Source organism: Aquarana catesbeiana, linkage group LG03 (genome assembly GCF_042186555.1).
Source record: "Aquarana catesbeiana isolate 2022-GZ linkage group LG03, ASM4218655v1, whole genome shotgun sequence".
Classification (NCBI taxonomy): domain Eukaryota; kingdom Metazoa; phylum Chordata; class Amphibia; order Anura; family Ranidae; genus Aquarana; species Aquarana catesbeiana.
This window is the reverse complement of record NC_133326.1, coordinates 151,915,787-152,492,502: the sequence shown is the minus strand read 5'-3', so window position 1 is coordinate 152,492,502 and position 576,716 is coordinate 151,915,787. Positions and strand designations below refer to the sequence as shown.

Below are 576,716 nucleotides of genomic sequence, written 5' to 3'. Positions count from 1 at the left end.
AAAATCTCAGATATCATATTCCTCGACTAGTTTCGCGGACACAAGCCGCTTCGTCAGGAGGGAATCTGGAGATGAATAATTCTGACTAAACAGTCTGAACCTGACAGATAAAAAACATACAATGAAGTATACACAAAATACATAATTAAACAATTTGTGTTCCAGCATCAAATTAACAATTGCGTAATAACATTTTTGTGGGGGGAACAGGGACGAGTCTGCTTACCCAGGCCCCAGTGGACCCCAAGCGCAGGGCCCCATCACCAGACGATGATCTCCCACGGCGACCTGGGGGAGCTAACGAGATAACGGTGGTAGTAAGAATAAAATTTGTACAATATATTATATTATAGGGGATTACGGTAACCTAGATTGCCATATACAGGAAGTGAGGCAAGGAGTGATGAGGGTAATAATGGAAATAGTGATGAGCAAGGGAGGGTGACTAGTGAATGATATGCAAGTGACAAGACTTAAGTTGCATTGTGCAAAAAAAAAAAAAAAAAAAAAAAAAAAAAGATTGCATACAGTGACCAAAAGAGTTAGAAGTGATAATCGGGATATAAAGGGTGTTAAGTGGTGTGGCAGTAAAGAGGGTAGATCGGTGAGGGGAATTGGGACAAGGGAAAAGGGGGAAAGAGAGGGTGGAGTGAGGAATGGTAGGGAAGGGAGGAGGAAGGTAGGAAATAAGAGGGGAAGCCGGGGGGAGGGAGGGAGGGAAAAGGGAAAAGGAAGGGGAAGGATAGGAAGGGAGAAAGCGGGGAAGGAAGGGGGGGGAAAAACGGGATTGGAGGGGAGGGGGGAGAGAGACAGGAGGGGGAGAAAAGAAGGGGGGAGAGGGTGGGGAGGATAAAAATGGAAAGAAAGGGAGGGAGAGGAAAGGACGGGAGTGTGACAGTATAAAACTAAGGAGTGAGGAGGGGCCTAGCGGTACCTGATAATAGTATGAGCCTAGAAGGGTTGCCAAGGAGGGCACCCTGCCACGGGCTGATGCCATAGTAGGGTAGATGGAGAGATAATAAGGGCTACAAACGATGAGCGAACATAAAGCAAGGCATGTTCACCTGAGCCCAGGGCAACTGAGGAGAGAAACCAGTATATTAGAAGTAAAAATTAATACTACTGCCCAAGGGTATGGGACTTGAGTAAAAAAGTAGGTAGGTACTCACCATAAACTTGCACTGGGCTGGCCGGGGCATGAAGACCCGGAAACAACAGACCGAACCATCAGACTAGCAGGCAAAGCCTGCTATTAATAGCTCCCAACCCTGCGACGCTGCGCCGAGTGTCAACAAGGCGCCAGCGCGTGACGTCACAGGGTCAGAGGTTCCACACAGCGCGCGCACGAAGGGGTCGCGCGCGCACGCATGCGCACCGGCCGTAGGGCCACGGGAACATAGTCCCAGCCAAGACCAGTGCAAGAGGAGGGGGCGGTCCCGTGTCCGAGACCGATCCCACCACCAGGAACCTCACCAGGCCGCCACGGGAGAACACCGGAGGAGGGGCCCGCGCAGGCGCCCTGGCCGGGACCAGGACTGGGGAAGCAGAGGTCCCAATACAACAATTGTAAAAAACAACAATATGAAAGTTGGTCAAGGATAATATGAGGATAAAACCATAATTGGAAAAGCTTGAAAAAACTTAAATTGGTGAACTAGGGAAGGTAAATACCCTAGAAACCGGTGCAGTGGCCCCCCCGAAACATAAACCCATAAACACCTAATTGCATATATGCATATAAGTAATGGAGGGCCAAAGACAGCACCACATGGTTGGGTAGAAGCATGTGGAAAAAGGGGCGGGTAGCCAGGGTAAAAGTGTCTGGCCAACCTAATGGGCATCTGTCTCGGAGGTTTGCATCGGGGCTGATAATTAGCCATAGTGGTAATAAGGAAGGGTAAAAGTACAAATAAATAGAGGCCCCCCCAAAGCAACACAAATGTGTCAGTGGGGGTTGATTAAAAATGAAGGGTGGGGCACATGGGGTCTGCAGGGTGGGGGGCATAAATTGGCCCCTCCACTAAAACAGCCCACCCAAGTGTCCCGCTCGACATAGAGACGGGTGTGTTATCCACCCAATGTATACGATTAAATAAGTGGCCTCTCTAGTTTGAAAATTAAGGTAACATTAATACAAGTGTACCATCATCCAGAAATCAATAATCAGAGAAGGTTGGAAGCCTGATCCCCAGTCAGGCGACCAAAATTGGGGGCAGGTTGGACTATTCCGGTACAGTAATAGTAGGTAATCATATAAAGCATATAATGACAGTAGTAAAATTATAATCAATTTTATTGATGCGGAGAACAAAACATGGTGATGCAATAACACTTAATAAAAGTACAAGTATAAAATAGTGGCTTCAGTAGTATACAGTACAACACAAAATCTCAGATATCATATTCCTCGACTAGTTTCGCGGACACAAGCCGCTTCGTCAGGAGGGAATCTGGAGATGAATAATTCTGACTAAACAGTCTGAACCTGACAGATAAAAAACATACAATGAAGTATACACAAAATACATAATTAAACAATTTGTGTTCCAGCATCAAATTAACAATTGCGTAATAACATTTTTGTGGGGGGAACAGGGACAAGTCTGCTTACCCAGGCCCCAGTGGACCCCAAGCGCAGGGCCCCATCACCAGACGATGATCTCCCACGGCGACCTGGGGGAGCTAACGAGATAACGGTGGTAGTAAGAATAAAATTTGTACAATATATTATATTATAGGGGATTACGGTAACCTAGATTGCCATATACAGGAAGTGAGGCAAGGAGTGATGAGAGTAATAATGGAAATAGTGATGAGCAAGGGAGGGTGACTAGTGAATGATATGCAAGTGACAAGACTTAAGTTGCATTGTGCAAAAAAAAAAAAAAAAAAGATTGCATACAGTGACCAAAAGAGTTAGAAGTGATGATCGGGATATAAAGGGTGTTAAGTGGTGTGGCAGTAAAGAGGGTAGATCGGTGAGGGGAATTGGGACAAGGGAAAAGGGGGAAAGAGAGGGTGGAGTGAGGAATGGTAGGGAAGGGAGGAGGAAGGTAGGAAATAAGAGGGGAAGCCGGGGGGGAGGGAGGGAGGGAAAAGGGAAAAGGAAGGGGAAGGATAGGAAGGGTGGCCAGACACTTTTACCCTGGCTACCCGCCCCTTTTTCCACATGCTTCTACCCAACCATGTGGTGCTGTCTATGGCCCTCCATTACTTATATGCATATATGCAATTAGGTGTTTATGGGTTTATGTTTCGGGGGGGCCGCTGCACCGGTTTCTAGGGTATTTACCTTCCCTAGTTCACCAATTTAAGTTTTTTCAAGCTTTTCCAATTATGGTTTTATCCTCATATTATCCTTGACCAACTTTCATATTGTTGTTTTTTACAATTGTTGTATTGGGACCTCTGCTTCCCCAGTCCTGGTCCCGGCCAGGGCGCCTGCGCGGGCCCCTCCTCCGGTGTTCTCCCGCGGCGGCCTGGTGAGGTTCCTGGTGGTGGGATCGGTCTCGGACACGGGACCGCCCCCTCCTCTTGCACTGGTCTTGGCTGGGACTATGTTCCCGTGGCCCTACGGCCGGTGCGCATGCGTGCGCGCGACCCCTTCGTGCGCGCGCTGTGTGGAACCTCTGACCCTGTGACGTCACGCGCCGGCGCCTTGTTGACACTCGGCGCAGCGTCGCAGGGTTGGGAGCTATTAATAGCAGGCTTTGCCTGCTAGTCTGATGGTTCGGTCTGTTGTTTCCGGGTCTTCATGCCCCGGCCAGCCCAGTGCAAGTTTATGGTGAGTACCTACCTACTTGTTTACTCAAGTCCCATTCCCCTTGGGCAGTAGTATTAATTTTTACTTCTAATATACTGGTTTCTCTCCTCAGTTGCCCTGGGCTCAGGTGAACATGCCTTGCTTTATGTTCGCTCATCGTTTGTAGCCCTTATTATCTCTCCATCTACCCTACTATGGCATCAGCCCGTGGCAGTGTGCCCTCCTTGGCAACCCTTCTAGGCTCATACTATTATCAGGTACCGCTAGGCCCCTCCTCACTCCTTAGTTTTATACTGTCACACTCCCGTCCTTTCCTCTCCCTCCCTTTCTTTCCATTTTTATCCTCCCCACCCTCTCCCCCCTTCTTTTCTCCCCCTCCTGTCTCTCTCCCCCCTCCCCTCCAATCCCGTTTTTTCCCCCCCCTTCCTTCCCCGCTTTCTCCCTTCCTATCCTTCCCCTTCCTTTTCCCTCCCTCCCTCCCCCCGGCTTCCCCTCTTATTTCCTACCTTCCTCCTCCCTTCCCTACCATTCCTCACTCCACCCTCTCTTTCCCCCTTTTCCCTTGTCCCAATTCCCCTCACCGATCTACCCTCTTTACTGCCACACCACTTAACACCCTTTATATCCTGATCATCACTTCTAACTCTTTTGGTCACTGTATGCAATCTTTTTTTTTTTTTTGCACAATGCAACTTAAGTCTTGTCACTTGCATATCATTCACTAGTCACCCTCCCTTGCTCATCACTATTTCCATTATTACCCTCATCACTCCTTGCCTCACTTCCTGTATATGGCAATCTAGGTTACCGTAATCCCCTATAATATAATATATTGTACAAATTTTATTCTTACTACCACCGTTATCTCGTTAGCTCCCCCAGGTCGCCGTGGGAGATCATCGTCTGGTGAAGGGGCCCTGCGCTTGGGGTCCACTTGGGCCTGGGTAAGCAGACTCGTCCCTGTTCCCCCCACAAAAATGTTATTACGTAATTGTTAATTTGATGCTGGAACACAAATTGTTTAATTATGTATTTTGTGTATACTTCATTGTATGTTTTTTATCTGTCAGGTTCAGACTGTTTAGTCAGAATTATTCATCTCCAGATTCCCTCCTGACGAAGCGGCTTGTGTCCGCGAAACTAGTCGAGGAATATGATATCTGAGATTTTGTGTTGTACTGTATACTACTGAAGCCACTATTTTATACTTGTACTTTTATTAAGTGTTATTGCATCACCATGTTTTGTTCTCCGCATCAATAAAATTGATTATAATTTTACTACTTTCATTATATGCTTTATATGATTACCTACTATTACTGTACCGGAATAGTCCAACCTGCCCCCAATTTTGGTCGCCTGACTGGGGATCAGGCTTCCAACCTTCTCTGATTAGTTTAGGGGTATTTTGTGTAATCCCGTAATGTCCAGGTTTTTATCAGTCTATCAGTTTATGACAACAATTATCCCCACTGTCTGTTTATAGTTCATTGTAGCGTCACTGTTCTTGTATGATTTACTCAATCAAAAATACTATAGTGACAGGAGTTTTCTTGCATGTAACACATTTTTATTTTTGCAGTACAATATTTTTGCAGTACTCACCACACCGCACCCGCATCCATTGTTAATTCATTTAAATTCCAGTGTCCAGTTCAGTCTCTTTGAGATTGGGGTTCCTCCTGTTCCTCTTCCTGCCCACTCAAGGTTACCCCAAAAGAGAAACTTCCTGTTGCCACCATCCCAGTATCTTCTGCTCTTCCCGCTGTATATAGCAATTTCTTGAATGTCTCCTGCAATAGTTGGGCTGAGGCACTCTCTGGGTCATGTGGCACTCTGGATGAGGAGCCCACCTGTGAACATGAGCCGATCATTCACTCCAGTTTGCATGGTCATTTACCTTTGCCTGCTCCTGGACCCCCTTGGACGCACACCCAGGCTGACTCGTCTATCAGTTCCACAATCGCTACGCCCTGTGATGCGATTCTGGTGGTCGCTGCACTTGGCAATGCTGTTCAGTCGGCCTCTGCACCAGTTCAGCCTATGCCCAGTGAAGCTATCCAGCTTGATTTCTGTGACATCACTTTCTAACCAACCTGGTCTCAGGGATCCACTGACTTCTGCCCAGTCTGATGATCCTGTGTTGGATGTCCAGCTCATCTTTAAGGGTCTGGGGGACCCTGCTCAGACTCCTGACGGTCTTCTTATGCCTTTACCCAGTTCTAAGAAGCCTTTAGCCCACAATAAGTCCTCTCGTCCTCTCCCTACCTCGGTTTCAGTCTCTGAGGATACCTCGTACATTGGGAAGGGTTTGGTCCTGAGGAGAGGTCTTGGATCACTGCATCTGAGATCTTTGCGCCTCGTCTGTTGAGGAGGTTTCATCTGGAGTTTCCCTTTAAGCCAGGGCCCAGGCGGGGGAGGGGGAGGCCTCATAAGAGGGGGGTACTGTCATGGTTATGCAATAGAGTTTTCTGTCAGCTTACCTGTCTCCATGTGTTCATCTCTAAAGACCAGCTGCCTCTTACCTGACTGGTTTTATAACCTCTCCTCTAAGCATGGCCCCACCCTAGGCCCTATCAGGGAACCCTATATTAACCTGTGCACTGCAAGCCAGCAGTGCTGATCAACCATTGTGTGTTAGCCTCCATGTGTACTTGCTGTGTTTCCTACGTCTGATTTCAGTTACTGACTTTGGCCTGTTCTTAACTATTCCTGTCTGCTCGTGACCCTGACCTTTGGCGTGTCCCCGACCATCCCTGTTTGTCTGTGACCCTGAACCTTGGCGTGAACTCTGTTGTCCTGGTCTGCTTGTGGTCCCGACCTTGGCTTGTCCCTTACTTTCCTTGTTGTTCCAGCCTGATGCCTCCTTCCTCTTCTCCTGTAGTCTACGGTGAGCGTGAGCTGTGAGACTCTGGGGGCCGTGACCTGGAGCCAGACTGCAGCGCAGTCCATCCTCACCACTAGAGGCTCTGGTGAACACCCGCTGGCTCTTAGACTCCGCGCCCTGGGGAATCTATGCTCTAGCTCCCACTGGGATCCATGTTGGTTATCCTGTAGACCTGCTTCCTGAAGCTTCCAGGGTTCAATCCGCAGCAGTCAGTCCTAGGGTCCACTACCTTAGCGGTGCACTTCCGACTCCTACGGAGTGCATCTGTCACCTGGTCCCAGGTGACCTGACAATTATAATAAGATAGATTAAGATGAGGATACATATATCCCCGATATTAATACTAATAATTAAAAGATAAAAATACAATAAAAATAGAAGTACAGCGTTGCATGGAAGTTGTGGTCCATTAATATGTTTTATAGGGAGTACTAAGAATTAGAGGTCGACCGATATATCGGACGATATTTGGTGTTTTTTACTTAATCGGCATTGGCTGATTGTGCTGATAAAAAAGGCCGATATCAGCGGACTTGCAAATGACTTCTGTAATAGAAGTCAATACAAGTTGCCTGTAATCTTCTGTGAAGCACTTCTCTCCTCCTCTGGGCAGCCTGCCAAATCTGATAAAAAGAACCTGAAGGATACAATGTTTACACTTATGAATGAACTGAGCTCCATGTGGAGAAGTTCTCAGTTTAACCATTTAAAGACTAAATCTTTTCTGACACTTGTTGCTTACAAGTAAAAATCCTGTATTTTCTGCTAGAAAATCACTTAGAACCCCCAAACATTATATATATATATTTTTTTAACAGAGACCCTAGGGAATAAAATAGCGGCTGTTGCAATATTTTATGTCACGCGGTATTTGCGCAGCGGTCTTTCAAACGCAATTTTTTTTTTTAAAAATACACTAATAAATTTTTTTAAAAAAACTAAGCAGTAAAGTTAGCCCATTTTTTTCATCCAAAAGTTTTGATTACCTGTTTTTGTGTATTTAATATTTAAGATATAGTTTTTTTTTATTTTTTTTAAATCTAAATTCTACATACAAGTGAACTGATTGGAGGTTTGTTTTGTTTAATAAATGTTTAAATGTAAAAAAATTTCTGTATCACTTAAGGTTGCTTTCACACTGGAGCAGGCATGCGTTGACAGTAAAACCCTGCTAGTTTTAGCGGCACTTTACCGTCATTTTAGCGGCGCTATTCAGCTGCTAGCAGGGCGCTTATAACCCAGCTAGCAGCCGAGGAAGGGGTTAAATGCGCCCCTGAATCGCCGCTGCTGAAACGCTTTGCAGGTGCTTCGGCAGCGGTGCGCATTCATTTCAATGGGCAGGAGTGGTGGAGGAGCATTATACACCGATCCAAAGATGCCGCTTGCAGGACATCCTGCCAGCGCATCGCCTCAGTGTGAAAGCACTCGGGATATCACACTGAGACTGCAGGGGAGCCGTTTTACAGGCACTTTACAGCCGCTATTTTTAGCCTAAAAGCGCCTGAAAAACGCCCCAGTGTGAAAGGGGTCTAACTATTAAATTTTATGAGAAAAAAAATCGGCCTAATATATCGGCCCAAAAAAATCGGCATCACATATCGGACATCGGCCACCGCGATTTCTAAATATCGGCATCAGCATCGGCCAGAGAAAAACCCATATCGGTCGACCTCTACTAAGAATACATTCATTTTAAATAATATAGATATGTTTATATTGTCAGAATTAAGTATTATAATAATATAATAAGTATGCATAATAAGTATTATTGTTGAAATGATCTTATTTGTACACTGGGCAATCTCCACAGCAGTTAGGGAGAGTGATACAGAAAGAATTTTAGTCTAATTACCTTTAGATACCACGATTGTGGTATCGTATCGGTTTTGTGTGATCTGGCTTAAGGGAAAGTGAGCCCTGGGGCCCGCAGGAAATGGGCGTTCCTTGAGACACTTGAAACTGCCGGGGAGAAGCCTGAGAGGTTGACAAAACAATGATAGAGAATATGAAGGCTCAGGCGAAGTGTTCCACCCATGTGCTGATGAAGACCAATCAGAGGTCGATACGTGTGGAGAGGGGGGAACCGAGCCTGTTACGTCACGCAGCCACAGTGGTGAGCGAGCGGACGCTCTTATTATACACACATGCGAGTGTTTGTTTTTTTTATCTTGTAAGTGTCCTCTTTTTAAGCAGGTTTTTTAATAAATTTGAAAAAACAGAGAGCATTATGTCTGCTGTGTTTGTAATTACATGACACTGGAAACGACTACTTAGGAGAGGAGGAGAGTCTAAGGAGAGAGGCTGTTTTTATGAGAGATCAACCCTTTATCCATGTGAAGCACATTGAGAGTAGCTGAAACTACAAGAGGGCGGAAAGTGAACAGCTGATTCATAACAGAAGGGAGAGATCATTGATGAGTCAAAGACAAGCAGCTATGTTTGAGTCTGCCTAACTCATTCTTGAGGTGAGCAAGTAAAATAGCCGGTGGAGGTGTGCACAAGTATACAGTATTTAAAGGAAAGCACGGTGGTAATAGAATATCACAGAAAATCACAGCAATCAAGAATTGTGTTTATAATAAGGACTTTTTTAATGTAATGAATCATACCAGTAATAATCATGAAAGGATAATCATTCTTTTTATGGTGGAGGCTGAGTTTGTGTAGATGCACAGCTATGTAATCATCCCCTGCTGAAACCTTCCCAAAAGCTGATCCCCAATTACATGGGGCAGAGAACAGGGGAGAAGCTGTCACTCCACATGCTGAAGCTTCCCCTCTAGCTGATAAAAATAGTCCTGGAGGGCAGCTTCCAACTACACAATGAGGAAGTGAAAGGCTTTTTCTCAGGGTACTGAGGGAGCATTGGCGATGGGAGTGTCAAAACAGCAGCCAGAGGATCAGCTCTAATAGTTTTGCCAAAGGCAGGAGAGAATGACAGTGGCAGGATCAACCAGGCACTTAATAACTTGACCAGATGTAATGATAAAAAGCTTCTGCTGTATGGTACAGATAACACTTTTAAAGGCAAATACACCTACAATGTTTTGGAGTTTACTGTCACTTTAAGCTCAGTATTCAGTTTATTTTTTATTGGGTGGCCAAAGCCACATATGTGTATAATTTAATGCTGTAAAAATGATGTATCACCAGTATAGCCATTTGCTTTATTGGTGTTCATTTCTTAAACCAAATTTATATTTGTATTTTTATTAAACGTTTTCAAAAGTACAAATTATGCAACATAAAGGCACAACAGCAAAAGAATCTCAATGATCAAGACAAGTCACAATTCCAAAAAGACTTATTTGTGATCCCCAAACAAGATAATAACATATACAACATATGAACATAGCCATAAGAAAAATAGATATCAAACCATATACAGAAAAGTAGTATTTGAAAAATCTAAGGGCATACACCAGGGGTAAGGATACAAGAAGTGGTTACATGAAAGGAGAGGAGGGCAGCCGTAGATAATAATATTCAACCCGAACTAAAACCACATTTAAAAAGCACCTACTTAAAATTGTTTCATTAAAACTATGGACCTAGTCTTATGGTCACATGATCTGTGCTAAAGGCGAGGATCAACCAGCAGGATCCTTCATTCTTCCCTACACAAATCACAAGACTAAAAGCTTAAGCTTATTGTCATGTAACCAGCACTAGAGAGAACCTGAAGTAGTATTTTCTGTAGGACAGATAGGTATTTTGTCCCTTCGTGTTTCTATCCCAAGACTGTTACCATAGCTTTATGTTACAGTATCTCACAAAAGTGAGTACACCCCTAACAGTTTTGTAAATATTTTATTATATCTTTTCATGTGACAACACTGGAGAAAAGTAGTGAGTGTACAGCTTGTATAACAGTGTAAATTTGCTGACCCCTCAAAATAACTCAACACACAGCCATTAATGTCTATACCGCTGGCAACAAAAGTGAGTACACCCCTAAGTGAAAATGTCCAAATTGGGCCGATTAGCCATTTTCCCTCCCCGGTGTCGTGTGACTCGTTAGTGGTCTCAGGTGTGAATAGGGAGCAGGTGTATTAAATTTGGTGTTATCTCTTACTTTCTCATACTGGTCACTGGAAGTTCAACATGGCACCTCATGACAAAGAACTCTCATGGCAAAGAACTCTGAGGATCTGAAAAAATGAATTGTTGCTCTACATAAAGATGGCCTAGGCTATAAGAATGATTGCCAAACCCTGAAACTGAAATGCAGCATGGTGGCCAAGGCCATACAGCGGTTAACCAGAACAGGTTCCACTTAGAACAGGCCTCGCCATGGTTTGTCTAATGTTTGTCTGGTGTATGAATGATCTGTTTATGTCCATCTATTGTAACACAGAAACTGTGATATAGTAGCAATAAGTAGTGAAGACTACCAAATAATGATCGCCATTGTATTACTGTGTGCAAATATGACTATAAATGAAACAATGTGTTCTCAGGGAGGAGATGGCAGATAGCCTGGTAGTCTGAGAGTATTGATTTGTATGCCTGTCTGAAGTGAACATTACCTTGGTATATGTTATTATCATTATTCGTTCTTTGTATGGGAATTACTGAATGGGAAAAAGTGGAAACGATGTAAGTGTGCGGGGCAGCACACCACACACATTTTTAATGGTTTGAGCACTTGTGGAATTACTATATTGACTATTAGAAGTAATGGGTGGGTGGCACCTGTGTTGTTTTTAGTATAATTAAAGGTGGGGTGTGGCCCTATATTTAAGCAAGTGACAGCTGACTTATCCCTAGGTTCCAAAGAAGTTCCGGTATCAGAGGAACGAAACATGTAAACTTTTATGCTGGGACAGCACCCCTGCCTTATACCAACCCCAGTCTATACCCTGTTCCCTTGGGGACATCGTTTTGAAAGCAAATGATGCACTACCTGAAACAAGTAATCTGAATGCTTCATTAGAGACCTATCCTGTGTACCAGACTCCTTGGATATTGATCTAATTGTCCGTTGGATTATCATCAGCCTGCCTTGATTGCATTGAAACACTGCATAAACTGGAAACCTACAGAAAAATCACAGATGAGGAACCATATGCTGAGGAATTGTATGCATTGCACATACACTGACAGATCGATCTCCACACAAGACTATGGGAGATCTCTGTGTTGCCAGCTGGATCAGTGAAGTAACCACTACAGATTGAAAAACCGTATCATTCAATTGCCTATGGGAGTTTACCTGCACGCTGCGGGAAACCTAGCATGTGGTTACATTGAATACACCTGTGAATAAATCTGTGGCTTTGAGACAACATCATTTGGATTTGCAGTGTCTAGGGACTTATATCATCTTTCTGGTACGTGGCTATATATCTCTGTCTCCATTTTTGCACTCCAAAACACCAGGACAAGAGCAATAGGGACTAATTGATATTGGAGAATCAATACACCTGTCTGTGAGGGAGTTTTTCTACCATTTTTTGGATAAACACTTATGCCCCGTACACACGGTCGGATTTTCCGATGGAAAATGTCCGATCAGAGCGTGTTGTCGGAAATTCCGACCGTGTGTGGGCTCCATCGGACATTTTCCATCGGATTTTCCGACACACAAAGTTGGAGAGCAGGAGATAAAATTTTCCGACAACAAAATCCGTTGTCGGAAATTCCGATCGTGTGTACACAAATCCGACGGACAAAGTGCCACGCATGCTCAGAATAAATAAAGAGATGAAAGCTATTGGCCACTGCCCCATTTATAGTCCAGACGTACATGTTTTACGTCACCGCGTTTAAAACGATCGGATTTTCCGACAACTTTGTGTGACCGTGTGTATGCAAGACAAGTTTGAGCCAACATCCGTCGGAAAAAATCCTAGGATTTTGTTGTCGGAATGTCCGAACAAAGTCCGACCGTGTGTACGCCCCATTACTTTCACTGTGACCAATAACTTGTGTTTTTACTTAGCCCCGTTGACTGACTGACCGGTGATACTAACAAGAAATATGGGTGCATCAGAATAGTGTGGATTGTGCATCTTTCCATTATGGAACAGTGTGATTACTATCTGTGTTTCACGGAAACACACTGGTCCCTTTAGGAATCATATGCTGACTATTCGTTTACAGGTGGCTTCGGGGTTCTTAAAGGTATTATAGGGGGTGCTTTTTATCTAGGGGAGGGGTCTGTGGACTGTTGTATTTACCCATTTTCTCCCTAGTTTTGGGAGACAGCTATACATTCACATAGGTTATCTGTTCTTATTGAGGTAGGGAAGTATAGAACATTAGGAAATTTTTACAATTCCTTTTTGGCCTATATACAGGGGATAAGCGGAATCTTTGGCTTGTTGTGATTTTTTTGTATTTTGCTCTTTTAAGCAATAAATTAAATTGTAGTTAACTCTTTAGGGTGTGTATATATCTCTTTATTTATTTATTTTTTTATTTAGTCTCGCCATGGTTGACCAAAGAAGTTGAGTGCACGTGCTCAGCATCATATCCAGAGGTTGTCTTTGGGAAATAGACTGAGTGCTGCCAGCATTGCTGCAGAGGTTGAAGGGGTGGGGGGGTCAGCCTGCCAGTGCTCAGACCATACGCCGCACACTGCATCAAATTGGTCTGCATGGCTGTCGTCCCAGAAGGATGCCTCTTCTAAAGATGATGTACAAGAAAGCCTGCAAACAGTTTGCTGAAGACAAGCAGACTAAGGACATAGATTACTGGAACCATGTCCTGTGGTCTGAGATCAAGATAAACTTATTTGGTTCAGATGGTGTCAAGCGTGTGTGGCAGCAACCAGCTGGAGCACAAAGACAAGTGTGTCTTGACTACAGTCAAGCATGGTGGTGAGCGTGACATGGTCTAGGGCTGCATGAGTGCTGCCGGCACTGGGGAGCTGCAGTTCATTGAGGGAACCATGCATGCAATCATGTACTGTGACATACTGAAGCCGAACATGATCCCCTCCCTTTGGAGACCAGGCCGCAGGACAGCATTCAAACATGATAACGACCCCAAACACACCTCCAAGACGACCACTGCCTTGCTAAAGAAGCTGAGGGTCACAGGAGTGTGCACAGAGTGTGCCAGGTGTGCCTGGGCAGAGCCTAATCACCCTGTGTGGTACAGATTCCCCCTGTTTAAACCCCTGATATTTCACCAATGCCCCTAATGGGGCTCCAAAAAAATGAATAAAATTGTAAAAAATAATAAAAAATAGAATAATACAATTAAAAACTACTGACACATCCCAGTGCCCTATTGACACCAATCTCTGCCCTACTGACTTCGTCCACTGCTCTACTAACTGTACACATATGCACATATATATACATGCACATATATACACATGCACACACATACATGTATTTGAGCTTTGAGGTGCACACCCTAATACAATAGGCTGTGCACACCTATGCTGAGGGTAAAGGTGATGAACTGGCCAAGCATGTCCCCAGACCTAAACCCTATTGAGCATCTGTGGGGCATCCTCAAACGGAAGGTGGAGGGGCATAAGGTCATCCACCAGCTCCATGATGTTGTCATGAAGGAGTGGAAGAGGACTCCAGCGGCAACTTGTGAAGCTCTGGTGAACTCCATGCCCAAGAGGGTTAAGGCAGTGCTGGAAAATAATGGTGGCCACACAAAATATTGACACTTTGGGCCCAATTTGTACATTTTCACTTAGAGGTGTACTCACTTTTATTGCCAGCGGTTTAGACATTAATGGCTGTGTGTTGAGTTATTTTTGAGGGACAGCAAATTTACACTATTATACAAGCTGTACACTCACTACTTTACATTGTAGCAAAGTGTAATTTCTTCAGTGTTGTCACATGAAAAGATATAATAAAATATTTTCAAAAATGTGAGGGGTGTACTCACTTTTGTGAGATACTGTAACATCTAAGTATTGTTTAAAGGGTTGGTTCACACAATACTAAAATTGCACAGACTAGATTCAGTAGTAAGAAGTCACAGCTGAATTTCCCAGATCTGCCCCTCATCCTACAAAGCCCCATTGTGCCTGCTTTATTCTCTATTGTATAAAATATCCACAACATGCAAAGTGAGACTTGATTATAATGATAATGACAAGTTGGTAGACCTGGAAATTCAAGTGTACTGATATAGCCACTTAAGTATATAAAGACTCTGTAAGTGATAAAAAATTCCAAACAGGGCATTGCTAGTGCCAGGCACCAAGTGATGTCACGTGGGGTGGGAAGAATAGTATAGGGAGAAGAAGGGACATTTTTGTTTGCAGAACATTTTGTGCTACTTACTCCTGACCTCTGCACTCCATATGTTATATATGCACTCCTGATCCTTGCACTTTACGTGTTACACATTCCTGACCCCTGCACGCTCTACTTTATGCACTCATGACCCAAAGCTGAGTAGGCTCCAGTTTTACTTAACCATACCACTTTAACCCCACTGCCACCACGCAATGGGGCCACACACACCATTCACAGCAGAATACTACGCATACATCACTTTTCTGCACAGAATGCCAAAGGAACTCGTAGGTATTTCATGATCGTAGCAACACCCCTGACTTTAAACTTCCTATCTTTAAATATAAAGCTTGGTTCACACTGCTGCGACCTGAAAGTTGCACGAATTGCTGGTGATGTGGGGGTGACTTGATGCGACTTGAGTACTACTTTGATGCAACTTGATGCAACTTTGAAGTGACTTTCAGGGAATGCCTGGGTAATCTTCCTGTAATGATGGATCCAAATCACATACAGTAGATGAGGCTCTGACTTGGAGGCAGCTTCTATTAAAGTCTATGTGCACAAGTCAGATAGAAGTCACCTTGAAGTAGCACAGGAACCTTTTCTAAAGTCTGAGCAACTTCAGTAGTGCTAATTAAGACAGCTCTTATTGACTAACATGGGATTTCACAGGTCTGCATAGTTAAATGCCATTCGAAATTGTCACTTAACCCTCTGCACACTAATATATATTTAACACATGTCAAAACTTACTCTGTGAAAAAGGAATGATTCATAGATACAAATATTGTATTATAAGCATAGCTGAACCAAATAACCCAAAGTGACCTCTTATCCTCTTTAGATGTAAATGAGATGTATCTGTTGAAATAAATTTTGGATAATCTTTCTCTTAGGATTGTCATTTTTGGCGAAATTATCATTTAGGATGAAATAAAATCTAAAAGTACAAATAAAAGCTAAAGGATATTTTTTAAAACCTCAGAACATACTGTACATGATCAGCATTGATGGATAACTAAAATTTTACAAATTGTAAAAATATAAAATATAAATTTACACTTATAACAATTTCAATTAACCATTTAATATGGAAAAAATAGTAAAAATATTTTGCATCGCTGAAACTTTAATTGAATATTTAACTCTTCTGAAAATCGTGATATCTTTATCCATATATTGACCACTTGGATTTGAGCACAAACAAACACTTTCATTCACATGCCAGAAATCATTACTGTAATGAAACTCCAAGGGAAGTTCACATTTGTTGACTTGCCAATAAAATGCTACATATTGTAACTTCAAGGCTTTGATGTTTCTGGCAAAAAAACAGGTTATAATTGTGAGACCTTAACTGATTGGGCAAAGTTCAATTATTCTGGGTTTAAAATGTTATACACACTGCAATAACACAGTGATGTTAGACAGAACTATATGCCCTATGTTATGTAAAACGGCTGTTTTACTATTTGAAAGCTTAAAGTGGTTTGGGAAAAATAACCCTAATCTAGTATCTGTCCTGACTTGCAAGCTCTATAAATGAGCTTTCAAAATATTTGTCATACTTCAGGAGCGAATGGCTGAAGTGTCTTTTACTGTGGAAAAATGTTACAGCTTATAAATGTTTCAAATACACAATTTGGTGACTAGTCTAATTAACATCTTCTCCACCAGAGACTTTAAAAGGATCCTTCTAAACGCAATAAGGTCAAATCTGTCCATAAAAGGCCAAAGCAGGCATGCTAATGGCTACATATACTTCATTAAAGACATGCCATCTATCATAAAAGCTGTAACAAATGTTAAACTATCACAATATTTCTTCTCATGGCATTAAATAACGACAGGAGAATATTCATAGTGAAGCTGAAAAAACATTTGCACTTCTTACACTGTAGACTTATTTAATAAGCATGTTATTAAATGCACTGCTCTTAAAAGTAAAACCAAACGTAGTATGTAAATGACTCCAAGCTGAACTATTAGAAAAATGCTACATTTTAAGAGAATGCTTCAATATAACATCAGGGATGGACTGGCCATCGGGACTACCGGGAGTTTCCAGGTGGGCCGATGGCTCAGTGGGCCGGTTTCAGCGGCCGCCTATTGCATCGGAGGTCTGCTGCGATCTACCCGTCAATCGCCGACAGCTGGCGCCTGACGGGTAGATCGAGATTTAGCCAGCATGCAGAGTAGCACAGGAAGCGTCTGTGATAGGTTCTCTCTGATGTCACGCTGCTCCCCGGCGTCCCCCCCTCTCTTCTCTTCCATCCCCATTTGCTTGTGACATCGTCTGGGATGGACTAGATGAGAGGAGGGGCCGCCGGGGAGCAGCGTGACATGAGAGAGAACCTATCACAGACGTTTCCTGTGCTACTCTGCATGCTGGCTAGTAAACAATGTGCCCCATAATGTGCCATGTGCCCTGATGTGCCCCATGATGTGCCCCATAATGTGCCATGTGCCCTGATGTGCTCCATAATGTGCCATGTGCCCCATCATGTGCCCTGATGTGCCATGTGCCCTGATGTGCCATGTGCCCTGATGTCCCCCGAGCCCTGTTGTGCCCCATGCCCTGATGTGCTATGTGCCCCCGTGCCCTGATGTGTTATGTGCCCTGATGTGCCCCGTGCCCTGATGTGCTATGTGCCCTGATGTGCCCCATGCCCTAATGTACTATGTGCCCTGATGTGCCCTATGCCCTAATGTGCTATGTACCCTGATGTGCTGTGCCCTGATGTACTGTGACCTGTGCTCTGATGTGCCGTGTGCTGATGTGCCATGTGCCCTGATGTGCCCCATGCCCTGATGTGCTATGTGCCCTGATGTGCCCAGTGCCCTGATGTGCCATGTGCCCTGATGTCCCCCGAGCCCTGATGTGCCCCATGCCCTGATGTGCTATGTGTCCCCGTGCCCTGATGTGTTATGTGCCCTGATGTGCCCCCTGCCCTGATATGCTATGTGCCCTGATGTGCCCCATGCCCTAATGTACTATGTGCCCTGATGTGCCCTATGCCCTAATGTGCTATGTACCCTGATGTACTGTGCCCTGATGTACTGTGACCTGTGCTCTGATGTGCCGTGTGCTGATGTGCCATGTTCCCTGATGTGCCCCATGCCCTGATGTGCTATGTGCCCTGATGTGCCCAGTGCCCTGATGTGCCATGTGCCCTGATGTGCCATGTGCCCTGATGTCCCCCGAGCCCTGATGTGCCCCATGCCCTGATGTGCTATGTGCCCCTGTGCCCTGATGTGTTATGTGCCCTGATGTGCCCCCTGCCCTGATGTGCCCCATGCCCTAATGTACTATGTGCCCTGATGTGCCCTATGCCCTAATGTGCTATGTACCCTGATGTGCTGTTCCCTGATGTACTGTGACCTGTGCTCTGATGTGCCGTGTGCTGATTTGCCATGTGCCCTGATGTCCCCCATGCCCTGATGTGCTATGTTCCCTGATGTGCCCAGTGCCCTGATGTGCCATGTACCCTGATGTGCCCCATGCCCTAATGTGCTATGTGCCCTGATGTGCTATGTGCCCCGTGCCCTGATGTGCTATGTGCCCTGATGTGCTATGTGCCCTGATGTGCCCCGTGCCCTGTGCCCTGGTATGCCCCCTGCCCTGATGTGCCCCATGCCCTAATGTGCTATATGCCCTGATGTGCTATGTGCCCCATGTCCTAATGTGCTATGTGCCCTAATGTGCTATGTGCCCTGATGTGCCCCATGCCCTAATGTGCTATGTACCCTGATGTGCTCTGCCCTGATGTACTGTGACATGTGCCCTGATGTCCTGTACCCTGATGTGCTGTGTCCTGATGTGCTATGTGCAGTGGCGTCTCCAGCTTTCATATTTAGGGGGGGCACATGGGGGGCAGGGACAAAAGTAGGGGAGCAACTATAAAATGCAATTTTATATATATATATATATATATATATATATATATCCTGGGGCCCTTTACTACGATCCCACAACTGACCTTTTCACATGCCATGTGCTGATGTGCCATGTGCCCTGATGTGCCCCATGCCCTGATGTGCTACTGTGCTATGTGCCCTGATGTGCTGTGTCCTGATGTGCTATGTGCAGTGGCATCTCCAGCTTTCATATTTAGGGGGGGCACATGGGGGGACAGGGACAAAAGTAGGGGGGCAACTATAAATATATATATATATCCTGGGGCCCTTTACTACGATCCCACAACTGGCCCTTTCACATGTTCTGCAGTAAGCTCCCTTCCTACTGTATTGGGGCCCCCCAGGGTGGCAGAAAACAAAAGATATATGTCACCAGCATACCAAGAAAATATAAGGGTCCACAGCAGTGGGAGAACTATCAGGGTTGCAAAGGTTGTCTTGCCACCGGGCCCTGGTGTTCTGCCACTGTTGGGTTCCCTAGCCTCCTCTTGCTGTCCTGCCCCTGCTATTGACAGCGCTGGTCTGGCATCTCTTGGAATTTACAGGCTGGTTCTCCTGTCCTAAGGACGGGAGAAATCAGTCAGTTTTTTCAGTAACTGAGAGTCCTGGTGGAGTCCCTCCGGCAGCTCGCTCTTCTCCCTGCCAATGAGGATGCAGAGGAAGGAGCAGATCGAGCGGCCGTGGTTGTGTGAGCGCTCGCATTATGCAGTGTCAGCAAGCAGAGGGAGGGGGGAGGAATCACCCACAGCAGCTGACTGGGGACACTCTCTCTCTCAATAGAGACTGTGTTACTCCAGCAGCGGCCCAAGTAAGATGCAGCGCATCCGCTATTAATGCAAACAAAAAGACATTGCCTTTTTGTAAAAAAAAAAATAATAGTTTGGGGGGGGCACATGGTGGGGCACAGCATAATGTTGGGGGGTGATGCCATTGGCTATGTGCCCTGATGTGTCCCATGCCCTGATGTGCCCCATGCCCTAATGTGCTATGTGCCCTGATGTGCTGTGCCCTGATGTCCTGTACCCTGAGGTGCTGTGTCCTGATGTGCTATGTGCCCTTACATGCCCCAAGCCCTAATGTGCTATGTGCCCTGATGTGCTATGTGCCCTGTGCCCTGATGTGCTATGTGGCCTGATGTGCCCTGTGCCCTGATGTGCTATGTGCGCTGATGTGCCCCATGCCCTGATGTGCTATGTGCCCTAATGTGCCCCATGCCCTAATGTGCTATGTGCCCTGATGTGCCCTATGCCCTAATGTGCTATGCTCTGATGTACTGTGACCTGTGCTCTGATGTGCCGTGTGCTGATGTGCCATGTGCCCTGATGTGCCCCATGCCCTGATGTGCTATGTGCCCTGATGTGCCCAGTGCCCTGATGTACTGTGACCTGTCCCCTGATGTGCCCTGATGTCCTGTACTCTCATGTGCTGTGTCCTGATGTGCTATACCCTGATGTGCTGTGTCCTGTACACTGATGTACTTTACCCTGATGTGCCTGTACGCTGATGTGCCCTGATGTGCTGTGCTCTGTACCCTGATGTACTGTACCCTGATGTGCTGTGCTCTGTACCCTGATGTGCTGTACACTGATGTGCTGTGCCCTGATGTGCTGTACCCTGATGTGTTGTGCCCTGATGTGCTGGGCTCTATACAATGATGTGCCTTGTGCCCTGATGTGCTGGGCGCTGTGCCCTGATGTGCTGTGCCCTGTATCCTGATGTGGTCTGATGTGCTGTGCCCTGATGTGCTGGGCTCTGTACCCTGATGTGCCTTGTGTCCTGATGTGCTGGGCGCTGTGTCCTGATGTGCTGTGCCCTGTACCCTGATGTGGTCTGATGTGCTGAACCCTGATGTGTTGTGCCCTGGGCCGGTCTGGATAAAGTCCAAGGCCACATTTTTGTTCCAGTCCAGCCCTGCATAACATCCATATATCTACCTCAGGGGTAGGCAACCTTCTGAGCACAGGGTGCCGAAAAATGTTTTTGAAAAAATTGAGCGTGACAATTTTTTAACTAAAAAATGTCAACTTTAAGGGGAACCAAGTAATCACTTTAAGTGGAATCAAGTAATAAATAAATGTAAAAAAAATGGCGTGGGGGTCCCCCCAAAATCCATACCAGGCCCTTTAGGTCTGGTATGGATTTAAAGGGGAACCCCGCGCCATTTTTTTTTAAAGCATACATCCTGTAAATGAGGAAGCACTGGAAAGGATTTGGGAATTTTTAGCTGCCAGCAGGACCCAAACCCTATGACCTTTGGTGAAGCAGATTCTGGAAGTGGGAGTTCTAATTTAATTTTGACCATATCTGCTGTGTTTGTGACCAGGCCAGGAACCTTATGCCCCGTACACACAATCGGAAATTCCGCCAGCAAAAGTCCGATGTGAGCTATTGGTATGAAATTCCGACCATCTGTATGCTCCATCGTACTTTTGCTGGGGGAATTCCCGCCAGCAAAAGATTGAGAGCAGGTTCTCTATTTTCCCGTCGGAAAAAGTTCCTATTGAAAATTCCGTTCATCTGTATGCAATTTCGCGCATGCTCAGAATCAAGTACGAGACGGAAGCTCTCGGTCTGGTAAAACTAGCGTTCGTAATGGAGATAGCACATTCGTCACGCTGTAAGTTTTTGGATCTTTTAATGCAGCGCATTCTTTTGTTCTTTATAATGCTAGAAGAATGAAGTTGTTTTGCTGCTGATATTCACACAGAGTTCTGACAAACTTATTTCTTTATTATTTCTTGTGATCTCCTTAATAATATTTTTAGTTTTTAAAGCCAGATCTCCATAATAATGTTTAGAATTATTTTTTTAGTGATTTTGTTTCCTTTTTTTATTTAAATCAAGATCTCCTTTTTTTTGATTATTTTAAAATTATTTTCTAGTGATCTCCATAATTTTTTAAATTTTATTTGTGTGTCAAGTTACCACAACAACATTATTATCTTGTATTTTTTAACCTCAAGGAGGTTGGTGTCACTTGTTAACTTGACATTATATTTTTGAAATGTACCTGCCTAGTCACAAACAAACTGTCCTTTTTTAATAAAAACACATAGCCAAGTATTTGTTGAAAACAAAATTACCATTTATTCTGGGTCATAACAAAAGAAAGAGGGAAGGCAACGCTGGAGAAACTGCAGAAATTTGCGAAGCCTTTGTACCCCAGGGCAGACATCAACTATTTGAAAATTAAAATAGGTAGCCTGAGGAGTCCATACAATAGGGAGCACAATCTGGTCCTGGACTCCGAGAGATCAGGAACAGCAGCAGATCAAATATATGTCCCCAGGCTGTGGTACTACCACAGCCTGCGCCTTCTGTCAGACCAGACTGAACCCAGGCCATCAGTCTCTTGTCTTCCTTCCACACTTCCCTGCATGCTGTGGCTTTGTTTGTTGAGTTGTGGCAGGTGGTGGAGGAGGAGGAGGAGGATGGATGAACTCAGAAAGGTGTGTATTTTCCATCATTTGTCCACTCAACCCCTTATTTAGGGTCTGTAAAATTATGTTCTCACATAAGAGACGTTGTCTCTTCTCCATTTCCTGCATTTTCGCTGCTACTATGCAGCCATAGCCCTCTTGAATGCTGAGGGGGGTCTCTCAAGGTCATATGAGCATCCTGAATGAGGGCAAATTCTGCCTCCTCCACGTTCCTCCCCTTCCTGGGTCTTTTGGGTGCAAGACGGAGAGGCGGGACCTGGGATTGGGTCAGTCCACTGGGCCCAAACACCTCCTGGCTGCCACTTCCCCCTGTCATCCCCTGCATGCCACCTCCTGGCTGCCACATTCCATACCCTCTTCCTGGCTGAGGCTTTCCTGTGTATAAAAAAGGGACATAGGTTTTAGTTTTTGCTTCATCAATCACACACAATTTTCAGCTTATGACTGTTGCAAATTGAATGTTAGTAAATAGAAAAGACTATCATTCTGACCCCAGCATTTTTCATTCTTGTCCCAATCAGTTTTGGCCACTACTGTCTATAGATATGTAAAACACTTTTTGTTCAATCATTAATTTCCTAGCAATAATAACATCTAGTTAACATCATTAATTTTAGGACAAGAAATATGTAGAAAAATACTATACCTGCCTCAAGCTGGGCTCCTCCAGTTTTTCCTGGCTGGAAGGCCAAGGTTGGTCCTCGGAAGCCTCAGCTGGGGTGGAAGGAAGTGTGGAAAGTGATGCCCTCACTTCAGTCTGGTCTTCCAGAAAACACATTTTGTTGTAGTACCACAGACTGGGTACATACACATCCTCTGCTGCTGCTCCTGACCTCTGGGATGCCAGGACCTTATTACACTCCTTCTTGTATGTGCTCCTCAAGCTACCAATTTTCCTGTCCAAAAAAATCACTGTCTGCGCTGTCTTTCTAGAATATTCCCCGACCCTTCTCTTTGGGTGCAGTGAGAGAGGACATGGCAGAGACACAGCAGGTGCGTAATTCCAGTAACGATGAGGAAAGCCCGGAGCCCGAAACATCCCGATCCCGGAGGAGATTTAAGGCCTCAAATATGGCCTTTGTAGAGATGGTGGACATCTTGAAGAAGGCCGACTATGAAGGGAAGTATGGACCTAACCTAAACCCAAATGTGAGAAAGGCCAAGATCATGTCTAAAGTTGTGAGAAGTCTGCACAGGAATTTTGGGGTACAACGATCCAAGGAGCAACTGAGGAAACGATGGTCAGACCTGAAATTGAGGGAGCAGGATCAGTACCGAAGGATCAAGAAACTGCTTCGAAAAAGTAAGTAGTTGTCCTGTGTTCCTATTATTATTATTATTACTTGCATGCTGCTCCATGTGCTTTTCTTTACTGTTGTACAGTTTAAAATGGCAAATTTCAGGCTCGTGGGCACAGTAATCGTTTGTTTGCCCACTAATAATACAATGTTTTTTGCAGATGCAGGTTAGCTACATTTGGTCATGCCTATTTGTTTTAAAATAAGTTTAGTACATTGTTGTCTAGATGTGTTTGTAACTAGAATGAAATGCAAACTTGATTCAGTGTAATGTAAGGAGAGGACACTCAGCTGTTCACACATCTGGACGCAGGAGCACTAGTGTGGGACACCAGAACAATCTTTTTAGGGTGTCCCACACAGGTGCTCCAGTGGCTGCTAGGGGTGTCTCCATGTGTGAATATTGTCCAAAAAAGGTAAGTATTCCAGCTTTAGAAAGGGAAAAAAAAATTTCTTCAGCTTGGAACTCTGCCAAAACAGACAATTGTACCACACTTCCAAGCAATGTTTCATATTCCTATTTCTGGCTTCAAATGTCTGTGTGCTAAGTATACCTTTTTTTTAATTCTCATAGGGGAGAAAAGACTCGGGAAGTCTGAGGACACCAGGGACCCCCCACCTACTAAAGAAGGGGGACTCAGCACACAACCAGAAGATATGGAGGAAGGAGAGGTGGTTGAACTAGTGACCACAACAGGTGAGTGTCTGAGACCACAGCTTTAGGTAATAGATGTATGCCTGCATATTTATAATACATGGTGTGTTTTTTGATTTTAGGTGATGTGCATGTTGTGGAAGAAGATCCGCATTTCACAAGTGAAAGTGCACAAATGCTAATCCAGGACATAATGGTGTGTAGTCGGGATTTAGACATCATCAAGAAACCAACCAATGATGTTGAACAAAAACTGAAGAACACGATTGATGTATTAGGGAGAATCTAAATAACAACAAAATTACACCATTTTATAATTTTTGAGAGAAATTTCCTAAAGTTTTAATACATTTTAAAAGCCAAATTTTGAAGATGCACACAGTGTGACAACATGTGCTATCTGCCATCATGAGATATCAATGTACACATTTTGTGGGTGCAACCTCCTCCTTGCAACTCAAGTAGGTGAGAGGAAGGGGTTGCACCCCCAAACACGTCCTTTGATCCACCATGATGGGAGCTAGCACATCTTGACATTAGGCATGGGATCAGGAGGGAAATCCCCATTTTGAATCCCAATTTCTTCAAAATTTGGCTTTTACAGGGGTGACATCACCCCATCTGATGAAGGCAATATCAACACAGTTTTGACATACTAATGTCTGATATTGCCTTCACTTTTTGTACGTTGAACTTTGTAAGTTCCAGAGTTGTGTATGTTATGGTTTGAAACATGACTGTTATTGCAAAATATAAAACTAAAAATGTCAAACTTAATTAAATGTATTTTTGGTGGAAGAATGTTTTACAACATACATGTGAATGTGCGAGTAAAAGTTTTTATACCAATTTGTGGCTTCTTCTTTCAATGCTCAATACAAGTTTTTGTATTAAGTTGGTGTTTACAGTGACAATGGGGGTTATTTAATAAAGCAAAATCCACTTGGCACTATAAGCGCACTAGGAGAACCTAGGAGACAGCTAAAGGAAACACAAGCAGTAAACCAAATTCAAGATGATTTCAGATCAAAATAATTTTTTATCTTATAAAAGAATCAAAAATTTGCTGGCATAGCAATGGCCCCCTTACCCGTATAATAGGCCAGATATTTTTGCTGCACATCACGGGCACTTTGGGGGGGCAAGCCAGGATGGCCAGCTTCCAGGGCCGTCATTGTATTTATGCCCTGGATTGCGGCCTCAGGCCCAACTGAGGCCACATAATTTGGAGCATTTCTCCTTAGATAATTATGGAGAATACAGCACGCTAGCACTATGTGATTGAGTTTAAACTCCGCCATGTTTGTTGCCATAAGGTATAGGAGGAACCGGCTGGCCATTATACCAAACGCATTCTCCACCACTCTTCTGGCTGTGGCCAGCCGGTAATTAAAAACCCTCTTCTCCGGGGTGAGGGTCCTCTGGGGGAATGGCCTCATCAGATGTTCACCCAGACCAAATGCTTCATCTGCGACAAACACAAATGGGAGTCCTTCCACGTTCTCTTCCGGAGGTGGCAATCCCAAGCCACCACTCTGGAGACATCGGTAGAACTCGGTCTGGGCAAAGACTCCACCATCCGACATCCAGCCATTCTTCCCCACGTCCACATATAAAAATTCATATGTCGCTGACACCACCACCATCAACACGATACTATGAAACCCTTTATAGTTAAAAAAGTATGACCCCTGAGTGGGGTGGTGGGACGATGTGGACATGTTTCCCATCGATTGCTCCTCCGCAGTTGGAAAAGTCCCAACAGTCGGCAAACTGGGAGGCCACAGTCTGCCATTCCTGTGGCGTTGAAGGAAACTGTGGAGTCAAACTAGAAAAAATAAAATTACTACTTTTTTACATAACATTGCAAGCAAATTAGACACAAACATTCTTGGCCAACATCAGTATAACATTTATTTGAAGGAATATTTAAAGACAAAAAGATAAGGTACACTTAGATTCCTCACCCCCTCTGATGGCCTATTGTAAAAATTTTAGGGGGGGTTCTAGATGAGTTTGGGACCCCAAAAAAAGCCTCTGACACTCTGCCTGAATTTAAGGACAACAATAACATTCGTACACATTTTAAGGGATATTTAGGGTAAAGCACTACTATGGAGCTGACAAAATACATTGTTAAGTGACTAGGCTAGGTGTGTATGGGCCCAGAATAGCATGCTGGGGAGGTTAGTGAAGGCAAATATGCATGAAGGACAAAAACGGAGCATTAAAAGCTTACAGCATGCATGAGGACAAAGGGGACATTCACAACATATTACATTCATGGTAATTAGGGAATAATGAAAGAAATACAATACATTAGCAAACATTAAATACATATAATGTTATGGTAAAGGAGAACATTTACCTTAATATAGTCCTTCTGCAGGACCTGAATGATGGCAGAACAGGTCTCTGGAATAATGATCCCCAGAGCCTGGGGGGGAGATGCCTGTGGAGAACTTGAGGTCCTGCAGACTTCTCCCTGTCTCCAAGTACCGCAACGTGGCGACTAGCCTCTGTTCAGGAGTGATGGCTTGCCACATGCAGGTGTCCTGCTTCATAAAATAAGGGGACTGCCAAGCCAACAGATGGTGAAAAACGGGGTCCGTCATCCTAAGAAAATTCCTGAAATTATCAGGATTATTCTCCTGAATCTCCCGCAACAAAGGCATATGACAGAATTAGTCACACTGGAGCAACCAATTCTTCATCCATAAACTCCTCCCTACTCTCTTCATGGACTGGGCTTGGGTCAAAGCAAGAACCTCAACACCAAGCCCCGCATAGCACGAACTCTACGACGAGTACGTAACCGCAACATGGCTTCAAAACGGTCGGCTGGTCAGAACGAACTAACAGAAAGCAATGAAAAACAGAAAGGCCTGAGAAGAGCGAGCTGAAAATCAGAAACGAACGGACAAGAACACACCGAAGAACAAATACGTACTATAATAATACGTACTGAAACCCAGATGCGAACTGACTACACGCACTGAAGAACAGATATGAACCCACAAGCACAAACTGAAGAGTAGTAACGATCGGAAAAGCACGAGGCTGAAAAGCGTGAATCGTCTCTCACCAAACTTCTACTAACACAAGATAAACACAGATTAGCAGAAGGAGCCCAAAGGATGGCGTGCTTTGTATGGAACTTCCCTTTTCTAGTGCCGTCGTACGTGTTGTACGTCACCACGTTCTTGACAATCGAAAGTTCAGAGAACTTTTGTGTGACCGTGTGTATGCAAGCCAAGCTTGAGCAGAATTCCGTCGGAAAAACCATCCAAGGTCTTTCTGACGAAAATTCCAATCGTGTGTACATGGCATTAGTCTCTTCAAAAGAAGACTTCCTATCCTCACTGGCTTCTTCTTCAAAGCATGATCCCCTGACACCTCATCTTCCCACATCAGGGAAGGATGGGTAGGAGAATGCACGTGGTTGCATCCCAGGCATTCCAACCCAGTGAAAACCAATGAGAGCTGTTTGCATAAGCCTGAGATGGATGTTGAAAATTCCTCCCTAGACACGTGGGAATTGGAGGAACATGCCCCTGAAACAGTGAAAAAACAGATAAGGGCAGGGATTCAGAACTCATCTGACCATGTGGGGAGTTATTACAAGGCAAACCAAGTAGAAGGCCTTCCCTACCTGAAAAAAGGGTTTGGGAGCCCACCCCTTTGTGTGCTGCAGTATAGAGTATATAGTGCACTCAGTGTAGTATATATAATACAGTGCAGGATATATAGTGCAGTGTACAATATACAGTGGGGACGGAAAGTATTCAGACCCCCTTAGATTTTTCACTCTTTTTTAAATTGCAGCCATTTGCTAAAATCATTTAAGTTAATTTTTTTACTCATTAATGTATACAAAGCACCTCATATTGACAGAAAAACACAGAATTGTTGACATTTTTGCAGGTGTATTAAAAAAAAAAAAAAAAAACTGAAATATCACATGGTCCTAATTATTCACACCCTTTGCTGTGACACTCATATATTTAACTCAGGTGCTGTCCATTTCTTCTGATCATCTTTGAGATGGTTCTACACCTTCATTTGAGTCCAGCTGCATTTGATTATACTGATTGGACTTGATTAGGAAAGCAACACACCTGTCTATATAAGACCTTACAGCTCACAGTGCATGTCAGAGCAAATGAGAATCATGAGGTCAAAAGGAACTGCCTGAAGAGCTTAGAGACAGAATTGTGGCAAGGCACAGATCTGGCCAAGGTTACAAAAAACTTTCTGCTGCACTTAAGGTTCCTAAGAGCACAGTGGCCTCCATAATCCTTAAATGGAAGACTTTTTGGACGACCAGAACCCTTCCTAGAGCTGGCCGTCCGGCCAAACTGAGCTATTGGGGGAGAAGAGCCTTGGTAAGAGAGGTAAAAAAGAACCCAAAGATCACTGTGGCTGAGCTCCAGAGATGCAGTCGGGAGATGGGAGAAAGTTGTAGAAAGTCAACCATTACCGCAGCCCTCCACCAGTCGGGGCTTTATGGCAGAGTGGCCTGATGGAAACCTCTCCTCAGTGCAAGACACATGAAAGCCCACATAGAGTTTGCTAAAAAAACACCTGAAGGACTCCAAGATGGTGAGAAATAGGATTCTTTGGTCTGATGAGACCAGGATAGAACTTTTTAGCTTTAATTCTAAGTGGTATGTGTGGAGAAAACCAGGCACTGCTCATCACCTGTCCAATACAGTCCCAACAGTGAGGCATGGTGGTGGCAGCATCATGCTGTGGGGGTGTTTTTTCAGCTGCAGGGACAGGACGACTGGTTGCAATCGAGGGAAAGAAGAATGCGGCCAAGTACAGGAATATCCTGGACGAAAACCTTCTCCAGAGTGCTCAGGACCTCAGACTGGGCTGAAGGTTTACCTTCCAACAAGACAATGACTGTAAGCACACAGCTAAAATAACGAAGGAGTGGCTTCACAACAAATCCGTGACTGTTCTTGAATGGCCCAGCCAGAGCCCTGACTTAAACCCAATTGAGCATCTCTGGAGAGACCTAAAAATGGCTGTCCACCAACGTTTACCATCCAACCTGACAGAACTGGAGAGGATCTGCAAGGAGGAATGGCAGAGGATTCCCAAATCCAGGTGTGAAAAACTTGTTGCATCTTTCCCAAAAAAACTCATGGCTGTATTAGATCAAAAGGGTGCTTCTACTAAATACTGAGCAAAGGGTCTAAATACTTAGGACCATGTGATATTTCAGTTTTTCTTTTTTAATAAATCTGCAAAAATGTCAACAATTCTGTTTTTCTGTCAATATGGGGTGCTGTGTGTACATTAATGAGGAAAAAAAAAACTTAAATGATTTTAGCAAATGGCTGCAATATAACAAATAGTGAAAAATTTAAGGGGGTCTTAATACTTTCCGTCCCCACTGCATGTGTTCCTTGATCATCTGATTGAGGGTGAATACTGCTCTGCAAAATGTAAGCACATTGTTTCCCTGGAAGCCCAGGTTCTGAATCTGGGGAAGCAACTGTCAGCACTGAGAAGTCCCTCCATACTAAAGGAGAGCCAGAAACGTACACGGCAGGTGCCGGCAGGGGCCAGCACAGAGGCGGGTAGAGACAAAGAGGTCCAGGCACTAAAAAAGAGTAGATGGGTAACAGTCAGGAAGGGTAGAGGGGGAAGTGCTAGGGAGGCCGATCCAGGGCTGGAGCATCCCAATAAGTACGCTCCATTGAGTGACATTGGTGAAACCAGTCAGGGATCAGCACTGGTGGAGCTGAGGGACTCTCCTAGCTGCTGGGGGAAGAACTCCTCCAGTGAGAGTTGGTGGGAAGCGAAGGGAAAGGAAAGAAAGATTATGGTGGTAGGGGACTCAATTCTTAGAAGGTCAGAGAGGCCAATCTGTAACAAAGACCTGAAGCGTCGAACAGTATGTTGTCTAATGGGCACTCGGGTTCGGCACATCACGGATCTGGTGGACAGATTACTGGGAGGGGCTGTGGAAGACCCAGCTGTCATGGTGCACGTTGGCACCAATGACAAAGTCAGAGGCAGATGGAGTGTCCTAAAGAATGATTTTAGGGACTTAGGAGCTAAATTGAGGAAAAGGACCTCCCAGGTAGTATTCTCAGGAATACTACCGGTACATTGAGCCACACCAGAAAGGCAGAGGGAGATTAGGGAAGTAAACAAGTGTCTGAAGAGCTGGTGTAGTAAGGAGGGGTTTGGGAATGAAGAAGGCCAAAAAGTTAGAGGGGTTTTTAAACTAGGCAATGGGAGGAGGGTCTAGAGGTAGAGATAGTCAGCGCGGAACATATTCCAGAGGGTAGTATTGGGGGCATTAGTGGTAGGTTGACCAAAGCACATAAACCCAAGGTAAGTATAGTAGCAAGTCCTAGTTGCAATCTCGGAACACCCAATAAGAGGATAATATGCGACCGGTCTAAACTACGTGGCATGTTTACCAATGCCAGGAGCCTGGTGGACAAGATGGGTGAACTAGAGATACTGTTGTACGAGGAGGATTTGGATTTTGTAGGAATTTCAGAGACCTCAACAGCTCTCATGATTGGCTGGCAAACATTCAAGGGTATACCCTTTATCGCAAGGATAGAGAGGGTAAAAAAGGGGGAGGGGTATGCCTATATATCAAGAATAATGTATAAGTGAATGTGAGAGATGACATCACTAAGGGAGCGAGGGATGAGGTGCAATCCTTATGGGTATAGCTCCTAAGGGATGACGCTAAGGGGAAAATAATACTGGGAGTAGGCTATAGGCCTCCTAACTTGAGGGAGGAAGGGGAGACAGAACTCCTATCACAATTTGGATTAGCAGCAAGGATGGGAAGTGTTATCATAATGGGGGATTAGACAGAGAGGAACCGCGCATTCATCTAAGGCTCGCCAGTTCCTAAATGTCTTGCAGGACAATTTTATGGGTCAGATGGTAGACGCACCAACTAGAAATAAAGCGTTACTGGATCTACTGATTACCAAAAATACAGTCCCGATCACGGATGTGGAAATATGGGGCAATTTAGGTAATAGCGATCACAGGTCAATTGGCTTCAGTATAAATCACACAAATAGGAAACATAAGGGGAATACAAAGACACTGAATTTCAAAAGAGCCAACTTCCCTAAACTATAAACCTTGCTAGAAGGCATACATTGGGATAAAATATTAGGAACAAAGAACACGGAGAAGAGATGGGTTTGCTTTAAGAGCACATTAAATAAGGGCATTAGCCAATGCATCCCATTGGGTAATAAATTTAAAAGAGTGAACAAAAGTCCTGGATGGCTTAACTCCAAAGTAAAAATACATATAAAAGCCAATGAAAAGGCCTTCAAAAAATAAATGGTTGAGGGATCATGATCAGCATTCAGAATTTATAAAGAATGCAACAAGAAATGTAAGGGTGCAATAAGGATGGCTAAGATAGAACATGAAAGACACATAGCGGAGGAGAGCAAAAAAAATCCCAAGAAATTCTTTAAGTATGTAAACAGTAAAAAAGGGAGGACAGACCATAGTGGCCCCATAAAGAATGAGGAAGGACATCTGGTTACAAAGGATGAGGAGATGGTGAAGGTATTGAATTTATTCTTCTCCTCAGTCTTCACGAGGGAAACAAGGACAAAATTAAAATTAGACTTGGGAAACTTAACACTAATAAATCACCGGGACCAGATGGCTTGCACTCAAGGGTACTTAGGGAACTTAGTCAAGTAATTGCCAGACCATTGTTCCTAATTTTTACTGACAGTCTACTGACTGGAATGGTACCAGCTGATTGGAGAAAAGCCAATGTAGCACCAATATTTAAAAAGGGACCAAAATACATCCCTGGGAATTACAGACCAGTTAGCCTAACATCAATAGTATGTAAATTCTTGGAGGGGATGATAAGGGACCATATACAAGATTTTAGTAATGAGAACGGTATTGTTAGCAGTAATCAGCATGGATTCATGAAGAATCGTTCTTGCCAAACCAATCTATTAACCTTCTATGAGGAGGAGAGTTGCCATCTAGATAAAGGAAGGCCCGTAGATGTGTTGTATCTGGATTTTGCAAAAGCATTTGACACAGTTCCCCATAAACATTTACTGTTCAAAATAAGGTCCGTTGGCATGGACCATAGGGTGAGTACATGGATTGAAAACTGAATACAAGGGCAAATTCAGAGGGTGGTGATAAATGGGGAGTACTCGGAATGGTCAGGGGTGGGTAGTGGGGTCCCCCATGGTTCTGTGCTGGGACCAATCCTATTTAATTTGTTCATAAACGACCTGGAGGATGGGGTAAAGAGTTCAATCTCTGTATTTGCGGACAATACTAAGCTAAGCAGGGCAATGACTTCTCCGCAGGATGTGGAAACCTTGCAAAAGGATCTGAACAAATTAATGGGGGGGGGGCAACTACATGGCAAATGAGGTTCAATGTAGAAAAATGTAAAATAATGCATTTGGGTGGCAAAAATATGAATGCAATCTATACACTGGGGGGGAGAACATCTGGGGGAATCTAGGATGGAAAAGGACCTGGGGGTCCTAGTAGATGATAGGCTCAGCAAGCTGCTGCTAACAAAGCAAACAGAATATTGGTATGCATTAAAAAGGGGATCAACTCCAGAGATAAAACGATAATTCTCCTGCTCTACAAGACTCTGGTCCGGCCGCACCTAGAGTATGCTGTCCAGTTCTGGGCACCAGTCCTCAGGAAGGATGTACTGGAAATGGAGTGAGTACAAAGAAGGGCAACAAAGCTAATAAAGGGTCTGGAGGATCTTAGTTATGAGGAAAGGTTGCGAGCACTGAACTTATTCTCTCTGGAGAAGAGACACTTGAGAGGGGATATGATTTCAACCTCAACTATGTAACTATGTAACTATGTAACTATGTCCCGGGAAATCAGGACTGTTTTGGGGAAAAATGGCAGCGGGCTACAAAAAGATGGCCACCGCGAGCACTGTTTCCCCGTGTGTCCAGTGGAGAGGGGAGGGGCAGCCAATCGGCTTCTCTCTTCAGTGTACAAGTAGACAATTCTCTTGTACACTGAAACCGATTGGTTGCACGAATCTGAGGCCCCTCCCCTCTCCACTGAACACACAGGGAAAGCCGGGAACTCATGTAGCTCCCGCCACCCTCCATCCGCCCCGTGTCCGATGAGAGGAGACCAGATGTATTAAGGGGCTCCGCTGCTGGGGACACTGATGTATGGAGGGGCTCCACTGCTGGGAACACTGATGTATGGAGGGGCTCCGCTGTTGGGGACACTGATGTAAGGAGGGGCTCTGCTGCCAGGGACACTGATGTAAGGAGGGGCTCTTCTCCTGGGGACACTGATGTATGGAGGGGCTCCACTGCTGGGGACACTGATGTATGGAGGGGCTGCAGTGCTGGGAACACTGATGTTTGCAGGGGCCCCGCTGCTGGGAACACTGATGTATAGAGGGGCTCCGCTGCTGGGGACACTGATGTAAGGAGGGGCTCCGCTGCCAGGGACACTGATGTAAGGAGGGGCTCCGCTGCCAGGGACACTGATGTAAGGAGGGGCTCCACTGCCAGGGACATTGATGTAAGGAGGGGCTCCTCTGGGGACACTGATGTAAGGACTCAGGCTCAGCTGCTGGGGACACTGATGTAAGGAGGGGCTCCGCTGCTGGGAACACTGATCTATAGAGGGGCTCCGCTGCTGGGGACACTGATGTAAGGAGGGGCTCCGCTGCCAGGGACACTGATGTAAGGAGGGGCTCCACTGCCAGGGACACTGATGTAAGGAGGGGCACCTCTGGGGACACTGATGTAAGGACTCAGGCTCAGCTGCTGGGGACACTGATGTAAGGAGGGGCTCCGCTGCTGGGGACACTGATGTATGGAGGGGCTCTGCTGGGGGCACCTGATGTAAGAAGGGGCTCCGCTGGGGGGCACCTGATGTAAGGACAGAATCTGCTGGGGGCACCTGGTGTAGGGGTGGACTCTGCTGTGGGCACCTGATGTAAGGACAGACTCTGCTGGGGGCACCTGAAGTAAGGGCGGACTCTGCTGGGGGCACCTGATGTAAGTGCGGACTCTGATGGGGGCACCTGATGTAAGGGTGGACTCTGCTGGGGCACCTGATGTAAGGGCGGACTCTGCTGGAGGCACCTGATGTAAGGGCGGACTCCGCTGGAGGCACCTGATGTAAGGGCGGACTCTGCTGGGGGCACCTGATGTAAGGGCGGACTCTGCTAAGAATGCCTGGGGTAAGGAGGGACTACGCTGCTGGGGAAACTGATGTAAGGAGGGCTCCACTGGGGGGCACCTGATGTAAGAAGCGGCTCCGCTAGGGGCACCTGATGTAAGCACGGAATCTGCTGGGGGCACCTGATGTAGGGGTGGACTCTGCTGTGGGCACCTGATGTAAGGACGGACTCTGCTGGGGCACCTGTTGTAATGGCGGACTCTGCTGGGAATGCCTGATGTAAGGGCGGACTCTGCTGGGAATGCCTGATGTAAGGGCGGACTCTGCTGGGAATGCCTGATGTAAGGGCGGACTCTGCTGGGAATGCCTGATATAAGGGTGGATTCTGCTGGGGGCACCTGATGTAAGGGTGGACTCTGCTGGGGGCAACTGATGTAAGGGCGGACTCTGCTGGGGGCAACTGATGTAAGGGCGGACTTTGCTGGGGGCACCTGATGTAAGGAGGGACTCTGCTGAGAATGCCTGATGTAAGGAGGGACTCTGCTGGAGGCACCTGATAGCATCTGGTGGCAGGCGACGTGGCAAGTGACACACTCAGGGCTCCCCTTGATTCTGCAGTATGGTGAGTTGAATGATTTCATTTTATATTACAATGTAATAATAGAAATATGGCGCTTCAATCATCCAGACACTATAACAACCATGGTGCTGGGATGATTGAAGAGCTAACACCAGGTGTTTGGAGTATCTTTATCTGCTGATTGTTAAACTTTCTTGTTAAGCACATATTTCTATTGTAGTGTAGGACCTGGGCCTGCTGTCCCTCCACCCCTCCTTCTTTCCTTCCTTCTCTCTCCTTCCCTCTGTCCCGCCCTATCTCTTTCTTTCTCTCTCCATCCCACATTCATCTCAGACTCTGACAACATTTTTCTTTCCCCGTAATACCAGGCCTACTAACTAATGCCCCGCCCTGTAATTATAAGACTCCGCCTACAGGCAAAAAAGTGTCCTTATAAACTTTTTTACAATGTTGGCAACTATATGCTCAGGAAATGTACAGATCTGTTCAAGCAGCGATGTACAGTAGTGAGAAAATTAAGTGAATATTTTTTCTGGAGCTGCCTGTTTTTTAGTTTGCCAATGTCCAATCCTCCTGTAGTTGGCAGTAAAACCCAACAGTTTCAAAATGTCTGTGTCTCTCAATGAACAAGAAAGAGAAGTACTTTCAGCCAACTGGAAAAGGAGGGATGATTTTGATGCATCTGAAGTCACGTATTGCGCAAGCACACTTTGAAAGTACAGTCACTTTTTCCAGAGATTCACAGCTATTTTATACGGATTGCTAGAGAGATGTCAATGCAAAGTCACAAAGTGACATTCAAGTGCAGGGGTGCAGAGAGTGGTGAAGCAGTGCGGAAAAATGAAGACATATTGCATTTTTCCACACCACTGCCTAGCAGCTGACAGCTGTGTGTTAGTGCAAATGGGACACACAGAACACCATTGTTTTCTGTGTGCACTTGCAGAGGATTTCTTATGCAGAAAAATCTAGCTCTCCACCAGGTGTAAACAGGCCCTTTAAGGCTCAATTCACCATTCTATAAAAAATAATAAATGCACATATTTTTGCAGGAAAAAAAATGTGCATTTATTATTTATTGCACAGGAGCCTGCAGAGCATTGCACCTGTGAACACCGGATCATGGATACAATGTCAGGCTCCTGAAGATATGTCCTGGGGCTTTCTGCCCATACCTCTATATGGGCTTTCTGTTAGAAAGCTGAAGGACATGTCAGTGGACTATGAGGGCACTCATCAGTGTCCTCGCAGCCCATTGAGAATTTCATACCACCTGCTATGGTGGTTTCTCATTCACATATTCCTGTGAAAGAATGATGCAGCTGTGTGCCCTGCACAGATGTGCCACTTTCAAATGCAGCAGGGGGTATGGGGAGAAGAACTCCCACTCACTGTCACATGGAGGGGAGGAGATCAGATGTGCAGGAAGAGGTGCTGGAGCATGTTACATCTTAGCATGCTCTTAACATTTAACATGCCCCAAAAAGGTAAACTTATTCTTTAAAAAGAGTGCCTATAACTAACCATAAAAAGTGAATAGGATTATCTAACAACTAAAAAATACATAACATATCTAAAACAGATCAAACTAAAAATTAAAATATATATGATAGTATTTAACTGTATAGAAGATCAGTTATACATTTTATATGCACATGTAACAAAAAACAAAAATTATGTGTAGCGCTAAAAGTTCAACAAAATGTCCAACAAATGACAGGGATGTCAAGAAACATATAGAAAAAGTCCTCCGTATAAATAAGATTAAAAAATATCAGTGACTTTGTGTGAAGAACATAGCAAATGTGTGACATCTGAGGTGGACACAGAGGAGACACACCACCACCAACTGTAAGGAGGCTTACCAGATGACGTGGACCCAAGGGGGCATACGTCCGACTGGATCAAGTCAGGCTTCGGTGGTGGATAGTGATGGATGTTCCAGGATAATGATGAAAGTGGAAGTCCGAGAACCAACCGGACGCTGATGGGTCCCTCTCACCATGTGTTCATCTCTAGAGATGCCCCCTTGGGTCCACGTCATCTGGTAAGCCTCCTTACAGTTGGTGGTAGTGTGTCTCCTCTGTGTCCACCTCAGATGTCACACATTTGCTATGTTCTTCACACGAAGTCACTGATAATTTTGAATCTTATTTATATGGAGGATTTTTTCTATATGTTTCTTGACATCCCTGTCATTTGTTGGACATTTTGTTGAACTTTTAGCGCTACACATCATTTTTATTTTTTGTTACATGTGTATATCTTTTTGGTTATGTTAGCTGCTTATTGTTACCCTCTTTTCTTGGCTGCACAGAATTTCTTGTTACCCCATACATTTTATATGGAAGATAGTAGAAAAACTCAAATTAACCTCCTTCTCAGAAAAGGCATTACATCAACATTATGGTTATGACTAAGGGCTTATAGGCTGAAACGCGTCAACTGACTTAATCTGCGTTTGTTCACTGTGGCTATTCAATAAAATTAAGAAATTTTAAGAGCAACAACTGGGGTGTGGATCATTCTTTCCACATTACATCAACATTGCCGTGGTCAAAATTCAGAATTATCAGCCCTAACAAAATGACAGGAATGACTTGACTGAAAAAATATACTTTTTATTAACAGGATCAAAGGCTATAGACCACTGAATGCTAGACAGCCTGAATTATACTGTGCACTCTACATAATCTGCCTTCTGCAGTTATATGGGCAATGCAATTGCATTTATGTATACAGTGGGGACAGAAAGTATATGCTGTGACACTCATATATTTAACTCAGGTGCTGTCCATTTCTTCTGATCATCATTGAGATGGTTCTACACCTTTATTTGAGTCCAGCTGTGTGTTGATTATACTGGTTGGACTTGATTAGGAAAGCAACACACCTGTCTATATAAGACCTTACAGCTCACAGTGCATGTCAGAGCAAATGAGAATCATGAGGTCAAAGTAACTGCCTGAAGAGCTCAGAGACAAAATTGTGGCAAGGCACAGATCTGGTCAAGGTTACAAAAATATTTCTGCTGCACTTAAGGTTCCTAAGAGCACAGTGGCCTCCATAATCCTTAAATGGAAGACATTTGGGATGACCAGAACCCTTCCTAGAGCTGGCCGTCCGACCAAACTGAGCTATCGGGGGAGAAGAGCCTTGGTGAGAGAGGTAAAGAAGAACCCAAAGATCACTGTGGCTGAGCTCCAGAGATGCAGTCGGGAGATGGGAGAAAGTTGTAGAAAGTCAACCATCACTGCAGCCCTCCACTAGTCAGGGCTTTATGGCAGAGTGGCCCGACGGAAGCCTCTCCTCAGTGCAAGACACATAAAAGCCCGCATGGAGTTTGCTAAAAAAACACCTGAAGGACTCCAAGATTGTGAGAAATAAGATTCTCTGGTCTGATGAGACCAAGCAAGAACTTTTTGGCCTTAATTCTTAGTGGTATGTGTGGAGAAAACCAGGCACTGCTCATCACCTGTCCAATACAGTCCCAACAGTGAAGTATGGTGGTGGCAGCATCATGCTGTGGGGGTGTTTTTCAGCTGCAGGGACAGGACGACTGGTTGCAATCGAGGGAAAGATGAATGCAGCCAAGTACAGGGATATCCTGGATGAAAACCTTCTCCAGAGTGCTCAGAACCTCAGACTGGGCCGAAGGTTTACCTTCCAACAAGACAATGACCCTAAGCACACAGCTAAAATAACGAAGGAGTGGCTTCACAACAACTCCATGACTGTTCTTGAATGGCCCAGCCAGAGCCCTGACTTAAACCCAATTGAGCATCTCTGGAGAGACCTAAAAATGGCTGTCCACCAACGTTTACCATCCAACCTGATAGAACTGGAGAGGATCTGCAAGGAGGAATGGCAGAGGATCCCCAAATCCAGGTGTGAAAAACTTGTTGCATCTTTCCCAAAAAGACTCATGGCTGTATTAGATCAAAAGGGTGCTTCTACTAAATACTGAGCAAAGGGTCTGAATACTTAGGACCATGTGATATTTTAGTTTTTCTTTTTTAATAAATCTGCAAAAATGTCAACAATTCTGTGTTCTTCTGTCAATATTGGGTATTGTGTGTACATTAATGAGCAAAAAAAATGAACTTAAATGATTTTAGCAAATGGCTGCAATATAACAAAGAGTGAAAAATGTAAGGGGGTCTGAATACTTTTCGTCCCCACTGTATATCCTATGCTGTTTCGCTAGTTATTTGTTTATGGTTATGTTTCCACTCTGTTGTCATTGTTTGTGCACTGGTGCGCAGTAATGTTGGAACAGGAAGGGGCCATCCCCAAACTGCTCCCACAAAGTGAGCATGAAATTGTCCAAAATGTCTTGGTATGCTGACGCCTTAAGAGTTCCCTTTACTGGAAATAAGGGGCAAGCCCAACCCCTGAAAAACAACCCCACACCATAATCCCCCATCCACCAAATGATTTGGACCAGTGCACAAAGCAAGGTCTATAAAGACATGGATGAGCGAGTTTGGCATCCCAATACTTTTGGTAATATAGTGTATCATCTACCGAAGGGGTGTCAAACTCAATTTTATTGTGGGAAGCATCAGCAATATACTCAAAGGGCTGGTTGTATCTGTAAGACTATGTATCCAATCAGATACATAGGAGTACTCAGAAGTATACAGCTTACAGAGTGCAGATTTCAGTAGTGTGCTGCATACAGAGTGCAGGGTCGAGGAGTGCACTACATAAAGGAGTGCAGGGTTTAGGGATGCGCTACGTACAGAGTGCAGAGCTCTGATGAGTGCTACATAAAGAGTGTAGAGTTCAGGGCTGTGCTGTGTACAGAGTGCAGGGTTGAGGAGTAAACTACATACAGAATGTAGGGTTTAGGGTGTGCTATGCCAGCCCCCAGGAAGCTTCCTCACATCTCACCTACCCGGCCCGACTCCAGTACTTCCAGGCAGTGTAGGCTGCTCCACCTCTCTCTCTCAATTGCCAAGAGATACTTGGTCAGCATCTGTCCCCACTGTGCCCCGCTGTGAGTGCGTGCAGGGTAAGGACCTGTAAGAGCCACGAGCCACAGAGGAAAGCTGTCCTTGTAAACACAGATGGCTTCTGTGTTTACAGTGAAGCCCTTAACAGATTAGTTTTCCTATATGTATTACCTTATTTGAGTTCAAATGCAACTTCGTAAGGTGTGCAAGGGTTGGCAGAGTCTTCATGCTTCTAATTTTGTTGTAGGACAATATCAAAGTGGTTAGTTGGCTGCATGTCTTAAACACATCCATATCAAAAACTGCATTGAAGCTGAGGTCTAGAACTAGGAGATTAGGCAACGCTCTGAGGCCAGGAACACTAGATAAAATAGAAATTAAAAAAACGTACATAGGTTAGGATCATTCTAGCAGTTTAGTATAAATTACCATATAACTAAAGCAAGATTAACCTAGCAAAAAGGAGAATAAGTGATGAATAGTATCAACAGTAATGAAAAATCCCACAGTAGTTCCTCTGCAGTCAAAAGTCAATAAACATCTCAGAGTGCACTGTGTGTGTGTGTGTGTGTATATATATATATATATATATATATATATATATATACACACACACACACACACACAGGCTCGGTTACTGTAAGAATATTTGAAAATGTGACACAGAATTTGCATTTAGGGTTAATGCTAGGTTCAGAACTATAATTTTTGAGTGGAGAAAGCTGTGTTTTTGGCTTTCTCCAGCATTTGTAGTTCTGGGTCAGAACAGTCAATCCTGTGTCAGGGTTTTGCTAGATGCCTGCAACCTGGCTGACTACACAGGTGTGCAGGGTCATTATATACTTAGGTCTGAGGATAGCTCAGAGCTCCCAGTTTGGAGACCACTCCCAGTATGGGAGATGAAAGGTCTCACCCAGGGTCAGGGGGCCTCAGCCAGAAGCCATGAGACAGAGGTCTCATCGAGGGGTCAGAGCGCCCAGACAGGAGAGAGCAGGTCTCAGTTCCAGGTGTCAGATCAGCTCCTATCGGGGGTGTCAGGAAAACCCAAATCCATAGGCCAGAGGTTGGCTGTGCAGCAGGGCACTGTAACTAAAGGCTAGAGAGCCAAGTGTTCCAGGAGAGCTGGACAACACAGTCAAAGACACTGGTAAGAGGAGCAGCAGTGCTGCCAACAAGCGAGCCAGGTGACTCAGTATTTTTGTTTGTGTGGGAGAAACCCCTGTGTGGGCAACTTATATACATGTGAATTTTCCATTTATTGAATAAAAGTGGGCTGCCATGCCCTAAAATACAGTTTTGGACTGGCACAACCCATTGCAAATACACATACTGCTTGAGTTTAATCGCCCCCAATCTCACAATTTATACAGTATACTCATGGGTAGGGATGAGCTCCGGCGTGTTCGCATGGCGCACGTGCCGAGCCCGCCAGGAAGTCGGCACGGCGCAGCGCTAATCACAAGCAGTGAGACATTTCCCGATGTGCGGCTGCAGAGATCGGGAAATGTCTCCCTGCCTGTGATTAGCGCTGCGCCGTGCCGACTTCCTGGCGGGCTCGGCACGTGCGCCATGCGAACACGCCGGAGCTCATCCTTACTCATGGGCGTCCGCAGAACTTTTTTCAGGGGGGCATCATTTTAAAGTCACTCATGCCCCGCCCCTTTTTGATAATGTTGTGAAGGGGAGGGGCTTAGTCATTATCACATAAAGCGTGATAACCCTCCCCCCTTCCACTGCCACATTTTTTTTTGGGGGGGGGTGTACCTGGTTTTGCAGTGGCCAAGATGTGGGAACTGTTGTTGAAGCCTCTGCTAGTTTACCAGTGGATGTGGTTGACCTGGTGTCAGTTTCTGCAATATTAAGCCCCAGCGTTGGTGTCAGTTTCTGCAATAATGACCGCCAGCATTGGTGTCAGTTTCTGTAATAATAATCCCCAGTATTGGTGTCAGTTTCTGCAATAATAACCACCAGTATTGGGGCAGTAGCTGCAATATTAGCCCCAGCATAGATGGTCAGTGGTGATATGCTAATTTAAAACCATGCAGCATGAAGGAGCTAATTAACACTGACATTGGCCACTAATTCAGCTCAAGGGGTTAATGAACACTGCCATTGATCTCTAAAGCCCCATACACAATATTAGATTTTCTGCAGGTTCTTGTCTTCAGATTTACGAAAACCATATAATATGAGATCAAACCTTAAGTGTTTCAATTTGTAGGCAATCAGGTAGGCCCTTTCACTACATGGTTTTGGTAAATCTGAAGACAAAAATCTGCAGAAAATCATATAGTGTGTATGGGGCTTAATGCCGTATTGGCCAGTGGCAGTGTTGATTACCCCTCTGTATTGCAGCAGGAATAGGTTAACACTGACACTGACCACTAATGCAGCACAATGGGGTTAATTAAATGCTATTGGCCACTAATGCATTAGAGATCAATGGCAGTGTTCATTAACGCCTTTTGCTGAATTAGTGGCTAGTGTCAGTACATTAACCTCTTCATGCTGCATATTACTGGCTAATGGCTTAATTAACCCCCAATCACAAAACCCACCACAGTTCCCAAGACATTAACCAGTCCTGTGCACTGGAAAAGATTCACTGCAACATATATTGTAATTCTCCTCTTTCTGCCATTGCTTACTTACCTAATTCCAACAACATGCACGCCCCTTGCGGTGCCTCTCTCTCTTCCTGTCCCGGCCTCTGAATGACATCATGTCAGAGGCGGGGACTAGAAATGATCTGTGGGCGGAGTTCACTTCTTCTGACAGAGAAGTGTAACTGATGTCTACTCAGCTGAGTGTAGAAGCGCAGGGAGCGTTCCAGCACTCGGCAAACTGCTGCAGCTCTGCACTTTAGGTCTGACTTGGGCAGTGATCTGTGATTGTGTACTGATGTGCATGTTTATCTGCCATCGGGCACAGTTTAGCCGGCACTGCCCACACTGTCACCTTGCCGATTCCAGGGGGGGGCACTTGACCCCCCCTTGTGGACACCCATGAGCATACTGTATGTATGTATATGTGAGATTATATATATATATATATATATATATATATATATATATATATATATACACACACAGTGGGGACAGAAAGTATTCAGACCCCCTTAAATTTTTCACTCTTTGTTATATTGCAGCCATTTGCTAAAATCGTTTAAGTTCATTTTTTTTCCTCATTAATGTACACACAGCACCCCATATTGACAGAAAAACACAGAATTGTTGACATTTTTGCAGGTTTATTAAAAAAGAAAAACTGAAATATCACATGGTCCTAAGTATTCGGACGCTTTGCTGTGACACTCATATATTTAACTCAGGTGCTGTCCATTTCTTCTGATCATCCTTAAGATGGTTCTACACCTTAATTTGAGTCCAGCTGTGTTTGATTATACTGATTGGACTTGATTAGGACAGCAACACACCTCTCTATATAAGACCTTACAGCTCACAGTGCATGTCAGAGCAAATGAGAATCATGAGGTCAAATGAACTGCCTGAAGAGCTCAGAGACAGAATTGTGGCAAGGCACAAATCTGGCCAAGGTTACTAAAAAAATGTCTGCTGCACTTAAGGTTCCTAAGAGCACAGTGGCCTCCATAATCCTTTAAATCCTTAAACCAGAACCCTTCCTAGAGCTGGCCGTCCGGCCAAACTGAGCTATTGGGGGAGAAGAGCCTAGGTGAGAGAGGTAAAGAAGAACCCAAAGATTACTGTGGCTGAGCTCCAGAGATGCAGTCGGGAGATGGGAGAAAGTTGTAGAAAGTCAACCATCACTGCAGCCCTTCACCAGTCGGGGCTTTATGGCAGAGTGGCCCGACGGAAGCCTCTCCTCAGTGCAAGACACATGAAAGCCCGCATAAAGTTTGCTAAAAAAACACCTGAAGGACTCCAAGATTGTGAGAAATAAGATTCTTTGGTCTGATGAGACCAGGATAGAACTTTTTGGCCTTAATTCTAAGCGGTATGTGTGGAGAAAACCAGGCACTGCTCATCACCTGTCCAATACAGTCCCAACAGTGAAGCATGGTGGTGGCAGCATCATGCTGTGGGGGTGTTTTTCAGCTGCAGGGATAGGATGACTGGTTGCAATCAAGGGAAAGAAGAATGCCGCCAAGTACAGGGATATCCTGAATGAAAACTTTCTCCAGAGTGCTCAGAACCTCAGACTGGGCCGAAGGTTTACCTTCCAACATGACAATGACCCTAAGCACACAGCTAAAATAACAAAGGAGTGGCTTCACAACAACTCCGTGACTGTTCTTGAATGGCCCAGCCAGAGCCCTGACTTAAACCCAATTGAGCATCTCTGGAGAGACCTAAAAATGACTGTCCACCAACGTTTACCATCCAACCTGACAGAACTGGAGAGGATCTGCAAGGAGGAATGGCAGAGGATCCCCAAATCCAGGTGTGAAAAACTTGTTGCATCTTTCCCAAAATGACTCATGGCTGTATTAGATCAAAAGGGTGCTTCTACTAAATACCGAGCAAAGGGTCTGAATACTTAGGACCATGTGATATTTCAGTTTTTTTTTTTTTAATAAATCTTCAAAAATGTCAACAATTCTGTGTTTTTTGTCAATATGGGGTGCTGTGTGTACATTAATGAGGAAAAAATTAACTTAAATGATTTTAGCATATGGCTGCAATATAACAAAGAGTGAAAAATGTAAGGGGGTCTGAATACTTTTCGTCCCCACTGTATGTTATATATACACATATACATACATACATACACATATACACACACACACACACACACACACACACACACACACACACACACACACACACACACACTTGTGTAAATATTTTATTATGTCTTTTCATGTGACAACACTGAAGAAATGACACTTTGCTACAATGTAAAGTAGTGAGTGTACAGCTTGTGTAAATTTTCTGTTCCCTCAAAATAATTCAAGACACAGCCATTAACCACTTGACAACTGGGCACTTAAACCCCCTTCCTAACCAGACCAATTTTCAGCTTTCGGTGCTCTCACATTTTGAATGACAATTACTCAGTCATGCAACACTGTACCCATATGAAATTTTTGTCCTTTTTTTCACACAAATAGAGCTTTCTTTTGGTGGTATTTAATCACCATTGTGTTTTTTATTTTTTGCGCTATAAAAGAAAAAAAGACTGAAAATTCAGTAAAAGAATGAAATTTTCTTTGTTTCTGTTATAAAATTTAGCAAATTAGTCATTTTTCTTCATAAATTTTGGCCACAATTTATACTGCTACATATCTTTGGTAAAAATAAGTACAAATTGGTGTATATTATTTGGTCTTTGTGAGAGTTAGTTATAGAGTCCAAAAGCTATGGTGCCAATATTTGAAAATTGATCACACCTGAATTACTGACGGCCTATCTATATTCTTGGGACCCTAACATGCCAGAAAAGTACAAATACCCCCCAAATGACCCCTTTTTGGAAAGGAGACATTCCAAGGTATTTAGAAAGATGCATGGTGAGCTTTTTGAAGTTATCATTTTTCATTTTTTTTCCCACAATTCTTTGCAAAATCAAGATTTTTTTTTTTCTTTTTTTTTTTTTCCACAAAATTGTCATATTAGCAGGTTATTTCTCACACCGCATATGTAAACCACAAATTACACCCCAAAACACATTCTGCTATTACTCCTGAGTATGGCGATACCACATGTGTGAGACTTTTACACAGCGTGGTCACATTTTAGGCCCAACATGCAGGGAGCACCTGCAGGCATTCTGGAGCACCCAGGCCAATTCTGACATTTCTCTCCTACATGTAAAAATCATCATTTATTTGCTAGAAAATTACATAGAACCCCAAAACATTATATATGTTTTTTTTAGCAAAGACCCTAGAGAATACAATGGCAGTTGTTGCAACTTTTTATCTCGCACGGTATTTGCTCAGCAATTTTTTGAACGCTTTTTTTTTTGGGGAAAATGGCGAATGGGAATGGCGCCAAACTTCGCCACTTAAAAATCCCCATAGGCAACGCTTTAAAATTTTTTACTGGTTACATGTTTTGAGTTACAGAGGAGGTCTAGGACTAAAATGATTGCTCTCGCTCTAACGTTCGCACCGATACCTCACATGTGTGGTTTGAACACCGTTTTCATATGTGGGCGGGACTTACGTGTGCATTCACTTCTGCATGCGAGCACATGGACAGGGGCGCTTTAAAAAAAAATTTTTTTCTTTTTATTGTTCATTTTACTTTATTTATTTTAGTTTGACACTTTTTTCCAAAAAAAAAAAAAATTTTTTTGATCACTTTTATTCCTATTACAAGGAATATAAACATCCCTTGTAATAGGAATTTGGCATGACAGGTCCTCTTTACAGTTAGATATGGGGTCAATAAGACCCCACATCTCACCTCTAGGTTGGGAAGCCTGAAATAAATAAAAAAAAACGATCCTGGCTTCAATCGTAGCGGTGAGTCGGTAGAAGCACCGGAGGGCGGCGGGAAGGGGCGGTGTCCCCTCTCGCCTCCCATAAGAACGATCAAGCAGTGGAACAGCCGCTATGATCATTCTTATGGTGTAGGGAATCACCGGCTGAAAAAGCTGATATCTGAATGATGCCTGTAGCTGTACCCATCATTCAGATATCCCCGCACAAAGTCAAGGACATCATATGACGGCGGCGGGAAGTGGTTAAAACACATTTTTTTTTTAACACAAAGTTGTCTATTTATACAATATTTCTAACACATAGCATGTACATACCAAAAATGACACCCCAAAATAGATTCTCCTACTCCTGAGTACGGCAATACCACATGTGTGAGACTTCCACAGCCTGGCCACATACAGAGGCCGAGTATGGCAGAGTATGGCAGAGTATGGCAGAGTATGGCAGAGTATGGCAGAGTATGGCAGGGTATGGCTGGGTATGGCTGCGCATGGCTGGGTATGGCTGCGCATGGCTGGGTATGGCTGCGCATGGCTGGGTATTGCAGGGTATCGCTGAGTATGACTAGGTATGGCTGGGTATTGCAGAGTATGGCTGGGTATTGCTGGTTATGACGGAGTAGTGCAGAGTAGTGCAGAGTAGTGCAGGGTATTGCAGGGTATTGCAGGGTATTGCGGGGTATTGCGGGGTATTGCGGGGTATTGCAGAGTATTTAGGGATATTGCAGAGTATTGCAGGGCATTAGAGTATGGAGGGATGGCTGAGCATGAATGGATGGATGTGACTGTATTTGTCACTAAGCAGCGCTGTGGGCACTACACATCCAGCCCACAGCGCTGCTACCATCCGATCCCTCGCCCTCTCTTTCCACACTGTACTGATCGGTACAGAGAGGGGAGGGAGCGATCACATGGTAAACAGCCGCGATCAGCGGCCGTTTACCGTGATGCGCCAGGTCCTCTGGACCCGGCGGTCACAGATGTTCTCAGGTGCGCGCCCCAGGGGGCGCGCGAGAGCAGGATTCTGGGAGGACATCCATGGACGCCCATCCAGAATAAGCCGACCGCGCTGTAGCCTTCTTTCGGCTATGGCCCGGTCGGCATGTGGTTAATGTCTAAACCGCTGGCAACAAAAGTGAGTACACCCCTAATTGGGGCCAAAGTGTTAATATTTTGTGAAGCCACCATTATTTTCCAGCACTGCCTTAACCCTCTTGGGCATGGAGTTCACCAAAACTTCACAGGTTGCCACTGGAGTCCTCTTCCACTCCTCCATGATGACATCACGGAGTTGGTGGATGTTAGAGACCTTGCGCTCCTCCACCTTCCTCCTCCGTTTGAGGATTCCCCACAGATGCTCAATAGGGTTTAGGTCTGGAGACATGCTTGGCCAGTAGGGATGAGCCGAACATCCCCCGGTTCCGTTCGCAGCAGAACATGCGAACAGGCAAAAAATTTGTTCAAACCCGTGAACACCGTTAAAGTCTATGGGGCACGAACATGAAAAATCAAAAGTGCTAATTTTAAAGGCTTATATGCAAGTTATTGTCAAAAAAGTGTTTGGGGACCTGGGTCCTGTCCCAGGGGGCATGTATCAATGCAAAAAAAAGTTTTAAAAACAGACATTTTTTTGGGAGCAGCGATTTTAATAATGCTTAAAGTGAAACAATAAAAGTGAAATATTCCTTTAAACGTACCTGGGGGGTGTCTATAGTATGCCTGTAAAGTAGTGCATGTTTCCCGTGTTTACAACAGTCCCTGCACAAAATGACATTTCTAAAGGAAAAAAAGTCATTTAAAAGTACTTGCGGCTATAATGAATCATCGGTCCCGGAAATACACATAAAAGTCATTGAAAAAAACGGCATGGGATCCCCCCAGTCCATTACCTGGCCCTTTGGGACTGGTATGAATATTAAGGGGAACCCTGAACCAAAATTTAAAAAAAAAATGTTGTGGGGGTACCCCTAAAAATCCATACCAGACCCTTATCTGAGGACGCAACCTGGCAGGTCGCAGGAAAAGGAGGGGGGACGATAGAGCGCCCCCCCTCCTGGACTGTACCAGGCCACATGCCCTCAACATGGGGAAGGTGTTTTGGGGTAGCCCCCCAAAGGACCTTGTCCCCATGTTGATGAGGACAAGGGTCTCATCCCCACAACCCTTGCCCGGTGGTTGTGGGGGTCTGCGGGCAGGGGGCTTATCGGAATCTGGAAGACCCCTTTAACAAGGGGCCCCAGAGATCCCGGCCTCCCCGCTGTGTGAAATGGTAATGGGGTACAAATGTACCTCTACCATTTCACAAAAAAAGTGTGAAAATGGTAAAAATGACATGACACAGCTTGGGACAAGTCCTTTATTAAAAAATAAAAAAATTAAAAATGTCCCACAAAGTCTTCTTCTTCTTCTCTTGCTTTGACGACAGACTGAAAAAAAAAAAAAACCTGCAGGCCGACACTGATCTGCCTCCATGGGAGGCACCCGCCGTAATGACCTCTTAATCTTAATGTCCTCTTAAGTGACATTTCTTTTATAACTGAGGGTGGGGCCATGCGGTGACGTCCCCGGGTGACCCCGCCCCCTCTGATGCACGGGGACATCCCTATGGCTTCTCCGTAGCGTCAGAGGGGGGCGGGGTCACTCGTTTTATTTTTGCATTGATACATGTCCCCTGGGACAGGACCCAGGTCCCAAACACTTTTTATGACAATACCATGCATATAAGCCTTTAATGTGTGTGTGTGTATTTTATATATATATATATATATATATATATATATATTTTATTTATATATCCATCCAGGTCTACTAGCACTCAGCCCCTTTAAGGGAGAAAGAAAACTTCTAAGACTGCTAATGTAGAGCAACAGGTCCTGACTATCTATCTTACATCTTTATGGGTATCATACGCCCTCCATTGATTGGATGAAGATAGTGGGAAATGTAGTTTCTCTGAATGGTAGTGGTATTGCTCCAATGCCGGAAAAAACACTACAGTTCCCAGGAAACCATGGTATGAGAGGAAGGAGTGGAGAGATTCATTGTGCACTGCCCCGGAAGGTTTGAGGTAGTTGGTGCCAAGACGGGAAAGAGTACAGACATCGAGGTTAATGTGTTCAGCTGACTGTGGTCTCTGCTAGGAGTGCCACCTGTGCAGTAGTACTGCCAGCGATGAGAGAACGTTGCCACACCTGCTACCCATCTGTTCCAGTATACTCCAGAGGAAGCCAGCAGGTTCGCTGCTCGTCATCAGCAATGCCAGCATTCTTCATGTGGGATCGCCGGAGTTCAAGTCATCAATCCGTGAGGGGCCCTTCTGCCACTGGCATCCAAAGCTGAAGTGCAGGGCAGCTGAGAGTATTCTTGACCCATTATATACACTGTGCAGCAGGAATTGTACATCCAAAGATTGCCCCTATCTTCCTCAATTTGTCAAAAGTTCACCATCTGTAACCTATTTGGCGCTTTTAGGCATAAAGAAGTCCTGCAGGCAGACTTGGACCTAGCATGGTCACCCATGTGTGTTAGTGGACAGTTTAACTTCAGGTGTTTAGACTCATCCACTGTTAAGCTGCCCTTTGCTGCACATTCGGTGTGCCTGTTACTGTTTAAGCCGATTTGAGTAGATAGTCCGTATCATTGCCTCTCAAGTCGTTCATGCCCACTGGCTCCCTCTGCTGGATAGATGCTGAACTGCATTGAAAACCAGTCTTGTATAGGCAGACAAAGCAGCTGCAGTGTCATTTTAGTTACACTCTCTCTCTCTAATCTGGCTACCCACACATAACACCCTTGCCCCATTCTTAACATTGCATAGAGGGGGAAAGCTAAGTAGGATTTTTAATCGAGTAAAGGTAAGCTAAGCAGTCATTTTTAAATATTTTTTTTTTAAGTTAAGTAAATGGGAACAACTAATATAAATACACATAGGAGTGCAATTTTACCTGCCAAATTATTTGTACATAAGTTGGAAACAATTATGTGGACACCAATATTATAGGCCTTACATTTACCAAAAAAATATATATATAGTTTGTGTATCTTTTCTTTGTCTATGCACTCTCTAGGTTGTATGCCATTGTATTACATGTCGTGTTCAGCAGCGGTTAGTAAGAGCAGTGAGTAAAATGGATAGCTTGTTGGACTTCCAAAGAGGGCAAATCGTTGGTACCCTTTTATCTGCAGAGTCTGTGACCATAATAAACAGATTGTTCAAAAAACAACAGTTTGTATGGTTAGCACTGCATATAAAAAGCATGACAAGAATTCACTGGTGAAGAAGAATACCAACCTAAACAACTGCTTGCACAAAAAAACTTCATAAAGAACTTTACAAAGCCAGCATCCATGGCTTCACAGAAACCAAAGCTAAAAAGCAACAAAAAAAAAAAACTGAAGATCATAAAACCTGGACCATTTAGTCTTGGTTTAGCACCAAGGTGAATTTCAACATCTGACCTGGCCAGTTCATACACCAGACTTAAATACCTCTGAAATACCGTGGGTAGTTTCCAACAACATAGTGAGAATATAGTGGGATTATACGGTATGTTCTTTTTGTTTGCCCCTACCCCTCCCACAGATTACATCCCTGTTGGGCAGCTGTAGGACATGTGTGAGAGAGTTTTTTTTATTTTCCTCCTTCCCTTTTCTTTATTATTTTAATTGTTTTTGATACCTAATAGTGTATTTTGTTTTTGTTTATATTATGTAATGTTATATACTTATGTTTGTATAAATATTTCTTATGTATCTTGTTTATGTATTGTTCATCCTTATAGACCAGGGGTGTCAAACCCAATTTCATAGGGGGCCACATCAGCATTATGGTTACCATCAAAGGGCCATTTGTATCTGTAAGACTAGATGTCCAGAGCACCCCACCTCCCTTACATCAGATATCAAGAGCCCCCCACCATCCCTTACATCACCGTGCACCCTCTTATCTTGTGCTGCTGCCTGGAAGGATTTGGGGGGCCAAGCTGGGAAATAGAAAGTGCAGCAGGATCTGGAGGAGGACCAGAGGAGGGTTGGCTGCATGGAAAAGAGCAGAATCTGGTGGAGGTGTTCTGTCCTCCTCTCTGCTGCTAACTGCTGAGACAAGGTGGAGGCAGAGAGAAGGGGGGTTCCGCAGCTGCAGAAGAGGGGCAAGAGCCACATGAAATGACCTGGTGGGCTGGATTCAACCCACGGGCCTTGTGTTTGACACATGTGTTCTAGACTATATAGAGTCTTTCGCGAATTGCGTTGGTTCTAGACTCCAAATACCACCATATTGATTATTTACATGCACTCTGTATTTTTAACTTTGTTATATGTTTTTGTATCACTTTTATACGAAGTAATAAACAATATTGACATTTTAAATCTATGTGATTTCTCGTGACACATACAAATTTCCAATTTCCTATCCCCCTCTCATGGTGTTGGGTAGTGAAAGGGTTTCTATATTGTTTGCACATGATCAGGAATGTTCACTGGGAATCAGATATTAAATGTGTTGAACACAGAGCAGCTCCACATACTTCTATAGTATTTTCCAGGTATTCAGTATTTTTTATTCAGCCCCTATGTCACGGATGGGGACTTGGTTCCCACTGGGGGCAGACTGACTGACCAGGACTTGGTGGAAAACAGCTGAGGCTAGGTGGTGGCATTGGCTATAGTAGAGACACAGAGTGCTTTGTTGGGTCATGAAGAGGCTAAAAAACACTGCAATGTCACTGAAGGGGATGGAGCCAGCATGTCTGTTCTTTCAGCAAAGGTGAGAACCCTTAAGAGACAAACAAAATATTTGGGGGGCACACCCTAAAAGATGCATTAAACATGGTGCAGCCATAAGCCATACAGCAGAACAAAATATTACAGCGCACACATGCAAAAAAGACATTTACCTCCAGCAAGGCTAGTTTAAAACACCTAAACATTTTCAAAAAACATTATCAAAAAATATGGGGATTTGGTCACACCATATTGCTATATGGTGCTAAGCCCACTTACTGCGACAAAGTACCCCATGATTAGTGGGTCCTACACTATCCATAGATTGGGAGATTCTGACCAAATCCTTTTGGGTGAGGAGCACCCCACTCCCTCATTAGTACCTCTCATTAGTGTCCACTTGTGTCATGGGTGGAGACCTCAAAGTTCTCCCATATAGAAGAGTGTGTTGCTCTCATGGCTCAGAGAAGCAAGATCTCCCAATCTATGGATAGTGTAGGACCCACCAATCATGGGGTACTTTGTCGCAGTAAGTGGGCTTGGCACCATATAGCAATATGGTGTGACCAAACCCCCATATTTTTTGATAATGTTTTTTGAAAATGTTTAGGTGTTTTAAAATAGCCTTGCTGGAGGTAAATATCTTTTTTGCATGTGTGCGCTGTAATATTTTGTTCCCTTAAGAGACAAGGCACAGGGTCTAAGGAGCTGCCTGATCTTCAGCAGAGCACCCAAGAAGGTAAAATAGCTGCAGCCTACTCTCAGGCTGCAGCCCTGTGACTCAGCCAAGCTGGCAGCTGCTAGGGACAGAGTACAAGTTTTCCGAAAATAGTCCCTTACTGGATAGGGATGAGTATGAGGTCACAATGGGATACTGGATACAGATAAGACAGCATGGGACCACTGGGGCATGAAGCAGGCTGGAAAGCACTGGGGAGATGGAGCTGGATGCAGGAGGGAGTGCACAGGGTCACGGGGGCATGGTGCAGAGGGGTCACAGCACTGAGGAGAGCAGTAGAGGTACATGGAGATACTAGGGGGTCTGGGTGCTAGCATGTGGAAGGGTTGCTCAAAAGCCGTGCCACATGCCATCTGGCCCTTGAAGACAATTGCCCCCTCTGTGATTGGCTGAAGATTCAGCACTGAAGAGTGGGGCAGGCAAGTGTGAAACCTTGTACTTCTGTCCATCTGAGGTTTACACCATCCTGCTACACAGAACAGTCCTGTCAGATTTGTTTACTCTGCTGCAGTTAAGTAACAATTACATGTCTTGCCTTTCCCCCAACCTGTGACTGTACAAGTCAAAATAAGAAAGAAGCAAGGACTGATGAGCTCATATTTCCGTTACGCTGCGCTCTCCTCCTATTAGCATGTTCCGTGTTAGCACATGAGCATTGCAGCACAACTGACTGGCTTCTTGTTCTCAGAGTCTAATACCAAGTCAAAATTCAGGTGCCTAGACTGCTTTCAATAAAAAAGATAGTGATGTATTAATAAATACAGAGCTGTTAGTTTGTGTCTCTAATATATGCTTAGAGTTCAGCTTTAAATAGAACAATATAATCAATAAAGGTTCTTCCCATAACTACTGAAGCGTATATCTTACTCTTTGACTTTATTTTATGTCTTATTTATATCCGAGAAACATCAGGGAACATATGTGGGTTCTGACAAAAATAAGTCTTGGACCCCTTCCTTGGCATGGATGTTGCTGTTAGATCCTGTCCGTTTCACAGTCTGGAGTTTACAAAAATGGAAGTACCTCATAAACGTACATAAAACTATACAAATTTTGTTTTTTGCTTTTATATTTCTGTACATATGACTAATATCTTCTAAAACATTTTCAAAAACCGACAAAGCTGTTATAACAATTATAATTACAGCATATTGCCATCTTGTTTTGTGCAAAAACAAAACACAAAGTACCATATGGAAAAAAAAAATCACCCATTTGTATTGTTAAGTTACATAATAGAAAAGCAATGGTATTCAAGGAATAGGCAACATTGCATAATTTCAGTTTCCTAGGGCTTTAGGCAATTAAGTGAAATATAAGTCCTTTCATACTATAGTTTATATGTGTGTGGTCTGGTGTGTGGTCTGTTTCATTTTAAAATTGCAGTGGTGATGTTCCTAAACGGCCTCATATTACAGAATCTGGTTTATAAAGAGTATCTTAAAAATCAATAATCAAGTCCTGGAGTGAAAATATAATATGCATATTCATATAATTATATATAAGATATAGTACTATTATATGCTTAACTTATATTTTAAAGTTTGTTCACATCATCAGCCCTTACCCTTTAACCTCAATCAATGCCAGATTACACGGAAATTGTTCAAACGTTTGTATGTTTAGTTAACCAGGTATAACTGTAACTCAACCTTTTAGGAACATAATGGGGCTGATTTACTATAACTGAGTGCAAAAACTGGTGCAGCTGTGCATGGTAGACAGTTTCTAACTTTAGCTTGTTCAATTAAGCTTTGACAAAAAATCTGGAAGCCAATTGGTTTCTATGCAGAGCTGACCCAGATTTTGCACTCTCCAATTTTAGTAAATCAACCCCAAAGTGTTTATTAATTTGTGGACGCACTGTATGTATGTATGCATGTATGTATGTATGTATATCTCATTCTTAATAAGACCAATAAAATAAAAGAGCAATGTGAAAAGGGCCATTCATAAATACCATATATTTTGCTCCATAAGACACGCCTGACCAAAGGATGCACCTAGGTTTTAGAGCAGGGAAAAAAAGAAAAAAAAATATTCTGAACCAAGTGGTGTACTAAAATATTACCAGTCCCATGAAATGGAGCCTGACCAGTGCCAATTAAATGCAGCCTTACCAGTCCCATTAAATGCAGCCTGAGCTGTGCCCATTGAATGCACCATTAAATGCAGCCTGACCCGTGCCCATTGAATGCACCATAAAATGCAGCCTGACCTGTGCCAGCAACTGGCGAGGATGTCATCACATCTGCCCGTCACTCAGATAGAAGACAGAGCAGCAGGCATGGCCATACTCCATTCCGCCGCTGGGGATGCTCTGTCTTCTGTGAGTGACAGGCTTAGCCAGGAGATCGCCAGGCTCACGGGAGATTGCCGCCCACTATTGTGACATGGCAGCAGTGACAGGGGGTGGCCTGGTCGGTATTTGCTCCATAAGATGCATGGACATTTTCCCGATTTTTTGGGGGAGAAAAAAGTGGGTCTTATGGAGCGAAAAATATGGTATTTATGTTTTTATTCATATCAAGACAGCTCTGTGATCTCTTGTAACCAAGTGTATTTATATAGCCATAAACATACTCAGTTACAAGTGCTAAGGCTGGCACACACGGGCCGAATATAGGCTGGTTCAATGGAAACCAGCTGGCGTTCGGCCCATGTGTACAGCAGCCTGTATGAAAGAAGCCGATCTAACAACTGTCTTTTATCGAACGGCATGCTGGATAACCAATGGCTGTGAGCACTGATCAGTTTATTCTGGCAGAGGGGCAGTGCCCCTGTCAGAACGCAATAGCTCAGCGGGGGAGATAACTGTACTAACATTGCTTAATTAGTATGATGAACTCTCTGGGGTTTTTTTCGTTCAGCCCGCTGGGTTGAATGAAAAAACTCCCAGTGTGTACCTAGCATTACAGGAATGTACTGATATAAATAAAAACACAATTATTTATGAATGGCTCCTCTTTTATTAACAGGAACATACCAGGGCCTAGTGTGGGATACCAGTGTCCCCTAGACATTATGGGATTTTTTTTAAGGGTTTTTGAGGCCATGGGGCATGGCCCTGTATATACATATGTGTATGTATACAGGTGCATTTCATAAAATTAGAATATCATCAAAAAATAATTTATTCCAGTAATTCAATTCAAAAAGTGAATTTTATATAGATGTATTACACACAGAGTGATATATTTCAAGCATTTCTTTTAAATTTTGATGATTTTGGCTTACAGCTAGTGAAAACCCAAAATTCACTATCTTAGAAAATAAGAATATTACATAAGACCAATAAAACAAGATTCTTAATACAGGAATGTTGGCTTACTGAAAAGTATGTCCATGTACAGTATAGTGTGCACTCAATACTTGGTCAGGGCTCTTTTTGCTTGAATTACTGCATCAATGTGACGTGGCATGGAGGCTATCAGCCTGTGGCCCTACTGAGGTGTTATGGAAGCTCAGGTTGCTTTGATAGTGGCTTTTGATAGTTGGCTTCAGCTCGTCTGCATTGTTGGGTCTGGTGTCTCTCATCTTCCTCTTGACAGATTCTCTATGGGATTTGACTTTGGACTTGATAAAACACAGTGGACCAACACCAGCATGACATGGCTCCCAGAATCATCACTGACTGTAGAAACCTCACACTGGACCTCATGCAACTTGGATTCTGTGCCTCTCCACTCTTCCTCCAGACTCTGGGACCTTGATTTCCAAATGCTTCAGTCTGTGATGATTTGGGGAGCCATGTCATCTGCTGGTGTTGGTAAACAGACACCATGTTTTTCTTTTTTTTTATATCGTCATGATGTTTTTGCCTTCATATCATCAAGTCAGCACTGTTGGTTTAGACAACCATATTACAAGGCATATTACTATGAAATCACGCCACTAAAGACTGCAATATTTTGGCCCCAGTTTACTATGATATTATCCCCTCCAATTCATTATTATCCCCTCTCCTTGCAATTTTAGATGCATTGTTTTAAAAAAACAACGGTATAACTTAACTGAATGAACATTGAATGGATAGCTAAACCCAAAAACAAACAATTGGACTATGAGTGAGCCAGTTTTTTGGAATAAACTTTGATGTGGTGTGCCATGATCAATATATGGCCTTCCATGGATGTTTGGTGTGGAGTGTTCTGTGAATGTTTGGAAAAGATCCTGTCGTTCAACCGCTAGTCCTATACAGGCAGTCCCTGAGTTACGAACAGGTTAGGGACTGCCTGTTTGTTCTTAAGTCAGATTTGTTCGTAAGTCAGAAGCGCATGTGAAGAATGGCAGAGATGTAGTTTTCCTATGTTTTACGATGTTCTGTCAAGTAACCGCGCATGCGCAGACAGCATTTTCCGATGTTTTCTAATGTGCCCTCGCATGCGCAGAACGTCACGCCGCCTCCCGTTCGTAAGTAGAAGTCGTTCGCAAGTCGGAGGTTCGTAACTTGGGGATCTCCTCTATTTAGAGAACACAATGCATTGTGGAACAAAAATTATAAGAGTGAATGTCAGGGAGGGCAGAAGGGGGCAGAAAGACAGGGCAACTTTTCTTAGTAGCAGTAGCTGCTGTTAACCTTTAGAACCAATTCACACTATTTAAGGTGACAGATGTTTACTGCAGTGTAAAGCATCTGTCACCACAGGGACACACAGGAAAAAATTGTTTTCTATGTGTCCCATTCACACTGCAATGCAGACACGCTGCACTTTATTGCAGCGCACCATACCAAATTGCACCATAATGTAAGACAGTGAAGCACATCGCCCTATATTGCAGTGAATGAAGTGTAAGTTTTGAAAGACACACTGCAGGGATAATTTTTAGTAGAAGCAGCCATCTGCAGATAGGACACACCATTACACATACAGTATCTCACAAAAGTGAGTACACCCCTCACATTTTTGTAAATATTTTATTATATTTTTTCATGTGACAACACTGAAGAAATTACACATTTCTACAATGTAAAGTAGTGAGTGTACAGATTGTATAACAGTGTAAATTTGCTGTCCCCTCAAAATAACTCAACACAGCCATTAATGTCTAAACTGCTGGCAATAAAAGTGAGAACACCCCTAAGTGAAAATGTCCAAATCAGGCCCAAAGTGGCAATATTTTGTGTGGCCACCATTATTTTCCAGAACTGCCTTAACCCTCTTGGGCATTGAGCTCACTAGAGCTTCACAGGTTGCCACTGGAGTCCTCCTCCACGCCTCCATGACAATATCACAGAGCCGGTGGATGTTGGAGACCTTTAGCTCCTCCACATTCCATTTGAGGATGCCCCACAGATGCTTTAGCAAGGCAGTGGTCATCTTGAAGATGTATTTGGGGTTGTTATCATGTTGGAATACTGCCCTGCAGCCCTGTCTCCAAAGGGTGGGGATCTGCTTCAGTATATCATGGTACATGTTGGCATTCATCTCTCAATGAACTGTAGCTCCCCAGTGCTAGCAGCACTCATGCAGCCCCAGACCATGACACTCCCACCACCATGCTTGACTGTAGGCAAGACACAATCGTCTTTGTACTTATCTGGTTGCCGCTTGACACCATCTGAACCAAATAAGTTTATCTTGGTCTCATCAGACCACAGGACATGGTTCCAGTAATCCATGTCCTTAGTCTTCTTGTCTTCAGCAAACTGTTTGCGGTCTTTCATCTAGATCATCTTTAGAAGAGGTTTCCTTCTGGGACGACAGCCATACAGACCAATTTGATGCAGTGTGCGCCGTACAATTTCATCAGACAGAAGACTAGGGAAAAATGACTACAGGAACACAGAGGAAATTTTCACAGAGATTTTCCTGTCTGGTGAAGTTGAATTAAAACACCCCCCCCCCCCCATAGTAAAATGTGACCCATCTGGTATGGTAACAATAAAATTTGGATGTCTAGAATCAGAAAATGTATGTTATGCAGAGGCATAGCATGCAATAATCAGAAGTTTATTTACAGTGGGGACGGAAAGTATTCAGACCCCCTTAAATTTTTCACTCTTTGTTATATTGCAGCCATTTGCTAAAAATCATTTTTCCTCATTAATGTACACACAGCACCCCATATTGACAGAAAAACACAGAATTGTTGACATTTTTGCAGTTTTATTATGAAAAACTGAAATAAAAAAAAATCTTCTGATCATCCTTGAGATGGTTCTACACCTTCATTTCAGCTGTATTTGATTATACTGATTGGACTTGATTAGGAAAGCAACACACCTGTCTATATAAGACCTTACAGCTCACAGTGCATGTCAGAGCAAATGAGAATCATGAGGTCAAAGGAACTGCCTGAAGAGCTCAGAGACAGAATTGTGGCAAGGCACAGATCTGGCCAAGGTTACAAAAAATTTCTGCTGCACTTAAGGTTCCTAAGAGCACAGTGGCCTCCATAATCCTTAAATGGAAGACGTTTGGGACCACCAGAACCCTTCCTAGAGCCGGCCGTCCGGCCAAACTGAGCTATCGGGGGAGCAGAGCCTTGGTGAGAGAGGTAAAGAAGAACCCAAAGATCACTGTGGTTGAGCTCCAGAGATGCAGTCGGGAGATGGGAGAAAGTTGTAGAAAGTCAACCATCACTGCATCCCTCCACCAGTCGGGGCTTTATGGCAGAGTGGCCCGACGGAAGCCTCTCCTCAGTGCAAGACACATGAAAGCCCGCATGGAGTTTGCTAAAAAAAAAACACCTGAAGGACTCCAAGATTGTGAGAAATAAGATTCTCCTTTCTGATGAGACCAAGATAGAATTAAGGCCAAAAAGTTCTAAGCGGTGTGTGTGGAGAAAACCAGGCACTGCTCATCACCTGTCCAATACAGTCCCAACAGTGAAGCATGGTGAATGAATAAATGATTTGTAAAGCGCTGCAAATGCGAGCTGAATCGCCTCAAGGCGCTAAATGCGTTTTGTGTTGTCAGTTTCTTAGAAGAGGAAGGTCTTGAGTTTTTTCCTGAAGGCCAGACGGTTTTCTTCCATGCGGATGTGAGTCGGAAGAGCGTTCCATAGCCGAGGTCCTTGGACTGCGAATCTTCGTTCTCCCTTTGCTTTGTAGCGGTATTTGGGAATGAGTAGGAGGTTTGGTTAGATGGTCGAAGATTGTGATTGGGTGTGTAGTGTTTTATTTTCTCTTAAAGGTTTTGAGAAGCAGAGGGTCTTGAATGTGATCCGATTCTTTACGGTTAGCCAATGTAGGCTCCTCAGGAATGGGAAAACTCCCTGGGTTTTTTTCCTGTTAGCAGTCTTGCCGCCGTGTTTTGGATGACCTGTAGGCGCGTAAGGTGGTGGCAAGGTGTGGGGGTGTTTTTCAGCTGCAGGGACAGGACGACTGGTTGCAATCAAGGGAAAGATGAATGAGGCCAAGTACAGGGATATCCTGGACAAAAACCTTTTCCAGAGTGCTCAGGACCTCAGACTGGGCCGAAGGTTTACCTTCCAACATGACAATGACCCTAAGCACACAGCTAAAATAATAAAGGAGTGGCTTCACAACAACTCCGTGACTGTTCTTGTATGGCCCAGATAGAGACCTGACTTAAACCCAATTGAGCATCTCTGGAGAGACCTAAAAATGGCTGTCCACCAACATTTACCATCCAACCTGACAGAACTGGAGAGGATTTGCAAGGAGGAATGGCAGAGGATCCCCAGGTGTGAAAAACTTGTTGCATCTTTCCCCAAAAGACTCATGGCTGTATTAGATCAAAATGGTGCTTCTACAAAATACTGAGCAAAGGGTCTGAATACTTAGAACCATGTGATATTTCAGTTTTTCTTTTTTAATAAATCTGCAAAAATGTCAACAATTCTGTGTTTTTCTGTCAATATGGGGTGCTGTGTGTACATTAATGAGGAAAAAAATGAACTTAAATGATTTTAGCAAATGGCTGCAATATAACAGAGTGAAAAATTTAACGGGGTCTGAATAATTTCCGTCCCCACTGTATGACTAATATGTTGCAATAGACTTGACCCGAAGGAGAGCTTGGGACCAATAGTGGATAATCTAGTGACCTGATTCTGGTAATGCCTACCTTATTAAGTTATACTAAGGCAGAACCTTTCTAGGAATGGTCAATGGCATCTTCAGGTGTTCACTGCAGCTGGCTAACTTGCAGGTCATGGGTTCCTTCATACAAAGGGATCATAGAGACTAATAACCCTAGTGGTGTTCGAACCAGAGAGTTCATCATTGAACCTGGTAGTCCTAATGATCCCTGTAGAGCACCACACTGAGTATCAGCAGTAAATGTTCCAACCTGACTGAGCTTGAGAAGATTTGCAAAGAAGAATGGCAGAAAATCCCCCGATCTGGGTGTGCAAAGCTTGTTGTATCATACCCGAAAAAACTTGAGGCTGTAATTGTTGAAGCACCTTTTGCAGCAAAGTATGGAGTAAAGGGTCTGAATACTTACTGTAAGTAAATGTGATTTCAGTTTTATCTTTTTAACCACTTTCTGCCCACAATATAGCCGAGCGACGGCTACAGCGCAGGCTTACTTTGCCAGGAAGCCATCATATGACACCCTCCCATGATCGCGCTGCCTGCACGCTCTTTTATCTCTACGTCCTTCAGGCTCAGCTGATCACAGATCGGGGTAAAGGGCCAATCTCAGCGGCCCTTTACCACGCAATCAGGTGTCCAATGACAGCTGATCACGGATGTAAACACTAGCCAGTTATCGAGAAAAGAAGAGAGCCGATAACCAGCTTGTGTTAAAGGAATTCATAAAAAGTAACAAGCGCGCAACCAAAACATTATTTTGTGATACAATGTATGCAACAAATATACCAACGTGATTCAACACTGTTGCTATGAACAAAATTATTTTATATGTGAAAAAAAAAATTTGTGAAAAAATATTGAAATAACCACTCTTAAATATGTAACAACATAATTCAAACACCGTTGTTGAAAGAAAAAAAATGATATGATAAAATATATGGAAAAAAATATATATATATACGAAAATGATGTAGCCACTTGTAAATTGTGTTATGTGACACCAATGAAGACCAACAACGTTACTCTATGTGATTACCACCTAAAAACAGCAATGTTATGGCACCCACTTTACACAACAAATCGTGTTGATAATTAATCAACTGATGAGAACCTACACCCATATAAAAATAAACATCCTAGTGATTTCCACACGTGAAAATTGTAATAAACAAAAACAGTCCAAGTGATGATCCTCCCGCTAGAGATATGGTAAAATTACCGGCTTACCGGATCAGTTGGATCTCAGATTATAGAGATCTTATGGGCTTGTTGCATTAGCCTGCTGGCATCAGTGATTTCCACCTGGATAACGATCAAGAGAGATGTCCTCATCCACTTCTGATTTCTACAGCTACGGGGGGAGGGTTAATTATCTCCCTTGAGATACATTGTATCACAAAATAATTTTTTGGTTGCGCGCTTGTTACTTTTTATGAATTGTTTTGGGTCTTTTTTGTATTTTTGGCTTACACGAGCAGCTGCACCGTTTATCTTTTATCTTTTATATGGTTAGCGCAAAATACTCCTTTTTGATTTAGCTTGTGTTAAAGGAATATCTACACTGATAATCAGGGCACTGATGATCAGTGCAGTCCCAACAGTGCCCACCAGTGCTGCCAGTGCCCACCAGTGCAGCCTATCAGCCTATTTTTTTTTCCAACATTTTCGGTCTGTTTATGTTTGTTTAGCAAAAATTTAAAACAGTGGTGATTAAATGCCACCAAAAGAAAGCTTTATTTGTGTGAAAAAAATGATAAAAATGTTTTATATGGGTACAGTGTAGCATGATCGCACAATTGTCATTCAAAGTGTGACAGCGCTGAAAGCTGAAAATCGTTCTGGGCAGGAAGGGGGTAAAAGTGCCCAGTAGGCAAGTGGTTAAAATTCAGCTTTAATACACAAGTTATTAAAAGATTGGGATAAAATACAAATATTCTCTAATCACAATATTTTTCTAAAGTAGATGAAAAGTTGTGCAAGCACATGCTACATAGTTCTAGTTTCTGCCTCACCTGAAGAACTGTTATGGAAAGATAAATGATTACTGCAAGCAACTGCTGTGTTAACATTTGTTTAATACAATGTCAATATTACTGGAAATGTTGAATAAAGAGAGTTTACATTTCATACTACTAAAGTCTTTGTAATATTTGAACAACTGATGAGTACATTTATATTCATCGCTCTAGTTTTACAATATAAATTTCTTTTTAAGAACTACTACATTAAGAAAAATGGGTATTGTAACTAAAATATACTTTGACTTATGCCGCGTACACACGATCGTAAATTCGAAAAAAAAAAAAAAGACTGATGAGAGCTTTTGGTCGGAAAATGCGACCGTGTGTATGCTCCATCAGACTTTTGCTGGCCGAATTCCAGCCAGCAAAAGATTGTGAGCATGTTCTTAATTTTTTGGTCGGTAAAAGTTCAGATCGGAAATTCCGATTGGCTGTAGCAATTCCAACGCTGCTCGGAAGCATTGAACTTCATTTTCTCGGCTCATCGTAGTGTTGTACGTCACCGCGTTCTTGGCGGTCAAAAGTTCAGCAAACTTTTGTGTGACTGTGTGTATGCAAGTCAAGCTTGAGCGGAATTCCGTCAGAAAAACCATCCAAGATTTTTCTGACGGAAAATCCGCTTGTGTGTACGCGGCATTACAGTCAAAGTAAATTTAAAATTATTACTAAGGATGAGCCGAACATCCCCTGGTTCGGTTCGCACCAGAACATCCAATCAGGCAAAATATTTGGACGAAAAACAACAAACACCGCTAAATGGGACACGAACATGAAAAATCAAAAGTGCTCATTTTAAAGGCTTATATGCAAGTTATTGTCATAAAAAGTGTTTGGGGACCCGGGTCCTGCCCCAGGGGACATGTATCAATGCAAAAAAAAAAAAAAGTTTTAAAAACGGATGTTTTTTCAGGAGCAGTGATTTTAATAATGCTTAAAGTGAAACAATAAAAATGAAATATTCCTTTAAATATCATGCCTGGGGGGTGTCTATAGTATGCCTGTAAAGTGGTGTAGTTTAAAACAGTACCACAGCAAAATGACATTTCTAAAGGAAAAAAGTCATTTAAAACTGATCGTGGCTGTAATGCATTGTCTGGTCTTGGCAATATAGATAAAAAATGAATTGAAAAAAATGGCATGGGTTACCCTGAACCAAAAATTAAAAAATCAAATTGCGTGGGGGTCCCCCCAAAATCCATAAAAGGCCCTTCAGGTCTGGTATGGAAATTAAGGGGAACTCTGCACCAAATTTAAAAAAAAAATGGCGTAAGGGTCCCCCGCAAAATCCATAGCAGACCCTTATTCAAGCATGCAACCTGGCATGCCGCAGGAAAAGAGGGGGGATGAGACAGCGTCCCCTCTCCTGAACCGTACCAGGCCACATGCCCTCAACATGGGGAGGGTGCTTTGGTGTAGCCCCCCCAAAGCACCTTGTCCCCATGTTGATGGGGACAAGGGCCTCATCCCCACAACCTTTGCCCAGTGGTTGTGGGGGTACGCGGGCGGGGGGCTTATCAGAATCTGGAAACTATAACAAGGGGAACCCCAGATCCCGCCCCCCATGTGAATTGGTATGGGGTACATTGTACCCCTACCATTTCACAAAAATAGTAAAAAAGACAGGAGACACTTTGGGACAAGTTCTTTATTAAGAAATAAAAAAATAAAAATGTCCCACAATGTCCATTCATCTTCTATCATGCTGCCCGACGAAAAAATAAAAAAAATAAAAACTGGAACAGCTCCATGGGAGGCTTCTGCCGAGTGACGCTTCTTCTTGGTGACAGCACTTATATGGCTGAGGGCGGGGCCACCTGGTGACGTAAACGGGTGACCCCACCTCCCTCTGACACCTCATGACGTCAGAGGAAGGCGAGGTCACCTGTTTCTGTCACCAGGTGACCCCGCCCGCCCAGCCCTCAGCCGTTTTTTTCAATGAGTTTTATCTATATTGCCGAGACCCGACAATTCATTATAGCCGCGATCAGTTTTATATGACTTTTTTCCTTTAGAAATTTAATTTTGCTGTGGTAATGTTCTAAATACGGGAAAACTGCACCACTTTACAGGCATACTATAGACACCCCCCCAGGCACGATATTTAAAGGAATATTTCATTTTTATTGTTTCACTTTAAGCATTATTAAAATCACTGCTCCCGAAAAAAACGGCTGTTTTTAAAACTTTTGATACATGTCCCCTGGGGCAGGACCCGAGTCCCCAAACTATTTTTATGACAATAACTTGTATATAAGCCTTAGAAATGAGCACTTTTGATTTTTCATGTTAGTGTTACATAGACTTTAAAGGTGTTCTGTGGCTTTCGAGTTTGCAACGAACACCGCATATTGTTCTGTGTTCACCGAACAACCAAAGTTCGGCCCGAACTTATGCTCGGGCCGAACCGTTCGCCCATCCCTAATTATTACATGTAACAACAAACATCACTATAGCACACAGTAATACATCAGCTGACAGTTCCCTATGACAGTACTGGTAGCACTAGTTGATCCCAGGGACAGAGGAGAGAACTTTGTTGACAGTGGGGAGATCTTACAGCTACCTTCAATAGGATGCGGTTTGGTCATTGTTGGCACAGAGATAAAAAGCAAGACAGCAGGATCTCATTAAGGACTGGCAGTGTTTATTAATTTCCTGTGGCTGTTGAACAGCTTCCTTGCTGTTCAGTTCTTTTCCACATTTTATATCTCTTTTGTCAGTTTTATGTTTAATTCCAGTCTTGTGGTCTTGTTGGGCATTTATATTTGCATGTCTTATTTGTGCAATGTTAATTTATTTTGTGCTGAGCTTGTTTATCTAAATATTACACGTCATCTTACTGAATGTTGTGTTCCATCTAAAATGACTTTCACCTTGTCAGAACAATTGTGTTTGGTAAATTGGCTGCACACATAGGTAAAATTCCACCCACATATCCGTCTTAATAACCCTGGCCGAAGGGTGAGAGAACAACGCAGTTGTCATAAATTCAGAGCTAAAGAATGCCCAAATCCTTTCCCGTCCTCTTGTAATAATGAAGAGTATCATATGCTAGGCACAGGAAAACAGTGCCATCTCATAGAGATTTAAATAAAGTAGCATTCATGTTTAGTGTCTTCAAGGAGAGTGAAAATAGTGCAGACTAATGGATTTTGGCAGAGGATAGTCTCCTTGAAGGCAGAGAAAGAGCCTGGAAAATCATGCTAGAAGATTATGCCTAACATTCTGGCTGAATGAAGTGGATATATCATATTTGCAGTGTGATATGAGGCGTGTTGACTTTTTCTAATGGGGTGCAGTGCACTCAAAGCATTGGGTTTTAATGTATGTCCAGTATAAAGTGTCACCGCATGAGGTGTCCTGCGTGCAGTGTGAGACATGCAATGTGCAGCGTGAAATGTGCTCAATGCAATGTTTTGTAGAGTGAGGTGTACTCAGTGCAATGTTCTGGAGTGTGTATGCTTAGTGTAACGTTTGGTGGTGTAGGTATATTGCGTGCCGTATGCTGGAGTTTGAGGTTTCCAGGATGTATGGTCCTGAAGCGAGAGGTATCCAGCAATGCACTATAATGTATAATGTGAGGCAGTGCAACTTGCAGACTCAGGCAGTTATCATGTGTCCATACTGCATTAATGGAAAAAGAGAAGAACCCCAACCAGCCTGCACAGACTGGGGAATATGCTACATTCCTACTGGCAGCAAGCATCCTGTGAGTGTCCCCAATTCTAACCTGACAGACCCATCCACACAAGATAGGTATTTGCACATTAGTGAGGGAGTTATCGATTGCTACCACGGTGTACCACCTGTTCTTGGACACCCACTCTATGTGTCCCTGCAGGAGAGAATTAAACCTGTATATGTACTGGAGACCACTGTTCCAAAAACAGAAAGTAAATGGCAATCCTAAAGTTTAGAGTTGTCATGAGAACAGTAGGAACAAAAAAATCTTCTAACAAGGACAAATATGCTGGTCAAAACCTGATATGAGAATTCCATTGACTTTTGGGAGATTTCCTCTCACTTCTTGCAACTTTAAGACAGGACACAGAAAGCAAAATTAGCCTTAAGAGGTTTTAACCCTTCCCTAGTCTATCCAAAACTTAACTCATTCTGTTAACAACCCATACTATTTAAACACATGTAATGTCACTTAAGATGAGAATTATACTTGTGAAATGAGTGCTGCCATTTTTGCAAAGCAGGTTAGAAAGTGAAAATAAAAGACTGACTGCTTGCATTATTAAGCTTCTTAAACTTCTTTTTCCTAACATTTTTGCTGAAAAAACATTTCATGCAATTTAGGAGTCTCAACTTCATTGGCTGCCTACCCCTTATGGCACAGTGACTTACTAAGCAGTTAGGCAAGGACATAGATGACAATACATTTTTTTTTTTTAATACTTACATTGCAGCCTAGACAAGGTCAGCAAGATGTTTAAGCTGCAGTATGGTTTTTAAAGTTGTCCAGCCTAACAATCTGATTTTACATTGTGCTAAATTCAAATATATATATATATATATATATATATATATATATATATATATATATATAAATAATTTATTTATTTTTTTAAAAGCCTTTGTTGTATCACTCTATTTTGGGCATACTGAAATTGTTACCTGTGCAGGAGATTGAAGGAAGCATTGAGCTCCATAAGATTTTCAAAGTGATGTAAACTGTCAGGCTGTAATTCAACCAACTCATTTAGAGATAAATCAAGCTTAAGGATTCTAAAGAGAGAGAAATCAGTATGTCATTTTTTGACTTGTTTGTCCTTTTTGATATACTAGCAAAAAATATACAAAATATTAAAAAAAGCCTTAATTTTAGTTATAAAGACTTTTCCCACACTTTATACTGAAAGCGTAAATGTTAATATTTCTAAAATTAGCAGATCTTCATTTTTCTTGTATTTATAGTAACACTAGCTGTTCTAAAACTGCAGTAAAGCCGGAAAAAAATGTTTCTATTTTATAAATTCTTTCTGCCTGTAAAATATTTAGAACACAACATAATTCTGGAAGACAATACTACAAAAAAAAGTCTTGGGTTCCTCTCCCCCCCAAAAATGTATGTATTGCTTTGCATACGGAGTAACCAGCTTCAAGAACTGAACTGAAAAAAGAACAGTTGTCAGTTTCCCTGCTTGGAAACTATTGTTGTTTTTATTCTAATTTGATACTTGCTCAGCTTGATTTGGTTCTACTTTATGCCTTCTGTCAATCATGTGTCCTAACCCTCTGCCTTATTCTTTGCCCTACTACATTTTTCCAATGCCTGTCCAGAACTAGTTTATTACTGTGCCACAATTTAATACGCTACCTAAGTCTATCAATTGTTGCCAACAAAGAAAACCCAAGGGCTTCATCCTGAAAGGTGACCTGCAGCTGAACTTATTATACCTTTAGGTGAAGACCAGGAACCTCTAGGGCAGCAGTTCTCAACCTGTGGGTCACGACCCCTTCGGGGGTCGAATGCAGATATGCCAGGGCTCGCAGACTCCCGGGCTGTTCCAGCAGCCTGCGCCACTGTCCTAGCCTTTTCATGGCCACCCAGCAGGGCTGTCCCTGGAGTCTTTGGCTGCACAGCTGGGCTGTTCCTGGAGCCTGCGGCCGCCTATTCAGTTCACGGCATCGCTGGGGGGCAGAGACTAGAGACAGTTGAATGGTGAGGAATGTGAAGTGGGAGGGGATGAAAGAGACCCTATCTCCTGATTTCGGCAAAGGTGTCACTACTGTGAGACAACACGGAGCTGGAGACACAGTGAGTAACACTGCCTCCGATTATAGTTGCCATTAAAAGTCCCCACTACAGTTCTCAGATCAGCAGATGACCTTGATCAAGAGCACTTAGGTTGGCTGATCACTACTCCCCCCAGCACTGCCACTGATTCTCTCCTCCCCATACATGGAAGAGAGAGGAAAAGAGGGGAAGGAACAAAGAAAAAGGGAGAGAAAGAATTAGAGAAAGAACAAGAAAGACGGATATGGAGAAAAAAAAAAAGAAATTAGGGAAAGAAAGGAGAACAAAGAGAAAAAGAGTGGTACATCCAAAAATGTACCAGAAGGGGTTTTAATACTGTACGAGTGGAAGGGACTCAGGGAGCACTAAATGTTCGCGGGTTAGGGGCGCAAATTACTTGTCTTGCCTTAGGTGCTGACAACCCACGCTACGAAAATTAATTTTATTGTTGGGGTTCCCCACAACTTGAGAAATTTTATCGAGGGGTCATGGCACTAGAGGGTTGAGAACCACTGCTCTAGGGCTTAGGTTAGCAACACACAAGATTTCTCTCATTCAGACCTGTGGGTTGAATGAAAGAAATGAATAGATTTCCCCTTTGATGCCAAACAGTGTGGATGGAGGAATCTCCCCTGCTGGCTATTGTAATTTAACATCTGCTGCCACAGTTTAGAATACCAGAACAGTGACTGCATCTGAATGGCAACAGTCACTACTTGGCCAAGGATTTTCTGTCCGGTTCCTTTGAAGTTTAGATTTAAGAGCCAACAGAGCCATCCACAGCTCAAATTTCAGGCGATTCAGCAGGAATCAGACAAAGTTTAATATAGGCATCATAAGAGGATTGCCCTTCGCCACTTGTTGGTGACAAAAAGGAAAATCTTGATGGACAAAAATATATCATGCAAAATTAAAAGCTCCGCTTAAAGCGGAACTAAACCCACTGATTTAATTGTTTGCCTAAATCATTTACATTCAAAGCATGGTGTGAAAGATAAATGTCACAGTTGCTTTTTGCTTCCAACCGAACTGTCAAGCCATTAAATGGCTGTTGGCATAACTGATCACATGTGCAGCACCATGGCAACAGCAGAGAGTGATTGACCAATACAATGCATTCTAACAAAATGTAGTGGTCTGAAACAGAACTCTGTGCAAATATATCAACATCAACATTTAATCCAGTTATAAGTTCATTAAAAATAAATCTTAAATAAACTTTACAATACTGCTAGCATTTTTTTACGTCTTAAAAATATTTTATTTTGCTGTTTCATAATCCCTACATCTACGCCAGCAACATAGGGGTTGATTTACTAAAACTGGAACATGCAAAATCTGGTGCAGCTCTGCATAGAAACCAATCAGCTTCCATTTTTTTCAAGTTTAAAGTGTAACTTTACCCATAACAACTTGATAAAAATAATTTATTTTTTTTGGAAAATTATTTTTAATTAGAGTTTTTTAGACATAAGAAACTATACAAACAATAAGAACAAATACATCCCGTTGTTTAGCAAGAAACATATACAGTGGAACCTTGAATTACGAGCATAATCCGTTCCAGGAGAATGCTTGTAATCCAAAGCACTCGCATATCAAAGCGAGTTTCCCCATAGAAGTCAATGAAAACGCAGATAATCCGTTCCGCATTGATTTCTATTGCATGCAATACCGCATGTGGCCAGAGGTGGGGGGCGCCGGAGAGCCTCGGAAACACTCGGGACAGCTCGGCTGAACTCGGAAACCCTCGGAAAGGTTTGGAAACACTCTGGAACTGAGTATTTCCGAAACGGCTCCGAACCCTTCAGAGTGTCACCGGCGCCCCCGCACCTCTGGCCAAATGCAGTACTCCACACCCCATTGGCTTGAATCCTGCTCGTTTTGTAAGACAACACTCGCAAACTGAGTCGGGATTTTTAAAATAAGTTTCTCGTCTTTCTAAATGCTCGTTAACCACGTTACTCGTATACCAAGGTTCCACTGTACATTCCACATTAATAACTATGCTACCAAAATTAGTGTGTGCATATATTCTGCTATATTGTATCTAGCTGTATAAACCTAGCAATTATACATTTTGAGTGCAAACAATTGTTTTGCTTTGTTTTTTTTTTACTTGGCGGTAATGGCATAAAAATGGCAAGGTTATTTAAGGAAAAACTTACTTTTCAGGGAACAATGTAACTGGGAACGTATCCCTGAAAGAAATACAATTGTATAGTTATTTTCAATAGGAATATTACATTTAAGTTTAATTTTTATCATATATTGGCCAAATTTGAGAAATACAACTTTCTAGCACCATAATCGTATGGTTAAATAATAGTGGCCCGGAAGAACAGTTCCCTTTAGATATGCATTGACTACTGTACCCTAAACAGAAGGATGTTCTGCAATGCCTGTCAGGGGCAAAGTGACTCAGTGTGTTGGTCCCAAGGAAACGATATAATCTGATATCCAATATCAGATATGGCAGTTGTCTCTCCTGGAAACTCTTAGCCACCTTTCACAATGATCATGGCCCCTTAGGACAGGAAAAGACTTCTTAGCTAGTGAATCAGTTGCACTGACCCTGCATTCCGGCCTGAAATTGAGAGTTTTTGCCACTCTTGCCTACGCTGCATCCAGAGGAAAACGTTGCCCTCTAGAGCAGCCAATGGGTTACTTCCAAATTGAAGGACCTATGAAGTTGGTGTGCATTGTCTTTTTGGATCTGGAACCTGATATGAGTGGACAGAGAAATATCCTGGTGGTGATAGACCAAGCTTTTCCACCAAAAGATCATCGAGCATCCACACAGTGTGTGTGTGTGTGTGTGTGTGTGTGTGTGTGTGTGTGTGTATATATATATATGTGTGTGTGTGTGTGTATATATATATATATATATATATATATATATATACACACATACACACACACACACACACACACACACACACACACACACACACAGCATTTAGCTCTTCCCCATAAGCCATGGCCTAAAAGGTGGGAAATTTGCCCCTTAGAGACAATTTTCAGGTAATCCTGTGAGAGTAGGTTTCATATTATCTCTTTTGTGAATTGTTATTATTGCAACTTCTATGTGCTATTGTTTAGGGCTATCATCACTGTTATTTACTTTGCCAGGTGTATCGCCCAAATAAATATATTTTCCTCCAACTTTCATGTGTTAGAGGATATAGTAGGGTCGTTGTTACTAGGAACCAGGAAACCTAATCATTCAGAAGCTCCTTTGGGGGTAGCACTTATAGCGGCTCGCTTGGAAGTCCTGGAGATGACCTTAGCCCCAGAACAATGGTTGTTTGTGTTGGCCTTGATGTGTCAGAGGGTACAGCATTGCCAGCATTGACATAAGCCTACATGTGGCTTTCTTTCCTCATTTCCCAAAGCTAAATACAGAATCAAAGGGGTGAAAGAAGGATAAGTGTGTGCTGCTAGGGAGGGGCATTAAAGTTAACCTGTTTTTCCCTGCATGGACAAAGCACTTGTTCACTCCAAGTACAAGCACAACAAAATGATGGAAAATGCCTGTATCACGTTCCACTTTTCTTTACTGGACTCGGTGAGCCCCTCTAACTTTAACTTCCCACTAACAGTGGCTCAGCATCTAATAATGGCTCTCTCATTGGTTTTTGGATTAGGAGAGATAGGTGTAGTGCTCATTTCAAGGAACTTGAGGCATCCAGTTTGCACCAAAATTTACAGGGGCTCCACAGGTGCACAATAAAGTATTACAGAATCAACACTGGTAATTTCAAGCACTTTTCAGTGTCTGCATTTAACCAGCAGGAATATTTTGCAAAAGTTCCAGACCCAACAGACAAGAGGTATGCGTGTTGTAATAGTATAATGTTCTTTATTACCTAAACTGTTAATGATCAACTGCCATCATAATGTGCAAAAAAAATTAACTCTTAACATGAATGTTTTGAGTCTTTACCATCACTCCTTGTTAGACTGTAGAAAACCAACCTGGAGTCTAAAGATCCAAATTCAAAATCAAAAGCAAGGTCCTTTATTCTGGACATCTTTAATGTAACACAGTAATAAGGTCCAGGCTCTGCCACATTCCATGCTACAGGTAGACTATCCAATATGGTAGCTCGGTCTTCAACAAACTGGCGTTTAATCATATGCTCCATAAGAATAACTGTAAGAAAAATAATTTCAAAATTTGAAAGTTATAATCAATACATAAGAGTCAAAACAGCTTAAAGCTGAACCAAGAGATTAAAAATAAATACCCTTTTAGTGGGGACCTCCTGAACTGCAAGGGTTAAATGTACATTAATTCTAGGGGTAGAGGAATAAGATATAATACTTATCTTATTCCTCACTCCCCCAGCAAGCCAGTGCTTACCTCTTCTCTTTGACATTGCTGCTTTTAGGTTCACCACACATATTACAATCTGTATAATCATCTTTAGATCTACTAAAGACTATGCAAGGAAAGGGCCTGATTGGATATAGATTGATTAGATCATCCTTTTTCAACCAGGGTGCCTTCACGTTTCTTCAGGGGTGCCTTGGTAAAATGCCTAAAAATTGCCCAAAAAATGTATACATGCCAGTGGGTGGATTAAGACTGCCTTTAGTTACACAAAGCCACAGGTTTTCATAGTGGACCATTACGACCTTCTAGCTGCCAGCATCCCAACAAGCAATTATGTCATTAGTTGATAAGGAGGATATGGGTCGCTTTCCCAGTGACCCTTCCCCACTCCCTCAGCACTGGGGTTCACATTAGCTGAGCGATGGGGAGAAAATGAGGAACAAGAAAACCCTAGACTAGTCAGCACCAGTATGCAAAGTTGAATTATAAAAACACCTGTAATGTTGGGTGTCATATGTGTGTGGATGTTGCTGCATTATGTAAAACTATTAGAATATTTTTTTTTAATTTAGAATGGGGTGATTCAAGACTGTCCATAATTTTAAAGGGTGCCTTGACTGAAAAAAAGGTTGAGAAACACTGGATTGGATTTAGTAGGTCCACATATTTTAGAGTTTTGGTAAATCTAAAGTTGATTGTAAAAAGATATTACGGTCAGACTGTAATGTGTACGGTAACTCTTAGCGGGCCTTTGCCAACCTTACAGTATGTACAATGTTATTGTATGTGATGAAGTCAGAATGCAACTGCCAGCTGGAGAGCTGAAGAGAGGAGGCTTTGGGGGACTTGGCTGCACAGCATGGCCAAAGGCAGCTATTAAGTTTAATATTTTGCTTCACAATCATTTTCCGACCAAACTGTTAAATCCACATACAAACATATAGGTAATATAACAGTCTAAAATTAACTAAAATTAAGGTGAAACTCTAGTTGCAGTGATTTTCCAGATGATTAATTTTCGAGATGATTCATGTAATAAATATTGGCTACGTATGACAGACTGATATTAAGTCGGTTACCTTACTGCAGTATTAGACATTGCAACAATCTAATCCTAACAGTAAGCTGCAATATGGGTGTTGCAGGATTTACTTTGACACAGGTATTCATATTTCCACAAATGACAATTCCAAAAGCAACATGAAAATCTTTATCAGTGAATTTTAAAATTCATTATTTTTGTGATAATAAATCAAACTTATAGGAGCCTCTAGACATGAAAAACAACCAAATATTTAGTCAATAATTTTATATGGTGTCAATTCTTTATAAAAGCCTTGGCTTACCTAAAACTGAAATGGAAATACAACTCAATGCGGAGTATCTTTTCTGTCGCCCTGTATGCAGTTATAAGGTTTACTGTTGCTAGGAGTCATGGCACAACTGGGAGGGGCTCTGCAAGATATAGCTAAGCTGTTAAATATTGACACAGATTTCACAACAAACCATAGGCTTAACTACTTAATTTGCAAGGAATATGTTTAACTAGCAAGTTCTGGTTTGGCAACCTTGTGTTGTCCAGTCTGGATAATATACACACCAGCAACAAAAATGAATACAATATATTAACACAGGGCAAGACAAATATATTAACACAGGGCAAGCCACTTCAACATACAGTACATCTTTATTTAGAAGCTTAAAATCTAAAGTGGAACTCAAGGTCGAATTAATCATTGTGTTTCCCTTCCCCCAAGGCAAAATGCTGCACAAAATAATACAAAGTAACCTTTAGAAAAAAAAATTAAGTAAATATACAGTGCCTTGAAAAAAATATTCATACCCCTTAAAATGTGCCACATTTTGTCATGTTGCAACCAAAAACATAAATGTATTTTATTGGGATTTTATGTGATAGACCAACACAAAGTGGCACATAATTGTGAAGTGGAAGGAAAATGATTTTCAATTTTTTTTTACAAATAAATATGTGAAAAGTGGGGCGTGCATTTGTATTCAGCCATTCAGCCCCCCTGAGTCAATATTTTGTAGAACCACCTTTCACTGCAATTACAGTTGCAAGTCTTTTGGGTATGTCTCTACCAGCTTTACAAATCTAGAGAGTGAAATTTTTGCACATTCTTCTTCGCAAAATAGCTCAAGCTCTGTCAGATTGGATGGAGAGCGTCTGTGAACAGCAATTTTCAAGTCTTGCCACAGATTCTCAATTGGATTTAGGTCTGGACTTTGACTGGGTCATTTTAACACATGACTATGCTTTTTTTTTTTTTAAATACTTTATTTATTTAATATTTTTCCATACAAAATCACACCCCTCCCAAAAAAAAAAAAAGAATACACATTTCATTGGGAAAATACAACATATTACTGACAATCTTACCCCCCCCCACGTTCCTGCAGAAGGATCTAAAGGAGACATCTATTACCACTATTAACACCTAATCTTATCTGACTCACCCACCCTTTATGCGGCGTTTATAAACTCCTCTGCATAGCTCCAGGTCTTTTTATACTTTTGCCATCCTGCCCATTTGCCCACCTGTACCACATCCTCCTCTGGTGCCATTCCCCTGCTGTCAAAACTCTCGACATTGTATACCTCATTAATACAGAGGAGCCAGTCCCGAATGTTTGGGCTAGCTGGGTCTAACCATTTTGTTGCTATCTGCTTCTTGGCTGCATCCAGTAATATAGGAGCAATAGAAGATTGGTAACTCTTCTACGTCTTTGCCGTATCGTGGAATAAACACACCCACGGATCTTCAGCAATGCCTTCCCCTGTTATTTCCTTAATCAGTATTATGATTTTTCCCCAGAAGGTTTTTATACTGGGACACTCCCACCACATGTGGGCCATTGTTCCCAAACAAATACATCCCCTCCAACATAAATCAAATTTAGTATTATCTATTTTGCTTAACTTGTCTGGGGTGGCATACCATCTTGCCAAGCATTTGTAATGACTTTCAATTCTCCTAGTATCAACTGCTGCCAAATGTACCAACTTCAATATCTTCTCCATCGTGGATTCACTACATTGTGACCCCAACTCCCGCTCCCACTTTTTGACGTAAGGAGGCACCTCCAGCTCCGACCTCTCGCCCAGAATCCTGTAAATTTGTGAAATAACTCCGATCAATTGTTCCCTCACACGGAGCCGCTCGAATGGTCTATACTCCTCCTCGCCTCTGAGAGGTTTCGGTAATTTTTCAATGAAATGCGAAAGCTGGAGATACCTCCACACATCCATAGCCCGCAACCCCGCTTCTATCCTTAAATCTGCATACGTGCGTAATCTCCCCTTGTTTAAAAAGTTTTTTAACCAATTCCCTCCCACCTCCCTCATCCCTGGCTTGAAAAAAAAATTATCTTTGATGTAAATCAAAGGTGAGTTATGTGTCCACTTATTCTGAGTGTGTATCAAATCCCAGTATTTAAGAGTGTTTCGTGTCAATTCCACTGTGTTTGTGCCCAGTGCTCTGTACTTTGGGGGGTTCCAGATAATCCTTTCTAGATCAGTGTTACTCAAATAGTGTTCTATGTTAACCCATCTCTTCTCCAAATCCTTTTTTGACCATTCAATAACGCATGATAATGTGAGTGCTAAATAATATCTATTAAAGTCGGGTAGGGCCAATCCCCCTTTCTTTTTCCCCCTGCTCATAACTGCATAGGAGATAATCTTATCTGACTCACCCACCCTTTATGCGGCGTTTATAAACTCCTCTGCATAGCTCCAGGTCTTTTTATACTTTTGCCATCCTGCCCATTTGCCCACCTGTACCACATCCTCCTCTGGTGCCATTCCCCTGCTGTCAAAACTCTCGACATTGTATACCTCATTAATACAGAGGAGCCAGTCCCGAATGTTTGGGCTAGCTGGGTCTAACCATTTTGTTGCTATCTGCTTCTTGGCTGCATCCAGTAATATAGGAGCAATAGAAGATTGGTAACTCTTCTACGTCTTTGCCGTATCGTGGAATAAACACACCCACGGATCTTCAGCAATGCCTTCCCCTGTTATTTCCTTAATCAGTATTATGATTTTTCCCCAGAAGGTTTTTATACTGGGACACTCCCACCACATGTGGGCCATTGTTCCCAAACAAATACATCCCCTCCAACATAAATCAAATTTAGTATTATCTATTTTGCTTAACTTGTCTGGGGTGGCATACCATCTTGCCAAGCATTTGTAATGACTTTCAATTCTCCTAGTATCAACTGCTGCCAAATGTACCAACTTCAATATCTTCTCCATCGTGGATTCACTACATTGTGACCCCAACTCCCGCTCCCACTTTTTGACGTAAGGAGGCACCTCCAGCTCCGACCTCTCGCCCAGAATCCTGTAAATTTGTGAAATAACTCCGATCAATTGTTCCCTCACACGGAGCCGCTCGAATGGTCTATACTCCTCCTCGCCTCTGAGAGGTTTCGGTAATTTTTCAATGAAATGCGAAAGCTGGAGATACCTCCACACATCCATAGCCCGCAACCCCGGTTCTATCCTTAAATCTGCATACGTGCGTAATCTCCCCTTGTTTAAAAAGTTTTTTAACCAATTCCCTCCCACCTCCCTCATCCCTGGCTTGAAAAAAAAATTATCTTTGATGTAAATCAAAGGTGAGTTATGTGTCCACTTATTCTGAGTGTGTATCAAATCCCAGTATTTAAGAGTGTTTCGTGTCAATTCCACTGTGTTTGTGCCCAGTGCTCTGTACTTTGGGGGGTTCCAGATAATCCTTTCTAGATCAGTGTTACTCAAATAGTGTTCTATGTTAACCCATCTCTTCTCCAAATCCTTTTTTGACCATTCAATAACGCATGATAATGTGAGTGCTAAATAATATCTATTAAAGTCGGGTAGGGCCAATCCCCCTTTCTTTTTCCCCCTGCTCATAACTGCATAGGAGATACGTGGTTTTTTGCCACCCCAGACAAATCTTGCTATCGAGCTCCTTAGAGCTCTGAGGTAATACTGAGGGAGTGGAATAGGCAACATCTGAAATTTAAATAATATTTTTGGAGTCAGTATCATCTTAACCGCATTCACACGCCCAAGCCATGAAAGAGGTCTCGATGATAATCTTCTAGTCTCCTGTCTAATCTCATCCAACAACGGTATATAATTTTTTAGGTACAATTTTTTAAATGTATTGGATAGGTTTTATCCCTAGATACTTGATTTCCTTTTTCCAAGGGAAAGGAAATTCCTGAGCAAGATGGGCTTCCTCTTGTCTTCCCACACTAATATTCAGGATCTCCGACTTCTTCGGATTTATTTTAAAATTTGAAATTTCCCCGTAACTTCTAAGTATCCGTAATACATTCGGGAGGGTAATTCTAGGGTTTGTAATAAAAAACATTACATCATTGGCAAAAGCCGCGAGTTTGTGTTCCTCTGCTCCAATCTTCACCCCATTGCAATCTGGATTATTGTGAATAGTGGCCAATAGGGGCTCAAGGGACAGGACAAACAGGAGAGGGGACAGAGGACACCCCTGCCTTGTACCGTTTTCCATATTAAAGGGTTTTGAAATAACCCCATTAACCCTGACTGTGGCCGTGGGGTTGTTGTAAAGGGCCTTAACCCACGAAATATACCTCGGGCCCACCCCCATTACTTCCAACGTTTTCATCATGAACCCCCAGTCTACCCTGTCAAACACTTTTTCCGCATCTACTGACAGGAATAGAACTGGGGGTCCCTCACGTTTACTTGATTCCAACAGGAGCGCTGCTCGTACCCCATTATCCCTGCTCTGTCTCCCGGGCACAAAGCCGGCCTGATCTGCATGCACAAGAGAGGTCATTTTATCCTTCAGTCTGCTCGCCAGAACTTTTGCATAGAGTTTAACGTCTGCATTCAGCAGCAAAATGGGTCTATAGCTAGAACAAAGCTTATCATTTTTTCCTTCTTTTAATATTAGGGTGATTGAAGCTGTTACCGCCTCTCTCCCCATTTCACAATTAGCGCCCACTTCGTTCCAGAATTGGCAGAGTCTAGGAACTAGGATGTGTTTCAGTTTGTCCAGGTATAGCGTAGTAAAACCATCAGGGCCTGGGCTCTTGCCCTTTGGGGAAGTCTTCAGGGTTGCCAAGATTTCTTCCTCTCCTATCGGTCTATCGAGGGCCGTTCTCTCTTCCTCTGTGAGCTCCGCAACTCCCGCCCCCCTCAAAAATTCCTCGGCCTTCTCCATATGTGTTAGGTTGCCTACTCTATCATGCCCAATAGAGTAAAGCGCCTCATAAAACTTTTTGAACTCATTTGCAGAGGCGGCTCTAGGCTTTGTGAGGCCTTAGGCAAAACGTACACATGAGGCCCCACGGACTGGGATGCTCCATGATGAGGCCGCTATTCCTCAGGCTGCGGGCAGTGTCTGATTTGTCCGTCAGCTCCTAAGCCACAGAGTCCCAGTGGGGGTAGGCGGAGCCGCCGGCATCAACTTCAGTGATTGAGAACAGGCAAATTAGGAGGCCGTGAGGCCCCTGTGAGTGCGAGGCCTTAGGCGACCGCCTAATTTGCCTAATTAGAGAGCCGCTTCTGCTCATTTGCTATACCTTTACCAGTCCCTATTAACTCCCCTTTTTTATTTTGTATTTTTCCAATAAAGTTCCTGTCCCTTTTCTTTCTTACTAATCTGGCCAGGTGTTTACTTGACTTATTTGCCCAAAGGTAGTTATCCTTTGTAATCCTATTGAGCGTTCGCTTGGAGTCCTGTTCCATACCGTCCCTTAGCTCCTCCCTTTTAACAACTAGTTGATGGAAGACTTCCTGACTCTGTCCCCTCAACTTTTTATGGGTCTGTTCCAATGAGAAAATTTCCTCAATCATCCTTTCTCTTTCTTCCTTTCTCTTTTTTTTAATTCCCGCTCCTATGGAAATGAGAACCCCTCTAGTATACGCCTTGTGCGCTTCCCATAGAATGGAAGAAGAGACCTCTCCTGTGTCATATTTGAAGTAAAAATCAACCTCTTCCTGTATCTTTTCCAATATTTTTGGATCCTTCAACAGAAATTCATCCAACTTCCACAGGAAAGGCCTCTCATCCCTCTCGGGGAGCCTCATCCTCATCGTAACTGGTGAATGATCTGAGAGAGATAAAATCTCTATTCTAGTTTCCTCTACTCAATCCAGGAGACTATGGTCCACAAAAATATAATCTAATCTCGAATACGTCCCATGCACAGGGGAGAAGAAGGTGTAATCTCTATCCTTGGCATGTTGCAACTGCCATGCGTCAACCAGGCGGCAGCCAAAAAGCCGCCGCCCGATTGCGCTAATTAAGGCCTTCCTTGTCCCCTGTGCACGGGACGTACTATCCAGGCCAGGATCGAGGCAGAAGTTGAGGTCCCCCGCCAACACCACCTCCCCCTCCCGAAACGTCGTCAGCTTCGTCAGCACCAGCCCCAAGAATACTATTGGGTTTTTGTTAGGACAGTATATATTTGCTAAAGTAAATGTTTTATTCCCAATATTGCCCTTCAGAAAAATGTACCGGCCATCCGGATCCGTCATCCTATCTATCAGGGAGAAGTTAGAGGACCTCAATAACCCTATTGCCACACCTTTCGATCTCCTAATAGGGGAGTCACTGTAATACCATTGCGGCAGACCTGGGGAGAAAAGCCTGATCCTAGATTCCAATACTAGGTGAGTCTCCTGAAGGAACACTATGTCGGCTCCGTAGTGTTGGAGTTCCTTCAGTATTTTTTGTCTTTTTATAGGTGAGTTGAGACCTTTTACATTATATGATATAAACTTCCCCTTCCCCCACCCCCACCCCCTCCTTCCCCCACCTCCCCCACCGCTTTTTATGCCGACAAATCTTCACTCTTGCGATTTCCCAGGTCTTCTCCTCCCGCCTCCGACCCTGCTACCTCGCAGTATTACTCGCACCCTCCCACTGATGCAACCACACCGCGTGTATTTATTATAACAGAAAATAACAGAAAAAGTCCACGTGCAGTACCCTCCTTGCCCTCCTCACCTCTTCCTGTCCTTTTGCTCTCCTTTATTCCGTTCCTCCTATGAAATTCTGGAGCTTTCCTAGGTTGTGCGTATACAACCCAACTACTGGGGTCTCGCTTATTTCCTTTCTAGGCTCCCACCGTATGCCACCTCATAGGGAGGGGACAGGACAAAGAGGCATACTAGGCATACTAGGTCACAAGGCCCAGAAAAGAAAATGACCAGCGATCAGGAAAATTCCTCCAACAGTCCCAGAATCATATGGCCAAAGTTCACTGCTCTCTCAAGCTAGTTATAGATTCTATGCTCCGGACCACACTATTATTCCTTATGTTCTTCATATTTAAAAAGGAAGATTTTCATACCTTTACTTCTGATTCCTGTCCCCCACCGACAATGCTGCAACACTCCTGTTACCTTGTTATTTCTGCGACAGGTCAAATCAGAATTCTTAATGCTGGTGAAGGGGGGAGAAGGGCGGAAGGTGGGACACGGAAGGACCGCAGGACCTCCAGGCTGATACAGTGAAGCCTTCTGACTGCTCTGTGTTCCTACATCCACTCTCCTCACCGCCTCGTCCACTCTGGCTCCTTGATGCTTGTCAGCCTCGGTCTGCTGATGACTCTGCTCTAGCCTGGCCAATGCTGCTGCCTGTGGCTGTGAGGCACGGAGGATGATGTTGCCTCACGAGGTCATGTATCCCAGTGCAGGCTCTTTCCCTGGGAACGCTGCGGTCTCACACCCCGCTCGCGCCTCTCTCCCGCTCGGAGCAGCCCGACCCAGGCCCTCACATCGGCGCCGCCATCAGGCCCCTCCCCCTACACTGATGTCACACGTCACGTCCTCATGCTGCGCCTGATGTAAAGGTCACATTTCCAGGAGTGTGAATAATTAACCACTACTCCCTCACATGACTATGCTTTAATCTAAACCAGGGATATGCAATTAGCGGACCTCCAGCTGTTGCAAAACTACAAGTCCCATCATGCCTCTGCCTCTGGGTGTCATGCTTGTGGCTGTCAGAGTCTTGCTATGTCTCATGGAACTTGTAGTTCTGCAACAGCTGGGAGGTCCGCTAATTGCATATCCATTCCACTGTAGCTCTGGCTGTATGTTTAGGGTAGTTGTCCTGCTGAAAGGTGAACCTCTGCCCCAGTCTCATGTCTTTTGCAGACCCTAACAGATTTTCTTCCAAGATTGCCCTGTATTTGACTCCATCCATCTTCCCATCAACTCTGACTGGCTTCCCTGTCCCTGCTGAAGAAAAGCATGGTGTATTCAGGGGGGTGTGCAGCGTTTGTTTTTAGGCCAAAAAGTTCAGCTTTGGTCTCATCCGACCAGAGCACGTTCTTCCATATGTTTGCTGGTTTCCCCACGTGGCTTCTCACAAACTGCACATGGGACTTCTGATGGATTTTTTTCAACAATGGCTTTCTTCTCGCCACTCTTCCATAAAAGGGCAGATTTGTGGAGTACACAACTAAGTCTGCTTTCACACTGGTGCGTCGGCGGTAAAGCGCCGCTATCTTTAAAATCTGACTTTGATTGACAGCAGCAGGAGTCAATGGAGCCGCTGCTGTGTCTCAGCCAATCAGGAATGAGAATTTCGGACAGCTGAAAGACTCGTGGACATCGCTGGACAGAGAGGGACCTCAGGTAAGTATTAGGGGGGCACAGAAAGCTTTTCATCTTAATGCATAGAGTGCATTAAGATAAAAAAATCTTCTGCCTTTATAAGTCATTTAAGTATAGCTAACTTTGCTATTTTATTACTTTTATATTTTGCAGCATTTGGCAATGAAGTGTGTGTGTGTGTGTGGGGGGGGGGGGGTTGTGCACACAAAGCAGAAGCCAGAGAAAAGTTAAGCATATTTAACTTTGCTATTTTATTACTTCTATGTTTTTCAGCATTTGGCAATGAAATTTTTTTTTTTGGGGGGGGGGGGGGGGCACACAGTGAATAAGCATAGATTTTAATTCTTACATTAACAGCCTTTTGAGCTGAATGTTTGATTCCCGTATTTCACAAGTGGAAAGTGCAAAAGAGAGGGAGAATTGCCAAATTGGAAATGTAAATTAAGGTTCAAATTTTGTTAACAGGAGAGAACCAATTTTGTGGCTGACTAGACAATGCTGTTGGCAAAGTCCTGAACAAAGTTTAATTTACTTCATGCCAAAACAAACTGAATAATGATATTACCCTATATACATAAATATGTTTCAACACTGCAAAGATCATGTAAATTACTTACAAATCATCAACTTCAAATTTGTAGAAGAAAAAAAAGATGTGTGGGTACTAAACCACTGCATCTATATTGGTTTGGACAGTTTATTTGGGAATCCATTAGGTTGCACACTATACACACATACATTATAGCACTCTCTAATGCCCTGTACACACGGTCGGATTTTCCAACGGAAAATGTGGGATCGGAGTGCCTTGATTTTTTTATTTTAAAAATGTATCAGACATTGTCTGGCATATTGATGGCCCCCCTACCCACAAAGTAATCAAGGTATCTGAGACGGACCTCACGGGCACTCAGGGGGGGCAAGCCAGGACGGCCACTTTCAAGCGCTGACAGGGTTGGTTCATTTACTTGAATTCCGGCCTCAGGCCCAACTGAGGCAGCATAGTTGGCAGAATTTTGCCTTAAAAAGTTGTGGAGAACACAGTGCGCCAGGATATGATTCAGTTTATACTCCGTCATGTGTATGGGTGTAAGAAATAGGCGGAACCGGCTGGCCATGATTCCAAATGTGTTCTCCACCACTCTTCTGGCTCTGGCCAGCCGGTAATTAAAAACCCTCTGGTCCGGGGTGAGGGTCCTCATAGGGAATGGCCGCATAAGATGGTCCCCCAGCGCAAACGCTTCATCAGCAACGAAGACGAATGGGAGTCCTTCCGCACTGTCTTATGGAGGTGGCAAGTCCAAGCTGCCATTCTAGACGCCTGTAGAACTCCATCTGGGCAATGACTCCACCATCGGACATTCTTCCCCACTTCCACATACAGAAACTCATAAGTAGCCGACACCACTGCCAACATCACAATACTATTGAACCCCTTATAATCATAATAGTATGACCCTGAGTTGGGTGGTGGGACGATGTGGACATGTTTCCCGTCAATTGCCCCTCCACAGTTAGGAAAGTCCCACCGCTGGGCAAAGTGGGAGGCCACAGTCTGCCATTCCTGTGGGTTGGAAGGACACTGTGGAGTCATACAAGAAAAATAAATGAATCATTTTGCACATAAACAGGAAAGCAGATTAGACACAAACATTCTTGGCCAACATCAGTATAACATTTATTTTAGGGGGTATTTAAAGACAAAGGTATAAGGTCCACCTATCAGATTCCTCCCCCCCCCCCCCACATGGGCCATTTGTAAAATTTTATGGGGGGGGATGTTTTGGACAGGTAACCTTCTCCACTTTGTTGAGAGATGAATGCCTAAATAATGTGTATTACTTTGGCCAGCCCCTCCTTACTTTACACTATTGGCAGCCCACTGGACAGGTAAGAAGTTTCATAATACAAAGAGATAAATACACACTGTACACATTTTAGCACATTTTTACATTCTGCTATTCCTATCAAGATAATAATAGGATACAAAAACTTTAAACAGTACCATTTGAAAGAATCCAGGCAGGCCCTTGCACTACATGCTTTGGGGAATTCATCCATAAATCTGACCACTAAAGAGGTGGGTATAGTGTGTATGGGTTTGGCAAAGTCAGCAGATAGAGGATTGGTATCAGCTGAGTTAGCAGTTGGGGGGAGGAAGGGTTCCAAATGATTTGGGGATGTTTGGGGTAAAGCACTACTATGGAGCTGACAAAATACATTGTTAAGTGACTACACGAGGTGAATATTTTTTTTTAACAAAACCAGCATGCATGAGGACAAAGGGGACATTCACAGCATATTACAATCATGGTAATTAGGGAATGAGGAAAGAAATACAATATATTAACAAACATTATATACAATAAAATGTGATGTTAAAGGATAAATCTTACCTTAATATACTCCTTCTGCAGGACCTGGATGATGGCAGAACAGGTGTCTGGGATAATGATCCCCAGAGCCTGGGGAGAGATGCCTGTCGAGAACTTAAGGTCCTGCAGGCTTCTCCCCGTCGCCAAGTACCGCAGGGTGGCGACGGGCCTCTGCTCCGGAGTGATGGCTTGCCTCATGCAGGTATCCTACCTGCTGATATAGGGGGTCAGCAAAGACAACAAATGGTGAAATACAGGGTCCGTCATCCTGAGAAAGTTCCTGAAATCGTCAGGATTATTCTCACGGATCTCACGGAGCAAAGACATATGACAGAACTGGTTACGCTGGAGCAACCAATTCTTGGTCCATGAACTCCTCCCCACCCTGTTCATGGACTGGACTTGTGTCAAGGTAAGGACCCCAACACCAAGCCCCCGCACAGCACGAACGCTACGAGGAGTACGTATACGCAACATGGCTAGAAAACGGTCGGCTGCTCAGAACGAAGTAACAGAACGCACTGAAGAACAGCAAGGCCTGTGAAGAGCGACCTGAAAATCAGGAACGAACACAAACACAACGACAAGTCAATTGTACTCGCTGCACGCACTGAAGACCAGATACAAACCCACAAGCACAAACTGAACAGCAGAAAACGATCTGAAAACCACGAGTCTGAAAAAGCGTGAATCGTCTCTCACCAAACTTTTACTAACACAAGATTAGCAAAAGGAGCCCAAAGGGTGCTACGCTTGGTTCAGAACTGCCCTTTTCTAGTCTCGTCGTACGTGGTGTACGTGACCGCCTTCTTGGCGATCAGAAATTCCGACAACTTTGTGCGACCATGTGTATGCAAAACAAATTTGAGCCAACACCCGTCTGAAAAAATCCATGGATTTTGTTGTCGCAATGTCCGATCAATGTCCGATCGTGTGTACAGGGCATAAGAGTTAGAACATCTGTCAAGTTTTAACTGTTGTCTGTAATTCCATTGAAGAGATTTCACCTTATCCCTTGCCCCGTCATAAGAAGACAGGAAATTAGTAATACGGGTAACAATGGGACAGATTGGTACAGCCAGCAATATAAACTTGACAGATGATCTAAGCCTTTTAAACTAAGCTAAAAAAGTTTTTTTGATTTATTTCTGTCTCTGGTCCCATTGAAGAGACTTCCCATCGCTTGCAATCCCTGTGACACCTTGTCTTCCAGATAGAAAGTGAGGTACAATCTCCTCCGTTGGATCACAGACAGTGAAAACCTGTTCCACCTCTCTCAACAACTGAAAAAAAAAAATTACCTGCAGCTAATCAAATAGCCCAGTTCAAGTCTCATATTGTACCTCTGCATATTATGATTTGCAACTGATTATTTTCTTGGAAATGCCTTAAAGCTGTCTGTTGTCCAGGACTCACCTTCCACACACAAACACGATTCATCTAGCCAATTGCTGCAGCAATTTAACAAGAAATTATAATTTTCTAAATACTAGCTCAAATGACATGCCAGTCTTTTTCCCAGATCTTTTTTTCCTCTGGGCTGCAGAGTGGAAGAATCCTTCTTTGGGTTTCAATGTCACTACCTGATAAAGACGCTTTTCCATTGGCAAAGTCATAACAGGCCCTGAAGACGCCAGCAGCAGTGCTTCATCACAGGCTTCCATTGGTGGAAGAGGTGTTGGTGTGGAACATGTGATGGAGTAAAAAACGTAAAAAGAAAATGGAAGTGATAGATAGTGTTAGTTATATGTGCCTGTGGGTGGATTTTATCTTTACAAGTATACTTTTTGTGAAAATGTTGCTTTGTGTCTTCCCAAGATATTGCTCTGCATTGACAGAACTGAATAACAGTCACACCCCTCATAACAAGCGTACTCACACAGACATGTATGAAAATGGATGATGTTAATACAACGTCTGAACTAAAAGCTTCTCACAGTCACCAATCACATCCAAACCTGCCTTGGAGGGTTAAATCTGATTCATGATAGATTAAGCAGAAATTGGAAGTGGAGAGCAGAGTGGCCCTCTAATGCCCCGTACACACGATCAGAAATTCTGCTAGCAAAAGTCAGATGTGAGCTTTTGGATAGAAATTGCGACGGTGTGTATGCTCCATCGGACTTTTTCTGGCAGAATTACAGCCAGCAAAAGATTGAAAGCAGGTTCTCTATTTTTCGGTCCAAAAAAGTTCCTATCCGAAAATGCGTTCGTCTGTATGCAAAAAATCACGCATGCTCGGAAACAATTCGACACATGCTCTGAAGCATTGAACTTAATTTTCTCAGCTCGTCATAGTGTTGTACGTCACCGCGTTCTTGACGGTCAAAAGTTCAGAGAACTTTTCTGTGGCCGTGTGTATGCAAGCCAAGCTTGAGCGGAATTACGTCGGAAAAACCATAAAGATTTTTCCGATGGAAATTCTGTTCATGTGTACGGGGCATAAGTAGTACACTTTGCTTGTACATTGTGGTCTGTTTTATTACTCTAATGCCCTGTACACACGGTCGGATTTTCCGACGGAAAATGTGTGATAGGACCTTATTGTCGGAAATTCCGACCGTGTGTAGGCTCCATAACACATTTTCCATTGGAATTTCTGACACACAAAGTTTGAGAGCATGCTATAAAATTTTCCGACAACAAAATCCGTTGTTGGAAATTCCGATCGTGTGTATACAAATCCGACGCACAAAGTGCCACGCATGCTCAGAATAAATTAAGAGACGAAAGCTACTGGCTACTGCCCCGTTTATAGTCCCGGCGTACGTGTTTTACGTCAACGCGTTCAGAAAGATCGGATTTTCTGACAACTTTGTGTGACCGTGTGTATGCAAGACAAGTTTGAGCCAACATCCATCGGAAAAAATCCATGGATTTTGTTGTCGGAATGTCCGATCAATGTCCACCCATGTGTACGAGGCATTAGATTTTTACTAAATGGATAGGGCCAAGTACAATCACTCTGCTGCCTGAGGACACCAGTGTTCTAAATCTTTTCAGCCAGGACAAATATGAATACAGCTAAATACCTAATTCAGAACATTCTAATAGATATAACAATTACGTATCTGACCAAGTAACTACATAAATTTTCTAACCCTGTGAACTGTCGTCAGGTTGGCCTTAGTGCTACTGAAGTAACTCTTTCTAAGCAAGAAGACAGCCTACACAGGTCTTCTTATATAGGTGTTTAGCTAAATAACAGATTACCTTTAAAGTAGAACTCTAGGCAAAACTTTTTTCTTTTTAGATCTTTTTAGGGCTAAAACCTCTGTGGATTTTTTTTTTTCACAATCTGTGCCCCATTGCAGAGATTTTCCTTCACTTCCTGTCCCATAGCCAAACAGGAAATCCCTGCAAATTAAGGGAATCTTTCAGGGACCCCTAGGTTACCAAAACTAGTGTCCCCATTGGAATATTTCCCCTCTATTACTTTTCTGGGGACAACCCAAAAAAAGCGATTTTCTTTTCATTTCAAGGACAAATTGAGAGGGTGAATCTCAACGGGGGCACAGACTGCAATAAAAACTGACAAACATTCTAATCCTTCTCCGCTCTGCCCAAAGCTAAAAAAAAAGTTTTGCCTTTAGTTATACTTTATAGGGGTGTACACCTTTGAGGTTTTTCACCTCAATGCATTCCATGCAATGAGATGAAAAACCTCCTTTAATGCTGTAGCCCCCCCAAGCCCCGTTTTACTTACCTGTACCCCCTCTATCTCGTCCCGGGGATGAGCACACCAGCAAAAGCCAGTGTCTCGGGTCCTGATTGGATGGATTGATAGCAGCTCAGCCATTGGCTCCCGCTGCTGTTAATCAAATCCAATGACCCGGATGGCAAATGAATGACTCAGGAGAGCACCTGCAAGGTAACCCCCCGGGAGAGCGCTTCTCCCAGGGGGTTACCTAATGCAGAGAGGAGCCACGAGAGCCGCCGAGGGACCTCAGAAGAGGATGTTCTAGGCCACTCTGTTTCTGAAGCTAGGAGAGCTGATCCTCATACACATGTTGCTTTAGAGCCCATTCATACAATAGCATTGCCGCAAAGCATCATGCACATGCTAATGCAGCAACATTCATTTTCAATTGCACACTATGCACTTAGGGCTGCAGAATACCACAGAGTGATATGGTGCTGCCATGGAAGACCTCCTTCTGAAATTGCTAGAAGTCTATTATGGTTTTGACATATCCCCTGCATCAATACAAGCGATGTGGATGCAGGGATCTATCCCTCTGCATTATTGTATTCTGACAGTGGGGATTCTCCCCCCCTTCCCATTAAAATACACAGATCAGTGTTGCAGCACTCATCAATAGTGTTGGGCAGAACAGAAGATCTAACATCTGGCTTCTGTCGAACAGACAAGGGTACACACGTACTAAATTTTGTCCGGGTCTTGCTAAACAGACTGAATTTCGATGTGTATATCCAGCTTAACCACTTGACCTCTGGAGGGTTTTACCCCCCTTCATAACCAGGCCATTTTTTGCTTTTCAGCACTGTGCTCCTTTAACTGGCAATTACTCGTCATGCAGCACTGTACGCAAGATAAATTAATATGGATTTTTTTCAAATAGAGCTTTCTTTTGGTGGTATTTAATCACCACTGGGCTTTTTATTTTTTGCTACATAAACAAAAAAATACCAAACATTTTGAAAAAAAAAAAATTCTTAGTTTCAGTTATAAAATTTTGCAAACAAATAATTTTTCTTCATAAAATGTAGACCAAAATGTAGTCTGCTGCATTACTTTAGTAAAAAATAACCAAAATCAGTGTTTATCCACTTCAATACACAGCATTTTCACCCCCTTCCTGCCCAGGCCAATTTTCAGCGCTGTAACATTTTGAATGACAATTGCGCGGTCATGCATTCTTTTGGTGCCATTTAATCACCTCTGCAGTTTTTATTTTTTGAGCAATAACCAAAAGAAGAGCGACAATCTTGGAAAAAAAAACAAACAAAAAAAAAAAACCACAATATTTTTTACTTTTTGCTATAATAAATATCCCAATTTAAAAAAAAAAAAAACATTTTTTTCTCAGTTTAGGCCAATATGTATTCTTCTACAAATCTTTGGTAAATAACATTAATAATAACAAAATAAGAGCAGTAAGCGTATGTTAATTGGGCATAGATTTATGGCACTTTTATTATTATTTTTTTTACTAGTAATGGTGGCGATCTGTGATTTTTATCGTGGATCGGACACTTTTGACACTATTTTGGGGCCATTCACATTTACACAGCAATCAGTGCTATAAAATGCACTGATTACTGTATAAATGTCACTGGCAGTGAAGGAGTTAACACTAGTGGGCGATCAAGGGGTTAAAGGGGTTACCTAGGGAGTGATTCTAACTGTGGGGGGGAGGGGACTGACTTGGGGAGCAGACAGATCGGTGTTCCTATATACTAGGAACACACGATCTGTCTCCTCTCCCCTGACAGGACGTGGATGTGTGTTTACACACATCCACAGTCCTGCTCTGTAACGAACGATTGCGAGTGCCCGGCGTACATCACGGCCGCCGGGCACGCGCATCAGCTCCTCGGTAACGTGCCCCCAATACCCCCGGGAAGCCGAGGACATCATATGACGCCCGCCCAGGATGGGAGATCCCATCTGCAGACGTCATATGTCTATGGGCAGGTAGGGAAGTGGATATTATTTAGTCTGTGTGAAAGTTATATGGTCCACTAACTATGGTATATACGAGTGGATCAATTTTGATGTTCTGACAGGCTTATGTCTCTAAAATGCCAGGACAGTACAAATACCCCCAAATGATGCCTTTTTGGAAAATAGACAGTCCAAGGTTTTTATTAAGTGTAATTGTTTTTTGAAATTTTTGAAAATGAAGAAAAAAATTTTTACATTTCACTAGTCACTAGTGCAGTACACTGTCATTATATTACTGGTGTGGCAGTGATCAAGGACACCGACTGGTGACAGTATGTTAAAATAAATGAACCGCTTAAAGAGGAAGTAAACCCTGATGGGTTTTACTTCTTCTTTCGTTTACTGGAAACCCTGCAAAGTAAAAGCATAATTGGCTAGTATGCATCGCATACTAGCCCACTATGTGGCACTTACCTGCAAAGTAAGCCCGCACTGTACCCGCTGTTGGAAGCATCCATCTTCGCCCCTCTTCCTTCCAGGGCTGTGGACTCCGGCTCTGTTACTGGCCGGAATCGGGGAAGCCAATGGTCACGGCACTATAGAAACGGCACGATTGTGCCCTTTCTTCAGTGCGCATACGCCAATGATGTTGGCGCAAGCATATATAAAGGTAAGCCTTATTATAGGCTTACGTTTAGGAAAAAGTGGTCTGTTAAAGTTTACAACCACTTTAACCACTTGACGACCGCCTCACGCCGATGTACGTCGGCAAGGTGGCACGGACAGGCAAAATCACGTACATATACGTGATTTGCCTTCCGCGGGTGGGGGGTCCGATCGGACCCCCTCCCGGTGCCCGAGGCGGTCGTCTTTTGTCCCACGGCGATCGGAGGTGAGGGGGAGGCCATCCGTTCGTGGCCCCCCCCTCGCGATCGCCGCCGGCCAATCGAATCATTCCTTTGCTGCTGTATGCTAAACAGCAGCAAAGGAAATGATGTCATCTCTCCTCGGCTCGGTAATTTCCGTTCCGGCCCGAGGAGAGAAGACAGGTATGTGAGTGCACAACACTACACACACACAGTAGAACATGCCAGGCACACAAAACACCCCGATCCCCCCCCCCGATCGCCCCCCGATTACTGCATTGGTGTCAGTTTGTGACAGTTACAGTGTTGGGACAGTGAGTATTAGCCCCCTGTAGGTCTAGGATACCCCCCTAACCCCCCCTAATAAAGTTTTAACCCCTTGATCACCCCCTGTCACCCCCTGTCACCAGTGTCACTAAGCGATCATTTTTCTGACCGCTGTATTAGTGTCGCTGGTGACGCTAGTTAGGGACCTAAATATTTAGGTTCGCCGTCAGCGTTTTATAGCGACAGGGACCCCCATATACTACCTAATAAATGTTTTAACCCCTTGATGGCCCCCTAGTTAACCCTTTCACCACTGATCACCGTATAACTGTTACGGGTGACGCTGGTTAGTTTGTTTATTTTTTATAGTGTCAGGGCACCCGCCGTTTATTACCGAATAAAGGTTTAGCCCCCTGATCGCCCGGCGGTGATATGCGTCGCCCCAGGCAGCGTCAGATTACGCCCACGCACGCAGCATACGCCTCCTTTAGTGGTATAGTATCTGATCGGATCAATATCTGATCCGATCAGATCTATACTAGCTTCCCCAGCAGTTTAGGGTTCCCAAAAACGCAGTGTTAGCGGGATCAGCCCAGATACCTGCTAGCACCTGCGTTTTGCCCCTCCGCCCAGCCCACCCAAGTGCAGTATCAATCGATCACTGTCACTTACAAGGCACTAAATGCATAACTGCAGCGTTCGCAGAGTCAGGCCTGATCCCTGCGATCGCTAACAGTTTTTTTGGTAGCATTTTGGTGAACTGGCAAGCACCAGCCCCAGGCAGCGTCAGGTTAGCGCCAGTAGCGCTAACACCCACGCACGCACCGTACAGCTCCCTTAGTGGTATAGTATCTGAACGGATCAATATCTGGTCCGATCAGATCTATACTAGCGTCCCCAGCAGTTTAGGGTTCCCAAAAATGCAGTGTTAGCGGGATCAGCCCAGATACCTGCTAGCACCTGCATTTTGCCCCTCCGCCCGGCCCAGCCCACCCAAGTGCAGTATCGATCGATCACTGTCACTTATAAAACACTTAACGCATAACTGCAGCGTTCGCAGAGTCAGGCCTGATCCCTGCGATCGCTAACAGTTTTTTTGGTAGCTTTTTATTGAACTGGCAAGCGCCAGCGGCCTAGTACACCCCGGTCGTAGTCAAACCAGCACTGCAGTAACACTTGGTGACGTGGCGAGTCCCATAAGTGCAGTTCAAGCTGGTGAGGTGGTAAGCACAAGTAGTGTCGCGCTGCCACCAAGAAGACAAACACAGGCCCGTCGTGCCCATAGTGCCCTTCCTGCTGCATTCGCCAATCCTAATTGGGAACCCACCGCTTCTGCAGCGCCCGTACTTCCCCCATTCACATCCCCAACCAAATGCAGTCGGCTGCATGAGAGGCATTTTCTTTATGTCCTCCCGAGTACTCCTACCCAACGAACCCCCCCAAAAAAGATGATGTGTCTGCAGCTAGCGCGGATATAGGCGTGACACCCGCTATTATTGTACCTCCTGTCCTGACAATCCTGGTCTTTGCATTGGTGAATGTTTTGAACGCTACCATTCATTAGTTGAGTATTAGCGTAGGGTACAGCATTGCACAGACTAGGCACACTTTCACAGGGTCTCCCAAGATGCCATCGCATTTTGAGAGACCCGAACCTGGAACCGGTTACCGTTATAAAAGTTAGTTACAAAAAAAGTGTAAAAAAAAAAAAAAAAAATATATAAAATAAAAAAAAATAGTTGTCGTTTCATTGTTCTCTCTCTCTCTATTCTCTCTCTCTATTGTTCTGCTCTTTTTAACTGTATTCTATTCTGCAATGTTTTATTTTTATTATGTTTTATCATGTTTGCTTTTCAGGTATGCAATTTTTTTATACTTTACCGTTTACTGTGCTTTATTGTTAACCATTTTTTTGTCTTCAGGTATGCCATTCACGACTTTGAGTGGTTATACCAGAATGATGCCTGCAGGTTTAGGTATCATCTTGGTATCATTCTTTTCAGCCAGCGGTCGGCTTTCATGTAAAAGCAATCCTAGTGGCTAATTAGCCTCTAGACTGCTTTTACAAATAGTGGGAGGGAATGCCCCCCCCCCCCACCCTCTTCCGTGTTTTTCTCTGGGTCTCCTGTCTCGACAGGGAACCTGAGAATGCAGCCGGTGATTCAGCCAGCTGACCATAGAGCTGATCAGAGACCAGAGTGGCTCCAAACATCTCTATGGCCTAAGAAACCGGAAGCTACAAGCATTTTATGACTTAGATTTCGCCGGATGTAAATAGCGCCATTGGGAAATTTTATCACACCGATCTTGGTGTTGTCAGATGCTTTGAGGGCAGAGGAGAGATCTAGGGTCTAATAGACCCCAATTTTTTCAAAAAAGAGTACCTGTCACTACCTATTTGTTATCATAGGGGATATTTACATTCCCCGAGATAACAATAAAAATGATTAAAAAAAAAAAAAATGAAAGGAACAGTTTAAAAATAAGATAAAAAAGCAAAAAAAAAAAAAAAAAAAAACACCCCTGTCGCCCCCTGCTCTCGCGCTAAGGCGAACGCAAGCGGCGGTCTGTCGTCAAACGTAAACAGCAATTGCACCATGCATGTGAGGTATCGCCGCGAAGGTCAGATCGAGGGCAGTAATTTTTGCAGTAGACCTCCTCTGTAAATCTAAAGTGGTAACCTGTAAAGGCTTTTAAAGGCTTTTAAAAATGTATTTATTTTGTTGCCACTGCACGTTTGTGCGCAATTTTAAAGCATGTCATGTTTGGTATCCATGTACTCGGCCTAAGATCATCTTTTTTATTTCATCAAACATTTGGGCAATATAGTGTGTTTTAGTGCATTACAATTTTAAAAAGTGTGTTTTTTCCCCAAAAAATGCGTTTGAAAAATCGCTGCGCAAATACTGTGTGAAAAAAAAAAATGAAACACCCACCATTTTAATCTGTAGGGCATTTGCTTTAAAAAATATATAATGTTTGGGGGTTCAAAGTAATTTTTTTGCAAAAAAAAATAACTTTTTCATGTAAACAATGAGTGTCAGAAAGGGCTTTGTCTTCAAGTGGTTAGAAGAGTGAGTGATGTGTGACATAAGCTTCTAAATGTTGTGCATAAAATGCCAGGACAGTTCAAAACCCCCCAAATGACCCCATTTTGGAAAGTAGACACCCCAAGCTATTTGCTGAGAGTCATGTCGAGTCCATGGAATATTTTATATTGCGACACAAGTTGCGGGAAAGAGACACATTTTTTTTTTTTTTTTGCACAAAGTTGTCACTAAATGATATATTGCTCAAACATGCCATGGGAATATGTGAAATTACACCCCAAAATACATTCTGCTGCTTCTCCTGAGTACGGGGATACCACATGTGTGAGACTTTTTGGGAGCCTAGCTGCGTACGGGACCCCGAAAACCAAGCACCGCCTTCAGCCTTTCTAAGGGCGTGAATTTTTGATTTCACTCTTCACTGCCTATCACAGTTTCGGAGGCCATGGAAAGCCCAGGTGGCACAAACCCCCCCCAAATGACCCCATTTTGGAAAGTAGACACCCAAAGCTATTTGCTGAGAGGTATAGTGAGTATTTTGCAGACCTCACTTTTTGTCACAAAGTTTTGAAAATTGAAAAAAGAAAAAAAAAATGTTTTTTCTTGTCTTTCTTCATTTTCAAAAACAAATGAGAGCTACAAAATACTCACCATGCCTCTCAGCAAATAGCTTGGGGTGTCTACTTTCCAAAATGGGGTCATTTGGGGGGGTTTTGTGCCACCTGGGCATTCCATGGCCTCCGAAACTGTGATAGGCAGTGAAGAGTGAAATCAAAAATTTTCACCCTTAGAAATCCTGAAGGCGGTGATTGGATTTCGGGGCCCCATACGCGGCTAGGCTCCCAAAAAGTCCCACACATGTGGTATCCCCATACTCAGGAGAAGCAGCTAAATGTATTTTGGGGTGCAATTCCACATATGCCCATGGCCTGTGTGAGCAATATATCATTTAGTGACAACTTTGTGCAAAAAAAAAAGTGTCACTTTCCCGCAACTTGTGTCAAAATATAAAATATTCCATGGACTCAATATGCCTCTCAGCAAATAGCTTGGGGTGTCTATTTTCCAAAATGGGGTCATTTGGGGGGGGGTTTGTGCCACCTGGGCATTCCATGGCCTCTGAAACTGTGATAGGCTGTGAAGAGTGAAATCAAAAATTTACACCCTTAGAAATCCTGAAGGCGGTGCTTGGTTTTCGGGGCCCCGTACGCGGCTAAGCTCCCAAAAAGTCCCACACATGTGGTATCCCCATACTCAGGAGAAGCAGCTGAATGTATTTTGGGGTGTAATTCCACATAGGCCCATGGCCTGTGTGAGCAATATATCATTTAGTGACAACTTTTTGTAAATATTTTTTTTTTTTTTTGTCATTATTTAATCACTTGGGACAAAAAAAATAAATATTCAATGGGTTCAACATGCCTCTCAGCAATTTCCTTGGGGTGTCTACTTTCCAAAATGGGGTCATTTGGGGGGGTTTTGTACTGCCCTGCCATTTTAGCACCTCAAGAAATGGCAGTCATAAACTAAAAGCTGTGTAAATTACAGAAAATGTACCCTAGTTTGTAGACGCTATAACTTTTGCGCAAACCAATAAATATACGCTTATTGACATTTTTTTTACCAAAGACATGTGGCCGAATACATTTTGGCCTAAATGTATGACTAAAATTTAGTTTATTGGATTTTTTTTATAACAAAAAGTAGAAAATATCATTTTTTTTCAAAATTTTCGGTCTTTTTCCGTTTATAGCGCAAAAAATAAAAACTGCAGAGGTGATCAAATACCATCAAAAGAAAGCTCTATTTGTGGGAAGAAAAGGACGCAAATTTCGTTTGGGTACAGCATTGCATGACCGCGCAATTAGCAGTTAAAGCGACGCAGTGCCAAATTGGAAAAAGACCTCTGGTCCTTAGGCAGCATAATGGTCCGGGGCTCAAGTGGTTAAAGACAGGGCCTCATTTTGAGAGTTGGTATTTACAAGTTAAAATAATTATTTTTTGCTAGAAAATTACTTAGAAACCCCAAAAATGATATATATTTTTTCAGGCACACTAGAGAATAAAATGGTGGTAGTTGCAATACTTTATGTCACACCATATTTGCGCAGCGGTCTCACAAATGCAATTGTTTTGGAAAAAAAAAACTTTTTTTATTAAAAAATAAGACAACAGTAAAGCTAGCCCGATTGTTTTTTATATTGTGAAAGATAATGTTACTCCGAGTAAATTGATAATCAACATGTCACTCTTCAAAATTGCGCCCGCTCGTCAAACTTTGACCCTTAAAAATCTCCATAGGCGAAGTTTAAAAATTTCTACAGGTTACCAGTTTTAAATTACAGAGGAGGTCTAGTGCTAGAATGATTGCTCCCGCTGTAACGATTGCTGCGATACATCACACATGTGGTTTGAACACAGCTTTCATATGCTGGCGCGACTAACGTACGTTTTCACTTCTGCGCGCATGCTTTAAATTATTTAATTTTTTTTTCTTATTTTACTTTTTTTTTTTTTTTTTTTTATTTACACTGTCTTTTTAAGGAAAAAATTTGCGTCACTTTTATTCTTATTGCAAGGAATGTAAACATCCCTTGTAATAGAAAATAAGCATGACAGAACCTCTTAATAGTGAGATCGGGGGTCAAAAAGACCTCAGAGCTCATATTTACAATAAAATGCAATAAAAAATACATAAATAAATAAAAGGTAGGCAGTGGAGACAACCGGAGTGCGGCAGGAGGGGGGCCCCTCTTCAGCGCCCCGATAAAAGTGATCTTGCCGTGAATCTGCCGCTGAGACCACTTTTATCTGAAAGCCGACCGCCCACTGAAGAAGAGGACACCGGGGTTATGGCAGCTATCTGCCATAATAGTTGCCATAATAACGGTATTCCGCCCTATAATGACGGTGGGCGGTCGGCAAGTGGTTACATTTTTTAATCACTTCAAGACTGCCCATAGTACATTTACGTACTTCATTACTTTGATGTTAAATACAGTTTTTATGGCAGCAGCTACCTACCATAACCCCAGTATTTTCTTGTACTGTGGGCGAATCTCTGCAAGATAAAAGAGGTCCTGGTGGCAGATTCGCTGCGGGATCACTTTTATAGGCGGTGGGAGATACACCCCCCTGCGGCTTCCCGGTAGTCTCCGGGCTCACCGGACCTAACGGTTACCTTTCATAACACGTTACATCCATATTCAGGGTATATTATGCAACATTTTACGAATGGACAAGCCCCTGCACCTCCCTGATCTCTCCCTGCTGTCACTATTTTTTTTAAAACATGGTCAAGAGGGGCTCCGCCTGCCCAGCCGCGTCACTGATTGACAGGGCTCTGTGCATGAAAAACAACAAGGTCTGGCAGCCTTTGAGGCTGTCAGCTTGTAGGTCATTTATGCTTCCTGTCAGATTGTATCTGCTTACCCATACGGGCAAGCAGATACATTGGCAAATCTGCTGGAGACCTGCATGGCACCAGCGATCTGCTGATCTCTGATGCAAAGCTTTACAGGCTCCAAAATTTTAAAAAATGTGCACTTTTTTTACCTGCAAAAAAAATGTTCATTTAATATGCAATTTAAAAAAACAAAAACCTTTCCCCAGCCAAGCGGACTCTTTCTTCATTTTTGGTTGCTGCCGTGCAGCAATCTCCAGTGACAAGTCCATGACAGTCCCAGGCTTCTTCTATATAAATCCGCTGGGCAGGCCAGGACTACCATGTATTTGTTGCCAGGGCTTTTTTTCTGCTGGAACACTGTTCCGCCACCTCTGGTGCCAGACCTGTGCTTGCTGCTCACTGTTGTCACTTGTAAACATAGGAGCTCGATTCCTGTGTCTCCAAGCCAAATGACAGCACTGCTCTCCCAGTGCACACAGAAGCCTTCCTATCCCATAACAATAGAGGAGGGGCGAGCAGTTGCACAAGTGGGGGAGGTACCTCAATCCAGTATGTGTGGAAATGGCCAACGTTTCTTTCAACTGCCTCATGTTGCAAAGTGCAGTTTGCATATGACCGACTTCAGCAGGCAGGAACAGGAGAGGAGAGATGGAGTGATCTGACATCACCCTCCTCCTGCTCAAGTTCCACCCACCAACGGGTGGCAGGAACAGGCTGAGCACTCTGCAGCCACCCTGCTCTCTTCTCCCCCTCTAGTCAGGACAGCTGCATTCTGAGATTAAGTGCAGTGTTTCCTCTGTTATGGCATCAGAAAGAAAAGGCTTTCCACATAGCAGAAGAATGGGGGAGCAAGACACAGCCCTAAATACTGTAAGACTTCACAGTGTGAACTAGTGTATGTGGCTCAGCTGTTTCTTCTAGAAGAAAGAAAGAACTAGCTGGGTTAAAAACTTGCAAGTTGGAAGGGAATGGTTTCTACAGAGGGATGGACTGGGAGATTCACATGGGGCAATTACATCTGTGCTCCATGCAGGGCCATATTTTACCAGCATGTGGATGTACAGGTGTTCCCTGCATCCCTGTGCTGGTAGTCCCATTGTTATCTATTGGGACAGAGGGGCTGTACAGACACAGCCGCTGCTCCCAATGTGACATCAGTGTGGGTGTACAGCCCTGAAGCACCCAGGGTGAGTTCAGGGATATGCACCCACACCCACATAGATATATTGGGACACAGCAGCTGTGTCCATGCAAACATCAAGGGGGCTGCCAATAGTCCCCCCAGCAGCCAGATCCCAGGCCCCAGCAACCAGACCCCAGGACCAGCAGCCAGGGCCCAGCAGCCAGGGCCCAGCAGTCAGACCCCAGGACCAGCAGCCAGACCCCAGGCCCCAGCAGCCCAGCCCCAGAAGCCAGGACCCAGCCCCAAAAGCCAGACCCCAGGCCACAGCAGCCGGATCCCAGCAGCCAGGCTCCAGCAGCCAGACCCCAGGACAAGAAGCCCAGCCCCAGAAGCCAGGACCCAGTCCCAAAAGCCAGACCCCAGGACCAGTAGCCAGGAATTAGGAGCAAAAGCCAGCCAGCCCCAGTACCCATTATTTAAGGTAACTGAAGTCTTCTAGGGCTGGGCTTGGGCATCAAAGTGCCATTAATATAATATTGTTTATTTTTACTATTGTTCAGTGCTGTAGACTCTCATGGGGCCTGGAGGGGGCTCTTTCTATCAGAGACTCTCCAATGGTCAAAGAGAGGGCCTCTGTTAGATAGACCAACCTCCAGGACCCATTAGACTGTGTTGTAGTCTCCAATGAGGCCTGGTGGGGGCTCTTTCTAACATAGACTCTCAAATGGACACAGGGAGAACCTCTGTTAGATAGACCAACCTCCAGGATCCATTAGACCCCATTGTAGTCTCTAATGGGGCCTGGTGGGGGCTCTTTCTAACAGACTCTCTGACAGTGGCCCTCTGTGTCCTTCAGAGACCCCTCTCCAGGTCCCAATAGAGTACTCTGCTTCTCTTCCTGTATTTTGTTTATTGTTAAGAGATCGTGCGAGGATCCCAGGGTAACAAAGACTCCCTAAGGGAGGGGAGGCGTTAGTAAGATAACCACGCCCATGTGGGGGGCAACACAAATATTTCTGCACCCAGGCATCTGTGACCCTAGGACCGGCCATAGTAGTAGGGTTGATATCCCTGGAGGTGTCTGTAACATGGAACATGATTTGGCATTGCTAGAAGATTGAACTAAAGTTTCCTGCTTTGACCAATGTGTCTAAATGTAAAATAATGCACCTAGGGAAAAAGAATCTCTTGACAGAGTACAACATTGGGGATACAGTATAGAAGAAACTGACAAAGCTGCGCTCACCACCCTATGAGCTGTATAGTAGTGGAACTTGCAGCTAACCTATTGTCACGGTAAACAAAAAGACTTCAATGGAATTTAGCAAATCCGAGGTAGTTCAACATAGCTTGCAAGAAAACAACAATGCAAAATGTGCATAGAAAACACCAAACATGAAAGTATACACGTGTGAATTGTGCAAATTATGCAAAATGTGTTATATGGACATAGGCAGCGGTATGTCAGTAATTAAATTCTGTAAAAATAAGAAAAACTACAAGTGAATATACAACAACAAATACTGTGAACAGTGCTATTTCAAAAATGTGCATAAAAATGTATATTTCATAGAATATGCACATGTGGTGGATAAACTCGGAAACCTTTCAGGTTTCCAACTTGGTATACACGTTTTTTTTCTCTTTATTTGGACTATTAGCACTTCTCTGGTGTGTGTGTGTGTGTGTGTATATGTGTGTATATATATATATATATATATATATATATATATATATATATATATATATATATATATATATATATATATATATATATATATATATATTACACACACACACATATATACATACTTTATTATTTGTATATGAATTATCATCACTTATTGGAGTTTATTGATAGTCTATAAACTATACATTTTTTGGCACATTTTTGACATAGCGATGTCTATGTCCATCAAGTTTACATTATGGGTAACAAAAATGGTGAGAGGTCTGGGGGATAAAACATAACAAAAGTGACTTCAGAAACTTAATAAACGCAAGCTCTGTCAGATTGGATGGAGAGCGTCTGAACAACAATTTTCAAGTCTTGCCACAGATTCTTAATTGGATTTACAGTGGGTCTGGACTTTGACTGGGCCATTCTAACACATGAATATGCTTTGATCTACATAATTTCATTGTAGCTCTGGCTGTATGCTTATGGACGTTGTCCTCCTGGAAGGTGAACCTCCGCTCCAGTCTCAAGTCTTTTGCAGACACTAATGCCGCGTACACACGACCGGACGTTACGGCATACTTGGTCCAGCGAACCGGAGTCCTTCGGACAATTCGATCATGTGTGGGCTCCAGCGGACTTTGTTTGCTCAAAAGTTTGATGGACCTAGAAATGAAACATGTTTCAAATTTGTCCGACGGACTCTGCTTTCTAGTGTACGAACCGGTCGTCTGTGTGCTAGTCTGACGGACCAAAACTGTTGCATGCTCTGAAGCAAGTACAAGACGGAAGCGCTCGGTCTGGTAAAACTAGCCTTCGTATTGAAGCTAGCACATTCCTCTTCTGTGATCTTTCAATACAGTGCATTCTTTTTTTCTTTCTAATGCGAGAGGAATTAAGTTGTTTTGCTGCTTATATTCACAGAGTTCTCACAAACTACTTTCTTCATGATTTATCCTCATGCCATGACTAATATTGTAGTTTTTAAAAGCCAGATCTGCAGAAAGAATGTCTAAAAAATTTTTTTGGACTCATCTTTAGTATTTTTATATTTAATCAATATCTAATTTACAATGTGTGCTAAATTCTCAAAACTGTTAGTTAATTTTTTTTTTTTTTTTTGGAGTTTCAAGTTACCACAATAACCTTAATATTTTGTATTGTTTTAATGAACCTGAATGAGGTTGGTGTCCCTTGTTAATTAGATATAGGGGGGTTATTTTCAAAAGGCTAATTCATTTTGCACTACAAGTGCAAAGTGTAGTTGAAATTGCACTGAAAGAGCATTTGGAAGTGCATTCGCTGTGGATCCGAGGGGCACATGCAAGGAAACACAAAAAAAAACATTTCTCTTGCACATGATTGGATGATAGAATCAGCAGAGCTTCCCCTAATTTCAGATCTTCCCCTCAGATTTACAGCGACTGCACTTCCAACAAGTGCACTTGCAGTGCAATTTATAAAATGCAATTTGCACTTGAATTGCAAAATGATTTATTCTTTTGTAAATAACCCATATAATCTTTTTGACATGTACCTGCCTACTCACAAACAAAATGTCCTTTTTGAATCCAAACACATAGTCAATAATGTAAGGTAAAGAAAATATCCATTTATTTTTTGAAAAACATAAATGAGGAAGGCAACACTGGAGACACTTTTGGAATGTGTGAAGCCTTTTGTCCCCTAGGACACACCTCAAGTTCTTGGAAAATAAAATTGGTATCTTGTGACTAGGGAGCCCAATCTGCATCTTCTGTCAGACCAGACAGAAGCCAGGCAATCACCTTCGACTCTCCCGTGGAGCCTTCCCTGCACGCTGCCCTGCAGCCTTCCCTCCATGCTTCTCTGCAGCCTTCTTTGGAGGCTGTGCCTCTGGTGGTGTACTTGGGGCAGGAGGAGGAGGAGGAGTAGCAGGAGGAGTGGATTCATCTGTAATATAGCTTGTTGGAGTAAGCTCCCCTCTCAACCCCTTCTGAAAGGCCTGAAAAATAAGCCCCTCACAGAGGAGGCGTTGCCCCTTTTCAAGTTCAAGCAAGGAACATATATGGTGGCCATATACGTTCCATAGGCCTCTTCAGCATTGGGTAGTGTGCTCAGGATTTGGCTGGCTTCCCGAATGAGGGCTAGTGATTCCTCCTCTGTTCGGGTGATCTTCCTGGGCCTTTTGGTGGTAATGCGGAGGGGAGGCACCTGACATTCCGTGAGGCTTCGACTGGGCCCAGCCACCTCCTGCCTGCCACTGGGCACGGCCTCCTCCTCTCTCCCACTGGGCAAGGCCTCCTCCTCTATACCACTGGGCATGGCCTCCTCCTGGCTGAGCTCATCCTGTGTAAAAAAAAAAAAGGGACATAGTTGTAATTTTTGCTTCCTCAATCACACACAATTTTCAGCCCATGACTTTCAAATATAATTCTAAACAAATAGAATAGGCGATCTTTTTGACCACACCATTATTCTAGCTGATCACCAATATTTGAAGTACATTTTTGGCCACTACTGTCTAGTGATATGTATACATATTAATAATTGTGATTAAATCATTTTTTGTGAAGCACTTAAAACATTTTTCAATATACATCATAAATATTTACACAATCCCAAATTCCCAAAAAAAGTATACCTGGCTGAAGCTGGGCGCATCCACTTCATCAAGGATGAAAGGGCCCAGTTCTTCCTGGGACGCCTCAGCTGGGGTGGAGGGAAGGGTGGAGGTGGAGGGAAGGGTGGAGGGAAGGCTGGAGGGAAGGGTCAAAAGTGATTGCCTTGCTTCTGTCTGGTCATCCAGAAATCGCAGTTTTTGGTAGTACCACAGCTTGGGAACATAAACCTGGTCTGCTGCTGCTCCTGATCTGAGGGAATCCTGGATCTTCTTGGCAAGAAGGTAGCAAGATACCAATTTTATTGTCCACAAACTTAAGGTCTGCCTGGGGGACTCGAGTCTTGACAAATTCCAAAAGTGTCCCCAGTGTTGCCTTCCTTACACGTCTAGTAAAATACAAGGGGTGCTTGACCTCCCACAGGTTTCTGTTCTGTTGATAAAGCTCAATAAAACGAGACAAAAATTCTTCCTCCTTAAAGGGATTCATTTTTGCTGAAAGACAAGACACAAGATAAAAACTGTAATGTCAGTCCAAACTCCCAGTATTATTTTTTGCAGAATCTAGGGTACACATACACACACACACACACACACACATTCACCAAACACACACCCACGTTTAAATCTTACCTTAGTTTCTGACGCTCGCTACTTCCGCTCGGACATACGTAGGCCAGCGTAATAGCTTTATATACACTGCGCATGTGTCATGCTAAGCCTGCGTCGCCCGCCCCTGACGTTCTTTAGTACGATTTGTCCCCGCCCCTTCACTCTTCGTTGCGCAGTGGCAGTATCTCGAGAAAGATGGTGGAGAGATTATCTGGAACTAGCGCGGAGGAAAGCCCGGAGCCACAACCATCCAGATCCAGGAGGTGATATAAGGCCACCAACGTGGCCTTTGAAGAGATGGTGGAGATGGTGTCCATATTGAGAAGGGAGGACTATGATGCCAAAAAAGGACCGTACACCTGACCCAATATGCGGAGGGACAAAATAATGTCCTCAGTTGTCACTGCTATTGAACAAAAATTTGGCATAAAACGGGCTAAAGAACAATTGAGGAAGCGGTGGTCTGACCTCAAAACTAGGGAGCCTGAACAATATTGGCGAATCAAGAAGCTGATTAAAAAAAGTAAGTACTTGTTGTGTGTTCCTATTGAGATACTTAACTTGCATGCTGATCCATATTTTCGTTTATACAGCATCGTTCGTAAAGACCGTTCTTTTGAAACTACATATGATAATAAGAAAATGACGTTTGTTTTGCTAGAAATAGGATGGTACAGGGTTCTACATACATTTAGGTCTTGATAATTTGTCGTATTCCAAAAATGTGGGGATGTTGTGTAGATGTGTTTGAAACTAGAATGCTTCTTAAAAAATGATTCAGTGTAATGTAAGGACAGGACACAGCAGCTGTTTCCACATCTGGACTCACGAGCACTAGTGTACTATGTGACACCAGAGAAAATGTTTGAGGGTAATACACACAGGGGCTCCAGGGGATACTTGAGGTGTCTGCATCTGTGAAACTTGCATGAAAATGTGTATTGTTTTGCATTTTTGGTCAGAGTGAATTTTAATCCTGTCTTAAAAAATTTGGGGGGAACAAAATGACAATTGTCCCCAACTTCTAAGCAACGTTTCATATTCCTTTTTCAGGACTGAAATATCACTGTGTTTTAAGTATACCTTTTATTTAATTCCTCATAGGTGAGAAAAGACTCAGACAACAGTCCGAGGATCCCAGGACCCCCCAAAGTCACCAGCCTGAAGCAGGAATTGCCCCAAGCCTCAGCCCAAGACCATGCCCACCCGACGACCTTGAGGAAGCAGAGGAGGAGGAAGTGTGCGATATTTGCACCCCACCAAGTGAGTGACTGACACCCCAGCTTAAGTTAATCTATTTTGGCGTGCATATTTTTATACAATTTGTTATCCACACATTTTAGGTGATGTTCTGGTTGTTGAAGGGCAAGCAGCAAAGCCATTTAGCACAGACAGTGCACAAAGACTGATTGGGCAGATAATGGTGTGGAATGGGCAAATAGATCGAATGCGGGAAAAAATTGACAGCATGAGAAATCGCAGGACAGCATGCAACAGGAAATGAAGAACATGATTGATGTTTTGGGCAGAATCTAATAACTTTTTGGCTAAAAACATCAATCATGTTCTTCATTGTCAACTTTTTCATTTTTGTAATTTTGGAAGTTGTGAAATATTAATCTCCAAATTTAGAAGATGCACATGGTGTGTCATCATGTGCTATCTTCCATCAGGGGATATCAATGTACTTGTTTTGTGTTTGTAACCCCTTCCTCATAATAATGTTAGTTTGTGAGAGGAACAAAGGGATTGCACACACAAAACACGTCCATTGCTCCCCATGATGGGAGATAGCACATGTTGACTTGAACCTTTTTTACTCCCAATTTGTGTGCATCTGCTAAATTTTGTTTTTACATGGGTGACATCACCAGCACCGTTTTTGACATGTTGAACTTTGTACGTTCCTGTTATTTTTTTGTATTATGTTTTTATAAACCGTGTTGTCAAGCATAATTTTGTAACAAAAATGTAATTTTGACAAATATTCGTCAACCAAAAACAAAAACAAAAAAAAAATTAAATAAAATATTGTTCCTAAAAAAAAAAAAAAAAAAAAAAAAAAAAAAAACCCTAAACACGTTAAAACAAAGTGCACCTTTCAATGTGTGCACAGTAAAATGTTTTTACTACTACAATGTGTGTGGCTTATTATTTAGCAATAACAGTTTATTAATTGTTTGTGTGTTTACAGTGACAAAGGGCCTTCTTAACTAAAGGGAAATGCACTTGCCACTACAAGTGCACTAGGAGACAGACAAAACTAAATGCAAACAAGAATAAAAACAAGAGATTTTTGCCTCAATACTTTGTGTTTATTTTTTGACAAATTAAAGTTGTTGTTGCATTGCTATGGCCCCCCGACTATTAAAATAATTGACATATCTGTCACGCACTTGACGGGCGGTTTGGGGGGCCAAGCCAGTACGGCCAGTATCCAGGCTTGTGAGTGGATCTTCACCACTAAGTCTGGCCTCAGGCCCAACTAGGGTAAGATATGTAGCTGAGTGTTGTCTCAAAAAATTATGAAGAATGCAGCAAGCCATTATGACATGATTTATCTTGTATTCCGCCAGATTTATGGCCAAGAGGAACAAACAGAACCGGCTGGCCAGAATACCGAAGGCATTCTCCACAACTCTTCTTGCTCTGGCCAGCCGGTAATTAAATACCCTCCTCTCAGGGGTGAGGAACCTTTGGGGGAATGGCCTCATCAAGTGCTCGCCAAGAGCAAACGCTTCATCAGCGATGAGAACTGAGGGGAGTCCATCAACATTCTGGTCATCAGGTGGCAATCCCAGGCCACCAGTCTGGAGACGCTGGCACAACTCGGTCTGTGCAAAGACTCCTCCGTCCGACATCCGGCCATTCTCCCCCACGTCCACAAACATAAAATCCAATTGTGCCGAGATCACCGCCATCAATACTACACTATGAAACCCCTTATAGTTATAGTAGTAAGACCCCAAATGGGGTGGTGGCACAATGCAGACATGCTTCCCATAAATCACCCCGACACAGTTGGGAAAGTCCCAACGGTCAGCGAACTGGGAGGCCACAGTCTGCCATTCCTGTGTGTTTGAAGGCAACTGTGGAGTCAAACAAGAAAAGAAAAAATATAAGTACTTTTGAACATAACTTTGCTAGCAGATTACCCAAAACATTCTTGAACAACAGCAGTCTAACATTTTTAATATGTGTTATTTCCCAAAAAACACAAACATAAGGCCCACTTATAAGATTACTCACCCCCTCTGATGGACCATTGATCAATTTGTATGTGAGGGGAGGGGTTGTAATTTGGGAAAAGAACACACCTGACATTTTGAAACATTTGAAATTGTGGGGGAGGGGTTGTAATTTGGGAGAAGAACACACCTGACATTTTGAAACATTTGAGGGGGTGGGGGAGGGGAAAGCAGTACAATGGAGCTAACAATATACATTGTTAAAGAGACTATAGGCTAGAGGTATAAATGGACCCAGGATTGCATGGTGGGGAGGTTAGTGAAGGGAAATATGCATGTAGGGCAAAAAATGATTACTTTCAAAAAACAGGCATGCATGAAGATAAAGGGGACATTCACAGCATATTCCAAGCATGGTAATTATGTAACGAGGACATTTAGACAATACATTAGCAAACATTAAATACACATCATGTAATGTTAAAGGATAAAACTTACCTTCATATAGTCCTTCTGCAGGACCTGAATTATAGCAGAACAGGTCTCTGGGATTATGATCCCCAGAGCCTGGGGGAGATGCCTGTCGAGAATTTCAAGTCCTGAAGACTTCTCCCAGTCGCCAAGTAACGTAAAGTTGTAACTAGCCTCTGCTCCGCAGTGATGGCTTGCCTCATGCAGGTATCCTGCCTGCAGATATAAGGGGTCAGCATAGCCAGCAGACGTTCAAAAACGGGGTCCGTCATCCTGAGATAATAATCCGTGATTATTCTTACGGATCTCACGGAGAAAAGACATGTGCGAGAATTGGTCACGCTGGCGCAACCAATTCTTCGTCCATGAACTCCTCCTCATCCTGTTCATGGACTGGACTCGGGTCAAAGTATTAACCCCAACACCAAGTCCTTACGCAGCACGAACTCGAGAATGAGTACGTCCACGCACCATGGCTTCAAAACAGTCGGCTGGTCAAACAAACAAATGCACTGAAGAACAGCAAGGCCTATGAAGAACGACCTGAAGATCAGGAACGAGTGGACCAGAACGGCCTGCTAGGCAGGTTACGAACTGACCAACACGCACTGAAAACCAGATACAAACCTCACAAGCACAAACTGAACCGCAGAAAACGATCGAAATAAGTGTGAAAAGCGCGAATCGTCTCTAACCAAACTTCTACTAACACGAGATAAACATGAGATTAGCAGAAGGAGCCCAAAGGGTGGCGTAGTGGGGCTTGAACTTCCTTTTTATAGTCCCGTCGTACGTGCTGTACGTCACCGTGTTCAAAACCATCAGACTTTTGGAGTGATCATGTGTGTCCAAGTCCATGAGTTTGTAAGTCCGGTGCACCTACGCTACAAAAGTCGTTGGAAAGATCGCTGGACCAAGTATGCCGTAAAGTCCGCTCGTGTGTACGTGGCATAACAGGTTTTCTTCTAAGATTGCCCTGTTTTTGGCTCCATCAAACTTCCCATCAACTCTGACCAGCTTCCCTGTCCCTGCTGAAGAAAAGCATCTCCACACTACGATGCTGCCATCACGTTTCACGGTGGGGATGGTGTGTTCAGGGTGATGTGCAGTGTTAGTTTTTTGCTACACATAGCGTTTTGCTTTTAGGCCAAAAAGTTAAATATTAGTCTCCTATGACTAGAGCACCTTCTTGCACAGTTTGCTGTATCCCCCACATGGCTTCTTGTAAACTGCAAACAGGAATTCTCATGGCTTTCTTCAACAGTGGCTTTCTTCTTGCCACTCTTCCATAAAGGCCAGATTTGTGGAGTGCACGACTAATAGTTGTCCTGTGGACAGATTCTCCCACCTGAGCTGTGGATCTCTGCAGCTCCTCCAGAGTTTCCATGGGGCTCTTGGCTGCTTCTCTGATTAATGCTCTCCTTGCCGGCCCTGTCAGTTTAGGTGGACAACCATGTCTTGGTAGGTTTGCAGTAGAGCTGCACGATTTTGGCTAAAATGACAATCATGATTTTTTTTGCTTAGAATAAAGATCACGATTCGCTTCTTTCACATTATACAAAAAATTGGGCTAATTTTACTGTTTAGTTTTTTTTTAATTCATCAAAGTGTATTTTTTTTTTTTAATTTGCGTTTGAAAGACCAATGCGCAAATACGGTGTGACATAAAGATAGATAGATAGATAGATAGATAGATAGATAGATAGATATCATGTTTGGGTGTTCCAAGTAATTTTCTAGCAGAAAATAATGATTTTTACTTGTAATCAACAAATGTCAGTAAAGGTTTGGTCTTTAAATGGTTAAACTTCCTTCATTTACATGCTGGAAGGAGTTCTTTTCTTTTCCTTATTCAAGTGTTGTGATTAAACTTGGCAGGCTGCCCGGATCTGTTTTTTCTTTCCCAGCTGTGAGAACTCTCCGCACTTGTTAGACAGAATCGTGACATGCTGTTTTGAAGATCGGGAAGAAAAAAGATCGCAATTTGGATTCTTAATGATTAATCATGCAGCTCTAGTTTGCAGTTGTGCCATACTCTTTCCATTTTTCAGATGATGGATTGAACATTACTCCGTGACATATTCAAAGCTTGGGATATTTTTTTTTTTTTTATAACCTAACCCTGCTTTAAACATCTCCACAACTTTATCTTTGACCTTTCTGGTGTGTTACTTGGCCTGATGCAGTTTGTCTATTAAGGTTCTCTAAAAAACCTCTGTGGGCTTCATAGAACAGCTGTATTTATACTGAGATAAAACTACACACCGGTGGACTCTAATTACTAATTAGGTTACTTTTGAAGGCAATTGGTTCCAAAAGATTTGTTTAGATTAGTTAGGGGTGTCAGAGTAAAGGGGGCAGAATATAAATGCACGCCACACTTTTCAGATATTTATTTGTAAAAAAAATGTGAAAACCATTTATCATGTTGCTTCCACTTCACAATTGTGTGCATTTGTGTTGGTCTATCACATAAAATCCCAATAAAATACATTTACATTTTTGGTTGTAACATGACAAAATGTGGAAAATTTCAAGGGGTATGAATACTTTTTCAAGGTACTGAAAATACCCACATTGAGGGTTCCTACACAGGAAACCGTTGATTGTGATATACATGTTACATATTGAAACACACGCCAGAGTGAGAGAAATAATTCTAGACGCATCATTCACAGTTAATTCTAAACTGATGACCTGTAGGAGATTTTAAAGAGTCACCTATGCTTTTGCGTGCCCTAAAATTAACTTTAGTGTATTTTTTAACTGAAATTTTGAGTTTCATAAACCGTTGCACTAATATTATGTGACATAAAAAAATTAAACTACTACTTTTTTATTCTTTAGGGCAGCCACTCTCAACCAGGGTTCCTTCAGAGGTTGCTAGGGGTTCTATGATCTATTTCTGCCTTTCAGAGAAGTAACCACTGACACAATTATCTTTTTAGCTATTTATAAAGGTGGGGGTTCTCCCGAATGACCTCAAAATGTAAGAAGCATTTTTTTCACGTTGACCATCACACTGTATGGTGAGCTTTAGATATAGTAATTATTAGTAGGGGTTCCCTGAGACTGGAAAGTTATTTCAAGGCTTCCTCCATGGTAAAAAGGTTGAGAAAGGCTGCTCCAGGGTGTCTGCATTCAGGGAATATTTAACCACTTCCCGCCTGCCATATAGCAAACTGACGGGCTCAAAGTGGTTGGATTATCCTGACTGGATGTCACATTGGTGGTGTGTCAGTCTGACACACTGCATCGCCGATCTCGGTAAAGAGCATATGATGTAGGCTCTTTACTATGTGATCAGCTGTGTCCAATTACATCTCATCACATGGTAACCAGGAAGTGCCGTTTATTGGCTTTTCCTCTATTTGGTTGCTCTCCTGACAGGGGGGGGGGCTGCGCTGATAATCAGTGCATTGATTATCAGTGCAGATCCATCGAGGATGCCCACTGGAGACCACCAGGTATGCCCGCTAAAGCCCCAGAGGGATGCCAATCATCACTCTGTGCCCATTCAGTGATGCCTGCCAGTGCCTCCTGATCAATGCTGCCTATCAGTGCCACCTATGAGTGCCCACTCATCAGTGCCAATCAGTACTGCCTTATCAGTGAAGGAGAAAACGTACTTATTAAGTTTTTTTTTTACGGTCTTTTTTTATTTGTAGCACAAAAAACAAAAACCCCAGTGGCAATCAAATACCACCAAAAGAAAGCTCTATTTGTGGGAAAAAAATTCTCCAGCGGTACAACTCCCGTGAGATTCCTTGCGCTGGCATCATCTTCTCCTCTGCTTTTTCTGGGTCCCAGTCTTTGGCCATTTTATTGGCCGGTGCCATGTGACATCACTCCCACGCAGGCCTAAGAATCATTCATTCTGCCACAGTAGCATTGTGCCGCAAATGATTTTTGCAGAGGATTGTGCATAGGCAGGTAGGTGTATTTTATTGCATGTCTCTTTTGTAATAAAGATCTGGTCTACAGTGCCTTGCAAAAGTATTCACCCCCTTGGCTTCTTACCTATTTTGTTACATTACTGCCTTTAGTTCAATGTTTTTTGAATCTGAATTATATGTGATGGATCAGAACACAATAGTCTAAGTTGGTGAAGTCAAATTAGAAAAATATATACATAAAACTATTTTTCAGAAATAAAAAACTGATAATAATTGGCATGTGCATATGTATTCACCCATTCGTTATGAAGCCCATAAAAAGCTCTGGTGCAACCAATTACCTTCAGAAGTCACATAATTAGTGAAATGATGTCCACCTGTGTGCAATCTAAGTGTCACATGATCTGTCATTACATATACACACCTTTTTGGAAGGCCCCAGAGGCTGCAACACCTAAGTAAGAGGCACCACTAACAAAACACTGCCATGAAGACCAAGGAACTCTCCAAACAAGTAAGGGACAATGTTGTTGAGATCTACAAGTCAGGGTTAGGTTATAAAAAAAAACTCTAAACCTTTAATGATCCCTAGGAGCACCATCAAAATCTATCATAACCAAATGGAAAGAACATGGCACAACAGCAAACCTGCCAAGAAACGGCCGCACACCAAAACCGGGCAAGGAGGGCATTAATCAGAGAGGCAGCACAGAAACCTAAGGTAACCCTGGAGGAGCTGCAGAGTTCCACAGCAGAGACTGGAGAATCTGTACATAGGACGACAATAAGCCGTACGCTCCATAGACTTGGGCTTTATGGCAGAGTGGCCAGAAGAAAGCAATTACTTTCAGCAAAAACAAAATGGCACGGTTTTCAGTTTGCGAAAAGGCATGTGGGAGACTTCCAACATGTATGGAGGAAGGTGCTCTGGTCTGATGAGACTAAAATTGAACTTTTTGGCCAAACAAAAAACACTGTCTGGCACAAACCCAACACATCACATCACCCAAAGAACATCATCCCCACAGTGAAACATGGTGGTGGCAGCATCATGCTGTGGGGATGTTTTCAGCAGCCAGGACTGGGAAACTGGTCAGAGTTGAGGGAAAGATGGATGGTGCAAAATAAAGGGATATTCTTGAGCAAAACCTGTACCACTCTGTGTGATTTGAGGGTAGGATGAAGGTTCACCTTCCAGCAGGACAATGACCCCAAACACACTGCTAAAGCAACACTTGAGTGGTTTAAGGGGAAACATGTAAATATGTTGGAATGGCCTAGTCAAAGCCCAGACCTCAATCCAATAGAAAATCTGTGGTCAGACTTAAAGATTGCTGTTCATAAGCGCAAACCATCCAACTTGAAGGAGCTGGAGGAATTTTTCAAGGAGGAATGGGCAAAAATCCCAGTGGTAAGATGTGGCAAGCTCATAGAGACTTATCCAAGGCTACTTGGAGCTGTGATAGCTGCAAAAAGGAGGCTCTACAAAGTATTGACTTTAGGGGGGTGAATAATTATGCACATTGACTTTTTCTGTTATTTTGTCCTATTTGTTGTTTGCTTCACAATAAAATATAAATAAATACATAATTAAAAAAATCTTCAAAGTTGTGGGCATGTTCTGTAAATTAAATGATGCAAATCCTCAAACAATCCTTGTTAATTCCAGGTTGTGAGGCAGCAAAACACAAAAAATGCCAGGGGGGGTGAATACTTTTGCAAGGCACTATATATGCATTAGAGCAGAACTAAACCCATCAATGTAACTGTTTCTTAAAACAGTTACATGTCATAACTGATCCCAGTTGCAGCATCATGGCAACTGCAGATCAAACAGACTAAAGCCTAGTATACACTATGAGAAAATCAGACGAATGTTAGTCCGATTTTCCACAAAGGTGCGTATTATGATGTAACCAAAATGATATTAATGTAATATAAGGGTGGTGCTGCACTAATCCTAGCAAAAACAAATATTATATTAAAATAATAATACTAATCAACTAGCGGGCTAAATAAGCACACTTAGGTGTGGATACAAATAAATAAAAAAGTTATGGATAGTATGTGATCAATCCTGCGTAAAAACCAAACGCTAAAAAAAAAAAAAAAAAAAAAGTGCAAAGTGCAACCACAATATATATGATAACTATCAGTGAATATCCATATCCAGAAGTTACACTGTGAAAATAGCAAAAAGGTGCAACAGTAGTTGTAGGAGTAAGTCCTCCTATATAAAGTGCAAAATATTCAGTGTAACAGTAAATTCCTGTGTGTAGCATACACACAACAGGCATAGAAAACAAAGTGACTTGTGCAGTAACAAAATCCACGTGACTGATGATGCATGAACTTTAAATCAATCAAAGTGAGTGAACATATGAAAGTCCTCCTTCACAGAGTGAAACCGGCTTCCTAGCATGCACATATTGCAGTGAAGTGCTCAGATATATCAAAATAGTGCTCCTCTTCGTGTTCAGACACACACTAGTAAGTAGTGGCCCCTTACTTTAAGGTAATGTGGTAATAGCATATGACCAGTGTTGGTCTTAATCCCGGAACATTATTCCCTCAGGTGGTAAAGGGGCACGGAAATAGAAAGAAGGAATGTCCCAAATAGCGTAATATTGTCAGGCTAAAACTTGATTTTATTAGTATAAAACATGGGTACTCACAAAACGGCAGTAAACTAGTGGCTTATCTCCAACGAGCAGCAAGCTCGTAAGCCTCAATCAGCATAGGTGCCTGTCCCGCCCCTACACGTGACGTCACACAACACGTGACTTCATCAGGGGATAAGTGAAGGCACAATAAGCGTCTTTAAATAGCTGTCTAATACACAATACTGGGCAGCCATTTTCTTGTAGTCCCATAGAGGATACCATAGCAGCCATCTTCCCGAAGATAAACGGGCGCGGCCATTGCATTGGTTATCCACTGTATAACTATGCGGCCGTAAGAGGGACTATGGGCGGTACATCACAACGTCAGCTGACTATTGACAGCCAATAGGCAGCCAATAAAACCAAAAAAATTATCGGAAGGGAAGAGCCACAATGCTGACATAGGCAAACATAACATGCGCAGAGGTGAGAAAACCCACCTCTGAACATAACTGGCTGCCATAATGATAAAAGTAGACATGAGACTATATCATCGGCTAAACAATAAGCATAGACAGAATAATAGGATAAATAAACACAATAAACACAAAAATTAAAATTAAGTTAATAAAAGACAAAAGGCAAATGTATAATCAATACACACAGATATGTAATCTGGCACAAGAAACAGACGGTGTCTAGTTGCTAGAATATTAAAACTTAAAAAAAATGTGTGTATCATATGGGAGATGGATTGCGGGTGGGCTAAAAATTGCTAGACAAGTATGGGGTGAGGCATAAGCCAAGATGTATGGTGGCTACTTGGGAACCAAGTTAAAAATATATAAAAAATGTTAAAAATCACTGAGGAAACAATTGAGGTTGAATTCGATATTCAAGCCCCGGGGCGAGAATGTATCCAAAGTAAAAATCCATCTGGATTCCAACTGGCTCAGGGTTCTCACCTTATGTCCCCCCCGCCAGTGTCTTATGTATGGTTCAATGCCCCAGAACTTCAAGTGGGTAGGATCCCTATTATGGCATAACAAAAAATGTTTGGTACGCTGTGCTTGTCATAAACGTTTAGAATATTTTGAACGTGCTCTTTAATTTGCACTTTGAGAGGTCTTTTTGTGCGGCCAATATATTGAAGGCCACAACTGCACTCCAGGGCATATACTGCCCCTTCAGTGTTGCAGCAAATTAAGTTTTTTACCTCATAGGTATCTCCCCTACTTGTAGATGAAAATCTAAATACCTTTTCATTTGGACGTTTGGTTCTCAACATGCAAAGCATCTTTTACATGGAAAAACCCAATTCCAGTGAAAAAAGGAAAAAATCTTCTTGGGTGGGTCTATAACATTTTTCACCACTATATCCCGGATCGTGGGTGCCCTTTTGTATATAAACCTAGGGTTCTCAGATAGGGTATCTTGTAGCTGTTTATCTGCCAACAGGATATACCAGTGGCGTCTAATGATCCTTTCAATTTTCTTATGTTGTGCACTAAAGTCTAGGATTAACGGTACCCCTTCCATTGGACGTTTCTGTGTCACCTTCTCTTCAATTAGTTATTTCCGGTTCATTTCTGATACTTCTACTATCTTAGTATCAATGAATCGACGGTCATAGCCTTTTGAGGTAAATCTCTCTCCGATCTTCTCTGCCTGTTCTAGAAACATCTCTATATTGGTACAGTTTCTTTTAAGTCGCATAAGTTGACCTTTTGGGACGCTGAAAAGCCAGTTTTTATGGTGACAGCTTTCTATTGGAAGATAGCTATTCCTGTCGACATTTTTAAAGTGCGTCTGTGTGCTAAATGTGGAGTTTTACTGTATAATCTCAAAATCCAGGAAAATGACTTTATTCTCACTAATGTCCCAGGACAATTCAATGTTCCTATCGTTCCTATTCTATTTCTCAAAGAATTGCATCAGCTGGCTAGCATCACCCTCCTATAGTATAAAGATATCGTCAATGTATCTTTTATATATCACTAATCCATCCGGTCGATTATTGAAGACATTTTCTTCCTCCCACTGTGCCATGAAGAGACCAGCTATGCTCGGGGCAAATTTTGCTCCCATGGCTACTCCAGTCCATTGATGATAATACGTCTTATTGTACCAGAAATAGTTGTTCTTTAGGCTAAAATCCAGGCATTTGATCAAAAACTTCCTCTGCATGCATGGTAATTTGGTATATTTCCTCAGGCCCCATTTAGCGGCTTCACATGCTCGATGATGAGGAATCACTGTATATAGAGATGACACATCTGCAGTGGCCATAATCCACGATCTACCTTCTTTTGGGATATTCTCTATAATTTGCAAAATTTGTTTAGTATCTCTGAGATACGCCTTTGTACTTTGGATGGCTGGTTGTAGGAAGACATCTATATATTGGCCCATCCTAGAGGTAAGTGAATCAATTTACTATCGGCCTAGGTGGTGGATTTATTCTATTTTTGTGGATTTTCGGTAGTGAATATATGATTGGTGTACGACAAGAGTCTGGAATAAGAAATCTAGCTTCTTTTTTATTAAGTATGTTTTTCTTTACCCCTAAAAAAACAACCTGTTCAAGTGCCTTTCTACACCTGAACATTACTTAAGTAGCTTAGTGTAAGGTATCATCCAGCATATTCATCATAGTGTTATGATATTGCTCCTTTGAGAGGATAACGATTCCTCCTCCCTTATCCTCTGGTCAGATAACGATGTCCCTCCTTTTCACCGACCAGCGGATAAGGGAGGAGGAATCGTTATCCTCTCAAAGGAGCAATATCATAACACTATGATGAATATGCTGGATGATGCCAACACTTACACTAAGCTGGAAAATCTGAATCACCCCTAAGAAAAGGACACAAGTGGATGAAGAGTGGCGCTACCCCACTAATGTGGGCTTGAGGCGAGTGCTAACACCCCCTCTAATGAAGTGGAGTAAACCCTAGATCACAGTGTAAGAAGTGATACACAATAAACAAACAAAACATTCAGTCAAAAATGATAAGGAGATGCTAGAAGGACATGTGAGGTGAGTGGTGAGGACCACACAAATGAGCACCAGCTATCGGTGCAATACACATGGATACAAACTAATGCATATCAAACATAATCTATCATGACACTAGAAGCAGATGAAAGGAGTAGTGTGTGAATGACTACAATGACTCCTAATGACACCCGTGTTAAGTGAATAAAACCCGGTATCGTAATAAAATCAATAAGATATTAAATGAATAAACTGTGAAAAAATAAAAAATATAAAACTATATGTGAAATAAAAAAAATGGAAAAATTGAGAAAACTTAAAAAAAGTCCACATAAAATGTGAGGTAATGTAGAGAAAAGTTCCAAAAGTGCAGGTGTCTCCAATCCACAAAATGCTGTTGACCCGTGTCCATCACACCTCAGTGACGTGATTCCACTCCCTTGTAAATTGCAAACTCACCAGCTGATAAGGCCTCCCACTCTCGTGTTTGGCTGGCAAAAAACCTCAACCCACTCACATGGGGGTTATCATGCGATCATTGGTATCCACTGCTAGGTGCACCGAACACTTTCCTTGAGATAGTGATTCCACATATAAAATAGGAAAAAATGCTCCAATGGCGTGATATCGTTTAAAACATTTAATCCAAACTAAAATCAACACATATGCACTCGCATGGTAGATAAAATCAACTAGGCAATTCACTTCACAGCAATGAAACTGTATCACAGCAGATCGTCTCACCCATTCGCAGCCCACATTCCTCAGCTGATCCCTGCTCCGTCACCCGTCACTCCTTCCTCTAACAGATGTCTAGGATTCCCGTGTAGACACGCCCCGACATGTTTCGTCACAAGGACTTAATCATGGGGTTGGCTAACCGGCCAGGCAATCATGGCTTTATGCAAATTTCTATGTACAATGGGCGGGCGTCAATCGTTTGGCGTCTACACACTTCCTGTGTCCCCGTGTCCATAATACATCAGCAAGACTCCTCAAAGATCATATATATGGGCAAAAGACATTATTTAAAATCCTAAAACCGAACCAGATCTAAGGTGGCTCATCAATATTAATTTATAGCATATACCAGATATAAACCTATATCCCCAATAAATAAATACATACAGGAATGAATAGTGATATTCAAATGGAAATGGTGAAATAAATAGAACAAATATGCGTGAATTATGACATATAGGTGATATGATTACCCATATGAACAAATGAGCACTATACACACTGGGGCCATTATAACATGTCTCCAAGTGTAATTATGATCCTAAATCTAAATACATAGGTCAAGAACGACCAAAGAATCATGTGAATTGTGAGGCCCCACACAATAACACATTTGAAAAAATAGAAATAATGATAACACATCTAAATAAAATAAACATAAAAATGCAAATAAAAATAAATGTAATTAATCCACTGCCTCAAAACAGGGCATAAGCTCAGTGATTAGACAGTGTGAAATCCCCCAAAAGTAAATTGTGTGATATAATATAACTAAGAATTGCTGATGACACACTTCAAATCCAGCTCAATGTTCATTCCTCTAGGGAATAAACTCTTGACTTGGTAGATCCATCGGGTTTCTCTCTGAGAGAGATCCCTGACCCTATTGGAACCCCTCCAAGATTGATGAACCACATCTATGCCGCAAAATTGTAGCAAACTTGGGTATTGATTATGTTTCTCCTTGAAATGGAGAGAAACACTATGATATCGGAAACCTTTTTTAATATTTGCTAAATGCTCAGCAATTCACACCCTCAGTAGTCTCTTGGTGCGTTCCACATAGAACAAACTACACGGGCACCACAAGAGGTACACTACAAAGGAGGAATTGCACGTAATGAATTCACTTTCTTCATTCACATTTGTAATTTGAGTCATACCTCTATTAGTCACCCGCACCGTTCTACAACAGATGCACTTTCTACATGCAAAAAACCCTTGTAGGTCAATTCTAATCGTTTGCTTGTTAGGTTGACCCTATGACCAAAGTTTGGTGCCCGTCTATAGATGAATTTGGGGTGATTAGGCAGAATCTCCCCCAAATGTCTATCTCTGCACAGGATGTGCCAGTGTTTTTTGAAAATTACTTCAACATCTCTATACTGGTGATAAAAATTTGAAATGAATCCCAACTGATGCTGGTTTGTTGGTGCCCCAGTATCCTTATCCTTCAAACACTGTTCCCTAGGGATGTTTGCTACTTCCTGGATGATGTTATCTATAATGTTATTCTCATACCCTTTTTGGAGGAATCTCTCCTTCAATATGTTTGCTTGAGAGGTGTAGGTATTCAGATCCGAACAGTTACGTTAGACCCTTAACATTTGTCCTTTTGGTATGTTCTTTATCCAGGCGGTATTGTGTCCACTGCTGATGGACAGATAACTATTTTGGTCTGTGGTCTTGAAAAAAACTTTTGTGCTCAAGATATTATTAGTTTTGATGACAGTTACATCAAGAAAATTGACTGATCTAGTCGAATATTGTTGGAGTTGTTTTGTCGTGACACAAAATCTATCGCAGATTCCCTTGACCCCTCCCAAATGAACAGGAGGTCATCTATGAATCCACGGTAAAACAGCAGCTGGGGTGGTCTGCTGTTAAATACTTGTCTATCCTCCCATTCTGCTAAGAATAGGTTAGCAAGGCTGGGAGCATATTTAGCTCCTATCGCCACGCCAACCTTCTGTGAGAAAAAATGACCGTTAAACCAAAAATAATTGTGTGTCATGCAGAAGTCTAAAGCATGACCAACAAAAACCTTCTGCATGTGGGGGATATCATCCCTCTTGCTCAACGCCCAGTTAAGTGCCAATGCCGCATCCTCATGCTGGATAATAGTATACAATGAGGCCACATCGGCCGTGACCAGGTATGAATCAGAGGTTGAGTTGAGTTTCACCTCCTGTAAAGAGCGTAGTAAATCAGTTGTATCCTTAAGATACGTTTTAGTGACCCTCATGCTAGGTTGGAGGAATTTATCTAAAAACTCCCCCAATCTGGCTGTGACTGACCCTATACCATTCACAATAGGATGTGCTGGTGGTGTCCTTATGTCTTTGTGAATTTTTGGTAGGGTATAGATGACTGGAATGCGACATGAACTGGGGACAAGATAACATTGTTCCTTAGGGCTAAGGGCATTGATGCTAAACCCCCATTCCACCAAAGCACTAAGTTGCGTTTTATAGCTATTAGTAGGATCTGATGGTAATTTACAATAAGTGGTTCAAAAACTTCCTCTGCATGCATGGTAATTTGGTATATGTCCTCAGGCCCCATTTAGCGGCTTCACATGCTCGATGATGAGGAATCACTGTATATAGAGATGACACATCTGCAGTGGCCATAACCACGATCTATCTTCTTTTGGGATATTCTCTATGATTTGCAAAATTTTTTTAGTATCTCTGAGATACGCCTTTGTACTTTGGATGGCTGGTTGTAGGAAGACATCTATATATTGGTCCATCCTAGAGGTAAGTGAATCGATATCGTTTACTATCAGCCTAGGTGGTGGATTTATTCTATTTTTGTGGATTTTCGGTAGTGAATATATGATTGGTGTACGACAAGAGTCTGGAATAAGTAATCTAGCTTCTTTTTTATTAAGTATGTTTTTATTTACCCTAAAAAAACAACCTGTTCAAGTGCCTTTCTACACCTGAACATAAAGGATAACGATGTCCTCCTTTTCACCGACCAGCGGATAAGGGAGGAGGAATCGTTATCCTCTCAAAGGAGCAATATCATAACACTATGATGAATATGCTGGATGATGCCAACACTTACACTAAGCTACTTAGTAACCCCATGTTCAGGTGTAGAAAGGCACTTGAACAGGTTGTTTTTTTAGGGGTAAAGAAAAACACTTAATAAAAAAGAAGCTAGATTTCTTATTCCAGACTCTTGCCGTACACCAATCATATATTCACTACCGAAAATCCACAACTGGACTAGTGATATATAGAAGATACATCAACGATATCTTTATACTATAGGAGGTTGATGCTAGCCAGCTGACGCAATTCTTTGAGAAATAGAATAGGAACGATAGGAACATTAAATTGTCCTGGGACATTAGTAAGAATAAAGTCATTTTCCTGGATTTAGAGATTATACAGGAAAACTCCACATTTAGCACACAGACGCACTTTAAAAATGTCGACAGGAATAGCTATCTTACAATAGAAAGCTGTCACCATAAAAACTGGCTTTTCAACGTCCCAAAAGGTCAACTTATGCGACGTAAAATAAACTGTACCAATATAGAGATGTTTCTAGAACAGGCTGAGAAGATCGGAGAGAGATTTACCTCAAAAGGCTATGACCATCGATTCATTGATAATAAGATAGTAGAAGTATCAGAGATGAACTGGAAAGAACTAATTGAAGAGAAAGTGACACAGAAACGTCCAATGGAAGGGGTACCGTTAATCCTAGACTTTAGTGCACAACATAAGAAAATTGAAAGGATCATTAGACGCCACTGGTATATCCTGTTGGCAGATAAACAGCTACAAGATACCCTATCTGAGAACCCTAGGTTGATATACAAAAGGGCACCCACGATCCGGGATATAGTGGTGAAAAATGTTATAGACCTACCCAAGAAGACTTTTTCCTTTTTCACTGGAAACGGGTTTTTTCCATGTAAAAGATGCTTCGCATGTCTGAGAACCAAACGTCCAAATGAAAAGGTATTTAAATTTTCACCTACAAATACGGGAGATACCTATGAGGTAAAAAACTTAATTTGCTGCAACACTGAAGGGGCAGTATATGCCCTGGAGTGCAGTTGCGGCCTTCAATATATTGGCCGCACAAAAAGACCTCAAAGTGCAAATTAAAGAGCACGTTCAAAATATTCTAAACGGTTATGACAAGCACAGTGTATCTAAATATTTTTTGTTATGCCATAATAGGGATCCTACCCACTTGAAGTTCTGGGGCATTGAATCATACATAAGACACTGGCGGGGGGGGACATAAGGTGAGAACCCTAAGCCAGTTGGAATCCAGATGGATTTTTACTTTGGATATATTCTCGCCCCGGGGCTTGAATATCGAATTCAACCTCAATTGTTTCCTCAGTGATTTTTAACATTTTTTATATATTTTTAACTTGGTTCCCAAGTAGCCACCATACATCTTGGCTTATGCCTCACCCCATACTTGTCTAGCAATTTTTAGCCCACCCGCAATCCATCTCCCATATGATACACACATTTTTTAAGTTTTAATATTATAGTAAGTAGACATGGTCTGATTCTTGTGCCAGATTACATATCTGTGTGTATTGATTATACATTTGCCTTTTGTCTTTTATTAACTTAATTTTAATTTTTGTGTTTATTGTGTTTATTTATCCTATTATTCTGTCTATGCTTATTGTTTAGCCGATGATATAGCCTCATGTCTACTTTTATCATTATGGCAGCCAGTTATGTTCAGAGGTGGGTTTTCTCACCTCTGCGCGTGTTATGTTTGCCTATGTCAGCATTGTGGCTCTTCCCTTCCGATCGTTTTTTTGGTTTTATTCCCCTTACTTTTTTACCCATATAGAATTCCACATACACTTTGGGTTTATATTTTTTTAAATTTTAATGTTTTATCTAGTTTTAAATACCACTATTAGGTGTTTGTTTATCCTGGTAAACTTGTAATTCAGCAAAGGATGACATTCGGTATGGACGCTTTGTCTTTTCCTCCTCTGCTGACAGTTGAGGGTACCGTATACACCTTGTTCTGCCTATTGGCTGTCAATAGTCAGCTGACGTTGGGATGTACCGCCCATAGTCCCTCTTACGGCCGCATAGTTATACAGTGGATAAACAATACAATGGCCGCGCCCGTATATCTTCGGGAAGATGGCCGCTATGGTATCCTCTATGGGACTACAAGAAAATGGCCGCCCAGTATTGTGTATTAGACAGCTATTTAAAGACACTTATTGTGCCTTCACTTATCCCCTGATGAAGTCACGTGTTGTGTGACGTCACGCGTAGGGACAGGACAGGCACCTATGCTGATTGAGGCTTACGAGCTCGCCGCTCGTTGGAGATAAGCCACTGCCGTTTTGTGAGTACCCATGTTTTATACTAATAAAATCAAGTTTTAGCCTGACAATATTACGCTATTTGGGACCTTCCTTCTTTCTATTTCTGTGCCCCTTTACCACCTGAGGGAATAATGTTCCGGGAAGCATACAGATTTAGCCCTCTGCAGGGACAGGAGATGACAGCTCACCACACGACCGGAGATGATTCAGACACTTCCGCGTTGATGTAAATACTCCCTCGTTTTAAACTTGTGAATAAAGAAGGGGAGAAAAAGAAACTCCAATAGTGTAGTAGATAAAAAAGGGAATTGTATTGCCTCAGACAACTAGGCATGATACAAAAACATCCAAAATATAAAAGCCGGCAAAATATAAAAACAGCAGAGACGCCCGTGCTAAATTACATGGGGCTCTATGGCGATCTGGCATACACTGCGTAGCCACGTGCCCCTTTACCACCTGAGGGAATAATGTTCCGGGATTAGGACTGCGAGGATAGAGGAAAAAATAAAGGATGGTAATTCCCAACACTGGTCATATGCTGTTACCACATTACCTTAGGGTAAGGGGCCACTACTTACTAGTGTGTGTCTGAACACGAAGAGGAGCACTATTTTGATATATCTGAGCACTTCACTGCAATATGTGCATGCTAGGAAGCCGGTTTCACTCTGTGAAGGAGGACTTTCATATGTTCACTCACTTTGATTGATTTAAAGTTCATACATCATCAGTCACGTGGATTTTGTTACTGCACAAGTCACTTTGTTTTCTATGCCTGTTGTGTGTATGCTACACACAGGAATTTACTGTTACACTGAATATTTTGCACTTTATATAGGAGGACTTACTCCTACAACTATTGCACCTTTTTGCTATTTTCACAGTGTAACTCCTGGATATGGATATTCATTGATAGTTATCATATATATTGTGGTTGCCCTTTTTTTTTTTTTTTTTTTTTTTTTTAGTGTTTGGTTTTTACGCAGGATTGATCACATACTATCCATACATTTTTTATTTATTTGTATCCACACCTAAGTGTGCTTATTTAGCCCTCTAGTTGATTAGTATTATTATTTTAATATAATTTTTGTTTTTGCTAGGATTAGCGCAGCACCACCCTTATATTACATTCATCTGTTAGCAGGGTCCGGTTGTACCCTATTCGGTGCAGGCAGCTTTTCCCAATAGCTCTGCTGTAACACACATGATAGGGCAGGAATAATCATATACACAAAATGGTATTAACTTGTACTAAAATTCTCAAACGACAAAGGTAAATGTACTAGCTAGCTCTTGCAGGTGGTTCTTTGCTTCTGATCATGCATGGTATTTTCTCTTCGATTACTACTGTAAAATTACCGTACACATTGAACGAAAATTGGACATTGTGCTCACGTATGATAAAAATTCTCTAGCTTGCACTTTCAGGTTTTTTCTTCCAAACAGTCAGAATCAGTTGTTAAAAGCACTATACTAACAAACATATATTCAACTGATCATTCCTCATGTGCAAATTTTCCTACAATTTTCTTATCTTGTGTACGGGCCTTTAGATGGCCACTACCAAAAGTATAGAAAAGTGTAGTTCTGCTTTAACTGACCAAACTTGGCACCGCTGCTCTAGTTTTAATAAATTTACCCCTCCACACGATACATGCTTAAGTAGATAAAAAAAGCCAGGTGCACTACTGTTTTTGAGCCCTGTTGCCGGTAAAAACAATGTACGTCAGGAGAATTAATTAATTTATTTATTTTGGTGTTGGGTCATGGTAATGGCAAGAAATATACAGTTAGGCCACATTCACACCTGTGAAACGCCATTGTCTTTTTTGGTGCAAGATAGCCTACACGTGCCAAAGTACCTTATGCAACTTCTTTGGCACTGCCACACACAGCCATTAATGTCTAAACTGCTGGCAACAAAAGTGAGTACAGGCATACCCCACTTTTGTACATCCCTAAGTGAAAATGTCCAAAATTATTTTCCAGCACTGCCTTAACAATCTTGAGCATGGAGTTCACCAGAGCTTCACAGGTTGCCACTAGAGTCCTCTTTCACTCCTCCATGACGATATCACGGAGCTGGTGGATGTTAGAGACCTTGCGCTCCTTCACCTTCTGTTTGAGAAAGCCCCACTGATGCTCAATAAAGTTTAGGTCTGCAGGTGCGTGATGTGACGTGAAAGTGTTGGGGGAGGGGCCTGACGGCGGCATTGTGGAAGCAGGCGGCGGAACCGCTCGTGATGCCGAATGGTATCTGCACACGTAGCGGGGAGCTGATGATCCTGTGGCCGGAGCCGTAAGTAATACAGCTGACTCGGCACACAGCCGAAGACCTTGGGCCGGCATGGGACCTTCCGTGCGGGTCGAGTTCACTCTCCTCCCCTCTTCCCGTTGTCCTCCTGGCTCTGCTCCTAGATTGAGCCTTCCCTGAGCCATCCCTCCAGCCTCTCTGACATCTCCGGGTATAGCCTGGGGCAGCGGCTTGCTGGAAGTCTACTGTGATCTATCCCGAGAAGCAGGCCAGAGTCGTGGTCGCCAGCAGACCCCTGGAAAGACCCCCTGGGAGAAGAGATCAGCAATTTGAGGTAATACTTAGATAGTTGTAGTAACCTCAAGGTAGGACTATGTTATGTTATGCACTGGCTGCGGAAGAATGTATAAGGTCATGATAAGCACCTGGTAAATAAAATTTAAAAAAGGAGGTTAGCCCTCCCTGTGTATCCTACGGGTTATTGCAAGGCTGGTTTAAGGAGTGTCTGCGTCAAGATTTGCAATAAGATCTTTTCTGTAAAAAAAAAAAAAACATATCACTGTAGATGCTTGGGTGACTGGATTTCAGCTTGAGAGACTATTGGTAAAGGAATGTGTAAAGGACTGTGAACAGTCCTGAACTATTAGTCTTCAACCTTGCACCAAAGGTACCAAGAGTGAAACTTGCGATCGATTCGATTAGCACTGCTCTTTGACAAGCACGCTCTACAGAGAGGTAAGGAGGTGCAGAGCGAAAGGAAGAAGAGAAGTGAATAAGGAGAGTAGTGCGGGAGAAAGAGGAAGGGCTGGTGAGCAGAGGCGAACATGCGAGGGTGCTCTCAAAGAGCGGTGGAATCTAAGAAGCCGAGAGACAGCTTAAACTCAAGCTCTATCCAGAAGTACCTGAAGGAAGCAAACTCGGGAAGCCCAAAGAGCCCTGCTCAGGAAAGCAAACAGCAGGGAGGTAAGGATAAGAAGAAAGACCCAGTGAAAAATAAAGGCGCTCAAGGCGGAATATCCAGAGAAGAAGGGAAAGACCTTAGCCTTGAGGAAGAGAGTATCATGGAATCACTACCAACAAAAACTGAATTATTAGACATGTTTGCTAAGCTGGAGAATGTAATCAAATCTGAGATCCTCAATGTCAGAACAGATATGGGCCATCTGCTGAAGCGAGTGGAAACAGTGGAGGAAGCTTCAGAGAAACAGGATCGAGAAATAGTTGAATTAAAACAACAAATAAGGAATCTACAAATGGCCCAACGGGACACACTTTATAAAATAGAAGAGCAAGAAAATCAAAGTCGCAGACAAAACTTAAGGTTGCGAGCCCTACCAGAACAACATGGTGAAGACCTGCCCACTAAAATAAAAGCTATCTTTAATCCGATATTAGACAGAGGTCCTAATGATGAACTGAAGATAGATCGGGTCCATAGGATAAGAAAACCCCCAAGCGTCAGTGAAGATACACCTAGAGACGTTATCATCAGATTTCACCATTACGAAGATAAAGCAAGGATCTGGAGCAATCTTAGAAGAGTTCAGCCTGTAAAATTTGATGGAGCAGTGATCCAGATCTATGCCGATATTTCGGTGGGGACCTTGTCCAGGAGACGCCAGTTAAGACCTTTGCTGTAAGTATTGAAAAAGGCAAATTTAAAATATAGCTGGGGCTTCCCTACATCTTTGAATGTTGTGAAAGCAGGTAGAACTGTCAGACTGAAACATATAGAGGACTTGCAAGATTTCTGTAGAGAGCTGGATATTCCTGTTCCAGTTATGTCCAGTTAGGTAGAAGAGGATCGTGATCGTTGCTAGGTTTCCAATGGGGTAGATTGATGTACGTGATTAAGAATTATGAAATATAGGGTGGGGGATGGAGGGATGAGGCGGGGGAGGCGCTGGGGGGGACGGGGGGGTGGTGCGATATGAATGAAGAGTCAGTAGGTTTCCGGCCGCCCGCTGGCCCTGCTCCCCCCCCGTGAGTGGGGGGGGAAGCGGGGTGACCGTGACGACCCGCTGTCGGAATCACACCCCAATATTTTGGTTGGACGCAGGTAGATTAATGGTATTCTTCTGCTGCCGACTTAGAGTCAGGTATTGGCTGGCAGGGGGGAGGAGGGTGGGAGGGGATATGGGGTGGGAGGTTGGGGCGGGTGGGGGGGAGATGATTGGGGTATGGGGGGGTGGGAAAGGGTCCTGCAGGGGTTCCACAAAGGGGCATTAAAAGGAGAATGCATTTTTGCGATGAGGCCCTTTCTTGAGAACAAGGCGAGATGTCAGAGATCATTTGTTTGATATACAACGTAAAAGGGTTGAATTCTCCCTCCAAGAGACACAAGGTGTTAAGAGAGTTAGAGCACTACAGTGTAGATGTTGTGTTTCTTCAGGAGACCCATCTTACACTGGATACACGTATCAAGCTGTTTTCAAATTACTTCCCAAACTGGTTCTATAGTGTCTCCCCTATAAAGAGGGCCAAAGGGGTGACAATTGGGTTTTCAAAACGGACCACGTTTGTCCTCTTGGAAAGGAGAGCAGATCTGGATGGCCGTTATCTTTTCTTGAAGGCGAGGATTGGAGAAAGGATTTTTACTCTGGCAAATGTGTATTGCCCAATAAAAATTTGATTGAATATTTGTCTCAAGTCCTGAATAAGTTGATGGATTTCAGGGCGGGAGAGGTGATACTGGCAGGAGACTTCAATTTTTGCTTAGATCCAGTGCTGGATAGTACATCTAGACTACAGGGAGTAAGTAGAAAACTCTTAAAAAACATAGGGCACAAATTTCACAACTGCCGAATGATTGATGCATGGAGAGTGCAGCATGCGAAAGTTAGGGATTATACTTTTTCTCCTCGGTACATGGGACCTATTCAAGGCTGGATTATTTTTTGGTAGACCACAGTTTGTTAGAATATGTAAAGGATATGAAGATTGAAATAACCACGTTGTCAGACCACTCTCCAGTCTTGATGAAGGTGGGGATTCCGGGATTCCGGAGGTCCCCATTTTCATGGCACTTGAATGAAAAACTTATTTATAACCCCAATATTAATAGAAAAATACAGGAAGGAATTGAAGGGTTTCTTTCGATAAATGATACGGGGGAGATATCAGGATCTGTCCTGTGGGAGGCATTAAAAGCATACATAAGGGGCATTTTAATCTCAATCGGGGCAAGCGTGAAAAAAGAAAGCTTAAACAGAAAAGCAGACCTTATAAAAGAAATCCACCACCTTGAACAATCTCACAAAGCCTTTAAAGGGAGTCACAACACTCTTCTACAACAATTAATAATAAAAAGAGAAGAACTAAAGATTTAATGGAGATAGATTCAAATCGAATCTTAAATAAACATCTAAAAGAGAGATTTAGAAGGGGTGATAAAGTAGGGAAGCATCTGGCAACAGTATTGAAGAGGAAAAGAGGGGTTAACTTCATAGATAGGATCCAAAATAAAAAGGGGGTACTAAGACATACATCTAGAGAGATAGCTGAAGAATTTCGGAGATATTATACAACTCTTTACTCTGTCAGACAATGTGAGAGTGAAACCCTGGAAAGAGAGGAAAAGATGAATGAGTTTTTAAAAATGGCAGGACTACCAAGTCTCTCGGAAAGTGACGCAAGGGAATTGGATAGACCGATCACTGAAGAAGAGATCTTAACGGCCTTAAAATCATCTCCCCCTGGAAAGAGCCCAGGGCCAAATGGCTTTACAACCTATTTTTATAAAAAATGTAAAGAGTCCCTGGTCCCAAAGCTCTGTCAGATCTGGAACGGGTTGGGGGGCTAGGGGGTGTTATGCGAGGGGGCTTTGACAGCGTCAGTGACATTAATCCTAAAGGAAGGAAAAGATAGCTCGTTGTGCTCGAGCTACAGGCCGATAGCCCTGCTGAACGCAGATATCAAATTATTTTCCAAAGTACTAGCCAGGAGATTAAAGGATAAAACCCACACCAAACAGGTTTTATACCAGGGAGAGAGGGGAGGGACAATGGCGTCAGGTCGCTCCTTATTATGGATGCAATTAAAGCGAGTGGGTCCCCAGGTCTACTTCTGTCGATCGATGCAGAGAAAGCATTCGACAGAGTACACTGGGGATTCATGATTAAGACGTTGAAGGCAGTGGGACTGGGTGGTACCATGCTGAACTGGATTAAAGTATTGTACAAATCCCCTTCGGCATTTGTCAAAGTAAATGGCAGAACGGGACCAGGCAGGGCTGCCCGTTGTCCCCTCTTTTGTTTGTCCTGACTCTGGAGCCTTTACTGGCCTCGATCCGAAAAAACCCGGACATCAGAGGATGTGTGGTGGGGAGAGATGAACACAAGTTATCGACATTTGCCGATGATGTGTTGTTCTACATTATTAAACCGAGAATCTCGATCCCTAATCTACTCGACACCCTGAGGAGATACGGAGAGCTATCAAATTACAAGGTCAACCTCAGTAAGTCAGAAGCTTTAAATATTAACATAGATAGACAAGAAGTAATTAAACTTAAGGAAGTATTCCATTTCCCGTGGAGCAAAAATATCAGATATTTGGGGGCTATATTAGCAAACTCCTTAAAGAAAATTTATCTCTTAAATTATATCCCACTTTTAGATGAGATTAAGCAGGAAATTAAGAAAAGCATTCATCTACCAATCTCTTGGATCGGACGAATAAATACTGTTAAAATGACTTTGGCCCCGAAGATCTTGTACAAAATGCAGCTGCTCCCAATTCCGCTAGCTCAGTCCTATTTTAGGGTATTGAATAGCATTATAACCAGATTTATATGGAACAATAAGAAACCACGAATCGCTTACAAGGTTCTGAACAGGGAAAAAGCACAGGGTGGTCTGGCACTTCCAGACTTTAAAAAATACCACAATGGGATAGTATTGTCACAGGTGATAGATTGGGAAAAGGATTTGTTTGATAAAAGATGGGTAAACTTAGAAAAAGATTTGAGTAATGCAAAACTAAATCACTTAATATGGAATCCCCCACACTTTAGGAAGTTAGGCCCCAACACGCACATTATAACACGTCATACCTTTACAATATGGGATCAGCTTCACAAACAAAATGCATGGGAGTTTAATTCGCCACTTATTTATTTAAAAGACAATGAGTTTTTTTTGCCAGGGATGGGGGAGATGGGAGGTAATTGGATAAAAAAAAAAAAACGATACACAATTGAAAGATATCATGAAAAACTGTAAAATTATCACTTTCCAGGAGTTAGCCCTGCTCAAGGACCTAATGAAAATTGATGCGTGGCGGTACAACCAGCTTGCGCATTTTACCAAAAGTCTCCCAGGACCTATTAGAGATAAAAAAAACTATAGGCCACTGGATAAACTGCTCTTGAGGGAAAAAGTAACAAAGAAAACAACGGCACTTTATAAAATATTGATGGATGGGGGAGAGGGAGTGGTACCGATATACATCAAAAAAATGGGAATCCGAATTGGGACCTGTATGTAGTGGAGCGACATTGGAGGCCATTTTCAATGAAACACACAAATCAGCAGTGGACATGAGAATGATAGAAACAAATTACAAATGCCTGTCCAGGTGGTATGCGACACCTGATAAAATAAATAAGTTCCAATCGGATAAACCCTCAAATTGCTGGAGAGGGTGTACCGACAGAGGAACGATGGCGCACCTCTGGTGGGATTGCCCAATTATTAATAAAATGTTGGCAGGAAGTGTTAAAGATTATAGAGGAGATAACGGGGAAAGTGATTACGGAGGACCCTTGGGTGCGTATGTTCCATGGGACCGAGGGTCACAATAGAAGGTATACTGCATCTTTAACCCCGATATTATTGAATTCGGTGAAAAGCCTAATCCCAAAAAAATGGCAGGAGGCAGAGGGCCCAAATATTCGCGACTGGCTAATAAGGGTTAATGAAACCTACATCTTAGAGGGGGTCGAGGTTGAGGACACCGGGCCAGGGGAAGTAGTAGAATCTGACAGGGATAAGTGGGCAAAGTGGATATCTTTAAAAAAAAACAGGGAGATTTGCGGAGCTGTTATTGTGAGAACGCATGTTTCTTATTGGGAGCATCATTGCAGGATGGGGGGGGGGGGGGGGGGGCTAGGGAGGGAAAGTTCGGAATTCAACGTAGTACATACTGGGCTTCGTTATAGGCTTTGTGCAGTTTTTTGTATTCTTGTAAAGGATAAATAAAGAATTATAAAAATGAAAAGGCTACGCTACGATGTGATAATGAGATGGCATAAAAATGAACTATAATGGTGATTTAAACCTCTCAAATGAATTTGCTGAAGTAGCACGAAAAAAAAATAAGGTTTAGGTCTGGAGAGATGCTTGGCCAGTCCATCACCTTTACCCTCAGCTTCTTTAGCAAGGCAGTGGTCATTTTGGAGGTGTGTTTGGAGTCGTTATCATTTTGGAATACTGCCCTGCGGCCCAGTCTCTGAAGGGAGGGGATCATGCTCTGCTTCAGTATTTCACAGTACATGCTGGCATTCATGGTTCCCTCAATGAACTGTAGCTCCCCAGTGCCAGCAGCACTCATTCAGCACCAGACCATGACACTCCCACCAAGGTGCTTGACTGTAGGCAAGACACACTTGTCTTTGTACTCCTCACCTGGTTGCCACAACACGTGCTTGACACCATCTGAACCAAATAAGTTTTTCTTGGTCTCATCAGTAATCCATGTCCTTAGTCTGCTTGTCTACAGAAAACTGCGGGCTTTCTTGTGCATCATCTTTAGAAGAGGCTTCCTTCTGGGACAACAGCCATGCAGACCACTTTGATGCAGTGTGCCGCGTATGGTCTGAGCACTGACAGGCTGACCTCCCACCCCTTCAACCTCTGCAGCAATGCTGGCAGCACTCATACAACCATTTCCCAAAGACAACCGCTGGATTTGATACTGAGCATGTACACTCAACTTCTTTTGTCAACCATGGCGAGACCCGTTCTGAGTGGAACCTGTCCTGTTAAACCACTGTATGGTCTTGGCCACCATGCTGCAGCTCAGTTTCAGGGTCTTGGCAATCTTCTTATAGCCTAGGCCAGTGGTGTCCAAACTATGGCCCTCCAGTTGTTATGGAACTACAACTCCCATCATGCCTAGTCATGTCTGTGAATGTCAGAGTTTTACAATGCCTCATGGGAAGTGTAGTTCCGCAACAGCTGGAGGGCCGTAGTTTGGACATCCCTGGCCTAGGCCATCTTTATGTAGAGCAACAATTCTTTTTTTCAGATCCTTAGAGTTCTTTGCCATGTTGAACTTCCAGTGACCAGTATGAGAGAGTTAGAGCGATAACACCAAATTTAACACACCTGCTCCCCATTCACACCCGAGACCTTGTAACACTAACGAGTCACATGACGCCGGGGAGGGGAAAAGGCTAATTGGGCCCAATTTGGACATTTTTACTTAGGGGTGTACTCACTTTTGTTGCCAGTGGTTTAGACATTAACGGCTATGTGTTGAGTTATTTTGAGGGGACAGCAAATTTACACAGTTACATAGATGTCAATGAGAGTGTATCCTCTGGTCAGAAATGGTCCCCAGCACGATAAACACCAATGATCAGCAACGTGAATCAAAACAAGAAGGAGCTCCTCATGGTGTAGTATGTAAAATATTTTAATCCATAAAGTAGCAACAATTAAAAACTCGATTTGCCCAGTAAATGACACGCAGGTACGCCAATTGCGTTCCACCTGCGCTCCAACAAGCAGAAGTGACGTGTCACGCACTATACGGTCTGACGTGTTTCGTCAGTAATGTCTGACCTCATCAGGGGTCATGATGTCACAATGGTCTGGTGAGTAGGATGTTTGCTTGATACTGGTGGAAGATGGCACTTACCTCACCCAGCAACTAAGGATTCTTCACTAATTTCACTTGAATTGAAGATTTCTGGTGGTGGTTTATGGACAATATATGTACACTCACCCGATTCAATATTTACATATGGACATTAGCATTTAATTATATAGCACTACTATATTTATATGTTTAATAATTGTTTGTAGAGCGCATTATGAAATTTAATTAGTTTCTTTCACATAACTAAAAGGCAGGCTTCATCTACATGCTGGCTTTTATACAATTTTTGATGGTTTTTTTAAGGCATTTTGCCAAGGCACCCCTGAAGAAGCCTCAAGAGACCCTGGTTAAAAAAGGCTGCTCCAAGGTCATAGAGTCAATCAAAGAGTGTTAACTCTGATCGCCTATGGGAGCAGCCGGCCGCACTGCTGGATTGTTTCTCTGGCGAACCGGTGGAAATAGTAAGCCCGAGAAGCACCGGTGAGTGGCGGGGTAATGTCCCCTCCCACCGCTTTGGAAACTGGCCCAGCGGCTCGTGAGCCGCTCGGACCGGTTATGTGAAAAAGCTGGCCGCCTGCTGAAAAAAAAAAAAAAAAGGTACCTGGGTTATGGCTGCATGTATCCTATTGGGGAGATTTCCCTTCAGTTCTTGTTCTGATGATTCCACATCAGGAAGTGAAAGAAAATCTTTACAAAGTGAGGTTAATTCCTATTTTAGAGCCGGTTGGTGCATAACACGTGTTTGAGCATGCATGTGTGCCCGCGCAGTACATTTTTGACAGCCCATTTCAATGGGCTGCCAAATACGGGGGAACGCACAAAAAAGTACTTAAGGTGAGACTTCTAAAATAATGCTGCACCATGCGTTTTGGTGGCTGAAAATGTGCGTGCTTGGCAGATGTGTTTGGAGTGCCATTAACAATTAAAGGCACCCGCACGTGTCTAAAAAGAGGACAGCACATTTCCATGTGGCGATACCTCACATGTGTGGTTCAAATCCTGTTTATATATATGCATTTGTGACTTACGCATTTTTTATTATGTATTTTACTTTTTACACTGTCCCTTTATTTTTTATTTATCACTTTTATTCCTATTACAAGTGTAGTGCTACTCCTGCAGGAGCCGCTTAAGTACAGTGGGGACAGAAAGTATTCAGACCCCCTTAAATTTTTCATTCTTTGTTATATTGCAGCCATTTGCTAAAATCATTTAAGTTAATTTTTTTTCCTCATTAATGTACACACATCACCCCATATTGACAGAAAAACACAGAATTGTTGACATTTTTGCAGATTTATTAAAAAAGAAAAACTAAAATATCACATGGTCCTAAGTATTCAGACCCTTTGCTCAGTATTTAGTAGAAGCACCCTTTTGATCTAATATAGCCATGAGTCTTTTTGGGAAAGATGCAACACGTTTTTCACACCTGGATTTGGGGATCCTCTGCCATTCCTCCTTGCAGATCTGTCAGGTTGGATGGTAAACGTTGGTGGACAGCCATTTTTAGGTCTCTCCAGAGATGCTCAATTGGGTTTAAGCCAGGGCTCTGGCTGGGCCATTCAAGAACAGTCATTTAATTGTTGTGAAGCCACTCCTTCGTTATTTTAGCTGTGTGCTTAGGGTCATTGTCTTGTTGGAAGGTAAACCTTTGGCCCAGTCTGAGTTTCTGAGCACTCTGGAGAAGGTTTTCGTCCAGGATATCCCTGTACTTGGCCACATTCATCTTTCCCTCGATTGCAACCAGTCGTCCTGTCCCTGCAGCTGAAAAACATCCCCACAGCATGATGCTGCCACCACCATGCTTCACTGTTGGGACTGTGTTGGACAGGTCATGAGCAATGCCCGGTTTTCTCCACACATACCACTTAGAATTAAGGCCAAAAAAGTTCTATCTTGGTCTCATCAGACCAGAGAATCTTATTTCTCACCATCTTGGAGTCCTTCAGGTGTTTTTTATCAAACTCCATGCAGGCTTTCATGTGTCTTGCACTGAGGAGAGGCTTCTGTTGGGCCACTCTGCCATAAAGCCCCGACTGGGGGAGGGCTGCAGTGACGGTTGACTTTCTACAACTTTCTCCCATCTCCCGGCTGCATCTCTGGAGCTCAGCCACAGTGATCTTTAGGTTCTTCTTTACCTCTCTTACAAAGGCTCTTCTCCCCTGATTGCTCAGTTTGGCCGGACGGCCAGCTCTAGGAAGGGTTCTGGTCATCCCAAATGTCTTCCATTTAAGGATTATGGAGGCCACTGTGCTCTTAGGAACCTTAAGTGCAGCAGAAATTTTTTGTAACCTTGGCCAGCTCTGTGCCTTGCCACAATTCTGTCTCTGAACTCTTCAGGCAGTTCCTTTGACCTCATGATTCTCATTTGCTCTGACATGCACTGTGAGCTGTAAGGTCTTATATAGACAGGTGTGTGGCTTTCCTAATCAAGTCCAATCAGTATAATTAAACACAGCTGGACTCAAATGAAGGTGTAGAACCATCTCAAGGACAATCAGAAGAAATGGACAGCACCTGAGTTAAATATATGAGTGAGACAGCAAAGGGTCTGAATACTTAGGACCATGTGATATTTCAGTTTTTCGTTAATAAATCTGCAAAAATGTAAATTCTTCGTTTTTCTGTCAATATGGGGTGCTGTGTGTACATTAATGAGGAAAAAAAACGAACTTAAATGATTTTAGCAAATGGCTGCAATATAACAAAGAGTGAAAAATTTAAGGGGGTCTGAATATTTTCTGTCCCCACTGTAAAAATGGCTGTCCACCGTTTACCATCCAACCTGATAGAACTGGAGAGGATCTGCAAGGAGGAATGGCAGAGGATCCCCAAATCCAGGTGTGAAAAACTTGTTGCATCTTTCCCAAAAAGACTCATGGCTGTATTAGATCAAAAGGGTGCTTCTACTAAATACTGAGCAAAGGGTCTGAATGCTTAGGACCATGTGATATTTCAGTTTTTCTTTTTTAATAAATCTGCAAAAATGTCAACAATTCTGTGTTTTTCTGTCAATATGGGGTGCTGTGTGTACATTAATGAGGAAAAACAAATGAACTTAAATGATCTTAGCAAATGGCTGCAATATAACAAAGAGTGAAAAATTTAAGGGGGTCTGAATACTTTCCGTCCCCACTGTATGTTTAGTCATGTACTCTGCCTCTCAACCCCAAGAATAGCCTCAGCCCATCTGGCACACTTGGCAATAGTGTAAGTGCAAGGACCAATGAAACCACACACATTATGATAAAACACATAAATTATCTTTACTGCAATATTTCTGTGGTAAAGGGTAACAATAGCAGTATATATTCAAATAATGCAACTGGGGAGTAATAACTGAGATCAAGAGCAATATAGCAAAATGAGCTATATAGAGCAATATAGCTCACCATGCTGGTTTTAGAGGATTCCAAACCTGAGAATGTCCCCAAGCGCAGAGGCACACTTAAATGGAAAATAAATTACAATATAACACTTAATATTGGATTGGTTACTTCTACTCAAATTGGCTCTATGAGTCCAGGCAGGAGGAGAGCAGAAGAATGACCTTCTCTCATGTCAGTCCTCTCTCTTCTATCCCCTGACACCACAGGCCCAATTACACACACTGTACTCAGTTCAACATTTAGTGGCTTAACTTCCCAGAGATAAACTATCCCGCACACCCACTACATATACAGAGCCCTGAACATGTGTGTGCGTGCCCGTATGGCACCAATAATGTCAGTCTCTTGGAAGGAAGATGAGACCTTGGATCTTCAGCTAGCCACTATCTTTGGTGCACTTAAACTCCTGAATAGCAGGGCCAAACAACACAACTGGCCCGGATTATCAAGTAAAGAATGCAGGATCTTCCTCAGCAAGGGTAAAGGACAATGGTGTCTGTATACAGTGTCTCTGTATCTGAATGGCCTTGTGTCCTGTGGCACTACAGGTGTCAGCATGGTGACTAAGAGCAATGATGTCTGTATACAGTGTCCATACAACTCTGTGTGCAGTGTCCTTGTTTCCTGCAAATGGGCAAATGCCCTCTCACCCAATCCTGGGGCCAAGTCCCAAACGAATGTCCTGGAACAAGCAGGCTCCTCTAGTGATCTGACTGGTCACCTCACACCAGAACGCTTCACACAGTCGATGCAGGTGCATCTGGATATGCACCTGGGATCCCCCTCTCTCAGGCTGGATGTCCCCAACCGGCTGTGGATGCCTGAAACAACACAGTGGACTGACCTGGGAGGCAGCAACCTCTCCCCTGAGTCCAGTCTGTTCTCCTGCCTCGTGGTGACCGAATTCCCTCAGGTAAACAAGATGGAGACTTTCGGACTTTATAGGCATGGAAACAATGGGGAAACTCTAAAAAACGTCCTGTTGGTTTTAAATAGCAATGCATATAGCTATATGCATTGCTATTTAAAACCAACAGGACGCTTTTTTCTCACAGTTTGTTATAAGTATTCCACACTTTTGGAAACTATCCGGCTGCTATGAATTTGTACATGAGGCTCACTCTTTTGAAGGTATTTTGCTTTGTTTTTTGTTGATGTCTTTCTGTCCCAGTGCTTTCTTGGCCAGTTCAGCATAGGTTTTTAATGATATAACATATCTGTGTAATTTGTTTGAACCCTTTTGATTTTAATTGGAATATATGTAATTTGCAGATAGTGAGATTCGCTATAGTCCCTTCTCTGTTACAATTTTGAACCTCGTTTGTGTCCTGAAGAAGCCTCACGGCGAAACACGTAGACACTTAATGTATAAGGGCCCAATGTACAAATTGTATCATTTGATCCATGTTTTTATCTTTTCTTTTGAACACTATCTATGAATTGATGTACTTTTTTTCAATAAATATTTTGATTCAATATTAGTTGTGTTACTTTCCCCATTCTTTCCATGCCTATAAAGTCAGATTTTTTGGTTACTATTTAGTATCCCCCTTTTTTCTCATGTTTAAGGATGTGGCAGTCTGAGTGCTTCTCCCTTTTTTTAATTTTCAAGATGGAGACTTTGGATTATTTAACCCCACAGCATGCTGGCTCTTGTAGTTCTGTACAGTTTAATCTGAATGTGAAGCTTGAGTCCTGGGACTACAATTCCTTGTATGCTTTGCTCCCTGGTGGTAAACACTCTGCTATCAGGATGTGAGGACACAGAGCCTTAGCTGGCACTAGAGGGAAGCAGTTTCACTGCAACAATGTTGCAGAGTGTCTTCTGATGCTGCAGGTAAGATAACTAGCTCCCTGCTACACAAGGAATGTAAACATCCCTTGTAATATAATTAAGAATGACAGGTCCTCTTTATGGAGAGATCTGGGGTCAAAAAGACCTTAAAAAGCAAAAAGATAAAAATAAAAAAAAGTGATCTTTTTGTTAATTTGTTTTTTCTTCCAGCCTGGACCAGAAGTGACATCATGACGTTGCTCTGGTGCTCCAAGACCACAGAGTTGATCAAAGACTGTTAACTCTTTGATCACCTATGGGAGCAGCCAGCCGCACCGGCGGGTCATTTCTTGGGCGAACTGGTGGAAACAGTAAGCTCAAGAAACACCTGTGAGCTGTGGGAGGGGAGGGGGATGTCCCCTCCTGCCGCTTCGGAAACCGACCCAGCGGCTCATAAGCTGCTCGGACTGGTTTCATGAGAAAGCTGGTTGCCTGCTGAAAAAAAAAGTGGTATTGGGATATATATATATATATATATATATATATATATATATATATATATATATATATATCACACACATACATACACGCATATATATAATATACACACACACATATATATATATTTTGTGGTTAACCTCTTGCCGCCTGCACAATAGCCAAAAGACGGCTACAGCATGGGCCTAAATTTCCAGGAGGGCGTCTATGTACGTCCTCCCATGCATGTGATGCCTGCGTGCCCTTGCGGGTTGCACGTGGCACGCTCTGTGATCAGCGAGTTCATGAGACTCGGCTACTCACAGATCGGAGTAAGGAGCTAATCCTGGGCCCTTACCACGTGATCAGCTGTCAGCCAATGATGTAAACAGCTGACAGAGTGAGGAGAAAAAGAAAAGCGGATTACCATCTTGTATGTGCTGCCTCATCACTGCCGCCTTATCAGTGCCCATCAATGAAGGAGAAAAACTTACCTGTTTATACTTTTTTGGTTTGTTTAGCAAAAAATAAAAACCCAGCAGTGATTAAATAGCACCAAAAGAAAGCTCCATTTCTGTGAAAAAAAAATGTTAAAAGTGTCATATGGGTACAGTGTAGCATACCCGCACAATAGTCATATAACGAGTGACAGCACTAAAAGCTGAAAATTGGCCTGGGCAGGAAGGGGGTTTAAAGTAGTAGTAAACTCTGTTACACCACTTTTACCTACAGGTAAGCCTATAACTGAAGAAACGAGGGCCGCTGGTTCTGTTTCTTCAGGACTCATGCCTTGGCAGGTGTGTGTGGGAGTGACATCATCGCAGCCAATCACAGCGCCGTTGCCATGGACCCGGAAGTGACTCCGGTGGAAGACATCTGCTTTGTACTCGGAGTGCCGACGCCGATTCAGGGCATCGTTCTGAGGTAAGTATTTCAAATTGAGCTAGTAAGCGACGCATACTAGCTCATTATGCCTTTGTCTTGCAGGGGGGTTTTTTTGGAGGTTTATAACCTTTTAGTGCCCAGTAAGCAAGTGGTTAAAGTTTAAACTCTGATATATTTTTACTATTTTAAACCAGTTTTCCTTGATAGCAAAAAAAAAAAAAAAAAAAAATAAGAATCTGTAGATAACATTACCATTTACCACCAAATGTAGGAACAAAACAAAGTTTATTCTACCTGGAGACACTAACTAGTTGCAATATGTCCACTCTGCCTAACAATTACCAGTCTGTAAAGCTGTTTTCAGGTGATAAGGTTTACTTTTCTCTCACCATTAATGTACAGCCATGGCCCCCATATGACCAGACTAGGCCACGTACACATTACATGGTTCCAGCCAGCTGCTTTTGCCCCCTCACACGGAGAACACACACTGTACGTACACACAACATCCTCAGTTTTCTTAGCTCTCCGTCCCGCCTCATCAGCTGCAGCCAATGACAGGCTCTGTCACCTTCCTTGCCTTTTCCCAATGCCGGCACCGCGGTGAATGTCGGGAGTTGTATTTCTCCATACCGTACACACTGGGAAAGGTTCGCCGTGCTTATGCTCCCGCAGAGACTACAGCTCCCAGAATGCAGTGGGCTTAGAGCGGACGTGTCGGCTTCTCAGGCTCAGTGTAGAGGACGGAGGAGTGGATAGGACTGGTTGCCGTGGAGAGGGGTCGTCTGTCACCATGCATCCGGCTGTAGCTGTGGGTCTTGTGTTCGGCGGTTGTTGCAGTAATGTGGTGTTTTTAGAGCTGTTAGCCAGGTGAGAGCTTGTCATTAGGATGATAAGAGCGGAGTGGTGTGTGTTCATTCATTCCTCCTCTGTGTCGGAGCTTCTGTTCACATTGGGAAGCTGAGACTATTTCTACAAGGACAGGCAGTGGGGACATGATAGGGGGTAATAAGGGGAGGTGATGATAGTAGGGGGGGCTGTGTTTGGTGTATTTCTCTAACAGGACAGTGTAACCATACAGTACATGGGGGAGGGGATTAACACTGATCGCCACCTTTTAAAGTCATTGTAAACCCATCCAAAAAAGAAAACCCTTGCAGGACAAAGGCATATGCATCGCATACTAGCTCATTATCGCCGGCTCTAAAAAACAGTACTGGGATGATGCCTGCAGCTGCGGACATCATCCCGGTATAAACCCTGAAAACCGAGTACGCACATCTTGTTCTTTTATTCTCTTTTAGGGCACATTCACAATACTGTAGAGCTTTATGGCATGTGCATTATGCTGTGCATTGCATTAAAGTGGATGTAAACCCTCACATAATCCCAGTGAAGTGAACAACCTCAGATGATACACAGAGATGAAACAAATCTCCCTACATACGCTGTACATGTATATCTTCTGTCTTCAGCTTTCTATGTTCTTTAGAAAGTAATTTTCTATCACTTGGCTCAGATTTTCTTTTCCTGTTCAGCACTGAGAGTGGATTCTTGGCATACAGCCAAGACATCTAATTGGAGGAAAGGTACCCCCCCCCCTCCACATAGGCAGAGACTTGCAGAGCTGTGCTGTGACAAGGCAAGTTCTCTGATAATCTATTTATAGCAACCTCTCTTGATACAAATTTCAGTCCGGTTTTATCTTGGTTGAAGGAGAACTTGTCAGAAGTTATCAGGCTGATAACAGAGCAACAAAACAGCAGAAACAGGGCTTTGGAGGGAGATAAGAAAATACTACAGATATATGTGCTTAGGTCGAATTTCATGAATCATGTTTACATCCACTTTAAGGCAGCCCATTCAATTAAAAGGGCTGCCTAATGCACCAAAACCGTAGATGTAACACCTACATGCCCACAATGCACATCAGAATGTTGCTGAGCTGCTGTTGGCAAGATGCATTGTAATTCCAAATAAAAATGCACTGCATCGCACAAGCAGGTGTAGTGTGTTACTGCAGCGCGATAATGTGAATGATCCCCCTTTTTACATTTTTTTTTTTTTTTTTCTCTTTTCAGGAGGCATCCTGGATGTGGAAATATAGTAACGTTTGCACAGTTTTTATTTATAGCAATAGAAGGCTTTATCTTTCAGGCAGACTTTGGAAGAAAGCGTCCTGCCATACCATTAAGGTATAGTGGATTTGTGGGTCCTGAACAGCACATTTATGCAATATTGAATCATACCTAACTTATTTTTCCTTTCTTGTTAAAGGTATTATGTTATCATGGTGGCTATGTTTTTTACAGTCAGCGTGGTGAATAATTATGCACTCAACCTCAATATTTCTATGCCGCTACACATGATCTTTAGATCGGTGAGTAGAACACCTGCACCTTACATTTCGCTTAAGGTAAAAATGAAAGCATGGGCACAAAAAAGAATACCTGTTCAGTACACCTCTCTGATACATGCATACCTCTCCATGTTTTTACCACCTCAAGACCCCCTTCACACCTGAGCATATTGGAATTGCAGCAAAACACAGGACGCGTTTGCATTATTTTTTAATGACACTCCAAATGTGGTGTGACACGATTGCTGTGCGACGAATCGCACAAAAATCACATTTTTGTTTTTTTTCTGCCAAATTCTGGCAGAAAAAATGCTTCTTATTTTCATAAGCTCGTGTGCATGAGGCCTAAAGGATAAGAAGGTTTAGTAAAGCTTTTAGGCATAAAAAGCTGCACTTTTTGGCATAAAAAGCTGCACTTTTTGGCCTCATTAACACGGCTGTAAAAAAATGCATTAAAAAATGTTTTTAATTTACGGATCTGAATGCAGCTACATTGTTTTAAATGCAGACATTCACACAGTTGCATAAACATGTACTGTGGTCAGATCAATAGCAAAAAAATTGTTGCATATGCCAGACGCAGATATTAGGGGGGGAAAAGCCAGTTTTGCAGAGGTATTTACTGATCATTACGCAGACTTTTGTACTAGAAAAAAATGTGTAATAAAATCGGTAACAAGTTTAGTAAAGATAAAAAACACAAGATAAGGACATTACTTACAGTAGGTAGGATGTGTCCCATGCACTGCTGTCTCTGAAATTCTCCTTCATCCATTCCCACCGCTGCTGTAATTTTTCGGTGCAGAAGAGGTTAATAGAACCAAGGGGCTGTGACAGTCATTTTAGCAAAAGTGGCCGACTGTGCCCTCTCTCCGCCCAGCTCCTCCATTCATAGAGACCTACCTACAACTTCTATGAATGGGGGACGGACGGATGTTTTAAAGCGCTTGTTAACACCAAAATAATAAAGATCCTGTTCCCTTAAAGCCTATTATACAGCACAGTGCCTGTGCTGTGTCATTTGGACCCTTGTCCTGCCTGGCTATGCCCTCCCCTCTGCAAACTGACCACAATAATCATGGCTGTTGACATCGTGGTCTGTTTGCATACCTCTGTCATCCGCAGCCTGCTATCTGTCTTCTGTGTCCTAGTCCCCCCTCCCCTCTCAGCCTGTCTCTGCTGGTACCAGTGCTCATACAGGTACAATTGGGCAGATTTTTTACAGAACTCTGGGGCAATTTATATAGTGGTGCAGAGAGTATGGGAGCATTTAATAGAAGTGGGTTAACAACCACTTTAATAATTTACCCATCCTCCATTTATAGATCATGTTTCATTTGTAGAAGCTGTAGTACAGCTTCTGTGAATGGATGGATCTTGCCAGAAAGGGTGGGCTAGTTAGGCAGCTGTGATGAGTGCCTATCACAGCTGCTTCAGTTATATTTACCCCAGCCACGCCATTAGATTCTTGGGGGGGGGGGGGGATCTAATGCCTTTTTTTCATCTTGGGTGTAAAGACAGGCATTGTCGGCCAACAAACACAAACGTAGTGACGTACTACGTGGTTTTTCAGCTCTTTAGCCGCCACCCTTTGGGCTCCTTCTGCTAATTTCGTGTTAGTAGAAGTTTAGTGAGTGTTGATTCGCACTTTTCATTTTGCGCTTTTCAGTTAGTTTCTGAATGGCTGTTCATCAACCAGACGTGTTGCGGAATCGGAGGAGATAACGTGTTATTTATTATTGGCCTTGGAGTTATTGCTTTGATCCAAGTCTAGTCCAGGAACAGGAGGAGGATGATTTCTTGGACCAAAAATTGGTTGCTTTATTAATCGTGACCAATTATGTCATATGTCTTTGCTGTGGGAGCTTCAGGAGAATAATCCAGATGATGGACCCCTGCTTTCGCCAACTCTTGGCATTGCTGACCCCCCTATATTAGGAAGCAGGACACATGCATGAGGCTTTTATTTTATTTTTTGGGTTGAATAATAATGATTTGATTTGTTATATTTTTGGATGCATAGAATGCACTTTTTGGTTTAGTTCTAATGGCAGATAGCATGTAGCATGTCTAATTTTATTTTATTTTTTTTAATGCACAATAAAACATTTTTGTACAATAATACTTGGCTATGTGTTTTACTTCAAATGACAGTTTGGGAGTAGGCTGTTACATTTAAAAAAATACAATGTAAATTTGACAAGGGACACCAACATAGTTTTTTGATCTTGAAAACTACGGGGTAATGGTGTTGTATTAACTTGCACCAAAAAACAAGCATAATAATATTATTCTTGATATCACTAGAAAAAAAAAAAGCCTTTGAAAATTTGTATGCAATAACTCCATCAGTATCACCAGCAAAGCAGCTTCATTATTATCCCATTAAAGAAGAAGAGAATGTGCGCTGCATTTCTAGATTTCATAATTTGCCCTGTCACGAATGTTAATTCTCCATTACAACCGCTAGTTTACAAGACCGACCGCTTCTGGCTCATCCTTGCTTCTGAGCCTGCGTGCTTGTACTTTGGACTTTTGTCCAATGGACTTGTGTACGCACGTTCGGAAAATGCAACAACAGACATTTGTCCGTGGAAAATCCGACAACAGTTGTCCGATGGAGCGTACAAATGGTCAGATTTTCCGCCAACAGCCTGTCATCACACAATTCCCGTCAGAAAATCCGATCGTGTGTCTACGAGGCTTAAGGCTTGATTGTGTTTTTTGATGCATTTTACAGAGATGCAGGGAATTTTTTAATATGAGTTCCTTTGAAACAAGTTCACATCAATGCATTTTTGTGCCTCTGTGTTTTTGGAAAGGGTCGGGGACTTTTTTCCAGCAAAATGCAGCGTTTTGCATGTAATGGCACAATCACACATTTCCTGTTGGAAAATCTGATCGCGTGTATGAGGCTTAAGTGTTTTTCTGCCTATTATCTGACACTTTTTTTAAAATTTTTTTAACGAATTGGATTACTGTTTTATTTTTGTCATTTAAATCTTCTGTTGTGTAGCTCTGTATAAATTGCTCATAATATTTGAACAACTTCCCTTTTTTTTTTAATTTTTTTTTATTTTTTAGGGATCATTGATAGCGAGCATGGTCCTGGGTATTGTGATTTTGCATAAAAGGTAAGCAGTTGCGTCTTCATAAATTTCAGTGTCCCTTACTGTACATCAGAAATGACCACTAGAACTAGGCATTCACAATTTCATGTCTCAAAAATTCTCCTAAGAAGCTAACCAAAAGTGGGCCAATCTATCCCTGCTTGTTTCAGTAATCTCAGTACACAGTAATTTTTCTCAATTGTCAAGCCTTATCCTGTATTCAAATTTGTGATTTATTGGTGCAGTTTACCCTTTTTTCGGCCACCAACGAAAAGCATACAGTGGCACAGAACAGCTTCTTACTGGTCAGGTTGGTTGCGTTTTCTCTTGTGCGCAGTGTTAATTTTGACGTCACATTTCGATTTAGTTTGAGTCATAATATTTTGACTGAAAATACCATTTTAGTTTTAGTCAGATTTTAGTCTTTTCAATTGAAACTGAATGTTATTTTCATTTAGCCTTTGTCACTGAAAAACATGCAGCTGAGGAAAACTATGACAAATGTTTTCATCGTTGTAATTAACACTGCTTGTGCTATTCAACCAAGCCCTCACCTCCCAAACAAAGCTGGAAAAAAGTAAAAAATAAAAAACTTAAAAGTTTTTTAAAAAGAATTACAAATATTACCACAAATTATTAAAAAAAATAAATTAAGTGCTCACTCCATCGGACTGTTTACATGTTGAATTATAAAAGCAGAGATGTTCTGTCAGATTGGCAAACCTGTGAGATCAGCATCTAGACAGTCCGAAGGATTTGGAAATCCAGTATTTGCCCATATAAGATCCGTTTACTGTTAAAAATAACTGTAAAATGCAAAATTCCGATGGGTGTAACAAGATGTCCACTTGCCCCCTTTTCAGGGTGAAGTAGTGCGGGGTGTAGCAAGATGGCGGCAACGGAACCTCACTTCCGTTACAAATTCTGACGGGTCGCCTAATGGCAATATAGAAATACCTATGTCTCCTGCCAACCAGAAGTTCCAGCACAGAAGCTGTCCAGGTCCCACAGGGACAAACAGCCATTATCTCAGCACTATTTTGGAATGGCATCAGGGACTCAAGTGGTTATTAGGGGCAGATGCCAACTGATTTGTCAACTTTCTAATTTCAAGCAACCTGTTGTATTGTGAGCAGCTAGCTGGGAAGTGCAATTTGGTCATTAATCTGCATAAATGTGTCGAATACCTGCACCCCTGCTGCCACACTATGCCTCCTGCCAACCTCTTCATCTTCAAAGGAAGGAACCACAGTGCGCAATTAAAATGCAAGCATTCCACACTTCTGGATGCTGAAAATTTTCTAGAGGCTGCAATGCTGGAAAACGGGAGTTTGTACTTGCTGCCCCTGCAGTGGTTGGTATTCACAGGCTGCTATTGCAGGAGGAAATTGTTTAGGACTTTTGGGTTGGACTTTAAAAGAAGGGGGTGCACCCCAAAAGCTTGTCCTGAACAAATTTTAATGTTTGTGCAATAAAAAAAGTAGGGTTGCACTGATACCCTTTTTTTTTTTTTTTTTTTTTTAAAGCGAGTACGAGTACCGATACCTTTGCGTTACGATTTGAGGCCATGAAAAATGAATAGGCTCAAATGGCACTGCAAAAATTCACATGCAATTTGAACAGGAATACAATACCACTGCTGTGTGAACCCAGGCTGAAGTCACTATGACAAGCCTGGGTTCACTCAGGATCGGTGCATTCCTGTTCAAATCACGTGATTCTTTGCAGTGCGATTTGAGCCCATTCATTTTGTATGGCACTGCAAAGGTATCGGTTTCAGGGTGGAGCATTTGCACGAGTACAAGTACTCGTGCAAATGCTTAGTATAGGCAACGATACTGGTATCGGTGCAGGCCTAACAAAAAAAAAAGTATCATAGACACTACTCGTTTGCTTTTAGATATTTGGACAAAAGCCACAGTTGCTTAAAGGCTACAGTTTTTCTGAATAGTTGTTAACAGGGTTGTCTTCAAAAGATTTTTGGAGATAAGCACATATACAGTTAGGTCCATATATATATATTTGGACACAATTTTTCATAGTTTTTGGCTCTGTATGCCACCAGAAAAAAAATTACAATGAAACCATCCAAATTAATTTGAAGTGCAGACTTTCAGCTTTAATTCAAGTTTTAGGAACAGCAACCATTTTTATACACAGTCCCCCCCCCCCCCCCCCCCCATTTTCCGGGGCTCAAATTTAATTGGGCAAATGAATATATTCATAAATAAAATGTTAATTTTTAATATTTTGTTGAGAATCCTTCAGGCCCCTTTCACACGGGGCAGATCCGTGTTGATCCGCCCCATGAACATCCGCTGCTCAGCGGGGATCGCTCCGTTTTCCCCAGCTGAGCCGGCGGATGACAGGGCGGGACCCGCACACTGTGCAGGGACCACCCTGTCAGATCTCCGCTCTCCCCTATGGGGGATCGGAGGAACACGGACCGTATGTCCGTGTTCATCCGATCCGCTCTGCAGACGGATAGAAAAATAGGATTTTCTTCCATCTGCAGAATCGGACGAGAGCGGAGCCGGATGACATCGGGTGTTAGCGGATGTACATCCGCTGACACCCGCTATCCCATAGGGATGTATGTATGTCCGTATTTCATCCGAAAACGGATGGATGAAATACAGACATACGGTCCGCATGTGTGAAAGGGGCCTTACTGGCAATGACTGCCTGAAGTCTGGAACCCATGGACATTACCAAAGACTGGGTTTCCTCCTTTTTGATGCTTTGCCAGGCTGTAACTGCAGCTGTCTTCAGTTGTTCTTTGTGCCTTTAGTTTTGCTTTCAGTAAGTGAAATGCATGCTCAATTGGGTTGAGATCAGGTGATTGACTCGCCCATTGCAGAATATTCCACTTCTTTTCCTTCAAAAGCTCCTGGGTTACTTTTGCAGTGTGCTTTGGATGATTGTACATCTGTACTGTGAAGCACTGTCCAATCAACTTTGCTGCATTTGGCTGAATCTGGGCTGACAGTATATCTCTAAACACTGCAGAATTCATCCGGCTGCTTCTGTCACATCATCAGTAAACACCAATGACCCAGTGCCACTGGCAGCCATGCACGCCCATGCCATCACACTGCCTCCACCATGTTTTACAGACGTTGTGTGCTTTGGATCATGAACTGTTCCAAGCCTTCTCCACACTTCTTTTTTTTTTTTTTTTTCTTCGTCATTCTGGTACAGATTAATCTTAATTCCATCCGTCTAAAGAATGCTTTTCCAGAACTGATCTGGCTTTTTTAGATGTTTTTTGGCAAAGTCTTATCTGGCTTTTCTATTCTTTAGGCTTATGAATGGTTTGCACCTTTGTGGTGAACCCTCTGTATTTGCTCTCGTGAAGTCTTCTCTTGATTGTAGACTTTGACAATGATATGCCCACCTCCTGCAGAGTGTCTTTCACTTGTCTGGATGTTGTAAGTGGGTTTTTCTTTACCATAGAGAGGATCCTGCGATCATCCACCACTATTTTCTTCCGTGGACATTCAGGCCTTTTTATGTTGCTGAGCTCACCAGTGCATTCTTCTTTCCTCGGAATGTACCAAACTGTTGATTTGGCCATTCATAATGTTGCTGCTATCTCTCTGATGGATTTGTTTCATTTTTGAAGCCTTACAATGACCTGTTTCACTTGCACTCAATTGGTTTTAAGTCATGGCTCTGGCTGGGCCATTCAAGAACAGTCACGGAGTTGTTGTGAAGCCACTCCTTCGTTATTTTCGTTATTTTAGTTGCCCATATACCTTTCTACTGCAAATCAGCAGGAATGCTGATATCTCCAATTAAAAACGAGTAAAACAGAGACCTGGAAACCAATGTTGCTTTCTGTTTCGTCTTGAGTTTTTTTTCTTGGGCTTGTATATTTGAAGTTGCTTCTCAAATTGAGGCACATTCCGGTTTTGAACAGCCCGTCTGGTTATTTGGACATGTATATCTTTTTGTGGCCCCCAATGATCTCCCAGCATCTGGGCCACAAAAGATATATATGCTGGCTGCCTTGGAGGTGACAGGGAGGATGCGGGACGAGTGCCGTACACACGGGAGTATTTCCTGTTTACACGGCAGCCTCTGTAATAGGAAGGCCCATCTCCTGCGCTGCCATTGGATGACTGTTCTGTCCGCTGAGAAAACAGGAGTTTTTCCTGTATGTAATCTTTTAGCTCTCGTCCCGCCCCCCTCCCTGTGCCCTCCAAGGCTGCAGATGGATGGGCATCAATCGGACTGCACTAATGGTGGGTGCTGCGTTCATGGCACTTGTGAGGCTGCAGATTGGCACTGACCCTTATTTTGATTCACAGTGAAGGTGCGTGTTATACGCCAATAAATACGGTATATCCAAATAACACGCCCAAGCTCATCTCTTTACTCACACATAGACATGAAGGCAGGAGAATTCTTGTTGGGCAGTGTATTAGTGCTCGAACGAACACGCTTTTTTTTTTTTTTTGGATTAAAAATAAAGTTTATTGCGCATGAAAATCCAATCAGGTACTTACATTCAAAATACAAGGTACAACAAGCACCAATCATATAAAGTTCTACTTTCACATAAATTCTTCTGACATATCGCTGTAACTGCAGGACCATTGGTAAACATTGCTATTTACACTGGGAGTATGCATATACAAAACCATATTAGAAGTACGTGTCCATGATACGGCAATTTAGCTATGATAACAGGAGTATTTCAGCATTGATCAGTGCATGTGGAGAAGTCATCCACCCACCTAGCCCATATTTTATGGAACTTATCTGGGCAACCTCGGTGTAATTACAGAACTTTTTTTGTAAGGGAGAGTGAGATTCACAGCCCTCTTCCACTGCTGAATGTTAGGGGGAGTAGATCTAAGCCATGATTGGGCTATTTGCATTCTGGCCGTGAATAAGGTCTCCTGCAAAAATATCGTCAAGTACTTCTCCTCCTCTGGAAGGGGGAGAAGGCCAAACAAACACTGGCGAGGGCATAATGTTAGGGGGGAACCCATGCAATCATGAAGCAATTTGACTATTTGCGACCAATATCGCTGGATGGGTAGACAGGACCATATCAAGTGGTAAAAGGTACTATCCTTATCACCACATCTGGGGCAGTTTGGGTCAATGTTCGGTTTATACTTAGATATACGTGCCGGAGTAAGGTAAGTTCTATGAAGAATATATAGGTGAGTAAGCCGGTCCGACAATTTGGGAGAAACTTTTTTGCATGCCTCCAGGACTTCCCCCCCAGTGTTCATCATGCATCTCCCCTATATCAGCTTCCTAGTGTGCTTTCAATTGGTAAGCATGGGTGGTGGCAGAAGGCGAAAGAAGATGGTTATACAGGGAGGAGATTAGTTGCTTAGGATCCTCTCTTGAAACCATATCCGTAATGGACAACGATTCCAAGCCAGAAGCCAGCCCATGTTAATGAGCAGCTGAATATATGAGCAAGCCAGCTATCACTGGGGATTACTCATTGAAACCTGTCTATATTCATCAAATCACCGTTATATTTTTTCACAGCAGTATGCTGTCCTATTGAGATACCTGTGCACTGTGATTCATCACATTAATATATATTATCTTTATTTTTCTCTTTTTAATTGTGTTCAATAATTTATTATCACATTGATATTTAGTTATAGGATTTTGTTATGATGAAGGATGTTATGTTATTTATAATAGGCTCTATTTTAGGGCTGCAACTAACGATTATTTTCATAATCGATTAATCTGCCGATTATTTTTTCGATTAATCGGATAAAATCATAAAAAAAAATCGTAATGTGCCATTTTTTCTATTCCTCCCGGAACACCAATGATGGAGTGCTATTCCTCCCGGGGACACCAATGACGGGGCGCTATTCCTCCCGGGGACACCAATGACGGGGCGCTATTCCTCCCGGGGACACCAATGACGGGGCGCTATTCCTCCCGGGGACACCAATGACGGGGCGCTATTCCTCCCGGGGACACCAATGACGGGGCGCTATTCCTCCCGGGGACACCAATGACGGGGCGCTATTCCTCCCGGGGACACCAATGACGGGGCGCTATTCCTCCCGGGGACACCAATGACGGGGCGCTATTCCTCCCAGGAACAGCAATGATGGGGCACTATCCCCCCACCCCTCACAGGAACACCAATGGGGCACTATCCCCCCCCCTCACAGGAACACCAATGGGGCACTATGTCTATTCTCCTCCCACCCAGGAAAACCAATGATGGAGCACTACTATTCCAGGCAGCCACCCCCGGAACACCAATGATGGGGCATTATCCCCCCGCCCCTCCCAGGAACACCAATGATGGGGCATTATTCCCCCGCCCCTCCCAGGAACACCAATGAGGCACTATTTCCCCCCCCCCTTCCCAGGAACACCAATGGGGCACTATTCCCCCCCCCCTTCCCAGGAACACCAATGGGGCACTATCCCCCCCTCCCAGGAAAACCAATGATGGGGCACTACTATTCCAGGCAGCCACCCCCGGAACACCAATGATGGGGCACTCCCCCCCCCCCCCCCCCCCTCCCCAGTAATACTGTTAGGATGGTGCCCGGTCATAAAAATGTGCTGTTTTTACTGTGTTATTATTAGCTGCTACCTTTCACTATGAATGTGCAGCTCGGCTCTCCTCGCTTCTTGCCCTCGCCTCTCAGTTCCCTCGAGGCAGCGGGCAGGGCTGAGAAGATCAGTGGGGATGACGTCTACAAAGAGGAGGAGGAGAGGCGCGCCGCGGACGTGCGGCGCCGCCGACGTGCCTGGTCACAAACGGCGGCGCCGAGGACACAGGAGGGAGGATTTATTCTCTGTTCCCTCGAGGCAGCGGGCGGGGCGGAGAAGATCAGGGGGGGTGACGTCAGCGAGGAGGAGGAGAGGCGCGCCGTGGACGTGCGGCGGCGCAGACGTGCCTGGTCCCAAATGGCGGCGCCGAGGACACAGGAGGGAGGATTTAAACGGACGGACAGACAGAAGGAAGGTGCGGACCAACTAATCGATAATGAAAATCGTTGACAACGATTTTCATTATCGATTATTATCGATTAATCGTTTCAGCCCTACTCTATTTGATTATTTTGCACATGATTCACTGATTAATCATTAAGAGATCACACCGTGTTATATTGGGAGGTTAATATTGGCGCATTATACATTTTAAATATATGTTTAAATTCATTATTTTCCTCTAAATTCTACAAACGATACCCCATAATGACAGCGTGAAAGAAGTTTGTTTGAAATCTTTGCAAATTTATTAAAAATAAAATTGAAAAAAAAATCACATGTACGTAAGTATTTATTTACAGCCTTTGCTCAATACAAAGCACCTTTGGCACCAATTACAGCTTCAAGTCTTTTTGAGTATGAAGCTACAAACTTTGCACACCTATTTTTGGGCAGTTTCTCCCTTCAAGGACATTCACGTTATCTTGGCTGTGTGCCTTGGGTCGTTGTCCTGTTGGAAGACGAGCCTTCGCCCCAGTCTGAGGTCCAGAGAGCTCAGGTTTTTATCAAGGATGTCTCTGTGCATTGCTGCAATTATCTTTCCCTTGATCCTGACTAGTCTCCCAGTTCCTGCCGCTGAAAAACATCCCCACAGCAAGATGCTGCCACCACCATGCTACACTGTAGAGATGGTATTGGCCAGGTGATGAGCGGTGCCTTGTTTCCTCCAGACATGACGATTGCCATTCAGGCCAAAGAGTTAAATTTTTGTTTCATCAGACCAGAAAATTTAGTTTCCTTCAGGTGACTTTTGGCAAACTCCATGCGGGCTGTCATGTGCCTTTTACTGAGCAGTGGCTTCCGCCTGGCCACTCTACCATACAGGCCTGATTGGTGGAGTGCTGCAGAGATGGAAGGTTCTCCTCTCTCCAGAGAGAAATGCTGGAGCTCTGTTAGATTGATCATCAGGTTCTTGGTTACCTCTCTAACTAAGGCCCTTCTCCCCTGATCGCTTAGTTTGGCCAGGTGGCCCGCTCTAGGAAGAGTCCTGGTGGTTCCAGACCTCCTTCCATTTATGGTTGATGGAGGCCAATGTGCTCATTGGGACCTTCAATGCTGCAAAAATATTTCTGTACCCTTCCCCAGATCTGTGCCTCGATACAATCCTGTCTTGAAGTTCTACAAACAATTCCTTGGCCTTGTTGGCCTAGGTTGTGCTCACAGGTGGTCTCCAGTCAAGTTGTAGAAACATCTCAAGGATGATCCGTGGAAACGGGATGCACCTGAGCTCAATTTTGAGTGTCATGGCAAAGGCTGTGAATACTTATATGTACATGTTTTTTTTTTTTTTTAAATAAATTTGGAAAGATTTCAAACAAACTTCCTTCACATTGTCATTTATGAGGTATTGTTTGTAGAATTTTGAGGAAAGTAATGAATTTAATCCATTTTGAAATAAGACTGTAACAAAATGTGCAAAAAGTGAAGCACTGTGAATACTTTCCGGATGCACTGTAGGAAAGTATGTTGTTACCTTTGTTAGGTCACTGTACTCTAATGGTTTTGAAAGATTGCTATTCCACCTCCTTTCTAGGTGTACTGATATTTTGTTGGTATTTTTTTTTTTTTTTAGGACTTCAATGCTTTATACATGGTATATTATGATTGCAATTACACACTTGCTTCTTATTTTTCAGGTACACCTTTTCCAAATACATGTCAATTGCCCTAGTGTCTTTTGGAATTTTTATTTGTACACTGATGTCTGCAAAGCAAGTGGTAAGCTTTGCCTTTTCTCTTTTATTAATAGTGTTTTCAGCTTCTATTGAAAAAACAGTATACAGTATCTCACAAAAGTGAGTACACCCCTCACATTTTTGTCAATATTTTATTATATCTTTTCATGTGACAACACTGAAGAAATGACACTTTGCTACAATGTAAAGTAGTAAGTGTACAGCTTATATACCAGTGTAAATTTGCTGTCCCCCTCAAAATAACTCAACACACAGCCATTAATGTCTAAACCACTGGTAACCAAAGTGAGCACACCCCTAAGTGAAAATGTCCAAATTGGGCCCAAAGTGTCAATATTTTGTTTGGCCACCATTATTTTCTAGCACTGCCTTAACCCTCTTGGGCATGGAGTTCACCAGAACTTTACAGGTTGCCACTGGAGTTCTCTTCCACTCCTCCATGACGACATCATGGAGCTGGTGGATGTTCGAGACCTTGCGCTCCTCCACCTTCCGTTTGAGGATGCTCCACAGATGCTCAGTAAGGTTTAGGTCTGGAGACATGCTTGGCCAGTCCATCACCTTTACCCTCAGCTTCTTTAGCAAGGCAGTGGTCGTCTTGGAGGTGTGTTTGGGGTTGTTATCATGTTGGAATACTGCCCTGCCGCCCAGTCTCTAACTCCTATAACTAATATGTAAATTTTGTATGGACTGACTGATGGCAGTGCTGAAGGCTGTAATTGTGCAGATAAGGGAAATTCATTTTTTTTTTGTAAATATCATAAAAAAGGAACGTGTGAAATGTTGTGTCCTGCTTGATACTGTCCCAGTACCTAACCAAAGTCCCATATGCCTTTCTATTTGTTCTGCAGACATCTAAGCCAGCATCCAGCGATGAAGAGGGATTTGTAACGCTTCTTTGGTGGCTTTTAGGTAAATGACTTTTCTAGCTTAGACAATGAATTTACACTTAGCCAAAACCTTTAAAATGCTCACAATTGAATGTGAAGATTCATACTACATGTGATATGGCCAAATAATAGTCAGAAAAGTGCTAAAACGACGAAGATGTGTTACATCAATGTAGCAACCTTATACAAAAGGACCTGTTCAAACCACTGTGTGGTAATAACTTCACACCACAACTGCTTTGGAATGCATGGTAATGCAGTACTGTGCACTGCAACAACAAAAAAACGCAGCGGGTGTTATTTTAGGTCTGTTGGGGTACGTTAGGCAGTCCATTTAAACTAATTTACAATGCAATCAATGCACAGCATGTGTGTTAGTGTGTTTGCAGTGCCAATCATTTTCAATGGCACCCCAGAATAGTAAGGGAACACACACACATTGCAGTGTACATCAGTGCATAACACGCTGTCTTGCTTGGTGTGCACTGCCTCTCTAAAACGCAGTGCACACTTAAGCCTCATACACACGATCGGATTGTTGGCCAACAGGATTCAACTTCTAAAAAAAACTGATCGGTTCCAACAAAGCGTCAGACTTTTGTCCGAAGGGCGTGTGCCGTGAACTTATCTTGCATACAAACGGTACACAATTGTCGGCCAACAAACACGAACGTAGTGACGTATTACGTGGAATTTCAGCTCTTGAGTGTCAATGTTTGGGCACATTCTGCTAATGTTGTGTTTGGTGAGCATTGATTCTGAGCATGCGTGTTTGTACTTTGGACTTTTGTGTGACGGACTTGTGTTCACACGATACGAAAATCCATTCCAAAGTTAGACAACAATTGTCTGATGGAGCGTACGAACGGTCGGATTTTAGGCAAACTGTCATCACACAATCCCCTGCTGAAAATCCGATCGCGTGTATGAGGCTTAACTCTCATCACAGTGTGCGTTTAAGTTAACACACATGAATGTAAAAGATTAACTTGGCCCTTAGGGTGCTGCTATGATGACAGTGCAGGTTCACTTGTCATAATATTTCTAACAGTTCTTTAACCATATCCAAGGAATAGTACAAGTAGTCTGACTTTCCACCTGTCAAGACTGTAGGTTGTGTGAGTTCCCTGAAAGTGGATGAGAAATGTTGGAACCGATCAGTTTTTTTTTATCAGTTGAATCCTGTAGCTTCAGTTATATTCATCATAGACTGAAAAATATGTAACCCCTTTTTTTTCACCTAATGAAAACAATATTTAAAGTGGAACCTTACCCATAATAACTTGATAAAAAAAATAATGTTCTTTAGCCACTTCAGCCCCGGAAGGATTTAACCCCTTAAGGACCAGGCCATTTTTTGCGATACGGCACTGCGTCGCTTTAACTGACAATTGCGCAGGCATGCAACGTTGCGCCCAAACAAAATTTATGTCCTTTTTCTCTAGTCATCTTCCAGGACGGCATAACCTGAGAGATGACTGGTCCACCTGACAGGAAACACAATCAACATACAAGGTTAAAAGGCCCCTCCCTTCCCCCTGCACCTCAGTTCTTGATTGTGTTTCCCGGCAGCGAAACGTTTGTTGTTTTTTCTCAGACCTGAAGCTAGGAGCGGATGGTCCCCCCCCTGAGGGCTGGACGCCAAAGCCGGGGAGGGTGGCGGGTCCAGCCATGGCCCTGTCCTTCTCAGGGGGTCCCCCCAATGGCCGGGGGAGAGAGTCTTCCCCGGCAAGGAGTCTCCCGGGTACAGAGGGGTAGCCCGGAACTCCTGTGAGCACATACCTCATGCTTTTTCCTTCCACCCAGTCAGGTACGGAGGTGATGAAGGAACTGGAGCTCAGGCTGGTGTCTAGGCCACAGAGGGGGTAGAGGACGCCAGCCAGGCGGTACCTTGGTGCCTTGTAGGGCTGGTGGAGGTCCTGGACTTCATAGGGAATGCTGAAGCTCCTGTGTTTGGAGCAGGCTTCCCAGGGTGGAGTAAGATGGCGGCATTTCCGGTTCCGGGCGCTGTAACTTCCGACTTCCGGTCTATGCCAAAATGGTGGATTCAGACACTAGAGGCCAAAATCCTCCCTCAGACAGTGGCTCTCCAACAAAATGGCGCCGATCATCGGTGTATAGGAGTAGACACTCAGCGCTCCAAGGAAAAGCAGGAGGCCTCACGATACTCCTCTCTTGAGGTCGGAAAACCTCACAAAGCAGCAGATATGGATGGAGAGGAGGTAACAGCTGCAACCTTAGCCCAGGAAGAGGCCAGTGGTGGTGAGTCCTCTTCCGTTTTTTTGTGGTGAAGTAAGAGGGGTCTTACCTACACCATAGGGGGGGGAGTGAGAGAGAGAGAGACACAGAAAGTCTTAGTAAACTGGTTAAAGTTTGGACTTTGTCTTTTTTGTCTCCCTAGATCCTGGCAGCTCTGCTCAAGGGGCTCACAAGATGAAGGGCAAAAATCCCCCCCCTCCCAGGTCAAAAAGATGTGGGAATTGTAATGATAAGCTCCCACAGGACCATGGGAAACCTTTTTGCTATAGGTGCATACAAAAACTGTCTAGTAAAGAAACCTCACAGGTTATGAGGGACTTCCTTGCGGTACAGTCGGAGATGCTTTCTACCCTCCAGTCTATTAAGACTGCTATAGCACCTAAAGCGGAGGATAGAGAAATCCTGTCCTCTAGAGAAGGCACTTCCTCTCAGGGAGGTTTTTCAGACGGGTCAGAAAACCTTGCAAGGACCCCCTTCCTCTGTCACTTCAGGAGTTGAGGAGTTTGAGGACCCAGAGGAGTCAGAGGAGGACTCATTAGAGGAAGGTGTAGACACAGACGCTGACAGCCAGGATAGTGACAGTCCTAGGGCTAGTAGCCACCTCTTTCCCGTGGAAGACATGGGGCAGTTACTTAGGGCGATCTATGCCTCTGAGGATATCCCAGAACCTCTGGTTCAGGCGTCGGCCCGGGACAAGATGTACAGGGGTTTGGGAAAGCCTCAGTCCAGGGTGTTCCCAGTTCATCAGGCTCTAAAGGAGGTGATTTTGAGAGAGTGGAAAGACCCGGAAAGAAAGGTTCTTAGACTCAAAACTTGGAAGAGAAGGTTTCCTTTTGGGGAGGAAGAAGAGCAGAAATTCTTTAAAACCCCTAAGTTGGACGCAGCCCTGTCGCAGGTTTCTAAAAAACCTAAAAGACCAAATGGACAGAAGGGCGGAGGCGCTTTTGCGCAGAGCATGGGATTCCAATGCGGCTGCCATGGCTCCTGCTTTGGCATCAGCATGCGTGGCAAGAAACGTGGACGCATGGTTAGGCAGACTTTCTAACCATGTTTCTAAAGGCAGTGATTCCAAAGAAATCACAGACTCCTTAGAAATAATAGGTAAAGCTGTGGCATATTTGGCAGATGCGGCTGTGGAGTCTGTCAGGAACACAGCCAAATCTGCGGCCCTTCTTAACTCCGCAAGAAGGGCAGTCTGGGTCAAATCATGGGAAGGGGACCATATGTCTAGATCAAGGCTATATGGTTTGCCCTTTGAAGGTTCACAACTCTTTGGACCTGGCCTGGATCAGGTGCTGTCAAGGTCAGCAGAAAAGGGAAAAAAGTTCCCGGTCAAAGCTAAAGGAGCAAGGGGCAGGAAGTTTTTTCGTCCCTCCGTTAACCAGGGTCAATTCAAAGGAAAAAAGGATGCGAATAGGAGGTGGGGAAAGGGAAAGAGCGCACAAAAAGGTAGTCTGCTCTTTTCTGGACCTAAAGACGCCACCAAGCAGTCTAAGTGACGCCAGCATCAGGGTAGGGGGGAGATTGTCCCACTTTGTCCCTCAGTGGAAGAGAATCTCCGAAAGCCCCTATATCTTGCAGATTGTAACAGAGGGATATCGTTTGGAGTTTCTGTCCCCTCCCCCTCAAAACTTTTTTCTGACCCGTCTCCCCATGGAAACTTCAAAAGCTGCAGGGCTGTTGGACAGCTTGCAGGGATTGGTGTTCCAGGAGGTGATCATCCCCGTTCCACCGGAAGAGCTTTACCAAGGGTTTTATTCCCATGTATTTGTCGTTCAAAAACCGTCAGGGAAATTTCGCCTGATATTAAATCTCAGGAAATTGAACAGGTTTTTGCGACAAAAAAGCTTCCGGATGGAGAGTATATACACGGTGCGCAGGCACCTATTAAGATGTGCGTTCTTAGCCACGATAGATCTAAGGGATGCTTACCTTCATATCCCGATCACCAGGGAACACCAGTCCCTGCTGAGATTCGCAGTCCTTACGAGCGAAGGGATTCAGCATTGGCAATTCCGAGCTCTTCCCTTTGGATTAGCTGCAAGCCCAAGGATCTTCACAAAGGTCCTGGCAGAGGTTGTAGCTTACCTACACCTACAGGGGGTGTCCCTTATACCCTACCTAGACGACCTTTTGGTATACGGGCAATCCCTAGAGCAGGGGGAGATAGACGTAGGCAGAGTGATTTTCACTCTGGAGTCCTTGGGCTGGATAGTAAACAGAGAGAAATCTTCTCTGGCACCGTCCCAAATAAAAGTATTCCTGGGATATCTGGTGGATACAGAGGTTCAGAAACTGTTTCTTCCAGAGGAAAAACGATTAAAGGTGGTTACAGCAGTATCCTCTTTAAAAGAAACCAGGGAGTGCTCTCGCAGGCATATCATGAGGGTCCTAGGTCTAATGACCTCGTGTATTCCAGCGGTTCCCTGGGCTCAGCTCCACTCCAGGGAGCTGCAGTTCTTCCTTTTGTCCTCCTGGGACAAAAGGAGAGAGTCATTGGATGCAAGGGTGTCTATTCCAACAAGAGTAAGGACCTCCCTAGATTGGTGGCTGGATCAGGACAAGCTCAGGGTGGGCTTACCCTGGGACCAGTGGAATCCCACAAGAATCACTACCGATGCAAGCGCTTGGGGTTGGGGCGCTCACCTGGGGGACATCCAGGCACAGGGGGCCTGGACGCCTTCTCAGGCAGGGGCATCCTCCAACCACAGAGAACTCTTGGCGGTGGGCCAGGCGTTGGTATCCTTTGGAGACAGGATTCAGGGCTTGGAGATCCAAGTCCTGTCAGACAATGTGACAACGGTCTCTTACCTGAATCGTCAGGGGGGCACCAGATCCAGGAAACTACTGAGTCTAGTCCTGAACATCCTAAACTGGGCCGAAGAGAATCTTCAGTCCATATCGGCGGTTCACATAAGAGGAACCGCCAATGTGGTAGCAGACTTCTTAAGCCGGCAACCCATCCTTCAGGGGGAATGGGAGTTAAATCAGGAGGTCTTTCTCCAGATAAGTCAGATGTTCGGGACTCCGGATATAGATCTTTTTGCCCACAGAGGGAACAAAAAAGTGGATCGTTTTTTCTCTCTCAACAGAGAAGGGGGATCCCAGGGAGTGGACGCTCTGTCTCAGGACTGGGACTTCCATCTAGCATACGCTTTTCCCCCACTAGTCTTAATACCACGGGTCTTACAAAAATTGGCCCGCTCAGATTGCGGACTCATCCTTATAGCCCCATGGTGGCCAAAAAGGACCTGGTTTGCCACTCTGAAAAAGTGGTCAATTTCTCCTCCGCTCCGTCTTCCAATCAGACGAGATCTTCTCCTACAGGGGCCAGTCTTCCACCCCGACCCGGGATTCCTCAAACTGACGGCATGGTTCTTGAGGAGGAGATCCTTAGGGGTAAGGGGTGCTCTGATAGGGTAATTGAGACCCTCTTGGGCAGCAGGAAGCTGGTCACCAGGAGGATCTACTCCAAGGTGTGGAATTGCTTCTCACAGTGGTGCCGTGATAAGGAGGTGTCTTACCCTTCAGTACCAGTGGTACTGGAATTTATGCAAGCAGGGGTGGATCAGGGGATTTCCCCGAACACCTTGAGAATACAGATAGCAGCGTTATCTGTATTTTTGGATCAGAGGCTCGCACTAGAACCTCTGATTAAGAGATTTCTTCTGGCAAGGGAGAGGGTAACCCCTGTCAGAATGAATGTATTTCCTCCATGGAATTTATCTCTGGTTTTGGAGGCGCTGACGAAAGCGCCCTTCGAACCAGCGCAAGAGATTTCAGTTAAGTTTTTGACTCTTAAGTTAGCGTTTCTGTTGGCCATAACCACGGCCAGAAGGGTGAGCGACCTACAGGCCCTGTCAGTTAAGGAGCCTTTTCTGTTGATTCTGGAGGATAGAGTGGTTCTTAGACAGGACCCACTATATCTTCCCAAGGTCGCATCTAAGTTTAATAGATCTCAGGAGATCACTTTACCCTCCTTCTGTGATAATCCTAAAAATGAGAAGGAGAGGAAATTTAATTTATTAGATGTCAGGAAATGTTTATTGACATATCTAGATAGAGTAAAGGACTACAGAAAGTCGAATCATCTTTTAGTTTTATTTAGCGGCCCTAGAAAGGGAGGGCAGGCGTCTAAATCTACTGTGGCTAGGTGGATTAGGCAGACAATAACATTGGCCTATGAGCAGACCGGTTCCCCAGTACCAGGAAACCTTAAGGCCCATTCAACAAGATCCTTGGCGGCCTCTTGGGCAGAGAGAGCTGGGGCCTCGATAGAACAGGTCTGTCGCACAGCCACTTGGGCGAAGCAGGATACCTTTTTGAAACACTATAGAGTGGAACTGCTGTCGCCCCAGGATCTGACATTTGGAAGGAAGGTGCTACAAGCGGTGGTCCCGCCCTGAGGTAGGCCTTGAACTCCTTGTCCATCCTCTCAGGTTATGCCGTCCTGGAAGATGACTAGAGAAAATTGACAGTTACTTACCGATAACTGTTTTTCTAGGATATCTTCCAGGACGGCAGGCCTACTTCCCACCCATGTTTTAATATAAGTACTACGGGAAGAGTTTCTCTCTGTCACCCGGATAACCTATTACTTTGGGACAACTGAGGTGCAGGGGGAAGGGAGGGGCCTTTTAACCTTGTATGTTGATTGTGTTTCCTGTCAGGTGGACCAGTCATCTCTCAGGTTATGCCGTCCTGGAAGATATCCTAGAAAAACAGTTATCGGTAAGTAACTGTCAATTTTCTTCCCCCACAAAGAGAGCTTTCTTTTGGTGGTATTTGATCACCTCCTGTGGTTTTTATTTTTTGCGCTATAAACAAAAAAAAGTGACAATTTTGGGGGGAGAATGTTTTATTTTCTGATATAACACACATTCCAAAAAAAAATCACATTTCTTCATCAGTTTAGGCCAATATGTATTCTGCTACATATTTTTGGTAAAAAAAAATCTAAATAAGCGTATACTGATGGGTTGGCGCAAAAGTTATAACGTCTACAAAATAGGGGATGGATTTAGGCTAGGTTCACATATAAGCCTCATGCGGCTCACAGCAGGGATCTGGTGCTCCCTGTTCACTGTTTCAGGTCCGATTTCAGTCTGAATTTTTGTCTGAATTCGGACCTGAAACGGACCAAAAGACGCACAGGACCCAGTGCAAATTTGCACCAGAGCCGCAGCAGAGATATGGGAACTGGCTCCATAGACAGCTGGTCACAGTCTCCTGGGTTCGCACTATTGCGAATTGGATCCAACTCGCAATAGTGTGAACCCAGCCTTAGGGACTTTAAACTTTTTTTTTTTTTTCTTTTTTTTCTCTGCTAAATGTGATCCCAAGTGACACTTTTTGGGGACCAGTGACACCAATACAGTAATCAGTGCTAAAAGAATGCACAAATCAGTGTCTAATTTGATCACTAGGAACAGCAGATTTCAATGTTGTCCCCTGTCACAACGGGGATCTTGCATGTTTACATAGGTAGATCCCCGTTCTGCCTCTTTGCACTGCGATTTTGAGTGCCCGGTGGACATTGAGTCCGCCAGACCCACGCGTGCAGTGGGCACGCGCCCGCAGCACTACTACATGCACAGACCGATGTACAGGTTCGTCGGTTTGCGCAGCCATGCCGCCTTTCCGCAGTATATATGCGAAAGGTGGTCGGCAAGTGGTTAGCAAGGAACATACATCCCACAATAATTATGTTACAAAATTTAGTGTGTGCTGTAAATTGTGTCCAGCATTGTTCCTGTTTTTTTCTTGCTGGAGACTGCCATTTTGCTGAAGCCCAGAGCCCCTGAACAGTAGTAAATCATAAAGTGGAACCAAACCCATTGATTTTCAAAAAACAGTTACATTCCTGGAATGCCAGTATTGCTAACTTGTCACATTTGCTTGTGTTTTCAACCAAACTGTCAAACCATGAAATTGCTGGAGTTATAACTGACCACATGTGCAGCACCATGGCAGTTGCAGATTAACCACTTCAAAACCAGCCTCGTTTTGGATTTTAGGTGTTTAAGAGTTTAAAACAGGTTTTTTTGCTAGAAAATTACTTAGAACCCCCAAACATTATATATTGTTTTTTTCTAACACCCTAGAGAATAAAATAGCGGTCATTGCAATACTTTTTTTTGCACTGTATTTGCGCAGCGGTCTTCTAAGCGCACTTTTTTTGGAAAAAATTCACTTTTTTGAAAAAAAAAAATAAGACAACAGTAAAGTTAGCCCAATTTTTTTTTATATTGTGAAATATAATGTTACGCCAAGTAAATTGATACCCATCATGTCACGCTTTAAAATTGCGCCTGCTCGTGGAATGGCGTCAAACTTTTACCCTTAAAAATCTCCATAGGCGACGTTTAAAAAATTCTACAGATTGCATGTTTTGCGTTACAGAGGAGGTCTAGGGCTAGAATTATTGCTCTCACTCTACCGGTCGCGGTGATACCTCACATGTGTGGTTTGACCACCGTTTTCATATGCGGGCTCTACTCGCGTATGCATTCGCTTCTGCGCGCGAGCTCGTTGGGACAGGGCGCTTTAAACATTTTTTTTTTTATTATTTATTTTACTTTATTTTATTTATTTTTTCACTGTTTTTTAAAAAAAAAAAATTTGGATCACTTTTATTCCTATTACAAGGAATGTAAACATCCCTTGTAATAGAAAAAAGCATGACAGGTCCTCTTAAATATGAGATCTGGGGTCAAAAAGTCCTCAGATCTCATATTTAGACTAAAATGCAAAAAAAAAAAAAGTCTTTTAAAAAAATGACACAAAAAAAATTGTGCCTTTTTAAGAGAAGTGGGCGGAGCCGTCGTAATGACGTCGCTCAGGCCGTCACATGGTATAGAGACGGGTGGGGGCCATCTTGGCCTCACTCGTCTCAGTACCTCAGCAGTGACAGGTCCCGATCTCCTCCGCCGCTACCGACGGCTCCGGTAAGCGGCGGAGGGCGCAGGAGAGCGGCGGGAGGGGGGGTGGCACCTCTCCCGCCGCCGATAACGGTGATCTCGCGGCGAACCTGCCGCAGAGACCACCGTTATCGTGTACAGAATCGCCGGCCCTAAAGATGGATACCTCGGTTGTGGCAGCAGCTGCTGCCGTTACCGAGATATCCATCTTTAAAAAACAGGACGTCAATATACAGTGGGCGGTCGGGAAGCGGTTAAACAGAAGCAGCTTCAATGGCTGTAAAGGATAGGAGGGTTTAATTCCATTTTATGGCTGTCAGCATATCGTCTAGATTCAGGAGTGCCTAAAAATGGAGAGCAACTGAGCATGTGCAGAGCAGGTTGAGACCGTGTATTACTGGATTATAAACAGTATAGATACTTTTAATGTTTTACATAGCTATACCTGCAGAAGGGGCCATCCTGAAGTGATCTAGCAGGACTTAATTTTCTGACTAAAGTTCCACTTTAACTAAAATGTCATAAACTATATTTTCATGCCATTACATTTGTATATTAATGATGTTTATACAGGTGGCTTGTAACTTTTGTTTTGTTTGTTCCAGTAAATGACCATACATCAAGTCAAAACTGCTATATGCATTGGATACAGTTAAATTTTGACCTGTCGAAAATTATAAAAAATGTACATAGTAATAGGAATCAAAGGCAAAGACCTTTTTGTATCTAAATTCGCATTTTTCTATCTGGAAACTTCAAAAATGTCAACGTATTTTTAATCAGTCTTATCAATGATTTAAAAACTCGGGAGCCTTGTCATGTGATCCCTTAAAAAAATAAAAATAAAAACAACGAATGATTCCTCTGCACTGTACCTTTTCTGCATAGGGAAATCTGAATTAAGATTTACAGCCATTCTTTGCACTAAGAATACTTGACGTGTGCCTGGAAAACATCTCTTTTCTGCTTATGGCATTTGAAATTAAAATGAGGTGGAAGGAAAGTAGACCATAGCAATAAAACTGTCATTTAGGTTTAAAACATCACATTAAACACCCTATTAGGAATAGTTTTTGATGGTTTAAGTATTATTTGGTAAATGATGTCACTTAGTAAAGCATGCATACTTGTAAGAATTGTGAGCTAATGGAGGCATTTTGGACTTTCCTTGATTAAAACGTTTCTGCTGTATCTCACAGGTATTGCTGCTTTGACCTTTGCCCTTCTGATGTCAGCCCGAATGGGAATCTTTCAGGAAACGCTCTATAAGGAATATGGAAAACATTCTAAGGAAGCATTATTTTATAATGTAAGGTATTCTACTTGTAATTTGGATTGCTAAAACTAGCGCGACATTTTACGTAAAAATAAAATATACTTTTTGTAAATGTATCCAATCTGTTTGGCTAGAGAAACTAGAAGAGAGCCATATCTTGGACCATTCAAACCTTTAAGTTAAAACTGCAGATACTGGCACATCTGTTTTGATAAGAGACAGAAGATTAAATTGCTTCTGCTGTTTTGAGAACAGGGTGGGGATGCATTAATCGTTGGTAGATAAAAAAAAATCATTAAGGATAAGGCATTTCCCCATTATAAGGTGATCTGACAATAAGCTACGGGTGGACATTGGTAGACTAAAACTGGCCATACAATCGATTCCTCTTTTCATGCTACACCACACGGATGCTTGCATTACTTTTTGTGCGTTCCCGTGCATTTGGATAGCCCTTTTTAAATGAATGGGCTTGAAAACCAGAACACAGTTAATCAGGTTGAAGAAAAACCTCAATCCTATACCTACGAAAAAAAAAATCCATTAAAGTGACACTAAAGGTTCGTTAAAAAAAATAAATAACAAACATGTCAAACTCTGTGCAAGGGTTTTGCACAGAGTGGCCCCGGTCTTCCTCTTCTGGGGTCCCTCGGCGCTCCAGGCTCCTCCCCGCATCGCGTGACCTCCACCCCCCCAGGGAAAGTGCTTTCCTTGGGACACCCATGCGGGCACGCTCCTGAGTCTTGCTGCTGCGTCCATTGACACAGACAGCAGTACTCGGCCCCGCGTCATTGGATTTGATAGCAGCGGGAGCCAATGGCTACGATGCTATCAATCTATCCAATCAGGACCCAAGACACCGGCGAGAGCGGGTGTGCTCGTTGCCGGTGCTGGAAAGACAGGGTTCAGGTAAGTAAAACGGGGGCATTGGGGGGCTGCTACAGTAAGGAGGTTTTTCACCTTAATGCGTAGAATGCATTAAGGTGAAAATCACAGAGGGTTTACAACCCCTTTAACCACTTCAATACCAGGCACTTAGACACCTTCCCGCCCAGGCCAATTTTCAGCGCTGTCGCAATTTGAATGACAATTGCGCGGTCATGCTACACTGTACCCAGACAAATTTTTTATCATTTTGTTCCCACAAATAGAGCTTTCTTTTGGTGGTATTTGATCACCTCTGCGGTTTTTATTTTTTGCGCAACAAATAAAAAAAAGACTGAAAATTTCGAAAAAAAAAACAAGTTTTTCTTTGTTTCTTTTAAAATTTTTTGTAAATAAGTACGTTTTCTTCTTCCATGACGGGCACTGATATGGTGGCACTGATGGGCACCGATGAGGTGGCACTGACGGGCACTGATGACGGGCACTGTTAGGTGGCACTGATAGGTGACACTGGTATGCGGCACTGATGGGCACTCGTAGGCGGCACTGATGGGCACTCGGCGGCATTGATGGGTACATATGGTTGGCACTGATGGGTACTTATGGGTGGCACTTATAGGTGGGCACTGGGCACTGGGCACTGATGGGCACTGACAGGTGGCACCGATAGGCAATGACAGGTGGCACTAAACACACTGGTGGCACTGATAAAACATATTGGGGCATTGCTGGGCAGATCTGGAACATAATGGTGCCAATCAGTGCCCATTTGTGGGCACAGATTGAGCACATTGGGCACATGTGGATGGCCATGGGGTACATACCTGGCCATCCACATGTTGCCCCTTCCCTGGTGGTCCTAGTGGCGATCCCTGGTGGTCCAGTGTGGTGATCTGAGGGGGGGGCTGCGCTGATAAACAATCAGCGCAGACCCGCCCCTGTCAGGAGACCCGCCGATCGGCTCTCCTCTACTCGCGTCTGTCAGACGCTAGTGAGGAAAAGCTGATCAACGGTTCTTCCTATTGACAGCGTGATCAGCCATGATTGGACACGACTGATCACGTGGTAAAGAGCCTCCGCCGGAGGCTCTTTACCAAGATCGGTGGAGCGGTGTGTCAGGCTGACACACCGCTCCACCGATCGCCACGATACTCGCCCCCGGGGGCGCGCGGCGGCGGCATGTTATCCTGCTGGACGTCATATGACTCCCAATCAGGATAACTGAACCACCGCCCGGCCGTCATCTGCTATGGGCCGGGCGGGAAGTGGTTAAGCAAGATCTAGTTTGCTATAGTGGGGGGGGTTGGGATTTCGGCTTGATCCCTCATGAGGCAATTGGACATTTCCTGGATTATTACTTCTAAATACAGCCCCAGTTCTAAAAAAGTTGTGGCGTTGTGTAAAGTCTACATAACCAGATTGCAATGATTTGCAAATCTCATATACCCATATTTTATTCATAATAGAAAATAGAAATGTATCAAATGTGTAAACTAAGAATATGTAGTATTTTAGGAAAAAATATAAGGTAATTTTGAAATTGCAGCAGCACGTCTCAAATAAGTTGGGGCAGGGCACTAAGGCTGGGTTAACACTGGTGCGATCATAGACACTGCATGTGATTCGCACCGAAATGCTGTGCACATCATATGCGATGTCTGTGCAATGCGAATTCAGTCATACAAGCTGGCTTAAATCACATCGCATTCGCACCAAAATGGTGCAGGACCCTTTTTTTTTGGTTCGCACTGGAATCGAATGGGTGTTCACAACCATATGAGCACCCATTCCTGTACCATTTCACAGTTTGCACTGCGATTTGCAAACCGATTTTGGGTGTGTCATTAACTTTACATGTCATTGTGAACAGGAATCACAGGGTTTCCCCCACACCAGTGTGAACCGAGCCTAAAAAGCTGTCAAACTAAGTGGTACTAACAAGGAAGAGCTGAAAGAACATTTTGCAACTAATTAGGTTAACTGACAACATTTCAGTAACATGATTGGGTGTAGAAAGGGCATCTTAGGGAGTCGAAGAAAAAAAGATGGGCAGAGATTCCAATCTCTGAAAAGATACATGTTCCTCAACATCGAGCTGTGTCATTATGTGCTGAAATTTTTTCAGACAGAAATAAGTTGATCAGAGCAGAATAGTAAGTTAGTATGTAGTATTGTAGTTGAAGGAAAATGTTTTTGAGTGTGGAATAGTTGGTACCCGTGTCAGGGTTTTATTATTGTCTGTGTTCCTGTTAGGCAGATTCACACTCTATAATGCCGTGTACACACGGGCGGACTTTTCGACCAGACTAGTCTGACGGAACGAATCCGTCGGACAAACCGACTGTGTGTGGGCTTCATCGGACCTGCAGCAGATTTTTTCGGTCGAAAATTAGACGGACTTTAGATTAACCACTTGCCGACCGGGCCATTGTCGAAAGACGGCAACAGCGCGGTCGGCTAGTTCTGGGTGGACGTCCATGGATGTCATTCCAGAATGTTGCTCCCGCACGCCCCCTGGGGCGCGCACTCGGGTACATTCGTGACCGCCGGGTCCGCATCACGGATCATGGTAAATAGCAGCTGATCGCGGCCGTTTACCACGTGATCGTTCCGTCAAATGACGGAGCGATCACATGTAAACAAACTGATCGGTACAGTGCGGGGGGAGAGATGGCAGCGCTGTGGGCTGGATATTTAGTGCCCACAGCGCTGCTCAATATACATAATGGCAATACTCTGCAAAACTCTGCCAATACTCTGCAAAACTCTGCCAATACTCTGCAACGCTGTGCTATACTCTGCAACGCTGTGCTATACTCTGCAACGCTGTGCTATACTCTGCAACGCTGTGCTATACTCTGCCAATACTAGCCAATACTCTGCCAATACTCTGTAATAAATTTTAACAGAAAGGAAGAATTTTTTTTTTTTTTATCGAATTTTCAGTCTTTTTTGATTTATAGCGCAAAAAATAAAAAACCCAGCGGTGATTAAATACCACTAAAAGAAAGCTCTATTTGTGTGAAAAAAGGACATAAATTTCATATAGGTACAGTGTTTCATGACTGAGTAATTGTCATTCAAAGTGTGAGAGCACCGAAAGCTGAAAATTAGTCTGGTTAGGAAGGGGGTTTAAGTGCCCAGTTGTCAAGTGGTTAAAAACATGTTTCAAATCTTTCCCATGGATTCGAGTCCGGTCAAAAAAATCAGTTCGTCTGTATGCTAGTCCGACGGACGAAAACCGACGCTAGGGCAGCTATTGGCTACTGGCTATGAACTTCCTTATTTTAGTCCTGTCATCACGTACAAATCCGTCGGTGTGATCGTGTGTAGGCAAGTCCGTCGGACCTTTGATGCCGAAAAGTCCGCCCGTGTGTACACGGCATAATTGTTCTGATCATTATTGTCACCAGCAATGTACAGTGCCTTTAAAAAGTATTTATTCCTATCCTTGAAATTTTCCAGATTTTGTCATGTTACAATCAAAAACGTAAATGTATTTTATTGGGATTTTATGTGATCGACCAACACAAAGTGGCACATAATTGTGAAGTGGAAGGAAAATGATAAATGGTTTTCAAACTTTTTTTACAAATATCTGAAAAGTGTGGTGTGCATTTGTATTCAGCCTCCCTGAGTCAATACTTTGTAGAACCACCTTCCACTGCAATTATAGGTTCAAGTCTTTTTGGTTATGTCTCTACCAGCTTTGCACATCCTAGAGAGTGAAATATGTGCCCATTTTTCTTTGCAAAATAGCTCAAGCTCTGTCAGATTGGATGGAGAACGCCTGTAAACAGAAATTTTCAAGCCTTGCCATAGATTCTCGATTGGTTTTAGGTTTGGACTGGGCCGTTTTAACAGAAACCTGACATTTTAACAGGGATGTGTAGACTTTTTATATCCACCGTAGGTCTGGACTTTGACTGTGCCATTCTAACACATGAATATGCTTTGCTCTAAACCTTTCCACTGTAGCTCTGGCTGTATGTTTTTAGGGTCATTGTCCTGCTGGAAGGTGAACCTCCAACCCAGTCTCAAGTCTTTTGCAGACTCTAACAGGTTTTCTTCTAATATTGCCCTGTATTTGGCTCCATCCATCTTCCCATCATCTCTGACCAGCTTCTCTGTCCCTGCTGAAGAAAAGCATCTCCACAACATGATGCTGCCACCACTATGTTTCACTGTGGGGATGGTATGTTCAGGGTGATGTGCAGTGTTAGTTTTCCACCATACATAGCATTTTGCTCTTAGGGCAAAAAGTTAAATGTTGGTCTCATCTGACCAGAGCACCTTATTCCACATGTTTGCTGTATCCCCCATATGGCTTCTTGTAAACTGCAAATGGGACTTCTTATGGCATTCTTTCAACAATGGCTTTCTTCTTGCCACTCTTCCATAAAGGCCAGATTTGTGGAGTGCACAACTAATAGTTATCCTGTGGATAGATTCTCCAAACTGAGCTGTGGATCTCTGCAGCTCCTCCAGAGTTACCATGGGTCTCTTGGCTGCTTCTTTGATTAATGCTCTCCTTGCCTGGCCTGTCAGTTTAGGTGGACGGCCATTTCTTTGTAGGTTTTCAGTTGTGACATACTCTTTCCATTTTCAGATGATAGATTAAATAATGCTCAGTGAGATGTTCACAGCTTGGGATATTTTTTTATAATCTAATTATGCTTTAAACTTCTCCACAACTTTATCCCTGGTCTGGTGTGTTCCTTGGCCTTCATGGTGCTGTTTGTTCACCAAGGTTCTAAAACAAATGATCTACTAATAGCCAAAACCTATGATCACTATTCTGTACTTCTACTCCTGGACCTTTCTGCTGCCTTTAATACGGTTGACCACCCCCACCTCCTCAAAAAAACTCCACACCTTTTGGTCTCCGTGACTGTTGACTCTTCACTGGTTCTCTTCCTACTTATCCAACCGCACTTTTAGCGTTTCTTACAATTCTACTTCCTCCTCTCCTCTTATTTTCTCTGGGGTTCCCCAAGGTTCTGTTCTTAGACCTCTATTTTCAATCTACACCTCCCTCCTCCCTGGGTCAGCTGGTAGCCTCCCATGGCTTCCAATACCATCTCTACGCTGAGGACACACAAATCTATTTACCCCTCAGCTCACTCCCTCCGTCTCCTCACGTATTACTAATTTACTAACCAATATATCCGTCTAAATGTCACACCACCTCCACAAACTCAGTCTATCCAAAACCAGACTTATAATTTTTCCTTCCCCATGTGCCCCTTCCCCTGATCTCTCTGTCAGACTTGATGGCACAATTATAAGCCCATCTCCGCATGCCAGAGTCCTAGGTATAGTCCTGGACTCTCCTTTAAGCCCCACGTCCAATCACTGTCCAAATGTTTCCACCACAAAATCTCCAGAATATGCCCCTTTCTAACTGACACAACAAAGCTCTTAATTCACTCCCTGGTCATCTCTTGCCTTGACTGTTGCAACTCCTTTCTCATTAGCTTACCCCTGCATGGTCTATCCCCCCTTCAATCCATCATGAATGCTGCTACCAGACTCGCCCACCTTGCCAACTGCTCCAGTATCTGCTACTCCCCTCTGTCAGAACCCCCACTGGCTTACGCTCACCCAACAAATGAAATTAAAAACCCTAACAACTACTTACAAAGCAATTCACAACTTAGCCCTCAGCTACATCACATCACTTTATTGATGATCTTTTGCTGGTTGTATGTGGGGGAATAGATCTCATGCCATCCATGCTTACATACCTTAATGATAATGATTTCAATCTGTCATTTACTGGCGCTGATGACAGCAGCTCTGTGTTTTTTGGATGTTTTCTTGACAGGCATTGATGGCAGGGTATGTTCTACCCTCTATCGGAAACCGCTTTCAGGCAATTCTCTTTTACTTGCCCAGTCGGGCCATCCAAGACACATGATCAGGGGTATCCTGTTGGCCAATTTTTACGTGTGAGGCGCATATGCAGTGATAACGATCAGTTTGAAAGGGAGGCATGGTCCTTTATATGGGAAGTTTCTACAGCAGGGATATCCCAGGTGGGTGCTCGTTAGTACACTCACTATAGCCAGACCTAAAAATAGATCTGAATTAATCAATAAAGTGACCCCCCCCAGAGGAAAAACAACAAAAATCAAAAAAGTAATCAATTAACACACTCTACCCCCTTTAGCAGTGAATTTAACTTGATTAAACAGATTTTCAATAGACATCTGCCAAGCTTGTTTTCAGACGATACATGTTCTGAGATTCTAAAGGGGGGAGTTTTACATTGTCTCACGTAGAGCCCCCTCTTTGGGGTGCTTGTTGTCCCCTAGCTTTTTTCATACCAAAACTCCTCAATAGTTCACTTGGTTGCACTGTAAGGGCAATTACAGGTGTGGTTCAGTGGGATGTACCTGCTGTAGTCACATCCAGGGCGGTACTATTTTCAGCTCTACTGTTAACCACAAAGTATATAACATCGGGTCCTTCTTTAACTGCAACACTAGCAACATAGTCTATTTAATCACATGTGCGATTTGTGATATGTGGGAAGGACCACAAGACGTCTCAGAGATCGGTTTCAGGAACATGTCTACAGTGTGGACAATAATTTATAAACCAATGTGGCCAAACACTTCAACAGGTGCCATAATGGAGACAAAACAGTTATGCGGGTTCAGGTCATTGAAAAGGACAGGGTGCCAAGGCGAGGGGGCGCTGCGTTCCGGTCCCTCTGTCGGAGGGAAGTTTTCTGGATTTTCCACCTCCAGACTCGCATCCCACTCAGGCTTAACTTTGAGTGGGAAGTCAGTCATTATTATGAATGATTGTCTTGTACTTCCCTCCTTATACTGGGACTGGGGTGCTGGCTTGTTTATTTCATTTTACAGTGGAACCTTGGATTACGAGCATACTCCTTTCCAGGAGTATGCTCGTAATCCAAAGTACTCGCATATCAAAGCGAGTTTTCCCATTGAAGTCAAAGGAAACTAAAATAATTTGTTCCGCTTTGACTTCAATGGGATGCAATACCGCATGCGGCCAGAGGCGGGGGGACACCGGAGAGCCTCGGAAACGGCCAAAAAGGCCCGAATACACTTCGGCTGACCTCAGCAAACCTCGGAAAGACTTCCTACTCGAGATTTGCCGAGGTCAGCCGTGCTGTACTCGGGTCTTTCCGTGCATTTTCGAACATTACGCTCTGCTCGACGTATATATGTGTATATACATATATATATATATATATATATATATATATATATATATATATATATATACACACATCTGAGAGTAGTTGCTGGATCGGGAACCACGTTGTCATATGCATGGTCCATATGTGTGGATCCTGTATTCGGGTGTCACATGATGTCCGCATATATACTGGATTATGGGTGTTTCCATATACTCTATAATGGAGGTAGTTTGCTATGAGATATATATATATATATATATATATATATATATATATATATATATATATATATATATATATATATATATATACACACACATGCATTTATCGTGTTGGATTCTTAAGTGGTCCAGCATGGATGAGTAAATGATTTTATATGTACGTCCCTTACGTGCATGTGTGGGTACACATGGATATGTGCGCCTGCACATGTATGCATGTTTACGTATGTGTATTAATTTTTTGTTTTTTCCTTTTTTCAATGTTTTTATTGGTGTTATGTATATCAATCACAAATGTTTATATGCAATTGTCGGTCCATGCCCCTATGTATATGCATGATTCCTTGGTATGCATGGGAACATGGACCTTCAGTTTGATCTTTTATTCAAGTCTCCAACCAGGTGCTTCCAGGGGCTGAAGTTTGGTGACTGATTGAGCTGTGTTTTACTACTGATTACTACCGTCCCCCAGAACACCTGTAGCTACTGAGGCGGTCTATTTAAGACCTATCAGTTTTCTCAGTGATTGCAATGATTAACCGCTTCCGGACCACCTCCAGACGATATACGTCGGTAGAATCACGTACCTGTATGTTGCCCTTTAGGAGGCGGCCTAGGGGCGCGCGTGCTGGGAGCTGCGTGAGCGTGATCGCGGGTCCCGCGGACTCGATGTCCGGGGGGATACCCGCGATCGTCTGACAGAGAGGCTTGTTTACATTAGCATTTCCCCGTTCTGCCTAGTGACACTGTCACTGATCACAGCTCCCTGTAATCGGGAGCGGTGATCAGTGTTGTTGTCACACACAGCCCCTCCCCCCCCACAGTTAGAATCACTCCCTAGGACACACATAACCCCCTACAGCGCCACCTAGTGGTTAACCCCTTCACTGCCAGTCACATTTACACAGTAAGCAATGCATTTTTAATTGCACCGATCGCTGTATAAATGTGAATGGTCCCAAATTCGCGCCAAAAGTGTTCGATCTGTCTGCCATAATGTCGCAGTCACCAAAAAAATCACTGATCGCCGCCATTACTAATAAAAAAAAATAATATTAATAAAAATGCCACAAAACTATCCCCTATTTTGTAAATGCTATAACTTTTGCGCAAACCAATCAGTAAACGCTTATTGCGATTTATTTATTTATTTTACCAAAAATATGTACAAGACTACGTATCGACCTAAACTGAGGAAAAAAAATGTTTTTTTATGTATTTTTTTGGGATATTTTTTATAGCAAAAATTTAAAAATAATGCTTTTTTTTTTTTTTTTCAAAATTGTGGCTATTTTTTTGTTTATAGCGCAAAAAATAAAAACTGCAGAGGTGATCAAATACCACCAAAAGAAAGTTCTATTTGTGGGAAAAAAAGGATGTCAATTTTGTTTGGGAGCCACGTCCGTGCAATTGTCAGTTAAAGCGACGCAGTGCTGAATCGCAAAAAGTGCTCTGGTCTTTGGCCAGCTAAATGGTCCGGGGTTTAAGTGGTTAAGCACAAGATGTATGTGTGAAATGCGTCTACGTGACCACAGTTTGGTGTCTTTGGTGTTATCCTTGTGAACAATAAAAGACAATCGGAAGTTCTGGATGTGCAGCCATTTCCTTCTTCTTTCCAAGTATACCCACGGAGGCGGGCCGGGGCTGGCACTCCATGAAGACATTCCAACCAGTCCTATCTTATACACCTGGAGCAGCGGTTCTTTTTCTTGTATACTAGCTACATCACTAGCTTAATCTCAAAATACCAACCTAATCGTTTTCTTCATGTTTTTTTCATTACTCTCAAGACCTCCTGCTCTCTAGCTCCCTTGTCACCTCCTCCCATGCTCGCCTCCAGGACTTTTCCAGAGCCTCTCCAATCCTATGGAATGCCTTACCCCAATTTGTCCGAATATCTCCTACTCTATTAGCTTTTAGGCAATCCCTGAAAACCCTCCTCTTCAGAGAAGCCTACCCTAACCACACCTAACAACTGTATTTTAATTTTCTCCATCAGCTCATCCCCCACAGTTATTACCTTTTTTGTTTTACTTGACCCTCCCTTCTAGATTGTAAGCTCTAACGAGCAGGGCCCTCTGATTCCTCTTGTATTGAATTGTATTGTAAGTGAACTGTCTACCCTTATGTTGTAAAGCGCTGCACAAACTGTTGGCACTATATAAATCCTGTATAATAATAAACCTGAGGTTTCACAGAAAAGCTGTATTTATACTGAGATTAAAGTACACACAGGTGGACTCTATTTACCAATTAGGTGACTTCTGAAAGCAATTGGTTCCACTAGATTTTAGTTAGGGGTATCAGAGTAAAAGGGGCTGAATACTAATGCACGCCACACTTTTAACCACTAGCTGCCCGCCCACTGTCATATGACTGCGGGACGAGGCAGCTCTCGTTCTGGGCGGACGTCATATGACGTGACCGCCTTCTCGAGCCACTAGAGGGCACGCGCGTGCCGCTGCGTCACTGGAGACCTGATGCGCGTGCCCGGCGGCCGTGATGTCCGCCGGGCACCCGCGATTGCTCAGCAACCGAGCAGGACCGTGGATCTGTGTGTATGTAAACACACAGATCCACGTCCTGTCAGAGAGGAGAGGAAACCGATGTGTATCCCTTGTACATAGGGACACCGATCGGTCACCTCCCCCAGTCAGACCCCTCCCCCACAGTTAGAATCGCCTCCCTAGGACACACATTTAACCCCTTGATCACCTAGTGTTAACCCCTTCCCTGCCAGTCACATTTGCACAGTAATCAATGCATTTTTATAGCACGGATCGCTGTATAAATGTGAATGGTCTCAAAAATGTGTCAAAAGTGTCCGATATGTCCGCCGCAATATCGCAGTCACAATAATAATCGCAGATCGCCGCCATTACTAGTATAAATAAATAAAAATGCTATAAATCTATCCCCTATTTGGAGATGCTATAACTTTTGCGCACACCAATCAATATACGCTTATTGCCAAAAATATGTAGAAGAATACGTATCGGCCTAAACTGAGGAAAAAAATTGTTTTAAAAAAAAAAAAAATGGATATTTATTATAGCAAAAAGTAAAAAATATTGTGTTTTTTCAAACTTGTCCCTCTTATTTTGTTTATAGCGCAATAAATAAAAACCGCAGAGGTGATCAAATACCACCAAAAGAAAGCTCTATTTGTGGGGAAAAAATTATAAAAATGTCATTAGGGTACAGTGTAATATGACCGCTCTATTTGTCATTCAAAGTGCGACAGCGCTGAAAGCTTAAAAATGGCTTGGGCAGGAAGGGGGTGAAAGTGCCCTGTATTGAGGTGGTTAAGGTATTTATTTGTAAAAAAATTTTAAAAACCATTGATCTTTTCCACTTCACATTTATATGCCACTTTGTGTTGGTCTATCACCAAAAAATCCAAATAAAATACATTTGCATTTTGGGTTGTAACATGACAAAATGTGGAAAATTTCAAGGGGTGTGAATTATGAATTATTAATCAGTCAATAAACTCCCCATCATGTTATCCTATGTGTCCATGCACACATAGGCTGTTAGCAGTTTTTGGCTGGGGCATTTTTTGGCTGTAAAAAAACCCCCAAAACTAGTGGGTTCTGAGAGTTTTTCAGCTGTAAAAACGTTCTAACGTCAAACGCTGATAAACGATCAAAAACACGGCTCACCAGGTCACAGGAGTGCAAAACGAATTGCACTCCTGGGATCCATAGGAGAAGTACAGCCAAGCGAGCTTTGGCTATACTTCTCCTTTAATGACTGACTAGCATCCAAGGCAAAAAGTGGTGTGTTTTTTATTTTTTTTATTTCTATTTTTACTAATCATTGTATAGTTTTAGACCGCATCAGAGACTCAATCAGACCCTTTGTGGGCTCAAAATGAAGGGATCAATTTTTTTCAATAAATCAAGTATCATGTATTTGTGTAGTGAGTATTCATTTCTTTATGTACCTCCAGATAGGTGCGTACAGACTGCGTGTCATCATGATAGGCAACCTTGGGAAAATCTTGAAGCATAACATGTGTCAGGGTTAAGAACTTTTAAGTATAAGCGCTCCATTAACATTTAATTTAACAACTTTGTTCTTTGCTGTCTTAACGTTGATCTCCACGTTTTGGTGAAGTTTAAATAGTTTGCACCAAGGTGGTTCAGATAAACGATTTACTACGCTAACCGATGAAGTGACTGTGTGTGTTGTATAAACTATGTAACTTCAGCTCAATACAGTATACAGCGTTATGTTCCAGCAGTATACAGCGCAATGTTCCAGCAGTGGGACAGGAACTTCCTGTCCCATTCCTGGAACAAAATCAAATTTGACTGAGTGGTGCTCAGCTATTCACAGGAAGCTTTGTATTTTTTGAATGAATTCAAAGGCTCCTCTCATGAGGCAGAAATTGTGACATCCACTTGCCTCAGCCAATCAGCAGAAGATTTTACATTCTATCTAATCGGGACGTGATGGAAAGTTCCTGTCCTGCTACTGATCCACAGCATTGTTTCTACAACGAATACAGCCACTGTATCTTTTAGTGAAGGAGATACCGGTAGTTTGTTTGCTAAAACATAGAGATCAGCTTTAAAGGGGTTGTAAACCCTCGTGTTTTTGCACCTTAATGCATCGTATGCATTAAGGTGAAAACATTTCTGACACTGACCAGCCTCTCCGTTTTAGTCACCTGAGCCCGTTCATTGCCACAGCGAGGACCCCCTCTACCTCTTTGCCCGTTGACTAGGCTCTTGATTGGATAGATTGATAGCAGCGCAGCCATTGGCTCCTGCTGCTGTCAATCAAATCCAGTGACACGGGGGGCAAGGCTGAGTCCGGAATTCTGTGTCTATGGACGCAAAAGCCGGACTCGAGAGCTCGCCCGCAGGAAAACACCCAGGGAGAGCGCTTCTCCTAGGGGGTTTACCGATCCGGGGAGGAGCTGTTAGCGCTCCTGGGAAACCCCAGAATAGGTGGATCGGGGCCACTCTGTGCAAAATTAACTGCACAGTGGAGGGAAGTATAACCTGTTATTTTTATTTCATTTTTTAAACGAGGGCTTACAACCCCTTTTTGATTAACTTTATTTTATGCCGAGGGCAGAGCTGTATAAATTATCTACTCCATGTAATATATGTTTTTTTTAATCTTTGCATTCCATACTTTGTCATCCCCTTCACTCAGTTATGTATTTTGTAAGCTAAATTGCTATATTTGTATAAATTAAATTTTTAGGTTCAGAAACGAGTTAACAATTTTGCTTTTCCTTCACTTTGCCAGCATGCATTGCCACTTCCAGGGTTCCTTCTCCTAGCACCTGACATATATAACCATGCAGTTCTCTTTACTCAGAGCGGTAAGTATTACGACTTATTATGCTGTGCTGATAGTAATTGTGGAACAGATTTTAAGAGCTAAAATGCTTTCCAGGTTTCTAAAATAAGAAAAAATTACCGTATTTATCGGCGTATAACACGCACCCCAAGTTTAGGAGGGAATTTTAGGGAAAAAAAAAAAACTTTTAGGAGGGAAGTTTAAGGAAAAAAACTTACATTTAAATGCCCATCAATGCAGCCTTATCAGTGTCCATCTGCAGCCTTGTCAGTGTCATTTGCAGCCTTGTCAGTGCAGCCTTCCAGTTTAAAAATGGCGCAGCCGAGATACAGAGACGTATGTCCTGTGTATCTCGGCGGCTCTCGGGTCCTCTTGGTGGCACCCGGGTCCTCTCGCAGTCCCGAGCGGAGCCGAGTGTGCTCGGCTCCGCTCACAGTCACGCCCAGTCCCTGTGTTATGTCCATCATAGGGTGGGACTGGGCGTGACTGTGAGCCGAGCCGAGTACACTCGGCTATGTATCTCGGCGGCTTGATCCTCTGCTCACAATCGGCGGGGATCGGCGTATAACACGCACCCACGATTTTCCCCTGATTTTAAGGGGAAACAAAAGTGCGTGTTATACGCCGATAAATATGGTATTTTAAATGCTACATTGTATGCTTTTTACAAGTCTTGTTTGAAAACAAATATGCTTTAAAATAAGAAATTCAACAAAAACAATTCATGCTAGCACGCTCTTCCTCTTCACATTACTCTATCTCCAGTGTGTAGTCTTATTGAAACTCACTTGTGTGACAATCCTGTGGATTCTGCAAAATATACATCTACCATACTTAAAGTGATCCGAGACACATACTGTTTATATTTACATAACCCGTTCTGTTTATGCATATGGATGATGGCACTGTAATGTTTTTAATAAAAAAACATCTAAGTACCCTTTTCCTAATCGATATACAGCTGTCACATGACCCAGCTCTTTCCCAGTCTGTCTGTAAGGAAACATAAGCAGGAGGAGCTTCTAGTCCTCTGCTGCTGGTCACGTTAACCACTTCAATACTGGGCACTTATACACCTTCCTGTCCAGACCAGCTTTCAGCGCTGTCGCACTTTGAATGACAATTGCGCGGTCATGCTACACTGTACCCAAACTAAATTTTTATCATTTTGTTTCCACAAATAGAGCTTTCTTTTGGTGGTATTTGATCACCTCTGGGATTTTTATTTTCTGCAAAACAAAAATAAAAATGACTGAACATTTTGAAAAAAAAAATGTTTTGTTTTTTTTTGTTTCTGTTACTTTTTAAATAAGTAAGTTTTCTCCTTCACTGATGGGGTGCGCTGATAAGGCGGCACTGAGGTGGCACTGATGATGGGCACTGAAAGGCGGCGCGGATGGGCACTGAAAGGTGATGCAGATGGGCACTGATAGGTAGCACGGGTGGGCATGGATGGGCACTGATAGGTGGCACTGATGTACACTAATGGATGGTACTGATGGGCATCACTAATTGGTAGGCATTATTGTTTGGCACTGATTGGCATCCTTTGTGGGCACTAATTGGTATCCATTGTGGGCACTGATTGGCATCCCTGGTGGCCATGGGTGACATACCTAGCGGTGGGCTTTCCTGGTGGTGTCCCTGCTGGTCCAGTGTGGGCATCCTCGGGAGGGGGGGGGCTGCGCTGGTAATCAATCAGCACAGACCCCCCCCCCCCGTCAGAGGAGCAACCCACCGGCTTTCCTCTACTCGCGTCTGACAGATGCAAGTGAGGAAAAGCTGATCAACTGCTCTTCCTGTTTACACTGTAATCAGCCGTGATTGGACACGGCTGATTACATGGTAAAGAGTCTCTTTACCTAGATCAGAGTTGCGGTGTGTCAGACTGACACACCGCAACAACGATCGCCGCGATGCGCACCTTGATATCCTGGCGACATCATATGACGTATGGTCAGGCTATCTCAACCACTTTGCCGACGTCATATTGCTGTATGGCGGGCGGCAAGTGGTTAAAAAAAAATAGCCTTTGGGAAAACAGAGTCAAAATAATAAATATCAATAAACTGTTTTAAATTGTCATACAAATATATATTTGGAAAATGTATGTGTGTGTGTGTATATGTGTATGCTCAGTATTAAGTTTTTCACACCTGGATTTGGGGATCCTCTGCCATTCCTCCTTGCAGATCCTCTCCAGTTCTGTCAGGTTGGATGGTAAACGTTGGTGGACAGCCGTTTTTAGGTCTCTCCAGAGATGCTCAATTGGGTTTAAGCCAGGGCTCTGGCTGGGCCATTCAAGAACAGTCACGGAGATGTTGTGAAGCCACTCCTTCGTTATTTTAGCTGTGTGCTTAATGTCATTGTCTTGTTGGAAGGTAAACCTTCCAGTCTGAGGTCCTGAGCACTCTGGAGAAGGTTTTCATCCAGGGTATCCCTGTACTTGGCCGCATTCATCTTTCCCTCAATTGCAACCAGTCGTCCTGTCCCTGCAGCTAAAAAACACCCCCACAGCATGATGCTGCCACCACCATGCTTCACTGTTGGGACTGTATTGGACAGGTGATGAGCAGTGCCTGGTTTTCTCCACACATACCGCTTAGAATTAAGGCCAGAAAGTTCTGTCTTGGTCTCATCAGACCAGAGAATCTTATTTCTCACCATCTTGGAGTCCTTCAGGTGTTTTTTTTTTTAGCAAACTCCATGCGGGCTTTCATGTGTCTTGCACTGAGGAGAGGCATCCGTTGGGCCACTCTGCCATAAAGCCCCGACTGGTGGAGGGCTGCAGTGATGGTTGACTTTCTACAACTTTCTCCCATCTCCCAGTTTGGCCAGACGGCCAGCTCTAGGAAGGGTTCTGGTTGTCCCAAACATCTTCCATTTAAGGATTATGGAGGCCATTGTGCTCTTAGGAACCTTAAGTGCAGCAGAAATTTTTTGTAACCTTGGCCAGATCTGTGCCTTGCCACAATTCTGTCTCTGAGCTCTTCAAGCAGTTCCTTTTGACCTCATGATTCTCATTTGCTCTGCACTGTGAGCTGAAAGGTCTTATATAGACAGGTGTGTGGCTTTCCTAATCAAGTCTAATCAGTATAATCAAACACAGCTGGACTCAAATGAAGGTGTAGAACCATCTCAAGGATGATCAGAAGAAATGGACAGCACCCGAGTTAAATATGAGTGTCACAGCAAAGGGTCTGAATACTTAGGACCATGTGATATTTCAGTTTTTTTCTTTTTTAATCTGAAAAAATGTCAACAATTCTGTGTGTTTTTTTTTTTTTTTTTTTTTTGTCAATATGGGGTGCTGTGTACATTAATGAGGGAAAAAAAATGAACTTCAATGATTTTCACAAATGGCTGCAATATAACAGAGTGAAAAATTTAAAGGGGTCTGAATATATTTCTCAAACCTTTATTATTTTTGGCAATACCCTGGTGTGGGCAGATGTCTGCCATTCACTGGCTGTTTTACACCCCTTAGGCGTGTCTTAGAATAAGAGGGAGGTGAAGCCTCCATCAATCTACATGTAATATCCCACCCCTATTGTGTTTAGCTGGTTAGTGGGCATGGAGGAGGAGGGAGGGAATGGGCTGAAGTTTACAACACTGTATACACCCAAAATGTGTGACTCTGTAGTCACATGGGCTGCTCAGATGTGATATAGAGGAAATGCTCAGCATAGAAAGTCACTGAAAACTGAGCATGTGCAGAGTTGCCACAACAGCTGCAAAATCCCTAGTTGTATTGGGACATGAACAGAAGGTGGAGATAGAGAACAGCAGGATCAACCAGTTTTTTTGCAGAATACAGAAAACAAATCTCATAGTGACTAAGTGAGTGGGTGTGATCAGCGTGTAATACACCATTTATTCATAGTTTTGTTTTTTTTTGTTTTTGTTTTTTTTTTTTTTTTTTTTTTTTTATGATTTGGGTTTAGCGTCAAGGTTTACCTTCACTTTAAATATGTTTTGTATGCTTCTAAATGCAGTACTATAGGAATTGATGGAGCCATACACAAAGCTGCATCTACAAATGAACATGTACACTGTATTTTAGTAGTCTACAAAAAAAAAGTAGGATACAGGTATTTCCAGGGCTCTTCATATCTGCAGATTTTACAGGTGTACACATATAAACACGTATAGTTCTGCTCACTGTACACATGGCCATAACCTAAGTCTTTAAATAGTGTAAGCACACAAATGCATCTAAAAGTGAGTCCTTTAGGTACGTATTTTACATAGGGACTTTTGCTACCACTGCTAGCAAAAACCTGTGTTTCGTGAAGCAAATACACATATGCCGATTTGAATGACCCTTTAAGGGCAGAAAACCATATCCAAAACATAAGCAATGTCATCTTTTTATATTTTTACATTTAATGCACAATAAATTCTCCACATTCATTAAACGTATGTAGCCAGCCATTGTACAGCCTCATTCCCACTAGCAGTATGATCTAATAATCATCTCTAATGATAATTGAACATACTCTAGTAATCACACAAGTTACACCAACCAAATGCAAACAATGAAAATATTCAGCAATGCTCACAAAGATTTTAAATTGTTTTGTGTGTGTTTGGCGGTCAAAGCAAGTCCAGAGTATTCCTGTGGTATTAAAAATGAATGAGAAACCTGCCTGGATAGCTCTAGTCTAAGAGCCCTTTCACATTGGGGCGGGCAGGCGTCATCGGTAAAGTGCTATTTTTAGCACCGCTTTACTGTCGTTTTAGCGTCGCTATTCGGCCGCTAGCGTGGTGGTTATAACCCCCACTAGCGGTCGAAAAAGGGTTAAAACCTCCCGCAAAGCGCCGCTGCAGCGGTGGTTTGGCAGTGCTGCCCCATTGTTTTTAATGGGCAGGGGCGCTTTAGGAGCGGTGTATACACCACTCTTACAGCACTGCAAAGATGCGGCATGCAGGGCTTTTTTTTTACTGTCCTGCAAGCGCACCGCACCAGTGTGAAGGCCCTTGGGCTTTCACACTGGAGAGACAGGAGAGGCTCTTTACAGGCGCTATTTTTAGCGATGTAGCGCCTGTAAAGCGCCTCAGTGTGAAAGGGGTCTTACTAAAATTAATTTTTCAGTGTGTTGCACAATGTATGTATTAAGCTACTTTCACACTGGGGCGGGCATCGGCAGTAAAACGCCGTCATTTTAGCGGCGCTATTCGGTCGCTAGCAGGGCAGTTTTAACCCCCGCTAGTGGCCGAAAAAGGGTTCAAAGCACCGCTGCCCCATTGTTTTCAAAGGGTAGGGGCACTTTAGGAGCGGTGTATACACCACTCCTACAGCGCTGCAAAGATGCGGCTTGCGGGACTCTTTTTACCGTTCTGCAAGCGCACCGCTCCAGTGTGAAAGCACTTGGGCTTTCACACTGGAGAGACAGGAGAGGCTCTTTACAGGCACTATGCAGGCGCCTGTAAAGCGCCTCAGTGTGAAAGGGGTCTAAGTGTGCTGCTATGTCATTCTTATTAAATAGCCTGTTTTGCAGTGCTCTGAGGTTTTAGGCCTGAGCTACATTTAAAATGAATAAGCTGCCTTAAGACCCCTCTCCATTGAAATTAATGGAAAGCTCTTCAAAAGCGCTCAAATATTTTACTGGCAATTTAGAAGTGCCTCAGTGTGAAAGGGGCCTAACTGCGACCACGTTAATGTGCATGCGATAATGCACTACTGCACACCACAGAGTTGCGCAAGACCCCTTTCACACTGGGGCGGTTTGCAGGCGGTATTGCGCTAAAAATACCGCCTGCAAACCGCCCCTAAAGAGGGCTTTCACACTGAAGCGGTGCGCTGGCAGGACGGTAAAAAAAGTCCTTCTTTGGAGCGATGAAGGAGCGGTGTATTCACCGCTCCTGCCCATTGAAATCAATGGGACAGCGCGGCTATACCGCGGCAATACCGCGGCTATAGCCGCGCTGTACGAGTGATTTTAACCCTTTTTCGGCCGCCAGCGGGGGTTAAAACCGCACCGCTAGCGGCCGAATACAGCTGCAAGAACGACGGTACAGCAGCGCAAAAAATAGCGCTGTTGTACCGCCGACGCCCCCACCACCCCAGTGTGAAAGGGGCCTTAGGGGCCTGCAATAATGTGTGTGTTTTCTGTTTGGCTGGAGTTTGCCATTAATAAGATCTAGCAAAGCTTAAAGAACACATGTACAATAAACCATTTTCTGTGTATCATTGGGAGGTATTTATTATATTTAGAGAAGTGTAGAAAGCATTTTGAGGGAAAATTATTTTTAACTAAATATATGTTCCGAAGACTATTTGACAACTTCCAGACCACATAAGCACTCTCTTCTGCAGCAAATGGGCCAAGTTCAATAGTTCCTTAGTTCAAACACTGCTTTTTATCACATTCCCTTTACTGGATGGCGTGTCCTGTATGGAAAAAGTCTAGAAGTACTGTAATCTGCATTCATCCACTTCTAGCTTAATAGAAAGCCAGTGTGCACGCCCAACAAAACATATCAGCAGAGACCAGCTTTGTACCGGAGCCAGTGCACATTCTGCTGTGTGTGTGTGTTTTTTATTTTTACTCTGCTTCCTTTAAAGGGAGGGAGAAGTCACTTCCTATGCAAAGCACAGTATAGATTACTACACTTTGACATATTATTCACACCAAGGTAAGCGGGGAGAGACTAGACATCACTTTAATAAGCTTTAGGTGGAAATCTGCCCCAAGAAATATGGATCCTGCCATTTTGCTCCTTACCTTCTGAAAATTCTAGTGCCCTCAATGTCGTGCTGCCAGTCTGATTTAGGTACTTTGCATCATTGACCGGGGACAAACATGCAGTTAATGATTTCTGACTTTGTTCCAACAATGCAGATCAGTTAATTTTATTTATTTATTTTTTTTTTTACAGAGATGATTTTCTTGATACCAATATCTGTAATACTTATTTGTTATTGTTTGTTATGTTACAGAACCCTACCAACTGCCTCTATTGGGGATCCAGATGCCAATCCTGTGGTTTTATTTGCTCATGAACATCATTACACAGTATCCTTGCTGCAAACACATTCTTCGCTTCTGTGAATTGTCATTCTAATTACCTTTTTATATAATTGTTTGAAATGTAAGAGAAACACCATTCCCACAGCACATTCTCATTATTAATGTTGATGTCTGTGGTATCGGTGACCAGTGACACAATACACAATTTAGTGCATTACCTTATATTAGCATAGCAAACTTCTTACTGTGACATACAGTGAAGATATGAGAAGTTGCTTCAGAAGTTCACTTTAATACCCTTGTTGACTACAATAGGGACTTATTTTTCCCCGATTTCAACTAATGGTGCATTAATGGTATAATAAAACAACACTTTAAAATGGTTTTAGGCTCTATTGACACTTGTACGACTCCAAAGTCCACGCAACTTTGGTGGGTGCAACTTGGATGTGACTTGTTGTCCCTCTGCAAAGTCAGACCCACTGTTGCCTGTAACACATTCAGGTATGACTTTCACACAACTGTTGAGGGTTAACATTGAAGTCTATGGCCCTCAAGTTGCATGAAAGTCAGACCAAAGTAGTGCATGAATTACTTTGAAGTCGTTATGACTTTAAGTCGCACAAATTCAAAATGAACGACAGCTTGCAAGATAGTAGGGCAAACCCCCAAAAATTCTTCAAATATATTAATATTAAAAAAAGTTAGGTCTGAGCATGTAGGTCCTTTACAAAATAATCTAGAGTGGGTGACTGGGGACAAAGAGAAGGCAGATTTATTAAATACCTTCTTCAGCTCTGTGTATACAAAGGAGCATGGGGGAGCTCATGTCCATAATGGGAATGGTATTGACACAGCCCCAAATGATCTATGATGGCTCAGAATTGATATTGTCCAGAAATATTTAGACAGAATAAAGGTGAATAAAGCACCTGGACCAGACGGCACACACCCACAGGTCCTAAAAGCATTGAGCTGTCATTTCAAAGTCATTGTTTCTATTTTTTAGGGACTCTTTTAATGACTGGAATGGTACCACTGGATTGGCATAGGGCCAAATGTGGCGCCTATGTTTAAAAAGGAATTAAAGTCTTTACCACATAACTATAGACCTGTTAGTTTAAATCCTATAGTTGGGAAGTTACGGGAGAGTTTAATAAAAGACCACATAGATGAGTTCTTGCTGGAACAAAATATTTTAAGCAACAGACAGCATGGATTCATGAAAGACAGAAGTTGTCAAACAAACCTGATTTCTTTTTATGAGGAGATACGGTAAGTAAAACCTTGGAAGGAGGGGTGGTTGTGGATGTGGTATACTTGGATTTTGCAAAAGTGCTTGGCACAGTTCCCCACACGATTAATGTGTAAGGTAGAGTCTACAGGCTTGGAAAAATCAGTTTGTAAATGAATAGAAAACTGACTAAAAGACCGAATTTAGAGAGTAGCGGTTAATGGTCTAACGTGTTCAGTGTTGGGACCCTTACTTTTTAATATATTTATAAATGATATAGGGTTTGTGAATTTCATTTTTCAATTTCATGCTGGCCATACGCTATACGAAAAATGGGCCGAACCCATTTTTGAAAAACTAACATTCGATTGTGAGAGCAATTGATGGTGCCATCATGTAATGACCGATAAATCATTCAGTGGAAATAAATGAATCCATATTCTGTTCATTTTTTTTTTTTACATATACCTAGTGCAAACAGTTCGGACGGGAAACAGATTAACCTTTTAATTTTTTGTTTGTTCGACAGAAAATTTCCAAACTTGTCATTTTTTTTTTTTTTTTTTTTTTACAGCTCAAAAACATCCCAACGATTACCGATTTTGTGCCCATTAACTGGCCGAAAAAACAAAACGAACTGGCCTGATGACTGAATTAATTTCGGACGATTTTTCATATAGTGTATGGCCAGCATTAGTCTTTGCAGATGACACCAAGCTATGCAGTGAAATAACGTCCTCACAGGATGTCTCCAACTTACAAGCTGACATCAATGCACTGTTTAAAGTGGAGGTCCGCTGAAAAAAAAATATTAAAAGACAGCAGCTACAAATACTGCAGCTGCTGACTTTTAATATATGGACACTTACCTGTCCAGGGAGCCCGCGATGTCGGCAGCCGAAGCCGATCCGTCCTTCGGGTCTCGGCTGCTGCCGCTGCCATCCTCGGTGAGGGAATAAGGAAGTGAAGCCGTGCGGCTTCACTTCCTGGTTCCATACTGCGCATGCGCGAGTCTCGCTGCGCGTCCTCTCAAGTCCCTGCTGTGTTCTGTGTCTCACAGAATACAGTGGGGGAGGACGGGGTAGGCGCCGGAAGTGGCATAGGTCACCGCAAGCGCCATGGTGATCTATGCCAGGAAGTGGGAGCAAATACCTGTATTAGACAGGTATCTGCTCCCTCCTCCCCCCTCCCCCCTGAAAGGTGCCAAATGTGACACCGGAGGGGGGGAGGGAGGAATCCAAAAAGTGGAAGTTCCATTTTTGGGTGGAACTCCACTTTAATTGAGAAACTATGTGGCAAATTAGGTTTAATGTTGATAAATGTAAAGTTTATGCACTTGGGGGACTAACAATATGCATGCATCATACTTACAGTAGAAGTCTACACACCCCTGTTAAAATGTCAGGTTTCTGTGATGTAAAAAAAAATGAGACAAAGAGAAATAATTTCAGAACTTTTTCTACCTTTTAATGTGACCTATAAACTGTACAACTCTGTTGAGCAACAAACTGAAATCTTTAAGAGCCCTTGCACACTGGGGCGGGGGGCGGCGTCGGCGGTAAAACGCCGCTATTATTAGCGGCGTTTTACCGTCGGTATGCGGCCGCTAGCGGGGCGGTTTTACCCCCCGCTAGCGGCCGAGAAAGGGTTAAATACCACCGCAAAGCTCCTCTGCAGAGGCGCATTGCCGGCGGTATAGCCGCGCTGTCCCATTGATTTCAATGGGCAGGAGCGGTAAAGGAGCGGTATACACACCGCTCCTTCACCGCTCCGAAGATGCTGCTGGCAGGACTTTTTTTTACCGTCCTGCCAGCGCATCGCTCCAGTGTGCAAGCCCTCGGGGCTTTCACACTGGGATGACAGCAGCGGCACTTTCGGGGCGGTTTGCAGGCGCTATTATTAGCGCAATAGCGCCTGCAAACCGCCCCAGTGTGCAAGGGCTCTTAGGTGGATGGAAGTAAAAATAAATATAAAAAATATAAGTGTGCACACCCTTAAACTAATACTTTGTTATGCACCTTTTGATTTTATTACAGCACTCAGTCTTCATGGGTATGAGTCTATCAGCATGGAAAATCTTGACTTGGCAATATTTACCCACTCTTTGCAAAAACACTCCAAATGTGCCACATTGCGAGGGTATCTCATGTGCACAGCCCTCTTCAGATCACCCCACAGATTGTTTAACCGGATTCATGTCTGGGCTCTGGCTGGGCCATTCCAAAACTTTAATCTTCTGGTGAAGCCATTCCTTTATTGGTTGGGATGTGTGCTTTGGGTCGTAGTCATGTTGAAAGATGAAGTTCCTCTTCATGTTCAGCTTTCTAGCAGAAGCCTGAAGGTTTTGTGCCAGTATTGACTAGTATTTGGAACTGTTCATAATTCCCTCTACCTTGATTAAGGCCCCTGTACCAGCTGAAGAAAAACAGCCCCAAAGCATTATGCTGCCACCACCATGCTTCACTTTGGGTATGGTGTTCTTTTGGTGATGTGCAGTGTTGTTTTTGCGCCAAACATATCTTTTGAAATTATGGCCAAAAGGTTTAACCTTGGTTTCATCAGACCAGAACACATTTTCCCACATGATTTGGGAGACTTCAGATGTGTTTTTGCAAAATTTAGCCGCGCTTTGATGTTTTTCTTTGTAAGAAAAGGCTTCTGACTTGCCACTCTACCCCATAGTTAAGACATATGTAGAATATGGAAATTTGTTGTCACATGTACCACACTACCAGTACTTGCTAGATATTCCTGCAGCTCCTTTAACCACTTCAGCCCTGGAAGAATTTACCCCCTTCCTGACCAGAGCACTTTTTGTGATTCGGCACTGTGTCGCTTTAACTGACAATTGCAGAGTTGTGCGTCGTCGTACCCAAACAAAATTGACATCCTTTTTTCCCCACAAATAGAGCTTTCTTTTGGTGGTATTTGATCGCCTCTGCGGTTTTTATTTTTTGCGCTATAAACAATAAAAGAGCGACAATTTTGAAAAAAAACACTTTTTTTTTTTAACTTTTTGCTTTAATAAATATCCCCCAAAAATGTATAAAGAAACAATTTTTTTCCCTCCGTTTAAGCCGATATGTGTTCTTCTACATATTTTTGGTAAAAAAAAATCGCAATAAGCGTATATTGATTAGTTTGCGCAAAAGTTAGAGTCTTCAAAATAGGGGATAGATTTATAGCCTTTTTATTTATTTTTTTTTTTACTAGTAATGACGGCGGTCTGTGATTTTTATCATGACTGCGACATTATGGAGGACACATCAGACAATTTTGACACATTTTTGGAACCATTGGTATTAATACAGCGATCAGTGCGATTAAAAATGTCACTGGCAGTGAAGGGGTTAACACTAGGGGGCGGTGAAGGGGTTAACTGTTTCCTGGGAGGTGATTCTAACTGGGGGGAGGGACTAACTACAGGAAGTGACAGATCGTGGTTCCTAGCTAATCGGAACAGAACACGCACTCGTCCCTGTTCTGTTTCTCCTGGTCACGATCGCTCATGGCCAGCGGTCATCATGACCGTCGGCCACGAGCATAGGCACCCCTGCTGTGCAGCGCACGGACAGCACGTGCCTGCTATCCGGACCCCGCAAGATCACGTACAGTAACGTGATTTCACGCAGGGGAGCCAGCCTGCTGCAGTAAAATTGCGGCGGCTGATCTAAAGCGGTTAATGTTGCTGTAGGCCTCTTGGCAGCCTCACTGACCAGTTTTCTTCTCGTCTTTTTATCAATTTTGTCGGGACGTCCAGTTCTTGGTACTGTCACTGTTGTGCCATATTTTCTCCACTTGATGACTGTCTTCACTGTGTTTCATCGTATATCTAATGAATGCCTTTTTTGAAATTCTTTTGTACCCTTCTCCTGACTGATACCTTTTAACCACTTCCCGCCTGCCGGCCGTCATATGACGTCCTTGACTTTGTGCAGCTATATCTGAATGATGCCTGCAGCTACAGGCATCATTCGATATCTGCTTTTTCAGCCAGCGATTCCCTAAGAATGATCGTAGCAGCTGTTCCACCGCTTGATCGTTCTTATGGGCGGTGAGAGGGGATGCCCTCCAGTTCTTCTACCGACTCACCTCTCCCATTGGATCCCCAGGCCTGGATGTTTACCATAGATTTCCGGCAGACCAGATGGTCTCCGGAGTCTCTCTGATCGCTCGGAGGCCAGGCGCGATGTTATGACGTCACGCCCTGCCTCTGCATTCAAACGGCGCTGTCTTGGCTGGCAAGCCAAGATCGTTTTTCTTTTTTTTTTTTTTTTTTTTTTATTTCAGGCTTCCCAGCCTAGAGGTGAGATGTGGGGTCTTATTGACCCCATATCTCACTGTAAAGAGGACCAATCGTGCCATATTCCTATTACAAGGGATGTTTACATTCCTTGTTATAGGAATAAAAGTGATCAAAAAAATTTTTGTTTTTTAAAAATTAAAATTAACAATAAAAATAAAAAAAATGGAAAATGTAAAGCGCCCCTGTCCCCGTGTGCTCGCATGCAGAAGCAGATGCATACGTAAGTCCCACCCACATATGAGAACGGTGTTCAAACCACACATGTGAGAGATCAGATTAGAGCGAGAGGAATAATTCTAGCCCTGGACCTCCTCTGTAACTCAAAACGTGACCAGTAAAAAAAATTTTAAGCGTTGCCTATGGGGATTTTTAAGTACCCAAGTTTGGCGCCATTCCTCGAGCGTGTGCAATTTTGAAGCGTGACATGTTAGGTATCTATTTACTTGGCATAACTTCATCTTTCACATTATGCAAAACAATTGGGCTAACTTTACTGTTTTTATTTTGTTTTTTTTAAAGCACAAAAAAATTGCTGCGCAAATACCGTGTGAGATAAAAAAAGCAATGATGTTTCTTTCTCGAACATCATGGGACACAGAGCCACAGTAATTACTGATGGGTTATATAGGTATCACTGGTGATTGGACACTGGCACACCCTAATCAGGAAGTTCAATCCCCCTATATAATCCCTCCCCTTGCAGGGATACCTCCGTTTTTTACGCCAGTGTCTTAGGTGATGGACGTGTAAAGATGTCCTGTGCTGAGCTCCAAAGGGAATATCCTATATCCTATACTGGGGCAGGCCAGGCGAACCGGATCCATTCCAAAGTGTCTTTTCTAGGCCGAATTGGATGGTACCCGGGCCTCGTGTCCGAAGAAACAAGGTTTTACCTGTAACGCTTCTCTTTTTAGAGAGCTGGACCCCGCATATTAGAAAATGGTTTTTCTAGCCGGGTGCTTTACAGGGCCAGAACTGTGGATCCCCCTATTCGTAGGGAGCCCCAGTCTCTGACGGTTTTTTCAAATTGAGCCCACCGTGAGAGGCGAAGATTGGGTCTGTACAACAAACCCTGCAGCTGGATAAGGTAGGGGAGATTCCACAGAATTTTTTAATTCTAGTAGGTTTCTCCTTTAAGGTAAATGCATGCTATGCCTATTGTGACCACCGGGGGCTGCCAAGGGCACAAACCTTCTCATGCTGATGTCTGTCTCAAGTGTTCGACGCTGCACAAGCTCCTCCGGCCGGCTCCAGGTAGGATGGATGGGGGGCTCTCCTCAGGGATATCTCCCCCCAGACTAGGGGGGGGGCCGCAGGTGATCTGTAAGGCGGTTAGACACTGCATTTTCACCGCCATCGCGGCCGCCGCCATTTGCACAGGGCAGGCCCATCACTACCGGCCTCTCTCCTTCCTCCCCCTCCCCCAGCCTCCTCCATGTTGGTTCAGAAGGGTCGGCTAGCCCTGGAAGTGCTCTTTTTTCAAAAAACAGGGGGGAGGGCGCGGTAGAGGGGGGGGGGGCGTCAGCACAGTGTGCTCAGACACCCACAGGACCGGCTGCAGGCTATTAAAGGCACTGATTGCAGGTGCACTAAGCCTTCTGGAGGGACACAGAGCTGACGGTCGCATGTAAGGTGGGACACAGGCATTCTCCTAGGCAGCATTTGCTAAAGTAACACCAGACTGGGCATTGGGTAGCACGGCTTTTAGCCAGACTACATCACTCAGCAGTCAGTGTTCATCTTGTGATATCTCCACCTTGTTGCTTTGCACTATGGGTAGAAGAGGTTCAAGCACCCCAAGAACCAGAGACTCTAGGGGATCTCATTCAGGTTCTGAGGGCACCCTGTCTGCAGCATCCTCCCCCCCCCCTGAGGGGCCAGGGACGGCTAGCCAGGGAGAGCCGTCGGGGTCAGGGGCTATACCTGCTTCTGGCACTTCAGCCCCTGTATACATTACACAGGAGGTTTTTTCCTCAACCATTAATGGTCTAGAGGAAAGATTAATGGCCCTGATTACGTCTTCACTCGGTGGAAGAAAACGCACTAGGCCTTCCTCTGTTCCCCAAGACCCTCAGCAAGAGGAGCTCTGGGATAAAGGAGAGGAATCCCTTTCAGAGGATCGGGATGGGACAGATGATTCCTCTTCGGAGGAATCAGGTGGAGAGGGACCCTCTGCGACTTCCCAAGAGGAGAAAGTCTTCGTGCAGATCCTTACTGGATTGGTCCGCTCCACATTTAAGTTGTCCATATCTGAATCAGTTAAAGAACCCTCTTCTTCTTTAGGGTCACTGAAACCTCCTCAAACAGCACAGGCTTTTCCTGTTCATAATTTACTTGAAAAGCTTCTTTATGCTGAGTGGGATCACCCAGATAAACGTTTTTTTCCGCCGAAGACGTTTTCAACACTTTATCCTATGGAAGAAAAGTTTATGAAAATGTGGGGAGTACCGGCCATTGATGCCGCAATTTCCTCCGTAAATAATAGTCTGACTTGTCCTGTAGACAATGCTCAGGGATCCTGTAGATAAAAAGATGGAATCCCTATTGAAGGATGTTTTCTCAGCAGGTTTAGTGGCTCAACCTGCAGTAGCAGCAATTGGAGTCTGTCAATACCTAAGAGACCATGTTAAGCAGGTCATCAAGGTTTTACCTGAACAACAGGCCCAGGGGTTGGCTAACCTTCCAGCGGCCTTATGTTATGTTGTTAACGCCATCAGAGATTCTATCATGCAAACCTCTCGTCTGTCGCTGGGGTTAGTGCATATACGTAGAATCCTATGGTTGAAAGGTTGGGCAGCTGAAGCACCATGTAAGAAGCTCCTGGCTGGGTTTCCATTTCGTGGTGAAAGGTTGTTTGGAGAAGACTTGGATAACTATATCAAGAGAATCTCTTGTGGGAAAAGCACTCTCTTACCTGTTAAGAAGAAGAGTAAGCGTCCCTCTTTCAAACGGACTCTTTCTCCAGCGCCGGGGGCTTCAGCCTTCAGGCAGTCTCGACGGCCTCCTCCGTCTGGGTCCAGAGACAAGAGTCAACCCCAGGGACAAAAGAAGTCCTGGGGGAAGAAGCCTACTAGGCAAAACACTAAGACCTCTGCATGAGGGGGGCGCCCCCGCTCGCTCGAGTGGGGAGAAGACTGCGACAGTTCTCATGGCTCTGGCAGGAGGATTTCCAGGACAGATGGGTAATCTCCACGGTAACCTTAGGGTACAAGCTGGAGTTTCAGGAATTTCCTTCTCCTCGTTTCCTCAGGTCAAGTGTCCCCAGAGATCCAGAGAAAAAGCAGTCGCTCCTTCTAGCATTAGAGCGACTTTTGTCGCAAGAGGTCATTATGGTAGTTCCCGCGAAGGATCAAGGATTGGGTTTCTATTCCAACCTTTTTACGGTCCAAAAACCAAATGGGGATGTCAGACCCATTTTGGATTTAAGGGATCTGAACCGATTCCTAAGGATTCAATCCTTCCGCATGGAATCAATTTGGACAGTAGTCTCCACCCTGCAGGGAGGAGAATTTCTGGCATTGATAGACGTCAGAGATGCATATCTGCATGTGCCCATTTTTCCTGCTCATCAGAAGTTTCTGTGCTTCGAGATGGGAGGACGCCATTTCCAGTTTGTGGCTCTGCCTTTTGGGATAGCCACTGCACCTCGAGTGTTCACAAAGGTCTTGGCTCCTCCTCTGGCCAGATTAAGGGCTCAGGGTATAGCTGTCATAGCATAACTAGACGACCTGCTCCTGATAGACCGGTCGGTAGCCTCCTTGAACGGGAACTTGAGGACCACAGTCAAGTATCTGGAACACCTAGGTTGGATCCTCAACCTAGAAAAATCTTCCCTAAAACCAGTAAGAAGACTGGAATATTTGGGTCTGATCATAGATACAAGCCAGGAGAAGGTATTTCTACCTCGGGCAAAGATCGCTGCCTTAAGGGAGCTGATCCTGGCGGTCAGGACCAAGAAGGGTCCCTCTGTCCGCCTTTGTATGAGGCTGTTGGGAAAGATGGTGTCTTCGTATGCTCAGTTCCATTCAAGACTACTGCAGCACAGTATTCTGTCGGCCTGGAACAAGAAGGTTCAGGCATTAGACCTTCCGATGCACCTGTCTCAGGCGGTGCGTCAGAGCCTCAATTGGTGGCTCATACCCAAAAATCTGCAGAAGGGAAAATCCTTTCTGCCGATTACCTGGATGGTGGTAACAACAGATGCCAGTCTGTCGGGTTGGGGAGCAGTTCTGGAACAGTCTGTGGTTCAGGGGGTATGGTCCAAGACCGAGAGGACCTTACCCATCAACATTCTGGAAATCCGTGCAATATATCTTGCCCTAAAGACCTGGACTATCAGGCTACAGGGTTGCCCGGTCAGGATCCAGTCCGACAATGCCACAGCAGTGGCTTATGTCAATCATCAGCGAGGCACCAGGAGCCGAGCTGCTCAAAAGGAAGTGAACCAGATCTTAGTCTGGGCAGAGAAGCATGTGCCATGCATATCGGCAGTTTTTATTCCGGGGATAGAGAACTGGCAGGCGGACTATTTAAGTCGCCACCAGTTACTTCCAGGGGAATGGTCTCTGCATCCCGATGTCTTTTGGGCCATATGCCAAAGATGGGGGTTCCAGATGTAGATCTCTTTGCATCCCGATTCAACAAAAAGATAGACAGATTTGTGGCAAGGACAAAAGATCCTCTTGCACACGGGACGGATGCGTTGGTGATTCCGTGGCATCGGTTCTCACTGATTTATGCATTCCCGCCTATTCTGCTACTGCCACGACTCCTTCGCAGGATCAGGCAGGAAAGGAAGTCAGTACTTCTGGTGGCCCCCGCTTGGCCCAGAAGGACGTGGTATGCGCAAATAGTAAGGATGACAGTGGGTTCCCCGTGGACACTACCGGTACACCCAGACCTGTTATCTCAGGGTCCAGTGTTCCATCCTGCTTTACAAACGCTAAATTTGACGGTTTGGCTATTGAGACCCACGTTCTGAAGAATCGTGGGCTTTCAGGTCCTGTGATATCTACCTTGATCAATGCAAGGAAACCAGCTTTCAGAATGATTTATCATAGAGTCTGGAAAGCTTATATATCCTGGTGTGAATCCAGGGGTTGGCATCCCAGAAAATATGTGATTGGTAGAATTCTTGATTTTCCACAATTGGGCTTAGAGATGAAGCTGGCCTTGAGTACCATCAAGGGCCAGGTCTCGGCCTTATCGGTATTATTTCAACGGCCACTTGCTTTACATTCTTTGGTCCGAAACTTTATGCAGGGGGTGACGCCTCTTAATCCTCCGGTTAAGGCGCCCCTATACCCCTGGGATTTGAACTTGGTTCTGTCTGTGTTACAGAAACAGCCTTTTGAACCAATATGTCAGATTCCTTTGGTCTTGCTGACAAGGAAGTAAATTTTTCTGGTAGCCATCTCTTCTGCTAGAAGAGTATCAGAATTAGCAGCTCTTTCCTGTAAAGAGCCTTATTTGATTGTACACAAGGATAGAGTGGTACTACACCTTTATCCTAGTTTTTTACCGAAGGTGGTTTCAGATTTTCATCTAAACCAAGACATTGTTCTACCTTCCTTTTTTCCAGATCCCTGTTCTCTGGAAGAAAGATCACTACATTGTTTGGATGTAGTAAGAGCAGTTAAGGCCTATCTGGAAGCGACTGCTCAGATTCGCAAAGCGGATGTTTTGTTTGTGCTGCCAGACGGTCCCAGTAGAGGACAAGCAGCATCAAAAGCTACCATCTCTAGATGGATTCGACAATTGATCATTCAAGCTTACAGTTTGAAACAGAAGATTCCACAGGGGCTATTGGTGCTTCTTGGGCAGTGCATCACTGGGCCTCTATGGCTCAGATCTGCAAGGCCGCAACCTGGTCTTCAGTCCATACATTCACCAGATTCTATCAGGTGGATGTGAGAAGGCATGAGGATATCGCCTTTGGGCGTAGTGTGCTGCAGGCAGCGGTACAGGGTCTTCAGGTCTGATTGCACCCTACTTGGTTGTGGTCCCCCCCCCCCCCCCCAGATAGCATTGCTCTGGGACATCCCATCAGTAATTACTGTGGCCCTGTGTCCCGTGATGTTGGAGAAAGAAAATAGGATTTTTAAAAACGGCTTACCTGTAAAATCCTTTTCTTTTGATGGACATCACGGGACACAGAGGTCCTGCCCCTCTTCTAATACACTATATTGCTTGGCTACAAAACTGAGGTATCCCTGCAAGGGGAGAGATTATATAGGGGGTTGAACTTCCTGATTAGGGTGTGCCAGTGTCCAATCACCAGTGATACCTATATAACCCATCAGTAATTACTGTGGCTCTGTGTACCGTGATGTCCATCGAAAGAAAAGGATTTTACAGGTAAGCTGTTTTAAAAAATCCTATTATTCTCTAGGGTCTTTGCTAAAACATATATAATGTTTAGGGGTTCTATGTAGTTTTCTAGCAAAAAATATGATTTTTACGAGGAGAGAAATGTCAGACTCGGCCTGGGTGGCAAGTGGTTAAACAGTCAGATTCCTCTGATGCTTGTGAAGCTCTCTGCGGACCATGGCCTTCGCTGTAGGATGTGACTAAGAAAATGGCAGGAAAGACCTACTAGAACAGCTGAACTTTTTTTGGGGTTAATCAGAGGCACTTTAAATGATGGAAGGTGTGTAATGACTCTCACTTAACATGAGTTTGAATGTGATTGCCTAATTCTGAACACCCACAATACATCCCCATTTATAAGAGGGTGTGTACACTTATGCAGCCACATTATTTTAGATTTTTATTTTTAAGGGGGGTATGAATACTTTTTCAAGGCACTGTAGGTGCTTTGCAAATTTGTACTTTGGCCTATTGATTATTCCTTTTTCTTACTGTGTTTTCTTTTTGCCTTAACATTTTTCACAAGATATGTGTGCATCAGAGGGGTGTTTATTCTTACTACAGAGTGTCCTTCGCTCACAGTTACCCTAGTTGTTACACTACGAAAATTTTTCAGCCTCATCTTTTCCATTCTATATTTCAAGAATCCATTCACTACATGGCACTGGATCGGTACCATATTTGTGTTTTTGGGTACGCTCCTGTACACCGAGGTGTGGAAAAGCATTCAGGCTGCACCCAGCAAGGACAAGACGGACAGAAAGAAGGAATAAAAGTCTTTGTGTATCATGCAGAATGCTCTAGCTGACTGTAGGTGGTATTGTAGAAAGCAGTGTTCTATTCCTTCCATTAGGTTTAATGAGTCTGTGTGATGGCTTGTTATTCCTGTACAATTTTGAAACTGTAGCAACTATAGGGCACTAGAGCAAATATAATGAACTGGTTAACCTCAAAGTCTGAGGTTCAGGATTTTAATGACTAGGGTATTTTAAATTTATGTACTCACTTGTAGAGTAAACAAATAAGGTTTTGATTGGAAAAAGTGACAAAGTATGCAATGTTGAATGTGCAGTCTGAAAGATGTGAACTTCAAGATTCTATCATGTTAATTAAATTGTTACCTTATTTTTACTGTTAAAACCAGAGGGGAAGATAGAGAAACCTGGGCAATTGAGGCTCGGTTCACACTAGGGGCGGCACGACTTGCAGGTCGCCTCACCGAGGCGACCTGCACACGACAGGGGCGGCGACTTGCAAAACGACTTCTACATAGAAGTCTATGCAAGTCGCCCCAAAAGAAGTACAGGAACCTTTTTCTAAGTCGGAGCGATTAAAAACGGTTCCATTGTACAGAACGGGAGGCGACTTGTCAGGCGACTAGGTCGCCTGACAAGTCGCCCCCGTGTAAACCGGCACTAAGTCTACTGTATTTTATTTTTTAGGGCAAATGTATCAAATACTTTGTGGATAGTTTGGAAATCAGTATTCTTTCCTCAGTGACATAAGCTGATAGGGATACCTATAGTAAAAATCATTACCTGTTCTGGTCATTATCTTTATTTCTGAATTGAACTACAGGATCATCCAATCCAGGATGTAGTATGTACTGGGCACGGACCTTTTTTGGATAATGATTTCATCAGCAGTATAGACTGTACATAATGTAGTATGTAGAAGCGTTGTGCTCTAAGTAAATATACATTGGCCATAGACAGATCTCTCACAGCAAGCAAGGAGTAGGGAGATGTATGTTTTATTAGTTTACTGAGCTCAGGGACCAGCAATGATCCTTGCACAACATTACCAGTGGTACGCTCACTTTAGTTTGGATTCTTGCATAAAAAAAATGAAGGATCAGCCCCACTGATGGAGTTTATCTAACTTGATAAAATATTCTGTGCAATTACAGTTGCCTATGACTACTGGAAATGCACACTATCACCTTCTCTTTTAGTTGTTGCAAGAAGTATTTTTAAAATAAGAAGAATTGGTTGCTTTTTGGGGGGCCTTATGTAGTTAACGTTATTTAATCCGTTGTGAAATCATTGCTGAAAAATGCCAGTACATAGGGATTTGATTGAAGAATATCGATGAAAGATTAGCATGCTTTTAATGGCTCTCTACCGAGTTATACAATGAAATTGCTATGGTCTATACAATATTCAACAAGTGCCTTATCCCACATCCTGCTTAACACTTTGCAGACTTGGCCTTTCCTGTTATTACTTTTAGTACCAGAAAGTATTTGAAAATGTTCCATATTCCCACTCTTCATAGTGCACTATAAGGGAAACTACAGACTGTAATGTAAAATGTACAGCTCCATGATATATGTTGCATTAAGAGTTGTAGAAAACATATATAATGCAAGTTTTATAAGGTCATATGGGTAATAGCCCCTTCCATTGGTGTCTGCATCTCAATACTAGTATATGCATTTTTAAATATGTTTTCTTGTGTGTTATAGCTAACTTTGTATTTACTATTTGTTTTCCAATCCCTTGGATATATTTTCGGATCTTTTTGTTTGCAACTAAATTTGGTATTAGATGTGGGAGACACTGCAGCTATTCATAAAGAAAACTAAGGGTTGTTCTTCATACTAGGGCTGCAACTAACGATTATTTTCATAATCGATTAGTTAGCCGATTTATTGTTTCAATTAATTGGTTATTAACCTTAAAGTGTGGTGTATAATTTAGTTAATATGTAAAGTTTTTAAAAAAAGCTATTTATTCTTAAATATCTCTATGCAGTGGTAAATATAAATAACCAACTATATGATTAGGGAGCAAAATATTGAATCCACTCTGAGAATAACAGACAGAAGAGATATACTACTAGAGGAGATATACTGTATATACTATTAGAAGAGATGCTGTATATACTATTACAAGAGATATACTATTACAAGTGATATACTGTATATACTATTACAAGAGATATACTGTATATACTATTAGAGGATAAATACTATTAAAGGGTGAATCTGGTAAATATCATCAGACTCAGATATCACATTATTAAAAAATAACAATGTTTTCCTTAAAAAAAAAAATGTAATTTTAATTACGTTTGTTTGATTTTCTAATCGTTAGTGGGGTCAAATCGACATTAATTTTCAACCACAGTGACAGGAAAATTTGGAAATAGTAGAAAACTTCTTAGTCAAGGGAATTTTCTGACAGTGTATGTGGTTTTCGTTCAGCAATTACATTCATTTTAAAAACAGAATGTTAAAAACAAGTGAAAATTTCGAACAACATTCTTTCATTCAGCGAAGGTACAAAAATTTTTCGTCCGAATATTCTCGTCTGAAAATTAATCCATGTGGCCAGCATAAGGCTCGGTGCACACCTATACAGTTAGCTTTTGATCTGTTTCTGCAGTGCTTTTTGCTGTGCGTTTTGATTCTTCCGCACGTGATTTTGCTGAGATTTGCATTTTTACAATTTTTTTTGGCCAATTTGTTGGGCAGATTAGAAAACAGAAATTGCTGTAAAAAAGGCATTACATGCTTTTCTGAAGCTTCTCCATTTAAGTATATTGAACCAAAAAAGCACAGTTTGGCGTTAAAAAAAAAAAAAAAGTCCCTGACCCTTTCCAAATACGCAGCGGATGAAAAAAGCATAGATGTGAACATGTCCCATAGGAAACCATGTTAAATGAACTGTAGTGCGTTTCTGCAAAAAGCAGCAAAAAAAGCAGATAATCACTACTGTAAGGGGTTCATTTTTTTTTTTTTTTTACTGCAGAACTATGAAAGTAATATTTACAGTAGCGATTATTTGCTCTTTTTGTACTATAAAGGGCTCATTTTAGTTTTTTTTAACCCCATTATGTTACTGGCTGATTAATCGATTTACTATTTTCATAACTGATTCATTTCATAATCGATTAGTTGACGATTAATCGATTAGTTGTTTCAGCCCTACTTCATACACAGAGTCCAATAGTTGTACAGGGTTGACTATTCCAATATGCCTCTGTTAGCATTGACATTTACTGGGGCAGAACCTTGTTGAGATGGATTGGGAAAATGTCCATATCGCTGCTATTCTCTGCTGATGATACACAGATAAACTGAAGTTGCCTTTATCTATGTAGTAGTTTTGAACTTGCACTGAGCAGTGGATATACATGCCAGATTAAAAGGGATCCTCATGGTTAGTTTATCATTCTTGCAAAAAGTATAGAAAGAACATACCTTAAGAAACCTTTTGAGGAAGAGGGTACTGTGCGGCTGAACTTTCTACCTGATTACCATATTTTCAGCAATATCCAGAGTTTTGATTTTTTTTTTTCTGCCTAAGATTCCTGTGTACAGATCTGCACACCAAGCCTTGCAACCCTGATCAGCGGAGTGCAGTGCACAGGCTTCTAAAGATTTCCTCTATCTCCATGTCTGTACTGAGGTACAGACTTTTGGTTATGGAGCTGGAGGGAGTATCAATGGACTACAGGAGATGTGATCACTGTGCCTGCAGTCCATTGATAACTACAAGTCCCTTTTTTCTGTAGTGGAAGATGAAACTTTTCTCATTCACAGATTTTGGGCAAAATTCAAGAAGATTCAAGTGACTTTATCCCCCTAAGGGGGGAGGGAGGTGCTCTTGACCATATGTTACACCCTAACTATGGGTGTAACATGGTATAAAAGGTAGACATAGCCTTTAACAAGCACAACATAATTATTCAACACAATATGCTGGTGAGATGAACAGCGCTTGACTTTTCTTAATGAAATCCATTGGGGGGGGGGTTGTGGCAGGTGTTGTTCTGCACATACAACTTTTACAAAGCCAGTTCGGAATAGTCAGGTAGTGTTTCCTACACTGCAGACACCAAGTTATCTGACTCCTGGATTTCTTTGAATTACAGAGGGGGAGGTGGGGTGGTGGGGCAGGGGGACTGTCAGAATACAAGAGGCTTAGCAGAGGAGATCGCCACACCAACTTTGTTTAGTTACGAGGATTGATTTTTGGGGAAAAAAAAAAAAAACTGAATGTGTATACCCAGCTTAAATGTGTTAAAACGCATTCAAAACCATCCATAATGGTTTTAAGCAACTGAAATACAGAAACTGAAATGTGCTAAAACTCAAAACTTTTATGATTGGGGAATTCATATAAAAGCTAAACTATTCCTTAAAGTGTTACTAAACCCAGGACCCCGCATTCACTATATCTGGTCTCCCACAGTGCACAGAACGTGGAAATGCAATTATTTTAGTAAATATAAACAGCTAATTACCTTTTCCCATCAGCGGTATATAGCAGTCTTGTGAATTCTGTCGGATCCTGGTGAAGCTAGTAGGAAGAGTTTTTATACTGCACTGAGCTGTCCTATGAGGCTGCAGGGCTTCTGACTCTCTATCTGGACATGTCTGCACAGTGCTGATTGGCCCTGTGCAGATCACATGCACTTTCCCAAGAAAAAAAACCTCTCTAGCAATACACACCAAACTGAGCATGTGCAGCCTTACTCCAAAGGCTCTGTCTTATCCAAACTTGTCCAGGGGGACAGCGTAGGGAGGGGAGGATCTGTGCATACAAGATCAAGCAGCCTTTTTACACAATGCAGAGGAATAACCCCATAGGTTTCACAGTGAGTATAACAATCATGCTTTACTGCATATACAAACTGATTTTACTGTTGTGGGTTTATTGACACTTCAAATATTAGAAATACTCTGTGAATACGCACACCAGGTACAAAGTACTGTAGGCAGGGGAATCCTTTTTCTTGGCAATGTACTGTATTTGAAATATGTATGTGTTTGCGAACATTTGTATGAATGAAGTTTATTTATCGACTGAATTGGGTCTTACATTCATGAGGAGTGTTTGTGAGAAGGTAATTGACCTTTATTGAATGAAACCTTGCAAACACCTTGCTTTCCTTTTTTAGAAATCCTTTTTTTTTCTGTCTGGTTTTTAAGATGCAACATACTGTATCTATTTTTTATGCCGTGTAAGCTTTATTTTAGGAAATTACATTACTAAAAATTTCTTGTGTTATGTTAGAGTGATAGCATCATGTTCCATATATTTTTTATTCTGCATTGAAATCATGTGTATTGGCACCAGTGGTTGCCATTGTAGCAGTGCACAAGACATGCCTTTTTGGTTTACCTCTACAGTACTTGTTTACAGTAGTTCTTATAGTGCTTAACACTTACCCTAAGGCCTCTTGCACATGGACAGCTGAGCCAATTCGTCATAAATTACTGCATTTTTTTTCCCTGACAGGGAAGCCCAGGTGTACAGCCTCTTGTAGACATGAAAGGCTGTGCTCGGGTGTACACCGGTGCCCTCGTAAATATGAGTATAGCACATAGGCTTATGCAAAAAATAGATAATTTTCTATTTTTTTTTTTTTTTTGTATATGCCCATACCATAAACATGTGTTTACAGTAGCACTGGTGTATAGACAAGGCTTTATATGGTGCACTTGAACTTCCCAGGTGGCAGGAAAGACAGTGGCATTCACATAGAAAGGTCTTGGCCTCCCATGTGCAAGAGCCTTAAATGTCAAAAAGCTGATATGTTTGTCCAATAGACAGACTTGTTATGTTAAAAAAAAAAAAAAAAAAAAAAAAGCAAACTACCTAAAATATGATGTCCTTGCTCAGCTGAAATGCTAGAATGTTAGCCTACTAGCTTTGTTGCCTTTAGTGAAAATATGTAAGTATAAGTTGTATATATGTAAAGTTTATGATTGACTAGATAGAAACATCTTTATTTTAATACTGTGCATATCTTCTCAGTCACAGAAAAAGCCTGTCTGAATTGTTTCCATATGAATAAAGTTGCCGCTCTACTCTTAAATTTGTGCTCTTGTTTTTTTATAATAACCTTGAAAACCCATACTGTTGCAATAAGAGGTGGTCTTATGATTACTGTGTTTGAAAGAGAACCTTTCTGTTATGAAAGAAGGCTTGAACATGGAGCAAATCACTTGATTAGACAAGCAACATATTTTTACTATGGTAATCAGTGCCCAGATTTTCAATATAATTCGATTATAGGCTTTTTTTTTTTCCCTGACCTATGGGTAGCATACAGTGGGGACAGAAAGTATTCAGACCCCCTTAAATTTTTCACTCTTTGTTATATTGCAGCCATTTTCTAAAATCATTTAAGTTCATTTTATTTCTCATTAATGTATACACAGCACCCCATATTGACTGAAAAACACAGAATTGTTGAGATTTTTGCAGATTTATTAAAAAAGAAAAGCTGAAATATCACATGGTCCTAAGTATTCAGACCCTTTGCTCGGTATTTAGTAGAAGCACCCTTTTGATCTAATACAGCCTTTTTGGGAAAGATGCAACAAGTTTTTCACACCTGGATTTGGGGATCCTCTGGCATTCCTCCTTGCAGATCCTTTCCAGTTCTGTCAGGTTGGATGGTAAACGTTAGTGGACAGTCATTTTTAGGTCTCTCCAGAGATGCTCAATTGGGTTTAAGTCAGGGCTCTGGCTGGGCCATTCAAGAACAGTCACGGAGTTGTTGTGAAGCCACTCCTTCGTTATTTTAGCTGTGTGCTTAGGGTCATTGTCTTGTTGTAAGGTAAACCTTTGGCCCAGTCTGAGGTCCTGAGCACTCTGGAGAAAGTTTTTGTCCAGGATATCCCTGTACTTGGCCACATTCATCTTTCCCTGGATTGCAACCAGTCGTCCTGTCCCTGCAGCTGAAAAACGCACCCACAGCATGATGCTGCCAACACCATGCTTCACTGTTGGGACTGTATTGGACAGGTGATGAGCAGTGCCTGTTTTTCTCCACACATACCGCTTAGAATTAAGGCCAAAAAGTTCTATCTTGGTCTCATCAGACCAGAGAATCTTATTTCTCACCATCTTGGAGTCCTTCAGATGTTTTTTTTTTTTTAGCAAACTTCATGCGAGCTCTTATGTGTCTTGCACTGAGGAGAGGCTTCTGTCGGGCCACTCTGCCATAAAGCCCCGACTGGTGGAGGGCTGCAGTGATGGTTGACTTTCTAGAACTTTCTCCCATCTCCCGACTGCATCTCGAGCTCAGCTAGTGATCTTTGGGTTCTTTACCTCTCTCACCAAGGCTGTTCTTCCCCGATAGCTCAGTTTGGCCGGACGCCAGCTCTAGGAAGGGTTCTGGTCGTTCCAAACGTCTCCCATTTAAGGATTATGGAGGCCACTGTGCTCTTAGGAACCTTAAGTGCAGCAGAAATTTTTTTTTGTAACCTTGGCCAGATCTGTGCCTTGCCACAATTCTGTCTCTGAGCTCTTCAGGCAGTTCCTTTTGACCTCATGATTCTCATTTGCTCTGACATGCACTGTGATCTGTAAGGTCTTATATAGACAGGTGTGTGGCTTTCCTAATCAAGTCTAATCAGTATAATCAAACACAGCTGGACTCAAATGAAGGTGTAGAACCATCTCAAGGATGATCAGAAGAAATAGACAGCAGCTGAGTTAAATATCTGAGTGTCACAGCAAAGGGTCTAAATACTTAGGATCATGTGATATTTCAGTTTTTCTTTTTTAACAAATCTGCAAAAATGTCAACAATTCTGTGTTTTTCTGTCAATATGGGGTGCTGTGTGTACATTGAGGAAAAAAATGAACTTAAATGATTTTAGCAAATGCCTGCAATATAACAGAGTGAAAAATTTAAAGGGGTCTGAATACTTTCCGTCCCCACTGTATAACCACTATAATTGTTTACATACATCGTTTACAGTTTGTTTAAGTTTCCATTATGACATACCCAGATGCATTACCCAGTGAAACTGCCCATCCTCCACCAGCCAATAAAAACCTCAGCTTCACAGGAACATGGGCTCGGTAGTTGAACTTTCTGAAGTGCATGGAGAGTTTTTGCATGGTGCTATTTTTCCAGAGGAGTGTGACTCCATGGCAACCTCCTTTTCCCTATTTATTCTGCAAGCTTTTGTTTGTCCATTAAAAACAAAGCTGTTGACCAGTCAAGTATAAACTTTCCCGTTCCCATAATGCTTCAGTTTTTGTTTGTTTTTTGCTAGTGCCTTAGGAAGATTAAGTCTCCTCCCCAAGAATATTGTTTATCTGCAATCATTTAGCTGCTTAGCTTGGAGGTCGTACCAGGTCCGGCTGGACTAAGAATTGCGGGGTTAGCCTGTAACATGACCACTGAGTTCTGCATATAGTACTCCCAAGACATTTAGTGTGCTGGGTTCACAAATTAACAGCGGAACTAATCTGTCACCTGTGATTCTGCTGATACTTGTATTTCTACTAGCTTGTGGTTTGTCCTCCCCTCTTTTCTGCTGTGGTTCCTATTGTACCTGTGGTTCCATAAACATGTGCACAGTTCTTTTATCCTTGCACAGGGCTGAGTGCTATAGACATCAGCTGGTCTCAACTGCTGATTAATATAATCAACTACAGGGCTAGTCCCTTGCCCAGCACGGATTTCTGTCTCTCGGTCATGTCACAGCTAATCAAAGCAGGATCCTTTGCCTCCTTTTCCTGATTTATTTAAATTCAGTTCAGTGCAGCTCTCGACTTGTTGCCTTGGGAGTATGCTGGTGATTGGGGCAATAAGTAACTAATGTGACCTGTTCACTGGTTCTGCACGTGGCACTCTCCGTTGCTTAGGGCTCATTTACACAGGTGTACTGGTTCCTATGCCTGTGCGAAGGGTATGTGTTCACCTGTGCAGATGTTCCATACAGACTGGCTGTTCAAATTGACAGGTGGACAGCTGCACAGATCTCCACACACATCATGGAGTGTATATGTAACTGCTCCAGGGTGGCAGTGTTCCTCCCAGAGGACCTGATTCTAATATACAGTACCTTGAAATTTTGCCCCCTCCTTGAGTCTACACTCTCCATAGTCTTATCTAGATCCCTCATCTAGAGAGAAATTTTAATTGTTTTTTTGGATCAAAATCTCTAGCATGACAGATGACTCGGAAATAAACATACTCCTATGCCCTTTGCTTCAGTCTGTTTCTAACATTCCTGCAGTAGCTGTGGTGCAATAATCTCATTGTTCCTTTTTTTGGTAAGTTTATACCTGAGGAAACTGCTTGCATAACTCCTAGGCTTAAATTTTGTTTCTTGTTATTGCATGTTTAAAATTGGAGAAACTGGCATCTAGGTCGAGGTCCTAAGACTGTCAACCTTTTTTAGTACATTCATTACTGAAACGTATGGGTTTGGGTTACTTCTGCCAAATTATTTTTTCTTCCAGAATGCTTTTCTGAACAATATCTCATGAAGAATGAGTTTACTTAAGAGGTGGACCTTCCATATCTCTTGCACAAACAAAATGCTGAAAATTCTTGTAAATCTAAAGCATATTGAAGCCCTGTCCAAGGATTGGTTTTACTACCCTGCAACCTGCTGTTACAGTTAATTTCCAGACCCTGGGTATGTGTTCTAAACAAATTTCTAAAAGAACCTTAACCATGCTTAATGGTTATTCAATTAAGCAGCAGTCAAGTTTATGTCTGCTGCATTGCCCTATTGTGTTCATGGGTTATTATCGGATATGGTCTTCCAAAATGAGTCTTTGGCCTAAAATACTGTTCTGTAGAACTACAATGTAAAAAGCGATTGCTCCACATTCCCATTGAAAATATTTTTGGGGCTTCGATTGACAACTGTCATTTGGTGGTAAAAGTACTCCCTTATCGCAACAAAAAAAAAACTAGACCTTAATCCAGCAAACCATATTTTACACCTAAAGGCAAAAAGAGTTCCTTTTTGTTTCTCCCAGGCCCCTAAACCTGGCTACACATGATTGTAATTTGATGCCATGAGCTTGTTTTAACCACTAAAAGTCCAGGAAATTTTAAAACTGCCTAAGGACATGAAGTGGAATATCTAAATACAGTTCAACTTGGGGGATAAGCAACACCACAAATAAAAACAGCTTTCTGCCTGTACCCTTATTCAGTCTATTCGAAAGCTGCAGCACTTGTGAATGAATTGCGAGAGTGCTCCTCAGTGCCCTTGCAGTTTCTTTAAGAACTACAAGCCAAGGTGCTTGTAGTTCATTCACATGCCCACCCTCACAGCTGCTTTTCAAAAAGTGACAGCTGGAGCGAGGTCACACTGAGGAGATGATTGGGGGAACTGGCAGGAACTGGAACATGTTCCAAAAGATTAACTTGGCCTTTAAGCCTATAGGTTTGTATGACGAGCTGTAGGAGTCACTAAGACATGGTGTAATGAGAAGCAGGTTGTCTCTTAGGGGGACCCTCAGGAATGACAAAAAGAGATCAGTCTTCCTGAAGGTGAAATGTGGAGAGTTGGGTGGCTGCTGGACTGTAGATTCCAAATCTGGTAGCGAAGAGTTTGGAGTTTCTCTTGCAGAAGAAAAATTCTGGACTAAGCAGTATGAGACCCCTGCTACTCTAAATCAGGGGTTTCCAAATTATGGCCCACCAGTTGTTCCGGAACTACAATTCCCAACATGCCTAGTCATGTCTGCGAATGTCTGAGTTTTACAATACCTCATGGGATGTGTAGTTCTGCAACAGCTCGAGGGCCATAGTTTGGAGATCCCTACTCTAAATGATAAAATCTGTGTCAGTACTACTGAATGAGCATGATCTAACCAAAACCTTGCAAAGTCTGGAAAGTTCTTTGGACAGAGTCTGTACCAACGGATCTCCCATGAGGAGGTTGTCTAGATTATTCCACTATAGGTATGCCCTGGAAGCACAGACGGCTAGCACAGTGGTTAAGTACCTTGATAAACAAGGAAGGGCTACAAACTTAGTGTTGTATGCCCACAGAAAATCACAGGTAGTGTTGATGTTCTAGAAAGATAGGGACATGCAAGTATGCATCATTAATGTCCTCAGAGGCAAAAAAAAAGTTTCCTCGCAGGAGGAAGGCTATGAGAGACCTGGTGGATTCCATACATTTCTTATGCCTTCAGACCCAGAATGGGGTGAATGCTTCCTTGGGCTTTGACATTTGTGAACAGGTTTGAGTAGAACCCTGTACCAATCTGCTTGCTATGGGAGCACTTGAAGAAGAGGAGCAGCAGGGAGCACAGGCGGGGGACCCCAGAAGAGGAGTCACTCTATGCAAAACCATTGCACAGACCAGGTAACTATAACATGTCTTTTTTTTTTCCTAAAATTTAAAAAAACAAAACAAAAACATCCATCCTCCTAGAACATTTGGAATAAAATGAAGTATGCTGGGAGTGGGAAGGGTTATACCGGGCTGGCCAATGGCTTTGCTTGCCAGTGTTCAGTTCCTCTTGCGCATTATACATTTATTCAGCACCCCCTTTGTGCTGTGATCATGTGATTAAAGTGCACATGCATTGGAGCGATGGTGACGTCGTGGCTGAAGAGTCTGAACCCGGAAGGAAGTCTGGGAGAAGATGGAAATGCTCATGATAGAGGATTGTTTCACACACAAGTCTGCCATTGTGTTCTAATGTGAAGTGCATACTTATAGTTACCTTTTTAGATATTCTAAATGGGCTTAAGCTATATTTTTTAAGTTACAAAATCTTTTTGTCACTCTCTGTATGAGTGTCAGTGTTTTGAGAGTGACAGAAAGAGTATGTAGATGTTAGTAAAACAGGTATACAGAATAAGTATTTACTGAATATAATTTCCAGCGCAATCAAAGTACTGTAGTTTACAGTTTATTGAACTACAATCAGTCAATATTGTAAAATGGTACATATAAATAAAGTAATCTTGGTTATTGAATGCTCAGCCAAAATTGAAATATAAATGTACATGGCCATGCTGTAATTTTGAGCAAATACATTACAGTATTGTCCTAGCAAACCCAACATCCCCATTAAATGGTTTTCTTTGTAGACTTCCACTGCAGTGGAATCTGGCTTCAATACTTTGAGTCACTGACCCCAAAGAAACAGACAGCAAGTAGAATTATAACTCATGAACTGCATATTTGTTAATGACACAAAGTACAGAAGCCATTGAATGATGACAGCCAGGAAGCCAAGATTGAAGATTCAGTCATGTGAATAACAAATTCCTGTTTATTTTATCTGAACATGATTGGGTATTCAAAGTGGACACAACTATAATTTATTGAGTGAAGATTCTCAACTACTTCAGTAAATTAGCCTCTGTAAGTCAAAGGTAAAAAAAAAATTCAATTATATGATATTAAATAGCTCTTAAAACAGCAATTCTGTAAGAAATGTTTAATGCAAAGCATTTAGGAGAAAAATTTAAAGCCTGGCATCATCCCTTTATTAAGGAGTGAATTTAGAAAAATAGTGCCAAAGGCATAGCTGAATTAACTTTGAAACTTCTTGCGTCCTGATGGAATAGGTGGTAGAATGGGTTTGGTATTCGACCCTGGACGGCTTGCGTGAGCAGAAAGCAGTGATGAGCAAGATTTGGACTTTGATGTTCTGACATAAGAGCGAGTGGATGATGGTAGACGTGGAGTTTCTGGAGTGTTTCCCACACTCTTTTTATCACCTGTAATATAAAGACAGCATAAAAAAATATGATAGAAAATAAACCGCACTCATATTGGCTTGTTCAGATAAGCACTGCACAGAGAAATTACAGTATGGGGAAAGTGCAGTAATCCAGATGACAATTCTTATTTCAGTTTAGCACAGTTAGATTAAAGTGTATGTAAAGGCATGCTTTTTTTTTTTTTAATCCTCTAATTTGTATTCCCACCTAAAGCCTCGTTCACACGATCAGATTTTCTGCAGACAAAGCCTTGGACTTTTGTTCAAATTGCGTTGTCCAGGAACTTGTCTTGCATACAAACGGCAAGGAATTGACGGCCAACAAACACGAAAGTAGTGATATACTACGTGGTTTTTCAGCTCTTTAGCGCCACCCTTTGGGCTCCTTCTGGTAATTTCATGTTAGTAGAAGTTTGGTGAGTGTTGATTCGTGCTTTTCATTTTGTGCTTTTCAGTTCGTTTCTGAACGGCCGTTTGTCAACCAGCCATGTTGCTGAATCGGAGGAGTTAACGTGTTATTTATTATTGGCCTTGGAGTTATTGCTTTGACCCAAGTCCAGTCCAGGAACAGGAGGGGGAGGATTTCTTGGACCAAAAATTAGTTGCTTTATTAATCGTGACCAATTATGTCATATGCCTTTGCTGCGGGATCTCCAGGAGAATAAGCCGAATGATTTTCGGAATTATCTCCGGACGACGGACCCCTGCTTTCACCACCTCTTGGCATTGTTGACCCCCTATTTTAAGAAGCAGGACACATGCATGAGGCGTTTATTTTATTTTTGGTTGAATAATGATTTGATTTGGTATATTTTTGGATGCATAGAATGCACTTTTTGGTTATTAGCAGATAGCATGTCTAATTCAGTTCTATTAGCAGATAGCATGTCTAATTTTCTTTGTTTTCTTTTTTTAATGCACAATAAAAAAAATTGTGTAGAATAATGCTATGTGTTTTACTTCAAATGACAGTTTGGGAGTAGGCAGTTACATTTTAAAAAGGTACAATGTAAAATTAACAAGGGACACCAACATAGTTGTAACTTTGATCTTAAAAACTATGGGATAATGGTGTTGCGGTAACTTGCACCAAAAAAAAAAAAAAAAAAAAATTAGCATAATAATATTATTCTTGATATCACTAGAAAAAAAAAAAAAAAGCCTTTGAAAATTTGTTTGCCACAACTCCATCAGTATCACCAGCAAAGCAGCTTCATTATTATCCCATTAAAGAAGAGAATGTGCACTATATTATGAGATTTCATAATTTGCCACGTCACGAATGGTAATTCTCCATTACGAACGCTAGTTTACAAGACTGACCGCTTCCAGTTCGTCCTTGCTTCTGAGCATTCGTGTTTGTACTTTGGAATTTTGTCCGATAGACTTGTGTGCACACGCTCGGAAAATCGGATAACAAATCGTTGTCCGCGGAAAATTTGAAAGCCTGCTATCCATTTGTCCGCGGAAAATCCAACAACAATTGTTTGGTGGAGCGTACAAACGGCCAGATTTTCCGCCAACAGCCTGTCATCACACAATCCCTGTCGGAAAATCCGATCATGTGTACGTGGCTTAAGGCTCGATTCAAACGAATGCGTTTTTTGATGCATTTTACATTTTTCAGAAATGCAGGGAATTTTTTTAACATGAGTTCCTATGGAACACGTTCACATCAATGCATTTTTTGTGCCTCTGCATTTTTGGAAAGGTCCGGGGACTTTTTTCCCGCAAAATTCAGCGTTTTGCATGTAATGGACTTCAATGGACCTTCATCCAAAATGCAAGCACTGCAATTTTGACGCAATTTGCGTTTTGTTTTTTAGCTGTGCATAACTACAGGTAGTTGCTGATGCGGCGGCCGGCTTCCGGCCCCCTCCTTCTTAACAACCGATGAGTCGTCAGCGGGCTTCCCCGCTGAATGTAAATAAAGAATTGCCGGCAAAAAATAAATTGTGAAAAAAAAAAAAAAAAACGGCGTGGGGTTCCCACCCCCTCAGGTCCATACCAGGCCCTTGGGTCTAGTATGAATTCAGAGGGGACCCCCATGCCAAAATGTTAAAAAAAAAAAAAGGCGTGGGCCCCCCTAAAATCCATACCAGAGCCGCCCTGCCCCAAAGCACCCACCCCCCCCATGTTGAGGGCATGTGGCCAGGTATGGTTCGGGGGGGGGGGGGGGGCTCGCTCGTCCCCTCCTTTTCCTGACCTGCCAGGCTGCATGCTCGGATAAGGGTCTGGTATGGATTTTGGGGGGGACCCCACGCTTTTTTATTTTCTTTTACATTTTGGCTTTTTTTTTTTTTTTTTTCACTATTTTTTACATTCAGCGGGAAAGCCCGCTGACAGCTGATAACTCATCAGTTGTTAAGGACGTGGCAGCCAGCTTCCCGACCCCCTCCTTAGCAACCAGCTATATACAGTGTAAAAAAAAATTAATGAAAAATGCAAATCGCTGTAAAAATAGATGTCCAAAAACGCGGCAAGCAGTGCAGAAACGCTCAAAAGCAGCATGCATAGATGTGAATCGAGCCTTAGTGTCCCAGCTGGCGAGATTCAACCCTCTTTGTCCTGGTGTCTATTGTCATCCAGACAAAAGTGAAAGGAAATATAACATTTTAAAATGAAACCTGAAATCCCCAGAATCCAGAATTTTAGTTGTCACCAAAGCAAGAGGAAAGAATAAGTCATTCAACTGGGACAAAATTTGGGCAACAGCTTTCTAAGACAGAAATAACCTTTATGGGGAAATTTCATCTCATTTCCGATCACATCTCCAGAACAGGAAGTGAAGGGAAATCTCACCATTGAGATAGTCTGCAAAAAAACAAACAAAAAAAAAAAAATTGGATAGCTTTGGGACTGGCTATGTACGAACCATGTAGTCAGCCTGACTGGACAAACTTGGTAGTATGCACTAGAGATACCCCACAAGGGTAGGCAGGGATAAAGCGTATAAGGAAACACCAGAATAATAAGATGAGCAAAAACTATCCATTTTAACATCTGGATGTGTTTCTAGGGCTTGACAGAGGAACTCTGCAAGATCTCCCTAACCTTGAGCACAATAACATTGTTCCAAGAATCTCCAGACCCACCCAGGTCCAGCAAAGCATCTGTAGTAATGGAACAAAGGACACAGTGAAGAACGTCCACCTGATTAAGAGCAAAACTGAGAAAGATCTGAAGGAACTTCCCAAAGCGGCAGCGAAACAGCCTGGACATGCTCTATCCCCCAACAGGAGGTACCTTCAGCAGAATCCCAGTATGTTCTGCCTGCTGACAATTTAGGGAAGCACACAGCCTTCCAGCTATGATTTCTGCCTGCCATACAGCAGATGAGGAGCAATCAGGGGTGCAATTCTCTCCCTTTGATGTAGAGGACACTGGTTGAGGAGAATAAAATGTCCAGTCATTGTCTCTAAAGAAGAAAAGTAATACAAATAGTAGTAGTGATTGAGAGTAGTACTCTCAGCTTAAGGACCAGGACAGTTGTCCTGTCACAGGGATCTCTGCTAAACCTACCCTGAGGTGAAGGTCCTAAAACACATTAGTGATATCCAACGGAGTCCAGCTCAGGATGGTGACTCACACTGGGATCCAAAAGGGAACCATCTGTTCTGGAGAATAAGACACAAGCCCTGAGCATAGGGACATCCCAGCATGGGTCATGACAGGGACTGCCTGAGCTATAGAGACCATCTGGATATTTCACCCAGAGCCCAGGCCCCTAGAAATAGAGAGGGGGGATTCAAGAGGCCGAGAGTCAACAAGAGAAGAGGAGACCCTGCTCAGGGTTCCCTCAATGCCCTACAGACCGTTGCTGGGGTCAAAAAGGAAGAAACTCCCTGACCGATAACAGAGGGTCCAATATTTCATGCAGTAATTTAGCAAGAATTTAAGCTGAACCGCTTTGCCAACCAGTGACTAGACTATCAACAACAGACACCTGTAAAGGTCCTATCCAGCTGAAGCTTGGGGGTATTAGACCCTACAGCGGGGTTCTGGCTGTAAGGTACACAAAGCTGCCGGGGTGGTAGTCTGAGCACCCCAAAACGGGGATGCCAGTAAAGGACACTAGGGTAAACACAAGGTGCGGTGCTTCAAGAAGTAGTGACAGGGCCATAGGCCTGGCTTAATTTAAGGATATGGAAGGGTCAGAGACAGATTCTGCAGGGGAGAGCAATGGAGTGTGTTTGGAGCCTCTTCAGGCAGAGTGCCCCAGTAGCTCAGCACAAACAGCTAAGAATGTAGGAGGACTTGCCTCACCCAACAGAACTGGGAAAGGCTTTGATAATGACAACCCTATAGCAATAGAGGTCTCAGTCTCCATAACATGGGGCCCAGTTCTTTATGAGTAAATGTCCTCAGCATCATTGGGGGAATACTGGTTGAGGTCACTTGTGACAGTGGAACTGTCCCCTCTGTGTCTTTAGCGAAGACTTTCTGCATCCACCAAGGGGTAACACAACTAGGTCCTGTATGAAGCAAGGCCTCAGATACTAAAAAAATGTGGGCAGCTGATGCTAATGGGGGTTTCAGGTAGCCTGAGGTGACCTTTTTATTGTAAGCAAGTGGTAGAAAAGGCTGGTGACTGTGCTAATTCAGGAGCAGGAACAGAGCAGGATGGTGCTTCCTTCAGACTGAATAACACAAAATAAAGCCATGCTTGGTCTTACTCACAAAATAGGTCTTCAGAAACAGGGTCACATCTGGGGCTCCAATTTTAAATATATAAAGTAAGCACACACATACAGTGGGTATAGAAAAGAATCCCCCTCATGTGAGCATTTTGTTGAACCACCTTTTTCTTTAATTACTTTAATTATTTGCCCACTCTTTACAGAACTGCTCAAGTTCCGGTTAGTTTGATGGTGACCGTTTATGGACTGCAGTCTTCAAGTCATTCCACAGATTTTCGATGTGGTTTAAGTCTGGGCTCTGACTAAGCCATGCAAGGACATTCACCTTTCTCCCCTTCAGCCACTGCGTGGTCATTTTTGCTATGTGCTTTGGGTCATTGTCATGTTGGAAGGTAAAACCTTCCCATTGATGACTTTCTGGCAGAGAGCAGCAGATTATCCTCAAGAATGTGATGGAATTTTGCCCTGTCCATTTTTCTTCTTTTTTTTTTATTGTTACTTCAGCGAGTCCATCTGAGAGGTTTAAATCACCATAATTAGCTCATTTTTATCCTATCTCATAATCACATCATAGTAGCATATCCTTTACTTTTTGTAAATTTTACAATTCTTTATTTATCATATACAAAAATACTAGCAAAACATCCTAACGTACCCATTATATGCTACTAAGAGCCCACCCCAACCCCCCGTCCTGCAGTGATGCTGCCACTGAGGGCAAACATTCTCACATTAGCAACTCAGCCCATCTGCCTGTTTTTTTAAATAGTATCCACTTCACCCACTTTTCTCTGTTAAAGTCGGCTTCTTCCCCTGGCCTGATGTTTACTACCTCGCCCGCCTCTAAGATATGTTTCATTGACCCGTAGTAGCCAGTCACGGATGTTTGGTCCCCCAACCTCTTGCCATTTTTTTGGGATTAAACTTTTTGCCGAGTTTAGTAATACCGGAGATAAAGATACATTATACTTTCTATTGAGACCTTCTGACCCATGAAACATACACACTCAGGGGTCTTCCCTAATCACATTTCCCGTTATCTTTTCTATGATCTTTAGCACTGCCTGCCAAAATTTTTTAATAGTTGGACATTCCCACCAGAGGTGAGCCATCGTTCCTCTGTCGGTACAACCCCTCCAGCAATTTGTAGATTTCCCCGGTTGAAACTTATTTAGTTTATCTGACGTTGCATACCATCTAGATAGGCATTTATAATTTATTTCTATCGTTCTCATGTCCACAGCTGATTTGTGTGTTGCATTATAAATGGCCTCCCAAGACACTCCGCTCGGTACAGGTCCCAGTTTGGCCCCCCATTTATTGATAAATGTCGGCTTCACTCCTTCTCCCTCATCCATTAATATTTTATATAATTCTGTTGTTTTCCTAATTACTGTATCTCTCACGAACAATTTCTCCAAGGGCCTAAGATTTTTTTATTTCTGATAGGGCTTGGGAGACTATTAGAGAAGTGCGCGAGCTAGTTATATCGCCATACGTCGATTTTCATTAGATCTTTGAGCAGGGCTAACTCCTGGAAAGTGACAATTTTACCATTCTTCGTGATATCCTTCAATTGTGCATCATTTTTTATAATCCAGTTCCCTCCCACCTCCCCCATCCCTGGTTGAAAAAACTCATTATCTTTTAGATAGATGAATGGCGAGTTGAACTCCCACGCATTTTGTTTGTGTAGCTGATCCCATATCTTAAAAGTATAACGTGTTATAATGTGTGCATTTAAACCTAGCTTCAAAAAGTGAGGAGGATTCCATATTGATTTAATTTTGCATTGCTCAAATCTTTTTCTAAATTTACCCATCTTTTATCTATCACATCCTTTCCCCAATCTATCACCCGTGATAATACATATTGCCCTGTGATATCTTATAAAGTCTGGGAGTGCTAGCCCACCCTGTGCTTTATCCCTGCTCAGGACCTTATAAGCAATCCGTGGTTTCTTGTTTTTCCATATAAATCTAGTGATGATGTTGATTAATACCCTAAAATAGGTCTGCGGAAGAGAAACTGGGAGCAACTGCATTTTGTACAGGATCTTCGGGGCCAGAGTCATTTTAACAGTGTTTATTCGACCGATCCACGAGATCGGAAGGTACATGCTTTTTTTTTAATTTCCTGCTTAATCTCATCTAGAAGTGGAATATAGTTTAGGAGATAAATGTAACTCCCAGATAGCTGATTTTTTTACACCACGGGAAATGGAATGTTTCCTTGAGTTTGATTGCTTCTTGTCTATTGATGTTAACGTTAAGAACTTCTGACTTGCTAAGATCGACCTTATAATTGGATAACTCCCCATATCCCCTCAGCATAGCAAGTAGGTTAGGGATCGAGATTCTCGTTTAACAATGTAAAACAGTACATCATCGGCGAAGGCTGATAACTTGCGTTCATCTCTCCCCACCAAACATCCGCTTATATCCAGATTTTAAACAAATAAAAGGGGAGACAGGGGACACCCCTGCCTGGTCCCGTTTTCCATTTTGAATTCTGCCAATGGTGTACTGTTCACTCTAACAAAAGCCGAAGGGGATTTGTATAATGCTCGAATCCAGTTCAGCATAGTACTGCCCAGGCCGATTGTCTTCATCGTCCTCATCATGAATTCCCAGTCTACTCTGTGGAAGGCTTTCTCAGCGTCAATCGACAGAAGTAGTCCTGGGGTCTTGTTCGCTTTCAAAGCCTCCATGACAAGGAGCGACCTAACGCCATTGTCCCTCCCCTCTCTCCCAGGTATAAAGCCTGTCTGGTCTGGATGGATCCAATATGTCATTTTATCTTTTAATCTACTGGCTAGGACCTTGGCGAATAATTTGATGTCTGTGTTTAGCAGTGCTATCGGCCTGTAGCTTGAACACAGCGAACTGTCTTTCCCTTCCTTTAAAATAAGTGTCACTGCTGCTGTCAGTGCCCCCTCACATAACACCTCCTGGCCCCCCAACCCATTCCAAATCTGACAGAGCTTTGGGACCAGAGACTCTTTAAATTTTGTAGAAATAGGTTGTAAAGCCATCTGGCCCTGGGCTCTTTCCTGAGGGAGATGACTTCAGGGCCCTCTCGATCTCTTCTTCAGTGATCGGTCCGTCTTGTTCCTTTGCCTCACTTTCCGAAAGACTTAGTAATCCTGCCCGCCTTAGGAACTCTTCCATCCTTTCCTCTCTTTCTAGGGTACCAACCCCACATTGCCTGACTGAACAGAGGGTTATATAATAGCTCCGAAATTCTACAGCAATGTCTCTAGATGTATATTTTAGTTCCCCCTTTTTATTTTGGATCTTATCTATAAAGTTGACCCCTCTTTTCTTCTTCAATACTGATGCCAGGTGCCTCCCCACTTTATTACTCCTTCTAAATCTCTCTTTTTGATATTTATTTAGAGTATGATTAGATTCTGCTTCCATTAAATCTTTTAGGTCTTCTCTTTTTATTATTAATTGTTGTGGGAGAGTGTTAGGGCTCCTCCTATCGACCTTATGGGATTGTTCGAGGTGATGAATATCTTTAATGAGATCTGTTTTTCTTTTTAAGCTTTCTTTTTTTCTCATTAGCCCCCATTGAGATCAGGATGCCCCTTATGTAAGCTTTTAATGTCTCCCACAAAACTGAACCAGAAATCTCTCCAGTGTCATTTATTGAAAGGAACCCCTCAATTTCCTCCTGTATTTTACTACTGACATTAGGGTTTTCAATGAATTTTCGTCCAAAAACCATGAGAATGGGGACCTCCGGAATCCCGGGATCCCCATCCTCATCAGAACCGGAGCGTGGTCTGACAAAGTGGTTATTTCAAGCTTTGTATCCTTTACATATTCTAATAACCTATGGTCTAACATAAAGTAGTCCAGCCTTGAATAGGACCCGTGGACTGGGGAAAAATAGGTATAGTCCCTGGCCTTCGCATGCTGTACTCTCCATACATCAATCATTTGGCAGTTGTGGAATTTATGCCCTATATTTTTTAAGAGTTTCCTACTTGCTCCCTGAACTTTAGATGTACTGTCCAACGCTGGGTCTAAGCAAAAATTAAAATCTCCTGCCAGTATTACCTCTCCTGCCCTAAAATCCATTAACTTGTTCAGGACTTGCGGCAGATACTCGATCAAGTTTTTATTTAGGCAATATACATTTGCTAAAGTGAAAATCCTTTCACCGATCCTCGCCTTTAAGAAGAGATAACGGCCGTCCAAATCTGCGCTCCGCTCTAAGAGAACAAACTTGGTCTGTTTTGAGAGCCCGATTGACTATAGAACCAATTTGGGAAGCCATTGGAGGACAACTTAATATGTGTGTCTTGTGAAAGGTGAGTTTCCTGAAGAAACACGACATCTGCCTTGTAATGCTCTAGTTCTCTTAAAACTTTATGTCTCTTAGAAGGGGAATTCAAAGTGAAACAAGTGATCTCTGTCATCTCGCCTTGATTTTATAGTAGGGCCGCAACAGGATGCCGCATATTCCCTTTAGACCCCCTTTGCGGAGCCCCTGCAGGACCGAATCCCAACCCCCCTCCCCTCACCTCCCGAACCCCCCCTCCCCCAACATCCACCCCTCACCCATCCCTCCCTCATTCTCCCCCCCGTGCCAGCCAATACCTGGCTCCAAGACCGCAGCAGAGAAACACCACTGATCTCTGCCTGCGTCTAGCCACAGCATTGGGGTGTGACTCCGACAGCGGGTCGCCGCGGTCACCCCGCCCCCCCAAGTGAGAAAAAGGGGGGGACAGGGCAAGCGGGCGGCCAAATGACCATCCACTCCTCCTTCAAGGGAGCCACCCCTCCCCCCAATCCCCCCAACCCACCCCTGCCCTGACCCACCCCTCCACCTCTATTTCAAGATTATTAATCTAGTGCATCAAAACTACACCATTAGAGACTCAGCAGCACTCGCGGTCAGCTGCAGCCTAGGGCATAACTGGTACAGGAATGTCCAGCTCTCTACAAAAGTCCTGCAAGTTCTCTATGTATTTCAGTCTGATTGTTCTACCTGCTTTCACTACATTCAGCGATGTAGGGAAACCCTAGCTATATTTTAAATTTGCCTTCCTCAGTACATATAGCAGGGGTCTTAACTGGCGCCTCCTGGCGAAGGTCCCTGCCGAGATATCAGCATAGATCTGGATCACTGCGCCATCAAATTGTACAGGTTGAACTCTTCTAAGATTACTCCAGATCCTTGCTTTATCTTCATAATGGTGTAATCTGATAATAACGTCTCTTGGTGTATCTTGACTGACGCTTGGGGGTTTCCTTATCCTATGAACCCTGTCTATCTTCAGTTCTTCATCTGGACCTCTGTCTAGGATTGGGTTAAAGATAACTTTTACTTTGGTGAGCAGGTCTTCACCATGCTGTTCCGGTAAGGCACGCACTCTTAAGTTTTGTCTGCGGCTCTGATTTTCTTGCTCTTCTATTTTATACAGTGTGTCCCTTTGTGCCAGTTGTAAGTTTCTTATTTGCTGTTTCAATTCAATTATTTCTTGATTCTGTTTCTCTGTAACTTCCTCCACTACTTCCACTCGTTTCAGCAGGTGACCCATATCAGTTCTGACATTGAGAATCTCTGATTTTATTACATTTTCCAATTTAGCGAACATTTCTAGCATTTCAGTTTTTGTTGGTAATGGTTCCATGGTGCTTCCTTCCTCCAGGCTACTAACATTCCCTGCCTCACCGTTTGTTCCCCCGTGAGCGCCTTTATTCTTCTCTGGGTCTTTCTTCTTGTCCTTCTCTCCCTGCCGTTTGCTTTCTTGAGCTGGGCTCTTTGGGCTTCCCGGATTTGCCTCCTTCAGATATTTTTGGATAGTACTTGTGTTAAGGCTTTCTCTCGACTTCTTTGCTTCCGCCCCTCTTTGAGAGCCCCCTCGCATGATCACCACCACTTGCCCACCTGGCCTCTCTCTCCGGTACTGCTAAACTAATTCACTTTTTTTTTTATCCCCCCCTCGCTCCTGCACTCCGTGCCTTCCTCCCTCTCCTTGATGCGCACGTATCGCAGCACCGTGCGATTCCCAGTGATCGATATTTCACTCTTGGTACCTTTGGTGTAGAACTGAGTACCAAGTAATACTAGATAATTCAGGGCAAGCCGCTTTTACATATTACTTGATTAGCAATAACTCTAGCAGAAGTCCAAATGTTCGCGCGTCTATAATATTTTGTAGCCTTTTTTTTTTTTTTCTTTTTTTTTTTTTCTACAAAAGGAATCTTATATGTCTTAGCACAGCACCCGCCATAAACCAATTTAACATCAAGCCACAATGTAAACACCAAACAATTCACCTGTATTTGTACAGCCCACTGCAACCGATGTCTGTCATATGGTCCTGCTTAAGTCCTGTTTATAGTTACTACTGAACTCCACATGTTACCTTGAGCAATGCAGGTCTTCTCCTGGACCGGCTCCGGGAGTTGCCCTCAACAGGAGCCGGTCCAGGAAGGCAGGGGGGGATGGGACAGAGGGCATTCTCGGCCTGCACGGAAGTCCTGGGGCAGCCCGAGATCCACACCTGAGCCGGCCACCTACTCACAACTCCGACAAGGCGGTCGGCTCCCCGCTACAAGTGCAGTTGTTGATTCCCATCACGAGCGGATCCGCCGCTCGTTTCCGCAATGCCGCTGTCAGGCCCCTCCCCCACCTCTTGTGCGTCACATCCCGCACGGCCGTCTGCTCACATCCCGCCCTGTCCATTTTTTCTCTATCCTGACAAGTGCTTATTTTCCTTCTGCAGAGAAATACCCCCATAACAGGATATTACCATCTCCATGCTTTACTGTAGAAATGGTGTTATTTGAATGGTGAGCTGTATTGGATTTCCGCCACACATATCGTTTGGTGTTGAGGCCAAATAATTCAGTTTTAGTCTTTCCCCCGCCAGCTCTAAGACTGAGAACTGAGCGTTCAAACGCCGTTGATCGCTTGGTTCTCAGAGCTCCTTGAGCAGAGAGCTGGTGCAAACAGGTCACAGGAGTGCAGAACGAACTGCACTCTTGTAATCCACAGGAGAAGTACAACCAAACAAGCTTTGGCTGTACTTCTATAAGAACTTGGAAAAACCCAGATAACTTTTTGAAGCACCTTGTGGTCGAAATTCGCATTGAGTTGGCCTGAATATCCATCTGGTAGAACTTAAAGGATGTGTGAACAGAGGACCAGGTGGTGGCTGTGCAAATCTGGGATACAGATGCTTGATGCTGAAAAGTCCAAGAGACCCCAACAATGGAAGAAGCTCTGTTGAGGAAGGGAGGAACCCTTTGCTTAAGGACACAGACCCTGAAAATAAGGTGTGTCACTTACTTGGCAATGGTGGATTGGAAAGCAGGATGTTCTCTATAAGGACCTCCAGGCAGAACAAAGAGTCTTGTTAACAGATGCCATGGCTGCCAAGTAGACCCTGACAGCCCTGACCACATCCAAGCAGTTTAAGTTGTTTTTTTTGTCATGTTTTGGAGCAGGACAAAGGTAAGGTAGAACAATATCCTCATTGATGCGGATCAAAAAAGACCACCTGAGGTAAAAGAAGGCTTTGGTATCAAAACTACCTGGTCCCTCTGCAAAACAAGAAGATTACCTTTACAAGAAAGAGCTGTCAACTCAGAAATATGCAGATGTAAAGGAGATCAGGAAGGCAATCTGTGTGAGATCTTCCAAATTAATGTCTCTAATTGATTCAAAAGGGTGTCTCTGAAGAACACAGAATACCAGATTGAGTACCTGAGGTGACACAGGAGGTAGAATTGGTGGATTTAGTTGAGCAACTTCACAAAGAAAAGTCTTAGTATGGGATTGAAATGAGACGCTTCTGGAGGAGAATGGATAAGGTAGAAACCTCTCTCTGAAGCGTACTCAGAGACAGACGCTGGTCAAGACCAGACTGGAGAAAAGGCCAAAATACGAGTGATAGAGTATTCACTAGGGTTCCTGCTCTGAGTAAGGTGGGAGTCAGAAATACCCCTATAGTTTAATACTTGGGTTTTAACAGTTCATGGCAATATGGCCAGTGACTGGGAAGCAGGATGGAACAGAAGGCTGTGGGCCAGAAATTCTGGTCTGTTTGGAAGAGACCATGGCTTGTCAGCCAAACGTCTGAGTCAGAATCACCAGAGCATCTACTGCAAAGGCCTGGCTACCGATTTGATTAGCTTGTTGCTGAACCTGGAGGCCAGGATGTCCACATCTAGTTTTGCCCACCTTTGACAGAGATTTTGAAAGATCTAGGGGTTCATCCCCTGGGTCTAGCTGTTGGCGGCTTAAGAAGTCCGCTTGCAAATTGTCAGAGACATGTACATAGCCAAGAGAGCTGCAATGTAAGTTTCCCACCCAAGAAAGTAGCAGTTTCTCTTCCAGAAGCTTGACTTCTGGTGCCCCCCCCAATGGTTTATGTAATCTAACACTGTGGCATGTCCGGCTATACCCGGACTGGGTGAAATTGCAGAAGGGAGGTCCAATGTTGTAGAGATAATCTAATGGCTCTCAGTTCCAGAATGTTGATGAAGTTTTGACTCCTCTGGGGACCATATCCCCAGTCAGGGAGTTGTAAAATCCTGTAAGGCTGAAATTTATTATCATCACCTTCCAAAGCATGTGAAGAAACGACTTTTCCAACTCAAGAGCAGGATTGGAGATCCATCATGTCAGGGAGCAATTTGGCTGAATAGAAGCACTGGGTGATCCAAGGATTGGATTTGCTTGTTCCATGTTGGATTGAAACAGTCTAGAGTGAAACTGGGCAAAGAAGGCTACTATTAGGTGGAGAACACTAATGCAAACTAAGGGGTGCCATTTTGATCCGAGGGTCTGCATGTGGACCAAAGGGAAGCAATTTTTTGATGTGTAAAATTCTGGCTTGGGCTGTTTTCAAAATTAGCCTCAAGTACTACAGATGGCGTGAGAGAGCTGGAGAACAGATTTTGTAAAGTTTCTTATCCAGCCAAAGTTTTGAAGGAACTAATTGCCCTCTGGATGTTGGCAGACAAGAATGTGGCTGAGGAATCCTTCAATAGGTGGTCATCCAGGTAACCTGTGACATGAATACCCTACCCTGGGTTCACATGAGAGCCAGACCCCAGGCAATAATATAGATAATAACTTAATTACACTCATAGAAAATGTTAAAACTAACGGAAGAGTGTGGGGCCAATTACCCTTGTCGGTAGCAGGCAGGTGTAACCTGATAAAGATGGTTTGGATGCCGCAATTAACATATATATTACATAACTCGCCACTCTGGATACCAAAACATTGGTTTCGGAAGATAGCAATAATCTTCTGAGAGTTAATATGGAAGAGAAAACAAGCTAGAATAGGATTGAGGGTGCTGCAGCGACCGAAAGAGGAAGGAGGGCTGGCAGTGCCACATCCTTGGAGTTATTTCTTAGCATCGCAAATGCAACATCTGAGGGGCTGTAATATCCCACAGGGGGAGATGTGAATAGGGAAATTATGCTTTTAGGAACAAAACATAACTCATTAATAGAAGCCTTGGAGATCGAATCTTTTTTGTTTAAGATCCTCACTTTTATGTTGATTAAAAAAACATGGGAAATAGGTAACAAGATGTTAGGATGCTGGGGCTATACAGAATGTTCCCCCATTTGGGATAACAAACATTTAAAAGAAGTGGAAAATGTAGAGAGGAGCAAGGAATGGGAAAGATGTGGTTTGAGGTGACTAGCTCAGTTGTACAGTATAAAGATACAAATCTTAAGTCATTTCAGGAGTTAAGAGAGGAATATGGTGTATCAAGACAGTCCTTCTATAAATACCGTACCTAAAAATAAGACATGCATTAAATACACAATTTAAAGAAAAGCTGTTGGAATGGAGTAAGAGTGTAATTCTTTGTAAAGTAGTAGATGCACGCTTGTCTAGAGGGTCAATATTGGAAATTTATCGTAATATATGTAAAGTGGTAATAGATGGGGGAAAAGAACTCCCTTGTAAATGAAGGTGGGTAGAAGATCTAGGGGTTGTAATCGAGGAACAATGGTATCTTTGTCCCATCGCAGAGAATCTCGCAATTTGATGTTGTTTCATAGATCATATTATACCCCCCGAAAGTTATTTCAATATGGGCAAAGATCAGATGCTAATTGTCAACGTTGTGGAGATCAAAGCGAAGATCTCATCCATGTCTGGTTTTGGCAAGGAAATTAATAGGGAAAAGATGGACAGCAAGGAGCCCACCGACACAAACCGAATGAAATAAAAGAATTAGATATCACAATTGAGAGAGTGCTTTATATATATATATATATATCTATATACAGTATATAGATATATATATTTATATTATATAAGAGAGAAGGAATAACGATGGATTTATGGATTTAAGAAGATATGGGGACCCTGGCTAAATAAGGCAAATAACAAAGAAAGGAATAGATAAATGTTAATGAATCCCCTCCCCCCTTTTTTTTGGAGAGGTATAATTAAAAAATAGAATAACAAGGTTTAAGTGTTTCTTTTTAATGTAGTAAACAAAAATTAAGAAATATAAAGATGTAAATGTAGTGCATTATGTTTACGATTATACATGTAAAGTGTTTAGGAGTAAGAAGATGAATGAATGTGTTTTTTGTAAAAGGTTAAACATTTTCAAATAAAAATTACATGATTAAAAAAAATAAAAATGAAAAATTCCTTTAAATATAGTGCCTGGAGGGTCCCCCTAGTCTATTTGCAAAGTGGAACATCTGAAGCATGTATAGAACATGCTGTAGCAAATATTACATTTCTAAAGAAAAAAAAACAAAACGAGTCAAATCATATTTAAATTGACTCGCGGTTGCAATTTCCAACACACGGCTCTTTAAAAAAAAAAAATGGCGTAGGGTCCCCCCCCCAAGTCAGTATGGATTTTAAGGGGAACCCCATGCCAAAATAAAAAGAATGGCAAGGGATCCCCCCTAAAATCCAAACCAGACCCTTATCTGAGCATGCAGCCTGGCAGGTCATACCAGGAATCATACCAGGCCACATGCCCTCAACATAGGGCTCTGCCCCCCTGCCTGCCCCAAAGCATCTTGTCACCATGTTGATGGGGACAAGGGTCTCTTCCCCACAACCCTGGGCTGTGGTTGTGGGGGTCTGTGGGATGGGGGCTTTTTGGAATCTAGAAGCCCCCTTTAACAAGGGGGCCCCCAGATCCCATCCCCCCTATGTGAATGAGTATGGGATACATAGTATCCCTACCCATTCACCAGGTGGCACCGCCCCCTTGTGATGTCACTGACCAAGCATGCACGGGGGGCGGTGCCACCATGTCATGTTGCCATGTGGCCCTGCCCTTACTTATATAAGAACTGTCAAATGGCAAGCAAGCCATTTGGTGATTTGCCTTCACAGGGGGCGGAGCAATTTTTCGGGTCAGCGGGGCTGTCGGCGTTGTGAGGATTTACATGGGGGGACACTGTTTTTTTATTTTTTAATAAAAGAATTGTCAAAATTGTGTTTTTATTATTTTTTGACACTTTTTTGGTTAATGGGTAGGGCTAAATTATATAAAATTATACTCATTCACATGGGGGGGGGGTCGGGATATGGGGGCTTCCAGATTCCCTTGTTAAAGGGGGCTTCCAAATTCTGATAAGCCCCTGCCCACAGACACCCCACAACCGTAGCCCAGGGTTGTGGGGGAGAGACCCTTGTCCCCAAAGCATCCTCCCCATGGGGATGGCATGTGTCCTGGTATGGTTCGGGGGGGGGTGCTCATTCACCCCCCCCCTTTCCTGACCTGCCAGGCTGCATGCTTGGATAAGGGTCTGGTATGAATCTTGGGGGGGGCCCACACCAGTTTTTTTTTTTTTTGGCATGGGGTTCCCCTTAAAATACATACCAATGGGAATTTTGCCCATTGACAGCTGATGACTCCTTAACAACCAGCTATTACTGCACCCTGATTGGGCAAAGCTTTTCCCAATCAGGACACAAAATGTACTGTGCACCGCAAAGTGCATTGCAGGGCGTTCGGTAGGGCGAACAGCCAGTGTTTGGCCTGAACTCATGCTCATGCTGTACGCCCAGCACTACTAGGGAAGAGGGAAAGATACAATGTATCTATTCCTCCTTGCTGGAGGAAATGTTTGCACAAAACAAAAAGTCTGTTGAGAAATAAGGGAAAAAAAAATGTTGTTCAGTACTTGACTTTAGTGAGTGTAGGTGTCTGTGTTAGTTACTGTCAGTTAGTGACATTGTGTCAGTATAATTGGCAGTTAATGGCAGTGTCGGTGGAAGTGTGGTTTAGGTAAGAAGAAAAAAAGTTTTATATTTAGTGTTAGTACGAGTGTTAGTGTCAGCGTCAGTGTGTTTATGTAGGACAAAAAAGTAATATTGTTTCTGGGCCCTAATACGGGTACAAAGAACGCACACATATGTGGTATCGCCACAATCGTCAGGAATAGGATATTTCATTATGCAGATTTGTTTTTTGGGTGGTGGGTTATGGTAAAGGCATAAAAATATCATGTAAGGTTAAATTTAAAAATTATTTTTTTTTTTACTATTTTGGGACAGTTTTTCATGATAAAAAAAAAAAATCAGGAGATGTCCATTACTATTTAAAACAAATGGAAGCCCAATTTGTCCTGAAAAAAACAAGGTATAATCCACCTGGATACACAAGTAGTTGCGATGATATGTACAGTCTTACTAACACATGTTAAAGTTCCAAAATTGGGCTTGGGCGTTAAGCTTTGTTTTGACCTTGGTCATAAAGGGTTTCAAAGTGCAGGGTTTTTTTTAAGCTAGTACTTGGCAGAGTTTTGCCACCTCCGGCACTGGACCTGTGCTCATGGCTCATTACTGTCACTTGTAAACACAGAAGCCTGGCACCCAGTGGCACCAGAGAATCCTCTCTGCCCTCCTTTCCCCCTTCATCTCTCCCAGCACTCTTGCTCAGTACCTCTAGTACTGGCTACAGAAAGGGCTCAGAGGTGGAACATCTCTTTTTTTTTTTTTAATCAACAAAATAGAATTTTATTGAGTGGAACATAAGGCATTACAAAATATGACTGGATAGGCATACAGTCCATAAAAAACAGGAGATGTAATCAGCAAGACAGAGGATGATCTGCAACAACTGCGTAGCCAACAGGCCTATCAAAAGAGTAATATACATTGCATAATAACTTATCTTAAATGTACTGTCAAAGGTAAAACACTTAAAGAAAAGAAAACCAACTAAAAGCTAGCATTAGTTAACTTGTTCTAAAGAAGTTCTGATTCCAACATGTCGCCCTCAGATAGCTCTTAAAGTAAAGGTGGAGCATCTCTACTGCTGGCTAATGTTGAAATATGTACAGCGGGAAAGGAGCTAATTGCCCAGCCTCAGAGATACCGCCAAGAGGGGAATAACTTCCATTAGTTCATTCCAGGATGTGTATGGGAAGGTAAGCTGGCGGGATGTTGTGGGATGTCAAGAGGGTGGAAAGGTGTTGAGGTGGCAGGGAGGGAAAGTGTGAAGGTGGCAGTGTGGCAAGGTACTAAGGTGGCACCCTGCATTCCTCTCCTGAACATACTACCCACCGTCATACACTTTGCAGCCCTCCGCTGCACATACTACCCACTGTCATACCTTCTGCACTCATTTCCTACACATTAGGTCATATGCACCGCACTCCTTTCCTGCACACACTGTCATATACACTGCACCCTATTTGAGATGTTGGTAACTATGCACTCTGTACGTAGAGCACTTCTAAACACTGCACGTAATGCACTACTGGTATTTAACAAAGTCCCTTTAAGGAACTCCCACTGTTGGGGCAATTTGGCCACACCCACCATTTGTTGTGGTGTACTCTCCCACCGCAAAGGGGGCTGGGTTGAGTTTCTGCACCTATTCCCTGAGAAAGAAAAGCCCTGTGAAAATGTGTATTTGTAAAGGTAGGAGAAAGAAAATCACATAGCCTATGCTGCAGAGTGTATATAAATGATTTTTTTTTATGATCAAGCTGCTATTTTCAAGAAGACAATGGAATCCTGTAATGAAAAGAAAAGCGTGACACAAAACAAATGTGAACGAATCCATCCTACAATAAACTCCTGAAATATCTCTGCAGCATTTCCACCCAGTCCTACTTTACATTAGATTTAATTTTATGCATATAATACCAGCAGAAAAAGAGTTAAAGTGATACAATTTATTGGTAAAGTGGAACTCTATTCACCTGAGCTCCAGCAATGTGGCATCCCGGAGCTCCCTGCCCAGTTGCGGACATCTTCGGTCGGCTGGCTTCTCGGTCCCAATCGCCGGCCGCTTTTATCGGCCAGGCAGGGATGATGTCACTCCCATGCATGCGTGGGAGTTCAGTCAAATTCGGCATTGCGCAGCTCACTGTACAGGGGTGGACAGACAGGTGAATGACTTTAATGCAGAAGAGACAAAGCATGTCTCTTCTACATTAAACTTAATGCCATTTCTCCTTTTTATATTTGTGGCCTAAAGTTCCATTTTAACCAAGCTTCTGAAAAGCATTTCTTTATTGTCTTTTATATAAATAATATTTTTCAATTAATTTGTCCATCAGATTTAAGAACCTAAGTTGAATATCGTTTTTCATTTAAATGTACTAAGAAAGCCAGAAAACTTTATATATTTTTGATGCTTTCATTGGTTCCTAACATGTAGCAAGAAATCTAGGCAATAAACTGAGAAACGTGTGCCCACAGGGCATTCATAAGGGTGGGTGGGAAAAGGTAACCTTTAAAAAAGAAATTGAGAAATGGATGTAATGTATGTGGCTATATTGGCAGCCCACCAATAAATAAGGATTGAAACATTACAAACCTGAAAAACTGTCTTGCTCTTGCCTAATGCCAGAGAGATCCAATGGTTCTACATTTTCTTCTGGAGGGGACTGAATGTTGATGACAGGTGTTGGCTGAGAAGATGATCTTCTAGCAGAAAAGGCACCAGCTGAAGACAATAAGGACAAGCCAGAACTAGGCCTGGAGTCTCTGGAACTATGGTGACAGAAAAATAAAAGATACTTTATACAGTCATTTTATTTCCCTTTACATAGTTGTATTTGACAGTGGTTCTCAACCTCGGTCCTCAAGTACACCCAACAGGCCATGTTTTGGGAATTTCTCTTAGATGAAATAGCTGTCCAAAAAAGCAAGCCATTGACTCTGCTTTAAAGCACCTGTTCAAGATAAAGGAAAACCTGCAAACATGGCCTGTTGGGGGTACTTGAGGACTAAGGTTGAGAACCACTGGCATATGACATGATATACACAATGTCCAGATATTCAGAAATAATTACATTTGGATACTTGGGCTGATTTCAAGATGTACAGTATATCCAGGTCAAATGGCAAAGACTGCATAATAGTGGACTCTTCCATACCCCCAGTAACAAGGTCTTGAGGTGGTGGCTTCAAACACCATCAGTATTTTTTATCATGACATTCTACAGCTACAGTTAATGTTCATGGCTATTAAAAGTGAAAAAAAAACTATGAGAACATGGTCTGTTATCATTTTCTTTTTTTTACACCGTGGCTTTACTTTTTCTTTTAGAGTTAGTTGTGAGGTCATTGTCAAATTTGCCCCAGGTATTTGTAAAATACGAAACTGTATACTGTATATCTCATAAAAGTACTTACAAAATTAGTGTTGAATATGTGCTTGACACTATCCTTGGTAAAGCATTTGCATTTTTATTGACAGGGATCAATAATAAGCCCAAACCAAGAGGTGGCAATCCTAGATGTCACTGCTACCCCTAAAAATTTGGGGAGCAACCAATCTAGTAGGGGTAGTGAGGGTAATGCAGGAAGGCCTAGACAGTTGGCAGTAATAGGGGATTCTATGCCATGTGGTGGACCAGGTAGAAACTTTACTGGGAAGAGCTAGGCATGATCCAGCTGTCAGCCCCCCATCTAAATGTGTCCCACCTCTTCATTCTCAAGTGGCTATTCTGGGTCTCTGGTAGCTACGTGGGGCAGAGGACAGGGGTGAGCGGAGCTCAGGACAGGGTGTTCAGCAGGGCAGAGGATGGGGTAGAAGAGCATGGGACAGAGGTCAGTAGAGCAGAGGATGGGATCAGCAGGGCAGAGGATAGGGTCATTGCTGGCAGGGCTCTCAACAGTGCTGCTCCTCCCCAACTGCACACAGCCGAGGTTGTATTCTTTTACAGACACAGCCTCAATCTGCACAGTGGAGTTGATTTACTAAAGGCAAATCCACTTTGCACTACAAGTACACTGAAAGTGCACTTGGAAGTGCAGTCGCTGTAGATCTGAGGGGAAGCTCTGAAATGAGGTGAATCTCTGCTGATTTTATCATCCAATCATGTGCAAGCTAAAATGCTGTTTTTTATTTTCCTTGCATGTCCCCCTCGGATCTACAGTGACTTTACTTCCAAGTGCACTTTCAGTGCACTTGTAGTGCAAAGTGGATTTGCCTTTAGTAAATAACCCCCAGTGTGTAGCTGGCTATTGAACATTTGCTGCCTTTCTGATCTGAGGATTTCATAGGTCAGAACTGCAAACAGCCAGCTAGACACTCTGCAGAATGTCTGTACAAGAATCTCAGCTGTGTGCAGCATGGGTAGGAGCTGCTCTGCTGCATGTCCTGTGTGAGACTGAGTGCAGTCCGAGGACGGGTGAGGAGCTTCTCGACCTGGGCACAGCATCCATGGGAGGGGGAGAGGTGCGCCACCCCCTAGATCCAGCCATCCTCAACACGGCTTGCCAAGGGAGGAGGGCGGGAATGGAGGAAGACAGGACACTCCTGTGTAGCCAGCCACACCATGGCCGGCTTTGTTGATGTCCAGCACGTTTGCCGAGGGTTGGCGACTCTTGCTGAGTAGATGGAAACCAAAGTGACAGGAAGGCTGCACAGGCCCCCTTAAGCATGGGCGGGGTCGCTATTGCGACCCCAGATGCTATGCCCATGCTCGTAGTGTCCCTTCTGCCTGGGGGTAGCGCCGTCCCCCTGAAAAATGCCGCCCAAGGCAAGCGCCTTGTTTGCCTCACGTTAAATACGGCCCTGGCTGTAATTTGAAGGGAAGGACCTCCAAGGTTGCATACTCTGAAATATGGCCTGTGCCATGCACAACACAGGAAAGATAGAGGGAGCTTAGAGAGTTAAATGCATGGCTAAAGAGCTAAAGACCTGGTGTAAGTGGGTATGACTTGGTTTTCTATAGCAGTGGGCTGGTTTTTCTGGGGTAAAACCTACAGTGCATTCATAAAGTATTCAGAATCCCTTTACTTTTTTAAATTTTGTTATGTTGCAGATTAATACTACAGTTGTTTACATTCATTTTTTCCCCTCAATAATCTACACTCAGTACCCCATAATGACAAAGTGAAAACATAATTTTAGAAATGTCTTTAAATTTATTAAAACGAAAAAACTGGAATATAACATGTACTAAAGTATTCAGACCCTTTACCTTGTACTTTGTTGAAGCACCTTTGGCAGCAATTACAGCCTGGAGTATTTTTGGGTATGACGCAAGAAGCTTTGCACACCTGGATTGTTGGATTTTCTGCCATTTTTCTTTGCAAATCCTCTCAAGCTCAGTCAGGTTGGATTGGCACCATTGGACTGCCATTTTCAGGTCTCTCCAGAGATGTTTAATATGGTTCAAGTCAGGGCTCTGGCTGGGCCACTAAGACATTAACAGAGTTGTTCCTAAGCCACTCCTGTGTTGCCTTGGCTGTGTGCTTAGAATTGTTGTCATGTTGGAAAGTAAACATTCCCGTCTGAGGTCCTGAGCACCGTTTTTATTGAGGATATCTCTGTACTTTGCTCCATTCAGTTTTTCTTCAACCCTGACTAGTTTCCCAGTACCTGCTGCTGAAAAACACCCCCACAGCATGATGCTGCCACCAACAGGCTTCACTGTTGGGATGGTATTGGGCAGGTGATGAGCAGTACTTGGTTTCCTCCAGACATAACGTTTAGAATTGAGGCCAAACAGTGCAATCTTGGTATCATCAGACCAGAGAATCTTGTTCCTCCCAGTCAGAGTCCTTCAGGTGCTTTTTTGCAAACTCCAAGCAGGCGTTTATGTGTTTTGCACATTCTGCGATAGAGCCCAGATCGGTGGAGGACTGCAGTGATGGTTGTCCTTCTCAAACTTTGTCCCATCTCTACACAGAATCTCTGGGGCTCAGTCAGAGTGACCATCAGGTTCTTGGTCAACTCTCTTACTAAGGCCCTTCTCCCAAATTGCTCAGTTTGGCCGAGCGACCAGCTCTTATAAGAGTTCTGATTGTGCCGAACTTCTTCCATTTGAGAATTATGGAGGTCAATGTGCTATAGGGAGCCTTCAGTGCAGCAATTTTTTTGTTGCCTTCCCCAGATCTGTGCCTTGAAATAATCCTGTCTCTGAGCTCTGCAGGCAGTTCCTTTGACCTCATGGCTTTTGCTCCAATACAGTATGCATTGTCAGCTGTGAGGTCTTCTATAGAGAGGTGTGTGCCTTTCCAAACCATGTCCAATTAATTTAATTTACCACAGGTGGACTCCAAATAAAGGTGTAGAAAAATATCAGCAATAATCAAGAGAAATGGAATGCACCTGAGCTAAATTTCAAGTGTTGTTGCAAAGGGTCTGAATACTTATGCCAATGTGATATTTCGGTTTTTCCTTTTTCATACATTTGCAAACATTTCTAAAATTCTGTTTTCACTTTGTCATTATGGGGTACTGAGTATCAGGCTGCAACATTACAAAATTGAAAAAAGCAAAGGGGGTCTGAATACTTTAGGAATGCCTGTATATGCTAAAGATGGTTTGATTCTAAATTAATAGATGTTTGTTCTTTCAGCCTGTGCTAAACAGCGTGAATGGATGAATCTCCTGCTGCAGCTACTGTTTTGTGACAGCTGGTGCCGCCAGCTGTCAAAATTACCAAACAGTAACCTGCATTATTATTATTATTATTATTATAATAATACAGGATTTACATTTTTATAGTGTTACAGTTTATAGAGTGCTTTACTACATGAAGGTAGACAGCACAGTTGCAATACAATACAATATAAGAGGGTAAGAAGGGACTGGATGTAGGTGCTTGGCTGACAGTTTTCTGCACGGTTCTTTGATTTTTCAATTGAAGGATGTCGGGTATGATGATGCTGACAGGGCCACACGCACAGCAAATTTTGCTCGGTTCAACAGGAACCAGGCAAAATAAGCTCCTTGTATGATAGAAAAAGGGGGGATGGTGCTGCGCTAGTCCTAGTGTAAACGTATCAAGATAATACAGAATACTAATGGAGTGGCATATTGCCTAATGTTGAAAGTAAATAGTAAATAATGGATCATACGTGGTTGAAATATATGCTGCATACATATGTTAATTAAGAATGGAAGCTACATGTGAATAAAATAAATTCACAACTGATGCAAACACTTAACCTATAGTGTAAAAGGCAATAAAAGTATATGTGGAAGGTGCAAACACATAAAAGAAAATAAATACGGTAAATGGGAATAAAGTGAATAAAGTGAATCGTACTCAAGTACAGGGTACCTCTGAATGTCTTGAGAGATCACAATAAGGTGGTATGTATGCAGAGTGACAACACATTAAAAATAGCGGCCATTTTCCCGGGGCTATATGGGCGCGGCCATTTTGTTGGTTATCCACAACAAACTTATCCACAACAAACCATATAGCCCTGGGAAAATGGCCGCTATGGCTATTTTCCATTGAACTTCGAGAAAATGGCCGCCGTACATTGCATTTACCTGATCTATTTAAGGACAAGGATGGGTGCCCTCTATCATCCCCTGAAGAAGCCACGTGACCCGTGACGCCATGCGTAGGGACCGGCACCCTCCACTGTACCAATATACGAGCTCGCCGCTCGTCAGGATACAACTCATCCCCTGTTGCACCACTGTGTGAGTACCCTATGCGACTTTTAAATAAAGCCTTTACTTTACAAAATTACTACACTATGTGGCACCTTTGTTTTCCTTTTGGCTGCTATGCCCCTTGCAACATCTGAGGCACACTGAAGGACAGCTTGAGACCCAGGACTGACCCCCATAGGAGACATCATATACACTGATTGATTCATGCTGTAACCTCAGCACAGTGAGGTAAGGGGCCATTGCCCTCCATTATAGGATTGCTGCATGAAGAGGATTGGTGTTGTCACTCCACATTTCTCACCTATCCGAGGAAAGCAATGCTAGAATATAGCTGCTGCCTTCAAAATTCCTATTAAGCACATTTAAGAAGCTTTGTAATTTACTGTTGCTGCACAAAGTCACCTTCTCCCTTGTTTTTGGACGCTGTACTATTTTTGTGAGCACGGATTGCTGACACTGGACACTTTTATATCACCCCTAATAGGATTTCTTAGGACATTTATTTTTACACTGCACTGGAGTGCGGATTATGTTATTTTTATTTTGATTTATATGCGTTTATGTTTCAAATGTATTTATTTAGAGGTTCGCACTGTAGGTGAAGGATTTGTTCCACCTATATCCACATGTTTAGATTATCTATGTATAGTTTGCATTGTGCACCTTCTTGATTCTATTTATCACTTTTAGTGTGATCTCTCAGGACACCCATAGTAACCTTGCACTTAAGTGTGGTTCATTGCTCCATCCCAATTTCTATTTGTATTTTTATGTGTTGTCACTCTGCATACATACCACCTTATTGTGATCTCTCAAGACATTCAGAGGTACCCTATACTTGAGTACGATTCACTTTATTCCCATTTACCGTATTTATTTTCTTTTATGTGTTTGCACCTTCCACATATACTTTTATTGCCTTTTATACTATAGGTTAAGTGTTTGCATCAGTTGTGAATTTATTTTATTCACATGTAGCTTCCACTCTTAATTAACATATGTATGCAGCATATATTTCAACCACGTATGATCCATTATTTACTATTTACTTTCAACATTAGGCAATATGCCACTCCATTAGTATTCTGTATTATCTTGATACGTTTACACTAGGACTAGCGCAGCACCATCCCCCCTTTTTCTATTTTAGTTATCATTTAGGGCCAGGTTGGACCCTTTTCGGTGCAAGCTGCTTGTCCCCCCCCCCCCATATTGTTTCCCAATTTTGCATGGTAGCGCAGGAATACCATACTTGCCAAGCTCCTTGTATGGCTAGCTTAAAGCGCTTGTTAACGCAAAAAAAAAAAAAAATCATATCATGGTCCCTTAAAGCAGATTAAACAGCACAGTGCTTGTGCTATTGTGCTATGTAATCTGCCCCTCTCTAAAACCTCCCTGAACCTGCCACTTCCTTTATGCCCTCTCTATACTGACCACGAAAATCATGGCTGCTGAGCCATGACCACCATGGTCAGAGTGCGTCCCTCTGTCATACGCTGCCCTGCTCTCAGCTCTCCTCTCTCCCCCTCCTTCCTGCCTCTCAGGAGCCAAGCGGCCACGATGTCAGCCCGGGAAATTACGTCCCCTCTGACCTGGAAAACCGTCCGCGATTCATGTGACCAGTCTGAAGACAGCTGAAAATCGGTATTTGCACTGCTCGTTTTTTAAAAAGACATACATAGGGGTTGATTTACTAAAGGCAAATCCACTCTTCACTACAAGTGCACTGCAAGTGCACTTGAAAGTGCGCTTGTAAGTGCAGTCGCTGTAGATCGCTGTAGATCTAAGGGGAAGATCTGAAATGAGGGGGATCTCTGCTGATTTTATGATCCAATCATGTGTAAGCAAAAATGCTGTTTTTTATTTTCCTTGCATGTCCCCCTCAGATCTATAGCGACTGTACTTCCAAGTGCAAAGTGGATTTGCCTTTAGTAAATAAACCCCATAGTGTTCTATGCCAGGCTCTAATAGAGGGTCTGGCATAGACTTATACAAAATGGGTTCACAAACCCTTTAAGACTATAATAGGGTGGAATGACTGATGATGGGGGCACAGGACTATGTAAGGTGACAAGGAGATTTCTGTGTTACAAACAAACATTGACGATTACAGTACTTTTGTATTACAAAAAGATATGTTATATACAAGTGCAAAATGCAACAATGGATTAAAGTGGTTCTTCATCAATACCAGTGGTCTGCCAAGCAAAAGGGAGAGTTGGAAGCTCTGGTGCATAAAGAGAACTATAATATAATTGGTTTTGCGGAATCTTGGCTTCATTCTTCACGTGACTAAGCTGTGTCTGTCTCTATGTGAGAAGTGATCTAAAAGTGTGAAAGAGGTCCTTGTTGAGGCACTATAGATGGAACTGCATATGGGTGTGCATACTAAGAAGGTAATTATTGGAGCTTGTTCCAGGCCATCTAGGTTTAACAAGGAGGCAGAGACTTAGCTCCTTAAACAAATTGGAAGGGCTGGGAAGATAGTGATGATGGGTGATTTTAACTACCCTGAAATTGACTGCTGTAATTGCACTGCTGAAATAGTAAAAGGGTGAAAATGTATATACATATTACACCATAATCAAAACAAAAAATACAGCTTTTGAGACTTCCCCAGCTTTTACCTAACCACCCACTACAGTGGGGCGTTTTCCCCCTACAGAAATTACCTCATCCCAAACAAAAAGCGAATGCAAGGGGTAAAAACACACTCTAATTACTGTACAAAATATATTTATAAATATATAGTATGCTTTACTTCATCTATAACCTCCCCTTTCCCCAAGATATACAATTAAAGCAGACAATTGTCAAGGATATTTACCGTATATACTCGAGTATAGGTCAACCCGAATATAAGCCTAGGCACCTAATTTTACCACAAAAAACTGGAAAAACTTGAGTATAAGCCTAGGGTGGGATATGCAGCAGCTACCGGTATATTTCAAAAATAAAAATAGATACCAGTAATGTTTTTGAATATTTATTTCAAAGAAAAACAGTAAACTAGCTCTGTAAGTGGAAAAGAGGGTCCATGAAAACTATATGGTATCAACAATAACTTTAAAAGTACAAAAACATTAGCTCAATCAGCAACCAAGCTAAAACACAAGACTTAAAATCCTTCAAAACCGGATTCCTCCTCATCATCTGTATGTCCATACAGAGCTTCAGCATTAGCTGGTGTGAAGTTATCAGCATAGACATTGTCATCATCACTGAGTTCGCAGTCATCACTGTCACTGCTGTCATTCTCAAAGAAAGCGCTGTCTTCACTGCCATCCATAGCATTACTGCCACATACTGCCACATTTCTTAAAGGCACGTTACATATAGTTACATAGTAGATGAGGTTGAAAAAAGACACAAGTCCATCAAGTCCAACCTATGTGTGATTATGTGTCAGTATTACATTGTATATCCCTGTATGTTGTGGTCATTCAGGTGCTTATCTAATAGTTTCTTGAAGCTATCGATGCTCCCTGCTGAGACCACCGCTTGTGGAAGGGAATTCCACATCCTTACAGTAAAGAACTCTCTACGTAGTTTAAGGTTAAACCTCTTTTCTTCTAATTTTAATGAGTGGCCACATATCTTGTTAAACTCTCTTCTGCGAAAAAGTTTTATTTCTATTGTAGGGTCACCAGTACCGTATTTGTATATTGAAATCATATCCCCTCTCAAGCGTCTCTTCTCCAAAGAGAATAAGTTCAGTGCTCGCAACCTTTCCTCATAACTAAGATCCTCCAGACCCTTTATTAGCTTTGTTGCCCTTCTTTGTACTCGCTCCATTTCCAGTACATCCTTCCTGAGGACTGGTGCCCAGAACTGGACAGCATACTCTGGGTGTGGCCGGACCAGAGTCTTGTAGAGTGGGAGAATTATAATTTTATCTCTGGAGTTGATCCCCTTTTTAATGCATGCTAATATTCTGTTTGCTTTGTTAGCAGCAGCTTGGCATTGCATGCCATTGCTGAGCCTATCATCTACAAGGACCCCCAGGTCCTTTTCCTTCCTAGATTCCCCCAGAGGTTCTCTCCCCAGTGTATAGATTGCATTCATATTTTTGCCACCCAAATGCATTATTTTACATTTTTCTACATTGAACCTCATTTGCCATGTAGTTGCCCACCCCATTAATTTGTTCAGATCTTTTTGCAAGGTTTCCACATCCTGCGGAGAAGTTATTGCTCTGCTTAGCTTAGTATCCTCTTCAAATACAGAGATCGAACTGTTTATCCCATCCTCCAGGTCGTTTATGAACAAATTAAATAGGATTGGTCCCAGCACAGAACCCTGGGGAACCCCACTACCCACCCGTGACCATTCTGAGTACTGCCCATTTATCACCACCCTCTGAACTTGCCCTTGTAGCCAGTTTTCAATCCATGTACTCACCCTATGGTCCATGCCAACGGACCTTATTTTGTACAGTAAACGTTTATGGGGAACTGTGTCAAATGCTTTTGCAAAATCCAGATACACCACATCTACGGGCCTTCCTTTATCTAGATGGCAACTCACCTCCTCATAGAAGGTTAGTAGATTGGTTTGGCAAGAACGATTCTTCATGAATCCATGCCGATTACTGCTAATGATACCGTTCTCATTACTAAAATCTTGTATATAGTCCCTTATCATCCCCTCCAAGAGTTTACATACTATTGATGTTAGGCTAACTGGTCTGTAATTCCCAGGGATGTATTTTGGGCCCTTTTTAAATATTGGTGCTACATTGGCTTTTTTCCAATCAGCTGGTACCATTCCAGTCAGTAGACTGTAAAAATTAGGAACAACGGTCTGGCAATCACTTGACTGAGTTCCCTAAGTACCCTCGGATGCAAGCCATCTGGTCTGGTGATTTATTAATGTTAAGTTTCTCAAGTCTAATTTTAATTCTGTCCTATGTTAACCATGGAGGTGCTTCTTGTGTTGTGTCATGAGGATAAACACTGCAGTTTTGGTTACTGAAGCCCCTCGATTCACTCGTGAAGACTGAGGAGAAGAATAAAGTCAATACCTTCGCCATCTCCCCATCCTTTGTAACCAGATGTCCTTCCTCATTCTTTATGGGGTCAATATGGTCTGTCCTCCCTTTTTTACTGTTTACATACTTAAAGAATTTCTTGGGATTTTTTTTGCTCTCCTCCGCTATGTGTCTTTCATGTTCTATCTTAGCCGTCCTAATTGCACCCTTACATTTCTTGTTGCATTCTTTATAAAGTCTGAATGCTGAGAAAGATCCCTCAACCCTGTATTTTTTGAAGGCCTTCTCCTTTGCTTTTATATGTATTTTTACATTCGAGTTAAGCCATCCAGGATTTTTGTTCGCTCTTTTAAATTTATTACCCAATGGGATACATTGGCTAATGCCCTTATTTAATATGCTCTTAAAGCAAACCCATTTCTCCTCCGTATTCTTTGTTCCTAATATTTTATCCCAATTTATGCCTTTTAGCATGGTTTGTAGTTTGGGGAAGTTGGTTCTTTTGAAATTCAGTGTCTTTGTATTCCCTTTATGTTTCCTATTTGTGTGATTTATACTGAAACTAACTGACCTGTGATCGCTGTTACCTAAATTGCCCCGTATTTCCACATCCGTGTTCAGGTCTGTATTGTTGGTAATCAGTAGATCCAGTAATGTTTTATTTCTAGTTGGTGCGTCTACCATCTGACCCATAAAATTGTCCTGCAAGACATTAAGGAACTGGCAGCCTTAAATGAATGCGCGGTTCCCTCTGCCCAGTCTATGTCTGGAAAATTTAAATCCCCCATTATGATATCACTTCCCATCCTTGCTGCTAATCCAAATTGTGATAGGAGATCTGTCTCCACTTCCTCCCTCAGGTTAGGGGGCCTATAGCATACACCCAGTATTATTTTTCCCTTAGCTTCATCCCTTTGGAGCTCTACCCATAAGGATTCCACCTCCTCCCTAGCTCCCTCAGTGATGTCATCTCTCACATTCACTTGTACATTATTCTTGATATATAGGCATACCCCTCCCCCTTTTTTACCCTCTCTGTCCTTGCGGTAAAGGGTATACCCTTGAATGTTTGCCAGCCAATCATGAGAGCTGTTGAACCAGGTCTCTGAAATTCCCACAAAATCCAAATCCTCCTCGTACAACAGTATCTCTAGTTCACCCATCTTGTCTGCCATGCTCCTGGCATTGGTGAACATGCCACATAATTTAGACCGGTCACATATTGTCCTCGTATTGGGTGTTTTAAGATTGCAACTAGGACTTGCTACTATACTTACCTTGTGTTTTTGTGCTTTGGTCAACCTACCACTAATGCCCCCAATACTACCCTCTGGAATATCTTCCGCGCTGACTATCTCTACCTCTGGACCCTCCCCCCATTGCCTAGTTCAAAAACCCCTCTAACTTTTTGGCCATCTTCATTCCCAGCAGATCTGCACCCTCCTCATTTAGGTGCAGTTCGTCCCTTCTATAGTACCGGTTATCGACTGAGAAGTCGGCCCAGTCCTCCAGGAACCCATGCGGTTAAAGGCATGGAAACAATGGAGAAGTGAGAAAATGTATATAATTTATTAGAAAAAAATACATAGACAAATACAAAGTTCAAAAAGAGATAAAAAACATGAAAACTGATACAGTCAGTACAGTGAGCCCTTGTGCATCTACGCGTTTCGCCGTGAGGCTTCTTCGGGACACGATCAAGGTTCAAAGACGTAACAAAAGAGAAACAGAGAGCAAGTCTCACTGTCTTTGATTTGGTAGGCCTCGTATAGAAATTCCCCATGATGGGAAATATAAAGTATTTATTGTGAAATTATTTTATATCTTCCAAAATGTATCAAAACAGGGGCCCATGTGTATCTTGTATTGCAGAAAGAGACCATCCAGCTAATGAAGATGAGGTATATGGCGACATAGAAAAGTAGTGAACCTCAATTAGGTCAAGCATTTCCGGTGGTTTTACAGTTTTTCAGCCCATTTTTGTGGCTGTAAAAAGCCGCCTCGACTTATACTTAAGTCAGTGAACAAAAATGCGGGGGGGCGGGGCCGTGGCCGCTAGGTGACGCTCGTGAGTGGCCCAGTGCCCCTATGAGTTTGCCCTCCCTCTAATGCTGTGTCAGATCGCCGTGCAAATGTGTGTGTCATTACCACCGCATAACGATGTCCCACCTCCTCTTGTGTCGTCAGGCCTGTGTTACCGTACGTTTCCCCTCCCTCCCATGCTGTATCAGTTCGCCGCGCAGCCAGCCACATAGCGATGTCCCGCCTCCTCTTGTGACAGACGGCACAGTGATCCAATGCTAGGAATCACTGTGCCGTGTGTCATAGGAGGCAGGACATCGCTACCGTGGCTGCACGGTGATCGGACATCGCTTCCGTGGCTGCACGGTGATCTGACACAGCGGGACATCGATCTCACATGCGGTGAGTGAACTACCAGTACTTGTACTGTTCTGCTCCACTCCAATAACTGCCACATATATGTATGACATTTGCAGAAACAAAATATTGACATGTTATACCAGATAATGTGTGTATTGGGACCAGAGCTATGGTTGGTACAGGTTCCTACCTGTAGCTCTGGTCCCAATACACACATTATCAACAGGAGTATTATAGCCACTCAACAGCATTTTTTTCCCCAAGTGATCCTGTTATTTTAACTTTCTTTCAAAGTGGTATTTAGTTGGTTGAGACAAACTGTTTGACATTTACAATGTATTGCATTTACAATGGCTACCGTATATATAATGGGCACTGGCAGGCTATATACCGGTATAATGGACACTGGAAGGTTGTATATAATGGACACTGGAAGGCCGAATATAATGGCAGGCTGCATTTCATGGGCACTGGTAGAATGTATATTATGAGCCCTAACACAGGCTGCTCTATTCAAACAATCATGTCATCACATTTTGTAATATCATCAGCCGCCTGCATTAGGCCTCAAACTATACAAGTCTTTTTTTTATCCTGTTAGAAATGGATCCCAATACTTCTACCGGTAATCCTGGACCAAAAGAAAAACGCAGGTCATACGAAGCTGGTTTCAAACTTAAGGTTGTGTCAAGAGCAGAAGAAAGCAATAACAGTATTGCAAGTAGGGAATTTTGTGTTGATGAAAAACAAGTGAGGGGCTGGCGGAAAATTAAAGCTGACTTGGAAAAGATTCCAAAGGAAAAAAAAGCTAGACGAGGTTTAACAACTTCATATGGGGTTCTAGAGACTGAATTGCATAAATGGTTTATGGAGTGTCGTCAAAATGGTTACTGTGTAACACGCATGGGAATTCACTTATGTGCCCTTCAAATGGCTAAAGATAACAAATTAAAAGCACCATGCATTGAAAATTTTGTTGCGTCAGCAGGATGGTGTACCCGCTTCATGAATAGGTTTGGCCTATGTTTGCGGCAAAGAACAAAGATTTCACAGAAGTTGCCAAAAGACCTCGATGAAAAAGTGATGTCATTCCATTCATTCATAATAAAACAAAGAAGGTTCCATAACTATGACCTTGGAGATATTGGAAATATGGATGAAACACCTATGACCTTTGATCTTTCAAGCAACAGACTGTGGCAAGTTTGGGAGCCAAAACTATTTTTCTTAGAACCACATGAAATGTAAAAAAACATTTCACAGTCGTTCTGTCATGTTTGGCTAATGGAACTAAGCTGCGGCCTGTCATTATTTTTAAAAGAAAGCCCTTGCCTAAAAAGGTCAAATTCCCACCACAAATTACAGTGCGCGCACATATTAAAGGCTGGATGGATGAAGACGGAACAAAAAAATGGCTGGAAGAAATTTGGAACGGATGACCAGGAACAGCCTTAAAGAAAAAACCATCATTGCTAGTTTGGGATATGTTCAGAGCTCACACATCTGATGACATAAAAAAATTTGCGAAATCTTCTCAAGTTACTTTGGCCGTTATTCCAGGTGGGCTTACATCTGTATTGCAGCTGCTAGATGTGTGTTTAAATAAAGCTTTCAAAGACCGTGTGCGAAAGATGTGGCATGAATGGATGTCATCTGGTCAAGCCCGACTGACAAAAGGTGAAAATCTGATGAAGCCTGACATAGAATTGATAGCAACGTGGGTTCATGATGCATGGGAAGAGATTCCAGAGGGCATGGTGCAACGCCATACGTCATATGACGGCCTCAGCTTTCCACCGCTACTGCGGGCCCCCGGAGCGGCGATCAGGGTTCTGTCGTGTCCCTCGGGACACAGCCGTTCCCCGATGGGGGTATTGAAGCAGCGGAGCTTCCGGGAGCAGCGGACCTGTCACTATGCCGAGCAGCATTGGGAAGTGGCGTGTACGGTGGCGTGCAGAGCAGTGATCAGGGCTGAGGCTTTTCCCTTGGATACAGCTCAGCCCCGATCAGTGTAGCCAATGAAATGGCTCTTTACCACGTGACCAGCTGTGTCCAATCACAGCCGGTCACTAATGTAAACAAAACAGTGTGTGTAACTGCTGTTGCTGGGTTCTCTTCTTCACACACCGATCCAGTGTGAGGAGGAGATCCGCTAACAGTGAGTTACACATTGTACTACACATATGTACTACTGTGCCCAGATTGCCCCCCTAAATAAAGAGTACCTGTCATCTAGAGTACCTGTCATCAGGAGTACCTGTCCATCAGGAGTACCTGTCCATCAGGAGTACCCGTCCATCAGGAGTACCCGCCACCTCACCACCTGCCACCAGAGTACCTGCCACCAAAGTACCTGCCACCAGAGTACCTGCCACCAGAATACCCGCCACCTCATCACCTGCCACCAGAGTACCTGCCACCAGAGTACCTGCCACCTCACCACCAGCCACCAGAGTACCTGCCACCAGAGTACCTGCCACCAGAGTACCCGCCACCTCACCACCTGCCACCAGAGTACCTGCCACCAGAGTACCCGCCATCTCACCACCTACCACCAGAGTACCTGCCACTAGAGTACCCACCACCTCACCACTGGCCACCAGAGTACCTGCCACCTCACCAGAGTACCTGCCACCTCACCAGAGTACCCGCCATCTCACCACCTACCACCAGAGTACCTGCCACCAGAGTACCCACCACCTCACCACTGGCCACCAGAGTACCTGTCACCTCATCACCAGCCACCAGAGTACCTGCCACTAGAGTACCTGCCCCTTCACCACCTGCCACCAGAGTACCTGCCACCTCACCAGAGTACCTGCCACCTCACCAGAGTACCCACCATCTCACCACTTACCACCAGAGTACCTGCCACCAGAGTACCCGCCACCTCACCACTGGCCACCAGAGTACCTGCCACCTCACCACCGGCCACCAGAGTACCTGCCACTAGAGTACCTGCCACTTCACCACCTGCCACCAGAGTACCTGCCACCTCACCAGAGTACCTGCCACCTCACCAGAGTACCCACCACCTCACCACCTGCCACCAGAGTACCCACCACCTCACCACCTGCCACCAGTGTACCTGCCACCAGAGTACCTGTCACCTAACCAAAGTACCGCCACCTCACCACCTGCCACCAGAGTACAAACAGCCACTATGTCCAGAAAGGTGTACACTCCAGAAGAGGCATACCAAATACTCAGTCTGACAGATGAGAGCAACGGCGAGCTCTCACCGCTCAGTTCTGATTCCAATTATGGTTCACAATATGAGCCCCCCGAAGGCAGCACATCAGGATCCGAATCAGAGGAGGAAGCAGTCCATCCAAAAAGATGACGGTCTGAACACCAGGCATCTACCAGCAGTGCCAACGACGGTAGACCCCAGGAGGAGGGGCCCAGTACAAGCGCTGCTAGACCCCAGGAGGAAAGGCCCAGTACAAGTGCACGCCAAAGAATTAGGGCCCAAAACCAGCTTTCAGATGCCTTGGCAAACCCATTGTGGCTGCCTTCTACCCCAGTGTCAGCCATGATCCCCCCTTTTACAGCACAGCCAGGTGTGCAGGTCAACACTGCAGGTTTTTCCCACATGGATTTTTTTATTTATTTTTCCCTGATGAATTGATTCAAGGCATCGTGGACCAAACCAATCTCTTTGCCCAACAATTCATTGCAACCAACCCCAGCTCCAGCTATGCCCACCCTTTTGAAAGGAGACCCCTAACAGTGGTGGAGCTTAAATTGTTTTTAGGCCTAACGATCAACATGGGGCTTACAAAAAAAATGAAAAGCATAAGTATTGGTCGACCAAACCCATCCACCATATGCCAATTTTTTCTTCGGCCATGTCCAGGTCCTGATACGAAATTATAATGCGCTTCCTGCATTTCAGTGACAACTCACAGCGCCCCCCCCCCCCCCGAAATCACCCAAACTTTGACAAACTATATAAAGTTCGCCCCCCTAATTAATTTTTTTTCCAAGAAGTTTGCTGAACTTTATGTCCCTGACAAAAACATATCTGTGGACGAATCCCTGGTGCATTTCACAGGCCGGCTGGGAATCAAGCAATATATCCCCAGTATGAGGGCGAGGTACGGCTTGAAGCTTTGTGAAAGCACCACCGGTTATGTGCACTCATTCCGCGTGTACGAAGGCAAAGATTCCCAGCTCCAGCCCCCTGAGGGTCCCTCGTACATGGGAATAAGTGGAAAAATTGTTTGGGAGTTGGCATTCCCAAAAATCAACGGAAACACTCACCACCTTCATAAAGTTTATTGAAGACATTGTCACTGCCCTGATCTATCAGCAAGTATCCCCCCCAGAAAGCATTTGCTCTGATTGTGTCAGCAGACTACATGAGCGCCATTTCCCGGACCATATTCCACCAACAGGATCCGGAAGACGACGCCAAAAAAAATGTCGGGTGTGTACCAAAAGAGGAATTAGGAGAGATACCAGCTTCCATTGTCCCGACTGTCCCTCCCAACCTGGCCTTTGCATCGGAGAATGCTTCAAGCGATATCACACTCTGGAAAACTATTAGCCCATATTTCTAATACTGCAATTTCCCTGGTTTCAATTTCTGTCCTGAATATTTCCCTCAACCAACCATATCATTGTCTTCCATGTGAAATGACCCTGGTCTGTTTCTCGACTATGCCTCTGCCTACCGTCTATTTCTGCCTTTTACCTGCACTGACCTCGGCCTGTTGACCATGTTTTTGCCTGCCCCTTGGATTGATCTTTCACCCTGCTACACAGGAGTCTCACATATGTGAGGGGCTCCAGAATAGTGTTCTGAGTTCAGAAAACCAGTTTTTGGTTTTCTGTGTTCCCAGAACAGGGTCTGGTTGCCCGGAGGCTTCAAAGCGATTTGGGTGGGAGAAGCCTCTACCCCTGTCCCCATTCTTTCCTGACCAATGCCCTAAGCTTGATGGTACTGCCTGCTCCCTGGACAAATACTCTGGCTGTGCTGACCATACCTCTGCCTGCTGCATGTACTAACTATGGACAGTATTCCTGCCTGCTGCATGGATGATCCTTTGATCCTTTTGCTGCTGCTGACCACATCCCTGCCTGCTATCTGGACCAATGCTTTGGCTGTGCTGACATCTCTACCTGTACTGACTATTCCTGCCTGCTGCCTGTTTTACTGTCTCTGTCCACTTTCCTGCCTGCTGCCTGGACTGATGCTCTCCTCTGTGGACCACTGCACTACTAAAACCGCAGGTAATCTTTTCTTTACCCTTTACTCAGCAGAATGTATTTTGGTTTGTTAATGGTATGTACAGTACATGCTATGTGTTAGAAATATGAAGGGCCTTCAACAATGTGATAGCTTGGCAGGAATTTCTGTGTGTAATGTATGCTCTTAGAACAACTGACAGTGCTACTTGGATGTTGGGCCTCTGTATGTGGCCAGGCTATGTAAAAGTCTCACACATGTGGTATCGCCATATTCAGGAGGAGTATCAGAATGTATTTTGGGGTGTCCTTTTTGCTATGTACATGCTGTGTGTTGGACATATCTTATAAATGGACAACTTTGTGTAAAAAAAATGCGTTTTCATTTTTTTCCCACATTTTCCAAAAACTTCTGTAAAAGAATGAACCATTCAAAAGACTAATTATGCCTCATAGATTATACGTTGGGGTGTTAGCTTTCCAAAATGGGGTAATTTTGTGGGCGTTTCCATTGTCCTGGTGCTCCAGGGTCTTCAAAACTGTAATAGGTGGTTGAGAAATGAGATGTGTAATTTATGCATGTAGAACGCCTGATAGTGCTACTTCAATGTTGGGCCTCTGTATGTGGCTTGGCTGTGTAAAAGTCTCACACATGTGGTATCGCCATACTCAGGAGGAGTAGCAGAATGTATTTTGGGGTGTCAGTTTTGCTATGTACATGCTATGTGTTGGAAATATCTTATAAATGGACAACTTTGTATTAAAAAAAATGCGTTTTCATTTTTTTCCCACATATTCCAAAAACTATTGGAAAAAAATGAACCGTTGAAAAGACTCATTATGCCTCACAGATTATACGTTGGGGTGTTAACTTTCCAAAATGGGGTCATTTTGTGGGCGTTTCCATTGACCTGGTGCTCCAGGGCCTTCAAAAGTGTGATAGGTTGTCATCAAATGAGATGTTCAATTTATGCTCGTAAAACGCCTGACGGTGCTAATTGGATGTTAGACCTCTGTATGTGGCCAGGCTGTGTAAAAGTCTCACACATGGGGTATCACTATACTCAGGAGGAGTAGCAGAATGTATTTTGGGGTGTCATTGCAAGTATGCATGTGCTGTGTGAGAGAAATAACTTGTTATTATGACAATTTTGTGCAAAAAAAAAAAAAATTTCCAAGAATTGTGAGAAAAAATTACAACTTCAATAAACTCGCCATGCCTCTTACTAAATACCTTGGAATGTCTGCTTTCCAAAAAGGGGTAATTTGGGGGGTATTTGTACTTTCCTGTTGGGGCCTCAAGAAATGAGATAGGCCTTCAGTACATCAGGTGTGATCAGATGTGATCATTTTTCAATGATTTGCACCATAGCTTGTAGACTCTATAACTTTCACAGAGACCAAATAATATACACTAATTTGGGTTATTTTTACTTAAGATATGTAGCAGTATACATTTTGCCCCAAATTTATGAAGAAAAATTACTTATTTGCAAAATTTTACAATAGAACCTAAAAAAAAAGTGTTTTTTTTTTAAATTTCTCTCTTTTTTCACTTATATTGCAAAAAATAAAAAAACAGCGGTGATTAAATACCACCAAAAGAAAGCCATGTTTGTGAGAAAAAAAAATGATAAAAATTTGGTTTAGGTACAGTGTAGCATGTCTGAGTAATTGTCATTCAAAGTGTGAGAGCGCTGAAAGCTAAAAATTGGTCTGGGAAGGAAGGGTGTATAAAAGCCCTGTATTGAATTGGTTAAAGTCCGAATGTTGGCTACTTAGGTAGTATTTTCCTTTTGTCCCTATATGCTTTGGATGTGGCATTGGTAGTGCTTCTCTCCCCTATTTTATCTTTGCCAAGGATCTAAAATCTCCCCATTTTTCCCATATTTTTAAATTTTGGGTGTTCATTTTCTCCTCAATCATTATCATTGTATCTATTTGCTGTATTTCACTCATCTCACAAATCCATTCTGCTTTGTGGGGCTGTTAGTTTGTCTCCACTTTTGGGCTATTATTGTTTTGGCTGCTGTTATCATATGGTGTAGGATATTTGTCTTAATTGTCGTTCTAGCTTCCGGAATAATTTTCAATATAGAGATTTTTACACTTGATTGTGTCTCGTGGCCTGATATCTTCCGATAAATTTTGAAAATACCATCCCAGAACTCCTTCACCATAGAACAGTTGTGCCATATATATGTCATAGTCCCCCTTTCTTTAAGGCATCTCCAGCATATTTCTGAATTCCCTCCATTTATTTTGTGTAGCTCCACTGGGGTCCTATACCATCTCATAATAATTTTGTAATTCCTTTCTTGATTTCTTATCGCTATTGATGTTTTATGTGCCAAGGAAAATGCTCTATCCCATTCTACCAATGTAATCAAGCTTCCCATTTCCCTTTCCCATTTTTTCATATACATTAGTTCATTTAGCATTTCCATAGGAAGTAGGAGCTTATATATAATTGATAGATTATGAGTTGGTCTTTGTTCCTTTATTAATAATTGTTCAAAAATTGTTAGTTATCTCTCAACTAAGGGAAGCTGTATTTTAGTCCTAATATATGTATCCAGCTGTTGATATTGCATCCATTTATGTTTATACTCAGCTCCTAGTTCTGACAATTGTGAAAGCTTACCGTCCACTAAAATCTGAACTATCCTTACATTTTCATTTCTTTTCCATCCAAGGAAGTTCTTAGTCTCTAAGGCAGGAGGGAATTCTGGATTCGAAAACAATGGAGTCATTGGTCCCATCAATGTGGATAAATCTGCCCTACTTGAAATTTTATCCCATATCTTTAGAGTAGATACTGTAAATAGAGTTAAATCTTTTTTCTCCGGTGTATATTGGGGTTTAACCCACGGAAGAGATTTAAGTTGCAACCCAACAATATCTTCTTCCAACCTAACCGATTGTTTATGTTTATGCTCCATATTATGATACCAATCTATAATCCCGTTTATTGATGTAGCTTGTATTTTGTAAAATCAGGTAGAGCGAGGCCTCCATTCTTCTTTGTTGTCCTGATTAATACATCCCTTCTTATTTGTGGAGTCTTATACGCCCAAATAAAACTTCCAATAGCCTTACATAGCTGCGTCATTAAATTATTTGAGGGTATCAGAGGTATAGCTTGGAACAAGTACAGTAATTTTGGTAATATATCCATTTTCACTGTATTATTCTCCCCATCCATGAACCAGTTTATCATAGTTTGGGAGTAATTTTAGAACCTTATGTATCATTGGGGAGTAATTCAATTCCTGTAATTTAGTCATATCAGTTGGGATACATATCCCAAGATATTTCATTGCCACTTTTTGCCATTTAAACGGGAAATTTTTCTGAATAAGTCCCTGATCTTTATTTGGCAGTGATATGTTTAGCATTTCTGACTTATCATAATTGACTTTAAAATTACTTAAAACTCCCAAATCTTTTAAATTCCTTCACAAGGTTTGGTATAGTTATTATTGGGTTGGTAACATAAATTAATAAATCATCCACATATACTGACATTTTGTAATCCTTTCCTTTAAGTCTAATGCCGCGTACACACGGTCGGACTTTTCGTCTACAAAAGTCCAACGGACGCCGACGGACTAAAGCTGGCTGGTAATCCGATCGTGTGTGGGCTTCTCCGGACTTTCAGCAGACTTTTTCAGCCTCAAATCCGACGGACTTTAGATTTGAAACATGCTTCAAATCTTTACGTCGTAACTACGACGGACCCCGAAATCCGCTCGTCTGTGTGCTAGTCCGACGGACAAAAACCCATGCTAGGGCAGCTATTGGCTACTGGCTATGAACTTCCTTATTTTAGTCCGGTGTACGTCATCACGTACGAATCCGTCGGACTTTTGTGTGGTCGTGTGTAGGCAAGTCCGTTCGTTAGAAAGTCTGCTGCAAGTCCGCCGAAAGTCCGCAGGAAGTCTGTCGGACAGGCTGTCGGACTTTTGTAGACGAAAAGTCCGATCGTGTGTACGCGGCATTATCCCTTGAATATCCCCAATATTTTGGATAGCTGTTGTCAAATGCTCCATAACTATAGTATACAGCAGTAGCGATAAAGGGCATCCCTGTCGGGTACCATTTGATATTTTAAGGTAGTCTGAAAGTATCCCATTTGTTCTTATTTTAGCTCTAGGATTAGAATACAATGCCATTATCCTATGTAGCATCTTAGGTCCTATCCCCAGTTGGATTAAGGCTTCTCTCAAAAATCTCTATTCCACCCGGTCAAATGCCTTCTCAGCATTGACCGATAGAAGACATGCTGGATTGGCTATCTTTTGTATTATCCTTTACCTCCCTGTCCATAGTGAAGCCAGTTTGATCTAAATTAATATGTGCAGGTAGAATAGTTGTTAATCTATTTGCAAGAATCTTAGAATATAAATGTAAGTCTACATTCGTAAGGGAAATTGGTCGGAAATTACCACATATCGTATGATCCTTTTCTGGTTTAGGAATCAATACAATATGGGCTTCCATGCTCTGGGGTGTAAACAATTGAATATCAGATATGGAGTTAAATGTCTTTCTTAAAAATAATAAAATCTTGTAGTATATCCGTCTGGGCCCGGGCTTTTGCCGAGTGCCAAGGCGGATATAGCTTGCTGTACTTCTTCTACTGAGATATACTTTTCTAGATCTTCCATTGTTTCTTTAGACAGATTAGGTAATACTGTTTCTCTCATATATTGGCGTATTTCCTCTAAATTATCTTTCTCACCTTCACTTTCTTGTTGCTTCGGTAGATTGTAAAGCTTAGTATGCATGAAATGTTTTGGCAACTTCGCCAGGATCATATGTTATTTCCCCGACATCTTTTGAATTTTGATTATAGGGATCAAAGGTTTCTGTTGTTTTAAATTTCTTGCTAATAATTTCCCTGGTTTGTTCCCATGCTGATAGACTAAGGTTCTATTTCTATCCCTTATCCGCAGGGATTGTTCATCCAACAGTGTTTGTAGTTCATTTATTTTATCATTTAATCTTATTCCATCCAATGGGTTAAGGTTCTGTTTATGGACACTTTCCAATACAGAAATCTCTCCCATCAATGACATCATTTTAGATTGTATCTCTTTTTTCAATCTAGCTCCATGTTTAATGAACAATTACCTCAATACATATTTCAATGTTTCCCATTGTATAGGGATTGATGTATTATCTATTTCATGGGTTTGCAGGAGCTCTTTTATTGTCTGCCGAACATCCTTTTCACATCATCATCTTTAAGGAGGTTATCATTTAATCTCCAAGACCCTTTAAGTTTCTTGTGTTGGGTCACCACCAGTTTCAAAAATATTGGATCTGACCACAGAAAATTGCCTATATCGGACAAAGGTGTCATCATTAATCCTATTTGACTAACTAGGAAATAATCTATTCTGTGATATGTATTATGTAAATTCGAATAATATGAATAATTTTTGTCTGTCTGGTGTTGGACCCTCCATATGCCTATAATTTGATGTTCCTCTAATAATTGTTTAAATTCCTTTAGTTGACCACTATTCCTATGTATTTTATTCAATGTTGTATCCAGTTTTGAATCCATTACAAAATTAAAGTCTCCTCCAATTATAACCACTCCCTCTGTTTTTTCCATTTCCTCCGATAGAAATTGTATTCCCATGTTAATCTGATCATAATTTGGGAGGTAGAGATTAATAATTGTATATATTTTCCAATATATCAAAATTTTCAAGATTATAGATCTACCATCTCCTCCTTTCCAAATTTGTAAGATTTGATGGGGTAAAGTCCTATGGATTGCAATGGAAACACCTTGTGATTTAGAATATGGAAATGCATCATGAATCCATGTTGGATAATCTTTATGTTGTATATTGGGACTGTGATCCTTCCGAAAATGTGTTTCTTGAAGCAGTATGAATTCAATTTTTTGTTTGTGAAATGAGTTTAGAACTTGTGCTCATTTATTGGGAGAGTTAAGACCTCTAGCATTAAAGGAACTAGCATTAAAGGAACCTAATTTTACCATACCCACCCCTCAGTCAACAAACACACAAAAAAAAAAAAAAAAAAAAAAAAAAAAAAGAAAACCCCCGTATAAATCTCACATTAACCTCTATCTGACTTCTTTAGTCTATCTTACTATAGTAAGGTCCCTACTAGAAGGGGGGGTTAGGGGTCACTACCATCAGATCTACCACACAACATTGTCGAGCTAGCCACAATAATACATTATATACTTTGACACACTGAGAGAGGCTTTTAAGCCCCTTTTTCCTTTCACTTATTTTTCCTTTATTTTATAGATCCCTCATTTAAAAAACACTGATGCTGAATCTCCGTCCATTTCAGCCCCTAGGCCCATTATAGATCCAGGCTCCCAAAATTAAAAATGGGAAAAACGGAAAAAAGAGTGGGCGGGGAGGGGGTGGGGGAAAGGAGAGGGAGAAAAAAAAAGAAGAACCCCCCCTCACACCTCCCACTCCCCATTGTTAAAAATACATATATCATGTGTTCAATTACTTAGGGAGAAAGGGGGGAACTTCCCAATACTATTAGCTTATCCCATCTGTTCTGTATCCTCCCTTCCCTAAATCTAAATAGTGTGTTTGTAGGTGTAAACATATCACATGGCCGAGGGGTTGAGCGGAGACACCAGTCTTCTCCTCTGCTTCCGAAGCTTCCAGGTACGCTGAGAGCTCCGAGAGCTTCCGAAGTTGTCCACCACACAGCCGAACAGAGATACCAGTCTCCTCCCCCTCCGCTCCGGGGCCGTGAGACACGCCAAGGTCCTCCGATCACAGAGCCATGCACGGGGCACAGACCACCCTCCGAGCCTCGGCTCCCCTCTACTTCACAGCGGCAACGCTCCAGGAGTCCACAATCCACACAGGAGAACGCAGGAGAACAACACACCATGGGAGCAAACACAGAAGCTTGCACCGATTAGGTAAACAGGGACCACATCAGGGAAAGATATGGTATTTCTTAATTGCCATTCAGGAGCCGTTCAGGGGTTTTTCTTCGATAATCTGCTCACGACCATACTCAGTGATCTAGCTCTGCATGTGCATGCTGTGGCTTCACCAACTCAGTGTGCGGCCATCTTGGCTGGCAGCTCCACCCCCGCTCCTCCTCATTGTGAATGGCAGCTGCTTGTGATGCATGGTGCTTTAGCCAGATAATGATCTTTTGAACGTACTTCTTTTAGAAAAAGGATACAGTTTTCCAAGCAAGTTTCGCATTATGGCTTTAAAACTGATTAGCCCCCTGGTAGAGTTTTGACAATTGTCTGTTTGAATTGTATGTCTTAGGAGGGTATATATGGAGTAAGGAGCACTATACATTTATAAATAAATTTTGTATGATAATTAGAATGCATGTGGATACTCCTTGCATTCCTTTCTTGTTTTTGGATTAGGTTGTTAAACTTTTTATGATGCCGTTTCTAGAAGCCCCAACTAGAAATAATGTTCTGCTGAACCTGTTAATCACTGTGAAGCTAATTACTAACGTTCATATAAAAAGAAAATCTGGGTATTCATGACCATAACATGATTTAATTTCATTTAATTTGCAAAGAACAAGCACATACTAGAAACTATTTAAAGAGAGCAAATTTTCCATGGACAATAAGTTTAAAAGGCTTAAAGAGTAATTCCAATTTTGTTGAAAAAAAAAAAAAAAAAATTGATCCCCTCTGGATGATCGAAGTGCATTGCAGATATTTTAACAAACTATGTTGCACAGTCCTACCCTTTTCTGCTCTGAAGAAAAAGCTGTTTATTCTACTATGTTCTAATTCTGAATGGGAGTGACTGCTTCATTGTAATCAGCTGGTGCACTCTGTGTTCTGATGAGAAAAGCTGCAGGGCCTGCATTCCTTTGTAAGTATTACAACCCTTGTGGAATATTTCACCAAAACTAAAATTTATATTGCAGAGGATGCCTAAAATTTGATTTGTATCTTAGTGCAAACTTCTGTTAAAATCAGTGTGCCAATCACATAAAGAAATTACATTTCTGGGGGTGTTCTGTATACCAACAATGTACAGAATGCCTCCATGTTGCCATATTTCACTGAACTTTACAGATAATTACAGCAGAGTGAAAAATCAAAGTAATTTTAATAACATTAATTTACATTATGACTTGTGCAGCAATTGTATATACAGTACCATATTATTATTATTTATTTATTTATTTTTGCTATATTTTTTCACATAACAGGAGTTACCCTTTAAGGTAAAATGTATGTGGCTCACATCTAATGTTAAAAAAGCCATAAAAAAATAAGAAATGGACAAAAATATAAAAAAAGAAGGAACATTTTAATCATTTGAAAGTTACAAGGAATAAAACAAAAGTTGATGTTAAAGAATATAACAAAAAAATTGATGTTAAAAGAAAACCTTGTCTAGCCTTGCAAAAATTCCAAATGAACAACAGGTTGCGAAAGAGTAAACAAATTCCAAAAATTAATAGTAGAAAGATCAGGTTTTCTAGTTGAAACATAAACCGGCATATGTGTACTCTGGATTGTTTTGTCTTACAGTGGGAGTAAAAACAAAAAAATGTAAATAAAAATCAGGTCTGCGCATGTAGGCTTCTTAGAAGATAACTCAAAGTTGGTGATTTGGGGATATAGTGAAGGTAAATCTATTGTTGGGGAATTTGGAACTTGACTTCAGTCAGGCTACAACCTGGTGGTCATGGCTTTTTTCCCTTCAGCTACTCCAACCTTGTAGAGAGTTGATTACCAAGAATATGTGGACACGTGAAAGGTATAATTTGTTATGTGGGAACAAGCAAGAGTGACTCTGGGTTAACTTGCCCCAAGTGAGCTGATAATAGCTACATATTAAGACTGTCTTCTGGAAATTCTCTAGAGTTTAGGTGATTATAGAATGTTAAATAAGTGGGTTGGCTGGTTTTAATGAGGGCTATGTCATATGTTTAATAGATCTTTTTCGTGTAAATGTTCAAAATGGCATGACTATATCTAGAAATGTAAACAATTTAGCACTTTCTTCTTTGTTGTTAAGGTGCCATGTGACAGTGGTCTGAATTATTCTATAACACTTTTTAACTGCTTGCCGACCAGCCGCTGCCATTTTGCTGCGACAGGTCGGCACAATCCCACGCACAGTCGTAGCTATACGTCGGCTTGCGGGATCAGGATAGCAGGCACGTGCCCGTTGCACAGCGGGGGTGCCAATGGTGGCGATGACCGCCGGGCCACGAGCGATCGCCAGCACCAGAGGCAGAACAGGGAAGTGTGTGTAAACACACAAATCCCTGTTCTGTTCTTAGAGGCGTACAAAATATATTTATTATTAAAAACAATAACCACTCACATAAAGGACTGAAGTGTAGATTTCAGGTACATCTCATGCACGAGAAGGAGCGGAGGACTACTGGTGGCAACAAGTCCAGATGCACTAACATCACCTCTCATGAGCTGAAGATGAGCTGCAGTAAGCCAATATTGTAGTCCAATAGCACACCAAGTACAGGGAAGCAGAGGAGCCGTCAAGGGTGGTGTGGGTTCCAGAGGAAGGAAGGTGAGGGCGTCCAAGCTGGTCCTCACATGTGTAGCGGTATATCCCAGGCTCTCGTCTGGCATCCGTGGTGGAAGTAAAGCAGGGCCATGTGATTGGAGCCAGAACGAGGCTTGGATCGCAAAACACAGTGGCGCCGAGCTGTGACGTCACTCCTGTGCGACGCGTTTCCGAGATAGCTCGCTCTCAGCTCATGAGAGGTGATGTTAGTGCATCTGGACTTGTTGCCACCAGTAGTCCTCCGCTCCTTCTCGTGCATGAGATGTACCTGAAATCTACACTTCAGTCCTACATGTGAGTGTTTATTGTTTTTAATAATAAATATATTTTGATACATACTCAGTGGTGCCCCTTTTCCTTGTTTTTCTCTAGTACATTGGACCTGGCTTTTGGTTCTTTCTGACGGCTGCCTTGAATGACTCTTTGCTCCACCCATATATATGCCATATATATGTTTGTATGGATCCTGCCCCTGTGTACATAGGCAATGTTATATGAGGTATTTTGTATTGCGCCTTCTTTTACTTGTATTACTGTTCTTAGAGACGTGACAGATCATGTGTTCCTATTAGCTAGGAGACACAATCCGTCACTTCCTCTAGTCAGTCCCCTCTCCCTTCAGTTAGAAACAGGTAGCAGGGAACACAGTTAAGCCCTTGATCGCCCCCTATTGTCAACCCCTTCCCTGCCAGTGACATATTTACAGTAATCAGTGCATTTTTATAGCACTGATCGCTGTATAAATGCCAATGGTCCCAAAAATGTGTCAAAAGTGTCCAATGTGTCCGCCTTAATGTCGCAGTTCCGATAAAAATCACATATTTTTGTAGAAGAATATATATTGGCCTAAACTGAAAAAAAAATGAGCTTTTTTTTTAAAAAATGGGGATATTTATTATAGCAAAAAGTACAAAATATAGTGTATTTTCAAAATTGTCGCTCTTTTTTTGTTTGTTGCGCAAAAAATTAAAACCGCAGAGGCGATCAAATACCACCAAAAGAAAGCTCTATTTGTGGGAAAAATAGGATTTTATAACAGCTTACCTGTAAAATCCTTTTCTTGGAGTACATCACGGGACACAGAGCCACAGTAATAACTGTATGGGTTATATGGCACCTTTAGGTGGTGGACACTGGCACACCCTAACCAGGAAGTTTGGTTCCCCATATAACCCCTCCCCTTACTGGGAGTACCTCAGTTTTGTAGCAAAGCAATACATGTGTAACCAGAAAGTTGTCTCTGTGTCCCGTGATGTACTCCAAAAAAAGGATTTTACAGGTAAGCTGTTATAAAAATCCTATTTTCTTTATCGTACATCACGGGACACAGAGCCACAGTAATAACTGTATGGGATGTCCCAGAGCAATGCCACCTGAGGAGAGGGGACACAAACAAAAGTAGAGTGCAATCATACCAGAGGACCTATACTGCTGCCTGCAGCACACTGCACCCAAAGGCGGTATCCTCATGCCTTCTTACATCCACCTGATTCACAGAATCTGGAGAATGTGTGGACTGAAGACCAAGTTAAGGCTTTGCAGATTTGAGCCATGGAGGCTTGGTGATGCACTGCCCATGAAGCACTAACAGCCCTGGTGGAGTGCGCTTTGACCTGAAAAGGTGGAAGCACAAAGCTGCTGGCAGCTCAGTTAATTCCTGGGCCTGCTGTTCAGGGAGCACCTGTTTCAAGTGGATCTCAAGGATTGACATACCCCAATTGCCGCCACTGCAGCTTGAGCCACTGAACCTGCCAGGGAGAAAATGTTTTTTTAACAGGAATTCCAATTTTTTATCAGTTGGATTCTGAAGCATTTGCGCATTGTCAACCGGACAAGTCAAACTTTTATTCACAGAGGATATAGCAGAGTCAATTGATGGTATACTCCACATCTTAGTGAATTTTTCCTCCATAGGATAAAGTGTTGAAAACTTCTTAGGAGGAAAAACGTGCTTATCTGGGTGATTCCACTCAAAATACATAAGCTTTTATGGCATTAGTGAACCCAAACAGGAGGTGGGCTCTTCAGCAGACTCCGTTAAGGGTAGATTAAATGTGGCATGGATCATTTCAGTAAGAGAATGCACCAGCAACTTCTCAGCATGTGAAGCTGAAGAAGATCCTTCCGCACTTGATTCCTCAGAAGAGGAATCCTCAGCCTGTTCACGGTCCCCTGAGGGGGATTCATCTTCCCCCTCCCACAGTTCCTCTGTTTGGGGATCCTGGGTGGTAGAAGGGGACCTAATGCGTTTTCTTCCACTCTGTGAAGACGTGATTAAGGCCACTAATCTTTCCTCTAAGCCACTCATAGCTGAGGAGAAAACCTGTTCAGTTATATAGACAGGGGCTGAAGTGTTGGAAGCAATTGAAGCCCCTGATGACTCACTCTGACCAGCCTCCTTAGTACGGGACGGTGTTGCAGAGGGAGGGTCCTTAGGACCTGAGGGTGACCCCTTTGTGTTCTTGGTCTTTGCGGCATTTGAACCACCGCCTCTGGTCATAGTGCCGAGCACAACGCAGAGGTACCACCAAAAAAATGCACCCACTGCTGAGCAATAGTCCAGCAACTGCCACTGCTATTAAGCTCAGCCTGATGCTTAAAGTAAATGTGCCTGAGAATGCCTGTGTCACCCACTCACATGCCACCTGTCCGCTCTGTGTCCCTCCTAGCTGTATGCACCTGAAAAAAGGTGCATTTTATAGCTATACAGCCCGCGTTGTGGACACTAATTTGCGCCAACGCCGCTAAGCCCCGCCCCCTTCCTCCGACCATCCATCACGCTCCCCCTCATCTATTTTAAAATAGAATGTTTTCCCGCAAGAGCGGGCTCCGATCCTGCCGATCCGATCTGGAGGAGAGGAGGAGAGCTGCCGATGGGAACCGCGGTAATGGTGGCGGGAGCGGCACGGCACACTGCCATCTGATGCCATGCTCCTACTGCCTGGAGGAAGCTATCCGGGTGGGGGGACATTCCTAGGAGGAGAAAAACCTCCTTTTCCCACAACTTTACCTAGAGCCTGGGCCGGAGGAAGCGTGCACAGAGACGAGACTGACAAGCATGGAAAAATATGTTCTCTTGACAGCCCCCGGTGGTGACTATAGGCATAGCAACATTTGCTTTAAAGGAGAAAACCCACAAGAATTAGAAAAATTCCTTAGGGTTCTGTGGTAACAGACCCAATCTTCACCTCTCATGGTGGACTCCGCTTAGAAAACCTTCAGGGACTGGGACCCCCCCTTTTTTAATCGGGGGATCCACAGCCCTGGGCCCGTAAAAAGCACCCCACCAGGAATATGGCTGTAAAAAACAAATACTGGATCCTGGGGTCCAGCTCTCTAAAAAGAGAAGCGTTATAGGCAAAACCTTGTTTCTTCGGACACGAGGCCCAGGTACCATTCAATTCAGACTGGAAGAGACACTTTGAATGGATCCGGTTGCATGGCTTGCCCCAGTAAGGAATATTCCAGTGGAGCTCAGCACAGCACATCTTTACTTGTGACCAACACCTAAGACACTGGCGAAAAAACTGAGGCACTCCCGGTAAGGGGTGGGGTTATATGGGGAATTGAACTTCCTGTTTAGGGTGTGCCAGTGTCCATCACCTAAAGGTGCCAAGTTACCCATACAGTTATTACTGTGGCTTTGTGTCCTGTGATGTACGATAAAGAAAAAAGGACGTCAATTTGTTTGGGTATAGCGTTGCATGACCGCGCAATTGTCAGTTAAAGCGACGCAGTGCCGAATCGCAAAAAATGGCCCGGTCATTCAGCAGCCAAATCTTCCGGGGGTAAAGTGGTTAAATACCTTCATCAGCTTGGTGTATGCAAAGGAAAATGGAGGGGCTCGGGTCCATAATGGGGATAGTACTGCCACAGTCTCAATTGAACCACAATGGCTCAAAAAATTCATAGAAATAGCAGATAAACTAAGGGTTAATAAAGCACCTGATGGCTTACAACCATTTATCCTCAAAGATATGAGCTCTGCTATTTTGAAGCCATTAATTCCAATTTTTAGAGACTCTTTAAAAACTGGCTTGGTACTGATGGATTGGTCCAAGGCCAAAGTTGTGCCTATATTTGAAAAGGAATCAAGTCTTTACTAAGGAGAGAGAGAGGGAGAAAGCGAGAGAGAGAGAGAGAGAGGGAGAAAGCGAGAGCGAGAAAGCGAAAGAGAGAGGGAGAGATCGAGAGAGAAAACATATTCTTGCCCCTGTAAAAAGCATTAGTACAATTGTGAGCATCAGCTTACAAAAAGAATGTTGGGGAACTGGGGACAGTTACAACTGACTAAACTTTAAATATATCTAAACTAATAAGAGGTAATAAAGATTTTCTTAAACTAGTGTTTTATCATCATGTATAACTACATAAATGGTTCATATAGTGAACTTGGTACAAAGTTATTCACTTAGAGGGGGCGCTCATTCTGGAGGAAAAATAGTTTTTAACCTCCGCATATGGAAAGGCTTCTTCACAGTAAGCACTGTGAAAATAGGGAATAGACTCCCTCAGCAACTAATTCTAACTATCTCAGTTTATTGTTTTAAAAAATATGGATAAATTTCTAAATGCACATAATATAACTGTCTATTAACATTTAATAACTCTAGAGATTGTTGATCCAGGAAATATCCAACTGCCTTAGAGGATCAAGAACAATTCGATACCGTTGGAGCAAAACGGACCTTGCTTTAGAAGGGTTTTTTTGTCTTCCTCTGGATTCAATTTATTTATTTATGTTTATGGAGGTTTTCAATTTATTTATTTACATTTTTTCCCCATGGTTGAACTTGATGGACTTGTGTCTTTTTTTAACCTAATTATGCAACTATGCTTTTCTATGGTCCTATGTGTTAGGCCATGCTCATACATTTGCCAACTGGTGCAAGTTTAACGGCTCATGCAGATTTTGAATTGCTGATCATCCTAATTCAGTTTGATTTGCTCTATTCAAAATATTATTCATTATGTTGATCTGTCTCATTGTGAGACACTAATGCCCCGTACACACGGTCGGATTTTCCGATGGAAAATGTGTGATAGGACCTTGTGGACGGAAATTCTGACCGTGTGTAGGCTCCATCACACATTTTCCATCGGATTTTCCGACACACAAAGTTTGAGAGCAGGATATAAAATTTTCCGACAACAAAATCCGTTGTCGGAAATTCCGATCGTGTGTACACAAATCCGACGGACAAAGTGCCACGCATGCTCAGAATAAATAATGAGATGAAAGCTATTGGCCACTGCCCCGTTTATAGTTCCGACGTACGTGTTTTACGTCACCACGTTTAGAAAGATCGGATTTTCCGACAACTTTGTGTGACCGTGTGTATGCAAGACAAGTTTGAACCAACATCCGTCGGAAAAAATCCTAGGATTTTGCTGTCGGAATGTCCGAACAAAGTCCGACCGTGTGTACGGGGCATCAGTGCTACTGCATCAGTTGTACTTTCCTCTGAAAAACACACTACTATGTTTTGACAGGTGCTGGTTTGCCTAGTAAGTATAAAAGATGGTTTAATACCCTGTTGTGGTTGGCAAAGGGTGCTGCTCTATATATTAGCACTGGCAACCATGTAACTCAGCATTTTGATTCAGCATAGTATTTTGTAATAGCATTAGTATTTTAGATACCATGTTAATAGTTTATCTTTTACCTTCAGCCTAAGGACCGAGTGCTGATGATTGGGGGGTGCATTTTTTATGTGGTGCAGGCTTGGAAAGTTGATAATTTTCAATTAAAAGTACAGTTTGCTGATATGTTGCCAAGGACATAATAGACAATATTGTGTCTTAGACAACATGGAGGTGGACATCACTTTTGCTTGAAAACTGTCACCTGTTAAGGCCTGCACTCAAACAGACCTACGGTTGTCAGTTCACCTGCCACACTGCAAAAACCCAGGATGTGAGAGTGCAGGTGGAGAAAACACTTGCTCGCCTTTCCTGGGATCCTTTTTAAAAAGTGCCAATATCTATGCCAAAATATAAGCTATTATAAATATTAGGTCAAAGTTTACAACATATATATGCTTCAGAATGCCAACTCCACCCAAACTGATATTTCAAGCACAATTCTTCATGATTTACCTGGTCTCAGGGCTGGCTGGTGGGAAACTACGATCTGCAGTTACGTTACTACCACTTGGTTTCATTGACGAGCATGATGTAGGGTCTAGAAGGCGGCGGTGGGTGCCTAATGTTGCTGGAGCAGTTACAGGACCTCTACAAATATATAACATCAGAAATAAACAGATATTCACTCATATTCATTCAATCTGCCAGGTCAGGCTCAGTATTACCATTATGTTGCTTGCATTCATACTCAATTTTATCACAAAACTATTAAATTCACCTCTGAAACAGCTGGGTGTATGTTCCAGGGGTCTTTCCTACTAAAGCCTGTCTGGCTGCTTGCTGACGTCTACGAACAGAGGCCTCCTCCTGAAAGCAATAATCACAGTTAAACATATGGCATATATTTACATATAAATGATATACAGTCTGGTAATGACGAAAAGAGTGACTTTACTGCAGGTGTTTTTTGAGAGGAAACTTTGGCTGAGACTCTAGCAGAATAATTTCTTGCAGCAGAATCCTGAAATTCATTGTAGGTGTTGTTCTGGGAGCCTTTAGTAGCATCATTTGCTGAGGATCCAGTCAGAGGTTTCCCAGAATCTAAATGTATAAGAGATAACATTAGGTCAATGCTTTTACATTTTTACAACATATGGCATACAGTATTTCAAAAAGAGAGAAGTAGATACTCTTTCTGTTAAATGGAAAAAAATATATTGTATATTATTAGAGTAGTGTTGACTTAAACTGTATGTACAGGAAAAACCTTTTTTGCGGATAGCGTAGGGAATGCTAAGAACTCTTGTCAATTTTTTTTTTTTTTTTGCGGTGTCTGTCCTGCTAGGGAGAGCTCCCTTTACTTTGTATCCTGAAGATACAACAGAAAGTGAGAGGAAATCTCTCCAAAAGTATGTGTACTTTTCCACTTAGACAAATGTCATCTTTGAATAGTAAGAAGGAAATTGGTATGGCGCTAAAAAATGTTATGATGTTCAAATTAGCAATGGAAAAATAAACAATATGTGAACAACCCTTTAGTAAATCTGTGGTATTGATTCCTTATGTGTAAATCATAAAACACTGAAAACATTAAACTAGCACCATATGCAAAAACATAATGTGCAATAAAGTGACTGTGCTGTGCTTGCAATATTTCATTAACATCTGTGAAGAAAGTGACATGTACTATGACACGATACAAATGTCAATAAAGTGACATGTGCTAAAAAAACAAAAAAATGAGTCCATATTTCAATAATAATTGGATTCACTAATCCCGTGATGTATTGATGGTTATCACACGTGCTCCCCCTTATCCACCTCACTCACCAAAACTTTTCCCCTTACTTTGGTTGACAACTTTCCTAATAAGATCAATGAAAAGGTACGTTCACTAATGCAAATAACTTTATTTGTCTTGGCTTGAGCCAAATCATATATAAAATCATATCATTCTGACCCGGGTATATTGACCCGGGTCAGTCCAACACTAGTCTATTGTTGAGTCCCCATCGGCTGGCTTTATATGGTAGATTATTACTAATGGCTGGGCTCAAGTTTTATTTGTTTTTAACTTATATATTTTTAACAGTTTTAGCTATTTATTGTTATAGGCTCCATGCACACTAGACGCTCAAAAAATGCTGAAAAAACCCTAGATAAAGAAAGCAAATATTTAGCTTTTTTGCCAGCGTTTTCTGCAGCATTTAGGAGCATTTTCAAAAGTGTTAAGGAGCTGTACCATTTTTGTCTAAGATTGGGTGGCCACCGGCGTCTTTAACAACCAGCTATTCACTTGTTATTAACGGACATTGGTGGGCCACTGGCGAGAAAAAAGAACATTGGAAAATGGAGCTTAGCAGCGGTTAACACACTAATTTCCACTCCAGCTCAGAAACGATGCAATCATCGATTAGTTTACAAATATAAGCCTAGAGGAAAGAGAAGGGGTGGAGCCTCCTGCTGTAGTAGGCTTGAACTGAGGGTTACCACTAACACAAAAAGTTATAATTTTTTTTTCAGAAAAACGATATAGACAAGGAAGAAGAATCAGGAAGCAAGGTCAAAAAATGGAACATGTCCCAGAACACAAGGCAGCAAACAGAACAAAAGATACAAGAACAATTTACTATATTCGAGCTAACGGGATGTACATTGTCAGGAATTGATTTACAGGGCCTATAGAAAAAATTCTATATATAATATTACATATTATATATAGGATTTAAAATTGTAACATTAAATATACATATTTGATCAATCACAGAAAAAAGTTAGTTAACAAATGTGCACATATTGATAATACAACCCCTGGCAAAAATTATGGAATCACCAGTCCCTGAGGATGTTCCTTCAGGTGTTTATTGTTGTAGAAAAAAAGCAGATCACAGACATGGCCAAAAACTAAAGGCATTTCAAATGGCAACTTTCTGGCTTTAAGAAACACTAAAAGAAATCAAGAAAAATAATTGTGGTGGCCAGTAACAGTTAGATTTATAGAACAAGCACAGGTAATAAATTATGGAATCACTCAATTCTGAGGAAAAAATTATGGAATCACCCTGTAAATTTTCATTACAAACACTAACACCTGCTTCAGATTAAATCTGCTTGTTAGTATGTAGGTAAAAAGGAGTAATCACACCTTAGAGAGCTGTTGCAACAAGTGGACTGACATGAAGCATGGCTCCAACACCAGAGATGTCTATTGAAAAAAAAGGAGAGGATTATCAAACTCCTTAAAGAGGGTAAATCATCACGCAGTGTTGCACAAAGATGTTGGTTGTTCACAGTCGGCTGTGTCTAAAACATGGACCAAATACAAACAACATGGGAAGGTGGTTAAAGGCAAGCATACTGGTAGACCAAGGAAGACATCAAAGCTTCAAGACAGAAAACTTAAAGCAATATGCCTTGAAAACAGAAAATGTACAACAAAACAAATGAGGAACAAATGGGAGGAAACTGGAGTCAACATCTGTGACCGAACTGTAAGAAACCGCCTAAAGGAAATGGGATTTACATACAGAAAAGCTAAAAGAAAGCCATCTCTAACACCTAAACACAAAAAACAAGGTTACAATGGGCTAAGGAAAGGCAATCGTGGACTGTGGATGATTGGATGAAAGTCATATTCAGTGATGAATCTCGAATCTGCATTGGGCAAGGTGATGATGCTGGAACTTTTGTTTGGTGCCCTTCCAATGAGATTTATGCAGAAGACTGTCTGAAGAAAACATGCAAATTTCCACAGTCAATTATGATATGGGGCTGCATGTCAGGTAAAGGCACTGGGGAGATGGCTGTCATTAAATCTTCAATAAATGCACAGGTTTACATTGAAATTTTGGACACTTTTCTTATCCCATCTATTGAAAGGATGTTTGGGGATGATGAAATCATTTATCAAGATGATAATGCATCTTGCCATAGAGCAAAAACTGTGAAAAAATTCCTTAAAGAAAGACACATAAGGTCAATGTCATGGCCTGCAAACAGTCCGGATCTCAATCCAATTGAAAATCTGTGGTTGAAGTTAAAGAAAATGGTCCATGACAAGGCTCCAACCTGCAAAGATGATTTGGCAACAGCAGTCAGAGAAGGCTGGAGCCAGATTGATGAAGAGTACTGTTTATCACTCATTAAGTCAATGCCTCAGAGACTGCCAGCAGTTCTAAAAGCCAGAAGTGGTGCAACAAAATACAAGTGATGTGTTGGAGTGTTATTTTGTTTGTTTGTTTTTCATGATTCCATAATTTTTTCCTCAGAGATGAGTGATTCCATAATTTATTCCCTGTGCTTGTTCTATAAATCTAACTGTTACTGGCCACCACGATTATTTTTCTTGATTTCTTTTAGTGTTTCTTAAAGCCAGAAAGTTGCCATTTGAAATGCCTTTAGTTTTTGGCCATGTCTGCGATCTGCTTTTTTTCTACAACAATAAACAACTGAAGGAACATCCTCAGGGACTGGTGATTCCATAATTTTTGCCAGGGGTTGTATTTATATCAAGCTGATTGATTTAGCATGTTTATTCAAGGAATGATGGAAATGAATATGCATACATCTTAGAAGTATAGAGAACACTTACAACAGCAAAACAATATTTTTTTTTAAAACTGCCCTTATTTGGCAGTTATAACAGCCAGATAATTTACCTTTACTGTATATTGCTGTATTACTATGAATTGCATAAATATAATTACCAGTTCCAGATTTAGCTCTGGTTAAGCTCTGACTGGATTGTCCTGGTTCAGTCAGGCCTAGGTACTCTTTAACAAGCAATCTTAATTCACTGTAGGCTTCATCTAAATCATCTGTGCAAAGAACAAAAGGCAATAAATATCTTTCATACTACATTTTGTTTTTTATTAGTATATAATACAAATACAATATATGAACAAAAGTATATAGATGCCCTTGCTATTTATTGAGTAAAGGTATCTCCAGTGAAGGGTATTGTGAATACTACAACAAAGAGTACAATAACATTTTTGGACTATTGTGCATTCCAATCTTGTGCTCACAGTTTGAGGAAGGCCACTTTCTGTTCCAGCATGACTATATTACACTGCACACAATGCAGGGTTCTTAAAGACGTGGTTTGATGAGTTTTGTGTAGAGGACCTTGAGTGACCTGCATAGAGCCTTGACCTCAACCCTACTGAACACCTTAGGGATGAATTGTAGTGCCAATTTCAAGCAAGCTATTCTTGATCAACATTAGTACTTGACCTCACAAAGGCTGTTATAGTTGCAGGGAGGAGGGTAAAACTGCGTATTTAATGCCTATGGTTTTGAAATGGGATATCCAACAAGGTCATATAGGTACAATGGGCAGGTGTCCACAAACTTTTGGCCACATAAGAAATTTACATACTAGATCATATTACACGCTGCAAGATGTCTGTACTAAAGTGTAAAAAAAGAACGAAATAAACGGCTATTACCTGTATTGATGACTGCATCAAAGTAGCCTGGGCAGTCCTGGTGTATCTTTATATACATATCCACTCTAGACACAGCAACATCTATCTCAGGTCTAGTAAACAAACCCTTTCTCCTCAACCAGCCTTCATACTTCTCCTTGTTCATTGGCAGGAGCAAGATGTAGCGGGGTTTAAAGTAGGAATTCTTCAAACTTCTAACACCCTAGAATATGGATATCAACCCAAGTCAGTTTCATACATTATTTTATGTTTTTAGTGCAGAACTCAAAGCAACAGGGAAAGTTTAGTAAAGTATGTGAAGTAAAGGCAAACCCCCTGTAGTGGTGGGTCTCTAAGTGCCAGAATTTTAGGCTAACATCTATGGAGGGGAACACAGGTCACATCACATACAACATCACCACACACCAATATCTGCTGGCCTCGCCTGCAGAATATTGGCAAGATTAACCATTAAAGCATTAAATAATGACTGCACTATGGGGGTCACCCGCTCTTAGTCCTATTTTACTCCTGCAACTCACATCCTCTTGGTTCCTTTGAGGCTATATATGCTCGTTTTTCTTAATCATTGGCATCCATGCCAATAACTGTAGGTTCTTCATGTACACAAAATTTGAGTGATAGTAATTTGAACTGCTTCTTGAGTTCCTCCTACTGCTCTGCTTGGTTTGAAGTATAATAGAGCTGCAAAGAGCCATATGGAGCAGAAATAAAGGCACTTACATTAGCATTTCACATCTCATAAGCCTAGTACTTGTTTTATTCTATTGATGTGTACTGAAAGATGTGTTAAACCTTTGCCTGGAGTTCTGCCTTACTTTTTTTTTTTTGCACAGGGTGCAGCCAAAATGCATTTCAGGCTTAAATGCACTTTTTTTCTGAGTTTTGATGAGCCTTTGAAAAAAGTGTAAGAGCTGTATACAGTGCCATTTACTAAACTAAGAAAGGTTTCCACAGTCCAGTTCTGTGTTGAACTTCCACATTCTTAGTACTTATCTGTCAGCAAGACAAACCGGATCAGCTCCCAGCCACAGTGAATGACCTATGGGAGCAGAATCCAGCTGGAGTTGGATGCTTCTCTATATATTTGATGTTCCTCTACCTAAATGTATTTCTGTAAACATAATTTCAATTGTCACAACACAAAAGTCATATGGGGGCACAGTGGTGTAGTGGGTAGCACTCTCGCCTAGCAGTAAAAAGGGTCGCTGGTTCAAATCCCAACCACGACACTACCTGCCTGGAGTTTGCATGTTTTCCCTGTGACTGTGTGAGTTTCCTCCAGGTACTCCGGTTTCCTCCCACACTCCAAAGACATGCTGGTATGTTAATTGGCTTCTGTCTAAATTGGCCCTAGTATATGAATGTGAGTTAGGGACCTTAAATTGTAAGCTCCTTGAGGGTAGGGACCGATGTGAATGTACATGTAAAGCGCTGTGTAAATTGACGGCGCTATACAAGTACCTTAAATAATAATAATGTCATAAATCTATTTATTTTATCTTATAAAAAATAAAAGAGCTATTGTTATGTAATAGTTTAGTATCATAGTGTTTTACCTCATATGTATTACTTCTATTTAAACAGTATGGAGTTCTTCTTTAAGACATAACAGGTTCATAAGAGCCGGTTCACACAGGGGTGACCTGGGATCCAACTTCAAGTCGCCCCAGGTCGCCCCAAGTCGCGCGACATGAGAAAATCAATGTTAGTAAATGAGAGCCGTCTTAATGTACACTACTGAAGTCGCTCCGACTTCAGAAAAGTTTCCTGTACTACTTCAATCCGACTTCTAGGCGACTCGTATCCATTGATTTCAATGGAAGTCGCCTCCAAGTCGAATCCCCATACATAGTGAGGCAACTTTACAGGAAAAAGAAAATAATTTTTCAGTAAAGGAAAAATGTGTTTTTTCCTTTCTCAATGAGCGTGAAGCAATACTGGCATGTGTTTGGTATGAATCATGAGGGGAACTCCACGCCAAATTTTAAATAAAAAACCGGCATGGGTTCCCCTCCAAGAGCATACCAGGCCCTTAGGTCTGGTATGGATTTTAAGGGGATCCCCCTATGCCGAAAAAACGGCGTGAGGATCCCCCCAAAATCCATACCAGGACCTTATCCGAGCACGCAGCCCAGCCGGTCAGGAAAGGGGGTGGGGACGAGCGAGTGCCCCCCCTCCTGAACTGTACCAGGCCACATGCCCTCAACATGGGGGAGTGGGTGCTTTGGGGAAGGGGGGCGCCCTGCCCCGACTTATATAGGCATTGGGCTGGGTCACCGGGTGATGTCACCCGGTGACCCCGTCCCTTAATGACATCACAGTCCTGGGGGATGATGGGACTGTGGCATCATAAGGGGTGGGGTCACCGGGTGACATCACCCGGTGACCACGCCCCATGCCTATATAAGTCATTGCGCACAGCGTACATGGCATTACAGCGGGAGAGAGCTTCGTGTCAACATCGGAAGAAGAGAAGAGGGAAGAAGACAACGGAGAAGACCAGGCCACCACTAGCAAAAGAGTGGCAAAAGAGCAGAAGAAAGCGGAGGAGCCCGGTAGAAGAACCGGAGAGCGGGAGAAGAATCGGAGAGCGGGACAAGAGGCCGGAGAGAGCGGAGAAGAGGCCGGAGAGAGCGGAGAAGAGGCCGGAGACAGCGGAGAAGTCGGAAGAGACCCACAAAGTCTGAAGAAGATCCCCGGAGCTGCCTAATAAATTACTTTAAAAACCTGTCTAGTGTGTTTTTTTATTGACACGTTTTTCCCCAGGTGAATGGGTAGGGGTAAGATGTACCCCAAACTCATTCACATAGGTTGGGGGGCCAGGATCTGGGGGTCCCCTTATTAAAGGGGGCTCCCGGATTCCCATAAGCCCCCCCCACCCGCAGACCCTGACAACCAACGGCCAGGGTTGTCGGGAAGAGGCCCTTGTCCTCATCAACATGGGGACAAGGTGCTTTGGGGTGGGGGGCCACAGGGCGCCCCCCTTCCCCAAAGCACCCACCCCCCCATGCTGAGGGCATGCGGCCTGGTACGGTTCAGGAGGGGGGCACTCGCTTGTCCCCACCCCGTTTCCTGACCGGCCGGGCTGCGTGCTCCGATAAGGGTCTGGTATGGATTTTGGGGGGACCTCCACGCCATTTTTTCGGCGTAGGGGGTTCCCCTTAACATCCATACCAGACCTAAGAGCCTAGTATGTTCTTGGAGGGGGATTCTTTCTCGCGCTCGCTGCAATAGGAAAATATGTTTTTCTTATTACAGCGAGCGCGAGATGTACAGTACCCTCGTGGGCAGGTACTGTATGTCACAAGAGTTGATAAGCTCTGATTGGCCACTTGTAAAGTTCCCTTTCCTGGAGGCGACTTCAAGTCGTGTTGTAAGTCGCCCCAAGTCGCGCTGTGATTCATACTCAAGTTGTGTCCAAGTTGTTTCCCAAAGTCGCCCTCGTGTTGCCCCTGTGTGAATGGGCTCTAAGGGTTTACAACCTATAATCCTTAACAACTAAATAGAAAATATTTTTATTGATCTATCCAGAGTAAATTGAAATATGAATAGTGGGAGGGCAGGAGGCGGAGCCTAGCAGAGCAGACATGCATTGTTAGAGCTCCACACCGCTGAGGAGAGAAGAGAAGGACAAAGCGGAGCCTGCAGGCTTAAAGGTATCCATTTGAACCTTTTTGCCCCAGGGAACAAACTGTGAAAGTTTGGGCAGGAAATATGGTACTGGGAGGAAACCGTGGCAGAAATAAAAATCACCTCACAAAGAGCTCACAGGCACTCACTGCAGCTGAAGCAGCTCCAGTCACCTCACAAGATACAGCATCAGGGTGCTCTCACAGACAGAAAATGTCACAGCAAGACTCTCCATTTGAGTCAGATACAGAACAAATCCTCTCACAAACTTCTCCACAAGCCTCCTCAGTATCCCCAGTAATATTATTACAATTTGAAAAGATGCTTCATAAGGCTTTAAAACAAACCTCAGACCAAATAACAAAAAGCCTAACCAAAGAAATAAGAGAGCTGGGAAACCGCACCGCAGCCTTAGAAATAAAAATGGATGAAATTGAAATTACAACCCAAGAAAATATAACAGAATTGGAACAATTAAAAGAAGAGAAATTAATACTTCAAACTAAGCTCAAAGATTACGAAAATAGAGCCAGACGTTCAAACTTGCGCATAAGGGGAATACCTGAAACTGTGACAGACCTGCAATCTACTATTACTGCTCTATTACAAGAACTAAAGCCAGATATCCCTATTGAACGTTTAGAACTGGACAGAGTACACAGAGCCCTCACAGCCAAAAAGAAAGATGGACCCCCACGTGATATAATCACAAAATTTCATTATTACAGAACGAAAGAACAATTACTAATTGCTGCAAGAGACAAAAAAGGAACTTAATTTTCAAGGACACAATTATCAAATTTTTGCTGACCTATCCCAACTTACTATTACTAAAAGACGATCCATGAAACCCCAACTAATGGAACTGCAACGCCACAACATTATGTATCAATGGGGCTTCCCCTTTTCAGTCAGATTTAACTACCAAGGTACAATTTACAGAAGCAGATCAGCAGATGAACTACAACAAACCCTTTTAAAATTAAATCTGACAGAACCCACAAGCAGCAACACTCCCACACGCAGAAGAATGGCGTCATCTTCACCTTCAGGCAGCACCCAGAAAATTTCAGAACAAAATGGGAATCATCATTCTCACAAAAGAGGCCGTTATGCCACATCATCCATGGACCAAGAAGATTCAATGGACTGACATCCTAATTCCTAATATCTCTTCATTTATTATACTAAGAGATGGTTCTCTATAAAAAAACCTATATTTATAACTGAATGTAACTGCATTCTGATAGTCACACACTGTGTGGGATCATGTTACATTCCAGTTATATTTCTTATTACTTCTGATTCATATAGCCTTAGAATATATAAGTGAAATAAGGAAATTCTTGTTCAGTTATATATTATCAGGTAATAACAATAGATTTATTACTTTTTAGGACAAATATGTTCAATAATCCAGAAGTAATGGAAGCTTTTTCTTTCTTTTCTTAAAACAAATATATTATTACCTAACTAGTTCCTAGAATTATGTTTTTGTTTATTCTAATCTGAAGCAATACAACCTCAATTTTATGAGTTAACATATCTAAACAGTTACATATGAATAAAATATGTAATTGTTTACTCTAAAAGGGTTAAAATCCCAAAATAATTTAAACTATCTTCATCAATACCAAAGTTATTAACAGTACCTTTCTAACTGAATTATTTAGCCTAGGGCAAGACTAACCATATACAACCACCCTGGAATAAATAATTTCAACAAAAACTATATTCTGCACTCCAATTAATGAAACATCATTTTGATGTCTTTTGACATAGCACTTCTATCCTGTAAGCGGAAGATCCGTGTACCCCCATTAGCCCTCCTCATTCTCCCAACCATATTATGTGGGAGTGTGACGAAGGCACTTATTCCCCTGAGAGAGATTCAATAGATTAAAATCGTATCATCGCATAGTGGTCATGCGGATACGGAATAAGTTACAAGTGCCACGTCTTATATACAATAGTTTAGAAGAACAAGAGAAGGACAAGAGAATATTGGTGGGCTCAAGACTTTATAGGCACAATAATGAGGATAATATATAATTAAAATATTGTTTTATTTCGAAATTATTATAAAAAAAAGGGAGAAGGAGGATAAAAAATAGGGTAGGACAATCACAGTTTACAAATTATGCACTCCATACACATTTGGTTGGTTGGTGAAAAAGATAAGCGAAACTTATGGAACCAACAAGAGACATGCAGCTTATTGATCTATATAGTTACAGTACATTTCGTTGAACCAAACGCTATGTGATGGTGGCAATCAGTTTCTGTATGAGCTCGACATGTTACGCGCCGCATGCGCTTCTTCAGGAGCACAGAATTAGGATACTGTAATGAATAATACATTTTTTGAAGGAAACAGCATTATTTTATGTCTATATATGAACTTACATCTAAACAATAAAGTAGAGTGGTAAAAAAAAGGGCTGTTCTTATAACATCAAGGGGGTATCCGTCTTGCAATGATCAGGCGGAGCTACCCTGTTTTTTATCCTCCTTCTCCCTTTTTTTATAATAATTTCGAAATAAAACAATATTTTAATTATATATTATCCTCATTATTGTGCCTATAAAGTCTTGAGCCCACCAATATTCTCTTGTTCTTCTAAACCCCTGAGAGAGATATTTATTCTCTTTCACGGGTAAATTGTGATTACTTGCAAAAAATAATTTATACAATGTATCATCTAATCTCATATGTTTTTTGTTTACTCTTTACTCCAGAATTCACTGGTTTCTTTTCTATCTATTCATCTCTTCAGTCCACACAGGTTGATCTGCGCAGTCAGCTCTGCATAACAAAAAGTAAGTCAAAACTATTTGATCTATTGCCATGGCACCACTGAATATACTTTCCCTGAATGTTCAGGGAATAAATGTCCCTCAAAAAAGGACCAAAGCCTTCCGTACTTTCCATAACAAGAAGGCTCACATAATATGCCTCCAAGAAACACACTTCACCAAAGATTCTACTCCAAAATATATTTCTCCTTTTTATCAACAAATTTACACGGATTCTGCCTGTACCAAGCAAAGGGGAACTCTAATTGCATTTCACCGATCCACACCATTCACCTTATCATCAGAAATTAAAGACCCAGAAGGTAGATACCTGATACTCATGGGTTATATAATGGATACAGCAATCACGGTGATTTCTTACTACGCTCCTAACAAACAACCTACACCATTCCTCTCACATATATTACAAGTGATTAATACACACAAAATAGGAACAGTGATAATGTGTGGGGATTCGAACCAGGTCCTCCTCCCATTTCTAGATAAATCACCTTTTACACCATCCAAAATAACCTCTAGATTACCTTTTTCTCAACTTCTTTCCAAATACAATCTGGTAGATTCATGGAGAGAAAGTAACCCAATGAAAAAGAAATTCACTTATTTCTCGCACCCTCATCAAACCTTCACCAGAATAGATCATATTTTTCTAACAATAGGAATGATACCAGAAATTATTGCATCAGATATAATTCCGATTCCGTGGTCTGACCATAATGCAGTATACACTACTATAGCCTCAGCCATACCAAAAGCGCATGACCCAACGTGGTACTTACCGGACATAATGCTCAAACACCCACTACATCAGATGGCCATTGAACAAGCTTTAAAGGAATACATATCAATTAATAATACAACAGACATCTCCCCAATAACACTGTGGGAAGCTCATAAGCCTGTCTTGCGTGGTACAATACAAAGACAAATGGCACTATTTAAACGGGAACGCAAAAATCTAGCAAAAAAACTAGAACTCAATTTTAATGCAGCCTACATATCATTTCAAGATAATCCATCTCAGAGTACAAAATCTCATCTGGAAAAATCTAGATTGGAATACGATCTATTTCTCACTGAGTCAGTTGATAAATCCCTCAAACGCTCCAAACACAATTTCTACATGAATACAAACAAACCAGGTACATATTTGGCTCGGGCATTAAATTCAACTAACAAATCTTTCAAACCAATACGTTTGAAATTATCAAAAAATGTTTACACTTGTAATCCAGTTAAAATAGTCCATAAATTTCACTCACATCTCGCAACTTTATACAAGACAAACAATGAATTTAATCCTACAGAAGCTGAATCCTTCTTCTCAAAAATAACCTTACCTGAGTTATCTCAGAATCAAAAAAGCAGTTTGGATGAGCCTATAACTATAGATGAAGTTGCTAACGCCATAAAAGACCTAAAACTTAACAAAAGACCAGGCCCAGGCGGCTACTCGGCTTTATACTATAAAACATTCTCAGAAATACTCTCTCCCATTCTCACTGAAACTTTTAACAAACTTCTAGATGGACATTCTTTTCGGCAAGAAACACTAATGGCAATTGTTTGTATGATCCCAAAACCCCTTACTGATGATACTTCCTGTGTGAATTATTGGCCTATCTCTCTGTTAAACCTCGATATTAAATTATTAGCAAAAATAATAGCAAAACGCCTCAATAGCATTATAGGAAAATTAATACATAGAGATCAAGTAGGCTTCATGCCAAATAGACAGGCAGGCGATAATATACGCAGGGCAGTGTTATTGGCACATATTGCTAAAAAACGGAAAATCCCTTTATGTTTTCTATCTCTCGATATTAAGAGGGCATTTGACACAGTATCCTGGCAATATATGCAATATTCATTACAAAAATGGGGTTTTGGACCCCACTTTTTAACATGGATCAAAGCATTATATAATAAACCCAAAGCCTATATAAAATATGCTGGATACAAATCTGAAGCCTTTAATATCGAAAGAGGTACCCGACAGGGTTGTCCATTATCTCCCTTATTATTTGCCCTTATACTCGAACCCATGGCCCAATACATCAGAACAAACCAAACTATAACTGGCATTGAAGTAGGAGGTATTACACACAAATTATGTATATTTGCAGACGATATATTACTTTTTCTATCATCACCACAGGTCTCTGGTCCTAACTTAATACCAGCTCTTGATGGATTTGCAGCCCTATCCGGCCTTATGATTAATCCTAAGAAATGCCTAGTGCTTAATATTTCACTCACAAACATGGAATTGATCCCGGCTAGGGCTGCACTCCCATTCACATGGGCAGAAAAATCAATCCCATATCTTGGAATTCATTTAACAGCATCTCATTCTGACTTATTCTCAACCAATTATCCTCCTGTATTAAGACAGATCACAAATCTAATAAAACAATGGTCGCAACTTCCTTTATCCTGGATAGGGAAGATTAATGCAATCAAAATGACTATTCTACCCAAATTGCTTTATCTATTCAGAGTCCTCCCTATTCCAATTCCTTCCTATTTTTTGAGAATAGTACAAAAAAGAGCAACTTCGTTTATATGGGGCTCTTCTAAACCACGTATACCTATACACACACTACATCTTCCCAAAAATAAAGGAGGCCTGGGATACCCTAATTTTACTAACTATTACAGAGCAGCACATTTGGCCAGTCTGTCCAAATACCATGCAAAACAGGAAATCCCATTATGGGTATTTATAGAGGCTTCAGAAAATGACCCTCTATTAATATCAAATTTATTATGGCTTGATCCTAAAGACCGCTTTAAAATTCATAATCCCATAACTAAACACTTCTTATCTCTCTGGGATAAACTAAAAACCAAATATCAGTTACAATCTCCACACAATCCTCTCCTTTCTTTTATCAGAAATCCGGCCTTTTATCCGGCATGGATCTACCCAAATTCTTTTAAAGCTTGGACAACATCAGGCATTCAGACACTAAATGACTTCATAGCATCTAAATCATTCCTTTCATTCCCATCGCTTAGAGAAAAATATGATCTACCAAACTCTGAGATATTTAGATATCTTCAAATTAAAAATTTCTATACACCATTCCTAAAGGGGGATACACCATTATCCCAATTATCCATTTTTGAATCAATCTGTACAAAAGATCCATTTGCTAAAGGTACAATTTCATCACTTTATAATCAATTATATGGAGTAGCAAATCTTAATAGACCCTCTTACGTTCAGAGGTGGGAGGAGGACCTGGGACGAACTTTAGAAGACACGGACTGGTCTAATATATGGCTCACATCTAAGTCATCTTCACCCAACATCTTGGCACTGGAGACAAATTATAAAGTCCTAACTCGCTGGTACCTTGTACCCGCTAGAGTGGCAAAATATTCACCTAATACCTCAACTCTTTGTTTTCGAGGATGCCCAGAAATAGGCACATATTTACACATATGGTGGACGTGCCCAGTAATCCAAACCTTCTGGAAGGAAGTCTTCGTGATTGCATTTAAAATATTTAAAAAAATAATACAACCAGATCCATATTTAACTTTACTTAATCTAAAACCGGAATGGTTAACACTCTCTCAATTCAAACTTATGATCCAACTAATAACGGCTGCAAAACAAACAGTGGCCAAGGCATGGAAATCTCCTACATTGGTACTAGCAGAAACAATTCACAGAATGAATAATACAATGTCCCATGCTAAGATGGTAGCCATCGATCAAAATCAAATTCCAAAATTTGAAAAACTTTGGCATCCTTGGATAAAACAACAGTTCCTGTCAAATTTCAATGACTCTGTCCTGTTGCCATGGTAACAGATTAAATGACTTACAGAGACACCCATTCTAAGGCTTCAAAGAGAACTAAAAAGAATAATAAACTGACGAGCGGGACAACCTTGTGGACCATACCTCTACCTTTCAACCCTTTTTCTTCTTTCTCTTTCCTTTTCTCCACCTTACGATTAAAGCTCATTATCAGAATTTATTTGACCTATATACACTCTACTTGTAAACAATATGTATAGTAGGTATAAATCATTTAAATATCTACAAAAGTAACTAAGGAAATGATATATATCTTTAATTTAGGTTTACATGAACCCAATGTTTAATATTTGAAATTTCATGATATTTACCTATATAAACCCTACTGTAAAACAATGAGCTTACTTTATAGATCCTTGTAAACTTACTTTATGTATCTTTATGTATCTTTATAACATTGTATACTCAATAAACTTCTTTTGACAAGGAAATATGATTAGTGGACATAGGCTACTGCACTTTGCACATTCTCATCACTCCTAGCACTACTTTATTTAATAAAGCTAGATATACAGGCAGGACCCAACTGCTGAAAGATCTTTTAATAAATGTGCATGTTTGGGCCACTTCAGCATGCATGTTATGCCTATGGAGGATAGTGGAAGAGAAGGAGAAAATCTCTGGCACTAGATTTTTTTAAAAAATAGCAGTCCATATGATCCAGTACCAGTACTAAATAAACACAAATCACACTTTGTAGACTAACTGGATTTATGAAAATACAATGCAAGAAACACCTCTATTTCCATGTGAGTGCAGCAAGCAAGGCCTTCTCTGGCAACAGACTCCACAGCCTCTTCGCTCAGACCATAGTAGTGACCACTGTATTTCATAGTCAGGAGAAACAGACCCTAGAAGACGACAAAACCATATATTACCCATAAAATGATAACACAGAAAATTTGTGAAATTAAACTCAAATATAAGTGGTGTGAGATGGTAAGTAACATGAAGTATTTATGTCAGATATTCTCATTTTTACATTATTAAACTTTCAGTCCATCCAAACTAGATACTTCCTTTTTAAACAAATGCTGGAGTATTCAATCACCAGCTGTGTCTTATATATTCTGTGTACTTCAGCAGTGAAATCTCTGACAGGGAGAGCCATCTGTGATGCATATTTCAAGGTGGTCAAAGCTTCAGAGACATGGCTTTGTCAGATGATTGCTCTCAAATGACAGTGATCACCATCTGGGACCACAGATATATTTCAAAAATGTTTTCAATCAATTTAAATCTGTAGATCTTGTGAAAATAATACCAGTTGATTTTGCCAGGTAGGTAATTTATAACTTCATGTTATGGAGTGACAACTTTCTCCCAGTTGCACTACTGATTTGTCAGTATGCTCCTGGTGGGGAGTTGGACTCAAGTGGCCATGCTGACATAAATTGTGCAGGCATGGTCCACTGTTAAAACTCAGTGAATCAGTCAAGAGCAATGATGAACAACAGATACTGGAGGAAATGCTTTAAAGAGGCTGGTCAAGATCAGCAGTTCTGAGAGACAAAAGAATAAATAAAATTGTGTTAAAAAATCAGTCAAGAGCAATGATGAACAACGGATACTGGAGGAAATGCTTTAAAAAGGCTGGTCAAGATCAGCAGTTCTGAGAGACAAAAGAATAAATAAAATTGTACAGCAACGCGTTAAAAAAAGACATAGAACTTGATTGTGATACATGGTGCTTTAGCAAATACAATTTTCCCAGTTAGGATTAACATCTACTCTAAGAAAACAGGTCAAAAAGTTGGTCTTAAAAGGTGTGTTCAGTTTTAGGAATACACTTTACGGTTGAGTCTATTTTCTGATAGTGTGCATTTTATCATTAAAAAATACATTACTACATTATAATTATTGCCACCTATACAGAATCTAGATTAGCATATTCGCTATGTACTCAGCACGATGCAGTTTCATTGATTCTCTGTATTAATAATGCTTAAACTGTAACACCAATTTACTGTACTTTAATTAAAGTATAACTAAAGAAAAGACTATTTTTAGTTTTGCAAAGAGTGTGTCCCCGTTAGGGAGATTCACCTTCTCTATGAGCTCTGTTTACCTACATCACCAAGAGTGGAAGAAAATTCTAAATTTTGGTTTATTACCTGAAAGCAAGGAAATCTTCCAATGGGACACAGATCTCCCCTAATGGGATGCAGATGGTAAAGAACAATAAAGCTTGACAGGGGTTATAACCCTCCCTTACTTTATCCATCCCTACTTTAAAGAAGAACTTCAATGGCTTGGTGATGATTTTAATTCATTTTTAAGTACATTCATTTTAAACGGATGCATTATTATTGTTTTTAACATTAATACACAATCTTTATGTCAGCATCATGATATGGTACGCTATGGAAGCACAGCAGAAGTACTTTTTTGATAAAAGTTTTTTTTTTCGAACTGAAAGTTCATACTTCCAATATCTGGAGTATGGAAAGTAGGCAACCCCGCTGCGCCCCCCCCCCCCCCCCCCATGTGACAGCAACAAAGGACTGAATAACCTATTGCAAGGCATGAGCACTGTCATTTGGAGGGAGCCCCGACTACAGCTGGAACATGGGAACCTATGAGTGACATCAACGCTCCCAGAATTCCCAGCTGTTGTCCAGCACTCTCCTCTCTACTGCAGTCACCACTGGCTGACACAGGGGATTACATGACTGGACTGAAGCAGGCTGAATATTTTAAGGTTAACTAGGTATAGGCTTTAATTCTACTTTATTGTTTTTCAACTTAAAGGTGTACTTACATTAGGTGAAATACAATGTATAATGCTAATTAAGAACACTATTAGAAAACATTAAAAGTCCTGTTTACACAAAACGGCAATTGCTTACGGAGCATGTCATATCCTCGAATATCTCAGGGGTGACAAAATGGAAATCAAACCGTTTCTCTTCTCCAAAGTAAGGATTTCTGGTGGTGTGACAGGGGCTGAAACAGTAAAAAGGCATTTTTAATGAAAATTCTAAGCATATAATATAACAGAAATAAAGACAATACTTTCCTATTTAAAACTGGTTCAACAAAAACACGTTGGCCTCAAAGACACAAGAGGCATTTTTATTTTTTATATGCCTCTGAATGCAGCTCTATTTCAGCTAATGTGTCCACAAAGTAACACAAATTAAAATGCCCCAAATCTGCATTCGGGGAGAGCTTGCTCGTATAATTTATGCACATATGCGTGTAAACACGTGTGTAAATTCTAACCAATAGAATTAGTTTACATGCATATACTTCTAAATGCTGTACAATTGCAAACATAAATAAATGAGTACAATTATGCATCAATTATGCATCAAAAGGAGCATTTTTACACTCAATTTTTCTGCCAGCTTCTGGCAGAAAGATCCAGCTTAGATGGGAGTAGTAGTAGCAGTATTAAACCCAAAACCAAAAATGTAATGGGGAAGATTTACTCAGGCCAGGTTCACACTGGTATGACATGACAGTCGTATCACTTTGGATCCGACTTTGCCCTGCGACTTGAAGTCCGACTTCAATGAACAGGGATCCGACTTTGATCCCCGACAATACCACTGTGCCTGGTATGAATCGTTAGGGGGAACTCCACGCACAGTGTAAAAAAAAAAAAAACGGCATGGGTTCCCCCTCCAAGAGCATACCAGGCCCTTCGGTCTGGTATGGATTTTAAGGGAAACCCCTTCGCAGAAAAAACAGCGTGGGGTCCCCCCAAAATCCATACCAGACCCTTATCCAAGCACAAAGCCTGGCAGGTCAGGAAAGCAGGTGGGGATGAGCGAGCGACCCCCCCCCCCACCATCCTGAACCGTACCAGGCCATGTACCATGTACCAGTACCATGTTGAGGACATGGGGGGGTGGCTGCTTTGGGGCAGAGGGGACCCTGCGCCCCCCACCCCAAAGCACCTTGTCCCCATGTTAATGAGGACAAGGGCTTCTTCCCGACAACCCTGGTTGTTGGTTGTCGGGGTCTGCGGGTGGGGGGCTTATCGGAATCTGGAAGCCCCCGTTAACATGAGGGCCCCCAGATCCCGACCCCCCCACCCTATGTGAATGAGTATGGGGTACATTGTACCCCTACCCATTTGCCTAAAAAAAATGTCAAAAACAAAACACATTACACAGGTTTTTAAAGTAATTTATTAAGGAAGCTCTGTCATCTCTTCAGATTTCTTCTCCCCTCTCCGACTCTTCTGTCTCCTCCGCTGACGTCTTCTGACGGTTCTTCTCCCCTCTCTGGGTTTTCTCCGCTGATGTCTTCTAGCCCTCTCAGGTTCTTCTCCCTCTGTCCGCTGTCTTCTCCACTGTCCGCTGTCTTCTCCACTGTCTGCTCGCTCTTTTGCTGGGTCTTCTCCGCTGTGTGCTCCCTCTGTTCTTCATCTGATGGGGCGGGGTCACCAGAGGCCCGCCCCTTATGATGTCACCACCCCATCATGCCCCGGGCGGTGACATCATAAGGGGTGGGGCCTCCGGGTGACACCCGACATTAGGGCGGGAGAGAGTGTCGAGTCAACATCGGAAGTCCCAGAGAGGGGAGAAGAGATCAGAAGAGACCCCCCTGCCCCAAAGCACCCACCCCCGCATGTTGAGGGCATGCGGCCTGGTACGGTTCAGGAGGGGGGCGCTCGCTCATCCCCACCCCTTTCCTGACCCGCCAGGCTGTGTGCTCAGATAAGGGTCTGGTATGCATTTTGGGGGGAACCTCCGTTTTTTCAGCGTGGGGGTTCCCCTTAAAATCCATACCAGACCGAAGGGCCTGGTATGCTTGTGGAGGGGGAACCCATGGCTTTTTTTTTTTAATTTGGCGTGGAGCTCCCCTTCAAGATCATCAGAGCACAAGTCGCATGCCAAAGTCAGATCAGTCAAGATGGCGATCAGACTTTGATCCGACTTCAGTGATATTCAATGGGCTGAAGTAGGATCAAAGTCAGACCAAAGTAGTGCAGGGAGCATTTTCAAAGTCGGACCGACTTGTGTCGGACCAGTTAAGAGGGCTCCCATAGGGAAACATTGATTTTCACATGTCATGCGACATGAGCTCCCACTGTCGGGTTTGTCGTACCAGTGTGAACCCGGCCTAAAACTGGAGAGTGCAAAATCTGGTTCAGCTGTGCATGGTAGCCAATCAGCTTCTAACGTCAGCTGGTTCAATTAACCACTTCAGCCCCAGAAGGATTTGCCCCCTCAATGACCAGGTCATTTTTTGCGATACGGCACTGCGTCGCTTTAACTGGCAATTGCGTGGTCGTGCAATGTTGTACACAAAATTGTTTTGGTGGTATTTTCTCATCTTTGCGTTTTTTATTTTTTGCGTTATAAACCAAAAAGAGTGACAAGTAAGGAAAAAAAACAATATTTTTAACTTTTTGCTACAATATATATCTAAAAATAACATTTTAAAAAACAAATTTCTTCATCAATTTAGGCCAATATGTATTCTTCTACATATTTTTGTAAAAAAAATCTCAATAAGCGTATATTGATTGGTTTGCACAAAAGTTATAGTGTCTACAAAATAGGGGATAGATTTATGGCATTTTTATTATTTTATTTTTTTTACTAGTAATGGCAGCGATCTGCAATTTTTATCGTGACTGTGACATTGCGGTGGACATATCGGACACTTCTGACACATTTTTGGGACCATAGACATTTATACAGCGATCAGTGCTATAAAAATGCACTGATTACTGTGTAAATGTCACTGGCAGTGAAGGGGTTAACATTGGGGGGCCATCAAGGGGTTAAATGTGTTCCTTAGTTAGTGTTTCTGTTAGGGGGATGGGACTGACTGGGGGAGGAGACATATCGCTGTTTGCAATTACTGCAAACAGCAGATCTGTCTCTATTCCCCTGTCAGAGCGAGGATTTGTGTGTTTACACACACAAATCCCCATTCTGGCTCTCGTGATCGCACCCACCGGCCACGCGCATCGGGTCCCTCTGGCAGCGTGCACGCGCCTGCTATGGCTCTTGAGGAAGCCTTCGTACATATACGGCAATTTGCGCAGGGGAGCCGTCCTTCTGTAGTATATGTACAGCAGCTGGTCGGCAAGTGATTAGGCTTTGACAAAAAAAGAAAAATGGAAATTGATAGGTTTCTATGTAGAGCTACACCAGATTTTGCACTCTGCAGTTTTAAGCCTCGTACACACGATCAGATTTTCAGACGACCGTTCGTCCGTTTTTTTGTTGCATGCTAGTCTCATGTCGAAAGTGAAGAGGTTACTCAGCATACAAAAATTTTCAAACGACAGAATACAACTTCAGAAGTCACATTATGTGTTGAATAATTTTGTATGTATTCTTTCGTTTCTGAGCATGAGTAGTCTTGCTCTTACGATTATTTTCGTACCAAAACCCTACTGATTAAACAAAAATCGGATGTTGAGTTCACGTACAACAAAAAATTTTATAGTCTGCACATACAGCTTTTGTCTGACGAAAAACAGGAATTGGCTGTCGAAAGCACCATACTAACTATTAGAAAAATCGGCAGATTGTTCGTCGGACGAAATTATACTTCCCGATTTTGGTATCGTGTGTACGGGCCTTTAGTTCATCAACCCCAATGTATTGCAGCTTACCAAATATTAGATGTGATGGCTGCATTCATTTTCTTTTTAGGCTTTTTCCCTCTGTTTTTGTCTGGTGATCTGGCCAGTAACTTACATCCTATATTAGAGTGCCCCATTCTGGATAGGGGGCACATTTGAACACTAGCATTGTTAATCTGGGGGGAGGGAAGTGTTACATGTGCTAGCAGAGTTAATTACAGTGCATTTGTACTGCAAAGTGGATTTGCCTTTAGTAAATAAACCCCTATGTCAAGCGGATCGGATGACCATAGGGTGTACATGGACAGGCGGTCCATTTACATCTGACCACCCATAGAGGATAGCCATCCACCTGCTTAGCAGGGATCAGCGGACAGGACTCCTCCTCCTGGCCCATGTGAAAGAGTCCCAAAGAGAAAAAAAATTAATTCATCATATCTAAGAATTGGTAAGCTGCAATATAATTAATGTTTGCTTTTGGGTTTAACCACTTCAGCCCCGGAAGATTTGGCTGCTCAATGACCAGGCCATTTTTTGCGATTTGGCACTGCGCCGCTTTAACTGACAATTGTGTGGTGATGCGACGCTGCACCCAAACAAAATTGATGTTCTTTTTTTCCCACAAATAGAGCTTTTTTTTATTATGGTATTTGATCGACTCTGCGTTTGTTATTTTTTGCGCTATAAACAAAAAAAGAGTCACAATTTTGAAAAAAAACCACAATATTTTGTACTTTTTGCTATAATAAATATCCCCTTTTTTTTTTTCAAAAAGCAAATTTTTTCTCAGTTTAGGCCGATATGTATTCTTCTAAAAAAAATGTCACTGGCAGTGAAGGGGTTAACACTAGGGGGCGATCAAGGGGTTAACTATGTTCCCTGGGAGGTGATTCTAACTGAAGGGGGGGGGAACTAACTAGAGGAAGTGACGGATCATGGTTCCTAGCTAATAGGAACACACAATCTGTCACTCCTCTCAGAACAGAACACGGATTTGTGTGTTCTGTCCCTCGAGCTCACGATCGCTCATGGCCAGCGTTCATCGCGACCGTCAGCAACGAGCATCGGCAACCCCGCTGTGCAGCGCGCGCCTGCTATCCCGATCCCGCGAGCCGACGTATAGCTACGACGGTTTGCGAGATCGTGCTGACCTGCCGCAGTAAAATGAAGGTGGCTGGTCGACAAGCGGTTAATACTGCTTTAACATTCCCATGTCCATAATGGGGGTGGCAGTGACACGGCCCCGAATGATCCACAATGGCTCAAAAGTGATATGGTCCAGAATTATTTAGACAGAATAAAGGTGGATAAAGCACCTGGACCTGATGGCATCCACCCACGGATCCTAAAAGAAATGAGCTCTGTAATTTCAAAGCCATTGTATCTAATTTTTAGGGACTCATTAATGACAGGAATAGTACCACTGGATTGGCGCAGGGCGAACGTGGTGCCTATATTTAAAAAGGGATCAAAGTCTTTACCAAGTAACTATAGACCTGTTAGTTTAACTTCTATAGTCGAGAAGATACTGGAGCATTTAATAAAAGACCACATAGACGAGTTCTTGCTGGAAAAAAAACATTTTAAGCAACAGACAGCATGGATTCATGAAAGACAGAAGTTGTCAGACAAACCTTATTTCTTTTTATGAAGAGGTAAGTAAAACCTTGGACAGAGGGGTGGCTGTGGACGTGGTATACTTGGATTTTACAAAAGCGTTCGACTCACAGTTACACAGTTATTAAGGTTGAATAAAGACACCAGTCCATCCAGTTCAACCTGAGTGAGTGTGGGAGTCTACAATTATCCCTATCCCTGTACATTGCATCTCATTAAGATGCTCATTTATTATATTATTATTTATTTAAGGTACCCATATAGCGCCGTCAATTTACACATACATCGCACACTCACATCGGTCCCTACCCTCAAGGAGCCCACAATCCAAGGTCCCCAACTCACATTCATATACTAGGGCCAATTTTGGACAGAAGCCAATTAATCTATCAGCATGTCTTTGGAGTGTGGGAAGAAACCGGAGTACCCGGAGGAAACCCACGCAGGGACAGGGAGAACATGCAAACTCCAGGCAGGTAGTGTCATGGTTTACACACGGGGCTCATGTGTAAGGTAAAGTCTACAGGCTTGGAAATATCAGTTTGTAAATGGATAGAAAACTGGCTAAAAGACATAATTCAGAGAGTAGTGGTTATTGATTCTTACTCTGAATGATCTAAGGTTATCAGTGGTGTACCCCAAGGTTCAGTGCTGGGACCCTTACTTTTTAATATCTTTATAAATAATATTGGGTCTGGGATCGAAAGTAACATTTCTGTCTTTGCAGATGACACCAAGCTATGCAGAGGAATAACATCCTTACAGGATGTCTCCAATTTACAAGTCGACCTCAATGCACTGTCTAATTGGGCGACTATGTGGCAGATGAGGTTTAATGTTGAGAAATGTAAAGTTATGCACTTGTTAAGAATATGCATGCATCATACATGCTAGGGGGAGTACAACTGGGGGAATCCGTGGTGGAAAAGGATCTGGGGGTTTTGGTAGATCATAAGCTCAATAATAGCATGCAATGCCAAGCTGCGGTTTCCAAAGCAAAGTCCTTTCTTGTATTAAGAGAGGTATGGACTCTAGAGAGAGAGATATAATTTTGCCCCTGTTCAAATCATTAGTAAGACCTCATCTGGAATATGCAGTTCAGTTTTGGGCACCAGTTCTCAAAAAGGATATCGGGGAACTGGAGAAAGTGCAGAGAAGGGCAACCAAACTGATAAGAGGCATGGAAGAACTCAGCTATAAGGAAAGATTAGAGGAACTGAATGTATTCACTCTTGAGAAGAGGAGAATAAGGGGGATATGATCAACATGTTCAAATATATAAGGGGTTCATATAGTGAACTTGGTGTTGAGTTATTCTCTTTATGGTCAACCCAGAGGACACGGGGGCACTCTTTATGTCTAGAGGAAAAGAGATTTCATCTCCAAATATGCAAAGGTTTCAGTAAGAGCTGCAAAATGTGGAATAGACTCCCGCCAGAGGTGGTTCTGGCCAGCTCAGTAGATTGCTTTAAGAAAGGCCTGGATACTTTCCTAAATGTACATAATATAACTGGGTACTAACATTTATAGGTAAAGTTGATCCAGGGAAAATCCGATTGCCTCTTGGGGGATCAGGAAGGAATTTTTTCCCCTGCTGTAGCATGGAGCATGCTCTGCTGGGGTTATTTGCCTTCCTCTGGATCAACTGAGGGTATAAAATTGGGTATATTGGATTGTACAATATTTTTTTTATTTATTTATTGTTTTTAAGGTTGAACTGGATGGACTTGTGTCTTTTTTTAACCTGACTAACTATGTAACTATGTGCATGCAGCCTAATGAAACATAATGGGCTTTAAGCAATTGGTGCAATCGACACTTAATAACCAACAATAAGCTTCATATTATTTTCAGCATACTTCTGGCTACTGCCTAATACTGCAAATGACCCAATGCTTGCACTGGCAGTGCATGCATAAACATTTAATGTAAAGAAATAGACACCACTATCAGTGCAAGTTTTGTCTCTATTTCAAATACCATATTTATCGGCGTATAACACGCACTTTTCCCCCCTTTTTCCGGGGGGGAATCGTGTGTGTGCGTTATACGCCGATACCTGCTGTCTCTGAGTGAAGAGGAGTGAGCGCTGCTGAATTACATAGAGCCGCGATCTCCTGTGTACCCAGCGCTCCATCACGCACAGCCACGCCACCTGGCCCCGCATTGGGCCACTGTTCTGTCTATCATATAAGCAGGGCCAGGAGGCGTGGCTGTGAGTGACGGAGCACCGGGTACACTGGAGATCGTGGCTCTGTGTAATTCAGCGGCGCTCGCTCCTCCTCTTCCCTCGGAGACAGCAGGGATAATCCAACGCTGGCAAGGCTGCAATGATGGGAAAGGTGAAGCTGCAGATGGGCACTGAACAGGCTGCATTGTTGGGCAATTTAATGGCTGCAGATGGGCACTGAGCAGGGTGCATTTTGGGCAATTTAGTGGCTGCAGATGGGCACTGGTGAAGCTGCATTGATGAGCTGTGACCCTAATTTTGCTTCACAGTTCTTTATTTAAAATGTAAGTTTTTTTCCTGAAACTTCCCTCTTAAAATGAAGGTGTGTGTTATACGCCGAAAAATACCGTAAATATTTTTAAACCCATTTGTGTGTTTAACTTATTCTGTGTTGTGTTGAATGCTTAAAGTTAATTTCCACTTTTGCAGCCAATTAGGGATAACTGCTATTATATTTGTTATAATGCTGAAGGGCATGTAGGCTAGTATCAGCATAGTGAGACCTGAAAAATATACTGACCACATGTCCACCTTCGCTTCTTGTAACTAGTACTAGTAACATGACTGATGACATGTTGGCCTCATATATATGTGGCTCATATATAAGGGTTGTGTCCCACAAGCGATCCTATTAGTAACAGGATCGCTAAAAACTGCAGAGACAATTGTCATTTACTTAGATATGTCACTCCCTTGCAAGTCGCATGAGCGACAGAAACTATGCAGAAGGTCACTGTTACGGGCGTGAAACTGCTCTCATTTAGCTGGTGAGGAAGCGACTCATTGGAACAGAAAAGCATTTCTTCTACCTGCTCACCACTGTATTGCAAACCTTTCACTGGCAAGTTCTTGCCATTAGGAGAATCATTAGATGAGGGCCCTAAAACTGGATGAGTCACTATTTCAGTTTTCATGAACAACTGGCCCTACAGAAGAAATCTGAAGCTGCAGCTCCCAGAATCAGAAAAACAGAAGGGGTTATAGTTGCAGACTCATCTGTGCAACTAGGTTACCCACTTGCCGACCAGCCGCCGCAGTTGTATTGCGGCAGAATGGCAAGGCTGGGCGAAACAACGTTATGTAACGCCACTTTGCCCTGTGGCCACTAGGGGCACGCGTGCGCGCCCCTTGCCCATCCACGGAGCCGATGCGCGTGCCCGGCGGTCGTGTTCACCGCCGGGCTCATGGAGAACCGGGATCTGTGTGTGTAAACACACAGTTTCCGGTTCTCTGAGGGGAGAAGTGACAGATCGTCTGTTCATACATGAACAGCGATCTATCTCTTCCCCTACACAGTCCTCTCCTCCCTTCAGTTAGAACACACACTAGGGAACACATTAACCCCTTGATCGCCCCCTAGTGTTAACCCCTTCCCTGCCAGTGGCATTTTTACAGTAATCAATGCATTTTTATAGCACTGATCGCTGTAAAAATGGCAATGGTCCCAAAAATGTGTCAAAATCCGATGTGTCCGCCATAATGTCGTAGTCCCGATAGAAATCGCAGATCGACCCCATTACTAGTAAAAAAAAAATTAATAATAAAAATGCCATAAAACTATCCCCTATTTTGTAGACGCTATAAGTTTTGCGCAAACCAATCATTGCATTGCGATTTTTTTTACCAAAAATATGTAGAAGAATACATATTGGCCAAAACTGAGGAAAAAAAATAGTTTTTTTATATATTTTTGGGGGATATTTATTATAACAAAAAGTAAAAAATAGTGTTTTTTCAAAATTGTCACTCTTTTTTTGTTTATAGCGCAAAAAGATAAAAACCACAGAGGTGATCAAATACCACCAAAAGAAAGCTCTATTTGTGGGAAAAAAAGGACGTCAATTTTGTTTGGGTGCAACGTTGCATGACCGCGCAATTGTCAGTTAAAGCGACGCAGTTCCGAATCGCAAAAAGTGCTCTGGTCAGGAAGGTGGTAAAATCTTCCAGGGCTGAAGCGGTTAAAGTTATTCTAAAGTCAAAACTTTTTTTTACCTTAAAGCATTCCCTGTGTTAAGGTGAAAAAAAATGCTCTAAGGTCTGTTCTCCCCACTCCCATCCCTAAACACTTACCTGACTTCTGTCACCACCCCGGCACTGTCTTGGCTGCGGCACCGCTCCCCTCAGTTTCTGGTCTCACGGGAAACACCAAGAGCAGTGGGAGCCATAGGCTGCTGCTGCTGTTTTTTTAAACGCCTGTGAGGAGGGATCGGGAGCTTGGCTTACCAGTGCTGTGTATGTCTATGGAGGCACACAGCCTGGGTCAGGAGCACATGCGCACACACGGGTGCCTCCAAAGTCAGTCGGAGAGCACCGGCAGGGGACAGAGAGGGCTGCTCTGTGGAATATCCTTGCACAGAGCAGGTAATTATAGCTTTTTTTTTTTTTTTTTTTTTTTTTAAGGGTAACCCCCAAAAATCCTTTAGAATCACTTTAAGGGTAAAACCATCTAAAGTTTCTTCTGAAAAAATACTATAAGCACAATAAACCACATTTTCATGGATAAACACATATAACACAGCATTTAGCTGAAATATATGTAAACATTCTTTTGCTTCACTTAAGACAACACTTGGTGGTGAAGCTGCTCCCTGCTAGGTTTTTCTCACCCTGTTATTTTCACAGCTAGGTTTACATCTCACTTTTACTCACTGTCTATAATAACAGCAGTCCACTCAGAGGCCAAGCAGTGATATGAGAAGAATATGCGCTGTCACCTGAGGAAGCCACCTGTGACTACGCTCTTACTTTACCTTCATGGAAGAAACAGCCAAGAGTATACTGTATGTGTCTTATAAGGAATATAGCTGAGCTTACGTAAGTTGGCTGATTAATGATTCTGTACAGAATGTAAACCAGAAAAATTCCAAAGATTCACTGTATAACAATTTTTTTTTTTAAAAAAAGGTTACGTGTTCAACTAAGTTATGGTTATGGTTTTAATTCAGCAAGGTTTATAGTCTTACTTCCACGCGGTGTCATATGCTGGGGCTCATCTAAATTAAATCAAGATGGTGCATATGGCCTTCATCATATTTCAAAGTAATGTTTTCCTTACTAATCTTCTAAACTAAGCATGATTAAGCACAGTGCCCAACTGTGAGGTTAATAAGTCTATGATCACATTTTTTTTTTCTATCTTTAGTCATGTTAAAATGCTCTACATGCTGCAATTTCCACTTTAAAGAAAGTTCACCTTGGTGTGACAAACTGAATAAGCTGCTGACAAGCACATCTAAATGTGAGTGCTTTTTTTTTCTATTTCATAGTGTGCAGGAATTCCCACCATTTGGCAATCATATCCTATGAATATAAAATATTAAACTCACCCTAGGTAATGTGCCAAAAAAGAGTAAATTAAATAAATATATAATAATATAAAATATAACTGCAGAAGCTATCACAAAGGTGCTAAAACCTGAAGAATAGATAGAATGGGTGGACAGCGCGTACAGGATATTGATGAAACACAATCATATGACGTGCCCAAAAACCATTATCTGTGACAATAAATCAAACATTCATATGAATAAATTACAGTCTGTAATCAAGTGCTGAGTGCTCCAAAAAAGAGCATTGGTGCTTCAAAAGATATAAAGGGGGTTATTTACTAAAGTTGGAGAGTGCAAAATTTGGTGCAACTCTGAACAGAAACCAATCAGCTTCCAGGTTTATTGCCAAAGCTTAATTGAACAAGCTGAAGTTAGAGGCTGATTGGCTACCATTGCCAGCTGCTCCAGATTCCTAGTGCACCAGTTTTAGTAAATCTCCCCCACTGTGTCAGTGTGCCACACTTCCCTCTTGTGACCCCACTCACCAAAAAGTATGGACCCTCAGCTTTGAAGTCTGTGGTTAAAAAAAAGCTGTGATCTATGGGATCTGGTGTATGAGGGATGAATTCTCAGAAGCCTCTCCATATGGGTAATCTCGTAGATATATCAAAGTGGATCGACCATACTCAGACAAAAAAAAACAAAGAGAAACCAATAGTGAAGTACCGCTAACACTATGTGAACTTGCGCAATCTAAAATGCCACTCACAAGATAACTGAAAGGAAACAGCCTGTTCGGGTTGAGTTCACCTGCACTGTCCTGCTCTGGGCTGTTTGCTGCAGCTCCAGTGTCCACCAGCAGGTGTCTCTCCGGAGTCAGCAGGTAGTGGTAATCAGGCACATTAGTGATCAGCTGGAGGGGGGCTACTTAACCACTTCCATACAAGGCACTCCCCCCCTTCCTGCCCAGGACAATTTCTAGCTTTCAGCACTGTCGCACTTTAAATGACAATTGTGCGGTCATGCAACACTGTACCCAAACTAATTTTTTATAATTTTCTTCCCACAAATAGAGGTTTCTTTTGGTGGTATTTGATCACCTCTACAATTTTCAATTTTTGCGCTATAAACGAAAAAGGACCAACAATTTAAAAAGAAAAAACTGATGGGCACTGATAGGCGGCACTGACGGTACTGATAGGCGACATTGATAGGTGGCACTGGATAGGCAGCACTGATGAGGAGCTGATGGGCATTACTGAGTGGCACTTCGATGGGGCACTGACAGGCATTACTGATGGGGCACAGATTGGCACTTTTTTGAGCACTGATTGGCACTGTTGTGGGCACTGTATGGGTGGCACTGACAGGCGTTTATTATGGGTACAGGCTGTCAGGTGTTGATTGGCAGCTGATGGGCACCTTTTTTATGGGGGCTGTGCTAATAATCAATGTGCTGATTATCAGCATAGACCCCCCCTCTGACAGGGAGAGCTGCCGATTGTCTCTCTCTGTCAGCTTAAACCGAGGAAAGCCGTTTACTGGCACTTCCTGGTTCACGCGATGATCAGCTGTGATTAGTCACAGCTGATCACGTGGTAAGAAGCCTCAGTCAGAGGCTTCATACCACGATCGGAGTTGCGGTGTGTCAGACTGACACACAGCACCTCCGATCGGCAAGCTGCGCACCCCGCGGGCCTGTGCCGGCTGTGTTATCCTGGGCACGTCATATGACGTCCGGTCAGGATATCACAACCACTTTGCCGACATCATTCTGCTATATGGCGGGTGGCAAGTGGTTAAGGCTGCTCCTCCCTTCCCCTGGCGCGTCACGATTCTGGTCCTTCCTTGCTGCCTGTTATTCCTGCTTAGCCTGATTCAGTCTGCACCCCCCTGCCTTGCTCCTGCCTCCCTCTGCTAAGAAAACCAGTCATGATTCCCCCCTACCTTGTATCCCTGCATTTCCTGTACTCCTATCTGTACCTTGCCGACCAGCGCACAACGATATACGTCGGCACAATGGCACGGCTGGGCAAATGGGCATACTCGTATGTCCCTTTAAATTTGCCGCCATGCCATTGCGTGTGCGCCGGCCGGGAGCTCCGTGAGTCGGGTCGCGGGTCCCGCGGACTCAATCGCTGAGGGGATACCCACAATCACCTCACGGAGAGGAAGAACGGGGAGATGCTAATGTAAACAAGCATCTCCCCGTTCTGCCTAGTGACAGTGTCACTGATCTCTGCTCCCTGATCGGGAGCAGAGATCAGTGACGTGTCACAGGTAGCTACATCCCCCCACAGTTAGAATCACTCCCCAGGACATACTTAACCCCTACACTGCCCCCTAGTGGTTAACCCCTTCACTGTCAGTGTCATTTACACAGGAATCAGTGCATTTGTATTAGAGGTCGACCAATATGGGTTTTTCTCTGGCCGATGCCGATATTTAGAAATCGCGGCAGCCAATGGCCGATTATATGATGCTGATTTTTTTGGGCTGATATGTTAAGCTGAATTTTTTATTTCTTTTTTTTTTCCCTTCATCTCATAAAATCTAACAGTTAGACCCCTTTCACAATGGGGCGTATTACTGGCGTTTTGAGCTACAGATAGCGCCTGTAAAGTGCCTGCAAAACGGCTCCCCTGCAGTCTCAGTGTGAAAGCCCGAGTGCTTTCATACTGAGGCGATGCGCTGGCAGGATGTTAAAAAAGTCCTGCAAGCAGCATCTTTGGAGCGGTGTATACCGCTGCCTCACCACTCCTGCCCATTGAAATGAATGTGCACCGCTGCCGAAGCGCCTGCAAAGCGATTCGGCAGCGGCGCTTCACGGGCGCATTTAACACCTTCCTCGGGCACTAGCTGGGTTATAAGCGCCCCGCTAGCAGCCGAATAGCGATACTAAAGTGACGGTAAAGCGCAGCTAAAACTAGCAGCGTTTTACCATCAACGCCTGCCCGCTCCAGTGTGAAAGCAACCTAATAAGTAATACAGAAAATTTCTTACATTTATTAAACAAAACAAACCTCCAATCAGTTCACTAGTATGTATAATTTAGATTAAAAAAAAAAAACTATATCTTAAATATTAAATACGCAAAAACAGGTAATCAAAACTTTAGGACGAAAAAAATGGGCTAACTTTACTGCTTAGTTTTTTTTTTAATTCATTAGTGTATTTTTTGTAAAAAAATTTGCGTTTGAAAGACTGCTGCGCAAATACCGTGTGACATAAAAAATTGCATCAACCGCTATTTTATTCCCTAGGGTCTCTGCTAAAAAAAATATATATATATAATTTTTGGGGGTTCTAAGTGATTTTCTAGCAGAAAATACAGGATTTTTACTTGTAAGCAACAAATGTCAGAAAAGATTTAGTCTTTAAATGGTTAAACTGAGAACTCCTACACATGAGTTCAATCCATTGATAAGTAGAAACATTGCATCTTTTTAGCTTCTTTTATCAGACTTGGCAGGCTGCCCAGAGAGGAGAGAAGTCGCTCTACCAAAGACTTCAGGCAATTTGCATTGACTTCTATTACAGAAGTTATTTGCAAGTCGCGCTGAAGTTATAATCGGCCTTTTTTATCAGCACAATCGGCCGATGCCGATTAATTAAAAAACTTCAAATATCGGCCGATATATCGGTCGACCTCTAATTTGTATAGCACTAATTGCTGTATAAATGACAATGGTCCCAAAAATGCGTCAAAAACATCCAATGTGTCCGCCATAATGTCGCAGTCACAATAAAATTCGATGATTGCCGCCATTACTAGTAAAAAAAACGATTATTAATAAAAATGCCATAAAACTATCCCCTATTTTTTAAACGCTATAACTTTTGTGCAAACCAATCAATAAATGCTTATTGCGATTTTTTTTACCAAAAATATGTAGAAGAATACGTATCGACCAGAACTGGGGAAAAAATATATATTTTTTGGGGATATTTATTATAGCAAAAAGTAAAAAATAATGCGTTTTTTTTTAAATTGTCGCTCTTTTTTTGTTTATAGCGCAAAAAATAAAAACCGCAGAGGTGATCAAATACCACCAAAAGGAATCTCTATTTGTGGGTAAAAAAGGACGTAAATTTTGTTTGGGAGCCACGTCGCACGACCGCACAATTGTCAGTTAAAACGATGCAGTGCCAAATCGCAAAAAGTGCTCTGGTCTATGGCCAGCAAAATGGTCTGGGGCTTAAGTGGTTAAGAAGCGGCATTGTGGGCGCGAATCCCGTGGACTCGATGTCCACCGGGTGTCCGCGATCGTGTCACGGAGCGGAAGAACAGGGAGATGCCTTTGTAAACAAGGCATTTCCCGTTCTGCCTTGTGACATGACAGAGATCACTGCTCCCTGTCATCAGGAGCAGTGATCGCTGTCATGTGAGTAGTAGCCCCCCCCACAGTTAGAATGTTTTTTATATATTTTTGGGGGATATTTATTATAGCAAAAAGTAAAAAATATTGCTTTTTTTCTAAAATGTTGCTCTTTTTTGTTTATAGTGCAAATACCACCAAAAGAAAGCTCTATTTGTGGGGAAAAAAAGGACGTCAATTCTGTTTGGGTGCGACATCGCATGACCGCACAATTGTCAGTTAAAGCGACGCAGCGCCGAATCCCAAAAAGTGCTCTAGTCAGGAAGGGGGTATATCCTTCCAGTGCTGAAGTGGTTAAAGATATATACTTTGATTGTTTGGTCTCAGTTCCCTTGTGTAGCTACTTGTCTGGTCTCCTTAGCTGCTAATTCCTGACACAGGTATCAGTGTAAGATCCGAGTCCGCTGCTGGCCAGCGTGTGTTCCACACAAGGCAGAAGTTGTATCACTGGTTAGTGAAACCGGAAGTACGTTAACAGGTTTCGCCCCTCCTCCAGGGGGTCAAAGGATGTTGGCCTTTTGATGATGCCCTGGAGGAGCGAAATGCGTTGTCCTTTGATGATGCCCTGGAGGAGGGGCAAAACGCGTTGACGTACTTCCGGTTTCGCTAACCAGTGACACAACTTCTGCCTTCTGTGGAACGCATGCCGACCAGTGGCGGACCCCGATCTTACACTGATGCCTGTTTCCTTTCAGCTATCTTGTGAGTGGTGTTTTTGATTGCACAAGTTCACACAGTGTTAGCGGTACTTCACTATTGCTTTCGCTTTGTTTTTTTTCTCTGAGTATGGTCGATCCACTTTGATATATCTATGAGATTACCCCTATGGAGAGGCTCCTGAGAATTCATCCCTCACAGTGTTGCCAACCTACCAGATTAAAATTTACTGACAAGACACCCAAAATTTCCTGCCACAGCCAAGTTTTTACTGGAATTTCAAAAAGTTACAAAATTACAGTTTTAAATATGTGATTATCAATGTGATTTGAGGTAGATATTATGGCAAAAAACATATATCTTATTTTATTTTCGATATAGTAGGGCAGCTTGCCTTGCTCCCGTCCCGCAGACCAGCACACGAGGCTCTGGTCGCTTCACTCGGCTTCCTTGCACCATGACATCACACGACACACTCAGGCACTGCCTCCGCCAGACCAACCCCCGGCTAGCACTGCCCGGGCACACTGTGGCAGGCATTCGGATGGTCCTCTCCGAACGTCCCAGCCAAATTTTTTTACTGGCAACTTTTTCCTTTTACTTGCATTTACTGGCAGAAGAAAAGCCGAGGGCCCATACTTTTTTGGTGAGTGGGGTCACAAGAGGGGAGTGTGACACACTGACAATTTATATATTTTTGAAGCACCAATGCACTTTTTTGGAGCACTCAGCACTTGACTACAGACTGTAATTTATTCAAATGAATGTTTAATTTATTGTCACAGTTAATGTTTTTTGGGCACCTCATATAATTGTGTTTCATCAATATCGTTTAAGCGCTGTCCATCCATTCTATCCAATCATATCCCACGGTACCTACATAGCAGCAAAATGAAGGAATTGTGCAATAAAGCATGTTTTACGCCACAACTAACTCGACATCTATTCAGATATATATATATATATATATATATATATATATATAGTGCTTTGGGAGGGAAGGAGTCTCCAACCCAGTGTCTAGGTTTTTCCAGTAACCAGCAGGCTGAGTGTGCAGGTGTTCACAGCCTTTATATTCTAGGATGTGACAAGTGGTGTCTACCAGTGGCGGCCCGTAATGCGCTTGACCCTCTAATCTAAATGCAGAGTGCCGTACACAAGGATTTCAATGAGATTTTTTTTTTTAATATAATAGGTAGTCTTACGAGCAACTAGAATACAATCTGAGTAATATATGCAAGCAGCAAGTAACACACTCCCAATATAAATGTGCAAATAAACTTAAAACAAATAATGCTGCGCTAGTGATAATACATGTATCCAACCACTTAGTGTGTCAATTCTCCTCTGCAAATATGAGTGCCAACATAATAACATGTGAATATACAATAATATAATACATTCATGTGTATTTCTTCTCTGTAATAATATAAATCCTGTGCTTGAGTACATCAAATATTTAACTAATGAAAATGTCAGAAAAAAAGTTGTAACTTGTTGAGTCTTCACAAATCCTCAAAAATCCATGCTTTGTATCTATTCATCTCAGTGCTCCACCATAAGAAATGCGCTCACCTCACAAAGTGTGATCTCACACTTAAGTTTGGTCAAATAAAGCATTTTAGTCACCCCGAACTAACAGATCATGCTTTCCTCTTCGTTGCTCCATTGATGTGCCTCCATTATCGATATATATGAGAGAAAAAAAGCTCCAAATAGTGCTTAGATCGTTTTTAAACAATATTCAATTTATTAAAAAATGTGCATAGAACTCACATTTAAAATTTTCTCCAGTACACCAACTGTATACAGCGTATATCATATAAAACCATGATGCTACAGCTAATTCATGCCTCTCTGTGAAAGAAGCGTCTTGCCAAACAAATCTGCCCCTCCCCAGATTTGTTTGGCAATACGCTTTTGCATCTTTCACAGAGGCACGTGGGTGACTAAAATGCTTTATTTTTATTAATTAAATATTTGATTGTACTCAAGCACAGGATTTATATTATTACAAGAAGAAATACACATGAATGTATTATATTATTGTATATTCATGTTATTATGTTGCCACTCATATTTGCGCAGGAGAATTGACACACTAAGAGGTTGGATACATTTACATAGTTACATAGTTAGTGCCCAAGTCCATCTAGTTCAACCATAAAAATAAATAAATAAAATAAAAAATATCATGCAATCCCATATACCCAATCCTATACCCATAGTTGATCCAGAGGAAGGTGAAAAGACCCCCAGAAAAGCATGATCCAATTTGCTACAGCAGGGGAAAAAAAATCCTTCCTGTTCCCAGAGAGGCAATCAGATTTTCCCATTTATTATCACTAGTGCAGCATTATTTGTTTTGATTTTTATTTTATTTTTTGCTCCTCCCTTCACGATTCTGGTCCCTGCCTTTTGTTTGACAGCGGGGAATCCAGTTGACAGCAGATGAGTCATGGTTGTAAAGGATGTGGTGGCTGGCTGAAAGAGATTCTAGTTATTGTTGAAGACATGTATTTGTGTTTTAATGCTCTAGGACACATGTGTAAAACACAAGGCCCGTGGACTCTTTCATGTGTCCCTCGTACCCTACCTGCAGCTGCGGCAGCCCCCTCATCTACACCCCTACCTTGTCTCAGCATTCGGCAGCAGAGAGGACGACAGCACTCCTCCCCCAGATCCTGCGCCTTTCTGTGCAGCCACAGCACCCCCTTGTCTCCACCTTCCCTGGTCTTAGCATTCAGCAAACTCCAGCAGCTGACTCCAGCCCTCCTCTGGTCCTCCTCCAGACCCTGTACTTTCTTCTTCCCAGCTCCACCCCAGCTTCTTCCCGGTAGCAGCACATGTTAAATGAGGGAGGGTGGGGGACTCTTGTCTTCTGATGGTGGTGGGAGGGGGGCTCTTGACATCTGATGTAAGCGGTGGGGAATGCTCTGGACATCTAGTCTTACAAATACATCTGGCCCTTTGAGGGCAACCATAATGCTGATGAGGCCCACAATGAAATTCAGTTTGACACCCCTGCTCTGGGAGTTCTTCCAGGTACATATCTAAAATGGTTTCTTGATAAGCTAAGACCTGAAGGTTTACATTGGATGTTAGCAGGATTTGACAAGTCAGCCTATGCCCTCTGCACATTTGCTTACAGCACTGCAAATCCAGATGACCCTGTACTTCTGTTTAGAGGGAAAACCCTAGGGCAAATAGTATCTCCACAAGGAGATGAGACCCATGTTTTCAGCCAGGTTTTAAACAGGCGTATGCAGAACTTTAAAAAGAAGTGAAGAACAGCATTTCTCAATGATACAGAGTACTAAAGGAAACGTCAGACTATTTAATCTAGAATAGTACCCCCAGAGTTTGAGTTCTCAAAGATCTAAAAGGTAACCCGGAGACATCCTCCATCGAATAGAAGAGGGAGACACCCCACAGGAAGAAATGACAAACTAGGATAGCTACAAACAAATGTGCTTATTTCTTACATGTACACCCTGGATGTTTAAAAAGGCTATCAGTCCCCAGTTATGGAGAAGGATTGTGGTGGTTGTTATAGTGGAAGACCTGGGCACCATTTGCTGTGGGGTTCTTGCTTTAAAGGAATTACGATCGGAAAAAAATCTTCATACAAAGCTGTCACGACCACTCTATAATTTGAGGGTCAAAATTCTCTGGTAAGCCTCCTTTCATATAAGGGTGGTGTGGCTATAGTTGTCACCTTCTGGATTCAGGTCACATTTAGTGAGAAGACCAGGATTTTTATACGATCTGATTTATTTGGACCTGGAACTCTTTTCACATAAACTCTTTCATCACATTATTTTTTTCTTAGTTTTACTTATATATATTAATTTAAATTTTACTGGATCACTTTTGCAATTTGATAATATGAACTTTTTATGATTATCAATAAAATTGGTATTGTTTATAATTTTTTATAATTTGAAGTAATTTTACTGGGTGATATCTAAAATTGCACATACTGTATATGGATATTGAAATATTTCACAACTGAATATCACTATTTATGCTCTGCACTTTGTTATACATTATCTGGTGTGCCTAGTGTCGAGGTATTGTGTCAGCTGCAGGTTTGTATCTTGTAAACAAGCGCATATCTTTCCTTTCTTTTTTTAAATTTTACACATTCCTGTTCTGTGCAACAAAACATTTAGTAAAAATGTTGAAATTCAACAAATAATAACAGAACAGAAATGCAGATTGTAAATGTAAGGTGTGGTATTGGTAAGTGTAGATATGCCCCCCTGCAATAGTGGTCAATGTAGGTAAGATCAATTTACTTTTGTTCTCTGCTCAAAGAACCCCTAGCAATCTCAGAAGGAACCCTAGAGTTCCACGGAACCCTGGTTGAGAAGGGCTGCACTACACCAACTGACAAAACAGTAGCACCCTATGTAAATATGTACAATTTATTAAAAAAAAAAAAAGTAAAGATGATACAGACCAAAAACCATGGTAGCTTCCTTTTTTAGGGCTTATTGTTCATGATGCTCTTAAGATTAATCTCTTGGCCACCAAGTCAGGCACAGATCAAAGTAATTGTAAAATAAATCATGAACTTTTACAGAATCATATATTCTAAAATCTATTTTTACTACTGAACTTCATTCCTGAAATTAAATAATAATGTATTTTATTATCAAACATCTTGTATCTTTTCATTTTAAAGATGTTTCTTCTTTCTAAATTTTAAAGTGAACAAATTCACTCTGCAAATAATACCCAAACATGTCCAGGAAAAATAAAAAAACAGGATTTAGCTTGCACATGATTGCGTAATAAAAGCCGTATTAAACTCCTCAAAAAATCTATTACTGTATATTGCAGCTTACCAGTTCTTCGATATGGTGGCTTTAAATTTTTAGTCTTTCCTCTAGTTTCACCTGTTAATCCTGCCAGTAAGTCTGTTATTTTTCAGCTTCCTTTGGGCTGTTTCACAGGCATTGAAAATAGGCGGTTGGGGTCACGTTTTATCACTTCCTGACCTTCTATCAATGCCAAATATGGAGCAGATGGAGGTGTACACAGTGCAGATTTAGCGTCACAGTGAGGCAAAAATAATGCTGCCTGTAGAGGTTGGCAGGCATTGACGATTTGCAAATGGCTCAATTCACTTTTATTGAAATGCACCAAAAGCATGCTCCAAACTCACTGTAAACACGCCTATGGAGTTTATAGCATGTTTAAGGCACAGTTGCAAAGTATCAAAAGTGATGATTTCCCGCTTTAACATTGTGGAAAAAAAAAAAAAAAAATCACAGGGTGTTTGGGGAGTGTTGCCTGGCGTGACTCGAATGCCTACACCTGTGTGAAAGAGCCTATTAAGGTCTCATTCACACTAGTGCTCCGCTCCTCCTTTAGCTGCAGAGACAGTGGCCGGAGGTGTACACATGCCATGGTTGTGATGCTTTGCTTCGTGGCTGCGGCAGGAATTACACCCCATGTCGCTTTGCTGCCGTCCAATGAAGTCCCCATTGCTCCTCCAGTGGAATGGAAATAACCTAAGACAGGGAGTGCATTATTGGCCAGATCACCAGGTGAAAATAAAGGAAAAAGCTGCAATGTATTACATTTTTGTTTTGGGTTTAATACCACTTGAAGTTAGCACAGCTTCCCCACATTCACCAAGCTAAGTAAACATGCTCAATTGCTTTAGTAAATCAAGATGTTTCTCTTTGAAAGTGCTGGCTCCTGGGTTGTCATTCCAATCCTGGATTTACTACCCAGCGAGTCACAGTCCTGAAACAAGTATACAGCAAGAAGCAATATTGTAGTTAAAGCAGTATTAAACCCAAAAGCAAACGTTTATGATATTGCAGCTTACCAATTCTTAGAAGTGACTGCTGTATTAGTTTCCTTTTAGGCTTTCTTTCTTCTATTTTCATTTGGAAATCCAGACAGCGAGTCTGTTTTTCACAGCACAAACTATCCACCAGAATATATTAGTTTACACGGATGAGATAAACCACTTAACGCTGGCAGGGGTGATTAAAATGACCAGTTTTTATTTATTCATGCAAAATCTTTATCCCAAAAGAAAAAAAAAATCTGAACTGCTTGTAAAGTGTGAGCTGGAGTTTGGCTTCAGTTTGTTAGTACATCTAAATCTACATTTTATGCCGTGTACACACGGTCGGACTTGCCAACGGGATAACCACCGTCGGCATTTCCGACGGAAAAACTTAGAACATGTTCTCTATCTAAGTCCGTCGGAAATGCTGACAGAAAAAGTCAGATGGGGCATACACACGGTCGGGAATATCCGACCAAAAGCTCCCATCGGACTTTTTCTGTCGGAAATTCCGACCGTGTGTACGGGGCATTACACTCCCCACTCCTCCAGATTGACAATTATGCTGTCTGATGTTCCCCCTCTGCTCATTCCTCCAGAGTTGAGTCACACTCACACAGGATGTGTGTTACTGGCCGGATCACCAGGTGAAAACAGAGGAGGAAAAGCCAAAGACAATAAAACTGATGCAGCTCCCACATCTAATGACTGGTAAGCTGCAATATGCCCTTCTCTGATTTGGTTTTACTTTGACACTGTGGCCAGTCTCTCTCTGACTACATGGCTAGGCTCTGGTAAAAGAAATTCTGTTTCAAATGAGATTGCTTTAGTGGTTTGTAAAGGCAATCTTATTAGACAAGGTAATGGCCGTTGCTGAAGCTTAGCTTATCAAGTTGAGAAAAGTCAGGTACCAGTAACAAATGGAGTTAAATCAGAGAGCGTGCAGAAGAGGCTTTCCTGATTAATAAAGGTGATACCAGCATCTTGCGAGGACTGATTTAAGGCAGGATGTTTCTTTACTTTTCAAAATTATACATTGAGTAAGATTCACTTCAAAGTGGAACTTCACCGGACATGAAATCCATCTTCCAGGTGGCCTCACCCCCCCTGGGCGCCACCATTATGACACATGTGCAGATATACCCACACTTTGCCCAGCTTTTGGGTCCTCACAGAGCCCATTGGCCCATCTGAGCATGTGCAGGTGATTTACAGTGTATGCGCAAACACAGGAAAGTCTTTGTACTTTCCTGCTAGCAGCCTTTGTGCGTGAGCGGGAAACCTCCTGGCCATGTATAACATAATCAAAAGTGGAGTGCACATGGATTCCTAAATAATACGTTCATTAAATAAAATTAGAAACCAAGGGTAAGGCTGCACAATGTGCCATATAACCGTGGTTGTAACTCAAGGATCAACAGCTGCTAAAAGGCATGCAATGTCAGATGGTAAAGCTGCCCATTCCTCTTGGCAAAAAGCCTCCAGTTCCTGAAAATTCTTATGCTGTCTTGCATGAACTACAAGTTTGAGCTCCCCCAGAGTGGCTCAATGATATTGAGGTCAGGAGACTGAGATGGCCACACCAGAACCTTCACTTAATTGTGCTGTAGCCAATGTCAGGTCAAATTGGAATTGCGTTTTGGATCATTGTCATGTTGGAATGTCCAAGTATGTCCAATGTGCAGCTTCCTGGCTGATGAATGCAAATACTCCTCCAGTATTTTTTGATAACATACTGCATTCATCTTGCCATCAATTTTGACCAAATTTCCTGTGCCTTTGAAGCTCACACATCCCCAAAACATCAGCGATCCACCCAATGGAGTCCCGGGGGGGGGGGGGGGCAGAGGGGGCACTGACCTCCCCAACATTATGCTGTGCCCCACCATGTGCCCCCCCCCAATTTTTTTTTACAAAAAATCAATGTCTAAGAGGGAGAGAGTCCCCAGTCAGCTCCTGCGGGTGATTCCTCCCCCCTCCCTCTGCTTGCTGACACTGCATAATGCGAGCGCTTACACAACCATGGCCACCCGATCTGCTCCTTCCCCTGCATCCTCATTGGCAGGAAGAAGAGCGAGTTGCAGGAAGGGCTCCACCAGGACTCTCAGTTACTGAAATAACAGACTGATTTCCCCCATCCTTAGGACAGGAGAACCAGCCTGTAAATTCCAAGAGATGCCAGACCAGAGCAGTCAATAGCAGGGGCAGGACAGCAAGAGGAGGCTGGGAAACCCCACAGTGGCAGAACACCAGGGCACGGAGGCAAGACAACCTTTGAAACCCTGATAGTTCTCCCACTGCTTTGGATCCTTATATTTTCTTGGTATGTTGGTGACATATATATCTTGTTTTCTGCCACCCTGGGGGACCCCAATACAGTAGGAAGGGAGCTCACTGCAGAACATGTGAAAGGGCCATTGTGGGGTCATAGTAAAGGGCCCCAGTATATATATATATATATATATATATATATATATATATATATATATATATATATATATACACACACACACACACACACACATTTTATAGTTGCCCCCCTACTTTTGTCCCTGCCCCCCCCTAAATATGAAAGCTGGAGACGCCACTGGATCCACCTCCATGTTTCACAGTAGAAATGCAGTACCTTTAATCATAGGCCTTGTTGACTCCTCTCCAAATGAAGCGTTTATGGTTGTGGCCAAAAAGCTCAATTTTGGTCTCATCACGCCAAATGACTTTGTGCCAGAAGATTTGAGGCTTGTCTCTGTGCTGTTTGGCATATTGTAAACAGATACTTTGTGGCATTTGCATAGTAATGGCTTTCTTCTGGCGACTCGACCATGCAGCTCATCTTTCTTCAAGTGCCTTCTTATTGTGCATCTTGAAACAGCCACACCACATGTTTTCAGAGAGTCCTGTATTTCACCTGAAGTTATTTGTGGGTTTTTCTTTGCATCCTAAACAATTTTCCTGGCAGTTGTGGCTGAAATTTTAGTTTGCCTACCTGAGCGTGGTTTGGTTTCAACAGAACCCCTTATTTTCCACTTCTTGATTAGAGTTTGAACACTGCTGATTGGCATTCTCAATTCTTTGGATATCTTTTTATATCCCTTTCCTGTTTTATACAGTTCAACTACCGTTTCCCGCAGATCCTTTGACTATTCTTTTGCCTTCCCCATGACTCAGAATCCAGAAACGTCAGTGTAGCACTGGATGAAAGATGCAAGGGTCTGTCAGGGGTCCAGACCTTCTATACACACACTAATTACAAGCAAACAGATCACGGGTGAGGATGGTTACCTTTAACAACCAATCAAACCCCTTTGTGTCAACTTGTGTGCATGTTATCAGGCCAAAATCACCAGGGTATGTAAACTTTTGATCAGGGTCATTTGGGTAGTTTCTGTATTGATTATGACTTAAAAAGAGTAAACACAGTGGACTGATAATAAATGGCTTCAGCCAAACACTAACCATGTGTTATCATTCATATTCTCTGAAAAATGGTCAAGAAATCATAATTTCTGCCAGGGTATGTAAACTTATGAGCACAACTGTATGTATTGCATAAACTCTCAAGATTATACAACATGTACATATTATAGACTGCTAACTTTTCCAGACCTAGGCATCAAGATGTTCTGACTTCACTCTTTAACATGTTAAACTTTTTTTTTTTTTTTTGCGCGAATAACTAAATGACGGCTATAGCTTTTATTACAAAAGAGCATCTTACATTAAGTTTACTGGCTAAATATAATGCATAACATATGCCATCATTTTGGGCATTCCAGACATTTAAGCTTCAAGCTGCTTCCTAGCAGGAAAGAAAGCCTTTTAGTTCTAAGCTTGACATAATTCTACTCTAAGTATTTGTGTGAACTTGTGAAAGATTTAGTATTACATGTGTTTAGCCTCCTGCGTGGACCCATCTGTGGATAAAGCATCTTGAAAAAATGTGAATTCCACCATGCAGAAAAATGGGCACGCCAAATTCAACAGGTGTGCACTCCCTTTTTATAATCTAAAAGATGGTCACTGCTTTCCTTTTAAATTCACCTTGTAAAACAATCTATTCAGTTTGAAATAGAAATGAAAGGCAAAACATTTGTACTGTATATACAGTAGCTCACAAAAGTGAGTACACCCCTCACATTTTTGTAAATATTTTATTATATCTTTTCATGTGACAACACTGAAGAAATGACACTTTGTTACAATGTAAAGTAGTGAGTGTACAGCTTGTATAACAGTGTAAATTTGCTTACACCACAACTATCTATAGACCATGGGACTTTTATCAAGTCACATCAGGCTTGATGTTACAAACTTACATAGTTATGGAATCTATCCAAAAACCTTAATGTTGATAAAGTAGTTTAAATAACTTATAATTAAAATCCAATAAATTAAACTTCCAAATGTGTAACAGGAGGGGGCCAGGAGGGGGCCATTCCAGATGCACATTAGACTCTACCCGGGAGTTATAGAGAGGTGGGGAAGATGGAAAGGACAGGTGCCCAATATGTGGATCTCCAGGCATCCCAACAGATCACAATGAAAGACAAGAACCAAAAATTTCAAACCGTCACATCAAAAATGACCTACTGAATGTACAAATTAACCAATTGATTACTGGTGCAATTATTATCCCTAAAGTAAGGCAAAAATATTGTGCTTAGACTCTAAAATAACAAAAATGTGTCTATTAAGACAATAAAACAAAGTGACTAGTGCTGTTCATAATGGAGACATAGGGGATTCTTTCCAAAAGGAAATCTACTTTGCACTACAAGTGCAAACTACAAGTGCAAAGTGCACTTGAAATTGCACAGAAAGTGCACTTGGAAGTGCAGTCACTGTAGATCCGAGGGGGACATGCAAGGAAAATGAAAAACAGCATTTTAGCTTGCACATGATTGGATGATAAAATCATCAGAGCTTCCCCTCATTTCAGATCTACCCCTCAGATTTACAGAGACTGTACTTCCAAGTGCACTTTCAGTGCAATTTCAAGTGCACTTCGCACTTGTAGTTTGCACTTGTAGTGCAAAGTGGATTTGCTTTTCGTAAATAACCCCCTTAGCATCGCAAAAAAAGAAACATGCTTATTAAGGGCTGGTGTGTACTGCACACACCAGCCCCGAATAAGTATGTTTCATTTTGTTCACTGGTCACTTTGTTTTATTGTCTTAATAGACACATTTTTGTTGTTTTAGAATCTAAGCACAGTATATTTGCCTTACTTTAGAGATAATAAATTGCACCACTAATCAATCAGTTTATTTGTACATTCAGTAGGTCATTTTTGATGTGATGGTTTGGAATTTTTGGTTCTTGTCTTTCATTGTGATCTGTTGGGACACCTGGAGATCCACATATTGGGCACCTGTCCTTTCCATCTTCCCCCGTCTCTCTTCAACTCCCGGGTAGAGTCTAATGTGTATTTGGGATGGCCCCTTCCTGGCCTGTTACACATTTGGAAGTTTCATTTACTGGACTTTAATTATAAGTTAATTTTAGTACTTTATCTACGTGAAGGTTTTTGGATAGATTCATTTTTTAATTATTTTTTTTTCCTTTTAACCTCTCATATGCCTTTTATCTTCAGATATCCCTGTGTGCCTCTCCTGAGGAAGAAAGTTTTTATCTCGCATAACGCGTAGAGAATCCAAGCACAGACCATCTAGATTGATGGACAGCATCAGCCTAGTTGTCAAATGTTGATGTCAGGTCTTTTCAAACTTGAAGGTTTCCGAATGACATTTGATGTTGTTTCTTCACTGTTGATATACATGTATAATTAAATGTGTTTTATAATAAATATATGTATTTTTTCATATAATACATTTTCTTATATTTTACCTCGGTGTTGTGACTCGATAAAAGTCCCATGGGCTATGGATAGTTGTGGTGTATGTACTAATAGGGACCGAGACACAACCGGTAGCCATTTCATACCAGAATCCTTTTGTGTAACAGTGTCAATTTGCTGTCCCCTCAAAATAACTCAACACACAGCCATTAATGTCTAAAATTCTGGCAACAAAGGTGAGTACACCCCTAAGGCTGGGTTCACACTGGAACACGCAGTGGCTCACAGCAGGAGTCTGGTGCGTCTCCATTTACCGTTTCAGGTCTGATGGACCTAAAACAGACCAAAAGACACACAGGGCTCCTGTGCAATTCGCACTGGAGACGCTGCAGAGATGTGTGAACCGGCACCATAGAGAGCCGGTCACAATCTCCTGCTATGCAAATTTAATGCGGGGAAACCCCGCATCCAATTTGCATAAGTGTAAACCCAGCCTTAGTGAAAATTACTAAATTGGGCCTAATGAGCCATTTGCCCTCCACGGTGTCATGTGACTCGTTAGTGTTACAAGGTGCGAATGGGGAGCAGGTGTGTTAAATTTGGTGTTATCGCTCTCACTGCCCGGGCCTCCGAGGGTCATAGAGATTGCCGGGGACCAATGATATCTGGATGATGCCTGGAGCTGCAGGCATCATTCAGATATCTCCACTGAAATCGAAGGACGTCATATGACGGCCTGCGGTATGGAAGTGGTTAACAATTACATTAAAATATATTTCTGTGTAGGCAGTGAACTTGTGTTGAAATCAAAACCAGAAATGAGGAACTTACGTGTTTGTCAAGACATGGTCTGTCTGGAGTTATATCTGTCTAGGCGGCATAATATAATGTGACATAATGAGTTTGCTTAGATACAGAGATGTATCATTATGATTGGTTGAATGCATGTTAAAGGAAATATGTCATTTGAACACGTACCCCTTATTGGTGGAAAATGGTTGGCAACGCCCATCTTTCATTCATATTTAGCACCCTGTCTGAGCCAGAATAAACAGAACAGTGTATGGTGAATTAACCTGTGTGGTGTCAATTATTTATATATGCTGTTCCCTATGCATAGAAGATTTTGAGTGAGAGCAACAGAATCGGCTGACGATGAGGTATTTATAAATTAGATAATAAAGGTAAATAGTCAGGACTAGTGGTAAAAGGTGGAGATGCACCTTACACCTCCAAGATGACCACTGTCCTGCTAAAAAAAAAAGCTGAGGGTAAAGGTGATGGACTGGTCAAGCATGTCTCCAGACCTTAACCCTATTGAGCATCTGTGGGGCATCCTCAAACGGATGGTGGAGGAGAGCAAGATCTCTAACATCCACCAGCTCCGTGATGTTGTCGTGGAGGAGTGAAAAAGAACTCCAGTGGCAACCTGTGAAGCTCTGGTGAACTTCATGCCCAAGAGGGTTAAGGAAATGCTGGAAAATAATGGTGGCCACACAAAGTATTGACACTTTGGCCCCAATTTGGACATTTTCACTTAGGGGTGTACTCACTTTTGTTGCCAGCGGTTTAGACATTAAATGGCTGTGTTGAGTTATTTTGAGGGAACAGAAAATTTACACTGTTATACAAGTTGTACACTCACTACTTTACATTGTAGCAATGTGTAATTTCTTCAGTGTTGTCACATGAAAAGATATAATAAAATATTTACAAAAATGTGAGGGGTGTACTCACTTTTGTGAGATACTGTAGATATAAAAAACATTATACACACTATTTTCTCTTTTTTATAAGTGATCATATATTTTCTGGTCTCAGCTGCATAAGAGCTGTGGGGAGGAGAAACAGCAGTACGCTGATCTTCTCAGTGAATGGCTGTGCAAAAGTGGGGGCATCAGGATAAGTCTGACTAGTGGAGAAGAGCACACAGAGTTCCCAGTATAGAGAACTGACCATAGTGTGTTTTCCTGCTTAGTGTCATCAGTTTTTAATAGGAAAGCAGAGGGACTGGCAGGTACACCAGGGATTTCATACAAAGGAAGCAATACAAAGAGGGCAGGATACTTTTTCATACAAGTACATGGTACAGCCGGCACATATCAGGAATATAAAATGCTGGGTTTATAAATTCTTTAAATACTTGAGGCTGGGTTCAGACTAGCTGCGGCCACGGCTCGCAGCAGGGAGTCTGGGTGCGTCCCTGTTCTTTGTTTCAGGTGCGAATCAGGTCCGAATTTTTGCCTGAAGTCAGACCTGAAACAAAGCCAAAAGACGCACAGAACCCTTTTCCGGTGCAGACCGCGGCTACCCCCGGAGATGTGTGAACTGGCTCCATTGAGAGCTGGTCACAGTCTCCTGTCATGCGAATTGGATGCAGGGAAACCCGCATCCAATTCTCAATAGTGTGAACTCAGCCTTACTAATACTTCTATACCCATCTAGAAATAAACAGCCTAGTATTGCAAAGACTGAAAGAAAAACATACACATATACAAAAAAGGATGCTACTGACGGGTAACAGATGCATTTTCTTTTCTGAAATTCTGAATAGCAGCTCAACATTTTAGCAAATAATGATTTATAAAGCATATCTGAATATTTTATAGGGACATAATAAATGTAAAGTTTATAGGTTTTAAACTCATTTATAATTTATTATATATACAGAAAAAAGATGTATTATATGACAAAGGATTCCCAAACAACTATAACTTAAAGAGAAATTACAGCAAAAGGAAAGCTGATTTCTCTTAGCTATCAGATCATATATATATATTTTGAAGGAGGAGCAGGCTCAGCAGTGGTAACAGTCCCACACAGATTTGTCCTGCGCTTTTATTCAGCAAGGCAGCAAACACAGTTTGTAGTCAGAAAAAAAAAAAGGAAAATTCATCACCCAATAACAAAAATATTGCACAGAGTCGGCTTACTTCAAATGTCGGGATGGGGTTCCCGGAGCCAATTATTGAGCTAGACACAGGACTCGTTCCCCAGCACTGGTATGGTAACACAGTCGTGAAACAGAAAGGAGGCTCCAAAAGGAGCACTCCACAGCATATGTATAAATAAATCAATGTTTATTTGGAAAATATTGCAAATTGTAGAAAAAGGAGGTCAAACCTAACCACACCACAATAAAAACCCTCATGACAATGTTGTCAAAAGCAATAATAAAGCGGAGGTCCACTGACCATTCATTTTTTTTTTTTTTTTTTTAGTAATTCAGATACTTTACTAATCACAAAATAATACTCACTGTTTTGGTGTAATATATCAGCCGCTGTCCATTTCCATATCTAAGAAGAAGTTATAAAAACTGATGACGGCCCATTCCATCTTGCTTGTGGGCATGTGAAGCCCACAAGCATTGATATCCTGGATGCGGTGAATGCTGATCTCCCAGCATTCACCACTCGTTCCCACGCATGCTCAGTGTTTACGGCGCAGAGCGCCGTAAACTTCCAGGTTGCCATCAGAACGGGCGTCATCGTCGGAAGTTCCCGCCCAGTTGTGATGGCAAGAAAACCACAATCTCTCGAGATTTTGCGGCGACGTTCCGCACTGACTTGGGAAGCCTGACACTTAGCTCCCAGGAGACAGTGCGGCGCCGGGGAAAAGCAATAAACACGGCTAATCCCGTGGGAGTGATAGACAGGAAGTGCCAAAGTAAGCTCCGATACTAAGGTAATTACAGCGCTAAAAAATTTTCTTGGGTCATTTGAACATCTATGCAATGAACTGAAGGGGATAAGATTAAGTTATCAATTTGTGTGAACCTCCGCTTTAAAACAACGACCCAGGTTCACAGGCATTTAACCACACATACTATGCGGTGAGTAGCAATGGGCAGTGATGTAAAGCTCCAACACAGTCCGAAGAATGCACTAATGTCAAAGGATTGGAAGGGAAGGGCAACCGAGGTGAAGGAACTCCAAGTCTCGTGTGATCCGTGGATGGTGGGGTAACAATATGACAATCAGTTCATACAGCTGCATGGAGTGCTGGATGAGCGATACTGATGACAACCATGTATCAAATCTTAAGTGGCAGTGAGTGAGTCAATAGAGGACAGGCATATAGCAGTGGAGTCCAGGGGAGAAAAGATACGCAGCAAGCAGGTAACTGCATACAGCAGGATGTGAACACACCAGCATAAGTTCAAATACCAAGTGTATTGAGCCGGGAACAGCGTCCGATGAACAGTCTCACCCAAGGTGCGAGTTTCCGCTAGGAGCGCTGCTTTCCCCAATGGCTGTGAGGCTTGCTTCATTCCCTGTCACTGGAGATCCAAGTTGCTGCAGTTGTCAGTACTCAGGGCAGTTGATGCCATCTGGGTGGTCCTCACTCACACCCCCAATTTCCAGAAGCACGATGCAGAGCGGCAGCTGTGCTAGCCACGTGAATGGACTGGAGATGCCGGGTCACATGACATGATGATGCAAACCGTTCTCAATGCAGGAGGGCTTTAACCCTTTCATGACTAAGCCTATTTTTGAAATTTGGTGTTTACAAGTTAAAATCCGTATTTTTTGCTAGAAAATTACTTAGAGTTCCCAAACATTATATATATTTTTTTTAGCAGAGAATCTAGAGAATAAAATGGCGATTGTTGCAATATTTTTTATCACACGGTATTTGTGCAGCGGTGTTTTAAATGCAAATTTTTGGAAAAGTGACACTTTCATGAATTTTAAAAAATCCAAACAGTAAAGTTACCCCAATTTTTTTGTATAATGTGAAAGATGATGTTACGCCGAGTAAATAGATACCAAACATGTCACCCTTTATAATTGCACGCACTCGTGGAATGGTGACAAACTACGGTACCTATGAATTTCCATAGGCGACGCTTTAAAATTTTTTTATGGTTACCAGGTTTGAGCTACAGAGGAGGTCTAGGGCTAGAATTATTGCTCTCGCTCTGACGATCGCGGTGATACCTCACATGTGTGGTTTTGAACACCGTTTACATATGCGGGCGCGTTTTCTTCGCTGCACGAGCTCGCGGGGACAGGGGCACTTTAAAAAAAAGTTTTTTTTTTTTTATTTATTTATTTTATTTATTTTTTCACTTTATAAATTGTGAAAATTTTTTTTTTTTTTTTTTTTTACTTTTATTGCTGTCACAAGGAATGTAAACATCCCTTGTGACAGTAATAGGTGGTGACAGGTACTCTTTATGGAGGGTCTAAAAGACCCCCCATCCCTCCTTTACACTTCAAAGTATTCAGATCGCCGAAAACGGCGATTCTGAATACTGTGTACTTTTTTAAATTCGGCGCCATTGGCAGCCGAGTAAACGGGAAGTGACGTCATGACGTCGCTTCCGCGTTTACAACGAGAAGGCTGGAAGGAAGCCGCTCACAGCTCACAACTTAGTTCCAGCCCGCCCCCAGCCGCCGAAGGCAGCCGAATGGACACCGGGCCTCCCGATCGCACGGGAGGCCCGGTAACAGCGGCGGGAGGGGGGGATGTCCCCTCCCGCTCCTCCGGTATAACAACCGAGCGGCTTTTAGCCACATCGGTTGTTATACACGGGTAGCCGATCGCCCGCTGTAAACAACGGTACCGGGATGATGCCTGCAGCTGCAGGCATCATCCCGGTATAACCCCGGAAAGCCGAGTACGCATATCTGCGTACGGTCAGCGGGAAGGGGTTAAACAAAAAGTTATTTGCATAAAACAAAGTGTCTGCTCAACTGAGCTACTAAGTAAACTTAGATAAGTTCCTGACTAACAGGGTGCTTTTCTAATGGTTCCCCAAAACAAACGAGCAGCACTTCTACCTTCTTTAGTCTTCTGTCAGCACTCAGCCATTTCACCCAGAGAGAGTGGGAGAGAGAGCCCTTAGCATCTGTCAGCTTACATATGCTGTATAAAAGGTTGTGCACAGTTGATAATAATATTAATGAGGTCTAGCTACCAGTTAAGATAGGAACCTAGGAATGGAGGTTTTATCCCACCAAAAGGTCCAAGCACCAAAATCCTTCAGGCTCCAGGAACCAGAACAAAATGTAGTAAGATTCTGAAAAAACAAAGAAACCTAAGTGACATATACACTCTGAGTCCACATACCTGCCAGCCAATATATATTTAACAGGCTGGGGCTCTGTCACTGTGGAGCGATGCAGTTTATGCCTGGCTCAGCAGTGAAAGGGTGCCAAATCAGGTGTAAAGCCGGCAGGTATGGCTCTTCGTGGCCCTAGCAGTGAGAACACAATAGCTCCATGGGAGGGATTCCCCCATCAACACTGTGTTGATGAGGGAATCAAGTGATTTTTTTATCTACAAATTGTGGTTGCAGGAAAGAAAATCACATCATCTATGGCCTGCTTAAGGCTCGGTGGAGGCAAGTGCATGTGGACCCACAAAAGTCAAGAGGAAGATTGAGGGGCTAAGTAGTCCAAATAGCCAGGAGGCAGAGTTATTGTAATCTGTGTGGAGAGAGTCTGTGGGTCTGAGTGTATGTATGCAAGTATGACTTCTATCCTTCGTGATGTTGAACTGCCACATGGGAAACCTGATATAAAAGAACATGCTTTTAAACAAAAGATGGACAGAAAAACCCTTAAATGCAAGTTGGCAAGTTTATTTTATTTTTATGGGCCAGACCATAATGAAAAAAGAACATATTTACGAAACAACTATACATAATTGTTAGGGTGGCACCCATTGCTGGTTTTCTAGTATAATGCAGTGTTTCTCAACCTTTTTTCCCCTTCAAAATTTTAGACAATCTCAAAGCACCCCATTCTAAAATGTAAAACACTATTCTAATAGTTTTACATAATGCAGCAACATCCACACGTAGGCCACCCAACTTTAGAGGTGATTTATTCTTCCAAGACAATGATGCTGTGGAGGTGACATGCATCCATCCTCCTTATCAACTGATGACATCATTGGTTGTTAGGATGCCAGTGTCTAGAAAGTGGTAATGGTGCGTAATGGGCACCCTGGCTGAAAAAAGCCGATCTAATGCCATCCAGGGTCACTACATGCATGCACTCTCTTGGATTTAGTTAGACCTAGAATGGCCCGCTCTTATCAGGGCACCCACCTAAGTCACCTTGTGGGTGACCAGGCTCTGCTTATGATGTGTGTCTGTATGAGTCTAGGGGGCAGAGACTGCTGTGAATGTTTTCCAGGAGTGATTCACTGCCATTATATAAAATTAACATTGATAATGGATTATTTGTTAAAAATGTATGCAAATTTAATGAGTAATCAATTTACATTTAGGGTCGCTCGAAATAAAGTGAAACATCTGGAAAACTCAGGATTCATATGTATTTTTTGAAAACCTTTTAAAAAACACACACACGCATAACCAACATCAGCCAACAAGCAGAATGTCTTTTAACGTCTTTTTTTATTGAGACACCTGTTGGACAGCAATGTTGTAAATGATAGTTTTAGGTTATTGTGCAGGGTTCCCTAAAAAGAAGACAGAATGTAACAAAGCTTGGTTGGTGTATTGGAAGAGCCACCCTGTGGTAAAAAGTAAGATTGCAGTAGGATTACAGGTGAACTGACCACCACACAATAATAAATGTTTATCTTTTTATTCTGTCTGCTTTTCAAACCAAATAAAACAGAAATAAATGTCCACTGCTAATATTTTAAACGTAAATTCATATAAAGGTGACCATAATCTTCTCTCATTAATTTAATTAAAATTCCTGTACAGAAAGTCATTTTTATAGAGTTGTACCTTTGTTACATTTAGGTGTCTATTTTAAGTTATATACAGTAACATGAATTTTTCAGTGAGGTTTCTAGTCTTTTCCAATCATACAAATTTTTTTAGCACATGGGAACCAATTATACTCAGACTTAGCAGCTCCTGCAAGATCTATGGGGATTTTTTTTTAATAAAAATTGTGAACCCAAAGTGGAACTCCAGTCAAAAGGCTAAAGGCTTTTTTCAGAAACTCTTGTGATTTACACACCTTTGCCAAACTGCATAACCTGGAAAATGGCTCTGCTATTTCCTGGATCATCTCGCTAATTGCATTGAGGTAATGAGGCTCAAGTATTGCCCAGTGAGCAGGCTTGAGGCAGGAGGGGGTCACTGCACAGCAAAAGCAGGAACTAGGCATGTTCCTTCTCTGGCTATGCATTATGTATGTGTATATATACAGTGCCTTGAAAAAGTATTCATACCTCTTGAAATTTTCCACATTACAACCAAAAACGTAAATATATTTTATAGGGATTTTATGTGATAGACCAACACAAAGTGGCACATAATTGTGAAATGGAATGAAAATGATGAATGGTTTTCAGTTTTTTTTTTACAAATAAATATGTAAAAAGTGTGGTGTCAATTTGTATTCAGCCCCCCCTGAGTCAATACTTTGTAGAACCACCTTTCACTGCAATTACAACTGCAAGTCTTTTGGGGTATGTCTCTACCAACTTTGCACATCTAGAGAGTGAAATTTATGCACATTCTTCTTTGCAAAATAGCTCAAGCTCTGTCAGATTGGATGGAGAGCATTTGTGAACAGCGAGTCTTGTCACAGATTCTCAATTGGATTTAGGTCTGAACCTTGACTGGGCCATTCTAACACATGAATATGCTTTGATCTAAACCATTCCATTGTAGCTCTGTCTGTATGTTTAGTGTCATTGTCCTGCTGGAAGGTGAACCTCTGCCCCGTCTCAAGTCTTTTGCAGACTAACAGGTTTTCTTTTAAGATTGCCCTGTATTTGGCTCCATCCATCTTCCTGTCAACTCTGACCACCTTCACTGTCCCTGCTGAAGAAAAGCATCCTCGCAACATGATGCTGCCACCACCATATTTCATGGTGGTGATGGTTTCTTCAGGTTCAGATGTACAGTGTTAGTTTTCTACCACACTTAGTGTTTTGCTTTTAGGCCAAAAAGTTCAATTTTGGTCTCATGTGACCAGAGCACCTTCTTCCAAATGTTTGCTGTGTCCCCCACATGGCTTCTCGCAAACTGGACTTCTTATGGCTTTCTTTCACTAATGGCTTTCTTCTTGCCATTCTTCCATAAAGGCCAGATTTGTGGAGTGCACGACTAATAGTTGTCCTGTGGACAGATTCTCCTACCTGAGCTGTAGATCCCTGCAGCTACTCCAGAGTTACCATCAGCTTCTTAGCTGCTTCTGATTAATGCTCTCCTTGTCCGGCCTGTTAGTTTAGGTGGATGACCATTGTCTTGGTAGGTTTGCAGTTGTGCCATACTCTTTCCATTTTTGGATGATGGATTGAACAGTGAGAGTTGTTCAAAGCTTGGGATTTTTTTTATAACCTAACCCTGCTTGAAACTTAGCTCCACAACTTTATCCCTGAGCTGTCAGGTGTGTTCAATGGCCTTCATGATGCTGTTTGTTCACGAAGGTTCTCTAACAAACCTCTGAGGGCTTCACAGAACAACTGTATTTATACTGAGATCAGATTACACACAGGTGGACTCTATTTACTAATTAGGTGACTTCTGAAGGCAATTGGTTCCACTAGATTTTAGTTAGGGGTATCAGAGTAAAGGGGGCTGAATAAACACGTACGCCACACTTTTCAGATATTTATTTGTAAAAAATTTGGAAAACCATTTATCATTTTCCTTCCACTTCACAATTATGTGCCACTTTGTGTTGGTCTATCACATAAAATCCCAATAAAATACATTTTCGTTTTTGGTGTTAACATGACAAAATGTAGAAAATGGCATACTTTTTCAAGGCACTGTGTGTATATATATATATATATATATACATTTTAGCATCACATTTAAATTTGTTCCTTAAAGTATATGTACAGCCCAAACTTTTTTTTGGTTGTTTTTGATTAGAATAGAACGAGTAGAATAGGGTTAATAGGGTTGTTGTCAAGTTTGATTGTTTTTTTTTTTTTTTGCTGTCTGTGTCTCCTTATACTTCCTGTACTGGAAATACAGCAGAAGGTGAGCATTCCCCTTATTTACAAAGTAAGGGGAATTCCCCTCTTAGACAAATGTCAATGGAACAGGTGACCCCGTTGGAAGATTTACCCCGACTTGCTGTTCTTGTGACAACTGTAAAAATGTGGATTTCCTACCAGTGGTAATGGTTAACAGGACAAATAGAGGGGTGAATACACACTAGAGGGACACAGACCACAATAAACATTTACCAGGGGTTCTAATCCATCACATCACCACCTAAAACCAACATGAAAAACTTTTTGATGTGAATACATTCAAATTTAGGAGCATACTGCAAAATATACAAACAAAAATTAGTGAAATTATATATGTGATTACCAAGCTGCACATTACAAGACCTTTTTATAGATTCATAGGTTCAAAAAATCAAATATTTCAAAACAATTAACTATCCAGTTATAGTCACTGTTATAATGGTTTTCATTTCTCTTGTGGATCTGACCTTATGCATATTAAATTTTCAAAAGCCTCTATGTGCTTTCCCCCACAGAGGTTTAAGGTGTAATATACTACTGCAGGGTTGTTACATTAGATAAAGCACTATGAATCCTATGAGCTTATGACTAGGATTATGACTTCAAAAGTCTTTTTTATCTAGCCCACTATGTTAACAAGGGTCGCTTGATTTTACTCTGGATGGTGAAGCACTTAACATCTCCTTGTAATTGAAAGCACACTGTGTACTATGGCAGATGGATATATCTTACCCGTAGCGGAAGAACTCCTTGAACTCTCTGCACATTCTATGTGCTAACTCGCGCTTCCCACAGGACTGGGGTCCTGTCAGCACCAGCATGGGATAGGGGGTATCCAGATTGGGTAATGTGCTGCAACATAAGAGGTTGGCTTGTCAGTGTGATTTGTAGACATATGTCAAACCTTTACTGAAACTACACATGGGGAGCTTGGGAAGGAGAGTAAATAGGCAATATATATCTTTTTATATATAGAGAGAGAGAACATTTGACCTGAGTTTATACAAATATATTTAAAAATAAAATCTGATATATATGTAATGCAATGTTCACAGATTGATGAAATTAAAAACTGACCTGCAGTTGGTCATTGCAGACTATTGTTATAAATAAATAGCTGTAAAAGTTTTGTCATTGCAAAACACTATGTTAAGGTTTAAAGTGGTTGTAAACCTCAGACATGAAATATGAACAAAGCATTTCCCTCCATAGCGTGTATTTGTCTCAATCCAGAGCATGACGTGTCATTTCTGTCTGCTGCCTTATTCCTCTGCTATAAGCATGAGACACTTCTGAGAAGTTTTCCTGACACCAAGAGAAAAATGGTGACTAGGAGGGACCTCCAGCAGATTGACAGCCTCAGCATATTACCATATGTACGCCTCATTTAGTCCCAATTCATTCAGTCCCAATTCCTAAACCCCCCCCCCCCCTTTGCACAAACTGTGACATTGTTGAAAGCCGAAATTAGCCTGGGCAGGAAGGGGGTGAAAATGCCCAGTAGACAAGTGGTTAACCACTTGCCGCCTGCGATATAGCAGAATGACGGCGGCAAAGTGGTTTCAATATCCTGACCGGACGTCATATGACGTGATCAGGATATTAAGCCGCATCGCTGCGATCGTTGTTGCGGTGTGTCAGTCTGACACGCCGCTACTCCGATCTAGGTGAAGAGTCTCTGACGGAGACTCTTTGCCACGTGATAGGCCATGTCCAATCATGGCTAATCACGATGTAAATAGGAAGAGCCGGTGATCGGCTTTTCCTCACTCGCGCCTGACAGACGCGAGTAGAGGAGAGCCGATCGGCTGCTCTCCTGACAGGGGGGTCTGTGCTGATTGTTTATCAGCACAGCCCCCCTCGGATCCCGCCCAGGACCACCATCATGCTGGCCATCCACACTGGACCACCAGGTATGCTCCCCCCTAGACCCCCAGGGAAATACTCATTTGTGCCCAGGCAGCTTCCAATCAATGCCCAGGCAGCTGCCAATCAGTGCCCACTCACAATGCCTACCACTGCCAGTGCCAACAGGGATGCCTATCAGTGCTGCGTATCAGTGCCCATCAGTGCCACGTATCAATGCCCATCGGTGCCGCCTATCAGTGCCCAGTAGTGCCGCCTATCAGTGCCACCCATAAGAACCCATCTTTGCAGCCTTTCAGTGCCCAGTGTTGCCTATCAGTGCCCATCAATGCCCACCAGTGCCACCCAGTAGTGCCCATCAGCGCCGCCTATCAATGCCCATCATTGCTGCATATCAGTGCCACCCATCAGTGCCGCATATCAGTGCCCCCTCATTGGTGCCACCTCATCGGTGCCGCCTTATCAGTGCCCATCAGTGAAAGAGAAAACATACTTATTTACAAAATTTTATAACAGAAACAAAAGCAAAACTTTTATTTTTTTCAAAATTTTCAGTCTTTTTTTATTTGTTTAGCAAAAAATAAAAAACGCAGAGGTGATCAAATACCACCAAAAGAAAGCTCTATTTGTGGGAACAAAATGATAAAAATTTAGTTGGGTACAGTGTAGCATGACCGCACAATTGTCATTCAAAGTGCGACAGCACTGAAAACTGAAAACTAGCCTGGGCAGGAAGGTGTATAAGTGCCCCGTATTGAAGGAAGCCCATCATGAGAGAAATATGTAGGCTGCCATTGCTGACCTGTCCTCCTGAGAATGCTTGAAGCCTGACTGTCATGCTGATGCTTTGGCTCCAGAGCAACCATAGAGGCATGGATTCCTGACTTAAATTTCTAGATTTAATTTGTTGCATGCTTGTTCTGGGTCAGTGATTAAAAAGTATTGAAACCAGATAGAACCAATCATCTAACACTTTAGGGGAAAAAACAACAATGTCACCACCAATATTTCTCTAATGAATTAGGTACATTAACAGTAGACACCAATATTAAATCAAAAATATCACATTATAGCATTTGAGATATTACCACTACTGAAATTACCTGTCCAAGATCTTTTGTGGCTGGATCATGCTGTACATAACATTGGCCATATGATCCCGTGCAGCAATTACCTCTGGTGGAGGATCATACTTATTCACTGCTGCCACCTGAGCAATGTCCAGAGAGTAAGACAACATTATTATGGGACAAAACAGGCTACCCAAACATAACTCCTATATGCACGTCTACTTATATGCCAACCAATTTGTTTCTTCAAACATAATACATGTTTCAAGTCTATAATCTCACAAGAAATCTGCACTGTGTTTGCCCAGTACTAGGTCTCCTTCCCAGCCTGTGCAGGGACCTTCTTTTTTCTACACTGCAGGTCTCTGGAAGGGCACATAGAAAACAATTGTTTTCCATGTACCCAGCTCACATCACAATGCAGTGCTATGTTTTGTACACTTCCAATTAAGATAAAATGAAGTTAAAAAAAAAATGTAAACGTGATGCACTGAAACAGTGCATTGCTCAGCCCCATCACTGCATGGCAAACCTAACAGCAGATCGTACATGTGAATAGGCCCTTAATGCAGCTCATGTCTCCATACCTCCCTTACCAGTTAAAAGCATCTTCATTACCTGTTCTATTAGGTATCAGTAGGACTTCAAAAGATACCTTGGTTTACTTTACATATGATAGCTAGGTACAGAACAGTTGGCAGAAAAACACATGGATTTTACCATATTTATTTATTTATATAAAACTACTGAGATTTTTGCAGTTGCTTTCCTGCATTCATGGCATTGTCCCTTACGCCACTTTCATTTTTGTTCAATATTGAAGAGAATCCGGTTTTATTTAATTTTTTTCATTTATTAAAAAACCCAGTTTCATAACACTTTCATTTGGGTCACACACCCCAAGAGGTAAGGATACTCCTGCTTAAGACCCCTGTATTAGGAAATCCTTACTTTTTGACATGGTTTCTAGTTTTGTGGTGGTGTGGGTACCGCACAAGGCATTTGATTGTACCAAGATGTCCTCAAGATACAACAGAATAACCACATCACCCCATTTTTTGATCTAAATAAATGTAAATGCTCACTATTGTTTCTGGGACCTACTACGGGTACAAACAACAAATAATATACACATATGTGGTATCGCTGCAATTGTTAGGAGCAGGAGAATTTATTTTGGGTTGTTCTTTGGTGGTAAGTTATAATTATTATTATTATACAGGATTTATATTGCGCCAACAGTTTACGCAGCGCTTTACAATATGAGGGAGGACAGTACAAGTACAATACAATTCAATACAGGAGGAATCAGCAAGAAATATATACCAAGTTTAAAGAAAAAAAAAAATACACACACACACACACACCAGTGGTTCTCAACTCCTGTCCTCGGGACCCACTAACAGGCCAGATTTTAAGTATTACCTTGGGGAGATGCAGACTAGAATACTGCAATCACTGAGCAGTGGGTTCTATGGATAGGAGTTGAGAACCAATGACACACACGCACACGCACACGCACGCACACACACAGTTAGGTCCATTTTTCAGGTATTTACCAAAATATATTCAAACTATAGTTATATGATGGATGTGGGCTGAAAGTGCACACTCTCAGGTTTAATTTGAGGGTATGTACATCCAAATCAGAGGAAGGGTTTAGGAATTACAGCTCTTAAGAACAGCCACCCTCCTTTTTCAAGGGATCAAAAGTACCTGGACAATTGAATCAAAAGCTGTTTCATGACCAGGTGTGGGCTACTCCTTCATTATTTCTTCGTCAATTAAGCAGGTAAAAGGCCTGGAATTGATTCTAACGCCCCGTACACACGATCCGAATATTGTACGACCGATCGTACGACCGTTCTCGCTAATAGTCGCAAGTAGAAATTGAATAGCTAAAATAAAGTCACAAAAATTCTCGTGCGACAGACAAAAAAAAAAATCGGAAGTGATGTCACGTGTTGTAATGTATTTGTATTGTATTTTCGGACGACAACTATACTGACAAAAATCGTACGATCTGGAATCGTACAAGGAAAATTTCCGGGTATGTCTGATCGAATAATATCGGATGAACGGTCGTGATCGGCTGTCGAAAGTAGTGTACACATGATCCGAATATCGTACGATCCTTCCTCGGACGACCGTTTTCGTACGATATTCGGATCGTGTGTACGGGCCATTAGTGTGGTATTTGCAATTGGAATCTATTGCTGTGAACCTACATCATGCATTCAAAGGAGAAGAAGAATGCACTGGTAAGCTCAGCAACATAAAAAGGCCTGGACGTCCACAGAAGACAACAGTGGTGGATGATCGCAGGATCCTCTCTATGGTAAAGAAAAACCCATTCACAACATCCAGACAAGTGAAGGACACTCTGCAGGAGGTGGGCGTATCATTGTCAAAGTCTACAATCAAGACAAGACTTCACAAGGTGCAAACCATTCATAAGCCTGAAGAATAGAAAAGCCAGATTAGACTTTGCCAAAAAAAATCTAAAAAAGCCAGACCAGTCCTGGAAAAGCATTCTTTGGACGGATGAATCTAAGATTAATCTGTACTAGAATAACGGGAAGAAAGAAGTGTGGCGGAGGCTTGGAACAGCTCATGATCCAAAGCACACAACGACATCTGTAAAACATGGTGGAGGCAGTGTGATGGCGTGGGCATGCATGGCTTCCAGTGGCACTGGGTCATTGGTGTTTATTGATGATGTGACAGAAAACAAAAAGCAGTCAGATGAATTCTGCAGTGTTTAGAGGTATACGGTCAGCCCGGATTCAGCCAGATGCAGCAAAGTTGATTGGACAGCGACTGAAGAAGTCATGCCCATTGACCTAAGGCGTATAGGGGGAGCAGCCATTTTGATGACGTCATCCCGCGGCCAGAATTTTTTTGTCCGGATAGCCCGCACTGGTTAAATGCTATGATTGTGAGTAGTTTGCATTTTGTTTTAGTGGAGGCAATACAATTTTAAACAAAGAGCACCAGATCTCGTATTATGTTCCTCTATGCACCCGATATCCCTTTGGGAGACTTGCGGTGGAGTGAACCATCAAGGAGGAGTGGGAGATATAGAGGAGTAGAACACAAGCAGGATGCCAGAGCGATCTCTTGATTAAAGCAAAGGGACCTGCTGATTCTGGTAAAACAGGGGTCAGAATGTGAGGTGAGCGGCCAGAGCACACTAGTGGAGGTGAGCTCATGCACTTTTGAATTTGGCACTGCATACTAGCTCATTATGAAGTACCTAAAAAAAAAAAAAAAATACTTACGTTAGAATGAAGCCCCCTCGGTCTCGGTCAACGCCGAGGGAGCTGACATTTTACCCTCAGCGTTTCTTCCGGTTTCATAGCTCCGGCACTGTGAGTGTCCGAAAACCGCAATAGCGTCACTCCCATGCGCATGCGTGGGAGTCCTCCATTCTGGAAAGTTTGGGCATGATACGCCGGACCTTCGCCAGACCTTCACTGCGCATGCGCCGCTGACGTCAGCAGCTGCATGCAGGGTGAATATCTCCTAAACCGTATAGGTTTAGGAGATATTTCTTTTACCTACAGGTAAGCCTTATTATAGGCTTACCTGTAGGTAAAAAAAGGGGTATACAACCACTTTAAGATTTGTTTTACTTTCGTTATGAAGGGCTTGATCATATTGTTCAGTAAAAGTGATTGTAAACGATCACCTTGTAAAACAACCCATTCCGTTTAAAATAGAAATGAAAGGCAAAACATTTTCCCAGTAACAGGGTGTGTGTGTCAGGACAAGTCTGATCATTGGTGGAGAGCAGGCTGAGTTCCCAGCACAGCTATAGAACTGACCAAGGTGTGCCCTCCTGCTTAGTGTGGTCAGTTTCTAATACAAAAGTGGAGGGACTGGCAGGAGCACCAGGGATTTCACATAAAGGAAGCAATACAAAGAGAACAAGTATGTGGTACAGCAGACACGTATCAGGAATGTTGGGGTAACAAACACATTTAAAGTTCTAGAGGCTAAACATTTGTGTACCACAATCACAAACATGTTGTGTAAAAAAAACCCAAAAAAACAAAGCAGGGAATTCATAAACATATTGGCTATTGCAATACATTTTTTTTAAATTTGTAGAGCTACGAATGACATTCACTAGATAAACTCTGTACCAAGATGTCTCACAGTGCCAAACATGTAATTCCCCAAGGATCGCCTATATTCCCTTGACGAGTCACCAGTGTAATTACTTGGCAACACTGATTGCTTTTGGGAAGTCAGGTGGAAAGCAGGTGCTAAGATAAATACCTTCTCCTCAACTTTGATCTTTTTCATATCCAATTCGGTTAATCTTTGCAGCATAAACAGCACTGACAGCCAGTATTCATCTTGTTCCTGGAACAGACACGCAAAGATACTTCATGATAAATCAAATACTTTAATACAGATAAGGGATATAAATTATAAACTCATACAAGAAATCAAACATGTTCAGTAGTGCACAAAGTAAAAAATAATGTATAGCAACACATAAAGATATTAATCATGAGAGACTTTTTTTTTTTATCAAGCTCAGAGACGATTTGCTTGCAACAACTATGTACTTATAATTTTATCATTTTGTTACAAATAGGAGTACACTGTGGGACTGTTATGAAGAATTATCTCTGCCAGATTTCCCCAATACATCTACATGTTTTCCTTATGTCTGGCCCTGGAAGCCTGGAGCTCTTAGTTCCTGGCACTAGGGTTCTGGCACAAAAAAACAAGCACATAATGAAGCTCCCCAAGAGATCCAAAAACATTGGCACATTTATAAATCATGGCACTATGCATTACACATATGCATTATGCTTTGCTTGCTGAGGAAGTGAAGCTATATTCATTTTTAACAAATAGTTAAAACAAATTGATGAAAGAAGTGGAACCCAGTCACAAGACATGTCAAAGTCAAGTGACAAAGTGCTCATTTACAGTAGCAGTTGGGGGGGGGGGGGGGGGTAAAACCCAGCGATTGAGCCACACTTTTACCCCAGATAACCACTAGCCCCCCTTTAGCTGCAGAGGCAGTGGCTGGGGGTGTACATATGCCATGGCTGCAGCAGGAAATGTACCTGTCAGAATAATGGTAAAATTGATAAGAACTATATATAAAAAGTTCAAACACGGCGAATGATGGCTCAACGCATTTCGTGGCTTCCATGCCACTCGTCAGGAGCAAGCACGTGTAGTATCTGAAAGGGTATTAAAATGAATAAGGCAGAAAAAGGGCAGGAACAATAGTAATGGGGGAGCGAGGTATGTGAGCCCCCGTAGCTGATATATAGATATACTTACTGGGATTCTGTGCACTGATGAGGCAAGTCAGACAAGGTGTCCGGCAAGACGGCACATAAGGTACTCCCCAATAGCCCAAGAGCATGGAAACAACAGCTGCGCGTAACGGCGCCACATGGGGGACACCGCACACACAGCGTGGTGCGTGACGTCGACGCGCAGTAGCCCAGTGTCCACCCCCCAAGAGGGAACTGCCTGGGGGAGGGAGGAGACCCGCAAGACGCGTCACAGCTCCCGGAATGGGAGAAAAGCCACTTGGGGGGGTGGACACCGGGCTACTGCGCGTCGACGTCACGCACCACGCTGTGCGTGTGGTGTCCCCCATGTGGCGCCGTTACGCGCAGCTGCTGTTTCCATGCTCGTGGGCTATTGGGGAGTACCTTATGTGCTGTCTTGCCGGACACCTTGTCCGACTTGCGGCGCCCCTCCCCCCTGCCGCACGGCGTGACGTTGGTGGGGGGCCCCGCGGCGGCGTTATATGGACGTTCTCCGGGGTGGCCTGGGCACTCGAGGCTCTGCACACACTCGATTTCACATTAATTGGGAACCTTCCCTTCTTAGGGGCCCCAATCTTCTCCAGGTACACTTATCATTTCCCCTTATTTGTTGGTTACTACACGGTTTTTGATTTCGTTTTTTCCTCATCTTTCATCACCCTTGGTTAACCCTCCGGTTGCTTGCCCATTTCTTTCCTATGTCCCTCGCTGTTTTTCCCCCCCACCTCACTTTATGTCCGTGGGCTCTTTCTTTTCTTCTCTTTTCCTTCATTTCTTGCTCTCACTTCCCAGCATACCTTCACAATCATTCCCTCACTCTTCCCATAGACATGCCTCGGTTCCCATGCCTGCCCTGGTTGGCGCCTGTTTTCGTCTCCGCGGGGCTCCCCGCCACGGCTCCCGGTTGGGGGTACCCCGGATGGCTTGCGGGGTCCTGCCACTACACCATCAGTCCACAGAATCCCAGTAAGTATATCTATATATCAGCTGCGGGGGCTCACATACCTCGCTCCCCCATTACTATTGTTCCTGCCCTTTTTCTGCCTTATTCATTTTAATATCCTTTCAGATACTACACGTGCTTGCTCCTGACGAGTGGCATGGAAGCCACGAAACGCATTGAGCCATCATTCGCCGTGTTTGAACTTTTTATATATAGTTCTCATCAATTTTACCATTATTCTAAACCCCGTCACAGGTCCAGTGAGGCCTTAGGTCCAGCAGGCATTACTGTTTCTAATATCATTTTACCCAATTTCGATTGTGGTGAACTAGGGAATTTTGTCAAGGTGGTATCTTGAGCCATCATTACTTAATCTTTTATCCTCGTTACCAATCCATCATTTGTATAAACATTACAATGTATGTTATATTATATTTATTTATGCATTATTTGTTTGATTGTATGCATTTTACGATTGTAACGTGTATGCTCTAGTATTATGTTAATAAATTCCTCTTTGTTCATCCTTCTACCTTTTTGCTGTCACATGCTTCATATAATGTCCCACTCTCCCCCTCAACTAATCCCCTTTGTTCATGATATAAATTGGGATGGAAATACATGACCTTACCAGGTCATGATTTCATTCAAAGTCCCTAGGGATGGAAATGGGTGACCTTACCAGGTCATGATTTCCTTAAAGTCCCTAAAAACCCCTCCTCTCTTAACTCCTAAAGCTGAACTCCGGACAATTTTTTTTTTTTTCCCATGCAGCGAGGCTGTACCCACAATGCATGGGTCACCTGCTTGTTTTTGTCTAGGCCGGGATTGGACAGCCAAGATATACTCCCTTAATCCTTCAATCCTCCCAGTGCAAGACCAGTCCTTTGTGCGGTGGACAGTTCCTGACTTCATGACGCCCATAGTCCAGCTCTGGATAGGATAGCGTCAAGTACAGTCCACCGCTGGACATGGGAGAGTGTCGTTTTCTGTTTTCTATCAAAGGATAGGTTCTGTGTGCACCCCTAGACAAAAACAAGCAGCAGAAAAAAAAATTGCATGGAGTTGGGCATTACCATTTAACCTGACCCTAAACACTTTTCACTTATCCTAACTCTTAGACTGAGCCCCTAACTCTTAACCACCCCACTTCCTAAATCCTCACTAACAGTTAAATCCCAACACCAGGAATTAAAAAAAAAAAAAATCCACCCTTGCAATAGGGCTTCCCCTGCACTGAAGGGGTTAAATGCTTATTGTGTCTAGGGGGTTAAAAGTACAGGTTGTAGTACTTGGCTTATACCCCCCACTCTGGTTTTAAGCTCAGGTCTGTGGGCCTCTGCATTATCACGTACAATACAGGGACAACAACCCTATATTTTATACTGAAAAGGCTGGCGTGTGACCAAAAGCCATTACAGTTTCCAGAGCCGGTTACTGGAGACTAGCCAAACACCCCCTGGTTCGGTTCGCACTAGAACTTGCGAACAGGCAAAAAATTAGCACGAACACTTGAATACCATTAACCACTTCAGCCCTGGAAGGATTTACCTCCTTCCTGACCAGAGCACTTTTTGCGTTTCGGCACTGCGTCACTTTAACTGACAATTGCATGGCCGTGCGACGTTACACCAAAACAGCATTGACGTCCTTTTTTCCCTACAAATAGAGCTTTCTTTTGGTGGTATTTGATCACCTCTGTGTTTTTTATTTTTTTGCGCTATAAACAAAAAAAGAGCGACAATTTTGAAAAAAAAGCAATATTTTTTACTTTTTGCTATAATAAATATCCCCAATATATATATATATATATAACATTTTTTCCATTTTTTCCTCAGTTTAGGCAGATATGTATTCTTCTACATATTTTTGGTAAAAAAAAAAAAAATCGCAATAAGCCTATATTAATTGGTTTGCGCAAAAGTTATAGCATCTACAAAATAGGGGATAGATTTATAGAATTTTTATTATTATTACTTTTTTATTAGTAATGGCGGCGATCTGCGATTTTCATTGTGACTGCGACATTGCGGCAGACACATCGGACACTTTTGACACCATTTTGGGATCATTGTCATTTATACAGCGATCAGTGCTATAAAAATGCACTGATTACTGTGTAAATGAAACTGGCAGGGAAGGGGTTAAACACTAGGGGGCGATCAAGGGGTTAAATATGTCCTAGGGAGTGATTCTAACTGTGGGGGGAATGGGCTCACTACAACATGACTGAGATCACTGCTCCCGATGACAGGGAGCGCTGGTGGCGCGTGCACACCCACTAGCCCCGCAAATTAAAGTGGACGTACAGGTATGCCCATTTGCCCACAGCTGCCATTGTGCCGACGTATATCGGCGTGCGGCGGTCGGCAAGTGGTTAAAGTCTATGGGACATGACCATGAAAAATCAAAAGTGCTCATTTTAAAGGCTTATATGCAAGTTATTGCCATAAAAAGTGTTTGGGGACCTGGGTACTGCCCCAGGGGACATGTATCAATGCAAAAAAAAGTTTTAAAAACGTCAGTTTTTTCGGGAGCAGTGATTTTAATAATGCTTAAAGTGAAACTATAAAAATTTAATATTCCTTTAAATATCGTGCCTGGGGGGTGTCCTTAGTATGCCTGTAAAGTAGCGCATTTTTCCCGCGTTTATAAAAGTACCACAGCAAAATTGCATTTCTAAAGGAAAAAAGTCATTTAAAACTGCTCCCGGCTGTTATGTATTGTCGGGTCCCGGCAATATAGATAAAAATCATTGACAAAGATGGCATGGGTCCCCCCCCCTCCAGTCCATTACCAGGCCCTTTGGGTCTGGTATGGATATTAAGGGGAACCCCACACCCAAATAAAAAAAATGTGTGGGGGTCCCCCCAAAATCCATACCAGGCCCTTCAGGTCTGATTTGGATATTATGGGGAACCCTGTGCCAAAATGTAAAATAAAAAAAAAAGGCGTAGCCCCCCCCCCCCAAATTAATACCAGACCCTTATCCGAGCACGCAACCTGGCAGGCTGCAGGAAAAGGGGGGCCTCATGCCCACAACCCTTGCCGGTGGTTGTGGGGGTCTGCGGGCAAGGGGGTTTATCAGAATCTGGAAGCCCCCTTTAACAAGGGGACCCCCAGATCCCACCCCTATGTGAATGGGGATCAGGTACATTTCCATTCACCAAAAAAAGTGTCAAAATGTTAAAAATTACAGTAGACAATTTGGGACAAGTCCTTTATTTAAAAAAAAAAAAAAACCTGTCCCGCGATGTCCATTCATCTTCGATCACAGCTGTAATCGCAAAGAGGCTTCAGTCAGCGGGAGCCTCCCATGGAAGCAGAGCTTTTTATGTTTTGGTGAACAATGTATCCGATACCCATTCACATGGGGGGGTGGGATCTGGGGGTCCTCTTGTTAAAGGTAGCTTCCAGGTTCTGATAAGCCCCCCACCTGCAGACCCCCACAACCACCGGGCAAGGATTGTGGGGATGAGGCCCTTGTCCCCATCAACATGGGGACAAGGTGTTTTGGGAGGACCCCAAAGCATCCTCTCCATGTTGAGGGCTTGTGACCTGGTATGGTTCAGGAGGGGGGGCGTTCTCTCGTCCCCCCACCTCTTCCTGCGGCATGCCAGGTTGCGTGCTCGGATAAGGGTCTGGTATGGATTTTGGGGGGACCCCTACGCCATTTTTTTAAAATTTTGGCTAGGGGTTCCCCTTAAAATCCATACCAGACCCGAAGGGCCTGGAATGGATTTTGAGGGGGACCCCATGCCATTTTTTTAAAACTTTGGCGCAGGGTTCCCCTTAATATCCATACCAGACCTGAAAGGCCTGGTATGGATTTTAGGGGGACCCCCATGCAATCTTTTTTTAAATTTGGGTGCGGGGTTCCCTTAATATCCATACCAGACCCAAAGGACCTACTTTACAGGCATACTAAGGAGACCCCCCAGGCACGATATTCAAAGGAATATTTCATTTTTATTGTTTCACTTTAAGCATTATTAAAATCAGTGCTCCCAAAAAAAAAGTTTTTAAAACTTATTTTGCATTGATACATGTCCCCTGGGGCAGGAACCAGGTCCAAAAAAACACTTTTTATGGCAAAAAAACGTGCATATAAAAAAAAATGGTGTATATCGTGCTGACATATATCTAATAGCAGCCAGCACAACTCTAATGCCCTGTACACACGGTCGGACATTGATCGGACATTCCGACAACAAAATCCATGGATTTTTTCCGACGGATGTTGGCTCAAACTTGTCTTGCATACACACGGTCACACAAAGTTGTCCGAAAATCCGATCGTTCTGAACGCTGTGACGTAAAACACGTACGTCGGGACTATAAACGGGGCAGTAGCCAATAGCTTTCGTCTCTTAATTTATTCTGAGCATGTGTGGCACTTTGTGCGTTGGATTTGTATATACACGATCGTAATTTCCAACAAAGAATTTTGTTGTCGGAAAATTTTATAGCAAGCTCTCAAACTTTGTGTGTCGGAAATTCCGATGGAAAATGTGTGATGGAGCCTACACACGGTCCTATCACACATTTTCCATCGGAAAACCCGACCGTGTGTACAGGGCATAAGACAAGAGTAAATCAAAAAATAGGTGAACAGTAAAATTTTGTGCAGCGCTCAAGAAAATGAAAAATGCATGTATATACAAACTAATGTACACTGTGCAATGACCTCAAAAACTAATAATAATGAAAAAGAGATGTGGAATTCACACCCAAACTAAAGTCCATGTGCCATCATATAAAGGTTGTTTTGAAACATAAACACAACAGTCTTTAAATAGACGGTGAAAACAAATTGTGTGACTAGAAGTGGGATTCCACGTAACATCAATACTGAGGGAAAGAGACAGACAATAGAACCACCACCGGTTAGTGAGGAGGCTTACCGGAGTGAGAAGACTCAAATGGGCATATGCTCAGCGAGTCAACAAGGCTTTTGGTGCAACCACCAAAACATGGGACCTCCACATCTGGGTTCCAATGATTGCGGTCTTTGCACAGTGTACATTCGTTTGTATATACATGAATAACTTGCATATAAGCCTTAAAAAATTAGCACTTTTGGTTTTTCATGTTAGTGTCCCATAGACTTTAATGGCGTTTTGTGGCTTCCAAATTTGCCGCAAACGCTGCATATTGTTCGCTGTTCGGTGAACGCCTGACGTTCGACTCGAACATCGGGCTCATCCCTACTGAAGACCTGTCACAATGCTGGGGGGGGGGGGGGGGGGGCTGCTGGACTAAGGAATAACTCAAATATTTACACCTTATTTACAGTATCTCACAAAAGTGAATATACCCCTCACATTTTTGTAAATATTTTATTATATCTTTTCGTGTGACAACACTGAAGAAATTACACTTTGTTACAAATGTAAAGTAGTGAGTGTACAGCTTGTATAACAGTGTAAATTTGCTGTCCCCTCAAAATAACTCAACACACAGCCATTAATTTCTAAACCATTGGCAACAAAACTGAGTACACCCCTAAGTGAAAATGTCCAAATTGGGCCCAATTAGCCATTTTTCCTCCCTGGAGTCATGTGACCCGTTAGTGTTATGTTTCAGGTGTGAATGAAGAGCAGGTGTGTTAAATTTGGTGTTATCGCTCTCACTCTCTCATACTGGTTACTGGAAGTTCAACATGGCACCTTATGGCAAAGAACTCTGAGTATCTGAAAAAAAGAATTGTTGCTCTACATAAAGATGGCCTAGGCTATAAGATGATTGCCAAGACCTGAAACTGAGCTGCAGCATGGTGGCCAAGACCATACAGTGGTTTCACAGGACAGGTTCCACTCAGAACAGGCCTCGCTATGGTCGACCAAGCGTGTCAAGCGTGTGTGGCGGCTACCAGGTGAGGAGTACAAAGACAAGTGTGTCTTGTCCACAGTCAAGCATGGTGGTGGGAGTGTCATGGTCTGGGGCTGCACGAGTGCTGCTGTCACTGGGGAGCTACAGTTCATTGAGGGAACCATGAATGCCAACATGTACTGTGACATACTGCTGCAGAGCATGATCCCCTCCCTTCGGAGACTGGCCCGCAGGGCAGAATTTCCAACATGATAACGACCCCAAACACAGCTTCAAGTTGACCAATGCCTTGATAAAGAAGCTGAGGTTAAAGGTGATGGACTGGCCAAGCATGTCTCCAGACCTAAACCCTATTGAGCATCTGTGGGGCATCCTCAAACGGAAGGTGGAGGAGCGCAAGGTCTCTAACATCTACCAGCTCCATGATGTCGTCATGGAGGAGTGGAAGAGGACTCCAGTGGCAACCTATGAAGCTCTGGTGAACTCCATGCCCAAGAGGGTTAAGGCAGTGCTAGAAAATAATGGTGAGCTACCCAAAATATTGACAATTTGGCCCCAATTTGGACATTTTCACTTAGGGGTGTACTCACTTTTGTTGCCAGGGGTTTAGACATTATTGGCTGTGTGTTGAGTTATTTTGAGGGGACAGCACATTTACACTGTTAAACAAGATGTACATGCACTACTTTACATTGTAGCAAAGTGTCATTTCTTCAGTGTTGTCACATGAAAAGATATAATAAAATATTTACAAAAAATGTGAGGGGCGTACTCACTTTGGTGAGATACTGCATGTCCCATTGCACGGGTGGATTTTTTTTTTTAGTTGCCAAAATTGGTCTTTAAATGAGAAGTATGGCCAAAGCTTTTTTGGCCATACTTCTCTTGTGGGTGACAGGACTGCCCTTACTTTTGCTCTCCTGTGACCCACAGTCAGCCTACAGTGGGCTATTGCCCACTATCAGCTGATGTGTCAGAGCTGCTCCAGGATCTGGAAGGATCCCAACAATATTGTTGGTATCTACCAGGATGCCTAAACGGCAGCTAACTCAGCCTTTCAGTGTGCAGATGAGATTCTGAGTCAGCTGCCCCTGCCCCCTATCCAGCCCCGCACTCCAGTGAGCCCTGTGAGGGGCAGAGCACAAAGAGGTGACTGATAGTCACTGTTCTCCTCTCTGAGCAGACCGAGAACAGATCAATCGTTCATGTGGCTGCTTAGTTCTCGGTTTTAGAGTCGACGTAGGACAGCTGCAGCATCACACGAATGCTGCCAGGTGGAGGAGAGTATGTGTGTATGTTTTTTAAAATCCCACACTTCTCCTTGGTTCACACTGTCACAGGTGGCTGTGGAAATCACACCTATTCTCGCACCCACAACCACCCCAGTCAAAACGTGCAGGGCTGCCATTCATTCTTAATGGCGTCCCCATGCATCGAAAAAATGCACCACATTTGTGGATGTGGGAACTGGGGAGAAATCACATGGTGCAAAAGCACCTTGCAATTTTCCACCCGCTGCTTTTTCAAAATTTTGCAGGAACCTTTTTCCTGCATGAAACACAGGCACAGCAGCCCATTCAAATGAATAAGCTGCTGTGCCCACACAAATGAGGCCCCCAGACCCACAATAATGTTAACCAGTCCTTAAAGGCTAGGTTCACCTTTAACCACGTCATGACAAGGTTAAAAAAAAAAAAAAAAAAACGCCTGAACATGGTTTTGCAACTTTGAAATGTGTTAGTAAAAACTGTAAATATCACATCACTACTACTTAGTGTATCCAGGTGGATTGTACCTTGTGGTTGTATTTTAGGACAAACTGGGCTTTCATTTGGTGGTAAATGTTACTGGATAGCTCCTTTTTTTTAATTAACAAAGGAAAATGGGCACAAAATAGTAAAAATATATAATTTTTAAAAATTTAGCTGTATAGTTCTTGCTATTACCATATCCTACCACCAAAGGACAACCTGAAATAAATTCTCCTGCTCCTAACGATCTTTGCAACATCAGATATGTGGATGTTATTTGTTGTTTGTTGTTTGTACCTGTATTGGGGCCCAGAAACAATAGTGCACATTTTGTTTTTTTTTTTTTTTTTTATTCCACCTAAAAGACTAATACTAATTTAAAAAAATGCTTTTAGGCAGAGGAACGAAAAAACTTGCAGAGCTGTGCTATGAATAGACCAGCTCTCTGCTTATCTATTTATAGCACTCTCCCCGACACAAATGTTCAGCTGCTTTTATCTCCTGTGTCAGAGAATTTGTCAGAAGTTATCATGCTGATAACAGAGGAACGGATCAGCAGAAAGACACAGGACTTAGGGCTTTGGAGAGAGATAAGTAAACACTACAGATATACTGTGTATGCCCAGGTCAGATTTCATTAATCAGGTTTAAATCCACTTTAACTAACCTGGTAAAATACTCACCTTGTTTGCACTGAGAGCTACAGTGCCATACCCTCATAGTGCCTACACCAAAAAGTAAGAGAACCAAGATAACAATATTATTCCATGAACCTCAACATTTCCATCACTGAAGTAGTTAAAAGCAGTACTATGTCAGAGGGCTGCATGGTCCATATTCATCATTCTCTGTCTATTTATAATAACAAAAAGATGTGTTTTTTTTTGTTTGTTTTTTAATAAAAGAAAGAGACTGTGGTGTGTGACTTAAAGGGCGGTTCACAGTAGGAGTCGCACAGAGTTCCTGTGCGATTCACATGCAGTTTATTGCGGTGTGGTTTGAGCTCATTCATTCTTAATGGGCAGAAATCTCACTGCAACGCACCAAAAAACACATTGCAACGGATCGCATGGTACAGCATGGGGTCTATACCATTGGAACAGGAAGTCCAACTGAGGCAGTCCCTGCAGTAGGGGCAATAAGTCAGGAAGACAAATGAGACCTGCCTAGCATGGCACTGCATGGCACTGCTTTTTTAGACCTCCATGCAGTCATATTCCCAGTGAATTTTAAGTTAGAGAGAATGGCTACTGCTGCTTACAAGCAGAACTGCATTCTATGTAGCTCTCTTAAAAACAAAAATCTTAGAAACTGTCAGATTGGATAACTGATGTTAATCTATTGCTTAAGTCTATTGCTTCAGCCAGGTTAGGACTCTCTGTTCACACTAGTGCAGATTTCAGATGCAACTTCAAATTGCATAGAATCATATCACAATGGAAATCACGTTATTTTTGATGGTGCCCATTCATGTCAATGCAACAAGACTGCAATGCAGTTTTCAAAAGGTCCCTGCACTACTTTGGTGCGGCTACAACGCCATTTTGGCCCCATAGACTTCAATAGGGTGGCACAAAAAACACATTTACATGAGTTTTTGACACTACTGTTTTGACTCATCCCTGTCATTCCTGCTGTCAGCCAGCAGGGATGAGTCATCACCGATGACATCATCATCAGCAATAGCATCATCCTCATAACCAATGACATCATCATTGAAGACATAATTAAAGACATCATCACTAGTGACATCATCAACACCGATGACATCATTATCACCACCAATGACACCATCATCATCGATTACATCATTGATGACATCATAATTAACATAATTACACAATCATCAATTACCTCATCAATGCCATTATCACCAATGCCATCATTGTCATAGATGGCAACACTATCTACGATGGCATCACCATGATTGATGGCATCACCATTATATATGACATCATTATTGATGACAATGTCGATGATGACATCAAAGACATCGTCGATGACATCATCATCATGTCATGATGATAACCAAGTGCACACCTATTTTCAAGAAAACCTGTGATAGGTGTAGTAGTAGTCTTCAAATTTGTAATGTGCTCCCCTTTATTAAGTTTATACATATTTTATAAATAATCCTTACTATTATATTAATTTGCAGAATTTCCTATACATCTCTGCCCTTAAGCAGGAACCTTAAAATCATAAATGTGCACTCACTCTTGTTGTGAAAGTAAACTTACTGTATATTGGAAAAATATGGTGGCTACCATTTCTGACTTTTCCATCTGAAAACGCTAGTTGCCTGGCTGCCATGCTGATCCAAAGAATTCAATACTTTGAGCGGTTAACCCACAACGGGTATGCAGATCGGAAGTTTACATTTTACTCGAATCTGTACGCTTGTTTTAGGACGACGACTATGTTAAAGCTAGTGGTTCAGTCTAACAGCCAGAAAAATGACCACTTACACTTACCGGTAACGGTGTTTCTGGGAAGTCTTCCAGAACGGCACCCTGAGAGATGACTGGTCCTCCTGACAGGAAACACAATCAAGATAGAGGTTAAAAACCCCGCCCCTCCCTGCACTCCTCACTTGTGCCAAAGTATTGACCCACACCAGTGCATGCAAGTGAAACAAAAACACCTCAAATGTATCAATATATAATAATACAAACCAGGTGGGAAGTAGGCCTGCCGTCCTGGAAGACTTCCCAGAAACACCGTTACCGGTAAGTGTAACTGGTCATTTTCTCAAGTCGTCTTCCAGGACAGCACCGTTAGAGAAGAGCAAGTAGCTCAGGCCTACCTTAGGGCGGGACAACAGCCTGCATGACCTTTCTGCCGAAGGCAAGGTCCTGGGTTGACAGAAGTTCCACTCTGTAATGTTTCAGGAACGTGTTCTGACTTGACCAAGTTGCTGCTTTACAAATTTGATCTACCGATGCTCCGGTTCTTTCTGCCCAAGAGGTTGCCAGAGACCTTGTAGAGTGAGCCTTAAGATTAGTTGGGACCGTCTGACCTGAATGCTCGTAAGCTATGGCAATAGCTTGTCTAATCCATCTAGCAATAGTCGTTCTAGAGGCCTGTTCGCCTCTTCGAGCACCACAAAAACTGACCAACAGATGCTGAGATTTCCTGAACTCTTTTACCTTTTCCAGGTAAAGCAACAGACATCTCCTGACATCTAACGTATGGAAGGCCCTTTCCTTCTCGTTCTGTGGATTGAGACAGAAGGAGGGTAAAATAATCTCCTGTGACCTATGGAAGCGTGAAGCCACCTTAGGCAGGTACAAAGGGTCCTGTCTGAGAATAACTCTGTCTTCTAACTGACGAAAAAAGGGCTCCTTCATAGAAAGAGCATGCAAATCGCCCACCCTTCTGGCTGAAGGAAGGCGGTTTTAAAGGAAATCAATCTAACTGAAGATTGAGCCAACGGCTCAAAAGGTGCCCTAGTCAGGGCTTCCAAGACTAAAGATAAATCCCACGGTGGGAATTCCTTCATTTGCACTGGGGAAAGTCTCTCTCTAGCCGACAAAAATCTCTTAACCAAAGGATCTAGAGCTAATTTAATATCCAGAAAACTAGACAAAGCTGCCACCTGAACCCTCAGAGTCTTGGTAGCTAAGCCTCGGTCTACTCCCTCCTTTAGGAAGTCTAAGATTACTGGAATCTCTTTCTGGGGCACCCCTCTCGCTTCACACCAATGGGAGAAGACACCCCAGACCCTAGCATAGTTACAGGCTTTCTACTCAGCAACAGGGTATCAATCACTGACTCTGAACACCCCTTGTTGTGCAGGCTCTCCCTCTCAACAGCCAGGCTGTTAATCTGAAAAAAACGGGATTCGGATGGTAAAGAGGGCCTTGAAGCAGAAGATCCTGATGTTCCGGAAGCTGAAACGGAGGGGATACTGCCAAGTTCCACAACGTGGGAAACCAGGTCCTCTTGGGCCACCAGGGGGCAATCAAGATCAAATTGCCCCTGGCCCGACTCAGTCTTTGAAGGATTCTCGGAATCAGGGCTAAGGGAGGAAATGCATACGCCAGACCGAAGTCCCATTCCTGAGCTAACGCGTCCACCCCCTCGGACCCATGTTCTCTGCAAAGGGAAAAGTATCTTTTGACTCTCCTGTTTTCCCTGCGGGCAAAGAGATCTATCTCCGGTGTGCCTAGCTGTTGACAGACCAGGTAGAATACCTCGGGATTCAATTCCCATTCCTCCTGTTGTACTGTCTGACGACTGAGGAAATCTGCTTTTATGTTGAAAACTCCCCTTATGTGCACCGCAGAGATTGATGGTATTCTTTGTTCCACCCATTCCAGAATCTCCTGCGCCAATCTCATTAGTGAGAGCGACCGTGTACCCCCCTGACGGTTCAGGAAAGCCACTGTGGTAGAATTGTCGGAGAGGATCTGAACCTCTCTCCCCCTGATCCTGCTCTCGAAAGCTATTAGAGCCTCCCTGACTGCTAGCAATTCCCTGAAATTGGAAGAAGCAGTTCTCTGTAGTATGTCCCACATACCCTGAGCTTGGAGCTGTTCTAGATGGTCCCCCCATCCCCACGAGCTCGCATCGGTTGTTAACCTGACAAGCTGGAACTGGGACCAAAGATGACCTGCCCCCAACCTTTGAGGGTTGAGCCACCAAAGTAAGGACTTTCTTACCTCTTCAGGGATGGCAACCGGAATATCCAAGGATTCCTTCCTTCCATCCCATGAGGATAGCAGGAAGTTCTGCAGGGGTCTGGAGTGGAGCTGGGCCCAAGGAACCGCCAGAATACATGAAGTCATGAGACCTAGAATCCTCATGATCATTCTTCTGGGCACTACCCCCTGACACAGGATTGAAGACATTGAAGAAATCAGTGCTTCTATTTTCTCCTGTGGAAGGATCAGCTTTTGCCCCACTGAGTTCACCCACAGGCCCAGGTAGAGCTTGGTCTGAGAAGGAGTCAGGGAGGACTTCTCGGAACTTATCAACCATCCCAGGGACTCCAAGGTGGCTAAAACCTTGTCCAGATCCAGGAGAAGGGACTCCCTGGAAAGGTTGTAGACCAACAGGTCGTCTAGATAAGGTATCAGAGAGATCCCCTGAAGGTGCAGGTAGGCGACGACCTTTGCAAGGATCTTTGTAAATGCTCTTGGGCTAGCCCCAGCCCAAAGGGTAGGGCCTGAAACTGCCAGTGCTGGGTACCCTGATCTGCATGAATAGCAAACCGAAGGAATGTCTGGTGTTCAGGCAGAATGGGAATGTGCACATATGCGTCCTTCAAGTCTATGGTGGCCATGAAAACTTCCCTCAACAAATGCTTTCTGACCATGTACACCGATTCCTTGCGAAATTTCTTGTATCGCAGAAAAGTGTTTAATCTCTTTAGATTCAAGATTAACCGGAATTTTCTGGACGGTTTGGGAACTACAAAGACGTGGGAATAAAAACCCCGTCCTTGCTGATCCGCCGGTACTGGGAGAATGACTCTCTGATTCGCCAACTGCCCGACACTTTCTATGAGGCCTATGGCCTTTGTACTCTCTCTGGGTAGGAAGGTCAGTAGAAACGACTGTGGAGGCCTGGAAGCAAATTCTAGCCTGTAGCCCTCTCTTATCCACTGAAGGACTAGAGGGCTCCGGGCCACCTGCTCCCACTGTGGGATAAATTGTGCCAGCCTCCCTCCCACCTTGGTGCTGGCGTCACTTGGGTTCCTTGTCTGCGACCTTTGGGCCGGAGAAAAGGAGAGCTCCTTTCTGTTTGGCTTTTCCAACACCCCATTTCTTTCCTTCCTTACGATCCTTAAACCAGTTGTTGACCTGGGGGCCTCGAAAAAATCTTTTAACCTTTTTAGGCTTTACGGGAAACTTCTTTCCTTTCTCCGTAGATCTGGAGAGGGTTTGGTCCAACCCTGTACCAAACAGGAGTGACCTCTCAAAAGGTAGGCCGCATAACCTTTTTTTAGAGGTGTGGTCCCCATCCCAGGTCTTAACCCATATGGCCCTTCTGGCTGAATTAAGAAGAGCTGCCGTCTTTGCCGAAGTCGGCACGGACTCCACTGCAGCATCCGCAAGAAAGGCTACCGCCTTACCAATTACCTCCAGACTCCAGATCTTTGGACTTGGCAGTACTTGTCACATGATCTGTCAGTTTATTAAGCTACATATTCGTATTTCTAGCTATACGTGCTGAAGCTAAAGCTGGACTTAAAGTTGCCACATTGGCCTCCCAGGCTCTGCGTAAAAGGGTTTCAGACCTGCGGTCCATTTGGTCCCGAATGTTACCTGCGTCTTCAAAAGACAGGTCAGATTGTTTAGACACCTGAGCCAAAGATGCGTCCAGTTTGGGAAGTTAAAAAAACTTCTCCTGCTCCTCTTCCTTAAACGGACACCTGCGTTTCCAGGTCTTAAACTTCTGAAGTTTATTTTCTGGCTCTTTCCATTCTCTTAACACAATGTCTTTAGGAGACTGGTGGATAGGTAACACCCTGGACTGAGCTTTAGACAACCCCTGATACAACCTATCCTGTACAGAAATTTGTGCCTCTGGCTCCTGGATCTCCTCAGAAGCATAAATAGCCCCTAGGAGGCCCTCCATATCATCTGTAGAGAAGATATGTCTGACTGGTCTGGAGTGTCCCTCTTCCTCCTGGCTATCCTCTGCGTCTTCCCCTTCTTCAAGGAGACTACAACAGGGGTCCTCCACTTCCTCCACCTCCTCCTCCGAACCCTGAGGAGATGGCGGTCTCTGCTGAACGGTGCTTACCCCTCTAAAATTAGTAGAAGCACTTTCCTGGGAGGAAGAGCCCTCTCTGCTATCCTGCCTAGTATTGAGGCTAGCCTGAAAAGCTTTAAGGGTGGACAGCATTTCAGATTGCACTGAGAGAAAATCTCTCATAACTTCTGAAGTCTCCTTCCCTGACAACTTGTGAATGCACTTATAACAAAATGGCTTTGTGTGTTCTGCTGCTAATTTGTCATTGCAGTACCCACACCTTTTGGATCGGGAAGGATTTTTGGGTCTCGGTCTACTGGCAACACTCTGGGTTTCTGTGTCTGCAAAACAAGAAGCCTGTTTAGCTAGTAATAAAATAACTGACCAAGAGATCCCTTGTGAGGGTAAGGCTAGGGGGCCACCCCCTCCCTTATATCCTCCAGCCTGGTAGACTCACCCCCAGTGGCCTCCAAAACGGCTGTAGACTCCTCTTGCTCCATAGCAAGCGAGTAGTGCACACCTGCTCCTTGCCCAGCGATGGTGCCTCTGCTGCCCGGAACTATCCCTTCTTAAAAGCTGATACCTGTAGTCCATGTGCAGTCAGCTGTCCCCTCATGGCATTCCGAACGCCGCCGCCATCTTGCCGAGGTCTGCAGGGCCAGAGCACTCTAGCGTCTGGAGCGCCATGACGTAATTTCCTCCCGGAAAGATCCACCGCAAAATGGCGCCGACAAACACACCGCTGCCAGCGCTGAGGCGGCAAGGAAAGCTCAGCACACCCCTGCATACACAGGGGGAAGACAGATCGGACGGCAAATTCCCCTCCTGACTCAGTCAGGTAAGGAGAGGGGGAGCAGGAACATGGTCTCTGGAGTTCTGGAGACTCACAGTGCCCAGGGTCCTCCAGTTCTCACAGGGAGCTCTTCACTGCCCCCCTGAGAAATAGGGAAAGGAACCCCCCGGGGAGGGCAAGCCCTACCAGACCCAGAGGCTTTCTCAAATCTCCAGGGGGAGACTTCCAGCCCACGGCCTTAGGTCTATTAGAAAAAAACAAACTGTTTCGCTGTGGGGAAACACAATCAAAAACTGAAGAGTGCAGGGAGGGGCGGGGTTTTTAACCTCTATCTTGATTGTGTTTCCTGTCAGGAGGACCAGTCATCTCTCAGGGTGCCGTCCTGGAAGACGACTTGAGAAAGAAGCATTTTCTGGCCAGGAAAGATATATTCTCTTAACACAGGTTTCCTATAAAATAAGTATCAATTCAAATTGGTGACATTTGTAGCCATGACACTCACCTGTACTGGATTTTGTAGGAGATTCAGAACATGGAGGAAAGGCAGTTCTTCAATGGAAGCAATTTCACTGATATGACAAATCTGAAAGAACAGATGGCATATTTCATGCATTTAGGCATCAATAATATATCTCGCCATGCTTTTCTAAACATCAATTTAGGCAATATTCATTTGTAAGAATACAATACACATTAGAAAGGTCCTGCACACTGTTTTCCTCATTAAAAGGAAAAATATCATAAACGACACAGAGCCTGCTATTCCTGCCCATACCTCATAAAAGAACCTAGGCATCTGCCTTAGCTCTATACAGGCATATTCTTATTTCCCTGATCAGCATATGTGTGACAGATCTGTTCAGGTATTTTGGAAGACATATAAAACATTTACAGAACAGATAAGTACTATGGTGTTGTCTATAACAGAGTTGCTTCTATCACTCATTCTTCATGCTCTGTTTGGGACAGACCAGCAAATGTTGCTATGGACCGATCAATATTCATATTCACAATATTCAACGTCATTCCATTATGTTCCTGTGTGTATTAAAATGCTGCTGCTTCAAAATAGAAAAAAAGTTATGGGGCTGAAGACAAAAACTTTTGGCTGTTTGGGGAATTTTATTAAAGCAATACAAATTTAAAGGGTGACTCCACTTTCGTGGTCGTATAAAAATATTGCAAATAAAAAAAAATAAAAATAACATAGCCTATACAATTGAGACACTAGCCAATACAAATATAACCTTATTAAAAATGTTCTTTTCAATCTGCAGTGCTGTAATTTTCTGTAAAAGCAATGCAATATGGCAACCTGGAGGTGTTCTGTACACAGATGGTGTACGGAACACCCTCTCCAGAAATGTAATTTTCCGCTTGTGTGATTGGCTCACTGATTCTCCCAGAAGCCTGCGCTAAGATACAAATTTGATTTTTGCCAGGACTCTGCAACAAACATTTCAGTGTTGGCGAGACACTCCCCAAGGGTTAATCATGTCTAAAAGGATTCGGACCCTGCTGCTTTCCACTAGACTGCAAGTGCAGCTGCTGATCGCTAATGAAAAAGTTACTCCCATTCAAATTCAGTGCGCACATTGACACCGACAAATAAACAGCTATTTCTTCAGAATAACAAAAGGTAGAAATCTGCAACAAAGTTTGTTAAAATCCTTTACATACATACATATGTTTTTTTTTTCTCTTTAGATTATAATGGCACCATAAGAACGAGAGGTGAAACTTACTCCATTGTCTTGCAGGTTCAGTGTATGTAGAAGTTCCAGTCCCTCTAGACCTTCGAGACTGGATAGCTGGTTAGATGAAAGGTCCAAAGATTGTAATCTTTTCAGATTTTCCAACCCGCTGATCTTCCTAATCTCATTGGAGGCCTGCAACATAAGAGGTGCACAGCATTAAAAAACATAGGTTTGCCTGGCGTGAAATCATCAAGAATATTTAATAAGGTGCCGCTCTAGGTGCGATAACCCCAATTAATCAGATTTAAATTGACTCTAGAGATATTAGCAAAAGATAATTTTTCCACAAAAACCTGGCTTTATGCAAGAGTGACCAAAAGGAAGTTACTGCTTAAAAAAAAACACACACGCATACAACATATCCAATGCCATGTGAAGGCTGCTAATAGTCATGTACAGTATGAGACTCAGCAAACGTATGAAAGATGGTTCTCTGGTCTGATGAAAACAAGACTGAACATTCTGACATTAATGCAAAACATTATGTGAGGCAGAAAGCCCATAAGATCACCTTTAGCCAATGCACAGGAAGTGAGATTTCAATGTAAATGGTTAGACAGAAGGGGAGCAAAGTGACAGTAAAGCTCCATGCACACTGGAGCTGATAAACTGCAGTTTATTGGAGTTTGGGCATTTTTTTAAAAGCCAATAAACTCCACTCTATGTTAGCCTATGTGTCTATGCACACATGGACATTTTTTAGCTTTAATGAGCAGTGGAGTTTATGGGCTTTATTCTGAATGCCAGAAATTCGCGTTCAGGAGCAGTACTGGAAACGCTAGAGACACATAATCATACCCCTACCCATTCACCTGGGAAAAGTGTCAAAAATAAAACACACTACACAGGTTTTTAAAGTAGTTTATTATTCAGCTCTGGGAGTCTTCTTCCGACTTCGGGGGTCTCTTCCTTCTTCTCCGCACTCTCCGGCCTCTTCTCCCGGTCTCCGATGTCTTCTCCCGCTCTCCAGTTCTTCTGCCAGGCTCCTCCGCTATCTTCTGCTCTTTTGCTGCTCTTTTGCTAGCGGTGGCCCGGTCTTCTCCGTCGTCTTCTCCCCTCTGCTCTTCTTCCCATGTTGACACGACGCCCTCTCCTGCTGTAATGCCGGGTGCGCGTTGCGCAATGACTTATATAGGCATGGGCGTGGTCACCGGGTGATGCCATCCGGTGACCCCGCCCCCTTATGACGTCACTGTCCCATCATGCCCAGGTGGTGACATCATACGGGGGCGGGGTCACTGGATGACATCACCTGATGACCACGCCCCATGCCTATATAAGTCGTTGCGCAACACGCACCCGGCATTACAGCGAGGGAGAGCGTCGTGTCAACATCGGAAGAAGAGCAGAGGGGAGAAGACCAGGCCACCGCTAGCAAAAGAGCAGAAGATAGCGGAGGAGCCCGGCAGAAGAACCGGAGAGCGGGAAAAGACACCAGAGACCGGGAGAAGAGGCCGGAGAGCGCGGAGAAGAAGGAGGAAGAGACCCCGAAGTCGGAAGAAGACCCCTGGAGCTGACTAATAAACTACTTTAAAAACCTGTGTAGTGTGTTTTATTTTTGACACTTTTCCCAGGTGAATGGGTAGGGGTACGATGTACCCCATACTCATTCACATAGGGTGGGGGGCCAGGATCTGGGGGCCCCCTTATTAAAGGGGGCTCCCGGATTCCGATAAGCCCCCCTGCCCGCAGACCCCGACAACCAATGGCCAGGGTTGTCGGGAAGAGGCCCTTGTCCTCATCAACATGGGGACAAGGTGCTTTGGGGTGGGGGGGCGCAGCGCCCCCCCTGCCCCGAAGCACCTACCCCCATGTTGAGGGCATGCGGCCTGGTACAGTTATGGAGGGGGGGGGGCGCTCGCTCATCCCCACCCCCGACCGGCCGGGCTGTGCGCTCTGATACCGGTTTGGTATGGATTTTGGGGGGACCCCCACGCCATTTTTTCAGCGAAGGGGGTTCCCCTTAAAATCCTTCCTGACCGAAAGGCTTGGTATTGTCTGAGGGGGGAACCCCACGTCAATTTTTTTTCATTGTGGCGGGGTTCCCCTTCATCCTCAGCACACAAGTCGCACCGCAAGTCGGATCATGATGATCCGACATCTGGTGTGATTTCTATTCAAATCAATGGGCTCCCATAGGGAACCATTGATTTTGAATAGAGGCAGAGAAACGCGGTTAAAAGCTAGTGCTAAACTTGCATTGACGGCAATGCAAAACGCTGATAAAATCACGTTTTTAAAGCAGCGTTTTCCTGCCAGCAATCCGACGTTCAGAACAGCCGTTTATGAGCTCCAGTGTGCATGGAGCCTAATAAGGGCTTGCTCACATAATGTGCAGTGACCTGCATTATTCCGTACTTGATGGCACTGTATGTCACCACATAGCAGCACAATGCACCACACTGCTGTGTAGTGTCATGATTGAAGTGTCATGATGTAACACTTCAAATAAAGTTATAAAAAAACAAAAAAAAAAACACAAGCAGCATGCACTGAAATGTGTATCGCAATGCTCCCTACTGTAGCGGGCACTGTGTACTAGCCTGCACGGTAAAGTGCTGCGTGTAAGTGAACAAAAAGAACAAGAATAAGTGTCTTCTTTCTGTATGTGGTTTAACCACATGACCTCCTGAAGATTTACCCCCCTTCCTGACCAGGCCATTTTTTGCGATACAGGACTGCATTACTTTAACTGACAATTGCGTGGTCCTGCGACACGGTACCCCCAAAAAATGTATGTTCTTTTTTCCCACAAATAGAGCTTTCTTTTGGTGGTATTTTATCACCTCTGAGTTTTTTATATTTTTCACTATAAAAAAAAAAACTATTTTGAAAAATAAAACAATATTATTTTTTATTTTCTGCTATAAAACACATTCAATAAAAAAAAATTAAAAAAATTCTTCATCAATATAGGCCAATATGTATTCCGCTACATATTTTTGGTAAAAAAAATCCCAATAAGCGTATATTGATTGGTTTGCACAAAAGTTATAGTGTCTACAAATTATTTTTACTTATTTTTTTTTACCAGTAATAGGGGCGATCAGGAATTTTTTTATGTTTGAAAATGTGTTTATTGAAGTTTTCTACACATACACAATAGAAACAAACCAAATAAACTAAACAAAACAAATTAGAATATAAAAGGCACGCGCTACTCAACAGCTTTCCTGGCATAGAAAACCAGTGTTTTTTCTGCAACAGTAGGAATCAGGTTTTCTATGACACCCAATATAAAGATCTCCATAGAGAGGGGTATCTTAGTCAACCATACCGTATTGATAACAGACAACACCTCTGACCAAAACCTAGTGATAACCGGGCAGGACCAGAAAATGTGGGGAAAATCACCCTGGGAGTGGTCACATCTCCAACACTGAAGGATGAGAATGCCTCATAACAATCTGGAGGGTGTAAAATAAGCCCTATGGACAATTTGAAATTGTATCAATTTGTCACGTGAAGAGACTAAAGTACATAATGGGAAATCCTAGATGTCATCCCAGTCATCATCATCTAGGTGTGGGATGTCCTGCTACCGCTTAGCTATAAGACTAGATAGGGTGGGAAGAGATGTGGTAATCAGATGGGCAATGGGCATAAAGGTGTGAGGTAGGCTTTTCCGTACAGTCTATGCAAAGCACTCATCCAAGGGCGGATTGAGCCACTGTTAGACCTCTTTCACACTGGGGTGCTTTTCAGGGGTTTTAGAGCTAAAAATAGAACCTGTAAAGCGACTGAAAAGCGTCTCTCAAGCCTCCCCAGTGTGAAAGCCTGAGTGCTTTCACACTGGGGCGGCGCACTTGCAGGTCGGGAAAAAACTTCTGCACGCAGCATCTTTGGGGCAGTGCGGGACTGGTGTATACAATGCTCATAAACTGCCCCTGCCATTGAAATTAATGGGCACCGCTGCCGAAGTGCCTGCAAAGCGCTTTGGTGCTTTTAACCCTTTCCTAGGCCACTTGAAAGGGTTAAAAGCGCGCCACTAGCGCCCAAAAAGCACCGCTATAACAGCGGTAAAGCGCCGCTAAAACGCTTTACCACTAATGTCCCCCCCCCCGCTCCAGTGTAAAAGTAGCCTTAGGTCGGCATGGTGGAATTGACTGAGAAAGGCATGGGAGAGCTGCAGGTATCAAAATAAATAAGGTGGGGGGGGGGGGGGGCATTGAAAGTCAGAGGACAATTGTGACAGGGATTTTAGAGAGCCACCTGAGGAAATGTGTGAGATTAACTTCACTTTATGTTTGGCCCATACACCTGGTTCAGGTAGCATATAAAAATGGGGCATGGATGTATTTAGCCAAAGCAGAGCATTAGGCAAGGGGGTACCCTCCGGCAGGTGTTCTTACCCGAGTCCCACTGTCCAGGCTCTAATGGTAGTAAGCATTGATGGAGTAAGTGGATAAGGGGCCTTCGGGCCTCTGAACAAGAGGAGCTGCGGTGCTTCAAGGGAAGAAACCACTGCCGCCTCCAACATGGCAGAAGTATTGTAATGGTCGGGGGAAAACCACCAAGCTGCTGTCGCCAGCTGTGTAGCCAGAAAATTCTAATGGCAATCAGGGGAAGCCAGGTCCCTTTGACTAGTAGAGCGCATCAAGATAGTCAATTTGTATCTCGGGAACTAGCCCCCCCCCCCCTCCCCCCCCCCCCCAGAGAAAAGAGGAAAAAACTTGATTGAGCCGATTAAAAAATGACTTTGGGATCCAAGAGGGGGAATTGTGGAATAAGTAAGTGAATTTAGGTAGGATTTTCATTCTAATTAGATTGATTCTGCTCAAAAGTGGCAACGGCAGCATCTCCCATCCCTTTAGCCTCCGCTTTGTCTCCTGCATTACTGGGGTAAGTTTGAGAGACAAGTAGTCTGATGTCCTACGGGAAACTTGGACGCCCAAGTATTTAAATTGTTCTACCCATTGGAGTGGCAGGTCTGGTGGGGCCAGACAGTCTCGAGCTCCAGGGTCTATAGGGAATAGTAGGGACTAGTAGCCCAGTTGATTTTGAGACCTGTGACCATGGAGTAGGAATTCAAGAGTTGCATTGCACCCTGGAGGGAGGGACCCACATCATGAAGGAACAATAGCAGGTCATCCGCAAATAGGGCAACCCTCTCCTCCAGCTAGCCAATATGAAGCCCTTTAATTGCTGAAGAGGTGTGAAGCGCCTCTGCCACCGATTCAATCGCAATGGCGAAAAGGGCTGGAGAAAAAGGGCAGCCCTGACAGGTTCCCCATATAGCCGAAAGAGGACCGACAAACCCCAACCCAACCTAACTGAGGCCGTGGGGGAGCTATAAAAGGACTTGAAGCCATTTAATAAAGAGTAAAGGGAATCCCATGCGTCTAAGTACCTCCCACATAAATGGCCACTCAATAGTATCAAAGGCCTTTTCAATGTATAGGGAGGCCATTACCCTAGATTCTGCATTTAAATGTTGGGTGTGGATATTGGTAAACAACCAACGAAGGTTTTTTTGTTTTTTTAATTTTTTAAATCTTTATTAAGGTTTTTTAACTTTACAGCCCATAAAAAAGAAATGACAGCTTTATAAAATTGCTATTAACATCTTTGTCTTTACAACAGACTAACATTGCAATACATATTAATTAAAATATACCTTTGCCATACCCCACCTACCCCCTATAACCCTCCCTCCCCAACTAGACAGGTTTTTTTATTTCCATTATATCCTATTTTTACCAGCCAGGGGTTCCACATTTTTTCGAACTCCTTAAGGTTCCCTCTCTTAGTGTACAAAACCCTTTCTCTCCAGATTATCTAATTTATTATTTTTAACCACTCCTCTACTGTAGGGGGCTTAACTGACTGCCATCTCTGCGCGATCAGTTTCCGGGCTTGGAACAAACACCTTATAACCACTGTTATTAAACTTGTCCCATCTCCTTTCCATTCTCTATAACCCAAGACACATAGTCTGGCATCTATCTCTAAAGTGGTCCCAAACGTTCTATTTATAACATCTACTACCCCCGTCCAATACCGGAGCAGCTTGGGACATCTCCATACCATGTGGATCAGGTCTCCTATTTCATGACATCTGGGGCATTTGGCATCTGATCTTAACCTATACAGCTTCTTGGGGGTGTAGTATGTTCTATGTATCAGCATTAAGTGTGAAATTTTCTGTGAGGGGGAGACCGACACCGCATAACCCAACTCCAGTATTTTATTCCACTGCACTCCCATTATTTCACCTATATCCTCCTCCCACTTTTCCCTACACTTAAGATGTTCAGACCTTGCAATGCTTTTACTACTCAGCTGTGTGTGGGTTTCTGAAATAAGTCCCTTCGCATTGTCTGACTTAATCACTTTTTGGAGCAATGGTACGTTATTCCATACTAAGGGTTGTGTCTTGAATTGGGCATGTCTCATTTGCAAGTATCTATAAAATGTTTGTTTTGGTATCCCGTTTTCCCTTTGCAGATCTCCAAAGGTTTTTAGTGCATACCCCTTATATAAGTGCGATAGTCTATTTATGCCCAGTGTTTCCCATTCTTTAAACTCCCCCATATCTGCGATTTCCTGTAAGTTTCTGTTGTGCCAAAGAGGGGCATACTCTGTAAAACCATCATATCCCATTAGTGTTTTTACTGCTTTCCATACTTTTGTTGTCATCTTAGTTGTAGGTTTCCTAAAGAAGAAAGAGTCTGCCTCTAACACCTCTGCCACTGTTTTATGTGGTGCTTCTAATATCATTAAATCCCTGCTAACATTACCCCCTCCTAGATGCTGCAGTTGCGCCGCCAGGAAGTAACTCCTGGGTGGGGAACCGCCATTCCCCCCTCCCTAGTTGGTAGCTGCAGAGCTTGGAGACTAATCCTGGCTTTGCCCTTTTTCCATATCAGTTTTCTAAACAACATGTCTATTTTCCTAAACCACTTCTTATTTAACCAAACCGGGGAATTGTGTAACAAATATAATAATTGAGGCATCCATACCATCTTAATTAAATTACATCTCCCAGCTACTGTCGGGGGTAACCAGTTCCAAATATCAATTTTATGTTTAAATTTAGTTAGAAGCGGGATTATGTTGTCATCTATATACTGATTTGGGTCTTTTGTCAGATTTATACCTAGGTACTTCATTGTTGTAACAACTTTCAATTGGAGTATTTCAGACATTATGGGGTTCCTAAAAGTGTCCACTGGTAGGAGTGCTGACTTACTCCAATTTACCACTAATCCCGTAAGGTTACCAAACCTCTCTACCATATTTATTGCCTGCTTAAGGGAGTGCTCTGTGTCCCCCAAGAAGAGAAGGACATCGTCGGCATATAGGGCAATCCTCTCCTCACCTGATTTTCTTGAAAAACCTTTCATGTTTACACAGGACCTGATACTAATTGCCAATGGTTCCATCGCAAGGGCGAAGAGCAGGGGAGACAATGGGCACCCCTGTCTCGTCCCTCTTTTTAGATGGATCTTTTCTGAAAATTCATTAATAACCCTAATTTTTGTGCTTGGACCATTATACAATATTTTTATCCATCTTATGAAGACGGGCCCTAGTCCGAATTCTTCCAAAACCCGCCAAAGATAGCCCCACTCCAGGCTATCAAAAGCCTTAATTATATCCAGGGTCATAACAGCTCTTGACCCCATGTTCTCTGTCGGGGTTTGCAAGTTCAGATATACCCTTCTTATATTCATGCTGGTAGACCTATTGGGAATAAACCCTGTTTGATCTGGGTGTATGAGTTTATGAATGATTTTATTCAGCCTAGCTGCCTGCACCTTTGCTAGTATTTTAGCGTCGGCACACAGCAAAGATATTGGCCTATATGCTGAAGTTTCTAACGGGTCTCTCCCTTCTTTGTGTAACATGATTATGGTGGCTTCCGTCATCGCCCAGTTTAACAACTTAAGTAACTCTGGTAACAGTATTTTCCCATAGCGCTTATAGATCTCAATCGGGAAGCCATCTGGCCCCGGGACCTTTGGTTTGCCATCCCGGTCGTGGCTTTTTGTAATTCCGCTAAGGTTATTGGGGCCTCTAATCCCTCTCTATCCTCTTCTGTAAGGGTCGGTATTACCATGTTCTTAAAAAACATATCCATATCCTCTTCCCCGACCACTACCCGCGACTTGTACAGTGTTTCATAATAATTCCTAAATGTATCCATAATCTCTGATGTGTGAGAGGAGATCTCACCTTTTACGGTCCTAATCGCAGGTATGGTCGAGGGAGAGGAGTTGGTTCTCACCAAGTAAGCCAACATTCGCCCCACGCTTTCTCCTTCTCCAAAAGCCAATTGCTTCTGAAAAAGTCGCTGATTTTCCACTTTCCTTAATACTGCTATTCTATAGTTCTCTTGTTTATTTAACCATAAGTTTTGTTTCTCTGGTGTTGGATCTTCTATGTATTGTTTCTCTGCCTTCTCCAGTTCTTTTCTGATACTTTCCTCCCACTCCCTGGATCTCTTCTTAATTACTGCCACCCTCTGAATCAATATGCCCCTAAGAAATGCCTTTAAAGTGTAAATACCACAAATTCTTCTAATTTTTTTATCACCTCCTCCGGTTCTCCCATTAGCTCCAGCCAAAATGGGCTCAGCTTCCAAGACCTTTGAGGCTCCTTCCCCCCTATATTCACTGATACCACCAACAAAGAGTGGTCCGAGACCCCTCTCGGCAGGTAGACCATATCTTTTACCAGTGGTAATGATTCTGCATTCCCCAGGATCATATCGATCCTGGAAAGTGTAGAATAGGAGGCTGAAAAACAAGAATATTGCTGTTCATCAGGATTCCGTACCCTCCATATATCAAACAACCCTGCCTCCACCAGGAATTGACTTAACCGACCCTCCGCTATGCTATGTGATTGAACTCCCGGTGGAAACCTGTCCAAGAACCTCATTAAAATCTCCCATTACTATAACCGGGGTATCTACTTTGTCCAACATAAATTCCATTAAACTGTACATAACTTCAAGTTTACATGGCGGCAAAATATAAACATTTGCTAAAACATACATTCTATTCTCTATTGAGCAATACAGGAAAATATATCGACCCATTTCGTCTATACTGATCTGCCGGCAGGAGAAGGCCACTCCTCTTTTCACCATTACACTCATCCCTCCGGAGTATGAAGAGTACACCGAGTGATATTGGCATTGAAACCCCCTATTTTGAAGACATGTCGTGGTGTCCTTTGTCAAGTGGGTCTCCTGCAGGCAGATCAGACCCACCCCCCTCATTTCCAACATCGAGAAGACTGCAGTCCTCTCAGCTGGATTACCCAAGCCCCGGACATTCCAGGAGCCTATAGTAAGTACCTTAGGCTGCATAAAGAGAAAGGTAAGAAAAAAAAAAAAAGAGAAGAACAAAATAACAAGAAACATAACCTCAAAATCAATAAAGTGTAATATATTGTGAACCTAAATTATCCTCTGTGCTTTAATACCCCAAAACTTTTACTCCTATCCTTTACCATAGGTGTAATTTCCTTACTTGTGACAACTCCAAACACTTTTTTTACTCTCATTCTCAAACCTGCTTTTCTTTTTTCTTCTTCCCCATACCTCACCTCGTCTAGTACATAAACTATAATGTTACTCTGCCCTAAACCCATTAAACCCCTTATCCCCCTCCCCCCGTCTACCAATCCTCCCCAACCTCCCCACTTTTCCCACCCTCCACCTTTCCAGGTTCGCCCTAGGGGCTTTATCTGTGACCGCCTCATACAAATCATACCAACTCCTACCATATTGTACCACACCCATACTAAAAAACATACAAATATGCAAAAATTTAAATGTGATGATTTCCCCTACATTCATTTCTACTCTTATATATGAATCCCTGCTTCCCTATTCTATTGTTTACCAAGACCATAGCTCTTCCCAGTGCCCCTTATATTCAGTCCAAGTGTCCTCAGTGTGCTCTGTTCCTCTCTTTGGGTCTCAACCTCTCTTTATTTTCTTCTAGCCACCGAGCTACTCCTGCTGGTGAGTAAAAGAATTTAATTTCCCCCAGAGCCTCTATCCGCAGCCGTGCTGGGTAAAGTAGCGCATACTTAACATCAAATTTTTGCAAGCTACGTTTGATTTTCAATCCCCCCCCCCCCCCCCTGCGCCTCTGCAGCTCTGGCGAGAAATCCGGGTAGAATTAAATTTTGGTTCCCTTATAGAGGGTAGGTCCCATCTCTCTAGCTTTACGCAGTAAGATTATTTTATCATTATAGTTCAAAAACTTCAGCAATAGTGATCTAGGGTATCCTCCTGGGGGAGGGGCCTTAAAAGGGACTCTGTGTGCCCTTTCTATTGAGAACTGTGGGGAAAAAAAGTCTCTCTTCCAAATAATTCTATAAACCACTTTTCCAAAAAAAACAATAGGGTTAAGCCCCTCACTCCTTTCTGGAAGCCCTACTACCCTCACATTGTCTCTTCTGAGTCGATTTTCCATTTCATCCATTTTTTCAATGACTCTACTCATTTGATCTTTTACGGTTTTGACTTCTTGCTATAGCGGGTATATGCCGTCTTCCACTTGGCTTACCCTCCCCTCCAGGGCCGTTGTTCTTTCAACTGTTTTTTGTAATTCTTGCCTCATCAGCGACAGCTCTTCTTTGACCTCTTTAACTTGATTACATAGGTCCCCAAGTAATGACTTACATGAATTGACTGCTTGCAGTACGTCCCTCAAGGTAGGTTCTATTTCCATAGGGGGAGCATTAACTGACGTTAATATGTGTTCCTTTTCAGCCGGCCCTGCGCTCCTATTGTTATTCGCGGTCTTAGGCCCTGATATCACTGCAGCTGTTGTTACTTGCCCATGGCTCTTCCTGTCCGCTGGTGCTTTTACTTGTACCTGTTGTCCATTTTTTGTAGGGGTCTGTTCAGGGTGAGCATATTTCTCAAGTTTTGCCGCTGCAGCTGCCGACTAGCTTCCCTTATCCTTAGCGGACCGCAATATTTGTGACCCCACATTCTCCTGATTAATCTGCTCATCCCCTCTTTTCCTTGACATGGCTGTGTTTTAATGGGGCTAAGTTATGACCAGGAGGGATAAGGATCAAAGAGAAAAGCACTGGAATTAATAGTGGGGGTAGCGTTGTACTGTGCTATGTTTTGAGAGTTTTATAACATATGTCCACATATACCTGTCTCCCTTGTACTGGACTGCAGGGTTACTCTCAACTTTTCCTAGCAATATAATCTTGAGGGCGATGCACTCTCCCAATGTCCCACAGAGATTCCACAGTGTCTCCCACAGCGTATTACGGCTCACCTGCTGTTCCTGATATTTCCAGCTTGTTGTTTCGGGATCACTCAGCTGGGCTCCCACACCGTCACACTCCGAGCTGGATACCTCAGCTCCTCCTGTCACCACGGCAAGCCTCACTGGTGTACCCCACCGTTCCGACCGCTCTCCAGACCACTAAGGGAGCTCCGCCACTGTCCCCCAGCGGTGTCCGTCCGAGCTCTCATGGGATCTCCAAAGAAGATCGCGGACTTCACCTCCACACAGACCGGCTGTTTCCGGCAGGACTCGGCAGCTCTCGGGCCCCTGTTGCGCAGCCGTCACACTCCGAGCTGGATACCTCAGCTCCTCCTGTCACCACGGCAAGCCTCATTGGTGTACCCCACCGTTCCGACCGCTCTCCAGACCACTAAGGGAGCTCCGCCACTGTCCCCCAGCGGTGTCCGTCCGAGCTCTCACGGGTTCTCCAAAGAAGATCGCGGACTTCATCTCCACACAGACCGGCTGTTTCAAGCAGGACTCGGCAGCTCTCAGGCCCCTGTTGCGCAGCTGCAGTTTCGGCCACAGCTCCAGCTGAGGAACGGAGAAGTGGAATTAAGAGGTCAGAACAGCGACACACAGGCTGGCGGCTGCCGCTGCTTCCATCCTCTCAGACACTGGATGCAGGGTACAACAGTCAGCAAAAGGTAGGGAGAGGAGCTCACATCTCTCCGCTCACTCTCCGCATTCCCTCACCACCATCACCGACATCCGGTCATGCCCCAAACGAAGGTTAATGTAAGTAGCTTTGTGGGCCTAAAAACCAGTTTGGTCTGGGTCTATGATTGTTGGGAGCATCGCCTGCAACCTTAAAGTTAAGAGTTTAGTCAGATTTTTGAAGTCATTGTTGAGCAAGGCAATTGGTCTGTAGGAGGCACATGCAATGGGGTCTTTAAGTGGTTTGAATTATGAATTAGGATGATATGGGCATGGCACATACAGGGAGGGAGGGCACCCTCAGCTAAGCAATGAGTAGATTAGATCAGCTAGGATAGGAACTGGACAGCAACGGCTATCTCGCCTGGGATGATAGGACACACCAGCGCATGATGTTCATCATCTGAGAACCACCCAAGAGTCACCTGATCAAAAGAGGAGCTAGCGAGTGAGGGGTGAAGTCCTGCGGGAGAGTGGAGGTATACAAAGTGCTATAGTATCGGCCGAAGGCCTCGAGAATATTCTCCCGCGTAGAAACTTTGGTCCCCCCAGGAAGCTGTATCTCTGATCTCATTCATTCATATATTCATTCATCATGCTGGGCTAATAGTGCTAGTAAACGACCATTCTTATCACCTTGTTCAAAGAAGGATTGCCTAGTTCTGTACTGTTCTAGACGGGTGATCTCCGTTAAAGTGCATGTTCAACTCTCTCTGAGCGGACTGCAAATGTATAAAATTGTCATCATCTGGGTTAGCATTATAGACCTCTCTCTTATCAACCACCAATTGTTGAAGAGACTGAGTGGTCACCTTTAGATCTTTATGGATAGCAGAAATAAAGGATATGTACTGTCCTCTAGTGAAAGCCTTGAAGGCATCCCATGTGGTTTCTGGAGAGGAGGACCCCCCGTTGATATCCCAGTATTCAGATAGTTTGGGGGCATAGAGTTCAATCGGACCCAGTGCGGGGCCAGGCGCCACAGGGTCGCATTCCGAGAGGCTGAGGTGCACAGCAGCAGCTCCAGGAGCGCATGGTCTGATAGACCAGGGGGTACGTATGTGGCCTCCTGAACATCCGTTAACAGGGAAGGATTAGCAAATGTAAAGTCTACACGCGATGATGTTTTGTGGGTGGAGAAGCAAGAATAGGAGCGGGTTGTTGGGCGTTTCCACCTCCAGACCTCATTAAGGCCTGAGGTCTGGGTCCATGTTCTAAGCTCCTCAGAGGTATGTTTTGGTACTGCTGATCTATCCAGATCAGGTGATAGCATGGCATTAAAGTCGCCCATGATAAGCAATTTAACAGGGCAGTAGGGGGAAATCCTCTCCAGAACAAGACCAAGAACCTCCGAGGAAAAGGCGGAAGGATATATACTGTAACTATGAAATATCAAAGAAAAGAACTGAAGAAAAACAACTGTGACATCATACTGCACTAAAGCATTAAAGAAATGTATAATGATATATTTATAATGACTATCAAGTGAATATAATATAAACAGAAATGACCCACCACCAATTAGTTAGACCCACATAAAGTGCTGATAATTCTTTTATACATCAAACGTGACGGTGTAGAAAACATATATGGCTAATGTTTGTGCATCTCCTTCCACCAAATTCTAGGCAAATGTCCTACTCACCAGACGAAATTGACACCCATGACAGGTAGTCAAAAACAGCAAGACAAACGGATGTCCAAAGAAAAAACTGCTGCTCAGAGTTAGGCACAATCACCGAATGGAAATGGCATCAAAAAGACAAGAACAGAAGCTCCTCATAGTGCAGTAGCATTTAGAAAATGTATTAAAAATATACAGGTTGCACTTGAAGATAAAATCAAGCTTTGTAAAGTGGCAGGGATGCCAACGGCGTTCCACCTGCGTTCCAATAGGTGGCGAAAGTGACGTGGCACGTATCACTATATAGGGGTTTTGAAGTTTTAAGTACTGGAAAAGTAAGGCACGTTTAAATTTAGAGTTGAGGCCATGGACATTCCAAGAAATTACTTTACAGACATCTGGGGGATGTGGTGCCATAAGGGTAATAGATAAAGATTGTGTCTGTACAGTGGCAATCAGGCTGTGTGGAACCATCTCAGGAGCAGCAAAGCAAATGATAACCAACACCATAAATAGAAGTACATGAACAGTAGTAAAACACAATAAACACAATGAAAAAACAGAAACAAAACCCCTGCACCATGGTGCAATCCCTGCTCAAGCCGAGACCCTCCAGAAAAAAAAAAGACCAAAACAAAATGTAACCCGGAGGGAGACAGGCAGGTGCCAATACCCAAAAACCTGAACCATAAACTGGCAATAGCCAAAAACCTTTCGTCCAGTGAAGGGGGAGGCAAGACAATGGTACAAAAAAAAAAGCGCCCACTTGTGGTAGCCGTAATCCTATCCTGGAATCTGGAGGAAATACCACAACAGTGGTGGGAGAGTCAGGCTAGGAGCCCAACTGGGAAGGGCATTAGATAGGTAGCGGTAGATTGGGAAAATAACAGGGGTGTCTTGTAACTAGAGAATGCTGGATTCACTGGGCCAAATACCAAAGAAAAAACCCAGAATATATGGAAAAAAGTATTCATAGTTACATAGTAGGTGAGGTTGAAAAAAGACACAAGTCCATCAAGTCCATTTGTCAAGAAAAAAACAAGGTAATCTCTGCAACAAGTTGTTATAGCTAGCATGCTGGTATACTTGCTGTAATCTAATGTTGGATTATCCAAGGGCTTGATGATGGAGGCTATTAGCGAGAGTCCAACCAGTCAGACGCAGCTTCAGAGGTGTCGAAGAAGCGGACACGGTCACCATCAACTACACAGAGCCTACTAGGGAAAAGTAGGCTGAACCTGATATTCTTTTCACAAAGGCGTTTACGGACTTCGGTGTAGGACCTTCAACGTTGCTGCACCTCTGCAGAGTAGTTGAAGAACAGGAGTTTGGAGTTTTCAAACTTGATGTCATCTTTAGTGCGTCCCTGTCGCGACAGTTAAGCGGTCATAGAAGGAAAGGGCGCGGAGGTGCTCCCGGCTTTAGCGGAGCAGGGGGGACCCTAGGGGGCCAACTCAACCACAAATGTAGGTGGCAGATCTTGCAAGTCGAATACTTTAAGGAGCAGTTGTTCCACAAATTCGGAGGGTTTATTCCTTTAGCTTTTCTGGGAGCTTGAAAATATAAATATTGTTTCTTCGTAGCCTATTTTCAGTGTCAATGGCTTTTTCTTGCAGAGCCTTGACCTGCAATTGCAGTGCACACAATTCCCTGGAATCGGAGTGTACAGTGTCCTCCAGCCCTGAGACCCGACCTTCCACCTCTGATACTCTAGAATGGAATTTGTCCATGTCGTTCCTAATGAGGCTGATATCTGTGGCCATAAAGTCCATCTTGGCTGTAAGGGTCTCTGTAGAAGCCGTGATAGCTGGCATAAGGTCGGCTGTGGACGGGGAAGCCTTAGCTCCATCCTCCGCATCGGTCTGTGTGCCAGCCGATATTGTGCTGGCAGGTGACCTAGTGGGCAAGATGGCCGCAGATGAGGGAGGAGGGTGGGGAATGCTGGGCTTAGGACAAGTAGAGCGGGGTTTCGGCGGGGCCATAGAAGCTGCTGGAGGAAGCCCCTGACTCACCGGAGAGAGAGAGAGCTCTGTACACAGTCAGAGGTAGCAGATTATAATAGCGAGGAAAGGCTGTAGAATCGTAGACAGGTACGGTGCTCCAGCACCACGCGACCAAACAGGCTTACATCCCAGCCACGCCCCCCCACGATCAGCGACTTTTAGCGGGACTGCGATATTGGGAGGGACATATTGGACACAGACACTTTTGACACTTTTTGGGGACCAGTGACACCAATACAGTGATCAGTGTTATAAAATATGCACTGTCCCTGTACTAATGACACTGGCTGGGAAGGGGTTAACATTAGGGGCGATCGAAGGGTTAACTGTATGCCTAGCCTGTACTTTCACACTGCGGGGAGGTTCTTTTACTATGGGAAGGCAGTGATCCATGTTCCTGCTTTGCACACAGGATCAATACCTTCCTTACTGACAGAACGGCAATCTGCCTTGTAAAAAATCGGCAGATTGCAGTTTTGCCTGTGCACTGTATAATCGTCAAGTGGTGGTGGACATCGAGTCCGCTTGGCTCCCGCTGTGTGTGATTTCAGCAGGAAGCAGGTCGCCCACGGCACACACGCCCCAGAACCGGAAGTGTCAGATCACATACTAAGTACGTGATCTGGCACAGAGTGGCCACATTATATCTGTGGTGGGCCGTCGGGAAGTGGTTAAAGTGTACATAAAAGGCAAAACTTTTTTTCATTTCAAATAGAGTATGGGAGGGTTATAACCCCTGTCAGATGTTTTGCCATCCCTCCCCCATTGGTGAGCTTTCCCTTAACTTTCTATCCCATAGCCAGAACAAGAAGTGAGAATAAATCCCTCCAAAGTGAAGGAATCCTCTCATGTCACCAGAACTAGAGTCCCTGTTGGAAGATTTTCCCTCTATTACAGTTCTGGTGTCAACCAACAATTGGGGTTTTCTTTCATTTTCACTTTCGATGATAACAGTAAAGAGGACAAACTGAGAGGGTAAATCTCCATAATGGGGGCACAGACAGCAATAAAAACTGATAGGTGTTCTAATCCCTCTACAATCTATCCATGCTAAATAGAAAAGTTTTCCCTTTAGTTACACTTTAAGTAGCACAATCAAGAAGAAATGGTGAAAGCGATAGTTAAATTAGGAGTAGCTATAGAATTGGTATTTCATATTGGTATTTCATATACAAAGAAAGACTGTTTTAAAATAGAAACACACAGGTAACAGCCCTACGCAATTTTCTCATTTGTGCCCCAGGAATTTATAATTTTCTAAATATGGATTAGATTTCACAAATCTTGTACTGCAAGAAAACATATTCAAGTACATCAAACAGAAGTTGTGCACATGATGAGGCGGAAAAAGGACTTTAAAATGAAAACATACAAGTCATCATGTATGAGATATCATCTCCTGCTGTTATTTAATACCATCTAACGGGAACATAACCACACAGAACAGCACAGGAAATGATAGCAGAGCACACAGATCTATAGCATATGGCAGCAAACAGAAGTGATACAATAACGTTAAAATACTCTATAACCTAAATACCTATAACCAGCCTGTTCCAGGGTAATGATATTGAATATCATTAGCAAACACATACTTACAAAAGAGGTCTTTCAAACTATTAAAAAAAAACACAACAACTTGGTTACCTAAAGAGAATTTGTCACCAAGCTACTGTACATACCATTCTTATGGGGTTGGCACTATCTGACTCATAAGCTGCTTGCTAGTTCATTTGAAGTGAGGTAGCTGCCTTCCAGGTTCAGATCGAACCTGGTTCGGACCACACTCAAGCTCATCCCTAGTCCCTAGTCTTCAGTCTGAACCTGGAAGTTAGCTGTCATTGTGCTACAGATGGGAGATACCCCACCCTGCAGCTGCAGAACATTGACCTAATATGGCCTTGCGCCCATATTAGGTCAATGATATTACAAGCATCCCCACCCATTTCTCATGTCAGCTGGGGTGGGGAGCTTTCTACATGCAGCTCATTGGCCCAGCAATGACTACTAACTTTCAGTATTAGAAAAACTTGAGTTCAGACCAAACCCAGGTCAAACCCAAGCGTATTACTAGTCTTGAATTAGTATGCAACTGGTAAATAAGTAAAGCTGGGTACACACTAGAAGTTTTTTTTTTTTTCGTTCAATCCAACGGGTTGAACAAAAAATAAAACAAAAAACTGAGAGATCACTGTACTAACACAAGTGATGTTAGTGCAACAATCTCCCCTGCTATGCTATAGTATTCTGACAGGGGGACTGCCCCCTTGCCAGAATACACTGATCAGCGCTGGCAGTCAGCACTGATCGGATGCTGGTTTTCCAGCATGCCCATTCGACAGAAGACAGACTGGCCTCTGTAGAACAGACAGCTGTACACATGGGCCGAAAGTCTGTAGAATCAACCGATAAGACGGTTTTCAGCCCGTGTGTACAAGGCTTAAAGCAGAGTTCCATCCAACTTTTCAAGACCGTCTTAAAATAAAGACCACCCCTTGTTTATATATTGTTTTTTGTGCAGTGAGTCCACATCAGACAGGCATTATAGTTAAAGTGACACTAAAGGTTGTTTTTTTTTTTTTAAATAACAAACATGTCATACTTACCTCCACTGTGCAGCTCGTTTTGCACAGAGTGGCCCGATCCTCGACTTCTGGGGTCCCTCGGCGGCTCTCGCGGCTCCTCCCCACAGCAGATAACCCCCTGGGAGAATGCAGGACTCAGCCTCACCCCCCGGCGCGTGCGTCATTGGATTTGATTGACAGCAGAGGGAGCCAATGGCTGCGCTGCTATCAATCTATCCAATCAACAGCCGAGAAACCCGGGCAGAGAGGCAGCGTGTCTCCTTGGGTCAAGTTTGAGGGGTCAGGTAAGTAAAACGGGGGGGCTGCGGGGCCAGTCACTGACAGTTGTTTTTTCACCTTAATGCATATGATGCATTAAGGTGAAAAAACACGAACCTTTACAACCCCTTTAAGGGCCTGGTTTATTAAATGGATAAAACAAAAGCAAAAGGTCCATTCTGGGTTGCCACGCCGGGGTTCAAACTTCATTTAGCACTCAAATGAAAAACATACCGAGCCACCTGGCTCTCTCTTGTCAGCAGTTCCTCTGCTTGCTCTCAGCAGATCTGATTCTTTCCAGCCCCCTGGACTCACTGGCTTCCATAGTCTTCCTGACTCTCAAGGCTGGCCAGCCTTTTCCATTCCCTGGGCAAAGAATCCCCCTTACACGGGCTGCAGTCTCCCACAGGGCAGACCACCAGGGCAAACCGCTTTCCAGACAAAAGTCTGTCTTCACACAGCACCAGCAGTCATAAGCTGCTCACACTCTACCTTCCTTCCCCCCGCTGCTCTCACCAGTCCCTCGTTATATGGGCTGTGTGCACCTGGGCACACAACCTGCTGGCTATCCACAAGACCCAGACACATGGTTGGAGATCCTGTCCCACCCAAGTCTCTTAGGGATCTCCAAACTACAGAGCCCCATCCGGAAATAGCAAGATCCGGAGAATGCTGCCAGAGCAGTCCTCTCCTTTTCAAATCTACACTCTGTAGCTCTGCAGTCCTCCGACATGCAAACTCTGCGTCCATTTTTGCTCCATTTCCATAGGGACAGGGACTCTCACTATTGCAATATATATATATCTATCTTTTTTTTTCTACCTTTTAAAGTACATAGGTGTACTTCGGTCCCAGCTGGGCCGTGGCAAAGTATGTAAATTTCCTCTTCTGAAGCGAGCCCTCCTCCTTCTCCCCCGCTGCCTTCTGGGACCTGTGTATGTCCCAGAAGAAGAGGTGGTCGTTCAGAAAGCGCTGCGTGACTCGTGCATGCACAGTAGGAAACCAGCTGTGAAGCCTGAGGGCTCCACTGCCGGTTTCCCTTAGTTGCAATGGCGATGCCTGCACCCGATCCGGTGGATGATTCGGCCTCGACAGGCCAACATCATGGGCTCCCTGGACAGGCAAGTGTCCTTATTAAAAGTCAGCAGCTACAGTACTTTTTTGAGGCTGGAACTCCGCTTTAAGACAATGGCAGCTTCCAGCACATTAGCTTTTAGCTTACCGACAGATTCCTTTCCTAAAGAAACCTTGAAATATTATCCATTCAGGAAAGACTCCAGACCTAGTTATACTGCCACAAAATACTTGCTCTGGAATTCATTAGATGTACTCTTTAGTATCCCACTAAATTCCCTCAGCACTCTCCAAGTTCTCCAAAAATATAAAACACCCCTAGACTGGTTATTGAGGAAAAGCGTGCCTGGATGCAGGGCAATCCACTGGGGAAGAACCTGGGCTAAATTTCAGCAGCTCCTAAGGGAGTAAGCGATACACGCTATAGCACCATACAGTAAAAGTATGCGCAAGTTTGCTAGTCTGATAGAACACCTGCAGTCATAAGACGCCAGCTGACATCTTACTACACCCAACTATGTCTTGAATTTCACAGTCATTTTACCAATAAAATGTGTGTGTGTATAAATAAACATAGTATATTCAGATCTGTCATGCTATTTTCATGTTACATTTTCAAAGCGTGAATGTTTAGCGCTGACCAGTGCAGGGTGTACCAAGATGGCCTCTACCACTTTCCTACTGCTGGCACCTTCCTACTACCCAGCTTCTGTAACATTAAAACAGTATCACAGGTGTCAACACGCTATTTATTTATATCCGTTTACTTTATTGCTAAAATGACTGTGAAATTCAAGACGTAGCTGGGTGTAGTAAGATGTCCGCTGCCACCTTCTGACTGCAGCTGCTCTGTCAGATTACCAAACCTGCTACGCATGTGCAGTAAGTATTCAGCTGACGGAACAACACTTCTATTACCTAATCTGAAAGGCCGCTGATTTTAACGGAAAACCGGTACTAAAAATGAAAAGGTTTCAGGGTTCTCATGAATTTAGCACAGGGCTTCTACCTACATACGCACCACCATAAATGTGTTGCAAATGTCTCCACTGAGTGTGGGTATGGGGGAACCATGTGACCTCCTGGAATAATGTAGTGCTCAGGCCTAGTGGCCAATTGCTAGGCCCAAACACTGTCACGTTTAGAAGGTAGCGTCCCTTTTTTTGTTGTGGCAGTCTTTATGTGGATATGCTGAGCATTCTATGCCAGTTTACACACTCACATCATCGCATTGAGCACGTGCACATGCGTGTGGCATCACATATGGGATGCCGCGCATGTACACAGTGAGTGGAGCCGTGGAAGTAACTGCCATGAGGCACGCCAGAGAAGCTCAAATCCAGATGCCATAGTGGATGGCCTGGCTGGCATTGCTGGTCCACCCTCCTTTCCATTTTTGACTGGCTAATTAATCAGTTTGCTATATATACACACTGTGGATAACTCTCTTGGCAGTTTCTGTCCAGGCACAGGACCCATTAAGTTTAGTGATACAGCTATATAGTATAATTAATATGGTATGCTATATAAATGCTATCTTTTGTTGTGTGGTCTTCACATCCTTATTTGTTTGCTTGCTTAGACACCTTCACTGTTAGCCCCTGATGAAGATTATGTTGATAATCGAAACGTGTTATGAAGCCTTATGAAATATAATTTATCTTGCTTGAGACCTATCATTATGAAGGTGTCACCATATCTAACAGTATTTGTATAGACACTAGAGCAGGGGTCTCAAACTGGTGGCCCTCCAGCTGTTGCAAAACTACAAGTCCCATCATGCCTCTGCCTGTAAGAGTCATGCTTGTAACTGTCAGCCTTGCAATGCCTCATGGGACTTGTAGTTTCACAAGAGCTGGAGGGCTGCCAGTTTGAGACCTCTGGACTAGAGTTTCATTGCATTTTTAAGCTTTGTAGAAATAACATTTGACCTTTTATGTACACTATATTATTCTTTGCTGTTACTTTTTTGGCTGCAACAAAGTCCCAGGGGAGAGCATTTTCCTTATTCTGCATTTAGGTAGGGGAGGGTGGGAATTACATCATCACTCCCAGTAAGCGCCGACACCATATTGTAGCTGTCTCCAAACACTGCAAAAAGCCACTCAGTGTCTGTGCTGAAAATCACAGACTTTTCAATAGTTCCAATTCAGTAGCTCATTTGCAACTGAGCCAGACGCGTGGTCATATTATGTGTATGCTCTGACTTATAAAGCTGTTTGCAAAAACATTACATTGAGCGTTTGCAGTGAGTCATAGCAGCCAAGAGAATTTTCCTTGGTTCAGACCTATATAGCTATGACATGCTGGGATAGGTAGGAAGCCACCAACAGGAAGAAGAATTCAAGTTTCTACAAATCTATCTTCACAAATGAGCTACATAGACCACAGAATATACATTTCACAAAGATGGTAGTTTTTTTTAATATTAGTATTAGTGGTAGTAGTAGTATTTGTTAGGATATAACTATTTTGGAAATAACTTTGCAAAGCACTGTTCTTTCACAGAAGGGTAAAGCTAGCCATACACCAGTAGAAATGTATTAGAACATTTCTATTATAGGAATGTTTATTCAATTTTCCTATAGTTAATAGTATCAAGTCGATCATTTTTGGCTGTACGATCAAAAACATCAAGGGGGCGGAATGGAAAACTTCTTAAACAAAGTTCTTTCAGTGAAATTCTATTCATTCCTATTTCAAATGTTAAAAGAAAATACAATTTTGAAGTACTTTCAAACAGCATTCGTCAAGTCTCTATCATCAAATGCATTGAAGAGATTTTTTGTACAAATGTTTGTATGAAAATCTACCAGCATATGGCCAGCCTAAATAATATAGTGGTAGTAGGTGAAAAGTTCAAAGAGATTATTTAAACAAAAGCGGCATCGTACCAGATTTAGTGTTTTGATTGGTAGGTTACCAAATTCACAGATGTTACATATTCTATTGTGTGCCAAGTTCAGATGTGTCAGACTGATGCATTTCTCCAAGCCAGTTATTTCCTGGATTTTATTATCTGTACAGAACGGTAAGTAATCAAGGAAACAACATTCACTGTATTCAGAACAAATAAAGTCTGAGAAAAAACAGGAAGCGTGAGAGTTGGATTGCAATTTGATATAATTTGATATACTGTACACAAATCTATGAAAATACACCCAAAGTAATTATTTATTTATTTTCAGTTTAAAGTGATCCCTACTTTTGCCTATACAGGACAAAGTAAAAAGGTCACTTAAAGCTGAATTCTAGGCAGCTATAAAAACAGAAATACTGGCAGTTCTGTAATCAATAATACATCTTTATTTTTTTCTTAATTCAAGCATTGCAAGTAGTTGAATTTGACCTGGAATCAGCCTCCTACAGTTTGGTTGGCTCTGATGAAGGGTTTCTGTCGAAACGCGTCAGCCGGCAGGGACCTTGGTGAGGTCCTCCCTGAGCTAGAGGCTTTGGTAAAGTTGGGAGATTGTAGCCACTTGCAGTGGCTTGATGAGCGAGTATACTACCCACACTTGTGAGTAGTTTTATGTTATTTCAAAAAATCTATGTTGGATAATGCACTAGGCTAGTGTGCCCTTTATTTTTATCGATTTTCTGCAGTCCCTGCATAGCAGAGATAGAGGGTGAGAAACGGAAACAGTACAAAGAGCCAATTAGTTAATGTGCTGACAAGAAGCATGCTGATAGGAGTAGAAAGCAGAGTGACAAAGAGACAAGCTTATCACTGTGCTACTTCCCCAGAGGGCTGAGTGATGCTGGTCATCCGACCCAGGACATTTAACAGAAGAGTATTGTTCTGAGTGGGAAATATCGGGATTGACACTAAATATACCAGCAAAAGTTGGTTATCACTATGTTTTAACCGGTTCCCGACCGGCTCCTGTAGATATACGTCGGCAGAATGGCACGGCTGCGCAAAGTAACGTACCCGTGCGTTACTTTTAATTTGCCGCCGTGTGCGCGCACCGCCGGCGGCGCACACGCGCCTGCTGTGATCTCCGTTAGTCGGGTCGCGGGTCCCGCGGACTTGATCGCCGCTGGCATACCCGCGATCGCCTCACGGAGAGGACGAACGGGGAGATGCCGTTGAAAACAGCATCTCCCCGTTCTGCCTAGTGACAAGTGTCACTCAATCTCTGCTCCCTGTCATCGGAGCAGAGATCAGTGATGTCACACACCAGCCCATCCCCATGACAGTTAGAAATCACTCCCCTAGGACACACTTAACCCCTCCCCCCCCCACTAGTGGTTAACCCCTTCACTGCCAGTGTCATTTATACAGGAATCAATGCATTTTTATAGCACTGATAGCTGTATAAATGACAATGGTCCCAAAAATGTGTCAAAAATGTCCGACATGTCCGCCATAACGTCGCAGTCACAATAAAAATCGCTGATCACCGCCATTACTAGTAAAAAAAAATTATTAATAAAAATGCAATAAAACTATCCCCTATTTTGTAAACGCTATAACTTTTGCGCAAACAAATCAATAAACGCTTATTGCGATGTAGAAGAATACAGATCGGCCTAAACTGAGGAAAAAAAAAATTTTTTTATATATTTTTTGGGGGATAATTATTATAGCAAAATGTAAAAAATTATAAGTTTTTTTCAAAATTGTCGCTCTTATTTTGTTTATGGCGCAAAAGATAAAAATCGCAGAGATGATCAAATACCACCAAAAGAAAGCTCTATTTGTGGGAAAAAAAGGACGTCAATTTCGTTTCGGAGCCACATCGCACGATCGCGCAATTGTCAGTTAAAGCGACACAGTGCCAGATCGCAAAAAGTGCTCTTTCAGGAAGGGTGTAAATCCTTCCGGGGCTGAAGTGGTTAAAGGGTCAATTTTTTTGGGTGCTGGAGTTCTACTTTTTTAATTGTTTCCTTCCCAACAGCATTTAGTCGCCTTTGATTGCTGAAAAAGAAAATATAGGAACCAATAGGTTTCAAACCCGTCCAAATCAATGACCAAAAAACAAATAAACTACAATAAAGAGCTGCGTATTGTAAAGTGTAAAAAATACCTGTGATGTGAAAAGAAACAAAGGAACTGCGCTCTTATATTATAAATTGCATATCACCATAGTGAATAAATAAATACACCTTCATTTGAATTATAAAAAATACATAAAAATTGTGAAGTCCATATACTGTATAGATCCCACACATGAATAACATACAGATACATTCACCAGACTTAATTGACCCCTATTACAATATATATTATATATACATATATATATATATATATATATATATATATATATATATATATATATATATATATATATATATATAGTCCTATATATGGACTTCACAATTTTTATGTAATTTTTAGAACTTAAATGAAGATGTATTTATTTATTCACTATGTTGATATGCAATTTATGATATAAAAGCGCGGTTCCTTTGTTTCTTTTCACCTTTGATTGCTGCCACACTGCTCCCATTGGCCATCCAGACTAGAGAATGCAAACCCTAAATAAGCTCCAAAACAACTTCTGGGATCTTACACAAGGCTACGAAATTCTTCTCCAGCCCCATGTGACTTTCCTGAGCCAATCATGAGGCACCTAGCACAACCACAACCACATGGAAGAGGAGGAATGAGTCACATGCTTTCTAATAGCTGGAATGGTGGGGGAGGTAAGGTTTACATTAAAAATATGCACTGTTTATGCATCGCAAAGATGCAAGTATGAAGTATTGTTAACAAGTAGAATATGCAGTAGTTCTATATGTTATAGCCGTTATTGATTAATTCAGTTCTTAGATATAAAAAAAAAAACAAAAAAACAACTACAATAAAAAACTGACCCCAAAACTTTTGATTTGCTAAAATGTGCTTACAAGAGAAGCAGGGCTTTTTTGGCCCTACTTCTCCTGTAGGTCACAGAAGTGCACTTTATTCTGCTATAATCAAAGGAGTGAACAGCGCTGATCAGCAGACATAAATAGGACCCTCAGAGGCAAAAAACGTTTTATTATTGTTAAAAAAATAATAAAATGTTCACCAAGGCATACAGCAGTCAATTGACGGTCATGCAGAGACTTGGATTAAGAAACTGACAGTACCTGGAAGCTGGAGCCGCGTGGATGACACAGGGGCTTAGGGAAAGCCAGCACAAAGTCGTTGGACAAAGAACACAGGAGCACCGCTGGTGGGGGGCCCGTCCAGGACCATAAGGCAGGGGGTCCGATGAAGGGGGAACCAAACTGCAGGCACAGGAACTGTTGGGGCCAGTATACAGCGACCACCCGCACTGTGTACAAAGCCTGGAAGTGATGTCACAGCCTGGCGGAACTCAGCCAAGGGAATCCGAAGAGTATGGGCAAACCCTGTTGCTGGGGCCAATTAGGAACTGCTGGTGCCAAGCGAGCAAAGAGAGTCACACATCGCCGACTGGAGACACTACATGTTTCTGGGACACGCCCCTTCTTCAGGTTATCTGATCTGTCGGCTGAGTTATTCTACACTCCTGTGACCCGCTTTCAGCAGACAACGGGCTAAAGTCCCTCAGCCGGTCCAGGTGCTTTATTGATCCTGACTTTAATGTCAGGATCCACCCAGATACCTGGACCAGCAGCTGGCTCAACCTACCAGCGAGTCCCTGGGAGACTGAGGCAGCCGTTCCTACCCCCTCCACAGGTAGAGCAGAAGGGCAGAGCAGAGAGCTGGTGACTGACAGTCACTGTTTCTCTGCTCAGTGAAAACTGCAAACTAAGCGATCAGTGGTCTTTGATTGCTCAGTTCGCAGTCTTAAGAGGCGGCGGGGAACAGAGCAATGCTGCACCCACCTATGTGAATGTTTATTTTTTCTATTCCCATACGTCTCTTTTAATCTGATGTTCTCTTTACAAAGTTTCACTTGGCAAAGGATACTGTTTAATAAGAGTGTTGTCATAGCTTTGTGAGCAGATAAATCCTTCATGTCAGTTATCTGATTGAATGATAGATTGACAACCTGTAAATAAAAAAAAAAAAAAAGTCATAAACAATTTCTACACTGAGAATATGCATGCATGCGGCTTACATACAAGAAAGAAACGGTTCAGAGCCTCTTCACAAACTTGAGATTTCAAAACAACCATCCTGAATATTTTGCTGACAGAGCTCCATTTCTGTTACATACTTCAAAGAACCCTACAAATGTCAGTCAGAAGCTATTGTAAAGGAGCAACAGCCAATATAATAATTTGTACTTACTTTTATATGCAAAAATGGGTATATAATGTACATGTAGTAAATTCAGATGATCCATTACATTTTTAAATACTTTATTTTGTTTTGTTGTTAATTTTGTTTTATTTTAAAGTAATGGATCATAACTTACAACTAGTCAAAAGAACAGAAAAGGAATTGTTTCACATAAAATACTGCCATTTTAGCTCAGCTCCAAATCGACACCTTTGTTTTGGACAGAGTGGGGAAGGCTTAAAACTAATGCTAACCTCTGTTAAGCCTAGTACACAGGGGCCGAATGTCGGGCGACATTCAGCCTGTGTGTATGGCAGCCAGTCCGACAGAAGCCGGCCATTTGGCCAGTATCTGTCAGACGAGCATGCTGGAAAACCAATGGCTGGGAGCGCTGACCAGAGTATCAGGACACAACAGCTCAGCAAGGTTGTTGGTACAGTAGCTCCGACTTGAGCTATGTTTTTTTTTTATTCAACCCGCTGGGTTGAACGAAAAAAACCTGATAGTGTGTACTAGGCTTTAACACATTTGAGAGATTTCTCCTTATGTCCTGTATATTTATTGGGTGTCAGTTAAAACAGGAATAGTAAATGACATCAATTGGCAGCAAAACAAACATTCTGCAGAGCCTCTGTTGGTATTTTATTGCTATCTACTTGCCTTAGTGCCAGACAGGAAACAGACAGAATTTAAAACCTTTTCGCCCCGGTTCACACAGGGGCGACTTGTCAGGCGACTTAGCTGCCTGACAAGTCGCGTCCCGTTCTGTACTACTGAACCGTACTAATAGGAGCGGCGCAAGTCGCCCCGACTTAGAAAAAGGTTCCTGTAGTATTTTTGGGGAGACTTCAGGCGACTTGCATTGACTTCTATACAGAAGTCATTTTGCAAGTTGCCGCTGAAGTCGTGTGCAGGTCGCCTCAGTGAGTCGACCTGCAAGTCGTGTTGCCCCTGTGTGAACCGGCACTAAAGCTAAAAAGAAAAAATTAATGACAGGAGATGGCCTTTAAACCTGGTCAAAAATGTATCAAAATTCAGCTCATTCAGCAGAGACCAGATGAATTTTGAGCCATCTATGGTCATTCCCACTCAGCAGAAGTTGATCTGTCGATTGACTTCTGTTGAACAGGAATGTTGGAAAACTTTTGCTGATCAGGCGCTATAGCCACTGATCAGTTTATTCCAATAGTGAAGGGGTCCTGCTGTCTGAATACAATAGCACAGTGGGAAGGATTCCTTCAGCCACCTCGTTTACGTGGATGGGAAATGTTTTTTTTTTTTTTTTTCCGTTCAGCCCAATTAATCACTGGTTAGCCTATGGGTGCATAAAACATATTAATATAGGAAACAGAAAGTATGCATTGTTATGTCAGTGTGAACTCACCTTGAGATTTTTAGGAGGATCAAAATCAAAAAAAGTACTCAGTATGTTGTTGGAGGCATTCAGTTCAGTCAAGTAAGGCATGTAACTGACACAGGATAGATCTGTAAGACGATCAAGAGTTGTAACCATAATATAAATCACTAATTTTAGCGATTGGTGTTATTGCTTAGCTTATAAAAAAAACAGGAAGACTGAAGTGTAGGTGCACAGAATCGGTTTGATATTGCCAGAGTTTGCTCAGCATTTTACAAACTAAAGGGAGACGATTCAGTTAGAATATGATTCAATACAAGGAGGTTTCAGAGAGCTTATCACTTCTCTCTGTAAGTATATTTGGCTTGTGTCTGAATATCATCCACCAGCAATCTAAGCCGTGTATAAACATTTGATTGTTCATAGAGTTTTGCTGCATATGCAAAGTGTAGGTGCTGTTTTTTGCCCCATGCACAAGACAGCAGGAAAATGGTCAGGATTAGGCAGGAAGTTTTTCTGGCATCATCACAATGATACTTCAATGGCACATTAATGAAAAGTCACACTACTTTTCACTTAGGACCAGTAGCTCCACTACATTAGTCAGGAGCTATACATTTGTGTAAAATAAATATCATTAAATCGGTATGTGACAGCAGTAGCCTGGTATATCGAAGGTGTGGGCTTTTCATTGATAAAGCCAATTGCTCTTATCACACATTATCCTGATAAAAGGGAAACGACATTTTTAAAATTATGTTTTTATCTGATTTATTTTTTACTATATGCATATTATCTTTTTTTTTTGCAGATAAACATTTATTACATAACAGCGAATTCTAGAGTACCAAAGGTTTGCTAAATACAACAGCATTGCAATAATTATCTTCTTTCAGTTAGGCTGGATGTAAACTAAACCTTGGACAAAGCATTATGATAAGAAATGTGTTGCTGCTTTAATGTATTCACGTGTGTGCATGCATTTGTGAGTAAATTTCAGCTTGGAGTATTGAGCTGTGCAAACTACAGGCTTTTTATCTGCAGGCGGTAAGAATTCTCAAAAACATGGAAGAGTCTAAAGTTCCATCTGCTAGAACAAAAGAGGAATACAAAGTACTAATCTGCAACATTTTAGGTTTATTAACTGTAAAGCCGCGAACACATGAGCGGAATGTCCAACAGAAAAAGTCAGACGGAAGCTTTTCATCGTCTATTCCGATTGTGTGTATGCCTCATCTGACTTTATTTTTTGAAAATTCTGACGGACCTAGAAATGAAACATGTTCTAAATATTTCCGACGGAACCAATTCCTATCAGGAAAACCGATCGTCTGTATGCTGTTCCGACGGACCAAAAACGACGCATGCTCTGAAACAAGTACGAGACGGAAGATATTGGCTACTGGCTATTGAACTTCCTTTTTCTAGTCCCGTCGTACGTCACCACGTTCTGGATGGTGGGACTTTGGTTTGACCGTGTGTAGGCAAGACCGCTTGAATGGAATTCCGTCGGAGTTCCATCGGAGAAACCTTCGGAGTTTATTCCGATGGCAAAACTGGTCGTGTGTACGCGGCATAAAGAAACCCCACAATTTAGGCCTCATGCACACTGCAGCTGTCAAACCCCCACTTTACAGGCGATCAACTTTTTTTTTTTCTTGCCCCAAAACGCCCCTGTGTTAGTCTATGTGTCCATACACACATAGGCTTTTAGAGGAGTTTAAATCTGAAGGCACCAAAATTGCGTTTAAGAGAGGAACATTTGGGCAGAAAAAATGCCCCATGCGTCTAAACACATGTATATTTGCCTAAACTCTAAGCGTTGTTTAATGCTTGAGCGTTTATTCATTTCAGAGGCAGAATAAATTAATATTCTGGCTAATGAAATGAATAAAACCCCCAAACATTTGATGTGCCCGATTGTATCCAAATGCATTTGCAAACTGCAGCTTTAGGTGCGTTTTTAATACTGCTTTTCTCCTATAAAAGGTGAAAAGCATTTAGAAGAGCCTAGTGTGCATGAGACCTTAAATTGTGGTTTTCAGTCCCAACCATAAAAAGAAAAAAAGAACTGAAACAAAAAACAAGAAAAATTACAAAATCAGTGTATATTCTGGTAGAAACATTTGTCTTCTGTCAGATATGGAGAGCCTTCTGCTTTGCTACTGTCGCAAACAATATCTAAATCTTACTACAATGCTCTGCTTAATATGGGCTGGAACTAAAAAAAAAGATGATTTGCTATATTAGAGGTAATTAATTGGATGTTAATTGTGCTAAAGCAGGACCCTGAGAATGTACCTTTTGTTCTGCACTGTGTCTATACATGGAAGTGGTCATCTTGGTAAAGGAGCAGGGCTCTGCTACCTAATGTCAGAGATGAACACTGGAAATGTAACGACAGGTAGGGCATTAAAAACGCAACAGGAGAGGTGTGGAAACACAGATCCGTAGAATGAATAAAGCAGAAAATGAAGAGGGGTTTTAGTGGCGCTTGGAGAGAGACAAATGTTGGGGGGTACAGTAATAAGTTAAAGTGGTCATAAGGGACTCCTGATGATGTAGTCTAGTAACTGAAGCTGGCTTCAACCCTGTTAAAAGTTCAGTACAAAAATGAAGAGTTAAAAGAGTCCAGGTGAGTTAAAGAGTCCAGGTGAGTTAAAGAGTCCAGGTGAGTAAAACCGCTCAAGAAGTGCAACCAGCAGTGGGAAAGGAAGCGGCTCTGTAGATATAGAATAGGAAGACACAGCGGCGCTCTTCTATCATGTATAAGATCTGTCATGTCTAAGATAAAATGCAACTCACAAAGAAAGGGGTTAAACAAGGCTTGTCACAATAGTGGCCTCGCCGTGTAGTCCTAGTCCAGATAGCTGGCGGTGTGGGGCACTGCTGATGACTCGCTAGCTCCAGAGATCCCAAAGGCTCCGAGCAGATCCGTTAGTTGTCTCCCGGTCAGCTGTGATGTCAATGGATGTGGGACATGGGGTCTCACACCGCCAGCTATCTGGACTAGGACTACACAGCGAGGCCACTATTGTGACAAGCCTGGTTTAACCCTTTACTTTGTGAGTTGCATATTTTATCTTAAATAAATCATGTATCTATTTCTACTTACTGAACTCAGATGTGCGCCGCTGTGTCTTCCTACAGAATGAATAAAGCAGGAGCAGCACAGTAGTGAAATCAAATCCCACTCCAAATATTGTGAACCTAGTAGTCAGTGTCTTTATCTATACAGCTATGAGGCTGTAGGCACAGAAGTGCCTAGGCATTCTTACATACCAAGAAGTGCTCTGCTATTTTTCATGATGAATTTAAGACAAAAAGGTAAAAATGTTTCAGGGTACTGCTTAGGTACAATTATTATTTTTAGATGTTTTGTATAACATGGCAAATTTTCACTCTTTTATATTTTATATGCATATGTTATATTTTAAAGTCACACTTTAAAGTAGAAAGGCAAAACTTTTTTTCATTTTGGATATAGTAAGGAAGGGTTATAACCCCTGTAAGGTTTATTTTTGCCATGTGTTTCTCACTGGGCAGATTCCCCTTTTCCTCCAGTTCCATAGCCAAAATAGAAAAGTGAGAGAAAATCACTCTAAAAATAGGGAATCCTGGCGTGTCGCCAGAACTAGCGTTTCAATTGGAAAAATTCCCCATTATTCCTGTTCTGGGCACAACCCAAAATTTGGGATTTTTTTTTTTACTTTCATTTTCAATAACGGTAAACGTGAGGGTATGAATGGAGGGCGTGAATAGAGGGGGTGAATCTTCCTAATAAGAGGACACACTGCAATAAAAACCTGACAGGTGTTCTAATCCCTCTCTATTCTACCAAAATCTAAAAACGAAAAGTTTTGCCTTTAGTTAGATTTTAACTATAATTGGCTATGCATACAGTGGATATTGAAAATAATCTTATTTAAAACAAACCAAATGTTCACACACAAATGTCCTCCCACGCAGGGGGTTCTCACTACCAATGCAACAAAATATAGGTTTCAGCCTCCTAGCTCTTTATCAGCCCTCTGGCTCAGGCCGCGTGCCTCAGTCCTCCTGACCGTCAAACACACTTCCCAGTTCTAATGCACACACGCTGTACCTCAGCTATATGTCTTTCCTTGCAGCCTCCCAGCTGCTCTGTCCCTCATGAACTCTCTGTCAGGCTCGGGCCTTGGTCTGTCCTGTCCTGGACAGTATAGTGCATATGAGCTCCCTTCATACACTGACCCTCTTGGGAGGGTGGGGCACTGACCTCTAACTCTTGTCTTGAACATGAAGCCAGCACATACCTGTGCCGTTAGTATGATTGTTTCCTGGAAAACCTGGGCCAGACATCCATATTAAACAGTGGCACGGCCCCGCCCCGCCACAATACGTACTGTATATACACACACACAAAAGCACTTTACTTTGGGTTAACCTAGCAGTATGCTTAAGGGTTGCTGGTAAAAAGAGAGATAATCAAAAGAAGCATACTGAACACTAGGAGAACATATAAATTCTGTACAGGGTGTGTCCTTCATTGGAATCAGACCCAATACCCAAGACAGTAAAATATGATTACTTATGTAATTAAAAGGCAAATAAAATGCAGCATCATAATTCTTGATCAAATCAACTAACTGCAGTGCACAGTTCAATGTGTGCATAGCAATTTAGCAGTACTAAGTATGAGTAGTTTATCATTTTTGGGACGTTCAACACAAAAAAAAATAAAAGATGTGGGGATTATGCCAAATGCATTTCAGAATGAATACAATTATTAGAGATGTGTAAGACAAAAAAATTAGTTTTGTTTTCGGATTCATTCATTAAGTCAATTATTTTGTTTTGTCCTATTTGTTATGTTAGAATGATTCGGTTTTTGAATTAGTTTTGTATATTCGGATATATTTTGTATATTGTACCAAATGTTTTAAATCTATGACGTGTCTGTGGTGAATGAGCCACACGTGAAGAAATAAATACGTGGCGCTCCCTAAAAATATCAATCTCACCCTTTCCAGTGATTACATTACTCTACTAATGAACACCTATTTATAAGTGTATACCGCCAAAAACAATTCTAAAATATATAATATTAGTGAACATCAAATAAATATACAGAAAATAGCACCGTGCCAACACTGCTCAAATTTACATCTATACACAATCCTTGTATGGTGAAAATACAAAAAATGTGAAATTATTGTATATCAAAAATACAAAATAGTGAACAAAATATATATATATAAGTGAATGTGATCCAGTGACACTAAATAATGTTCATGTACATTCGTGCCAGAAAAAGTTCTCCCAATTCCAAAAGTGTAATCTTCTTTCCAGAAATCCTTTCACCACACCTGAGTGTTCAGTGAACCCACTCCCAGTGAAAACTCACTCACTTTAGCACTTTAGCAACATGTACTAAGCAACCAGCATTTATGTGTTAATATTGCAGGGTCCGGTATTCAGATTTGAAAACAGCGATCTAAGTACCTATATTTTTGATTGATGTTGCTTTGTAAATTAATTAACATTGGGGATGACACATTTTGTAGCAGATAATCAGATGTTACAATATGGTACCTCAGGACCCACTGAGTAGCGGTCTCAAGTAGCGGGGGATTGCGCTCACGGGGACATATTTACAGCGCAGGCGCGGAGCTTACGTGGGGCGCATGAGCATTCAGGCACCCTTTAGTAGTCATGGACGGGAGGGGATAAAAGGACTGATTGACAGTAAAAGCGGCCTATCCCATGATTAAGTCACAGGTGTGACGAAACATGTCGGGGCGTGGCCAAACTACGGTGAACATCGCGTACGAGTAAACTACAGAGGAGCGAGTGCTGCGGTTTACCCACCCAGGAAGCGATCGGGCTCTTTAGGCAGACGGGAGAGGAGAGGGTGAGAGATACACCATACACGCCAGCCTGTCTTGGGACCGCCGTGACCGCATCCCCCCAGGAGGTTTATTGAAGTTGTTGGGGTGGATACTGCTTATACAGTGTGCTGTGGAGTTTGCTGTGCTTTTATATATTTTTTACAAATGTGAGTTGAACTGTTGAAGTGTCATTTGAAGTGTGTGCTAATAAACTGAGTGACGTTATCACACTATTGGGAGCTTCTTTTTTAATTCACATATGGAACGTGTATCCGGATGGAGATATGGTTAACTGATTCCAGATGATTTGAATCTCTATGCTATATAGCCTCACACGCAAGTGGAGGCATTGGGAGCTGGTGAGTGAGTTTTCATTGGGAGTGGGTTCACTGAACACTCAGGTGTGGTGAAAGGATTTCTGGAAAGAAGATTACACTTTTGGAATTGGGAGAACTTTTTCTGGCACGAATGTACATGAACATTATTTAGTGTCACTGGATCACGTTCACTTATATATATATATTTTGTTCACTATTTTGTATTTTGGATATACAATAATTTCACATTTTTTGTATTTTCACCATACAAGGATTGTATATAGATGTACATTTGAGCAGTATTGGCACGGTGCTATTTTCTGTATATTTATTTGATGTTCACTAATATTATATATTTTATAATTGTTTTTGGCGATATACACTTATAAATAGGTGTTCATTAGTAGAGTAATGTAATCACTGGAAAGGGTGAGATTGATATTTTTAGGGAGTGCCACGTATTTATTTCTTCACGTGTGGCTCATTCACCACGGACACGACATAGATTTAAAACATTTGGTACAATTGAGGTTTACAATGTGGCAGCTATAGGTAGGTTTATACATCAACTATTGATATTAACTATTAAGGTTGTTTCTCCGAGGCGCAGTGGTGGGGAACTAGGTATAGAGTGGTTATTATATTTTGAATATTAGTTCCGAATCAATTCGTATTTTTGGGAGTTATTACAGAATATTTGGATTCATTCGTTATGTTATTGGATGCTTTAAACATTAAGGCTTGTCTTTTCAAAAAAACAAAAAAAAAAACCCATTAAGGCTTGGTTCACTCTGCTGGGACCCCAAAGTCGTACGACTAGCGACTTTAGCTAAATAATATACAGAGTGTGACACATATTATTGAACTTAAAAAACCCTCTAAAGTCGTAAACGACTAAAACAAATGAATTTAATGTTTTTCTTATAAGTTATTTCAGATTCATTGAAGTTCATCACTATTGTGATTCAGATCTCTGAATAACAAAAATTGTCTGAATTTCGATTCGTAACCAAATGAATTGCATATGTATAAGGCTTTTAACATTTCTATACACTACATTTATTTGACATGATTACATATCAGAATGCTGGTCTCTTGGGCTGTCAGCTGAAGAATCAAACAAAATGTCAAAACAAGATATTGTATTTCTAAATGCTACATACCACTGATTTCATTGCCGGACACATCCAGATTTTGCAGGTGTACATAACTATAGAGAATCTTGATATCACTCAGTTTCTGATTCTACGATTGGAAAAAAGAAAGTGTTGTTCAGGTTGCTGGTCACTCCATGAACCATATCATTACTCTCTAAACCATCATGATGCATATAGTCATAACTACTGAAAAAGACTAAATAACATTGGGTTGGTATAAAGCAAAGAGAAACTATATCCAGTATATACAGTATCTCACAAAGGTGAGTACACCCCTCACATTTTGAGAAAGAAATGACACTTTGTTACAATGTAAAGTAGTGAGTGTACAGCTTGTATAACAGTGTAAATTTGCTGCCCCCTCAACACACAGCCATTAATGTCTAAACCGCTGGCAACAAAAGTGAGTACACCCCTACATGAAAATTTCCAATTTGGGCCCAAAGTGTCAAGATTTTGTGTGGCCACCATTATTTTCCAGCACTGCCTTAACCCTCTTGGACATGGAGTTCACCAGAGCTTCACAGGTTGCCACTGGAGTCCTCTTCCACTCCTCCATGATTTTGTATATTAGTTCCGAATCAATTCGTATTTTTGGAAGTTATTACGTTATTTTGAGGGGACAGCAAATTTACACTGTTATACAAGCTGTACACTCACACTTTACATTGTAGCAAAGTGTCATTTCTTCAGTGTTGTCACATGAAAAGATATAATAAAATATTTTAAAAAAATGTGTAAATAAAGATCAGTGTTTCTAAACCTTTTTTCAGTCAAGGCACTCTTTAAAATTATGGACAACCTCGAGACACCCTCCAAAATTATGTACACAGTCTTGAGGCGCCCCATAAAATTTAACAACTATTCTGATAATTTAACATAATGCAGCAACATCAATACACGTAGGACACCCAATGTTAAAGGTGGTTTATTCTTCCAAAGCAAATACACTTTTGCAAAGCAGGCCTGACTAGTATTCCATGGTTTCTCTTCTCCCTCAGTTTTTCTCTATCACTTAGCAAATGAGAATCCAAAGCTGATAGAGAGAGACAAGGGAGGGTCAAACAAGGATGATATGCAGGCATCTGACATCCTTCTTATCAACTGATGATGTCATTAGTCGTTAAGAGGTTGGCAGCTAGAAGGTTGTAATGGTGTACAATGTAAACCTGTGGCTTTATGTAACTAAAATGCATGTTTCATCCACCCACCAGCTTGTATTACATTTTGGGGCAATTTTTAGGCATTTTGCCAAGGCACCCCTGAAGAAACTTCAAGACACCCTAGTTGAAAAAGGCAGCCTTGGATAATGCAAGAGGTGATTCATGTTTTAGGGTATTTTCAAGATTTCGTGGATCTGAAGAGTACAGAGAGACAGTCAACTAATCTGAAGCATCATGAGAATATTATAAGCGAATGAAAGGAAATCCCTATGTGAGAAACGGTGTTTTGGCTTCGATGAACGAGGCATAAGTCCAACAAAGTGTTCTGTATGTTGATTGTACTGAGGTATAGAATTGTACCTAGGGGTGCCGAATGTGGACTGCATCTCGCATTGTATTGTATGTATTGTGATGAACATGAACTGTCTTGTTTTCTGGAATGTTGATAACATTTCTCTTAAAATAAAGAATAATAAAAAAATACATAATAATTCCCTGTGTCGCACCCACCTATACCCTGTAATACTTGAGTGCTGTTAGTGTGTTTGTATACTATATTATCTTAGTCATAGACCTGGAACATGTATGCAGTTCAGGACTTCCCTTGCTGCACGCAAATTCTGACTAATAACTCAAAGTTATGATATTGACGACCCCTTCCCTCATGACAGTCGTCTTTTAAACTGAATAGTTCAGCTAGATGGCTTTTCAAGCAGGCTGTCAAACAAACCAATACATTCATAGATATTTGCCAATGGAAGCGACCGACAATATTTCATAAATCAAAGCCAATGTATTTTTACAGTATGAAAGATTTATTCAAGGCAGGAGAATTCGTCACTAGGCCTCTAGCATGGAAAAGAAACCTTGCTACAGACATCAAAAAGGATTTCCTTCTCTTTGCAGAATAACAGCCACAGCAGGAGATTATTATAAATCCCATGATCCCCCATGTATTTTTCTATTGAACACTGATAATGTCACCAGAGAACACATTACAAATAGCTTTGGCAAGCTCTTGTCGAGAAAATGTTCTGAAAGTCTCTGCCTTTATATACTGGCACACCAAGGTTTTTTAATAAGAATTTAGAACTTCAATATATATTTAAAGCTGAACTCCAAACAGTTTAATAATACATAAAATTAATGTTTGTACTTAATGGATTAATACAATGATAAACTAATGCCACGAGTAATTTTCATTCTTTGATCTTTACTTATTTTTTCTTTATTCTCAGTTCCTTTGTAATTTGTGACAATTGTCAATATTGCTTTGTGCAAAATATTTGTTTGGAATACTGATAGCTCTTTAAAAAAATATTTGAGAACCGTTTTATCTGTAACAATGACAGAGGTTGGGACAAACACTGCCAGAGGAGCTTGAGTGCTGGCAGCAACAGTTATTTTTCCCTTTGAAATAGAACCATTTGAATAAAAGGTGACCATTGTAATCACTCCTGGCGGTTTTCAAGTTGATCCAAAAGCCTCTCGCTGCCACTTTTGCTTAACATCATAGTCTGCATGTAAATGAAAAAAAATCATAAAAAAGGCATTCTGTAAAAAAGCAGTCCTTTAACTTGACCTTCACCGTGTTACAGTTCCGCTTCAATTCCAGAATTTTCTATTACAGAAACATTCAGAAATCTATTACATCCTTTTAGAGCACTTTTAGAAAAGCTTTGTAAGACAGGTTTACAGAGCAAAACACCCTAATATACAAGTGTGTCTATACACATTGACTGTACATCTCAGTTAAAGTGTCTCCAAATGCAGAAGGTTACATATGTTACACATGTTACATATCGCCACGTGCGCCAGAATGACAGCAATAATTATAGCACCAGACCTCCTTTGTAACACTAAACTGATGACTTATAGGGGGCTTTTAATGCGTCGCCTATGAAAAATATAGGGTACTGACATGTTGAAGGTTTGACATGTTGGGTATCTATTTACTGTGCAACCTCGGATTTTATATTTTACCAAAAAAATGGGTACATTATTGCATTTTTGTGCCCTCTAAAATTAATATTTAATGTTTTTTTTACTGAAATTTTGCGGTAATATCGTGTGACAAAATATTGGAACTACCATGATTTTATTTTCTAGGGTGTCTGCTTTATGAAAATATATAATGTTTGGGGGTTCTATGTAATCTTCAAGAGGAAGTAAACCCTGATAGGTTTTACTTGCTCTTTATTTCCCTGCAAAGGTAAAGCATAATGGGATACTATGCATCTTATAGTAGCCCATTGTGTGTCACTTACCTGAAAACGAAGCCTGCGATGTTGACGCTGTCCCCGATGCGTGCGGGACCCGCCAGTCACGGCATGATCCCTTTAGAGATGGCACGATCATGCCCTTTCTAAAGTGCGCATGCGCGGATGACGTCGGCACACGCGTATATTGTAAATATCTCCTAAACCGTGCAGGTTTAGGAGATATTTCCAGCACCTACAGGTAAGCCTTAATATAGGCTTACCTGTAGGTAAAGGTGGTTGTAAATGTTATCTTATCTGTCCATGTACACAGGGTCGATTATAGTCGTTTCTAGGCAGTTGAGATTAGAGGCTTTTTTGGAACGCAAAAATAAAGGGTTCAGAAGCTGAGTTTAGAGGCATTTCAAGCGCCAAACACTTCTAAACGTGGCAACTCTCGTTTAGGCGCATTTCGTTTAGAGACGTTTTTCATTTTAGGCCATTTTGAAAAACGCTTTTAAAATGCAAACGTGGCTAAACACGGCATGTAAACGCGGCAAAACGGTTGTTTTAAATGTGGGTTACTATCTGTCAAGTTAAATCGTTCAGGAGAGGTTGTAAAAACGTCCCGTGTACATGAAGCCTTAAGGATACATTCACCATTTCGGGAACATGTTACATGTTCCACCTGTGAAATCTGTTTTTAAAAAAAATGACTCCTAACTTTTTTAGCTGGCTCCTAAATTCAAAGCAAATTTGTCAAGCTCTGCCTTAATGCATTCCATGCATTAAGGTAAAAAACCTTCTGGGTGCAGCTCCCCCCTCCCCAGCCCCCCCTTATACTTACCTGAGCCCCACCTCAAACCAGTGATGTGCATGAGAGAAGTGACTCTCCTGGGTCTCTGTCTCCTCATTGGCTCACACAGCAGCGGGAGCCACTGGCTCCTGCCAGTTACAGCCAGTGAGCCAATGAGGAGAGAGCGGGGGCGGAGCCAAGCCACGCTCCATGTGTGAATGGACAATGCCTGTTCACCGTAGCGCAGCTTGGGAGCACACTTGGCGGGGGGGGGGAGCAAGGACCCCTGGCAGGGGACCCAAAAAGAAGAGGATAGGGACTGCTCTGTGCAAAACCATTACACAGAACAGGTAAGTATGACATGTTTGTTATTTTAAAAAATAAAAAATTTGAACCTTTAGAACCATTGTAAATGCTGTGAATCTATGTCTGTTAATACTTACAGATATGGTCAGATGCAGATACACTTGTTCATTTCCAAGAGCTGAACAACCCAACATTGATAGTCCATCAGAAACCCTTTCTTCATTTAGCACTCCATCGAATGGTTCCTTGACACAAAAGATCAAGTATTTCAGATAAAGTAATAATAATATTGTTTATATACATACAGTTAAAAGTAAACATACACATGAGGCTCGGTTCACACGGGGGCGACTTGTCAGGCGACCTAGCCGCCTGACAAGTCGCCTCCCGTTCTGTACAATGGAACCGTTCTAATCGGAGCGACGCAAGTCGCTCCGACTTAGAAGAAAGGTTCCTGTACTACTTTGGGGGCGACTTGCATAGACTTCTATACAGAAGTCGTCTTGCAAGTCGCCCCGGCAGTCGTGTGCAGGTCGCCTCTGTGAGGCGACCTGCAAGTCGTGCCGCGTCTAGTGTGAACCGGCACTGACTCTTGTATTTAGACAATATTGATTAATCTCAGAGTTCGGCTTAGCAATAAATGTATTCTAAGGTACATTTTGGAGCCTCTACTGCCAAGTGTCCCTCTGTCCCTTTCTGTGGGCTACAACCTAAAGTATGGCCAAACCCTAGAACATGTCATATTGCAGCTTAGCAGTCCTTACATGTGGTGGCTGCATTTGTTTTTTCTGTTCAGGTTTTTTTTTGCTCTATCTTTACCTTGTGAGCCTGCCAGGAGCATACCTCCTGACCTTGGATGACAACACTCACTCACCCTACTGTATCTATAGGAGAGTAGCAACGTTGACCTACGACAGCACTACTACACCTCTCTTCTACATAAGGGGAAGGTGTTATGTAGTCAATGGAGAGAACTATGAACAATGATAACTGCGAACAATCAGCAGACTGACATGATCTGCAGCAGTCTGCATGTATCCGCACGTTGTCGATATGATGCAACTGATAGGTGTTCAGGACAACCACCACTGAAGAGAAAGCAGCTCCAGGTATGCACATTAGCCATTCATCCACAGCATAGCCAGAGTTTAGGTGAAGGTGCTAACACAGCTCGTCTGCAGATACACAATCAAAAGAAATCTGGAATTTGCTGCAACAATTCACCTTTGTTGATCCTTCATGCAGAAGACATCAAAGACAGTGCCGGGTACAGAAAAAGTTGATGTGTTTTGCACTATCACTAGCGCTTACTCATAACCTCATGTGCAAAAATACAATAAACCATCCTTCTAAAAACTCTATGCGACCATGAGCCCAATTACACTAATTGGAAAATCCCTCCCATTCCTACCAAGGGCCGGGAACTACTTATAACACATTAACTTGCCGTCCGTGCTATAGTCGAATGATGGCTACAGCGCGGCTGGCCAGTTCTGGGAGGCTGTCATGATGTCCTCCCGTGATTGGAGCGTGCTCTGTGATCGCAGTGTCCTCCAGACGCTGCTAATAACAGATTGAGGTAAAGAGTCATTCAGCGGCTGTTTATAACATGATCAGCAGAGTCCAATCACAGCTGATAACAATGTAAGCAGAAGCTGGTTATCAACACTCCTTTCCTCATGCTGACAGAATGAGGAGAGGAGAAGACAGCCGATAACCAGCTTGTGTAAAAGGGAAATGTACATGGACAATCAGGGCACTGTTTATCAGTGTCCTGATTATCAGTGCACTCCCAACAGTGCCCAACAGTACTGCCAATCAGTGCCCACCAGTGGTGCCAACCAGTGCCCATCACTGCCTCCTCAGTGTCACCTATCTGTGCCGCCTATCAGTGCAGCCTATCAGTGCCCATCGATACCCATCAGTTCAGCCTCATCAGCGCAAATCAGTGAAGAAGAAAAATTACCTGTTTGCAAAATTTTATAACAAGCCACAAAAACTTTTTTTTAGTTTATTTAGCAAAGAATAATAAAAACCCAGTGCCGATTAAATACCACCAAAAGAAAGCTCTATTTGTGTGAAATAAATGATAAAAATTTGGCCGCGCAATTGTCAAAGTGTGGCAGCGCTGGAAGCTGAAAATTGGCTTGGGCAGGAAGTGGGTAAAAGTGCCCAGTAGGCAAGTGGTTAAAAAACAGGTGTGGAGCATAGAGAATCTTATGTGAGTGTTAATAAATCAAATAAAGGAAAAAAAATGAAAACTCTCCATAATGTGTGCAAACTAGGGCTGCAACTAACGATTATTTTCATAATCGATTAGTTGGCCAATTATTGTTTTGATTAATCGGATAATAACCTCAAAGTGTGGTGTATAATTTAGTTAATATGTAAAGTTTAAAAAAAAAAAAGGGCAATTTATTCTTAAATATCTATAAATCTATATGTAGCAGTAAATATAAATAACCAACTATATGGTTAGGGAGCAAAATCTCTAAACCACTCTGAGAATAACAGACAGAAGAGATATACTGTATTTACTATTAGAGGTTGAATCTGGTAAACATTATCAGACTCAGGATCAAATTTGTTATTTAAAGAAAAAAAAATACCGTTTTGCAGATTTTCAGTCAGAACTGTAATACATTCTATATGACAGACTCCCTTGTCATAGGCAGGTGGCTTGATAAAAGCTCCCTGCACCTGCTGTCACTTATGCTGGCCACACAAAAACAATGTGTCCCTTCTAAAGAAAAAAAAAAAAGTCTGATAATCGATACATGTATGGCTAGCATAAGGCTCGGTGCACACCTATGCAGTTTGCTTTTGAGCCATTTCTGCAGTGCTTTTTGCTGTGTGTTTTAAGTTTTTGCACACGCAGGCAAAAAAAACGCAAACTGCAGCAAAACGCATCATGTGCTTTTCTGCAGCTTCTCTATTAACGTCTATTGAACCAATCAAGCAAAAAAAAAAAAAAAAAAAAAGCACAGTTTTGCATTGAAAAAAGTCCCTGACCTTTTCCAAATACGCGCCGGCTGAAAAAAGCTTTTTGTTTTGTACAAGCTTCCTGGCCACAGCTGTTTGTATACAACTGTGATTGCAGCTGCAGAAATCTGCTGTCCTGCCATAATCGCAGGTGTGAATGAGCCCTAAGAGCTTGTCCACACTAACCGTAAAAGTAAACACAATGCTTTCCTGTGCAGGCTGTGTTTTTTTAACCACTTCAACCCCTGAAGGATTTAACCCCTTCCTGACCAGAGCACTTTTTGCAATGCGGCACTGCGTCACTTTAACTGACAATTGCGCGGCCGTGCAATGTTATACCAAAACAAAATTGATGTCCTTTTTTCCCCACAAATAGAGCTTTCTTTTGGTGGTATTTGATCACTTTTTACTATAATAAATATCCCCAAAAAAGATATAAAAAACACATTTTTTTCCTCAGTTTAGACCGACGTGTATTCTTCTACATATTTTTGGTAAAAAAAAAAAAAAAAAAAAAAAAAAAAAAAAAATCGCAATAAGTGTATATTGATTGGTTTGCGGAAACGTTATAGCGTCTACAAAAAAGGGGAAAGATTTATGGTATTTTTATTATTATTCTTTTTTTATTAGTAATGGTGGCGATCGGCGATTTTTATCGTGACTGTGACATTGTGGCGGACACATCAGACACTTTTGACACTATTTTGGGACCATTGTCATTTATACAGCGATCAGTGCTATAAAAATGCACGGATTACTGTATAAATGACACTGGCAGGGAAGGAGTTAAACACTAGGGGGCTATCAAGGGGTTAAGTGTGTCCTAGGGAGTGATTCTAACTGGGGGGGGGGCTACCACTGAAATGACAGCAATCACTGCTCCCAATGACAGGGAGCAGTAGCAGAACAGGGAAATTCCTTGTTTACATAGGCAGTTCCCTGTTCTGCCTCTCCATGACACGATTGCGGGACACCGGCGGACATCGAGTCGGGCGCGCGCGCACACTAGTCCCGCTCATTAAAGGGGACGTAGAGGTTTGCCCACCGCTGCCATTGTGCCGACGTATATCGGCGTGCAGCAGTCGGCAAGTGGTTAATGCAAAGCACAGTTTACCTTTGCTTTTTTCTTAACCACTTCCTGCCTACCTGGCAGGGGTTTGGCCTTAAGGCTGAGCGGCCACATATATGCAACCCTAGGTAAATACTTTACTGTGCTGAGCCTAAGAGCATGCTCCCTGCACGCTCCCAGCACAGTAACGAATGGGTAGCGGAAAGCCCACAATGCATACTTGCGATCAGGAGCTTTCCGATCATGTGACCGCCAATTAAGGAGATTACATGAATGCCTGCCTCCTGGCATTTAGATCCGCTTAACGGACCTGGAGGTGGGAAAGGGTTAAAGTAGAACTAAGGGCAACACTTTTTTTCCCATTTTGGATAGAGTAAGGAAGGGTTATAACACCTTGGAGACATTTCCTCTCACTTCCTGACCCATAGCCAAAACAGAAAGTGAGAGGAAAATCGCTCCACAGTGATCGAATTCCTTGTAACCAGATAAATATCCAACATTATTCCTGTTCTGGTGAAAAATCCAACATTATTCCTGTTCTGGTGACAGCCTTTAATTTCCCACTTTCATTCTTGGTGATAACAGTAAACAGTACAAATAGGGAGGGTGACAGTGGCAGGTGGTGTTTTTTTGTTTGGGGGAGGGCTAACAACCGAACGCCCCCCACGGCAGTTCTAGCCCCCTGCTGTCTGTTGGTCGGTTCACCGACACTTACCCCATCTAGGCAGCGGGCATTCGAGGAGCAGCGGTGGAGATCGGAAATTCAGGCATCGGCCCACGGTTCCCGATTGGCCGGGAGGAGGATCAGTGTTGCAACAGTGAATGTTCATTCGCTGTTGCAACACACCTGGGTGGGCTCCGGTCGCACTCTCTGTGTCCCGAGCCCACCCTATTTTGAAGCCTATTAGAGCCTCTGGCTCTAATCAGGTGCTTTAAGTAAAAACCCTGGCCGCTGTAATTCATGTGCTTGGTGCCCTGAAAGGGACTGGACGCATGAATAGGGGGTGGCCACCGTGGCCATGGATAGATTCATGCTACGCAGAGGGGGCGGCGTCCCTAATGAACGGGCCGCTCCTGGATGGTGAGCTAAGTTCACACTACGCTGCACAGTAAAACACAGTGTTTTACAATGCAGGCTAGTGCTATAGTCAGCTCCACAAGGGATGGGTGTGATGCATGTTTCTACTTGTTTTTTTTTTTTTCTTTTTATAACTTTAATTGTGTAGCACCCTCTAGGTAGGTAGGTGCTAGAGATTGGATTTTTGTGACAGGTAAATTTAGGCAGGCCTGGCTGGCAGTCAGGCCTGTTTTGTTTTCATTCTGGGTTTGGAGTGGCTCAGGATAGCAGCTGGTGACTCACAGGCAGCATCACCGAGACCTCCCTCTTCTTTCCAGATCTAGAAAGAGAGGAGGAAAGGAGAGGTGGAGCTGTCTGGGGTATCTTAAGGAGCCTTGACCAATACCCAACTTGGATTGGCAGGGGGCAGGCCTCCTTAAATACCCAGGGTCAGCCCAGCTGGGGAGGAGTTGTGGGGAGAGAGTGAGAAAGTGTGGAGGCCTCTGAGAGAGCTTCCCAGTCGGGGGGGACCTTGGGCCTGGGCCTGGGCGCAGTCGGAACCACCTTCAAGAACTTATGAAGAGGTCCTGGAGCGGAGGCACAAGGGAGGGCAAGGAGAGGACAGCGGGAGAGAGGATTACTAAGATACTCCAGGGAGGAGTATCAGCGGGAGAGAGCATTACTAAGATACTCCAGGGAGGAGTATCAGCGGGAGAGAGCATTACTAAGATACTCCAGGGAGGACAACGGGTCGCAGCCAAGAGGGCTGGTAAGTGAGGCACAGTCGGGAGGACTGGGAGCATGCAGTCTGAGATGGGTGCAGAACCAAAAGAGTGGACTGTGGTAAATGGGGCAGCGGAGAGAGGCAGCTGCAGCCAGGAAGGCTGGCAGGGCCTGAAGATGAGCAAATAGAAGGGAAAAAAACCACCGCGCTATATATATGCAGGAAATTAACACAATCAAGAAAATACTTAAATTATTACGTGACAAACCAATAGATTTAAATAGCAGACGCAGCCGCTAAAGGTGAGATACACACACTAGAGACAATCAATAAAAGGAGCAGCGCTGTGAATGTTAAAGGCTTAAATTAGAGCCAATATAGGTATAAGTGAACCAATGTGATACAATGAGTAAATAATTAAGATAAGTGAACCAATGTGATACAATGAGTAATTAATTAAAATAAATAATAACAAAAGTTCATAATCAAATCATATATAATTTGATAACAGTCCTAATCATGATCAAAAATCCAGATAGGTGAGGTAAGGTGAAGAACAAAGGCAGGGGTCCCCGTCTAAGGCAGGAATGTAGGTAAGGAGTGGATGAATCCTTCACCGCACCACTGTGATATTACTAAAAATGCGCGCTTACCAACCGGCAAGCATAGGAGAGCTTGCGACCTTAACCCGGTCGGGGCCTTTCATGGGATGGAGACACCAATATACCACTTCATAAACCGTACGGTAGGCCCGCTGTCCACCTCATACAGACAATCCCTATATTGTGGGGATAATATACTCCTAGCTAGGAGTTATTCTCACAGGAAGTGCCCCAAAAGAAAAGGGAGAGCAACATAGCGTAATCCTTCTCTGCTTCCAGATCCAGCAATGTCTCCTCAGTCTTTCCTCCCGCCTCAGGCTGAGACTGAGGAGACATTGCTGGATCTGGAAGCAGAGAAGGATTACGCTATGTTGCTCTCCCTTTTCTAAATCTTTTCAAAATCTGTGAGAAATGTTTCCAACACCTTGTTGAATACATGCCACAAAGAATAAAGGCAGATATGAAAGCAAAAGGGGGTCCAACCTGATACTAGCAAGGTGTACCTAAAAAAGTGGCTGGTGAGTGTAGAACACAATTGTTTTCTGGGTGGAGATCTTGCTTTTTCCAGTGCTGAAGCATGCAAAACAGGGAATGAGCCCTAATAGCTCTTCTGCTGCAGAGAAATGGTGCTAGGATTTTTTTAAGCGGCTAACAGAGCCAATTTAACTGTTCCCTATCCAGTATATATATGCTGGATAGGAAACAGTTTTATATATATATATATATATATATATATATATATATATATATATATATATATATATATACACACACACACACACACACACACACACACATATATATATATATATATATATATATATATATATACACACACACACACACACATATACATATATATATATATATATACACACACACACACACACACACACACACAGTATATAAATGCCCTGGATAGGAGTGGTTATGAGGGAATTATGGCTGCAGTCATGATCCTGGTGTCATTTTTATGTAAAGATGATCTGAGCAGCTCTAAAGCCACCCGATCACTTTTACAGGGTGGCTGTAGAGGAAGCCCACCCCCGTAAACATGCTGCCATTCCCAGGCTATGTAAAAGGATCGAACCAGAGGCACACGGAGGAGAGGAAAGAACATCCATTCTTCCCTCTGCAGCAAATGAAGCCGAATGCAATGAGGATTTTGTCACTTCCGCTTTCAGTGCTGTGTTTCCCTAAATGGTTCATCAAAAAACGATCTGCGTTTGATCAGCTGCCTTGGAGGGCAGAGGAGGGATCAGGGGGACTACTAGAGCCCTGATCTTTCCATAAAGAGTACCTGTCACTGCCCAAGCAATCACAAGGGATGTTGTTCATCCCTTGTGATAGCAACAAAGTTGAATGAAAAAAAAAGTGTTAAGAAAATACATTTAAATAAAAATGAAAGCACCCCCGTCCTCCCATGTGCATATGCAAACACGTACATAACATAGGTCCCGCACACATATTAAAACGGTGATCGCAACACACATGTGAGATATCTCCGCAAATGTTGGCGCGAGAGTAATGCCGCGTACAGACGATCGGACATTCCGACAACAAAATCCTGGGTTTATTTCCGACGGATGTTGGCTCAAACTTGTCTTGCATACACACGGTTGCACCAATGTTGTCAGAAATGCCAAACGTCATGAATTCGGTGACATACAACACGTACGACGAGCCGAGAAAAATGAAGTTCAATATCCGGCTCTTCTGCTTGATTCCGAGCATGCGTGGAATTGTGTGCGTTGGAATTGTGTACACACACGATCGGAATTTATGACAACAGATTTTGTTGTTGGTAAATTCGAGAACCAGCTCTCAAATTTTGTTTGTTGGAAATTTCAACAAAAAATGTCCGATGGAGCCTGCACACGGTTAGAATTTCCGACAACAAGCTCGCATCGAACATTTGTTGTCGGAAATTCCGTCTGTGTGTACGTGGCATTATAATTCCAACACCAGAGCTCACATTTCTCTCCTCTGGGAAGCTGTGAAGCTTTTGAAGTGTCACCATTTTAGGTGCCGTAGTTTGTCATCAGGTACAGCAACACAGGGGAGAGGAAAGGGAGATCAGATACATCTATTCCTACAACATTATCTCCCAATGCAAGTGATTGTAAGATTGTATTTTATCATTAGAAGTCACTTTTTAGGGGATTTGATGCTCCCAACTAATCACTATCAGCCATGTTTGTGTCAATCAGGTCAGATGCCCAGGCTGCCATGGTAACCAATGAGAAGAGGTCTATTGTTGGTGCACAATGAGTCCCAGGGAGAGCCCTCATCCAGTGTCCATCCTCCATGTTCTCACACACAGCCTGTCCCCTCCTTACCTCCATGCTGTCCTCCTGTTGCTCGCTTTCAGAGTCAGACTCCCTGGGGTCCCTCCAGTTGTCAGGGCTGGGACTCCCCCACCCGCCATCGCTCCTCTCCTCCAAGTCTCGGGCACTGACAAAGGAGAATTCCTCCGGAAGACCGGCGCTGAGGAGGGTCACAGCCATGTCCCGAGCCGGACAACACACTCCTTTGTACCGCGATTCCTTCACTTTGCTGCCGGGAGACAGATCGCCGATCCAGGAGCCGCCATGTTGTATACAACTCGGTAACTAGGCGACGCCGGGCGAGGTGGTGAGCAATGCATGCTGGGAGGTGTAGTTTGGAGGACACAGGATGGGTTACCTGTGTGTGATTGCCTTCCTTCTATTAGGAAGCGCTTTTCCTTAGGCTAAGCGAATGTTGTCTTGGAGGGCTTTGTACCTGAATGTCTTTTATTTTTCTCCTCAGAAGTTGCATAGAACAGAAGAAGTGGTGAGTAGTTCGGTTGTTGTAGAAGCATAGTTGCCAACATTGAAAAAAAAATTTTAGGGACACTTTTTGGGCTGTAGGCGGAGTCTTATTATAATTAGCGGGCAGGGCATGCGTTTGTAGGCGTGGCACAGGGGGAAAGTAAAAATGCGTAGTGCAAAGTGCGCCGCAGCGAAAAATGGGCATGGTTTACGCAAAATAGTGAGTCAAAGGGGGTGTGGTTAGAGTCTGAGATGAATGAGGGATGGAGAGGGAAAGGGGGGGAGAGGGGTGGAGGGACAGCAGCCCCAGATCCTACACAACAATGGAAATATGTGTATTCTAGAAAATATAACAACCAGCAGATAAAGATACTCCAAACACCTGGTGTTAGCACTTCATCCCGGCACCATGGTTGTTATGGTGTCTGGATGATTGAAGTGCATTATTTCTATTATTACATTGTAATATAAAATGAAATCATTCAACTCACCATAATGCCGAATCAGTGGGATCCCTGAGCGTGTCACCTGCCATGTTGCCTGCCACCAGCAAAGTCCTTCCTTGCATCAGGTGCCCCAGCAGAGTCCGTCCGTGCATCAGGTGCCCCAGCAGAGTCCGTCCGTGCATCAGGTGTCCCAGCAGAGTCCGTCCGTGCATCAGGTGTCCCAGCAGAGTCCGTCCGTGCATCAGGTGTCCCAGCAGAGTCCGTCCGTGCATCAGGTGCCCCAGCAGAGTCCGTCCGTGCATCAGGTGCCCCAGCAGAGTCCGTCCGTGCATCAGGTGTCCCAGCAGAGTCCGTCCGTGCATCAGGTGTCCCAGCAGAGTCCGTCCGTGCATCAGGTGTCCCAGCAGAGTCCATCCTTGCATCAGATGTCCCCAGCGGAGCCCCCCCCTTACATCTGATGTCCCCAACGAAGCCCCCCCTTACATCTGATGTCCCCAGCGGAGCCCCCCCCTTACATCTGATGTCCCCAGCGGAGCCCCCCCCTACATCTGATGTCCCCAGCAGAGCCCCCCCTACATCTGATGTCCCCAACGGAGCCCCCCTTACATCAGGTGTCACCAGCGGAGCCCCCCTTACATCAGGTGTCCCCAGCGGAGCCCCCCTTACATCAGGTGTCCCCAGCGGAGCCCCCACCTTACCTCAGGTGTCCTAGTAGGAGGAGGTATACAAAATTATGTCTCCCTTCACGGGCTGCGTGGTTACAACAGAACCCCCGCCCCTTTCCATAACAGACCGGCAGCAGGGCGGGGGGGGTAGGCGAGGCGGAGCGGGGTGCAGGGTGGGCGGCGACGCTGGAGCTTTGTCTAGCCACCCAGCCATTCCTGGTTTCCTTAAAAATGGCAGACCTCTAGCGTCGGCGGCGAAAATTCGTAAAGAACCGGATTTCTCGGGACATTTCCCGGGAAACAATAAACTCGGGAAAAGAGTCCAAATCCCGGGAATGTCCCAGGAAATCCGGGACAGTAGGTAAGTATATAGAAGGTCCTCTGACTGCACCCACCATGGCTGAGGAGGGATAAAGGCGGGAAAGTGTATGGAAACCCCAAATCAAACATTTATATTGTATGTATAGGAAGTTTTATTATCAATAGACTTAGGCCCTTCACACTATATGTGGTGATAGACGTTTTATCGCATGGTAGCGTCTGTCACCGCAGGAACACACAGGAAGCAATTGTTTCCCATGTGTCTTATTCACACATTTTATTGTCAGATTTCGATTTAGTTTTAGTCATAGTCTTTTAACTAAAATGCCATTTTAGTTTGTCGTATTTTAGTCACCTGAATTGTTTTCGTTTTAGGCTGGGTTCATACCAATGTGATGCCAGACATCGCATGTGATTCGCACTGCATTGCTGTACACATCACATGTGATGTCTGTGCAATACAAATTCAGCCATTAAGGATGAGCTCCAGGTCATCCCGATCTCTGCAGCCGCACATCGGGAAAATGTCTCACTGCCTGTGATTAGCGCAGCACCGTGCCGACTTCCTGGTGGGCTCTGCAAGTGGAGTGTGCGAACACTCTGGAGCTCATCCTTATCAGCCATACAGTTTGTATGGCTGAAATCGCATTCGCACCAAAATGTTTTTTTTTTTTTTTGGTTTTCTCTGGAATCGGATCGCATGGGGTCTTCCACAACGTAAATGTATTTAATTGGGATTTTATGTGATAGACCAACACAAAGTGGCACATATTGTGAAGTGGAAGGAAGATGATAAATGGTTTTCAAAGTTTTTTACAAATAAATATGTCAAAAGTGTGACTTGCATTTTTATTCAGCCCCCTTTACTGTGATACCCCTAACTAAAATCTATTCAAACAAATTGCCTTCAGAAGTCACCTAATTAGTAAATAGAGACTGTCTGTGTGCAATTTAATCTCAGTATAAAAACAGCTGTTCTGTGAAGCTCTCAGAGGTTTCTTAGAGAACCTTAGGTAACAAACAGCATGATGAAGACCAAGGAACACACCAGACAGGTCAGGGATAAAGTTGTGGAGAAGTTTAAAGCAGGTTAGATTATAAACAAATATTCCAAGCTTTGAACATCTCACGGAGCACTGTTCAATCCATCATCCGAAAATGGAAAGAGTATGGCACAACTGCAAACCTACCAAGACATGGCCATCCACCTAAACTGACAGGCCGGGCAAGGAGAGCATTAAGCAGAGAAGCAGCCAAGAGGTCCATAGTAACTCTGGAGGAGCTGCAGAGATCCACAGCTCAGGTGGGAGAATCTGTCCACAGGACAACTATTAGTTGTGCACTCCACAAATCTGGCCTTTATGAAAGAGTGGCAAGAAGAAAGCCATTGTTGAAAGAAAGCATTAAAAAGTCCGGTTTGCAGTTTGAGAGAAGCCATGTGTGGGACACAGAAAACGTGTGGAAGAAGGTGCTCTGGTCATATGAGACCAAAATTGCACTTTTTGGTCTAAAAGCAAAACTCTATGTGTGACGGAAAACTAACACTGCACATCACCCTGAACACACCATCCTCACCGTGAAACATGGTGGTGGCAGCATCATGTTGTGGTGATGCTTTTCTTCAGCAGGGACAGGGAAGCTGGTCAGAGTTGATGGGAAGATGGATGGAGCCAAATACAGGGCAATCTTAGAAGAAAACCTGTTAGTCTGCAAAATTTGAGCCTGGGGTGGAAGTTCACCTTCCAGCAGGACAACTCTAAACCTAAAGCCAGAGCTACAATGGAATGGTTTAGATCAGTGGTTCTCAACTCGGGTCTTCAGGACCCACTAACAGGCCAGAATTTAAGTATTACCTTGGGGAGATGCAGACTAGAATACTGCAATCACTGAGCAGCAAATGATATCACCTGTGATGTATTTCAGTTATCCTGCAAACCTGGCCTGTTAGTGGGTCCCGAGGACAAGAGTTGAGAACCACTGGTTTAGATCAAAGCATATTCATGTGTTAAGCCCCATACACACCATAGGACTTTGTACAAACCTTCCTGTGGATTTTTGTACAAAGGGCGTTGGCCATAAGTTTGTATTGCATACAGACGGCAGGACTTTTCCAGCCAACTTTCACCAAATCACGTGGTTTTTCAGCTCTTTACCACCACCCTTTGGTCAACTTCTGTATTGTTGTCTGATATTGTGTCAATCTTGCCGCTTTTATCGGCGAGATTGACACCTTGCGAGCCGGGTTCACACTGGTGAGGGGATCCGACTTGGATCCTCGCCAATGCCGGGCACTGTGTTTGGTATGAATCTTGAGGGGGAACTCCACGCCAAATTTTAAATAAAAAAAACGGCATGGGTTCCCCTCCAAGAGCATACCAGGCCCTTAGGTCTGGTATGGATTTTAAGGGGAACCCCTACGCCGAAAAAAACGGTGTGGGGGTCCCCCCCAAATCCATACTAGACCCTTATCCGAGCATGCAGCCCGGCCGGTCTGGAAAGGGAGTGGGGATGAGAGAGCGCCCACCCCCCCCGAGCCGTAGCAGGCCGCATGCCCTCAACATGGGGGTGGGTGCCTTGGGGGAGGGGGGCGCCCTGCACCCCCCCTCCCCCAAAGCACCTTGTCCCCATGTTGATGAGGACAAGGGCCTCTTCCCGACAACCCTGGCCGGTGGTTGTCAGGTCTGCGGGCGGGGGGCTTATCGGAAGAAGAGAAGAGGAAAGAAGGCGACGCAGAAGTCCGGGCCACTGCTAGCAAAAGAGCGGCAGAAGATAGCGGAGGAGCCGGCAGAAGAACCGGACACCGGGAGAAGAGGTCGAACACTGGGAGAAGAGGCCGGAGAGAGCGGCGAAGTCGGAAGAAGACCCCCGGAGCTACCTAATAAATTACTTTAAAAACCTGTGTAGTGTATTTTTTTTATTGACACTTTTTTCCCAAGGTGAATGGGTAGGGGTACGATGTCATTCACATAGGGTGGGGGGCCGGGATCTGGGGGCCCCCTTATTAAAGGGGGCTCCCGGATTCCGATAAGCCCCCCACCTGCAGACCCCGACAACCAATGGCCAGGGTTGTCGGGAAGAGGCCCTTGTCCTCATCAACATGGGGACAAGGTGCTTTGGGGGAGGGGGGGGCCGCAGGGCGCCCCCCTCCCCCAAAGCATCCACCCCCATGTTGAGGGCATGCAGCCTGGTACGGCTCAGGAGGGGGGGGGCGCTTGCTCGTCCCCACCCTCTTTCCTGACCGGCCGGGCTGCGTGCTCGGATAAAGGTCTGGTATGGATTCAGGGGGGGGACCCCCACGCCATTTTTTTGGCATAGGGGTTCCCCTTAAAAACCATACCAGACCTAAGGGCCTCGTATGTCCCCAGAGGGGAATTCCCTCTCGCACTCGCTGCAATAGGAAAATGTGTTTTTCCTATTGCGGCCAGTGCGAGATGTACAGTACCCTGTTGCCGAGAACCAGTGCGATGGGTACGCGCAGGAAACATTCTCGCGGCTGTGTACTGTAGTTTGTACAAAAGTCCAATGCTTTTGTGTACACACGATCTGACTTTGCTTGCTGGAAAGTTTGTGCGTTCGCACAGCCAACAAAAGTTCGATGGAAACAGAAAGAGTTTGTCCAATGGAGCGTACACACAGTCGGATGTTGCTCCAAAACAGCTAATTTGCTTGTTTGTTGTCAAAAAGTACGATCGTGTGTACGGGCCTTTAGAATGGCCCAGTCAAAGTCCAGACCTAAATGCAATTGAGAATCTGTGGCAAGACTTGAAAATTGCTGTTCACGGACGCTCTCCATCCAGTCTGACAGAGTTTGAGCTATTTTGCAAAGAAGAATGGGCAAAAATTTCACTCTCTAGGTGTGTAAAGCTGGTAGAGACATCCCCAAAAAGACTTGCAGCTGTAATTGCAGTGAAAGGCGGTTCTACAAAGTATGACTCAGGGGGGCTGAATACAAATACACCCCACACTTTTTAGATATTTATTTGTAAAGAATTTTAAAAACCATTTATCATTTTCCTTCAGCCCAGGTTCACACTGAGCTGCGGGAATGAAGCCGTGCGAGTTCAGCTAAATTCGCATGATTTCACTCCCGCATGTCAGTCCCCATTTCGGTGGCGACTTCATTAGGGCTGAAACTAACGATTATTTTCATAATCAATTAGTTGGCCGATTGTTGTTTCGATTAATCGGTTAATAACCTTAAAAAAAATTGTGGTGTATAATTTAGTTAATATGTAAAGTTTTTAAAAAAAGGCAATTTATTCTTAAATATCTCTATGCAGTGGTAAATATAAATAACCAACTATATGGTTAGGGAGCAAAATCTCTAATCCACTCTGAGAATAACAGACAGAAAAGATATACTGTATATACTATTAGAGGATATATACTGTATATACTATTAAAGGGTGAATCTGGTAAATATCATCAAACTCAGATCTTTTTTTTTCATTTAAAAAACAATGTCTTCCTTCAAAAAAAAAAAAAAAATGTAATTTTAAGAACGTTCGTTCGATTTTCTAATCGTTAGTGGGGTCAAATCGACGTTCATTTTTAACCACAGTGACAGGAAAATTTGGAAATAATAAAAAACTTCTTGGTCAAAGGAATTTTTAGACAGTGTATGTGGTTTTCGTTCAGAAATTACATTCGTTTTAAAAACAAAGAACATTCATTCATTCTTTCATTTTTCATCTGAATATTCTCGTCTGTAAATTGATCCAGCATAAGGCTCGGAACATACCTACGTAGTTTGCTATTGATCTGCTTTTGCAGTGCGTTTTGATTTGTGCGCACGTGATTTTGCTGCGATTTGCGTTTTTGCCTTTTTTTGGCCAATTTGTTGTTGGGCAGATTAAAAAACACAAATTGCTGCAAAAACACATTACATGGTTTTCTGCAGCTTTTCCATTGAAGTATATTGAACCAAAAAAGCACCGTTTTGCATTAACCGGTTCCCGACCGGCGCACACCGATGTACGTCGGCAGAATGGCACGGCTGGGCAAATGGGAGTACCTGTACGTCCATTTGAATTCCCCGCCATGTCATTGCGTGCGCGCCGGCCGGGAGCTCCGCGAGTCGGGTCGCGGGTCCCGCGGACTCGATTGCTGCGGGGATACCCGCGATCGCCTCACGGAGAGGACGAACGGGGAGATGCTGATGTAAACAGCATCTCCCTGTTCTTCCTAGTAACAAGTGTCACTGATCACAGCTCCCTGTCATCCGGAGCTGTGATCAGAGTAATGACACACACAGCCCATCCCCCTACAGTTAGTAATCACTCCCCTAGGTCACACTTAACCCCTCCCCGCCCCCTAGTGGTTAACCCCTTCACTGCCAGTGTCATTTACACAGTAATCAGTGCATTTTTAATCGCACTGATTGCTGTATAAATGACAATGGTCCGAAAAATGTGTCAAAAATGTCCGACATGTCCGCCATAACATCGCAGTCACAATAAAAATCATTGATCGCTGCCATTACTAGTAAAAAAAAAAATTATTAATAAAAATGCCAGAAAACTATCCCCTGTTTAGTAAACGCTATAACTTTTGCGCAAACCAATCAATAAACGCTTATTGCGATTTTTTTTTTTACCAAAAATATGTAGAAGAATACGTATCGGCCTAAACTGAGGAAAAAAAAAGTTTTTTTATATAATTTTGGTGGATATTTATTATAGCAAAATGTAAAAAATAATGCGTTTTTTTTCAAAATTGTCGCTCTTATTTTGTTTATAGCGCAAAAAATTAAAATCGCAGAGGCGATCAAATACCACCAAAAGAAAGCTCTATTTGTGGGAAAAAAAGGAGATCAATTTTGTTTGGGAGCCACGTCGCACGACCGCGCAATTGTCAGTTAAAGCGACGCAGTGTCGAATCGCAAAAAACGCTCTGGTCAGGAAGGGGGTAAAATCTTCCGGGGCTGAAGCGGTTAAAAAAAGTCTCTGACCCTTTCTAAATATGCAGTGGCTGAAAAAAGCATAGATGTGAACGTGTCCCATAGGAAACCATGTAAATGAACTGTAGTGCGTTTCTACAAAAAGCACCAAAAAACTCATAGATGTGAACCAGGTCTAAGGCGTTTAGTAACATAATGGGGTTAAAAAAAACTAAAATTAGCCCTTTAAAGTACAAAAAAGGCAGGAAAATCACTACTGTAAGTGGTTCATTTTTTTTACTGTAGAACTGTGAAGGTAATATTTACAGTAGCGATTATTTGCTCTTTTTTACTATAAAGGGCTCATTTTAATTTATATTTAACCCCATTATGTTACTGGCTGATTAATCGATTATGAAAATAGTAAGCAATTCATTTTCATAATCGATTAGTTGTCGATTAATCGATTAGTTGTTTCAGCACTAGATTTCACAGACATCTGTGTGGGTTTCTGCACAGATGTCAATGGAAATCACACCCCAAAATTGCAAAAAGTAGTACAGAAACTATTTTTGAAATTGATGTGGTGCCGCAAATGCAGCGCCACACCGATTAGGATGTCAAATTGCATGTCAAAACACACCAATGTGAATCAGGGCTCAAAATCACAATTATGTACCACTTTGTGTTGGTCTGTCACATACAGTATCTCACAAAAGTGAGTACACCCCTCACATTTTTGTAAATATTTTATTATATCTTTTCATGTGACAACACTGAAGAAATTACACTTTGCTACAATGTAAAGTAGTGAGTGTACAGCTTGTATAACAGTGTAAATTTGCTGTCCCCTCAAAATAACTAAACACACAGCCATTAATGTCTAAACCGCTGGCAACAAAAGTGAGTACACCCCTAAGTGAAAATGTCCAAATTGGGCCCAATGGGTCAATATTTTGTGTGGCCACCATTATTTTCCAGCACTACCTTAACCCTCTTGGGCATGGAGTTCACCAGAGCTTCACAGGTTGCCACAGGAGTCCTCTTCCACTCCTCCATGAAGACAAGAGCTGGTGGATGTTAGAGACCTTGCGATCCTCCACCTTCCATTTTTTGGATGCCACACAGGTGCTCAATAGGGTTCAGGTTTGGAGACATGCTTGGCTGGTCCATCACCTTTACCCTCAACTTCTTTAGCAAGGCAGTGGTCGTCTTGGAGGTGTGTTTGGGGTCGTTATCATGTTGGAATACTGCCCTGCGGCCCAGTCTCTGAAGGGAGGGGATCATGCTCTGCTTCAATATGTCACAGTACATGTTGGCATTCATGGTTCCCTCAATGAACTGTAGCTCCCCAGTGCCGGCAGCACTCATGCAGCCCCAGACCATGACATTCCCACCACCATGCTTGACTGTAGGCAAGACACACTTGTCATTGTACTCCTCACCTGGTTACCAACAACACACGCTTGACACCATCTGAACCAAATAAGTTTATCTTGGTCCAGTCAGACCACAGGACACGGTTCCAGTAATCCATGTCCTTAGTCTGCTTGTCTTCAGCAAACGGTTTGCGGGTTTTCTTGTACATCATCTTTAGAAGAAGCTTCCTTCTGGGACAACAGCCATGCAGACCTATTTGATGCGGCATATGGTCTGAGCACTGACAGGCTGACCCCCCACCCTTCAACCTCTGCAGCAATGCTGGCAACACTCATATGTCTATTTCCCAAAGACAACCTCTGGAGATGACGCTGAGCACGTGCACTCAACTTCTTTGGTCGACCATGGTGAGGCCTGTTCTGAGTGGAACCTGTCCTGTTAAACCACTGTATGGTCTTGGCCACCGTGATGCAGCTCAGTTTCAGGCTCTTGGCAATCTTCTTATACCCTAGGGCCATCTTTATGTAGAGCAAAAAAAAATTTTTCAGATCCTCAGAGTTCTTTGCCATGAGGTGCCATGTTGAACTTCCAGGTCATTGATTTTCGTTGACTAAATAAATACTACATTTATCCTGCAACACAGTCTAACTCAGCGCTGCAGCATATATCGGTAAAACGCAGGCATGCTGCATTTTATTGCAGCACACTGGGCAGAATCGCACTGCAATGTTGGAAAGCGCATTGCATCGCACTGCCCAACATTGCAGTGAATTAAGTGTATGTTTTGTACACTTCAATTAAAGCTTGTACAAAAAAAAAAGGAAGCTGTGTGATGCGCTGAATTGTGCAGCCGGCAGCATAGTGTGGCCAGAGCAGTGAATCACTCCTGCCGCTCTGCGTTGCAGTGCGAATTGGCCCTGAAGTGTAGGTTCGCCCTCCCAGGAAAAATGGACTAACAACCTTCACCCTGTCCAGTTTACATTCACCATATCAGTGCTCCCCCGCCTCCTTCTCTGCAGCCAGCCATGTTACCCAGCATTTCCAGTTAGGCCCCTTTCACACTGCTGCGACTTTGCCACGATTTTGCGGCCACAATTTTGATGTGATTTTGCTGCAATTTCAGTGAATGTAAACTTGAGGTCTATGGACCTCAACTCCATCAAAGTGGGACCAAAGTAGTACAAGGACTACTTTGAAGTCAGTGCGACTCGAAGTCGCACAGATATGGATGGTACTCATTGGAAATCATGGGGTACGACTTGTCATGCGACTTTGCAGTCCCAAGTCCCAGGACACATTGCACAAGTGTGAAAGGGGTCTAATGGGGGAGTTTGTAACCTCTAGGTCAACAACAGCCTATTTATTAGGCCTAAGCTATGCAACAAACTGCTCTTGGTCAAAAATTGGTCATTTCCATACCAGCTAATGGAGAATGGAGCCCCTGTTTTCCACGGCGGGGGGGGGGGGGGGGGGGGGGGGGGCGCGACAGCGACATTTGTTGGCCTTTGAGGACACCCAGATGAAATAAGTGTTTTCCAGCAGCTACAAGACAGAATTCCACTCCCAGCCCCCTCTCAGGTTCATGCTATCCAACCTCCCTGTGTCTTGGCACAGACTAGCAAGCCTCCATGCATGTCTTGCAGATTTCTTGAGCCAATGGTTTGTTGGCATGGCAGAGTGGTTTCAGGGAGGTTACTCAAACTTTTTCACTGTTTCAAAACCAAAAGGGCATCTGCCCCAACATGACTTTGAAGGCTTTAACCACTTCAGCCCTGGAACAATTTACCCCCTTCTTGACCCGGCCATTTTTTAAAATATGGCACTGCGTCACTTTAACTGACAATTGCGCAGTCTAGCGACACTGCACCCAGACAAAATTTATGTCCTTTTTTCCCCACAAATAGAGCTTTCTTTTGGTGGCATTTGATCACCTCTGCGGTTTTTATTTTTTGTACTATATACAAAAAGACTGAAATTTTGAAAAAAAAAAACAGTATTTTTTACTTTTTGCTTTAGTAAATATCCCCAAATTAAAAAAAAAAAAAAAACACATTTCTTCCTCAGTTCAGGCTGATATATTTTCTTCTACATATTTTTTGGTAAAAAAATAGAAAAAAAAAAAAAAAAAATCGCAATAAGCGAATATTGATTGGTTTTCCCAAAAAGTTATAGTGTCTACAAAATAGGGGATAGATTTATGGCATTTTTATTATTATTTTTTCTTTTTTACTAGTAATGGCGGCGATCTGCAATTTTTATCGGGATTGCGGCTGACAGATCAGACACTTTTGGGGACCATTGACATTTATACAGCGATCAAACCTAAAAATGGTAACTAATTACTGTATAAATGTCACTGGCGGGGAAGGGGTTAACACTAGGGGGCGATCAAGGGGTTAAATGTGTTCCCTCAGTGTGTTCTAACTGTAGGGGGATGGGACTGCCTGGGGGAGGACTGATCGTTGTTCCTATATACTAGGAACACACGATCTGTCTCCTCTCCCTTGCCAGAATGGAGTTCTGTCAGGAGTGATCGCGGGTGCCCAGGTGGACATTGCTGCCGCCGGGCACTTGCATCATCTCCTCAGTGACGTGGCGCATACGCCCCCTATATTCCTTAAAGTGGCCGCCGTACAGCTACAGCGATTTGCGCATGGGAGCCATTCTGCCGTCGCCAAACGACGACGAGCGGTCAGCAAGAGGTTAAATGTCTTTATTCGAGTCCAAACATTTGCATGGAAACTGAGGTCTCATCGCCTCCCTCTATCAAAGAGATTTTTTTAGCCTCTGTGAACATCAAGGATGCTTACTTACATGTCCCCATCTTTCTAGCACATCAACACTACCTGGGCACATAATACTACTAATTTGTAGTCCTCCCATTTGGTCTGACTTGTGCTCCCTGAGTGTTCACTACGATGTTGCGCTCCCAGGGTATTTCCATTGTAGGATACCTGGACAACCTCATGTAAAGGGAGCAGTTGGCGCAAATACTGATTAACAATGTGATGTTGCAGTTCAGACCTTAAAAAGATTTATTGTATCCTGAACCTTCAGAAGTCAGCATTGGAAGCGACTCGTCACTTGGAAAATCCAGGTCTTGGACTAGGAGCCTTCTGGACTGCGATTCTGCTTGAGAGTTCTGGGCCGGATGGTAGCCTCCTTCGAGGCAGCACCGGTAACTCAATTCCACTCCACACACACTGTTTATTTCACATTGTCCCTTCTCTTTCTGTATGTGGACGATGGCACTGTAATTATTATTATAAAAAAAAAATAAATCTAAGTACTGTTTTCCTTAATCAGTATACAGCTGTCAGATGACCTAGCTCTTGCTCAGCTTGTCTGTAGGAAAACTGTGGCAGGAAAGGCTTCTAGTCCTCTGCTACTGATCACATGTTCAAAATAAAATAAAAAAATAAAAACAGCCTTTGGGATACGGAGTAAAATGATCAATAAACTGTTTTAAATTGTCATACAAATATATATTTGAAGATAAATCTCTATTATTTTATGGCAATAATATGGCGTGAGCTGATTTCTGCCAGGCACAGGCTGTTGCACCCCTCTAGCCTGTTTCTTAAAATAACAGGGAAGTGAAGCCTCCATCAATCAAGATGTAATATCCCACCCACCCCTATTGTGTTTAGCTGGTTGGTGGGTATGGAGGAGGGAGTTGGCTGTTATTTACTGCTGTGTATATGCCCACATGGGTTGCTAAGCAGTGATGAGGAGGAAATGCTCTAGGTAGAATATACACTGAAAACTGAGCATGTGCACTAGCTACCAACACTGCTCTGCTAAATCCTTAACTGCAGTGGGGATGTGGACAGAAGGGGGAGAAAGAACAACAGGATCAACCAGATTTTTTTGCAGAATACAGAAAACAAAGCCCATAGTGGGCATGAGCAGCATGTACTATTGAATTTATTGACAGTTTTTAGTGATGTGGGTTTAATGACACTTTTAAAGTAAAACATTGTGTCACTGAGGGACAAATTAGTTCTGTCTCTAGACAAACTGACTTGCTGGACGCTGATAACTAGGTAATCTTTGTCTTGGTGGCTAAGGAATCCAGCTCCAACCCTTCCTCCCACTGTCTTGGAAAATCCCAACAATGGATGCCAGGTTGATTAAGACTCCTTTCACACTGAGGCAGTTTTTAGGCATTTTAGAGCTAGAAATAGCGCCTGAAGACTGCCCCCCATTCTCTGCAATGGGTGCTTTCACATCCGGGCGGTGCACTTGCAGGACGTTCAGGAAACTCCTGCAAGCAGCATCTTTGGGGCGGGTTGGGAGCGCTGTATACAGCGCTTCCAAAACGCCCCTGCCCATTGCAATGAATGGGCAGCTCTTACGAAGTGCCTGAAAAGCCATTTTCAAAAGCTCCGCAACACAGGCGTTTTTAACCCCTTTGGGGGTAAAAAGTGCCCCCCTAGCGGCTGAAAAGTGGCACAAAAGCGCTGCTTAAACAGCAGTAAAGCACCGATTTACCGCAAACATGGCCACAGCCCCAGTGTGAAAGGGGTCTAAGAGACCCCTTGCGAATGTAGGGGACTCGTTTGACAATGGATCTTTTCCCCCCAATCAACATTTTTTGAGCTCTAAGTAATTTTGTTGTTGTTGTAATGCTGCACTGATTAGAATCCTATTGCACAACACCATTCAAGTGGTGTACATCAACCACCAGGGAGGAACCAGAAGTTTTGCCTTTGCCAGGGTAGAAGTGTTTCTAGCCTGGACACATTCCAGCTTTGTCCACTATTCACATTCCAGGTCCAGACATTTGACAGGCAGACTACCCCAGCCAGATGCACCTGGACCCAGGGAATGGTCCCTTTAACCAGAAGTGTTTTTGGACCCGTGTCACAAGTGGGGGACGCCGAATGTGGTTCAACAGCTAACTGAGGAGGTTTGTCTACAGATGCAGTGATCCTCAATGCCTTTCCTCCTCTGAAACTCATTCCCTGTCTACTTTTCAAGATTGAGATGGAGGACATTCCAGGCTTGGATCTAAGGGGGTGTTGGGGAGGACTGTCTTTTATAGAGGGCACTCTTTTATGAAGGGAAAATTGATGTAAGGGGGGCTCTGTTCGCATCTGTGCATTTTCACACAACACGTTTAAGGCAGCTTGTTCATTTCAGTGGGCTTCCCTATGCACAAAAAACACACAACTGTGAACTTGGCCTAAGGGGGTCGCTCTGACTTTTTTACTGCATCCCCAGATCAGATAGTCTAGATCCGGCCCTGGGGCATTCCAGTGATCCTCATAGCTCAGGTGGATGTGGTACTCCAACGTGATCAAACACCATGGCGGACACCATGTAGGCTTTTACAAATTGAACTGGATTCCTGTATCAAAGTCTGGTCTATGCATATACTGTATATGATCAATGACCAGATCTAGGTCTGTGCCTATCCCCAAATAAGTCTGTCTTCCTCCATATTGGCTTGACATACCCACTAAAATATGCTATAAGCAAGTGGCATTTTGACATTAGAGTGTGGACTGGAAAGAGAGAGATTATGTTGACCCAGTTGGCTAACTTGAACATGTATTGCAATATATGCAAAACAAGAATCCCTGTTTTTATGTAAAGTTTTCTAGAAATATGTAAGAGCGTAAAGAGGGTAAATTAGGATTTTGTAGTGTTAACATGTAGTCACACCCTGTAGCACTTCATGTGTTGTATAAATGTAAGCTATCTGGGTTTGAGCTAAGACATATCTCCATTTTTAGTAATTTGGAGGTGTGCACAAGTGCATTTATTTCCAAGTACTAGTATTATTTTTGACATAATGCAATATATAACAGCTTAAAGGCTCAAATTTTTTTACCCTAATGCATTGCATGCATTAAGGTAAAAAACCTTTTGGGTGCAGCCCCACTTATACTTGCCTGAGCACTATCTGAATCCAGTAATGTGAATTTAGAGTCCGGCACTACAAATAGTAAATTCTAAAACAAAAAACGAAAAAGCCAAAACCAAGAAATGAGAGTCAAACTGTATAGGAATAACAATTTTTGGCCCTGACCCAAACAGAATACTTTATATTTGGTCAGAGAAGGAAGATGGGATGAGCATTATGGCTTCCTGTCTGATCATAGTAGCTGGAATAAGCTAAGTATGGGATTAACGTGTAAGGGATATCAGAGAACAAAAATAGGGACAGCAGAATTTAGGGAGGGAGGCGGGACTAACTTAAAGTGGATGTAAACCCTCACAAATACCCAGTGAAGTGAACAGCCTCAGATGATACACAGAGATGAAACAAATCTCCCTACATAAGTTTTACATGTATATCTGCTGTCCTCAGCTTTATATACTGTTTAGAAAGTGCACATTGTGTTCAAATTTCACTTCCTCATTCTGCACTATGAGAGAAGTCTTGGATTACACTGGGAGACAGCTGATTGGAGGAAAGGCACACACCCCACTCCAGATAGGCAGAGAGTTTCAGAGCTGTCCTGTGAGTAAGGCAGCTTTCTCCTAATCCATTTATAGCACCCTCCCTGACACAAATTTCAGGCTAGTTTTATCACGTGTCAGAGAACTTGTCGGAAGTTATTATTATTATTATACAGGATTTATATAGCTCCGACAGTTTACGTGGCGCTTTACAACATTAGGGCAGACAGTACAATACAATTCAATACAGGAGGAATCAGAGGGCCCTGCTCGTTAGAGCTTACAATCTAGGAGGGAGGGTCAAGTTATACAAAAGGGTAATAGCTGAGGGGGATGAGCTAATGGAGAAAATAGTGCAGTTGTTAGATGGAGGCAGGATAGGCTTCTCTGAAGAGAAAAGTTTTCAGGGATTGCCTAAAAGTGGATAAATTTGGAGACAGTCTGACAGATTGGAGTAGGGAGTTCCAGAGGATGGGCGAGGCTCGGGAGAAGTCCTGGAGGCGGATATGGGAGGAGGTGATGAGGGAGCTAGAGAGCAGGAGATCTTGGGAGGAACGGAGATGGCGATTAGGTTGGTATTTTGAGACTAGGTTAGTGATGTAGCTGGTGGCACAGTTGTGGATGGCTTTGTAACTTATTGTTAGTATTTTGGTATCATGCTGATAACAGAAGAACAGAGCAGGAGAAAGCCAAGGGACATAGTGCTTTGGAGAGATATAAGAAAACACTGCAGATATACAGTGCCTTGAAAAAGTATTACAACCAAAAACGTAAATGTATTTTATTGGGATTTTATGTGAGAGACTGTCAGAAAGCATGAAATCAGACTGAGACAGAAGCACAGTTAAATCACACTTGTTTAATAATAAAAGTAAATATAACAAACATAGTTAAAACATAGCCAGAGTTCAGGAAACGAAACGGATAGTCAGACAAGCTAAATGTCAGGGAGCCGGAGATGAGTGTAGTAAAACAGCAAGCAGGATCTGGAGCCAGAAGGGATGTCAGCCAAGCAAGTCTTAAACAGGAATGCAAGAGATAGTCTCTGTGATGTTGACCAAGGCGAAGGCAGAGATCCTCTGGTCTGGACGGCTTAAGTAGGCAGGACTGACGAGCAGGATATCATCAACAGCTGAGTAACTGTGGAGAGATAGGAGCTGGCAATTAGCCGACAGCTGAGCGGCCAGCTCAGAGAAGGAAGGGCTGAGCCCAGCCCTGACAGAAACCAGCACAAAGTGGCACATTAATTGTTAACCTCCCTGGCTGAAAGCGGTACAATTATTTGGCATGGAAATTTGGCGTTTTATATTGTAGGTCTGTAATTCTTAACAATAACACACTTAAATCTGTCCAAACAAGAGTCTAGTAGATATTCCGGGTATGATAAAGTTTGAAACACAAAAACATAAATTATAATATAATATATAAAAATAAATAATTAAAAAAAAAAATTAATAACAAAATAAATTTCCCCACGATTCACTATCGCTCAATTCTGCAAGTGTTCTAATTTACTATCGCTGTTTTCTAGCTGGTCTAAAGCCACTTTTGATGTAAAGGGACACTTTTTGGTTGCTATGGACAATCTCCAGTTTCCAGGCAGAAAGAACAGTATATATAACATAAAACTGCATGCAGGGCATGGGACAAAGCACTGGGGACAAAAGGGATGTGAAATAATTTCATACAGTACTGTAATCTGTAAGATTACAGTACTGTATGTGTTATGATTTTACAATTTTTTAAATTTGCCGCCAGGCTCCGCCCCCGTGCGTCGCGCCGCTCGCAGGGAACGGAGCCTGGCACGGCGAGGCTTCGGAGGAGGATGGAGCCCGCAGACACAGCAGGGGACATCGCAGGATCCCGGGGACAAGGTAAGTAAAGCCACACCAGGATCCTGCGATGTAATCCCGAGTGTGGCTCGGGGGTTACCGCTAATGGTCCTAAATTTTAACCCCAAGCCACACTCAGGAAAACCGCCAGGGAGGCTACGTGGAAGGAAAATGATAAATGATTTTCATTTTTTTTACAAATATCTGAAAAGTATGGCATGCATTTGTATTCAGCCCCCTTTACTCTGATACCCCCTAAAATCTAGTGGAACCAATTGCCTTCAGAAGTCAACTAAATTGTAAATATAGTCCACCTATGTGTAATTTAATCTCAGTATAAATACAGCTGTTCTGTAAAGCCCTCAGAGGTTAATAGAGAACCTTAGTGAACAAACAGCATCATGAAGGCCAAGGAACACACCAGACAGGTCAAGGATAAAGTTGTGGTAAAGTTTAATGCAGGGTTAGGTTTTAAAACTTCAAAAATATCACAAATTTTGAACCTCTCACGGAGCACTGTTCAATCCATCATCTGATAATGGAAAAAGTATGGCACGACTGCAAATCTACCAAGACATGGCCATCCACCTAAACTGAAAGGCCGGGCAAGGAGAGCATTAATCAGAGAAGCAGCGAAGAGGTCCATGGTAACTCTGGAGGAGCTGCAGAGATCCACAGCTCAGGTGGGAGAATCTGTCCACAGGACAACTATTAGGCAGAGAGTAGTTAATCAGTTCACAAGATTTTTTTTTTTTTTTTTCACATTTTACAGACCAAAAGAAAGCAAAAAAGAAACATTTATTGTTAGAGTTTACATACACTTTAAAATAGTTACATGGAACATTTTGGGCCTAAACACCCCAATAAAAGGAAAAATGATTTACCATCTCAAATGTTTGAAAGCAGATATTGGGGTAATTCAAATGCCTACCAACACATTTCTGGCAGAATGGCCCACACCAGATTAAAAAATATCTCACTTCTTAAACTGGGGAAAATGGATCCAATGACTCTGAATACAGAGAGTCCTTCTGGGTGATAACTGCATACTCAGTATGGGTATTGCCATCCTCTGTATAAAACCGGAACCAGAATATTTGGATCTTCAGGGAGTGTGTCCTGCACTGGGCTCACAGCAGCTGATTTCTACGTCATCAATTTAACACATGTGGCTTTCTTTGTCTCCAGTCTCCTCCAATAGAGGCTGGTTTTAAAGGTATGCATTTTTCATTGATAGATCTGTACATAAACAATACAATTTCATATTTTGTGAACCTTTCATTAGACAAATATTTAGTTTAGCTGCAATATTTGCTGCACAGAAATGTGGGATCATTGAAAGTTAAATAATTGACCAAAATAATGTGTAACTTTTTCTACTAGCACCTTGCATACAGCTACTGCTCTAATATAGCTGAGAGAACCCTTCATTACTGTCAGGTTGCATGAAATATATTACAATGGCTTGTTTTTTTTTCTATCATGCTCTTTTTGTAAGAACTCCAGTTTAATGTTTCTAAAAGACAACCTTTTCCTGGCATTATTTTATTAGTTAGCATTGTTCCCTGCAATCTCAGTGGATTATAGTGGAGAAGAGAGGGGGTGGTATTTAGTCTTAACCAGATTTACGTAGTCCTAATTTACTCCTTGTCCTAAAGTGACAATGCTGCCTGTACAGTTGTCACCGTAGGACAGGAAGTTAGCTAATGGCAGGATTAACAGGTTAATATTAAGAAAAAAAGGTGCACGCTTTTAAATTGCAATTATGTGGGGTAGAGACTGTCATATTAGGTGCTTTGGTAGCCGTTAGGATTCTGGGGCAGAGAAGAGTGCAACATAAGCATACCCGATATTGACAGCATTTCCAGCATGCGACCGTCACCCATACAAAAGTAGAAATTAACCACTTCAGCCCCGGACCATTTGGCTGGCCAAAGACCAGAGCACTTTTTGCGATTCGGCACTGCATCGCTTTAACTGACAATTGCGCGTGCAACGTGGCTCCCAAACAGAACTGACCTCCTCTTTTTCCCACAAATAGAGCTTTCTTAGGTGGTATTTGATCACCTCTGGGGTTTTTATTTTTTGCGCTATAAACAAAAAAAAAGTGACAATTTTGAAAAAAAAGCAATATTTCTTACTTTTTGCTTTAATAAATATCCCCACAAAATATAAAAAAAATTTTTTTCCTCAGTTTAGGCCGTTACATATTTTTGATAAAAAAAAAAAAAAAAATCGCAATAAGCGCTTGGTTTGCGCAAAACTTATAGCGTCTACAAAATAGGGGATAGTTTTATGGCATTTTTATTAATAATTTTATTTTTACTAGTAATGGCAGCGATCAGCGATTTTTATCATGACTATGACATTATGGCAGACACATCGGACAATTTTGACACATTTTTGGAAACCCATTCACATTTATACAGCGATCAGTGCGATTAAAAATGCATTGATTACTGTTTAAATGTGACCGGCAGTGAAGGGGTTAACACTAGGTGGCACTGTAGGGGTTAAGTGTGTCCTAGGAGTGATTCTAACTGGGGGGGAGGGGCTACGTGTGACACATCACTGATCACCGCTCCCGATTACAGTGAGCTGTGATCAGTGACAGTGTCACTAGGCAGAACGGGGAAATGCTTGTTTACATTAGCATTTCCCCGTTCTTCCTCTCCGTGAGATGATCGCGGGTATCGAGTCCGCGGGACCCGCGATGGCACAGCGGCAAATTCAAAGGGACGTACAGGTACGCCCTTTTGCGCAACCATGTCTTTCCGTTGACGTATATCTACATGCGGCGGTCGGGAACCGGTTAAAAGGAAATCGACCGGCCACCATTTAGACTAGGCTTCAACAGAAAAGAAAAAGCATATTAGAAATATAATAATAATATGGACCAACATGACCATAGTGGAACCAGTGACTATACCATTTTATATTATTTTTTTTTTTTTTTTTAACATTCACATATTACCCAAATACAAAAGCAGAGGGATTACAACCTTTAAAACAAACACTTCGATCTGCCGTTTCACTGCCAGATCCGCACGTTGTACGGACCTGACAGCGGGGGGTGGGGGGGGCGGCTATGAGGACATGCGCTCCCTCTCCTACCCTACTTCTTGCGATGTGTAAAATGTCAATTCCGGGTCCCCCTTTCACTTACCCCTGCCAGCACGGCTGGGAAGGGATCTAATGCCATGCAAAAAAAAAATTGAAAATTGTAAGTTACAACCAAGCACATAAAATGACCTCAAAAACATTTTTAAGTCCCCTAACACCCACATACAGTACACGCACATACGAAAGTAAATAAATGCGTCAGCGGCGCCTACCCGCAAATATATTGATTGTGATACATATGTTACATATCCCTGTGCACGCCGGAGTGAGAGCAATAATTCTAGCACCAGACCTCCTCCGTAATGCTAAACTGATGACCTGTAAAGGGCTTTTAATGCACCACCTATAGAAAATGTAAGTTTGACATGTTGGATATCTATTTACTCGGCACAACCTCATCTTTTATATTTTACCAAAAATTGAGTCATTTATTGCATTTCTGTGCCTTTAAATTCACTCTAGTATATTTTTTTCTGAAATTTTGTTTTTCCAATTTATGTTTTGGGGGTTTTATGCAATCTTCAGGCCTAAAATTATTTTTTAAATGTATGCAAAAAAACAGCTCTGGCAGCGAAAGGCTTTTTAAAATTCCCCCTAAATATTATATAATACACGTTTTCATATTTGTTTATGCTAAGGAATTGTGCATGTGTCAACTGTTTTTGAACTACATTGACTTTATACTGTATATAAGCTAAAAAATAACATTTGGCAGTTTATTTTCGCTCTGCAGATGAGTGACAGTGAATTTTTTTAATCAATCAGAATAGATCAGTATACCTTGCAAAACTTCAGAATGGCTGTCAAAATCAATCTGTATTTGGCAATCTTTTGTTACAAGCATAAGTTATAACATCTATTATATTTCAAGTGTACATCCACAGAGAAGTACAATGATTAATAAGGAGCTCTTTGTAAGACAAGCTTGAATGGATGATACAACACTTGATAAAATTATCAGCACCATCTGACTGCTTCAGAGCATCAGAAGAAGCAATCTGCATAATCAAAGCTTACTTTTTTCAGCATTATGCAATCTTCCTGCCATACAGAATAGAATGTTTGTGATTCTGTTGAAAAGAGTAAGTAATAATTAGCATATCAATTTATTTTTTCTGCATTATATCTGTATGTTTTATTTATGTATCCAGGGGAATTCATTAACATTTAAAAGAAAATGTCCTTTCCATTCCCCAAGCATGTGAACAGAGAAACTGAAGTCTCTCTTACCTTTACAATCTGCAGTGCAAACTACTTGGTGTACTCTAAGCAGGTCAACCACTAAGCCTTGTCACACCATGTGCAGTAACTTCAGTTTCTCTGCATGCCTTCTGCAAGGGCACAAAAAAACAATTGTTCTTTATGTGCCCTGTACACACCACAACACTGGTATCATGCATGGATTTTTTCCTGCTCCGGAATCTGCAATGTGTATAAAAAAACCTGATGTGACATCATCACTGTTGTGTGAACAGGGCACATTACTTCAGTGAGTTTTCGTGCGCGTCAGTTATCTCATGTCTCTGTAAGGGAAATCTGTGCGCTTTTCCCATGAGTTTTCATGCGCAAATGGCATGAACGAGCCCTAAAGCCTCTTTCACATGGGCAGACCGTTTGTTCGTTTTTCATCCATCTGTTGACAGATGAAAAACAAACAGCAATGCATGTCTATGGACAGACGAATGTAAACAGATGATCATTCATTTGCGTACATTCGTTTACATCCAGATCTGTTAAAATGGAACTTTATTCAGAAAATTAAGTCCTGCTAGATCACTTCAGGCTGCTCTGCATATGCTCATTTGCTCTTTTTTTTAGGCACTGCTGAATTTTAGAGGCCGATGTGCTGACAGCCTTATTGCGGAATGGAACCCTTCTATTCTTTGCAGCTGCTTCTGTTTGATCTGCAACTGCCATGGTGCTGCACATGTGAAAAGTTATGACACCAGCCATTGGATGGGTTGACAGTGTGGTTGAGGACACAAGAAAATGTGACCTTTAGCAATCCCAGCATTCCAGGAATGTAACTGCTTTTTGAAACTGTAAAGTGATGGGTTTAGTTCTGCTTTATGATTTAGGCCCCTTTCACACGTGCCTTCAGTTTGTTTCATTAGTTCAGTCAGGTTTTTTCAAAGAAAAAAAAGGATCAGTTAACATCAGTTTTTACATCCACTTAACCCCGTATCCACTATCCTGGCACATCACTTAGACATTTACCTTGGAATCTTTAGAGACTGCCAAGGTTTTTGACTCTTTTGAATGGCCCTTTTTGCATGCTTGATTGACTGGTAATTGATTTACTATTTGCTATGCTCACCCAAATTCTAATATCTTGGTCTGGCTAAAGGCACCATTTTCTCATTCTTGCCCCAATGGAGGTATTTGGCATTAATATTTGACAAATGGAGCACTTTAGAAGCATTTGGCAAATAACTGAAAAACAGGCCTATATGCCTATGATTTATTTACACTCCATGGTACAAGCCATTCCTTTAGCCTTCTCAAACAATTGAAGAATTTGATGAATATTCAGAACCTAAAATTAACTGACAAAAGTCTGTCTTGATGTCATTGTCCACTAGGGCCATGTCCTCTACACCACCTTAGTCACCTCCCACCACAGCCAACATTGCTCCCCACTGGCTGCCTTTCACAGCAATAGACTTCAGAGTGAAGGGCAGCTGTCCCTAGGTTGTCGCATTGCAAAACAAGTCTAGCAGAAAGAACATATGCCATTCTGTGGCGCTGTATCTTAGATCTGCAAGTTTACAGCAGGGTGGGGGTTACTTGGGGAAAAAACAATGGCCTGGGAGGGATAACAAAGATTTGTCTGAAGGTGACAGGATTTGTGCTAAGAGAGGGAATATTGGGTGAAATAACTTGTTTTGGAAGAGGGGATGGGGGGGGTGTGTTATGCTGCGAGGGGGAATTCAACGGAAGTAGGGCTGTGGATGTAGGCTGATTAAGTAGAGGATTTGTGCTAGAAGGAATGATTGAGGGGGGGGGATTTGGTTAACTCAATTGTTAGTACTTAACACCATTACCTGTCATGGATCTAGGTCAGCCTTGCCCTCAGAACCACCAACACTTTTTTTTTTTTAACCATAAACCCCATCCACACCAATAAAGCCCATAACCTTACAATGCTCTGTAGCCTGTCTTACCCTTACCACCACACACAGACCTGGCAAGCCTTTCTACATCCTCAGCCAGAAGGGCTTAGTATCAAACCTTATCATGAACTCTAATCCACACCTAGGGGCGCTCAGCCTCTTACCCAGGTGAATGGCACATGAAACGAGGAGCAGAATATGAAAGGCACCAAAGAAAAAAGCCAATGCATTTTTCTTGCAGTCACAGTAACATCTCTCATGCCCTGTACACACGACCAGTTTTGCCGTCGGAATAAACTCTGAAGGTTTTTCTGACGGAATTCCGCTCAAGCTGTCTTGCATACACACGGTCACACCAAATTCCAACCGTCAAGAACGTGGTGACGTACAACACGTACGACGGGACTATAAAACAGTTCAATACCCAGTGCGCCACCCTTTGGGCTCCTGCTAATCTCGTTTATCTCGTGTTAGTAGAAGTTTGGTGAGAGACGATTTGCGCTTTTCAGACTCGTGTTTTTTAGATCGTTTTAACTGCTGTTCAGTTTGTGCTTGTGTTAATAATGTTAACTAGATGTTATAATTGATAACAAATTAATGATTAAAAAACAAGTGATTTACATATCAATAGACAGTAGGGACCAAAAATGTTTGGGACAAGAATGAAAAATGCTGGGGTCAGAATGATAATCTTTTCTATTTATTAACATTCAATTTGCAAGTCATGAGCTGAAAATTGTGTGTGACTGATGAACCAAAAACTAAATCTATGTCCCTTTTTTATACACAGGATGAGCTCAGCCAGGAGATGGCCGTGCCCAATGTCGGCCAGGAAAGTGGCCGGGCCCAGTGTCGGCCAGGAAAGTGGCCGGGCCCAGTGTCGGCCAGGAAAGTGGCCGGGCCCAGTGTCGGCCAGGAAAGTGGCCGGGCCCAGTGTCGGCCAGGAAAGTGGCCGGGCCCAGTGTCGGCCAGGAGGTGGGCAGGCCCAGTGGCCTCACTCAATCACAGGTGCCCCCCGACGCTGAAGAGGCCTATGGCTGCATTCAGGCCCTTCAGAAGGGGTTGAGGGGCCAGCTGACTGAGAACAGCCACGTATGTGAGCTCGCCCATCCTCCTCCTGCTACAAGTCCACCTCCAGAGCCACAGCCTCCAAGGAAGGCTGCAGGTATGCGTGGAGGGAAGGCTGCAGTGAAGAAAAGAAAGTGATGGCCTAGGTTCAGTCTGGTCTGACAGAAGACGCAGGCTGGTGTAGTACCACAGCCTGGGGACATACAAGTCATCTGCTGCTGGTCCTGATCTCTGGGAGTCCTGGACCAGATTGGGCTCCAAATTATATGGACTCCTCAAGCTAAAAATTTTATTTTCCACAGACTTGATGTCTGCCCTGGGGACCAAAAGGCTTCGCAAATTCCAAAAGTTTCTCCAGCGTTGCCTTCTTTATTTTGTTACCCAGAATAAATGGATATTTTATTTTCTGAAACTACTTGCCTATGTGTTCTTCTACAAAACGGGCAGTTTGTGAGTAGGCAGGTACATTTCAAAAAGACAGTGTCAAATTAACAAGGGACACCAACCTCCATGAGGTTAAAAAACACAAAATAATAATGTTATTGTGGTAACTTGACACACACAAAAAAATTATATATATGGAGAAAAAAATTACTATAAAAAATAATTCTAAACATTATGGAGATCTGGCTTTTAAAAAATAAAAGATTATTCATGAGAAATAATAAAGAAATAAGATTGTGAGAACTCTGTGTGAATATGAACAGCAAAACAATTTCATTATTTTAGCATTATGAAGAACAAAAGAATGTGCTGCATTAAAAGATCACAGAATTTGCAGCGTGAGGAATGTGCTATCTCCATTATGAATGCTGGTATTACCACACCGAGCGCTTCCGTCTCGTACTTACTTCAGAGCATGCGTCATTTTTGGTACGTCGGAACAGCATACAGACGAGCGGTTTTCCCGATAGGAATTTGTTCCGTCGGAAAGATAGAGAACATGTTCTCTATCTAAGTCCGTCTGAATTTTCGATGTATAAAGTCCAATGGGGCATACACACGGTTAGAATATACGATGAAAAGCTCCCATCGGACTTTTTCTGTCGGAAATACCGACTGTGTGTACGAGGCATCAGAGCTGTCTTCAATGAGAAATGTAAAGTTTGTCATTTTGATGCTTTTCTTTCAATCACTGTTCTTCATGGGGTGTGCAGAAAGATGTTACCATCAAAGCTCAAACAGGGTGGTATGTTTGTCTCTATGTAAAAAGTGATAAACCCTTGGCAAACACTTCAACTCCCTAATCTGGCAAGTCTCTGTAGAGCCCTTATCCACAATCCCACTTAAGCCTGGTATGGCCCATAACACCAACACCTAATAAGTTTGTATTGCCACCCTTTACCCACTATATCACCTTTGCCTGCCATGGCTCTGCTGCCACACTTACCCGCAACACCCCAATCCTCTACCATAGCTCTTTGGCCAGTCTTACCAACAACACCCCCTCCCCCAACTAAGATTTTTGTCCACCTTCCCTATCCCCTCTTGCGGACACCCATAAAATTGATACACTATTATGCCCTGTACACACGGTCGGATTTTCCGACGGAAAATGTGTGATGGGACCTTGTCGGAAATTCCGACCGTGTGTGGGCTCCATCACACATTTTCCATCGGAATTTCCGACACACAAAGTTTGAGAGCTTGCTATAAAATTTTCCGACAACAAAATCCATTTTCGGAAATTCCAATCATGTGTACACAAATCCGACGCACAAAGTGCCACGCATGCTCAGAATTAAGAGACGAAAGATATTGGCTACTGCCCCGTTTATAGTCCCGAGGTACGTGTTTTACCTCACTGTGTTTAGAACGATCGGATTTTCTGACAACTTTGTGTGACCGTGTGTATGCAAGACAAGTTTGTGCCAACATCCGTCGGAAAAAATCCATGGATTTTGTTGTCGGAATGTCCGATCAATGTCCGACCGTGTGTACAGGGCATTAGACTGTTGAGTGCCATAAATAAATAGTCAGTCGTTAGGCGGTAATCCCCGCTTTTTGTTCCTTTATCTCTGTAAATATAAAATATCTATGCATTTCACATCTCTCACCCAGTATTTGATTGCTATATATTGTACTGTGTCTTATGATAGAATCATAAATACACGTGGCATGGTCCTCAGAACCCTCAACTGCCTAGCCTCTGTGACTAAGTTAAAATGCTATGAAACCCCAGAACAAACCTTTATTTTATCACAGTTTAACAATTCTTGGATGTGATGGCCACATTAGTATTCTTTTTATGGCTTTATTTCCCTTATTTTCACCTGCTGATCTGGCCAGTAAGTCTGTTGTTTTTCAATAGAAACAAATTCTCTTGCAGATTAAGCAGTTAGAAGGTTGAGACAACCCATTTACTGTTGGCAGGTGTGCTTACAATTATCAATTTTTATTTATGTACAAGCTTTATCACAAAAGAAAAAAAAAAAAAAAAAAAGAAAGAGAAACAGGATAAAAATGGTTTGCTTATAAAATATTAGCCTAAGTTTGGTTTCACTTTGTTAGTGTATCCAAATCTGGCAGTACATCCTACATGCCCCTCCCCCCAGATTAACAATACTGCTTCCACCCCTTTTCTGCCAGTGCTTGTGGCCATCCTTCACCACATCACCCTAAACTGTCCACAACACCCTTAGCCCCCCATTCCATCAACACTACCCCCATCTTGTCACCCCCACCCACATATGCCTGGGCTGTGGATTGTATCCGCCCAGTATCACCTGCAACCAGAAGACCACGCTCATCTTGTTACACTTACCTGCAATTCCATCCCTATCTGTCCAGCCATGCCCCCAGCACCACCATTATTCCACCATGGCTCTGTGACCACAACACTAATCTATGGCCACTTGTATCTCCATCATCAAACCCATCTGGCCAACCACAAGACCACCCTCATCCAACCGCCCCATAGAAAACAGCGTGCTGTGTTCTTATGTCTGCTCTGCACAAGTAGAGCGGACACAGACCTGTCATCTTCCTGCTAAGTGAGGATCAGCAGACCGATCCCCTGCTGAGCAGGCAGATCCACTTGACAGAATGAAAGAGCCCAAAGGGGAAGCTCTGTGGACTGTAATGTAAAGAGGAACTCTGATGTAAGGAGTGCTCTGGGAATCCTGATGTAAGGGGGTCTTGGCTCACCACAGCCCCCACTTATATCAGAGTCCCCCTTTATATTACAGTCCACAGAGCTCTCCATCTCATTGGTGTGCTCAGATGCTAGCGAGGGGGGGGTTACTTCACACACCATAGATGGAGGCTCGAGTTGACTGCACATTTCCTCCACTAGATAGTTGAAGGCTGTTGGGTTCTCTCACCCACTCACCCCCTTTGTAAAGCACAGGGCTGCTGGGGAGGGGGGGTGTACTGTCAGTGCTGGCTCTGAGCAGTGTGAGAGAGTGTCATAGACACTCGTCTCATAAATGCAGCCCCCCACCACAGTGGCGGAACTCCAGGACCCGGTGGCAAGTGCGACTCTTACAACCCTGGTAGTTCCGCCACTGGGCAGTGAGAATTATCAACCAACATCAAGACGATTGTGCAGTCTTTGTATGAGGGGCAGTGGTCTTATGAGTTAGCATCCCAGCTCAGTAAGAGGAACTAAACACATTGTTTTCACTAATCCAAACTGGTGGTTGAATGCCTGGGTGGGTGGTACAGGTTTGGATTATGAAAGTTGTCATGCTTCCTTGTTGATCACATATACAGAATTGCAGATTCGGTCTGTATATTCAATACTGTCAGTGGGCAGGTGGCTTCCTCTGGTTCGCTCCAGAGGAACATCAATCCTTCTTTAGGACCTGGGTGGCCGATGGAGAGTCCAGATGTGGTAGATTTATCCAGGACCAAGGCCTGTTGCCGCTGGCCACACTGAGGGAACAATACGGCCCCTTCCCAATGGATGAGTGGTGCTACAGACAGCTCCAGCACTTTATTGATAGCAAATGGACAAACATGCAGCGCTCGATGGGTGCCAGCAATAAAAGCTTGTTGTAGATAGTGTAAACAATCAAGTTCATTTATTGGATGCACATCAAAATTAAAAGTCTGACATTGAAGATTAATATCGAACAGTAAAATCAACCTTAGTTAAAAAACAAAAAACACTGTCAGAATTGAAGTACTCTGAAATAGTAGTGTCAGCAATCCGCCGTGACTCCAGTAAGCAAAGGGTTAATGTCAGCAAGTGTGCTGTGTGTGTCAAGCCTCAGCGGCAGACTCTGTGACTGTAAAGTACATAAATAGTGGAATGGGAGGGTTACAGCTCGCTGAAGTGCAACAGAGGGTGGAACGAGGAATGCCAAACTCACTGTGACCAGAGATGTAATGTAAACCGTGTCAGAACATTCCACTGGCTGGCCAGTCACGCTGGGACCTGGCTTCCTGAATGGCACGCTGGCTTGTGCACCTGAATCCAAGGACTGGAAGGACCCGATCTGAGCCAATCAGAGCCGGTAAATGTCGGATGTGAGGAGAAACCGATGCTGTGCGGAGACCAATGCTGGGCAGATCGCAAGCTCTGTTATGTTGCAGTGGCGACCGTGATTTACATGTTTCACACGCCTGCGCTTTGTCAACGTCCTTAGCCAGTGCCGCAACTTGATACTGCCCCATCTGCTCAATGCGGCTTGGAGGCTAATCCCAATATACTGGAAGAAGCCACAGGTCCCTACATGCATCGAATGGATAGCCTTAGTTAATAATATCATGACTACAGAGGAGTGGATGGCGAAATGTAAAGACAGATATGAGAAGTTTTACTAAATATGGGCTGCTTGGATAAACTATGCCAGTCCAGCTGGGCTGTCCACCCTGGGACCCTCGCAGGCTGTGGCCCCCTGATTGATGGGGCTGGGCCGGGGAGGTCTCGGGGCACCGCAGACCAGAGAGTGAAGGCACGGATGAGCTTTGACAAACCTAACACAGCTCAAATTGGTTTACCATGCTAGCAGATGTTACACCCTTTCTAGTTTTATTTTTATTTATATTTATATTCTGATTTCCCTACATGTTTTATACTTTTGTTTTTCTTTCGGCCCTGGTACTTTGGGTCGCTGCCTGATCCTTATTTCTGATTGAGGGTCTCAACCCTCCTCAACGATATACCAGAAAGGAACGGTAGGGGAGTTCCATAATTGTTTAAATTCTTATGATGTGGTGGTAATATGATGATAATCGTTCCCCCAGATACGATCCCTCAAGTGTGTGTAGCTCTGAGTAACTCTCCTGATGAGTATATGTACCCGCAGCAGGGCTCTTTATGTGGTGTCTTTTCTACCTATATGCTTTGTTTTATGTCCATTTGTTATATGAAAATATTTTCAAAATAAAGATTACATAAAAAAAAAAAAAAAAATTACAAATATAAAGATCATAGAAAACAACGTTTTGTGTATTTCTGAAGTGCAGCTAGATGGACCATCACAGAAATGACACAACATGAACTTCAGAGTCATGAATTTCAAAAGTGCAACAAGGTATGGCTATATATTAAATATATAAAAAGGAAAGACGCAGTCTTCACTGTTGCATATTCTGATGTGCAGCCAAATGTAAAAAACAGAAAAGACACAGAAACTTCTAGTGTTGTGTATTTCTGAAGTGTGGCAAGAAAAGCAATATTAGGACAGGAACTTCATTGCTGTGTATTGCTGATGCTCAACAAGGTACAGTAGAATAACTAATATGAAAACAGAAAAGGTACCTTCTCAATGTTGTGCCATTCTGATTAGTAACACGGTGCGGTCATAACAGAAAAGACACTGCTAAACTTCAATGCTTTGCGTTTCCGATTAGCAAGAGGGTACAGTCTGATAATCGCCAGAAATGTCACTAATGGACTTTAAATGCTGTGCATTGATTAGCAACCGCGTATAGTCATATGACTGGCAGAAATGTCGCTAACGACTTTAAATGCTGTGCATTTTTTGTTAGCAACAGTGTAGTGTCCTATAACAGAAAAGTCATTAGCAACTTTTAATGCTGTGCATTTCTGATTAGCAACAGTTTGTCTTATGATCAACAGAAATGTCGCTAACAAACTTTAAATGCTGTGCATTTATGATTAGCAACAGCATATAGCCTTAACCAACAGAGATGTCACTAGCTACTGCAATGCTGTGCATATCTGGTTAGCAATAGGGTACAATCTTATGATCAATAGAAATGTCGCTAACAACCTTAATGCTATGCATTTTCTGAGGACAGTATCACTTACCGTTTTGTATTTTTGATGAGCAGCAAGACAAGCAGAAAAGACACAAATAACTTCCACATTGTGTGTTTCTGATGTACAAACAGACAAAGCATAAAGTCACAGTCATGGTATATTCAACTGCCCAGCAGGGCAAAATCTACCACAGGCCTAGCCTGGACTCTATATACTAAACCTACAACCACCAGAAGGGAAACAGGGTAGTTCTAAATAATGGAAGTCTAAGCTGTGTGAATACCCCACAGTAGTAACAGCTGTTGGTCTACCACTGTCAAATTATGAGCAGGTATAGTTAGCCACACACAGGTGAAATAGTCCAAGCTCTCTAAGGTCTTAACGAGCACAGACCTAGCGATCAATTAAGCCAACCTTAAGAGGTGGTCACAATCTTATGCTGGCCATACACTATACGAAAAATTGTTCAAACCCATTTTCAAAAAAACGAAAATTCGGCCGTGAGAGAAAACAATAGTGCCATCATGCAATGATGGATAAATTGTTTGGTGGACATAAATGAATAGTTTTTTGTTCATTTTCTTCACATATACCTAGTGCAAACAGTTCGGACGGGAACTTCAATTTATCGCTCATTCTGAAGAAAATTTCCAAACTTGTCCTTCGTTTTTTCGGCTCAAAAACGTCCCAAACGATGACCGAATTTCGGCCGATTTTTCGTATAGTGTATGGTCAGCATTGGCCTGGAGGCAATCAGACATCTGTAGGGCTTAACAAGCAATCAATAGATACAGGTTAGTATACGTAGCTCTTGCATAGAGGTTTGCACCAGAACCCTTCAATTAAGTGTTGCAGGATAATAACTTATGCTTTTAATTCATCCAAGGGGTGGGCTGTAGCCCAAACCACAAGAGGTCCTGATTAACACTTACGCACCTACAGATATACCTGCAGTGTAAGGCCCCTTTCACACGATCGGACCGTTCAGGTCCGCCTGTTAGTTTTGACGGCGGACCTGAACGGGCGATCCATGTTAGCCTATGGAGCGTCGGATGTCAGCGGAGACATGTCCGCTGACATCCGACCCCGTCCGATCCGCTAAAAGCAGACGTATGGCTCTACGTCCAGATCCGTCGCTGGCGGATCGGATCGGGTGAGATCTGACGAAAACGGACACGCTGTCCGTTTTCGTCCGATCCCTCCATAGGCGGCAGCGGCGCCTGACAAGCCCCTCCCCGCTCAGTGAGCAGAGAGGGACCTGTCATCCGCCGGCTCAGCGGAGATCAACGGACAGATCTCCCGCTGAGCCGGCGGACCGAGGCGGGCTCCGTAGAAACGGAGTCCGCCTCGTGTGAAAGGGGCCTAAGGAGGAATTAATAGGTTGGAGATGGATAAAATGTTAAATATACCAAGCAGCCCCCCCATAGAGAATATATTCACAAGGGTACCCCTTGCTGTGTCGTCCCCCCATGGGGAAAAACTAGGCAGCAGGCTTTTAAAAGCCAACAACCTCTAAATGAACCCTCTTGCAGCTACATGGCAGATTCATAGCAGCTGGCCTAATCTATTCAGATTACTTGGTGTGCATTGCGGACCAGGGGAAATCTGTGCTATTACTCCTGGAATCACCAGGTACGTGCAGATTACTTTACATCCCTTCCAATTAAGCCTTTAGGGATGTGTAACTTGTTTAGTGGTAGAAATAGCCTATAAGAGACCATTTGTGTTTAACAGGTCTCAACGCTTCACTATATTTATCTTAATTGATTGATTTATAGCGAGGCTGGCAACTTAATGTTGCAATAGCCACAGCATTTCCTTAAGTAAGGCTGGATTCACACCAATGCATTTTTAGTGCTTTTTGCATTTTGCATATTTGCACTACAGAACGTGTTCCATAGGAAACCATGTTAAATGGGCTGTAGTGCAAATCTGCAAAATGCAAAAAGCACTAAAACTGCATAGGTGTGAATCCAGCCTAAAAGGGAGCTGTGGACATTGGTTTAGCTAAAGCTTCTGGGCTATTTGTTCCCAGACCCAAGGGCAAGGATAGTAGCACCCTGCATTGAGGGAGGGAGTCCTATCTCAATGCCAAGAAACCACTAGGCTGCCATTAAGGATTATGCTGCTAATCTCTCAAGGCAAAAAAAGGGAAGTACTCACTACAGGGAGCTGCCAAGTTGTGCACTGCACCAGCAGTATACCCACACACCTCTTCTGGGATCCAGACTTTTTTCAAAAGGAAGGAGGGAGGGGAGGCCAGGGCCATTACCGTCTTTAGGAGTGAGTTTCTCTGAACCTACCCCCTGAGGTGTGGGTACAGAGGTGCGCAAAGATTGAATAGTGGCCAACATTTCCTCTTGAACAGATTTAACCACTTGCCAACCGCCTCACACAGATATACTGGGGCAGAATGGCACGGGCAGGAAAAATCACGTACCTGGTTTTATATATTTTCAAAGTGTTAGCACTTTTTTCATCTAGCAGCTGCAACACATGAATTAGTTTTCAATATAATTTATTTATTTGCGAGCGCTGTGTTTTTTATCTATTTACTGGTACGTGATCTGCCTCCCGCGGGCGGGGAGTTCGATCGGACCCCCCCGGTGCCCGAGGCGGTCGGCTTCTGACCGAGAGCGATCAGAGGTGAGGGGGAGGCCATCCATTCATGGCCCCCCCCCTCGCGATCGCTCCCAGCCAATGAAATACTTCCTCTGCTGCTGTATAGTAAACAACGGCAGAGGAAGTGATGTCATCTCTCCTCGGCTCGGTATTTTCTGTTCCGGCGCCGAGGAGAGAAGACATCTAAGTGAGTTACACAACACAACACACACAGTAGAACACGCCAGGCATACTTTTCACCCCCCAATCACCCCCCCCCCCATCACAGTGACACCAAGCAGTTTTTTTTTTTTTTTCCTGATTACTGCATTGGTGTCAGTTTGTGACAGTTAGTGTGGTAGGGCAGTTAGTGTTAGCCCCCTTTAGGTCTAGGGTACCCCCCTAACCCACCCAATAAAGTTTTAACCCTTTGATCACCCCCCATCACCAGTGTCACTAAGTGATCGTTTTTCTGATCGCTGTATTAGTGTCACTGGTGACGCTAGTTAGGGAGGTAAATATATAGGTTCGCTGTCAGCATTTTATAGCGCCAGGGATCCCCATATACTACCTAATAAAGGTTTTAACCTCTTGATTGCCCCCTAGTTAACCCTTTCACCAGTGATCACCGTATAACTGTTACGGGTGACGCTGGTTAGTTAGTTTATTTTTTATAGTGTCAGGGCACCCGCCGTTTATTACCTAATAAAGGTTTAGCCCCCTGATCGCCCGGCGGTGATATAAGTTAGGTTTTAGGGTCTGCGTTGCCCCAGGCAGCGTCAGGTTAGCGCCAGTAACGCTAACACCCACGCACGCACCGAACACCTCCCTTAGTGGTATAGTATCTGAACGGATCAATATCTGATCCAATCAGATCTATACTAGCGTCCCCAGCAGTTTAGGGTTCCCAAAAACGCAGTGTTAGCGGGATCATCCCAGATACCTGCTAGCACCTGCGTTTTGCCCCTCCGCCCGGCCCAGCCCACCCAAGTGCAGTATCGATCGATCACTGTCACTTACAAAACACTAAACACATAACTGCAGCGTTCGCAGAGTCAGGCCTGATCCCTGCGATCGCTAACAGTTTTTTTGGTAGCGTTTGGTGAACTGGCAAGCACCACCGGCCTAGTACACCCCGGTCGTTGTCAAACCAGCACTGCAGTAACACTTGGTGACGTGGCGAGTCCCATAAGTGCAGTTCAAGCTGGTGAGGTGGCAAGCACAAGTAGTGTCCCGCTGCCACCAAGAAGAAGACAAACACAGGCCCGTCGTGCCCATAATGCCCTTCCTGCTGCATTCGCCAATCCTAATTGGGAACCCACCACTTCTGCAGCACCCGTACTTCCCCCATTCACATCCCCAACCAAATGCAGTCAGCTGCATTAGAGGCATTTTCTTTATGTCCTCCCGAGTACCCCTACCCAACGAACCCCCCCCAAAAAAGATGTCGTGTCTGCAGCAACCGCAGATATAGGCGTGACACCCGGTATTATTGTCCCTCCTGTCCTGACAATCCTGGTCTTTGCATTGGTGAATGTTTTGAACGCTACCATACACTAGTTGAGTATTAGCGTACAGCATTGCACAGACTAGGCAAACTTTCACAGGGTCTCCCAAGATGCCATCGCATTTTGAGAGACCCGAACCTGGAACCGGTTACAGTTGCAAAAAAAAAGTGTAAAAAAAAAAAAAATATATAGCATAAAAAAAAATAGTTGTTCTTTTATTGTTCTCTCTCTCTCTCTCTCTATTGTTCTGCTCTTTTTTACTGTATTCTATTCTGCAATGTTTTATTGTTGTTATGTTTTATCATGTTTGCTTTTCAGGTATGCAATTTTTTATACTTTACTGTTTTATTGTTAACCATTTTTTTTGTCTTCGGGTACGCCATTCAGCTGCAGCGCAGATTTATTTATCTTGACAGCAACAGCGTTTGCTCCCACGATATATAAAGCCGTGACTCCAGCGGAGGTGATATATGCCGAAGCATGGGGGCAGCAGGGGCGGAGGAGCGATTTGCTCCTACCTTTTGCAGGAGCATGCCCCCATGCTTCGGCATATATAAATGGTGCATGTATTCCCATCATTAGAAGTGGGTGGATGAAGGGAGGTATTCTAATGGTGGGCATACCCACTGATCAATCTCTTTTTTTTCGTTCAGCCCACAGGCTGCATGAAAAAAAAAAGATTACAATATATGCCCAACAAGAACCAGCAACGTACTGGTATGTTGCTGGACTTTGAGTGGTTATACCAGAATGGTGCCTGCAGGTTTAGGTATCATCTTGGTATCATTCTTTTCAGCCAGTGGCCGGCTTTCATGTAAAAGCAATCCTAGCGGCTAATTAGCCTCTAGACTGCTTTTACAAGCAGTGGGAGGGAATGCCCCCCCACCGTCTTCCATGTTTTTTCTGGCTCTCCTGTCCCAACGGGGAACCTGAGAATGCAGCCGGTGATTCAGCCAGCTGACCATAGAGCTGATCAGAGACCAGAGTGGCTCCAAACATCTCTATGGCCTAAGAAACCGGAAGCTACGAGCATTTCATGACTTAGATTTCGCCGGATGTAAACAGCGCCATTGGGAAATTGGGAAGGCATTTTATCACACCGATCTTGGTGTGGTCAGATGCTTTGAGGGCATAGGAGAGATCTAGGGCCTAATAGACCCCAATTTTTTCAAAAAAGAGTACCTGTCACTACCTATTGCTATCATAGGGATTATTTACATTCCCTGAGATAACAATAAAAATGATTTAAAAAAATGAAAGGAACAGTTTAAAAGTAAGATAAAAAAGCAAAAAAATAATAAAGAAGAAGAAAAAAAAAAAAGCACCCCTGTCCCCCCCCTGCTCTCGTGCAAAGGCGAACGCAAGCGTCGGTCTGGAGTCAAATGTAAACAGCAATTGCACCATGCATGTGAGGTATCACCGCGAAGGTCAGATCAAGGGCAGTAGTTTTAGCAGTAGACCTCCTCTGTAAATCTAAAGTGGTAACCTGTAAAGGCTTTTAAAAATGTATTTAGTTTGTCGCCACTGCACGTTTGTGCACAATTTTAAAGCATGTCATGTTTGGTATCCATGTACTTGGCCTAAGATCATCTTTTTTTATTTCATCAAACATTTGGGCAATATAGTGTGTTTTAGTGCATTACAATTTAAAAAAGTGTGTTTTTTCCCCCAAAAAATGCGTTTGCGCAAATACTGTGTGAAAAAAAAAATTAAACACCCACCATTTTAATCTGTAGGGCATTTGCTTTAAAAAATATATAATGTTTGGGGGTTCAAAGTAATTTTCTTGCAAAAAAAATAATTTTTTCATGTAAACAAAAAGTGTCAGAAAGGGCTTTGTCTTCAAGTGGTTATGTGTGATGTGTGACATAAGCTTCTAAATGTTGTGCATAAAATGCCAGGACAGTTCAAACCCCCCCCCCCCCCCCAATGACCCCATTTTGGAAAGTAGACCATCTGGGCATTTTATGGCCTAGTTTGTAGACGCTATAACTTTTGCGCAAACCAATAAATATACGCTTATTGACATTTTTTTTACCAAAGACATGTGGCCGAATACATTTTAGCCTAAATGTATGACTAAAATTGAGTTTATTGGATTTTTTTTATAACAAAAAGTAGAAAATATCATTTTTTTTCAAAATTTTCGGTCTTTTTCCGTTTATAGCGCAAAAAATAAAAATGGCAGAGGTGATCAAATACCATCAAAAGAAAGCTCTATTTGTGGGAAGAAAAGGACGCAAATTTCGTTTGGGTACAGCATTGCATGACCGCGCAATTAGCAGTTAAAGCGACGCAGTGCCAAATTGTAAAAAGTGCTCTCGTCAGGAAGGGGGTAAATCCTTCTGAGGCTGAAGTGGTTAAGAAAACCTTTCATTAATCCTGAGGCCTCTTTTCCAGCCAGTTTGTTAGTACACCTATTGCAAAAATGGCTTGGTGCGGGATTTAGACACTCTTTCCCTGCAGTTACAGCACTTTTTACTGGCACTAGTGCTACCGGACGAGGAAGGTGGTTTGTCAGAGACCTCCTACACTCCGCTTGGGGAATCTGCAAGAAAAGAGGGAACAACCAACAGTCACTCTTCCTGCCCCCCCTATATCATGGCCGCAGGCCTCAAACCCCAGAGGGGAGAGCATGGGGGATTACTTCTTAATCTGGTGTCACCTCCATAGTAGGTAAACAGCACTTACCCAGCCTGCTCTTGCCTGCAGCCACCGGTGCTCTTTCGATTCTCCTTCTCCATGAGGTAGGCTCAGACTTTCAGCTTCTTGCAGCTCGCTGAGCCCCGAGAGATAGGAATGCTTCAGCCTCTGCAGCCACATGGTCCGGCATCTACTTCTGTGAGGCTTAGGCTTGGAGCACGCTAAGTCCTCCCCTTGGTGTCTTGCATCGTTTGGACTTCAGCAAAATGGCCCCTGCTGCACGCAGGTGAAGACAGGAGGAGACCCAGGCTGCTGAGCGGCGTGCAATGGTGGGGGATTCAGTTACTCCCGAACCACCTGCACAATGCCGTGGTGGCGACCTGTGAGAAGCTCTGAGGTGGCAGATTAGTGCAGCCCTCACCAGTATTCCTAAACCTGGCTCACAGGGGGATCATCCGACTGTCAGAAACCATGAATCAGACTGAGACAGAAGTACAGTTAAATCTAACTTGTTTAATAATAAAAGAAAGTTAAACAGAGTAAATGTAGTCAAAACATAGCCAAGGTTCAGGAACTGAAACTGATAGTCAGACAAGCCAAAACTGCAGGGAGCCAGAGATGAGTGTAGTAGAACAGTAAGCAGGATCTGGAGCCAGAAGGAATGTCACCCAGGCAAGTTTTTAACAGGAACACAGAAGAGCGTCTCTAGAGATGTGACCAAGGCGAAGACAGAGATCATCTGGGCTGGACGGCTTAAGTAGTCAGGACTGGCGAGCAGGATATCAACAGGTGAGTCACTGTGGAGATATAGGAGCTGGCAATTAGCTGACAGCTGAGCGTCCAGCTCAGAGAAGGAAGGGCTGAGCCCAGCCCTGACACCATTCTCTTTTAAGTCTTCTGGTCAGAGAAAAAAGACTTATGCCCCGTACACACAGTCGGACATTGATCGGACATTCCGACAACAAAATCCTAGGATTTTTTCTTGACGGATGTTGACTCAAACTTGTCTTGCATACACACGGTCACGCAAGGTTGTCGGAAAATCTGATTGTTCTGAACGCAGTGACGTAAAACACGTACGTTGGGACTATAAAGGGGGCAGTAGCCAATAGCTTTCATCTCTTTATTTATTCTGAGCATGCGTGGCACTTTGTGCGTCGGATTTGTGTACACACGATCAGAAATTCCGACAACGAATTTTGTTGTCGGAAAATTTTATAGCCTGCTCTCAAACTTTGTGTGTCGGAAAATCCGATGGAAAATGTGTGATGAAGCCTACACACGGTCAGAATTTCCGACAACAAGGTCCTATCACACATTTTCCGTCGGAAAATCCGACCGTGTGTACGGGGCATTAGACTTACTGGTGACGGTATTTCTAAGAGCCTTTCAGGACAACCTTGGAGAGATTTTCCAGGAAACACAGGCAGCCTTTAAACCCCTCCTCTTCCACCATGGCCTCAGTTATTGTGTGGTCTCCGACATACTGGAAAACTAAGCACAGAAAACCACCAAACAACCATGATAGACAGTTAAAACCACTTCTAAAATAAATAAGGGAGGGAAGTAGCGGTTGTCCTGAAAGGCTCTTAGAAATACCATCAGCGGTAAGTCTAATTAAGTCTTTCTCAAATCGCCTTTAAGGACAACCTTGGAGAGGATAACCGAGAAACTTACACTAGGGTGGGACTACTGCCTACAGTACCTTCCTGCCGAAGGCTTGATCTGCGGCGGACAGTAGGTCCAACCTATAGTGTCAGAGAAATGTCGAGTAGTTGGACCAAGTGGCAGTCTTGTAAATTTGTTCTGGTGTAGCAACGGCCCTTTTGGCCCAGGAAACTGCCGTTGATCTCGTAGAAGGAGCAGCAATACCCGAGTAAGGTATATCTCCTTTGGCCTTGTAGGCCTCCGTGATTACCAATCTAAGCCATCTGCCCAACGTGCTTTTGGAAGCTTTATCCCCTTTACGTGAGCCTGAGAAAATCACAAAGAGAGTGTTTGACCTTCTGAATTCTTTAGTGACTGTAAGAAAGTGTAACAAACATCTCATGTCCAGTGTGTGAAAAGCTTCCTCTCCTGGATTGGCAGGAGCTGAAGAGAAAGTGGGCAGGACTATTTCCTGTGATCGGTGAAAGGTCGAAGAAACCTTGGGTAGGAACACTGGGTCTGTTTGAAGGCTCACTCTGTCTGAAAAGACCTTCAGAAAAGGTTCTGTGACTGACAGGGCCTGAAGCTTGCTGACTGTTCTTGCCGACGTGATGGCTACCAGAAAAATTGTTTTAAGAACTAAGTTCTGTAAGGATGCTTCCTGTAAGGGTTCAAACAGAGCTCCCGTGAGACCCTGTAAAACGACAGACAAATTCCAACTGGGAAAAACTTCGAGGGCTACTGGCCTATTTCGTGCAAGTGCCCTAAAAAATCTTGAAATTAAGACTTCTCTTGATAGAGTCCTCTAAAAAAAAAAAACTGATAAAGCCGCCACCTGGGTTTTCAGGGTGCTGGCTGCCAGCCCCTTATCCATTCCATCATGGAGAAATTCTAAGACTGACACTAAAGTTTAGACCTGGAGGCCCTTAGAAGGGCACCAGGAATTAATTTTTTTCCAAACTTTCAGGTATATGGCCCGAGTTACCTCTTTTGAACTGGAAAGTAGGGTTTTCACTAATTTATCGGACAGTCCCTTGGCTTTCAGGAGGGCTTCCTCAGAAGCCAAGCGGTTAGATGTAGTTCGTCTGCTTCTGGATGGTTCACCGACCTCTGCATTAGCAGGTCCTTTCTGGACAGCAGCTTCCATGAAGGTTCTGTAGTCAGGTTTAGTAGTGTCGTGAACTAGGGCCTATTTGGCCAGAAGGGAGTGACCAGGATCACACTGGTATTTTCCTCCTTGAATTTCCTTAGCACCAGTGGTATCAGGGGAAAGGGGGGAAAGCATAGCACAGCTGGTAATGCAACGGATGGGCGAGAGCATCTAGGCCTACTGCCTGGTCTTCTCGGTGGGGAGAGAACTTCTGTACCTTTGAGTTCTGTTGGCCGGCAAACAGATCTATTTGAGGTTGCCCCCAAGCTTCAGAGATCATCAAGAAAACTTATTGGGTTAGACTCCACTCTGCTTCCACCAGTCTCCTTCTGCTTAGTAGGTCTGCTAGCAGATTCCAGGCTCCCTTCAGATGGACTGCTGACAATGAGGTCACATTTTGTTCTGCCCAGGTAAGTAGCTGACTGGTCAACTCTAGGATCCCTTTTGCTCCTGTTGACCCCTTACTACTTGTTAAAAGGCTAAGAGACCGAGAAAGATTGCCTTCAGTTCCTGCCAATTTGAGAACTTTCAGGCTTCCGCTTTAGACCAGGCCCCCTGAGAGTTTTGACTGTCCAGGTGGGCTCCCCAGCCCCAAGAACTTGCATCTGTTGTTAGACATTTGTCTAGGGGAAAGACCTTTTGCCAGGTTGGTTGAATTCCTCCACCACCAGAGCGCCCGCTTTACGCTTGAGGTAAGTTTGATCTGTTTCTCTAGCGGCTCCTGGTGTGACCAACTGTATAAGATATTCATCTAGAGGGGTCTGGAATGTAATCTGGCCCACTGAACAGCTGGAATCGATGCCATAAGAAGGCCTAAGACTGCCATGGCTGATCTGACTGAGACTGAGAGGTTGGTCTGAACCTGTCTCACTACAGATTGGATCTTCTCCATCTTTTCCTGTGGCAGAAAAACTTTTTGAAGCACCGAATATGGTATAGCCCAGGAACTTCATCAATTGCGAAGGTTCCAGATTTGATTTTTCCAGATTCAAGAGCCACCCTGAGCCCCTGAGGTGAGCCTGAGACACCTGGAGATTTGTCAAGACTTGTTCTTGGGAGTCTGCAAAAAACAGGTCGTCCAGATAAGGTATGACTGAAATCTCTCTCAACTTCAGAGGTTCCAGAGCTTCCGCCATTATCTTTGTAAAGATTCTGGGGGAGGATGAAAGTCCGAACGGCAGAGCTCTGAATTGGAGATGCCAGACCGAGGTCCCCAAATCAAGGGCCAGACATAGAAAGCATGGAGAAGCCTGAGGTATTGGGACATGTAGATAGGCGTCCCGTAGATCTAGGGATGCCATGAACCAGTCTGGAGTCAGTAATTTTGAGATTGAAAAGATCATGTCCATCCTGAAATGTTTGTAGCAAATCGATCTGTTCAGAATTTTTAAGTTCAGAATCAACCGATACTTTCCCGAAGGCTTCTTTACCAGGCAGATATGGGAATAGAAGCCTCTGCCCTCCTGACTTTTTGGGACCTGGATAATCACTTGTTGAATCAGATCCTGCAGCAGGCTCATCATTGCAGAAGCTTTTTCCTGATCTCTTGGCAGGGCCGTAACATAGAATCTGCTCGGGGGGCTCAGAAAACTACAGACTGTATCCCTGGGAGATGACGCTTTTCACAAACAGGCTTGTAGTTGTTTTGTTCCACTGTAGTTGAAAGGCAGACAATCTTCCCCCTACTCGGGTAAGACTGTCATTTGTTTTTAGGGGGCTGGTCCAGGGGTGATCTCAAGAGAACTTCTCCTCTTCCCTTACCCCTTTGGGAGACCCAATGGCTCTTGTGGTCTTGATCCCTATTTTTGTGGGGCTGTTGAACAGCATGAAAATTATTTTTGAGCGGTTGTTTCTTCTTGGAAGGGAAAGCCTTTTTCTTTTCGGCTGTTCTGTCCAAGGTTGGGACCAAAAAGATCACCCGAGAAAGGTAAGCCGCACAGCTTGATCCTGGAAGCTGTGTCACCAGACCAGGTCTTCAGCCAGACCGCACATCTGGCTGAATTCACCAGCGCTGATGACCTTGCTGCCAACTTAACTGATTCAGCAGATGCATCAGCCATACACTTTGCTGCTTTTAGTATCAATGGAAAGGACTTCAAAAAATCGTTCCGTGATGTGCCTGGCTCTACGTGGCTTTTCAGCTTCTCTACCCAGCATTCAAGGTTCCTTGTGACAACTGTGGAAGCCATAGCGGGTTTGAGGCTGACTGACATGGAATCCCAAGCTTTTTTCAGGAGGGAGTCTGCTCTTTTATCCATTGCATCCTTTAGCACCCCCATGTCCTTGAATGCTAGGTCTGTGCGTTGGGAAACATGCAAAAATGCAGCATCTACCCGTGGTTTCTTATTCCAAACCTCTGACTCCTTATCTTCGAAGGGAAACCTCCTAAGGGTCTTGAAAAAGAAAGGGCCTCTCTCAGGGTCCTTCTGTTCCTTCATTACCGTCTCCGAGAGGATTCTATGGACTGGGAATACTCTGTGTTTAGTGTTATCCAGCCCCTGGTACATTTTGTCGTGAACTGACAGTTGTACCTTCTCCTGGATTTCGAGGGTAGTGTAGATCGCTCTCAAAAGGTCGTCCACTTCCTCCAAAGATAGCTTGTACCTAGAGGCTCGGCTATCGTCTTCCTCCTCGTCTGAATCCCTGAGTAAGCGAGTATTTCTCCCTTCATCCCCTGAGTCCACAGCCTCCAATACTCTGGAAGAGGATGCCCTCAGGCTAGACGGTGGGTGCTGGGCCTCAACCTGGACTGCCGAGCTCTGTACCAGCATGGACTTGACAGAACTCAGTGAGTTTGTAAGTTCCCGTACTGAAGAGAACAAGTCCTTGTATTGCTGGGACGTTTCCTCTTCAACCAGGTCTTTAATACAGGATCTGCACATTGCCTTCTGCTATGAATCTCTAAGGGGGTTCTTGCAGGAGGGACATTTCCTTTTGACTCTGTGGAATTGCATGCTTGGACTTTCCTAACACTTTTTCCTGAAATGAGAAAAAAATGAAACATTTAAGTCAGACCATCACACAAGGTACAGAAGGGTGACCTACCACTACCACTATAATTGTACTATACTCGAGCAGTGCCACACCTACAATCGCCCTCGGCCCATGCTGTAAGCAGTCCAGTACGCCAGTTGGATCTCTCATACTGGGACGGAACACAAGCTGTTTTTGGCTTGCCTTGCGGTAAGCGCATTATTTGTATGGTCAGTTTCTTTTCATTTACATGCCTATGAGATGGAAGTCTGGTGTCCTCACTACATCCTTTCAGCCATGGTGTATGCAGTCTAAGTGTATCAACTGGATTTTCCATACCAAGAGGAGATACAGGCTGTTGTTCGCTTGCCTTGTGGTAAGCGCAATAATTGTGTGTTTGCGGATTACTGAATGGGGTGTCACTTTTATCCTCACCACTGACTTTGGTCGGGTTCACCCAAGGGTCTCTTTTAGACTGATTTTATATTATTACTTCACACATGATTTTCATCTATTATACATGGACACTAATTTTTGATTCATAGATACATGTATAGACCCATGTATTTTTTTAATTTTTATTTTGTAATGTTTTGCATACATATATGTACTTTCTAACGGAAGCTTTCAAGATTATTTCACGTGTTTCATCAATATTTTAGCGCGGTTATTTCTCTTTTCTATTTGTTGTTTTGGTGCACATCTCACTGTTTAACTTCTGCTTTTGGGGGGTTCAGTTTTTAGGGGTAGCACAGTATATTTTTTTGTTTTTTATATTTTTAAAGATATATGAAGAGCTGCTGCCTCTACATGTATGATTCCACCTAGGTGAAAAAATACTGGAATGGGAACAAAAAGCGATTGTAGGTGTGGCACTGCTCGAGTATAGTACAATTATAGTGGTAGTGGTAGGTCACCCTTCTGTACCTTGTGTGATGGCCTGACTTAAATGTAGGGACTAAATATTTTAAGTTGTATATACTGTTTTGCAGGGGTTTAGGTTGTGGTGTGTGTGAATCATACAGTTGGGTGCTAAAAATAACTTGCCCTCTCCTCTTCCACTGCACACAGCTTTTGTATTGCCGACTCAGTCTAGGAGCAGGGGAGACAGTGGGATTCCAGGAGAAGCAAGAGCTGAAGGACACCTACACCTCCAAGCATTTTGTGCCTCTTATCAATTTGGAATCGGTCAAGATGATTTTTGCCTGAAGACCTGTTAAAGAGGATAAGGAAGCACATACTTGGCTAAGGCATACAAAAAGGAAAAAAGGGAACGTGCAGCTGGTGCTAGCTGGAGAAATCCAAGCGTATCTATTCCTTGAACACATTCTAAGCCGCTAAACCAACATTTAAAGCATGGACCAGGAACATCCAGGGCTGCTGCACAGTGGCAGACACTCTCACTGCCTATACCCCTGCAGGGGTGTTTTGATCTGGTGAGTGCAAGCATAATAAGAGCACGGTTTAGAAGCACCATCACAAAGCCAGCACCTGGACAAGAAGTGGTTTTAAAAAACAAAATTACCTACCTTTGAACTATATTTTAAAAAGACTTTTCGTCTTAAAGAAAACGCATATATTGTCTTTTCCAGCGAGCATATTATAAAAATATTTTTAAGCACAAGTCACTTTATTATTAGCACATTTTTTGCACTTGGAAGTTATATATATGTATGAGATTGTGATTTCCATTGAATGTCACTAAAAAAAACAACTTTTCACCTATAATTTAATTTAGCACAAAGCACTTTAGTTATTAATATATATTTTTTCACTTTCAGCTTAGGCGCATAGGTATGTGATATAAAACTGTGATTTCCATTCGTATATTTAACCAATTCTATTCAGAAGAACACCTAAGAGAAGTAATCTACACCATTTTATAATTATCTGGCAAACTACCAGAGGGTGTAGTACAATTGAAAGCAAATACTAATTGGACTCTTAAGGTTATATTACATATTGGGCCTCACACTTTTATTAAGTTCACTCATTTGCTCACATACCATGTTTTGAATAAGTGTGATTGTTTAGAAGTTATTTTTAGCACCCAACTGTATGCTCTAGATTCACACACACCACAACCTAAACCCCTGCAAAACAGTATATACAACTTAAAATATTTAGTCCCTACATTTAAGTCAGGCCATCACACAAGGTACAGAAGGATGACCTACCACTATAATTGTACTATACTCGAGCAGCGCCACACCTACATTCATTTTTTGTTCCCATTGCGCAGGACAGATCTGACACTTTTTTGTGATCAGAGCTAAAAATATCCACTGATAACCCCTTCCCTGCCAGTGTCATTTATACAGTTAACACTAGGGGGTGTTAAGTGTGTCACAGGGAAGTGTTTCTAACTGTGGGGGAGTGGACTGACTGGGAGTACAGTGAGATCGCTGTTCCTGATCACTAGGAACAGCCAATCTCACTGTACTCTTCTGTCAGAATGGGGACCTGCTTTTACATTGGCAGATCCCCATTTTGCCTCTCTGTCCCGTGCACAAACCAACATACAGGTACGTCGGTTTTACACAGCCGAGCCGCAATATATGTGTGGAAGGCGGTCGGCAAGTTCTTAAGCATATCAGGTGATGTGTATTTGTGTAATGAGGGAATGTGTGGCCCAAGGAGATCAACAACCTATATTAAGGTGTGCATAATTATTAGGCAGTATCTTTTCCTTTGGCAAAATGGGCCAAAAAAGATTTAACTGAAATTATAAAAAAAATCTTTCAGAGGGATGCAGCACTCTTGAAATTGCTAAGATATTGGGGCGTGATCATAGAACCATCAAAGTTTTGTTGCAAATAGTAAACAGGGTCGCAAAAAACATGTTGAGAAAAAAAAAAAGACGCAGATTAACTGCTAAAGATTTGAGAAGAATCAAAACGTGAAGCTACCAAAACCCATTATCCTCCAGTGCTATCATATTCCAGAACTACAACCTACCTGGCCCAGAAATACAAGGTGTTCAGTGTTTAGAGTCATGGACAAGGTAAGGGTGGCTGAAACCCAACCACCATTGAACAAGGCACATAAGTTGAAACGTCAAGACCGGGCCAAGAAATATCTGAAGACAGATTTTTCAAAGGTTTTATGGACTGATGAGACGAGAATGACTCGACGGACCAGATGACTGGGCCTGTGGCTGGATCAGTAATGGGCACAGAGCTCCACTTCGACTCAGAAGCCAGCAAGGTGGAGGTGGGGTTCTGGTATGGGCTGGTATTATTAACCACTTAAGGACCGAGCCTCTTTTTTAGATGTGTTGTTTACAAGTTAAAAACTGTTTTTTTTTTTGCTAGAAAATTACTTAGAACCCCCAAACATTATACTTTTTTTTTTCTAACACTCTTGAGAATAAAACGGCTGTCGTTGCAATACTTTCTGTCACACCGTATTTGTGCAGCGGTCTTACAAGCGCACTTTAAAAAAAAAAAAAAAAAAACACTTTTTTGCATTAACAAATAAGACAACAGTAAAGTTAGCCCAATTTTATTGGATAATGTTACGCCGAGTAAATTGATACCCAACATGTCATGCTTCAAAACTGCGCCTGCTCGTGGAATGGCAACAAACTTCTACCCTTAAAAATCTCCATATTCAACATTTAAAAAATTCTACAGGTTGCATGTTTTGCGTTACAGAGGAGGTCTAGAGCTAGAATTATTGCTCTCGCTCTACGGATCACGGCAATACCTCACATGTGTGGTTTGAACACCGTTTTCATATGCGGGCACTACTCACGTATGCGTTCGCTTCTGCACGCAAGCTTGGCGGGACGAGGCACGTTTAAAATTTTTTTTTCTTATTTATTTTACCTTTTTTTTTTTTAAAACGGTGTAAAAATAAAAAGTGTCACTTTTATTTCTATTACAAGGAATTAAAACATCCCTTGTAATAGAAAAAAAGCATGACAGACCTCTTAAATATGAGATCTGGGATCAAAAAGACCTCAGATCTCATATTTACACTAAAATACAATCAAAAAATAAAAATGTTGTCATTTAAAAAAATGAAAAAAAAATTGGCCCTTTAAGAGCTATGGGCGGAAGTGATGTTTTGACGGGAAGGATCTGATTGCCTCCGCTGCCGATGGCTCCGGTAAGCAGCGGCGGAGGGCACCGGACCGCGGCAGGAGGGGGCCCCTCTCCCGCCTCCGATACAAGTGATCTCGCTAGGAATCCGCTGCAGAGACCAATTTTATCTTGTACCGGACCGCCGGCTGAATACGCCGATACCAGTGTTATGGCAGCTAGCTGCTGCCATAACAACGATATCCGTCCTCAAAGTGAGGACATACATCGGCGTGCGGCGGTCCGGAAGTGGTTAAAGATGAGCTAGCTGGACCTTTTTCGGGTTGAAAATGGACTCAAAATAAACTCCCAAACCTATGGCCAGTTTTTAGACACTTTCTTCAAGCAGTGGTACAGGAAAAAGCCTGAAACTTTCAAGAAGACCATGGTATTTATGCAGGACAATGCTCCATCGCATTAATCCACTGCGTGGCTAGCCAGTAAAAGACCTTAAAGATGAAACAATGACACCTCATCTGACCTAAACCCTATTGAGAACTTGCAAGCCCTTCCTAAATGGGAGATTTACGGTGAAGGAAAACCGTACACTTCTCTGAACAGTGTCTGGGAGGCTGTGGTTGCTGCTGCACAAAAAGTTGATTTTTTTTTAACAGATCAAGAAACTAACAAACTCCATGAATGGAAGGCTTATGACCGTTATTGAAAATAATGGTGGCTATATTGGTCACTGATTTTTTTATGTTATTTTTGACAAGTCAGAAATGTTTATCTGTAAATTTTGAGTTGTTTATTATTCTCACTTTAACAGATGAAAATAAACCTGTTTTCCATTGTATAATAATTCTGCACACTAAGGGTCCTTTCACACGGGGCGAATCCGTGATGATCCACCCCGTGAACATCTGCTTGCTCAGCGGGGATCGCTCCGTGGATCCCCGCTGAGCAGGCAGATGACGGGTCCATCGCTGCACACTGTGCAGCGACGGACCTGCCAGAGCGCCGCTCTCCCTTATGGGGGATCGGATGACGACGGACCGTAGAGTCCGTCGTCACCCGATACGAAAACGGATGGAAAAGTAGGTTTTTCCTCCGTTACACTTTTCGGATCGGATCGGATCAGGTTAGGTCGGATGTCAGCGGACATGTCACGGCTGACATCCGACGTTCCATAGAGGTCTATGGAGGGTCCGTTCAGGTCCGCCTAAAAAACTGACAGGCGGACCTGAACGGATCGTTCGTGTGAAAGAGGCCTAATAGTTGCCCAATAATCGTGCACACATAGATATATTCTCCTAAGAAAGTCAAAACCTCACTTTTACTTTCTGAAAAACTCAGGTTTGAGGTTTATTAACATTTTTGATTGACCGAGAGCACAGTAGTTGTTCAATAGTGAAATGAAGGAAGTAGGAACTCCCGCCCAAAGCCATAAATATTGGTTACCAACATTCCAAATAAAAACTCCTTCATACTGAATAAAGGCTAACTCAGAATGGTAGCCAGAATTGCTTTCTGAACTGCACTTTAGCAGAACAGTCAGGGTCCAATGCACACAAAAAATTTCAGAACTTCTGGCTGAAAAGGCGGCATTAAAAATTCTGATAGTAACTGGTATTGCACAAGAGTTTAGGAGAGTATATGAGCATTTGCTTTAATAAGCCTTTTTTTCCCCTAAACATTCTCCTCTGCTCATTATACAGTGCACACTTGAAAACACCAAACGCTCCTAAACAGCATTTATGCTCATTTATCTGAATGAAAATACCTCTCTTTTTCCTGCCTCTAAACTGTCCCCATCAGTGCCCTGATTATCAGTGTAGATATCCCTTTAACACAAGCCGGTTATTGGCTCTCTTCACCTCTTTTAATGCTGTCAGGGTGAGGAAAGGAAAGCGGATAACCGGCTTGCGTTTACATCCATGATCAGCTGTCATTGGACATGCTAATTAAGTGGTAAAGGGCCGCTGTGATTGGCCCTTTACCCTGATCACCCCTGCAACACACAAGTGGCACGCTTTGTGATCAGAATAAAGGGCCAATCACAGTGGCCCTTTACCACGTGATTAGCATGTCCAATGGATTGTGGGAGGAAGTCCAAGGGTGCCCTCCCAGCAAGGTAAGCCCACTCTGTAGCTGTCTTTTGGCTATAGCGTGGGCAGGAAGGGGTTAAATACCACCAAAAAAAAAGCTCCATTTCCATGGTGTTGCATGACCCAGCAATTGCCAGTTACAGTAGCACAGCAAAAAATGCCCTGGTCATGATGGGGGTAAAACCATATGGTGGTCAAGTGCTTAAAGGGAAGTTCCTTGATGTAATTTTTGACAATTCCTGTCATAGGTTAAGCAGCCATTTTTATGAAAGTGCTTTAGAACTGTATCCTGTTGGCTTTTATTGAATAAAGGAGAAAAACTAGAGGCATCCCGATGTACGATATTATTTTATTTATTGTAGGATGTTATGGTGAAAACAAGTCAGCCCTACAACCCTGATCACAAACCCCCATGATGAAAAAATCTTTTTTTTTAATGCCAAAACATTTTCTATTATGGACTCTGCATAACATTTGTGTTTCCCGGCATAAGGAAGGGCATTGTCATTCAGAACACTAATGGTTGCAAACCTGTGAAAATGTTGCCATTGTGTTCTTTTAAGCAAACCTGACTTGATATTATTTAATATTAAGCTAACAATTTACACAGATTTTTTTCTTGTGTGCCTTGCAACATAATGACAAAAGTTGAAAAAAGCAATCCTAATTGTGAATGCTTAAGTGGATGTAAACCCAATGTCATCCTTTCTAAACTACTCCCATAGGGGTATACATGCCTCCTGCATGTATCTTTACCTGTCAAATGTCTCCCCTCTGTCTGTTATGAGACCCGAAAAACTGCAGATTCTGTGGGTGGGTCTGTTGTCTGGAGCTCAGGGGGTGGAGTCGTGATGTCAGTAGATTCCCCGCCCACCTCTACACTCCCCTTGTCAATATTCATTTTCTCTGTGTATTTCTGACACTGAACTTCTGCTATGATCTCTAACATCCAGTGAAAAGACAGGAAAGTAACCACATGACTTCAGCATGCCAAATCATACTGAGGTGTGGAATAGCCAATCCTTGCAGAGCTGCTGAAGAAAGGAGTGGGGGAGGGAATTAAAAAACAATGCATGTCTTAGGCTAGTGCACGAGATGTAAATCACATGTCACTCACAGCAAGGGGGAGGATTTGACAAAGTTTTTCTCTGTCAAGATTTATCTCACTGAACAATAAAAGAGGATTGCTCAGAGATGGATTAACTCTGTGTGGCAAGACTGGGCTCAAATGATAGGAAATCTTATACTCTACAGTATGATATCAAAAAAATAAATTTTGGGTTTACATCCACTTTAAAGCAGGGATAGGCAACCCGCGGCACACAAAGCCTCTTTTGCCAGCACTCGGCTCCCTCCCCATCAGCAGAGCAGCGCAGGGAAGTGTTAGTGAGACACTAATGCATTACAATTTCAGAATTCACCGCACCTGCACTGAGGGGGAGGCACTCTTCCCCCACACATTGAAAATTATGGGAAACATTGTTTGGTTCTATAAGTTTACTGTAGCTGTGATCGTCAGCTTTTGTGATGGGGAAGAGATTGGGTGCAGTACTGCTGGGGGGGGGGGGGGTCCCTGTTTCCAGGAGGACGACGACTGTCATTGGCCATTGCTAAAGCCAATCACAGTCCTGCTAGCCCCATCCATTATCTAGAGTAAAATGACTCGCTTGGTTGCCACTACCAATCATTCACTTTTGATTTGGATACAATCACTTACTTTCTTATTTTATTTTTGCGGGTTTGTTCTTTGTTTTTTAGTTCATGCATTTTATCACAACACCATTCATCACTTCACTCATCTACTGATATAGGCTCCACTTATTACTTACACACATTCATTTCACATGATTCCATTTTCTTACCATTGCAGAGCAGTATGGACTGATTCCTCACCTCAGCCCCGGGTGAAATGATCATCCTTGTCCCTCTTCTTCCTTTGGATCCTAGGTTGGGCGCCACCATTTGGCCGCACTGTAAGTTACACACCTTTATTTTGAGAGATTGTTTCTCAGTTTAAAGGATATCCCTACTCATAAATATTACTGATTTATTTTCAGAGCATCTTACTCCTGATGATTGGCAAGAGCCATGAAACGTGCGTCGAGTTATATCAAACTGATGCTTTAAACAATTTTGGCCTACCATGTAAAATCGATCATGTTCATTGAACTTTTATGAATGGATGAGTGTCCTTTTGTAATTAATGTTTATTATTCTGTACTTTCTTCTGTATAATTGTTTTATATTTATATTTATGCAAATGTATTACACTGGATTGTGTCCTGTATTACAGATTGAAACTTTCCTTAATGTAATCTGCTATTTCTTAATAAATTAGGGATTGAGAAAGGGATCAGAAAGAAGGGATTGAGAAAAACAATCAGGTGACAGTTTGTGGAATTACTGTTGAGCTTCTGGGAACTTTGTTGAAATTATTCCTGAACCTTTGCGTCACTTACTACTGAACCCCGGCACTCTGTGTCCCATTAAGCCACAGCCAGTATTCAGCGCAATGCAAATTACACCCAACCACTTTTTCTCAGCTGCGGGGTCCCACTGTATGATCCTGCACACAGGCTGACTGCTTTCAGAAAATGCCCCTGACCTGAGCTCATAATTGCGCATCCATTTCAGATGCTTGTATGTGACATCACATACAAGCATGTGGGCTGGAATGCGAGAGGTGGATCAGCAGGATGAGTGTGCCAGGACAGGTAGGTGTGTCCCATCTCTGCTTCCTTTCACCACTCTGCATATCAGGCACATCATAGATGGGAAGAGGGTACAGCAGTGGGGAAAATGAGCAGGAGGGGTTCAGAGGTGGGACAGAAGAGCAGGAGGGTACAACGGTGGGGCATATGTGCAGGGAGGTACAGTGGTGAAGGAGATGAGAAGGGGGTTCAGCAGTGGGACAGAAAAGCAGGGGGTACAGTGTTGGGGCAGATGTACAGGGGGGTTCAGTGTTGGACCAGATGAACAGGGGGGTTTAGTATTGGGGCAGAATAGAAGGGGGTTCAGTGATGGGACAGAAAAGCAGGGGGGTAGAGCACTGGGGCAGATGTGAAAGGAGGTGTATTGGTGGGACAGATGAGCAGGGGGTTACAGTGGTGGGGCAGGAGAGCAGGGGAAACAGAGGTGGGGCAGAAGAGCAGGGGGGTACAAAGGTGAGACAGATGTGCAGGAGGTACATTGGTGGGGCAGATGAGAAAGCGAGTTACAATGGTGGGGCAGATGAGCAGATGGGTTCAGTGTTAGGACAGAAGAGCATGGGGATTCAGTAGTGAGACAGAAGAGCATGGGGATACGGTGGTGGAGCAGATGTGCTGGGAGGTACAGTGGTGGGGCAGATGAGAAAAGGGGGTACATTGATGGGGCAGATGAGCAGGGGGGTTACAGTGGTGGGACAGAAGAGCAAGGGGGTACAGTGGTGGGGCAGATGTGCAGGAGGTACAGTGGTGGAAGGGATGAGAAGGGGGTTCAGTGGTAGGACATAAAAGCAGGGAGTACAGTGATGGGGCAGATGAGCAGGGGGTTACAGTGGTGGGACAGATGAGCAGGGGGGTACAGAGATGGGGCAGATGTGCAGGAGGTTACAGTGGTGGGACAGATGTGCAGGGGGTTACAGTGTTGGGGCAGATGAGCACGGGGGTACAGTGGTTGGGTAGATGTGCAAGGCAGTACAGTGGTGGGGCAGATGTGCAAGGGGGGTTACAGTGGTGGGGCAGATGAGAAGGGGGTTACAGTGGTGGGGCAGATGAGAAGGGGGTTACAGTGGTGGGCAGATGAGCAGGGGGGTACAGTGGTGAAACAGATTTGCAAGGGGGACAGTGATCTGAGGTGTGGAGGTGCAGGAATTGGGGCTGATCTGAGGCGTGAGAGTGCAGGATGTTAATTTCTCACTACTAAAGTAGTTTATAGCATTTACTTTAGTAGAGTGTGAAGTTGACATTTTTTGGTTAAAAAAAACGGCACGCTCAATTTCTTTGAAAACATTTTTCAGCACACTGTGCTCAAAAGTTTGCCTACCCCTGGCTTAAAGCATATGTCAAAGCAAAATAAAAAAAATATGCACATTTCCCTAAGTCTAAATTTTGCTTTGCATTTAAGGCCTGAAGATTATCCCAGAGACCATAGAGAATAAAATGTTTGTAATTCCAATCTTTATGTGTCACACAATATTAGCCATTTATCAAACCCACATTTTCAATTTAAAATAAAACAAACTTAATTTTAGTGCATACAAACACAGTATATAGCTCATTATTTGGTAAAATATAAAAGATGAGGTTGCATCTAATAATTGGATACCCAACATGTAAAGCCATATAAATTTTTCACCCCTGTGAAATGCTGACAAACTTTGGTGCCCAAAATGATCCATAGACAACACTTTAAAAACCCTTGCAGGTCATGTGCATTTACATATTTTTTTATATGTTACTTTTTAAACATTTTTTAAGCATAACTTTATTGCCATCACAAAGGGGACGAATAGCCTTCTATGTGATAACATTTAACTTTGACAGGTTCTCTTTAATGAGACTATTAGACCCCTGAAGTCCCCCCTGCGCTCCCAGTAAGCTAATGGAGCATGGATTGTGCTGCATGAACATCTTTCCTCACCCAGCACTCCTGGTAAATGAAAGCTCTGAACCAGGAAGTGATGTAATACACGCTTTATAGTCAACTAAATGGCTTTCAGGAAAAAGCTAACAGTTGGTTTGTAAAGTATACACACATTCTGGACAGTGTAAGTAAAAGTACACACATACATTCCTGGAATTTTATGTAAAAGGGTTAAACATGTGTCAAAGACAAGGCCTGGGGGCTGAATCTGGGCCACCAGGCCATTTCATGTGGCCCTCGCACCTCTCCTGTAGCTGTGGTACCCCCCTTGTCTCAGCAGTCAGCAGTAGAGAGGACGACAGAATCCTGTGCGTCTCCATGCTGCTGCTGCGGAGATGCACCCCACCGTCTCAGCAGTTGGCAGTAGAGTGGAGGGCAGAAATCCTCTTACAGATCCTGCACCTCTCTGTGCAGCCACATCATCCCCTCATTTCCGCCTCCCCTGGTCTCAGCATTCAGCAGACTTTGGCAACTGACTCCAACTCTCCTCTGGTCCTTCTCCAGACCCTACACTTTCTGCTTCCCAGCTCCACCTTCAGCGTCTTCCAGACAGCAGCGCAAAAAAAGCAGGTGCACTGTGATGTAAGGGAGGGTTGGGGACTCTTAACATCTAATGTAAGAGGGGGTGGGGTGCTCTGGGCATCTAGTCTTACAGATACAACAGGCCCTTTGAGAGCTACCATATTGCTGAGGTGGCCCACAATGAAACTGAGTTTGACACCCCTGCTCTACAAGTATAGAAACTACTTTTTTCTGTTGTGGGCAGACAAAACATAGCTTTTTTGTGGACTAGTCTTTTGCGAAACTATTCAATCAATCCTACTCTCAAATGTCCAAAATGATTCTGTAGTCCAAGATAAGAACATGGAGGCCACTTTCAGATGACAGTGGAAGTAAGGAGAGCACACAGGACAACTCTGAATTTCTGACCAAATCAACAGGATGTAAACTGATAAAAAGGTAACAAATAAGAGATACTAATTGCTTGGTTATAGATGAAAGAAGGTCCCCCTGCACATCTATGCCATCCCTGGGATGAATACGTGAATGGCAACCTCAGCCTAGAGTCAGACCAGGCCACGCCCCCAATGCATTTCGCTCTGCCCCTCTGAGCTTAGTCCCCATGACTAAGCTCCGAGGGGTGGAGTGAAATGCATTGGGGGTGTGTGGCCTGGTCGGAGTCCAGGCTGAGGTTGGCATTCACATATTCATCCCAGGGATGGCATGGATGTGCGACTACAGGGAGACCTTCTTTCATCTCTAATCATTGTAGGAGCCGGGATGAGCTCCCTCCCAGTGGATGAACGTTTGGGACTTGCACCCCTGTCCAGAGAGCCTGAGTGGCACACTATGCAGGTTTGGGGGGTCGTACAAATTGCTTAGGTTTACATACTCTTTAACCATTCTGCTAGGTTACATACCAAAATTATATTAATATAATACTCTTTTGGTCAGAAGGCTTGCTTGATTATATTTTGGGGTAAATATTTGGGGCAGTGTAAAATGCACACAGGTTGTTGTTAAAGATTACAGGAAATACCTTTTTTTTCAAATTTTTCCCTACCTAGTTAAAAGTAAGAAATAAAAAATGTATGTATCCAAATTTACTACCACATTAAAGCCCTATCTGCCACCCCAAAAAAAAAAAATGTTAGGGAAGGCGACAAAAGGCGATGTGCAACTATGACCAAAAAAAAAAAAAAGAGTCTGGGTCTCAAAAGTGGAGAGTCTCTGCCTATGGAAACACCCCACCCCCCCGATTAATTTCACCTTTATGGGGTTAAAGGCTCAGGGACTGACATTATTAAAGGGAGGGTAAAGTGATTCTGTAACTGTGAAAATAGACCTGCATGGGACTTAAATGGAATGTATTAGTACTTTCCATTAAATTAAATTAATCCATGTATTTGTAATCATTACTTTATAAAATGCAACACTTGTTAAAATCCAGAACATGCATATATAGAGAAATTACTGCACAACATTCAATGTGCACTGTAACAATATGTGATTAACTCTAACACTAGTAAGTCATTATTTAATGAAATCCCAAAATATGTCCCATTACTATTATGATTAGAAAAAGCATGGCAGGCGACAGCGCCAATATAAATGTGCTGTTACTAATATAGTTAACATAATATCCATCATCTCAAACAGTGGTTATCTTCTTGTCCTTAGTGGCTTGCTTGATGGCTGCCTGTTCACAGATGATCTCCTTAAGTCGTTGCAGCCTCATGTTCTGTGTCGTTTGGTCACCCACACCAGTCTGACTGCGATGTAGGAGACTGAGAGCATTGATGTATTCCAGCTCTGAGTATTTCACTCCTTGGTCCACCACTAGGTTCAGCAACTCATCGGCAGTGTTGTACATCATTTCATAATACTGCCTGCATTGTAAAAAAAAAGACAGAATTTAGGATGAATAAGGCTCTACATACAACTAAATATCATTACTTTTGTTCATATAAAAATGCATATTATAATAACAATTTTTTTTGTAGCAAATATTAATTTTTTATTGATGATATCTGTGTAAATTTTGATTAGATACCACAAATTTTCTGCAGTTACATTGTAGTATACATCTGCATTTCTTCCTTATAGAGCTGTCATATGATTTCAGTTCTAAACAACAGTACCTTGTATGCTCCTATCTATATACATCAAGCAGTCTATAATAGGTTACTTCTATTTCCAAAGTACAAACCTTTCCGCCCTGTCAAATGGCTCAGTTTAGATTGCTTGTCTCCTATGAAATATGGACTCTTAAATTGTGGAATGGGTTGCATGGCAGCAAAATTCCTAGGTACAAGACTTTCTCTGGAACATCCTATTCATAACAACAGCCAGAAGGCCCCAAACTGATGACATGACTCATAAAAAAAAAAGCTTTATTTAACCAGAACACATACATGGAAAATCTCTACCTATGGACCCCCCACTCCCTGATGCAATTCATCCTTATGGGCTTAAAGTGAAACTAAAGTTCCATTTTTTTTGTTAAAAATAACAAACATGTTATACTTACCTGCTCTGTGCAGTGGTTTTGCACAGAGCAGCCCAAACTCTCCTCTTCTTGGGTCCCTCTTTGGCGCTCCTGGCCCCTCCCTCCTGTTGATTGCCCCCACAGCAAGCAGCTTGCTATGGGGACACCTGAGCCAAGCCGCAGCTCCATGTGTCCATTCAGACACATATACACGGCCCAGCCCCGTCCCCTCTCTCTCCTCATTGGCTCTCTAGATGATTGACAGCAGTGGGAGCCAATGGCGCTTTTGCTGCTGTCTCATCCAATGAGGAAGAGTCTCGAACAGCTGAGTCACTTGTGCAACATTGCTGGATCGACATGGGGCTCAGGTAGGTATGAGGGGGCTGGTGCACACAGAAGGCTTTTTATCTTAATGTATAAAATGCATTAAAAGGGGTTTTAAAGTCAGAAAGTTTTTATCCTAATGCATTCTATGCATTAAAATAAAAAGCCTTCTGTGTTCAGCAGCCCCTCTAATACTTACCGGAGCCTCATCTCTGTCCAGCGATATCCACGAGTGTCTCAGCCGTCGTCGACTCTCCCTCTCCCCAGTTAGCCAATCAGGAGAGAGGGGGGGCAGGGCTGAATCCCAGCTCCGTGTCTGAATGGACACAGGGAGCTGCAGCTCGGCTTGGGTGCACCCATAGCAAGCTGTTTGCTGCGGGGAGCACTCAACAGGAGGGAGGGGCCAGGAGCACAGAAGAGGCGCCCGAGAAGAGGAGGATCTGGGTTACTCTGTGCAAATCCACTGCAACAGAGCAGGTAAGTATAACATGTTTGCTATTTTTATAGAAAAAAAAAAAAAAAAGACTTTACAGTCACTTTAAGATAAAAAACCTGCCTTTACAACCACTTGAATCATAGAGACAACCAGCACAGTTTACAGAAAGCAAGGAAACAGCTCAGATGAAGGAAAACTAATTTGAATTTTTTCAACATGTGTGCTACTGCTGTTAAAGAGGAAGTAAACCCTGATGGATTTTACTTCCTCTTTTGTTCCCTGCAAAGTAAATGCATAATGAGTTAGTATGCATCGCATACTAGCCCATTATATGCCACTTACCTGCAAACGAAGCCTGCAATGTCCCCGCTGGTGGCCACATCCATCTTCACCCCTCTTCCTTCTGGGGCTGTGGACTCCGGCTCTGTGACTGGCCGAAGTCGCGGGAGCTGACAGTCACGGCACGGGCCCTTTAGAAATGGCACAAAGTGATCATGCCCTTTCTTCAATGTGCATGCGCTGATGACGTTGGCGCAAGCGTATATGGTAAATATCTCCTAAACCGTGCTGGTTTAGGGGATATTTCCAGTACCTACAGGTAAGCCTTATTATAGGCTTACCTGTAGGTAAAAGTGGTGTAACTAGGTTTACAACCACTTTAACACCATAAACTAGACTAACATTACAGGAGCACTATCTGTCACTGGGGATATGAAGTAAAATGACAAGTTGAGGGCCTGTTTGGGCAGTGAAAAGCTGACCAAACACATATAGATTTCTGTCCAGCTTACAATGTGCTACGCTTAGCACAGATGAACAAATCACCCAGTAGAGCTATTGTATTTTGACAGCTGACCCTGCTAGCTGTCACAATACCCGTATAATTTTCCACCTGGCTCTTTTGATTTTTTAAATGAGAGATGTTGGAAGGGAGGTGGCCAACAGGGCCACACCCTGAGATAATTTGCTCCATGTATGGCCATAATGAAAAATTAGAATAAAATAAAAAACCTGACTTAGGCTCAACCTGTCTTGCAAAAATGTAATACATCAAGATCCACAAATAAAGGGACTACATGGTACAGTATCTATACCCTTAAAATTGAAATAATATAAAAAAAAAAACAAAAACAATAAACAAACAACACATACGCCACAGTACTAATAAAAATAATTGGCCAATTATGTAAACATTCCAAACCCCAGCAGGTGCACACGGAAGCACCCCTAAAAAACAGAATGCATCCTAGACTGGAGTTTCCAACAGTATGACTATTAACACAGACTCCACATAGACTAAATATGGCAATGTAATCTTATAGGAGGAAGAGACCGGTGGTTTTCCACAGAAAATAGTGGTTTGTGGTTAATCTTGCAGAAATGGACAAAGTAATCTGGATGGCCGCACACCGGACAAGATAACAAGTGCCTTTATTGATAAAAACTGGATCATGGAATACACAGGACACTATAGCAGGAACGTACAGGAATCAGCTGACGCGTTTCACACTTATGACAAGTGCTTACTCATAGCTATCCTATTACTGGAGGATTTATATTTGAGAGAGATATTGTCTCAATAGACAGCATATTCTGCCCTAGCCTGTTCCACTGAGATAAGAGCAAAAAAACAAAGGCCGAGTACTACATGTATGTTTAGGCATGACTTCCTGTTCAAGATGTGCTTATTTTGGTGATCTACACAAGGATTGGTTGATTCCCTCCCCTACCATCCCAATCTCTACAATTAAGCCCCTAAGAGTGAAATGTGTCAGAGGTAGGCAGTCTGGAGTCTGCATTGACAGCATGCTTTTTCTTGATTGTCTGTATCAAGCTGTTAGTGGTCAGTGAAGTCAGCGGTGTGCAGCTTTTTTGCATGGTTGAACTGAGAGACACAAACTGGGAACAGGCTCCCAAGCCTGCACTGTGTGGGGCCTGGATAGAGTTTGGAGAAGTGACATCTCTTTACCTGCAACCAGATGCTATACACCTGTATGCTGTTCATAGACAGAACAGACAGATCTGCATTCACATACAGAAGAATTGGACTTGCATGTTGTTCAGATGCAGAACTGATAAACCCAATGGACTGGACTTACATGTATTTCATATAGTACTGACCAACCAATAGATGGGAGCCGCATGTTGTTCACATGCCACCCTTATAATCCAAGGGATGGAAGCTGCATATTGTTCACAAATAGAACAGTTAAACCAAGCAGCAGGACTGTGCCTATGGTTTAGATACAGAACTGATAAACCAAGGGATAAGGCCAGCATGTTGTTCATATACAAAACTGATAAACCAAGTCATTGGACCTGCATGTTGTTCAAACACATAACTGATAAACCAAGGGATGGGACCTACATGTTCATATACAGAATATACAATATAAACAAAAGGGCAGGATCTGCATGTTTTTTTTTTTTTTTTTTTTTTTTTTTAAGATACACAACTGACAGACCTGCATGTTTTACAGATACAGGACAGATAAGACTTCTATGTGCTTCACATATGGAACTAATAAACCACAGGATTAGACCCGCTTGGTGTTCACATACAGAACAGGTAAACGAAAGGAAGGAATCTGCTTGATGTTCACAATACAGAACTAAGGAGCCAGGAGATTGGACCTGCATGTTGTTCACATTCAGAACTGATGAACCAAGGGTTGGGACTTGCATGTTGTGAACATGCAGAACAAATAAACCAAGGGTGGGGCCTGCCTGTTCAGATACACAACCGATAAATCAAGGGACAAGACCTACACAATGTTCAGACACAAAGCTAATAAAATAAAGCAGTCTATACACTGCACACGTTTTGGCCGGTTCCTGATGAACCTGGCTAAAATTGTCCCACACCTGCCCATTATTCTTCAACTGAAAAGTCAAAGGAGCCAGACAGAAACTTGTTGACCAAGCAGCAGCTGCGTCTAATCAGATGCAACCTCAGTTAAAGTGGAGTTCCACCCACTTTTACAATTCTTCAGCATCCCTCACTAAACTGTGCACTGTAAACGAATTGGATATTTTAAAATTTTTTTTCTCAGCACTTACTGTATATCTGCTGTATTCATTTTTCACTTCCTCCTCCCTGGCCGCGGCCCATCGCATCATTTCCTGTTTGCAATGCCTTTTGGGAAGGGGTGGCAACTTCCTCTGACACTGCCGTTGCTATGGAAACCTGACCTGAAACCTATTACACTGCTTGTGCTGCACTGAGCATTTGCGAGATCTGCAAGGTTGAGATCCAGGAAGAAATACAGTCTGGCTTCAGATGCCCAGACTTAACATGGCCACGGCCTGCTGTAAGTTTATAAAATAACAAACTACTGCTATAAACTAACAAAACAGACCTTAGTTTACAGACTAACTTTACTAGAATGCATTAAGCTTGTGTATTATAGGGGTATTTTTATTTAAAAAGTAATTTTTCGGCCGGAACACCACTTTAAGGTATTTTTAAAGCTGGCAGAGCTGTCAAAATACAATAGCCGCAGTGGGAGATTTTTCCATACATGCTGTATTTTTGTTCAGTCTCCATACATAATAGTTTTTATCGCATAGAATTAGATGCCCACAAACGTTAACTATTATTATATAGTTATATATAATAGTAATTAATTAATATAATATATATATATATTAATAGTATAATATTATATAAGCAAAGTAAATGTAGACAGGTTTAGAACATCATCTCTCATGATAATCCATGTGTACCTGTATTGGCTGCTATAGATTCCTTGCTTATATTTATCTTCTTAAATACGGTTTATGAGTTATGGAAGACAAGATAGAGGAACACTAACTACCACCTTCAGGCTGCCATTGGTTAAATATTATAATTGTCAGAATCTGACACACTATTTAAAAATAACAAAATTTAAAAAAAAAAAAATTGAAAAGAAAATAATAAAACCGTGTTTCAAATAAAAGTAATATAATAATAATGTTCTTATAAAAACAATTTATGTATGCAAATTAGTCATTGAGTTATTTCCAAGTTAACTGACACATAATATCACTGCTAAATTTGGCCTGGGCATTTAGGCATCAATAAGAGTCAGAAAAGGGTTAAGCCAGGGCTTTCAAGCCTATTAACAACTTCCTGACCGGGCCATAGCCGAATGACGGCTACAGCACATTCAGATTATTCTGGGAGGGCGTACAATGACGTCCTCCCAGAATCGCACTCTCCCCGCACCCCCGTCATGGATTGGGGTAAAGGGACAAAAAGCCCTTTACCATGTGATTGTTCCATTCAATGATGGAGCGATCACTGTAAACAAACCAGCGTCATGTCTTGAGGGAGAAGCTGCAGCGTGAGGCTTACATTTTTTTCTCATATATTGCAAGAGCCCAGCAGTGCCACATCTGTTCCCAGGCAGTGCCACATCTGTGCCCAGCAGTGCTCTACAGTGCCCTAGCAGTGAACATCTGTGCCCCATCAGAGCACATATGTGCCTCATCAGTGCCATGTCAGTGCCTCATCAGTGCACATCTGTGCCCCATCAGTGCCACAGCAGTGCACATCTGTGCCCCAACAGTACCCAGCAGTTCTCTACAGCGCCCCATCAGTGCCCTACAGTGCCACATTTGTGCTCTACAGTGCCCTATCAGTGACACATTTGTGCTACTAAAGTGCACATTAGTGCCAATAGAGTGCCCATCAGTGCCACCCTATCAGTGGATCCTCATCAGCGCCTTTACATTTTCTTTCCACATTTTCCAAAAACTTGCTCACACATGAAGTATCGCCATACGCAGGAGGAGTAGCAGAATGTGTTTTGGGGTGTAATTGTAAATCTGCATATGTCATGTTAAAGAAATAACCTGTTAATATGACAATTTTGTGAAAAAAGAGAGTCTTCATTTTGCAAAGAATTGTGGGAAAAAATTAAAACGTGAAAAAAAATCACCATGCCTCTTACTAAATACCTTGAAATGTCTACTTTCCAAAAAGGGGTCTTTGGGGGGTATCTGTACTTTCCTAGCTTGTATCTCAAGAAAGGAGTCAGTACTTCAGGTGTGATCAATTTTCAATGATTGGCACCATAGCTTGTAGACTTCTAATGCCGCGTACACACGACCGGACTTTCCATCAGAGTAGACTCTGATGGTCTTTCCGACGGAGTTCCGATGGAGTTCCGTTGAAACGAACTTGCCTACACACAATGACACCAAAGTCCATTTGTTTAGAACGCGATGACATACGATGGGACTAGAAAAAGGAAGTTCAATAGCCAGTAGCCAATAGCTGCCCTTGCATCGTTTTTGGTCCGTCAGACTAGCATACAGACGAACGGTTTTCCCGATAGGAATTGAGTTTGTTGGAAAGATTTGAAACATGTTCTATTTCTAGGTCTATCAGAATTTTAGATAGAAAATGTCCGATGAAGCCCGCACACGATCGGAATGTCCGACGGAATGATTCCGTTGGACCTTTTCTGCCGGAAAGTCCGGTCGTGTGTACACGTCAAAACTTTCACAAAGACCAAATAATATACACTGATTTGGGTTATTTTTTACCAAAGATCTGTAGCAATATAAATTTTAGCCCAAATTTATGAAGAAAAATATGTAAAATTTTGTAACAAAAACGAAGAATGCATTTTTAAACAAAATTTTCAGTCTTTTTTTTATAGCCCAAAAAAATAAAAAACCCAGTGTTGTATAAATACCACCCAAAGAAAGCTCTATTTGTATGAAAAAAAAAAAATGCATATGGGTACAGTGTTGCATGACCGAGTAATTGTCATTCAAAGTGTGACAGCACTGAAAGCTGAAAATTGGCCTGGTTAGGAAGGGGATTTAAGTGCTCAATGGGCAAGTGGTTAATAATAATAAGAGATTCAAAAATGAGTCCAGATGGATGTTAAACATGGCAGCATGTGGATTACTCGGAAAGGCTTATTGGAAAGTTGTGATTTAATGTGAGGCACATTATCGGCCACATTTAAACAACACAATAGAATAAAATATGTAGAAAAAAAATGAAAGTATTACTACGTGACCACACAGATTTTCATCCAGCATTATTTGACGTTGCGGTTAAAAATAGGTTTGCAAGATGGTAGACAATGAATGATGTAGAGCAGGGATCCTCAGACTACGGCCCTCCAGCTGTTGCGGAACTACACATCCCATGAGGCATTGTAAAACTCTGACATTCACAGACATGACTAGGCATGATGGGAATTGTAGTTCTTGAACAACTGGAGGGCCGTGGTTTGAAAACCCCTGATGTAGAGGAATATAAGCTTTCAAAATAATTATGCTTTTGAAATCAATAAAAAATGAGAAGGAAAAGAAACAACAGATACATCTGATATTTTCAAAATGAACAAACAGGTATCACAATCATCACAGGAGCTGCACAAGCTCACATTTGCTATTAATACCTCTCTATTTAAATGCTAATTCTCACCTTTCACCCAGTACAGTGGGAGGAGTGCTTTTAAAAAAGATCCATAGAACTCACAATGAAATCCTAATTTCTTGACTTGATTCAATCGCTTTACAGAATGACCTTAGCATTATTCCAGGTCCTCAGATATCATTTTCTTACACCGCATCAAAACTGAATTAAATGTGGGTGGCCTTAGTTATACATTCACCCGACGGGTCAAATGGGGGTTGTTAGTTACCCGAAATCTGAGGTGTCACTTGACAATTTGTGGATGAATCACAAGCTGGCAGTAACATTTGTTATCAGGCGGCCACTGTGAATGAAAGTTAACTTATACCGTAGGGATCTTTATACGATCTATGTATTTACAAAAGTGGATTACTTTTAACCACTTTAGTCCCCAGGCAATGTCTGTGTTCCATACATTACAGTATATCTCTTAGGTCTTGTAGTCTACAATAATATATTATACATATTTTATTTAGGACCGATGTTGCTTTAATTTGAACAAATTAAAGAAAAAAAATATTTAAAAAAAGTGAAAAATGTAAATTTTCAGTAATTCTTTCCAACACATTTATGAAGTTTGTGCACCTCCATATTTTACTGCAGTCTGTTGACTACAATAATATCACATTAGTGCGAGTTGTAAGGTGGCGGAATGATAAAGGTCAAAGTGAATGTAAGGGTTTTACTTTAGGAAAGCTTTATTCCCTTTTCGATACTACACTGCACTGCAATGCACACAGGAAGGTTGTTATTATAGTAATGCTATAATAGGGTAGGCTGCAACAGCTCTGCCTGACATTCATACTGACAGGAAACGTGATGCGACTAAACTAACGATGTAAACACAAAACAGAAGCGTGTTTATATTCACTTCTGTAGAGGCATTGGATCATTTCAGCTTCTGGGCTTAGCACTGGACCCTGGCTGATAAGCAATTTGGGGCTGTAGCAGCTACCAGCTGGAAACTGGAGTCAATGTGAATCAAAGCATACAGTATATCACAAAAGTGAGTACACCCCTCACATTTTTGTAAATATAGTATATATTTTCATGTGACAACACTAAAGAAATGACACTTTGCTACAATGTAAAGTAGTGAGTGTACAGCTTGTATAACAGTGTAAATTTGCTGTCCCCTCAAAATAACTCAACACACAGCCATTAATGTCTAATCTGCTGGCAACAAAAGTGAGTACACCCCTAAGTGAAAATGTCCAAATTGTCCCAAAGTGTCAATATTTTGTGTGGCCACCATTATTTTCCAGCACTGCCTTAACCCTCTTGGGCATGGAGTTCACCAGAGCTTCACAGGTTGCCACTGGAGTCCTCTTCCATTCCTCCATGACGACATCACAGAGTTGGTGGATGTTAGAGACCTTGCACTCCACCATCCGTTTGAGGATGCCCCACAGATGCTCAATAGGGTTTAGGTCTAGAGACATGCTTGGCCAGTCCATCACCTTTACCCTCAGCTTCTTTTGCAAGGCAGTGGTCGTCTTGGAGGTGTGTTTGGGGTCGTTATGTTGGGATACTGCCCTGCGGCCCAACCCCCGAAGGGAGGGGATCATGCTCTGCTTCAGTATGTCATAGTACATGATGGCATTCGTGGTTCCCTCAATGAACTGTAGCTTCCCAGTGCCGGCAACACTCATGCAGCCCCAGACCATGACACTCCCACCACCATGCTTGACTATAGACAAGACACACTTGTCTTTGTACTCCTCACCAGGTTGCCACCACACACGCTTGACACCATCTGAACCAAATAAGTTTATCTCGGTCTCATCAGACTACAGGACATGGTTGCAGTAATCCATGTCCTTAGTCTGCTTGTCTTCAGCAAACTGTTTGGGGGCTTTATTGTGCATCATCTTTAGATGAGGCTTCCTTCTGGTATGACAGTCATGCAGACCAAGTTGATGCAGTGTATGGTCTAAACACTGACAGGCTGACCTCCCCACCCCTTCAACCTCTGCAGCAATGCTGGCAGCACTCATACATCTAGTTTCCAAAGACAACCTCAGGATATGACGCTGAGAATGTGCACTCAACTCCTTTGGTCGACCATGGCGAAGCCTGTTCGGAGTGGAACCTGTCCTGTTAAACTGCTATATGGTCTTGGCCACCATGCTTCAGCTCAGTTTCAGGGTCTTGGCAATCTTCTTAAAGCCTAGGCCATCTTTATGTAGAGCAACAATTCTTTTTTTCAGATCCTTAGAGAGTTCTTTGCTATGAGGAGCCATGTTGAACTTTCAGTGACCAGTATGAGAGAGAGAGCGATAACACCAAATGTAACACACCTGCTCCCCATTCACACCTAAGGCCTTGTAACACTAATGAGTGACATGACACCAGGGAAGGAAAATGGCTAATTGGGCCCAATTTGGTCATTTTCACTTAGGTGTGTACGCACTTTTGTTGCCAGCGGTTTAGACATTAATGGCTGCGTGTTGAGTTATTTTGAGGGGACAGCAAATTTACAATGTTATACAAGCTGTACACTCACTACTTTACATTGTAGCAAAGTGTAATTTCTTCAGTGTTGTCGCATGAAAAGATATAATAAAATATTTACAAAAATGTGAGGGGTGTACTCACTTTTGTGAGATACTGTATGGTGTCAACGCACCATTGATCTTGAAAATAATGTTGGTTTATTACAGTGATCACATCACAGCAGCAAAATGTTTAGGAGCCACACAGGACCCCTTCATCAGGCATGTGATGAAGGATATGGTATGAAATAATCGTAATAACCCAGGCACTAACCAAGTTCCTGTGACTTCATCTCTATAGGTGTCGAGCGCCAGGTGAGACAGCAAATGATCAGCTTACATTGACGGCACAAGATGGCAGCTGGAAGTGCACTGTTAGGAGTTCTATAAGCACTATGTCACTAGCCAGAGAGGAACTTACGGTAGTAAGGTAACAGAAAAGATAGACAAATTTAAATAGGTAAACTTTATAATAATGTATAGCCAGAAACCTGTATGTAAAGACACAGGGAAACCTTACAAAACAAAAAACAATAAAGCATGACCCAATTTGCTTCAGTGGGGGAAAACAATTCTTTCCTGATCCACCATGAGGCAATCTTTGGATCAACTAACCCTGGTGTTATTATCTCTAAATATTAATATCCAGTTATATTCTGTGCATCCAGCTCTTTTTTAAAACAATATACTGAACTGGCCAAAACCAGTTCTTGAGGGATTCTATTCCACATTTTCACAGCTCTTACTGAGAAGAAGCCCTTCCATATGTAAAGGTTAAAGTGGAGTTCCACCCAAAAATGGAACTTCCACTTTTTGGATTCCTCCCCCCCTCCGGTGTCACATTTGGCACCTTTCAGGGGGGAGGAGGCATGGCCGCATGGCTTCACTTCCTTATTCCCTTACCGAGGATGGTGGCGGCAGCAGCCGAGAGCCGAAGGACGGATCGGCTTCGGCTGCCGACATCGCGGGCGCCCTGGACAGGTAAGTGTCCATATGTTAAAAGTCAGCAGCTGCAGTATTTGTAGCTGCTGGCTTTTAATATTTTTTTTTTTTAGCGAACCTCCGCTTTAAATCTCTTTTCCTCCAGACGTAGAGTGGCCCCTTTTTCTCTGTAATGACTTGAAAGTTAATAGGTCTGCATCATGTTTACTATACAGTGGCAAAAATAATTATTTGAGCCTCTGCAGATTTTGTAATTTTGCCCACTTATAAAGAAATTAAGGGTCTATAATTGTTACCATAGGTGTATTTTAAATGAGACATAATATCAACCAAATATTCAGAAAAAAACACATAGTACAAATGTTATCAATTGAGTTGCAGTTCCGTTTGTAAAATAAATATTTGATCCCCTACCAACCAACAATAATTCTGGCTCCCGCAGACTGGCTACAGTATGCGCTCATGTGATACACAGATTAGTCCTGTCAATTAAAGACGGTGCTCTTATTAACAAATTGTTATGTGTATAAAAGACACCAGTCCACAGAATCTCTTTAATTCAAACCTCACCATCATGGGCAAGACAAAAGAGCTGTCAAAGGAAACAAGATTGTAGACCTGCATAAGGCTGGAATGGGCTACAAGACCATCAGCAAGAAGCTTGGTGAGAAGGAGACAACAGTTGGAGCGATTATTCGCAAATGGAAGAAATACAAAATAACCATCAATCACCCTGGTAACCAACTACAAGAAATGTTTTACCTCTATGCTTGCCAACAAGGGTTTCTCCACCAAGTACTAAATCATGCTTTGCTTGGGGATCAAATACTTATTTTACTCACTGAACTGCAACTCAATTTATAACATTTGTATCATGCGCTTTTTCTGGATTTGTGGTTGATATGCTGTCTCCATCATTTAAAATACACCTATGATAAAAATGATAGACCCTTCATTTCTTTGTAAGTGGTCAAATTTTCAAAATCTGTAGGGGATCAAATAATTATTTTTCCCACTGTATGGGCCACATATGTATTATTGAATGTTCATAATATCCCCCCCTTAATTTCCTCATCTCAAGAGAGAATAAATCCAATTCCTCAAATTTTTGATTATAGCTAAGCTCCTTAATGCCTCTTATCAGTTTGTTGTCCTTCTCTGAACTTTCTCCAGTTCTCCGATATCCTTTTTTGTGAACTGGTTTTAGCTCCAATGTGCATAACCTATCAAGGTTAAACCTCATTTGCCACATAGTTGCTCAATTAAAGTGCATTGAGGTCAGCTTGAAAATGGGAGACATCCTGTAAAGATGTAATTCCTCCGTGTCATCTGCAAACACTGAAATGGTACTTTGAATCCCAGATAGCCCAGATTCTTATACCATTTAAAAAATATGTTAAAAAGTAAGGGTCCCATAACTGAACCTTGGAGCACACCACTAACAACCATAGAGCATTCTAAGTATGAATCAATAATCATTACTTTTTGAATATGGTCTTTTAGCCAGTTTTCTATCCATTTACAAACTGAATTTTCTAAGATTGTAGACCAATTTACAAGTTAGCCATGTGTGGAGAACTGTGTCAAACGCTTTGGGCAAAATCCAAGTATACTATAGCTACAGCCACTCCTTTCTTATGGTTTTGCTTACCTCCTCATAAAAAGAAATCAGATTTGTTTGACAATTTTGGTCTTTTGTGAATCCATGCTGACTATTGCTTAAAATATTATTTTCTAGCAAAAACTTTTCTATGTTGTTGTTTAATAAACTCAAGTATCTTCCTGACAATAGAAGATAAACTAACTGGTCTGTAGCTGCTTGGTAAAGTCACTCACCCCCTGTAAAATATAGGCACCACATTGGTCTTATGCCAATTCAGTGGTACTGTGCCATTTAATAAAGAGTCTCTGACATTTAGAAACAATGGCTTATATATAACAGAGTTCAACTTTTTGAGGACACTTAGGTATAAGTCTAAATGTTTCGGGACCATGTTATTTTGAGCCATTGTGGATCATTTGGGTCGATACTATCCTCATTAAGAACCTGAGCTTCCCCATTTCTTTATCGTACATCATGGGACACAGACCAGAACCATAGTAGTTACTATGTGGGTTATAGGCCACCTTCAGGTGATGGACACTGGCACACCCTAAGACAGGAAGTCCACTCCCTATATAACCCCTCCCACTACTGGGAGTACCTCAGTTTTTTACGCCAGTGTCTTAGGTGTTGGTCACGAGTAAAGATGTGCTATGCTGAGCTCCACTGGAGTATTTCTTGCTGAGAAGAATTCTAAGAATTCTTGCTGGGGCAAGCTATGCAAAAGTGTCTTTTTAGGCCGAATTATAGCCCATAACGCTTCTCTTTTTAGAGAGCTGGACCCTGGGATCCAGTACTTTGGTTTTTTTCAGCCATAAAGTTTTCCTGGTGGGGTGCTTTAGGGGTCCAGGAGTGTGGATCCCCCGTTAAAAAGGGGCCCCGGTTCCTGAAGGTTTTTCAACGGAGCCCACTGTGAAGGGTGAAGATTGGGTCTGATTGGTTTTACCACAGAATCCCTGCGGCGGGCAAGGTAAGTGGGGATTTCTAAGGAATTTTAAATTCTCTTATGAATTTTCTCCTTTGAAAGTAAATGTTGTCATGCCTAAAAGTCCCCACTGGGGGGCTGTATAGAGCACGTACCTTGTCATACTTTCCTCAGATCACTCTGTCTCAGCAGAAACGGCAGACTTCCCTCCGGCTAGCAGTCCCAGGCCTCCGGTATGATGTTGGGGGGGGGGGGGGGATTTTTTTCCAAAAACACCCCCCACCTGGAAAGAACCTCTCCCCCTCTCCCTAAATTGAGGGGGGAGCCAGAATGATCGGTAGATGCTGCTCTGTTCCCCACCGCCTCTGCATGGCATTTTGTCAGCTCTCCTCCTTGCAGCCCCCACACGCACGCCGATCCCATCGGTTCGGAGGCCCGCGTTCACGCGGGAAAAACACTTTTTTTAAAAAAGAGAAGGGGGGGCGCAGTGGAAATACGGAGGGGGCATGGCTTAGCGCGGCATTGGCGTGCAGCAACGTCCAGCGTGGGAGTACACTTAAAAAGCTCTATTTTGCTGACTGCAAGCTGTCGGGGGGACACAAGAGCAAAAATTGGGCATGTAAGTGGTGACACAGGCATTCCCTTGGCACATTTACTAAAGCACCAAGCTGAGCACTAATAGCAGAGGCAGTTTCTGGACTATTTGCTCAAGCAGTGGGTGCAAATTCTTCTGGTAGTACCTCTGCATTTGTGCATCAGGCTATGGTCAGAAGGGGAGGTAAACTCACCCCAAAAAAGGGCTCAAAAGGGACTCCCTCAAGCTCTAAAAAGCCTAAACTCATCTCTACAATGGCATCCTCCCCTGAGAGATTTGAGGTGGCTGGTCAGAGTGAGCCATCAGGGCTGGCAAATGTTGCAACTGTTTCCAACACTGCAGCCCCTGTCTATATTACTGAAAAAGTTTTTTCCTCAGCCATGATAGGTTTTGAAGAAAGGTTAGCGGCTTTCATCGCATCCCAGTGTGGGACAAAACGCGACAGGTCCCCGTCCATTAACCAGGACCCTTAAACTGAGGAACTAGGGTCGGAAGAAGATGAATTTCTCTCAGGGAAAGATTGGTGGTGCAATCTCTTACTGAGATGGTCCGTTCCACATTTATGCTACCCTTAATGGAGACGGTTGATAAGCCCACTTCTTGTTTGGGTTCACTAAAGCCTCCTTTAAAGAGGAGTTCCACCCGAGGTCCAGTCAAAAAAAAAAAAAAATTAAAAGTCAGCAGCTACAAATACTGCAGCTGCTGACTTTTAATTGGACACTTACCAGTCCCTGGGTCCAGCGATGCGGGGGATCGAAGCCCCGCTCGTCTCCCCCTCCATTCAGCGGCGCCGGCATTGCAACTGTGGGCGCCGGGCTGTGGCTTCACAGCCTGGCACCCACTGCGCATGCGCAAGCGGCGCCGTGCCCCCGTGATTGGCCTCTCAGTCACCTGGGACCTGTAATGGGTCCCAGATGATTGACAGGAGGGAGGGAGCAGAGCCGAGCCCTTCCTGTGCCGAGGGGGAAGTGATGTCACCAGCCCAGGCACTGGAAGAGGCAGACTACGAGGGACCCCCTAGCAACAGGCATTTAGAGGCAAGTAAAAAAAAAAAAAAAAATACAAATTTTTTTTTTTTTTTTTCATGTACTTTTTTTTTTTTTGGGTGGAACCCCACTTTAAGCTGTGCATACCTTTCTTGTCCATTCATTGCTGGAAAAGCTTATGTATTCTGAGTGGGATCACCGAGATGAGCATTTTTTTCCTCCTAAAAAAAAGAAAAATTCACTAAGAAGTGGGAGATACCAGCAATTGACGCTGCTATATTCTCCATGAATAAAAGCTTGACTTGTCCAGGAGACGATGCTCAAATGCTTAGGGATCCAATGGATAAGAAGGTGGAATTCCTATTAAAAAACACTTTTTCTCTGGCAGGTTCAGTGACTCAGCCTGCGCTGGCAGCAATTGGTGTATGTCAATCCTTGAGAGACCAGTTTAAACAGGTGCTCAAGGTTATTCCTGATCAGCAGGCCCAGGATTTAGCTGAGCTACCAGGGGCTTTATATTTTGCAATAGACGCTATGAGAGATTTATCCTCCAGGCCTCACGACTTACGCTTGGGCTAGTACATATGCGTAGAATCTTATGGCTGAAAAATTAGTCAGCTGAAGCGCCATACAAAAAGCTAGTTTTCCTTGTCATGGTGAACGGCTGTTCGGGGATGATTTGGATAAATACATCCAAAAAATTTCTAGTGGAAAAATTACCCTTTTGACAGTTAGGAAGAGGAGTAAATATATTTAATTTAAACAAGCTCCTTCTCCAGTGCCAGGGGTGTCTGCCTCCAGGCAGTCACAACAGCCTTCTCTGTCAAGTTCAAGAGGTAAACCTCAGGGTCAACCCCAGGGACAAAAGAAGTCCTGGGGAGGAAACCAACGAGACAAAATACTAAAGCCTCCTTATGAAGGGGCGTCCCCGCTCGCTCGAGTGGGGGGGAAGACTTCTGCAGTTCTCAAGGGTCTGGCAGGAAGAGTGTCGAAACAGATGGGTGACTTCCTCAATAACTAGAGGTCCGAAAGTTCCCGTCTCCTCGTTTTCTCAGATCAAACGTTCCCAGAGAAAAATAAGTCTTTCTTTTAAACAGTGGACCATCTTTTGTCTCAAAAAGTGATCTCAGTGGTCCCCATGGAAGAGCAGGGATTGGGGCCTTATTCAAACCTTTTCACAGTACCAAAACCAAATGGGGATGTCAGACCCATTCTAGATCTCAAAGATCTAAACCAGGTTTTGAATGTCTGCTCTTTTCGCATGGAGTCAATCTGATCAGTAGTCTCCATCCTACAAGGGGAGAACTTCTGGCGTCAATCGACATCAAGGATGCATACCAACATGTGCCTATTTTTCCTGCTCACCAGAAATATCTACGCTTCGAGGTAGAAAATCTTCATTTTCAGTCTGTAGCTCTGCCTTTCGGTCTAGCTACTGCACCTTGAGTGTTTACAAAGGTTCTGGCCCCTCCTCTAGCCAGATTAAGGGCCCAAGGTATAACAATTATATCTTACCTAGATGATCTGCTCTGGATAGACCAGTTGGTAGCCACAGTCAACTACCTGGAATACCTATGTTGGGTTCTCAACCTAGAGAAATCCTCCTTAAAACCATCAGGGAGATTAGAATACTTGGGTCTTATCATAGATACAGCCCAGAAAAGTGTATTCTTGCCCCAGGCAAAGATCAGTGCCATAAAGGAACTGATTCAGGTGCTCAAGGCAAAGAAGAATCCTTCTATTCAACTTTGCATGAGGTTGTTGGGAAAGATGGTGGCTTCATTCGAGGCCGTTCCTTATGTTCAGTTTAATTCGAGGCTACTGCAAAACAGTATCCTATCGGCTTGGAACAAGAAGGTCCAAGCTCTAGATTTCCCAATGTGTCTGTCGCCATGGGTGCGCCGGAGCCTCAGTTGGTGGTTGATAACCAAGAATCTGCAGAAGGGAAAATCCTTCCTACCAGTTACCTGGAAGGTGGTAACAACAGATGCCAGCCTTTCAGGTTGGGGAGCAGTCCTGGAAGAGGCGACTGTCCAAGGGAAATGGTCCAGATCAGAAATGAGCACCAACATTCTAGAGATTCAGACAGCACGCTTGGCCCTGAGGGCCTGGACGTTTAGGATATGGAATTGTCCTGTCAGGATCCAATCCGACAATGCCACAGCAGTGGCCTATATCAATCACCAAGGGGGCATGAGAAGTCATGCGGCCCAGAGAGAGGTGAATCACATACTAGCTTGGGCAGAAAACAATGTACCTTGCCTATCGGCAGTCTTCATTCCAGGAATAGAAAATTGGCAGGTGGACTACTTGAGTCGCCAGCAGTTGTTTCCGGAAGAATGGTCCCTTCACCCCGATATCTTCCTGACAATCTGCCAAAGATGGGGGATCCCAGACGTGGATCTGTTTGCGTCCAGGTTCAACAAAAAGATCGTCAACTTTGTGTCAAGAACAAGGGATCCGTTAGCATGCGTAACAGATACCTTGGTGTTCCTGTGGAATCAGTTCTCACTAATTTATGCATTCCCTCCTATTCTGTTCCACAAATTCTTCGCAGGTTCAAGCAGGAAGGGAAGTCGGTGATTCTTGTGGCCCCGGCGTGGCCAGGAAGATCCTGGTATGCAGAGATCATAAGGATGGCGGTAGGGGACCCATGGACCCTACCACCACGTCCAGACCTTCTCTCGCAGGGTCTGGTATTTCATCCTACCTTACAAGCGCTAAATTTAACGGTTTGGCTATTGAGACCCACATTCTGAAGAAGCATGGGCTATCAGGTTCAGTGGTATCTACCTTGATTAATGCAAGGAAGCCGGCCACCAGAATCATATATTATAGAGTCTGGAAGGCATATGCCTCCTGGTGTGAATCCAGGGGTTGGCACCCCAGGAAGTATGTCATAGGTAGAATCCTTGACTTTGTGCAGATGGGGTTAGAAATGAAGCTGGCCTTGAGTACTAGCAAAAGCCAGGTCTCAGCCTTATCGGTATTATTTCAATGACCACTTGCTTCGCATTTGTTGGTCCGTAGCTTTATTAAGGGGGTAATGCAGCTTAATCCTCCAGTTAGGTCACCCCTGAACCCCTGGGACTTGAATTTAGTTCTGTCGGCATTACAAAAACAGCCTTTTGAGCTGATACAGCATATTCCCTTGGTGCTTTTCACAAGGAAACAAATTTTTTCTGGTAGCCATATCTTATGCAAGAAGGGTATCAAAGTTGGCTGCTCTTTCTTGTAAAGAGACATATTTAATTATTCACAAGGATAAGGTGGTATTCTCCTAATCCTAACTTTCTACCGAAGGTAGTGTCAGGTTTTCATCTAAACCAGGATATTGTTTTATCTTAATTTTATCCAGAACCCTGTTCTACGGAAGAGAAGTCACTACATTCTTTGGATGTGGTGAGAGCAGTCAAAGTCTACTTGAAGGGGACTGCTCAGATTCAAAAAACGGATGTTTTGTTTGTGTTGCCTGAAAGTCCTAAAAAAGGACAGGCAGCATTGAAATCTACCATTTCTAAATGGATTCGACAAGTAATTGTTCAAGATTATGGTTTGAAAGGGAAGATTCCACCCTCTCAAATCAAAGTGCACTCCTCTAGGGCTGTTAGTGCTTCGTGGGCAGTGCATCACCAAGCTTCCATGGCTCAAATCTTGGTCTTCAGTCCATACATTTACCAGATTCTATCAGGTGGATGTAAGAAGGGGCGAGGATATTGCCTTTGGGCGTAGTATGCTGCAGGCAGCAGTATAAGTCCTCTGGTCTCATGGTGCCCTACTTTTGTTGTGTCTCCTTCCCCTCAGTTGGCATTGATCTGGGACATCCCACATAATAACTACTATGGCTCTGTGTCCCGTGATGTACGATAAAGAAAATAGGATTTTTATAACAGCTTACCTGTAAAATCCTTTTCTTGGAGTACATCACGGGACACAGAAGACCCTCCCCTCTTCTAATACACATATATTGCTTTGCTACAAAACTGAGGTACTCCCATTAGTGGGATGGGTTATATAGGTAGTGGACTTCCTGTCTTAGACCCCTTTCACACTGGAGCATTTTGCAGGCGCTATAGCGTTAAAAATAGTGTATACAAACTGCCCTAAAACATCCGCTCCATTCACTCCAGTGTGAAAGCCCTCACCTTCACACTGGAGCAGTGCGCTGGCAGGGCGTCACAAAAAGTCCTGCCAGCAGCTTCTTTGGAGCTGTGAACTCACCACTTCTCCACCGCTGCTCCCCATTGAAATCAATGGGGCAGCGCTGCGATACCGCCCGCAAAATGCCGCCAGATTTAACCCCTTTTCGGGCGCTAGCAGGGGGTAAAAACCGCCCCTAGCGGCCGAATAGCGCTGCTAAGACGACGGTAAAGCGGAGCTAAAAATAGCGCCGTTTTACCGCTGACACCAGTGGCGGCACAGTGTGAAAGGGGTCCCCAATAAAAAGGACCTGTCACCACCCAAAGCACCTGTCACCAGCCCATCTGAATACCCAAGTACCTGTCACCAGCCCATCAGAGTACCCGAGTACCTGTCACCAGCCCATCAGAGTACCCGAGTACCTGTCACCAACGCATCAGAGTACCCGAGTATCTGTCACTAAAGCATCAGAGTGCCTGAGTATCTGTCACCAGCCCATCAGAGTACCAGAGTACCTGTCACCAGCTCATCAGAGTACCCGAGTACCTGTCACAAGCCCATCAGAGTACCCGAGTACCTGTCACCAGCCCATCAGAGTACCTGTCACCAGCCCATCAGAGTAACAACGTACCTGTCACCAGCCCATCAGAGTACCTGTCACCAGCCCATCAAAGTAACAACGTACCTGTCACCAGCCCATCAGAGTAACCGTCACAAGCCCACCAGAGTACCTGAGTACCTGTCACCCCGAGTACCTGTCACAAGCCGATCAGAGTACCCGAGTACCTATCACCAGCCCATCAGAGTACCCGAGTACTTGTCGCCCCCGAGTATCTGTCACCAGCCCATCAGAGTACCCAAGTACCCATCACCAGCCCATCGGAGTACCCAAGTACCCATCACCAGCCCATCAGAGTACCCAAGTACCTGTCACCAGCCCATCAGAGTACCTGTCACCAGCCCATCTGAATACCCGAGTACCTGTCACCAGCCCATCAGATTACCCAAGTACCTGTCACCAGTCCATCAGATTACCCGAGTACCTGTCACCAGCCCATCTGAGTACCCGAGTACCTGTCACCAGCCCATTAGCGTACCCGAGTACCTATCTGCAGCCCATGCCTCATAGAATATACGTTGGGGTGTTAGCTTTCCAAAATGGAGTGTGTTAGAATTATCTTATAAATTGACCACTTTCTGTAAAAAAAAAATAAATACATTTTCATTTTCTTTCCACGTTTTCCGAAGACTTGTGGAAAAAAATTAACCATTCAAAAGACTCATTATACCTCATAGAATATACCTTGGGGTGTTAGCTTTCCAAAATGGGGTCATTTTGTGGGTAATGCCATTGTCCTGGTGCTCCAGGGCCTTCCAAAGTGTGATAGGTCATTAGGAAATTTTATGTGCAATTTATGCTCCTAGAATGCCTGATGGCGCTCCCTGCATGTTGGACCTCACTATGTGACCAGGCTGTGAAAAAGTATTGCCATACTCGGGAGGAGTAGCTGAATGTATTTTGGGGTGTAATTGAAGGTATGCATATGCTGATTGTGAGAAATAACTTATTATGAAAATTTTGTGTAAAAAAAATAAAAAATAAAAATAATAATTTATTTTCCCAAGAATTGTGGGAAAAAATTACAACTTCAAAAAACTCACAATGCCTCTTACTAAATACCCTGGACTGTCTATTTTCCAAAAAGGGGTAATTTGTACTTTCCTGACATTTCAGGGCCTCAAGAGATGATAGACCGTTAGTGCATCAGGTGTGATCAACTTTCAATAATTTGCACCATAGCTTGTAGACTCTAACGTTCACAGGTCAAATAATATTAGGGCTGCCACTAACAATTATTTTCATAATCGATTAATCGGGCGATTATTTTTTCGATTAATTGGATAAAACCATAAAAAAAATTGAATATGCCATTTTTCCGTTTGTTTAAAAGTAATAATGAAAAAACTGAGTGTTACATTCAAACTGCAGAATAAAACACCAATGATGGGGTACTATTCCTCCTGGGAACACCAGTGATGGGGCACTATTCCTCCTGGGAACACCAATGATAGGGCACTATTCCTCCCAGGAACACCAATGATGGGGCACTATTCCTCCCAGGAACACCAATGATGGGGTACTATTCCACCCAGGAACACCAATGATGGGGCACTATTCCTCCCGGGAACACCAATGATGGGGTACTATTCCACCCAGGAACACCAATGATGGGGCACTATTCCTCCCGGGAACACCAATGATGGGGTAGTATTCCTCCCGGGAACACCAATGATGGGGTACTATTCCGCCTGGGAACACCAATGATGGGGCACTATTCCCCTCCCAGGAACACCAATGGGGCACTATCCCCCCCCAGGAACACCAATGGGGCACTATCCCCCCCCAGGAACACCAGTGATGGGGCACTATTGTCCTCCCCCTCCCAGGAACACCAATAGGGCACTACTATTCCACCCACCCCTGGAACACCAATGATGCCCCCCCCCAGGAATACTTAGGGGTTAGGATGGGGCACTTGTCATAAAAATTCATGTACTGTGTATGTACTGAGTTTTTACTGTTATATTAGCCATTAGCCACTACCTTTCAGTGTCAGCGTGCAGCTCGGCTCTCCTCATGGCTGCTTCTCGCCTCTGTTGTCAGAAACCACGAACCAGACCAAGACACAAGTACAGTAAAATCACACTTGTTTATTAATAAAAATAAAAAGGTAAATAGAGTAAGCGTAGTCAAAGCATAGCCAGAGTCCAGTAACCAGATCGGGTAGTCAGCCAAGCCAGAGTTCAGTAACCAGATCGAATAATCAGCCAGGCCATAAGTCAGGGATCCAAGTAGAGGAACAGCAAGCAGGATAAGGAGCCAGAAGGGATGTTAGCAAAGCCAGTCTTTAAACAGGAATGCAGGAGATGGTTTCTTGTGATGTGACCAAGGCGAAGGCAGGAATGAAGTGAGCTGGACGGATTTAAGTAGGCAGGACTGACAAGCAGAATCAACAACAGCTGGGTAACTGTGGAGAGAGATGGGAGCTGGTAATTAGCCGACAGCTGAGCGGCCAGCTCAGAGAAGGAAGGGCTGAGCCCAGCCCTGACAGTGCCCCCTCCTCAACGACCCCTCCCCCTTGGAGGACCACCAGGCTTGAGGGGAAAACATCTATGGAAATCACGGAGGACAGGGGCATGTACGTCCGAGGATGAGACCCAAGAGCGTTCCTCCGGACCGTACCCCTTCCAATGCACTAGGTACTGTATGCGCCCACGGAACCTACGGGAGTCAACAATGGATTGTACTTCATACTCCTCATGGTTCTCAATCTGTATAGGGTGAGGACTTGGCGCAGAGGTGGTAAAGCGGTTGCAGACCAAAGGTTTCAATAAGGAGACATGAAACACATTTGAGATGCACATACTAGGAGGAAGGACCAACGCGTAAGCCACTGGGTTAATCCTGCGAAGGATACGGAAAGGCCCAATAAACGGAGGGGTGAATCGTTGACGATTTTCATTATCGATTATTATCGATAATATCGATAAATCGTTTCAGCCCTAAATAATATACACTTATTTGGGTTATTTTTACCAAAGATATGTAGAAGTATACATTTTGGCCCAAATTTATGAACAAAAATTACTTATTTGCAAAATGTTATTATAGAAACTAAAAAAAAGTGTTTTTCACAAAATTTTCACATTTTTTTCACTTATGTCACAAAAAATAAAAAAAAAACAGTGGTGATTAAATACCACCAAAAGAAAGCTCTATTTGTGTGAAAAAAATTATAAAAATTTTGTTTGGGTTGATTGTTGCATGACTGAGTAATTGGCATTCAAAGAGCGAGAGCGCTGAAAGCTGAAGATTGGTCTGGGCAGTATTGAAGTGGCTAACATTGAAAGTGTTTTATTTGTAAGCCTTTTAAATGTATTGCCATTGGAATACATTTTGCCATATGTTTGTATATAGTCGATTTAAAGCACTGCCATTTCTGTTATGCGTTCCTTAATGACAACTTTCCTTTCCAGTCTAAATCTTGAAGATCAGCCCTCAGCCTTGGAAAAGTTGCTCTCCTAAAATTAAGCGTTTTTGTTTACAGCTTACATTAAGGCCCCTTTCACACTAGGACGGGAGGTGCAGCGGCGGTAAAGCGCCACTATTTTTAGTGGCGCTTTAACGTAGTTTTAGCGGCGGTATTCAGCTGCTAGCAGGGCGGTTTTACCCCCCTGCTAGCGGTCGAGAAAGGGTTAAAAGCCACCGCAAAGCGCCTCTACGGAGGCGCTTTGCCGGCCGTATAGCCGCGGTGCCCCATTGATTTCAATGGGCAGGAGCGGTGAAGGAGCGGTGTATACACTGCTCCAAAGATGCTGCTAGCAGGACTTTTTTCAGCGTCCTGCTATTGCACCGCCTCGGGGCTTTCACACTGGAGACACAGCAGCGGCTGTTTCAGGTCGGTTTTCAGGCGCTATTTTTAGCGCAATAGCGCCTGCAAAACGACCCAGTGTGAAAGGGGTCTAAATGAAATCATGTTATGGTCACTGCTATCCAGATGTTCTTTTATATGAACATTAGTAATTAGCTCTGCATGGTTTGAGATTAACAGGTCCAGCAAAGCATCATTTCTAGTTGGGGCCTATGTGAACTGTCTCATAATAGGTTTATACATTTCCGCCCTGTTAATGTTCCAACAGTGCCACTACTTCAAGGTTGTTAAAATCACCCATTATGATCATTGTCCCAGCCCTTGCAGCCCTTTCTATCTGTGCAAGAAGCTGATTATCCACCTGTTTATTTATTTTTTTTTCCACATCAGTCAACTTTATCCAGAGACTACTTTCAGAATGATACTCATATATGTCTCTAATCTAGTCACATCATTGTGGCCTTTCAAAATTTCCCCCCCCCCTTTTTTTTTTTTTTCCCTAATCTTTAAGGGTAGTGTATTACAATTTACATTTCAGTGTGCAAATGGTAACAGTAGTCCCAAACTACAAATCACAAATCGTACAGCTTATACCTCAAAGCTAATTGGCCGCATAACCTACCATTATACATATTTATGTATTATTACTTTTCTCTTAATTAAACCCTCCCCCCCACCCCCCCTGTGGCCCTCCCTTATTGGACCCCCATAGTACACGGGCACACCTGATGGACAGCGTCGGTTCTGTGCGTTGTTCTCTCTTATCTCTGAGTTACTCCTAGCTCAGCCACGCCCCGTTGCTGAGGAAAAAAGTACTCTCAACGCTAAAGTAGCACTGATTGCGGACATGGCATTGCTTGGACCCACGGATTCCACAACCTCACAAACTTGTTATAGTTGCCTGCCCTGGTATAGAACGTCCTTTCGTTCCACACTGTGGAGTTGACTGTTCCAATCCAATCTTCCGAAGTCGGGGGAGTTCTTGATTGCCAAGACTGTGCTATTAATTTCCTGGCTTGGAACAGACATCTTACTACCGCTACCGCTGTGCTCCTGTCTCTCAGTCCATTGTTAACGTGTCCCAGCACACAAGTCTTGGGATCAAGCTCTAAATTAATTTTAAACGTTATATTTATTTTCTTTAAGATCTCGGACCAATACCTGACTAGTTTTGGGCACCTCCATACCATGTGAATTAAGTCGCCTGTTCTTCTACATCTAGGGCACTCGTCGTTAATTCTGCGGCCGAACATGAAAAGCTTTTTTGGTGTATAATAAGATCTGTGCAGTAGCATCAGATGGGAGGCCTTTTGTGAAGGTGAGACCGACACCTCTGGTTCAAATTCCAGGATCCTTTTCCACTCTGTGTCCGTTATCTCCCCCACATCGGCCGCCCATCTGTCCCTACCCCCAGGGAGGCCTACCTGCATATTTATTCGCTTTATTAATTGGGCGTATGTCTCTGAGATTAACCCCTTAGAGGTCTCTGATTTAGTTATTGTTTGTAGTAGTGGAATCCTACACCATGTGGGGGGTTGCCTGTCGAACTGCTTGCTCAAGGCATGCCTAATCTGTAAATAGCTATAAAATACACGATTTGGCATCCCGTACTCATGCTTCAGTTCCTCAAAAGATTTCAGGGTATCCCCCTCATATAACTGTATCAGCCGGCTTACCCCGCACCTTTCCCACAACTTGTTGCTGTCAACAGATAGTAATTCCTGCAAGTTCTTATTATTCCAGATTGGTGAGTATTCTGAGGTTCCTTTGTACCCCATTATTCGCTTAGTTGTCTGCCAAACCCTAGTAATCATTTTAAGTGTCGGGATCTCTCCTTGTAGTGACTCTGCCTCCAGTGCTTCCACCAGTGAACTATGTGGGCTTCCCTGCAAAATAATTTGGGCATTCTTTCCTCCCCCTCCATCGATGGCGCATCCGCCAAGTTGTTGCAGCTGGGCTGCCAGGAAATAGGTAAACGGATGGGGGACCCCCAGTCCCCCCTCCGTAGTAGGGCACTGCAATTTTTGCAGACCTATCCTGGCCTGCCCTTTTTTCCATATTAATTCCCTAAAAAGGGATTGAATTTTTTGGAACCACTTCTCCCCAATCCAAACTGGGGAGTTGTGGAGCAAATACAACAACTGGGGCAACCAAACCATTTTAATCAGGTTGGCCCGACCCGCCACGGACAAGGGGAGTCTGCTCCAAATATCACATTTTTTTAAAAATTTTGATAGGAGGGGGGCCAAGTTGTCCTCAATGAACACGCTGGGGTCCTTGGATAGCACAACGCCGAGGTACTTCATTTTCTCCATGACTTTCAGTTGGGGCAAGCTCGTCGGGGTCGAGTTGGCCAATGGATCAACCGGCAGGAGCGATGATTTCTCCCAGTTAATAGTTAATCCTGAGAACTTTCCAAAGTCCTCCACTAGATGCATCACTTTCTCCAGTGAGGAAGTCGTGTCCCCTAGGAAAAATAGGACATCGTCCGCAAAAAGCGCTATTCGCTCTTCCTCCCCTTTTCTATGGAATCCCTGCAGTTCGGGTGATGATCTCACCGCTCCCGCCAGTGGCTCCATGGCCAAAACATACAGCAAGGGAGACAAGGGGCACCCCTGTCTCGTCCCTCTTTCGAGGGGAAAACTTTCCGAGTAATCATTATTTAACTTGAGTCTTGCCTTAGGATTTTTGTAAAGGATCTTTAACCAGCCAATAAATACAGGGCCAAATCCAAACCTCTCAAGCACCCACCAGAGATATTCCCACTCCAGGCTATCGAAGGCCTTGGCAGTGTCCAAAGACAATATAGCTCTAGACCCTGCGTTCTCAGTCGGTACCTGGAGGTTCAAATAGGCCCTTCTAATATTAGCACTGGTAGACCGACCGGGGATAAACCCTGATTGATCTGGATGTACCAGATTTGCAATACATTTGTTCAATCTGGATGCTAGCACCCTTGCAACGATCTTAGCATCTGAGCACAGCAATGATATTGGTCTGTATGAGGTGACTTCCAGTTGGTCTTTCCTCTCTTTTGGAATCACTATTATATCAGCCTCTGACATTGATAAGGGCAGCCTCCCTTCCTTGAACGACTGTTCCAGTGCTTTTAAAAGCTCCGGGAGCAGCACTTCCCCGTACTTTCTATAGATCTCCAGTGGCAAACCGTCCGGGCCGGGAGATTTCTGGCCTGACAACTCCGTGACAGCCTTTTGCAACTCCTCCAAGGTCAGAGGAGACTCCATCGCACTCCTATCCCTTTCCGAAAGAACGGGCAGATCTACCCCTTCTAGAAACCTGTTCATAATGCGCCGGTCCGACCCTCGGCGCGACCTGTACAGATCCCTATAGAACGCAGAGAAAATCTCTAGGACCGCGGCGGGATCGGAAGTGATCTGTCCAGCCGGTGTCCTGATTGAGAAAATGGCCGATGGAGATAGATTAGACTTCGTTATACGTGCAAGCATCCGGCCTACTTTCTCCCCTTCACCGAAATAATTTTGTTTCTGGAAAAAGTCTTTTATTCTCAACTCTTCTATTAATTACTTCTCTGTACTCTTGTTGTCGGTTGAGCCAAATCTCCTGCCTTTCAGGGGTTGGATCCGCCACGTATTGCGCTTCTGATTCCATAACTTCCCTACTAGCCCTCACCTCCCATTCCCTTGACGCTTTCTTTATTATGGCAACCTGTTGGTGTAATAATCCCCTAAGGAATGCTTTTAGGGCATCCCACACTACCCCCGCTGGTGCTGTACCTGAGTTAAATGTTACAAATTCTTTTAATTTGGGGGTTACTTCTACTGGGCTGCTTATTAGGTCCAACCAGAGTGGTTTTATTGTTCATCTTTTCCGGCCAATTCTAGTGTTTAGGTTCAAGGTCAAGGTCAAGGGAGAGTGATCTGAGATTCCCCTCGGCTTATACTCTATGTTCCCTACTAATTGCAGGGCTTCACTGTTGCCTAATACCATGTCTAAGCGCGAGAGTGTGGAATGTGACCCTGAATAACAGGAGTACTGCCGGGTGTTTGGGTTGTGAGATCTCCATAGATCGCACCACCCAACCTCTTTCAGGAGTTGGCCTAAACGCCCCTCTGATAATCTCTCTGCGCGATTCACTGGTGGAAACCGGTCCATTTTGTTATCCAAGACTGTATTGAAGTCCCCCACCAATATTATCGGTACATCAGCCTTATTATCCACAAACTCCAACAGATCCAAAATGGTCTCTGTTTTAAACGGAGGCGGGACATAAATATTTGCTAGCACCAGAGGTCTATTTTCCACAACACAGCTCAAAAAGACATAGCGTCCCAGCGCGTCTATCCTGGCTTCCCTGCAGGAAAATGAAATACCTCCTCCCACCAATATGCTCACCCCTCTTGAATATGGGGTGTAAACTGAATGATACTTTTCTTGAAATTTGTGGTTCCAAACATGTAATTTGGTATCATTGGTGAGATGAGTTTCCTGCAGACAAGCCAGTTCAACGCCATAAGCTTCCATCGCCAAAAACACTGCTGCCCTTTTAGCCGGATCGCTCATGCCCCTAATATTCCAGGAGCCTATTTTTAGCGTTTTCAAAGACACCTAACTAAAATGAGAAATAAAAGAAAAAAGGCGAAAGGAAGAAAAATGCCAAGAGAAAAAAAAAACAATTCCTTTGTGGGTTGGTGAATACAAAACTTGCCAACTCTGTGATTGTGTTGACCCAAAAAAAAAGGAGAAAGAAAAGAGAATGGGGAGGGACAAGGAGCCCCCAATTCCAGGGACCTCTCCCTCCCCCCTCTACATCCCTTAGTTGCAAATACAAATCACGTGTACCAATATGCGTTGCTTTTGTAAACCCTCCCCTCCTAAGTATATGTGGTGTACGTGCACCCCTTTGCCCAACCCTATATCTCACTACAAACCCCCCTTGCCCCCGCCCCTCCACTTTATTCATCCCCCACCCCACCACCCTTATTCGTGACCCCCCCCTCCTGCCTAATTAGGCTAGCCCTGGGGGCTACACTTGTGACCTTTTTTTTCCTCCCTCCCAACCATTCTGGAAACAACTCCCCTCTCATATAACGGTAAAGTGCATTGTGACTTACTACCACACTCTTTCCCCCCTCCCCCAGCCCTCTTCCAAACCCTCAAAACAACGCTTAAAACATACATAACCCGTGAAATCACATCGTTTGTTCGTGCTTCCATCTATCACACCCCCCCTTCCCCCTCCCCCGTGTCGTCTGCTAATTACTCTAAAGAAAACAACAAATGAAAAAAAAAGAGGTACATCTTCCTCCCTTCCAAGTTTGACTAGCCTTTTTCAACCCCTAGCTCTGCAGGTCCATTTTATTATCTTCCAGCCATTTTGTTGCCCCTGTTGTTGTATCGAAGAAGTGGGTAGTCCCTAGGGCAGTGATACGTAGTCGTGCGGGATACAGCAGGGCATACTCTATTTTGTAATTCCGCAGGTTGCGCTTAATGTCCCTGAATTCAGCCCTTCGTTTTTGGAGGTCTGGGGAGTAGTCGGGAAAAAATAAAATCTTAGCTCCATTGTGCAAAATATCTCCCAGCTCTCTGGCCCTACGCATCAAGGTTACCTTATCCCTATAACTAACGAGCTTCATAATTATTGGTCTGGGATGTCCCCCCGATGGTGGGGCCCTAGTTGGCACTCTGTGGGATCTTTCAATGGCAAAAAGGTGGGAGAAGGTTTCCGTCCCGAATATTCCCCTGAGCCATTTCTCCATAAACTCCTCGGGGTGGGGACCCTCACACCGCTCCGGTAGTCCTACCACCCTTACGTTGTTTCTGCGGGACCTGTTTTCCATTTCCTCCATTTTAGCATTGTGTAGACCCATCTGCGTTTTTATTACCTTAAGCTCTCGTTTTAATGGAGTTAGATCGTCCTCAACCTGACTCACTCTCTCCTCCAGTGTTGTTGTTCTGGCGATAATCCTTTGCAGTTCTTGGCTTACTATAATTAACTCTTCCTTTAACCCTGTCAGCTGGTCGCACAGATCGCTTAGGGAGGCCTTACGGAGTTGACAGCGCATAGAACATCTTTCAATGTGGGTTCCGCTTCTACTGGTGCATTGTGCGCAGTAGCATTATTAGTCACTAATCCTGCGGACTCGCCCTCAGAGCTTTTACTGCTCGCTGTTTTTATTGTGTGCGTTGCCGCTGATCCTTTTCCTAGGCTCTTCCTGTCCCCTGAGCTTCCTGCTTGTGGTCTATCCTGCTGGTGCTGAGTGCTTTTAGATGGAGATGGGGTAGAGGGGTGCGCAAATTTTTCTAGTTTAGCCGCTGCTGCCGCTGCTGCCTGATTCCCCTTCTCTTTTGAAGTGCGGGTCAATTGGGAGCTAGTATTCTCCTGTTGCTGCAGCTCTTCTCCCTTTTTCCTAGTCATGACTTATTGTATGAGTCAGAGGGATATATAAGAAGGTTTAGCCACGCGTGGAGTTTATACTCTACAGCTTTTTTCTATTCTCTCCTTTCCTCCTCTTCTTCTTTCCCCCTCCTCTCCTCCCCTCCCTCAGTGTCGTCTCAGACCCAGCAGTCTCCTCCAAGCAGCCGCTAGGATAGTTAACCAACCAGAAGTTAGCAGATATTACTGCACTGTTAGGGTTTTATATTATAGCAATGGATTAGAGTCTGTTTTATTGGTACAGCCCTCCGCCAGCTGACAGGAGGTATGTTTTCTCCAAATAAGGACAAGAACGCTGAGTGTCCGTGTGTCAGGCTACCTGAGCCTACACCCCCCCCCCCGTCCGCGGCGGTAACCCGACCCTCGGGAAGTGGGGAGAGATAATCCACTTTTTGATAGGCTCAGTAATTGGAAATTGGTACCTTAGTGCTGCCAGCACATTGACGCTCCTGGCGGTGGCTGTGGCTCCTTTTGCTCTTCGCACACGCCGTCTCAGCCGCCTCCTCCCACTGGTGCCGAGATCGTTGCCCGGGTAACCGCTTGAGCAGAGAGCCCGACCCTCTCCTCCCTGCCCCGAGGGCTCGGATCACGTCCTCTCCCGGGCGGCTGCGCTGCTGCTCCAGCGTCACACTCCGACTCAGGCAGGCGGGCAGAAGAGCCAAGCAGCCGGTCAAAACGCCAAATGCTACAGGGGGAGAGAGCTCACGCAGACAGGTCCCGATCACCGGGCTGAATCAGACAGACACGGAGGCATCGGGCTGGGGAAAAGCTCACACACGCCTCCACTCACTCCAGCATCCGGTCACGCCCCCTGCATAATGATCCACCTGTTTATTAACACTGGGTGACCTGTAACAAACTCCAATAATTATCTTTAAAATATGCACGCCCATATGCGGCTCCACCCATAATGCTTCAACAGCATCACACTTTTCCATCAACAAGGTTCTCTTTCACACTTGCTTTAAGATCACTTGTCACAAAGGAGACATGGAGAGTGCAAAATCTGATGCAGCTCTGCATAGAAACCAGCTTCCAGGCTTTTTTGTCAAAGCTTAGTTGAACAAGCTGAAGTTAGAAGCTAATTGTCTATTACGCACAGCTGCACCAGATTTTGCACTCTCCAGTTTTAGTAAATCAACCGCATAGAGACAGACACCACCACCTTTTTGTTCCCCCTGTCTCTCTAAAAGATAGAATAGCCAGGAATATCATGTGAATCATGCCCAACCATGTGAAGAATAAAATTAGGATTCAGCGATACCAATTAAATCATATTTCTATTCATGCATCAAAGCTTCCAATGCTCACATTTTGCTTGGCAGACTTCTGGCATTGGTGAACACTAATTCATTGTCACATTTTGCTCTTGTTTTGCATATCCTTTTTAATAGTATAAACCGTATTATAATAGTCAATGGTTGTTTTTAACATAGGAAACTCCTTATCATCTGCTTTAACCCTTCCCCATCTTCCTCTATTGCACCCTCCTTAATGTCTGACCTCTGACTGTCTTTTCTGCCCCCATTATATTCTAATTCTCCCTTTCCCTTCAATTCCAGTTTAAAAACTCCTGCATCCTTCCCATAAACCTCTTTTCCAACACAGCATCCTCCTTCCATTAAGGTGCAAACCATTTTTAGCATATAGGTTGCACCCCAATGAAACGTCAGTCCAGTGCTCTAGAAGGGGCCGGCCACTGCCAGGTGTTTTTTCACCTTAATGCATAGGATGGTAAGGTGAAAAAACACAAAGGTTTACAACCCCTTTAAACCATGCTAGCAATCATTATCACAGTTACAATATTATTACTTACAGGAAATTGAAGTTGTTACTAACAAATTAAAGACTCCTGTTTTAACTCCTGGTTTTTAACTTTCCGCTTTAGTTAAAATTCCACATGTAAGCCAGCTTTAAATGTGCGCAAGCTTAAATGTGAGACTAAAATTTAATTATTTGGCCTCAACGCCAAACAATATGTCTGGTGGAAATCCAATACAGCTCACCATCCAAATAACTCCATTCCTACAGTAAAGCATGAAGGTGGTAATATCAAGTTATGGGGGTGTTTCTCTGCAGCAGGAACTGGAGCACTTGTCATGTTAGAAGAAAAATGGATGGGGCAAAATTCCATAAAGTTCTTGAGGAAAATCTGCTGCCCTCTGCCAGTCAATGGGAAGAAGATTTACCTTCCAACATGACAATGACCCAAAGCACACATCAAAAATGACTACACAGTAGTTGAAGAAGAAAAACGTGAATGTCCTTGCATGGCTTAGGCCTCATGTACACTGCTGCTGGTAAACGGACGTTTAGGAGCAGTTGGGAGTTTTTTCAACTGCCCCTGAACTCTCCTCTATCTGTGTCCATGTACAAAGGGTCGTTTACAGTCGTTTCTAGTCAGTTGAGTTTAGAGGGATTTTTTGGAACGCAAAAAAATGCTTTCAGAAGCTGAGTTTACAGGCATTTCAAGTGCCAAATGCGGCTAAATGCAGTAACACGCGTTTAGCCGTGTTTCGTTTACAGGCGTTTTTCATTTTTGGCTATTCTGAAAAATGCTTTTAAACGCAAACGCGGCTAAATGCGGCAAAATGGACGTTTTAAACGTCGGTTACTATCTGTCAAGTTCAATCGTTCAGGATAGTTTGTAAAAACATCCCATGTACATAAAGCTTTATTTAGAGCCCAGATATAAAACATACTGAAAATCTGTGGAATTACTTGAAGACTGCAGTCCAAAAACGATCACCATCAAATAAACTGAACTTCAGCAGTTCTGCAAAGAAGAGTGGACAAATATTGCAAAGTCTAGATGTGCAAAAGTTAGTGGAGACATATCCCAACAGACTAAAGGCTGCAATTAGAGAGAAAAAAGGTTGTTCAACAAAATACTGACATGAGGGGTGTGATCCTTTTAACAACTCAGTGATTCTGTTTTTGACTTTTTTTTTACTGACATGTTGGTGTTATATCTTTCACTTGGATGTTATATGTTGCACTAGTAAATACAGCTGGATAAAACGATAACTGTGAGGTTGATTTACTAAAAATGGAGAGTGCAAAATCTGGTGCAGCTGTGCATGGTAGCCAATCAGCTTCTAACTTCAGCTTGTACAATTACATTTTGACAGACAAAAAAATTGGAAGCTGATTGGTTTCTATGCAGAGCTGCACCAGATTTTGCACTCTCCAGTTTTAGTAAATCAACCCCAGTGTGTCTTCTTTTCAGACTGCAAAGCAACAAAATGTGATTTTAAAGGGGGTGACTTTTTTTAATACCAACTGTATTTTCACCTGTGAACAATTAACCACTCTGCTTAATAAGCAACTGAAAAAAGCGAGTGTTAGAAAAGGGAGGGAGGAAAATAAAGGAAAACAAAAAAGGTGTTTTAAAAGCTGAAATCAAAGTTTTAAAGAAAAAAAAAAAAACATAACCACAAGCAATTTCCACACAGTCCAAACCATAACTCCTAGTTTCTAATTTTGCAATTTAGTCAAAATTCTACTTTGTTCACAAATTTCATACGTAAGCCAGCATAAAATGTGAGCAACCTTGTCTTAACTTGACCACATTGCTGGTCCCATTCAGGGTCAAGGCTTCACCATTCATGGTGAGAATACTTCCAAAGAGATCTTCAGGGTCTAGGTGCCATAGGAATAGACCACAGCCCTGGACCTGTATAGCACCCAGTGGCTAACTCACTTGCATCAGGTGTCAAGGTGAACGCTGAACAGCAGATCCAAGTGCCTGAAGCAAACATTTCAGACCAGCCCCACTGCTGCAGGGTACGGTTCTCAAAGTATACACCGAGGGGCATTGATAGTTTCAAAAAATTATTATATAAGCACCAGAACGATCGCAACATACAGGGATATACAATGTAATACTGACATATAATCACACACATAGGTTGCACTTCATGGACTTGTGTCTTTTTTTGACCTCACCTACTATGTAACTATGTAAAACAAAAGGTTGCCAATCTGGAAACTGCTAGTAAGCCATAAGCAGTCAGATCTTAACAGAAGTTACAGTCGAAGGAGGATAGAAAAAGTGGTGAAAAACAGAAAAAACAGAAGAAGGGGGTCCATCACTCAAGGAAAATAACAGAAAATTGAACCTTCAGGAGTGTGTGAGATTTTATGGATACACTTTGGGGAGGTTTCAGCAAATGGTTTTGCCTGTGTCCAATCACCTGAAAGTAGTGGCATATTACCCATGGATTAAGAATCAATTCCTGTTTCTTGTATAATTAAAATATCCTATTTTCTTAATCGTACAGCACAGGGCACAATTTTTATTAACCCTGAGGCATGCAAAAGCAGTTCAACTGAGGGGAAGGAAACACAGCACATGCCAACAGGCCCTTGTAACACTGGAAAAAGAATGAAAGCCCTTAAAACCAAAACTGGCATCAAAATGAAGAGCATCCCATATCCAGACAAAAGAGGGAATTTTCTAGAGGGTAAGAAGCAGCAGGACAGAGAAAAGGTAAAACAAAGTCTTGGGTAGGGTGAAGGAAACAACAGGAAGAAAAAAAGAGGCCTTGGTCATAATGAGATTAAACAAGAACAAGAAAGTTTCTTACCAGTGAAGGCAGCAGACATGAGTAAGGACAGAGAAAAAAGTCCCTGATAAAAGTCAAGGGGTGGTCCAAAGTAACCCCAGAATGAGATCCCATAGAATCATTGGAAAATGAAAGGAAGAACATATGTAAACAATATCCTGTATGAAGGCTCCCACACAGGAAAGGGGGGCGGGCGGCCTCTGAAAGGAACCGCTAAGCCTGGGATTAGACCATCTGATCCAGAACAGGCTGGAGAAAACACAATTAGTCCCCTGGAGGAAAACAACCTGGTAAGAGATCCTTGTTTAACACTAAGGAAAAAAAAAAAAAAAAAAAAAAAACACCCAACAAGACTGAAGGTAGACTTCACAAGAAGTCTGTTCAATTGCCTCTAGAGTGGAGGCCAATGGAAAATAAACTGGAACTGAAACACCAGAGGCACACATAAAAGGGAAGGGCCAAGGTTGCCCGGGACCTGAGCACTGTAAGCTACTCAAAAATTACCAGCAAGTGAGTCAGCAGCAGTAAGGGTTTACTCGTGGACCAACTGAACAGCAAATGGGTGGGCATGACTGGCAATGTTAATGGATACACCCCTGTAGAACAAGTAGAACAGAAACCGTAAACTGCAGTTTGAAACTAGTTCATCTAGACCATTACTCAAAAAATAAAAAAAAGTGTAAGTGATCAGCTTCAAGCAGAGAGTTCTCAGTGAGGTAATAGTGACATTAAAGTGTATTTAAGGGCTTACTGCCCATGTCTGCCATCATGGCAGCAAACATGACCGAATAAAGAGGTTCCCTTGCAAGAGAGTAATTACAGTCTACTAAACAAAAAAAGTTTAGCCTTCTAGTGAGTTTTGAGACTACTCTGGGTTTGCTCAGACTTGCAGACAAATTCCATCACAGTCTGCATGCAGCCTTTCTCTAACACGCATACTGGTTATTCCAGGGAAGGACAAATTATGCCAATGGTGGGGTAGAAACGTGTGGCCAGCACTTAAGCCCCTGCATACATTTAGTGACCTATCACTGCCACCATTTTATGTCATCACATGCCAGATCCAAGGCAGTGGGGAAACTCCAGACTACTCCCTGGATCAACATGTTTTATTTATCCCAGGAGACACAGCTGCAGAGCAAGAGAAATTAAAGGCTATATGTGACTGAAGCACTCTAGATTGACAAACATAACAGTATATATGAGAAAAACTGTACCTACAAGGGCCCCCCACAAACCAACTGCAAGGCAGGAAGGGCAATGACAAGGACATAATAGCTTACCAGCAGTGGTCACGTGACACATTAACAGCAAGGGCTACACATTGACCAACTGTGAAGCGGGCAGATTTAAAAACCAAGCAATAGAGAGTTTGCCTGGGCCACTGCAGAAACAGGATACTAATGAGACCGAACCACCAACCACCAGGGTTACTCAAGAGAACTGCTGCAGAACAGCAGAGAATGATGTTTGTGCCATGCTAGGTCACCACAAGCCACTGTACAAATGAAAGGAGGGTGGACATTGTTCATGAAAAATGTGTACTCATAGACCGACTACAGAGCCGTAGGGGTCAATGGCCATGCATGACTAAGTTACCACAGTACCACACAGCCAGCTCTGACTTGGGAACAAACCTAACAGCACTATGGCAGCCCCAGTGGCTTTTGCAAGAAACTCAGGAAGTTGCTACATAGTACAAATAACGCCAATTTTTTTTTAAAAGCACAACCAAATTGGTTTGTTAAACATAGATCTTAACAGGAGTGCTAAATGTCAATTTAAACAAGTTGCTTGCAGACTTTCGTAAGCTTTACCACTACTTGAAGCTTGTTAAAATCCATATTAAAATTACCTACTAAAAACTATATCTGTTCACATTGTGCTTTCACAATGTAAGACAGTATGTACAAAGCTGTAATGTGAATACAACACTTGCTCTTTAAGGGATAGATCCTCATGCTCCCAGTAGTCATATAAACATTAAAGGCAAGGTGGTTTCTTCTTCTCCATAGTCTAGCATGTCATAGCTGTTAGTAGTTGGGACAAGCACATTCCCAAAGATAATCAAGAGCACAAGCCAGGAAAAAAAATACTATCTATAATACTATCGATCTATCATCACTGACTACTTTTGAAGAAATAATAGGGCTATCCTTCCTTTGCCACTTAATGAATCTCTAAGCTGGGCAGCACTGTACTAGTCTTTTAGTGCTCTTGCCTTGCAGCTCTTGACTCTGGGCTTGAAAATCTCCCTGTTTGCATGAGTTTGCTCCACTTTCTGCTCACAAACCAAAAACATACTGATTCTTCAGGGCCCATTCACACTACTTGTGGTGTAGTAATGGTCATCTGACTTTTTCCCACATGGCCTCCAGTGTGTGCAAGTATAGAGGAGACATTAGACTGTGAGCAACTTCAGAGTACAGGGACTGATATGATTGGATCTATGTACTCTGTATATTTTTATGTAATATGCTGATACTGATATTGATAAATAAGCATGCAGTCAGTGAAGTCTGAACACCTCACATGCATAATTATACTGTGCTCCATTTGCAGTGAAAAATAAGCATAACAGCCGTAGAGCTTGCACCTTTAAAAACAAGTTGGAATATTTAGAGATCTAAAAGGTCTTCCATTAGAAACGCTGGAAACATGTTTAGGATGAAGTTATTTAAATCACACCTTACTTTTCTACAGAGAAATAAATACACTTCACAACACAAACCTGTATTTACTATATACAGTACAAAGAGCTTCCTTTCAGGAAGATAAAACAGCAAAAAAAACCCAGCTCGGTGACACTTGAAACATTAAGAAGCCCATTACGTGCAATTAAATCAAATATTTCTTTTAAACCTACAGATACAGGCACTGGGTTTCATAAACTTCACAACCATCTAAAGTACAGCCTTTTTAATTTTCCACATTGAACTTTATGGGGTATTAAATAAGCTCTCTCAGCACTTATCTAAATCTTTAATTAGTTCTATAATATAGTGATGATATCAAGGCTAATTAAATTTATATAGATAAAGAGCTCTGGAAATTATAACCGACTGAGCTGAAAAAAGCAGTCCTGATAATAAATTTAATGGTTTGGGTTGATAAGTGGAATTTTATATCACTACATTTTAATTCAATTTACGTGTTGTGTTTTAGCAGGCTCGGAGTATGGAAATCACAGAATGGGCAGGTAATCTTTCCTGAAAAGATTGCTTTAACCAGTCCAGCTGCCCATCTAAAGCCGGGGTTATTAATGGCACCTCTTCTAAATAAGCTACAACATTTGCATATTTACTGCATAAGGAACAGAAATTATCTCTACCATATGCCACTTTGTAACTATTTCTTCAGTGCTTCCCCATCTTATGCATAAATTAGGGGGGAGCATTCATAAGAAGAGGATGCCAGGGAAGAGTCAGCAATTCACCATAAGGCATTTGTAAAGCTAGCTTTCCTCAGCATAAAATGAACAGGATTTGAGCTATCCTTTGGGAGTTATGATTAACCTGCCATTCTCTACAGCCAGTAGAGGATCAAGAAACTTAGGCAGTGGGATGTGATGAAAATATGCAAACATGTAAAAGCACAAAATGGCTGGTCTGTAATTTGATTCCCTGGTGGTCCCTTCTTTATGGTGGTCCCGTATGGTGATAGTCTATTCCAGGCATTTTACAGCCTTGGATAATCATTTCAAAGCCTAAGTAAAAACTGCCTATAAAAGCTCATATTAATTAATGTAGTGTTACAATTTTATTGCCAAGCTAATTATGAGATAACATAACTGATTATTACAGCTAACAGGCTTCCTTTCTGCAACACAAGGATAATGCAGCCAATTACGGCTCCTTCGACAATGATGGGTTAAAGTGGTTTATGCCGATAGGCTCTCACAGGCCCCACAGGAAGCCAAGATAGATTGACATTAACAAATATGTCTCTCGAGCTGAATGAACTAAACTAAACCTAAGTTGTTTAACTACTAACATTTTTTGATTTCAAGAACAAAATGTGCGTTCAAGAACAAAGCATTGTACAATCAAATACATTGTATATATTTTTTTCCTTTTAGGGGGTGTACAGGGATGTTTTTGAATTACAGCACATGCATATGTATAAATGTGTCAAAACATAAAAATTCACTTTTGGCATTATCTTTTCTTCCTGTTATTTTAGCCTTGCAAATGCAATACAGTAAAGATGTGATGTGTTCTTTACATACATGTTAAATTTTACCATGGAGATCAATAGCACAACCATTGGTCCCTCCACGCATGCCAGGGTGCTAGGTGTAATTCTAGACTCTGACCTCTTCTTCAGGACCCACATCTAATCACTGGCTAAATCCTTCAGCCTTAAGCTCTATAACATTTTCAAAATACTCCTTAACTAAGAACACCACAAAACAACTTACCGTATATACTCGTGTATAAGTCGAATTTTTCAGCCCCTTTTTTGGGGCTGAAAGTGCCCCCTTCGACTTATACATGAGTCACCGCCGTCTGCCTACATGATCAGCGTTTTCTTTCCAAAATGGGATCACTTTGTGGGTAACTCTATTGTTTTGGTGCTCCAGGACCTTCAGAAATATGAGTCAGGAAACTAAATGTGTAATTTATGCTCCTAGAACACCTGACGGTGTTCCTTGCATGTTGGGTCTCTCTATCTGGCCAGGCTATGGAAGACTCTCACACATGTGGTATTGCCATACTCAGGAGGTGTTACATATCTACTAGGTGAGCCCGAATTGCAGAGGATGGCCTCTCTTACGCCTCCGACTCGAGACCCCTTGTAGTGAAGACTGCTACTCCTGAGTATGGCGATTCCACATGTGTGAGACTTTTCCACAGCCTGGCCACATACAGAGGCCCGACATCCAAGTAGCACCACCAGGCGTTCTAAAGGCATAAATTACAAATTTTTGTTGAGTACCTATCACATTTTTGAAGGCCCCGGAAAACCAGGACAATGGAATTAGGTGTAGCAGATGATCACGGACAGATGTGCCAGATGATCACGGACAGATGTGTGCCAGATGTGTGCAGATCACAGACAGATGTGTGCCAGATGTGTGCAGATCACAGACAGATGTGCGCCAGATGTGTGCAGATCACAGACAGATGTGCGCCAGATGTGTGCAGATCACAGACAGATGTGCGCCAGATGTGTGCAGATCACAGACAGATGTGCGCCAGATGTGTGCAGATCACAGACAGATGTGCGCCAGATGTGTGCAGATCACAGACAGATGTGCGCCAGATGTGTGCAGATCACAGACAGATGTGCGCCAGATGTGTGCAGATCACAGACAGATGTGCGCCAGATGTGTGCAGATCACAGACAGATGTGCGCCAGATGTGTGCAGATCACAGACAGATGTGCGCAGATCACAGACAGATGTGCGCAGATCACAGACAGATGTGCGCCAGATGTGTGCAGATCACAGACAGATGTGCGCCAGATGTGTGCAGATCACAGACAGATGTGCGCCAGATGTGTGCAGATAATAGACAGCTGTGCGCCAGATGATCACAGACAGATGTGCACCAGATGATCACAGACAGATGCGCTGCAGATGATCACAGACAGATGCACTGCAGATGATCACAGACAGATGCGCTGCAGATGATCACAGACAGATGCGCTGCAGATGATCACAGACAGATGCGCTGCAGATGATCAGACAGAAGCGCACCAGATCATCACGGACAGATGCGCACCAGATCATCACGGACAGATGCGCGCCAGATCAGCACGGACAGATGTGCGCCAGATCAGCACGGACAGATGTGCGCCAGATCATCACGGACAGATGTGCGCCAGATCTTGGACAGATGTGAGCCAGATGATCACAGACAGATGTGTGCCAGATTACAGACAGATGTGCGCCAGATAATCAAGGACAGATGTGCATCATATGATTATGGAGAGGTGTGGCAGATGATCATGGACAGATGTGCGCCAGATGATCATGGACAGATTGACAGATGATTGCGGACAGATGTGCCAAAAGATCACAGACAGCTGTTCAGTGGGACAGATGTTTACTGGGGCAGATGCGGGACAGGTGTTGGTGTTTTTCACTGTTTGGGTCAGTAAAAAAACAGCTCATACACACTGATCCCCAGCTCGCAGATCCGCTCTCATCCTCACTGACTCTGTGTGAGGAGATGCAGAGCCGATCAATTGGCAATGGCTCTCTGTTTACATTACATGACGGCTGTGATTGGACACAGCCATTATGTAGTCAGGAGGGCCAATGAAAGAGCCCTTCTGCCGTGCGATGTTGCCTTATCTCTGGGGGACACAGGCACATCGGGATCACACTACTGCGCAGGCACGCGGCCGTGCATTCCCGCTTTTTGTGACCTCCCCTCCAGGCTGTGTTTACATCACATGATGGCTGCGATTGGACACAGCCATCATATGATCAGGAGGGCAAATCACAAAGCCCCCCTGCCGATCTGAGATGCGGTGTGTCTGGGGGGCACAAGCATTAAGAGATCGCATGGCCGTGGGATCCCCCTCCTCCTGAAGGACGTTCAGGAACGTCCACTCAGGAGGAAGCATCCACCCAGCCGTTTATGTGCACATGTGTGTCATTTTTTTTTACACTATTTTCCCTCTGGAGGAGCCCTAAGGTTCCATGGAATCCTGGTTGAGAAAACCTGCTTTATTCTTGTTAGATAATAGCCATTGTCATTCTTTGATGTTCTTGAAAGTATCACTCTGGTATACATCTATCAAACAGCTCAAGTTCCATACCTTTGTAAGAATACTTGTCTATTCATAATCCCATTCTGTCTTGCGAATATTTGAGCCAAAGATATCTCTAAAAATAATTGTGAATAAAGTATTCCCACTTATATGACATATTTTCTAACAAGGATTAGACCATTGTGATATGCATGTACGTTGAATTATATTTGGAGTGACTGGGAGCAAATGATGGATATGCGTGTACTGTATATACACAAAAAAAGTCTGCAAAAATCTGGCGAAATGACAGTAAAAAATAGATATATTTCACTACATGTAAGGGCTCTTTCAAAAGTGCGGACCGTTCAGATCCGCCTGTCAGTTTTTCAGGCGGATCTGAACGGTCACTCCATACAGCTCTATGGAGCGACGGATGTCAGTGGTGACATGCCCGCTGACATCCGATCCGCAAAATCCAGACGAATGTCCTATTTTCCATCCGTCTGGCGGATCGGATGAAAACGGACAGGCGGTCCGTAATAATCCGATCCTCCCATATTGGAGAGCGGAGATCTGACAGGTCCATTCCTGCACAGTGTGCAGAGATGGACTTGTCTTCCGCCGGCTCAGCGGGGATCAACGGAGCGATCCCTACTGAGCAAGCGGATGGCTGGATACGGATCCGCACGTCTGAAAGGGCCCCAATGGGGGTGGATTTACAAAATGTGACGAGGGGATTTACTAATGACTCCTAGACTGAGGACTTTGCAAGTGCAGTCACTCCACGTCTTAGTAAATGAGGGGAATCTCTGCTGACATCCATCATCCAATCTTGTGCAAGCAAAAATACATTTTTCTATTTTCCTTGCTTGTGATTGAGTATTTTTTTTTTAAAGTAAAGTTTTACCTCATTTACTAAACTCTGGAACAACTTGCAAATTGCACTCCATTTGCCTTAAAGTAGAACTATAGGCACAACTTTTTTTTTTTGCATTTTGTATAGAGTAAGGGAGGATTTTAACCCGTTTTGTTTCCCATCTATGTCCCTTTGGAAGATTTCCCCTCTATTACTTTTCTGGGGACAATCCAAAATTTGGGATTTTCTTTTACTTCCAATGATAATGGTAAACAGGACAAATATAGAGGGTGAATCTCCCTAATGGGGGGCACAGACAGGAATATAAACCTGACAGATGTTTTAATCCACCTCCAATCTAGCCAAAACTAATATATAAAAAAAAAAATTTATACATTAACCACTTCAATACTGGGCACTTTCCCCCCTTCCTGCCCAGACTGATTTTCAGCTTTCAGCGCTGTCGAACTTTGAATGATAATTGTGCAGTCATGCAACACTGTACCCAAACAAAATTGTTATCATTTTGTTCTTTTGGTGGTATTTGATCACCACCGGGGTTTTTTTTTTTTTTTGCTAAACATATAAAAAAAAAAGACTGAAAATTTTGAAAAAAATATAAAAGTTTTTGTTTCTGTTATAAAATTTTGTAACTGAGTACGTTTTCTCCTTCACTGATGGGCACCGATGAGGCTACACTGACAGGCACTGATAAGATGGCACTGATGATGAGGCACTAATATGCAGCACTGATAGGTGGCACGGATATGCAGCACTGATGGGCATTGATAAGCGGCACTGATGGGTGGCACTGATAGGCAGCACTGAGGAGGGACTGGCAGGCATTACTGCTGGGCGCTGATAATCATCGCAGACCCCCCATCAGGAGAGCAGCCGAATGGCTCTCCTCTACTCGCGCCTGTCAGCGCCAGTGGAGGAAAAGCCGATACACGGATCTTCCTGTTTACGCTGTGATCAACTGTTTGAAACAGCTGATCACATGGTAAAGAGCCTTCGACAGAGGCTCTTTACTGAGATCGGTGATGCGGTGTGTCATACTGACACACCGCACCAGTGATCATGGCTTATTCTGCTAGATGTCATACAACGTTCATTCAGGATAACTTAACCAATTTGCACACGTCATTCTGTTATATGGCGGGCGGGAAGTGGTTAAGTAAATCAACCCCAATAATTTCCATATTTAGGCTTCTATGCATTACTGTTAAGAGAACTGATTCAAAAAAGACAAAGATCACTCAAAATTGGCTATTATATTTTTACATTCCTTAAATACCACATGCATTTAATTATTTCCTTCTGTGAATTGACTTTGACCTCTTTTCAAGCGGTATTTATTGACAGTTTTGAGAATTTCACTGTAAACACCACAAAATGGTACAGTGAATTGACAATTTCAGGATTGCATGCAATATTTAGGAAAAATGTGTCCGAACACCTAAATACCGCATGAGAGATGCTTTTGTGAAGGGAGCCTATTGTCACTTTTCTCTGACAGTGTCTCTTTAACCACTTGAGGTCCGGGCCATAGCCGAATGACGGCTACAGCGCGGACCTTAATCTCTGGGAGGCCGTCATAGGTTGTCCTCCCCTTTCCTCGTTCCCCGTGCGCGCTCACGTGCACGCATCGGGGAAATTCTGTGCTGGCCTTGTCCCTTGGACACAGCCTGTCACAGATCGCGGTAAACGGCCAATCACAGCGGCCGTTTACAGCGCGATCGCCGGTGCCAATGAGAGATGATCTCAAATGTAAACATATGAGATCATCTCTCATTGCCGTCTCTCTCTCCTCACACAGAGACCGCGTGTGAGGAGAGAGAGGATACTGCAGCGATCTGTGCCTGATCTGTGAGTTCTACAATATATAAATTGTGGTAAAAGTGATCAAACAGTGCCCAAACAGTACAGTGGGATTTGTGCCAATCGGTGACCACCTGTGCCAATCGGTGCCCACCTGTGCCATTGGTGATCAGTGTCCAGACATCTGTGCACATCTGCAATCAGTGGCCACCTGTGCCACCTCATCGGTGCCCACCTGTGCCACCTCATCGGTGCCCACCTGTGCCAATCAGTGCCCATCTGTGCCGCTTCATCAGTACACATCTGTGCAATCAGTGCACATCTGTGCCGCCTCATCAGTGCCCATCTGTGCCGCCTCAGTGCCGCCTTATCAGTGCCGCCACATCTGTACCACCTCATCAGTGCACATCTGTGCCACCTCATCAGTGCAATCAGTGCACAACTGTTCTGCCTCATCAGTGCCCATCTGTGCCACCTCAGTGCCCATCTGTGTCATCTCATCAGTGCCACCTCATCAGTGCATATCTGTGCCATAAATCAGTCCCCATCTGTGCCGCCTCAGTGCACATCTGTGCAATCAATCAGTGCCTATCTGTGCAGCTTCATCAGTGCCCATCTGTGCTGCCTCATCAGTGACCATCTGTGCCGCCTCATCAGTGCCCATCTGTGCCACGTCATCAGTGCATATCTGTGTAATCAGTGCACATTTGTGCTGCCTCATCAGTGCACATCTGTGCAGCCTCATCAGTACCGTCTCATCAGTGCACATCTGTGCCACCTCATCAGTGCACATCTGTTCCACCTCATCAGTGCCCCTCTGTGCCACCTCAGTGCCCATCTGTGCTCATCAGTACCGCCTCATTAGTGCCCATCAGTGCAGGCTTAACACACACCTGTGAAGTCGCATCATCACCAGCATGCATGTCCAAAAGAGTCTTTTCCGCCGAGGAGGCATACCAGATTCTTTCCCAGGCCGACGAGAGCAACGGGGAGCTCTCTTGTTCGGATTTCATTTCAAACTCTGATTCTGAGTTGGATGTCAATTATGAGCCAGTCCTCAGTAGTGGAACACTGAGTGACTCAGGAGGAAGATATTCGGCCCGCCAAACGAAGGCGTTCTAGTGTGGAGGCAGTGGCATCCACTAGCACCGCAGTGCATTCCACCAGCACCGCAGTGCCTCCGCAAAAAAAGGCCAAGGACCCATGCCAGCCTTCCCTATGCCCTTCAAAACCCCTTGTGGCTTTCTCCTAATTCAGGAGAAGCCAACATTCCCCCTTTCACTGCCCAGCCAGGAGTCCAGGTGGACACGGAAAATTTTTCCCCAATCAATTTTTTTGATTTAATTTTTACAGAGGACATGTTATCAACAATTGTGGCCCAGTGCAACCTTTATGCACAGCAATTTATTTTAAATAACCCAACGTCCTATTATGCCCGTCCCTACGAGTGGAGAGACCTAACGGTGGAGGAGTTGAAGGTTTTTTTAGGCCTCACATTTGCTATGGGACTCACCAAAAAAAACACCTTGAATTCCTATTGGTCAACCCACCCCATCCACCACATTTCAATCTTCTCCAAGGTAATGCCCAGAACCAGATACCAAATGATAATGAGGTTCCTTCATTTTAATGATAACACCCAGTGCCCTCCCCGAAATGACCCAAATTATGACAGGCTTTTCAAAATTCGGCCAATATTAAATTATTTTTCTGAATTATTCCCCCAGCTGTTTACCCCGGACCAACATATATGTGTGGATGAGTCCCTTGTTAAATTTAGTGGCAGGCTTAAAATTAAGCAATTTATCCCCAGCAAAAGGGCCCACTATGGGGTGAAGGTGTACAAACTATGTGATCGAGTCACAGGGTACCTGTATGCCTTCAAAGTGTATGAAGGGAAGGACACCCAGCTGCAACCCCCTAATTGCCCGGACTACTTGGGATAAAGCGGGAAAATTGTTTGGATCCTGATATACCCCCTACTGGAAAAAGGCTACCACCTGTATGTAGACAACTTCTACACATCTCTGCCCCTGTTCCACAACCTTCACCAGAAGAAGACGCCTGCATGTGGCACCATAAAAAGGAACCGGAAGGGCTTTCCTCAAAGTCTTGTCAATAAGAGGTTGAGGAAAGGAGAAACGGCAAGTCTGCGGAACAAGGAGATTTTGGAAGTGAAGTGGAGGGACTGAAGAGATGTCTGCATGTTGTCTTCAATCCACAATGATACCTTCGTAGAAATCCCTAGAAGAAATGGCCCCATCCAAAAGCCAAAATGCGTTTATGAATATAATTTGTTCATGGGGGGAGTCGACTTCAATGACCAAATGTTGGTACCTTAATATTATAATATATAATATAAAGGGCTCAGGTGTGAATGGGGAGCAGGTGTGTTAAATTCTGTGTTATCACTCTCTCATACTGGTTATTGGAAGTTCAACATGGCACCTCATGGCAAAGAACTCTCTGAGGATCTGAAAAAAAGAATTGTTGCTCTACATAAAGATGGCCTAGACTATAAGAACATTGCTAAGATCCTGAAACTGAGCTGCAGCACGGTGGCTAAGACCATGCAGCAGTTTAACAGGACAGGTTCCACTCAGAACAGGCCTCGCCATGGTCGACCAAATAAGTTGAGTGCATGTGCTCAGCGTCATATCCAGAGGTTGTCTTTGGGAAATAGACGTATGAGTGCTGCCAGGATTGCTGCAGAGGTTGAAGGGGTGGGGGGGTCAGCCTGTCAGTGCTCAGACCATACGCCACACACGGCATCAAATTGGTCTGCATGGCTGTCGCCCCAGGAGGAAGCCTCTTCTAAAGATGATGCACAAGAAAGCCTGCAAACAGTTTGCTGAAGACAAGCAGACTGAATACATGGATTACTGAAACCATGTCCTGTGGTCTGATGAGACCAAGATAAACTTATTTGGTTCAGATGGTGTCAAGCATGTGTGGCAGCAACCAGGTGAGCAGTACAAAGACAAGTGTGTCTTGCCTACAGTCAAGCATGGTGGTGGGAGTGTCATAGTCTGGGGCTGCACGAGTGCTACCGGTAAAGGGAAGCTACAGTTCATTGAGGGAACCATAAATGCCAATATGTACTGTGACATGTTGTGCCATGCTGATAGACTCATACCCAATAAGACTGAGTGCTGTAATAAAATCAAAAGGTGCTTCAACAAAGTATTAGTTTAAGGGTGTGCACTTATGCAACCACATGATTTTAGTTTTTAATTTTTACCTTCCCTTCTCAAAGATTTCAGTTTGTTTTTCAATTTAATTGTACAGTTTATATGTCACATTAAAAGGTGGAAAAAGTTCTGAAATTAGTTATCTTTGTCTCATTTTTTTTTACATCACATAAACCTGGCATTTTAACAGGGGTGTGTAGACTTTTCACTGTAGATCACCTAGAGGGGAATGTTTTTTCCTGACAAAAGTGGAGTTACTCTTTAAGTCTGGGTAGACACTTTTGCATTGATTTGAATTGCATTCCCAACATGCTGGCTAATGTATGTCATTGTTGTGGCATTGTCCAACTGAATCCAGATCGGATGAACCTCCAGCTAGTTTATTCAATGCTGCAGAGACAGCCAGACCTCCTGAAGTTCCAGGATGGTTATCGGGAGATGAGATTCCTCCAAGAACCAAGTCCCCTGCACCAATGGGGTGCTCACGACTCCTCCCCAGCCTAACAGGCTGACGTCTGTCATTAAGATCTTCTAAAAGATGGGAAGGAAAGAATTTCCTGATTCCAGAGCCAAATTTACAAGCTACTAAGCCAAGGATCACTTGCTCCTCAGTACCAATAAAGTGAGCTGTCCAAAGATTGACTGACTTGTCTCACAGTGACAGAATGTTACACTGCAGATGTCTGCAGTGAAACTTGACAAAATAAGGGTGCATCAAAGGAAGCTACCATCATATACAGAGCTCTTATGCAAAAATTGAGAGTCAAATGACTCTCAGACAGGGGAGCTCAAAGTTCGAATAAAAATATTCAGAGTTTTGAAATCCAGAATGGTGGGGATTGTCAATTGTTTACGTTAAAAAATGGTGGACAGTTGGAGATAAAAAGCTAAAACTGTTCTGCAACAGTAGCTGGGGCAATGACACATTGATCAGGAAGAAAGAACTTGAAGTGAATCTGCTAAACTGTGGTGACACGGAGATTGGAGATCAGAAACTGAGGAGAGCTTCCAACCACTAATCAGCTGTCCACCACACCAGAGAGTCTAACTCCAGGAGGGAAGGATTATATTTTTTACAAAATCCTCAAAGAACGCATAAAATAAAGGATTTAGAAAAAAAATAGCAGTATGCTTAGGTATGTAACAATTGATGCCAAGATACTGTAGTATGTGGAGCAGGAACGTTCGATTCCTCAAGAATAAAATGTACTAGTCACAGACTGAAATCTGCCTGAAAAGATTCATACTTCAGTGAGGACATAGATTCAATGTCTGATAGTGGATCCATAGAGTCCATAACAGAACCAGTAACGTTCAGCATTGAGACATCCCTCAAGACCAGCTTCATCTAGGTAGGCTCCCTGTATTGAAAGGTTCCCAAAAAATTGCAGTCCAGCTACAGAAGAAGCTCACTGTTACTTGTAAACGTGAATGTTAGCTCTTTGGACGAGTTTTCTGTGGGAGTATGCAGTAGCAGAAAATAGAGATACTCTAGCTGTACAGAAGGGGTATCTCATCTGTGCCCACCTCTGCCCCCCAGCTGCTGCTTGTTAGCTGCTGAGACCAACAGCCTGCATCAAGGCTGCATACAGATTACACAGGGTGTGAATCACTGTGTAGAAACCAAGACATTGCCAAAATGGCCCGGAGACTCTTGTGGACAAAGTGGCACAGTGTGGGGAGTGAGGAGGCAGTGGTCACAGTTGCCCCTAGGTTTTCTCCCTAGAGTGCAGAGATCCCCTAGCTCCCACCGGATGAAAATGTAGGTGATATGTGCAAAAACTTCCCATCCCCCAGGCGTGACATCACCCATCCAGCTAAAATGCCAGGTAGGTGAAAAAGTAATGGTGACTGCAGCACAAGAAATTATGCTCAACCGCCAAGCAAGTCACATGCAAAAACTCCCCTCCTGACACAGCAAGAATAGGATGTCACAGCTCACCCTAAGAGCAAGCAGGGGCAGTGACAGATGGAGCACTGCCATGGCTCTGCACAATCTCCAAAAAAATGTAGCAGAGTCCTGTGAATCTGGAATAAACACCAGAATATCCAGCAAGGATGCAAGGTACAGTTGTTGAGGCGAGGAAACACTCTAATAATATAGAGGCAGCACTCCAAATAGCTAGCATTTCAAATTTTAAGTATTTATGAAAGAGAGCATACTATATGGCAACACAGTATACTACATGCAAAGGATCTCTCACCCCACAGTTCATATAGCTAGACAAAAGCAGACCCCAAGCTATAAGCACCATATCAAGTTTTTATTGCAAAAGGGAAGAGATCCAGGAAGAAAGTACAGCACATAACAAACATCAGTGTAAATAGTTAGATACCAGAAAATATGTAGATCCACATGCAGACAGGTGGATCTCACTTAAGAAAGGGGCTCGTACCCTAAAAATTAGGGATTCCCACCTGATCCTTTGTGTCCGCATGCCAGTTCAAGATTTGTTCTGGTATCTTCCTTCTAGCTATATGAACTATTGGCTGAGATGAGGTGCATGTACTATACTTCAATGTTATGTATTTATATGATGCTTTCTTTCAGAAATACATAAAACACTGATGGGAGCCTAATATTTATATTAGGGTGTGTTATAATTTGTTCTTTCTTAACCACTTGCCCACTGAGCACCTAAACCCTATTCCTAAACAGGCACATTTTCCACTTTCAGCACTGTCACATTTTGAATGACAATTACTCAGTCATGCAAAGCGGTACTCAAATGACATTTTTGTCCTTTTTCTCATACAAATAGAACTTTCCTTTGGTGGTATTTAATCACCACTGGGTTTATTATTTTTTGTGCTATAAATGAAAAAAAGACCGAACATTTTGTAAAAAAAAAATATTTCTTTGTTTTTGGTTATAAAATTTTACAAATTAGTAATTTTTCTTTATACATTTTGGCCAAAAGTTATACTGCTACATATCTTTGGTAAAAAAAAAAACAAATAAGTATATATTATTTAGTCTTTGTGAAAGTTAGACCCCTTTCACATGGGGCCGCAGCAGCGCTAAAGCGCAGCTTGTTTTAGCGGCGCTATATCGCCGCTTTTCGCCCGCTAGTGGGGCGCTTTTAACCCCAAAGAAGGGGAAGCACTGTCTTTTCATTTCAATGAGCAGGGCGTTCTGGGAGCGCTAAATACACTGCTCCCAAACCGCCCCAAAGATGCTGCTTGCAGGACTTTTCCGAACGTCCCGCAAGCGCACCACGCCCAGTGTGAAAAGTCACACTGAAACAAATGGGAGGTGCTTTTCAGGCACTATTTCTAGAGCTAAAATGCCTGAAAACCGCTTCGGTGTGAAAGGGGTCTTATAGAGTCTACAGGCTATGGTGCCAATCATTGAAAATTGATCTTGAGACACTAACAAGCCAGGAAATTACAAATAACCCCAAAACAACTCTCTTTTGGAAAGTAGACATTCCAAGGTATTTAGTAAGAGGCATGGTGGGTTTTTTGAAGTTGTAATTTATTCCCACAATTCTTTGCAAAATTAAGATCCCCCAAAATTGTCAAATTACCAAATTATTTCTCACACACTGTATAGGCATACTTGCAACTACACCCCAAAATACATTCTGCTACTCCTCCTGAGTATGGCAATACCACATGTGTGAGACATTTATACAGCCTGGCCACATAGAAAGGACCAACATGCAAGTAACACCTCCAAGCGTTCTAGGACCATAAATTACACATATAATTTCCTGACAACCTATTACACTTTTGAAGGCCCAGGACAATGATGACGCCCACAAAATGACCCCATTTTGGAAAGTAAACACCCCAATGTATATTCTTTGAAGTACAATGAGTCTTTTGAACATGTCATTTTTTTCCACAAGTTTTTGGAAATTTATAAGATATTTCTAACACATGACATGTACATAGCAAAAATTACACCCCAAAATATATTCTGCTATACCTCCTGAGTATGGCGATACCACATATGTGAAACTTTTACACAGCCTGGCCACATACAGAGGCCCAACATTCAGGGGGCATTGTTAGGCGCTCTAGGGACATAAAATTACAAATGTCCTGACTACCAATTACACTTTTGTCAGGCACTGTAGGGCACTAATAAGCACTGCAGTGGCACTGATGTGGCATGCATGAGCACTGATGTGGAATGGATGTGGAATGGATGTGGCATGGATGTGGCATGAATGACCACGGATGAGGCATGGATGAGGCATTGATGAGGCCCTGATGTGGCACAGATGAGCACTGATGTGGCATGGATGAGGCACAGATGGGCATGAATGAGTCACAGATGAAGCATGATTGAGGCACAGGTGGGCATGAATGAGGCACAGATGGATATAAAAGAGGCACAGATGGACATAAAAGAGGCACAGATGGACATAAAAGAGGAACAGATGGGCATGAATGAGGCTCAGATGGGCATGAATGAGGCACAGATGGGCATGAATGAGGCACAGATGAGGCATGAATGAGGCACAGATGAGGTATGAATGAGGCACAGATGAGGCATGAATGAGGCACAGATGAGGCATGAATGAGGCACAGATGAGGCATGAATGAGGCACAGATGGCCATGAACGAGGCACAGATAGCCATGAACGAGGCACAGATGGCCATGAATGAGGCACAGATGAGGCATGAATGAGGCACATATGGGCATAAATGAGGCACAGATGGGCATGAATGAGGCACAGATGTGACAGGGGTGAGTTGACAAGTGATAGCTCCGTCATTGTACGGAGCAATCACGTAGTAAAGGGCCGCTGTCATTGGCCCTTTCCCTCAATTCGTGATGCGCCCGTTCCAGTGAACTCAGCGAGCACGGACACTTCCATGTGCGTGCCACAGGAGATGCACGGAAGCGCGAGTCTGGGAGGATGTCATTGTACTCCCTCCCAGAATAAGCCAACCGCACTGTGGCTGTCATTCAGCTATGGCCCTGTCGGCAAGTGGTTAAAGTGATATTAAGCCCAAAAGCAAAAAGTTTATACAGCAGGTAAAACTAGTATTGAGCACATCACCATTTTTCTAGGTAAATATATTTCTATAGGTGCTATTGACATGAAATGTTCACCACATGGTCGGTAACAACCCATGCAATCCATCATACAAAGAAACCAAACAAGTTCAGAGATTAAGATATGTGTAATAAAATGGAATGACACAGGGAAAAAGTATTGAGCATATGAAAAAAGGGAGAATCAAAAGGCATGGAAAGCCAAGACACCAGCTGAAATCTATCTGTAATTAGAAAGCAATCCTGCCACTTTGTCAGTGCAAATTAATGTTAGCTGGTTTGGGCTCAACTGATGGCCTATAAAAAGTTATCCAATTACCAAGGTGTCACAAAAGAAATATTTCATGATGAGTAAAAGCAAAGAGCTCTGTCAAGACCTTTGCAACCTTATTGTTGCAAAACATACTGATGGCATTGGTTACAGAAGGATTTCTAAACTTCTGAATGTTCCAGTGAGCACTGTTGGGGCCATAATCCGGAAGTGGAAATAACATAATTTCAACATAAACTGGCCACGACCAGGTGCTTCCGCAAGATTTCCAACAGGGGATTGAAAACAATTATCAGAAGAGTTGTCAAAGAGCCAAGGACGACTTGTGGGATTAGCAGGTACAGTTGTTTCAAAGAAAACAATAAGAAATGCACTCAACCGCCATGGCCTGTATGCACGCTCACTTTGCAAGACTCCATTGCTGAAGAAAAACCATGTCGAAGCTTGTTTAAAATCTGCTGAACAGCAAGCCTGTGAAATATTGGGAGAATATAGCCTGGTCAGATGAGACCAAAACTGAACTCCTTGGATGCCATAATACACACCATGTTTGGAGGTCAAATGGCACTGCACATCACCCCAATATCAACAGTGAATTTGGAGGTGGCAACGTCATGGCGTGGGGCTGTTTTTTTAGCATATGGTACTGGCAAACTTCATATCATTGAAGGAAGTATGAATGGAAAAATGTACCCAGACATTCTGTATAAAAATCTGCTGCCATCAACCAGGATGATGAAGATGAAACAAGGGTGGACATTTCAGCAAGACAATGATCCCAAACACAAATCCAAGGAAACTCTCAATTGGTTTCAAAGAAAATAAAGCTGCTAGAATGGCCCAGCCAATCACCTGTCTTATATCCAATAGAAAATCTATGGAAAGAACTAAAGATCAGAGTTCATAGAAGAGGCCCACTGAACCATCAAGATTTGAAGACTGCATAGAAGACTGGGCCAAAATCACACCTGAGCAATGCAATGCAACCGACTTGTTTCTCCACACAGGAGGCGTCTTAAAACAGTCATTACCCACAAAGGATTTGGTACCAAGTATTAAATAGATTTCAGTTAGCCTGTTCAATACTTTTTTTTGTGTCATTCCATTTTATTACACATAACTTGCACATTTCTGAACTAATTTGTTTTGGTTTCTTTGTATGTATGAATTGCATGGGTTGTTACCGACGTGGTTAAAATTTCATGTCAATAGCGCCTTTAGAAATATATGTACCTAGAAAAATGATGTGTTCAATACTTATGTTACCCGCTGTATATTGCAGCTTACCAATTCTTAGATGTGATTGCTGCATTCATTTTCTTTTTTTTAGGCTTTCTTTTCTTTAATTTCACCTGGGGATCCAGCCAGTAAGTCTGTTGGTTTTCAACAGAACAAGCTCTCCTGCAAATGTTTCAGTTGAGAGTTTTGACACAAACCATTTATCACTGACAGGGGTGCCTACAATGATCAACTTTCATGTATTCATAAAAAACCTCAAAAAAAAGAAACTATTGCTGTAACTGATTATAAAGTGTTAGCTGGATTCAATTTGTTAGTGTATCTAAATCTCGTAGTCCATCAAACACTATCCTCCCCCCAGATTTAAGAGGTATTATACCCAAAAGCAAACATTACATTGCATCTTAGCAACTCAGTAGTTGGTAGCTTACCAACTACATGGAATGGCTACATTCATGTTCTTTTTTAGGCTTTTCTTCCTTTATTTTCACCTGGTGATCCTGCAAGGGAGAAACAAGGTGTGCCGAGCTAAGTGTAGAAGTTAAGCCATAGGGAGATTTAATAGGCAAAGACCAAATGGGTACTCACATAACATGAGAAAATAAAGAGTGTGATTATAAGGGTCCTAGGCCACTGCGGAAGCTCCGTGATGAATCGCTGGATATATGGCCATTTTGACGTCAAATTTCGATTTAGTTTTAGTCTTTTGACTAAAATGCCATTTTAGTTTTAGTCGTATTTTAACCATCTGAATTGTTTTAGTTTTGGTATTATTTTAGTCTACTAAAACCTCCAGTAAATTTTAGTTGACTAAGTTCAATCTTAATGCATTATTTAGGCATTTCTTTAGAATTGCCAAACTCATATACTCCTGGATTCAAAATCTAATAAGATGTTTTTAGTTATGGTTTTAAGATTTGAACATGCACTACAGACACAGATTCAGCATTACGATATAGAACGCCTTTGTAAATTGAACCAAGTTTCATAAACAAACAAAAATATTGCTTTTTGACCAGCAGAAGTACAACTTAAAAATATAAAAAAAAACCTGCAGACAGGCTGGGAAAGATCTGGGTCATGTGACAGCTGTATATTGATTAGGAAAAAGGTACTTAGATGATTTTTTTTTTTTTTTTTATTATCCAAAAAATTACAGTACCATCATCCACATACAGAAATAGAAGGTACAATGTTAATTAAACAGTGTGTGTTTAGTATCACTTTAAGCTAGCCATAGATGAATCAAAATTTGGCCGGTTCAGCACTGACTGGCAGAATTTTAATCCATCAACAGCTGTTCTTGTTTGAGAGAAGTCAGTCTGATTATCGACTCCTCTTGAACAGGACTGTTGGTAAATTTTAGTTTGATCAGTGCCTGCAGCCAGTGGGGTCAGTATACTCTGACAGTGGGGTCAATATACTCTGCAGGACAGTAGAGTCCCCACTGTCAGAATACAATAGCGCAATGGGGAGTATTCCTCCATCCACGTGGCTACATTCAGCTGCTGGCTGGTCAAAAAAAAAAAGAAAAAAAAAGCATTTTAAGATTGTGGAGATTCACGTATGGCCATCTTTATACATGAATCACCACAATCTTAAAATTCCTTTAGATGTAAAGATGCGGCGTGTGTATGTGAAAGTTTTTAGTGCTAATACTCTGGTTAATAATCCTTCTCAAATAACTTTTTTTATGTTTATAACATCTCCTTGTTAATGCTTAAAGGTTTACGTAGAGAAATGCTGCTGTCACATGCATAAATCCATCAAATTATCCCATGGGGCTGGCAGAGTCGCACGCTACATTTTTACAGCTCCACATGAATATGCAATCTTGATGCTAACACGGATGCTGTCACTTTCTCTCTCCCCCAAATGACAATCAAAACTTTCCTCCTCATATGTTACTTTCTTGCAGTAACTGTGGACTTGACAAGATCTTTCATTTTTGTGAAAAATAAATTTAAATTAACTCTTTAAGTACAAATGTAATTAATTAAAACTGCGTCATGAATATTATATTATATATATTATATAACAAATATATATTAAATAAAATCATTAAAAAATAATTACTTTGGGGCCATGTAAAGTATATGCTTTTGAGTGTTTTATATTACTGTATTTACTCTTTATACATTGTTATTCCACAAATTAATACTTAAAACAGGGTGTGTACTTGACCCTTACAGTATGTTACAGAGCAGTGATCGTTTGCTTTCAAATAGAACAGAGCTCTTTAAGGTTCATAATTTTATTCGGTTCTACAATAGATAATAAAACTGGTCCGAGGAAGGAAGACCAGCGAAGGATATCAGGAAGTGCACATGATCCACCAAACCATTCACCAGGGCCAGAAGAAGAGCTTACTACCAAATCTGGACGGCTTTAACTCTCCTTCAATAGGAGGATTGGGTAACGGTCTCTCCCTCGACTGGTATACGTTTTCTGGAAGAGGTCGGTCAGTTTTCACTTTTGTGACCTTGGACAATTCCCCCAGGTCTGGGCGTATCCAGCCCAGCTTGTCAAAGACACAGTTATCAAAAGCGAGCTGCTGTTTACGACAATGGCGGAGTTCATGTTGGCCAGTATAGTCGAGACAAGTCCAATATTCTGTGAAAGGCTCCGCACAGTGGGCTTTAACTTTTCTGAAGAACTCCAGGGCACACTCATTGACTCTCTTGCCCTCTTTCAGACATTTTCTTGGGTCCTTCTCCTCCCAGCGACACAACATGAACTCTTTGTTGGCTTTGTCACACTGAGACCCATAGTGGTGGGCAGCAGCCTTCAGCACGGCAGAACTCACATTTATCTGGATGATAGAATTCGGAATAATCCGCGTCCGTTATATTTGTGGTCGGTCTCTGACGCGGCCGGTGTCCAGTTTGTCTAAATTTGTTACATCGGGAATTTCCGAGCCGCCGGTAGCGTCACGTGACCCGGGTTTTACGTAGTGAAGCGTCCTGCGTTGCCCTGGTAACGCCGCGGCCTGAGGATGGAGTACACGGGCAGCCGGTACCGAGGGGAGATGAGGGAGGACAGGTACGGGGAGAGCCGTGTGAACGGGGCGTAAAAAAAAACAAAAAAAAAAAAAACAAAAACAAATAGAACAGAGCTCAAGCTGCAGTATTTTTTTGAGACAAGCAGTGCAGATTAGTCGGGTGAAGATGTGAAAACCTAATGATCCACACAAAAATGAAATTCCCATGTTTACTGAACTACAATACAACAGTGCAGTCGCCGTACTTGCCATTCATTGATACTTCCTCCATCCCCATGACTGAAGGTCTGTACCTCGGTATGGATCTGTGGCTAGAGGAATAGTTTGCAAGAGCCTTTGCATTGAAACTGATCACAGCTCCAATTCTTTGCCAGCTTTTATGCAAAAAAATTAATAACTTTAAAAAAAACAAAAACAGTGTTGGTGTGTTTATTTATTTTCTAATTGAATATGCCTTTAAAGTGGGTGTAAACCTCAGACATGAAATTTGAACAAAGCATACCCCTCTATAGTGTTGTCTCAATCCAGAGCACTAAGGGCTAGTTTACACTTGCTTCAAAACATGGCTTGGGACATGCTTTGTTAACAGCTTTATGTAAATCGCCGTACCCGTACATCGGTACTTTGACGCTAAATACCGGGGTTATGGCAGCAGCTAGTTTTGCCGCGTTTACACGCATTTAGCTGCATTTTGCCGCGTTTGCGTTTAGAAGCGTTTTTTGTTTCAAAATGGCCAAAAAAAATGAAAAATGCCTGTAAACGAAATGTGGCTAAATACCAGTTACTGTGTTTAGAAGTGTTTGGTGCTTGAAATGCCTCTAAACTCAGCGTCTGAACTAATTTTTTTGCTTTCCAAAAAAGGGCTTTAAACTCAACTGCCTAGAAATGACTATAAATGACCCTGTGTACATGTACTGATAAGATAACATAGGAGAGTTCAGGAGGAACAGTTGAAAAAATGCCCAACTGCTCCTAAGGCCTAATGTACACGGGACGCTGAGGCAACCTCTTCTGAACGATTTTTTTGACAGCCTGAAACCGGCGTTCAGTCGCGTTTGCGTCTAGGAGCGTTTATATAAGATAACATCATAAGACCCTCCCAAAGCACAAAAAACAGTATTATTTAACTATTTCAGCCATTCTGTGAGACCAGAGTGAGTAGCAGCAGCTGAGAGAGCAGCAGTGTACTTATATGTACCTCAATTTCGGTGCTTTTACTATGGATCCCATAATGAGCATATGTGAGGAAATGAAAAAAGCCAGATATTAAATTTCATGTAACTATGTTTGATCAAGTCGGGGTCAAGCTCAATGGTGGGGTCATCTAGTTCAAATCTAACATATAGGTCAAATTCCAATTCTACTTTGGTTAACAGCAATGCTAGCGGTGTATTGGATTGGATTGTGGGCTCATTAGAGGTATATAAATGGTCTATGAAGCATTGCAAGCAATTATAAGTTTTTAAAATTTGTTTTAATGGTTTTTCATCATTTGCTATCATTTTATAAGTTTTATAATGTAAAAAAATAGGGCACCTTTATAAATGAAAATGTGGGTAAACGTCGGTACCGCATTTGGCGTCTGAACTCATTTTTTTGCCTTCAAAGAAAAGCCTCTAAATGCAACTGCCTAAAAATGACATTAAACGAACCTGTGTACATGTACACATAAGATAACATTGGATGAGTTCAGGGGCAGCTGAAAAAAACAGCCAACTGCCTCTGAACGTCCGTTTACCAGCAGCAGTGTACATGAGGCCTAACAACTTTATTGATTATACCATTTTCCAATTCTTATATAAACAAAATCACATAAATGGGTGTAATATATCATTTTTGAGTTCCTTGTTTGCTATGGTAATTTAAAAAAAATGATCAAAAGAAAAGCAGCTTCATCACAGAACACGCTGAACTTTTTTTTCTAACCTAAAAGCATAGAAATAAATATTTTAAAAGTATAGGAATGGCCCATGCACACATAACTGTTATTCCTAAAACTGGCAAAGATCCTAGTGCATGTGGAAGTTATCGCCCTATTTCACTGTTGAACATTGATGCCAAAATTTATGCTAAAGCTATAGCGAACAGACTCCTCCCCCTGCTCCCGCAATGGGTCACTTCCGACCAGACGGGATTCATTCCGGGTAGGGAGGCAAGGGACAACTCCCTTCGTACCCTATCGCTAATAACGCACGTCCGTGGGTCGTCCCAGCCCACCCTCTTATTATCAACAGATGCTGAAAAAGCGTTTAATAGGGTGGACTGGGACTTCCTCTTGGCAACACTGACCCACTTGGGCATTAGAGCTCCCTTACTGTCCCAAATAAAGGCACTGTACACTTTTCCTACGGCCCAATTGAGAGTGAACGGCACCCTTAGTGCCCCATTTACTTTACACAACGGCACTCGACAGGGTTGCCCTCTTTCACCTATTTTATTCGCCCTATCACTTGAGCCCTTTCTGTCCACGGTGAGACATAACTCCTCTATACACGGGATTACTATAGGACCAACCGAACACAATTATGCCGCATACGCAGACGACATTTTGTTCTACGTACAACAACCTCTCATATCTCTCCCTAATCTCATGTCGGAATTCGCTAAGTATGGAATCATCTCCAATTTTAAAATCAATATGTCCAAATCAGAAATACTAAATATATCTATCCCCGCACAGACTGCCTCCCAATTGAAAAGTTCCTTTCCCTTTAGCTGGCAGGCACATAAAATGAAATATTTAGGTATTTATCTCACCCCGAACCCTGACGCCCTGTTCCGCTCAAACTTTTTACCTCTTTTAAACACGATTAAAACCGACTTACAAAAATGGTCTCAGATGGCCCATTCCTGGCTAGGGAGGATAGGGGTTATTAAGATGAATATACTACCCAGGTTGCTGTTTCTATTTCAAATGATCCCATTTGGGATACCAATAGGTTTCTTTACAATATTGAGATCGCTGGTTAGCAAATATGTATGGAACAGAAAGCGCCCAAGGATTGCCAGACTCCTTCTCAACAGATCTAAACGAGAAGGAGGCCTGGCCTTACCAGACTTTAAAAAGTATTTCCTGGCGATCATTTTAACCAGAATCTCTGATTGGAGATTCCACAAAACATCTAAGCTTTGGGTGGAACTGGAAACTGAGTTAAGTGGCTCTGATCTCTTTACGCAACTATGGGTTCCTTCGAAATGTAGAACCTTATCATCCAAGACCTCCCCGCTCACTCATTCCACCCTTGCGATGTGGGACACTCTCTGCAAAACAAATAATTGGCCTTATAATTCTCCCCTCATGCTACTGACAGGTCATAACTACTTCCCGCCGGGGAACCCAGACCCCAAAACCCATACATGGACCCTGGGAACGGCGACCCAGCTACACCAGGTCACTACCTCGACGGGAATTACCCCCATGAATACAATTTTACAAGACTCGGTGGCTACTCCTATGGATCACTGGAGATACAGGCAACTTGCGGCCTTTGTTCACTCCCTCCCTAAACCCATTAGGCCTCTCACTGAACTGACACCTGTTGAAGCTGCTCTAGCCGAACCACAACCAGTGGAGAGACCTATCTCCCACTTCTACCAAATAATGCAAACACAAAACTCTGCAGGAGATCCGGCTTTCCTACATAACTGGGAAAAGGAACTTCAGAAAGAACTATCTCCAACCCAAAAGTCCACTATCCTCATAATGTCTCATATTTCTTCCTCGGCCACAAACACAGCTGAAGTAAACTATAAACTCCTAACAAGATGGCACTATACGCCAGCACTTCTTCATAAATACTTCCCTCACATCACCCCCCTATGTTGGAGGGGCTGTGGGGAACATGCGACCCACGCCCACATCTGGTGGTTCTGCCCGCTGATACGACCATTCTGGTTGACCATCCTTCACTGGATCAAAGATTCAAGGATATGAGGTTCCTAATAATCCATTCGTTGTATTATTACATTGTACAGGCAAATCAGTAGGGTCGTATAGGAAATCTATAACTCCCCACCTTCTTAATGCCGCTAAAGCACTTATTCCCAGATTCTGGAAACAAAAAAATATACCTACCCTACGCCAATGGCTAATGGAAGTTGATCGCATATATTATATGGAGGATCTCACCCTCTCCCTTAGAAATAAATCTGATTATGTTAGAAAAATATGGTCCTGCTGGTTTGCCTTTAAATACACATCTGCATTTGCGGAAATTATGTCAGACCCTAAGTAAATTGTTTTAGAAGGTTAACAGTGTATAGCAGGAGTCCGGACCTGGGGCAATCCCCTCCCCCCCTCTCTACCCTCTTCTCCCCCCCCAACCCTACTATTTTTCCTCCACTCTTTCTACACTATTTTTCTGGTACTCAACAGTTATTATGTTTCAGATTTTAAATGGTACTCTGTCAATTTATAATCATAATGTGGCCAAGACACGAATATTCATATTATATTTGATAGGACGAATACTCTATTGACAACTTATTAAAAGTCTTGTACACTTTGTGTAACGCTAGTGGTTACAATACCCTTATAAATACTTGTTGTAATAAGACATAACATGCTTCCCCACCCATATACTTTTTCCTTGTATGGATTGTAATACATTGTACCGTGTATTTCCAATTTCTATTCCTTAATAAAAACAATAATTAAACAAAAAAAAAGTATAGGAATGGACACAATTACATTTTCATGGTAAAGGTAAATGTAAGTCAAACGGCTAAATACACAGTTGAAAAAAAACACAAAAGCTGTTTACCTATCAAATCATTTTTATTTCTGTCCATCTATCCCTGATAATTACACAGGGCTGCTGCACTGCTGCACAGACAGGTTAGTGACCTGACATTTCTCCACACCAAACTGAGAAGTCACCCCCCTACTCGCTAATGCTATCTCCTTCTTGTCAACAAGTGTGCTACAACACACGTAATTGTTTTTTTTTGTACTAGCCTAATGCCGTGTACACACGAGCGGACTTTACGGCAGATTTTGTCCAGCGGACTTTGACGACTTTACGAATGAGCGGACTTGCCTACACACGATCAACCAGAGTCCGACGGATTCGTACGTGAAGACGTACGACCGGACTAAAACAAGGAAGTTCATAGCCAGTAGCCAATAGTTGCCCTAGCGTCGGTTTTTGTCCGTCGGACTAGCATACAGACGAGCGGACTTTTCAACCGGACTCGAGTCCGTCGAAAAGATTTGAAACATGTTTCATTTCTAGGTCCGATGGACTCCGGTCCGCAGGACCAAGTATGCCATAAAGTCCGGTCGTGTGTACGCGGCATTACCCCTCCCAATCTAAATGCTGCTGTTTTTTTTAATACATTCCTACATTTATATTTTCATCAACCTGTAGTTGAGCTTTAAAGCTAAACTCCAGGCAAACTGCTAATTGCCCAGAATAACATTCTGTCTGTCTGTCCAATACTGAGATTTACACAGCTCTTCTTGGCTAGTTATAAATTCTGTCACCTTTGTGTAAGATTTTTATTAAACACAATCTTCAACCAACAGGTAAAATGAAAGTGTCTCTAAAGTCAATTTATTCACCTTAATACATTACCTGCATTAGAGTGAAAATCCCTCACCTTTGTTAGTTTACCCCCTCTAAATACTTACCAGATTCTTTTCTTTTTTTTTTTTTTTTTAAACATGTTTTTATTGAGTTTACAGATACATGTGTAAAACAATGGATGTTAAGTAACCTTGTATAACATCATCCAATATCATTGGCAATAGTCTGTACAAACTATAATAAGCTATGGTAAGATAAGATAAAAGGGTAAGGAGGGGAAAAGGGAAAGGGGTGTATTCCAACAGAAACTTATCACAATATTATCCATAGTAAACCCCTTCCTAGTAGTGCTTTTCGAGGTGGGAGGTGATGGTCGTAGTAACCCCAGCACCCCTAATGGGAGCTAACTGTGCTGGGGCTTAGGCCATTCGTCCCACCAAGAAGATTATTCCATAAAGTTTCATTGGAGCTATGGGAGGTGAGAACCCCGGACAACATTGGTGCGGGTACAGCCACTAGAGTGGCCCAAAGTGCTGTAGGGGTGTCTTGTTGGATGAGAGCATTGATAACAGATATTATATCTTATGACAGTAAACTTATCATTACTTATCTGAAATATCTGGTGTCACTATAATCCGGTGTAAGCCTCACGTAGATAATTAGAGACGAGGGTGGCGTTTTTAACCCCAGAACCCGTGGTTTCTTCCTCGTATGTGGTACCGGATTTGAGTGCCTAAATTCGATCAGCCTATGATGTGGCAAGTAAAACCCAAAACATGAAAATGATGATGGGGGATAAATGGGGACTGTTTTGCTTGGTGTATAAGTTCCTCCATTTCCGTTGTTTTCTTTTGTGTTTAAACCAATTGGCTATAGATGGTGGGTCTGATGAGTGCCACCGAGCCGGGATGCACATCTTTGCAGCATTTACCATATGCATGCCCAGTGTACCGGAGTCTTCTCTTGATCCTGCACTGTGCCCGTCTGCAGCAGCGCTGATCTTTCCCCCTGCTCTCAGAGGACAGACTGATAGCAGTGGGAGCCATTGGCTCCTGCTGCTGTCAATCAAATCCACTTCGGAAGGAGTGGGGGGCATGACTGAGCAACGTTGTGTGTGTCTACGAATGCACACAGCCCGGCTCGGGAGCGCATCTGCACGTGTGCCCCTATAGTAGCACTTTGCTTGCTGTGAGGGGCACACTCAGGAGGGGAAGAACAGACAGGGGACCCCAGGAGGAGGGGTAAGGGGTAGCTCTGTGTAATATCCTTACAGAGAGTAAACATCTTTTCATTTAAAAAAAAATAATAAAAATCAGCCTTTAATGGACAGCTAAACAAATCAGGAAACATTTCAAATACTCTTAAGTCAGAAAGCCCACTGTACAGTATTTTAACAGGCTTTTTACAAGCTTTTTCTGGGCAAGATATAGTACAATGATTCTGTACCTCTCTGAAAACTACAGCTGGCAGTGCTCAAAAGCATCCATGCAATAGGCATTCATAAAACAAGAATACAAAAGTGAAAGGCATACAATAGTGCAGCCAACACAGGGTTCATGTCAGGATAAAAAAAAGTAACATTTGACATTTAAGTAAACCTCTGCCTTTAAAAATGTAAAATAAATAATATTCCTTCACTTATCTCCACCCCAAACCTTCTTCCATTGCTTGATAATGTTGCTTGCATCCCTGGCCTGGAGGTTAGTTGCGTCAAATCAAGAGCCCCTAAATATTACTCTATTGGCAGCAGATTGTAAAGTGTTACGCTGGTGGTTTCCCTATCCGTGGTTGAAATATTTAGACAGTCAGGTCCATAAATATTGGGACATCGACACAATTCTAACCTTTTTGGCTCTATACACCACCACAATGGATTTGAAATGAAACGAAAAGATGTCCTTTAACTGCATACTTTCAGCTTTAATTTGAGGGTATTTACATCCAAATCAGGTCAACGGTGTAGGAATTACAACAGTTTGTATATGTGCCTCCCACTTTTTAAGGGACCAAAAGTAATGGGACAGATTAACAATCATCCATCAAACTTTCACTTTTTAATACTTGGTTACAAATCCTTTGCAGTCAATTACAGCCTGAAGTCTGGAACGCATAGACATCACCAGACGCTGGGTTTCATCCCTGGTGATGCTCTGCCAGGCCTCTACTGCAACTGTCTTCAGTTCCTGCTTATTCTTGGGGCATTTTCCCTTCAGTTTTGTCTTCAGCAAGTGAAATGCATACTCAATCGGATTCAGGTCAGGTGATTGACTTGGCCATTGCATAACATTCCACTTCTTTCCCTTAAAAAACTCTTTGGTTGCTTTCGCAGTATGCTTCGGGTCATTGTCCATCTGCACTGTGAAGTGCCGTCCAATGAGTTCTGAAGCATTTTGCTGAATATGAGCAGATAATATTGCCCGAAACACTTCAGAATTCATCCTGCTGCTTTTGTCAGCAGTCACATCATCAATACATACAATAGAACCAGTTCCATTGGCAGCCATACATGCTCACGCCATGACACTACCACCACCATGCTCCACTAATGAGGTGGTATGCTTTGGATCATGAGCAGTTCTTTTCCTTCTCCATACTATTCTCTTCCCATCACTCTGGTACAAGCTGATCTTGGTCTCATTTGTCCATAGGATATTGTTCCAGAACTGTGAAGGCTTTTTTAGATGTTGTTTGGCAAACTCTAATCTGGCCTTCCTGTTTTTGAGGCTCACCAATGGTTTACATCTTGTGGTAAACCCTCTGTATTCACTCCGGTGAAGTCCTCTCTTGATGGTTGACTTTGACATACATACACCTACCTCCTGGAGAGTGTTCTTCATCTGGCCAACTGTTGTGAAGGGTGTTTTCTTCACCAGGGAAAGAATTCTTTGGTCATCCACCACAGTTGTTTTCCGTGGTCTTCCGGGTCTTTTGGTGTTGCTGAGCTCACTGGTGCATTCTTACTTTTTAAGGATGTTCCAAACAGTTGATTTGACCACACCTAATGTTTTTGCTATCTCTCTGATGGGTTTGTTTTGTTTTTTTCAGCCTAATGATGGCTTGCTTCACTGATAGTGACAGCTCTTTGGATCTCATATTGAGAGTTGACAGCAACAGATTCCAAATGGAAATAGCACACTTGAAATGAACTCTGGACCTTTTATCTGCTCCTTGTAAATGGGATAATGAGGGAATAACACACACCTGGCCATGGAACAGCTGAGCAGCCAATTGTCCCATTACTTTTGGTCCCTTAAAAAGTGTGAGGCACATATACAAACTGTTGTAATTCCTACACTGTTCACCTGATTTGGATGTAAATACCCTCAAATTAAAGCTGAAAGTCTGCAGTTAAAGCACATCTTGTTCGTTTCATTTCAAATCCATTGTGGTGGTGTATAGAGACAAAAAGATTAGAATTGGATCAATGTCCCAATATTTATGGACCTGACTGTATATCCTACTAACCACCCTGTCTCTCTATAGAGCGAACATCTCTTAATGGTTACACATTTATCCAGTTTAATGTCTAAATGGTCATCTTCAAATCCACTGGCTAGGCAAAATCTCTGTGGCAAAGATGACCTTGCTACCAAAAATTCTTTACCTATTTAGAGTCCTTCCAGTTCCATTGCCTTCTTATTTTCTCACATATTTCAACATTAGGCGTCTCCTTTTATTTAGGGGACAACCTAACCTCGCCTTTTTTTTAAACAGAAAGTTTTTATTGAACAAATCAGCATTACAATACAAAAAAAAAATAGTACTAACCTCGCCTTTTTAGATAGAAGTAGGACTAGGCATATCGCATTTCTCCAAATATTATTCAGTGGCTCAGTTGGCCACTCTCCTAAAATATCATGCTTTTCATGACGTTCTCTTTTGGGTTAACTTGAAAGCAGTGGACTTTGACCCACATACTATAGATAATTTGCTTTGGCTTCCTACATGGAATAGTGTAGCACTCTACAGCCTTATGGGATAGGATAATCCTGCATTTTACCAGGCATTTGTTTAACCTTTCAACACTGGGCATGCCTGTGTTTACCACTTTTGCATCATCTGGTTACCTCCACTGTTTTTAAGTCTTTTCATTGCTTGCAGGAACAGCATAAACTTCCAGGTTTTTCGGTAACCGTAGGTTAGGGACTTTACTGTCCTGAATATACAGTGTTACTCAAATCTTGGTTCCATGGCCATGTTCAAGCATTTATGTACATGTGATCCGCTTGCTAAAGGGGTGATTTCTAAACTTTAAATAGCCTTTTTGTCCAATCCAAAGCCCCCTTCCTGCGTGATGGATGGCTGACCAGTCACTGGACCTTACATCCAAGGACTGGGTGGATACTTGGCTAGAGACCCATAAGTCCTCATAAAACATCTTGGCATTACAAATGGTCTATGAAGTACTGTCTAGGTGGTATCTAGTACCACAGAGGATAGCAAAGTATGTTCTTGGTTATCCGCCTACTTGTTTTCGAGGCTGTGGGGAGCCAGATTCATATCTTCACATCTAGTGGACCAGTCCTTTGGTGCGGTCCTTCTGGAACAAAGATTTTTTTTTACTACTTACCCAACTGTTTATCACCGATATACAACCCGACCCTCAGATTGTCTTGTGACTAGTAACCCACTGGAGCTGACTGAACCCAAATTTTGACTAATCCAATTTCACTACCGCTGTGAAACAGACAATAGCATGATCTTGGAAAACACCTCTGCTTTGTATTCTCGCCACCAAGCAACAGGTCACTGAGGCAATGAGCCACGCCAAAAATGAAGCAGCCCTACAAGCACAACACCAAAGTTTGGCAACCCTGAGTTGACAAGTTTCTGCCCCCCGATGAATCCATTCTGGACCCCCGATGTGGGTGGCCAGTTCATCTATTGATCACTCTATTTGGTGCTGCTGCTACAACCTCTGGAATCACTGTACGTTCTATTCACTTTCTCTCCTTTTTTCTTCCTCCCTCTGGCTGTTAATTCCCCTGGTATTTAGCTGTCCTTGAGCTATGACTGGGGTAGGACACCTAGTTGCCATTATACTAACCTTGAAACTTTACTGTATAGTATACATGATCAGTAGCTAGGACTATATCTGATATGGTATGGTTCTCTCTGTGAGGAGGTACTCATTTTGTGGCAAAACTGTATATCTCCCAGAAGCATGTAAGTTGATTCTTCAATGAAAATGTTAGAACAAGAAAAATGACAAAAACAAAACTGAATAGTTGTACCTCCGGTGTTGTTCTGTAAATCCCTTGTAAATGTTGCTGAAGCCCGCATGTGATCCCTTACATGTGGTTAGTGGAAAATTGTCCCTTTGCATAAGCAGACAGTGTACAGTACATAGAAGATCCATCTGTTTGTGGAACCCCTTGCAACCTCATGAGGATCCCTGGTTGAGAAAGACTGCTGTAATTTGCCCCTGCACGCACACTAGACAGCTCTGTAGAGCATAATAAGGGTGTTGCTACTGCTGCTTTGTTTTGCAGAGGTTTAGGTCCTACTGGTGTGGTAAATGGCATCTTTCAAGTAACCTCTTATTAGACACAATGGAAAACATATCCTTACTGAAGGATGTGCATGCATACTGCATTACACATTATCCACAACCTGTTGCCTTTTGTGTGCGATTTGCCATGCATCAAAATGAAAAAGAAAGTATAACGAAGCTGACATTCCTCATTGCCGTATTTATAATGGCAAATGTATTTTTATCAAAGAAATAAAGTTTCCAAAAGTGATGCCCCTCTGTGTTTGGTAGTTCCCAAAACAATGGGCTGAACACTGGAAATCCTACTACTCTCTGCAACCAGCTACCACACAGGAGTTCTGACAAGAAATTAGGCAACAAGTAGATCTAAACGGCAATAGTCACTACACTTTCCATCTCCATGCTATCCAGGAAAGTTTCCCAATATTACCATATGAAACTGAACTCTTCTCTTCACAATAAGACATTAGAGATACATTTACTGCACACAGTGACAGTAGGAGCGTACCCCACACCTTTAATGATGGAATTCATTTAATTCTATATTTTAACTGCCACAAAAATTTTTTTTATAGGGAGCTCAAAACAGTTGTGTGTTCAATTATTAAGACAACATATGCTATCCAGTTTTCCTTTTTGCTCTATTGTGAGAAAAAAATTTCAAACAGTTGTTGCGGACTCATAGAACAAAATACATACTCGGTATGACAAGTTTATGTTCTTGAAAAGGATTTGCACCCAGAGGACACTAGGTGGCAGGATTAGCAAAGGAATTCTCTTTAGAATGCTGTGGATACAAAAAATGCCCCATAGCCCTATAGCTGTGCTAGTCCAACTATAATAACTTTGCACAAATAGAAGAAATAACTTGCCGTTTTGTGGCACCATCTGGCACTTTTGAGCACAAAAAAAAAAAAAAAAAAAAAATCAACTCGTCATAAATGGACCAAATTATTTTGACAACTTCACAGCATATCAATAAATGTCCCACAGATTTTCCAATCTCAGCGCGCACTCTAGAAACCAGCAAGAAACTGTTATAGTCATAACTGATAGTCCTGGAAAACGCTTTTATTGACAATCAGCTTTTTAAAACCTAAACGCTGCAATGTTATAACAAAATCCATCAGAGATTTGGTAGCATATGTGGCACTATTGCTTTGGAGATCTGTTTGTTTATATTCTTGCTATTTCTAATGAATTCTTTTGAACCTATGCACATTCTCCCATTAATAGGAAACTATAGTATATATTTAATGAATGCACTTTTCAGCAAATACATATTTTAAAGTTATTACTTGCAACATTTACCTGAAGGTAATTTCTGAAATTTTCATTTTTGCATGTCTGCTGTTCCATTATTTCATTTATAAATTGGTTATACACCTCTTATTGGTCACCTGTATATTAGGGAAAGAGGATTTACACTTTTTGCTTGATCCAAAACAGTTTTGCACAATGTGCCAAGAACACACCCTTAAAAGTATATATATCAGCAAAAAACGCTCCTGCATATGCTTTACTGAGCTTGATCCCTTTTCTACTGTTTCTGGCATCTGCCAGATGACAAAGAATACATTCTAGGTGCCAGAATGCTGCAGTAAGTTCAGGAAGAATGGCACTGCCAGGGTTGGATCACTGAGTAAGTAATTATTTTAATAGGTTTGCTTTACTCATATTTCAAAGACGTGTAACAGGTTGATCCTTCTTACACGTCACAGTTCCCCTTCAAAAAGCCAATACTTGCTTGATGTCTGTGTTGCCTTTGGAGAAACTTTTCCTTTATTTTCTGTGTGGTCACAAGTGCAGAAAGTGAATAAAACCTCTTCAGCAAGGACAGAGAAAAGTAAAACCACTTTCTGTCTATAGACTGAGGAATGGTTATAAATAGCAATGAGGTTTAGATTTGCTGCCACTATGGCCATAGATGGATTGAAATTCGCCCGTTTCAACAGGGACCGGCTGTATATCGGTCCATCTATGGGCAGGCTGGTTGAAAAGAAGCCGATCTCTTGTCAGCGACAACACTGGCCATTGTATTCTGATCGCGGGGAGAAATGTCCCTATTAACACCGAATGTGTTGATGGGGGAATCTAATCATTTTTTTTCTTCCTTCAACCTTCTGGTTGAAAGAAAAAAAATGCATCATGCATGGCCTGCCTTACCTGTGCGGTTCAAAATTCATGGTCCTGGCAGGTTTATGTGCAAACTACATTTTTTTTTTTTAGTGTAATGCACTGCAAGAATTTGGACCTCAGCCAATAGGTTTAAGGAACCCAATAAGGGGACTTTTAAATAAGCTTGCCACTTCAATATAAAAGTTAAAAAGCTTCAGAACAGCCATATGGGTGTATTTGAATAAAACAATTGCAGAGCAATTCCTGTGAGACTGCATGTGTTCTTTATGATTAGGGTAAAAAAAAATAAATGTTGTTAGTCTATTTTCTCTCCAGGTTGAATGTTTTTCTTCATACAGAATAAAGTGAATACAAAAAATATCACAATATGGCCACTGGATGGAGCTGTAATTTTTATCCACGTCCGACAACTGCCGGAAGTGTTCAAGGATTTCCCTTCTCTGCAGCATACCACCTCCACCCTTATGCCTTTATGTCAACAACAGCTCTTGCACCTACATAAGCCCGTAATTTAAAGGATTTGTGTTTTCTCCAGGTCACCCCTTAAAGTCATATAAAAAGGCATTGGTACATTGTACATGTCTCCCATGTCAGAACCCAAATTCCCATGCCTTTTAATATGATAGCTTGCTTATTCCTCCCATAAAGGGACAGAATTTACTTATAATATCCTACCCCCTATAGACTTCAATAGGATTCACCTCTAACTATGGGTTCACTGAAATTAAAATAGGATTCTCTGAATCCATGGCAAATCAAACCCAGGCAGATTTTTTCATTCCTTGTTACAAACTATGTCTGGTGCCAAGAAGAACAGTGCTCCAGAGCATCAAACATGAATGCTTTGGGTGGAGTAGCTGTGTTTCTCAGAAAGCCCCTCTCAAGGCACTCAGCTAAATGCAGAAGAGCATGGGGCTGGAATCAACAAGGTAGGTGGGCTTCACTTTCGTTGTCTGCTTGTCACAGCTGGAATGCCTGGTGTGTTGGGCTAGTCATTATAGGCGGAGGGAACACTATTTTTTATTTTTTTTTGTTTCCTGGGTTAGAATTTGTTTTGGCAAATTCCTGCAAAAGGTCCAAACTGTCCAAGTTTCCTTGGCACACATTCTTCCTATTAAAACAAGTGAATGCAGTTTTGTGAGGTGGATGAGCCTGGCAGCAGCGTTCATGATGGACTGAAGTGGGGATAGCCTATTTAGAGCTAAGCCAATGAGGAAGGAGCTGCAGTAGTCGAGGCGAGAGATGAACAGGGAGTGGATTAGAAGCTTTGTGGTGACATTGGTTAGGAAGGGGCATATCTTAGAGATGTTGCGGAGGTTGAGGTGGCAAACTTTGGATAGCGATAGGATGTGGGGCCAAAAGGTTAGTTCGGAGTCCAGGATTACACCTAGGACCTTGGCGTGAGGGGACAAGTTGAAAGTTGAGCCATTGATATCAACAGAGAAATCAGGGGAAGTGGCACCTGGGGGGAGGAAATAACATGAGCTTGGTTTGGTTCAGTTTGAGGAAGTGATGTGACATCCAGGCTGATATGTCTGCTAGTAAGTTGGTGATACCGGGGGGGGGGGGGGGGGTGGAGAGATAGATTTGGGTGTCATCAGTGTAGAGATGATATTGAAAGCCATGGGAGTCAATCATCTGACTCTACTGAAGTAGAGTTGTAAGTGACACTGAAGGAGCGGTGGGATAGGTAGGATGAGAACCAGTGAAGAGTACTCAGAAGCCGCCGGTCACGGCACGGGGCTCTAAAAAAATGGCACAGGTCGCCGTTCCTTCAGAGCGCATGCGCCGGTGATGTCACTGGCTGCATGTACAGTAAATATCTCCTAAATGGTGCAGGTTTAGGAGATTTTTACACTACCTATAGAAATATGAGAACCCCCCTGAGGAAGACCGTAAACACAAATGCATTGGGGCTTTTTCCGCACATCGGACAGTACAACCAAAATTCAATTACTGCAAGCTGAGAATTTTTAAACAATTTTGAAATTTGTACTCTATTTGGTATTGTCAACCATTTTCCCCTTCTCCCAATCCTATAGTCTCGCACAGTGTATACCAGAGCTCATGTTTTAACTTTTGTATAGTATTGTCCTATTGTTTCTTGATAATAATAATACCTATTTTTTACTAATTCTTTTGTGACTCTCAATCGCTGCTTTAAAACCCCACAGGGAATTTTTCTTTCTTTTCAAAATTTGCTATCTGGGGTGTGCAGCCTCTCAGACTCTATATATGTGTCATACCATGCTATAGTTTTTACACTACCTATAGGTAAGCCTTATTATAGGCTTACCTATAGTTAAACGTCAACTTTAATGCACACTAGCATTTTTCATAATCTCATAAACAGCTAAAAGAAAATGAAATGCTGATAATAGCATTGTTGTCCCAGCTTCTATTAGCATTTTAGTAGCTTTTAGAAGCAGTTAGGAGCATTAGCATTTTATTAGCGTTTTTGCAGTACATGAAGAAAAAAAAAAAAAAAAAAAGCTCAAAAACAATTTGTTTTCTGCTCCTAGACGCTAAAGCTCAAAAAATTCTAATAGCCTAAAGTAGTGAGCATGGACACATAGGAGAACACTATTTAGCTTCTAGGACCAGAAAAAAACGCTAGTGTGCATGGAGCCTAAAGGTGTAATAAAGTGCCATTGTGCAAATATACCTACAAAAAATATTGAAGTTTTATACGTGTGCATGGTGAACAGTGGCACTCCATGATTGCACTGTATTTACACTACAATAAAACATTATGCATCCATCAGATGTTTTAAGGACATAGGGCACCCCCTTTATTAAGGGGACAGCAACCTTGATAAGGGGGGACCCTAGGTCCTTAAAACATTGGCTGAATACATACTGCTCCTTGCAGAGTTCTCACAACACAAGCGCTGAATGTTTGATTTTCCCTATTTTCTTATAAAAGATTTGCAAGAGAATTTTCTAGCGAATCTTTTGTAAATAGGCCCATAGTCTCTTGTTTTCAACAAGTGAGATTTGACCCACAAATGTACACCAAAGCACTGCACTTGTGCCATACTGCCAGGACCTCGCATAGGTGATCAGCAATTCTGATTGCCCCAAAGCACATATACTCTTTATGTATAATTTAGACATTGAAGCACAATTATTGTTCACCAACAAGCTTATTTACATTAATATGGTCCCATTCACATACTGTAACCATGTATCTAAAACAGACTGTAAAATTCCCCGAGTGGTGGATTCAGTAAATTACATCAGTTCACTGGCTCTGATCTTCCTACCCACGTACAAAATAATCAGTTAACCCACTTTAGACAGTTTGGGCATAAGTCACTAGGATGGATTATTTATTTTGACTCAAGTCATTTCATTCTACAATTTTCTCCTAAAAATGTCCAAAAATGCCACAAGTGTAATCATTTTTACTATTATACTAGTATATTTTCATATACATCTTTATTTTATCACCAACTCAAATGGCTCCTTTGATGCTTGTTTCAAGAGCACTAAGTAATTTCTGTCCGCTGCTTCGTTCCTCTGCTATCAGCATGAATTACTTCTGACAAGTTTTCCTAACACCATGAGCAAAAGGTGACAAGGGAGGGACCTGTGGCAGATTCACAGCCTCAGCTCTGTTCCTGTTAGCTGTGTGGGGGCCCTTGCCTCCAATCTCAGAGCTCTCTAGAGTGCAATGTTAGCTCTTTGCCCCTTTTTGCTGAATGCTCAAACAAGCTTTATAAATTCAGCACTTTGAACACATGTAGTGAAGAGAAGACTGCAGATATACAGTTATAACTTAAGTAGGAGGATTTGTTTAATCTCTGTATATCACCTGAGGCCAGTCACTTCACTGGGTACTGTATATCAAAGGGTTTACAACCACTTTAAACCCTTTGTGCCTGCCCTGGCAGTTAGGTCCATATATATTTGGACACAGGCACAATTTACATTTTTTTCCAGGTGTATACCAAAAAATATTCGATATGGGCTGAAAGTGCACACTTTGAGGTTTAATTTGAGGGTATGTACATCCAAATCGGAGGAAGGGTTTAGAAATTACAGCTCCTAAGAATAGCCATACCCCTTTTTCAAGTGCCCAAAAGTAATTTCACAATTGAATCGAAAAGCTTTTTCAAAACCAGGTGTGGGCTACTCCATTATTTATTCATCAATTAAGCAGGTTAAAGGTCTGAAGTTGATTCTAAGTGTGGTATTTGCATTTGGAATCTTTTGCTTTGAACCTACATCATGCATTCAAAGGAGCTGTCGATGCAAGTGAAACAGGCCATTGTAAGGCTTCAAATATGAAAAAAATTCATCAGAGAGATAGCAACGGCATTAGGAGTGGGCAAATAAACAGTTTGGTACATTCTCAGGAAAGAAGAATGCACTGGTGTGCTCAGCAACCTAAAAATGCCTGGACATCCACAGAAGACAACAGTGGTGGATGACCACAGGATCCTCTCTATGGTAAAGAAAAACCCACTCACAACTGTCAAACAAGTGAAGGACACTCCAGGAGGTGGGCGTATCATTGTCAAAGTCTACAATCAAGAGAGGACTTCACAAGAGCAGAGGGTTCACAACAAGGTGCAAACCATTCATAAGCCTAAAGAATAGAAAAGCCAGACTAGACTTTGCCAAAAACATCTAAAAAAGCCATACTAGTTCTGGAAAAGCATTCCTTGGACGAATGAAACTAAAATTAATCTGTACCAGAATAACGGAGTGTGGAGAAGGCTTGGAACATCTCATGATCCAAAGCACACAACGTCATCTGTAAAACATGGTGGAGGCAGTGTGATGGGTATGCATGACTTCCAGTGGCACTGGGTCATTAATGTTTATTGATGATGTGACAGGTGACAGAAGCAGCCGGATGAATTCTGCAGTGTTTAGAGATATACTCTCAGCCCAGACTCAGCCAAATGCAGCAAAGTTGATTGTATGGTGCTTCACAGTACAAATGGACAATGATCCAAGCATACTGCAAAAGCAACCCAGGAGAAGGAAAAAGAAGTGGAATATTCTGCAATGGCTGAGTCAATCACCTGACCTCAACCCAATTGCATTTCTTTTGCTGAAGGCAAAACTAAAGGCAGAAAGACCCACAAACAAAGAAAAACAGAAGACAGCTGCAGTTAGAGCCTGGCAAAGCATCAGAAGGGAGCAAACCCAGTCTTTAGTAATGTCCATGGGTTCCAGATTTCAGTCAGTCATTGCCAGTAAAGGATTTTCAACAAACAATCAAAAATGAACATTTTATTTATGATTATATTCATTTGTCCAATTACATTGGAGCCCTGAAAATGGGGGGACTGTATATAAAAATAGTAGTTCCTAAAATTTGTACTTGATATTTATGTTCAAACCCCTGAATTAAAGCTGAAAGTCTGCGCTTCAAATTCATTTGGATTCTGGTGGCAAATGTATGAAAATTGTGCCTGTGTCCAAATATATATATGAACCTAACTGTATATTGCCCTAACTATATGTGTTGAGTAGTTGTAAAGGTGCAAATTCCACTCTCCCACCACACAAATTTGATATTGAACACTGTCTATGTCCTTCATATAAATATTGCTGAGCCTAGACACACAATCTGGAGGTTTAGGGCTCAGAGGGAATCTCAATTAATCAGCAGTCTTTGCCCCCTACCCCATATGTATTGGTAGAGTTGTCATTGCTTCCCACTACCTGTGATATGTGTGTAAAGACACCCATTGTTTTTTATCTTTGTATTCTGCCCCAACACATATACTTCACGTAATAATATTGATGCCAACAGTGATATTGCCCCTTCTGTACACGGAGCTCTCTTGCCAGTATATGTGCAATACCCTCAATTATCAGCTTCAATAGCATGTGCATTAACCCCCAGTTGTCATACCATTCACACTCCTCTCCTACTCATACTATGTGCTGTCATATTCTCTGCTCCTCTCTACTACACATACTGAATGCCATCATACCATAAACACTCCTCTCCTAAAAAAACACTGTCTGCTGTCACACCATCCACACTCCTGAACTGCATTTACTGCCTACTGTCAATCCAGCCACCAGCACTGCTCTCCAACACATACTGCCTGCTATTTTAGCAGCCATCCACACTCCTCTCCTGCACATAAAGCCTGCTGTCATACCATATCAGCCATGCACATATTACCTGTATCTCTTTAACATGGTTTATCATACCCCCAACCTTTCCAATTTTGGGACAGGCACCCTTTTGCTAGTACAAAAAAATAATGCTGTGTATTTATTTACTGTGCTTTGATGACATTTGGCAATAAACTCCACAACTGAAAATTACAATCTTATTTTAATTTTATTTTTTCTGATGAAAGTGGATTTACAAAGCTTAGTATGTAATTAAACATATACTTGCATGTTATGATTCAGCTTTTATTATATTGCTTGCCTGTCACTCTCAGATTTATGACAATGGCAAGCTGTGGCATTCTGCAGCATTTTTGAAGATAGCTGGAACACAGACAGGCAGAGAACATGCGTGGAACAACTTTCATTAACAAAAGCGGCAGGGGTTCCCATCCAGAGGCTCCTGTCCTATGGATAATTCATTTCCTGTTGTACATACAACTCCTGACACATTGTCACCAAGGGATAACAAGACAAACTGCAGCAATTAGCACCCCCCTTTTACAAGATTTGGCAGCTGCACTTGGGGAAGTTGCCTTTATACTATAAAAAATAACAAGGTCAAGACTATTTGTATTATTTAAATGGACAGTGAAAAAATGAATGTGAAACAGAATAAGCATAACAATTAAAAATGAATGATCCAATAGTAGTAATTACTTTATCTACAAACAAAACCTGATATTAGAAAATGTTTTCTGCAGGAAAAATAATATCAGAAATGGTATACAGTTTACATGGATTTAAAGGATAAGTTCACCTTTAAAAAATTAAATAAATAAATACACATTTATTTTGCAGGTAAAAAAAATGTGCATTTACTTTTTTTTTCACTTTTAGGAGCTTGAAAGCATTGCACCAGCGATAAGCACCAGCAGATCACTGGTGCTATGCAGGTCTCCTGCAGATAGTTTAAGCTGTCTGCCTGTACATCATATAGGCAGGCAGTTTCACACTGACAGAAAGTCAATGAACTACCAAAGCACTCAACAGTGCCATCTTAGTTCAGTGAGAACTACAAGCCAACAGGATGTCAGTACTTGTAGTTCATTTATTCACAGAACTCCCACACAGCCACGCTCTTTTCAAAAAGTGACAGCTGGTATGGGGAGCTTCTTCCTGTACTGCTGTCACAGGGGGACAGCAGGCACTGAGTGGCTGCAGGAGCAGGAACATGTTACATGTTCCACCCTAAAAACCAGTGTAACATGTTCCCGAAGGTGAACTTATCCTTTAATACATTTGAGATAAAAGTATACAAGGACCGCTTTTAGGAAGGTGGACCTAAAGGAACCAAAAACATATCCATCAAACCACTGCAAAGCACAGAGGAGCCTCATTAAAATAGATTTTTTTTCAAGTCATTGTGTCAGGATCCAGATCTTAACCTGGGATCTCTGTGGTGTCTAGGTGTAGTTCTTCTCACTGTGTCATTAGAGATGCTGGATAGCTCCCTGCCTGATCCCTTGGACAACCTTGCCCTGTATTGAGTTTCTGGTGAACCTTGAACTCTTTGTTCCTCCCATGAACGTCCTGATTTAAGCCAATCTCTCTGTACTTCCTGTTTGCCAGATTATTGTTTTATCTCCAACCAATATCTTGCTCCTTGCATACCTGCTGCTGTCCTTAACTTCTCTACCACTCATCTAATCCCATCCAGCTTCTACTAGTTACTGACCTTTTGGCTTTTTCATTGACTATGCTTCTGCTGATTACTTTTCTGCTTCATCGGTTACCTGACCAACACTTGCTCTTTTCACACTGTGCAATCCAGAGGGCCCACAGCAAAACCCATCATATTCTAGACCTAGTACTGACAAATGAGGACTGACTGGTGTTGAGGTGGGAGAAAAATTGGGTTCTAGTGATCACCAATGTCTTTGGTTTGATATTAAAATAATTACTGAAAAAAATTATACAAAAACAAAAGTTTTACATCTCAAAAAGACAAATGGATTGAAAGGTTTAAGTAAAATAATCAGTGTGCAATGTTAAAGTCTACCATCCTGGAGGAAACTAGATTATGTCAGACAAGTTAGTATGAATAAACAGAAGAAAAAAACAATACGGTTCACTAAAGAGGCAAGTAGTATTACTATTACTACTAAGGAGAACAAATCAGTATGTAGAAGATTCAAAGAAACAGGAGGTTTAGCGGACAGAGAAGAGTATAAAATAGGCAAAAGGAGGACAAACACATTATCGGTGCTGCCAAACCACAGAAAGAGGAGAGAATTGCTAAATTTATTAAGAAAGGAGGCAAACCTTTTTTTTTTTTTAGGTACAATAGTGATAGAAAGGAAAAATACAATGGGATCTCTAAAATGAAAACTGGGCACAACACCTACTGTATGTTGAGGGAGACCTGGATGTAGCAAACCATTTAAACAATTACTTGTGTTCAATTTTCTCAGAAATAAATTGTACTAACAATAACAATATGGGGAATCATATTGGTTCTAATAATGACGGTTAATTTTTAACATTTCTGAAGACAGAAGTAGCAGAGGAACTGGCTCGATTAAAGCTCAATAAAGCAATGAGCCCTGATTGTATATATCCCAGAGTTTTACGAGAACTTCAGTGTATAGTTGTTGGACCATTAACAGATCATTATAGCCAATCTCTTCTAACAGGAGGAGTTCCACAGGACTGGAAGGCAGCTAATATTGTACCTATCCACAAGAAGGGCAGAAGGTAGAAGCTGGCAATTACAGGCCACTGAGTTTAACCTCCCTGGCGGTATGATTATTTCGGATTTTAGGTGCTGAAAGCGGTACAATTATTTTGCATGGAAATTTGGCGTTTTATATTGTAGGTCTGTAAATCTTAACAATAACACACTTAAATCTGTCCAAACCAGAGTCTAGTAGATATCCCGGGTATGATAAAGTTTGAAACACAAAAACATAAATTATAATATAATAAATAAAAATAAATAATTAAAAAAAATTTAAAAAAATAGTAATAAAATAAATTTCCCCACAATTCACTATCGCTCAATTCTGCAAGTGTTCTAATTTACTATCGCTGTTTTCTAGCTGGTCTAAAGCCACTTTTGACGTAAAGGGACACTTTTTGGTTGCTATGGACAATCTCCAGTTTCCAGGCAGAAAGAACAGTGTATATCATGTAAAACTGCATGCAGGGCATGGGCCAGAGCACTGGGGACAAAAGGGATGTGAAATCATTTCATATAGTACTGTAATCTGTAAGATTACAGTACTGTATGTGTTATGATTTTGACAGTTTTTTGAATTTGCCGCCAGGCTCCGCCCCCGTGCGTCGCGCCGCTCGCAGGGAACGGAGCCTGGCACGGAGAGGCTTCGGAGGAGGACGGAGCCCTCGGACACTGCGGGGGACATCGCAGGATCCCGGGGACAAGGTAAGTAACGCCGCCCCAGGATCCTGCAATGCGATCCCGAGTGTGGCTCGGGGTTACCGCTAATGGTACTGAATTTCAACCCCGAGCCACACTCGGGAAAACCGCCAGGGGGGTTAACATTGGTTGTAGTCAATTTAATGGAATCACTCCTGAAAAAGAAGGGTCATTGACCACCTAAAAATACACAACTTGCTGGACCCAAAGCAGCATGGCTTTACTGAAGGCAGATCATGTCAGGATAATCTGATTACATTTTTTGACTATATTACCAATGTTTTGGACCAAGGTGGTGCTGTAGACATGGCACATCTTGATTTCAGCAAGGCATTTGATACAGTTCCACATAATTATCTAATACAAACGTTGTATAAGCTACGACTTAACCTTTGGGTGGTTCAGTGGATATGCAGCTAGCTAAAGGATAGCTACCAGAATGTGGGTGTAAATGGGGTTCACTCAGAACAAAGACTAGTCACTAGTGGTGTACCACAAGGCTCTGTACTAGGTCCTGTTCTATTTAATCTCTATGTAAGTGATATGACTTAAGGTCTGTTGGGCAAGGTATGTCTTTTTGCTGATGATACAAAGGTATGTAATAGGGCTGATATCCCTGGAGGTGCCTGTAAGATGGGGCATGATTTGGCATTGATGGAAGATTGGTGAAAGCAGTGGATGTTTCAATGTTTCTATATGTAAAATAAGGCACCTAGGGAAAAAGAATCCCCTGAGTACAACATCGGGGGTACAGTGTTGGCCAGCACTACAGAGGAAAAATATTTGGGGGTACTTATTTCCAATGATTGCAAAACGAGTACACAGTGTGACCAGGCAGTGGGGAAAGTAAATAGAATTCTAGGATGCATCACTAGATGGGTCACTAGCAGGAGGAAGGAGGTTCCAATTCCTCTATATAGATCTATAAAGAGACCACATTTAGAATACTGTGTCCATTTCTGGAGATCTCACTTACAAAAAGATATTAATGAGATAGAACGAGTCCAGAGAGATGGGTAACAAAAATGGTCTGGGGGATAAAATACATCAGGAGTGACTTCAGAAACTTAAAGAGGAACTGCAGTCTGCTCACATAATTTGTAATAAAAACATCTTTGCCATTCTGAAGCTTCCCTCCAACCACTTTGCATATTATTTTTTATACACAGTAATACTTTGGATTACGAGCATAATTAGCTCCAGAAGAATGCTTGTAATCCAAAGCACTCGTATATCAAAGCGAGTTTCCCCATAGAAAATAATGGAAACTCAGATAATCCGTTCCACAGCCACTGCTTGTCTATGCAGTACCGCATGTGGCCAGAGGTGCAGGGACGCCGGAAACACTCAGACGCTCAGAAACGCTCGGGAGTGTTTTTGCGAGCGTTTCTGAGTGTCTCTAAATGGCTCCAAGTGTCGCCAAGCGTCACCGCACCTCTGGCCAAATGTGACACTGCACTTCCCAGCGGCTTGAATCCTGCTCATCTTGCGAGACAACGCTCACAAAGCGAGTCAGAATTTAAAAAAAAAAAAAATCTCGTATTGCAAAACGCTCGTAAACCGCGTTACTCACAGTCTGAGGTTCCACTGCGTTTCTGTACTAGCCAAATATGCTGCAGAAATCTCTCTCCACTGAGTCTGGCTGCAACCATTTTAATTGTGGGCTGCTGCTTGTTCACTTCCTGGATTTACACAGAAACACAGAGGCACATCTCCAGCTCTCATTAGCTCTCTTATAACTCATCCCCCTCCCTTCCTGGCAAACTCTCACAAGAGTTAGAGAGAGAGCTGTGCATGATGTCATAAGACTAAGCTAATTACCAGACAAGAAAAAGGAAGTGGGCTGTATAAGGTATTTACTGGCAGAAAAAAAATATGTTTTACTAGCCAAAGTTAAAACAACAAGGGCAGAAGATTTAATAGCTGGTAAGTTGAAAAAATGACTGCTTTAAAAGGTCTGCTTTAATATGTACGTCTGGAGGAAAGAAGGGAAAAGGGAATCATGAAACCAAATACATCAAGGAGGTGAATAAGGTTCAGGAGGGCAGTATTTTCAATATGAAATCAGAATCAAAAACACAGGGAACATGACCTCAAACTAACTGGAGGAAAGTTCAAAACTAATCTTGGAAAGTATTATTTTACTGAAAGGGTAGTTGATGCTTGGAATAAACTTCCAGCAGAGGTAGTGAGGCAGTCAACAGTAAATGGCTTCAAACATGCTTGGAACAAACATAAATCTTTACAAAAAAGTCATGAAAAAAAAACTCGCCTTCAGTTTGTTTTCTGACGTTGCTTTTCTGTGTTTCTATCTACACCATCAGGAGCTCTGGTAAAGATCGGGGAGTGCTTGTGTCACCCGCTAGGGGTTCTGCTTATATTTTTCCAGCTGATCGCTCGTGAACCTCTTAACTGTTACAGCCACTGGCCCTCGAGTCTGATCCCAGACTGTGACAGAGTAATCTGGCCTTGTTCTATCATGGTCAGCGCATGCTCCACTGAAACCAATGCACCAGCTCTGGACCAAATTTAAAGGATGCAAACAAGTTCTCACCACGGCAGATGTCTTCTGCTCTGGACAGGTTACAGGGAATAAGACCTCTTCTTGACTTCACCCTCCACAGTGTGCATACCCCCCCAATAGGGTCTCCAAAGACAGTGCTCCATCGGCAGACTACAGCTCCAGGCCCTTATAGCACCCTGCGGCCAACTCATCACAATGCACCATGTGCCAAGGAATCCTGTGCCCAAACAAACATTACAAGCTGGCCAAGCATCTTCATCCATGGGGGTCCTGGTATCCCTCAAGGAGTCAGCCGATCTGGTTACTAAAGAAGAAGTTGCAGTAACTATGGTGCAGCCAGGAACTTTGACAGGGGGAAAAAAAAACTTCATAGGAAAGAGGTAAGAATCTAGATAGGAAAAGGAGGGGATGCTCCTGCAGTTTTATTTTTTGCCAGTGTCCAATAACTTCAAGGTGGCTGCATATAAGCAATGCTTGACTAAGAAATTTTATTTTTAAAGAAGAAAATATTTTTTATGTGAATACATATTTTTTAGAAGTGGAATCTGCAAACTGAAAATGGCACAAACGTTTGATAATGCTCAGGTCGCGTAGGGGTCAAGAGCGTGTCCACCTTGTAATATCTCCTGCGATGAACATTTCTGCTGCTTGACATCTGATTGCCATAGATCTGCATCCTTCTGTTTGCAAAAGATTTCCCTATTAAATAGGACAACAAATTATTCCAGCAAAATTTCTGCATAGCTAGAACAGACAGTCATCTGGAGATGGGCAAACCAATTCCACAAATCAAGAGTGCACGGTGGATGCTGTCAATTTTTCTTGAGGTTGATGCTCATGAATGATGAGTCATTATTGCCACTGTGAATTATGCCATGCACTGCATCGGTTGTGACATTGGTAATATATGGGTAAAGTGACAATATAGGTGAGGCATAGAACCAGGTTTTATGACTATCTTTATCACTATCCTGTTATCACTATCCTGTGCGATCACATAGAACTAAAAATGTAGAGGTAGAAAAAAGGTAGTGGTAGAGAAAAGACTGGCCACAGAACTATCACTTTGTTACAGTGGGCCAGCTGTAAATGTCAAAAGGGGGTTGTCATGTATAGTTGGGATCATGGACCCTCTGTGTAGCCTGCACACTGGATGGCGGTGTGCTCAGACAGTGTACTCTTGCAGGCTAAAGTGACATGGTACAAGTAAGCAGAGACAAGTATCTTGGAAAGCTCGAAATACAGAACTCGCAGAATGGCAAGGTACAGCGCAGCACTAGGGTGCTGATCTTACGGGCAGGCAGGACACGGAATACTAGTAAGAAACACATACTGCGCGGGGTGCAGGGCTCACATGGAGACAGGGGCATCTTTGCAGCAGGAGAATGCAGAGCTTACAGGAACATAACAGTAACAATACATTACCTTTCCACATGAAGACGGAGAGATGGACAGAGGTCCCAGGGAATGCAGACATACAGGAAACAGATGATGCACACGAGGAGTATACAGCATGAAGGATAACTATTGGTACGGTTTGGGGAAAACACAGTGTGTCCACATGTACAGCAAAGGTGAGGGCCCTATGCAAAATCTAAAGAAGTGCCTCAACTTCTCCAGAGCTCTTAAAGGTGGAGTTAAGTTGCACTGCAGATGACTGCCAGGTTGCAGTTCTAGAACTCACCCAAGCAGAAAGCTACTGGGAACTAAGGCCTGGTTCACATCTATGCAGGTTGCAGTTGATGCATTTTCCTGGTGCATTTTACGTTTTTTCACATGCGTTTTGATGCTTTCAATGCATTTCTGGTGTTTCCATTGAACTCTATGGAACCAAAAACACAACCTGCTGCAGGAAAAAAAGTCCTTGACCCTTTCCAAATAATGCACCGGTGAAAAAGAGATGTGAACGTGACCCATAGGAAACCATGTTAAAAGGACTGTAACCATGTTAAATGGACTGTGGTGCGTTGCTGCAAAACTGAAAACGATGTGAACCAGGCCTTAAGGACAATAAGCAGATAAGATTCATTTGCAGCTCGCTGATGTGCAGGGATCACATGATAATAGGGAGTACAGCCCAAGCTGGCAGGTGTGCATGGAAAACACACAGAGGAATATTCTCAGGAAGCTAGCGACATAAGGAAGCACTGGGGGTATACTAGGAAACTTCTCTACTAGGAATCACAGGGTCCAGAGAACAACAGGAAACTTCTTAGAAATCACTGGCACTGGGAACACTATCTGTTACCCTGACACAGCTTGGGGGGCTGACACCAGCTTAAATAGAAGGGGAGCTGGTCTGGTTGGGCTGGGTGTGTAGCTAATTTAATCAATAGGTGGTTGTGTCTTGAACACAAGTCTTGTGGAATAACAGGTAACAGCAAAACTTTGCAAGCTAACTTTTTGGAACTATACGTACCAGCATGCCTGCAGGTCTTTGGGAATACAGAAGACAGATCTGCAGCTACTGTGACAGTAAGTATGTAAACCGAGAATCCTTGCTTTTTGATACAAACGTTGCTAAATCACAGACTCTTTCAATCTTTCTGGTTAGCTCACCTCTACAGCGCTTATAAGCTCTCTCTGAAGAACCTCACTATACTAAACTCACTATACTAAACTCACAACTATTGAGAGGAGTTGTCCTTTAAGAAAAAAAAATTGATTGTTCTCATATTTAATTAAAGCATACAGTACAACTGAAGTTTTTTTTTTTTTTAAATCACTATCCTTCAGACCTTCATAATATGCACTATTCCAACTTTCCAAACTTTTAAAGAACTTTCTATAAGTACATTGATTGTGTCCGAAGATTGTTTTGTTTCTATCAGATAGTTGCTTGTCTATTGCAAACATTAATATTATTATTAGTATAAGTAGGGATTATAAGTATATTCACTGGGATTTTATGGTTGAATATATTTTTATTTGAAATTGTACAAGTAAAATGAGCACAGCAACTACAAGCTTTAAAGATTAATGTGGAACATTAAAAATAAGTGCCTATACTATTTAAAATCCAGCAATATACGGTCTCACCCTGCTCTGACAGCCTTAAAGCGGAATTAAACCCTCCTATCTTTAACAGCCTAGGAAGCTGCTTCTGTTTGATCTGAAACTGCCATGGTGCTGCACATGTGATCAGTTATGACTCCAGTCATTTGATGGTTTGACAGTTTGGTTGAGGACACAATCAAATGTGACAGTTTGCGCTTTCAACATTCCAGGAATGTAACAGTTTCTTGAAACCAGTAAATCCGCTTTATGATTTACTGCTGGGCTTTGGGCTTCAGCAAAATGGCAGCCTCCAGCAAGAAGAAACAGGAGCAATGCTGGAGGCAAACACTGATTTTGTATAATTATTAATGTAGAATGTATGTTCCTTGTTAAAGAACATTATTTTTTATTAAGTTGTTATGGGTAAAATTCCGCTTTAACATAAAAAGAAAAACAGCCAGGAACAGAGTCACTCCGAGGAGCCAAGTATTAGGTTCCAATGCGATTCACTGGGATTTTAATGCCTGTACTCCGGTTCTAACTCCTACGATTTGCTATTTGAAAGATTTGCTGTGCAGCACATGCCTAGCTGTGACAACATTTGAACTTTGAAAAAAATATATTCAGCATGTTATTTCAGGATGTAGTTCCTTTAAATTATTTTTGATTCACGACACCAAACTGGTTAAACTGATCAGTTATATAAAAAGTACATCACTACAAAGAAACTCAGGGGAAAATGCACACATAGGTATTATTAGCTACGGTTTCCAGATGTTCTAAAGACCCCATTTAGTACCTAAGTGGTTAAAACTGTTGTGCTATCACATGCCCTGCAAATGGCCATAAGTTTTGCTTTTGAACATCGATTCATGGAAAAGCCATTGTTGCAGAATTTGCTGTACACACATAATCAGGACCAGGCTTTGAGAACACTGTTAACTCGTATACCGAATGTCAGCAAAGCTTTGCTCATTTGCACCGTCAGCATAAAGCAGCGGACTAACAAATTAAAAAAAAGCTAGTTTCCTGTATGCTTAATAGCAAGAATAGGTTTTGCCAGTTACTTTAGCCTGTGCAGACTTTTGGGGAACATGGTTTCAAATTTTCACACTGTTTCTAATTGTCTATTACTAACTGCCTACAGAAACACAGCTAAACTTTTTCCAAATTAACCATTCCTTAGCCTCTTTATTGCCAGGGATATTTTAGATAATTTTGCAACTTGAATGATTTTAAACACTTTTACAGATTTTTTTATGTTTGCCGTGCACTGCTAGGTGTGTTCAGGTACTGTTTAGGAGTCTATCTTCTCCTTAATACTAAGGGGCATAGAGAGATGAAATTCTATAAAAAAAGCATTGTCTTCCAAACAGGAAAAAAGTTCCATTTGTTGTTCACAGCAAAGCGGATGGAGGAATCTCCCTGCTGGCTATTGTATTAAGACAGCTGTCACCTGCAGCTGTAAGGGAACCTCAACAGTGGTGGCTGCAGGTGACTCTATCATCCCTCAGCACTATAGCACTTTAAAGGCGATTTTTATTTATTTGAAATGTGAGTTGTATGTATGCATGTGATGTATATGAGGAGAGTCTTTGAACATAAAAATAGTGGCTTTTGAGCTGGGCTATCATTGGGAGGAGCAAGGTGCCTGTGTTCCATATACCTACATAAGATAAAGGAAATAAAGGAGGATCTCTGCAGGCTATTGCTATCAATTACAGGCTTATCTTTTAAGCCCCTAAGGTGAGGGTACACCTGGTGGGAGTTGAAGACACAATTATCACATGATTGATGTTATTATGGACGTTTGCTGTTTAGCTTAATACCTCATCAAGGATCAGTGGTGGCCGTGTATCGTGGGTGCACGGGCGCCGCCCCCCCCATCCATGCGCCTGGCCCCTTTCAGGATGCCGGACGCATGGATTCCTATGGCGGGGTTGGGAGGGGGTGGTACTTTTTGAAGCACCTGATTAGAGCCAGAGGCTCTAATAGGCTTCAAAATAGGGTGGGCTCAGGGCGCAGAGAGTGTGCCCTGATACCACCCAATTGTGTGACGATAGCGAATTAATTTTCAATATTTCCACACTAACCTTCCTCCCGCCAATCAGGAGGCAGGGCGTCAGACCTGCTTCCTGATTGGCGAAAGCGCCGGGCAATCCTATTGGATGCCTGGCGCTTAGGAAGAGGAGCAGAGGAGACACACACTGGAGCAGAGGTCGCCGTCGCTCTGAGAGGAGCTGCTGCAGTGCTACGGTAAGTCCCCTCGGCTCTGTCAGAGCCGCGCGCGGGTGGTAAGCTGCCAGATCCACGATCCGCGCGGGGGGTGGGGTGCTGCCAGAGCCGCAGACCCCGCGAGGGGGGGGGGGGGGCGGTAGGCACATTGGCTGCATATGATGGGGCACAAGTGGCTGTATATGATGGGGCACAAGTGGCTGCATATGATGGGCACACAGGGCTGCATATGATGGGCACAATGGCTGCATTTGATGGGCACAGTGAGGCTGCAATTGATGGGGGGGGGGGGGGTTTCAGTATTTTTCAGTTTGCGCCCCCCTCCCAAAAAAAATTTTTTTTGAGCACCAGCCGCCACTGTCAAGGACTGAGTGTGACTCACAGAGCACAAGCACTTTATTTATATATTTCTTTATAGGATGTCACATTTTATATATTTATGCTATATATAGTCTTTTAGTGGATACATATTTGTATTAACTTTTGGTTTTTTTTACGCATATTAGCGCTGCACAGTGTGTCATATATATTGTTATTATCACATTTTGGGGACGTGGGGGAAGTGCGGGCAGCTGATTATAGTTATACTTCATTTATGTTATTTAGGATATTTTAGGTTTAGTGTGGCAGCTCACAAGGTTTGACTTATTTGCTTCTCTATGCAGCAGCTCCCCCAATACTTATCTGAGCCCCATCCTGATCCAGCGATGTGCATGAGAGCCTCAGCTCTCCGGGAACTCTCCCTCCTCATTGGCTTTTGCTATTGTCAATCACAGCCAATGGGGAGAGAGATGGGGCAGGGCCGAGCCGCAGTTCTGTGTGTGAATGGTCAGGCACAGCAGGAGCTCAGGAGTGAGCCTGTTTGGATGCCCCCATTGCAAGCTGCCTGCTCTGAGGGCACTCGGCAGGAAGGCAAGGCCAGGAGCATTGGCGGGGTACTTGAGAAGAGGAGGATCAAGGGTTGCTCTGTGCAAAACCTCTGCACAGAGCAGGTAAGTATAACATGTTTGTTATTCTTTTTTTTATTTCCTTTAAAATCACTTTAACCACTTCAATACCTTAGGATGTCATATGACGTCCTTGACTTTGTGAGGGGATATCTGAATGATGCCTGCAGCTACAGGCATCATTCAGATGTCATTCTTTCCAGCCGGCGATTCTTTACACAATAAGAACGATCATAGTGGCAATTCCGACGCTTGTATAGGTGACAGGAGGGGACGTCACCCCCTCCTGCTGCCATCCAGGGCTTCTACGGGCTCTCCCGTGCCATCGGGGGCCCGGAGAAAGAATTGGCCGTCGCCGGATGATGACGATAGAGATTTCCGGTGACCAGATAGTCACCAGTCATCTCTATGAGGAGGCCTGGGTGTGACCTCTGTTCCCGGAAGTAAACAAAGCCGCGATCACAGCTGTCAGCATGAGATTGGTGAATTTTTTTCTCATGCTTTCCAGCAAAATATGCTTTCCAGCAAAATTAAGCAAAATAAGAAAAAAAAATTTAAAACGCCTCTGTCCCTGGTATCTCGCGTTCAGAAGCGAACGCATGTGTAAGTCCCGCCCACATATGTAAACGCCGCTCAAACCACACATGTGAGGTATCGCAGCATGCGTTAGAGTGTGTGCAACAATTCCAGCACTAGACCTCCTCTGTAACTCTAAACTGGTAACCTGTAAAAATTTTCTAAGCGACGCCTATGGAGATTTTTAAGTACCGAAGTTTAGCGCCATTCCATGAGTTTTAAAGCGTGACATGTTAGGTATCTATTTACTCGGCATAACATCATCTTTCACATTATACAAAAAATTGGGCTAACTTTACTGTTTTGATCTTTTTTAATTCATAAAATAGTTTTTTTTTTCCCAAAAATTATTCCGCAAATACCGTGCAAAATAAAAAGTTGCAATGACCGCCATTTTATTCCCTAGGGTGTCTGCTAAAAAAATATATAATGTTTGGGGGTTCTGAGTAATTTTCTAGCAAAAAAATTATGATTTTTACATGTAGGAGAGAAGTGCCAGAATAGGCCCGGTACTGAGGTGGTTAAGGTAAACAGAATCAGACTATGAATAAAATGAAATTAATGTACACAACACCCATCCAACACAACAGACCATAAATAAGGCAAAAGTGAAAAATAAACTTGACAGTGAAACAAAACCAAACTGAAAATCTAACTATAATACATTATGTACAAATCGAGGGAAGCTCACAAAACCAGAGCATTATCAGGACTGGGAACAAGGGGAGCAGAGATAGGGTAACAGGAAACAGGGTACTGGATACAGGATGCAGCATACTGGATGCAATGTACAGGACACAGACACAGACAGGGAAGCGTTTCACAGGCAGAACACTGAGGCACAGATGAAAGGTAAGGGAGGGATTATATATCTTCCTAGCAGCCAGCATCAGGTGAAACCTAATTAGTGGGTTCTGCTGGGAGATACCAGAACTGTCCTTCAGTTTTGGGAACCAAAGTGCTATCAGCAGGTATTCCCGATAAGTACAGAAAGGTACAGGGTGGTTTTTATATTAATGCAGAGAATGCATTAAGGTTTAAAAAAAAAAAAGACCTAACATTTAGTACAACTTTAATGCAGTGATCAACATAACAGTAGCAAGAGGAAGAGAAAAGTAAATTGTTACTCTTAGAAAATAACCAATAATAAAAGGAATTGATAGACTTTTACTATCAGTTAATTGTCGGTATCCACATGGTAAAGCAAGTAAGAAAAAAAAAACAAGAAAATGTTGTTACTCTACCTTGCAAAATCCAGATCAGCTTCACGAGACATAGTGATATTGGTGAGGTTCTGCTGGAGGACAAAAATATTTCTGCACATTTTCTTGATTCCAGATTCGCTGATGCGTTTAAAGTATTGAGCTCCATTTATGAGGATGCATGAAATCAGATGACCTAGACCTAAAGGAAATATAAAATCTCACAGTAAGCCTCACAGTTGAGGGATATAGTAGAATAAGTTGAAAACGAATGTGTGTTTTCAATGATGTAATATATTTTTTTTCATAAATAAGAATAAGAGGTTGTCAAAACACATCATACAGAGCAAGCTCTGTATTTTCACTGTAGATTGCATTTAGTATTTTACTGCTGCAATCCTCTCAGTTTGCCCAATAGGGGTTACAGATGAGCTGTAAGCTTTGTTCCTTTTTTCCCAAAGAAAAGAGAATGACTGTCTATTGGTGGCAGACAAAGTTTGCAATACCTCTACATGGAACTGACACTCCAAGCACTGCATTATTCAGTCAGAAAAATAACTAGGAAAAGGGATTATGGTACCTACCATCTAACAGAAAGGATAGTTAGTAATGAGAACTCTCTCGATCTCCTTACATATAACTGATTTACTGAGCGACATATCAGTATAGATACCACACTACTTCCTCAAACTCAATCTGTCTAAAACTGAGCTCCTAATATTCCCTCCTCCCTGATCCTCCCCCTCTTGATTTTACCTTTGAGATCAATAGAACAACCATTGGTCCCTCCGTGCATGCCAGGGTGCGATGTGTAATCCTAGACTCCGAGCCTCACCCTCGGGCCCCACTTCCAATCACTGGCTAAATTTTGCTGCCTTAAAGTTGTAGTAAAGTCTGCTGTGTGATTTTTACCTACAATTAAGCCTATAATAAGGCTTACCTGTAGGTAAAATGAATATCTCCTAAACGTGCACTGTTTAGGAGATATTCACACTGGATGCAGCCAGTGACGTCACAGTGCACGCGCTCTAAAGTTCCGGCATACCGTGCCAGACCTTCAGAGCTTCGTGCTAGAGCCAAGGGCACTGAAGTGACGTCACTGCGGCTCCAACCACTCATACAGACAGAGCCGCAAACCCAGAAGGAAGACTGAGGGAAGAAGGGAACCCAGTCAGTGGTGACAACATGCTGCTGGAGGGCTTTGTTCTAAGGTAAGTATTTCACAATGTGCTAGTATGCGATGCATACCAGCACAATATGCAAATGCCTTACAGGGGAAAGTTGTTTTTTTTTTGCTTTTTTTTTTTTTACTGCCGCCGTTTACAATCACTTTAGGATCCACATTTCCAAAATTCGCCCCTTCTTAATTAACACCACAAAACAACCTTTTCACCCTCCTGGTTATTTCCCACTTTGATGAATCCTGCAACTATCTTCTCATTGGCCTACCTCTACAGAGGCTATCCCTCCTCCAGTCCTTCATGAATGCTGCTGAACTCCACCTTACTAAATAATTTGTGGCTGCTGCTCAGCTCTGCCAATCCCTTCACTTACTTCCAGTAGCCCAATGTATCAAAATCAAAATTCAAATACTCTTTATTTCACACAAACCTACCCCGCTTCCACCATCTCATCCCTCACAGCTATCACCTTTTCTACCACCTATTGTAACTGTAATGCCTTTCTTTTGATAGTAAAGCACTGCACAAATTGCTGGCTCTTTTTAAACCCTGTACATTAATAATAATAACATTATTATAAGACTGGATCTTTAAAAAATGTATAGACAACAAAAAATGGGGGCTCATTCACATCAGAAAAATGTGCATATTGCATACACTCTGATATGTGTTGACATGCAACCTTATAGAAGCTGCGCTGCATTGCAATGCATTTTTACATATGTTGGCAGTAAGTTTTTTTTTTATTTTTTTTTTTTTTATTGGCAGTGACATTTGTAAAATGTGAATGCCATTCAGGGACTATTTTATTAGAAAATTTTCTCCAAATGCTATTCTACCTATGTTGTCTTTATACAGTTCTTTGACACTGATTACAAATCTCTTGCCAGCACAAGAGTGATAAAGGCAATAATATCTATCCAGCCTATGGTGCACATCTTGCAATAAGGGATCTTACCACTCTCCACTGCTAAAGAATTTGACTACTGTACAGATTACCTGGAGTGTCTGTGCCATGACCAATCAAGAGAAAGCTCTCGGGAGGTTTCGGGAGTGCCAATTACATTACATTGTATTTTGAAAATAGGCACAGTGCATTTTAATATCCTAGGACCCCTTGTTTGCATGAGCTGTTTTACTCATAAGGTGGACCTTTAAAATGGTAGTAAACCTCAGACATGAAATATGAACAAAGCATATCCCTCTATAGTGTGTATTTGTCTCAATCCAGAGCACCAAGTATCATTTCTGTCTGCTGCCCCGTTCCTCTGTTATTCAAGTCACCTCTGACAAATTTTCCTGACATTAAAAGAAAAAAGGTGACTGGAAGGATCTCCAGCACACCAGTGGTAATTTTGACATCAAATTTCAATTTAGTTTTAGTCATAGTCTTTCGACTAAAAAGCCATTTTAGTCTTAGGCGTATTTTAGCAATCTGAATTGTTTAAGTTTTAGATGTATTTTCGTTAAATCTCCAGTACATTTTAGTCGACCAAAATCTAAGACCCCTTTCACACTGAGGCACTTTTCAGGCGTTTTAGTACTAAAAATAGCGCCTGAAAAGTGCCTCTCAAGCCTCCCCAGTGTGAAAGCCGAGTGCTTTCACACTGGGGTGGTGCGCTTGCAGGGTGGGAGAAAAAAAAAGTCCTGCAAGCAGCAGCATCTTTGGGGCGGTGCGGGAGCGGTGTATACACCACTCCTAAACTGCCTCTGCCATTGAAATCAATGGGCAGCGCCTGCAAAGCGATTCGGCAGCGGTGTTTTAACCCTTTATTCATCCGCTAGCGGGGGTTAAAAGTGCCCTGCTAGTGGCTGAAAATCTCTGTTACAAGGGGTGAAGTGTCACTAAAACTAGCGGTGCTTTACCGCTAATGCCCTTCCCCGCCCCAGTGTGAAAGTAGCTTAATGGATTTAGTTAAAATGTAATGCATTATTTAAAGCATTTGTTACCCCAACACTTCATCTTCCTGATATGTGTCTGCCGTACCATGTACTTGTATAAGAAAGTATCCTGTTCTCCTTGTATTGCTTCCTTTGTGTGAAATCCCTGGTGTTCCTGCCAGTCCCTCCACTTTCTTATTAAAAACTGACACACACTAAGAAGAAGAGCACATTGTGGTCAGTTCTCTAGTTATGCTGGGAACTCAGTATGCTCTCCTCCAATGATCAGACTTGTCCTGACACGCCCTCTCACTGCACAACCATTCACTGGGAAGCTCGGTGTGATGCTGCTTCTCCTCCCCCCCGCTTTTATGCAGCTAAGAACAGAAGGAATGTGATTATTTATAAAAAAGGGAAAAGGATATAAGGTTTTTTTTTTTTTTTTTTTTTTTTAATATCTATAAACAAATGTTTTGCCATTTTTTTTACTTTAAACTTAACCAACTTGGGTTGGTTTACGAGCGAGTGCCCCCCTTCAAAACCATACCAGGCCACATGCCCTCAACGTGGGGGAAATGCTTTAGAGTATGCAGGCCAACACACCGGCCAGGGTTGTGGGGGTCTGCGGGCAAGGGCTTATTGGAATCTCCCTTTAACAAGGGGGCCCACTGATCCCATCCCACCATGTGAATGAGTATGGGCAAAGTAACCCTACTCATTCACTCCCCAAAAAAAATGTTTAGTGCAAAAAAAAGACAAAAGACGTTTTTTGACGGTTTTGATTCCTTTATTTCAAAAATAACAAATGTCCCCCTGGTGTAGATCCATCATCAATCACGATGTCCTCTGCTGCCGCTGACCCCAAAAAAACAAAACAAAACAAAAGGTCCGCTTCCGCCATGTGACAGTTCCTAAATAACTAAATTCCTAAATAAGAGGTGTGGCCTCCCGTGCCCCTTGCCTTCACAAGGGGGTGGGGTCACCCAGTGACATCGCTGGGTGGCCATGCCCCTTAGTTATTTATGAGCTGTCAGACGGCGGGAGCCTTCGTCGGGACTGGAGTTTTTTTCTTTTTTCGGGTTGGCGGGGGGTGGCAGGTGTCGTGATTGACAATGGATCATTTTTTATTTTTTAATAAAGGAATTGTCAAAAACTTGTGTTGTGTTTTTATTTATTTTTTATACTTTTTTGGTGAATGAGTAGGGGTACTATGAAATACATTTCTGCCATCCAATGAAGCCAGGACTGGTGGGGAGGCCCAATAAATGGGGCATAATGTCACAAACACTTCACCGTGGACCCAGCACTGGGTCTCCTCCCTGGTGTGTTTCTGCCATTATTTACACGTTTCAACTGAGCATTAGTGTCGCGGCATATTAGGAGATCGGCACCACCTGAAATTGTGAGGCAACGTGTAGCAGAGTTGCCACGTTACAGCTGAGCCTCCTTACTGCAGGCTTTAACTGCCCTTGTGCTTCCTCAGTCCTGTTACAGCCACTGGGTACTCCATGACTCCTAGTGTGCTCAGTGCACCCTTTGACTGCAGTGCAACCCTGAGCATCCAAGCATCCCTTGTCAGCTAGTGACTCCTGTGCATCCAAGCATTCTGTGTCATCTAGTGACCCCAGTGTGCCCCAAGACTACAGTGCACCCCTGAGCATTTACATGTGTGACGTTATGGTACATACCTTATTTAATGTTTGTATTTAGCTTGTTTTATATTTCAGTGTAATCAATTTCTTTAAATGTGCCATGTATTAACTACAAAAACAGGAAATATTTACCTTCAAAGATGTACTGGAACTTGTGTTGCTGTAGACTGGCTCCCATAGCCTCTTCTATTCCACTTATATCTTTATTGAGACGTACAACAAGAGAGTCATAGTCCATGCTCTCTGCATTGGCTACAATAGCATAGTTCCCTTGCTTGGCCAAAGGAATGAGATAATGGAAGCAGTGAACTCTGAAAAAAGAAGAAACAATAGAAATGTGAGTGAATTATGTTTTATAGAGGTTTAAACTCCACAGTTGTGTTTCAAATGCCATTCTCAAAACTTTATTAAATGCTGCAAATATCATGCAAGCAGCACAAAATAACACTTATTTCCCATAAAACACAGTATTAGGTCCAGTTAATGTTTTGTAGCTTAAGGAAAATTTCATTTTAGTTGCTTTTAAGGACAGAGGTTACATTTTCCATAACCCTAGCCATGTCGCTACGACGGATTTTAATTTACCTGCATGACGTTTTTCAAAGATCACCTAAAAAATAGAGCCTGTGATTGATGCCTTCAAAGTACACTCTGCTCAGTCTGTTAATTTCAAGCAGTAAGAAAGAGAAGTCTCTTATGAAAGCCTGACCCCCTGGGTCACACACAAAATGTCAGATGCCTCTCAGCCTGGAACATTACACATTGGCTTTGGAGACACTTTCCTATAATAACTTTCAGAGCCTCCCTATTATATAAAATTTGTAATAGAAGTGTTTTGCGCAAAACTGCACTTATTATGCTGACTGCAACCTTTATCTGTAACTGTTAAAGATGAGTGAAATTGTTCAGAAAAAGAAAATCAAAGAGAAATAGACAGATAGAAACATTCGCTGTTGGTGAATCAATCACTGTCACATATAACACATGCACCTGGAAGATTCACTTGCAGTAAATGTTTGCCGACTGTCAAATTCATAGCTTTATACGCCCATAATTGTACATTTCACACCAGTGATGTAACTATTGCCACAGTTGCTTTTTGGCTTTTATAGAGACAGACTGAGGGATCCTTTTTTCTCTAAAATATGAAAGCCGCAGAAGGAGATTCATCCTTTAAATTCCAGACTCGAAGCTGATTGGTTTCTATGCAGAGCTGCACCAGATTTTGCACTCTGTGGTTTTAGTATATCAACCCCTATCTGTGTATGGCCAGCTTAAAGGATTTTATATAAATTTTTTCAATTATAATTAAATAGTGAGGTCTTTTTTCTTGTTAAAAAAAATAGAGGTCTTTTAGCCCTGATTGACACCGGTGCGGCTTTGAAATTGTGCTACTTCAGCGCACTTTCAAAGCCGCACATCAGTGCGATTTGCACTGCCGATTTCATTGCGGCTTGCAACTTAATTTAACCACTTCAGCCCAGGATTTAACCCCTTAATGACCAGGTCATTTTTTGCGATACAGCACTGCGTCGTTTTAACTAACAATTGTGACGTTGTACACAAACAAAATTTATGTCCTTTTTTCCCCACAAATCGCGCTCTCTTATGGTGGCATTTGATCACCTCTGCAGTTTTTATTTTTTTTCGCTATCAACAAAAAAAGACTCACACTATTGAAAAAAAACAAAAAAAATATTTTTTTTTAGTTTTTATTATAATAAATATCCAAAAAAAATTAATACCCCCCCCCCCCCAAATTTCTTCATCAGTTTAGGCCAATATGTATTCTTCTACATATTTTTGGTATAAAAAAAATAAAAAAAATTGCAACAAGCATATATTGATTGGTTTGTGCAAAAGTTATAGCGTCTACAAAATAGGGGATATATTTAATGCATTTTTATTATGAATTTTTTTTTTTTTACTAGTAATGGCGGAGATCAGCAATTTTTTCAGATCGGACACTTGACACTTTTTTGGGACCAGTTTATACAGTGATCAGTGCTAAAAATAGCCACTGATTACTGTGTAAAGGTCACTGGCAAGGAAGGGGTTAACACTAGGGGGCGATCAAGGGGTTAAGTGTTCCCTAGAGAGGTGTTTCTAACAGTGGGGGGAGTGTACTGACTGGGAGTACAGAGAGATCGCTGTTCCTGATCACTCTCTCCTCCCCTGTCAGAATGGGGATATGTTTGTTTACATTGACAGGTCCCGTTCTGGCTCTCTGTGGAGCGATCGCGGGTGGCCAGCAGACATCGCGGCTGCTGGCCATGCGCATCGGCTCTGGCGACACACGCCTGCTTTGCTCTTAAAGTGGCCGACAAACAGCTATGGCGATTCGCGCAGCCGTGCCAACCTGCCACAGTATAATGATGGTGGCTGGTCGGCAAGCGGTCAACAGAAGTTTATGCAAGTCGCAATGAAATCAGTAAAAAATAGTTGCGGTAATATGAATAGTTCCATTGCTAGCAATGTGGGTGCAATTTTTCATGCGATTTGGAACTGTCAAATCACATGACAAGTCACACTGGTGTGAATGATGGCTTAGCGTCATACAGCGCTTTTTGTAGTTCTCGTTAAAGCAGTATTAAATCTAAAAACAAAACATGTATGCATTTATTTTTTTTAGGCTTTTTTTTATTTTTCTTTCACCCAGTGAGCCAGTCTGCTATTTTTCAACATCCTTCAACAGACCAAGCTGTCTAGCAAAGCTGGCCATACACTAGCCACCAGATTTTGGGATTGGCAAGCTGAAATATATTACATTTTTGTTTTTGGGTTTAATGCCACTTTACATAGGCTGATCTCAGTATTACAGCTAGTGCAACCTGGACGGGATTAATGAAATAGACTTAAAGCGTAACGCCACTTTTGTTGAGGAAAAAAAACATTCCCCTCTGGGTGATCTTCAGTTCACCATTTTCATACTTTTGTGCCACCAGAGTAAAATTAAACCGAAACAAACCAAATTAACTGAAGTGCAGACTTTCAGCTTTTATTCAAGGGGTTGAACATAAATATCCATTAGAAATTTTAGGAACCATTTTTATACACAGTCTATTTTTCAGGGGCTTAAATGGACAAATGAATATAATCACAAATAACATGTTCATTTATTATATTTTGTTGAGAATTCTTTACTGGCAATGACTGCCTGAAGTCTGTAACCCATGGACATTACCAAAGACTGGGTTTCCTCCGTTCCGATGCTTTGCCAGGCACTAACTGCAGCTGCCTTCAGTTGTTATTTGTTTGTGGGTCTTTCTACTTTTAGTTTTGCATTTAGAAAGTGAAATGCATGCTCAATTGGGTTGAGATCAGGTGATTGACTCGGCCATTACAGAATATTCCACTTTTCCTTCAAATGCTCTTGGGTTGCTTTTGCAGTGTGTTTTGGATTATTGTCCATCTGTACTGTGAAGCACCGTCCAATCAACTTTGAGGCATTTGGCTGAATCTGGGCTGACAGTATATATCTAAACACTGCAGAATTCATCTGGCTGCTTCTGTCTTCTGTCACATCATCAATAAACACCAATGACCCAGTGCCACTGGAAGCCATGCATGCCTCCATACCATCACACTTTCTCCACCATGTTTTACAGATGACATTGTTTGCTTTGGATCATGAGCTGTTCCAAGCCTTCTCCACACTTTTTTCTTCCTGTCATTCTGGTACAGATTAACCACTTCTGGACCAGCCGACGCAGTTTTACTGCGGCAGGTTGGCTCCCCTGCATGAAACCACGTTACTGTACGTGATCCTGCGGGGTCCGGATAGCAGGCACGCGCACACTCGCTGCACAGCAGGGGTGCCAATGCTCGTGGCCGACGGTCGTAATGACCACCGGCCACAAGCGATCGTGACCAGGAGACACAGAACAGGGACGAGTGTGTGTAAACACACATTTCACTATTCTGTTCTGACAGGAGTGACAGATCGTGTGTTCCTATTAGCTAGGAACCACGATCTGTCACTTCCTGTAGTTAGTCCCTCCCCCTTCAGTTAGAAGCACCTCCCAGGGAACACAGTTAACCCCTTCACTGCCCCCTAGTGTTAATCCCTTCACTGCCAGTGACATTTTTACAGTAATCAATGCACTTTTAATCACACTGATCGCTGTATTAATGCCAATGGTTCCAAAAATGTGTCAAAATTGTTCGATGTGTCCACCATAATGTCGCAGTCACGATAAAAATCGCAAATCGTCGCCATTACTAGTAAAAAAAAAAAAATAATAAAAAAAATGAATCTATCCCCTATTTTGTAGACGCTGTAACTTTTGCGCAAACCAATCAATATACGCTTATTGCATTTTTTTTTTTTTACCAAAAATATGTAGAAGAATACATATTGGCCTAAACTGAGGAAAGAAAAATGTAATATATTTTTGGGGGATATTTATTATAGCAAAATGTAAAAAAATAATGCGTTTTTTTCAAAATTGTCGCTCTTTTTTTGTTTATAGCGCAAAAAATAAAAACCGCAGAGGCAATCAAATACCACCAAAAGAAAGCTCTATTTGTGGGAAAAAAAGGACCTCAATTTTGTTTGGGTACAACGTCGCACTACCGCGCAATTGTCAGTTAAAGCGACGCAGTGCCGAATCGCAAAAAGTGCTCTAGTCAGGAAGGGAGTAAATTCTTCCGGGGCTGAAGTGGTTAAACTAAGGCTGGCCATACATGGGTTGAATTTCGAAATAATTTTCTTTAGAAAATCTTATCTAAGAATTTTTGTTCATATTTCGCACAATCAGTGCGCTGTAGCAACCGCCGATTTTTGTGCGGCAATCGAATTCCAGTAATTGGGCATGTTGGAAATTTTCGGAAAAACAAACAATTTTCTAATCAATGATGGAAGAATCGTGCGAGAAATGAAAAATAAATGCGCATGAGTGCAAGAAATGAAATATTCCCGGAAAAAAAAAAGAAGATTCCCAGCCACAAAAATTCATTTCTGTAGCAATATGAGGTGGAATTGAAGGCTTGATTGGTTAAATTTAGAAATCAATTGTGGCACCATCAGATCACAAAATTTCAGATTTTCAGAAGAAAATTCTTTCGAAATTCGACCATGTATGGCCAGCCTTAGTTTCATCTATCCAAAGAATGCTTTTCCAGAACTGGTCTGGCTTTCTTAGATATTTTTTAACAAAGCCCCATCATGCCGCAGGCGGTGACGTCACAGGGGGGGTAGGGTCTCCAGATGACGTCACCGGATGGTCACGCCTTGTGTCTATAAAAGAACCAGCAGAGAGTGGAACTCCCATAACTGTGAGAGCTAGCGTTGGGAGCCATCAGAGGAAAAAGAACCGGAGGCAGCAGAAGAACCAGAGGACGATGACAGTGGAGGGAGAAGAACCGGAGAGGGGAGAAGACATCAGCGGAGGTGGGAGAAGAACTGGAGAGGGGAGAAGACATCACCGATCACCGTAGGGAGAAAAACCGGAGGGGGGGGGACTGGAGGGAGAAGACACATTGGAGCTTCTTTAATAAAGGACTATGTCAACAACCTGTGCACTGTTTTTATTCGTTTTTTATGCCATTTTGGGTGAATAGGTAAGGGTACAGTGTAACTTGTTAAAGGGGGCTTCCAAATTTCGATAAGCCTCCCCGCCCGCAGACCCCCCTCAATCACCGCCCAGGGTTGTCAGGAAGAGGCCCTTGTCCTCATCAGCATGGGGACAAGGTGCTTTGGGGTGGGGGGGCGCGGAGCCCCTCATGCCCCAAAGCACCCACCCCCCATGTTGAGGGCATGTGGCCTGGTATGGTCCGGGGAGCGCTCGGTCGTTCCCCCTCCTTTCCTGACGTGTCGGGCTGCATGCTCGGATAAGGGTCTGGTATGGATTTTACACCTTTTTTTATTGTGGCGTAGGGGTTCTCCTTAAAACCCATACCAGGCCAAGGGTCCTGGTATGAAATTGGGGAGAACCCTATGTAGGGTTTTTTTTTTTTTCAATTTTAGTGTGGTTTTTCCCTTCAAGATCCTCAGAGCACAAGTCACATGCCAAAGTCGGATCAGTTAAGATGATGATCCGACTTTAATGATATTCAATGGGCTGAAGTAGGACCAAAGTAGTGAAGGAACCTTTTTCAAAGTCGGACCGACTTGTGTCGGAGCAGTTAGGACGACTCTCATAAGGAATCATTGACTTACACGCGTCTTGCGACATGTGCTTCCAAAGTCAGAGTGCATGTCGTATCAGTGTTAACCTGGCCTTAGCCGTGATTTCCTATTGAAAGTATCTCACCAAAATTTACAGTTTTGTGGCAGGGGATGCCTGAAATCTTACTAGTATCTTAGGGCAGACTTCTGGGAAAATTGGTGAGCCAATCACACAAGCAGGAAATTATGTTTCTGGGGGGACGTTCTGTACACATTCTGTGTACAGAACACCTCCAGGTAGCCGTATTGCATTGCATTTTCAAAAAATTACAGAGCTGCAGATTGAAAAGGAAAGGTCATTTTTAATAGCATTTAACTACAATATGACTTGTTTCGCAATTATATACACTATATCATTTTTTTTCCCTGTGAAAGTAGAGTTACCCTTTAAGCAGTTTGTGTCCATTCTGGTTTCCTCCTATAGTCAATCGAAGAAAAGTTTGTTTGTGCAACTCAGTTTGGCTACAATGCTTAATTTTATGGTCTGACACAAATTCCTGACTAATACTGTTTAGATTATATAGCCAGGCTTGACAGCGATGCTTTCACTGTGTTGCCAACAATTAAGCACCAAAGTATACTTGTCATCTGAGAAAAAAGGGAGCAGTCATCATCATTTTCCTTTTAAAAATACTAGTTCCCTGGCTGTTGGGCATTATCCTCTGGTTTCAATACTTTTAGACCAAAAACAAATATCGGGAAATTCAGCAAAAACTCCTAATTGGCATACTTGTTTTAAGTCAGTGACTCTAAAATTAAAGCAAGAGGGTCAGAATCATAGTCAGGCAAATAACAATTGCAGAATGCCAAGTTAGCAATGGTGGTCTTTTTTTTTTCCTCATAAAAGGTTTCCTTTATTTGCATCATGCATTTGCATTAATAATAAGTGACTTCAAATTTGCATATAGGAACATGTAATACACATCAGTGTAGGCATTTAACAAGTCCTCATCTTTGTCACAATTTGTTGTAGCTCAATATTGTCATCTAATTGTCTGCTGAATTCTTATTAAATATTGAAATGTGTAATGAAATGATTAGCAAATACTCCAAGAACAATTTCGTTATTCACTAAACACAACATGGGTGTAAACATGGTGCAAAACCACATCAGATTTCATTATTAAGTCTGGTTGACTGCAACAGTCGCAAAAGGCAAAATCCATCTGGCAATGAGTTACGTAAAGAAAGGTGTCAGCAGCTAATAAGACTGCATCAAGGCTGTGGAACGGTTTATCCAGGGTATCCAGGGATATTACAGATCAAAGACATGATATAACAATTGCTTACATTATAGGCCAGGGAGATAATTATACACGTTCAGTAAAGTCAATAGGAGTTAATCAGTAGAAGCATGGGTTATAACATTTGGGAAAAGTAAATATTGCCCCCCCTTCCACTGCCAGTCAAGTATTCAATTTTTAATTCAGTTATACCTAGCAATTTTATGGCACTGTAATTGACTAAATTTTAGTAAATCATCATTATTGCATTAAAATTGGCACATTTTTACTATATCTAAAAGTAATGTTAATTACAAATGTAAAGATCTATTTTTTTCAGTGAGCAATAGTATTATTTTAAAGAGCAATTACAAGCAACTGAAAGCATTCGGGAACTGATAATGGAATCCAGAAGACACTTCAACGGTGTTAAAATAAGAGAGTCATTACAGTTTACCTTTATGTGATATTTTTTTCTTTATTTTTACAAACTCTGGCAGTCAGATTTTACATGATGGAGTTTCTGCTTCCAAAAGCCTGTACTGTGTAACTTTAATCCTTTCCTGCTTGCTGTTCCACCAATCCACTTCAAATTCCCAAAGCATGTTCTTTTACAGGATATTATTTTTGACGTTACATATACAAAATGTATTCTGACTGTCGCTATGAGTTCCTGAACTTAGAAAGTATCACCCTATACAGAATAGGTCCAATAGAGGTTAAGAAAATTCCCCCTAACTATACATTAGTGGACACAGGCATAGTATCCATAGACCCTGGGACACCTCCAGTCATGACTTGGAAAGCTGGGCAAAAACAGGCAATGGGAATGTGCAACAGGTCCCCACACTTAAGGGTTGAGGTGGTGAAAATAACCCTCCTTTTTCCAGCACCCCATACACAGGACGTGCAATGCATCTTTTTAGATACACATATGTGTGCAGCAAAGGTCCGAAGGTCTTTCCGACCGACTTCGACAGACTTTCGACGGACTTTCTAACGAACGGACTTGCCTACACACGATCACACCAAAGTCCGACAGATTCATACATGATGACGTACGACTGGACTAAAATAAGGAAGTTGATAGCCAGTAGCCAATAGCTGCCCTAGCGTCGGTTTTCGTCCGTCGAACTAGCATACAGACGAGCGGATTTTTCGACCTGACTTGAGTCCATCGGAAAAATTTGAAACATGTTCCGAATCTAAAGTCCGGCAGATTTTTGACAGAAAAAGTCCGCTGAAGGTCCGATGAAGCCCACACACAGTCGGATTGTCCGTCGGACCGGTCCGGTCAAAAAGTCCGCTCGTGTGTACACGGCATTAGAGGCATCTTTGGTGTTCAGTATTTGAGAAGATCCCTTGATAAAAAAAAAAAGTATTTTGCCTATATGATGATGGGCAGGGTGAAACCTCCTGCAAGAAGCATATACAGTCCCTTGAAAGAGTATTTACACCCCTTGAAATTTTTTGTCATGGTACAACCAAAAATGTAAATGCATTTTATTGCAATTTTATGTGATAGACCAGCACAAAGTGGCACATAATTGCAAAGTGAAAGGAAATTGATAAATGGTTTTCAAACTTTTTTACAAATAAATATGTGAAAAAAGTGGTGTGCATTTGTATTCAGCCCCTCTAAGTCAATACTTTTATAGAACAACTTTTCGCTGCAATTACAGCTGCAAGTCTTTTTGAGTATGTCTCTACCAGCTTTGCACATATAGAGTGACATTTTTGCCCATTTTTCTTTGCAAAATAGCTTAAGCTCTGTCAGACTGGATGGAGAGCGTCTGTGAACAGCTATTTTCTAAGTCTTGCCACAGATTCCCAATTGGATTTAGGTCTGGACTTTGACTGGGCCATTCTAACACATGAATATGCTTTGATCTAAACTATTCCATTGTAGATCTGGCTGTATGTTTAGGGTCGTTGTCCTGCTGGAAGGTGAAGCTCTGCCCCAGTCTTTTGCAGACTCAAACAGCTTTTCTTCTAAGATTGCCCTTTATTTGGCTCCATCCATCTTCCCACCAACTCTGACCAGCTTCCCTGTCCCTGCTGAAGAAAAGCATCCCCACAACATGATGCTGTCACCACCATGTTTCACAGTGGGGATGGTGTGTTCAAGGTGATGTGCAGTTTTAGTTTTCTGCCACACATACCGTTCTGCTTTTAGGCCAAACAGTTCAATTTTGGTCTCATCTGAGCAGAGCACCTTCTTCCACATGTGTTTGCTGTGTCCCCCACATGGCTTCTCACAAACTGCAAACAGGACTTCTTATATCTTTCTTTCAACAATGGCTTTCTTCTTGCCACTCTACCATAAAGGCCAGATTTGTGGAGTGCACAACTAATAGTTGTCCTGTGAACAGATTCTCCCACCTGAGCTGTGGATCTCTGCAGCTCCTCCAGAGTTATCATGGGCCTCTTGGCTGCTTCTCTGGTTAATTCAATCCTTGCCCGGCCTGTTAGTTTAGGTGGATGACCATTGTCTTGGTAGGTTTGCAGTTGTGCCATACTCTTTCCATTTTCAGATGATGGATTGAACAGTGCTCTGTGAGATGTTCAAAGCTTGGGATATTTTTTTATAACCTAACCCTTCTTTAAACTTTTCCACAACTTTATCCCTGACTTGTCTGGTGTGTTCCTTGGCCTTCATGATGCTGTTTGTTCACCAAGGTTCTCTAACAAACCTCTAAAGGGCTTCACAGAACAGCTGTAGTTATACTGAGATTAAAATACACACAGGTGGACTCTATTTACCAAGTAGGTGACTTCTGAAGGTAATTAGTTCCACTAGATTTTAGTTAGGGGTATCAGAGTAAAGGGGTCTAAATACAAATGCACGCCAGACTTTTCAGACATTTGTAAAAAAGATTGGAAACCAATTATCATTTTCCTTCCACTTCACAATTATGTGCCACTTTGTGTTGGTCTATCACATACAATCCCAATAAAATACATTTACGTTTTTGGTTGTAACATGACAAAATGTGGAAAAATTCAAGGGGTAGAAGTACTTTTTCAAGGCACTGTATGTAAAGAAAAGCAAAACCAAGGTGAATGGAAACAAATACCTTGTGCAAGTGACATCAGAAATGTCTAAGGCATAAAAATACCCCAGAATGTGGTTAGAAGAAGGGATCCACCATGGGTACTGATTCATAAGTTCTGTGGATGGGTTTGGTTCTGTTCTGCACACAGAACCTCAGAGTGAGGCTTCAAGTAGACACACCACTGTGAAAAGAAGATTGGATTAAAAGTGAAGCTGAAGGCTCTACTCTAGCTTTGCATTTATATGTAAGCCTAGAAAAAAAGGACAGAGGTAGCCCTTCTTCCATAACAAGGGTGTAAGGCCCAGATCTGAGGAACTGGTAAGGAGTGCGATCAGAAGAAATCTGGGTTACAGTGTGTGTTCTGAGGATAAAAGGTTCTGCTTGTATAACAGGGAAGAAAAAGGTTGAAAGATATACTGAGTATATCCTGAAATGGGTTATCTTGTATACGGTAAATGCAATTCCTAAAATACAGTTCCTCCCTCCATGCTGCCAAACAAGCCTACTTTGTCACTCTCATTAAAACTCTGTCATCCAGTCCTTGTCGGCTCTTCTCTACCTTTAACTCTTTTTGTCCACCACCACCTCTACCTAGCAATTCACTCACTGCTCAGGAGATTTCCAATCACTTCAAAAACAAGATTGATGCAATCTGTGGGTACATATCCACTGCACAAATGTATCTATCCCACTTAACATATCCTGTCCAAAACCGCATTCGACAATTTCTTTCTTTGACCTTGTTACTATAGAAGAGGTCTCCAAACGATTCTCACAAGCCCGCCTTACCACCTGTCCGATGGACCCTGTTCCCTCGCAACTACTAAAGTCACCCTCTTGCTTTATTCTATGCCACCTCACTCACATCTTCAATCTCCTCCTCTCTACCGGCACCTTCTGCTCCCCTCTGAAGCATGCACAGATAACTTAAAGAACCCTCACTGGACCCAACCCGGCTGAAAAACTTAGGACCAATCGCCTTGCTCCCATTTACCTCTTTTAGAATGTATAGTCTACAACCGTCTGAGCTCCTACTTCACTGATAACAACCTTTTGACCCCTTACAGCTCTACTAATAAAACTCAGTAATGATTTTTCTAACTAAACCAATAGTTACTGCTCTATACTTATACTACTAGACCTTTATGCTGCCTTGATACGGTTGACCACCTGCTCCTCCCCCCAAAAAAAGCATACTGCCTTGGCCTTCAAGACTCTGCTCTTTCCTGGTTTTCCTCCTACCTATCACAGCATTCCTTCAGTGTTGCCTACTACTCCTCTCCTCTTCCTCCTTCTGTAATCTGTCTTCCAACCCCTTCTCTTGTCCATCTACACTCCACCCTTGGTCACTTAGTAAACTCCCAAGGCTTTTTTATTACAATCGAATAATCAACTTCTGTTGAATGAATGAATGAGTGACTTGTATAGCGCTACCTATGCGAACTGAATCGCCTCAGGGCGCTTTTTGCCGCTGGTGTCCATCTGCGGTATAGCGCGGTCCCGACGCGCTTACAAACATATACGCATACAACATACGAATGTTTGGCCAATTTTTTTCGACAGGATCTAATTAACCTACCAGCATGTCTTTGGAGTGTGGGAGGAAACCGGAGTACCCGGAGGAAACCCACGCAGGCACAGGGAGAACATGCAAACTCCAGGCAGATGGTGTCATGGTCAGGATTTGAACCAGCGACCCTATTGCTGCTAGGTGAGAGTGCTAACCACTACACCACTGTGTAGGGGGAGTCAAAACACACTGATCAAATTTTGATCAGTGTATGGCCAGCTTTAGGGTGGCTGAGCAAAGTGCCACCCTGGGACAGCAACATTGTCTGGAGAGGGTAGTGTTTGATGGACTAGTAGATTTAAAATGGGCTTAACACAAATGACTAAGAAATTAAATCTTAACTCCAGCTGACACTTTTTAAGCAGTTACAGAAAGATCAGTAGCAGAAAGACACTTTCTCTAGGTTCAAAAAGGTAGGAGGAAGAGTGCCGCAAGCGGATGACATCAGTGCACAGTTCCTTCAGTCCTAGTCCTCAGCTCTGCAAAATGCCAGAGGCAGGAAATTTAAAATAGCGTCTAATGGCGCCAATTATGAGTTTGCATCTTGTGCTTCAGCTCAACAGCTCATAGTCACTATGTGTGTCCTCAGACTTGGTCATACCAGGACAGAGGAGAAGTGCCACACTGCAGACCCCAGTACCCAAAGTTCACATTTCAGGTTAGCCTTGCAATGACCAAAAAATCATGCACCAATGAAAGGAGCATGAGACCAAATGATAAAAGAGTCCAAATAAATGTATAAATATACACTAAAAACAGCAAGCTGATAGAATAGCAGAAAATGTTTGTATTTCTTAAAAAAATTAAACAATAGATGTATGGCTTTAAACAAACTAGTAAAAAGAAATCAAACAAACCTGACTTCCAAGTGCAAAACCAGGAGGCAACGGTCAGACATATCCAGAAAGGATTTAGCCAGCTCATTCAGTGTCTGCAATATCATTTCAGAAACAGCAGGGGTGTCCACACTGGCAAGACTGTCCGAACCAGGAGACATTGCTACAATGTAGAAAAAGAAGATTACATAAAATGTTATATTAAATGTGGAACAAAACAGGTACACTTAAAAAAGCTCACTTGTGTGTCAAAACAGAAAAAAATATATTTGCACACTCATTATATGCCTGTAACAAGGTGAAAACTTTCATTCTTGTCTGCTATAGAAAAATCTATTACAGTCTATTATATAAACCCCTAACAATGAACTTCTATTTCCATTTTGGTCTGTTAAATATTCAATTGACAGCATTTTGTTATGTTGGGTATTGGTGGGACTTGATGGCCTACTGTCTCTTTTCAACCTAGCAATGTCACTAGGTCTGTTTGATAAATGCTAAAAATTACCTGTTGACCATGTACGACATTCATAGCTGTTCTGTGTCCTGTTTACTATGCATGTGCTTAGTGCCGGGATAAAGTCACCCAACATCCGGGGCAAAGATGCCAAACTGCCCACCCCCCCTCCATTATATGTGAGCTTAGGTGATCCTACCCCCAGCAGTCACCCTCATGTCAACAGGTGGATTTTTATTAAGGATAGAATTGTTGCAAGAACTGAGGCTGTGCATAGTGGGAGATCCCTGTTGCATCAGGCATAAATAGACCTCCTATAACTTAGAGGTTGCAGGCAAGGTAAGCATATATTTATTATATATGTGAAGTCACATGGTGAAATCCTTTGGTATTAACAACATTGGGCTAGACCCGCACGAGAACCACATCTTCTATATGTTTACTGTTTCACAGACTCTTTTGAACTGTGTTTGGTGAATTCTAATGTGCATATTTGTTTCTCAATTTTATTTGGTGAATTTTCTTATTTGGGAGTCTCACTTCTAAAGCTGCCCTATAAAATGGTTTGTAAAATTATACACAAAGCTGACTTGGACAGGGATGGAAATACATGACCTTGGCTTCATTTAAAGTCCCAAAAAAACCCTTCTTCTTATTACTCTAAATAGGGATGGAAGCACGTGGTAGTGCTCTATTGGTTTCGTTCTATTACATCACCTTGCATTTAATTGACCTTATATTAGCCTCCCCTGGCTCATTTGACTTGCCTTCTTATCAGTAGTACCTGGTTATTTATTATTATTATTTTATGCATTTCTCATAGTTCATAATGGATATACAACCTCAGTTGATCGTTATCTTTGGTGGTGTGTATGCTCGGGCTGCTGTGCCGTCTGACTACCATCCTGTCTGGGAACTGTGACTCGCGTTGTGGGCCCACTCCCATCCCCCGCCTCTCATGATGCTTTGGGGGGGGGGCGGGTACGTCGTCACTGCGCATTAACGTCACGCAATCCATGCTGGATGTGCGGCGTCCTACAGGTGCTGCCACGCCCAGTGCAGGTGGTTTCCATGCTCGTGAACAACATGGGAGGTATGTTGGTGCCGGTTACCGGGTGCATAGTCGCCCCTCCTCTCACCCTGCCACAAGTTGTGACGATGGTGGGCTGTTCTGTGGTGGTGCATATATGGGCGTCTCCCCGGGCGGGTTTGGCACTTGGGGCACTTTGCACACCGAACTCCATGTTCGTTTGGATCTTGTGGCTTCTCCATTAGCATCAGGTAACCTTGCACTCACAATCACTTTCTCTCTGGCCTTATTCACTTCCACCTCCCAGCTGCTACTGGGGATAACCATTCCGTTCACTCACACTTCCTTCCCATTCATCTTATGTATAGTTATATTGCTGCCAGCCCTCACATCTGCACATAATTTCTTTCTCAACAGCACGGGTTCTCTACCCAATTTATACTTTAACTCGCATCTCATCTCTCATAGAGACTTCTCAGGTTCACTCAATATCTCCACTCCATACATAGGAATGCCTCATGGTTCCATGCCTGCCCTGGTTGTTGCATGTGTGGTTCGCCCCCGCCAAATTGTCTGCCACAGCTCCTGGTGGAGGTGTCCTCGGATGGTCCACGGTGCCCAGCACCATACCATCAATGCACGAACTACAGTAAGTAAGCATGTACAGGGGGTCCCCTACTTACAAACATCCGACTTACAAACGACTCCTACTTACAAACAGAGGGAGACAACAGGAAGTGAGAGGAAATCTACCCCTAGGAAGGGAAATTCACTCCTGTAAGAGTTAATATGGGGAAAAAGGTGTCTCCACTGATGCTTTATCACCTATCCTTATTTCCCTAATAACCCCAAATTTTCAAAATCCAATTGTCATTGGGACAGAAAGTGAGGTGAAATCTTCTGAACAGGGGCACAGACAGCAAAACAAATGTTACAGGGGTGATAACCCTTCCCTATGCTATCCACAAAACTTAAAAATAGATTTTTTGGCTGGAGCTACACTTAAAAAATGTACCTGTTCCGACTTCCAAACAGATTCAACTTAAGAACAAACCTAAAGTCCCTATCTTGTTTGTAACCCGGGGACCCCCTGTACTTGGTGTGGGGTTTTTTCTACTCTACCCCTGTTCACGTGTGTATATATTAGACCATTCAGACAATGTATAATTTTATTACAGATACATCATGCGCTTGCTCCTGATGAGTGGCCCAATAGCCACAAAAAGCGTAGAGCTGCCAGATGCCGAATTTCTACTAGTGTATTTTTTAGACATTTAAGTCATGTAATACTCACTTCTACAGGATTAGTGAGGCCATAGGTCTTGCACTTTATGGATTTGTTAAATCATGCAATTTTGGTGAACCATGGAACATTATTGTGGTTATATCATGAGATACCAATGTCATTACCATGTTTATCATTTACAATTGATACCAGCATTATATGTCTGAATATATATATATATATATATATATATATATATATATATATATATATATATATATATATATAAAAAATGATCAATACATTTCCTATACATTCACCAATTTACCCTATTGCAACCACATGCTTCATGTAAAGTCCCAGTTCCTTGCTCTCCCCTTATTTTTGACAAAGTTGAATAATATAACAACTATTGAAATTGGGGATGTATTGTGACATTATGTAGTCTCACTCATAGCATTGTAGGGGCATCACTGCGCATCCCTTCGTCTTTTGTTCAATTCGGTTTGTTTTTATCATTTTTTTTTTTTACATTTATGAATGGATTTATGTTTTTCAGCAAATTAATAAATAGTTCTGATCTCTAAAGTGAGGACAGTGGTCAGTCACCACTGTCCTCACTTGAGATTTTTACATTCATATGAATGGCTCTTTTTACCATAAAACCCATGCATACATAATCCCCAGAACTGGGCAGCACTGGGGACAGTGCTGGCTTCTTAATACAGGTGTCCTGTCAGATCTGAACTTTGCTGGGTTTGTTTACTCACAATCACCTGCAATTTCTGCTGCCAGTGGGGAGTTGGTGGGTGGAGTGTAAAATAACAGAAGAAAGATGCAGGTGGGGGAGTAAACAAACTCCACACATATCCGATCTGATAGGACTCATGTAAGAGGCAGCTGTGTGTACAGACACTGACAGGTGGAGGAACTGGAGGGAGAGAGAACTCGGCCTACCTTCTCCCGGCTCTCTCCTCCACTCATGCACACTTCAGTCTTCAGCTGTGCTCTCTCCCCCTCCCTCCTCCTTCCAGTGCAGCTCCTGTATTTCTGTGATTACCGCTGCTGGCATCTGAATATAGGAGCAGCACTGGAAGGAGGGGGAGAGAGCACAGCCTCCTGGCTCTCTATTGCTCTCCTTGCTGCTCCCAACGCTTGGTTGACAGGAGTAGTGATGCCACTGTCACTACTCCTGTCAGGCATATAGTCAGAATGGCAGCGCCCCATCACTGCAGTATACAACTGCACCCAATGAAGCCACCCCTCCTGCCCACCCCTTGTCCCAGCCATGCCTGTGCTATCTAAAAGAATGTAATTAGCCCTTCCAGTTCTTCTCTTGGGCTACAAAATAAATAATTACAATAGTGATGAGGTAGGGGAGATAAGGAGAGTGGGAGGGAGTTTGTAGTTTACCATGAGACAACTGGGCAGGGTTGACACCTTTTTTGACAGATTTCAGCCAAAAAAAACATTGGGGTTGATTTACTAAAGGCAAATCCACTGTGCACTACAAGTGCACTTGGAAGTGCAGTCGCTGTAGATCTGAGGGGAAGACCAGAAAAGAGGGGAAGCTCTGCTAATTTCTATCATCCAATCTTGTGCAAGCAAAAATGCTGTTTTTATATTTTCCTTGCATGTCCCCCTTATATCTACAGTAAGGATGGGCTCACGTGTGTTTGCAACTCCACGTGCCTGCATCCGCCAGGAAGCTGACATAGCGCAGCGCTAATCACAGACAGCGAGACATTTCTTAAGGATGGGTAGTGAGCCCATCCTTAATCTACAGTGACTGCACTTCCAAGTACACTTGTAGTGCACAGTGGATTTGTCTTTAGCAAATAAACCCCATTGTGTTGTCAGCTGCAATAGGAAATTATGAGCGGAGTGCACTTTTCTAGTCTTTAAACGGATAGAACATGGGGAAATGTGCATGTACTGCATTTATTACACATTTTTAAACAAAATTTGTCCTGACTGTCCCTTTTTAGGCCTGGTTCACACCTATGCTTTTTTTGTACATTTTCAGTTTTGCAGAAATACACTACAGTCCATTTAACATGGTTTCCGATGGGTCACGTTCACATCTGTGCATTTTGTGGAAAGGGCCAAAGACTTTTTCCTGGTTTTCGGTTCTGACTGTACACATCCATCGAGCTTGGGTACAACTAGCATGTTTGATTTCTAGCATGCAATTACTGCCAGCAGCTATAGCCACTAGCAATAATCATTGTGTTCAAAATAGCTCCGCAGGAGGGATCCAGTGTCAGTCAGCTCAGGGGGGGAAGGAATCGAGAGATTTTATTTCCTACAACCAGTGGTTGCAGAGAAAAAAAATTGTGCAATGGCCTGCTGTATTAGTTGCAATATGAACAGTTTTACTAAACACATGGCAAAGTTGCAAATTTGGGTTCAGGCATTAAGATTTGTTTTAACTTCAGGCATTAAGGGGTTAAGATTTCTCCTAAATAAAGAATAAAAAAAAGCAAAAGCAACAAAGACTGACTACCTCTAGAGTGGAAATACAAAAGTTGAACTGAGAACAAAGTGTAAACTACTGTCAAAGGCATGAAAGAAGCAAATGTTTGTTTTTAATTATAGCCAAATTTGAATCAAACTTTACTCAGAGCCATTTCATATTTCTAGTTCTCTGTAATTCATAATTCATTCATCATGTTTAATAATAATTAGGTTTGTTAAGAAACACAAGTCATAAGAACAGGCAGGAACCATGGGTGCTCCATATGCCATGTTTCAGAAGTCTAGATCAAAAAATGCAAAAAAACAATATATGGTTTGAAGATTTTATCATAGTGCTGTACATTTTGTGACAAATAGCTTAAAGTGGTTAAAAACGCAAAGGTTTTTTAACATTAATGCATTCTCTGCATTAACCACTTGACCGCCAGAAGATTTACCCCCCCCCTTCATGACCAGGCCATTTTTTGTGATATGGCACTGCGTTACTTTGACAATTGCGCAGTCGTGCGACGCTGTACCCAAAAATAAATATATGTCCTTTTTTCCCCCCACAAATAGAGCTTTCTTTTGGTTGTATTTGATCACCTCTGCAGTTTTTATTGTTTGTGTTATAAACAAAAAAAAGACTGACAATTATGAAAAAATAAAATAAAATTTTTACTTTTTACTATAAAACATATCCAATAAAAAAAAAAATGTAAAAAAAATAAATAAAATTTCTTCATCAATTTAGGCTAATTTGTATTCTGCTACATATTTTTGGTGGAAAAAAAGTCAATAAGTGTATACTGATTGGTTTGCGCAAAAGTTATAGTGTCTACAGACAATGGTATATTTCATTTTAATTTGGTTCATTTTTTTACCAGTAATGGTGGCGATCGGAGACTTATAGCAGGACTGCGATATTGCGGAGGATAAATTGGACACTGACACATTTGACACTTTTTGGGGACCAGTGACACTAATACAGTGATCAGTGCTAAAAAAAAAATATGCACTTTATATAAGAAAGAGCACTACTATGGCCACATCCGTATTGGGGGATTGTAACTCAAAAGAAAGGGAGAAAAAGGGCAAAAGACAGCCCTGGGTCAGACTTTAGAGGCTCTTTGGATGAAAAATAGATAAAAATGTATTTTAGTGATAACAATTCATTATGCAAACAAAGCAAAAAAAAGGTAGAGAAGTAAAAACATATCACACACTAGACATAAGTACATGGTGCAGAGAGAATATATGCCCAGTTTGGGCAACTGTGAGCCCCTGTGCGTCACTATGGTTTGGCTGTTTTGCTTCATTAGGACACACTCGGGGTTGTTGGAAGAAACAGGTCTCACTATCTAAGATAAAACACATAGGTAAGACTATGTATAATAATAACATATGTATAAAAACATGAATCATCGTCTTATCCGGGTGACATGCATAACACACACATAGCTACCTTGTCAAAAAATCTGCAGAAGATAAACTCCCCACTGGGCATCAAACATCACCATATATTGGTAAAGGGTTATAATATTCAGATATTTGTGACCAATGGTAATATAATGCACATTATTACCACAGCAAAACAATATTCCATATTTAAATAAAAAGTGGAAGCAATGTGGATATACTCAATGACTCCAAGTGTCACTCAAAGCATATATATTGCAGTATTATTATTCAAGAATAGATAGGGGGAGAAACAGAAAAACAGGAAGGGGAAGGGGGGTGGTATGGACATAACCATATAGGACTGCATTTAATCTATAGTGCCAATGGTATATACATTAGCCAGGCATAATTGCACCTTTATAAGCAGTGGGAAACAGCCCAATCCGCAGTTAGCGAATATCAGTAAAATTTGCAGCAATATGCATTAGCCCCTCGGAGCAGCCTGAAAAAGACAGGAAGAAAACAACCTTTTACCATAACATAGCCAAATACAAAGGGCTGTAACACTGCCTATATCTCCTCATAACAGCTGCTCAAACTTACCATGGTTAGTAAGACACCAAGTATGCCCCCCAGGAGAACATCCACCACACTGGGATATGGCAGAGGGAGCTATCTATAGCCCCCTGTGTCAGATGTCTCTGCACATGGCATGGGTCACGTTCTTACGGCGGCCAGCACGTCCCTCGTCCATTGTCAGTGGGCTCCGGAAAGCAGAGTAATTAGAACAGCTCTACCAGAGATAGCGAGATCGCACAATGGGCACAGTAAAAAAAAAGGGGAGGATCTACTGTCCTGATCCATCCTATCAGAGCACAGCAGCAGAGAAGGAAGTGAGGGGAGTGGGGAACAAAGCAAACCCACAGGTCAGAGCACAGTCTCATCATAAATAAATGCAAAAGGAGAACATTAACAAGGCTAACCCCAGGGAAACACATATAGGACCAACAAATGAAAATAAAAATAAACAAGATATATATATATGCCAACAAAAGAATCAGTAGATGCCAATACATTCCACTAATTAAAAAGGTGGCCGATGCTACACCTAGACAGCGGTATAATTAAAAGCCCCTGTCATCAAAAAACATATGTTACAACATATTCAGTAATTTATACTCTAGATATTTACTATACTGTTGACATTCTCATTTCATAAATAATAATAATAATAATGTTATTGTAGATCAATAAATTCACACGGACCCAACCAAGGCAAACAAAAGTAAGAAGGGTTACAAGCAGAAATAGACATAAACCTGAAACGTATATATGTATAAAGATGTACCAATACATGTAGATAGAAAAATGTACATATATATGGTCAAAGTTGTCCCCAGGTGGGTCTTCATAGACCCTATCGAGGGCGGAAAATACTTGCTCCACATTGGCATAGATTTAAATAATTCCCTTAGTTTGACAGGAAATGTGATGGTAAATGTGAATTCGTCCATTGGAAAGGGTAATTAAGGGGCCCTCTATGAGCAGGTGACAATCACATGACCCACATTGGAATTGACCTGGTCTGTCTTGCTGTTTAGTAGAAGATCTATTATACTGACTCTGCACCAAACGGTTCCTGATCGATCCTGCACGTCTGAAAGTAATTTCCGGGTGTTCACCCAGATATTTCTGAAGTAAATGCCAATGTTTTTTTCATAATTTGGCGGATGTACCCATGTTGGTCTGAGTAGGTCATCATGAACCTTACCGTTTTAGAATTCTTGGGCTTGGGTCTGGAGAACAAGAGTGCTTCCATGGACTCTGGGATTTTTTGTTAGCCTTTTTAAGGCAAGTTTTACTATATCCCCTAGCTAATAATCTGACAAAAAGGAGGTCAGCCTCATATTTAAAGGATTCTTCACTCAAGCAGTTTCTCCTCAGTCGCAGATACTGACTGAATGGGATACTTTCTGCCAACGAGTGCACATGTGCACTTGAAGCGTGCAGAATAGTGTTCCCTGCTGTGGACTTGTGGTACAAAGACGTACTAATTTTTCCATTAGAGTCAATGCTTAAGGTAACATCCAGGAAGGCAATACTGCTCTCGTTAAACTCCATAGTAAACTTAAGATTATAGTTATTAGTGTCCAGCATCGACATAAATCGGTGCATGGCTTCAGTTGATCCTGACCACAACATGAACACATCGTCTATGTATCTACGCCAGCATAGTACATCAGAGAGAAGATCAATGTGTCAGTCAATGGGGAAAAAAAGTTATATTGCCACCCCCCCAGGTACAGGTTGGCGTAAGATGGCGCACAACACATGCCCATAGCCACACCCTGTACCTGGAGGAAGTGGGAACCATCAAAAGAGAACACATTTTTGTGAGAATTTGAGATAGGAGTTGTAGAATGAATTCATGAGGTCTATCAGATGTATAGCCCCCTTTCGTTGAGGAATCTAGATATTACTTCTATGCCACGTTGATGGGGATAGATGAGTACAGGGCCTCAATGTCAATGGCGACCAAAAGGCACCCATTTGGTACATGTAAACTGTCTAGACTTTTTAGGAGGTCCGAAGTGTCTTTACTATAAGATGGTAACGTTACTACATGTGGGTGAAGACGTCATCTACGAATCTACTCGCTCTTTCAGTTTTAAATCCCACCCCCACGATTATTGTTGTGCCATCTTATGCCAACCTGTACCTGGGGGGGTGGCAATGTGACCTTTTTTCCCAATGGACATTACCTTAAGCATTGACTCTAGTGGAACAATTAGTACGTCTTTGTACCGCAAGTCCACAGCAGGGAACAGTATTCTGCACGCTTCAAGTGCACATGTGCACTCGTTGGTAGAAAGTATCCCATTCAGTCAGTATCTGCGACTGAGGAGGAACTGCTCAAGTGAAGAATCCTTTAAATATGAGGCCAACCTCCTTTTTGTCAGATTATTAGCTAGGGCATATAGTAAAACTTGCCTTAAAAAGGCTTTCAAAAAAGCCCAGAGTAAGTCCAGGGATGCACTCTTGTTCTCCAGACCCAAGAATTTGAAAACGGTGAGGTTTATGATGCCCAACATGGGTACATCCACCAACTTATGAAAAAACATTGACATTTACTTCTGGAGGACTCAACACTTCAGAAATATCTGGATGAACAAGCAGAAATTGCTTTCAGACATGCAGGATTGATCAGGGACCGTTTGGTGCAGAGTCAGTATACTAGATCTTCTATTAAACAGCAAGACAGACCAGGTCTATTCCAATGTGGGTCATGTGATTGTCACCTGCTCATAGAGGGTCCCTCAATAACGCTTCCCAATGGACAAATTCACAAAATTCGCCAACACATTTCCTGTCAAACTAAGGGAATTATTTACAAAATTCTATGCCAATGTGGAGCATTCTACATTGGCAAAACTATCAGGCCTTTTTGGAAAAGGATGGAAGACCACATGCACTATGCCACATGTGGTCTCATTAACACCGGTATAGGCCACCATGTGGCCTTTAAACACAGATATGATCCCCATGTGTTCAAATTTTCCGCCCTCGATAGGGTCTATGAAGACCCACCTGGGGCAACTTTGACCAAAAAGTTCTACAAAAAAAAAATCAAATGGATATATGATTTACGAGCTACATCATTCCCAGTTTTAGACAACATTTAAATATTTAAACATATTATTTTTATAATTACTAAGTGGGGACCATATGTACATTTTTCTATTTACGTGTATTGGTACATCTTTATACATAGATATCTATGTTTCAGGTTTCTGTCTATTTTTGCTTGTAGCCCCTCTTAGTTTTGTTTGCCTTAGTTGGGTCCGTGTCAATTTATTGATCCACAGTAACATGTTTAATATTTATGAAATGAGAATGTCAACAGTATAGTAAATATCTAGCATATAAATTATTGAATATGTTGTAACATATGTTTTTGGACGACAATAGTACGTATTAATTCACTGTGAAGCATCAATGGCATTGAGCAAAATCCTTTCTTCTGAGTCATTTGTTGTGTCCGGTTGATGTGTGCGATACATTTTGCTGCCTAAGCCCACAGACTGGGGCAGTTAATTATACTGCTGTCTGGATGTAGCATTGGCCACCTTTTTAATTAATGGAATGTATTGGCATCTACTGATTCTTTTGTTGATTATATATATATATATATATATATTATTTTTAGTTTTCATTTTTTGGTCCTATATGTGTTTCCCTGGGATTGGCCTTGTTAATGTTCTCCCCTTTTGCATTTATTTATGATGGGGCTCTGCTTTTATCCATGGGTTTGCTTCATTCTCTGCTGCTGTGCTCTGATAGGATGGATCAGAACAGTAGATCCTCCCCTTTGTTTACTGTGCCCATTGAGCGATTTCACTACCTCTGGTACAGCTATTCTAATTACTCTGCTGCCCGGAGCCCACTGATGTTGGAGGAGGGGCGTGCTGGCCGCTGTAAGATTGTGTGACCCGCGCCACCTGCAGAGACATCTCCTATGTTAATATCTGACACAGGGGGCTATAAACAGCTCCCTCTGCCATATCCCAGTGTGGTGGACGTTCTACTAACCATGGTAAGTTTGAGCAACTGGTATGAGGAGATATAGGCAGTGTTAAAGCCCTATGTAATTGGCTATGTTATGGTAATAGGTTGTTTTCTTTCTATCTTTTTCAGGCTGCTCTGAGGGGCTAATGGACTTTTTACTGATATTTTGGAACTGCAAGTTGGGCTGTTTCCCACTGCTTATAAAGACACGGTTATGCCTGGCTAATGTATATACCATTGGCACTATGGATTAAATTCGGTCTTCCCTTCCTGTTTCTTCCCATATCTGCTCTTGAATAATATTCCTGCAATATATATGCTTGGAGTGACAGTATATCCACATTGCTTCCACTTTTTATTTAAATATGGAATATGGTTTTGCTGTGATGGTAATGTGCATTATTATGTAAATTATTCCACAATGTTTGATGCCCAGCGGGGAGATTATCTTCTTCTTCTTTTTTACAAGGTAGCTATATGTGTGTTATGCATTTCACCTAGATATGACAAGGATTCATGTTGTTATACATATGTTATTATTATACATAGTCTTACCTATGTGTTTTATCTTAGTGAGACCTGTTTCTTCCAACAACCCCCAAGTGTGTCCTGATGAAGCAAAACAGCAAAATGCGTTGATGCACAGGGGCTACATTCTCTCTGCACCATGTATTTATGTCTAGTGTGTGATATATGTTTTTAATTCTCTACCTTTTTTTGCTTTGTTTGCATAATGAATTATCAAAAAAAATATATTTTTTATCTATTTTTCATCCAAAGTGCCTCTAAAGTCCGACCCAGGGCTGTCTTTTGCCCTTTTTCTCCTTTTTTTGAGTTACAAAAAATATGCACTTTCACTGTACTGACACTGGCTGAGAAGGTGTTAACATCAGGGGTGATCAAAGAGTTAACTGTGTGCCTAGCCTGTGTTTTCTCATTGCAGGGAGTGCTTTTACTATGGGAAGGCATTGATTCATGCTCCCTGCTTTGCAGAAACACAGGATCAATACCTTCCCTACAGACAGAACGGCAATCTGTCCTGTTTACATAGGCAGATTGCCGTTCTGCCTGTGTACTGTACAATCAGCGTGCACGCCCCAAAACGGGAAGTATCAGATAACGTCTTAGGTACGTTTTCTGGCACAGAGCAGCCGCCCTGCCACAGTATATCTCTGCTTTGTGCGGTCGGGAATTAGTTAAGGTATAAAAAAAAAAGGTTCCAATACCTGTTCCCTCACACCCACTTTAAACCCCTCTCTCGATCCAATGTAGTCCTTATCTCACTTCCTTGTCTCACAGAAGACCCTGAGAGCAGTGGGGGGAATTGGCTTGCTGAGAGGGCATCTGCAGAAAAGAAGGAGCAGACAGCGCCGGAGGACTCCAGAAGAGAAGGTAAGAGGCTGCTCTGTGCTATACTACTGCACAATGCAGGTAAGGCTTTACAACAGCTTTATGCAGTTAAGGTTCAAAACATAGGAAAAAAAAAATATATAGAAAATAATGGCAAAATGGTAATGCATTGTAGAGTTGCAGTTTCCCACAGGGGCAAATTTATAAAGCAGTGAATGCGACGTCCATCGAACATTCACTGTTATTTTATAAATATACCACATAGTGACATACCCTGCATAAGACAAAGGTTTTTATGCAAATGCTTGCTTTTTTGCAATAATTTGTATGAAACATACATGCATGACCAGATAATAAACCCACTGTTCTTTGTTAAAGTGGACCTTTCATGAAAACCACATACAATCTATATTGCTCACTCAGACTTGTAGAGTACCATAAAAACATTACTTGTTTTGCACTCCAAAGGCCTGTACACACGATCAGAAAATTGTCCAAAAAAAAAACTGCTTTCGAAGCGATCATATGATAATCTGATCATTAGCACACATCTTTCGTTCAAAATTTTCCGAAGGGACAAACATGAAAATGTTTTTCGTACGATACCAGACAATCGTTCATCAGATAATTTCATCCTGTGTACTAGGCTTTAAAGGATAAGTTCACTTTTTTTAAACAAATATTTAATGCACATTTTATAGCAGGTAAAAAAATGTGCCTTTATTTTATTTTTTTTGTTGTAGGAGCCTGAAAAGCATTGCATCAGTGATCAGATCGCTGATGCCATGCAGGTCTCCTGCACACTGTCAGTGTATCGGCTTATCAGTACATCCCATACAGGTAAGCCAATACTCCCTGACAGGAAGACTTAATGAAGTACCGCAGCACCGTGGTAGTTCATTGAGAACTACAAGCCGACAGCTGCTAAGGATGTTGGAGCTTGTAGTTCATTCAGACACACACAGCTGTTTGTCTGCATGACACAGCCGTGTGGGGGCACTAGTACGGGGAACTTCTCCCTGTACTGCTGCCATAGGGAGGGGGCAGCAACTGCAGCACTAGGGAGAGGTTACAAGTTCCACCCTAAATTTGGGTGGAACATGTAACATGTTCTTAAAGGTGAACTTATCCTTTAAGTTAGAGAACCTGGCACACTAACTTCTTTCTGTTGAGACAAAACCAAAAAAATGAATTACAGTGCTTTGTGCCTGTTTTTCAGTGCTTGATTATATTAGATACCAACTCTCTAGTATGTACATTTGTGCAGACAGTCCTTCCTTCTAAGACCCCTTTCACACTATAGGTGCTTTTCAGGCATTTTAGTGCTAAAAATAGCGCCTGTAAAGCGCCTTCAAAGCGCCTCTCAAGCCTCCCCCAGTGTGGAGCTGTGTGCTTGCAGGATCGAAAAAAAAAGTCCTGCAAGCAGCGTCTTTTGGGCGGTGTGGGAGCAGTGTACACACCGCTCTTAAACTGCCTCTGCCATTGAAATCAATGGGCAGCGCTGCTGAAGCGGCTGCACAGTGCTTCGGCAGCGGCGCTTTGCGGGTGATTTTAACCCTTTCCTCAGCCACTAGCGGGGGTAAATGCACCCCACTAGCGGCCAAAAAGCGCCGCTATAAAAGTGGTAAAGCGCCGCTAAAACTAGCTATGCTTTACCGCTAATGCCGCTACGCTAGCAGTGTGAAAGGGCTCTTACTGATTTTTGTTATTACGCTTTTGTTACTTTGTGTATTCCTAAGCTTTTGAACTGAGAGCCGATAACAAGCTGGAAGCTCCCTCTCCTCTTAAATCCGGAGGACTCTGCACCCATGGCTGACAAAAGAATGTCAAATTTCAATTTGTCTGACCACTGAAATTTTCCACTTTCCAACTGAACATTTTAACTGAGCTTTGACCCAGAAAAGACAGCGTTGTTTCTGGATCATGTTCAGATATGGCTTCTTCTTTGCATGATAGAGCTTTACCTTGCATTTTTTAAAGTCATGACAAACTGTATTCACAAGCCCATGCAATGATGTCCATGGCTGTTTTTAATTCAGTGCGGTCAGAAGAGAACGAGTATCCAATATTGCATTTCGGCCCTACCTCTTATGCACAGAGATTTATCTGAATATTTTTATATATTTTGTACAGTAGATTATGATATATTTAAAATCTTTGCAGTTTTACGTTGAGTAACATTATTCTGAAAGTGTTAGACAATTTTTTGACACAGCTTTTCACAGATTGGTGAGCCGATCTTTACTTCTGAGACATTCTGACTCTCTAATATGTTCTTTTTATACCAATCATGCTACCGACTTGTTGCTAATTAACCTAATTAGTTTCAAAATGTTCTTTCAGCTCATCCTTGTTAGTACCACTTACTTTGCCAGCTTTTCGTTGCCTAGTCAACTTTTTTGAGATAGGTTGCTGCAATCAATTTCAAAATCACAAATAACTGCATCCGGTTTTTATGTAGATTTTACAGTGTCCCAACTTTTTTGGAATTGGGTTGTTTATATATATATATATATATATATATATATATATATATATATATATATGGTATCTAATAAAAATTAGCACGGAAAATAGTTCAAAGAGTGCAATTTATTCTAATGTTACCTATAATCTTAAAGAGTAACTCGATTTTTGATGAGAAAAAAAAAATCCCCTCTGGGTGAGCTATGTACCTATGTACATTGCAAGGATTTTAACAAGCGTTGTTGCAGATTCCTACCTTTTGTTATTCTGAATAAATCCCTGTGTGTTTATCTGTGTCCATGTAGTAAGTAAATCTAAAGGGAGTGGTTTCATAATTATCAATTAGATGCTGCACCTGCAGGACTCTAATGAGGAAAATTGCAGGGTCTGCATCCCTTTAGATGTGATTTCCTATTGGAAGTATCTCACCAAAAATGACATTTTTGTTGCAGGGGATGCCTGATATCTGACTTGTATCTTAGTGTAGACTTCTGGGAAAATCAGTGAGCCAATCACACAAGGAGGAAATTATGTTTCTGGGGAGCGTTGTTCAGATCATGTTCTGTACACATTCTGTGTACAGAACACCTCCAGGTAGCTGTATTGCATTGCATTTTACAGAAAATTACAGAGCTGCAGATTGAAAAGGAAAAGGTAAATTTTAATAACATGCCATTACAATATGACTTGAGTCGCAATTGTATATGCTATATATTTTTTTTTTATTTGCTATTTTTTCCCCCCACAAAAGTGGAGGTACCCTTTAAGCAGTTTGTGTCCATTGTGGTTATCTCCTTTATTCAATAGAAGAAAAGTTTGTTTGAGCAACTCAGTTTGGCTACAATGCTTATTTTTATGGTCTGACAACAATCCCTGACTAAAACTGTTTAGATTTTACAGCCAGGCTTGACAGCAATGCTTTCACTGTGTTGCCAACAATTAAGCACTGAAGTAGCAGTAGAAGTGGAGCTAGCCTTTAAGAAAGTTGGATAAACCATAATCATATGTTTCAGGCAAACCCCATTATTTTCCTTGACAGGTCAAGGTTCCTTATGTTTCTATAATAAAAGGTGACATGATTCTGTAAAAAATGTATGCAAGGCAGGCAGTGTGAATCTTATTCTGCCCAATAGGAACAAATAACTAAAATGTTAGTCATTTACAGTGAATTCCCTACATGGCTAACAGTAAGAAAAGGTTTATGTTAGAAAGTAAAGCGTTTGAAGGGAAAATCTTTTGGAAAACAAGCTTAAAAATTATGTTTGAATTACATCAAATTTAATCTCTTGTTATTACTGTGACGGGAGGGCCCGTGGAACTCAGAATACATCTTATGTCTAAGTCATCCTGGCACAGGGTGAGTGAGAAAATATATCTTGGACTACTTAAAATGGGACAGTAATATTTGTCCACAATATCTCCCAGGATGTATGTAGAGACTATTATTGGTTTGGTTGATTCTGAACGCAACCTGTTAATTGAATGAGCTGATCACATTATCCTCTATACAATGTAGGAGACGGGACGACTCCTATTGGAGCTCATGTTAATTAGGTTAATTAGGTTTTGTTTGTATTGTTAATTGTAATTAGCTCCAGCTATTGTGTTTATACTACTGTGTGAAGCTCGGTGCCCACAAGTCTGGGCGAAAGGTCATGTCTCAGTCACCTAGGCTGTGTAAAGGATTAGATAATTAGCTCATGTTAATTAGGTTACAGTTGTATTGTTAGAGGAGGTTCCAACGGCATATAAAGTCTTGTAATTTTGATTCTAAAAAAAGTTAGTCCTGATGTACTCCAAGACTGGTGTTGTCTAGTTCTTGGGGGTTCCTATAGCCAGATCCATTGGACTTGTGTTCCAGAACTTAGGAAGCGGTATACAGACGGAAGCACTCAAGCGGAGTGTGGGACGTTCCGTGACAATTACCATACAAGTAATGATAAACAACTAATTGACATGTATTTTATTCAAATGATCTTTCTTTACAATAAAAAAATATTAATTTGGTCAAAATGAATTAGATTTTCAAGCAGAATCAATTGAAGGCCTGAGGCTGGGTTCACACATGCTGCAGCCGCGGCACACAGCAGGGGGCTCTGGTGCGTCCCTGTTCACCGATTCAGGTGCGAATCAGGTCTGAATTTTTGCCTGAACTCACACCTGAATCGGAACCAAAGAAGCACATGACCCTTTCCAAATGCGGACCATGGCCACCTTGGAGCTGTGTGAACCGGCTCCATTGACAGCCAGGCCCTCTCTCCTGTCATTTGAAATGGATGGGGGGAAACCCGCATCCAATTTGCATATGTGTAAACCCAGCCTCAAGTAGCAGCATCTCTAGAACTTAAGTCCATGCTTGCCTTCCTGCCTGCCACTATAAAGATGTATTGAGGTACTCATCATGGACATTAGATGATAGATCTACATCAGGTGATGATCCCATGTCAAGGCTCTTCCCGGAGAACAGGGATTGGACAGGTTGCAAAACTTTCACCAATCCCTAATTTTCCTTTGCTAATGCTGTATTAGAAACATCTGTGGCGATTTCTCTCCACCTTTTCCATCAGACCTAATCTGAAGCAGTTGCCTGACCATTTGTGTTTAGAGAAGTGCAAGTTTGAAAAAGTGCTTGAAGGCAGTCAAATCAGGCCTACATCTTTGACAACATTCTAGTGTTTATGGCCAGCTTTTTAAAATTTTTCTTTTTGTTACATGACATAATATGTGGCAAGAGAGCTGAACACATAATATGTCATATAGGGAGATTTTCCTGATGGGGTTTTACAGATATACAACAAGCTAGCAGGTTATTTAGTCCACCAGTATGCACGCATATCTAAAATATCACCTAAATTGCATGTATTGCCAAAGCATTTGTTTGTTTTTAATATTATGCGTACGTTTTTATTGTTGTCTGTGTAACCCAGTGGTTGGATTTACCTTCTCTAATTGGCAAATGATCATGGTCAAGAGACAGAAAATGACAGCCAAATCAGCCTTGCAGAATTTTCACAGGCACAAGAGATGAGGGAAAATCTTCCACTCTTGTTTTGGGAAAATGGTCTAGTGGGAGATTCCCTCTCAATTCCTGTTGTGTCTCTTGTACAGAAAGTGATATCCTAATGGACAGTCAGCAAAAATTAAACTAGCAGGGGTTCTAATACTTCTCTTCCTTGTCCAAAACTCAAAAAAATCTGTTATATTCACTATATGAAAGGATATTAAATGTCGGC

General features: G+C 42.7%; 4 protein-coding genes and 1 pseudogene across 6 annotated transcripts in view; 1 reads left to right on the top strand and 4 right to left on the bottom strand.

The window, feature by feature from the left end:
* LOC141134483 (uncharacterized) overlaps window positions 1–74,352 on the bottom strand; it is a 167,896-nt gene extending 93,544 nt beyond the window's left edge. For both annotated transcript variants that reach the window (XM_073624007.1, XM_073624005.1), the window contains exons 1-5: window positions 74,241–74,352; window positions 72,534–72,711; window positions 70,724–70,756; window positions 67,433–67,543; window positions 40,063–40,252 (exon numbers count right to left, since the gene is read on the bottom strand). In XM_073624007.1, the coding sequence (XP_073480108.1) occupies window positions 40,063–40,252; window positions 67,433–67,543; window positions 70,724–70,756; window positions 72,534–72,703 (504 nt within the window). In that variant the 5' untranslated portion in view covers window positions 72,704–72,711; window positions 74,241–74,352. The remainder of the gene's footprint in view (window positions 1–40,062; window positions 40,253–67,432; window positions 67,544–70,723; window positions 70,757–72,533; window positions 72,712–74,240) is intronic.
* A 66,302-nt stretch (window positions 74,353–140,654) lies between these two features.
* SLC35B4 (solute carrier family 35 member B4) lies at window positions 140,655–388,307 on the top strand. Of its 2 annotated transcripts, XR_012242813.1 has the most exons (11): window positions 140,655–140,853; window positions 142,065–142,178; window positions 142,261–142,363; window positions 145,427–145,476; window positions 154,092–154,173; window positions 155,003–155,063; window positions 165,420–165,529; window positions 179,048–179,123; window positions 186,045–186,120; window positions 198,511–201,314; window positions 388,293–388,307. XR_012242813.1 is itself a non-coding variant. In XM_073619423.1 (10 exons), exons 1-10 carry the CDS (start codon window positions 140,777–140,779, stop codon window positions 198,755–198,757), a joined length of 996 nt encoding a protein of 331 aa, XP_073475524.1. In that variant the 5' UTR covers window positions 140,655–140,776; the 3' UTR covers window positions 198,758–204,815. The 2 variants fall into 2 exon arrangements, 1 of the variants encoding a protein (XP_073475524.1); XM_073619423.1 differs by lacking the exon at window positions 388,293–388,307 and having other exon boundaries at window positions 198,511–204,815.
* LRGUK (leucine rich repeats and guanylate kinase domain containing) lies at window positions 210,666–394,564 on the bottom strand. The gene is made up of 20 exons (XM_073619422.1): window positions 394,277–394,564; window positions 385,641–385,748; window positions 381,047–381,128; window positions 373,724–373,824; window positions 372,025–372,106; window positions 368,030–368,154; window positions 345,650–345,793; window positions 344,407–344,487; window positions 326,859–326,945; window positions 322,608–322,714; window positions 320,371–320,490; window positions 282,238–282,334; window positions 280,126–280,239; window positions 269,104–269,305; window positions 268,360–268,470; window positions 264,609–264,754; window positions 264,432–264,520; window positions 264,167–264,301; window positions 230,894–231,069; window positions 210,666–211,448 (listed from the first exon to the last, which is right to left on the bottom strand). The coding sequence occupies exons 1-20, from the start codon at window positions 394,442–394,444 to the stop codon at window positions 211,261–211,263; spliced, it is 2,463 nt and encodes an 820-aa protein (XP_073475523.1). The 5' UTR covers window positions 394,445–394,564; the 3' UTR covers window positions 210,666–211,260.
* A 53,375-nt stretch (window positions 394,565–447,939) lies between these two features.
* Window positions 447,940–576,716, bottom strand: part of EXOC4 (exocyst complex component 4) — an 813,215-nt gene continuing 684,438 nt past the window's right edge. The window contains exons 15-18 of the mRNA XM_073619419.1: window positions 558,553–558,694; window positions 545,810–545,988; window positions 541,006–541,165; window positions 447,940–450,812 (exon numbers count right to left, since the gene is read on the bottom strand). Coding sequence (XP_073475520.1) covers window positions 450,575–450,812; window positions 541,006–541,165; window positions 545,810–545,988; window positions 558,553–558,694 — 719 coding nt within the window. The 3' untranslated portion in view covers window positions 447,940–450,574. The remainder of the gene's footprint in view (window positions 450,813–541,005; window positions 541,166–545,809; window positions 545,989–558,552; window positions 558,695–576,716) is intronic.
* On the bottom strand, window positions 507,033–507,633 carry LOC141131141 (NADH dehydrogenase [ubiquinone] 1 alpha subcomplex subunit 8 pseudogene; annotated as a pseudogene).

Excerpts from the sequence above, each read along its gene's own strand:
- SLC35B4 (XM_073619423.1), top strand. The coding sequence starts at position 140,777 with ATGCATCCGGCTGTAGCTGTGGGTCTTGTGTTCGGCGGTTGTTGCAGT. Across the intron at positions 165,530-179,047 it reads AGGAAGCATTATTTTATAAT|CATGCATTGCCACTTCCAGG; the intron begins GTAAGGTATTCT and ends TCACTTTGCCAG. Across the intron at positions 179,124-186,044 it reads AGTTCTCTTTACTCAGAGCG|AACCCTACCAACTGCCTCTA; the intron begins GTAAGTATTACG and ends GTTATGTTACAG.
- LRGUK (XM_073619422.1), bottom strand. The coding sequence starts at position 394,444 with ATGGCTGTGACCCTCCTCAGCGCCGGTCTTCCGGAGGAATTCTCCTTT. Across the intron at positions 280,240-282,237 it reads TCGAGGATATGACATGCTCC|GGTCTGTTTCTCCTGACTAT; the intron begins GTAAGCAATTGC and ends GTCGTCTTCTAG. Across the intron at positions 211,449-230,893 it reads AGAGCAAGACAGTTTTTCAG|GTGATAAAAAGAGTGTGGGA; the intron begins GTTTGTAATGTT and ends TTTATATTACAG.